Below are 576,716 nucleotides of genomic sequence, written 5' to 3'. Positions count from 1 at the left end.
ACCCACCTCCTTCCCCTTCCCAAAAGGAGCAACAGTGGCAGTTCTTCATGGATCACAACAGATCTCTGAAATCTTCACAACAGAGACTTGAGGAGAGTTTCACTGTAATTATACAGTTGGCTTGATTAGACATTACCGGATCTCCAAACTATTTAATGTTCCCAAATGTCAGTGATTAACTCATGCGTGAATTCTCCAAGTCACTACAGATGTTCTCAGGAAGGGACACATTTGAAGTCCTGGGCTGCATCGATCTGCTCCGGATCCTAACTTTATAGCTCAAGTACATTGGTACGGTATCGACGTGTGACGTTATCAGAACAGTTTATTCTGTTTCACAACATTAATTCGCCACTGTAACTTTGACCTCAAATGATCCTGGAACAATTTGTTTACACACCACTTCCCAGTGATTAGCGGTCAGCAAATATCATGATGAAGTCACCACTGATAGAACTGTCAGAAACTCTTTGTAGCTGTGACTTGAATCCACAAATCTCACCCAATATCTTCGATCTGAACATTTTTACTTTCACTTGTTTCCTCTATCTTTTCACTAACACAGTGCCTATAATTCCATCGCCTCCATGGCATTTCCAGCACTTGGAAAAGGCCTTTGATTCGGTCAAGTGCCCTTTATTATGGGAGAAATTAAAGAAGTTAGGATTAGATCACCGCCTTCTTTTTTTTACTTCAAAAACTACACTCTTTTAATTCTCGCCAAATTAGATTAGACGGCTCAGGCACTTTATCTCATAAAATCCCTATGTCAAAAGGGGTTAAGCAGGGTTGTGTACTAGTCCCAGGCCTGTTCAATTTGTTCCTTGCTAACCTACCTCTATATCTGGCAACAGTGGATGGACATTCCCCTAAATTAAATTCAGCTGCAGGTTCCATATTCTTATATGGTGATGCAGTGATTCTCTCAGCCATAAATATTGGACTTTAATGCTCTCTACTCAAATTTATCACCTTTTGTGGCCTGAATTCTCTTTGTATCAATTTTGACAAGACCAAAATATTAGTCTTTTCTAAATCCTGGAAGTACTCCACTTGGAGAATTTCAGGCAGGGAAACTGAACAGGTTAAGTCCTTTAGATATTTGAGGCTTCTTTCTCATTACAACTTAAAATGGTCTCCTCACCGTAACGTTAGCCTTAGCCTGGCCAAGAATAAGTCACTGGCCATCAGTCCACTACAGAAGGGCAACTGATTTGTGCCAGTGGCTCTTCGGATTTTTCAAGATTCCATGATTTATCAACTGCTCTATAGGGTCCTTCCAGTCTTTTAGCAGAGCCTCTTGTGGCGCAGAGTGGTAAGGCAGCTGTCTGAAAGCTTTGCCCATGAGGCTGGGAGTTCAATCCCAGCAGCCGGCTCAAGGTTGACTCAGCCTTCCATCCTCCCGAGGTCAGTAAAATGAGTACTCAGCTTGCTTGCTGGGGGGTAAACGGTAATGACTGGGGAAGGGGATGGCAAACCACCCTGTATTGAGTCTGCCATGAAAACGCTAGAGGGCGTCACCCCAAGGGTCAGACACGACTCGGTGCTTGCACAGGGGATACCTTTACCTTTAGTCTTTTAGCAAAGAGGCTGACTGTAGGACTGTGGCCTTCAACCAGAGAATTTTAGGCTTACTTATTCTGTAACCTATTTTACTTTATGTGCTGAGCTGGGCCTCCATACCGTTGAATCTCATGCTTGGACTTTATCCATTAAATATTAGCTCCATCTAATAGATCTGTGTCATCAAATTAATTTTGTATATTAATTTTGTATCCTATACTCACTAATAAATAAGCTGTTCATTTCTGTTCCTAGCATCCCCTTTGTAAGTTGATCCTATATCTAGTTCTCATTGAACTGACTATCCTGATCCATGCTCCTGTAACCCCCAGATTGGACTATTGTAATTTGCTCTATGTAGGATTGTCTTTGAAGACATCTTGAAAGTTCCACTCGATGCAAAACGTAGAACTCTAGTTGTAGAACTGATTCGCTCCAGTACAGTCTCTTGTATATAAAAATTGTATTTATGCATGATGACTTGCTCAAAATGGGGATGAAGATGCAGAATAAGGAGGATATCCCACAGAAAAGAACATAGTGCAGAACAGCAATACCAAGTGACATACAGACAGAAGTCTGTGGGCTGATCTCCTTATCATAACCAAAGCAATAAATGCTTATCTGGAGCCATAACACAACCATCTACAGCTGGAGAGTAAATAAACAGAAAATGCCAGCCCCTCTTCTAAAGGTGGAAGTACCCTTAAGTGTTCAGAATGGTTTGACTGTATACACAAAATATAATCTAGACTGCTATAGGTTACACACATATACTGGTCCTGGCCCCGACCTGGGGTAAGGGGCTCCTGGAAAGGCTGAGGGCCCTGACGGAGCTGTCTAGGTTCTTCAGGGCCTATAAAATGGAGGTCTTCTGCCAGGTCTTCAGTTGAGGCTGGGATTAGGAACAACTGGGGCCACTCCTCCAGCTAACATGGTACTTTCATGCAAACCCCCCCATCCTGTGACGATTGGCTGATAATAGGGGTGGGTAGGGGGACTATGCCATCTTCTTGTGGTTCATGTTTTTAAGGGGGCTAGTTTTATTGGGGGGGGGGTACCTGTTTTATGTAACCTGCCAGGAATCTATGAAAGGTGGCAGGATAGAAATTGGATGGATGGATATTTTTTTAAAACTCTTCACTAATTTATTGCCAGAGAAAAGTCAATTTATATCCTAATTTAGAACATAATATATTTCTGGAATGGGGTCATTAAAAGGGGGGGAGCTGGGCACAATGAGCCAGAATGAAGAGGGGGACCAGAAACTGCTGCAAGGATTATAATCGGCAAATGGGTTCAACAGGGAAAGGGAGCCTGTCAGCTATGTAGGTACTGGAGGAACTATGGAGGGCTTCAGGAGAAGGAAAGAGGCAATAGTGGGGGGAAGAAGAAATGAAATGACCCTTGGAAGTCCCTGAAGGTCCCCCATTTGTTACTATTCAAATTTTAAAAATTAAAGATTTACTGTTTACATGTTCATTAACTGGGAAGTTAAATCTGACTTTATTGCATAAACTATAAACACGTATTCTGAGGCCTGTTTTGTTTTGTTGGAAAAGTCATGTTTGACCCTTACCATTAGTTTCAAACATTTCCCTTGAGCTTATTTCATTTATATGCACCAAAAACAACAAAAATTTGCAAAATTAAAACGTGTGTCCCTGTTAAAGCTCTCTTATCCTCCCACTCAACCCTGTTACGCATTTTCACCCTTCCAAGAATGCTCTCTGTGATTGCTTACATATAGCCGTGAAGGATGTCATTCAGTCATCTGGACAGTTCAACCTGGATGCTAGCGGGTGACGTGCAGAAGCCGGCTTGAGCCGGCTACTGGATTCCATTTCTGTAGTCTGCAGAGATCTTTTCACCTCAGGAGCTCATGTGCATATACTTCTTCTGCTTGGACCCAGGATCAGGAGTTCCCCCTAAATTTCCCATCAAGCGTGATGCCTGTCACAATGATTAACTGAAAGTGATATTACCAAATTGACACGATGCTCTAGGACAGCCATTCTCAATGGGGCCCCTGGCACATTTGAATGGGGCCACAGACTGGAAAATGTCAATAGGGGAGCCCAAAGGGTTTACGGGGGGAACCAAGTAACCGAATCACTGCAATACCCTTTTTGTCTCGTATGACCTCATTAATTGCCAGAAAGTTTGACCTATGTCAAGAGAAAGAAATCATGTTATCCCTTCCTTTGTGTGCTTGAATTAATGCATTCAAGAAAAAACATGAAAGCGCCATGCTTCTCTTTGTCAAACGTTCAAGCAATCTTTCTCACACATATATAAGGAACTTGGAGTATAGTTAGGTCACCCTTGGCTTAGGCCTTTTGTAGCCTAGCTCACTGTGTAAGCAGCCAGGCTACTATAGGAACTCCTGGCACTTGATAAGAGCTCTTATAAGGGCCGCTCTAGGAATCCCTGAATGGCTGCTCTAGGAATCCCTGAGAACTCTGTGGGTGATTGCTAGAGTATGAGGCCAACGTGGTGATGTCAGTTCTGTTTACTTACCAACCCTAATGCTGCACTGTAGGTGTGACTCACGTTTTCTAGCCAACTTTGCCTCTTCCACCACTCTGAATGGCAGTGAACAAAACAGCCAGAAGGCAGGGGATCTCCCATTGTAGCAGGAGGCCTGACATACCTAGGTAGAAAGCCAGCATAGTGCAGCAATTTAGACTAGCAGACTAGGCCTCAGAAGACTCAAGTTCAAATCCCCAGTCAGCCATGAACCTTTTGGCTGCCCTCTCTCAGCCTGACACAATAGAGAGGATAAAATCAGGTCGAAAGAGCCTTATAGGACATTTTAACTCCTCAGAAGAACAGCAGGAAAAAAATCTGAGAAAACAGAAGCCGGAGATGCCAACTGAGTAGCGACAGTTAAATGGCAAAGACACAGTTGGTGGCTTCTCCATAACGTATCAAGAAGGGAAGCAGTAGCTCCGTCTGTCATGGACCACACTCGTCCCCTACCCAGGCATTATTCATAGCCATGTTCATACGTCCATTTAAAATGTATTTATATTAATGTTTCAATCTTTAAACATTATTTAGAGTTTATTGGCGTTCTGCCTTTCCTCATGGCAGTTTACCAATCATAATTAAACACATCACAATTTAATATAAAGAGCCTCTTGTGGCGCAGAGTGGTAAGGCAGCAGAAATGCTGTCTGAAGCTGTCTGCCCATGAGGCTGGGAGTTCGATCCCAGCAGCCGGCTCAAGGTTGACTCAGCCTTCCATCCTTCCGAGGTCGGTAAAATGAGTACCCAGCTTACTGTGGGGTAAACGGTAATGACTGGGGAAGGCATTGGCAAACCACCCCATATTGAGTCTGCCATGAAAACGCTAGAGGGCGTCACCCCAAGGGTCAGACATGACCCGGTGCTTGCACAGGGGTTACCTTTACCTTTACCTTTACCTTTACCTTTACCTTTACCTTTAATTTAATATAAACAAAAAAGCACCGAATAATGACTCAAGACATACCTGTAGTTGGTTTTTACTGAGGGTGATATATAGGTAGCGTTGTCCTTGCATTGAATGCTGTTTGTTATGATGCGGAAGTCACCGATTACATGATCCACAGCAGATTGGGGCCACTCCAGAAAGCAGCAACTGGAAAAGTGTGCATGCACATAAAACCTCACACCTTGAATGAAACTTTGTTGGTCTTAAAGGGGCCTTTGGGCTCAGATTCTGTTCTGCTGCTTCAGACTAACACGGCTATCCTCCTGAATCTCTCTTGTTAAGTGAGGGAAGGGTTTTGGAAGCCTCTTTAGGAGCAAATCATTTTTATGTGTATTAAAACATTATGTCCTGTTTTATTTCCTTGAAGGAAGCCAAAAAACCACAAATTAAAAATACCAATACAAAAAGAAATAATAATAATACCCAACTTGACCCAATCTGCCAAAACTATTTACCCTTCACAAATTGCCTATAATGGGTTTTACATACTTTCCTGGATGCAGAAGAGAAGAAGAGCTGGTTTTTTATATCCTGCTTTTTACTACCCAAAGGAATTTCATAGAGGCTTACAATCTCCCTTGCTTCCTCTCTCCACAACAAACACGCTGTGAGGGAGGTGGACTGAGAGAGCTCTGAGAGACTGCTCTGTGAGAACAGTACTATCAGGACTGTGATTAGCCCAAGGTCACTCAGCTGGCTGCATGTGAAGGAGCAGGGAATCAAACCCAACTTGCCATACTAGAAGCTGCCACTCTTAATCACTACACCCAGCTGGCTCTCTTGCTTTGAATAACTGAAAATCATAAGAGAGCCAATACGGTGTAGTTGTTAAGAGTAAGAGCCTCTAATATGGGTTTGATTCCCCATTCCTCCACACGCAGCCAGTTGGGTGACCAGTCACAGTTCTCTCAGAGTTCTCTCAGTCTCCCCTGCCTCACAGGGTATCTGTTATAGGAAGAAGAATGTCAGGTGATCGTAAGTCCTTTGAGAATCCTTTGGGTAGAAAAAAACAGGGTACAACCCTCCATCCCACCCCAATTGTTTACATCCACACCACCAGAGATTGGGGACTTGTGCAATCTTTGTGTCCTTAAAAAATAGTCTTGGTCTGTGGAGGAGGTCAGGTTTGCAAAAGTCTTCTGAAGTTTTTTTTTTTTTAATGCACAACTTTTCTCTGATTTTAGGAACTGAGAGATTTGAGGGAACATGTTTATGATTTAGTCGTGCTCACTTCCAAGAGCTCCCTAACGAGTTATTGATTTCTAAATATACGTGCAGAGGATGAAGTTCATGTGATTGACACCCAGCGCAGTCTAGTCAGCCGCCGAAATCCGTGGAGTAACCGAGCAACACATCATCACTGGAAGGAGAACAAAACAGGGGGAGCGATAATGTTTTCCACAGAGCTCACTGCGACTGCAGTATTCCTCCACCAACACTGAGGCCCAGGCACCGTTCATTCTATATTGATTGATATGCTGTCCACCCCCCTCCCCACCTTCTCTACCTCTTCCTCCCAGAACGTAACTCATGGGCCTTTTGAGGAAGGGAGAACAGAAGCCTTCCCAGCCCTGCTGGCTGCCAGCCAGAGCCTAACATTTTAAGTTTGGAGCTACAAAACCAATCACTCATGGAAGTAGCCATGCATAACCAACACATAGTGGCCAGGGCATCCGGACACTCGGCATGTGCAATATAAACATCGATTTACTTCCTGTAATTACAGCAAGCCTTCCAAATGTGGGGAAAGTTCCATATTTAAATTTGCACTATTAATAGTCACAATTCACTGCTAACAGTGAAATCATGGGCGAGGGGGGATTGGAATAGGGACCCAACTGCCCCCCCCCATGCTGAAGTATCTCTGAGTTATGGTATAAGGGCCATTTATGTTGGCCCAGGGGGGTTAGTGGTGCTCGACCCATGAGTCTCACTAGAGAGCCAATTTGGTGTAGTGGTTAGGAGTGCAGACTTCTAATCTGGCATGCCAGGTTCAATTCTGCACTCCCCCACATGCAGCCAGCTAGGTGGCCTTGGGCTCCCCACAGCACTGATAAAACTGTTCTGACCGAGCAGTGATATCAGGGCTCTCTCAGCCTCATCCACCCCACAGGGTGTCTTGTTCTAGGGAAAGGAAAGGGAAGGCGACTGTAAGCTGCTTTGAGCCTCCTTCGGCTAGGGAAAAGCGGCATATAAGAACCAACTCTTCTTCTTCTTCTTCTTCTTCTTCTACTAAGGGAGAACTGCAGCTCCTCACTGGCAGAGCAACAGCACAACTCCTGCTCCCGGTATGGGTGTGGGCCTTCCAGGGGTGGTGGTGTCAGTCATGGGGATTCCAGCAAGGGGACACCCCCCTCCCAAACAGGCACAAAGTTGCATCGACAAAAATGGCATCATAGCCTATTGAGAACCATGGTGATGTCAAGTTCTCTCACGCACCCCACACATACAGCAGCACCTGGTGTGTCTGTAGATCTGCCGAGACAGGACCAGGGATTACTATATAACTGACCACTGCACAGCTAGATCCTGTCTGCCGGATCCAGTCAGCTTGAACCCAAACTGACCAATAGCGCACCCTGGCAGGAAGATCAATCTGACAGATCAGTTCCCCTGGAGAAAATGGCTGCCTGGGAGGGTGGACTCCATAGCATTATATGCCACTGAGGTCCCTCCCCGTCCCAAATCCCACCCACTCCTGGCTCCTCCCCCAAAATCTCCAGGGATTTCCCAACCCACAGCTGGAAATCGTAATTGCGACCCAAATGCAGGTGCTGATCCGATGGGGAGAGGTGACACCTAAAGCTCTCTGCCAAAATACCGTCAAGCACTCGTAGAAGCCACCCCCACCCATAGACATCCAGCATCCAGGTTATCCCTTCCCCACTGTCACTGAGGAGATGCCGTAGTGACAAAGGACCACGTGGGCTACCGGTCACATGGGCCACCTAGTACCCCCCTGAGTCACTGGGCGGGGAGGGTTGAGTCGGAAGGAAAGGGATGAGGGGTTTATTCTGCCGCCAGTTAATTTGGTGATTGTGGGGTTTTAAATTTTAAAAGATGGTGATGCAAGAGAGGTCTAAACTCCCACCCCCTGCCCAGCTTACGGTCAAAGAGCTCTCTTATTAGGAGCGAGGGTCCTGGTCTAACCAACACCAAGGGATCCCCTGATTATACAAGGATGTTTTAGGTTGATCCTGCATTGATCCTGCAGGGGGTTGGACTAGATGGCCTGAACGTCCCCTTCCAGTTCTATGATTCTATATTCTTCACAGTGCTGTCTCACATCTGTGAGAATACCGGCAGAGCAGCTGTATTTGTAAAAAAATGTTTATTCCATTCATATTTTGACTGTACACTTAAAACCCTTCTGTTAGTGCTCTCGTTAGCATGGCACTGAGAAACCTAACTCACTCAGGCTGTGCACTGAAGTGTACTTCAGCCCACACACTGTCCCGAAGGAATCCATGCCCACAGCTGATCTTTTGGAAACCATCTTTAACCCCAGGAGATGCTGCGGCATTGCTATGGAGCTCCACGATTCCTGAAATGCTGTCTCCTTGTTGGTTTATAAATTTTCCTGTTTCTTACTTCAAGATTTACAGCTCCACGTTTGTATTTTTCAGCTTGGACTCTGGAACCTAAAACTTGATGTGTTTGCCTAGCCTCTTGAAAATAATGGCATATCGATTTCCCCTATGAGACACATTACTTATCAATGTTATTTGTTTGGGAAAGGATCTAGTAGGCAATTTGTTTTCTGCAAGCATGCATGGCCGTCTGAGGAAGGGAGCTTGCAACGCCCACAAGTGGATAGAAGAGAATGTAGAATGGAAGACAGTCAGAGGCAGGTTTGACTTAGTATGTCAGGAAGGAGACCGTGAATATCTACCACCGCTGTGAAAATGGAAGCCCAAGCTCCACAGAAGCCCTTTTAGAAGAGCTGGGGTGTGTGCCCCACTTTCCACTACCCAAAGAAGTCTCAAAGCAGCTCACAATCCTATTCCTCTCCCCATAATAAATACCCTGTGAAGGAGGTGAGGTTGAGAGAGCTCTGACTAAACCAAGCTCACCCAGTGGGCTGCATGGGGAGGAGGACTGGGGATTCAAACCTGGTTTCTCCAGATCAGAAGCCACCGCTTTTAACCATGGCACCAAACTACCTTTACATTTTGACAGAAAATGAGATTGAACCACACCATACATCAATGTCATGACATGATTAACAGAAACCACAAGGGACTGTTGTTGCTACAAGTGACCCCATTCCGTCTGCTTTATTAAAAAAAAACACAAATGTGCAACTAATGGAAGGTGAAGGGTATATCCCCACTGTCATGATGGTAGTTCATAGTCTGAAGAAGAGTGCTTGCACTCAAAGGCTCACGCCTGGAATAAATCTTTGTGGTCTTAAAGGTGCTACTGGACTCTGGTTTTGTTGTAATTTCCACTAGTTGATTCTCTCTGCTGCACATCCCAAATTTGCCATGTCATCATGAGCGGCACTGGACTGCAGCCGGAAAGATCCATGCTGCTGGCACAAGGGCCCGGTGTTAGCGGAATGTTTTGGCTGGATCCAACCCAGAGAATGCCCAGCAGCTTGTAAATAAGCTCGACAAGTGCCAGAATTTCACCTTGACATGCTGAGGCGGAATGTTTGGGTGAAAATGTATGCTGCAGATCACATACATGAGAACAAGAGCAAATACACAATTGGCAATGGGGGGAAAATATGCTCAACATACCTCGGAACCAAGAACTGGAAGGATGAATTGAATGCCAGGGGTGGGGAATCTTCTTGACTGTACAAGACAATCTGAACCAGATCACTTTCCCCTGAACGCAGGATACTCTCTTAACGGTAATGTGCAGAGCAGCTATTTTATGCTTTTAAACACTTCTCATTCAAAGAGTTAGAAGCAGCAGCAGCAGAAGAGTTGGTTCTTATATGCTGCTTTTCTCTACCCGAAGGAGTCTCAAAGCAGCTCACATTCGCCTTCCCTTTCCTCTCCCCACAACAGACACCCTGTGGGGTGGGTGAGGCTGAGAGAGCCCTGATATCACTGCTCGGTCAGAACAGCTTTATAAGTGGTGTGGTGAGCCCAAGGTCACCCAGTTGGCTGCATGTGGGGGAGTGCAGAATCGAACCTGGCATGCCAGATTAGAAGTCTGCAATCCTAACCACTACACCAAACTCGCTCTCTCCTTTATCCCAAGGGGTGGAAAGCACCATCAAACGAATGAAATTAATTGATGCCTGCCCCTATGCAGCGATCTGGGACTTGCAGGTGGCCCCCCCATCCAAGTGCTAACCAGGGAAGAACCTGCTTAACTTCTGAGAACTAATGAGATCCCCACTCCACACACGTTGGATAATGCACTTTTAATGCCTAATAGCAGATTTTCCAGCTTTGCACAGGAAATTACGGCTGCAAAAGCACATTGAAAGTGCAGTATACAGTTTGGAATGGGCCAGCCTAGCCTTTATTTACTGAATGCTATTGTCCGACTCACTTGGAATGCAAAAAATCTGGTCACTTGCTCACCAAAGATATCTTTACAATTGAAACCAGCCAACCTGCTGAAGAAGGCACAATTCTACAAGGCCTACAAAATGGAGCTCTTCCAGCAAGTTGTTGGGCGGGGCCAATGAGGTGTTAACATCTACTGGGGCCCTCCAGAACCCACCTCCTATCAGACACGCCTACTGGATACATCAGTCCAACCAACCTGTTATGGTTAGGCATTTAATAACGGTATTGCAATTTACTGAATCTATTTCTGGAATGTGTTATATCTTATTTTACACAGGAGCATGCATATTGATCTATGTTGTAAACCGCCCTGAGCCACAAGGGAGGTTTTCAAAGTCTGCTATCCTTTTTGTGACCCTGACCTCCATTTTACACTGTTCTCCTTGCTTCTACCAGCTGAACTCTTCTTTACCCCATCATTTGTCTATATGAGCACATTTCAATTAATGTTGAATGTTTCTATATAATACCCATACAAACATATACTCGAGCACTCGATATCTGATCGCTTCAGATTTAGAAATACAACCTGCATTAAGGTGTGAAGTATAAGCCACAGACTTTTCAAAGTCAGCCAGGGAAGGAACAATCAGCTGCCACCAGAAGCCAGAGTTAACAATCCAGAATCACATCACAAATTTTCTCATCCCAAGAGGAAGTAAATTCATCTTTAAAAAACATTTCTGCAACAGCCCAGATTGCAATGCCCATTTAAAATAAACAGTATGAGAAGGTAAAAAGGGTGAAGTCGGTCAGTCAAAAGGCAATACATTGTCATCACACACACACACACACACACACACACACAGGGTTCATTTTGCAACTTTTGAACATTGTACTCTGGAGGACTTTGCTTGCTAGCAGTTTAGCCATTTGCCATAAAACACATTTACAACCTCCAGTTGCTTCCATTTATTGTTGCCATTTTCAGTGCAGGTGTCTGAGCAACAGATTATTGTAACCTGTGCTAATACATCATGAAAAACCACACCTGCTCATGAGCCCTCTCACACCTGCTTTAGGCTTCAAGATGTTGCCCAAGTTCGATGGGGGGGGGGAGCTCAGTTGTGAATAGGGTGTATGTATATGCACACACACACACACAAGCCAAGCTCACTATGTCAAGCTCTGGCTCAGATCCTAGATTCCCCATCGACCTCGGTTTCCCCTGCCAATCCCCCATCTTTCCAAATAAACCTAGCAATGTCAAGGGGAGAGCAGCAGTAGCGGTAGCAGAGGCAGAGATGTTGTAAAACTCATCCTTGAGGATTGGCTGCAGCCCAGTCATAGTGTAGGCAGAGATCAGGGTACATGCCAAGCTGCAAGAAACCAAACGTTAGGCAGCATTTGTGCTACAAGCAACAGTTGAAATGTGATTGATGCATAATAGTTAGTGCATTTTCAGAATCCTTAAAATGAAGGTATCTGAAAAAAAACACAAAATAGCAGGATAATCATCGAACATTTATTCCCCTTTCTCTTAAAATGAAAAGGAAACATCAACTGCACTTATAATACATGTGAAGTGGATGTATGGTATTGATGGTTGTACGTTCCAGTTATACCAAGGAATATATTTCTAACACATTACTTCTTTAAGTAATCATAAACCACCATCTCCCTGGACTACTAAAACCAGCAGCCTGAGGATTGCAGTCTTAACAGGAAATCCCCATGGCATGGATGTGCTCACATTTCATATGTCATAGCTACAGAAAGGACAAAAGACAATGCACAAAAATACCTCAGAGCTAAAATTCATGCATAAAAGTTGGTAAAGGAGAAGAGGACCAAGTATTATTTTTCTGTTGTAGTTTTGATGGGAAATTTTTTTTAATAGGACATTGCACCCTGGCTGTTCCTTGGAATGAAAGGATGGAGCCAAAATGAACTACAATTAATACTTATCCTGCACATGGATTGATACTTTTCCTGCACATGCCATGACTCTGCACCGCCCTCAGTCTGCGAATGGTCCCCAAGATGTTCTGCATGGTTTCCCCAAAGCCAGCAACAGTTATTTGGGCCAACTTGGTCTTGGCTCCTCCTTCCCATGCCAAGTCCCTACTCAATACATTTCATTCTTTTGTTTGCGTATTCGTATCAGGAACCAGAGCTGCTTAGAATCCCCTCCTCCCCTCCTCCTCTTTACCCACCCAGCCATTCTGTGCAGGAGATTATGCTGAGGAGTGACCAGCCCAAAGCACTCAGGGAACTCCCATGGGAGAACAGGAGTCCGGACATGGGCCTCCTTGATCTTTTCCAGTGTTCAAACCATGTTGTAACACTGGCTATCAGGAACAGCCCCCTCTCGAAGCTGTTTTATGGCTCTGGTAGTGGAAAAGAGAGCCTCTTGTGGCACAGAGTGGTAAGGCAGCAGACATGCAGTCTGAAAGCTCTGCCCATGAGGCTGGTAGTTCAATCCCAGCAGCCGGCTCAAGGTTGACTCAGCCTTCCATCCTTCCGAGGTCGGTAAAATGAGTACCCAGCTTGCTGGGAGGTAAACGGTAATGACTGGGGAAGGCACTGGCAAACCACCCCGTATTGAGTCTGCCATGAAAACGCTGGAGGGCGTCACCCCAAGGGTCAGACATGACCCGGTGCTTGCACAGGGGATACCTTTACCTTTACCTTTAGGGGAAAAGAGAAAGCTCCTGAATTGTGGCTCTCTTTTTTTCCCTGGGAATTAGAAATAGGTTGGGGGATTTTAAATATGTAAAAGATAAGCCTGCACAGCTTTTTGCACTCAGCTTACATATAAGGGGGTTGATAATTGATTGCTTAATTTCAAGCATATTTTCACCTTCCAGTTCACAAAGATGTTTGAAATGTAGAGGGTTGTTCCCTAAGAAACACCATTTTAATTCTCCATCATATTCTTATTGCAAGGATGTCCTAGATTAAGGGTAGCCAAACCATGGCTCTCCAGATGTCCATGGGCTACCATCACCATGAACCCCTGCCAACATGTTTACGGTAATGGTAGTCCATGGACACCTGGAGACTCACAGGTTGGCCACCCCTTCCCTAGACACTTTCAATTAGGAGACACCCAAGCCAGCTACAATGCCAAGACTCAGGATCAGTCCCAAAGTCACTAACTCTGGATTGTGAAATTTCTGGAGATTTTGGGGGTAGAGACTGGAGAGGGCATGGTTTAGATAAGGGGTAGGACCTCAGCGGGGTATAATGCTATGGAGTCCATCCTCCAAAACTGCCCTTTCTACAGGGAAACTTACCTCCATAGACAGAAGATCAGTTGTAATTCCAGGAGACCCCCAGACACCACCTGGATGTTCAAAGCCCTCATCAGTCCATTAAGCTTCCCCAGGAAGATGGCTTGTGTTCTCAGTTCACTCATTGGGCAACATCAGCAGGAAAGTCTTTCTCCCAGCAAGTCATTAAAGGTATCCCCTGTGCAAGCACCGAGTCATGTCTGACCCTTGGGGTGACGCCCTCCAGCGTTTTCATGGCAGACTCAATACGGGGTGGTTTGCCAGTGCCTTCCCCAGTCATTACCGTTTACCCCCCAGCAAGCTGGGTACTCATTTTACCGACCTCGGAAGGATGGAAGGCTGAGTCAACCTTGAGCCGGCTGCTGGGATTGAACCCCCAGCCTCATGGGCAAAGCTTTCAGACGGCTGCCTTACCACTCTGCGCCACAAGAGGCTCATGCAAGTCATTAAAGGCCTTTGTAAATACTATACTCTAAACATTTCTCCCAAGAAAAATTCTGTCTGGTTCCAAATTAAGGAGGCATAGCAAAGTCATCCCCTACCCCCCCCCCCAAAAAAAAAATCCACCTGAAAAGTTCATCAGAACAAACACCATTCAGTTTCTCTTGGTTTTCCACATCCTCCCTCTGGATGTCTCCAATTTTAACAAAATGAACATAATTTGGATACGCTGTGCCCACTTTGGGTTCCTTTCTCACGTACTGATTTAGCTAGTCCTATCCCATAAAGCCACCACCCAGCTGGATCTGGCCAAAGCCCATAGCGGCCACCAGCCTAGTAGCCAGGACCTTCTGGGAAGCCCTTAAGTAGAGCTTGAACCGTTCTGATGCTGTAGGTCAGGGGTAGTCAAACTGCGGCCCTCCAGATGTCCATGGACTGGCAGGGGCAGTCGCTGGCAGGGGCTCCTGGGAATTGTAGACCATGGACATCTGGAGGGCCGCAGTTTGACTACCCCTGCTGTAGGTGAACAGAAGCAGACTGTTCCTGATGTTTCAGAGTACTTTCCTTTCTCTTCTTTTACCCTTGTCCTGTTTGTGATTATGGAGAAGGTGTCTACGGAAGTATCTCGATGATTGGCACACCTGTAAAAGAAGGCTGCTAATACTCTGTGCAAAGGAAGCCCAAGTTGTGTGAAAGGTGGAATTATGCTAAGAAGTATTCCATTTTCCTCATTGCACTCATGTTGAACATTGTCTAGCTTTTGAAAAAAGAGCAAAACCACGAGACCAAACATTTAAAAATAATGTTTAAAATATTGCATTGATTGCATACAGCCTATTTATAGTTGCAGTTATCGCAGCTCAGATTTTACAAAATGAGCAATGACTCACAATAAACAGGTGTTTTGACACTAGGAATAAATGTATACCCTCAAATTATATGCTTTATTGAGCAATCAATATTTGCGTTATGGAGACCCATTTGGGACTGCACTGAAACCACAAAGATGATTTTTGAATCTGGGGAAAAGGTGAAGCACAATGGGAACCAAGAAACTAGTATATTTAGGGAAAGTCACTGGAAGCCACAAGTGAAGGTCATGTATTGTTGCCAAATAAAGAAATATCCCTTAACTGCTGGAATCTTTTGCAGATTAAAAAAACACAGGGTGTTAATAGAATGATTTCCCATGAAGACTAGACACGGGGGAGGGGTTTTTGTGAATATGAAGGTATAGTTGCTGTGCTGTATAAACACTCAGTTGCTATGATAAAACTCAAAGTATACTGGTGGATTTACTGGCTTTAGTTTTGTAGTTTACTTTTTTTTAGGTCCTTTGTGGAACAGTCCCTTTTCCCACATAACTTTTCGCTGTTTGAATCCACTAAGTGCCTAAAAGTCTATGAACAAATAAGTACTTTCCCCAGTTAATTACCAATGACTAATTTGTAATAGCATTTTGTAAACATATTTTCTTGTATACAGAATACTTGATTTTTTCACAAAGCACTTGTATTTCTAAAAGGAAACTGGTAGAACTCAATTGTGTCTGTGACTACAAGAAAAATAGATTCTGGTGAACTGAAGTGGGAGAACAAACTTCTGAATCCAGAAGTACTTTTGAGGCCAAAAAGATTTGGTTTTGGATATAAGTTGCCATGTGTACCCGATGACATGTACATGCACACGAAAGCTTATAGCCACAATCAAACCTTCATGAGTCTTAAAGGGGCCGCTGGATTCATACTTTGTTCTACAAGCAAAATGTAAATAGGACAGGGATCGACAAATCCCAAAGTGTGAAAAAGTGTCTAGAAATTTCATTGTAGCTTCTAGTATGTTCAGCAGTCATTTAGCGTAAGTGCCTTTTGGTGATCCTCAGCCCTAGCGCTGGGCTGGTGGAGTGCTCTCCCAAGTGAGATCAGGGCCCTACAGCAGGGGTAGTCAACCTGTGGTCCTCCAGATGTGCATGGACTACAATTCCCATGAGCCCCTGCCAGCGTGCTGGCAGGGGCTCATGGGAATTGTAGTCCATGCACATCTGGAGGACCACAGGTTGACTACCCCTGTCCTACAGGACCTTAACCAGTTCTGCAGGGCCTACAAGACAGAGCTGGCCCACCAGGCCTAGGCCTACAGAATACCACCAAGAGCCGGCCTACCTACAAACACCCCACCAAGTTGACAATGTAGCACTTTACCCCCCTCCCCACTGGAATGCAAATGATAAGCTCTGAGGATTTTAAATGTTGGCTTGTTTTTAATGTTAAAATGCTTTAATCTTTGTTTTATTGTGGATGTTGTCAGCCACCCTGCGCCTTCAGGGAAGGGCGGCATATAAATGAGACCATAAATGAGCCAAAATAGTATTCAGTAACCTACTACTTCTGAGAATGGAGGTTTCCATTTAGCGATCAAAGCCACTAGTCACTGATGAACCAGTCCTCCATGAATTTGAAGCGTGCCAGCATGTGATTGAGCCATACCTTACGTTTGAGTCTTCAGAGCTATCTTTCCACGGCTGAACCATGTGGCAGATGTGAACAGATCCAGAAAATTCAGGACCGCAAAGCTGGCACTTTCTCAGCAGAACTAGAATTTCTCCCGTATTCTGTGACAACAGTAGCATTTTACACAGCACGGAGCCCAGTAGAAAAACTCTGGCATGCTCAAATCCAAGAGTACTGGTGAAGACCACAGAAAAGCAAATGGGGCAAAAGGAAGTTGGAGCAGCCTGTCTTATTCACACACACCCCCATTACAAATCAAGCTCATCTGCTTCTTTGTATGATGCTGGTTTAATGGTTATAGAGCAACCACCATTACATTCAGTCCCCTTAGCGATTATTTCAGAGGGTTCCAGAGGGGAAAACAGCGATGTAGTCACAAGGCAAGGCAATGCAAGGCACTGGGATCAATCTTTTTCTCAGGAAATGCAGGATAAAAAGCTGTGGTGAGGACGTCTGTGACCCAACCTGTTCTTGGTACTATTAAACAACCATTCACATCACTGTGAAGTTATGGCTTTGGCATGGACCACCTCCTCTCCTGCTCTGCGTCAGCATCCCTGCGGGAAGGACTAACTGGAAGTTCTGTTGGGTTGAAACCTTACCTCACAAAGACCATTTCCACACTGGTAACTCTGCTGTCCAGGCTCTCATGCGGGAGCATAAATCTGGGTTGGAGAAGGTGCATCGGGCCAACTGCTCCCCCATGCGGGAGCAGAAAGAGGAGGGGCAACCTGCCCCAGCTCAAACTCCAGCCTGCAGCCTGGCACAAATTCTCCAATGCGGAAACAGTCAAAGAGAGCATGGGGTGAGAATCTCAGGCTGTAATCCGGTGAGGCAGACCACACACTATGTTTACCGTGTGCCATGGTGGGCACCAATGTGGTGAACATTTCCTTCCAATTGGCTTGAAAATATTCTATTTCATTTATACAAATAACTGCTAAATACAAAAAGTAAATTAAAAAAATACAGGTGTTTTTTTTTTCCTGATACAAGTTTAAATGCACATGAAGTATAAGCTGTTGAGGGGGAAAAGAAAAAAAAAAGCACTTTCCTCTAACCTCCGTGACATAGCATTTCCCTTCATCGCTTCCCTTCCCTCCTCTAGATCAATAAGGTACTATATGTGGCATCATGTGGGTAATGGCTTTATATTTTGATACATAGATATAGATATAAATGTTCTGTATAGTATGAAATGAAAATATATGTTACAGACCACACACATAAAATGTGAAGCACTTTTTAAAAAGTGATTAAAAAGTAGAACTGATAATACAGGGGAAGAAGGCAGGAAGTGTTTTTTGGGGGGGTTAGACCTTATGCAAGAAATAACGATAGGAGCGACGTAAAAATAAGCTTTTAACTGTATGCACTTTCCTCAGTTTTCTTAAAACTGTTAAGTGCACTAGTAATAAATAAAATCTGAAAGTTTCCTTATAAACAATTCCTAGTTTCCAGCATTATTGTAAACAGTACACATATGTAAAAATGCAGTTTTTTAAAAAAAATGATGTCAGTTACAGATTCAGTTTCCCAAATCGATCTCCCTCCTAGTTTATAAACACAGACTGATGATGAGAGTACAGAAGCCAATCTTAATTTTTTTCCTTTTTTTTTTGGCAAGAGTCATGTCTTTAAAATGAACAGTAACAGTGCAAGTAAAGAATATAAAGAATCCCTAGTGCAATAAAGGAGACGCACGGGCAATATTGCCGATTAGAACGGAGGGTGTCCATTGGTTGACCTTGGGAGCCACAAGAAGATGACTGACTTGTTCGTTCCGTTATTCCAAAATAATCGAAAGCCATGGTTTTAATGCCCCAATCTTGTCTTAGGATTCCTGGGTCTTCCCTTCCGTAGGCTGCCATAGGTCCAGCTGAAGTCCTTAAAGATTGGCCATTTGTAAAACAATGAGTGTCACCCATTAAGGCTCAAATGGTTCCATTCCCTGGCAAACCGCTGGAAAATGGCCTCTGCCTATCTACGAAGCCACTTGGGACCGAGTCTGAGGATTCCGCCCCGCTGTTTCTCTGGGCTGGTCAGGAAGCCGTGGGTCTATTCCAGCAACACGCGTGGGAATCATCAACAGTCTGCTTTGATCTTATCTAAGGAATTATCAATTTTGGTCAAGGTCTTTTTTATACGCAAAGCTGTTAATCTTGCCGATGGATTGTGATACCAGCATTCTTTCATCAACTTGGCAAGGGATGTTAACGTCTGGGGAGGGGGGGGGGAAGAAAAATGAATACACATTCAGAACAAAAAAACAAATATTTGCAGACAGCTTTGGCTGAATGGCGTTTTTCAAACGCTATAATCTTTCACAGAACCTCCATGAAACCATTCCAAAGAGCGAGGGTGGTGTAGTCGTTAAGAACGGTGGCGTTAGAAAGTGGGCAAAGCCCAGAGGTGCTTGTGACCCGGCCAGGGCAGATTAAAAGACATAATGGATGCTAAACAGAGTTTCTGCCTTAAATTTTGAAGGGTTATTATGAGAGTCATGCATAACCTTTCTCCTGGATATTGTGTGTCTGGTTCCGCCTCCTGCAACAACCATCTTGTTGCTGCACACACACCCTATGTCAGACCCTGTGCCAGAATTCCGAAGCTGTCGCAAAAAGATTGGAGACCCTTGATTTAATATGACGTCTGAACTAACCAAATGCGTTATAGCCATCGTCGGCCTTGGGAGGTTCTTAAAGCATAGAGATGGGAGCACTAAGAAGGCAGAAATCGAAAAGAGGCAGGCAGCTCGAAGCCATGACTGGCTTTATTTTCTGAAGCTCAAGCCTCTGTTTGGTTCCAAAACCACGGTTAGTGCTAAGGATGGTTCTACGAGGTCTCCTGGAACTTAGTCCGCTGATTCTGTTTCACACAAAACAGGAAGCTGGCGTGGGAGCTGCTTGAAACGCTCTTTGAAGAAACCCGCTACTCCAATAAGCTTTTCACCCCCATCATGTGACATTTACATGCCTCCAATGATAAAGCACTGAGATAAATCCCCCAAGAAGAAGAAGAAGAAGAGTTGGTTCTTATATGCTGCTTTTCCCTACCTGAAGGAGGCTCAAAGCGGCTTACAGTCGCCTTCCCATTCCTCTCCCCACAACAGACACCCTGTGGGGTGGGTGAGGCTGAGAGAGCCCTGATATCACTGCCCGGTCAGAACAGTTTTATCAGTGCTGTGGCGAGCCCAAGGTCACCCAGCTGGCTGCACGTGGGGGAGTGCAGAATCGAACCCGGCATGCCAGATTAGAAGTCTGCACTCCTAACCACTACACCAAACAAGGCAGGTCTGCTTTGAAGGAGCCTGCACTTGTCACCTTTACCAAAGGATTGCCTCTCTCTTTTTTGCCTCCATCTTCGGAAAAGCTAACTAGACAGTACACACAAAGATCTGCTTCAAACTAACTTGTCCTGCCCAAAACAGTTCTTCATTTTTTAAAGCAGGACTGTCAAGGGAAGGCGCACTTAACCATTTCCCTTTAGTGCAATTTCTCTCTCTCTCTCACACACACACACACACACACACACACACACACACAAGCACAAAATAAATTCCAAGAACAGTGGGAGGGATCACATGTAAGTTGCTTGGGTATAACTTCGTAACAGAAAAAAACACAGGGAAATAAGTTAGGTGCCCGTTCGATCCCTTCTCACTTCTGTTCTCAAACTTCCCCTTCTCAAGGCACTGGAGCATACAAGCGTAGGGCAGACTTTTCCCTGAGAAGGGAAAAGTTTGGTCTCCTCAGGGAAAGGTTAGACTGTGCCAGCAGATGCATTACGCTCCAACCCCGCCGCTTTCCAAGGGGACTCTTGACCTCAAAACGCAACTCAAGAGGTCCACGATGGAGAGCTCCTATAGTTTTTGCAATCCCTTTATTACTGGCTGCTCTGAAGTCCGGGGATGTGGCACTGGGGAAAGGGTAGTGACACTTGTGCCATTTTGCTGATCTACGCTATGCATATCCACAAGTAGCAATTTGGTCAGCAGGGGCAAAAGGTCGACCTGCATCCTACCAGTGCAGTGCGTGAAGTCTGACGCCTTCCTCTAGCCTAGGGGCGGCAAACATGTGGCCCGTGGGCCAGAATGGGCCCGTGAAGGGCTTGCGTCCCGCTTGCAAGCTCTCTTGCTTCTGTCTCTGGGGCTGCTGCTGTGTTGCAGCTTGCTTATGCCTGCCTCCCTCGACCACTCCCTCCTGCCTCCTTCTCTGGGGCTGCTGCCACTGCTGCATCTCAGTTCACTTTCACCTGGCTTTCTCCTGCTTCCTTCTCCAGGGTGGCTGCTGCTGTGTTGCAGCTCGCTTTTGCTGAGTTCTCTCAATAGTGTGGGAGAGATACAAAGGTGTGTGTGTGTGTGTGTGTGTGTGTGTGTGTGTGTGTGTGTGTGTGAGTGTGGGATGCTGCTGTGCAGAAGAATACAGCTTTGGTTTCAATGGCAGGTCTGGAGCATGCGCAGTCCCGCATGGAACTGCACAGATGATCAATAATGAACACCTAATCCAACCAAGCCTGATATTACCAGTTGGCATCTGTGATCGCCTTTCTAAAGTTTATGTCTCCAGCCCATCGAAGTGACATTTTTGTCAGACTGGATTTTAGGGGAGAGGCTGTGACTCAGTGGAAGAGTCTCTGCTTAGCATGCAGAAGCTTCCAGATTCCACCTCCAGCATCTCCACGTGATTAAATCACGTGATTTAATTCCACCTCCAGGATCACGTGATTAAAAGACCCTCGTCTGAGATCCTGGGGAACTGCTGCTGGTTTGAGTAGACAGTGCTGAGTTTGATGGGCCAATGCCCAGATTCAGTGTGAGGCAGCTTGATGTGTACGGAGAAGGCGAGGAGATAAAATGTTCTCTCTTGGACACGTGTGTGAACTTGGCCCTCCTACCGCAGCCCCCTCTCCATGGCCTGATGCTCAGTTCCCCAGCTCACTTCAGCCCTGTGCCAAAGTGATTCAGGGGCTCCAGGAACACTGGCTGAATGACGGACCAGTGGAGGGTTCAGCCCCGGGTGCTCGTACTAAAACCTGCACCCTACTGGAAAGACAAATGACCAAATAAGAATGGCAACCTCTGTAACATCTAACCTAGCCTAACCTGGGATTAAACGAGGCATGATTTAGAAAACGACAGATAATCAGGTCAAAAAGGCTGCAAGACAGACTATTATGGGTTGCCTATACTTACAGGGTCAGAAAACCATCTGTTAGGAATGTTTGGCCTTTGCTGATCGACGCAGACGACTTTTCTCATGTCCTCAAAACTGGGGTCGTTAGGAACAACATCATAAAAAGGAGGCTTGTAGTCTTCGACAATGCCTGCAAGATTTAAAAAAAAGGTGGAGTGGGGGTGGGATCGTGCTGTGCGCGGCTTTGATATATTCCAGAATCTCCATGAGCAACACAAAGTTCAGCAGATTACATTTAGCAGGCTTAGCCAATGTGAAGCAACCGTGACATCTCGCCATCATTATGAAATGAACTCCTAGTAGAAGAATATATTAATCATCTGGTCCCCCCTGTGGGTTAGAACAGGGGTAATCAACCTGTGGTCCTCCAGATGTCCATGGACTACAAATCCCAGGAGCCCCTGCCAGCAAACGCTGGCAGGGGCTCATGGAAATTGTAGTCCATGGACATCTGGAGGACCACAGGTTGACTACCCCTGGGTTAGAACATAGTACTCCACTCTGTAACCAAAGAATCATACATGTCCAAGCAGGCAGAAAACAAACCGAGGCTATTGAGTCTTGGTGAATAAGCTGGAAATATATATTTTTACGCACTTTTTTTTTCTTATTTTAGGTTTCCTCGCGCAAAATGCCCTGACTGGGATGGGTCAGGCTAGCCTGATCTTGCCAGGCCCAGAAGCTAAACAGGGTCAGCCCTGGGTAGGACTTGGGTGGGAGAACACCAAAGAAGTTCAGGGTTGCCACACAGCAGTGAGTGAAGGGAAACCACCCGTTAGTCTCCTGCCTCGAGGACCGAATAAGGTTGCCATAAATCATCGGCATATGAGCAGCTGAACAGCCATCAAATGCAGAGAGCAGGACCTCAGACCTAGAAGATGCTTCTATTTCTGCCTGTGCTTCCACCATTCAACAACTTCAGTCTGAGCTAACAGCTTTAAAATCCAGACCGCTAGACCTAGAAGGCAGAAACTAACATAATGCTCTTTGCTTATTGGGGGGCTCAGAGAATGCCTAGAAGGGACAGATATGGTGTCCTTTGTCCAATCTATTTTAAGAGGTCCTGTCCCTGCCAGAAGGTTATGATCTTGCTACAGAGAGGATTCAGAGATCCTTGGGTCAAATCCAAGATCCAGCAACCCAAGCCAAGGTCTATAATCTTTTGATTATTAAACTTTGCAACTTTATAAACTTTATAAGGAAGACCTTATAAAACAGGTCAAAAGGCGGGGTCAAGATTTCAGGGCCAAGAGCAAGTTAAGGTCTCCCTTTTCAATGATTTCCCCGAAGTAACTGTCAACCCTCGTCAAGGATTTTTATGTCTCAGGGCTCTGGCCCAAGAAAATGCTGATGAAGTCTTCATGAAATACTCAGCAACATTGTGAGTAAGATATAACAATAGGATCAAAAAGTTTCAAGCCCCAGCTGAAGCAGAGGGACTTTTAAAATTCCTTGAAATTGAATTTTGTTTTATTGGTACTGATGATCCTGGATGATTCATTGCGTAAATGAATACTTAATATAACTGCAAGCAAGTTCTGTATTTGCTCTGCCTTTTGGTTTAATGACCTTAAATGTTCCCAAGAACACATAGGAAGTTAAGATCCTCCATCTTAACTGACTCTAGAAATACCCTGCACTGAGTATAAACCTAAACATCATCAATGATAGCCAGTGTGGAAGAAACCGCCGCATTTGCTGGCATAGTTTACTGATCATCTCCTCTATCAGTAATGGACTAAAGCAAGGGTAGTCAAACTGCGGCCCTCCAGATGTCCAAGGACTACATTTCCATTGAGCCACTGCAAATGCTGGCAGGGGCTCATGGGAATTATAGTCCATGGACATCTGGAGGACCGCAGTTTGACTACCCCTAGACTAAAGGCTCGAATTTCTATTGCTATTTAATAAGGTTTTGGTATTCAGCTTTAAGGCCATGCGCAGTCTTGGTACAGTGTACCTGAGAGACCACACCTCAAAGAGTGTTACGCTCCACCACCCCCAACTGGCTGGTGATCCATGGCCCCAAGGAAGCCAGAGCCTTTTCAGTCCTGGCCCCAACCTGGCAGAATGATCTCACTGAGATCAGGGCCCTGCTGAAGCTAGATCAATTCTACAGGGCCTGAAAATGGCAGCTTTTCCGCCAGGCATTTGGTTGAGGTCAACCCAAACTAGTCAATATCCACGGGGCCCCCCTGAACCCCGCCCCATGAAACAAACAACTGGAACTGACTAACCATGGGATTGTTAAAATGCTGATGATGTTAAACTCTGTTCTCTTATTATCATTGTTACCACTGAATTATACTGTATTGTTTTTATTGTTCCACATGAACTACCCTGAGCCACAGGGGAGGGAGGTATATAAATGTAAGAAATGAATGAATTTCCCTCAAAGAGAACAAGACAGGCTTCTTAAAGGATGGGTGAAGAGGCTTACTGTTCTGAGAATTTCACAAAGGTTCAAGGAGCTGCAGTTTTATTGCATAAAAATCTACACATGACTCTAAATCATACACTGAAGGGAGATACATCTTTCTTTTGGTTAAATGTGATCAATCTATATTTTTAAGGCAATATTTATGGGACAAATGTAAACAAACCCTAATTTTTTCATTCTGCCATAGCAACTCTCTAAGAATTTGGGGGTTATCCCGTGATCGGGGAACTACAATCTAACAATGGACTCTCTCATAGACAAAAGTAATGGGAGTTTTCATGGTACAAGGCAATCTAGATCTGCTCGCAAGGTCATATCTGTGATCAATCTACTTGATGTACGTTGTCTACTCCACCCCTTAAATAAACAGAGTATACATTTGTTTCCCAAGCTCATAAATTCATTCACAACTGGATTTTTTATTCTCAGTGGCTCCCTAATTTCTAATGTAGTAGATTGTTCTAATGGGATATGTGTCATTTCTGATCATTACCCTGTCTCATTGATAATCAATCTGGGAGAAACTGATTTAAAATTTCCTCTGGAGGCTAAATGTATCTCTGCTCCACAAAGAAGCCGTTCAAAAGAAAATAGAGATTTCCATCAAGAATGTAATGAGAATATCTCAAAGCATACCTGAGAGGTTTTAATTAATTAAATTTATTATTGCTCATGCTTCCTACAGAAAACACCAATGTAATGAAGTACTGAATGCACTAGAAAATAAAAGATGCCACAACTGCTTATAATACAGACCCTGAAAATTATAGAACTAGGATGTAATTAAGAAACGAAATTAACAAACTGAGTTGACATTGTCCTGTATTAGACAAAATTATTGGGAATCAGGTGAACATGGCAAATTGCTGCCATCTAGAGTAAAACAAATTTGTTCTCGCAATTATATTGCGGCAATTAAAGACAAACAAAGACAAATTCATATCACCCCAAAAGCAATTAATGAGCAATTTAAGAAATTTCATTCAGATCTTTACTAAAGGGCAACTTTAGTTGCTAATCTAATCAGTTTACACCACTGGAAATATTACATATCCGCCTCTGTAATGTCTAGGTCAATGATATTTACAAAAGAGATAATATCATCTTATAGGTGAGAAGCCTATTTGGCATGAAATCTTTGAACAATGCTACCATCTCATTTTCATCTCCTGTTTAATTGAATCCATAATGCTGCACCTTACTTCCCTAACCTACATTACTGCCTTGCCCCTTTCCTTCTCAACTAATAATAGGGCATATTAGGGAAGAGGGAGGGGATGGACTACATGGGGCTTGTTTGCTACGCTAACATTTTGTGTATGTGAAAACAATACAAATCTTAATTTTAAACATTTTGTGTATGTGAAAACAATACAAATCTTAATGTTTACAGCAGGACCTTGTTGGTTGTGACACCCACATTCTGAAACAAGTTCCCTAACAGGATTCATTGGCCCTCACTGTAATTCACACTCTGTTGGGCATCCTGCTGCAATATCAGATATATATTTTTTAAATCACGAAATAAATTAATTAAAGCTATTAGAGAAAATCCATGGAAAGTGCCTTTTTGGTTGCCCTTGGTGCTTTTCGTGGATTTTCTCTAAGAGCTCTAATGTAGGTATTTCAAAATTTTGGTAGCTATTTTAGCATTTGGTGCATCATCCTGAAGATTCATGGAAAGATGACTAATGCGTCTTCTTTATACATAAAATCGTGACACCCTGACAAATGCTGAAGGTTCTGAAGCCCCCTCAGGGCCAATTGCTGCTCTAGCTCAGTATTCTGCACCCCCCCCCAATCCCTTCAGGCCTGCTGCGAAGGAAGCCTCTAACACAGGGGTAGTCAACTTGTGCTCCTCCAGATGTCCATGGACTACAATTCCCATGAGCCCCTGCCAGCATTTGCTGGCAGGGGCTCATGGGAATTGTAGTCCATTGACATCTGGAGGAGCACAAGTTGACTGGCAGGGGCTCATGGGAATTGTAGTCCATGGACATCTGGAGGATTTGCTGGCGGGGCTCATGGGAATTGTAGTCTATGGACATCTGGAGGACCACAGGTTGACTATCCCTGCTCTAACAGCCCTTGACTGAGGCGAGAGACATGTTTCCTCCAGAGAGCAGTGCAGGGGAGTCTGTGGGCATCTGTGTGCTTTTCCTTTCGAGGGGAGAAAGCTCTATCTCTCATAAGCCTCAAGTGTAATTCCAGGAGATATTCAGGCCACACCTGGAGGTTGGCTACCTCTGGGTTGGAAATATTCCTTGAGGTTTGGAGGTGGGGCCTCAAAAGGGTATAATGCCTCTGCAGCCACCCAACCAGTCACATAATGCTCCTGGCCTATTTCAGGTCAAGAAAACATTGCAGAGAGGCGGTAAGGCTGCTTCATATGTGTAGATTCATGTTCTGGAATTCCACACTTCCTAGGTGTGCTTGAACCTGACTTGGGTCAGGACTGTTGTGCACAGAGAGACCTCCTCTTATGGTTGCCAGCTTCCAAGTAAGGCACAAAACTCACACCAAACCATGAGCTAGAGCAGCAGTTCTCAACTGCCCTCACGCTGCGACCCCAACTGTGGTGGTGGTGGCGCGCGCATGTGCACGTGTGCGTGCGTGCAGAAGCACAACGATCTGGAGGCGGCCAGTGCCATGGCTCCACCTGCTACTGCCGTGGGCTGCTGCAGCAGCAACCAACATGGAGACCCCGCAGGAAGGGGCCAGGCGACCCCAAATGGGGTCGTGACCCCAAGGTTGAGAACCACGGAGCTACAGCCTGTTGTATTACAGCACACAACAAGATTTACTACTAGTTTCTAAAATAAAATATCAGTGTTTTTTTTTCTGAATGCACAAGTATTGCATGTCTTTCAATCTTATAAAGGACACCAATGTAACATTCACAAACGTATTTTATAGACTATAAAATCCTGTTGGTTGTATTACAGTAGAAGCAACAATTGTCTGGCTTTTACTCTATTTTTTTAAATAACAAAGCCAAAGCATTATGAGCCCTAGGGGAATATTTTTGGCTCCAGAGCTACCTATGAGAGTTAGCAAGGAACTGTAACCTCTGGTCTACACTGTCGTAACACTATTATTGTGACCTCTGACACCCTTTCCTTATCCATCAACAGAAGAGAAAATGTACTACTTTCAAGAAGCAACCAGGAATCCATGAAACAGAACTATTTTACAGATTAAGAGGCCAATTTTTAAAACCAAATAATAGCTGCCTATTAATGCCCATCGATTCCTCTTCAGTTTTCTACCTCTGATATTTCAGCCCATTATCTTTTTTGCTGCCCTTAGCGGTGTGCTATTCAATACAAGGGAGATGAGAAAAGCAAGGTCAGAGCTGAAAGAATATGAAAATGGAGCCTTTAGCAGGACCTTCATCTTCCAAGCTTCATCTTGGGACTCTACCAGTAATGGAAGCTTCTCTGGGAGTCCTCCCCCCCCCCCAATCAATAAGGCCACTCATCTTTGGGAGCTCATGGCTACTGTTTTTCTCCATATTGGTCATTCACATATACTATTTTTCTGCCCCAACCCATGGCTAAAAGGAACATCCAACCATCACGGAAACAGGAATACCTGCTCTCAAATGCTCACAAACTGGAAGTCAAACTAGATGCTGGACATTTGTGATCAGACCTCTGGCTTTTCTTCCCTTTCCCTTATGCATAGATTGCATTCACACCTAATCTGCCCTGGAGCTCAGCAATCATTTCATTCATTACACAAGCCAGGCCATTCCCCCCTAAAACACTCTAAGAAAGAGAAGGAACAATGTCCTGGGCTAGGATCTCAGTTATTAATTCTTATTATTACTCAGTTATAGAAGCTTGATGGGTAATACTACCCTAGCTATACACGCTTAGTCTAATCTACAGGACAGTTGTTCTAAGGAGAAAACAGAGGCAGGAGAATGATGTTGGAAGCTGCTTTATGTCCCATTGGAGAGAAAAGCAGGATATAAATACAGAAATAAATAAGAAGACAAAGGGGGGGGGGGCTGTATACAGCATCTATTTGGTATGCATAAGATCCCAGGTTCAATCCCCAGTTAAAAGATCTGGCAGTAGGGGATGTGAAGGACTACTGTCTGAGACCCTGGAGAACTGCCACCAGTCTGAGTAGACAATGCCATAAAGCAGTTTCATGTGTTCATGTAAGTACACAGAATGTGAGCGTTCATTTGTCACTCTGGATTCATCATGAAGGCCTGAAAAGCATGTAGGCACAACACTGTGCTGCCACCAGCCCTTTATTCTCCAATATGCCCCCCTTCAGAGGTGGCAAAAGGCTTACGTTTTTCCTGGTGCATGGCGTTATTACTTATTGCGGGAGCCCCCGATATAGTGCCTTTGAGCCCGCTAATACCTTTTCTGACACCTGACACCTTTTCTGTCACCTGCCAAGTGTTTTCGGAAAGTGGGCAAGGCCAGGTGGGACTTTGGTTTGGCCATGCAGATTTTTTAAAAGCATTGCTTTGGAAGCTGCACTAGGAGTTTCACTGTGTGCCCGAAGATAAACTAGCTCCGCCTCTTGCAGCAGCCATTTTTGTGGCTGTGTTCACCACACTGTCTTAGAATTCCAAAGGCCTCTGCAGGCTCTACAGAGTTGGGGACCTCTAGCGTACTACATAACAAAATCTATCGCCTCAACAGAGCATGTACTAACTGAAGGCAAACTTCTCAAGCAGCACAATTAGTGACTGGATAAGCAGGGCAGGCCACATTTTGGACCAACTTCCTAAGATTTGGAGCTATTAATTCAAATTTCATGCTTAATGTTATGGAATTTCTGGTGTGGACCAGCAGCTGAGTTTAAGGGCCACTGGTTGGGTTTTTATTATTTATTTATTTCACCTTTCAGGGCCTGGCTGAAAAGGCCAGGGTGTGGGGGATAGGTTGAAAAGGACTCTCACCCCCATATATCTTCACTGGTCCACCCAGTGAGGTCAGCAGGCTTATTCCAGTAACCTTTCTATTGTTTCAGGAAACCTCCTTTCTCCCCTGAGAAGTCGCATTCTTAAACAGAAAGTGGGTCGTGCTCCTATTCCAACTGCAATGGAAAATTCCAAAAAGCCATTTATAATTTTAATATTCTCCAACCACCATGGCTGGGCAAACGAGGGGGCAGAAGGTGAAACAATTTGTTCTGACCTTACACATTTTACCAGATTTTCCTGGTACATAGGAAATATTACTTACTACATAATTAAAAACAAACAAAATACAAGGAGCCTCTTGTTGGCAAAGGCAACAGTTCAGTCCCCAGCTCTATAACATTTTGGTATTTTAAGTAAGAGAGCTATAGCATGAAATTTCAGGCAAAGTTCAGAACTCAGAGTTCAGCATAACAACCTAAAAGTTACAGATCAAATTCTCAGGGGTCTCCAAGTGACATACGCTGTTCCAAGAATTGAGAAATATAGTTAACTGAATACTTATGACACCCCTTTCCTGCTAAAATGTTTTTCAGTGAATGCAAATTGATGGTGACTTTCGTTCTACATTGTTTCTGATGGGCGTTACTCTCATTGTACTTAAACCTATGTTCTGCTTTCCTTGTTCATATGATAAGAAGTGAGCAAAGAAACCTGCTAAATAGCATAACTCATCTAATAACTGTTACAACAAATTAAGTACTTCAAAACTGCAATTAGTTCATTCAAGCAAAGGTCACATATTACATTGATTGTGCCACGATATGACAGCAGATACTGCTGAGAACAGCTTCTCTGTGGCCAATGACTCTTTGGCTACAAGGTGGACAAATGAAAATCATCTGGATTAGATCCATACTGCTCTCAGCTCTTCCTCCATAACAGTATGTCCTTAGCACTCTTCACATCCAAAAATCATGCCACTTCCACCAGGCATTGGGATGAAGATGGGCCACCAATAACAACTAAGAACCCCCCCCTCGAAACACTCTCCCCTGTAACATCTGGATCTGGCAATCAAAATGGGGAAGTGATGTGGGGGAGGCCTGCAAGAAAGGGACACCAGTGTTGTATTAGATAATAGATTAATCTATCAGAAAAGAAGCAACCACTTCCATTCCCAGGGAAGATTATCATCCCAATTATATGCAGAACTCGCCAACCTTGTTAGCCCAGGCAAGCCTGATCCTATCTGATCTTGGAAGCTAAGCAGGGATGACCCTGGCTAGTATATAGATGGGACACATACAAAGAATATGGGTGGTAGTTCCACCAAAGAACACTAGGGGGCAGGCCGCAGAGCCATTTCTTAGCTATACGCTACATGCAGCATTTGAGAAAATATTCTGAGCTTTTATAAATACTTTGCTACCTTTCCCAGAGACTAGTCACAGTAGCTCAAATCTCTTGTGCTCTAAGGAAGGGATAGTCAACCTGTGGTCCTCCAGATGTCCATGGACTACAATTCCCATGAGCCCCTGCCAGCGTTTGCTGGCAGGGGCGCATGGGAATTGTAGTCCGTGAACATCTGGAGGACCACAGGTTGACTACTCCTAAGAGATCTTGATCCACCCTAAACCACCACTTAAAAGTTGTCAAAGGGGCATATTTTGCAGTGGGCAAAGCATTGTAGCCCTTTTACATAAAATGCAGCCTTAGTTCTGTGGATTTCTTTGTTTTTAAACCTAGTTTGTGAACAAGAGTTAAACCAAAATGAAAACTTGGAATTCAACCAGGGCCCTTTTTTCCAGAAGTCAAAACTGACAGCAATGTTTGGCATGTCAATTACTACAACAATACCACATGAGCAAGTATGGGGAAGAAGTCTGGAGTACTTGCAGAACACACCACACAGGGAACGTAAGAAAGCACCTCCAATTAGAAGAGTGAAATAGATGCTTGGCTGTTTAATATCAATTCATTTTATATGTCACAGGACATGCCACATAAACACATGCACTTACCATTGCTAACCATGCGTCGGGCGACTTCCCAAAGGACCAGGCCGAATGCCCAAATATCAACCCTTTTGTAGGAGTCAAAACAGTCCACTTGGATGGTCTCATCTAAGACTTCTGGGGCCATGTAGCGCTTGGTGCCCACGCGGGGGTTGTTCCCCACATCCAGCTGATTAGTGCTTTGGGAGTGCATGACTGCGAGGCCTATAACCCAAAACAGAGGATTTGGTACAAGATTATTTGTGTTATTAAAAATTTACTGCTGTTAACTTGTTAGGTAGCAAAGCAGCTCACAGTCACTATGGGACCGGTGTCCTACAGAACTTGGCAAGCTGTGAGATTCATCCTCCTAACTGAAATGAGAAGCAGAATGGGTTTTTGAGACAAGATTTGTGCTCGGAGTCCCAGGCCCAAATCCATCTGTTAAACTGCAGAGTAAGTGAAATTAATCATCAAGGAAGAGGACACAGAACTTTCTAAAATATGATACGGTTGTGCGCGGCGGTGTCCGAATCGGCTGTTCCAGGTCAACGCAGCCAGCAGCATGCCGGGGCGGGGGGGGGGGGGGGGGTTGGGGAGGTATGGGCATCAGTGTGTAACTTGGTGCACACACACAGGCCGTGTCAGCCTGGAATGGCTGACACAATATGAATGGGGGAAAAAAAGAGTCCATGAAACAAGATCACACAGATTCAGAACAATGACACAACAAATACAAGTTAACAATTTGAGAAAGGTGAGCTCCGCTAGGGGAGGAATACACTGCAAACCTAATGCAGAGGAGAATGATCTTGGGCAGGTGTTGGAACTGCCACAAATGATGTGAAACAAGCAGATGCCAAAGTCTCCTCCCCCCCAGCTGGCTTGCTGCCAGCTCCAATCTTATTACTATTGCTGAAAAAATCAAATGCAGAGCTGCTGTTAAATGGAACCAAATGTGGATAAACTTTTGGCAATGATAGTTTTTAATTATGGATTACTATAAATATACATTATTCAGCCAAACTTGCAACCCGTTTATCCCTTCTGGACCTCTCGATAGCCTTTGATATCATCAATCATGGCCTCCTTTCAGGGCTGGGATTCATAGCTTTACGTGGCTGTCATTTTAAACCTCCATTTCACTTCCCGCAGTTTGGAAGGGAGGGGAGCAAAACAGAGGTTTTAAATGGCTGCTAGCCATTTAAAGCTGTGAGGCTGAAATGGCTGTAGGCCATTTAAAACCTCCATTTTGCTTTCCTCCAAAACAAAAGGTTTAAAGGGCCCAAACTCAACTGGACAAAAGGTCCAGGGGAGGTGACTCCTCTGAACCTGGGTTCAAGGGAGGCATGATCCTGCCACAATCATGATGAATTTAAGGTCATGGACCATTTCATGCCCATCCCTCTACTTGCTTGGTTTGGTTTATGTACCCCCATTGGCTGTTACTGGCCTCACTCCCTTATGTGTGTATCTTAAACGCTATTTTAATATTTACAATTTTGAGGTTTTAAAGGAAAAGAAAGAAAAAAACCACAATCATACTATGTGTCATACCCAAAGATTGGTTAGGAAAAGTGGCACGGCCATGAAATTAAAGTCTTTTTTTTTTAAATCACACTTCAAAGAGCAAAAATGGAAAGACTGAGTGCACCTACTTTTAAATCAGATATAAAATTAATTTTTTTGCATTGCTTAGTTCAGGGGTATTCAAACTGCGGCCCTCCAGATGTCCATGGACTACGATTCCAGCATTCGCTGGCAGGGGCTTCTGGGAATTGTAGTCCATGGACATCTGGAGGGCCGCAGTTTGAATACCCCTGGCTTAGTTTGTTGGATGGGCAAAAGATGCTCTTATCCCAGAAACAGAAATGCTTCATGACTTCGCTTGTTCTCGGGGGGGGGGGGGGGGTTAACTCATTCAAGGAGGTAAACATTTTAGTTTTTCTAACTTCTGAGCACATCAAACCCTGAAGTGAGGGCAACGAAGAGTGCAGAAATTTGGCCAACTGAAATGAGAAATAGAAAAGGCAAATAAAAGAAACAATGATATGGATGTGCTGACAGGGGGGAAAAAACATATCCTTCAGAATAAGTCTAAAGGGATTGTTTGTAGAGTGCTTCCAGGGCATTAAACAATTTATTCAGCTGCAGCTCCCAACTCACACCACTTTGACTAAAGCAAACTGGCAACTACTACAAAGCAAACAGGTGAACAAGTCCATCTGACTCCTGATTTCATGAGTCCATCAATAAAGAATCAGTGGTGAGACAAGAGCACTTAAGTTTAAAAAATACATTTACTTCAAAATCTTAGATACACACCAAACTTTGGCCAACGCAAACAAATAAACTTTATATAGTAACCAAGCGCTCTCACCTAAGATCCTTGAGATTTACTGTAGTTACAGCAATGCAAACAGGAGTTCATGCCACTACACCTGTTAGAATTACCTTGACCACCAGCAAGCTCTTCCCCAAATTCAATGGCTTTCATCTGGCCAGTCCGCTCAGCTAAATGGGAAGCTTCCACTGGCCTAAGGAGCCTTCCTTTGATGGGCTTTTCCGCCAGCGGAAGAGCCACTACTGTTAGTGGAAGGTTCCTTGAAGCGGAAGGAAAGCTGCAAAACCCTGCTGAGCAAAGAAGGTAGGATACAAACCAAGATTTTGCATTTAGCCTTCTCAGCAGAAGTGCTCCAAGTCAAGCATTGAGTTCTGGATTGCATCACCCAAGTGCACCCTGCGGTTCACGTACCATGGTAGCCACCACAACTCCACTGGAGTGGTTTTGCCCTGGTCAACAAGGCATACACATGTAGGCATCCCAGAGGCCAACTCCAAAAGTTCCTCCTCCTCTTTTCCAGGAGCTCACAAACCCCTGCTGCCTGCAGGGCACAATTGTGGTGTTATGGGGCCTGGAACAATCTGGTAATTCCTTACAGGCCGAATTCTTACAGGCCAACACATATCAAAGTAGCATTTCCGTTACAGTCTGAAATGCTTCCGATAAACTAGGCTGTCCAACGAGAGCCCCTGTAGGTTCCGACAACATGTGCTACATCCTGCCCCCAAACATGCACTAATTCTTGAGCTATATCCGTTTGTATCACTTGTATCAAAGGGATGGCCAGCAGCAGCAGCAGCTATAATTTAAATTATGCATGGTACAGAACAACGTTTGAGCCCAGTGGCACAATAGGAAGTGTACTTGCACATGGAAGTTTATATATCTTGAATAAAACCTGGCTGGTCTTAAAGGCACCACTGAACTTTGTTCTGTTCATTCATCCTTTAAATTAAAGCTGCCACTGGCAGCGTAGTCAATGGGGCTTATCAGTTGAGAGTTACACTGTTCACCTCTCATCCCTGACCCCCCCCCCAAAGATTTAGCATTCTCCTACAGAAGTTCTTCAAAACACTGCATATAATAAATATGATTTAGAACAGGGGTAGTCAAACTGCGGCCCTCCAGATGTCCATGGACTACAATTCCCAGGAGCCCCTGCCAGCAAATGCTGGCAGGGGCTCCTGGGAATTGTAGTCCATGGACATCTGGAGGGCCGCAGTTTGACTACCCCTGATTTAGAAAGTTGTAACCTCTGGTGAAAGCCGTCCTGGCAAACAGGAGATCTGCAGAGTTACGGTAAGTGCCCTCTAGTGGACGCCAGAGAATCTTTCCAAGCAACTCAAAATCCCCTAATTAGTGCTAAAGAAACCTCTTCAAGTGCAGCATCGTGTTTCCAGAGCATTCTTCCAACATTTCAAGCGCAGCAGACAGACGGACACCCACTCACCTAAATCCGCGATGCAACACTGTCCGTTCTTCTTCACCAGAATGTTTTTACTCTTTAAGTCTCGGTGAGCAATGGCCGGTTTCCCTTGGGTCCCAAATATCTCTATGTGCAAATGGGCAAGGCCGCTAGCAATAGACAGGACGATCCGGAGGCAGTTGACCGTGTCCAGGGTCGTCAGCTGAAGATAGTCGTACAAAGAGCCCATCTCGTGGTAGTGAGTGATCAGCCACAACTGAGTACTGGAGTTCCTGGAAGTCATATCTGAGGCAATGAAGCCTGAAAGAGAAGAGGAAAAAACATGCAGGGGTCAGGTGATCAAGTCAGATACTATTTAAGCCAGGGGTAGCCAAACTGCGGTCCTCCAGATGTCCATGGACTACAATTCCCATGAGCCCCTGCCAGCATGGGAATTGTAGTCCATGGACATCTGGAGGTCTACAGTTTGACTACCCCTGATTTAAGCCATCTCTGGCATACAACTGCTAACTGCATGGTAAGGGATAAAAAGAGGTCTTCTCCAAGCACGGTATTCCTAGTCTTTCCTAACAGAATTCAGGGGTCCCCCCTCCCTGTTATTGATCAATACCACCTCTTCAGTTCTCAAACTTAAGTCTAGGACATTTTGTATAAAAATATTTAAGACAAGTGTCCATGAGAGGGATGGTTATGCAGCTACTTCTCCTCAAACTCCCCCCTCCCCTGATTCCTCAACAGACATTTACATAAATTCCAGTGGTGTCAGCCTGTTTGTCAGTCTCAGAAAACACAGAAAGGCTGTGAGAGTTTTTTGGGCTGTGTGAGGGTGTGATCTGGCAGTTTTAGACCCTGATGTTTCGCCAGTAACTGTGGCTGGCATTTTCGGAGGTACGACACAACAAGATGGGAATCTCTCGGTGGCAAAGATTCCCATCTTGCCATGCGCTACCTCTGAAGACGCCAGGGAACAGTTACTGGCGAAACATCAGGGACTAAAGCTGCCAGACCACAGCCACACTGCCTGGAAAACCCACAACAACCAGCTGACTCTGGCCATGAAAATCTTGAACAATTCATAAAAAGGAGTCTTGTGAAATCTTAAATATCTTGACTGGGGCATAGACTTGCATGGGACAGAGTCCAGCTACTTGACTTTTGATTCGATAGTGTCAGTATGAAGCCCAGGAAAAAAAAAATGCGATCCAGTCCCTCCCAGGGTTAAAAAGTAAAATATGAGAACCAATGACTCAGGTACTGGAAAAGGCACAAACCACAAAAGCTCCTGTTCATACTCCTGAAGTGGACTTCCAAAGGGCAGCAGGAGCACAGGGACAGAGGGCCGCTCTGACTCAACACACGCTGGCCTCAAAGCCCTTAAAGGGGCACAGCAAAAACAGCTGGTGAAGAGGTAGACATGCCTTCGGCCTTGGAGGCAGGGTCTGGGTGCTTGGCAGGCAGTGAGTGACAACAGAATAAAAGTACTTAAAATAAAAGTACTTAAAATAAAAGTGATGTATTTATACGATGCTCCTCTGGTGATCTTCTCAAAGGGGTCATGGTCACGAGGGCAGCTTTTCTAAAAGAGAAATGCCATGACCCAGATGCCCCAGGCTAGCCTGACCTAAAAAGCACAGCACGGCTGGCCTGTTCAGTGTGTGGATGGGCGAGGCCTCCAAGGAAGTGCAGGATTGCTACACAGGATGAGGCAGCCCATGGCAAACCATCTCTGAATCTTTCTTGCCTTCAAAACTGCACAGGGTCATCCGGTGTGATTTGACGGCACTTTCCACCAACAGAGAAATGGAGCCGGGAAAGGGGAAGGGGTTGAGTCTAAACTTATCTGGTGCCCTGAGAACAGGTTTCACTTCCTAGGTTCAAATGCAAGAAAAATCTACACTGTAAGAAGAGAGACGCAGAAAAGGTCCCCGTGCCAAGTGTTCTCAACTGCCCCACTCCTGCCCATGTACAAAATGACGCGGTTACCTAAAATGTTTTCATGCCTCAGTAACACCGTATTGTACAATTCGGTTTCCCTGAACCAGGACTTTTCATCTCGGGAAGAAAAGATCTTCACAGCAACATTCTCCCCTTGCCACTGTCCTCTCCAGACCTCTCCGTATCGACCTTTTCCTAGCGAACGCAAACAGAAAAGATTGTGCCGGTGGATTTCATTAGCTGAGAAAGAAGTACAGTTCGCACTCGGATCAGACCAAAAGCGTGCAATTTAGATCAAAGCCCAAATGTTAAGGATTGTTACTTGGAGCCTGAGCACTGTGAAGGCTTTTCATTTGGCCGGATGGGAGAAAAGCAGAGACTCATACCCCAAACATCCTTAATAATGCCTGCATCCCAAAAACATCTCTTTCGCCAAAGAGGCTGGGGCAGGAAGGTGATTCTTTTATTTGAAGCTCTACTGTGCTGCATCTAAATCTTAGTCTAAATCCAGGACTGCGGTGACTAGCAATAGGAGTGTATTGTTAATCACAGAGCAACAAATAGACAGCTGCCATATACCAAGCCAGCTCATTTGTCTCTTAGCCCAGTAACAGCTACACCAGCCTTCCTCAACCTTCATACTGTAGAGTAACCCCTAAAATAGTCTTCAGGCTTCAAGTAACCCCAGAAGTGATGCCCATTGGCCACACTTCCCTGCCACACCCCTGGAAGTCATGTGCTTACAGTGTGCATGGCATCACTCAGAAAACAAAAAGTTTTTTTCAATAAAAAGTCAGTTTTATTTTTGTGTGTACAGTACCTTGCCTGAACAAAACAAGGAAACATTCATCGCAGCTGTCATAAAGCCCACCATGCAAAGCAGCAATTCTCCAAGGGGAAGTGATCTGTGTGATTTGGGGATCCTGGGAAATCTCCAGGAACCACCAAAGGTTGGCAATCCTTGAAAATATATTTTCCCAGGACTGAAAATGGCTTCCAGGGCAAGAAGAAGAAGAAGAAGAAGAGTTGGTTCTTGTATGCCGCTTTTCTCTTCCCAAAGGAGTCTCAAAGCGGCGTACAGTCTCCTTCCCTTTCCTCTCCACACAACAGACACCCTGTGAGGTGGGTGAGGCTGAGAGAGCCCTGATATTATCAGTGCCGTGGCGAGCCCAAGGTCACCCAGCTGGCTGCATGTGGGGGAGTGCAGAATCGAACCTGGCATGCCAGATTAGAAGTCCACACTCCTAACCACTACACCAAACTGGCTCTCACCAGAGGAAACCTGGTGAGGCAGGAATCCTTGTGCAGGCCGTGCACAGACCTTGCACTGGACCCAGGAGTAGGAGCTCTTGGCTAGGGATGCCAGCCTCTAGGTAGGCCCTGGGGATCCCCTGGAATGACAGCTCAGCTCCAGACTACAGAGATCACTTTCCCTTGATAAAATGGCTGCTTTGGACAGTAGGCGCAGTGGTATTTGACACAGTCCTCTCCTGCTTGAATATCTGAATCCCTTGGCCTGCTACAGCTTTTCTCCAGCCATTTTCTGCTGGCAGGACTCTGAGAAGTAATTCCGAGGGAGGAAACGAGAGGAGCCAATGGAGGGAGAGCGGCAGATTCAGCTCTTCCCTCCCATTCCTTTTCCTTTGTGTGTGACTTCAGCAAGGCCACCGCAGACCTGACAGATGCACAGAAAGCCACTCTGTTCCCGACTCCTCCCCAGGTGAATTAATTTTTCATATATATTTTTTTAAAAATTAAATCCCCTCCAATTAGAGTAACCCCTCCCGGGCTCTGGAGCAACTCTGGTTGAGGATGACTGATTTACACTGACTGAAACCAGTTTCTCACCCCTGAGCTCCTTGAAGTATAGATTTCAGGAACTGCGTGCAAGTCTTTAAGCATGTGCTCTACCGCTGAGCTATCCATCCAGAACACAAAGGCTCCCATGAAGCCTCTCCAAAAGATGCACCCATGACATGCAAGATCTGAGTCCAGCAGCAACTTAAAGAGCCTTGACCTGGATAGCCCAGGAGAGTCTGGTCTCATCAGATCTCAGAAGCTAAGCAGGGTGGGCCTCGGCTAGGATTTGGATGGGAGACCACCAAGGGCCATGCTGCATAGACAGGCAATGGCAAACTACCTCTGAATGCCTCTTGCTTTAAAACCCCGTGGCTTGATGGCAACAACGAGAAAACAACAAGCACCTTCAAGACCAAAAAGGAATCCAGGATACAAGTTTACAAAAGTCACAGCTCCCTTCACCAGATACGTCAGAGTTTTGAGACTATCAAAAGTTTGCCCCCTGGACTTCTTTGTTGGTCTTTAAAGTGGGTTTGAATCCTGATCTCCTATTGCCGGCCCGCACAGCTTGCCCCCCTGAAATAGGGGTACATGAAATAGAGTTGAGTCTGCTTGGTGCATAAAGGGCCACAGCAGACATTTGTGCAGCCATGCGTCTAGTCAAAAGGCAGCACTACTGCAGAGGAGGGTAAGACGTGACCTGCAGTCTGCAGACCCAAGGGTCAGCCTGAACCGCCTAAAATAAATTTATCTTCAGTGCAATGCCACCTGCTGTCTTTGGCAGCAAGACAGGCCTGAAGCGGGTATCACTTCTTTATACCTCAGTTCTGGCACTTGTTCATCAGAAGCAGGTGTGATCCAAGGTAACAGGATACGCGATACCCACGAGGTATTGATGTTATATACTACAGACTTCCTGTCCAGAGATTCCACTGGCAAGCCGATACAGGCTTAACATTTGGGCTCTTAAACAGACAGGCACCGGCTCACAGGAAGATGCAGCACCAAAATACATGCAAATTGCAGGAGCAATTCGTAGGGAAAGATCACTATTGAAAAGTAAGGACACTATTAAGGCTTTCTCATAAATCCTAAGTACTGTGGACACTTATTTATTTAACTGCTGCTCTTGGGCCAGCCGGCTTGCGGTGGTTTAGAACAGAATAATAAAAGTAATACAATAAAAATAATAGTAAAACAATAAAAGTACCAATAAAATAATAGCAAAAACAATCAATCAATAATAAAAACGAGTCCCCCTAAAACCTACTCAACTGGATAGGCCCGTCCTGAGTTTATGCCTCCAGGTAATTACTTGGAGGTGCTTAGAGGTGCTTGGAGGAGGGGCCACACAGATCTTTCTTACCCTGGCCGCAACCAAACACTTGGTGGAAGAACTCTGTCTTGCAGGCCCTGTGGAAATGAGATATCTCCAACAGGGTCCTTAGCTCTTCTTGACAGAAGGCAAGACAGAAAACTTGCTGATCATTCTTTTCTGCCCTGTTTATGCTTAGAATTTTCTAGACTTGTAGGTTTTGTTTACCATGCATTATCATGCCATAGAAAGCCAGGAAGCTTACTCTTAGGGACTGCCCCCTTTGCAACGGATCAGTAAACAGATTTTAAAACTTTTATTTAAGCACGCTATATCCCACAATACTTTTGACCAAAGCACAGGAGGAAGCTTACAACCAGCAGTCTAGAGGCAGGGGTGGCCAAACGGTGGTTCTCCAGATGTCCATGGACTACTATTACTATGAGAGCCCTGCCAGCATGGCCAATTGGCAGGGGCTTATGGTAATGGCAGTCCATGGACATCTGGAGAGCCACAGTTTGGCCACCTGTGCTAGAAGAGCAACTGAGATACTGAAATCCAGATTAGCATTTACTAACCCACACACTCCAGCAGTGTAATTTGGCGAGCCACCGTTCTCTGTACGAGGAAGGGAAGACCAGAGCCGCTCCCAGATGTACAGGAATGGTCCAGTAAGTCCTGTGGAGAAATAAGAATAAACGTTTGGGTATCAATGTTCAAGCCGAGCGGGAGATGACACCACAGGCCTGGTGGAACAGCTCTGTTTGCAGGCCCTGCGGAACTGTTTCAAATCCTGCAAGGCCCTGATGTCAATTGGAAGAGTTTTCCAACAGGCTGGTGCCAAGAAAACCCTGGTTGAGGCCAATAACTTCTCTGGGGGGCTAGGGATCATGAGCAGATTTTGTGTACCCAATTGCATGTGTCTCTGGGGAGCATGTGGGAGGTGGTCCTGTAGGTAAGAAGGAATGAGAAACTATACAAGCAGAAGTACATTTCTTCCACACCTTTGCCTTGGGTCCACCAGAGGACTTACGCAGATGGAAGACATTCTGCCCGTGGAGCACAGTTTTCTCTCTGATCAGCATCCTCTGGAGTATTCTGGGCTGCAAGGGGGTGGGGGTGGAAGTCATATTTCATGGCTGAAAATCCTTCCATCAGCAAAAGAAGTTCTGGCAGATCCAAGTTGTTCCATGAGAAATGCTAGGACATTGTTCAACCTAATGGGGGACTATGACTCCTCATGTACTTATCAATTACATCTAAGTCCGAACTGTCTCAAATCAAGGAATGCAACATGGCATCCAGACGATTCCCATTTCCCATAATTTCTCATCTTGATCAGAGATCTTTTTTTAACTTCAGCAACCTTGCTGAATTTAACCAACCCAATTACTGGTACCTCTAATTTTTCCTAGTTTACAGTAATTTAAGTGTTGTATATAATGAAATTCCATCTACTTTCAAAATCACCATTGCTCAATTTAGGCTTGGGGCATCTTCCTGTTTTACCCAAACACTGAAGTCTAACAAAAATTAAGGGCTAAACTGGCAAGACAGATCATAAAAGGAATTTTTTCCCCCTACCAGTGAATGAATAATTATATCATTTTAAAGCTCAAAGAAACATTCCACGACAAATGCAGTCAAATGCTAGTTGGTAATGGAACTCTTAAAATGTTTTTTTAAAAATGTGCTTAAAGAAACAGAGCTAGTTTTGTGAATGCTTCATGTCCAAGATAACCGAAATATGATTCTAACTAACTGTTCCAATGCAGAGCACATCAACCCAGCTCTGAAGGCCGCTCCTACTCAGCACAATTTATTTCAGCCACAGAAGCCTCCAATGAGCTTCCTTGATCAGGAAGAGACTCTTTTTATAACCGCATTGTCAGAACCACATGGCATTTTGGAGAGGTGACGTGCTAATCAAAGAGAAGCAGCGTGAAGTTCAGCCCAAACCTTGAAAAAAACTAGTATACTTCAGAATTCCTAAAAGGAAAGCTGTTCTTTGACAGCAAACCGTTAAAAGTAGCCAAAGAAATGAAGAAAAGGAACTGCCAATATTCTGCTTTTAAGAGCCTAACAAAAACCTTTACAAATCTGCAGCGGTGCCTGAAACTTGACCCTTCCAAGCTTTCTATTTTAGCTTCAGCACAGATTAACAGCCAGTTCTTGAAGCTGTCCATATTCAGAAAAAATATAGTGCTGCAAACTTAAGCACTGTTCTACAAAGTCAACCTGGCAGCTGTACAACCAAAATATTCTACCAATAAGCCACTAGCTGAAATCCTCTAGGTATGTCCACAAGGTGGCAGCATGTGAATATTCCAAAACATTTTTTAAAAAAGCATTTGAGAACATAAAGGAAATGTGCTTAGTTGGGAGACAAAATTCTAGTCCAGTGGCATCTTTAAGACCAATAAAGTTTTATTTAAAGTATAAGCTTGTACTTTAAGCCTCAGACAACACACTTAAACTGTTTTCCTCTCACTCAGGAGCAGCATTTCCGGGGGATGGTAAAATAGTCCTATTTGCTCATGGAAATTTCTTCTGTCAGCAGAGATTTACTACAGGACTGTTGTGGAGTCCCCTCAGTGGCCCATTCTTTCCTTTGGGTGCCATTCATTTGAAGTAAATTTCTCTCTAAGGTGGGTGTGAGAAATTTTCCTGCCACTTTCCCCCAGACTGTCAATCACTGCCCTCTTTCAGGGTTGCCTGCAGAAGATTCCCCCCTCCCGAGCTACAATGTAGGGTTCTTGCAGCACTAGCTCTGCCCCTATAAACAGTCTACACCATAACGTAATGTTTCAGACAAACTAAAACTGAGATTTGCACAATGGCACTCTTGACTTCATGGGAGTATTTGACGAGGTTTTATTGTTTCTCTAACTACAAACAGCCCAAAATACCTGACCCCTCACAACTGCCCAGCATGCCGCCCCAATACTCAACATTCCTCTTGGCCGAAGGTAAGAGCCCCACACAATCACACAGTGTACCCTCCCATCTAGTCATTTCCCCCTCCCCCCATCTATATTGCAAGCAGCTGCCAAGCTTTCACTGGAAAGTGCACAAGTGAGAGAGTTCACTAGCATGGATGTTTTGCAGCCAGGAACGTTTTAATTATGTGCCCATAGAGCAAAATGCCACCAGACTACCTGGGCACCAGGAATCAGGGAAGTCTCCCTTTGCAATACATTATTCTCTGTTTTTCTTAGCAATGCTGGCATACAGGTGGCATACATCTATGGATGAGACCTGGAAGAAGAGCATTTTTGGCTCACATATTTCCTGTGTTAAACTGGGGCAACCATAAAAACGTTTCCTGCTCCTAATGTAGTACTCCTGCATATCCACAAACAGCATGGTTTGGAGCAGGACCTTACTGACTCCTCATGGGAGGAGAGGAGCCTATATAGAAGATGACCCTTGAAACACCGCAGGCTTTGAAGGTTTATAGACCAGCTTTCTAAAATGGGCTTAAAAATTTATTCACATGATCCCAAGTTTAGTTCCTAGAGTAAGGTGACCAGATTTTAACATTGGTAAAGCGGGACACCATTGACCGGGGGGGGGGGGGTCTTGATTAAAAATTTGGTCTATATGGAGCAACAAAAATGTTCATATGCACAGAAACGGCGATTTCGGGTCGCATGGAAAACGCAGAGGGGGAAGATGCGAAGCACACCGGTTATGCATGGGACAGGGCGTGACGGCAGCAAAACCCAGAGTAACCCATTATGCACGCGGCAATCCCGGCGCCGCTTCTGGTTGCGCCCCGGTCACCCGGAAGCTGCGCTTTCTTCCGCGTTTTGCTAACGCGGCTTTTTCAGCGGCATGCACCGAAGCTGCGGCCGGTTGCAGCTGGCACCGTGCATTATCCGTGATTTTAGTCGCTGCCATTCCAGCCCGAATGTGCGTTATTCCCCCCGTGCATAATGGGTCTTAGTGATGACATCGTCTGAAAACTAGGAGAATGACCTTTCTTCCAACCAGTACGTGGTTTAACAAGTCAGTTCTGAGACCATATCCTGTATGGAAATTAGGGATGTGCTAGTTAAATATAGTTAAGAGGAGCAATTTATTTTGAGGATACACCAAAAGCAAAGTTGCTGAGAATGAGCTCTTGCAGAACACCACCATGACACAGCAAAACATCGCCCAACTGCATGTTTCCTTAAAAAAACAATCTTTACGACGATGTAGCAACCCAATTCAACTACAAGGACCACCTTGAGGCTTAGCACCACCTTCATTTCTTGAATTCCACATCTCCCACTGCCCCTAATGTGTATTATCAAGTGCTATCTGCAGCTCTCAGAAAGGCAGGGTATAATTTATTTTGCAACGTATAAATTAAATTCTTGTTGAAGGTGTCAAAAGTCTGAAGGAGTGCATTTTAAAGTTGAACAGTGAACCAGGTACCCAGAACACTATAAAGAAGTGTGTGTGTGGGGGGGTTCCTTTTCTGTTTCATCTGTACAGGTTTCTTTGGGCTATTTTCCAGCTGTGTTATTCTACAAATACAATGGAGCAGCCTTTGTGTAAGAAAAACCAACAATGAAGTGACATTGTCTGCTGAGATGGAACGAGAAATCAACATCAATCTCTACCCCCCCTCCACAAAAGAAAGCCTTTTAAGTGAACTTTGGCAACATCTTTGCAAAATATGTTTTTCAAGCCATCCATCTGCTCAGCAAAATAGCACCCCCCCCAAAAAAAAAAATTTCATCAGTTATCCAGAGTGGTAACACAACGTTCCTTCGCCCAGCAACAAACTCCCCACTGACTTAAACCTGTGGACTGGATCCAAGTTCAACTTCTGTCTTCACAAATGGGTGGGGCAATTTTCACTGATTTTGTCCTCTTATTACAGATCCTCTCTTCACCCTCACCATATTAATTTATTTATTATATTTATATACCACCCTTCCATTTGGCTCAACTTTTTTTTTTACGGTTGAGAAACCCCAGAAACATTCTTCAGGCTTTGAGAAACCCCAGAGGTGGCATAATCATGCAGAATATGGTTGAGAAGCATAGCTGAGTTCTAAGTCTATCTAGAGTCCCTCCTGTTCCCATCCCCTCTAGATCCATCATGGGCAATTTTGGGAGGGAGAGTTGACATGATCATATACGGTCACGTCATGATAAATGTTTAATAAATATTAAAAATTAATTAACATCCACACATTTGGGAAACCCTTCCGGGGCTGTCAAGAACCCCCAAGGTTTCACAAAAGCCTGGGTGAGAAAGCCTGGAGGATAAAATGGAGGAGAGGAGCATGATGTAAGCCACTTTAGGGTGTAAATGAAGTAAAGACACTTCGGATCCAATCCAAGGTAAGTATCACCTCTACATATGACCACTTAATTACATTTGGTGTACTTTTTGGTGGGTTCACTAGTAACCAAATTCCATGATATTTAGACTCAAACAAACAAGATGGTCTGAAGACATCTCTTCATGAGAAGTAAAACACTTGGGTGATTGCTGCCTAAACGAAAGCCCTGAATGACCACTTTGCTATCACCTTAATTTTAACAGCAGCTGCCAATGATTTAATAAACCCGGCACTACACCTCCTCAGTTCCCAAGATAGCTAAAAAATTATTAGAAATACTAAGACCGTGAAAATAACAGTATGAAAATAAACTCAATAAAAATAAAAGTTCTCAAACCACATGGCTGTTTTTTTACCATTTATCTTTAGTAACTGAAAACAAAGGTGACAGGCAAGTAAGAACCACATGGTGGTAATATTTCAAGTTTTAACAGATATCCACATTTTCCCAACTGCACTGTGTATAAGGACTATCTATATAAGTGAGGTCTCAAGGTATAGCAGCTTCCGGGACCCCTCTGGCTCTACAAGAACTTCCTTTCAATCCATTCTATAAAAATAAGGAAAATGATTTTCATTCTTCCCACTCTATCGGAGGAAGTGACTCTGATTCAGAAAAGCTCATACTACAATAAACGGTGTTAAGTCTTTTAAGGTGCCTCTGGACTTTTGTTTTGTTTTGAAAAAGTAGATTAACATGCTGGATTTGAGGCCAGTAGCATAGTAAAGAAGTAGATTGACGGGAGTATCTCACTGGAAAATTCACAAATGCTGCTTTACCTAGTCACAAGCAACACTGAGCATTTCTACTAAATGCTAACCTAGCAGTTCACGTTATCCAGAAGTTGCAAACCAGTGAGGAGTAGCAGCCAGTTTGGTGTAGTGGTTAGGAGTGCAGACTTCTAATCTGGCATGCCGGGTTCGATTCTGCACTCCCCCACATGCAACCAGCTGGGTGACCTTGGGCTCGCCACAGCACTGATAAAGCTGTTCTGACTGAGCAGTGATATCAGGGTTCTTCCAGCTTCATCTCCCTCACAGGATGTCTGTTGTGGAGAGAGGAAAGGGAAGGCAACTGTAAGCCACTTTGAGCCTCCTTCGGGTAGGGAAAAGCGGCATATAAGAACCAACTCTTCTTCTTCTTCAAGAACTAAGCTGGAGAAAACCCAACTGCGAATCTGTGCTCATCCGCAATCTTGGGCTAGCCAAGCATGACCAATTAAGCCAGGCTTTTATGACATCCTGGGGTTTCTTGGCGGCCCTGGAAGAGTTTCCCAAATGGACGGGACTTAATTTTTATATATCTTTTAAATTTATTAAACATTTATTGGGTGACATGACCATATATGGTGATATGACCATATATGGTGATATGACCATATATGGTCATGTCACCCCGTGTTGCCCCCCCAATGGCTAATGATGGGCCGGAGGGGGTGGGAAGGGAAGGGAAGGAGTCCTGGGTAGGCATATACACAGGTATGCTTCCCAACCATATTCTGTATGATTGCACTACTTTTGGGCTTTCTTGAAGCCTAAAAAAATGTTTCCGGGGTTTCTCAATGGTGAAAAAGTTGAGAGACTCTGATCTAAACTGTGATGAGCTTCTTGGAAGAAGCCAACGTAATGGGAGGAGGAACGATGGACACACAAGCACAGGAATAGACTGCTAACAGCAGGAAGCAGCCAGAGCCAGTACTGTCATCATTAGGGTATACTCAGGTTATGAGAAACTCGTAACAACTATTCTGAAGTGGGCACAGTTCCCAGGGCTGTGAATGTGCATTTAAATTGCTCCTGCCACACTTAGAATCTATGCCCCTTTTATCATTAAGAGGGCCCATATTAGGGAAGCGCTCCACGCTCAAAGGAAGCAAGCTCAGAGCAATATCTACCTCCTATTTTACGGCAAGAATCGACAGCCACATTGCCCAAAAGACACAGTCTCCCATGCTATTTTCCAAATTTCTAGAAGTGTTTCTTTTAAAAATAATTACAAATTTTCCATGATGACATGTGGAGATTAAGATGATATCCAGATTAGGGTCTTTTTTGGCCTTCAACCCAGAAAATTCTCTTTCCCAGCTTCATCAGGGTCATGCGCACGCACGCACGCACACTCACACACACACAAAGATTCCAACCCCTCTTCTTCCTGCCAGGAAGCTCCAAATCTTTATACATATGTTCTTCAGAGAACACAATGGGGAAGTGTATAACTAGCTCAAAATGTCCAGGGGAAACTTTTGACTTTTAAAAATAAAAAAAACCCTTGCCCACAGTTGTGTGGAAAAGACCCCCAACTTGTGCAAATCAGACATGCAGTATGCGTGTTTTGTAGTAATAGTGGCAGCACATGGGGATTAAGTTAAAAGGGGGAGGTACAATCAGAGCCTCCGGGGAGGGCAGTATATAAATATAATTATACATATAATAATAAATAAAATAGATAGAATTCTAAGTGTCAAAAGAAGAGCTTAACAGTATTTAGGAAGCATTCTGTATTGTGGTAATTTGATTTTTAAAAAATCTACCAAAAAACTTTCACTAACACTTCCTTCAAGCTTTTAAAACCATGGTTTCATCAAATCCCAGCCAGTTTGGTCTAGTGGTTAGGAGTGCAGACTTCAAATCTAGATCAGTGGTCCCCAACCCCTGCGCCGGGGACCAGTACTGGTCCGTAGATCAGTCAGTACCGGGCTGCGGCTCCTCCTCGTCCTCCTCCCTGGCTACTGCCTTGGAGGCTGCCCTGCCACTCTGCCGCCGGCTCACCTTTGGTGCTCTCCAGTGGCTGACATGGCTGGGGCTCCCCTTTGGCATGGCAGTATTAGTAAAGTAGTAGAAAAATGATAATAAAACAATACTAAAGTATTAGTAAAGTAATAGTAAAGCAGTAGTGAAATAACACTAAAGTGGTAGTAAATTACTAGTGAAATAATAGTAAAGCAATAGTAAATTAGTGGTAAAGTAGTAGTGAAGTAGTAGTGGTAGTAGTCGTCATAAAATGAAGCTGTGTGGCTTTAACAGGAAAGTGGCATCTGCCCACCTCTTTCAATTTTGCACTAATGGAGCAAATAGTATGAACCTAAAGCTTGCAGAGGCCAGGCAGTAGGGGATAGATTTGGAACAATATCAGCTTTTTGTAGCAGCCCACTTGTACTACATGTTAAGCAGATACTTTTCCATTGGGTGCATGATTTGCAGTTGAAACTGGTTGCCACAATCCTGTTCCATTCACAAACAACTGAAAATAAGTTTCAAAACTAATTATTGTAGGTCACTTAAAAGTTACCATTAATACCTTTTCTGTTCACACAATTCAGAATCTACCAGTTATTTGTATTCATTACAGGCATTTATGTCTAGTTGTAATGCTTATCTTTGATTTAGTGCTAGACTTTTAGCATTTGGTTTCAAAAGGCAAAGATGTCTTGCCAAGTCTATTGTCTTAGTAACCAATATCATACACTGGGCGTGCTTACTATAGTAGCTATTTATTTGTATATCTAAAAATGCAGAGCTGCCTTTTCTACTTGCCTTGTTTTCCTTCCTGAGCTGCCTATAAAGTAGTAGTAAAATAATAAAAATAATAGTAGAGTAGTAGTAAAGTATTAGTAAAGTAATAGCAAAGTATTAGCAAAGAGGTAGTAAAATGATAGTAAAGTGAAGGTAAAGTAGTAGCAGATAGGAAATTGGTAGTAAAGTGATAGTGAAGTGGTAGTAAAGTAGTAGTGGAATGATAGTAAAACGGTAGTAAAGGGGTAGTAAAGCAGTAGTAAAGCAGTAGCAAAGTGGCAGCAAAGCAACAGTGAAGTGATGAAGTGATAGTAAAGCAGTAGTAAAGTAACAGTAAAGCAGTAGTAAAATGATAGTAAATTGGTAGTAAAGCAGTAGTGAAGTAATAGCAAAGTGGTAGTATAGTTATAATAAAGTGGTGATATAGTGATAGTAAAGCGGTAGTGAAGTGATAGTAAAGCGGTAGTGAAGTGATAGTAAAGCAGTACTAAAGTGGTACTGAAGCAGTAGTAAAGTAATAGTAAAGCAGTAGTAAAGCGGTGGTAGAGCTGTAGTAAAGTGGTAGTGAAGTAATGGTGAAGTAATAGTACAGTGGTGTTATAGTTATGGTAAAGCAGTAGTAAAGTGGTAGTAAAACAGTAGTGAAGTGATAGCAAATCTGTAGTGAAGTGGAAGTGAAGCAGTAGTATAGTGGTAGTATAGTGGTAGTAAAGCTGTAGTAAAGCGATAGTAAAGCTTGTAGTAAAGCAGAAGAAGAGTTGGTTCTTATATGCCGCTTTTCCCTACCCGAAGTAGGCTCAAAGCGGCTTACAGTCGCCTTCCCATTCCTCTCCCCACAACAGACACCCTGTGGGGTGGGTGAGGCTGAGAGAGCCCTGATATCACTGCCCGGTCAGAACAGTTTTATCAGTGCCGTGGCGAGCCCAAGGTCACCCAGCTGGTTGCATGTGGGAGAGTGCAGAATCGAACCCGGCATGCCGGATTAGAAGACCGCACTCCTAACCACTACACCAAACTGGCTCTCAAAAGTGGTTGTGAAGCAGTAGTATAGTGGTAGTAAAGCAGTAGTAAAGTGATGTACTACATGTTGGGAGGTCCCCCTAATGTTAAGCAGTAACTTTTCCTCTTTGGTTACTACGGCAATCTGAGGTAAGTGACAACCCAAAGGAAAGGCTTTCTCAGTCACTTGAACAAAACTTTGGAACACCCTCCCCTGGGAAATTCATCTATTTCTTGTGTAATTTGCCAGCAGGTGAAGATTTTGTTTCATTTGCCATACCTCCTAAATGGTTTCTGGCCCTCTTTCTTAGTTCTGGTATTTTTTCTTTGTGTGTTTTTGCTGAATTCTTTTATAAGAAAAAGAAAAGTTGTTTTTTTGTATACTGCTTTTTACCACCCCAAGGAGTCTCATCAAGCTGTTACCAACTGGCTTACGGAGTCCCCCAGGGGCAATTATCTCTCCAACACTATTTAACATCTTTATTGCACCCGCTTGCCCAGCTGGTGCAGAGGTTTGGTCTAGGTTGCCACCAATATGCTGATGACACCCAGCTCTTCCTCCTGATGGACGGCCACCCTGACTCTCCCCCAGAAGCATTAGCCAGCTTTCCTGGATGCAGGGATGAGATGGCTTAAGCAAAGTCTTCTGATGCTCAGCCCTTCAAAGACGGAGGTCCTGTGGCTGGGCAGGAAAGTCCAAGCGAGGAAGCGTGCCTGCCCAATCTGGATGGAGTGCAGCTAACAGTGGCCCGCTCCACCAGGAACTTGGGAGTGGTACTTGATGCCTGCCTCTCAATGAGGCTCAGATCACGACAGTAGCGCGGCTGGCATTTTACCACCTCCACCAAGCCAGACTACTAGCGCCCTACTTGGCCTCGGAACACCTAGCCACAGTGATCCATGCAATGGTCACCTCTAGGCTGGACTTCTGTAACTTGCTCTACGCTGGCCTGCCCTTATCCTTGATCCGGAAACTGCAATTAGTCCAGAATGCAGCTGCCAGGGTCCTCACAGCAACACCTTGGAGGTCCCACATCCAGCCCATCCTCCAGCAGCTGCGCTGGCTCCCAACTGAATTCCGGATCAGGCTTAAGGTTTTGGTTATCACCTTCAAGGCCATATGCAGTCTGAGCCCAGCATACCTGAGGGATCGCCTCTCCGCCTACACCCCTCAAAGAGCCTTGCTCGCTACCTCCTCCAACCTCCTGGTGGTCCTGGCCCCAAGGAAGCCCGCTTGGCCTCAACCAGGGCCAGAGCCTTTTCCATTCCGGCACCCACCTGGTGGAACGAGCTCCCAGAGGAGATCAAGGCCCTGACAGAACTAAAGCAGTTCCACAGGGCCCGCAAAAGGGAGCTCCTCCACCAGGCATTTGGTTGAGGTCGACCTGTCCATCGCTTCCAATTGGCCCCCAAGTCCTCCCCTCCTACCATGACTGTTAACAAATCCACCCAACCCCTGGGTCTCAGTACAAGTTAGGCTCTTGCAGTTTCACCTTCCTTTAATGTTATTGTTGTTATTGTCATTATGTAAATGTTATTGTTGTTGTTACCACCTTACTGTTACTTGAATGATGTTACCTGTACTATTTTGTTGTCTCATGTAAACCACCCTGAGTCTTCGGGGAAGGACGGTATATAAATGAAATGAAATTAAGAAACAAACAAACAAACAAGCAAGCAGACACCCTGTGAGGTGAGAAAGCCCTGAGAGAACTGTGGCCCAAGGTCACCTATGTAGCTGCGAGTGGAAGAGTGGAGAATCCAACCCGGTTCTCCAGATTAGAGGCCCCCACTCTTGACTGCTACACTAAGCTGGCTCTCAGCATTTTAAATGCCGTTTCTATTTGTTCAAATGTTTTTATGTGCACTGCCTTGGTGACCGTGACCAAGTGGAAAGGCGGGATTGAAATATATATTGTAAATAAATGGAATAAAAATAACAGACTGGCAGCGGCTCTCCAAAGTCTCTTGCAGAGGCCTTTCACACTACCTCCCACCTGATCCTTTAAGCTGGAGACACTGAGAACAGAATTTAGGAACTTCTGCAGGCGAAGCAGAGGCTCTACGGCTGAGCTCCAAACCCACTCCACCCCACACCAGCAACTTCACAATGAAGTGAAGATTTTAACACAGGTTTATCAGCAGTCAATCCTTTATCCCAGGGGTAGTCAAACGGCAGCCCTCCAGATGTCCATGGACTACCATTCCCATCAGCCTCTGCCAGCATTCGCTGGCAGAGGCTCATGGGAATTGTAGTCCGTGGACATCTGGAGGGCTGCCGTTTGACTACCCCTGCTTTATCCCATGCAGCATTCAGATCTAAAAAGTAGTAAGAAAAAGAGACACTGCGTAGTACACAACGTTTCATGAATCACATTTCTGGCAGTCTGATCAAAAGCTGAAGCAGAGAAAAGCTGCCGGGAGTAGGAACAGATCATGAGACAAGATTCCTTACGGCCAGCGTACTGTCACCGACGTTGGAGGCTATGAGTCCCTCAATCGTCCCGTACTCCGCATCTCTTGAGTTCAACCTTTCCATATGGTGCTGCTGCACTTTGTGGATGATCAGCACGACGACGGCTGAAAATATTATCAACACTATCACTGGAGCCAGTATAAAAACGACAAGCATTTCCTTGGTGTATCCCACCGCTTTCTCTTGCCCTACACGAGGGAAAAAAACAAAACAATCCGTGAGACATTCTCCACACAAACCAAAACCAAACGATGACAATTTGGATACAATCAACGGTACAGATAAAGCAAGGAGAGTCAAATATGGATTTGTCTGCTCATATGTGGCGCAGGGTGGTAAGGCAGCCAACCTGCTGTCTGAACCTCTGACCACGAGGCTGGGAGTTCAATCCCAGCAGGATCTGGGTTGACTCAGCCTTCCATCCTTCCGAGGCCGGTAAAATGAGTACCCAGCTTGCTGGGGGGTAAAACGGTAATGACTGGGGAAGGCACTGGCAAACCACCCCGTATTGAGTCTGCCATGAAAACGCTAGAGGGCGTCACCCCAAGGGTCAGACATGACTCGGTGCTTGCACAGGGGATAGTTTTACCTTTATGTACACAATTTAAATGCAGAACTCAGCTATTTTTGCATGATTTAGTGTAGCGATCCCCAACCTGTGGGCCGTGGACCACATGTGGTCCGTCGACTAATTGAAGGTGGGCCGCGAAGGACGCCTTCCCCCCCCCCAGGCCCTTTACTTCACCTCCCCCGGCCCTTTACAACACACTTCGGGTGTCATTGTCTCCCATCACTCCCAGATGGGACTATCTCGTTGCAGAGAAACAAGCTCAGGGTTCCCGTTGATTTGTCATTGTCATGAGTTAAAATTTCCATGAAAATAAAATGTTCCTTATGTTCATTGTTGTGGCGTGTCTGTATCTTATTTTGAAGGGATGTTTAAACATTACCATAGCGATCAGAGAGCGTTAGGGCAGTGGTTGAGAGTAGAGGAGTAAACTACCCCCCCCCACTAGGCCTCAGTAAAATTGTCAGGCTTTGAGTGGTCCCCGGTGATAAAAAGGTTGGGGACCACTGATTTAGTGGAACACCCTCCTTGTTCCAGGTTCTGTCACATGGTAAAGATAGCAAATCGATCAACCTCCTACTATGAAACTAGGAGCAGTTTTTGAGGTTCTCAAAGCCAAATATAGAAGCAGTCATACTGCTGACATAGGGCTTTACTAGGTACTTGTTTTATTTATATGTGTATGTGTATGTCCATGGACTACAATTCCCAGGAGCCCCTGCCAGCAAACGTGTTTGACTAGCCGCAGTTTGACTACCCCGTTCTAGGAAATGCTATATAGCCCCTGAGGAGCTCAGGGTTCCCCGGAACCTTGGCTGGAAATCCCTGATGTGAAGTCTGAGACAGAGAGAAGACTTCCCTAATACCTACTACTTCAGGTGCTTTAAGCAGAAATGCTACCAATTTGACCTGAGACTTTGTGCACAAAAAGCACAATGGCTTCATTCTGTGCTACAACATTTTAGTGAGGGATGCAAGGGCCCAGATGCCGCAATTTCCCTGTCAGTTAATACAGAGTGCAGCTTCCTGCTCTTGTTTTTGCCTTGAATTCATGCTCTGACCGGAGTTAAGGACTCATTTTAACAACAGGTCTCATTCTATGGCTTGGATCCTGAATTTATTCACTGCCTACATGGACAAAGTCCCCCCTTTGTCACATCACCACTTTTTGACCTGCTTAGACAAGCATGAAGATCTTTTCTGCTCATAAGTGGCTGATAAAGGCCATGCTGTGTTCCAAAGTCAAAAATTCAACATGTCCCCCCCCTCCCAAATCCAGGACATCAAACAAAAGCTGAATACTTACCAAGCAATTCCTAAACAATGGAATGACAACGTCACCCCTTAACACAGACACACAAACAAACACACACACACAGAGCGAGCTGTCACCTTTTGCACGCAGCTGTGCTGTGATATTTATGTTACAGAGGTATCCCTCACAGCACTGAACAGCTTGGTCAAGAGATGGAGGTGTGTTGCAGGTCATTTTCCCCTGTTCATAGACTTGGAAGCAGCCCTTCTGATACACTTTGGCACCATTGTTGATGCTCAAGGAGGAGAAGCACCGATGGCCGCTGCAGCGGTCCCCATTCCCACAGGACATGCCTTCGCACACACATTCAAAATACTCCGTGTTCAGCTTCTGATCAGCATCTGGACAGACAAAAATGGAAATGAGTAACACCATTCCGCCAGCCAATTACATGAGAACAAGTGCATTATTTTCAAAATATCTGCTTGATCCAAGTGGCTCCATCCACATATGTTTGGTGCATGTAATAAGATGAGTTGCACTTTCCAACCTGCTTTTCACTTCCTGAAGGAGTCTCAAAGTGGCTTACAATCACCTTCCTTTCCTCTCCCCACAACAGATACCTTGTGAGGTAGGCGAGGCTGAGAGAGTTTTGACAGGACTGCTCTGCAAGAACAGCACTATCAGGACAGTGGGGAGCCCAAGGTCACCCAGCTGGCTGCATGTGGAGGAGCGGAGAATCAAACCCAGCACATCAGATAAGAAGGCACTGCTCTTAACCAGAACACCATACTGTGATGTGTGTGTGTGTGCTTGCACACCCATGCCTGTCCAATCTGGGAAGCAACAGAATGAAACCAAACCATGAAGGTTTAACATTCTGGTCTGCAAAGAGATTCATAGGGTTTGACTTGGCAGTCCAAGCCCACTGAAATAACTCTAAGAACAGCACTATCAGTGTGCTTTGCTAACTTTATAGTTTAAAGGGGTAACCCGAGAACTGAGTGGTGGGAGGTACCTTTTCAAATGTATGGGTTGGTACACTCCACAAATTACCACCACAACTTTAATGGAGTTTAATAATAGTGTATGCAAATCTGCACGATAGCCTGATTTACAGAAATAAAGTTGCTTTATCCCCTTAAAAGAGGCCAAAACATTTGAAAATACACACTGAAGGTTCCAATCAGACCCAGAAGGCACTCCAATTCCCTCTTACTTTATAGAGTATCAGCTTTCCCAATAATAGCAGGCTTAGTCTTCAGAACAGATTCACACGCTTCATCACTTAGGTATTGCACCAAACCACAGTTAGGTTTCCTTAACTGTGGTTTGGCACGATGCCCGACTTGAGCTGCTATCTCACATCTGGTCAGACTCCACTTGCTTTCATAAACTCATATTCCAAAAGCCAGAGTTCATCTGCAACAGGATATCCCCAGAGCCTACCACATGGCCTCCCTTTCTTCCCCTGGCAGCAGAACCACAAAGCTACGAGAGGCTTCTAGCAGTTATTACCAGGCAATAATTTTTGCAACAGGACCTGCTTGGAAGTACCGCCTGTTGCAAAAAAGAAATAGCTTCCCATCAGATTACTAATATTTTAACCTTCCTAGGTGTAGCCACTAGGAAGAAGTCACTTACTGTCTTACCGTCACTATTATTACAAACTAGCAAGAAAGCCCATGGCAACCAGGAAAACAATGGGCGCTAGGACCCAGGAGACACCGGCAGCTGCAGATCTCTTCACAGCAGGAGCCATAAGGGATAATGAGGGCTGGTTCTAGCATGGAATCAAGGCTCGTTTGCACTTTGTGTCAGTCTCTCTCTCTATCTCTCTCTCTATCTCTCTCTCCCCCTCCCAGCAGGAGCCAAAGCAGGTAATCAGGGGTCATGTGTGGTTTGGCAGGGCTCTCTGTATCTCTCTCTCTCAGGCATCTGAGAACAAAGTGGCTAGTGTCCAGGGAAGGAGGACGGGAGCTGTAGGGGCAGGGCCAATCAGGGTGTAGCCAACTTTGCTGGCTGCACCCTGATTGGCCCTATTCCAACTCGGACACCCTAGACCATTCCACCCCCCAGGGTGTTTCACAAACATTAAGAGGAACAACAATGGATAAAGATATATAACTATGCCGTGGCTTAAAATTGGTGGTGGTCACAGCCAACGTATGTAGACCCCGTGGGATTTCCAGAAAGTTTATATATTCTCTCAACACCTCATAAAGTGTATTGCCTCACCAACCAAGATGCACACACCTTGATAAACCATTCATTATCGAACATTTACAACAGAATTACATGTTTCGGACTGAAATTTGAGGGAAACAGAGCTATTCAGCATAATTTGTTGCTCGACTTTGGGTGGGGGGGGGACCGAAGGAGTCTTTCAGCCCACTTGCTAGCAATGCAACATAATGTCAAGAGTTTTTTTTTACCCAGTTTTAATAATAACCATACTGACATAACTTGAGAAAAATAGCATATGGCCACAGAGCAAACAAAGCTAAATTGCACAAAGCAGCATCTAAAAATAATTCACTATACAGACCTGAGTTTTTCACTACAGCACCTCTTTTATTTTTACAGAAGATACAGCCTGCGATTGCACCATACCCATCCCCAAATCAGAATACCCGCCCTAAGCCACGGTCTATCTGGAATGCAGTTAATACATTCAACCATGGATGGATGGCGTCGACACAAGGCAGCCACCTGGGTCAGCATCCTGTATCTGCATGACTAACCTCCCGTAATGGATCAAACGGACTAAGGGCCCCAGAAGGTCTCTGGTTAAAACTTCAACTCAGCTCCTAAACTCACTGCGACTTCAGTCAAACGACACGAACAAGTCAGATAAGAAGGAACCCCCAAGAACTTTCAGGAGGCATCTCTTTCCTCTGTCCCCCACTATTTCCTCTCTCTCACTTTCAAGAGCTCGTGTGGTATAGTGATTAAAGAACAGCAGACGGTAATATGGAAAGAACCGGGTTTGATTCCCCACTCTTCCATATGCAGCCAGTTGGGGGATCTTGGGTTAGTTCCAGTTCTCTTAGTTAGAGGTGATCTCGCAGAGCTCCCTCAGACCCATCTACCTCACAGGATATCTGTTGTAGGAAGAGGAAAGGAAAGGTGTTTAGAAGTTGCTTTGAGACTCCTTTGGATAGTGATTTTAAAAACCAGCACTATTACTACTTCTTAACTGAAAGCCTGATAGTTTCTCCCCTTTTCCTGCTTCCTGTCTTCTACTCACAAATGGCCAACCTACCTTTATCAGTCCCTATTTCTTCCGCTCCCCCACCACCAATGCCTTGGTACCCACTATCTCAGAAAACTATGGCACAGCTGTGTTATGGGCCAGATCTATAATAAGGAAACCTCAAGGACTGGTGGGGGGAGGGGACGTCACGTTCTCTGTATACCCCCTCCCACATTATTTCCCCTTTTCCTTTTCCTGTAATCGCCATATCATTTACCCTTTCTCTGCCTCACTGAGTCCTTTTCAGCTGTTTACCAATCTAGTTTATATATGCCTCATTTATATATCTTCAGCTATAGAAGACCAGATTCACTGGAGAAGACAGCAAGGCCAGGAATAGTTCACGGCAGAAGGAAAAGATTATCCAACATGATATGGGACTGATTCAATAAAGGGAGCCAGGGCCCTCGGTTTGCATGACCGAGTAAAGCAAGTATACATATAGGATTCTTCCTTAAAGGGTTAGTATAGCAAGCAGGTGTATTAAAAAGAAGTCAGTGTTGAGATAGCCTGTACTGGGTCAAATGAAAGGATATGCATGTCAACAAGAATGAACAAGATGGAAGTGTGGCATGGCAGAAGTAAACTTACTTCAGTACAGGAGAATTTCATCAGGCCTGAATTTCACCCGAGATTACTCTCTCTACCAGTAAATTCATGGAATAGCAGCATGAATACACAAAACCAAACAACCCAGCCCCAAAAGAAATGGGATGTTAATGGTATAGCCTTGCTGTCTGTCTGGAAAATTTGTTAAGATTCAGGTGCTAAGGCAAAGCTTTTTAAATGTTCCTCAAGCACTGTAAACTGTGATTAACACACAGAGAGAAATTTAGGCTACCTCCCACCAGATTTATTGCTTAAAGAGTCAGGTGAGATTACCCTGATGATGTTTTTGCAGCTGCTGTATTATATATTGGCCATGCTTTTTTCTTGGGTTTTTTAATAGAGTTTTGTTTTATACATACTGTATTGTTCTGTTTTTGGAAGTCACTTAAGACAACATTGCTGGAAAGGAGATGTTAAGTAAGTATTTCTGGGAGAAAATTAAGGATTTCAAGTGTGGCCACATTATCAGCAAAATATATTTAAGCACGCTGTGCTGTATGAGATGCTCTGATGCCTTCCCAAAATGTCACAGTCCTTAAAAATATATATATTACAGAAGTGGATTCCAGTAGCACCTTAGAGAGATCAACAACATTTTCAGGGTATAAGTGTCTGAAAGTCAAAGCTCCCTACTACAGAAATAGCAAAGTTGCAAAGGGATTCCCTTCCAGCAAGAATTTCCAAAACAGAATGAAAATGCAATTTTTGCCTTGGAGCAGTAGAAGAACGGGAAGCTCGAAACAAAATCTTAAAAAGAAAGGCTAAAGGAGAGCTTACATTTCTATGACAAAAGCAGCAGTTGTTAAATGAAGTGATATTGCAGATTATCTATTGGACCCAATTAATTGCTGGCCCCCTAAAACAGAATGGTTTTGCAACATCACAGGGAGAGAGTCAGGTTTCAGAAGTCTCTGAAAAGAGAGTTGCACTTACCTGTAACTGTTGTTCACCAATGTCTTGTGTGCAGACACGCACTGGGAATGCACAGGCCAGCGGCTGAGAACCTGTTTCTAGCTCAAAATTCCTATAGGGTGACCCGCCATTCTAAGAGACGCACGCACATGAGGGATTTTCCCACCACTTGTATTCCGTGATCAAGGGCAGGACACTCTCCCTCCTGCAGTTCCTATACAGCAGCCATGAGTCAACTGTTAAACTTTAAAGTTAACCAACCTTAGTACGACCTGGGAGCTCACAGCAGAGCGGGGTGGGGTGGGGGGATGTGTATCTGCACACAAGACATCAATGAACAACGGTTACAGGTAAGTGCAACTCTCTTTTCATCTTCTTTCTTAGCAGCTGGCCTGAGCATTCCCCACTCCTCCTCCACATGCAGCCACAGCTGGGTGACCTTGGGCCAGTCACAGTTTGCTCAGAGCTCTCTCAGTCCCACCCACAGGATGTCTGTTGTGGGGAGAGGAAAGGAAGGCGATTGTAACCCACTGAGACTCCCTTAAGTAGCGGAAAGCAAGGTATAAACTCTTTTTTTTCAATCCTAAAATTTTGTTCCATTTTTACAGCTTTCCCAGAGTTGAATTACTTAAATATAGAACATATGGGTTTATCCTCTTGCCCAGCATTAGGACTTTAATTCCTAAGTATTCTCTAAAACAAAGTTCTGCAGCATATAGCTTGGTTATCCTAAAGGATAAAGCTGATTTGAATGGAGAAAAAGAGTCTGTGAATATGAAGAGGTTGATATTCTCCAGGCTGACCAGTAAATCTTGTTGTATTACCAGAAGCTCCAACAAATTAAACCTAAACCAGCAACTGAGGAGATTATAACTGTAGCCTCTTGTGTGCTGCTGTGATAACTTCCCTGAAACAGAATCGTTTTGGGGAGAGGATGAGGTCATCACGCCCAAATGTGCCTGTTGAGCTGTATAAATAGATCACTGACATAAACATCACTTTTTTTCCCGCTAGAAAGCTGAGGGAAAATGCATACCTAAAAAATTGAGCATGAGTGCTTTGTTTGGTTAGCAGGAAAGTTTATGGAAAATGTGGTGTAACATGAAGAAAAGTTAGTTTTTTGTACCCTGCTTTTTCCTCCACGAAGGATTCTCAAAGTGGCACATGAGATACACTCTTAGCACAGAATTATATAATAGCGAAGAGTCGTGACCCTAGGCATATGTCATAGGAGGTGGTCTCCAAAAAGTCTAAAATTTACATATATTAGTTGGAGCCATAATTTACAGATCCCATTCAGCCACTCAGCTGCACTTCATAATAGGTTTAGTATTAATATTTTATATAGAGTGTATTTGTCACAATTCTGACCACTGAGGAAGATCCAGTAGGAGCAAAACGCGTTTGGTCTTATGTACTGTTAGTTCTGTATAGTTTTTATGTAGTTTTTATTCTGTTTTTAATAAATAATCAACATTTTATTGTACAGCTCAACTTCTGAGTTCCTACCTGTTAAGGTTGGGTTGTGTTCCTTTTTTGGTTTTGGTTTTGCTCTCCCTACAACAGACACCCTGTGGGGTAGGTGAGGCTGAGAGAGCTTTGGGAGGAACTGTGACTGGCCCAAGGTTCACACAGTTGTCTGCATGTGGAGAAGTGGGGAATCAAACCGGTCCTCCAGACTAGAGGCTGCTGCTCTCAACCACTATACCAAGCTGGCTCTCAAGGTTACCTTCCCTCTGCCCCTCTCCCCTCAAATCCCTCATAGTTTTAAGGAATGTCTTATCCCCCCATACATAATTAGAAGTTAAAAATAAGCTTTAACTGCAGGCCTGGTTTATTTGGAGGTTAAAGTCCTTGATAGGCCCCCCTCCTGTTTTTAAACTAGGGATTAATCCCAGATTATAATCCTATTTTCTGAGGAGAAAACAAACTACTGTATTTCCAGGTACCTGCATTCAATCACCACAACAAACTGGGGCTTGACTGAATACTTCCCAAACCTCACAGCTTTTAATTGCAACCAGTGGGGAGGGCGTGAATCTGGGCCCATTCTGCACACATTAGTTAATGCACTTTAGAAGCAGATTTTCCTGTTCTGCACAGTACACTGAAAGTGCATTATCCTAGACATGTAGAAAAGATCCTGGTTTGTGCCTGCCAAGAACCAACAGAGATTTGCTGTGCTGTCTAAACACGGCCATAGCTGTTCTGCAGCAGAATTTTGGAGCTCTGTGAACAAAAAGTACCAACAGAATGCCACCAATGTAACAAAACCTATTTACTGTGACGTGTGTGTGATATGTATTATACACAGAGACAGAGACAGAGACACAAAGGCAGAGAAAGATATATCCCAACCCAAGGGAACCCATGGAAAAACTGGGTAAAAGCACATTCATTCCTAGCCCAAGATCAATAGGAATGGAAATGGAAAAAAATAATTCATTATTTACAGTCCCATACCTACTGGAAGCTGGAAAGAGTAACAAAAAGAATACATTTGTGTCATCACAGCTCTGTCCTGATCAAGGTGCAGAGAGGGAGAGATCCCATCTTTTCCAGGGTTGGAGGGGATAGATAACCTCCTTTCCTGAACACTAGTTAACCTCAGCAAAAAACTAGCTGCCTCAACAAAGCACAGACTGCCTTCCTCAGCAGCATCCCCAAGTCCTCCACGCCAGTCCCCATTGCTGATACACCCACCCACCCCCACACACATATATTATATTTATATACCGCCCTCCCGGAAGGCTCAGGGCGGTTTACAGGAAACAGGAAAAAGATACAGATAACATATGGTAACAACATGTGATAACAGCAATAATATTGTAACAACAATAACCTTAGCATGATAACAACAATAACATTAGAGAATGATGGAACTGCAAAAGAGCCTAAGCTCAACTCTTACTGGGACCCAGTGGGTTAGGCAGATCAGTATCAGTTGTAGTAGAAGATTGGGGGGGGGGCGCTTGGGGGCCAATTGGAAGCGATGGTTTGGGTCGACCCCAGCCAAATGCCTGGTTTATTATAGCGCCATAATATCAGCAGTGCTCCGTGAACACATGCAGCAGAACAAATTTAGAGTCCAGTGGCACCTTTAAGACCAACCAAGTTTTAATAAAGGTATGTGCTTTCGTACTGGCTGCTTCGGGCTGGAATGGCCAAAGCACACAAACCTATATACTCAGAGCAATCAAACCCTTTGAGTGTTCTTAGGCTAAGGGTCCTGAACCTGAGCTGAGCAAAGTAGCATCTCTCAGAAAGAGACTACCTGGTTGGCTCTCAAAAGTAGAGAGGTGCACTCAGAAAAATCTGGTCTGTAGAACCCCAGAATATCTGTGAATAGGCAGCTCCAGGCAATGGGAGAGAGGGAAAGGGAGGCAGCTCTCCCAGGCAATGAGATCAGTTGTTAGGAGAAGCATTAAATCATGATGATTCTCTTCCTCCAGGGCTCACTGAGCAAAGAAGAGGAAAAGAAGGCCTGCCCTGAAGCTTAACTCCATGGTGGTATTTTCCTAGGAGTTCTGTTGGTGCTTGCTGCTGCTCTAGTCTGAGCCTTGGATTTCGGCTACCTGCGTGCAAAGACTTTTGTTTATTTTGTGCCTGGACATCTTCAGGATGGTTTTTGCCCACAGTGGGCTTTGTTTAAAAATATTATTTAAAACATGTTTTTCAAGTTTTCCTGGGGAGGTGTAGTTGGAGGGGAGGAAGGAAACTTTATTTTCTTTTTTCTTTTTTTATTTATCATCATACTTCTATACCGCCCTCCCTGGAGGCTCAGGGCGGTTTTTGGCTCTTTTTAAAAACCATTTTGTTTTTGCACTGCTTTTAACAGGATTTAAAAGGCTTGTGTGGTTCTTCTCTCTCAGCTTGTTTCCGAATTTTTGACTGCTTTGCATTTTCACTGTTCATGGAAGGTTTTTAATTGTTAAGGGCATGTATTTGGGCATCTAAATTAAGATTATCTGGCTTTACATTGGTTGTACTGAAATTACCACATTGCCGGTGGTTCTGCTGGGATTCCCTAGTTTGGTATCGGCTTGATAATTCTGTCTGCATATTGAAGCTTTTGGCCAGTGGTTGCTATAGTACATTAGGCTATTAACTTCCTCATAGGAAACAATGGAGACAAGTAGAGTGGCAGGGGGCGTCTTGTTCAGAAGCCTACAGAACTAAACCTCTTAATTCATTTCACTTGAAACATGGCAGGTCTTTTGTGTAGAGGCAAGATTAGTTTCCCTGCAATTTTAGTGTCATTTGCTTGAAAAAAAGCCACTTCAGCCACCCAGCAATTGTCCCTAATAGGGAATAATGGTCATAAAAACATTCAGACTCCCCCCCCCCAAAAAAAAACCCTGAATCCCAAAATGGTGCCATAGATCCAAAAGAACCTGGAATATTGGTACAGAATTCATTACTCCAATGAAGCTGATGCTAGAATAAATACAGGTCTTAAGAGGTGTTACAAAAATCCAGTGTATTACAGGGACTGATGAAATATTATAGAATATCCCACTATGCATTTCATACGTATGGTTGCCATGCATTTGCTTTTAGCCAGACAAAGGCCTCTAGCTTAACTGTGACTATATGGTTAGAACAACCGAAGCTTTAGCGGGAGGGGCGTGCAAAGGCATGAGGCAGGATGACTTGCAGTGACAAAGAATGAGGCAGAAATAAGGTCTATCCACCAACTTCAGGCAGGAGTCAGGACAGAAGTGGTACTTTCCCCATCCAATCATACACTCTCTCACCACCTGTACAAAGCAACAAACAGGTGTGGGGGGGGGGGAGGAAGCCTCCCCAAAGTACAACTCCTCTGTTGTTCCATCCTAGCAAATAAGAGGAGCTTTTAATACTGTGATGTGTTTTAATACTTTAAAGTTTTTATTAGCTTTCATGTTTTAATGATGTGCAATGAACTGCAGTTGTAAACCACCCTGAGCCATGAGGGAGGGTGGTATATAAATTTAATAAATAAATGTGTCTCAAGCTTTTGAAGCTCTCCCCCTCACACCATCATGACTGATGCACACTGAAGGCTTTTCTTCAAGGGCATCACTGAATTACCAGGCCAGGTTTCTGTAATGCAAATGCTTACCTCCCATGTTGGGTGAAGGAAAAAACACCATGATCAGTACAGGAAGAAGAAGTCCATTTATCATTGTAGACCTGGAGAAAGAAAGAAAAAAGGATCCTTGCTTTAAAAGCCAGTCTGGATTGAGTCTCTAGAGTTAGGGGACAAGAGTTTTTGCCAGCCACTTGCAGGTTAACACTCAGTTAGGTCAGCAAGCCCAAACACCTCATAACCCCCTCTACAAGTATTTCCCTGACAAACTTTTAAATGCCATTGAAAGTCATCATCATGCTAGATTTTGAAAATTGATGATGACAGAAGGTTCTGTCCAGAAAAGTGCACTAAAACTTTTAAAATCAGGAGAAGAAAACATGTCTGCACATTGAAATTCTTTGACTTTAAACCACTCGTGTAGTGGTGAAAAGATAAACAGCAGTTTACAAAAGCTTGTATTTAGATAGATTCAGATGTCAATGGCTGAAGCAGCCCTGCTAACTATATGCAGGCCAACAATTTCACAGAGCAAAGGGGGAAAACTTATGTCTCGTTATAAATTATACTGCTCAAAAATAGTTCCAAAACTATTTCATAACTGCATCCGTTTGATTAGCAGTGGCCCAAGGACAAACTCTAGCTAGCAAGATCTCTTTAATAATTCTAGATCAAGACTATCTAGTTGTTTGTAACAAAATAATCTTTATTAATTCAGTTTATATACCGCCCCTCACTGTGATGTAACCAATCTTAATTGGTTGTATTTTTTTCTTTTATATCATTATGGTTAGAAACTGTGTTTGATTAAACACATTCATGCATGTTCACATTTAAAATTAAAATTTTTGAAAAGATTAATCAGGTCTAACCTCACCACTTTGATCTATATGCCATAGTCCGTGACAAAATTCCTAATGATTTCTGTCTCTACAAATGATGGTAGTCCCTTGTATCAAAATAAATTGCAGCAGTTCTCAGAGAGAGTAAAGAAATTATGATTTTACCCCCTTCCTTCTAACAATGCCAATAATCTGTTCCCCTTAATCTCAGGGATAAAAGTAACATTAGTTTTGTACTTATACCGTCAATTTTAGAGGATGGAAGCACAAGATGGGAGGTACTACTTGTTTATAGGGGTATACGTTCGGGTCTAGCCGAGGAAAAATATACCTGGAAAATACCATATTTGTATTTGTTGGGTATATTTTAGCCTCCTGAATGTATCCAGGTCTTCTCAGGAAAACAAAAGCAAAATATCCTGAGAAAATCCCAGAGCTGGTTTGGAAGTGGCAGGGTATAAATTAAATTATAAATAAATAAATATTTTGGAATAACTGATAGACCCCAAAAGAGCGAAGAAGCAGTTGAAGACAGCCTGAGGGAGCTGTTCCCGCTGGCTCGGCTTGAGTCTGGCTTCTCAGCCCAGTTCAAACCATACTGCAGGACGAGTTCTCCCTGCAAGATTGCTTCTACACGAAGCTCTGTGGGCAGTTTGGTCTAAACCAGGCTCTCTCTGCAGGAAGAGTTGGTTTGGCACACAGGCAGGCTCTGCTGGGTAGTCTGGTTTAAAGGGAAAGCCCGAGCTCTTCTGGTTTCTTGGCTAGCTCTTTTGGGCAGACTGGTTTAAAGGGCCAAACTAGGACAGCCCAAAAGGACAGCCCAAAAGAGCCCCAAGCTGAGCCACCTCTCAGCTGTGTTTAGCAACTTTGCTGCTATGGATTTTTTTATGGTTCAGGCCCATTGAGGCTGAAAAACTTTGGGATTTCTGAAAAATACTGAGAAAAGAATTGTACAGTCCTACTTGCTTACCAATCTGTAACCATTAATAAAGCCTGTAAGGGGTGGTAGGAGGCCTCACTGCCTAACCACCAATCAGGTCGGCTGTCCCAGCGGTCCCATTCCTGATTTGCCATCCATCCAATGAATGGCCAATCAGGAAGGAATATCTCCCTCTGGTTGTGTCCTCCTCCAAATTCTTCCATTTGGAAGAAGTAGCAGTAAACAGGTGCTGGGAAAGAGGGCAGAGGGCCTGGGACTGTGGACCAGTGGGGGTAGGGAGAGGAGGGGGGAGCCCCCCCCCCCAGTGCTCCCGCCGCCCCAGCCAGTTCTGGCCATGGCCTTGCCAGGCCTTGGTAGGGCTGCTAGGCCCCAGGAGGAGGACTGGACTGCTTGCCAGCACCTCCCTCCCACACCCAAAAGCCCTGCAATGGTCTCCTCAGCCCTTGGCAGGCCTTTTGCGGCCAGCACTTCCCTGCCCCAAAAAATGCCTGCCGAGCCCTCAGGAGGCTTTGGCAGTCCTTTTACGAGTGGCAACAGGAGGAGCCAGGTCCATGCTGGCGCTTCCCCTCACCTGCCCTGCAAGATGCCAGCCAAGCTCTCTGGAGGCTTCAGTGGCCCTTTAGCAGGCAGTAGCAAGAGGCCCCGAGTCCTCACCAGCACTTCCCACCCTGCCCCACAAAACATCCGCCAACCCCCTGGAGGTTTTGGCTGGCCATTTGGGTCTCCGTCAGGCTTGATAACTATAATGATACATTTTAATTTCTCTTTGAACTTAAAAAAATCAGTCCTGATGACAAATTTGCTCATCATTAAGAGAAATTTTAAGGGACAGAAAAAAAGAGTATGACAAGTTATTTGTGAACAAGTCACTGGCCATATTCAAACTGCCTTTGTATTCTGTTTTAATAACTGGCTGCTAAAGGAATTTTTCCTATTATTTCAGGAAGAGCTGTTTTAGAAACCAGCTGCTAGTAGAATCTATTTACTTGTTCGTACAAGCCCACTTGCTTTTGAATCAGCAGAGCATGGTTGAATCAGTGGAGTCAAGGAATCTCAAGGGTGCTGCTATAGCGCTGAAATTCTATATTAGTTTAATGCTATAGCACTCAACCCTGCTTGGCCCTGCCCCTACAGCTCCTGCTCTCCCTCCCTCAGCCATGTCAGAGACCGAGAGAGACACACAGAGTCCTGCCAGACCGAACACGATACCTCCTATCCCTCCTGCTGCAAGGGAGGCAGACCCTTATCACAACCCTCAGTGAGACTGTCCTTTGAGATCAAGGAAGCAGAAACAGCCCAACTCCTGGTGCTAGGCCAGCTTCAGTACTCCTGAGGTATGCATTGCCTAGGTAATATGATGAGGTATTTAGGAACTCGAAATTCTGTAAACGACAACAGGATCTGCCCAGAAACGTTTCTTCTCTGAAAATTACAACAAAATGTTGGGTTGAAACAAATTAAGTCATAAGGGTGTTGCCACAGCCAATTCTGAATTCCCAGGGACATGATAGGCTTACACATTTACTTTGATGACTAATTGTAACATATGCACGAATGCATATTGTATGCATAAATGTCTTCTTTTGTAGACGACCGTGTGACTGTCAGCGGGCATTCAAATATTTTCTTAGTCATGTGGCACTAGTAACAAGCCATCGACCAGAACACTGTCTTTTCCCTTCCATTTCAAACGAATATTACATTCCACCTGACTCATAAGCTGTTCATGAATATTGATGGATACTGCTTTGGATTCAAAACCTTAGCAAAAAATAAATACTTGTTATAGCTAAATTCTCAAGGTTGCATAACTGGTTACGCAAGTCACATGCTTTAAAATATATTTAAAAGGCATTTTAAAACTATCTCGTCCTTATTTTGGCTGAGAAGATAAATCCTACTCACATAGCTTCTAAAATAAATCCTACTTAATGTAAGTCAAGAGTTCAAATACTATAATAACACAATTATAAGATTGTAAGTGGGTGAGCAGAAGGGACTGTGTCGGTGCTTGGCTCTGGTGGTCCTTTCTTGCATACCCAGGAAAATGCTGATCACCGCTTCAGGGATGGGAAACTAATTTCCTCCAGGCCAAACTGGCCAGGGAGTCTGGATTGGAGGGGGGCATCATCTGGGCATTGAATTGGGGTCACTGTAGGTGGGCCAGTAATTGTGAATCTCCTGCATTCTGCAGGGCGTTGGACTATATGACCCTGGCTTTCATGCAAGATTAATGGCTTTCATGCAAGCCATTTTTAGGAGTCATAAAAATAAGGCTTGCTGTTAATATTGATTACACATCAGCAATCCCTCTACAGCAGGGGTAGTCAACCTGTGGTCCTCCAGATGTTCACGGACTACAATTCCCATGAGCCCCTGCCAGCAAACATCTGGAGGACCACGGGTTGACTACCCCTGCTCTACAGAATGTATGGGAAGCTGAAATTGGAAGATAGTCACATACCTGGCAAACTTGCACCATAGCTGGGGAAATGTCAATTCTCCCACTCACCTGGACCACAAAGAAGGGCTGTTGTGAGTAAGCATGGGCTATGCAGTCCCACCCAGAACTAAAGATCACAATACGGAGAAAGCCCACAATATCATTTTGTGGTTGAAGTATTTTAGACAACTTTTTCTCCCAGAAATATCTGTAACACGAAATATACAAATTATGGGTTTTGCCTAGCTAACTAAATAAACGGCTAAAATAGGCACTGCACAAAAATTGTGACTAAAAAAAAAGAAGACCCACCTGCAGGTTTGCAACTTTAAAGAAAGACACTTTTGAAAGAGAAATCAAGGAGGGTTAATTGGGAAAATCAATGATCAACAGATGTGTTTTAAGGAGACGCTGGAATGTAATAATTAGAAACCCAGGGCAGAATACACAAAAACTAATTGTAGTCTTTGTGCATCTGGAAAGTTGCCAAAATGCCCTTCAATGCCAAGTTACAACACCGTGGCTAGCTTGACCTGAAAAGGGGAGAATGGGGATGGGGTTGGAACATCACTCTGCCTGAAGTTTATATTTTGGTTTCAAATAACTGAGGAGGAAGAAGAGAATGAAAGATTATTCATTTTATCAGGAATTTGTCCCATTAATCAAAAGGGAAAAAATTAGCAATTTACTCATGGGGCAGGGAAGATGGATCAAATTGTTCCTGCTGTGATAAAGCAAAATAAACTAAACGCTCATTAAAATTAGACCTTAGCAAGCAAGAGAACTAAAGATGTTACTGTATGAAGTTCTCTAACACAAGCCAACATACTGTTTAGACAGTTGAAAGCCAGCCAAGAAACTTTTGGAAAGGATCTCAAGATTTTTTGCTGGCTGCCATTTTGCTTAGAGAATGCGGGATTCTGCCTTTCGCCTGTTAATTCAAGCTAGTTAAAAATAAACCTTGAAAGAAAATCCATTGATTTAAACACACAAACCAACACCACAAGCAGTTGCCAAGAATTCAAAAAAAAAAAAAAAAAAAGATAGTCCCATCACTGCCTTTAATCTATTCTAGATAAAAACGAGCCCCTCAGGGAGGAGAATTGTTAAACAATCAGAGGTTAGAATTTTGAGTGTTTAGAGAAGAAACACAACCCTCCGGACATCTGTAACACCGAGTAATCTTTCTGCAATGAGCAGGGGAAGCAAAAGGGGGTGTTTGTGTGCAATGATCCAAGATCAAGCTTCAGACAGCTACTTAGTACTATTTCTTATTCAAATGATCAGTCAGACACATCTTCCATCCAGCAAATATTTTAGCAGCTATGTCCCAACCAGTTCCCCAACATTAATTTCTAGATACCTTATTTGCTAAGAACAAGCACTCCCACCTTAGTGCAATGGGCAATATATAACATGAACTCACCCCCTCCAGGGAGTTTTGTATCTTACAAGAACAGATATTAGTACTTGCAAGGTGTGTGCATTTTAAGTGCTTTCATTTTTCTACCCTGCTGTAGCCTCTGGATTTGTAAAGAACTAGGGGTATAGCGATTAGACTGCCAGACTAGGATCTGGAAGGCCCAGATTTCAATCCTCATTCTGCCTACACTCTGCGGGTGCCAACTTACTAACTGGCCTTGACCAGGACTAGGGCCTTCTTGGCCCTGGCCCTGGCCCCGACCGAGGCCAGGTGGGATGAGCTCCCAGGTGAGCTTTGGGCCCTGTGGGAGTTTTCAGAGTTCTGCAGGGCCTACAAAACAGAGCTCTTCCACCAGGTCTATGGTTGAGGCCAGGATAGATTGGCGCACGCACGCACACACACACACACACACACGGTGTTAGGCAGCAGTCCAGTTCCTGTCATCTTGACTCCTCTTTCCATCCCTTCGGGGTAGATCGAGATAGAACTTTTGTCTGTCTGGAGCAGCGGAAGAGAGCGAGATGGGCATGGTGGGACAAGAGGTAGAACTGAACTGAGAAACCCTGGAAAAAAACCAATTTAGATACAATCATGAACAATGGATCTTCACGCCATTGGTCAGTTTTGGTTTAATTTCTATAAAAGAATACTTGCATAATGTTATGGTTGGGGGTCACCACCACATGAGGAACTGTATTAAAGGGTCGCAGCATTAGGAAGGCTGAGAACCACTTATATAGATGGAAGCTGTAGGAGGGGAACTGGATCGGCTCAATGGGAAAGTTGACTGGGTCCAATCCCTTACGTATACAGTAACCAAGTTGGAAGCCCTTTCCTCAAAGTCCTAGTGACTTTGCAAATGTAGGTTAAGCAGGCCAAATATGACAGCAGCCAATACCTTCACAGCCATATAACTAAAGTTTTGAACAACATCTGTGTTAGCGTAAAAGGAAAATGCTACAGATATTTGTGAGGCAAGCCCTCATTATTATATACACAAAGACACACTCACATGGGAATCATGTGACCATGTATGGTAATACTACAGAATTTATTACCATGCAAGCTGAGGCAGGAAGAAGCTACCATGGAAAGGAGACATGAGTGTTCTACTTTTCAATATTCATCTGTGCAATGCAGTGTAGGATTTACGAAGGAAGGTTCATGCTTTTTTCTTCCTCCTTTTAATTCTACTTTCAGCCTGAACAATACAGTGGTCGAAACACTCAGGATCGATGTATATAAATGTGAACATGCCTGATGCATTGCTGGGTGAAGGAAATTTGAATGCACTTTAGATGTTTACATCTTGGCCAAGAAACAATTTAATAGCACAGCAACAGTTCCCCAGCTGAAGCCCAGCAATCAGTGCTAAGGTCTAAGCCTCCCACCAGCTAATTGACAGGCTGAATCATAGAGTTGGAAGGTACCTCCAGGGTCATCTAATCCAACTCCCTGCACAATGCAGGAATTCACAGCTATTCAGACTGCTTCTTAATCAGCTTCTTACTTTTTTGTCAATTTTTATCAGGAGCCTTAGCATTCTTTTCACCTGCCACACTCTAAACCCAGAAGGCAGCAGCAAAGGTACACATGTACAAAGGACATGCAATTCTAACCACCAAGCTACCTAAAATGTGTTAACAATGTGTTGCATTCATCCTTACAGAAGAACTGCTGCCATAAATAGAAAGCAGGAATATTTCTAGCTAATGGAATTTTCCCCCTCCCCTTTCCAAGAAGTTACCAGTTGCTATCTCTGCTTTTGAATATTTATGGAAATAAAACCAACAGATAAGAGAGCCAGTACCAGCACATAAAGAAACAATCTCTCCCTCACAGGTGAAAGCTAGGGTTGTACAAAAAATCAACAATGGCATTTTTTGGGTTCAGGTATGCTGAACCCCCCAAAATACGGGTATTTCCCAATATTCCCAAATCTCAATACCGGTGTGACAGACATCGTTAGAAAATAAGGCTCTCTGAAGCAGTAGCAAGTTGGTGAGGAGTTTTCTACTGAGAGCTAATCTTCACAATGTCTAAACAACTAGGATAGTTATTTGGGAGTAATAATTTGGACAGTCAGGTGTTTACTCCCAAATTAGGCCAAAGAGTAAGGAAGAGAAGGTAAAAACCTGCCTAGTTAGTACTCTTTAAATACACTTCATCTACAGCTATCTGGCCATTTCGGATAGCCAATTATAAAAAGAAAAATCTGTCTGAATTAATTTGGATTAACAGAATGTACACTTCTAGTGTAAAAATTCCAAAGCATAAAAATTCCAAAGTCCCTCTAGCTGTGGCCTTCCCCATGATTAAAATGGGCATCACAGTAGAAACATGGCCCAGCCTATTGAAAAAACATCATCAGCTTTATATTTTGTCACATTTTGGAAAAAAAAAAGTCTGAATAAAATAAATAAAATCTCACAAATAGTTCTGTTCTGATACATGCCTTAATCAGGCAGTTTCTTTTCCTCAGAGGGCAATATCAGGTTGGATTTTAGAAGTCAGTTCTTTGCTTCAGATAAGATTTGAAGCATACTTCTGAGGCAGCAGTTTTCTCAACCCAAAAAGCTTTTGCTGCTATAGCTAGTACTTGTTTCTGCACACTTCAGTCATTAGGGTGTCCTCAGACAAAGATAGCCCATTTTCATCTAGTGGTAAGCCAAGGTGTTGAATCATACAGCCCATCTAGTCCAACCCGTTGCTCAATGCAGGATCAGCCTAAAGCATCCATGATACTTAAAGCATCCATTATACTTAAGTGAAATAATATTTTACAAAGTATAAGTAAAATGTTAGTTTACAACCTAATGCCACCAACATCACGGTGCCTACCATCCACCACTATTCTAGAAAACAGCTGATGGAATTATCTTACCATTCAGCTGAAAAAAATTTTATTGACTGTTGTACTACCGGGAAAGAAAAAAAATTTTTTGGACAATGTGCGGTGTGACTCAGACACACAGCTGTTCATTAAATATGTCCACCCAAAATATAAACACGAGCAGGAAAGGATAGTATAATGTCTTAGGAGACAAAAAGCAGTCCAATTATACAAAAACGAGAGAGAAAAACAGTTTTAAGAAGGTTGCAGCCTGTTTCCCAGAGAGTAGGCCAAATGTAAGCATGACCGTCTAATTTTAAAAAATACATTTAGAAAATCTAAATCAAACATCACAGTGTGGTTTGTGCTCCCTGCCTTCATCCCTACCTGAAAATAGGTTGCTTTATTTTTCAGTGTCATTGCAGAAAAATATTTGTTGTTTTATTATATGGAAGAGGCAGAAAGGGGCTATTCTACCTTAAAGTTGTACTACCACATTAAGTTTAGAGCAATTATGAAGTCCAGATTCCCCAGAGTATCTCTATGAACTCTCCTTAAAAGGATAACCCCAAATTCCTTTAGATGCCCTCCTCCACTTCTGGCAGTAGAATTCTGGAAGTTCTAATATTACATTTTACCACAAACAAAACAGGAAAGCAAAAAGTAACACACAAAAACTTAATCTTCATGGGTGAGGCAAGATTTGACCCATAGGCTTCACACTCAACCACTAAAATAGACATAATAATTCCTACTTAAGTTATTTCACGTATAGATGCTTAACTTTGCATTTAGAATGTCCCAATTTGACTTCTCAGATGACTCTTTTAAAAATTCTATTTGATGTGGCATCTATCTGAACAGAATTGGAAAAAGCCCAAAACATCTGCACAACGTGAGACAGATTGCAAACTTTTTACAAGTCCCAGTTGATTATCTCTCAGTGCTGACTTGAGAACCTCAAAGCATAACAATTTTCTTATGTTGATATTCCACATAGGATAGGAATAGCATTCACTGTAGAATTAGTACACAGGGGGACTTTTCAGAAGTCCTACTCCAACGACGGGAGGAAACAGGATCATGCTCACACACAGACAAGAACCTAGTCTATATACATGTTCAGCACCTGTATTTCCCAAGGTTCCTGAGGCCAAAGGCGTATAGTAGGATTTTATTCAGAAGATAGACTAAAGACAGACTGTATCATGCTCCCCCTACACACAGTCATTCACCGCAGACTGTAATTAGAAAATAGACTGAAATACTGTTTAGCTGCTCCCAGCACTTTTCCATCACATGTAATCATTACATATATTAATGCATGCGTGACACGCACTCCATATGTGCTCACAAAAAGAAATCCCACGTTGTAAAATCATCATGTATGGCTTTGAGGCTAGTCAACAGAAGTTAAGTAGCCCATTCTTTCTGCCAGCCTGACTGCCAACCCCTCTCCATTATACACCTCACAATTTTTGTGAGAAGCAAACCAATTTTTGCTATATATTCCGACTGTCATGTCATGTAAGGTAGTGATCCCCAACCTGTGGGCTGCAGACCACATGTGGTCCGTCGACTAATTGGAGGTGGGCCGCAAAGGACGCCTTCTCCCCCCCCCCCCCGGCCCTTTATAACACACTTTGGGTGTCATTCTCCCATCACTCCCAGATGGGACTATCTCGTTGCAGAGAAACAAGCTCAGGGTTCCCACTGATTTGTCCTTGTCATGAGTTAAAATTTCCATGAAAATAAAATGTTCCTTATGTTCATTGTTGTGGCGTGTCTGTATCTTATTTTGAAGGGATGTTTAAACATTACCATAGCGATCAGAGAGCGTTAGGGCAGTGGCTGAGAGTAGAGGAGTAAACTACCCCCCCCCCACCCGGCCTCAGTAAAATTGTCAAGCGTTGAGTGGTCCCCGGTGATAAAAAGGTTGGGGACCACTGATGTAAGGAATTCATAGTCTGAGGAAGAGTGCTTGCACTCGAAAGCTCACAGCCAAAATAAATCTTTGTTGGTCTTAAAGGTGCTACTGGACTCAGATTTCATTTCAAGAGCTAATCTAGGGGCTCTTAACAAGCATGCCTCAACAATGGAATAATACATCAGAATGTGACAATTCTATAAGATTATCCTAAAAACACTTTCTTGGGAGCAAGCCCCATTGAATAAAACAGTTACTTCTTATTAGACCTGTTTAGGCTTGCTCCCTTCATTGAATTCTGAACTAAGGATAGGCATGAACCAAATTTCCCCACAAAAATGCCCCTCCCCTGAACATTTCTCAGACCTTTGTCCAGTTCGGGGGTTCAGCTGGCAGCCATTTCAGGCTGTCAGCAGATGGGCATGCCCATCCTGCTGTCAGACTAAAATAGCTGAGAACAGGTTTAGCAACCGATTTTGCTCCTTCCCGCTTAGAAATGGGAAAAGAAGCAGGCATGCCTGCCAGCCGATAGTTTTAAATGGTTAGCATCCCTTTATGCCCTCCATTTTGTTTCCCTCCTTTCCCAAATCATCCCAGACTTACACTGCCTTCATCAAACTCCCCTGCACCTATTTCATTTACCTTTTTTTACCTTCCCTGTTACTTTTATCACTTCACTCTCTAGTTTCTGGACCATCTTGGGATCCTCTATCAGACCCATACTTCTTCACACACTCCCCCCCCCTTTATTGTATCAGTTTCCCATTGTGCCTCCTCCGTACACACTGCTTGCTTTTCTTTCTTGTAGCCTGTCTCCCTATTGGCCCCCCTTTCCTTCTGGCAGTCCTCTGCCATCCCTTGTCATGTCCTCTACCCTTTCTGCTTCTGCATGCATGCCTTCTGACCCCCCCCCCATCCCCACACCCTGCTTTCAGTCCACCTCTCAGCTGCCCCTCCCTCCCCTTTTCTCTTTTCCTCCATGGCTGGCAGCTGCCCAGTCATTCCCAATACTTCTTTGATGTCCCCTCCCTGTCACCTTCTTTCCCTCTTTTCCAGCCTCTCCCGACCCTGCCTGGGCTCCTGTTGCCTAACTTGACTCCCTGGTGCCTCATACATTTTGCTTATCCTTGGCTGGAAGGGGAGAGGGGGAGTAAAATGGACTGACTCAAACTGGTTGGTTTATTATGGGGCCAGGTTTGATTCAGGTTTCCAGTTGAGAACACCCAGATCAGAATTTTCCTATCTGTGTCTTATTCTAAACAATGGTTCAGAGTGCCATGCTCCAAAGAAAACAGAAAGCCTAGGCTGCCAGAACAATCTAAAATTAGGGTTTAAAAAAAAAAAAAAGACTACCAAAACAAGTATCGTCTATGCTTGCACACTACAACACAAGTGAAAAACACTGACCAATATCACATATTAAGAGGAATGGACGGAACGAGGTGGAAGAGGAGAGAAAAGGACAGCAACAAAAACGCTTTGAGTAAACCAACCCCCAAACACCTGCAAAGGGCAGGTGAAAGAGGTTGAAAACCTGTGTGCTCTCTCTTGTTACCACAGTACCAGCCTGGAGAGGAGTGGGAGACAGTGAGCAAAGCTAGTTCTAATCTCTCCACCAGCACAGAGGTAGTGGCAGTAAAAGGTATGAAGCAGTGATGTAGTGATTAAAGTGTGAACTACTCTAAGGAGTCTCAAAGGGGCTTACAATCGCATTCTCTTCCTCTTCCCACAAGAGGTAATTTGTGAGGCAGGTGGGGCTGAGACAGAACCATACCTGTCCCAAGGTCACCCAGTAGGCTTCAAGTGGAAGCATGGGGACTCAACCCTTCCTCTCCAGATTAGAGTCTGCCACCCTTAATAAGTAGACCATGCTGCTTTGGGTTCCCATTGGGGAGAAATGTGGGGTATAAAGTAAGTAAACAAGTCCTTTGTGATTTTCGCTTCATGCCTCCCTTCTCCCTCAGCAGACAGGCAGGATGGGGATGGAAGAAGTGATGTGTGAATCCAGAAAGAGCAGATGAATAGGGGACCAATGGGGGTATAGGATTTCCCCTCTCCCACGGGTTTTCATGAGTTTTCACATGAGATAACCACAGTAGTAGTGAAGTAGGAAATCAAGTTTACTGAATTGTTACAAATTCAATACTAAAGGTATGTTTTTACAGGCTGAGCCAACCAGGAAGGGCGGGCTATAAAAATAAAGTTGTTACTGTTGTTATTTTTATTATTAATTATAATTACTGGGCAAGGAAGCTGTTTCAGCATACTTTTTGTTTGTTTGTTTCTACCCCTGCTGTTAGAGGATTGTCACATGGGAAAATTTTTTTTAAGAGTAAAAGTTTTCACTCTAGTTATACAAAATACAGTCGTATTTTGTAAAACTAGAGACTGCTACCTTTACGGAATCGAGTATCCACCAGGGAAAAACTTCCCTCTAAAGGCCTTTCTGCCAAGAACCAAAATTTCAAAGTATAAAATGTCTCCTCCAGAGAGACAGTGAAGACTTTTAAAAGCTACAGGGAAAACTTTTAAGAGCAAGGCCACTTAAATAAAAAGCCACTCCTTTGTGAAAGTGCTATCCTCAAAATATCACCTCACATTTTTAAAGGCCCATTATTAGAGTCTTTCTTTTTCAATGACAAAATTACAGAAAACCTAAAGTGGTAATTTAAGTATTGACCTTTACTGTAATGTAAGAAAACCTTTCACAATCCATCAAAAGCTTTTAAGACCAAGTACGTGCTTCATTTTGAACAAAAACCTAGTAGCCTTTGATTGAGAAGTCATAAAAATACTTGGTGAATGAAAGAAGACAAGGAAAGGAAATAGAAAAGGGGACTGACACCACGCACGCCTTTCAGAATGTTTCCTTCTCTCTTATTAAAAAACAAAAAAAATCAACTGAAAATGGCTGATTGTTCCACCAGTCAAATATTGTCTAATAATGGCCAGGAATTAAAAGCATTAAATACGGATAGTGCCAAAGAAATCATACATTAATTACAAACAGCCTTGAAAATGATTATCATTTAATGACAAGAGAACTCTGAATTTCTACATTTAATTATCAGTTATGCAAGTATAAATGCGAGCAACTTCTAATGGGTTCAGAACAAATATACCAAGCTGTTAACTAGCTCACAGAGAAAGAAATACATCAGATCGGTATTTAGCCACCGTCTGCCAGTTTGTTTCCAAGGTTTATTACAGTGCTCCCTCTTACATTTACATTTCTAAACCAAGAGAGCCAGTTGGACATAGTCTGCTAAGTGCAGTGGTTAAGAGTGGCAGCCTTTAATCTGGAGAGCCAGGTTTCATTCCCCACTCCTCCACATGCAGCCAGGTGAGTGACTTAGGGCTGATCACAGTCCTGGTAGTGTTGTTCCAACTAAGCAGTCCTGTCAGAGCTCTCTCAACCTCACCTACCTCACAGGGTGCCTGCTGTGGGGAGAGAAATGGAAGGCGATTGGAAACTGCTTTGAAACTTCTTTGGGTAGGATATAAAAACCAATTCCTCTTCTTCTACTATCCAGGATTGGTACTGCAGATTTAGTCAGCGCCTCTGTAAACCTATTCAAGTCTCTTACAAGTTGCACTTTTCTCCTTCATTTCCTCATATACTGTAAAAGGACTCTGTTCAGTCAAGCTGCCCACCTAGAAAAACAAATCCCACTTCCTAACAGAACCATTCAAGAGCACCCAAATGAAAGGATTCCATTATTACTGGCTTTGCTGTGTAAAGTCTTGTAAGATCACCAAAAGGGAAGACACTTCTGGCTAATAGAATCATAGTTGGAAGGGGCCATACAGGCCTAGCCCAACCCCTTGCTCAATGCAGGATCAGCCTAAAGCATCTAGGATAAGTATCTGTACATCAAACGAGGAGAAACAATTAAGTGTGTAAAGTCTGTGGCTCAGAAGCAAAGGCAAGGCATTTTCCATGCAACAATGCATTTCCTCCTGTCGCATCCCCCTACCCCCCAATCCAGAACTTGGAAGAAGATCCAAGAGCATTTAGGACTAGAATGTTAAGAATGTGTCACTTTCTGAGAACATGGCTCTGTTTGAATTCTGCATGGAATTCAGACCCTTTTTTAAAATGTGGAAGTTCATGGTGAGCCAAAGTACATACATCAGTCAACCTGAGAATGTTCTTCTCTAGGCCAAAAGGAGGGGAAATCTGCAACATGTGAGATGCCAAGAAACGTGTGACCGATGCTATGAAGCCCCCCAACAGGGAGGAGAGGCCAGGCGCTTACTGGAGTAATTTATGGAGACAAGATAAATTGGTGGAAAGTATTAAGACTTGTAGAACGTGGTTTCCGAAAATGGAAGTCCTGCCTCAACAAAAGTAGAGTTTTCTGAGATGTTGAATGGAGGAAATGCATAGACAAGAGCAGGGGTAGTCAACGTGTGGTCCTCCAGATGTCCATGGACTACAATTCCCATGAGCCTGGCAGGGGCTCATGGGAATTGTAGTCCATGGACATCTGGAGGACCACACGTTGACTACCCCTGGACAGGAGGACTTTCAAGCTACCGTAAAAAGTTCCTGAGGAAAAATAGCAGTGCTGGGATAACACGATGGGTAATGAATAACATTATCAGTTACTAGGTGTATAGCCATTTTAGTGTGAAGCAGCAGAACAAAAATCGAGTCCCCTGACACCTTTAAGGCCAATAAAGTTGGAGCTCCTCCACCAGGCATTTGGTTGAGGTTGACCCGGACCATCGCATCCTATTGGACCTCAGGTCCCCCCGACTCCTATTATGACCGCCATTAATCTGCCTAACGCACTGGGTCCCAGTAAGAGTTGAGCTGAGGCTCCTTTGCAGTTCTATCTTCTTACTACTGCTGTTTTCATGTTGGAGTTATTATTGATGTACTGTTATTGCTGTTGTCACATGTGTTTGCTTATGTTATCTGTACCTGTTTCCTGTTCCCTGTAAATTGCCCTGAGCCTTCGGGGGAGGGCGGTATATAAATATAAATAAATACATACATACATAAATTCAAGGTTTAAGTTTTTGTGTGTGTGCACACTTCCTCAGATGCTTCCTCTGTTGGTCTTAAAGGTGCCACTGGACTCCAGCTCTGTTCTTGTCTTAGTTACTACTACCATCTTTTTCCTATTTAAACTGACATATCTTGCATTGCAGAGTGATGTTATCTATATTGGGATTACTGCTATTTACAGTATTTGCTGGCGTATAAGACTACTTTTTTCCCCTGAAAAACATGCCTCCAAGTGGGGGGGTCATCCTATACGCCGGGTGCACTTCAGTTGGGATACACATTCAGTTGGGATAGCTGCCCATGACTGTAATGTAATGTGACAAACTCTATATTTTGAGTGGAAATGTCGGGGGGTCGTCTTATACGCCGGCAAATACGGTAACTTGTTCATAAGTTATATTGAATTTTGCAGAGTGTGCGCGTGTGGGTGAATTGGCCAAACTTGTGCAGAACATCAAATAATTTAGGATAGCTAACAAAGTGGTCTGCAATGAGCTCTGAAAGGTATGTGGCAACGTAATCGCAAATACAGTTTTAGCTAAGCCAATATGAAGTAACAGGATTTTATCATCCAAATGTGCAGTTTCAATCATACAGTGACAGGGCCTGAACTGACTGTGGCTGATCAAGAAAGAGAGGCTGTGCACAGCAGCAAAAAAGGTGAATTTCATGTTAGGGTTTATTAAGAAAGTCAGGTATCAACATTGAAGACTTTGTTAAAATGTGACATGTAGTCACATTTGAAATAGTATGCAAAATTCTGGTCATTGCATGTTAAAGAAGCTAAGTAAAGAAATTTAGCTTTTAAAAGGCAACCAAAATTACTTCTTATAACTACAGATTTATTCTGTTTTTCATATGGGGGGAAATCTGAGGAGACATGAAAGAGTTGTATAGAAGTATGCACAGGACAGGAGCAGAAGTGTTTTCTTTCCCCCTTACCTCTCCTGTAATGCCATAGTTCTGGATCACCTCAAGATGGTCTGGAAATACTTCTTCACACAATATATAAATAACATGAGGAATCTGCCACCTCAAGATGTTGTAACATCCGCTAGATTAGGACAAACTAGATATTATATCTGACTTGAGTCAGATCAGGATTCCCCGACCTGTTAAATGGACATGATGTGAGGGCACTCATGTTCCCAAGTGCTTGGGCCAGATTCAGCTCAGTAATGTGGCATGGGGAGAAATGAGGAATTTCAGCCTTCCTGCATGACATTCTCCTGAGCTGAAATAGGCCCTAGAGTGCTAAGAAACAACCATTAGTTACTCCCTGAGAAGGGTCCATCTCCTCTGAGGACGTTGGGTCCCCCATGAGTTGGGTCAGCCTTTTTTGGCCCATTTTATAGACATGATGTTGGGGAACTGACATTCTCCCTATGAGACAATTCCCAATGATAATTCCCACCACTCACTCACGGAAGTAGGGATTACATTTCTTCCTCTTCCTGTATCCTCTTCCAGTATCACCCATCCTCTGCACTTCCTCTTTCATGCTATTTTTTAGCACGGCTTCCAGGCTCATCTCTTTGTTCCTCACTGCTGGTTACAGCCCAATCAGGAATGCTGCCATTCACACAACCTATTCTGTAGGGCTCTGGAGGCTCAACAGCCATAAGGGTTTCCAAGTCAGTATCAGAAAAAAGCCATCAGCTCACCCTGACTCAGCCATACTGAGTTGAATGCTGCCAGCTGCACTCTTAAAATGGCTACCGTGATATTCTGTTTCGACAAACCCCCTCTCTCCTCAATGTGCAGCCTGACAGTGGCCAGATAGAACAAAGACAGGACAGGAATTAAGTCCAGGAATGAGAGGGAGAAGGGAATAAAGAAAAAGAAGGTAAGAATTGAGGAAAATAGATATCTAGCTGCTCTCTTTGAAGAGGCAGGATATAGCTGAAGGACAGATGACAACCACCATAAGAGACAGAAAGAGGAAGAAATTTAGCTCTTGCCTCCCTGAGTGAGTGATGGGAATCACCCAGCAAGATGTCCTCTGCCTCAGAGGGAGAACGTCAGTTCCCCAACATCATGTCCGTAAAACAGGCAAAAGAAGCCTGGCCTGACTCATGAGAGCCATAACGTCTACTTGGGCCCTTGGAGGCTTTAAATGGGAATTAACACAACTTCATGGAAGATTAATGAATCAGCAGCCATCATCAGAGGTAGTACAGACTGAATGTTAGTTCCTAGGAAGGGGCAAAGGGACTTCTTGTATTACTTCTGGAAGCACTTGGTTGGCTACTGTAGGAAACAAGAAGCTGCTGGCCCAGATGGACTTTGGGTTTAATAATAATGACCTCTTCATATTTATGGTCTGAGAGCTACCACATTGCACATCATTTCAAGAGCAAATGTCACTGTAAGAGAAGGGGCCAGTTAAATGTCTGAACTCATACTTGGCTGAGATTTTCCCCAGGGGAATGTAACAACCAAGCAAGCCTAAGTAGCTCTTTAAGCAATTCACTTCCTTTTATACAGATGTAGTCTATGAAAACAGGAGTATTCTAAACAAAAACGATCATATAATAAGCCATGCTAATGATCTCCTGTGATAAGGTCTGAGTCACAGACAGCACTTCTTTCAGTGCCTCAAGCACAGAACAAGGCAGGGCTGAGTATCCCCAGCTGAAACTCTCCTCCTGACAACCAAAACAAGGCAGGACTAGCCATGATCTATTCTTCCCATAAAGTAATCAAAAAGTACCAAACGGTGTCAACTGCAATGCAGAAAGAGTCAACTGCAATGCAGAAAGATGGACCAGCTTCCCCTTATTATTATGCTATATATTTGTCTTGCTTTCTGCATACTCCCTCAAACTGAAGTTCACTTTCAGTACTCTCTGCAGCTGTCTCTCTGTGCATTTGGCAAGGATCATTACCAATCTCAAACTTTCTGCCAGAGAAGACAACAGTTTGTGTATGCATCATTAATGGAGTCTTTATCTCTCTATTTCCCTGATAGGGTAGAAACCAGCCAGTCCGACTCTGTTGTTATCATCAGAAAAGCTTCCCCCCCCCCCCAACTCACTATATCTCATCCAAACAACATCTGGAATTATAGCCCCTATCTTGGGGGAAGGAGGGGGAAAATAAGCACTAGTTTCCAGAGAACAAAAAGTTTATGTTTTTGTAATACATAATGATTAGATTATTTTTTTTACAGGGAGTCAACTAAGATTTATGTTTATATTTCTTTCCCCTTCCCTTTCAAAAGATTTTTAACACATGTCACACAATCTCCCCCCCCCCAAAAAAAAAACAACTGCTAAATTGGACACAGCAGAAATACAATACTTTGGCTGTCAGCACCGATACATGCATACATTTTGAGGAAGGCGGAGCTACTGCCCTTTGAAGGTTGAAGAATATTGCACAATAACATGCCAGGGACTTGAAAACAAATGAATTCAAGAGCCCTCACTGAAATAATAACATTAATGTGTATGTGCATCGACAAGAAAGCAGTCTGGCGCCAAAGTAGCCAGCATGCATGTCCCACTGTAACAGACAGCTGTCTCCAGTGTCATCTAAGTGTGCATTTCTTAAAAATCAACTCTCAAGCCCTCACAAGAATCAATACAGAAAGAGAATAGTGAAGCACCCACAGACAGCCAGGAATCCTGATTAAATTCCACTCTGCTTGCCTCTTTTCCAGTCAAGGAGGACTATGATGCGTACACTCCCATGGCAATCACTGGGGGAGCATTTCACTTTCCAAGCAGAGGAGTTTAGGCCTGGACTGTAACACCAATTAAAACATTTTGTTAGCGACTTTTAAAACACTCCAAGGTGATGCAACACAGTTGAGAAACCTCTCCGGGAGCACACAAGATTTTCCTCCGCCACCATTGCTCGATAGAAATACACACGGTCTGCGCCACGTTACTCCTCTGTTCGTATGAAATAGTATTTTTTGAGCATCATGTCATGTTGTTAATGACAGGCTGTGTAACCCAATTCTCTCAGTGGGGGCTTGGAATCGGCACTTCTTCCCCCCCATCCTTATTGTCCGACCCCACTGTGCCAGCTGTTTCTGACAGCCAAATTGCTCCACGATAGGTAATAAATGCTGTCAAGAAAAGGAATTTTCATTTCTTTACTGCAAAGTCCTCCATGGACAAATTATACAGTTTCCAAGACTAGGCTGCAGGAAGCAGCTTTGCTGCTGAAACACTGCCAAATGCGGTCTCAAATCCACACCCTCCCCCCCCCCCAAAAAAAGACTTACAGCAAAGAAATCTTAATGACCATAGCAAAATATTTTCATTTAAAAAGATCATCTGTCCCAGAACCAAAAACTCAACAATCTGCAAATCTAACATTACTTAACACATCTGGGAGGTAATTCGGGATTCAAAACCCCAAGTCTTCATGGCTGAGTAAGGTAGGCTTTCCCAACCAGGGTTTCCCGAAACCCTGGGGTTTCTTGATGGCCCTGAAGGGTTTCCTAAATGGGTGGGAGTTAATTAATTTTTATATATATATACCGTATTTGCCGGCGTATAAGACGACCCCCCAACATCCACTCAAAATATAGAGTTTGTTACATTACATTACAGTACTATGGGCCACTATGGGCAGCCATGTCTATCCCAACTGAAGTGCACCCGGCGTATAGGATGACCCCCCCACTTGGAGGCATGTTTTTCAGGGGGAAAAACTAGTCTTATACGCCAGCAAATACTGTGTGTGTGTGTGTGTGTATATATATATATATATATAATTGTTAAACATTTATCAGGAGATATGACCTTATGTGGTCATGTCAACCCTGCTCCCCCCCCCAATGAAGGGCCTAAAGGGCATGGGAAGGGGAGGGGCCCTAGGTGAGCACGTGCATAACTATGATTGTGCCACTTTGGGGGTTTCTCAAAGCGTGAAGAATGTTTCAGGGATTTCTCAACAATCAAAAGTTGAGGAAGGCTGGAGTAGGTATTCAAACTCAGACTTTGCCTGACATTTTATCCACTACATCAGAATGGTTACCTAATTAATAACTGGTGTTTAATAATTACCTTACATACTCCAGATTAATTTATTGTGTTGCCATTCCTGTTAACGTTCCTACTTTTTAGATAATTACTTAAATTGAATCAATTAATTTCGTTGTAATGATTTCTATGGATTCTGTACGCACCCAAAGGTCAGATTTGGTGGAAAGATAAACTTAATTAAAATAAAATACACAAGGTAATTAACTAGCATGATATTTAATCCTCTATTATATGAACAAATTAGCTGCATGTCTAAACTGCTGAACTATCGGTGTTTGAACAAAGAACAGAAACTGTTGTCCAAAAAGCCTTCTACAGGAAGGTAAGTTTATTCAGAGGCAGACTGGAATTGAAAGAAAATGTAAACGCAAAATATAAGCTGGCCTTAATATTCAGAACTCCTCTCATCTAAATCTGAAGCCTTCCTTCACCCTCAGGTAACTTCTTGCAGGGTTGTGTGCGGTGGCGTCCGAATCAGCCATTCCAGGCCAACGCTGCCAGCATGGGCGTGCCGAGTTACGCACTGGCACCCCCCTCCCCCCCCCAAGCACGGCACTGGCTTTGTCCGCCTGGAACAGCTGATTTGGATGCCGCCACTCACAACCCTTTCTTTTAGGGCCCTTGCCATTGCACATTTTCGTTTGGACACGGCCTTTATCCATCTCTGTGCAAAGCAACATGGTGATGCCAGTTTCAAACAGCACTTCCATCCCTTACGTATGATATTTGAAGAGCAACGTCCCCTTCAAGCCAGAATTCACTGCCCCCCCCCAAAAAAAAAAAGTGGTGGCGGCTACAGGCATAGAGCGGAGCATACCTAAAAAAATATTTCAGAATAACCATATTGAATAAAGTTTTTTTTAAAAAAAACCTAAAAAACCAATTAGGATCCAAAAATGCGTAACTATAAAAATTTCCCTACTATGCTGAGCCACTGCATCTGTACTATATTTCCTTGGACCAGGATAGGAAGAGGTTTCAAACTTGACCATCACAATATGCAAGCTCTACCCATCACCAGCAACTCCGATACCACAATATCAACTCAAAAGTTGCTTGAATCGCATGGAAAATGTTTTCAATATCATGACAATTAAATGTTATAGTAAAGAAAAAAAGGCACCTTATTGTTTGTTCTTAAATTAGGGAATCGTAAATTTTAAGGTCAGAATTTTTTCAGCAGCCTTGAACGGTATTTAGGAGGTTTCAAAAGAGGGAGCCATTGCTAAAGGGAGACTTCACTCTTACTATGGCAATTGTGCCTGGCAGGATACCTGTTATATAGTAACACACTGATAACATGAATTGCAGGCATGGATCCTTAGACACACAAGCACACATACACAACTCTGGGGGAAAACTGCAAGGCCTGAAGCACAATAAAACTAAGCCAAACTCCCACATTATCTTAAAAATCCACACAGGAACTGTGCACAACTAAGGGCATTATTAGCCAGATAGATGGGCTACTAAAAGGTACAAAAAGCGTTCATACGAATACAAGATAATTCTATGTTTTTAAATTTGTCAAACCAAGAACGGCCCCAGCGAAATAACTCAACCAACATTCAAACCAGGGATTCAGAGTGAATTTTGAAAAATGACAGATTAGCAACCACAATCCCCAAGCCACATCCCTTGAAGTAAGCCCCACTGAACAACACGGGACTTATTTGCCTTGCTCAGAGGAAATTTTATACAAAATTTCTTCCCTCTCAGATCCTCTCATCAGGTTCAGTCAGTTCCTTTCAAAGGGCTTCCATTAGTACACGGTAACAAAATTCCATATACTTTAATGGCACAAAACCCACGTCTAACCCACGTACAAGAGACTGCTTAAGTTCTATCTATATCTAGCTATCTATATATTTATGCCACAAACTAAGAGTTCCAGACACAATTCTATTGACTCTCAGAAACTGCCAGTGCAGCAATTTCGTTTTCTTTTTTTCTTTTTGGGCATACCTCTCAGCAGGCTCCATTTGCGCTACACATTTTAGCCACACAGCAGCCTGGTCAGGGGGACAGACAGCTGTGTTGCAACATGATCTCATGACTCAGTTATAGCTGCAACTCAGACAAGGCCTAAGGGCCTGTTCTCACCAGTGGCTCAGACGTATGCAAGCCCAATTAGAGAATACTGATGTTATAACTTGTCTTTTGGTTGGTAACAACGATGCCTCGACATGCTCAGAGTCTGCATTATTGTTGTTGTTTTTTTCAAACAATATCCCGCCCAAATCACAAAGCTACGTTTTAAGATAAAATGCTTGCATCCTTGCCAGTGCAGGATCCAATTCCTAGTGTGGATTCGAACACCCACACAAAGGTTCATTTCTCGGGCGGCTGCCTCTTTCATTGATGTTCTCTTGCCTTGTTAAACCTTCTTTGCAAAACAAACACTTGCATCTGCAAATGTGTGAAGATCACCCTTCCATTTCTACATCTCCAAACGCTGCTGCAACTCCACAAAATAGAAACGAAATCCCTTAAACACTGAATAGATCCAGGCAGAGTCAATTACCACATCCTTACTTTTATTGTTCTACGCACATTTTGCAATTCCTATACAGGGCCACACAGGTACCATATATAGGAGCCCTTTTTTGAATGAATGAATGAATGAATGAATGAATGAATGAATGAATGAATGAATGAATGAATGAATGAATGAATGAATGAATGAATGAATGAATGAATGAATGAATGAAGCACCATATACAAAAATGTTTTAAACAAAATTTCTGTAGTGTATTGGATTTTCAGCAGAGTGGCAATTCCACTACACTGGGTTTTTTTACCATACCAAAATCACAAACACCACCTGAGGCTAAGACACTATACAGCAGGCATGACTGAGTTTTGCTCAGAAAACAAATCCAGTTCTACCCCTTCTGACACACCAAACTTGTGCAATCAACATCAGACAGTGCAGAAACTGAATTTGGTCCAGAATGCACCAGAAAAGTCGAGAATGCTTACTAGAAACATACCTCTCTAGTTCTGAGAAATCACCACTACTTTCCAATTAATTTTTCCTTCAGTCTTCATATTACTGGGGCTTTAGCCCTGAAGAGGGTATTCTCCCATGCAACCCAAGACCTACAATGGATGCCTTGCTTTATGTAAGCCTTTTTCTGAAATGCAGTGGGGTCTTCTTAGTAGTTTGGTTTCCATCTGTGAAAGTCTCTCCCACTCAGACATCAGGGGAACATGACGGTTTTCCTGCTTCATAAGCAAAAAGTAAGACATTTCTTCCTTCTTTTCCCCCCCAAGACTTCTGGCTGTTTTTATTTCACACCACTGTTTTTTTAAAGAAACCTGCAAATTGCTTTTGCGTTGTTTTCATTGCTTGTGGTTTCGTGGTATTATTGTACCTGCTGCCATAGTTGACAAAACGGTGACACACAGAAGTGGGCACAAATGTAGCTAGAATGACAGAACTTGACAATCTGACCTAGAAAAGACCCAAACATCCTTATGAAATAAACCCATATATCAGCTAAATTTCCACAGGTTAACATTTATTACGTTCCCATTTTCCCCTACCTTAAAGAGTCTCAAAGGGGCTTGCAATCACCTGCCCTCCCTCTCTCCACAACAGGCACCTTGTGAGGTAAGTGGAGCTGCGTAAGTTCTGCCAGAACTGCGGCTAGCCCAAGACCACCCAGCTAGCTGCATGTGGAGGAGCAGGGAATCAAACCCTGTTCTCCAGATTAGAGGCTGCGGCTCTTAACCACTACACCAAGCTGACTCCTGTTGTTGGTTGAAGGTGCCCTCTCTTGAAGCAATAAAGCTGCCCAAAACTTGATTCCCGGGTTCCCCCACCCACAAATGAACTCCCTGGAAGCTTCTGGCTGGTTATTTATTTGATTGATGATTGACTGATTGATTGATTTACTGCCACTCCCAGGCTAGCTAAATCATGGTGATTTACAATGCTAAAACAATATAATAAAAGCATTACTTATAAAATAAAACATAAAATTACAATAATCCAAAATGGCAACTACAATAATCCCCCAAGAACTACACCCACCCCAGGAAACCCCCTTCTGATGGACCTCGTGCCTCAAGGAAGATGGTGGAGACATGCAGGTGTCCAGTTGTCTCCCCAAGGGAGGGACCCCAAGATCTCCCCTTACCCTGGACTCAACCGAATGCCTGATGGAAGAGCTCCAGGCCCTGCGGAGCTGTTAGCTCCAACTGAGCCCTCAGCTCTTCCAGAAGCTCATTACACCAGCTGGGGGCCAGGACCAAAAAGGCCATGGCCCTGATCAAGGCCAGGTGCACTTCCCAAGGGCCAGGGATCACCAGGTTATTAGTGCCAAAGAGCGAAGTGCCCCACAGGGAGCATAAGGAGATAGACTGTCCCTCAGTTATGCTGGTGATATTAAACAGCAAATGACAAAACCTGAATTTCTTAAATACCACCAAGGAATGGAGAACCTTTATATGTTTTAAAATATTTCAAGCATTCCTTTTCCCAGTGTATCCAACCAAAATACTAACGCCTAGCTCAGTTTGAAACTAGTCCCAAGACCCTTCTCAGAAAAGCTATTCAGAAAAGTATGTTAGCAGAGTGTGACAGAATTGGAGGAAACAGCATATATCAGTTAAAAGTAACCCGGGGAACTGGCATGTTTATTAGTATCAGAAGGTTCATGTTTAAGATCACGCTTAACCAAAGCCTCACCAACCAGAGTAGGTCAAGATACTCTTCCCAACCTTAGCTCTGCCAGTCTGCCATCTTTAAAATGGTGCCAAGAAGGCAAGGAACCCACATGTTGTGCCTCAGAGTTGCTTCAAGGATAAATAAGAGCCTGCAGAGCACTTTAACTCTAAAATACATGCACTAAATCTTAGCAGCTAGCAGTACAAACACTTCAATAAAAAGACCTCACCCCATCACAGGTCACCAGCTCACTGTAACCAAATACATATTTTGAACATTTAAGTCACATCAGAAGTGGAAGTGTACTGCAGGCTTTCTCAACCAGGGTTCTGTGAAACTCTGGGGTTTTCTTGAGGGCCCTGGAAGGGTTTCCTGAATGGGTGGGAGTTAATTAATTTTTAATATATTTTTAACTGATTAAACATTTATCAGGTGATATGACCATATATGGCCATGTCAACCTCCCCCCCCCTCCTAAAATGGCCAATGATGGGCCTGAAGGGGTGGGAAGGGGAGGGGCCCCAGGTGGGCATGTACATCGCTATGTCCCCCCCCCAACCATCTTCTGCACCATCGTGTCACTTCTGGGGTTTCTCGAAGCATGAAGAATGATTCAGGGGTTTCTCAATGGTAAAAAAGTGGAGAAAGGATTGTGTACCAGCTGGAGCTTCCATTTTGACTCCTCCACACACACTTCCGTTCAAACAAGTTAAGAAAAGCTCAAGTGCCGTTTCTTCTCTTACAGTAGTCCCAGATTCTTGCCCTGCAGTGTGTGAGAGCACTATTCAATGCTAAGCCCTGCTGATACGCTGTGTTTGGCCTGCCTGGTCTTAAATCTCTGCAGCCTGAAGTGAAAGAAGCAATGAAGGAGAGACTGACAGCCTATTTATTAGTCACAAATTAGCCAGTAGTTAGAAAGAGAAAATGCAGAAGTGCAGGGAATAAGGGGAACGCAGGCTGTCATGCAGGCCAGGAGAGTTTCAAGAGTTCAAGCCAAAGTCGCCACTTCACTCTTTTCATTTGCATCCATCACACCAACCCCCAAGCTGCCATTTCCAGTTGACAATCACTCCACAAGCTCTACTTAGCAGCCTGCTCTGACCACATACATGCTAATTCATCTCTCTGCCTCCTGTCCTCTCTGGTTTTATTGATGGCAACTCTCACTGCTATCGAACAAAGCCTTTCTGCCTCCTCCCTTTTCAGCCGGCGGTGCTGTGACAGTCCATAATCTGAGCGATGGCTCCATCTACCACCGTCTGGCAAGAGCATAGAGGACCTTGCGAAATATAACAGCCAGCACATTTTGAGAGACCCTACTGACAAAGAGGACAAAATATTAGCATTTGAGGGCATCCAGTAAAGCTGATGGGCAGTGGACTCAGGACAGGAAAACAGGATATATTTATTTACGCAGGGAGAGATTAAAATGTGGAATTTGCTGCCAGAGGACGTAGTGATGGCCACAGGCACAAAGGTCTTTAAAAGGTTAGGCGGATTCATGGATTATTAGCAGTCACTAGCCCTTGTCAACTAGAGCAGGGGTAGCCAACCTGTGGTCTTCCAGATGTCCATGGACTAAAATTCCCATGAGCCCCTGCCAGCAAATGCTGGCAGGAGCACATGGGAATTGTAGTCCATGGACATCTGGAGGACTACAGGTTGACTATCCCTGAACTAGAGCCTCTTGTAGCACAGAGTGGTAAGTGGCAGAAATGCTGCCTGAAGCTGTTTGTCCATGAGGCTGGGAGTTCAATCCCAGCAGCCGGCTCAAGGTTGACTCAGCCTTCCATCCTTCCGAGGTCAGTAAAATGAGTACCCAGCTTGCTGGGGGGTAAATGGTAATGACTGGGGAAGGCACTGGCAAACCACCCCGTATTGAGTCTGCCATGAAAACACTAGAGGGCGTCACCCCAAGGGTCAGACATGACCCGGTGCTTGCACAGGGGATACCTTTGCCTTTACCTTTAGCCCTTGTCACTAAAGGAGACCCTGACCTTCAGAGGCACTAAACTTCTGAATACCAGCACCAGGGGGCAGAATGAGGGGAGGGCCCTGGCCTTTTTGTCCCATTGCTGGCCCTTCAAAGTAACTGCTTGGCCACTGTGTTGACAGGATGCTGGACCACTGCTCCTTATGAGTACATAATTAGGTTTTTTGAGAAATGGCGGGGGTAGATAGGTTTCCAAGGAACAGTAAGGTCCTGGGCCTTATGACTCAATAGCTACGCATACAGAGTAGATGGGCAACGCTTGCTGACCCGGCCTTTCATAGCATTCAAAGCTTCTTGCTGCTTCCCACCACTAGGGAGTCAACTACACAAAATAAGCCACCGTGCACGTTTGGAAACAAGTGTTGTGACAGACTACAACTCTTCAGTTCCCTCAACACTCCTAGCAGATGTGCTGAGGCAATATGCTTCCACTGTCTACAGCTGACTTCATCAGACGCATGAAGTAAACTAATCCTCAGACAGAGGATTATATTCAAGGAGAGGGAGATGCTGATTTAGGATACAGGAAGGTTGGGACTAAACCACAATTGCTTCTTATGTTAGCAAAGCTAATACTGACGGGGTTCTCCATTTTGCCATCATGGGATGCTCAGCTGGCCAACTGTAATTTACAGAAAACGGCAAACATCAAAAATAAACTTTACTTCATTTATATCCCACTTTTCCCCCCAGTGGGAACTCAAAGCAGCTTGCATTGTTCTCCAGTCATCCATTTTATCCCCACAACAACCCTGCTAGGTAGGTTAGGCTGAGAGTACGCAGCTGGACCAAGGTCACCAAGCAAGCTCCCTGGAAGACTGGGGATTCAAACCTGGGTCTCCCGACCCCAGTCCAACACAAACCACTAAATCAGTCTAGTGCATTCTCAATTACTCATAGTTCAGAGTTGGAATCGTTCCATAGAGCCTGTAAGACACAGCTCTTCTGCCAGACTCTTGGTTCGGGTCAAAGCTAACATCTACCAAGGCTTCACTTACCTACTACCTACAACCTACTTATTGTAAGAACTCCCCCAGATCATAACCTGGCCTGGGAGAAGATCACCTGAAAATGGGTTGTCACTGTTGATACTGCACTGATCATCATAAATCAATACTATGTATTTTAAACATTGTTTTAGATAGAATGCTGTGAACTGGCTGGAGGCGGCCTGCAGGGAGGTCAGCATAAAAATCAAATCCATTAAAATAAAGTGATACTGGGTTACAGATGCAAAGGTAGGCTATTGAAACACAACTCACTCTCATTACATTTCTTCCATCAGAAACTCAAGGTGGTATAAACAGGATTCCTATCCACACATTAACTGGACTATCTATATGAATTTAGCTTTGGCATGCTGCTGCTGCTGCCATGTGGGACATGGGAATTAAAAGCCACACTGGTCAAGCTGGCAATGAATTTGATATCGACAATGAAATGGGAGTAAAATGCTGGAACTCAAATTTCAATTACATAGCATAGATGCACAAGGATTTCAAAGGGAATAAGCAGTTCCAAAAATGGGAAATGAGGTTAAATACAAGCAGCAATATCCCCATCCCAAACAGACAAAGACTCTAGAAGGGGAAAAAAATAGGTAAAGGTATCCCCTGTGCAAGCACCATGTCTGACCATTGGGGTGACGCCCTCTAGCGTTTTCATGGCAGACTCAATACGGTGTGGTTTGCCAGTGCCTTCCCCAGTCATGACCGTTTACCCCCCAGCAAGCTGGGTACTCATTTTATCAACCTCGGAAGGATGGAAGGCTGAGTCATCCTTGAGCCGGCTGCTGGGATCGAACTCCCAGCCTCATGGGCAGAGCTTTCAGACTGCATGTTTGCTGCCTTACCACTCTGCGCCACAAGAGGCTCTTGGGGGAAAAATAGTAGACAACAAAAAAGAAATCACAATGAAAAATCTCAGGGCTGATTTAGAGGTTTGTGGTCTGCTCAACATAATGAAGCCCCAGGGAACAAATGTGTGATTTGGCACATCTATGGATACAACAAAAACAAGAACCTGAACTAGCTCTAAAGCTGCAAACACAAAATAAAGTTCGTGCAAAAAAGCTTGTGGGAAAGTCTCTTTTTTATCCTGGTTAGACCTTGTCAAATGGCAGGAATAGTTTCCGAATTGAGGCCGTTTGTGATCTTCATCAGGTAAGGTCTTGTATGGTTAATTGTTCCACAGAAAGAATCACCATCACTTCCAATCAAACGTGACCTAGCACACAATTTGCCACAGCATACAATTTGTGTTTCAGTGCTTTAACATCTTTGCAAGCTTTCCAGATCTCTTATTCTGTGAGACCGGTTTGAGTATAAGACTCTAGCCTAGAATCAAAGAAGCCAGTGAGCCCAAAGCGTTGTGATGAAGGCTGGAACAACAAGCAAATCCACAAAAGTTCCTGCAAGAATTCAGAATGCTGCAAACAGGGGAAGGATGCGGGTTAATAAGATATTCGAGACTTCATGCCTCAAAAGCAGTGATTTCCCCCAAAACTGACTCAGCAACAGATATTTCTGACGTCACCTGATCTGCCTTCCCTCAATGCTTGGCACATCAAAAATGATCAGCCATCTGTGTCATAGGAGGAATACTAAAAAAAACTATTAAAAGTTGACACAAACAAAAGCCGGATTGCCAGTTTCTGGGGAAATAACTAGCATTTTTTTTTTAAACACTGCAGGGCTTCTTTCAATACAACAGTACTATTAGCTCTAGAGAGAATCATCCAAAGTGGCACAAAAAATATCCTTGGGAGATACTTAAGCTATCTTTAGAGGCTGCATAAGAAGAATCTTCTCTCTGCTCTCCATGCAACCCATTCTCTCTAGGTTTCCTGGAAAATGCAGCAAAAAGGAGAACATTCAAAGATTCCATGGATGTACATTTGCAACCCTACCAAGGTACAACTCAAGAGCAGGGAGGTGGCCAGCAGCTAGAACACAGGCCTGCCAAAGTTTACGCTAAGGATAGCAGCAGCAGCTGAATGCAGTTGGGCCTAGGAACTAAAAGAGCAGCAGCAGAAGTCTGGGGCCTGCTGGAGCAAGAATTGCAAGTAGTTCTCTAGTGCGTGGTGCAGACATGGGGCACACACCCCAAAATAGTTTTAATCCCAGTTTTTCTGACATATATGTAGATCCTACACCAGCCAGCTTGGTGTAGTGGTTAGGAGTGCGGAATTGTAATCTGGCGAGCCGGGTTTGATTCCGCACACCTCCACATGCAGCCAGCTGGGTGACCCTGGGCTTGCCACAGAACTGATAGAGCTGTTCTGATCGAGCAGTAATATTAGGACTCTTTCAGCCTCACCCACCTCACAGGGTGTCTGTTGTGGGGAGAGGAAAGGGAAGGCAATTGTAAGCCGCTTTGAGACTCCTTTGGGTAGAGAAAAGCAGCATCTAAGAACCAACTCCTACTCTTCTTCTATTAGGAGCTTTGATTTGCAAGACTGTTACCCAAATTTACAAGCAAGTGTCCACGTTGATTCCCCACTCCTCCTCCACATGCAGCCAGCTGGGTGACCTTGGACTAGTCACGGTTCCCTTAGGGCTGTTTTCACACACACACATGCACGGGCCAGAATGCCCAAAATGGTGGCAACAGGGCTTTGGGGAAAATCCCGATTATGCTCAACATCGCTGCCATCCAGGGCCTGTCCTGACCCAGGGCCTCGGAAGACCCGCGTTAACAAAATGCTGCTTCTTCCGGAGTCCTGGGTCCCCCGAGGGCGCAGGTGAGGGCTAGGTCAGGCTAGCCCTCTGCATAATTGGACCCTGACTTCTCCCCCGACCTACGGCGTCCCTGCAGGGACGCCTCTCACCCCTGCTGGCTCTGTGGAGCCAACAGGTGCTACTCCCCGCCCCCGCCATGGTGGGAGAGCAGCATGCTGCTTCCCACCATACTGGAGTGGGGGTCCCCTGCCCCAACCCCCCCCCCCGTTGCTGTTGCCACCACTTCAAAGCGCTCCTGGTGCTTCCGGCCCCACAATGCATGTGTGGGGCTATTGCGCTGGTGCAGTTCCTCCTCTGTGCATACACGGAGGATGGAGAGGCTTTTGTCCCCGCCACAACAGCACAGCGGCAGTGCAGCATAGCTGGCATAATGAGTCACAGTAGTTTTGTCAGCCCCACCCACCTCACAGGGTGTCTGGTGAGGAGAGAGGAAGGGAAAGTGATTGCAAGCTGCCTTGAGACTCCCTTGGGTAGTGGAAAGTGGGGTATACAAGCCAAGAAGAAACCCCCAGAATGCACACTGGAGAAGTTGCTAAAGGCTTCATTGTACATTACAGAGGTATACACAACCCTTCAAATTCCCAACCAAGATATCATAGCTGTACAAAGTCTACCATGAGGGAAGCAGACAATTATTATGGCAGGAAAGGAAAAGAGGTGGAGGAAGTAACTTGTTTATGAAATGGGAATGCCCTTCCTCATAAAACGTTGAGTTCACCCGATAAGCCTAATTAGCAGAACATCCAGGACAAACAAAGAAAGTGGTGCTTCACTCGAAACTCTGTAACTTCTTAAATTTATGAGTGAATGATAAGGTGACAAAGGTGGCTGAAATGGCTTTAAAGAGGACAAGACAGCTGTATGGAGGTTAACTAGTCATAGTGGTAAACATGCAAATTCCAGGCTCAGAAGCTATGGACCTTGGAAGGCCAGCTCTTAGGGGGCGACTGCATGAGAGGCCTGTTGTTTTCTTGTACCACTTGAAACCCTTATAGGGACACTTAGTTGCCCAAGACAAGATACATGGGTGGACCAGAATGATGCCACAGATGAGGCACTGAAATATACTGCGGACAAAAGGCAGAAAACCCTTTGCTCTTTCTTTTTATATTTTAAACAACATATTCTGATTAGGCAGAGGAGGAAAATACGAAAGATACTCAAATCACAGCAGCTTTCCAAATGTGGATACAGATAATAGCCCTTTGTGCTTGGAAGTAAAGTCTGAAGCATGGATTGCCATCCTTTTAATTAGAGGCATACTTCCAAATACAAGCTTAGGCTGTAAGCCAATAGTACATTAACATGCACCACAAAAAGGAAATGTGGATTTTCAACCGTTTTAAAGACTTGGAAAAAAGTATCAATTTATGCATTCTGGTAACATACATTCCCTCGGAATCAATGTAAATTGCCAATTTTTGCCTTTTTACACCGAGGTGGCAGCTGAAAGTCTTTCGACATGATTTGAAGAGAGTGGTTCAACTGTTCTTTATATGCCACTGCAACAATAGTGGGTCCTGTATAGTGAATTGGGGGGGGGGGGAGAGAAATCAGGACTCCATGAGAGTCACAATTTACAATCAGGGCTGCCCCCAAACATTGCAGAGAACTTGTTGAAAAGTAGGATCTGGGCTTTGGGAGATTTCTCATATTACGCTGTGCCTAATCTGTGAAGTCAGACTTCTATAGAGTGCTTAGAAGCTCATGAAGGATTGATTTATGGAAGCCTGCAAGAAATCGGGACAGGTCAGTTGCAGGCTGCTGCAAGTGATTTAATGCACATATAAAAGTGATCTAGCATTATAGCACAGTAGGGAAGCATGAATGCCACCTAAGACAAGCAGTGACGTGGGTTTCCCAGAAAATTTTGAACTAGGACATGAGCTGGCTGACCATTTCTTTCATTTATGGTCAGTAAACTTTTTAAAAGGATGTCGATTTTCATCACCCAGGAGCACTAAGTACTTCCAACTGAAGTGTTTTCCTTAGGGGAGAAAGTGTGGTTCAAATGTCACATTCAAACAAAGTGTGGTTCAAATGTCACTTTCAAGCAAATGTAAAACTTCATACTATTCTTATGAAAATACTTGTAATAATTTAAAGACAATGTAGCATGCACTTACCTTAATTTATTATTTCTATTAGAACAAAACAAGCACACACAACTGCTAACTCGCTGATATTGGCAGAATAGATCTGGACAAAGCGAATCAAGTCTGCAGAGACGTGGGAGAAGGGAGAAATAAGACAACCCCAGCAGGCATGATTTTTTTCTGAGTCACATACGCCAGAAATTCAGGGAGAGGTGTTTAGTTCAGCCTCCATTGATTTGACCCTGACCTGGATAACCCAGGCTAGGCGGATCTCTTCAGATATCGGATGCTAATCAGGGTAGATCCTGGTTAGTATTTGGATCAGAGACCATCAATGAAATCCAGGGTTGCTCTGCTGCCACAGGCAATGGCAACCTACCAGTACCACCAGCAAAAAGATCTAGCATCCCATTCTGCCACTAGAAGGGTATCCTATGCACCAATGGACTTATACAGATGGACATATTCAATAACAACCAGCAGCCACAGGAATATCTTGTCTTAGCACTTTATCCCCCACACACACACACGCACACACACACAACTTTTTGAGAACAGGCAATATGCTCCCTGTCTTCAAATGGTTTTAATAAGTTTAGTTGAACTGAATTGTATGACGACATTTTATTGAATGTATCTCACTTGTAAACTGCCCTAAACCCTTCGGAAGGGCAGTATAGAAACTTAATCTGTACACCGCCCGTGGCGCCGCGGGCGCCACGGACTAAATAAAACAGTAAGGGGTTCTGGGGCGGGATGTGTCCGGGATGAGGAAGGGTCCGGATTGGACCCTTCCTCATGACAGACAACCGGAGGGACCAAACGGCAGGCGCGAAGCGCCTGCCGATTGGTCCCTCCGATTCCCAGCCCCAGCAACTGCGAGCCGCGCTCAGCGCGGCTCGCAGTTGCTCCCGGCCTGACGTGGTGAGAGGCGCGAAGCGTCTCTCACCGCGTCAGGCCGGCCCCAAGGAAGCCCCCGCCGCAAACACAACACAAGACTCCAGCCGCCGAGAAGCTGCAGAAAAAAAAAAACACCCCCGGAGGAGCCTTTCGCCGCTAGCGCGACGAGAGGCAGCAGAAAAAAAAACCCCTGTAGGAGCTCCAAGCCGCCGCGCCGACGAGAGGCAGCAGAAAAAAAAAAAACACCCCCGGAGGAGCCTTTCGCCGCTAGCGCGACGAGAGGCAGCAGAAAAAAAAACCCCTGTAGGAGCTCCAAGCCGCCGCGCCGACGAGAGCTAGCAGAAAAAAAAAACCCTGCAGGAGCCTTTCACAGCTCCAAGCAGCAGAAAAAAAACCCCGGAAGGAGCCTTTCACAGCTCCAAGCAGCAGAAAAAAAAACCCTGTAGGAGCCTTTCGCAGATCCAAGCAGCAGAAAACAAAACCCTGAAGGAGCCTTTCCCAGCTCCAAGCAGCAGGAAAAAAAACCCCTGTAGGAGCTCCAAGCCGGCACGCCCACGAGAGCTAGCAGAAAAAAAAAACCCTGCAGGAGCCTTTCACAGATCCAAGCAGCAGGAAAAAAACCCCTGTAGGAGCCTTTCGCAGATCCAAGCAGCAGAAAACAAAACCCTGAAGGAGCCTTTCCCAGCTCCAAGCAGCAGGAAAAAAAACCCCTGTAGGAGCTCCAAGCCGGCACGCCCACGAGAGCTAGCAGAAAAAAAAAACCCTGCAGGAGCCTTTCACAGATCCAAGCAGCAGAAAAAAAACCCCGGAAGGAGCCTTTCGCAGATCCAAGCAGCAGAAAACAAAACCCTGTAGGAGCCTTTCCCAGCTCCAAGCAGCAGAAAACAAAAAAACCCTGTCGGAGCCTTTCACAGCTCCACGCAGCAGAAAAAAAAACACCTCCTGGTGTCCCCTGGGTCCTAGCGCCCATTGCATTCCTGGTTGCAATGGGCTTTCTTGCTAGTAAGTAAATAAGCCTAGATGACAGCAGGCCATAAAACAGGACCAGTTTGTGAATATCTGAATCAAGTTCCTCCACCACTAGGTAGGACAGGCATCATGCAAAACACAAGTGGTGCAACAAAGAACCACAAGGCCTGGTTGCTAGAATGAAAGTAAATCACAAGAAGTGTTTTCTCCTGGGAGGAAGCTGCACCAATCTTTGAGGATAGGAATGTGTCTGAACATGCAGGATCTTCAGGTTGGTAATTTCTTCCCTTCATTTCTGACTCTTTTCTTAAGTACCATTTGTCTTCCTTCTAGACTAGTCTTGAATCCTCACATTAGAGCAAGAAATACCATTTTCATTTTTGAGGCAGCTGGGATAAATAAAATGAACCTGAACTATGCTGTTCTTCATTTTACAATTCACCTTTAAGGTACTATGACATTCACCAACCCTCAACATGGTATAATGGTTAAGAGCAGTGGCTTCTGGTTTGGAAAACCAGGTCCCTTCCCCCTACTCCTCTCCATATAGCCAGTTGGGTGATCTTGTGCTAGTCACAGTTCTCTGAGCTGTTCTTGTAGAGCAGTTTCTTAGAGCTCTCTCAGCCCTACCTACCTCATAGGTAGGGCTATTGTGAAGAGAGGAAGGGAAGGCAATTGTAAGCTGCTTTGAGACTCCTTCAGGTAGTGAAAAGTGGGCTACAAAACCCAACTCCACATCTTCTTCTTCAATTAATATAATAGTAAATGAAATGTATAATGGTAGTACTAATTAAATAACTAGATTTGACTTATTTTGCTCATAGAGAGAGCCTGCATTTGACAATCCACCATGAATATACAGGATTTGGTGAAATATTCACCTTCATGATCATCATATCTTTTTTACTATTTTAGAGTTATCTGCTAATGATTCTTTCTTTTTTCAGATATGCTCCATAGTCACAGTATATCACCTACAGCAACAAAGGAGGGATGTATGTTACCAAGAAACAACGTTAGATAAGTAGCTTACTCTTTTGGAGGGAGGGGCACAGCTTGAGACCATAGTGTCCTCCAGCATTCCCTTTGCCTCCCATTAGAACCCTGGAAGAGCCTTGATTATTGCTGGGTTGGGGTTACTTACACTCTGCTCCTTCTATCCTAGCTGCCACAGTCCTCTCTCTTCTAGTCTGGAGAGTGTTCTGCCCCATCCTCATCACGTCCTCCCCAGTCCATCCCAAAGGTTTCCCTGGAGGAGGGACATCCCTGGAATCTCACAACTCCCTTATCCTAGGGTGAAGCTTCCCACCTTGCAGGGCAGGGCCAATGGGATATTCCACCAAAATATCCATCCACCTCACCACAGATTACAAGAGTACTATTTCCAGCCTGTGAGGGCTCAAAGAAATTGAGACTACCCTTCTGCTCCTCCCATCCTTCCTTCCTGGAGGCAGGACCTGGATTAGGTTGTGGTGAGGCATCTTGCTGATGGGCCCTCTCAACAGTGGGGTTGAGATGTTGAACACATGCTGCATAAGGTTAATCTTTGCAATCTGAGGATTCATTATTGATGTGGAACATTTACTGGCGTGCTCCCTCAAATGGAGGTCTATGGACATGATGTCTGTAGTCCTGCCCCCAGGAACCGTGCCAGTAGATGGACCATGGCAGTGGCACCAGAGCACTGAAGTGCACTCATTGCTCTGGCAGCATCGCCCCAGCTGCAAGTCTTCTGAGGCCACTCCTGCCCTCCCAAAAGCGGGGCCAGCCTCGGGAGACTGGAGGGAGCAGGGCCAACACAACACACCAGCAGGTAATAAGAGGGGGCGGGGGAGGGAGGGAACAAGGATTCTCACTCCTTATGTGGATGTTCCTTATGTGAATGCTTGTTGGTTGATTTTTTACATTTAATTGTGATCTTAGCACATGACATTTCCAGCCTGTTTTTACTCCCAATGCAGCATAACCTTAAATATATTATTACACCTTGCTAGAAATTTGGTTGCCTCACAGTATTTGGGGATTTTGTCATTTGTAGTGATCTCCAGAATGGACTCCCCACAAATGGTAAGGTTGGCTGCAAATTGAACCTCATGTCTGTAAGCTTGGAGAAAAAGCAGAGAAACACTTCCCCCCCTGCTCCTTAGATCTGTATGGAACAGGGTAACTGCTTAAAAAGAGAAATGTGTGATAATAGATCAAAATCACAGCCTTTAAAAAAGTACGACAAACACTTTCAGCTCATTTTCATGCAAATATTCAAAACCTGGTACCAAGTCAAACTTAAGATATTGGTGCTTCCAGGTACCTCAGTCCTCCTTGCCCGCATTTTCCAGTATGCTCATAACCTAGAAAAGGAATACAAGCTTTCCGGCTTTTCAGGTCCCAAATGATGTCTCAATTTGGACTCAATAAATTCAGAAGGACAAAATATTCTTTCTACATTGGCTGAAGCAGCCATTGTTGTTAAAAGTGGAACTACATCTTTAGCGGCGACTCACGCCAAGTGCTTAAGTGACTTTTACCAGCTCACTGGTGTGACTTGCTTTAAAACATCAGCAGGAGACATGAAAGGTTCTTGAATGAGTCACCTTTATTATGGAGTTGGCATGATGGAAGGGTTTTTGCTAGATGTCCATGTAATAGCCAGTTCCATCTCTTGTCTTTCCTGTTGACAGCAATTTAATTTTTGCTCAACTAGGTCAACAAAACCATTTTAACAAAAGCAAACTTTTGTGCAGAAAGCCGTGGTGGTTTAATTCAAATTCACCCTGCTCCAAAGAGTTGTACATGATAATCTGTAGATATGACTGTCCACTCATCTATTTCAATAGAACTTAAGAGCACCTTATACTTAAATCCACATTAGACAATTACAGCATCCCTTTCCACCATGAGAGAAGAGACACAAATATGAATTTCAGTTTTGGCTTCAAAGCCCTCATATGTCTTGGAACCAGTATACATATATACCTTATGAAGCTAGCCTTTTTTAGAGAAGTGGGTTCAAAACCGGCTGAGTGGTCTTGGACCAATTAAGTCTGTCTCACATCCGGATTGGGTTGCTCGGCTCCTGGAGGCAGGGCCGGACACCACCCGGACAGGGTGGCTGTCCAGGCCTGGACAGGACTGCCCAATGGCTCTTTTAGAAATATAAGAGCCACTAATGGTTAAGATGTGTAAGTGCCCATCTTTCTCCCAAGTATCAACCATTTTCTAGAATCCATTGTATATTTTTACACAGCAGGCTTTATTGCTAGAATATTGTCATAAAAAACAAGAGTAAAACCCGAATACAGAAAAACAAACTAGTAACCTGCAAAAGAAACACAAAAACTCAATTCAACTGGCTACAGAGAAACTAAAACTATTCTTATAATAATAATGAATTATAAAAGGTTGCATCCAGCCAACCCCCCCCCCGTGGTATTTCTAGGAATCCCAAGCCCCCAGGAGTAGCTTTTCACTGCATTTCACAATGTCCCTCTGAAGGTGGAAGGTGAGAAAGTCCCACTCCATTCCATCAGTGGAGATTTCTCATGGGATCCAACCCAACAAAGTTAGTGTCACATGAGCATCTCTTTGTAAGGTATTCCATACAAAGTACTATAGAAATGGTGTTCTCTCTTTTGCTATCTGGGGTAAATTCCAAAGGTGGGAACAACGACAGCAGGGACTCCAAACAACTCCCGGAGACGTCACAGTGAGGAGCAGTATATAAATCAAATTCAAATGAATAAATAAAAATAAACTTGATCTTTTCAATTGCCTTGAATACATCTTAAGAAAACTGCCTTGAATTCTTGTAGTTCATTACCCATGATGCAGTCACACATTAAAATGGTAGTTTTGCACACATTATTATGTAATTATTATGTAATCCGCCTAGAGTCCAAGGAGGAGGGCGCACTAGAAAAATTAATTAATTAATTAATTGAAAAAGCAGCAAAGTTCAACTAACACTGCTTTCTAACCAGTACAGATAACGAAGAGGGGGTAGCCACAGGAGGGCTGACAAGGGCAATACCCCACCCAAAGCGTGCCCTGCTCCCCTCCACAACCCCCCACCCCAGCCTTCTTTAAAGCAAGCCTCTGCTTGTACACAGATAGGGATGACTGCTTTCAAAGTCAGTCTGATTAAAATAAGAGACTGGTGTCTCTACTGCACCTTTAACAAAAAAAAAGAAGAAGAAGGAGAAGAGGAAGGAGAAGAAGAAAAAGAGTTGGTTCTTATATGCCGCTTTTCTCTACCCGAAGGAGGCTCAAAGTGGCTTACAGTCACCTTCCCATTTCCTCTCTCCACAACAGACACCCTGTGAGGTGGGTGAGGCTGAGAAAGCCCTGATATTATCAGTGCTGTGGTGAGCCCAAGGTTACCCAGCTGGCTGCATGTGGGGGAGTGCAGAATTGAACCCGGCTCGCCAGATTAGAAGTCCGCACTCCTAACCACTACACCAAACTGGCTCCAACAAATAGTCACAGAGAACACATAAAGCTGCCTTATGCTGAATCAGACCATTGGTCCATGGGTATTTAGATGGGCGGTGTCTCTCCAAGATCTATTGGGAGTACCTTTCCCTTTAAAATGGAGATGCCAAGGATTGAACCTGGGACTTTCTGCATGAAAAGAAGATGCTCTACCACTGAGCCAGTGCTCCTCCCCACCGATTTCCACACAACAATCACAACAATAATGAATGTATTTCCATTTCCCAAACTTAAAAAAAATGCAGCTCAGTCATTGCTAAGGAAACTCAACTATCCCCAAAAGAGCTATCTGAGACACAGAATCTAGAATGCAGGCAACATATTAAGTGGGTAAAACATTTCATGCTAAGCGGGCCAAATCACTGCAGGTTTAAACACTTTGTGTGCATACTGAAAAACAGAGATCTTCAAAAACCAAGTTGTGCTTATGTCTCAACCTACTACCATAAATATATTATATATATTCATCCTCTCTGACATGGGGACAGCAGTAAGAACTCTTATTATGTCCACCCATAACTGCTGAAGACAAAACACTGGATTGTTATGTCACTGAGAGGAGAGTAGGGATTAAGGTCTTATTTTAAAAGCAGTATGTTACCTGGGTGGATTGTTGTCAAGACAACTGCTTCAGATTTGCCAGCTGCAGTGGTAAAGGCAACTGACAAACCTGACCAATAGGGATTTGGTTCATCAGGAAGTTCTTCTCAAACTTCATCAAAAAAAAGCAGGTTTCTGTTCCCATGCCCCCTATTCTTTTTTCAGAGGGCTTTCGGTTAAGTATGATCATGAATGGCTGTCAATACTCTGGTAAAGCTTGATGGTAATTTTTGGCTCAGGGAGAAGGCGCTGTTGGATTTCTTTCTTTCTTGGGTACCCTTCGGCCCATCTCTTGCTCCATATTCAGATAGCTGTGCAGTAAAACCGGCAAGCTTTCTGAGCGCACTGTTTATCTTCATTACTTTTAAAGGGCATGTCTGGGATGAAAACAATGATTGGGGAGATCTATCTCAGCAAGGTAAGTCAACATACTTTTGTCAAGCACGTTTGAATTTGGACAACAGGTAGCAGGAACTATCAACAAAATCCCCGCTAGAGGGGCTGGGGCAGGAGAGATTGGAAGGTTGTAGCCAAGAAGAAGGTGTCATCAAGCCTAGACCCATTTTATAATGGAAACAGCTTTTTGCGGACCCCCTCCCCGACATATACACAATGCCTTCTGGGACCTCTGAGGGACTTCCTGCTACAATAGACTGGGGCAAAACCAGGATTGGCTCTTTGCCTTGTGAGAAGATGGAAATGGATGTTAGGGAATATACTAGCAGCAGGGCCCGTGACACCTGCGGACACCAAAATGGAGACTGGATTATAGAATTGCACTTTCACTATGTACAGAAGAGAGAATCAGTAACACAGAAAAAAAGGGAGGGGGAAAATTGGTCAACAATCCTGGCTAGACAAGATTATCTTGCTTATGTTACTGGTATTCATCTAACTTAATGAGACTGCTGTTGAGTAATGTGTGTTAACCCTGTCTCTTCAAGCCCAAGTAAAGAGGCGTATACACAAGGTAGGCTACCTCAAAAGCCATGCTTTCCTGTAACGTCCTTTAAGCGTGCATGTGTGTAACAAGTTGCAGAGTGCTAGTTATTAAGGTCAAAAGCCAAGAGAGAAGAGTACTGAGATGCTTCTGCAGTCTAGTAAGCTGGCATGACACACAATGGATGCAGTAGGCTTTTGCCTCTCAAAGCTCACAACCCAACATCCCAGGCAGTCATCTGCAAATGCACATTTCAAGACCCATGAAGAACAACGTACAGAGAAGTTCAGGGATGTATAAGATTCAAGTGAATTAAACTATGCCCATACACAACACATCTTTTTTCCTATGAATGCGGTTCAGTAACTACTGGATGATCAGTTTTAGTACATCACCTGACCAGAACAAACAAACAAAACAGAGGCAGGCACACCTTCACCAAAAACAAACTTCACAGAAGAAAGTTCAAAGTCAGACTCAGAAGAGCCCCAAATTTCTCACTGAAACAGACCCAAACAAAAGGCACCCTTCTGGGGGAAACCCATTCCTACCTCTTCTTAAGCACACTGCAGCAAAAATTGCTGGGGGAACTCTCTTCAAACCTTATGTATTGTTCTTTAAATGTGCTGAAGAAACAAAATCAGCCCAGAGCCCAGGCTTCACTGAAAGAGGTCAACACCCCTCACAAAGCTCTTCTTCAACATTCCTCCTCAGCAGGGGACACCGTGCAAGTCATGCCCCCACTAACATCTGCTTTAAAGGCTCCAAGCCTCAGGAACACAAGCAAAGCCTAACCCACCCAACATGCCTGCAAAGCAGCACTCTCGTTTTCCATCCAAAATTATCCTCTGCTGTCTCTCTCCACCCCCCACCCCTACCCCCACTTCTGGCTCCCCCCCCGCCCAGCTCTTCTCTGTCTCCCTCTCAGCATTACAGCACAGGAGAGGGAAGGGCCTGTCCTTGGCACAGTAACGAGGAACATCTGTAACCACAGTCGCCCTGCGGGCATCCGAAGAAGATGAATCTCACATTCTTTCCTTTGATGCTGCTCCAGACTGCAGCCAGGAAAGGGAGGGAGCGAGCGAAGGAAAGTTTACAGATCCTCCTCCCTCCCTCCCTCCCTCCCTCCCTGCACAGCCGAGCCGAGGCTGCCCCCCTCCCCAAGTCCCCAAGCGCCGCATCCGAGCAGCCAGGAGAGGCTTCCCCAGGAGCAGCTTTCCCAAGGGCTGGAAAGGGAACTCCCCTCGGAAAGATTCGCTTTTGAAAAAGGGCATTTCCAGAAGCGGGGAGGCCGGCGGGGGGGGGGTGCATTCTGGATCCCCGGGAAAGCGGCGAGCGACGCCCCCCGCCCCACTCACCTCCTCATAGCCCCGCAGACAAAGAAGGCAGGCAGGCAGGCAGGCGGGATCCCTAGAGCAGGAGCAGGCGGCGGCGGCGCAGCAGGGGCTCCCCGGCCATGGGCTTTGCTGCAGCGGCTGGAAGCTGGGGAGACGCAGCCGCCCCGCTCACTGCACCGCTCCCCGCCGCATCGTCCCGTCCGCGGAGTGGGCTCCCCTCGCAATCGGGACTCCCCGCCGAGCCGCAGCCAGGCGAAGTGGGCAGGAAGGGGCCAGCCCAGCCGCAAGCCGAGGCCGAGGCGAGGAGGCGGGGCCAGGCGGGCAAGGCTGCGGCTGCCGCGGGAGGAGGAGGAGGAAATGGCTGCTCCCTCCCTCCGCGGCCAATGGGCGTCTGGAGCCGGGATGAAGCAGGCGGCGCGCACATCATTTCCTCCCGGCGCAGGCCCAGGCGTCGCCACGGGCGCCCCCTGCAGGCGGAAAGGAGGCCCGCGCCGCCTGCCGCCTTCGCCGCCGCCGCTGCAGCCGTGAGTCGCGTGACGCGCCCACTGCAGCCAGGTCCGCGCGCCCGTCTGGGAGCTGCCGCGCCATTTGTTTCCTCAGCCCTGACGGGTGCCGCTTCCCGCCCGCCGTTCTCCCTGATCTCAAGCGAGCAAGTCCCTTCGGCCAATACCGGAGGCTGGATGGAGGCTGGTGGGGGCCCCGACGAACGCCTTCTTTCTTCACTCTTAGCACTAGTTTTCCTGGGCTGATCTGCAATTCGAGTTTTGGTCTGAGGCTGCTATTTGCTTTTTCCAGATGGCGCACCGATAAAATAAAACCATCCATAAAATGCGCAGGACAATTTCAGAAGCGACGTTGTAAAGTTAAAAAATACAAACACTCTCCCCCTACTCCCCAATCAGCCCAAGGCCCTGTTTAGCATCTCCTGAACTGGAGCATAAAGGTCACACAAGTCTGAATGTGTTCACACTGGCTGTTACAGAATTCCAGGCTGGTTCTGAAAGGAGAAATGCAGTGACACCTGGAGAGCTCCAGCTGTTACAGTTGACCTCCAGACAAGAAGACTGGCTCCCCTGGAGAAAATGGCTGCTTTGGAAGGTGGACTCTTCGGAATTAGACACCACTGAAGTCTCTCCCCACCCCAATTTCCACCCCTAAATTCTTCAGGTGTTTCCCAAACCAAAGCTGGGAAGCCTTTGTGACTGCCTTTTTGGAAGGCATATTAATCTGCCATACTTCTGACGTTCTACTAAAGAGTACCGAAGGGTTTCCTCTCAACCTACAAACATGGCCCCCAAAATTGCATAGCCACTGGACATGGAGTCTGTGCCTGACTAGAAGCTCTTTTTAGGTATTCTAACTGTGTCTTGCCACTAAAAATATTCTGCATTTTATGTTTTTTTAAAAGGTTATCTTTCACTTTTTCACTGATGATATAAAAAACCCATATACTAACGCTTCGGATTGATATTCTGTCATTTAAATACCCTTTCTGATGTATTACTGGCGGATGATCCCTTTACGATATTTTAAAACCACTTAATGTTGGAAATGAGAGAAATTATTACGAATCAATATTGTGGATCTCATTTCAATAAGGTTTTATAGGGTTTAAGTTTAAAATTTGTTCGTTCTATTTGTAACTTTCAAGAAATAAATATATATATATGTCGAAGAGTTAATTTATGGAATATATTTTTGGTCTCTATTCACATGATGATATGGATTAAAGGGAGACACATAGTTTCCTGGCAGAGCCCAGATCCCAAAAGATCCCAAGTTGAATCCATGGCATCTCTCCAAAAACTATTTATTGTTAGTTGTTCAAGTCTTTGTATCTCATATTTCTTCACTCCTCCATAAAAGTGGACCTCCATATCTGTACCACATAATATTTAGAGAGCCAGTTTGGTGTAGTGGTTAGGAGTGCGGACTTCTAATCTGGCATGCCGGGTTCAATTCTGCGCTCCCCCACATGCAACCAGCTGGGTGACCTTGGGCTCGCCACAGCACTGATAAAACTGTTCTGACCGAGCGGTGATATCAGGGCTCTCTCAGCCTCACCCACCCCACAGGGTGTCTGTTGTGGGGAGAGGAATGGGAAGGCGACTGTAAGCCGCTTTGAGCCTCCTTCGGGTAGGGAAAAGCGGCATATAAGAACCAACTCTTCTTCTTCTTCTTCTATTTTTAGTGAGGCCTTGGAGAAGGAGCTGGCCTCAGCACTTAACACCCATTCAGGGCGGCTGTTCTCCCCGAGTGCCTCCTCCTCCAACTGGCTTGCCTGTCTGTCCAGCAGCCAGCCAATCGCCTTCTGTCCCTCACCTCTGACCACCCCCTCCTCCTTCCACTTTGAGGCTCAGAACCTGCTGATCACTGCTGTGTGAGAGCTGCCCCTGCTGGTGAATTCCCTTCCCTGGGGACCTCCAGCCTGCAGCCTTTCCAGGTCCTGGGGGGAGGGGGAGGCCATCCGCAGAGGTCTTCCACCCCATCTAGAACCCGTTGTGTTCCTGAATGCAACAGGCTTGGCCCCTAGTTGTAATAATATCTCAATACTAGTTGTCCTACTTTTAAGTGTGCACATGGTTGCACACCTGCATAGTTTCCTTTGTGGCCCCGTTCAAAATGACCATAGTTCTTCAGAGATGGTTCATTAAAAGAATGAAATTCCCTGGATGAAACCACCATCTCTGTATCACTTTACTCAGAATACGGCCAGCATCAAATAACATCCAGTTTAGAATGGTAATGTGAAAGAGGCTTGAATCCACCCATTCAAGAGTGTTTTAGGATCATTTGAAACTCACTTACTCCGGCATAACCTGAGAAATTTTGCATTGTTGTTCAATAATTTATAATTTTTTTAAGTATTAGAAGTGATTCTGGGATGTGGAAGGGTATCTCATCAGATCTTGGAAGCAAAGCTGGGTTGGTTCTTGGATGGCAGACCACCAAGGAAGACTTTGCAGAAGAAAGCAATGGGAACCACCTCTGCTGAATCACTTGCCTGGAAAACCCTGTGTGGTCTCCGTAAGTCAGCTGCAACTTGACAGCATTTTTCACACATACAGAAGTAACTCCCGGGATTATTCAGAATGGAGAGCATGCTGGAGGGATATTCCTTGTTATTGTTACTTTCTGGCTTCATGGCAGAGACTAGCACTGAAAAATAAATATATTCCTTGTTTGCAATTAACAACAGCAGAGACTATTTATTTTGCTGTAAACAGTAATTTACACGTTGTTAGGATGCTGTCTAAAGCTCTGACCATGAGGCTGGGAGTTCGATCCCAGCAGCCGGCTCAAGGTTGACTCAGCCTTCCATCCTTCCGAGGTCAGTAAAATGAGTACCCAGCTTGCTTGGGGGGTAAACGGTAATGACTGGGGAAGGGAATGGCAAACCACCCCGTATTGAGTCTGCCATGAAAACGCTACAGGGCGTCACCCCAAGGGTCAGACATGACCCTGTGCTTGCACAGGGGATACCTTTACCTTTTAGGATATAAAACTTGGATAACTGTATAGGCAGTTTGAGGTTGTTACTCCAGTAGTCTGGCTGCCCAGGTGAAAAATCCAACCAGATAAAACCCCACCGAACTCTGTAGGGTGCCAATCCTACATGTGCCAATGGAAACATGTTGTTTCTGACCAACCAAACCTGCCCCACTGGGTAATCTAATCTGGTTTCCTGGCATTGCTTGTTTCATCCTCAAAATACCTCTTCTAAGCAAAGAGTTAATCTTGGTTTTTCTTCTACCTCACTAAAGCAGGATGTTTCTGAAGACCCTAGAGGCATCACTTTGTGTCTGCTGGGAACACCTGCTCAGAAAAAAGCCATCACCGTTATAGGAAGATGTTTGCTTTAGAACTTGCTAACATTTTGTAAATGTTTCCCCAAAGACCCATTTTGTGAGGGCAAAGATTATCCTTTTTGAAAATTGTACAAGGTTCTATAGGTTCAATAAGGCTGTGGGGGGGGGGGAGTGTGAGGGAATCTTTAATCTAAACCAGGTGTTTTCAGTCCAGGTTTCATGAAACCCTGGGGTTTCTTGACAGCCCTGGAAGGGTTTCTTAAATGAGTGGGTGTCAATAACTTTTTTTATATCTTTAAAATGTATTAAATGTTCTTGTTGTTAATTGGATTTGTATACCAACCTCCCAAGTGGCTCAAGGCAGTGAATAAAATACTACATATACAATACCAATATGTGTTCTATTAAAATTAATTTTAATTTTATCCACATTTATCACGTCCGCAGTTGTCCAGTTCTTAAATTCCGTCCTGTCCTAGCTGTTCCTGCTGGGCATTCTGATGTAAGTTCTGGATAGGTTCTGGGGGGTCCAATAGATCAGGGGTAGTCAACCTGTGGTCCTCCAGATGTCAATGGACTACAATTCCCATGAGCCCCTGCCAGCAAACACTGGCAGGGGCTCATGGGAATTGTAGTCCATGGACATCTGGAGGACCACAGGTTGACTACCCCTGCAACAGATGCCATCATATCACTGACCACAACCAAAAGCCCTGCCCCCTAGTGGGCACTGATGGGCCTGAAGGGGGTAGGAAAGCAAGGGACCCCCAGGTGGACGTGTACACAGCTCTGCTTCCCAACCATATTCGGCACTATTGTGCCACTTCTGAGATTTCTCAAAGCCTGAAAAATGTTTCAGGGCTTTCTCAATGGTAAGAAAGTTTAGAAAGGCTGATCTAAATGATCCCTGTGGTACAAATGTCTGAGCCAATGTCTACTCCAGTTTTTACATCTGAAATACAGCAAAAGCACCTCATCCCTTAACTTTGCTTCATTCACTAAATTTTTGTTAACTCTGGTACCCATTGAAATAAACTGAAATTAAAGAAAGCAAAGCTCTCGTGTTTAATCCTACTTAGACTCAAGCTGGTACTTCCCCCAGGTGAAATACAATTATGCCTCTATCGTTGACGTATTCTGTAATGCATTAGGGCAGTGGTCCCCAACCTTTATATCACCGGGGACCACTCAACGCCGGGGACCACTCACCAGGGACCACTCAACGCCTTTGACTGAGGCCCGGGGGGGGGGTAGTTTGCTCCTCTACTCTCAACCACTGCCCTAGCGCTCTGATCGCTATGGTAATGTTTAAACATCCCTTCAAAATAAGATACAGACGCGCCACAACAATGAAGTGTGTTGTAAAGGGCTGCGGGGGGATGAAGTAAAGGGCCGGGGGGGGGGGAGAAGGCGTCCTTCGGGGCCCACCTCCAATTAGTTGAAGGACCACATGTGGTCCGCTGCCCACAGGTTGGGGATTGCTACATTAGGGAATGAAACAATTATTATATATACATATGGAACTAAGCTGTGCTCTATAACAGAGACTTTCATTCAGAGACTGACTTACCTGTGGGACCGCCTCTTCTACTATGCTGCCCAAACAGCATTGAGGTTATCAGACCAAAATGCTCAGGATCCCCCACCCATAAGTGTTAAGATTGGCCTGGGCCAGGGCCTTTTCAGCCTTGGCCCCAACCTGGTGGAACAGTCTACTGAAAGAGACTGGGGTCCTGCAGGACCTTAACCAGTTCTGTAGGATCTGCAAGACAGAGATGTTCCACCAGGCCCAGTATTGAGGTCAGGCAGAACAACAAAAGTGCTGGCTTCACTGGCTAAGTAGAGGAACTGCCTCTCTGGGAAGATCTGGACCCCCCACCCAAATCCCCTGCTGCTTACTGAGGGAGGCCGAAATTAAGTATATGATGTTTTATGATGTTCTGGTTTTTAAAGATTTGATTGTTTTAACCCGTGTTGTTACCCACCATGAACGATCAGGAAGGGTAGGATATATATATATATATTACTTCCCTTTGCTTGCTATAGTGGTTTTGAGGAGCAGGATAGAAAAGGGGGAAAAGAAACAGGAGAATCCAGCAGAAGCAGAACAAAACTTCTTTGAGCTATAGTTAACTCGTTCACGTTTCTTTCTATACGTCTTGCAAGCCCCTTTAGGATCAGAACTGCTGTTTATTGCATATGTGTTTGTGGAAGAAGCAGCTGGTTTAAAAATATTATACAATCCTTTCTTGTAAGGGAACATTTTGTCATCCAATACAATGGGGGGTGTAGTTATCAAGAACTGATTACATAATTTATGAACTTTTTAGCATTCTTATTACATTAGTCTATCGAATCGATATTTTATCTTGGATTGAAGAAAAATCCGCATTCAGAGGCAGTCAGGTTCTGAATCCCATAGCCAAGGGGAAGTCCTCCGCCTCTATGCCCTTTTGCTGGCCAGACAGGATGCTGGACTAGATGGACCACTGATCTGATCCTACAGGGCTCTTCTTAAAGTCTAAATTTTGTGGCATGTATGTATACCCCAGGACTATAAACCATTTAGATTTTGCTGTGAACTTTAAGCAATCAACTATTTGTCAATGGTGACCCTTTGTTCAGTTTTGAGATCCAACGATAAAAGCAATTCAGAATAGCAGCCCTGGAATCTCTCAGCCTTGACAGAACCCTTTGAAGATAATCCACTTTACAAGTACTTAATCAGCTTCTTTCTTCTGCCAAGAGGGTGTTGCTGCTGTTGCTTGCATTACAAAAGGTAAGTTAATGGTCATGCAGATACTTAGGGAATATGACAGATATATTGGCTAGGATTACTTGGAAATCTCAGGAAAACCACCCAAATCTAGCTTCTTCCCATTGTGCTAGGTTGCTTCTTGTGGATAGTCTTCAGACCATTTGGTGTGTGTGTGGGGATAAACCCTAATTATTGTTTACTTATCATCTTTGTTTTGGGCTTCTTCAGAACAACCCTCTTAACTTTGCAAATCTTATTTGTAATTTACAGTGGGGGGGGGGTTTCTGAAGCTCAGTGGAGTAGTCAATGGGCATATGGTACAGTGAGACTGTCGTCAGGACAACATTGACTGGATATTCCCTACTTGCTATTTTAGGATCGTAGCATCCACTTTGCGATAAATGCCCAACAGTTAGCTAATCGCAAGTGTTAGAAAGGAAGAAGCAGAGACATAATCAGCACAAATAGATCAGCTTTGCTGGAACAGGTCCAATTGAAAAGAGAATGGAGCATAAGGCCTACATTTCTCATTGCTACTTGGTCTGGTTCAGCCTGCACAGCAAATGCTAAAACCTGGGGTGGACCTACTCCCTGTTCTAGTAGATTAAAATGACCATAAAATACCGAAGTAGGATTCTTGGAACATAACTAAAAAATATTGCAAGCCTCGTTACAATAATGTCTTCAGCTAGTTGCCCTCTTAGCAGTTTGCCTCAGTTTTTATCCTAGTGTATGTGGCGCAAAGTGGTAAGGCAGCAGACATGCAGTCTGAAGCTCTGCCCATGAGGCTGGGAGTTTGATCCCAGCAGCCAGCTCAAGGTTGACTCAGCCTTCCATCCTTCCAAGGTCGGTAAAATGAGTACCCAGTTTGCTGGGGGGTAAATGGTAATGACTGGGGAAGGCACTGGCAAACCACCCCGTATTGAGTCTGCCATGAAAACGCTGGAGGGCGTCACCCCAAGGGTCAGACATGACCCAGTGTTTGCACAGGGGATACCTTTACCTTTTTTAACAATTGGAAATTTCATACTAAATAGCCTGTGTGTGTGTGAAATGCCATCAGGTTCAATCCAACTTATGGGGACTCTATGAATGAATGACCTCCCCAAAATGCCCCATCATTAACAGCCATGATTGCCAACCTCCAGGTGGTGGCTGAAAATCTGGAATTACAACTGATTTCCAAGTGGGTAGCCCTGTGGGTCTGAAGCAGTACAACAAAATAAAATCAGAGTCCAGTAGCACCTTTAAGACCAACAAAGATTTATTGTTGGTCTTAAAGGTGCCACTGGACACTGATTTTGTTTTTGAACTGAACTTATGTGGTTCCACACCATGACCTTTCCTCATTGTCAGATGAAAAAAGAATTGAATAGATGGTTCAATATAGAAGAAGAAGAAGAAGAGCTGGTTCTTATATGCCGCTTTTCTCTACCCGAGGGAGGCTCAAAGCGGCTTACAGTCGCCTTCCCTGTCCTCTCCCCACAACAGACACCCTGTGGGGTGGGTGAGGCTGAGAGAGCCCTGATATCACTGCCCGGTCAGAACAGTTTTATCAGTTCTGTGGCGAGCCCAAGGTCACCCAGCTGGCTGCATGTGGGGGAGAACAAAATCGAACCCGGCATGCCAGATTAGAAGTCCGCACTCCTAACCACTACACCAAACTAGCACTTGTATAGCCCTATATTCCCCCTAAGAATCTGGCAGTGCCATCCCCCTACATAGCAAGATTACACTTGTAAGTAAATCTAGTTCAGTAAAAGCCTCTCTCCCTGCCCCCTGCATTCCTTTGCACTTAGCCTAATTATTTCTTGTCTTTTCTCATCAGTCAAAATGTTAATTATCAGCTGTTGCCGAAGGGAGGGACTTAAGGAGTTCATTTTAAAATTTTATACTTAAAATATTTATACCTTGCCTTATCTCCACAAACTCCTGGCAATTAATAGAACAGCAAACGTGACAAGTTAAAACCAGTGCCCAGTCAATACACACAGTGAAATCTAGTACACACAGTTTACAACACAGCACAAACCAGTTTACCTTCCACCAAATGCCCTTGGAGACACACCTTCCTGAACGTGACATACCTTCCCGAACATAGCAAATGAATGTTCTTGAGGCACCTGCCCTGGTAGGCCATTCCAGAGGAATGGACCTACCACACAGAATGCCTGTGTAAGGACTGTTGCTGAACAGATAATACTAGGTTAAGACATTACCAGGAGGAGGATAACAAGAGTATAACTGACACATGGCACCAAGTCAAACATCACTGCTGATAATATTTTAGTGTTATTATTTATTATTGTACTAATACATTTACAAGCTACCAACAAGCTACAGACATGAGGGCAGCCAACATCCAGGAGGCACCATGAGATTTCCTGCTGTTCCAGCTGATCTCCAGGAGATCAAGATCAGTTCTGGAGAAAATGGCTGCTTTGGAGGGAGGCCTATACCCTGCTGAAGTCCGGCCCCTCCCCAAAACTCACCCTTGTGTTTTCATAACTTTTGTTACCATCTTTGTCTTGTTTATTAATCTTAAAGCTTGCTAATGCCCCATTTTTTTTTCAATTTAGCCATTAATAACAAGATTCCCTTTAAAGCAGTGGTCCCCAACCTGCGGGCCGCGGCCCGGCGCCGGGCCGCAAAGGCCATGGCACCGGGCCGCGGCTCCCTCTCCCCGCCCCGCCCCCGCAGTAAAAAACTTCCCAGGCCGCAAGCTTGCGGCCCGGGAAGCTTCTTACTGCGGGAGGCGGGGAGAGGGAATCAGGGCCGGGCCGCGCCTGTGCGGGCGCGGCGTGGGCGCGGCCCGATCCGCGGGCGTGGCCCGCACGGGCGCGGTCCGCGGGGGCGCGGCCCGATGCCCTGCCGGTCCCCAGCCTCGGAAAGGTTGGGGACCACTGCTTTAAAGGGTATGCCAGATCAACTGTGAAGGCCCTTCTTATAAGTTTCTGATTTAATCGTTACACCTCTAATCCTCTTGTCTTGTCTTATGTTTCTATTCAATATCTTCAGAACTTAAAAACAAAACAAAACAGGAGAGGGAACATTGGGCAATCTTGTCTTGTTCCTATTTGTATTCCACATGGTTTAATTAAATCTCAATTGAGAACTGTGAAGTGCATATCTATTTCACTCATAAAGTTTTAACTGAAGTTCATATCTTCTAATACTTTAAAGAGAAAAATCCAATTCATTATCAAAAGCTTTCTCTTCATCCAAGAAGATCAGTATAGCTTGATTGTCATTTTGTTTTTCCAAATATTCCAAAATGTCTAACAAAATTCTGATATTGAACTTCAACTGTCTTTTAAGGAGAAACCCACATTGATCTCCATAAATCAGTTCTTGCAAAAAAAAAAATTTCTCTATCTTTCAGCGAAAATAACTGTAAACAGCTTATAATGTTGGTCTATAATTTCTTAATGTCAAGTCCTGCCCATGTTTGGATATTAGCATTTTGTTGGCCTCTTTCCACATCTTTGGCAACTCTTTGCCATGTAGGATAGAGTTCATCATATTTTGTAAAGGCTGTGTAGATGTTCATCCTGAAACCACTTATAATTCAACTGAGATAATCCACCAGTCCTCGCACCTTTCCTGGTTTAATCTTTTTTTATATATATAGTTTCTACAACTATCCTCATCATTATAGGTTCATTCATATTTTTTCTTGTTCTTCTGTAATCCTGGATAAATTTTGTTTTTTAATATATTCATTCATAGTATTTTCACCAGTGGAACATCGTGTCCTTTATATAAATTAGAATAATAATTAAAATGTTTTTTTTGGATGGCAACATTATATGTCAATACATTATATATTTATGCAATATCTCCCTCTTGTAATTTCAATATCATTTTTCTCTCTTTCTTCAATGTATAAACCGACCATTTCCCTGGTTTATTTGCATATTCAAAGTTTAATTTTGCTTCCATGTGTCTTACTGTTAGCATAACTCTTGTTGCAAAATCCTAAGTTGCTGAGAAATTTCCATGAGAATTCTTTAATTCTTTTTTTCTTTTAATCTCATGAAAAATATTTTGTGTTTTCTCTTGCCTCTTCTTAGGTAAAGAATTATGTTGTATCAAATGGCCTCTGGTAAAGGCCTTAATTGCATCCCACATCATTCTTAAATCTGCACCTTTATTTACATTGATTTCAAAAGATTCTTCTAATTTTTTGTACAGTTCTCAACAACTGCCTCTTTTTGTGGCAATGTTTTGTTCAATTCCATCTAAATTCTTCCTTTTATGAAGCAAACTTACTAGGTATTGTTTTTAAAAGATATTTTTAAAAAAATTTAAAAGATATTTAAAAACAATATCTATTTTTTGAAAATATTTGTCCCTGAACAATATATTATTATTATTATTATTATTATTATTATTATTATTATTATTATACTTAGATGTATTGCCCACCATTCCCAGTGGCTCATGTCTCTGAACAATTATACTGTCTTGAGGTGCCATTTTTCTGTTTCCATGTATCAACCAAACCCAAATTGTCCATCAAATTAAAAAAAAAATCCCTTGGCAGTTTACCTTGAGTTGTTTTATTTTCCCCCCAGAAAGTCTATCCATTGGTGGAGAACTCACTCCATCCCAATCCAACATCAGACACCAAGTTTCATAATGAAAATCTATTAGTCTTTCCATAAGTTGTTTATAAAATGTCCCTTTATTCTCATTTGGGGTATAGATTCCCAACACCATAGTATTAATCCCAAGTAAATTAACTTCTGCTATGTTCATCCATCAATACCAATTTTGGTTTTAATTGGGGGTTAGTATACAATGCAACTCCATCTTTCTTTTTGAGACCTCCCAAAATAAATTCTTCACCCAAATTCTTCACCCAAAATTGTATAGAACTATTTTGTATAGAAATTGTATAGAACTATTTTTTTTAATGTTGGTCTCTAGTAAACAAATTGTGTCTTGTTTTTAACTTTTTCAGATAATGAAATCCCCTCCCCCCTCTTTTGTGGAACATTTGCTCCAGTCACATTCATGATAAACATTGGTAATCAATAATTAGACAAATTTAGGAAAGTCCATTTATAGTCCACATTTTTTCGCCAAGTTTGGCAGAGTCCGTACTTATAGTTTCTGATCCCTTATCCTGCTTTTTCATTTCCTATTGCAATGAATGTGGGTTTCTGTAGTTTTAACACATTTCTATTCCACCACTACCAGTTCAGCCACCATAACAATGATATGTCACTGTTTGAATTCTTAACATCTTTTGTTATTGAAAATCCTTCCATTAGATGTGCTTTTAGGCCACACCCCCCAAAAGTCCCACGCAGGTTTGGTCTGATCGCTTCAACTAGCAACTCTATCCAAAAACACTTTCATCAAAATTTTAAAAGAAATTAAAGTTAACAGTCCCCTTCTCTGGTTTTTAAAACTTTCTTGACTCTTTTCTCAAATAAGCTTTTTGCAACTTCTCAAATTTTAAATCCGTAAAATTCCTTTCTGTTTTATAGTAAAGAAACATCATTAGACATGTTTTTCCTTGCCATAGAGGAACTCTCTCATTGTCCCTAAAGTTATTTATATTAGAAGTTAAGAAATAAAATTGGCAAGACTTAATATCCACTCTGATTGTGAGCAATTTCACTGTGATTTTTCACTGCCTCCCAGCTACTAACGCCGCAGGCTAAGTGCAAAAACCTCAATTCCTGCAATTACCCATGGGAGCTGCCATTTGGAGGACTAGTGGGTAATCTCTTACTCTCCCTTTGATCCAGAGAGATGACATCAGCCAGAATTCACTTTCTAGCCAGTGTTTTCGGCTGTGGTGTTCCTCTGTTTTTTCAAAGGCATCAGTCCGCTATCAATCCTCACTGGATGTCCCTAATTCAATCTTCATGCCTACTTGAGGGATATTATCCCAGAGCCAAAGGGCATCAGCCACACCACCAAAGGCTCATTCACTTGCACATTCCCTATCATAGTATAATGCTTCCATAGGCTATAACTGCCTTTCTGCCATTTCCATTGGCCAAGGTAGACAGTCTGTTCAAGAGGATAAATGGACATATAGCAGACAATTTTTTAAAAAACATGAAGAAAGCAGTGGGTGAATATTTCTACATGTAGCAATTGCAACCATGAGTCCAAAGAGGTAAAACAGGATATAAATATTTTAAAGAATAAATGGAAAATCAGAAGAAGCCTTTCAAGAACAATGGGGTCCTTATTTGCACTATTTAAGAAAGTAAAACATATGGGGAAAGGAGGGGGTCCTAATACGCTTAGATTCTAAATAATTGCTTCACTAATGTTTATTATATGTATCTATTCTATCTCTATCTTTTCTGTAAAAATAAAAAAATTATAACCCAAAAAATATTTTAAAGAATAAAATGAATCTGCATCCGTGGACTTAAAAAATATATTTAACGCTTACCAAATTTCAGCAAAATATAATTCAATTAGTAATATAGCCCGCTGTACCTTGGATACAGCGGGCGCTAGCGGTGACGCGGGTGCCCCTGAGTCGTCAGGGCGGCAGGGAGGCGGCGTCGAGGGAGCACCCAGCTCCGGCTCGTCAGGGCGGCAGCAGCGGCAAGGGAGCAGGGAGCTCCAATTGTTCAGGGCGGCGGCGGTGAGGCGGCGGCGAGAGAGCACCCACCAGGCGCGCTGCGTGCGGCTGGTGGTGCGGCTTGTCAGGGTGGCGGCATTGTCTACCCTGAGGTAGACAATCCAGGTTAGCCTAATCTCAAAAGCTAAGCAAGGTCACCCCTCATTAGTACTTGAATGGGAGAACACCAGTGAAATTCAGGGTCCCTATGGCAAATGACCTCTTTTGCCTTTCCCCTTGAAAATCACCGTTAAGTCATGCTTAATTCATTCATGGCAGTTGAAGTGATCCGTACCACCTGGATACAATTTTGACTACATACAATTTTCATCTGAAATCTGCATTGTAATAGGACACTAATTGTTGAGTATGTGGGCATTGTGTGCAACAGGACATTATGTAAACGAAAGCATGAAGGCCAGCCAATTGTTGACAGTCTCTAACAATGGACCGATCCTTGAGCCCTATTAAGAGCCAATCAGGCTCTTCCGTTAAGGGCCAATCAGATTCCTTGGTGGGCTGCCTGACCTATATATAAGTTCCATGAGTTCTAGTGCATGTTGATCGGTGTTTGGAGTTGTATTGGACTTAAAGAGCTGATTGTTTTGGAATAACTTCTCATACCCACAGACTTAATACTAATACACCTACATCTTAGTACATTTAATATTTGCTTTGCAAATCACTGCCCTGCCTTCCTCCTTCAGTATGCATCCTAGTATGTGTATTTGCCAAGTGAATTTAACACGTCATATATCTGACAATGCGGGCTGTAGATCAATGAGTTTATGACACAATACATTTGGAAATCATTAAAGAGCTACGTGTTTTGACTACAACAGACTAAATCAGCCACTTCACTACACAAATGGTTGTTCAGCTTTTCAAGTTACCCCCCTTGAAACATTAATGTTCATAAGCAAACACATTTAATTCATTGAATAAATCATATGCAAAAGCATAAAAATTATACTTGGTCTAGCTACAGAAGCTTCCCTGCATGCCAGTTTTCAGAAGAACAGAGTCTGCGCAGTTGTGTAAGAGGTTCAGGTTAAAAAGGTTACCACCAGAAGGTTTATTACTACAAAATGCGCAGCTGGAAAGAAATGTTCTTTAGAGCTAACTTGAAAGACCAAAAAAAGGCCTGGCTCTAAGGAAGCGTGCAACTCAGCCTGTGGCATGACTCTGTGAGCCACTCCAGGTCCAGGTGTTTGCACTGAAGGCAACTTTGTCGAGGCTCCCACCCCATGGGTTGAAGGCCACTTTATACAACTAAGCTGGTAGGCTTTCTGTTCAGAAAAGATCCCACATCAATTACATACCAGCAAAGAGGACACCCAAACCCACTTGAAAGAAAAACCAGATACAGGGATGTGGTTATCCTCATCCTGTTTGTTCATGTGTGTATTCTTTATACCCCACTATGCCAACTGAGCATGGATTGTTTGTTTGTCTCTGATCCTCTTGGCTTCATTATGCCCATTTCCCCCTCCAACTTGGCTAAGAAAAAACACTTTCCTTGGCTGCCACATCTGTCACTTGGCATTTGAACATGCACTTCAGCTCTCTTACTGGTAACAGCAAAGACATTTAGACTCCAAGGTTTCCTTTAAAAGATGTTATTAATGCCCTGCTGGCAAGCACGACTGAGCACTCCACAAATTAATTGCCATATTCACTTCAGACCCACGCCAGCCAAAAAGACCACTGGGTTTAGTCACAAAAGTGAGTTAATTTCCAAATACGGCTCACAATCCAACAAATACTGCTGTGGGGGAGCATCTTGTGTTGGAACCTTTGGGTTTCTGAACAGTTAACAACATACATCACCTTGGTGAATGTCTTCCTTAGGACATCTGCAAGGGGGAACCCAGAAGGACTTGCAGGAAGCATCTCATTTATATCAAACTTAAATGGAGCCCTCTTCCACCTTGCAAAAAAATTCCATTCCCTAAAACTGTGGGATTCTTTTATGTTGCATATTACAAAGAGCATAATTACAAATATTGTATTTTTTAAAATACTGCAAGAGGTTCGATTGGAAATTTACCAACAGCAATTTTGTTTTAAACTATTTAATGAACAGTGGAAAGTCCACATGACCAATTTGGCTGCAATCATTGCTTGTTTGCACGCAGGTCTAAATCCCACTTTCACACAGAATTGGGCCCAGCCCAGGGTGGCCCCAGGCCTGGCCCAATTCTTGCTCTCAGTTGGCCTGCAGCAAGGGAAATCTGCATTCCCTTTTTTGCCACAGGACACAAGGTGTAAGTTGGCACTGGGTCATGTGTAAGCGAAAACTGAGGCTGTCCTGGCTTTCCCTGCCCTTGCAACAGCCACACCGCCCCGAATGTCACTTCTGCCAGCTCCTGCTTGCTGCCTTGCTCGCCAGGCTGCCTCTTTCCCCTCAATAACTCCTTTTAAAAAGGGGGAAAAATGCTTCCTGCGGCAAGAAGCATTTCCCCCCATGTTTTTAGAAAGACTCCAAAAAAAATTGGACAAGATGCTTCCTGCAGCGCCACTACACTGTGGCGCTGCGGGAAGCATTTTTCATTTTTGCAGAAGGAGTTATTGTACAATTTCATTAGTTTAGAAGAAGTCTTTCTTTAAAAACATGGAAAAAATGCTTCCCGCAGCTCTGCAGAACGGCAGAGCCACCCGGAGCATTTAAATATTTGTTACTATATTGCAATAACATTGTTTTTTAAAATTTTAAAAACGGTTTCGAGCTTCGAGAGGGAGCATTTAAAAGCAACAAAATGGAGCTGGGAGGTGACAGGGAGTTTGCCCCACGTGACAATGATTGTCAAGCCAAAAAAAGGGGGAAAATACTGGTGGGAAGTTTCCATTTCCTGTCCATTGGCTATCTCAGGTGGGAGCAAAAATACAGAATGGACTGGGGGGGGAGTGGGCCAAAGGCTCCCTGTGTGCTCATGGGAAAAATTGGTACAACTATCCCCAGGCAAAACAGCGAGGCATAACGGCTGGGTGAGTCCTCCATGAAATAAAAGTCCAATACTGTCAAATATCCCAAGCAGCTGGAGTTAATATCCGGTGAAAATGACATGCGTATTACGGCTTTTTATCTGATTGTTCAAAATGAGGGGATCTGAGTTTTAGGGTTAAAGGGAAAGCAGGCGAAGGGAGCTATACTCTTATTGTGTCCTCATGCTTACCGCTCCTTAGCCTCTTTCCCAAGGTGACTTTTCTCACAGGCAAGCATATTTCTGATAGGAGAATCAGCTGATCTGGAGGAATAGCAATATCCAGAGAGAGACTGTTGAGAGGCAGAAGGAAGGTTTAGAACAGGGGTAGTCAAACTGCGGCCCTCCAGATGTCCGTGGACTACAATTCCCAGGAGCCCCTGCCAGCAAATGCTGGCAGGGGCTCCTGGGAATTGTAGTCCACGGACATCTGGAGGGCCGCAGTTTGACTACCCCTGGTTTAGAAGCTTCCATCCATGAACCCCTTTTATTCTCATACAAGAGCACCTTGACATGGGCAGACACAGGCTAAAAATAAGAGCTTCTGTACTCATCACATGCAGTCTGAATCTCCATGTGGACAGGGTTGTTGTGGGTGTGGACGCAATGTAAGTTATATGCTGACACCTCCTTGCTTGAATCCTGAAAAATTTAATTTCTTGGGCTGGACATGATCGTGCCTGACCTCTGGAATCCTCTTGAACTGAAATGGCTTTCTAGCTCATTTCCTCCCTTGGCTTTGGTTATTTGAAAGAAATGTGATGCCAAAGAATCCCACCCCAACCTACCACTTCATATGCCACCCCATATGCCACCTACATATGCCACCCCATTCCCTGGCTATTTATTTATTTATTTATTTACTTACCGCCCTCCCCAAAGGCTCAGGGCGGTTTACATAAATCGTCTAAACCAGTGGTCCACAACCTTTTGGTGGCCGCGAACTGCTGTGCCGGGGTGGGGGGAGAGGGTAACCCTGGTGTACGCATGGCAACCCCATGGCAAACGCGCATGCGCGGACTTGCTACGCATGTGCGTTTGAGTCTGTGGAAATGCGCACGCGTGGCAGCGCTGCACATGCGCAAAACTGCCACGCGTGCGAGTCTGCGGCCGTGGCTCCCTCTCCCCATCCCTCCAGGCCGTGAGGAAATCGGCCACCAAAGCGGCCGATTAGCTTGCGGCCTGGCAAGCTTCTCTTCCCCCCCCCCCATCCCGAAGCAAGAAGCTTGCTTGCCTGGCACCGGGCTGCGGCCTGGGGGTTGTGGACCACTGGTCTAAACAATACATGAATACAATATCCATAGCATATAAATAACTGTAACAATATTATTAATAACTGATAATTAATAATTAATGAGTAATAATGATTACCCATTGATGGGACATATTTATTACATTTCATCATTTTTAGGATTTGAATTTAGGAACTGAAAAACCCTGTTCCAACTCAAGGAAATATATATCTAAATAGCATTTTAAAAAGTGCTCATTCCACAGTTTTCCAGCACAGATCTACAGGATTCATACGATGAAATATAGTTGTGGAGTAAAACAAATTTGTTAGTCTTCGGGATGCCACAGGTCTTTTTCTTAAACAATACAAAATCTTAGCTCCACCTACCTCACAGGGTGTCCATTCTGGGGAGGGGAATAGAAGGTGATTGTAAGTCTTTTTGAGACTCTTTCGGGTAGAGACAAGCGGGGTATAAAAAACAATTTTTCTTATAATTACCTTATAGCTCCATAAAAATGAATCTCTTTCTCTCTCTCTCTCTGGGAGTGTGTGTGTGTGTGTGTGTGTGTGAGAGAGAGAGAGAGAACTTAATTAAGCACATGAAGTGTTGTAGTCTGGCAGGTGGGTGGGGGAAGAATTTATTATAATGGGTGGCACAATGCCCATGTTATTTTGCACAGCCTCCTCCAACCTCCTTCTGTTTGTACCCTTTTGTGTGTATGTGCGTGTGTGTGTGTATTTGTGTGTGTGTATTTCTTCTGCTGCCAGTAACACTTCAGCCCTCTGACAAAGCGGGCTCTGGCTCATAAAAAGTTTATGCAAAAGGAAAGGAATGCAACCCTACGCAGAGTTACTCCACACGTTCACAAAGGCTCTAGTCCTAGGAAGGGAAGAGGTGTGTCTCAGTGGTAGAGCATCTGCTTTGCACAGAGAAGGTCCCAAGTATAGTTCCAGTTAAAAGGCTCAGGTAACTGGTGATAGGAAAGACTCACTGCCAGTCTGAACAGACACTGCCAACCTTGAGGTACCAGGATTCTGATTCAGTGTAAGGAACAAACCATAAGGACCCCACTGGGCTGCACATTCCCTGGAACAAGAAAAAGAGTAGGTTCTTACACCCCGCTTTTCTCTACCTGAAGGAGTCTCAAAGTGGCTTACAATTGCCTTGCCTTCCCTTTCCCCACAACAGACACCCTGTGAGGTAGGTGGGGCTGGGAGAACTCTGAGAAAAACGGCTCTGTGAGAACAGCACTATCAAGACTGTGACAAGCCCAGTTTCACCCAGCTGACTGCACGTGAAGGAGTGGGGAGTCGAACTCGGCTCGCCAGATCAGAAGCCACCACTCAAAACCACTAAACCAAGCTGGTTCCCCCTAGTTAGAGTTACTGGCTCCCAAGTGGTGCCTGCTCTCCAGGCAACAGAGTTCAGATCCCCTGGGGAAAACAACTGCTTTGGTTGGTGGGCTCTTCAACATTATAACTTGAAGTCCCTCTCCTTTCCATCCCACCGCTCAAAAAGCTATTTCCTCACCCAGAGCTGGCAACTCTATCACCGATTTTATTGTCTCAAGATGTAGGCTAGAAATTGTGGCATAAATTGTAAGAAATTGTGCAAATCCTATGTACTGCGTAATGCACATGGCTTCCCCGCTTCAAGGATCCGAGGGGCTACAAAACAAATATGCCCTCCCCCCGAAACTTATTAAGTAGCCTATAGAGGATTGTTTAATTTATTGACTAGGGTTTTTTTTTAAAGGTATGAGGCTTGCCTACTGTGATGTTTCTGAACAGCTGGAAAAGAAAAGACAGAAAATGCTTGTGACTAATTTAATACTGGACATGACAAGAATAACCCAACCATATATCAGAAGGGTGACAGAGAGCCTCAGTTAAGGGTGGAGCTTCTGGAAAAATAGCAATGACTGTCTCTCAAAAGAAGTGTCCGCAAGGATCCTATATTTTAGTAAGTCCTCTTTGACTACAAAAGCTGTTTTTTAAAAAGTCTTAATTTCCTCTCTCTTTCTGCAAGCTGCAGTGCAAGTGACCATAGAAACCAGCCAGACGCTTCCTTTTTGTTAGATCAGTGTTACACAGCTAACAAACGAAAGGTTTGAATAGACAAGGCTGTTACATGCTTAGTATGTAAGTTTATTTGGGTAGGCGGAACCAAAAACAAAAGCATCGATTCTTGATGTCCAAATAACATTTCTGGTCTCCTCCGTGCAGCTGTTTGTTAGATTGCTAGAAACAAGAAATGGATACAGGTCAACCTTGTAAAAGGTCTCTTGAGATTTAGGAAATAAATACATCTTATGCAAGCTTGATTAATGCTAGACTTGGTTCCGCAGAAGAAGAGATTATAGAATGCTCATTGGAATGTGAATAAGCAGTGTTTGACATCTGTACCAAGGCCCAAGTATTCTGTAAAAGAAAGATGCCATTTCCAACTAGAAACTGTATAAGAATGACATTCAGAGTCAGAAAAAAAAATACTGTACATGTACAGGGAGGGAACAGGAATGGAATTTTTTTAAAATTAGAACCTCACATGTTAATATTGTGGTAAACTTTCATGGTGATTCATGTGCATCACTTGCATGAAACAAGCAAAGCCAAATCTTTGTTTTTGCCCTAGGAAAGCAGTCCTTTCCCTCATACAAGTATGAACTGGTTGTCATTCTTCAATCCTGAGGGAAAGACATCTGGCACATGCTCAGAGACATTCTTCATTATTCTTACCCATTTCTGTGCCAAGCTCTGCCATCTGAAACAGTGCTTTTGCTCTTCCCTTTTTTGAAATTCAGGATTTCACATGGTTGACTTGCTTGTGAACTTTCTAGTTAGAATTCTGGAAACCTATTCTGCCGTTGGTAGTAAATTGCTGAAAGGCATACCGTAAGTTGAGCAGAGGGAAATTAAGCATGCACAGGTAAGTACTACAGATACAGAAGTGCTACAGATATTACTAATCTTAAAATAACACCAGCCTCACCTCCTCAAAAGCAAGGGCAACTCTCCAAGATTGTGGCAAGTTGCAAAAGCTTCTTTCTCTGGCCAAATCTACATGGTTCTTTAATTAATCAATACGGATCAATTTTAATTGCTGGTGTTTGGAGTTAGAAGCTTACTTGAGTTTTTTCTTCTGTTTTTAAAACTAGTTTGGTCTTTTATCATAACTAAGAACAAGAGACTATTAAAGGTGGCCTCACTTTCTAGCAAAAAAATGGGCAGCTTTTTATGATAACTCCTTTCACTTCCTTAATTATTTGTAGGCCACCCCTCTCTGTGAGCTGGCTCAGGGTCCTGTAACAACATATAAAACCCCATACAAATATAGTTAAAACCGTTAAAACAGTGATTAAAATTCACAATGTAGGAGATTTAAAGTGCTTCAGCAAGTTTGCTGGTAGCGGCTTATTCTGTTTTCTTGTGGTAAGGGAGGAGAAAGGGAGGAGCAGGGCCCATCTCAATTTCACTTGTGCTTATTTTGGCCTCAACACTATGCCTGGCAGAAAAGGGCCATTTTGCAGGCCCTAATGATGACTCTTTACCACGGTCTTTCTCCACGGCCATTACCAGTTGAGAATTCCCTGAAACATTCTTCAGGGTATCACAAAACATCTGAGAAAGCCTGCTTTACCATCACATCTTCAATCTTTAATCAGAAGGCCTAACTACCTTTCTTTTCTCCTTTTCTGTCTTTTCTTTCCTGGTTGCTCACACATGAACACATGAAGCTGCATTATTCTGAGTCCATTGGTCTTCCAAGGTCTTCGTCAACAAGCAGAATGTTCTCAGGGTCTCAGACAACAGCTTATTCTGGTCAACCATATGTTGTTCCAGCAAAGGCATAGGATGAACTGAGATCTTCAATACTGTTTCAAGGAGGTGGAGATGCAAGATTGGACCCATCAGAAACAGCTTATTTGTTGTTAAAGGTGCCAGTCCGGATTACAACCACAAGGACTCCAGAAAGATTGGGGTGGTTTAGGGTTTTATGAATCTTGAGTGGTTGGTTGGAGAGAGATCCCTGGTGCTGCAGAAGGCTCTAGGGTGCATGGTTCAGGGTCCATGTCCACAGGTGGGGTGTATTCCAGGGTGACAGGATTGACTCAGTTGCCAAGGGCACCTCATGAACTTCAAAGGAGGTTCCTGCCCCAGCTACCTCCTTCTGTGGTGGTGTTCCCCCCCCCCCTCCACAGAGTCAGGCTCATTCTGCACCCATCGGATAATGTGCTTTCAATGTGATTTTGCAGCAGGATTTTCTTCTGCGAAACAGGAAAATATGCTTCTAAAGCGCATTGAAAGTGCGTTATCCACATGTGTGGAATGGCAGCTGGTCTCTCTACCTGAAAAGGATTCTATACTCAGATCTGTGACACCACTTCACTTATGCTAATCCTAATCAATTACCAAACACTAATCTGAAAAAGGGAATTTTGACTCTCAACAGTTTATACCAGCAAAATCGTGTTGCTTTCTAAGGTGCTACGGACTCAAATCTAGTGGCTTTTTTGCAGACCAACACGGCCGACTAATGCCATGGATTGAACCTGGGATATCTCCTATGTCAAACATGCGACCCTCTTCCAGATTTTAATGCATTCGTAGCTAGCCATATTGTGTGTAACTAAGACTTTGTGATCCATATTGCAAAACCTGATGCCGTTTCTTTAAAAATATTTATTTTGCACTAAAGAGACTGGCCTTTTAAAGTAGGCAGATAAAAGTAATTAGCCACACTGGCGTTTTGCTAAGACACTTCCCACTACCCTTATGAAAAGCAAAAAAGAATATTAAATCACCACAGATGGTCAGGAACTGAATCCTGATTCTCATCTAAAATGGTCCTTCCAAACTCCCATTCAGTGCTGACTCAGAAGACGAAAGTGCCACTTAGCAGATGACAGCTCGCCATCCCTTACGTGGGTTTCTCTTGGAAAACTCCACCATTGGCAAGCCTGCAAGATCTTTTTAAAAATATGATTCAAGGCCATTTATGGTAAAAGAGATGCTACTCCTGGGTTCAGACTTTCTCAACCAGGGTTTCATGAAACTCTGGGGTTTCTTTATGGCCCTAGAAGGGTTTCCTGAGGGGGCTCCAGGGGGCCGCGTCCACAGCTCTGCTTCCCAACCATATTCTGCGCGATCGCACCACTTCTGGGGTTTCTCAAAGCCTGAGGAATGTTTCTCAACGGTAAAAAAATTGAGAAAAGATGCCTGAGTTGATTTGGAGCACTGTGGGCTTGTCCAAGACATGCCTATTAAAAACCGAGACTGTTATTAAAACAGTCATAGTGAGACATTACAGGAATGCTGGTTCCTCCTTCAAGTGTATATGTAATAATGTATATCAAGAAACCCTAGGCATATTCTCTTTCTTCTAGATTCATCTAGGCTAAGATTAGGTCCTGAACCAGAAGTTCGGTAGTAAGAATCTTAGAACTGGTTTATCACAGAACCAAGCTCCAGAGGAGAACTGAAATCTAAGCTAATAATGGTTGCCATGGTTGCCATCAGGCACTATATTGAGTTAGATCTGAAGGATTAATAATTGTTCGTTGGTGGACAGCTGGTGGTAGCTAAGTCAGAAAAGATGGAGGAGTACAAGCCAGGTGGGATTCCCCCCCAATACATTTTATAGTTCTAAATCTGCCTTCACGTTAATAAGAGTTACATTACAAGGTGTAGGAGATTATATATCTATATCTATATCTATTATATCTATATCACAAAGCCTCTGGTGGCGCAGAGTGGTAAGGCAGCAGTCATGCAGTCTGAAAGCTCTGCCCATGAGGCTGGGAGTTTGATCCCAACAGCCAGCTCAAGGTTGACTCAGCCTTCCATCCTTCCGAGGTCGATAAAATGAGTACCCAGCTTGCTTGCTGGGTGGTAAACAGTAATGACTGGGGAAGGCACTGGCAAACCACCCCGTATTGAGTCTGCCATGAAAACGCTAGCGGGTATCACCCTAAGGGTCAGACGTGACCCAGTGCTTGCATACCTTTACCTTTATATATATCTATATATATAGATATATATAAATATTATTCAAGGCCATTTATGGTAAAAGAGATGCTACTCCTGGGTTCAGACTTTCTCAACCAGGGTTTCATGGAACTCTGGGGTTATATATCTATATATATCCTTATCCATTGTTGCTCCTCTATATATTTAAGAAACAGCCTGGGGGGGGGGCGGGAAGTGTCTGGCTGTCCAAGTTAGAATAGGGCCAATCAGGGTGCAGACAGCTGTGCCCTGATTGGCCCTGTCCCTGCAGCTCCTGCATTCCATCCCTGGACTCTAGCCTCTTTGCTCTCAGACGCCTCAGTGCCTGGAGCCAGCAGCAGGTAAGGGGAGAGGGCCCTGGGCCTCTTAGGCTGGGCCTGCTGACGAGGGCCTCCCGGCCTGCTGACTGCCTGCTAAGGAGCACTGTCCCAGACCTGCTAACTAACTGCCCAGCCCCCACCTGCCCCACTTGATCTGGCTGCGAGCTGCAGCCCAAAGCCACCTTAAGCTGCCTGACCAGAGGCCAGGGGAAGACGCCCTTTCAAGGCCCGTTCTTATGAACAGGCTTTGAACCTAGTATATATATAATATTACATACATACATGCATATATATATTATCTTTTCCCTCTTAATAAAATAGTAAGGGGTGTTGGGGTGGGCTCATCTTTTCCCTCTTAATAAAACAGTAAGAGGTGTTGGGGTGGGCTCAGTCCGTGATGAGGAAGGGCAACAATTGGTCCCATGGCCCTGGACTGACAAGTGGAGGGACCAATCGGAAGGTGCGAAGCACCTTCCGATCGGCCCCTCACCAGGACAGACCAAAATTCCATCCAGTCAGGGGCGATCTGGAGAAATGGCTGCCAGTCTGCTCCTGAACACCAAAGGGAGAGGAGGTCAGTAGGGCTGCCAAGGGGGGTGAGAGGCTTGGACAGGCTGTGCCAGCCCTTTTCGCCCCAAGGCTGTCCTGTCATGTCCAACTGTAAATTGCCTCAGAACCCTGACAGAGCTGGCAGGAGGCTGTAGAGTGCGCTCCCTCCCCCTCCCTCCCTTCAGGCCTGCTGCGAAGGAGCCTCTGACAGGCCCTGACTGATGGCCTTTCCAAGAGCAATGCAGGGGAGACTGAGGGCCTTCCTTTTGAGGGGGGGGGAAACTTTCCCCTTCTGCCAAACAGTTGCCTGACAGGGAGGCCACAGAAAAGCCCCTTCTCACTTAAAATACTGCTCTGCCCGGAGGTTAGACACAGCCAAGCCATGTGTCTTTCTTCTTTGCAACTCTCTGCAGATTTGAGGCCACTACACAGCATTATTCTGAAGAGGAAGCTGGCACTTTTGTCTCCTGTTTCATCTGCACAAGAACCCTGTGCAGTAGTCCTCAAGTCTTTCAATTCAACAACAACCTGTGTGGGAGGCCTTAAATGTTTCTTCTCTACCACAACCCTGTCCAAAGTAGCCCTTTCTGCCTGGGGAGCTGATCTTTATACTCTGCAGGTGAGCTGTAATTCCATGAGCTCTCCAGACCCCACCTGTAGGTTGGCTACCCCTGGGTTAGTAATATTCCTGGAGGTTTGGAGGTGGGACTTCAAAATCGTACAATGCCTCAGAGTCCAGCATTCAAAGGAGCCATTTACCTGCAGTTGGAAGGGAGTGGTGCAGGTGTGTCCCTCCTGGGCTATGGGCTATGGCCAGCCCTTACCAGCAACTGTTTGTATTCTGGGGCACAGACAGGCAGACCAGCATCAGTCCTGTGAGTCTGGAAAGTACAGGAAGATCTAAATAAATACTTACAGCCTGAAACTGTAAATAGTGAGAGGGAGAAGAAGGGAAGATGATCGGAAAATGCTTTGAGACACCTGAGGCCTGTTGGGTCACTGCGGCCCATTCCCAGTTCTCTCAGACCTCTCACAACCCCTCACATACCTCCCAGGTTGACTACTGTGGAGAGACCAATGGAAAAGGTGTTTGTGAACCACTTTGAGACTCCTTTGGGTAGTAAGCAATAGGGTACCAAAATCCGTTCTTCTAAGGAGCAACCATGAAAGAGGCATGTGGGCACATAACATTTTATCAACAGTGAAAAAATGGAAAAGAAGGAACAGGGTGTATTAGGGCCGAGGGGCATTTCGGTGTCTGTGGCCTAATTCACACAAGAAGGGAAATGACGCAGAACTGGGGGGAATTGGTTGCCATGTAATCTTCCCCTAAGAAGAGTCTCCAGTCTGATTTTCCCTTCACATATCTGAGGACATGGCTCTGGAAAGCTCATCTGTAACCACTATGCCACAATTCCCAAAATTCCTCTCCCACACTAAACGAACATTCCAAACCACAGGTTCTTGACACCCATATATCCACACCCATGCCCTCATTTGCCACCACAACCTCTCACACACACACACACATTCAACCCCATGCCCTTACAGACTGGACATCTCCTTCCCTTCCTCTTCCCACTGCCAAGCTCTAGCGCCCGTTGTATTCTTGGATACAACAGGCTTTGCCCCTAGTATATATATAATGTTAGCAGTTGGGTGACTTCCAGAAGCAGACACAGTAGAAGAAGAGTTGGTTCTTATATGCCGCTTATATCTACCCAAAGGAGTCTCAAAGCAGCTTACTATTGCCTTCCCTTTCCTCTTCCCACAACAGACACCCTGTGAGGGAGGTGAGGCTGAGAGAGCCCTAATATTACAGCTCAGTCAGAACAGCTTTATCAATGCTGCGGCCAGCCCAAGATCACCCAGCTGGCTGCATGTGGGGGAGGAGTGGTAAATCAAACCTAGCTCACCAGATTAGAAGTCCACACTCCTAACCACTACACCAAGCTGGCTCGACCACTGCACCAAGTAAGGACGAGCCAGACTGTCAGTTGACACATGAGGAGCAAAAGAAACCTTCTACCTGAGCTCAAAGTGATATGAATGATCCTTGAATAAATCACTGGTCTTCCCTCAGAACAAAATGTGACTCTACTGGCACCTCTAAGACCAACAAAGTTTTATTTAAGATGTAAGCTTTCGTGTGCAAACAGACTTCTTCACCGATAAGTCTTCCCCCAGTTGACTTTGCCTCCCACTAATTATGGATGGGCAATATGATGTGCCCCTCTGCCCAGAAGGAGCTGCGGCCAATTGCAGCATAGCAGCGGTGGCCAAACTGTGGATCTCCAGATGTCCATGGACTACAATTCCCATGAATCCCTGCCAGTGTGTGTTCATGTGAATTGTACAGACACCTGGAGAGCCACAGTCTGGCCACTCCTGCAGTATAGGGACGGTCCTGCATTCTTGCCTGCCTTTCCAGCCCTGCATTTTGTGTTTCTTTTCAGTTCTTATCAATCACTAGGTTGCCAGCCTCCACCTGGTAGCTGGAGGTCTTCTAGGATTACAGCTGCTCTCCAAGAGACAAAAATCAGTTCCTCCGGAAAAAAACAGGAGGGTGAACTCTATGGCATTATACCCCATTGAAGTCTCCCCCTCTCCCAAAGTCCTGCTCTCCTTAGGCTCCACCCCCAAAATCCCCAGGCATTTCCCAACCCAGGGCTGGCAGCCTCATCAGTCTATTAGTAATGCGCTGAACAGAGATGTATGTATGTATGTATGTATGTATGTATTTATTTATTTATTTGCAGTATTTGCTGGCGTATAAGACTACTTTTCCCCCCTGAAAAACATGCCTCCAAGTGGGGGGGGGTCGTCCGATACTCCAGGTGCACTTCAGTTGGGATAGACATAGCTGCCCATAGTGGCCCATAGTACTATATTTTGAGTGGAAATGTTGGGGGTCGTCTTATACGCCCAGTCGTCTTACACGCCGGCAAATACAGTATATACTGCCCGCCCCTGAGGGTTGCCAATCTCCAGGTGAGGCCTAGAAAAGTTCCATAATTAAAACTGATCTGCAGACTGCAGAGAACATCTGCCTTGGAGAATTCTACTGCAAGCTGGTGTGCAGTGATTTTTAATTTTATTTTTAGTAATTAGCTTTTAATGCCTTGTAATTGCTTGCGGGATTCAGGGTCAGGCGATCTTGCTTAATTGCTGACTTGCAAGGGTGAACAGAGCCCACTAGGCATGTCTACCAGCCCAGAGCTTTATTTTTATTTATTTATTTTTTGCTGTCTGCCTGATATTACAAATGTGAGTGTGTCATACTCTAGACGTGCCACGGCATGTGACTCATGGGTTGCATTTGGCTTAGAGAGTTGTACTGGCTTGTTTGATATCTTGCTAAGTTTGTCTCTCTGATCGCTGTAAAAAAAAACAACACCCATACTATTTGAAACTGAATTAAATAATGGGAGTAATTAACAGTAATTTACTAGTCCCTGCTTAAAGATGCATAGCCAAATCTGATAAGAACAAAAGCTTGCTACACTCGAAGGTTTACCTGCTAGGCCAGCCCCACCCAATGCTCTGAACTCAGTCAACCGAATCCTCAGTTTAATTACTGACAGGTTCTCCAAGGGCAGTTCCTATGTGACTTTCTCTCCTCTTCCCCCACAGTCCATCATGAGAAAAGGACATTCGTATAAGTGTAGAGTTCAAATGAGGCCACCGCCAACCTTATCTACAGGCATCTCCGCAATGACTGAAGCACCAAAATTAATGTCACAGAGAGAGGGGAAGTTGTATTTTATTGTTTCCTTAGGTATCACTCTCACCGATCGGCCAAATAGGTTCCTAACTCTTAACTTCTTAACGTGAATGGCTTCCCAAAGCTACCACAGCTATTAGCAACAGTTTACACGTCATGCTGCTCACGCACGGAGGTCACACGTATGAGAAAGGGAATGGCGGAAATGGGGCAAAATGTGGCCTCCAAAAATTCTTCTCGGATCTGGAGGGCCAGGCATTGAAACCAAAACAACCTCCTGCCCCCCCCCCCCGTGGAAATGTGTACATAGCCAAATCAAAAGCCAGCTTACAGATTCTGCAGAATGCACTTTTGATGATGAAGAAAAATAAGTTCATGCCTTTCTAGGGGAATTTATTCTGGGGGATTCATAAAGGATCCCAAGCACAAACCAACAGCCCAGCAGAAGGGAACAATGAAATGATTCCTGGCCCTTTAACATTTGTTTTTCTCCCCACTGCTTTAACGGTTGTTCACATGTGATTTTTGTGTTTCATTATTTGTAAACCTTCTGCGGGGCGGATGTGGGCCAAAAGATTGGGGTAGAAATTCAGAAATAAACCAACCCGAACCCAGGCCTGCAGAACTATCAGCTGAAGACCAGAAGGCAGAGCACAGGGGTAGGAAAATCTCAGGAAGAAACATGACGAGTGGAAGGGCAGATGTAAGTTAAGGCGTGAAAGTGACAGCATGGAATTCAAATTAGGAACAGGGAGTGGGGTAATGAGGGCAGGGAAGCAGAAGGGAAAGGCAGCACTTGCAGCTGTGTTTTGACTAGACTGAGGTTAAAAAATGTCAAGCAAGATAAAGCTCATATTAACCAGACTCAGAAATAATTGACTGGTGCTGGGACAACAATCTGCCAGTCCACATTTGCTCTGTTGAAATGCACCGCAATCAATTTTTTTAGCCCAGATATTAAATCAAATTTTCATGCACTTAGATTTCCATTTCAAAATACAGATATCAGTTTGCAGAACTAGGGTTATTAGCAGACAACTAAAGGCTAATTTTTTCTCTCCTCAAAATCATTTTCTGAGCTCCAGACATTGAGAAGACATTGAGCTGTTTTTATACCCAGCTTTTCACGACTCAAAGGAACTTACCCTTCCTCTCCTCTCAAGAGACACCCTGTGAGGTAGATGGGGCCGAGAGAACTCTAACAAAACTGCTCTGTGGGAACAGTCCTCAGAGAACTGTGACTGGCCCAAGGTCACTCAGCTGGCTGCATGTGGAGGAGGAAGTGGGGAACAAAACTCGGTTCTTTAGATTAGAGTCTGCCGCTCTTAATCTGTACACCATGCTGGCTCTCGACATAGTTCAGAATTTACCATCAAATGTTAATAATACCTGAAGCTCTTGGAGTCCTACTTAATTTAGTGATAGAGATTCAAAATTACATTAGGCCTGACAGTTGAGTTGTATGAAGCTGCTTTAGAATTCTTCTATTAAAATTATAATAGGCTACACACACACACACACACACACACACACACACACACACAGTTTTTCACATAACCACAAGATGGTGCCCTTTAGCATGTGTCTTCAAAAGAGGTTTTCTTCAGCAGACGACAACATTATATTAAAATTATACTTTGCTTTCAAAAATGCTTTAGACATAAAGTTTCAGTGGACTAAACATGCAAGGAAAAGAAAAGATGCAGCCATCCAGGCATTCTGCACAGAATGCATTCTTATCAGATTATCTCATGCCAAATACAGGTATATTAATACCTGTACAGGAACTATACAAACCCTCTATTGTTTTATTTGTTACATTTTTTTACAAGATCTTACTCAGCAATAAAGGGGGAAAATGCCTTCTTATGGAGTCAGAGTCTAACCTGAGGAATTCATCTACATTGCAACGGTGATAGATTTATTGTGTGTCTTTAAAAAACAGGGAACACAATTTGCATAAGAAAATGCAGTGAAGGGTGCTAGTCAAACAAGAAAAATGTGTTTAAATTAAATAATAATTGAAATGATAAATAATAATTGAAACCTTGTAAATTACATAACACCAGGGCAATTGCAGCAGTCTTTCTGTTACAAATTAAAAACATCTAACTCTACCTTCATGTTCAATGTCTTACTGAAAGCCAGCCTAGTGATTAACACTGAAGGTATCCCCTGTGCAAGCACCGAGTCATGTCTGACCCTTGGGGTGACGCCCTCTAGCGTTTTCTTGGCAGACTCAATACAGGGTGGTTTGCCAGTGCCTTCCCCAGTCATCACCGTTTACCCCCCAGCAAGCTGGGTACTCATTTTACCGACCTCGGAAGGATGGAAGGCTGAGTCAACCTTGAGCCGGCTGCTGGGATAGAACTCCCAACCTCATGGGCAGACAGATTCAGACAGCATATCGCTGCCTTACCACTCTGCGCCACAAGAGGCTCTCTAACACTGAAGATGTCATTCAAATAATAGTAGCCAGTAATAAGCCACTCCCTGTAGTGAACATGACTATTGATCATAGAGAAGACAGCAAGCAGTGTACGTCCAGATGCGCCGAACTCAGTGAGAAGAAGGAAATGATCACATGGCAACTCTTCTTGCATCTGATTTCTATGAGTCCTTCATGCACCAATGTCAAAAGCCATGATGATGTGGTAAGTAAAAAGATGATAGGCAGGATCTCTGGGGCAGCCTGGAAGTAGCTTTTTGGTGGTAGAGACAGTGTAAGAAACTGAGCCACACATGTTGGATAATGCACTTTCAATGCACTTTAGAAGTAGATTTGCACAGGAAAATCTAGCAGCACAAGCACATTGAAAGTGCATTCTCCAACATGTGTGGAATGACAGGTCTCATCTCCTTGAAACAGATTGTGGTAAGTTCACATCTAAAGATCTTACCCTTGACCCAGGAGGACTCAATAATTACTGACCAGTCTCAAATGTTACATTCTTGAGCACGGTGACTGACTGGGTGGTGGCTGGATACCTCCAAATCTTCCTGGATAAGGCGAACCATTTAGATCCCTTAGAGCCTCTTGTGGCGCAGAGTGGTAAGGCAGTAGTCATGCAGTCTGAAAGCTCTGCCCATGAGGCTGGGAGTTCGATCCCAGCAGCCGGCTCAAGGTTGACTCAGCCTTCCATTCTTCTGAGGTCGGTAAAATGAGTACCCAGCTTGCTGGGGGATAAATGGTAATGACTGGGGAAGGCACTGGCAAACCACCCTGTATTGAGTCTGCCATGAAAACGCTAGAGGGCGCCACCCCAAGGGTCAGACATGATCCACTGCTTGCACAGAGGTTACCTTTACCTTTTTAGATCCCTTCCAATCTTGTTTTAGGCCTTGGTTACCCTGGTAGATGACTTGTATTTAAACTCTGTTTTAATCTATTTTTAAAGTTGTTTTAATTAGGTATGTTTGGGACGGGGGTTATTTTAAGGGTTTTATTTTTATTGTATGTGTTTTAAATTGTTCACCATGTAAGACAGAATGGTGTGATAAAAATTTTGTAAATAAATAAATCTAGTGTAAAATAAGGGCACAATGCCTGAAAATTTTAAATGCTATAAAAGAAACATGCTTCAAGATGGTATTAAACTGGATGTTTCCCCCCCCCCTGGTAATAAGTGAGAGCATTTACTGAAATAAATGAAGAACGACTGAAACCACCTTATACTGAGTTAGACCACTGGTCTCTCATAGGTCATATGGTCTGCTTTGGAAACAAATGAGGGTCTCAGGCTGAGATCTTTCACATCACCTGTCACTGATCACTTTATCCAGAGATGCCCGGGACTTTCTACATGCCAAGCAATCACTTTCCCGCTAGGGATGACAGTCTCCAGGTAGGACCTGGGTATCTCCTGGAATTATAGCTCATCTCTAGGCAATAGAGATCAGTTCCACAGGAGAAAATGGCTGCTTTGGAGGGTGGACTCCATAGCATTAGACTCCACTGAGGTCCCTCCCCACCCCAAATCCCACCCACTCCTGGCTCCACCCCCAAAGTCTCCAGGGATTTCCCAACCCACAGCTGGCAACCCTATTTCCCACTAAGCCATAACTCCATCCTGAGCAAAATGTTCATTATCAGTAAAGGAGTATGCCATGTTGTAGTACATAAGCAACCAAGGCAGAATTACGCTTAAGTAGGAAATATTTCCGTATCTCTACAAAAAATACATAGGAGATCTAGCGCAGAAGGACATGAAGGGGGGTGGGGTGGGGATCCCACTTCTAGCTTTGTCTTTCAGCCTATGTCATTCCTCAGCTTTTAAGCTACAGCTCCTGACCAAAAGCAGGCTATTCCATCACACCACAGTGTTGCAGATCTGCAGTAACTCAATAATGCTCGCGCATAGATTCTGTCATAAAGCATGATGGTTGCTGATACAATGTGGCAGCAGAGGGATTTTAATCTCCATTTTATGTCTGATTTGGATAACTATTTTTGACTGATTTAGTAAATAAAGTAGGTTTGTATCCAGCCAGCCTTTTCATTAAATCTCATCCCTTTCCTATCCTTACCATAAGCTCCCATCCATCATGTCTTTTGCTGATGCAGGTCCCACAATCCCCAGTGTTGCTTTTTGTTGTCAAAGGATACCCTCTTCTTCCCTGGGGAAACACTGGCTGGATCCAGCTGAATGGTTTTTGCCTTTCTCTTAGTGTTCGTGAAACTAAACATAGAAGGAAAATGAATGCCAAATAAATACCTCATTTTGATGCTGAAGAATGAAAATATGTTCTAGAACAGGCAGGAAGGAGCACTCAGGATGAACACAGACAATCTTTTTTTGGCAGGGGAAAAATCACTGTGTTTGTCCTTTCCCTCTCTCCTCTCACAATGAATCTTTCTTGTGATTATGCCCATCACACAGTCACATATATTTGAAGGATATTCGTTTTCTTAAGGATGTGGTTCAATGTAAACTTGATTACATGAGGGAATTCTCACTGGACTATTTCACTACAGATGAAAAAAAATAACATAGGCTCCTCCTCCTTCGTTGGTCCCCCCCCCTCTCCAGTGACACATCAGTTCTTCCTGCTTGCATAGGATCCAACTAAATCTTTTCCTTCTTCTCCTATGTGGGAGCCAGATGGGGAGGGGAGCAAAACCAATGCCTAAGTCTTCCATGCCTGCTATCTCCCTGCAGATACAAGTGAATTGTTTTCCTTTCTTCTAAAATGATTCCAACGCATCATACCTGCAACGGCTCTGGCAAAGAGCACCCTAACTGATCAAGGGAAGAAGGAGTTGGTTTTTATACCCTGCTTTTCACTTCGCTTCCAATCGCCTTCCCTTCCTCTCCCCACAACAGACACCCTGTGAGGTGGTGAGGCTGAAAGAACTCTCACAGGACTGCTCAGTCAGAGCTGTGGCGAGCCCAAGGTGACCCAGCTGGCTGCATGTGAAGGAGGAGTGGGGAATCAAACCTGGCTCACCAGATTAGAAGCTGCTGTTCTTAACCGCTACACCACGCTGGGATCCAACCAAAGTAGAAAATATTCAATGTGACCAGAGAAAAGCCAATCAGGGATAATGCGTTGTGGCACAAACATGAGCTAACTGTTCTGAGTGGATGATGTGCTTGTCAGGCACGTATCTCCAGAGTCATGTTCTGCCCTTGCTACTCCACTGTCTCTTGGTACTCCCAAGAAACAGAAACTTAAAAGACAGAGTGAGAAAATGGAAATGGAAGTTTCAGTTTTCGTTATCATGATGCCTTGTTCATCTGGATCCAGATGTATTTATTGAGGAGATTTCTACAAACATTCCATTTACATCATCAAGCTATGTTCAGAATGGACTTTGACTGCTTACTTTGCAAAGACATCATAGCGAATCCCGCCCCCTTCCCACTCGATACACATTCTACAAAGGTCATGATAAAAGGTTTTGTTGACATTCTACAGTTCAAAGTTAGCTTACCACAGCTAACTTGTGGTAAGATAGCAACTTGTTTCCATTTGATTTGTACATGACACCAACCCAGTCACAAAGAGATTCAAGAGGAGAACGTTTAAAAAGGAGCTAAGGAATCATCCAGACTGGAAATGCACACAACATTTTTAAAAATTCTATGTAAATGCAGGTTGTCAGTGGAAATGAATAGGAATCTGGCAAGAAAGGCAACAAATAATTTCCAGAATGCATTGCATTCCCATTCTAATCCTTATTAAAAGCTTGACTACGGGAAGGAAATACACTGCTCCACAAATACACTTTTACTCACTAGGTATTTAGGTTAAACATTAAACATCAATGGTGTGTTTTCCAACTGTGTTCTCAGAAATCTTGGGGTGCCTTCAAAGCTTATCAGAATTCCTGATGAGAAGATCAGTAAGATGGACAAGCTTTCCTGCAAGACAGCATGTCTGCCCTCACAGATCTTCCACAGCAGGGAGTGTTTTGCTTATGTGCAGTTCTTAGGGCCTAATTACTTGTTACTGTTTATGAGTCCAAACTGGCTCCTGTCAAGCAGACATATGCTGTGAGTTCTCTGTTGAAAATTAGATTTTTGGGCACATGGAAGTCTAGCTTGGATCAGAGCCATAGCATGTGGGCATCAGTCTTCCTGACCTCAAATTACCCCAGGAACCCAATGTTTGCCTTGTTGGTACATGCAAATTTTCCAAGTGGACAAATGGTGGCTCCATGGCCACTTCAGGTCATGAGAAGGATAGGAGGGTTAAGGTTCAAGTTCCCTCTCCCCATATAACATATTTGCAATCTGAATTAGGCTCCTGTGTATCCTGATAATCTAAGTTTCACCAGCAATTCCCAGCACACATCTGCTTGACAAGTCTTGGGGCAGACAGAAGGCAAGCCCATACATGATATAATCTATAGCTAGGTCTTCTGGTTGCTTGGGCCAACTAGGTCAAATGTCTGAGTTGATATCTCATGCATACAGGAAACTTCTAGGATCCATGCAAAAAATTTCAATCCTAATACCCAGCTGATATTTTTTACCTATAATTTAAACCCATTAGAAGAAGAAGAGTTGGTTCTTATATGCCACTTTTCTCTACCTGAAGGAGTCTCAAAGCGGCTTACATTTGCCTTCCCTTTCCTCTCCCCACAACAGACACCCTGTGAGATAGGTGAGGCTGAGAGCGCCCTGATATCACTGCTCGGTCAGAACAGCTTCATCAGTGCTATGGTGAGCCCAAGGTCACCCACCTGGCTGCATGTGGAGTAGGAGTGGGGAATCAAACCTGGCTCGTCAGAACAGAAGTTCACGCTCTTAACCATTACACCAAGCTGCCTCTCCATTTCTGTGAGTCGTATCCTCTGCTGCCAACAGGAGCTGCTCCCTGCCCTCCTCCAAGGGACAACCTTTCAAATACCTAAAGAGAGCAGACATGTCCCCCTTCAGCCTCTTCTGCAGACTGAATATCCCCAAGTCCCTCAGGCTTTCCTTATCGGGCTTGGTTTCCAGGCCCCTAATCATCTTGGTCACTCTCATGCACTCTCAGAAGAAGGGAGGATGGTGTGAGGGTAGGACATTGTGGAGGTTGATATAATGCTTCTTTGCTTACATACATTTATTTTGCTGGTGTCCTGCTGGTTGCTCTCCAGTAGCTAGCGCTTTTTAGGTTGGTGAATCCACTTTTTACGATTCCCCAACTAGTGCTATAAAATGGTAGATGTAGCAAAAAGGTTGCTGGCCAGATGCGGGTGACATCATGTGAAACGCCAGGAATATAGCGTCTCCATAAGGTAAGCGTTACGCTACATTCATGGCGTGCGGAAAAGCCCCTGTCTGAAATGACAGAAAAAAGCCATTTGCAACCAGTTCCTAAAACGGAATATAAAGGCAAATTGAAAATGACCGGTAGTTAAAACATAAAGCATGAAGGAGGGAAAGGTGTGAATACTGGAGGAAACAAAAAAAGTCTTTATCCACTTTGCTGATTTGTTCATCATTTTGGCATCCTTGTGCTTGAACAGTAAGAGGATAACACAGGTCAACAGAATACTGTTGGCCTAATGTTCTCTGACAACCTTGGGAATGTCAAAAAATTTTCCATCAAGAAGTCTGGACTGCACGGTTATTTGCTTCCTCCTGTGGTGATGAGCCTCTGCAATAAATATAATGCCCTCAGGGTGTCCTCCTGACACAACACATCTCTCTGTCTTTAGACACACAGTATAATTAGACTGTGACCTCAGAAATCCTTGCTCAGAGAACCTGAGGTAAACAGAAATGTGATTATTAAAAAGGCATTTGCGTCGCTGTACATGACTGGATTTATTTTTATTTATTAGATTTAAAAGTTATTAATTCTTGTAACTGAAACATTGAAGAAGGATGATATCCTCAAAACAAAAATAATAAGAGCAAATTTAACAAAGGAGGAAAAGACTCTTCTGGGAGACAGACCTTGGTCACATAAACTGGGGGAAGGGGTTATTGGGGGGGGGGGTTGGCCATTTTACATCCCTCAAACCAGGCAATAGGCAGATTCCTTCATAAATAAGTAAACAGATATTATAATAGACTGAAAGAGTAAACTTATCTCCCTCCACCATTTTCCTATAAAACATTGCAGGTTTTGTATATTGCAGGGTCTCTTTGTATATTCCAATGGCTGGTGTTTTGGGTTTTTTTTTAAGCTTCACCAAATTAAGGATGAGTTATTTTACTATATCTGGCTTACTCTGAGAAAAGAACATACCTTTTGTAACATTTATGCTGCCCTTGAACTAAGCCTGCTGAATGGGTTCTTCTCAGAAAATGTTTGAAGTGTCCAGAGGGTTCTACATTTAATGGGAAATTTTTACACCTCTTTAAATAATTAGACTAAGTGCTCTGCTGAGACAAACTGAACATCTTCTCCTAAATTCATAGCTGGCCCAGTGTTTGGCTCCAAAAGGAGCTGCAATGTCTACTGAATGAGCATAATCCTGTTAGGCCTTGTCCTATAATGCATTTTCAGCTACTCAGTCATACGAAAATGTTATTTAGCACTTTGTAGGGAAAGAGAAAGGGCAGAGGTCCACATGCGTACAAGTCAAAGTGGAAGCTCAAGGGACGTAACTGAGCTCCCACCGTAACCTCCGTCTCAAGGACTTTCTAGCTTATAACTGTCTCAGCTGCTGGGCAAGAATAGGAATAGGCGAGAGACTTAATGCTCAACCCTACCCCTGTACAGTGTGAAAAACAACAGAAAGCAAAAAAAAAAAAAAGCAACCTCAAAAAGCCCTCTAGTTTGAAAAGGAGTGCAGAAACTTTAAAACTTGCATTCGTACCTGATACCGTAGAAACTCTTGAAGGGCCATTTCTGTCAACATGAATGGTGTAGCAGTTGTGCCCCTCACACCAGGGCCTCTCAACAACCCTTTCGCTCTTCAGAGCCAGTTTGGTGTAGTGGTTAGGAGTGCGGACTTCTAATCTAGCGAGCCAGGTTTGATCCCCCACTTTCCCCACCTGAAGCCAGCTGGGTGACCTTGGGCTCGCCACAGCACTGATAAAGTTGTTTTGACCAAGCAGTGATGTCAGGGCTCTCTCAGCCTCACCCACCCCACAGGGTGTCTGTTGTGGGGAGAGGAAAGGGAAGGCACCGCTTTGAGACTCCTTCGGATAGAGAAAAGTGGCATATAAGAACCAACTCTTCTTCTTCTACTACTTCTTCTTCTTCTTCAGAATATCAAATAGTAAAGCCCAGGCATTTTCTGTTGCTGCCTCACTGCTACAGAACACCTCCGGAAAAGAATGAGGCGAACAATCACCCTTGGGACTTTGTCAACTCAAGACTATCGAATAGTTCTGCTTAAGAGAACTTATGGGGCAGCTTGAAGGTCCCAGCTAGGGCAGCCGGATGGTTTCAACAAAAATACTGGATGCGCTTGATAAAACGTTATCGACCCTGCCTCCCACCACAAACAAAATGGGAACTTTAATAATGTTACATTATATTTTTATTAACCAATGACAGATCACCACCAATCAATTCATCATAGATATATAAAATGTTGCCAGTGCTAACCAAATAAGCAAACCCAAACCAAACATTATAAGCTGCCTTGAGTTCCACAAGGGTGAAAGGCTGCTTATAAAGGTTTTCAATATACCTAAATCAAACAAACGGAACTGTTCCAATCAAGTCACAAGACATTCAAGGTAACCAACCCAGCACCCACCAAAAGCTGTAATTCCTGGTTGTTTGGTTCCACTACTTGCCAGATGCCCTCAAATTCAAAACAATTCATTTCTCACACCCACCATTCAGTTGCCGCAGAGCTGGCAGGAGCGACCCCCTGCCCCCACCAGTGCATGTGGAGGGGGCCTGCCCCCCCACTCCCCCTGACCCCTCCCCACTTTCCCCCGCCACTTCACTTACCTCGGCCGGAAGCGATCTGGCCCTCCTGGCCCTGGCGTAAAACGCGTGAGCTACGCCAGGGCAGCCCAGCATGCCCCGCCCCCGTGCATACAGGGGGAACAGTGGGGCATCGTGCCCCACCGCAACGGCACGGCGGCAGTGCAGGGTAGCTGCCGCAATGCATAAAAGGTCCTAGAGAGCCAGTAAAGTTACTAGGTATTAACCATGTTAATGGGATCATGGGAACCCTAGATCCAGGTTAAGGATAAAACCATATCTAGAAAAATATAAACAATTTATTAGTAGAGCTAAAAAATGTTTAAAACCCATAAAAGAATATCTTATCTATCGGGCACACATAAAACATCTCCGCAACAATTTTTTTTCAATTTTCAGCAGGGGGGATAATAATTTATTTAATCTGTTATTGCTAATTCTGGTCCTGCAGACTAATCCTCAGCCAGAAAATATTTCTTGTTCCTCCTCTGTGTGCTCCTCTGCAAAAAGATCCAGATTTGTTACATACAACTCTGTGTATCTGTATATTAACCTCTGTGAAAGATCAGTATGATCAAAACGTTTTAGGTCGGAAGTTGTTGGAATGTGTGGTGTACATACTCAGATTTATTTATTTAATTTGGAATTTATATTCCGCCCTTCCTGACTAGTGTGCCCAATAGATATGATATTCTTTTATGTTTTAAAATAGTTTTGAACTCTAATAATTGTTTATATTTTTCTATACATGGTTTTATCCCTAACCGTTGTGGTTCTCACCTATTTTCCAGGTTGGTTTTTTGTTTGTTATTTGTAATCCTAGCTCTAGCTCTGAAATCCAACCAGAGTCCCCTTTGATTACCAAAAAAGCGATGCTGCCCATCATGGGACTCCCATACGGCACAGAGGCTATAATAAGGAGGGGAGTTGGGTGCATTTGTGTAAATAATGGCTAGATCCTAGTCTATATGTGTGGCCTCCGGCTTATATGTTTTGACTATTGTTTTAAACAATGATTATATTTGTGTTTGTTATCTTGGGTCTCAACTGTGTCAGGAAAAAGACAGGAGGTATAAATACCTTCATAAACTGTAACTATATAAATCCTCTGACAGCAAGAAAGTTGTTTAATTGGATATGTGGTGTTGGAGAAGAGTTTTACAGATACAACAGGCCACCAACAAGATACATCTGTGGGCTTTATATCAAATCAAGCCTAAACTCCTAGAAACAAGTATGACTAAACAGAGGCTATAGTAGTTTGGTCACATTATGAAACACAACATGTACTGTAGGAGACAATAATGCTAGGACAAGTTGAACATAGCAGGAAAAGAACATGAGATGTAGTGACTCAGAGGGATTTCACATTCTAAACCAGAAGTTATTTGTTGTTGGCCTAATTTTGAGTAAAGCAATACAGGGGCAGGGGTTTCATACAACAAATTGCCTTTCATTAATGAGCCATCTCAGCAGTGCTATGGTCATTTCAAACAGTGCCACTTTTTCCCTACCCTTTTTTTGCTGTGCGATCTTCCATGGAGTTATTTTTTTAATGTTCTAAATGGAGGGCTTTAGAATTAAACCAATATAGCTGGAGTCAATGGTGCTGCTATAGCACTGAAGTCCTATATTGGTTTAGCACTATAGCACTCTTAGAATGGTTAAAAAAAAAACTCCAAGAAAGATCATGCTGTGAAAAAGGGCAGGGGGAAAGTGGCTCTGTAGGAAGTGCTATAGACATGTTAAGAGAGAACACTACAGCAATTCAAAAGTGCAATGATGGGACAGAAAATGGAAGAAAGCAGTTTCCCTCAAAGTGGTTCAGCCATACTTTGCTAACCTGACGCAAGCGGGTTTGTATGAACAGGTAAATTAAATCTGCTAGCAGCTGCTTACGAGAATGGGTCTGTCTAAACTGACAAGAAATCCATTAGCTACCAGATACTAAAACAGAAATCAAAGGCAGTTTGAAATGGCCTCTGTCAAGGAAGGTGAGGCCCTAAGTTTGCAAGACTTGAGCAAGGCTATTAACAATATGACATTTTGGGAGGTAATTACTATAGGTCAGAATTGACTTGATAACACTTTACACACACACACACACACACCACAACAATTAAAAGCCAAGCTTTTCTGGAGCTTACAAACCTGGGTGTAGTCTGAACGGGACTTTTTACCCATTCCCAGCTCAAATAAATCCCTCCCATCTACACTGAATTCAATTTCCATTTTGATTTGGAGCACTTTAAATTTTCCTTCTGCAACACGCATGAGTAATCCGGAATGACCCTACCTTCTCCCCACGATACCCAGAAGTGGATATAAGCCTTGATAATTGAAAGCGCCATCAGTAAGTGTGCAGATTTCTGCTTTTTGCAAATTATCTCCCTTCTCCATGCCTTGTAGCAAAGCAGTCTTCCCAGATTGGCCAGGGCGTTCAAAGACTTCCTTGTTTCCCTTGTCTTAAAGTGATTGCGCTCCAGAAGCCCAACTTCTCTCAGCAGAGATTTCCCTGTTGGATTTATTCCCCCCTCCTCTGCTGACTCCAATGCTACCACCTCCCCTCGTTCAAGAAAAGAAAGAAAGAGGCTCCTGCTGCGCTTGGCTCTCCTCCCCACTCTGAGCTTCCCCAATCTAGTGCAGAACACTTTCTGTTTCAATGGGATGTGGGGATAGAGGAAGATTCAAGTTCAAATCAATCTGAATTCAGCAGGATCTATAATGGAAAAAACAAAGCAAGTGCAGAATCAGCCCTGAAATAAAGAAAAAATGGGCCATGTGGTCTCTCTTTGTCATAACTCCCCCTCCTCTCCAGCATTTGAAATTTTGGGAGTATGTCTCTCTGTCAATTGCATGTATCTGATTATGTAGAGTCCGGCTCACAAAAAATTATTGCACAAAAAAGTTCATTATTCAAGACTTTGTTGTTTTAGGAGTTAAATAGTATTTGCTGACACATCAGATTGAGATAACAAATTCCTAATGCAGACCTAGGGAGTATGTAGGGTCCTTCAAACTCAAGTAATCAGCTAAAAATCAAACTAAAGGCATTGCTCTGCATCTACTGTAAGGAAAGGTCAAGTTTTGGTCAAGTTAAGCCAGTACACAGGAACTAATCCTGAGAGATGCTCTGCCATTTTTTTCTTAATTAAAGCTTTATGGCAATATCCATTTGGGTAGAGCTGAGTTATCTCAGCATTAAGTCTTGGATGAAATGAGGGAAGTGCAGTAGGAAAATGAAAACAACAGTAAAAATGAATTGAGTTCTTTCAGTCCTTGTTAAAGGTCAAAGCCTGATTCGTGCTTAGCAATAATGTTTGTGTTCACATTTTACTCCTGGCTCTTATAATAAAAGGAACGCTTTTATGAATCAGACCGTTATCCCGATCCACCAAGGATCCAGCGTGGCTGGATGCTTCTCCCTCTGTTGCTGCCATGCACAAAGAGAGCTAGATAAGCAACCAGGTGTTCCTTTTGAAGAAGAGGGAGAGAATTGATGGGGTATTAAATGTATTTATAGCAGCCTAGTACTTTGTGCTGGGAGAAGGCATTTGTGTCCTCTAATTCTTTTAAGCTCCGGGCTGCAGCCCATCCTCCAGAGATCTGCCTGCCCGGAAAGACTGTATTTCTTTGTCAAGACAGGATTGCCCTCAGAGTCAGCATAGAGGTTAAGAGTAGTGGACTTTGATCTAGAAAACCAGGTTTGATTTCCCACTCCTCCACATGTAGCCTTCGTGGGCCAGCCACAGTTCTCTCAGAAAGCCCCACCTACCTCCGAAGGTGCTTGTTGCAGGGAGAGGAATGGAAGACGACTGTAAGCCGCGTTGTGTAAGGGACTTTTGGAGGGACATCTGGGGGTACCTGGAAAATTGTACTTATCTTGAAATTTTTAAAAAATATATTACAATACTAAATATATTACAATACTTCTGTGCGTTCTACAAAACTTCTTGTTGCTCCATACAGGCCAAATTTTTAATCAAGAATCCCCCTGGTCAATGGTGTCCCGCTTTACCAATGTTAAAATCTGGTCACCTTAGCTTTGTGACTTCTTAGGGTAGAGAAAAACAGGGTCTAAAACCCCACTCTTATTCTTCTTTCCTGTCAGGACAGCAAGCTGAACGTAGATTCTTTCCCACCAATTACATTGCACATACGATATTCTTTCCCATCAATTACATTGCACATACAATATCAGAGCAAGTGATACAAACCAAAGGCATGCTACATGCGCCACTAATAATACATGGATTGTCCTTTGGACATGTCCAAACCAGCATGGTATTTGTGAGGGGAGGAGTGTCAGCTTGCTACTTCATTTCAGATGAGGACGGCCCGGCCTCCTGTCAGCAGCTGCTAAAAAACACCAGCATTCTGTATGCCACCATGCCACTTCCAGGGAAAACCAGGAAGTGACTTGGAGTACCTCTAGATATTGCTGAAGACTCTATGGTTTTCCTGAGATGTGATGTAGCAGCACACAGGATGTTGTATGCCTCCCTTGCCCCCACCCCCGGACATCTCACCGGTTGTCAGTCATGGCCTGCCAAAGCTATTTTGGACTGTAGTGTCCTTCCCTGCCAGCAGAACTTCAGCTTGCTGGTTCGCCCACTGGATTGATTGGGTGCTGAGAGGAACCCCAGCCACCACTGCCTCCTCTTGTTGTTCTTTTCTTCTCCTCACCCTGGAAACACCAACGGATTTGCTGCTTAGAAATACAGTTCATTGCATAAGGCAGTAAGCAGAAATGCTGGTAGGGAAAGAGACCACAAAACGATGGTTTGCACACTTCCAGCATCACTTTAATGAGGATCTCTGTTTGTACTTTTAAAACCGCTGAAAAGCTAATCCTAATGAGACCAAGGGACACTGCTACGAGGCAGAGAGCAAATGTTATTACTGTGGTAGACTTGGAGACAAAGCCGTTGGAGTAAAAGTCACTTCCTAAAAGCACAAATGTACTGATTAGAGGCATCTGTAACATTCCTCTGACCTCTACAGGAACTGGAGTAGGCATACTGTCTGCAGAATTCACATTATTTATTTATTTAAACAGGTACCAATCCATTCCTCAATACGAGAACCAAGAGAACCAGCTCCTGTGGACACCGCGGCACCCCAATTAGTTGGTGCTCATTTGTTTCAAAACTGGTTGGAGGTCTGGGGGCCACAGAGGATAGATAAAAAAAGGCAACTTACCGTACAGTTGTGCTGAAGGATAGGGATTTAAATGAAAGAGTCACTCTTGTAATGCCCTTGTAGAGAATAACACGGCACCAAATTTGGAGAACCGCGTGGACACTTCTGGTTGCTGTGCAGATAGGGGCAACCAAAATGATAAAGGTTTGGAACATCTTTCCTAAGAGGAAAAGCTCAAGAGTCTAGAACAGGCTTTCTCAACCAGGGTTTTGTGAAACCCTGGGGTTTCTTGATGACCCTGGAAGGTTTTCCTGAACGGGAATTAACTGATTTATATATATTTTTAACTTTTGTTAAACATCTATTGGATGATATGGCTATAGATCAGGGGTAGTCAAACTGCAGCCCTCCAGATGTCCATGAACTACAATTCCCATGAGCCCCCTGCCAGCATTCGCTGGCAGGGGGCTCCTGGGAATTGTAGTCCATGGACATCTGGAGGGCCGCAGTTTGACTACCCCTGCTATAGATGGTAGTGTCAACCCACCCACCCCTCCCAAAATGCCCAAGGATGTGCCTGGAGGGGGTGGGAAGGGGAGGGGCATATACAAAGCTTTGCTTCCCAACCATATTCTGCACAATCACACCACTTCTGGGGTTCCTCAAAGCCTGAAGAATGTTTCAGGAGGTTCTCAACAATAACAAAGTTGAGAAAAACTGATCTAGATTTTTTCAGTTTAGAAATAAGGTCAAACAAGCAATATGACTGAGATTTACAACATTACCATTGGGGAGCTGTGAGACTTGTAAGGGAGAGTCCCACCCTCCCCCTCTCACTATGTCCGGTGTGGCTCCGCCCTTCCACGGCTGCCTCTGAACCTGACTGCTGCAGTGGCCTTGTCCAGGAAGCTCCCAGACTCATCTCCCACCCTGAGGCTTTCTGGGAAGGGCAAGTTATAAAAATAAAATAATCATTCATTTGGGCAGCATTTGGCTGTTAAACTATAAAATATCTGGGGTGATGAACATGGATAAAGAGAACTTTTTTCTCCCTGTTCTATAAAACAAGAATCCAGGGCACCCAATGAAGGCAATAGGTAGTGGAATCAGGACAGATTGGGGTAGTCAACCTGTGGTCCTCCAGATGTCCATGGACTACAACTCCCATGAGTCCATGCCAGCAAATGCAGGGGCTCATGGGAATTGTAGTCCATGGACATCTGGAGGACCACAGGTTGACTACCCCTGGATTAAAGGAATTACTTCTTTACTCAATGAGCAATCAAGCTGCAGAAGTCACTACCTGTGGACATGTAATGATGGCAGCAAACCTCTGAATGCATTTTAGGAAGCATTATCAGGGGGAAAACCTTGTCCTCTATGATTTTGTCCAGGTTGCAGACCCATAGAGGTAAGTTGGAGCCATCAAGGTTAGTCAAAACACCATTCCAGAGTTCAGATACTAGTTAGATAACACTCACAGCTTGAAATCCAAGGGGAAACCCAAAAGCAGTGTTGTTCTAAAGCACAGGCCAAGGTCAGAGATGAGGAAATCAGCCCAGAATCCACACAGCACAGTCTATAACTAAAAGATGCTTTGCTTCTACATAGCCACTCCCTTGCTTGCTGCTAAGTGCCTGCTAGCCACCTGTTCCTGCAAACACTAATCCTCATTGCTGATATGGAACTGGTGCTGTGCTACTTAACTGGCACTGCAACTTCTGTCTCGCTGCTCCCTCCTTATCTTCCTCCTATGCTGTTCCTTAGGATCAGCAGATGATTCTCTGGGCTGAGGGGCCTCTGTACTGCTATTTGCCTGCAGATCCTTGTCTGCTTCCTCAGAGACTGCCTCCTCCTGCAGTGTCTCTGTTTCCGGCTGTGGGTTTGGGTCTGTTCTGCTGGCTACCTTTTCCACAGTCCTCTATATCAATGGTCCCCAACCTTTTTATCACCGGTGACCGGTCAACGCTTGACAATTTTACTGAGACCCGGGGGGGGGGTAGTCTTTTGTCGAGGGACATTGCCGTTGCCTGAGCCCCTGCTCCGCTTGCTTTCCCGCCAGCACCCCTGACTTTCCACCGCCCGCTGGGGGGCACTACCAGCAGCAGCTGCGCAGTGCCACACCAAGGGGGAGCCCCAGCCATGGCGGCCACTGGAGAGCACCAAAGGTGAGCCAGCGGCAGAGTGGCAAGGCAGCCCCCAAGGCAGCAGCCGGGGAGAAGGACGAGGAGCAGCTGCGGACCGGCACTGCTGCGGCCCGGTACTGACTGATCCATGGACCGGTGCCGGTCCCCGGACTAGGGGTTGGGGACCACTGCTCTATATCAGTGGTTGTCAACCTCCGGTCTGCGGCCTGGTGGCGGGCCGTGAAAGACTCGCCACCTGGCTGCGGTGGGCGAGAGGGAGATGCCTCCCTTCCCTCCCACAGCGTGGCGCTCACCGGGCCTTCACTCAAGGCCCGGCGAGCGCCATGCTGCATGGAGGGAGGTGTGGCCGCCAGCATGCGGGCAGGCGCACACATGCTTGCGCGGAGCTCCGCACAGGCGCATGCGCATTTGCGCATAACTGTCGCAAATACACGTTTGCGCCCAGCAGGTGCAAATGCACATGTGCAAAAGCTCCGCACATGCATGTTTGCATGGAGATGCCGCGCGTGCGTGGTGCTGCCAGGCCGCCCTCTCCCTTCTACCCCTGCTAGCGGTCCCCACCTTTAAAAAGGTTGGGGGCCACTGCTCTATATCACTTGGCATTGCTGGAGCTGGCTGGTTCACACAAAACGTCTGTGTCGGACTTCCAGGGAAATTGGTTGCCTATTGTATCAAACACGATTCTGGGCTAGATCCAGCAGGGCACGACTTAGGTACTTATTTTCCACAAGGAAAATAGCCAATCATGGCTTTCCTTCCTCTGACTAGAACGTGCTTCATAAGATGGTTGTTGAGTCCGATAGGCAGCACCTATTCAGAAACATCCGCCTCCATCATAGGCGCATGCTTGGCTTGCAACCTCCCTACATTTCATGACTGGCCCAGTACTCCATGGCAGCCATTTTGTGGTGGTATCCACTTGCTATTGTCAAAATTTTCAAAGGGCCCATAGGTCCATAATTATTGGGGAGCCCTAGTTTAGTGACTAAAACTTCTCTTTATCCTTTAGCTAGCAATGAGTGGAGCAGGTTGTTCTCTCAGCCAATACGCTGCTGTAGGTGCCGATGGATTTTTTGCCTTGTTTATAATATATTTCCACTCTCGGCAATTGGTGGCAGTAGTTTTGGCCATGTGGATAGTCAACTGCTGGTTTCTAAGGTCTTCCTCTATCTTTTTAAACCATGATTTCTTTGGCACCAGTCGCTGGATCTTCCATTCAGTTGGTAATTCTCTCCAGAGGTGTTTATGAGGCAGTCTGCTAAAACGTGGTTTAAAATATTTTAATATAATTCTAAGTTACAGATTGTGAATTCCCAGGGAATTTCTGCCATCAAAAATCAAGTGAATCTTAACGACAAGGCGACTTTTGTGAGTTCCTCATCCTTTAAAACTGGATTTTAAAATAAACTTGTTCAAAACTGGCTCAAAGAAAAATCTGTAGAGTCGCTATGGGGGAACAGGGGGTTTCATATTGTTATATGACAGCACAACAGATGATCTCCTAACAAACTCATGCAGTAAGCTGGATAAACGGACAAAATAGTCAAGAACACTGGAAAAGAATGAACACTGCAAATACATCTACATTATGTAGGACCACAACTCTTTAGGTTGAGAGGGGACTTGATAGCCCTCTTTAAGTATTTGAAAGGTTGTCATTTGGAGGAGGGCAGGATGCTGTTCCCATTGGCTGCAGAGGAAAGGACACGCAGTAATGGGTTTAAACTACAAGTACAATCATATAGGCTAGATATCAGGAAAAAATTTTTCACAGTCAGAGTAGTTCAGCAGTGGAATAGGCTGCCTAAGGAGGTGGTGAGTTCCCCCTCACTGGCAGTCTTCAAGCAAAGGTTGGATACACACTTTTCTTGGATGCTTTAGGATGCTTTGGGCTGATCCTGCGTTGAGCAGGGGGTTGGACTAGATGGCCTGTATGGCCCCTTCCATTCTATGATTCTAGGTTCTAAAAAAGGGACCAGTTTAAAAACAAATGTCCATACTTCACTTAGACATTCAATTGTTAGCTATACCAACTTTTGTTCATTTCCATGAAAATGTACTTTGGGATTCTCTGAATGTGTTTTGTGCCCCCTAATACATTCTTGGAATCTGTTTCATCATTACCACTGATTACTAAATAGCAGTAACCATTAAACAGAATGGAACAGCCATCATTCCCATTTCATTTGTTTTGAATTGAATCAGGTATAGCGTTGCATTTCAAATATAGTAGCCATGCAGAATCCCACTAAAAGATAACTTTTCACAAAATAGCAAAGACTTTTATTCAGGATCACAGCCATGACCCTGTTTCCTTACAAACTAGGATGTAGTCTGCACAGGGCTTTTTACCCAATTCCAGTTCGAATGAATCCCTCCTGTCTACATTGAATTCGATTTGCATGTTGATTTTGGGTGCTTTAAATTTCCCTCCTGCAACATGCATGATTGACCCGGACTGACTTTACCTTTCTCCCACGATATCCAGAAGTGGATATAACCCTCAATATTTGAAAAATTGTCATCAGTAAGTGTGCAGATTAGGGTGATGTGATTTGGGAGCCGAAGTGGCCATTCCCGCCTGTAGCAGCCAGCACCATGGGGAGGGGGGGAGGTGTGGGTCCTGGCGGGCCAGTCGACGCACACATGCAGGCGCAGAGCTCCGTGCCTGCATGTGTGTGCCCACTGTTGCACCGCAGTCCATGCCTCCCCCCCTCCCCAGGGTAGGGTGCTGGCTGCTACGGGCAGGAACGGCCGCTTCGACTGCTGAATCGCACAACCTTAGTGCAGACCTCTGTTTTTTTGTGAATTAACTTGCTGCCTCATGCCTCCAACGCTGTAGCAAAGCCATCTTCCCTGATTGGCCAAGGTGTCAGTTCAAAGACTTCCTGGTTCCCAGTTGCAAGGCTTAGGGAAGCCCTAACTTCTTTCAGCAGAGATTTTCCTCTTGTTATTTCCCCCTTCTCTGCTGTCTCCAAACTTCTCCCTGCCCATTCAAGAAAAGAAAGAGAGACTTCTGCTGCAATTGGCACCCCTCCCCATTCTGAGCTTCCTCAATCAAGTGCAGGACATTTTCTGTTTCAGTTGGAAGACCCGAGTTCAAATCGATCTGAATTCAGCAGGGTCCACAACCAAGTAAGTGCAGAAACACCCAAGGTTCATGATCTTTCTAGGTTCATCATTGCAGTTTAAATGTAGTGAGAAAGAAGGATCCCATTAAAAGACAACCATTTAAAATGAGACAAAGTCTGCTTCCACATAGGGATTTTTCCTTACCTAGAGAAGCCCCCCCCCATATTATATCATATTATATAACACTTATTCAAGGTGTGACAAGTGGCATTTATGGGGCTTCCCTTTTAATCTGGATTTTAAATAAACAAGTTCAAATTTGGCACAAAGAAGAATCTGTGGAGCAGCTTTGGGGAAGCAGCTGCACAGACACTTTCTCTTTCATCACTTTGTTAAGGGAGTGGAGTTAAATCCCATTTTCAAAGTGGCCTGTCGTTCTCTCCTATTTTGAGCCTTTAACTAGCTTTAACTAGCTTTCTCCTCCTTTCCCTAACAAACGGCACCCTAGAAGTCTTCCAGGTGTAATAAGGGGACAGGGGAGGAGTAGGTGGGTGGGGGCAGTAATGAGCAGTGCAAGAATATGGAATGTGTGTATACTGTTCTGACCCACTGCTTTTTGGCACACTGCTGGTCCCAGGATTGTGTAGACATTGTCACAGAAACTACAGCACATTCTTTCTGTTTACCAACTTTTTGAAACTTTAGCCTATCAAGGCTGTGAGGCCAGGATCGCCAAGGACGTTAATTGCCTGAGTTGCTTCCATTGATGAGGCCAACACTGAGCCTCAGACACAGATAGCTTGGACCAAATAACATCAAGATAACATAAGATGTGCCTGGCAACTCATCTGTAGGGTTACCAGAGTCTGAAATAACTGCACTGTACACTTGGGGTGGAGCCATACAGGTCCATGAAGGCAGGGGTAGTCAACCTGTGTACTTCCAGATGTCCATGGACTACAATTCCCATGAGCCCCTGCCAGCAAACGCTGGGAATTGTAGTCCATGAACATCTGGAGGACCACAGGTTGACCAATCCCTGCATGAAGGGACAGAATCCAGTGGTTTCTAATAAATCTAGGGATGAAGCCCAGTACAAAGCTGCATGTTTTTCATTCATGTATGGTGTTCACTTCAATAAATGACAAGAAAGAAATGGACTTGCTCTTTTCTTCTGTTTTTCTGGTTGGTTTGTGACCCTAATTGACTGTGAGACTGTTTCTGAAGACAGAGGAGGCCAAAATGCCACATTGAAGTATCCAGGGAAAGCAGAGACCCAAAGCAGATGAATGCAGCTATCCACTTACATTCAAGTCCCTCTAGCCCAGGACTAATATTCCCCATAAGTAAGGAACAGATCCTTCAAATGGTTTCTAGGATGGTGGCCTACAGATTGACTTCTGCAGTATCACTATTTCTGAACTACTTCTTTGCCACTCTTTCCCATACTTTCCGATACTGTAAACTTACTGAAGAAATTCAGAACTAGGGATGGATATGAACTACATTTTTGTGATTCAGTTTGTGGTTCATGGCTGAACCACAACACGAACCATGAACCCGTATGAACCAGGAGGTTGGTTCGCAAATTGACTCGATTTGGATCGGTTCATGAGCCATTTCAAATTCCAACCCATGCTTCTTGCTCCCTGCTGCTTTTCACTTGTGGAGCCACTCAGCTGTTGGGTTTAAATGGCTCTGAGCCATTGCACTCCCTGCTTTATGACCCCATGGCTTTTTGTGGAGAGCAGAAAGCAGTGGTTTAAATGCTCCCAGCTGAGCTGTTTTTCACAGAGAGCAGAAAGAAGAAGAAGAAGAAGAAGAAGAAGAAGAGTTGGTTCTTATATGCCACTTTTCTCTACCCAATGGAGGCTCAAAGCAGCTTACAGTCGCCTTCCCTTTTCTCTCCCCACAACAGACACCCTGTGAGGTGGGTGAGGCTGAGAGAGCCCTGATATCACTGCTCGGTCACAACAGCTTTATCAGTGCTGTGACGAGCCCAATGTCACCCAGCTGGCTGCATGTGGGGAAGTGCAGAATTGAACCTGGCAAGCCAATTAGAAGTCCGCACTCCTAGCCACTACACCAAACTGGATTTATACCCCTGCTTCTTGCTCTTCACAAAGGACAACAAAATTGTTTAAAGTTTAAGGTAGTTCTTCAATTCGTGAACATTGCTTTGAGAACCACAAACCAGCCAAAATTTATGATGAACTTGGTTCGTGCCCATTCCTATTCAGAACTTTTTTCTAGAATTCCTCATCAGAATTAAGAATCTATTGTCTGCACACAATAGATAATGCACTTTCAATGCACTTTTGAAGTAGATTTTCTTGTTCTGCACAGGAAAATCCATCTGCCAAAGCACATTGAAAGTGCATTATCCTGTGTGTGCAGACTAGGCCTAGGTGAGAACTAAGGCTGTTTTGGATAACTGCCATGTAAAACAACAGTACAGCATTAAAGGCGAAAGATTTATGCGATCTGAAAAGAAACCAGTACATATTTCATCTGATAATTTCAGTAAATCCACAATGAAAAGAAATTCCTCGCCTTGCCCCCAAAGACCTTATCCATACTGGAGGGAACCTGCAGTGGCCATTATGCTGTTTCCTCATAGCTCTGCATTTTATCTAATTCAGTGGGACCAAGCAGTTCATAAAAGCATTTGTCCTTTCAGCTCATATAAAGATTACTGTTAGCAAGGAAGCTTATGCCTTCCCAGTGGATATCCCCTGTTGGATAGAGATTAATTTACTGTATTTTGCTGCGTTTTGCAGACTGGTGCAGTGCAATTAGTGTTCAAAAGGCAGATTGCCTGCTTGTACTTTTAAAAGCAGAATGTTCTACCAAGTGGACTTTGCTAAATTCTTATCATCTCAGTGCTTATTCACTGGGTCCTTAGAGTTGGGATGTCAGTGATATGTTTGTTATCCTAGCAAGAAGGACTTTGATGATAGTTAAAGGAAGAAATTAGTATCTGCTAATTCTACAAAAAAAAATAGCTAAATTGTAATTCCATGTTGCATTTATTTCTTGCCACCTTAAAGTTTCTCCCTGTTAGGTAAAAATTTTCACTCCTTTTGTTGTGGTGCAATGTTATATGTTGGTGTTTATGCGGTGATATTATGGCCCACGGCTACAACCATAACTATACATTTCAAGTTCTACAACACTCTCCTTGGGTTATCTCCTTGAATGGGATACTTCTCTTTGTCTTAACCTGGGAACTGCCTTCTGATCCCTCCTTTCTCTTTCCTTGACCTTCCATGGAGTCACACATCTCTCAGGTCATTGGTGACAGGAAAAGCACTCTTTAAATTAGGTCCTTTCTATTCTTTTGATTGTAACCTGAATGTGAACGGAATCTACTTGAATAAAGGCAGGGTTCATTTTTGCAATGTACGTCTTGGGAGATTTATTTACTGCTTTCAGTATCATGCTTATATGATTGGGCAAACTCTGCTATGTTAATCAAATACCCCAATAATTAAATTGTGGAGTCTCTGATTTCTTGACCTGAAAGGTGGCATAGGCTTCCCTATCAGGCCCAATATCTTCCCCTCTGACTGTTTCAGATCACAAAAACGGCATGAGATAGGGAAAGGTTGAAGCCCCATGAACTCTTGTCCCGACAGAAATTGGGTGCTGCACACCAGGAAAAATGAGATAAAGATGCTAGCCCCCTGCTGGGACCTGGGGATTCCCCATATTGGCACCTCTCTGCCTATTTTGGGGGTTCAAGAAAGAGGAGAAATCCCCCAATCCTCCCCACCCGAAACTTGCGAAGTCTCCGTTCACAACTTCACAACCCGCAGATGTTGCCCACTACCACTGCGACTGCTCCCCCCAAAAAAACTTGCTGCAATGCAATAGCAACTCTGCATTTTGAGGGGGGAGTGGGCACGGTATGTGCAGGTGGCATCTGCGGGCAGGAGAGCTGAATATTGAGGTTCTGCAAGTACTGGAGGGGGGAGCAGGTGCAGCACCCGCTCAGGTTTTGAGACAAAACTCTACCATAGAGTTTTGCCCAAAAGCCAGAATGTTGCCCCCCATGTCTCTGATGTGCTGACATCATTTTTGTGTGATGTCAGCATGTCAGGGAGCTACCCGGACCATGCCTCTGTTCTTGTCCTAGTTCCGCCTGGCAACCCTAAACTGAGGAGAATTTGCAACCCTTGTTGGACTGATACACAGGGTATGAGTCTAGACCCAACCTATGAATACATAAAATTTGAATTGACCTCACCAGATTGATGTAGTGGTTAGGAGTGCGGACTTCTAATCTGGCAAGCTGGGTTTGATTCTGTGCTCCCCCACATGCAACAAGCTGGGTGACCTTGAGCTCGCCACGGCACTGATAAAACTGTTGCGACTGAGCAGTGATATCAGAGCTCTCTAAGCTTCACCCACCTCACAGGGTGTCTGTTGTGGGGAGAGGAAAGGGAAGGTGAATGTAAGCTGCTTTGAGACTCCTTCGGGTAGAGAAAAGTGGCATATAAGAACCAACTCTTCTTCTAATAAAGAGAAAAATGGCGAAGAACCGGAGATATGGCAAACTAGGGGCTGCAAATAAGTCCACTCAATGCAGCTAAAAGTATACTTTCAGTTCTGCCCTTTTAAAAATTTACTCTTGTACAGTCTGCTATTACAAGCTATAGATCTGAACCAAAGGCTATATTTGTGTAAATTAGACTCATTCCTAGTCCCCACTACAAATCATGAAAGGCACCTTTGAAATAAAACCAACCTCCCCCCTTTTTCTTAGCAAGCGCTAAAGAACAGCAACCATGTGGCAGATACATCAATTAAACAGGCACAGTTAATCGGAGTAAACTGAAACAGGATTCCGCTACTATATCATAAACCTTCCTCGCGGCTGCTTCTCATAATACATTCCTCCATCTTTCAGCCTCTTGGCATGTAATTTATACTTTCACTTAATGATGGGTAATTTATACTACCATTTATATAACCTCTGCATCCAGCTAGAAAACTTGGCTCCCTTTGTTCTTCTTTTTCCAGAGCTAGGGCATAATTACTGTTCCCAAGTCACAAAAGTTCCCACATAACAAGGGAAGCTGGTTAGAAGATAAATAAATCAACATGGAGATTAAAAAAAATCTCCCCCACACATTGTTCTTCATTTACTAGCCATAGATTCCCCCCACTACGTTTGCTGCTGTAAGTTTATGACCAGATAGCACATAAGACTGAAATGTGCAACCCTGCAACTCTTACTATAACTGCTCTCAAACTGGCTGCCACCCCAGATTTTGATTCTCTTCTGGTGTTCTCCCAAACTGTTTCCCTCCACACTCTCACTCACGGAACTATTTCATCTCCACTTTTTAGAAAACCAGACTTGTCTGTGAAGTATTTAACATGCTATTCTTTCTGATTGGCTCTTGATGCAAAATGAACACCAGTCATTTTTCTGCTAACATTCGGAACACTCTACATTTAAAGGCTTTTTTAGACGAAACTTTGCTGGATAAATGACGATTCTTAGACATCTTTGTAAATCAGATTGGTTCTTCATTTATATCTTCTTTTGGTTAGTTTAGATTTAGCTAAGTTTAGATTTCCAATGTGGCAAATTTTCAGTTCCTTTGTTCACACGTGTTCTTGTCAAAATCTTCTAGAACTCACTTCAGACCTTCATTAGGTTCATGTGAGGTCTTTCTAACCTTCAAATATTATTCCACATTATATATATGTGACATCAATGGCATCTTGTTGACTCCTAGCAATTCGTCCAGGTTGCTCCTCAAAACCATGTCCAAGACTAACAAATCAACGGCAGTTCAACAGTAAATATTTTCAGCACTGGAGTCTTCCAAAGAAGGTTATGAGAACTCCTAACTTTAGGCAGTACTACAAAACAATACCTGTTAGGGCAACATTGAAGGCTTACATGTCTTGCCTTACGGTTATTTTGGGAGTTAAGAATCAGGAGCTGATTGGTTAGTGTTTTACTATTTAGTTTTTAATTGACCTTGTGATACACATGTTATTTTTGTAAGCAGCTGTGAGCCTCCTTAGTTAGGGAGGGAAAGGCAGAGTAATATATTTTAATTACTTGGTTAAATTAATAATTAAATGAAATGGATTATCAGGCAGGAACATGAAGCAAGGTTGATGTCTTTAGATCCACAAATGTTGGGTCATTTTTGGAACTCAAGAAATGCTCAATGGTAAACATCTGGAGATGAAGAGATTCCAAGTAGAAATTCTTAGCCACGAAAACGCATATTACATACACAGCATGTAATTTTCCGTCTGAAATTTTAAAATACATTTGTTGAGTTTGTCAAAATCCATTATAATGTCAAAGACCGCAAACAGTCTGCTCCTGATAACAGATTAGTAATAATTGTTCTCATAGACTGTTTTGTTCCCATATTTTGTCTCCAAAAATATTGGGTTTCTGCTAGGCTTGCTTACAACAAATTGCCTACGTTTTCCATATGATTCATTGACACTGAAACATGCAAAGGTGCATGAATTACAGGTAGTATCTATGACTATATTTTTTAATGTAGCGTAGCTCTGGCAAGTCACATCATGAATGAGAAATTGAGAAATTACTCCACAAACTTACTGCAGATATGGAGCTTCCCTTTATGTCATCTCATTCAAATCCACAGTGACCGTTGGAGGATACAATTATACAAACAATAGACGAAGCTGAACAGCCATACATTCTTGAATTATTCGCATGCTGATCACTGAATCGAAGGACTGGACTAAATATTACATTGACAACTACAACATTGACAAGATGGTGGCTACATGCAGGGTAACCATCCACACTTTAAAAAGTCTTTTGTATTTACTGAGAAACGACAAAAGAAGTTTGTATCGCTCACGCAATGGGAGATTTATCCCTCCCGAATGCATGCCACCTCCTTTCTCTTTGTAACTGCAGCACACATAGCCATAGCATCCCCTGTCCATCTTTGTTGCATCTTCAAAACAACCCCATGGGACAACGATTGCCTCCATAGTAAAAATTAGGAGCATCCATAGACATGATTTTTATACAATACACTTAATCTGCCCTACTCCATGGGGCAAGTTGAGGACCTGAAAACAGAGGTCAGGGGGGAAATTGCAGCTGCTTTCCCCTGAATTCTGTGTCTGCAAACAGACAAGAACCAGTGTGCATCTAGAAAGCAGAAAACTCCCATTGGACATGTGATACAAAGTCCTTATGTCTTTCCCCAACAAACACAAGGTCCTTGTAATATGTACATGGAGCCTCAGGCACGAGGCGTATGTGAGCCCTCTTGTGCCTGTCAGTTTTACCTTGAAAACACTCTTTAATTTTCCCCAAGGGGCTCATACCCTGGTTTCAGAGTCCTGTTTGGAAGGAGAAAAATTCTAAAAGTGTCGGAAAGGCATTTCCAGGGGAGAATCAGCTGGTGCAGAAGGGTTAACCACTGACATCACTGAACGAATTCTCCTTTGTTTATGACCCCCTGCCCTTATATTAGCAGTACAAGGCAAATTTGGGGGGTAGAAACATCAAGAGTTCTTCCTAATGTAGTTATTTCCTTAGTAACTAAGAAAACACACGTGAGTTTCTCCAAGTTTCAACTCAAGAATTTGTTAAGTGTCACAAGGCATAACAACCATCTATGATGGTAGTTTTCTTTTTAAACAACCCGCAAACAAACCCCATATTGGGTCTTTGTGGGTAGCCATTTCATATGAAATTAAGGTACCAAGGTTTTGTGGCTTGGCTGCAAAAAGAGATATTTATAAAGGAAAATGTGTCCTGTTCTCAAGGTCCTGTAGTGGGAACTTACAGACAGGTCCCTACCATGCCTTTTACGAGCAAAATCTTTTTCCCTCCTCTGCACTCAGCATTCAGCTTGAGGAAGTATCCTGTGACATGCAAAAGGAGCTGCAACTAATAAAAACAACACAGTACTTTTTCTGTTTAGGAGTTTTCCCTCCAGAATACTTTTGGTCCAACTAGATGATAATGATGTCATTGATCTCTTAATATTTAAAAATCTAAATTCACTGCTGAGAGAAGATTCAGACCAGATCATTTCTGCATCAGAGTAACCCCTGCATTGGCATTTTTAAAGATCTAAAGAAAACAAATAATTCCATACCAAAAGCCCCCTACTTGAGAGGAAATTCAAATTTCATGCCCACTTACTATGAGATTTCCAAATCCTATAAGATGTCAATTTTTAAATTTGCATTGGATGTTAACTTGAAGTTTCTTTGTGAGGAATCCCAGCATTCACTCCCACTCCCTGTCCACCGTAAAGCCTGCCATTTTGTGTTGTGGCTCCATTAACATGTCTTCACCTCCCCTCCCTCTGATATGACGTCTCCTTTAATTTTTTATTTATTATTTATTTATTATATTTATATACCGCCCTCCCCGGAGGCTCAGGGCGTTTTACATTGAACTTATGAACCATACATAAAACAATTTGCATTAATCATCAAACAATAATATTAACAACAGTGGTTATAATAACAATGAATGATACAACAAATAAAGTTGTAACAGTACACAATACAATATAACAGCACATTTCAAAATGTTTTTTGCATTACGATAAGATTAAATAACATCGTTAGAATTTATCCACAAAACCAGACTTTTCTAATTTTCCTGCTGTTTACAAATATTCCCTTTCTTGTACCTCATGGCTAAAAGTGCTGTTTTAAACTCAAGGAAGATAAATAAGGGCAGCACTGGAGATCGTACATAGTTGTATTTTGTTCTATGCCAGCTTTCTTCTCCCTCCCCTAATCCTTTGTGTAGTTTTAATTTTTTTTAAATGCCTTCTATATACTGCTGTTATGTGTGTAATTACAGAACTGTTTGAAAAACACATCAAAAAACAAAGAAGGGGTGCTTGGAAACTTTGTTAAGGGGAGAACGGCTTCAATGGAAAGTAATGCTTTAAATTCTCAGCACGAAAGTGAGCATAATATTTCTGTGAGTGCCCCACATTAATACCCAAATCACATACTGAAATAACTGTAACAAAATCTGCCGGCGAAAAATGCGCCATGTACAGTAAATCGAAATCCTACTTAATGGTGCATATATGACCTCACTCACAGAGCTAAACTGAACTTAAAAGAAGCAGAATTAAATAATTTGAAAAACTGATGAAATTGTAGCTTGCTTCTTGCATGTATAAAAATCCAGCTAATGTAAAGACACTCAAAAGATTGGGAGTCAAAGCACCATTTAACCAATCCCAATTGGAAATCAAAGGTGCCCCTAACATTGCGATTGACAGCTGCACAGAGAAGGGGTTGGGAAAATGCAGTAATCAGGAATGATTGCTTTGCAATGAATTAACACAAATAGAACTGGTTTTTTTTAAGGTTAACTTCTTGCGAACGGGGGGAGGGGACAGGAGATGGATCACGGATGTCAAAATAGCGGAGACATGCGGGTTTGACATGTGACTATGTAATAAACGTTACCATACATGCGCAAAATAAAAGAATTAAATAGCGAATTGCATGATTTGAGTCTGCACCCAATTCTGAAGCAAATGCAGAGATCATACAGTAGACGACATCCTGGAAATGTGTAGAAAACCGTGAACAAAAAACCCTGCTGTGGAATGACTGTCGAAGACTCAAATAATCCTTTGGGAACTCAACACACAGGGAAAAGAGAAGGAAGTTTGTACTGCAGAAATGGTCCAAGTTATGAACCAGTGTCCTGTCTTTTACCCTAAGGCACCACTGTTCTTCCTAAAACTGGCACTGGCCTTTCATTTTGCCCAGTCCTACCCATGGGATGACTTTGCACTGGTGTGGCATAGAGATCCCTATTACTAGAAACAGGAATGGGATTCTTCTTCTGCACAGGCACTTCTCTGTATGGTTGGGCAATGATGAGAAAAATTCAACGGAGTCCCATTTTATTCAGTGGGGCTTACTCTTGAAAGATGCTCTTACACTCAAACCACACATACAAAGTTACTCTAAGCTATGCTGTCAGTTAAAGGGTACTAACTTACTGGCAACTTACTGGGAGGCAGCAGACTGAGTTGGGTGGCATCCACACATCTGAATATTGCTCTATCATGGTGCTGTAGCTGTCCTTCATAACTAGATTTTTCTCCGCAGAGAAGAAAATCCAGTTGCCAATGATGGCTCTATGGGAGAAGAAGAGTGCAATACCAAGGATGCAGAGATATCACTCGGAATACTAAAGAGTACTAAAGATAGGATCAATAGGCTAGGATAAGATTGTGCTGCCAGTCAGTGCAGTATAGCGGTTCAAAATGTCAGACGATTACTTTAGCAAACCACATTTGAATTCCCACCATGACCTTGGGCCAGTCACAAACTCTCACAACCTATCCTATCAGGGCGGTTGTGAGGATGAAACCGGAAAGGAGACCAATGGGAGCCACTTTTGGTCCTCATTGGGGAGAAAGGGGGGTATACATAAAGGACGAGGGGAATAATGACTCAAACACAAACAAAGAAATCAACCAACTCTAGATGTTAAAATTGGGCACATTTCAATCAAGTGTCGCTTTGTAGTAAATCACCTCAGAAGACGGTTCTGTCTTCAAGGCATCAGTATTCAGCTCACCCACTCTGGATGCTGAAGCAACAAGGATCTATATTCAGTTGGATTCTGTTTCCAAAAAAAAAAAAAAGTTTGAAGTATAAAGGTGCTTCCTTAGTTATACAGAGTTTGTCGAAGAATCAAAAGTGCAGGAAGGTCTAGTTTGACTCAGCACTGCTGCTGTCACTCAAAATCTTTCCCCTCAGGAAGTACCTTCTGTTCCATGGGCCATCTTCCTAAGACTGTCATTCCTAGCAGTGGCCCAAGAGGCTTTATGTATACTCTGTCTTGAACCCTAATGCGGATGCCGGCAGATGTAGTGGTTTGGTGTAGTGGTTAAGAGCAGCGGCCTCTAATCTGGAGAGCCAGGTTTCATTCCCCCCACCTCCATATGCTGGGAGACCTTGGGCTAGTCACAGTCTTATTAAGAGCTGTTCTCATAGAGAAGTCCTGGCAGGTTTTCTCAGCCCCACCTTACCTCACAAGGCGTCTGTTGTGGGGAGAGGAAGGGAAGGCATGTGTAGGCCGCTTTGCGACTCCTTTGGGGAGGGAAAAGCGGGAGACCACAAAACAACTCTTCTCTCTCTTCTTCTCTACCTACCAACAGCTTTAGGAGTGGGCTGGCTGTAGAGTTGGATTTACTGCTGCCAGCGTGGAGACATAAGCCTTGCTAAGCAAACTGACAGGGAGAAAAAGTTAGAAGCAGCAAGAAAGCAAAATCTCTGCAACAACACAAGAGATGCTAGGGCTGTTAGGAGAAGTGTGAGTCTCTGTGGGGCACTGCTGCAGTCTAGTGACATTTCACCAAACACGGAGCAGGAAGAACATCAGTTAAATTCTTGAAAGACAGATTGTGAATCTCCTTCACCTCTCCCAGAAGCCACAGCAATGGTCTTTTTACCGTGGTTGTGCGATTAAGGGCAGATTACATTGTCTTAAATTTCAGGGAATAGCTTTTATTGATCTACACATCTGAATCTCATTGTCAGAACTATACAATTTAATTTCTTGCCTACTTCCAGAATAAGTCAAATATTAGATGGCACTGTTAAAAGCAGTACTTCCACACATACTGCCTCATATCTATGAGTAGTCACAAATAGTGGAAGATCCTGGATATTTACCAGACTAAAAATAGTAAGAAAATTCGCTGTGTGTTAAATGTGAACTGTAGTTGTACTGTTAACACCAAAATACAGCCTCCCATCTCCAAACATACAGTAGTTACTACAAGTCATAGAAGAAGCCTCTAATATAGGAAGCCACTAGCTAGTTGGGGAAAGTGGTTTCTAATAATCACACCGGGAGTCTCTTTTTGAGTTAATTAGTGTACCTGTATCCTCTTAGAAAATCTTGCAGGACACAAGGTTAGAAATAGGATTCAAAATTGCATTGGGAAAACAGAGAAGTGGGGGAGGTAACAATTAACCAATGGTTTAACTACTGCAGTGGGAGATTCCTAAATTATGGCTGCCTGCAAATTGCTCCCTTCATGGTAGAAATTTGTTCCTGAGGACCAGGAAAGTAGCTAGATGTGCATGATGTTATGTCGTGAAGGAAAAGAGGTCTAACGTTTAGAGCAGGACTTATTCTCAGTTCAGCGTTATTAAGTTATTCTCAAAGAACTTATTTTTCTGTAGCAAGAGGTTTCCTGGGTGTTATGCACCCGGAGTCTTTTGCAGTGAAGCATTCCTTTTCTGTAGAGAGAGATTGTGAAATTCAAACATGCCAGAGCATTATGCCTCTTCAGTGCTTTAGGCCTGATCCTAGAAGTTGTTATTTTTTGGGGGAGGGGGAGGGGCAGACAGGAGCATGCCAGGGGTGAGTCATTGGTATGTAAAAGGCATTGAGTACATGCACAGAATATATCCTTGTACACAGGCAAGTTGAAGCAAGATGGCTTCCAATTAATGACTGCAAAGAGGTGTCAGGCTAAATGAAACTGGTCATTAATTTCTCTGCTTTGCCCATGGCTCAATGTACTCCTGAGGCAAAATCCAAGCTGCATTATAGAAGCAAACCCAAAACAGTAAAAATATTTTCTGTACAAAGTTCTTATTAATGTGCACATTAAAGCAGACAGAAACAAACAAGAAAGAAGCAGAAAGTCTAGGGAAGAAAGTGTATGGGTCCATGCCTGAAAGGGAAAAAAAAGAGGGGATTGATTCTCTTGTCTTACTACTTTCTGCCCCACATTCCTTCCCAGGCAAAAACTGCTTCCACATTTTCCCTTGTATCTCCACAACAAAAAAGCCATATGCTTACTTTTTTTAAAAGATAGGGAAAGACAGGACATATTTCTGAAGGGGCATTGTCCCCACATGCCCCCTGTAGCTCTAGGCCTGTTTATCACATTCTCTGTGTGCTTTGCTTCTGTCCCTGTCTCATCTTGCCTCAGAATTATTCAGATCATTTAAAAATGCCGAGCTGTATTTTAACAGGATTGGCATCTGTTCCACTGGCAAACTCTGAAGCAGAAACATTAGTAGAGCCAGCCAATCGTATCACATGGAACAAGATCACACCAGCACAGTGCAACAAAATGTATGACATGTTCTTTAAAATGCAAACATAATTAGGAGACACTGTCCCAACATGATCCATCATTTGAGCAGGTTATTATAAATCTGTCTTAGTACAAACAAGCTTAAAATACACTCCGTCACTTATTTTTAAAGCTGGCTTAATGCTGAATGTTTCAGAAGCTAACCACTGGCACTCCTCTAAACTACTATGGGAATGTGTAGTCTAGTGTTGTATGTTTTAAGATGTTTGGTTTAGTCTAAAGCAGACAGAATATGTGTTTTAAGTTTAACTGCTTAATTGTTTCTCGTTACATAACTCAGAAAAAAAAAGGTTGGCTGTACTACCGTTTGTAATTTCAGATTAACAATGAATGAATGAATGAATGAATGAATGAATGAATGAATGAATGAATGAATGAATGAATGAATGAATGAATGAATGAACGAACAATTTTTTCTGTGGATCAATAATCTTCAGCCCTAGTACACTCTTGACACAGCTTTTATCTCAATACGGGACTTTCTCATGTTGGGACCAAAGCTGTGCCAAGCAGGGCTGGTTTATCAATGTACCAAATGTAGCACATGCTATGGGCCCTGCAGTTCCAGGGGCCTCGCATAATGTCTTCTTCCCATGGATCAGGGCCATAGCCCTCTCCTCCCCTCTTTTCCCTCTTTAAGGACACCCTTTCCACTGTGGGGGGCCCCCCTCTGCCCCCAGCCTGGTTGCTCCCACTGCAATTGTACTCTGCTAGAGCCCCCCAAATGCTTAACCTGGCTCTAGTGCTACTGACCCCGCAAATCCTTAAAGCACTACTGGTGCCAAGGGTCTGCTAAAAGTCAAAGGTTTTATGACCAGATGTAAAGCACATCAGTCTTCTCTCTTAAAGCTTCACCTAATGATTTTCTTTAATCTTGAAACTGATTTGTAATATAAAGTAGCCATTTTATATTTTATATTCATTCCTTTGTCTCTGCTATTTTGGCATCATTTTAGTTTTCCCTAGACATTTAGCATATTGCCATATGTTAAAAAATCACACTTATTTCTTATATTCTTGTCATGATATGCTTCTATTGGGGACATGAGCAGAGAGTTTGAAGGACTCTGTTTATTCTGATGAGTAAACCATATTCTGAAATGTCCATCTCTAATTATATGACGTCTTTCTTGAATTACAATCATTTAAATTTATTTCTTTATCCATAAATATTTGAGTAGACCTTCTAGGTCTGACATTTGGTAATATCCTTATCCATTTTTCCTCTTAATATTTGTGAAACAGCCGTGTGGGTGGACTGTCCTGGCTGTCTGAGATGGAATAGAGCCAATTTGGGTGCAGCCGGCTTTGTTCTCCAGCTCCCGCCTTCCTTCCCTGGACACTAGCCACTTTGTTCTCAGACACCTGAGAGAGAAACACAGAGACACAGAGAGCCCTGCCAAACCGCAAACGACCCCTCATTACCTGCTATGGCTCCAGCTGTGTGTGTGTGTGTGTGAAAGAGAGAGAGGCAGACAGACAGAGATAAACTGCAAATGAGCACCAAACTACAAACAACCCTTGCTTCCCTATCAGGAAGGAGTCCTGATTACCTCCTATGGTGCCTGCTGAGAGAGAGAGAGAGAGAGAGAGAGAGAGAGATCTGTGCCTGTCAGTGTCCCCTGGATCCTAGTGTCCATTTGCATTCCTGGTTCCAATGGGTTTTCTTGCTAGTAATTTTATATTTGTTCATCTGATTTGTCTTGCTACTTTCCTTACACACAGAATCCCAGTTTCTAAAGCAGAACACCATGGCAATTTTAATACACAGCAGAACTTTGAAACTATTTAAAAATACCTATATTTTCTTTTTTTCCAACTGCATAGCAGTAATCGTGTTGCAACCGAGGATGTTTTCATTGCTATTCAATATCTGTGTTCTCTTTTGTTTAACAACAACAAAAGTAAAACCTTTAAAATATAATTTATAAGAAAAAAATTAGCAGTGCAAGCTGAAGCCGAGTTTGATTTCGGTGAACTTCTAAAGGTATGGCTGTGTTTAGGATTGCACTGAAAGTGACTTGAGAAGAGATACAAATGGGAAGCTGAAGAGATACAAATGGGAAACACTGTAGGAATGGTATGTAATTTCTGAAAGGTGTTTGTTCAAGGTTTGTGGAAAATCCACCAACTAAGATTTCCATCTGCTTCCTTTGTTCTGCCCCTCCTTTCGGTCATTGCTACCAGTTAGTTCCTAGCCCTGTCTCTTCTTGTTTTTTGTTGCTGCAACAAAGCTCCTCCACTGTTCATAGACTGTCTTCTGCATATTGCCCCTGCTTGTGCCCATTAAGCAGTTCTGAGCCTTCAGGCCTCTTACCGACAGATCACCTTTTGACTACAAATCCCCCCGGTGGTTTATACCATGCCATCTCATATAAAATGCAATAAAATCCATAAAAGGTCAGTAAAGCACCATTTAAAAACACAGTAAAAATCAATAAAAACCAATGCAAATCACTAAAATACCATACACACACACAAATAAGATAAAAGTATTCAAAAAGTAGCCCTCCACCTGCCACTCCATTTCTTATTGATCTAGCTCAAAGACCCTCTCCAAGCCTCAGGCTATTCTCTGCAATCAAAGCATAGCTCTTCTAGCATTAGAAAACAGGATTCTGGTGAATTCTGCATCATTGAAAATATCCACTTCCTGTATTTTCCAGTCCCCAGGGGAGGGACATTGGTATATCAAAAGCATGAACCTGCTTGCTTTTTTGTTCAGCAAGACTGGCGGTTTGTGCTATAGCACCAGGACATGCTATCCCTACTCCACTGTCGCTCCTGAAAAGTGAAAAGTGGATTCAACAAAGGTTATACAGCTTTTGATGACAACTCTCTAGACATCACACAGAAATATTCTTCTGGTAAAAATGGCAGCAGTACTAAAAATACACAAAATCTAAAGGTAGCTGCAGTCATCAATTCAGACGCAGACAAAGGGAACTATTTCCTGAAGTGCCAGAACACATATCACCCTGAGACCACAGTGAGAGAGAAACACATTCACACACCACAGAGATTGTGTTTCTATTCTGTTAACCCACATTTGGGCCTACGTTGAGTGACAGTCACAGTTGACACGACCCTCCCAGGCATGGTAGCTGGTTTACTCATGCTGACGACATGGCAATCTAAAGCAGCAAAATACATGCACAAAATGGTGCCTATGGAATTTGAGCACACCACTGAAAATGTCTGGAATCCACTATTTGCAGGGGCGTGCTAAAGACAGTGTTCTATGCATGCAGTTGTTCCTCATATAACAGCTTCCTTTGACAGCAGTGATGGCTTGTTGTCAGCACAGCCAAGTGGCTATGATGCTCTGCAGCTTCGCAAAGGAGCCCTAAATTAGCCCTGCATTATTAGAAGAATACTTTATTCTATTCCTATTATCTTGTTTGTCATGCGGACGCCATTGATCATGGTTTATCCTTTTCAATGAGCATTCACCAAAGGCACAACAGTTGGCTAGCGCTATCAGGCTTGTTTTTTGAAACACAAATGCAGCCAATAAATAGGGTTAGAACTTGGGATACATACTTCAGCTCAGACAATTAACAGGTGCATTAACGAGGTAACTGTACGTCATGAGGTTATTGGCCAAGGCCATCACATCAATCACAGCCCCTCAAAATTCAAAAGCAGGGTAAAAAGAGCACATTTGCTCTCTGGTTTGCTATATCCCCAGAAGCTGATAATGTTTTCTTTGGCAAAGCATACAGATACTTCTCCTGCCCGTCACCATCTGTCCACAGAACAGACACATTAGTAAAAATGAAGTGGGCATTTTTTTTAAAAAGCAAGCCTATTTTAATTCCCATGTTTTAATAGGTTTGCAATAATGGAGAGGGCAAACACATTTTTAAAACACGTAAAGCAATACGCCTTTTGAGAACGGAGACTTTATTTTTCTTTCTTTTTTCCTAAACATATAAAATATATGCTGCCTCAACAGCTGGTTGGGTCTAGTAAAGATGCCAACAGATGTTAGAAATAGAGTGTTCTGCCCATTTTTGAACATTCTGTTGAGCCAGCTAGGTTGGAAAGGCTCCATCCTTCTGTTCTGAAGGCCCAAGTCATTGGCTTCTGCTTAGCATGCCGAACACTTTTAGTCTAAGAGGGCAGATGGAATCAAAGCCGCTGTTAATTGTTGGCACTGGGGGTTATTAAGGATGTCCTCCAAGTGCTTATTGCCCTCTTAAGGCCCAAGTTAGATGGTAAGTATTTTGTCATTCCCTTGAGAATTTCTGACTTGAATGCTGTTTTAAATCCATTAGCATTTTCTCACACTGCTCTTTCCATTCCAAATGTCCAAGTGCTGAGCGTGTACTCATTGTGAACTTTGGCCTGTTCCTATGATTGTTGGCACTATTACTTCACAAAACAAGTAAGAGACATACAAGGAGATGGAAAAGTTCAGTTGCTTGAGAATAAAGCAGCTAAGTAATGAGTCTGTCCGTTTTTCTTAGGAGTTTGTATCCTAGGTTAACATTATACTCAATTTAAGGTCTTTAGAAAACATAAAAATTGGTTCTTATGCCCTTATTTTTTACTGCCTGGTCTCAGCATGGCTAACAATTGCCTTTCCTTTCTCTCACCACAAAAGACGCCCTGTGAAATAGGTGGGGATGAAAAAGCTCTGAGAGAACTGGGACTGGCCCAAGGTCACCCAGCTATCTACATGTGGAAGAGGAATGCGGAATCAAACCCAGTTCTCCAGATTAGAGGCCACTGCTCTTAAATAAACTCTTGACAGTTTTATAGAAGAAGAAAAGTTGGTTCTTATATGCCGCTTTTCTCTACCCGAAGGAGTCTCAAAGCGGTTTACAATTTCCTTTCCTCTCCTGACAAAAGTCCCCCTGTGGGGTGGGTGAGGCTGAGAGAGCCCTGATATCACTGCTCGGTCAGAACAGCTTTATCACTGCTGTGGCGAGCCCAAGGTCACTCAGCTGGCTGCATGTGGGGGAGTGCAGAATCAAACTCGGCATTCCAGATTAGAAATCCGCACTCCTAACCACTACACCAAGATGGCTCTAAGCTTATAGGGGTGGTGGTGAATGGTAATGGGGGCAAAATTCTGAGGGGGGCTAGATTCCCTTTGGGTCTAACCAAAATGGGCAAGTAATGTGGTTTGGCTTTGTATGACTTTGGTTGGGTATGAAAGGTATGACTACACAGGAGAAATCTCTGCCATGGTAGGTCTCAGCAGCCTTGAATGCTAAGTAGTCAGGGATTAGAAGATCGGAAAGACAATCTGCAGAGGAAAAAGGAATGAAAGAGGAAGGAGTTGGTCTTTGTATGTCGCTTTTCTCTACCAGGAGTCTCAAAGTGGCTTACAATTGCCTTCCCTTTCCTCTCCCCACACCAGACACCCTGACCTATTATGCACGGCAGCCGCTATGCTGGGAGGCCGCTGTGTTGTTCTGGCAGGGCAGGATGCCCCACTGTTCCCCACGTACGCACGGGGGCAGGGCTCCCCGACGTATGCCGACGCCCTGGCATAGCACACGCACACATGCTGCACCGGGGCTGGGAAGCCCAGGATGCTGCCCTCAGTGGCAGCAGCCGGGGGGGGAGTGGGGAGGGGCTGGGCCCCCACCGAACACTACGGTGGAAACAGGGGGATGCCCCTGCCTGCTCCGCACCTCCGCAGAGCTCGCAGGGGTGTGCGGTGTCCCTATAGGGACACTGTAGGTTGGGGCCGGGCAGGCCAAAAGGCCTGGCGCTGGCAATTATGCACAGTGCCGGCCCACCCCAGCCCCTGGCTGCGCCCGCGGTGTAATAGGACCGCAGAAGTTCCTGCGTTCTGATAACATGAGCCTTCCGTAGCCCTGGGCTGGGCCATGCTTGCGCTGGCGGCGAGAGGGTGCATAATCGGGGATTTTCCCTGATGCCCTGCCTCCGCCAGCGTGGGCATTCTGGCCCATGCATAATGGGTCCCTGTGTGGTAGGTGAGGCTGAGAAAGCTCGGTCATATTACGGCTCGGTCATATGGTTTGCTCACCTGTGAAGGCAGTCTTTGAAGATCCTTCTCTGGGTTCCCTCCCTTCTGAGATTAGATTATGATGACTACTGAGAAGCCCTTTAATGCCCCTTCCCCTCACCATGATAGAACTTCCTCTGCTGGGCCCTCGGTTGTTATCTTTTAAGTGCCAGATAAAAGTCAACACTTACGGTCCATGTTTAGGTCACTTAAGGAACTTTCTTCCCTCCTCCTTGTTGCTGCTCATCCCGTTGCGCTCCCACAAATTTGCTTGTACTCCTGCCTGGTTTTAAGCCATGCTTCAGTTTTATATTGGTATTTTAAGGTTCTGGATCATAACATATGGTTTTGTTTCATTAATGATTTATAAGCTGTCTTGGTGGAAAAGCAGTGAGGAATATTTCAAAATAAATAAAATTTCAGGTAGGATAATGGGAAGCGAGTGTATTTGTAAACGCTGTCAAACAATGATTGCCCTTCTGTTTATCATTTCCAGAAACTGTAAATGGATTATCTAGGTCCCTTGTTGAGTTTCCAGCTCAGACTGGGTAAGATGCCTCCTCTAAGCAAGTGACAATCTGATCTTGAGCTCTAGAGGCTTCATTACTTCTTGGTTTTAAAAAGTTTGGCACTTCAGTGAGAGATATAATTGTCTGCCCTTCGGGATCCCTGGTTTTGTCAATATTTAACGGGAATGAAAATAACTTCTCTGGCTTCGCTTCGAAAGGCAGGATTGTACATATCCTAGAATTTGTTGCAGACACAGGAGCGCTGCAGCATCTGATACTCAGGTATCAGCAAATAGAATCTCTGAATGGAAAAAACAACGGTTTGATACAGATGTCTATTAAAACGATATGATTAGGGCCTGATGAACTCAAGAGCTGGAGAAAGAGGGCAGGATGGGGCCATAATTTCCAGTGATTAAATCATGGAACTTCAGTGCCTTGCATACCTCATTAGCACTCTCCAGAAGGAGCAGAAGCAGAATAAATTATGTACAGTATGTAAACACAAGACCAGATTTTTCCTCAGAAGTTCTGTTTTGGGCCTTCCTCATCTGATACGTAATGGGAGAACACATATAACGGACTTTTCAGCCCTTCCATTTGAAACTCTGAGGCCTGCTTGTCCCCCTTGTTTATGGTAGTGCTAGTGCAATTGCAATTTTTAGTCAGAACTTGAGCTTGTTATTATATTCAACTGGCTTTCTGACTTCCGGCTCTCCCGGCTTTCCCCTCTATTTTATAGTCTACTTATATTGCTGCTACGATTGTAAGGTGGTGTTTTTTTTTTTTTTACATTGTGGAACTTCACTGAAAGGCATGGATAAAAGTATTTTCACCAACAAAAATAAACAATAAAATGTGTCTACGTTATTTGCACAATTTATAAAAAGACAGGTTTTCTGATACTCTTGCCTAACAAATTAGATCCAGACAGAGAGAAACAGACCTATCCAATGGGAATACAATAAATATATTCATAAAAGAAAGAAAAGTGTCCTTTTTTGTAGTTTTCCTTATTTCTTTATTCTGTAGGACTTCTGTCAAAACGGAATCCAGGTAATATCGGTTTTCAGTGAGATTCTTGACACGTGTCAATACAGACCGGTATCCCCATACCCAGGGGTAGTCAAACTGTGGCCCTCCAGATGTCCATGGACTACAATTCCCATGAGCCCCTGCCAGCAAACGCTGGCAGGGGCTCATGGGAATTGTAGTCCATGGACATCTGGAGGGCCGCAGTTTGACTACCCCTGCCCATACCTATGTGAGCCTGTGGACAGTATTATATTATTATTATATACTAGCAAGAAAGCCCATTGCAACCAGGAATGCAATGGGCGCTAGGACCCAGGGGACACCAGGAGGTGCTTTTTTTTTCTGCTGCGTGGAGCTGTGAAAGGCTCCTACAGGGTTTTTTTTTTCTGCTGCTTGGATCTGCGAAAGGCTCCTACAGGGTTTTTTTTTCTGCTGCTTGGAGCTGTGAAAGGCTCCTGCAGGGTTTTTTTTTTTCTGCTAGCTCTCGTGGGCGTGCCGGCTTGGAGCTCCTACAGGGGTTTTTTTTCCTGCTGCTTGGAGCTGGGAAAGGCTCCTTCAGGGTTTTGTTTTCTGCTGCTTGGATCTGCGAAAGGCTCCTACAGGGTTTTTTTTTCTGCTGCTTGGAGCTGTGAAAGGCTCCTGCAGGGTTTTTTTTTCCTGCTAGCTCTCGTGGGCGTGCCGGCTTGGAGCTCCTACAGGGGTTTTTTTTCCTGCTGCTTGGAGCTGGGAAAGGCTCCTTCAGGGTTTTGTTTTCTGCTGCTTGGATCTGCGAAAGGCTCCTACAGGGTTTTTTTTTCTGCTGCTTGGAGCTGTGAAAGGCTCCTGCAGGGTTTTTTTTTTCCTGCTAGCTCTCGTGGGCGTGCCGGCTTGGAGCTCCTACAGGGGTTTTTTTTCCTGCTGCTTGGAGCTGGGAAAGGCTCCTTCAGGGTTTTGTTTTCTGCTGCTTGGATCTGCGAAAGGCTCCTACAGGGGTTTTTTTTTTCTGCTGCTTGGATCTGCGAAAGGCTCCTACAGGGTTTTTTTTTCTGCTGCTTGGATCTGCGAAAGGCTCCTACAGGGTTTTTTTTTCTGCTGCTTGGATCTGCGAAAGGCTCCTACAGGGTTTTTTTTTTCTGCTGCCTCTCGTCGGCACGGCGGCTTGGAGCTCCTACAGGGGTTTTTTTTTCTGCTGCCTCTCGTCGCGCTAGCGGCGAAAGGCTCCTCCGGGGGTGTTTCTTTTTTTTCTGCAGCTTCTCGGCGGCTGGAGTCTTGTGTTGTGTTTGCGGCGGGGGCTTCCTTGGGGCCGGCCTGACGCGGTGAGAGACGCTTCGCGCCTCTCACCACGTCAGGCCGGGAGCAACTGCGAGCCGCGCTGAGCGCGGCTCGCAGTTGCTGGGGCTGGGAATCGGAGGGACCAATCGGCAGGCGCTTCGCGCCTGCCAATTGGTCCCTCCGATTGTCTGTCGTGAGGAAGGGTCCAATTCGGACCCTTCCTCATCACGGACAGAGCCCTCCTCAAGGCCCCTTAACCATTTATTTAGTCCGTGGCGCCCGCGGCGCCACGGGCGGTGTACAGATAAGGACTTGTCACTGATGAGATTCTTTCATCTCACTGAAAACGGATATTAACTGGATTCCGTTTTGACAGAAGTCCTACAGAATAAAGAAATAAGGAAAACTACAAAAAGGACACTTCTTTCTTTTATGAATATATTTATTGTATTGCCATTGGATAGGTCTGTTTCTCTCTGTTTGGTTTAATTATTAGACCGTCCTTCTTACACTCTTGTATAACAAATTAGATCCTACAGGATCAATACAGTTGTGTCCCTAGTGCCCACGAATTGCCTGGGAAAGTACAGATTCAAATGAGTAGCCGTGTTGGTCTGAAGTAGCACAATAAAATCAGAGTCCAGTAGCTCCTTTAAGACCAGCAAAGATTTATTCAAGGCGTGAGCTTTTGAGTGCAAGCACTCTTCGTCAGACTAAGAACTGACCATCATAACAGTAGGAATATATAAGCAAAAGTTAATCGTGTTACATTAGTAAACTGGATGCTGTGACACAGTTTACTAATGTAACAAGATTAACTTTTGCTTACATATTCCTACTGTTATGATGGTCAGTTCTTAGTCTGACGAGGAGTGCGGTAAAGGTATCCCCTGTGCAAGGACCGAGTCATGTCTGACCCTTGGGGTGACGCCCTCTAGCATTTTCATGGCAGACTCAAGACGGGGTGGTTTGCCAGTGCCTTCCCCAGTCATTACCATTTACCCCCCAGCAAGCTGGGTACTCATTTTACCAACCTCAGAAGGATGGAAGGCTGAGTCACAACCTTGAGCCGGCTGCTGGGATTGAACTTCCAACCTCATGGACAGACAGTTTCAGACAACATTTCTGCTGCCTTACCACTCTGCACCACAAGAGGCCCTTTCGAAAGCTTATGCCTTGAATAAATCTTTGTTGGTCTTAAAGGTGCTACTTTAAGCACCTTTAAAGTGCTTAAAGTACTTTAAGTACTTTACTGATTTTACTGGGAAAGTACAGTTAATATTCTTAACTCTGAACACATGAAACTCCCTCCCAGTCAGCCACTGGTCCCATCAAGTTCAGCACCGACTATTCAGATTGGCAGTCGCTCCCTGAGATCTCAGGCAGAGAAACACCTGCCACCTGATCTTTTAGCTGGAGATAGTTATTTGAACCTAGGACCTTCTGTGTACTGAACAGGTGCTCTACCACTGAGCCATAGCACATTACACATGGTGTATTGAATGCAGTTTTTAGAGTGCTGCATCTTGAGAGCTCGAATCGTTTGGCTTTTTAACAGTGCTCCAAATACCCTATAATTCCTGGAATAGATGTGAGACATACATTGTATTTTCTTGCTGTGATAAGCATACAATACTTCCAGGCATTAGCTCATGGATTCCAAACTATCTTAGGGGGTCATCTCTGTATATAAATCGCCTGATTCTGTTCTAAAGAGCCAATAATACTTGATGTTATTAAAACAAGAGCGGGGGGGGGGGGAATCCCTGTTACTAGATACATTGTGTGGTTTCATTGATTAATGTATATCAGGAAATTTGCCTATCTGTATATGATCTGTTGTATTATTTTAACGGTAGGAAAAATCTACATGCTTGTCAATTGTCATCTAAGAGAAAACAACAATGCATAATGTAAGGAATGCTTTTCTAAGGAGAAGAAATTGCAACAGACCGTCCTCCTACTCGCAGACCTTATCAAACGCCCATTGACTTTACTGGGAAGACTGTGATTGACATCCATGGTCTCTTGGGTCACTTCACAAGAGGGGGGGGAGGCTTGGGTGAAAGTGAAATGGAATAAATTTAGACAAGAGACACACGGAGAGAATAGGCTTTATATGACAAGGCTGACAACTGCCTTGCAAATCCACACCTTCACCTTCTCTATCTTCCCTCTGCACTCATCATCCGCATATTTGAGAAGAGCTAACCCAAGCTCTTTTCTGCCCGGAGGCTGCTGTAAACAACATATCTGGAATAGTATGAAATATGTAGAAATGCCCTGGATTGAGATTTCCCATTGAAACACCACCAGAGATTTAAGTCCCCGTCATCCCACTCTTTACTGTGGAGCAGACTCCATTGCTTTAATGAAGTCATCTGTACTTTTGAGATGGCAATCCAAATTAGTTTAATTGCTCATAACAAAAGCTCAGAGTATCACTGCAAAGTTCTATACAGAAAGAGGGGCTAGATTTTTGCACTGGGGAGGGCATCCAAATGTTATTCTTCCCTCCCACACACATACCATGTGGATGATCCAATCAACTCTCTCCTTGGCAACTCTCAGAAGCTAACTAAGGTTGATCCTGGTAAGTGCTTGGATGGGAGGCCACCAAGGAAGTCCAAGGTGGCTACACAGAGGCAGACAAACCTCTGTTTGACCCTTGCCTTGAAAAACCTATGGGGTCACCATACGTTGTCTGAAACTTGCTGGCACTTTACTCACATAATAATGGGCATAAAACCTTGATGTCATTTAGTTCCACTTTCTTTTGCTTTCTGGTACATATCAGGGTCCAAACATACAATCTGGCTCCTTCAGAATACAGTGTCACTGCAGCTACATGCTATGGAATATGACACTGGGCTGCCATTTTTATCAGCAGCCTTGGGTTTATCATACTATAAAAGTTCTGCCCATTTAGGAGAACTTTGAGATGATGCTAGAAAATCCATCATGCCCAAGGCAGAAACAAAAACCTGGAGAATCTTGACTGAATAAGAATGTCAGCTGCATTTAAAAGAGGCCGTCAAGTAATCAGTCCTGTAATGCACTGAATTCGGAGACATTTCCAGTCCATTAAGCCCTCCCACCCAACAGAGTGACTTACATAGTCCAGGCCACAGAGGTCAGCAGTTTCAAATGGAGTGTAACCTCTCTAATGCTGAATGCCAAGCAGATAAGCTTAGTGGTTCAAAGACATAAAACAAGACTCAGGAAGTCCAATCAACCCTGGTAGATTCAGGGGGTAAATCTCCTCCAGGATCAATAGCTACTGCCCTCAGCAGTGTAGTATTTAAAACCCCCATGAAGGTATAAACTGAGAGACTCCAGTAAGGTGTTCAGGACTCTGACAGTGACATCCTAAGCAGAGTTTCACCCTTGTAAGTCACTGAAGTCCATGGGCTTAGAAGGCTACAATTATACTTAGGATTGCATTGGTGGAAGATGACCATGTAGAAGCCAGCATGTCACGGAGGGAAGGGCAGAGAAAGGTACAGAACTGGATAAACAGTAAAAGTAGAAAGCAGCCACATCAGATAAGGGAGTCTCAAAATTAAAAATATCAGCGTTTTTTAAACTACGTAAGCAAGGTATCTTCTGTTTCAAGGCATAAGCCCGGACAAGCAAGGAAGAGACTGATTGTGATGGATGGAGCAGGGTGAGTTTGAATAGTAATGTTATTTTTGGTGCATTTGAATTTCAAGAGACCGAGCTGAAAAATGCACATCCGATGCTGCAAAGCAAGTTCTTTCCAAAGGCAACCCCCCAGATATTTGAAATGTAAGACATAGGACACAGGGCTGGCAAATGTGTCCATCAACTGTAACCTAGAGAAAGGTTTGCTCTGCAGCCGTCTAGAAGAACAGACTTAGACCAGCTTGGAAATGACCTGTCGTCTTGCCCTCTGTATGCTTTGCACCTCAGTCGAGACTTACTCCTGAGAGAGTCGGTCATTTCTTTTAAATAAAAGAACCGATCTGTGCTGGATATTTTTTGGAAGCATACAGTTAACTATAGGAATCCACGGATATGCCACCCATTTCTCACAGTCACTTAACCCTGGTGTTAAGACGGTAGCCAATTAGTGTTGGGAATGGAAGAACTAGATACAGGGTGGACCAGCCCTTTAAGTTTCTGTGGGGGGGGGGGGATTTGATGGGCCACAGACTTGAAGAACCACTGACATCCAAAAGCTACCCAAGCAGCCTCTGTGGTGCTGGTAATGCTCAGTCTTGGATGAGAGCAACAGTGGCAACAATTCCTTACCAAAGATGGGGGGCTGTTACAAGAAAACTCTCTTGCAGAGGCTCTGTCCCTGGACTAAAGGCCAGGTAGAACCACAGGGACATGTCTTGTTTCATTGTTCTATATGCAACACTGTCCAAGGCCAGTTGATCCAACCATTACTAAATGAGGTCTCTCGTCAGGGGAAAAGGTGAAGAAGCTCCTAAGTGGCGGAAAGAGCTCTCGCAGTTCCGCAGGGCCTGTAAAACAGAGCTCTTCCACCCAGGCATTTGGTTGAGGTCAGGTGATGGAGCATCTATTGGGTCCCTCCTCCTCACCATGGACAGTCCTTCCCTTGGCAGGAGGGGAGTTAGAAGATGGGGTGGGTTTTGGTGCAGTGTGTTGGTTTTGATTCTGCTTTGTATTTTTATATATGATGTGCTGGTATTGGTGGTATACAAATGAAATAATAAACAGATAAATGAATCAATCAATTAAAATAAAATAAGATGACTTTCTGTGCTGCCAAATTCTGTGCTGCCACCATTAAGTTGCATAGTTCTTTTAAAAATTAAATAAATTCTAAAAAAATTAAATAAATTCTACAGTATCTCTATCTCTACAGTTTATAATTACGATGAATTTAATTTAAAAAAAAATTATTTAACAGTTTATACATTGCTAATTTAAATACCTTACTGTGCTCGCTTGGTATTTTAAGGGTTGTTTGGTCTAAATGACTGTACATAAATATTCATTTATTCCTACCAAAGGTTCTTATCTTCCCCCCTGCCCTGAAAGAAGTGCAGTTATGCTAAGGCACACATCTTGGATGCCTGGTGGGAGGCATCATCTCCTTGCAAAGAAGCCATGAGAGCACATGGTTAGCTTTTTGTAGGCCTAGCGCTATCGTATTTTTATTACAAACCTAATAATTATCCAGTAAACACGGCACTGACTCTTCCCGTTGAGAAAGTAAACACTTGGAAAGTTTCTTTGTATAACATTTGACTCAAAAACTGTTTTACCCTTGAGAAACCCCAGAAACATTCTTCGGGCTTTGAGAATCCCTAGAAGTGGCACGATCATGCAGAATATGGTTAGGAAGCACGGCTGCGGACACGCCCACCCAGGGATCCTCCCCTCCCCACCCCCACATTTTTATGGTGGGGGGAGGCATACATGACCATATATGATCATATTTCCCAATAAATGTTTAACATTATCGGTGTGTATGAATTTTAGGGAACCTTGTTTTGTGTCTTGTTGGGGTTTAAGCTGTTTAATTAGGGCAGATGTAATTTCACCCTGTGTGAAATATATTGAAACGATGGTGGAAGGAGGACATTTAGTGTTCACAGAGAGACCCGAGAGACACAAGGCAGAACATCACAGTGTAACTAAGGAAATTGTGTGACAGCAGCAGTCTTGCACTGATGAAATGACTGAATGTCCAGCTCCAAAAACATCACAGCAACCCACTAAAGCAAAGACATAATCCTAATTAAATTCCACTATAAGTTCCTGTTTCACTAGATGCGTTTATTTGTCTTTGATATAAAATAGAGCGGGCCAATTTCCCCTTCGCACACTATTGCAAGCGTCATTAAAGGCCCAATCATGAATGACCAACTCCCACAGTAATGTTTTGACAATGAGGTTGGAGTTTGTAGCACAGGTAACCGCAATCTTCAAATACAATTACATGACTGGTGAAGACAAATGATTTGAGTAAGCAGACACTGAATTTCAAGGTATATGCATCCATGGATGTTCAAACCATTCTCCTATTTTAGGAATTTATCTTTAGGAGTGATGGGCCTAATACTGCTCACAAACTGAAGTTTGTGATCAATTGTGGACTGTTTGAGGTTTGTGAACTGACGTTTGTGGCAGGTTAACTGGCACAAACTTCCCCGGAACATTCAATCTGTTCGTGGTGGTTTGTGAATGGATACATTTCCAGACAGATTATCTCCACTAGGTCAAAATGCTTAACTTCAAAGTAATATAACTTGCAGAGCATGTATAGCAGCCGCCAGGGTAGATTCCCTGTGACGTTTATGTCTCCAGCTTGCATAGGATCCATTCTAGGCTCTCTCTCCTGAACCTTCTGAACTTGTGCTTGTCATTTCCCTTCTTGGGGGGAGGAGGCTGTAACTTAGACCCCGTAAATCAAATTTTCACCAAACTTGGAGGGCAGATAGAAGAGAGTCCATTGGAGACCTCCTGCACGTTTGATGTCTCTGGCTTGCAAGGGGTCTGTTCCTCTACATCATGAACCTCATGAACTGAACCAGTTCATTTGGTGGCTAAAAGTTCATGATGCTTCATGGTTCAAGAACTGGACATGACACAAACTGAGCTAGAATTTTCCCAGTTTGTGCCCATCCCTAATTTTTAGCCCTTCCTAGAGCCATGGGGTCGCGATGGGTCAGACACAACTTCGCAACTAACAACAACAACAAAGACATTATATTATGGAGCATCCAACCATGGGTACTGGGAGCACACACCACACAGTCCACACAGTACTTCTGGGTCATTATGATATTTGAATTGGACACCATGCATATTTTCTGCCACAGTAGCATGTACTTGAGCAGGAAATACATATGCCAGCCACTCTATTTAGAAAAAAAAGTGTTGGGAAGATCACAGGTAACAGGCACTTACAGTACATTCAGTTCAATACCCTCAAGTGCAGTATGGGAAAATAACTTTTGTCTGAACTCCTAATCTCTTCTCACATGACATTGCTCTATAATGGCTATGATTACTGTGTATACACACATAACACATTTCCTGGACATTTTCCACATGAGGCTTAAGTCAGCTTTAAGCCTCTCTCACAAAATTTATGTGAACATGTGATTCTTGTTGACAAGGAACAGAAAGCAAAGAAGCATATAATGCAAATTTTGGGCAATGTAGATTTTGGATACGCCTTCCGATATGATATATGCAGATACTATTATTACCCTCCCCAAAGTCTACAACTAAGTCAAAAATAGGATGTGCTTTTCATGAACGCTTTGGTCACATGGGGAAAGTTTTCTGTCTAAGAGTTTTACTAATCCCCTTGCTCCTTGTGTCAATTTTTCATGGGGGACTGTGAACCAGCGGGAAAGCATTGGCTTATTGACAGCAAAGGTAGACAACACTGCTCTCATGCAGAAGTGGCTTTCTGATGTTATCAAGGAGACAAAGCTGACTTGGCTATGTGGCTTTGTGGTGCTTGCTCATCCAGAGCAAAAGCAGGTATCATTGCCCTCACTTTGAATAAGCTTACATAGCCAGATCCCACAATCTGTTTTGTATTTTGATGTCCTACCCTGGCTGTTCAGTCCCTGGCTGGCTGGGATCACGTAACCAACAGAAAGAATATGCTGTTTTGGAAAAAAGTGGTTCTGATGGTACCGAAACAATTACCAAGAAGGGCAGTAAAAAGGTACATTAACTACGTGCAGAAAAGTCTCAGCCTTTGGGGAACACTTCAAGTCCCTTGAAAAGTTCCCCTTTCCTGATAAAATGCCTGTTAACATTGTGGGCCATTTCGCACGGCTTCAAAATAGCACAATGGTTGCTAATTGGAAACGCTACTAATTTGCCATAACCCACGACGTCGTAGACAATCTGCAACAATCCTGAAACCAACCCGCAAAAAGCGCTTCGTTGTAGCGCTTTCAGGGGAATCCAGAAAGATGGATTCACCCTCCGGATAGCGATACACTCCTGCAACCAATCTGCAACAGTAGCGCTAAAGACCTGTGCGTTACCATTGTTGCTGGTTCTTCAAAGTCCCTCCCCCTGGCTCTCTCCTCCAAACTTCCGGCGAAGCGATCGCCATTTTTTTTTCTCCGAGCGAGCGGGGATAAACGCACCAGCGAGCCTCTTTCTGTTTAGAGGCTTCCCTGGCTTCAGTCCTTCACCTTTAGTCACTAAGCACAAACCACATAAAAGCCCGTTTGCTGAAATAAAGTCCCTTTATTTTTTACACATAAATTCAGCCGAAAATCGGGCCCGTGAGAGGGGGGGGGGGATTTTTTTTTTATCACTCGAGGCAGCGTGCAAACGATCATACAATCAAACGACAGCTCACATTAGGCAGCTGGATGGGTCTCTCCGTAGCAACGAATCTACCTAGATTCGTTGCTATGGGTCTGTTTTGTTTTTTTTTAAACCTTTCTTAAAGGAAAAGGGGCTGTTTGGGAGCATGCTAACGGCTGCCCATTGGCTGCTTGACGGCCAGAGGCGGGACGAGCTTGGCAATAGCGCTTCCTTTCTAGCGATTTCTGCCGAGACCGGAAGCCTGTGGGAAACGCTAAAAAACGCAACTGATTCCACTACAAAGGCAGGTATGCATAACGACGAATTCCACTATTTTAAATGGCGATTTTTCATTCCGCAAACAATTTGCAACAAAGATCCCCGTGCGAAAAGGCCCTGTGTTTCTTTTAGAGTGAGAGACTGGTGTGAAGAAACTTGATTATATAATGAACTTACTTTTCTCCATGATCGGCAGTGTATAAGCAATTGGCCGTCCTAGAATCAGAATGCTCCAGATGAGCTGAAGAGCAGGGGTGGACATATTGCCTGCAAGGACCAGCATTATCCTGGGATTGCAAGGATGTAAAAAACAAAGCAGTGAGAAGGCATGGGCAGTTGATAGGAGAGATCGAATCTGCTTCTGAACCATTTACAGTTTTGGTGTGTCTAACTGGTGTGTTTGGTGTGGCAGCAATTTAACTCACACCGCTTTATAATCTTTCTCAGTGATAAGTTTTGCTTTGTATCCTGCCTGTTTATTGTTTTATAATTTATAATTTATTTATAATTGCACTTTTAAGCCACCGCTAACAGCCTGCTGGCTTGCAGCACCTAACAACAGTCAAACAACAACTGACTCCCACTCATGACTGACACACTCCAGGGATCGAAGGCACTAGGAGAGTCCTGTAGGTATAACTATCTTGGACCAGGATTGCTGCCACTACCCCCCCCCCCCCCCACCAACAGCCTGAAGCTGAGGAAGGGCTGAGAATCCAAGAAGAGCAAGATCTCTTTAGGCAACCATTTCGCCTTTTCTCGCCCAGGTCTCAGTCACACATGCCAGGTTGACCCTGTGCTCTGCAAAATAATCTTGCAGAGTCAAGACCTGGCATTACACTGCATCAGTATTGGTGCCACCCTCACCTCCACCCCTGAGTTTCTGAGGATGGGTCGAAGGTTAAAAGGGCTGTGAACATATCCATATCTCCCAGTCCTTCAATTGTCAAACATCCTCCCACCGCCATATCTCCCTCAGCCCATTAAAGTTGGGATCCCAGACCCCATTGAGGACCCTCTTTTATCCCTTCCTTCCTAGGAGGCATCTCCAGTTCCTATTCCCCCACAGCAACTTGCACTATACCGACCTTACCCTAACTAGCCCCCAAAACTGGCCCCAGCAAAAAACCCTACTCCACCCCCTCCCATTTATCCTAAGCCTTACCCAGCAGAATAAAGACGCTTAGCAGCCAGGCCCACCCTCGGATCCCTCCAACACAGGAACCACTCTGAGGTGTGACCTCCAGCTAATTTGGGGTAAAAACCCCGGGCCAACTAATCCCTAATGAGCAAGATGTAGATGTTCTTAATTGGGGAAACAAAGTTAGTCCATGAGTGCCCAAGATCTCTACTCTTCAGTTCTCAAGGAAGGCCACTTACGGTCACTAGGTGGCAGCAAAGAAGATCCCAATCTAAAAGTTATAGCTGGACTCAAAAATAGGGTAAGTAAACCAACTCGAGAGGATCTAGTAGGCATCCCAACTTCCTCCCTATTTCACCAGTAGAAAACCTAATTTGATCCAACTCTTTGTACTTCCACTGAGCATGGCTAATAGATGATAGATTGAAATTGCAAGGTGCCATGATGGCCTGGAGCTTGTGATTTGTTGTACAGTGGTTATAGACTCTGTTAAACTATGTCAAACCCATTATAGTGCTTATAGTTTGTGTCAAAATATGACTTGGAAGACCTAGTTTCAAGTTACCAAGAAAGTGATTAAATCATTCTGGCTCATCCTTATCTACCCTGCAAGATTGTTGTCAAAATAAGCTGGAGGATGGGAGAACCATGCCTGCTTCCTCCTTGAAGGAAAGGTGGGATAATAATAGAACCAAAAGCAGAATCTGTTCTTACTAATGGTAAAGGAACAAGGATTTTGCCTTCTTTCCAATGTTCCCACATAAGCTTTCCCACCTCATTCTGCCACTACTAGGCTTGTCAAATAAGTTCCAAAAAAGTGATATTTTGGAAGGCAAAATAAGGCATCTGAGGCATGATTGAATAAATATAACTTCCAGACCTAGTTTTGTGAAAAGAACATTCTGATAGGAATCAAATGGAAAACATTAATAGAAAACGTTCATCTCTGTTTTGAAAGCTGACTGTCCTTTGCTCATCTACATAGTTTGATGTGTCTACAAAGGAAAGAAAATAGATGACTGACCTGTGTAGTGAACTTTAAAGCCATTAATTTAAAAAAACATGGGCTTTAAGTATATTATGAAAGTTACAAGATCCCTTTTTAACCGAAACACCAAGCACCAGCAAATCTATGGGAATATCCGTGTAATATGTTTAGACATAAGATCAATTCCTCTTCTTTGCACAACATCAGTGGGACAAAATGAAAGAATGCAGCAAGGTTTTGTTTAATGAGAGCTTAAAGACTACAGATATTTGCTCAACGGACTACTAACACATCCAGTGTAAAGGCCAGGATGCATACTGTATTTCTACCGTCTGGTCTACAATGGAACATAAATTCATGATCTTCGTGGCCTGCAGACAGTTTATCAGCTCATCCTCAACTCATCGCTACTGAGTTCAGTGATCTGAGAAAGGAGTAACACTGCACAGGATTACACTGAACATTTGTTGCCACCCAAGTAATCACTTTTGTTCATACCAGATAAATGAATAAATAAGTACAAACTTCTTCAACAGAAATGTAAATGGTCATGATGCAGGTATATAACTTTGCAGACACAGGTACCCAAAACTCAGCACAGAACCATGTACACCCTTGTGAAGTTGGTATCTGAACTTCTATGTACACACTAGGAACAATGTGAGGATGGAAACAAAAACATCAGCGTTGTGTTGGGACCCCAGAAGTAATGTCAGAGGTAATGTACAAAAATCTAGGAATAGATTTGGGAAATTCCTAGAGTAACACAAAAGGCTGTAATGTCATTTCTGGGACAGAAAGTGGAACTGATGAAACATTGCCATACACTGCTGATTCCCTTTTCCCATTTTGTGTCTCTTGCTCCATAGAGTGGCAGCCAAAGCATGGATCTTGAGGACCAGAGATTGCCTGCTGTAGTTGGCAAGCTGGAAGCTGTAGTTGACACAATGCTAGTTCTGGTAGTGCCCAATGCAAAAACATCATTTCAGCGCTGAGCACGTTTATCATCTGATGTCCGTCCCATGCCATTCACATGACATGTATATCACAATCAACCATTGAACATAAAGCAATAGTAGCCAATATAACTAATTGCCTTGTATACATATTATAGATTCCTGGAGCAAATTTAGGAAATTATAAATTGATGATGTCATTCCCATCATCTCACCTTACTGGAACTACTACCAGAGCAATGTCATTTCTGTCCTTGGGTGCAACTCTTTTAAGAATCTGAGCTAGAATCTGGGCCTCCAGGTTTGAATAATGATAATAATAATTTTTATTTCTATCTTGACTTTCCCTGGTCAGCTCAGGGCAGGCAACAACTGACTTCAAAACAATCATACAAAATTACTAAAAACATTGACAAAAGCATTAATAAAAACATTAAACAATTGAACTGCCTCCTCCTAATGATAGTTCACACGCTTCTGAGGTTAGTTAGAGCTTGGAGAACCAACTTGGTATAGTGGTTAGGAGTGTGGACTTCTAATCTGGCTGTCAGGTTGACAGACTGGAAACAATCATTTCTCATGGCAGTAATCATGTGATTCTGACACTGGCGAGCTGGGTTTGATTCTGTACTCCCCCACATGCAGCCAGCTGGGTGACCTTGGGCTCGCCACAGCACTGATAAAGCTGTTATGACTGAGCAGTAATCTCAGGGCTCTGTCAGCCTCACTTCCCTCACAGGGTGTCTGTTGTGGGGAGTGGAAAGGGAAGGGTGACTGTAAGTGAGACTCCTTCGGGCAGAGAAAAGTGGTATATAAGAACCAAACCCCCCCCCTTCTCCTCCTCCTCCTCCTTCTTCTTGGAGGGGCCTCATGCTGTTGGATGGGTTTTCAGGCAGATAGGCCAGTATCTTCATTGTTGATACCTGGCCTCAACCATAGGCCTGGTGAAACCCAGGCCCTCCAGAATTGTTCTCCTCAGGCAGAGTCTTCCACCAGGCCAGTGGCAGGGCTGAAAAAGCCCTGGTCCTGGTTGTGGCCAGTATTATCTCTTAGGGCCCATAATCCTGAGCAAGTTTTCATTGCACAACTATAATACTCTCTTTTCTAGGGTTCTGATGCTTTTATACATTTTTAATATTAAAACTCATTGATACCCTGTTTTTCTCTCCACCGCGAACTCAAAAGTTGCTTTTCTCCATTTTATTCTCAAAATAAATCTGAGGACAGTAGAGGAATGCTGATGCTTTCTTACAACAATCTCTTTCTTGGTGAACCTGTTCTTATATATTCCCCTGTGACTGAAGTGTGATCCTTTCTTTGCCTACTTATGTCACACTAAGGACGGCTCCTCCATTTTTGCTACAGCTTATCTGATCAGCTTATTCATTGCTAAACAGCTGACCTGCACAATTTTCCATCTCTGCTTGTGTTCTCATTCGCTTACTCTTCCCCCTGAAAGATAACTAGCTACTGTCATGTGTCAACGCTGTTCTCCTGCTCTTGACATATGACACCAACTAAAGAAAGAATAAAAAACAGTGGGGGAACATTTTAGGCTCCCAAGCACACTGTACTGATCTAAAGGTGACTGTTCCTCAGCTAGAAAAATATTCAAAAGGATATGCCATTATGAAACTGCTGAATTAGAATTCAACAAGGTCTCTTCCAGCAGGATAAATAAGGATTTTGGATTCCTTAATCATTATATACGTTAGCTGTCTTAGTAAAACCTATTAACTGCCAAAGCAAACCTAGTCCAATGTAGCTATTGCAAATGATCTTTGTAGTTTCCCGAGCACACTGAATCTTGCCGGATTACCTCTCATCCACCGTTTCCAGCATTCAGTGATCTCATGATTTTAGACTTCAGTTTTCTCATACCTCAAATATAAACATCGACCAAGTAAGCATTCACTACCTTGCATCTGTGGAAATGGGCAATAGTTGGGATTGCAAGTTCTGGGTTGGGAAACATCTAGAGATTTGGGGGTAGAGCATGAGGTGGAGTCTGGGAAGAAGTGGAGAGACTTCAAGGGATATAATGCAATAGAGTCCACCTTCCAAAATGGCCATTCTCGCCAGGAGAATGGATCTCCATAGTATGGAGATCACTTGAAATTCCAGGAGATTTCCACTCACCTCCTGGAGGTTGGCAACCATTGCCCATAAACCCTAATGGTGGAATAAAATCTTATTAGTCTTTAATATTGCCACTGGACTCCTACTTAAGTTCTCTCTTTATTATGAATCTTTAAATTCCTCCCTCCCCCCAAAAATACTAAGCATGATTAACCCTGAGGTAACCAAATGTGAAATGCTCACAAAACTATACTATTACATTCATTAAATCAGGTTCATGGTTTCAAAAATATTTGTCCAATGTTTTCACAGGACAAGAAAAGGGACATTTCCGCACCTGTTAAATGTAGTGAAATGCTTACCTTAGGTAGTCATTGTCAGGAATCAGGCTGAGCCCAGCCTGTGGAGTTCCAGGTGAAAGCGCATTCGAAATCCAACAGTCAGTTGCAAATTTCAAAGGTAGCGTTATTAGGCAAAAGTCCACAGTTAGATAAAGCAGGCCAAGATCTTCCTAAGCAAAGATCTTGATAATAACAAAGTACAAGGGGAATAGACGGGGTAGTTATAGGGCTCACCAGATAGGGGAGGGGGCCGAAGGTATTTCGGCGGGAGAGCAGAAAGGTGACAAGAGAAAGCCAGTTCCCAAGCGGCCAGATGGCCAGGAGCCTTATCAAGTGGTTGGCACTTTGTTGAGACTTCCAGTTGTCTCCGCAAGGACACTTACAGTAAGATTGATACATTTGGATGGAGCCTCTCCCGCTGGGAAAGGAAGGGAGTGAAGTTCTCAGAGGACAGGTTTATTGTTTTACAGCCTTGGCCAGAGCCGGCCGGAGAAGGCAGGGAAGTGTGAGAATATGCAGGGACGGATGGAGCCATGGATGGCATGAATCGGGGTTCATGACAGTCATTATATTCTGGCTGCTCTGCATGATGTCGCCAATATCCAGTGTCCAAACAGCAAACTGCTCACTACATCCTCCATTTTAAAGTGCTAGTTGGAGAATTGCATACCTATTTAGCACGAGCTACAGGAGAGCAACCAGCAGGCCACCAGCAAAAGAAATGTATGGAGGCGAAGAAATGCTACCTCCGCCTCCAATGTCCTGTCCTTGCACCCACCTCCCTCTCCCTTGTTCCCAGAGGCAGGAAAGTCCTTTAAAAATGGCTAACATCCTGGAGCAACGAATAGGCGGACAAGCATGTATGTACCACTTAAATCACCCTTTGCCATTCTGCATCATTGTGACAGAGCCCACACCAAACCTCGCTGTGCTTGATTAGGCCAACCATTAGATGATGTGAGTCTGGCAAGACTCCCCACAAGGTGCCCACCTTTTTGTGCCATTTTCCAAAGGATGGGAAGACTCCAATCAACCTATCCCAAGCCCATGCCTGCAAAGCAGCCATCTTGAGGTGGATCTCAGTTGTTCTTCTTTAAGACCGTTCATGCACTAGAGGTTTCATGCCGGGCTGCAGGCTGGAGTTTTAGTTGTGGCAGGTTGCCCCACCTCTTCCTGCACCCACACGGGGGAGCATTTGGCCCAGGGCACCTCATCTAGCCCTGATTTGTGCTCCTGCATGGGAGCTGGGGCAGTGAAGTTCCCAGTGCGTAAATGGTCTAAGGGAGGCATAATATATGAAAACAGGCATTGTAAGCCTTTCATAGCATGGAGGTAAATGACCTCAACTGGTACATAACATCTTTCTTAAGCGGACACAGCATTTTTCTCCAGGCCAGTTGGCAACCCTAAACCATATAGGGAAATATATTCATGTTAAAGAAGCCTGGGTGGCATTTTTCCTATTATGAAATAACGCGAAGGAGAAGCCATTGCTCAGTGTATGCAAAAGACCCCGGGTTTAAATTCCAGAAACTCCAGTAAAAGCATCAGGTAGTAGAGAATGCGAAACCCTTAATCCTGAGAACCCAGAGAACGAACTCCAGTCAATGTAGACAACCTGTCTGACTCAGTGAAAGATAGCTCTGTGTGTTTTCAGGAGAAAAAGATTTAAACTCCCCTCTCTCCCCCGTCCTTCCCCTTATATGTTCATATCCAATACGAACATTTTAAAAACAAAGCATTTTTTTAAAATCGCTATGAAATTCCATTTGTTCTCCTACTAGGGAATCCTCAAGGGGGGGGGGGGGGAGAGAGAAGCCAAGGTAAGGTTGTCATTGTATATGCCTTCAGACTGGTTACTAACAATCCTGTGTTAAAATTAATGGTGAGAAATACCGTATTCCAAAATGAACACTGCCCTATACCCCCAAGAGATTTCCTGCCCCACTGCGAATGAAGCCGTGTAATTTGCCTGTTTCCATTTTGGCAACTGAAGGTTTAACAAGTCACCTCTTTTCCCCAGCTGCTTCCTTTGATTAGGGAGAGAGTGGAATGGAGAAAAAGCCATCAGCCAAATTAGCAATTTCTCATGAGATCATCTTTTCCGAACGAACCCATTTAGCCTTTCTGTTCTGTCATTATCTGTTTGCTGACTGCCCACAAGACGCTGCATTTTAACAGTGGAATATTTCTATCCACACAGTAACAAGAAAAACACTCGGCATACAACCTGACAATTCTTTATGTTTGCAGCTGTGTGTCTGGGAAGCAGTGAACAAAAGAGGGAACAAAATAACTCAAACTGTTAAACAAGCTAGGGACCTAAAAGGTTGAGCAGCAGAAGAATATATTATATATTAAAATGCAAATATTTATTATAATTCATGTGTACATATAAAATATTAAAACTTCTACATTAGTCACACACTATTGCACAAATTTATTTGTTTGTTTGTTTGCTGAATTTTAAAATCACCACTCTCTACAGACTCGAATTCAAAACATATTGACACATGGATAAAGGACAAAAAACAAACAAATGTTTCAACCCCTCTTCGAGTCTTCCTCGGTGGTCTAATATTTAAATACACTCACGTGATGTAATAATGGGGACTATAAGGCGGTAAAAAAATTGAAGAGGCTTCCACACTTATAAAATGCATCTAGATATATCACTCTTGGAGCCTCCCAATTAAAATATTTATGCTTCAAAGTTCCACCCTTTTTGAAGCCCTCTCTCAGCCTGGGTGTAATCTCATGTGTCTTATAGAATGTGGTAAAACAGGCCAACGTTCTTGAGGACTTACCCCATTATATGTCAGAACATTGGGCGAACTCCCATTCCATGTACTCCCAATGTACATGGAATGATTTCTGCTGCGGGTGATTTCTGCTGCCATCTTTTCTTGTGGCGTTGTTGTGATGCTGGATTTCATGTGTGTGGGGTTGAATGGGGGTTTTATGCACAAGGTTGTTTCCCGCCATGAGTTGACTGAAAGAACGGCTGGCTAAAAATCCAATAATAAACAAACAAACAAACGAATAAAAATATATCTTAGATTGCCCACTCTAAGAAGAACCCAGAGCCAAATTTCTTGTTCTGCTTCTTTTGGGTTTAAAGTGCCATCCAGCCACAGAGAAATTATTATTTTTGTTATCAGGCTCTGAGGCTTATATATTTCCTATAAAATGTCTCCTCTGCTCAAGCTGCTAAGTAGCTGAGGTCTAGCGAGGTCTCTTTGGGAGGTGGCACTCAAAGCTAATACTATCACCTGCACGGTTGTTTTATCTTTTATCTTTTTGTGATATTTGGTACTGTTTGCAACGGCCTATGATTTTACACAAATACATTTTATTCATTCACCAAGGAAGACTGAGACTGCCATGCCAAGGAAAGCAATGGCAAGCTACCTCTGCTCCTCTCTTTCCTTGAGAGCCCCGAAGGGTGGAATACCAGAGAGACACTATAAGCCAGTTGTGATTCGGCAGACATTTTACTTTACGTATACATATAAACAAACGGATAAATTTGATTCACGAGAACATCCCCAACAAACAAACGAAAGCTAATGTGTGCCCTACAAGCACTGCGTAGGATGTCATATTCATAAATAACACAATGAACTATAAAGATCTAAATTAAAAAGCCTTCCTCGGGGGCATGTGTTATCGAAAAAGAGTTGAATGTTGTCACAAACGCACCACATTGCCTAGAGAAAACACTTGTAAAAATACTTCGGACCAGATACAATAAATAACTCATGATTCACATGGTTAGAACAATGGACTTCAGTAGGTCCTCATGATAATCTAAATAAAACTGATCAGAGTCACAAAGCTAGTACTTTGGGGTAAACTTGCCAGTAAAGTCTGTCTGTATTGAGGCTGTTTACAAGGTGAGGAAGTCTATTTGCCAATAAGCATTTGATTTTTCAAATCATACATATGGTCTCGTTTTGGTTGTTTCATGGTTATTGTTTGGACAATTTTTTGGTGTTCTTATTTATGTGTGGTAGACAGTTAGATCTTTGTAAGATGCACATTGGATGATGGGGTGTTCTTGGGAATCATTAATGTTACATGTTTGTTTACATTTTCCTTATTTTATCTAGGAAGAGTTCCAGCCAGGAGAAAAAACAAAACAAAACTAGAGCTGCTAGCTACAGATAATTGGCTTCTTATCTTTGGCATAGTTAACTCCTCCAGTAAGCTCCAAGGTGAAGACTCTCTAAGTTGGCGGCACTCTGTTGTTGAAACACAGCAGAATTTACATATACGTGAGTCCTACCAGGTATTTGGGGTCCAAACTTGGCTGTAAAGTCTCAGGTTAAATCAGGTGGCACCGAAGATAAAACAAGGAATCCAAGCAAGCTCCAGGAGTTAATTAGAAAGAAATTAGAAAGAAAATACATAGGAGAGCCTCTAACAACGCTGCTACTGCTCTGTCGCCATCTTGGCTCCAGGTTCTTTCTTTCTACCTATCTACCTATCTATCTACCTATCTACCTATCTACCTATCTATCATTTATTTATTATTTGATTTCTATCCCACCCCTCTGGACAAGTCAGCTCGGGGCAGCTCACAACAATTAAAACAGTTGATAGACAGTTCAATCATTTTGCAATATGTACAGAAGAAACCATGGAGCAAAAAGTCATATCCAGAAAGAGAAGAGTTTCCCAGTGTACAGACTGGCCCACAGCTTGTCAAAATGAGCATTGTGAAAATGAGATTCATCAACATGAGTATTCACTGCTGTGCTTAAAGTAAGAACTATTTGATCACCCACCCCCCAAAATCCCTGCCTACAGAATACAAGCCAGGACATGCCAGGACTTGAGACTGAACACCATGCTTGGCTTGATTTGGGATTGTAGCTTACTCCAAAATTCTTCCAGGGCATTTTGGCAAACTGGCTAAACATGAAGGGGGGGGGGGTCTGTTTTTGCTCTCTCACAATGCTGCAACCTTTGCAAAGCTATCATCATGTTCGTATTTTTCATTCATTCATTTATTTATGACCAGCAATTTCCAACAAATGGATACAATTACACCATCAGCGTTTAAACATAATGTTAAACAATGCCAAATCAATACACACAGGGATGAAATCAATAAGGGAAAGATGCTTCCAGAATTGAACGATACACAACAGGATGACGGATCAAATGACGTTAGAGGGGAGTCTGGAGGGTCTAGTACAGTGGTCCCCAACCTTTTTGAGGCTGGGGACCGGCAGGGCAACTGCCCGCCTGCGCATGCCGCACATGTGCAGCCGCACATGGCGCATGTGTGCATGCGCAGCCCTGATTCCCTCTCCCCCCCTCCTGCAGTAAGAAGCTTCCCGGGCCTCAAGCTTGCGGCCTGGGAAGTTTTTTACTGCAGGGAGGGCGGGGAGAGGGAGCCGCGGCCCGGCAACATGGGGGACCACTGGTCTAGTAGACAAGACAGAGCAAAGCCTGGATTTGACTTATCAGAGATAGGTGTCCAAATGACTGTGTAAAATAAACATTTTCTAGATGTTTAGATTCCAGTGGTGGTCGCCTTACTGATTTTTGTGATCTCCGGACCACAGAGACCAGTTCTTGCTAGCTGCTTTGGAAAGGGGCCTCTATGGCATTATAACTCGTTAGAGTTCCTGCCCTTCCACAGCCTTCACTCTCAAAGCCTGACCCACCAAAACTCCAGGAATTCCTCAACCCAGAGTCGGCAACCCTACACTTCCTGTCTAAAAATCAGTCATGGATCAAAAGGTTTTTTTCTAATGACAAGCAGAACATGAACGGAGTAGGAGGTGAACTAAGTAAACAAACGTACTTCAGGGGAAAAGAACTGTGTGGCTGCTTTTCTTCAGTTCTGTACTCGGTGCCCTTCAAAAGCTTGTGTCTGGTGTGTTTGATAACTGTTCTGTATGCGAGGCAGCAGAGGGCTGACCTTGAGGTCTGGAGCAGGATCCACGCAGCCCCGAAGAACAACCAATGAGCTGTCGGGTCCCCACCCACGGGGCCCAATGAGTTTGAATCAATCAAGCACCGCTAAGCCAATCAGGCTCGGCCTAGGGCGGTTCAACCTCCTGTACTTATGTATATAAGTGGGGGCTTGTCCAGGCAAGTCCCCAGTCTGCGTGGTTACCTTCAACATGTACCCACTCCTGGAAGCAATAAAGAGCTGCTTGATGCATGACCGCGTCTCACTTATTTCCTAGCGAACCCACTACACAACAATAACACTGCAGATTGAAAAGTTAATTATGGTTAAGGCTGGACCTTGATACAGAATAACTACACCATTGTTACCACGCAGCAGACAACTTAATTCTGTAGCTCTGTCTGTGACCAGGACTAGTGATTTGAAACACTATTCTCCTGTTACACTGCCGACAGCCTGCTAGAATTTTCACAGACATTACCTATATTCTTGAACTTTTGTTGTTATATTTTGAAAGAGGAATCTTAAATCTGACAGTTTGGGACTGCCATAGAGGGACCTATTTTCTTTCAATTAACATAGGCAGGATAACACCCTCTCCTTTAAAACAAAGGCCACTGAACTAGACATACCTATGAAATCTCCTTTGCTAGATTTTCTTACCCAGGACTCGGGGTTACATATTATCAGAAATATTCTATGAAGTGGAATTTACTATGTTGGAATCCAAATAGAATCATAGAATAATAGAGTTGGGTCATCTAGTCCAACCCCCTGCACTATGCAAGACACTCACATCCCAATTGCTCATCCACTGTAACCTGCCATCCCCTTAAGCCTTCCCAGAATCAGCCTCTCTGTCAGATGGCTATCCAACCTCTGTTTAAAAATCTCCAAAGAAGGAGAACCCACCACCTCCCGAGGAAGCCTGTTTCACTGAGAAACCGCTTGAACTGTCAGGAACTTCTTCTGGATGTTTAGACGGAATTTCTTTTGAATTAATTTTGTCCCATTCGTTCTGGTCCATCCCTCTGGGGCAAGAGAGAACAACTCTGCTCCATCCTCTATATGGCAGCCTTTTAAATACTTGAAGTTGGTTATCAAATCCCCTCTCAGTCGTCTCCTCTCCAGGCTAAACAGACCAAGCTCCCCCAATATATTTCTCATATGTCTTGGTCTCCAAATCATCTTTGTTGCCCTACTCTGGACATGCTCCAGTTTGTCTACATCCCTCTTCAACTGTGGTGCTCAAAACTGAACACCGTACTCCAAGTGAGGCCAAAACAGAGCAGAGTAAAGCACTAACATCACCTCCCGTGATCTGGACACGATACTCGGTTTGATACAGCCCAAAATCCCATTTGCCTTTTTAGCCACCAAGTCACACTGCTGACTCATGTTCAATGTGTGGTTTACCAAGACTTCTAGATCCTTTTTGCACATATTACTGCCAAGACAAGTCTCCCCCATCCTATATTGGTCTATTTGGTTTTTCCTACCTAAATGCAGAACTTTACATTTGTCCCTATTGAATTTAATTTTATTTAGTTTAGCCCACTTCTCAAGCCTATCAAGATCATCCTGTATTCTGTTGCTGTCTTCAGTTGTGTTTGCTACCCCTCCCAGATTAGTATCATCTGCAAATTTAATTAGTATCCCCTCTAATCCCTCTAATACAACACTGCATTTCTGTAACATATATATGAAAAGAATTAATTTTAAAAAATCTTGCTGAAGTGCTCTTGTGCAATAACTCCCTTCAAAATCAATTTCTTACAGGACAATCCAACTCTAAAAGCACATTGGAAGTACTTTATCCAATGTGTGCGGAATGGGCCACAGTGTGTTGCAAAAACTGAGCTGTCTGTCTGCACAATCCTAGCATTATAATGGAAAATAAACTACACATGAAGTACCATTTGTACTCATATAGGAATGCCAGTCTGCAGTTGGGACCTGGAGATCCCCTGGAATTATAGCTCATCACCAGACTAAAGAAATTAGTTCCCCTGGAGAAAATGGCTGCTTTGGAGGGTAGATTCCATTGCATTAAACTTTACTGAAGTTCCTCCCCACCCCAAATTCTACCCACTCTTGGCTCCATGCCCAAAGTCTCCAGGTATTTCCCAACCCAGAGCTGGCCACCCTACACTCATAGGTCCTCTTTCGGCATGGGATATGCATATGTGTATGTGTATATTATGAGCCTCTTGTGGCGCAGAGTGGTAAGGCAGCCGCCTGAAAGCTTTGCTCATGAGGTTGGGAGTTCGATCCCAGCAGCCGGCTCAAGGTTGACTCAGCCTTCCATCCTTCCGAGGTCGGTAAAATGAGTACCCAGCTTGCTGCTGGGGGGTAAACGGTCATGACTGGGGAAGGCACTGGCAAACCACCCCGTATTGAGTCTGCCATGAAAACGCTAGAGGGCGTCACCCCAAGGGTCAGACATGACTCGGTGCTTGCACAGAGGATACCTTTACCTTTACCTTTTATGTGTATATTGCTTAGGAATCAAACCACCCAGATTTTTATTCATAAATAATGGAACCTCCCTCCCAATATTTTGTGATTGGTTCATACTATGTGGCTGCCATTTTGTGATTGGGCATGCTCCAGCAATTATGCTGTGACTAGGTGCCAAGCCCATTGCATTCAGGAATACAACGGATGCTAGATTGGGGGGGGGAGTGGAAGAACTCTGCGGACAGCCTCCCCCTCCTCCCAGGACCTGGAAAGGCTGCAGGCAGTTGTTAGGGAACTCACCAGTAGGGGCAACTCTCACACAGCAGGGATCTGCAGCCTCCGAGCCTCGGAGGGAAGTGGAAGGAGGAGGGGGTGGTCAGGGGTGGGGGACGGAAAGCAATTGGCTGGCTGCTGGACAGACAGGCAAGCCAGTTGGAGGAGGAGGCACTGAGGGGTGGAACAGCTGCCCTGAGTGGGTGTTAAGCCCTGAATCGCACTTAAGCCATGAGACACACTCCTCCTCCAAGGCCTTACCAGAAATGTATAGTAGAACAGATGGTCCACGTTATCCTTTCTCAAAATTCTAAAAATATCCTCAGGCTTAACAGGGTTGGGCACCTCCAGACAACAGGCTGAATTAATGGCAGGATTCGGCTAAGAGGCTAACATGTCCAAAAAAATGTCTAGGTGTTTAAATTGCTTTAAGGAATGCCTCATTAAAAAAAAATCTTAAAAAAAAATCTCCATTTGTTAGACTGCTTATAGATTTACACAAATAATAAACTAAAGGAGGGAAATCAAGTAGTCCAAAGCAAACATTTGATTGCACCTGGTGCTGTTTCACTGTCTTGTGTTTAATATTAAATATTTTATGTATTTATTTGGTATTATAATTATAATAATAGCGAGTATTATAATAGCGAGCTGTTTTCCATCCCCTCTTTTCTTCCACTTGCTTATTTTAATTAAAATTAATAATGCAATTTTTAAAGCTAGGTAATTGCATTATTATTTTGGCTAATGGCTAATATTTCTTTTTTAAGACACCGGTATTATTCCCGGCACTGTCACTCTTTCTGTTTCTCCTACTCATGCTAGAAATTATGGTTGGGCAAAGGTACTGAACATCCCCTACATGGTGTAATGCTGTCAGGCTTGCACTAACAGAGCACAACACTGTTAATTTAAAACCTGACAATAACTCATTCTTGCTTGCACGGGCTTATGTGCATGGCAGAACAGCATGCTGCACCTATGGATTCGCTCCTGTCTGCCTTTTACGGAGCTGGTGACCTTCATCAGCAAAGGATGTGATGCGGGGCTGCCTTGTGCTTATTCAATGTAGAAGAACGGAGTTGTTCTTTAAACAGTCTAATCTAAATTGAGATGTGTATAGATAGGGCTTGTTCTTTAAACATTACTCATCAGCCATTCCAAACACTGCCATTATCGCGTGTGTGTTTGGCCTGGAGTATCACAGGTACTGATGACTGATTATACCATAGTCTGATAATAGAATAGTTCAGACTTATCACACTACTGATGGCATACATCCTTCTCCCCCCCCCAACAGGACCCGTAAAGTTGTTTCATATTGGGAAAACAGGTATAGGGCAAAGGGTAAAGACAACTTGTACTACAGCTCTGTCCTAAATCTACAGTTTGTAGGGATCCCAGCCTCTCCTGGACCATTTCTGCACTGGGAACTTCACTGCCCCAACTCCCGTATGGGAGTATAAATCCAGGGCGGGTGAGGCGCCCCAGGCCAAATGCTCCCCAGTGCAGGAGCAGGAAGAGGCGGGGCAACCTGCCCAAGCTCAAACTCCAGCCTGCAGCCTGGCGTGGAGACTCCAGTGTGGAAAAGATCCGGAATTACAACTCGTGTCCAGGCTACATAGATCAGTTCCCTTGGAGAAAATGGCTGCTTTGGAGGGTGGACTCTATAGCACTACAGCCCACTGAGTTCCTTGTCTTCCAGAGGTTTTGCCCAAGTCCCCAGGAGTTTCCCAAGCTTTCAGGGCTAGGGAAGGCATGGCAACTCTAAGTTCATGTTTTACTATGTTTCTTCTGACACAGGATGGGGACCCTCACTGGACATTCTTTTAGTACTGTACCTGTTGGTGAACCACAGTGTTGCAAGACTGTAGTCAAGCCATCTTAAAGAGTATTGCTGGTAAAGCACCATCAGATGAAACATAGCAACATGACTCTCCCCCAGCTTCAGTCTCCCCTCTGTAATTACAATGCCCTTACAGGCAAACCTGGGTTCCTGAAAGGCTTATCGAAACAATGGGCGAGAAGCTTTGTTATTCAATATACACATATTATATAGAAGCCAAGAGGTAAAGCCCAAGGAGTTGCATGGTCCTTGGATCCCTAAAGAGTCCTTGTGGAGCACTCTGCACATGCTTCTAGGCTCTTACAGGGAACAGAATAATAGAACGCTTCCAATGATCCACAATCTCATCAAGGTTAATATATTTGCAACTTGATATTCTTGTAGCCGAGTAATGCTAATTAAGCGAGATGATAAGGATTTTAATAACAGTTGCTGCGGTAAGTGAATAAAACATTCAGAGCTTTGTTCCCAATAATTATAATGATTGACTTAATGCATTTTAATAGGCAGAAAGATGAGCATACGTTCTTCAGGGATATTTTTAAGCCTGCTTCTTAAAATCCCTGGCAGTGCAGTAGAGCATACTGCAAAAGCAAGGGTAAAAAAAGTAAAAAACCCAAGCAATCCAGTTTCACGGGTCTTACATTTTAAAATTATAGGAGTATTTTTAGCAGACGTGTAGGAATACTTAGTCCAGTTCCTAAAAGGAGGAAACTGAACTGGAAGGAAACCTATTGTTGTTTCACCTTACTAATTAGGGATGAGCAGTCAGAATATTATTAAGCACAGTCTGCCATAAACTTTGCCCCATTCATAAATATCGGCAGAAATGCTGCAAATCTGAACAAAGTCATTTCTGAATGGGAGAATGATTGGAAGTCTTCTGCAATAACATGATCGTTCTGCTACCTCAGTGTCTTGCTTTGATTTCCCAAGCAGTGAGAGAAGGACTGATTTAGCAACAGCATTACGAGCTTGATGTTGGTAAACTGCAACAGAATTGCCCCCCTCCCCCCAACTGATGCTTTTGGGCTCAGTGCTACCACTTTCTGCCAGTCCCTGAACAATTTGGTATGGCTACTTAAACACCCGAATGAATCTTGGTCTGCTTCCACACCAGGGATTCCCCAGGTTTCGGTCACTGAACCGATGAAGGGGCTTTCCTTTTGCTTTTCATGCTTCCACATGACGTTTGTTTACGCATTAACAGCCTGTTATTCCCACACAAAATCTTGCTGTGTTGTAAACCTGTTAAAAAACCCAATATTGTACAGTGGTCCTAGACTTTTTTATCATCAGGGACTGGTCAACGCTTAACAGTTTTACTGAGGCCCGAGGGGTGGGGGTAGTCTTCTGCCAAGGGACGTCACCACCGCCGCCTGAGCCTCTGCTCTGCTTGCTTTCCCATAGCGCCCCTGACTTCCCGCCACTCACTGGAGGGCGCTGCTAGCAGCAGCTGTGCAGTGCCATGCCGAGGGGGAGCCCCAGACATGATGGCTGCCTGAGAGCACCAAAGGTGAGCCGGCGGCAGAGTGACAGGGCAGCCCCCAAGGCAGCAGCCGGGGAGGAGGACTAGGAGGAACCATGGCTCAGTACCAACTGATCCACGGACCGGTATCAGTCCCCAGAGCAGGGGTTGGGTACCACTGTACACTATCAGTACTATTGCAGGACTTTGGTGAAATGGTTTTACTGTCCTCATTGGTTGGTGACTGTAAAAGGACAGTCCCAGGCAAGAATTAGCATAACAAAAGAGAGACCACTTCAACAAAAAAAGAAGAGAGTATGAAAATCAACAAAACCTGGCCACCCACCATTAAAAACCCAGTAGAATTTAAATAACAACAACACTGGACTCTAAAAACACCTTGCAATGGTTCATTAGATAAAACAACCAAGACTTTGACTAATGAACTTTCCAATGAACTCTACCCAGACACAGGAAAAGTGCTTCCTGGTTCCAGTCCATCCCCTGGGAGAATCCCATATAAGACAGGAATATGATACCTTACATTTTCCCCCACCCCTAAAATAAATAAACACCTAACAACTGTACACACACTCAACACTTGTTTATGGAGAGATTCCCATCTTACTGTGTCCTACCTCTGAAGATGCCAGCCATAGCTACTGGTGAAACGTCAGGAACTAAAACTACCAGAACTCAGCTACACAGCCCAGAAAACTCACAATTGCCAGTTGACTCCAGCTGTGAAAGCCTTCCACAATTCAATAGAGAGGGGAGGGGATCATGGGAAGCTCTGCAAATGCTAAGAATTTGTAAAGGTTATTAAATGTATTACCAGACACCCCAGCTTAATCTACCTGCTGACTCTATTTTGTGGTTGTTTCTATTTTGCACCTGATATCCATCAAAGACCTCCCTCCCACGTGAACTCACATGAACCTCTGGATTCTCTGCCCAGCCTGTTTCTGTTTTTTTATTATTATTATATTATGAGACAAATGGGTAATGCGGTGCTAGAGAGAAATAACCATGAAAAAAATGTTTAAAAGTTCACCTATCTGCAAACACATCTCACAATTGCGTTCCCCTTCCCTAAAATGCAGGCTGAGGTATTCTAGCTCTATTTGACTGCGACAGGGGTTTAATTTTCATTAAAAGTCACTCCTCCCAATTATCCTGTGCTCCAGCACTAATTTTTTTTTTAATTCCTGGTAAAGTTCAGCGCTGATTAATAACAGCAGTATCTCTGCTGATGAATTCACGAGGGGTGTTCGCTTGCAGCAAGACTAAGAACACGTCTTGTAGCATCTTAAGGAGCGGCACATTGAGAGCATAACCTTTGGTGAGCTACAGCCCGCTTCATCCAGCTGGGCATCACTGGAGAGCCAGTTTGGTGTAGTGGTTAGGAGTGCGGACTTTTAATCTGGCATGCCAGGTTCGATTCCGCGCTCCCCCACATGCAGCCAGCTGGGTGACCTTGGGCTCGCCACTGCACTGATGAACCTGTTCTGACCGGGCAGTAATATCAGGGCTCTCTCAGCCTCACCCACCTCACAGGGTGTCTGTTGTGGGGAGAGGAATGGGAAGGCGACTGTAAGCTGCTTTGAGCCTCCTTCAGGTAGAGAAAAGCGGCATATAAGAACCAACTCTTCTTCTTCTTCTTCCCTTGACAAAGTGGGTCTGGTCCACAAAAGCTTCTGTCGCAATCGATATGCCTGTTCTGTCTAGTGAGCATGCAGGTGCCATCTAGTTTAGTGTGCGCACCACAATGCATACCCAAGGGTCTTTCAGCACAATGCCATTAGACGTTTGCCTAATATTAACTGCGATGTCGTTGTTTAGCAAGAGGAAAAGAATCTCCCGGGACAGTTTCACTTAAAATAAACTCCAATAATGAGCAGTTTGGACACAGATTCTCTCCTTCTTCTTCTTCTTTGCAGCTGCCCTAAATATGCATGCCCGTATCCACTCAAAATGGTGTTTCAAAGTCAAAAACTGCACGACACAGAGCAGTCGTCCCCTCAAAGCATCCTGGGGTCTCTCTCCCCCCAGTTCCTTTCAGGCCTCTTTCCTCTGACCCAGCTCCATCAAAACTGCCTAGTTGAGTCTCTATGAAAGTCTGTCCTTAGGCTAGAACATTCTCCGCACCACAGTCTTCTCTCCAAGGCAGGCTTTTAAAAGAGAATATAACCTGGAGGTCAGTGTTCTCCAGCCTCTGTTAGTGTGTGTGTTTAAAAAAAAATGCTGACCTGAATTTGGCCTACGAAGTTAATACTTTATTAGGCTCGTTTTAGGCATGCACACATTATCCCATGGTGACGGTCCAACTGTTCCCATATCATTGTGTTTTTTCTTCTAAATATACAGTGATAAAAATAAAGCGTCTGGACCAAACATGAAAACCGGCCTTTACCATGCAAGAGCTATAAGAGTTTTCAAGTCTGTGAAGAAGGCAAACTTCAGTCTTTAGATCAGGGGTAGTCAACCTGTGGTCCTCCAGATGTCCATGGACTACAATTTCCATGAGCCCCTGCCAGCATTTGCTGGGAATTGTAGACCATGGACATCTGGAGGACCACAGGTTGACTACCCCTGCTTTAGATGACTTAACTGGGGTTAATGTCTGTAAAAAGTCCTAGGAAGAGGTCTTTTCTTCCCAAACTGAGATGGGGCTGTTAAAATATCTGAAGGAAAAAAATGTCCATTCACTCTCACAGGTGCAAACCTGAAAGTGGTTTGCATATAGTTCACAATTTAGAATTCCATCCTCTGTTCTAGGAGCTCGGGGAGATGTACAGAGGTCTCCTCTCCCGTTTTAGTCCCATAAGAAGCTGTGAAGCTGGGAGAACGTGACTGGCCCCAAAATGCCCTGTGAGCTTTTACTGAGTAGGGAGTAAGCTTGAGTCCAGTAGCACCTTAGAGATCAACAAGAATGTCAGGGGATGAGTTTTGAAGAATCCCCATTTCTGGAACAGAGTCTTCACGCCATGAGCTCAGGCAGGTTGACCCACCTCTTGCTGCTCCCGCACAGGAGAACATTTAGCCCGGTGCACCTCATCCACCTCCAAAATCTCCAAGTATTTCCCAGAGCTTGCAACCTTAGGATTTAGGTTGTAAATAATGTATTGAACCAGTTTCAGCTGACAGCTGTATGTAAACACTCCCCCCCCCACACACACACACACAATCTGCAAGTAGTGTTCAGTTGTTATTTTGTTCAGGCTCACTTTGTAGGCAGTTCCAAAAGGGTAGCTGTGTTGGTCTGAAGCAGCACAATAAAATCAGAGTCCAGTAGCGCCTTTAAGACCAACAAAGATTTATTCAGGGCGTGAGCTTGCACTCGAAAGCTCACGCCCTGAATAAATCTTTGTTGTTCTTAAAGGCGCTACTGGACTCTGATTTTTTTGTAGGCAGTTATTTCTTGGTATCATTCTGGCTTTGTTGATCTGTTTCTTTGCTACATTAAGGAATTCTAAAAATGTCTGTTGTAGACCCTGTAGGTGAAAATCTCTTTTTGTGGTATTGGAACAGATGTGGCTATAGATCAGGGGTAGTCAACCTGTGATCCTCCAGATGTCCATGGACTACAATTCCCATGAGCCCCTGCCAGCATTTGCTGGCAGGGGCTCATGGGAATTGTAGTCCATGAATATCTGGAGGACCACAGGTTGACTACCCCTGAAATAGATGATGGATCACTTGGTGTGTTGAGGATGCTAACTGGAGGCTTGTAGATATACTTGGTGATGGGTATGTTTCTGGTATAAATTGGTTTCTGGGCTTCCATTACATATTTGGAAAATGTTTACAGATGCTAATCTTCTGCTTCATGCAATGGTTTGTGCTTTTCTCGGAGAGGGTGTGTGTGTGTGCTTTTTGCTGTTTCTTCCACAGCAGTCTGAAGCACCCCCCCTTCACCCAAATATTGGTTCTCAAGGAAGGGGACATCCAGGTTTACTTTTGGAAGGGCTAGAGGTCTCCTACAGAGGGGGAATCAGCAAAAAATCCACTCTTGTACTTGCACTCATAGAAATCTTGGCAAGATTCAAGCCAACAGCGTTCAGCTCCAATTATTTAAGGATATTTGAAGATACATCCAGTGTGGGGCTGGAGCTTAAAAATTAGCAGCCTTGCAGAGTCTGGCACACACAGATATATGTTACGCTAGATGATGGGGAGTTAAGCTTAGTAAACATAGCCATGGCATCATTTTCTGGGTTCTGTGAGGGGTTAATGATTTGGGGAAAGGCCATGCATGTGAATGCTAACTATGTGCACACAGAAAAGTTTAGCAGAACAGGAAACTACTAGTTGATTTCTATAGACATACATCAGTCTTACCTGATGGAAGCACAAGGATTCGCCTTGGAGTAGAAGTTCTTGCTCAACATAGTGTTCTTACGACTCAAACTATGCTAATGATAGAGCCACTGTGATTTTTGAAGAAAGCAAATGCAGCAGGTGCAGGGATCAGAAACTTTATTTGGGGGAAAAATTAGGTCATTAGAGAAGAAAGACTACTTGGCAGCTCTTTGAGCATTATGATTCATAACCCTCCCCCCATTTTAACTTCATGGTTTAATGATGTAAAATCTACCCTCTAGGTTACATTAGGACAAACAGTGGTTTGTTTTACATTTGAGTAAGAAGACAGCAATTAGATCTAGTATGATACATGGAACTGGGTTAAACTGATTATTCCCCCTCCCTTCTTCCCCTTTCCCACAGGACCTCCTGTACCCGCACATGGTGAAAAACCTGTCAAAAATGCAAAGCTTGAAAAGCCAGCGCGGTGTCATGGTTAAGAGCGGCAGACTCTAATCTGGAGAACAGGGTTTGATTCCCCACCCCTCTTTCACGTGCAGCCAGCTGGCGGTGCCAAAATTTTTTTTGCCCCAAAGTTGTAACACAAAGCATGCCTCTCTAAAGTCCCCCCTCCCAATTTTTTTTAAGTATCAAGACTTGTGATTCCATAACGGGTGGCGTTCAACAAGCACTATGCATCTGTGATTAGATGCATAGGCGTTTAAATGGAGAACTATAAATTTAAAAAAATTAGCGGGCATTGCGGGACCTTTAAAATATGGAGAAAGGGAATTGGCTGCCTGGCTTGATTGACAGGCAGAACAGAGTCACATATAAAGTGCGTCGCTCTCTTCTGCCATTTCCAGCAGTACTTGTGGAGAGTGAGAAGCGTGAAAAGACAGCAGACTAGAGCGAGACAGCAAAAGGTAAAGAGAGGCCGGGAGGCTGGTATAACGCTATTTTTTCTGATGTGCGGAAATGCCCCCACAGCTCTTCTTTCTTCTCTTCTTCCAGGGAAGGTGATTTCAAATGGACTTCCCCTCCTCTCTGCAAGCATTGATGCCACAGAAGAGCTTATTTATTTATTTATATTTGGATTTGTTGTCCTCCCTCTCTCTGTGGACTCAGGGTTCCCCCCCCCCCACATTTCAGAGAGCACCCTGACCCACCACCACATAGGAGGATGAGGGTGTGCAATGGAGAGGGACAACTGGGGAAGGTGGGAACAAACCCCACTCACACAATTTGCATAAACGTCTTTTGCATGTGGGTACCAACCTAATTGCAGAGCCTCTTGTGGCACAGAGTGGTAAGGCAGCAGTCTGAAAGCTCTGCCCATGAGGCTGGGAGTTCAATCCCAGCAGCCGGCTCAAGGTTGACTCAGCCTTCCATCCTTCCGAGGTCGGTAAAATGAGTACCCAGCTTGCTTGCTGGGGGGTAAAACGGTAATGACTGGGGAAGGCACTGGCAAACCACCCTGTATTGAGTCTGCCATGAAAACGCTAGAGGGCGTCACCCCAAGGATCAGACATGACCCGGTGCTTGCACAGGGGATACCTTTACCTTTCCAGCCTAATGCTCTTAAAAAGACACTTTGGTCCTGGCTTGCTCCAGTGCGTCATGCCAGAGGAACTGCTGGAACATCCAAAAACAAATATGGATTGGCTGCCTGAGAGAGAGGCCATTCCTGAAAAACGACTGGCGGAACAATCACATTGAACTTAGGGAGTTCCATTCAAGTCCAGCAGCACCTTATTAGAGCGGGTCCCAACCTCTTGCTTTGTAAAGCATACAAATTAGCAGTGACTCAACATTTGTTTTGAGACCTTGATTTTGCTTACACAAGAGGCGGAAACCAACCTGAGTTAAAACTAAAGGTCTGCATGAAGCTCACTGTTGAGATGCCAATGCTTGCCCAGCTAATGACACCCCATGTGCCTTTCTGACTTGTTTATCACATTTGTCTGATCTTACACTCTAGTCACGTGCAACTTACACGTTTTCAGCAAGGACTGCACAATTGGGAAAACTAGCAGAGAAATGCAGGCCTTCTAAATACATGTGCACACGGGGACAGCTGCCAAAAATTGGCAGATGAGAGGCTTTGGTCAAAGGGTAAATGCATCAACATCAGAAGTTTAGCCAGGCGTGGAAGTGCAGGCCCAAGGAAAGGGAAATTGGTTGAGCCTGACAGACCACACCTTCCCAAATAGCCAATCTGCGATGTCTGGTACTCCAGTATATCTTGCAATCCAGCTGTAGGAGACAGACTGTTCTACCGCTGATGGGTTGGACAGTAAACATTTACTGGGGTCATTCCACCATTGGGAAATAACAAGGAGGGATATCGTTTACTGGAGAGTTGCTACGAAGACTCTTATACGATTCTGCGCTTTTACAGGGTGTTTATCTTTCCCTTTTGCCTGAGGGGGAGTTGTGCCGTGAAATCTAGGCACTATGACATCGGTGATGGCCAATTCCAGCAATCCTGTTAAGACTGAAAGGAAAAATTACCCTGGGTAAGTCACTGACACCCTTACCTTAGGTAATATACGTTCAGGTGCATCTGCCTGATGCATCAGTGTAATGCAATGAACCCAAAGAAGAAGAATGCCGTGGTCTTGGATGTCACTTTGGCCTAGCTGTAGACCAGTCTGACACCACCTTGGTCTAGCTGACCCGTCCTAATGGCAGAAGGTCAATTCTATTGACAAGTGATTATTTTTGTTTGTTCTGAAGCTTGTTTCGGGAACTCCGTGTTAACCTGCATTTCTATGCAGTCAGTTTCCATTCCATTCACAATTATGATGGGCGGGGTGGGGGGGGGTGGTGCAATCAGAAACTCTTCAGGGTTGTTTGTTGTTGGTTCTGCTTTTGCTTTTTTTTGCAGAAGGGGGTTGCATCTCACTTTTAATTTAAATGCAGATTGAAACACGGCCCTTTAATCAAGACGATGGGACAAAAATGCAATAATTACATTGAAAGAGACAATCTAAAGCAGGGGTAGTCAAACTGCGTCCCTCCAGATGTCCATGGACTACAATTCCCAGAAGCCCCTGCCAGCGAATGCTGGCAGGGGCTTCTGGGAATTGTAGTCCATGGACATCTGGAGGGCCGCAGTTTGACTACCCCTGATCTAAAGTAAGGTCTGTCTAATAAATGTGATTCCTTGTGCTAAACTTAGGAGAGGGGCAGTAACAATTGATACAGGGATGAGCGCCAGTTTGGGAAATGATAAAATGATCTATTGATTAATTTGCTGTCACAGATTGAAACAGTGGGGTTTAAAGGAAATTTTTAACCTAAGCGTTCTTATGAGAGGCTTTTCAGGTCTGAGACATTTATTTTCTCCAGCGTATGAGCAACTCTGGTTCTAGACAATGGAAGGAATGCAACTGTACCAAATATATATTTGTTCTGAGAACAATTAGGCCACTTTGATCAAGCAGGTCCCTAAGATGAATGTTCCCAAATACTCCTGCGTTAGGTATCTCCCTGTATTATACTCCCCTATGTATACAGGGGGTTTATCAGCAGAGGCCAATAGCAAAAAACAAAAATAAAAATAAATTGCCATATTGCATTTGTGAACATAAAACAATCCCCTTTGATGATGCTGCAGCAGGTACTATAATTTTCCAATGAAAATATTGCCTGTGCACTGGATCCTACAGACACTTTGCTGATGGAAGCAAGAAGAACAGTTGGTTTTGATACCCTGCTTTTCACTGGCTGAAGGTGTCTCAAATCAGCTTAAGATCACCTTCCCTTCCTCTCCCCACAACAGACACCTTGTGAGGTTGGTGGGGCTGAGAGAGCTCTGACAAGAACTGCTCTACAAGAACAGCTTCTAACAGGGCTGTGACTAGTCTAAGGTAACCCAGCTGGCTGCATTTGGAGGACCGGGGAATCAAACCTGGTTTGCCAGATTAGAAGCGGCTGCTCTTCACCACCACACCACCCCCTTGTCATTGTAGCCTCCTGACCTGTATTGCTTTTTATTCCTGGCAAAGCTTTTCCAGGATGCAAAAGTGAGGAAAGACATTACTGGGCAAAGTGAAGCAAGTTCCAATTCAAGCAGCAGGTCGTTGTAGGATCCAGCCCTTATTTTGGCCCAGTAGTTTATACTCTTTAAACTCCCAATTTGTCATGATAACTTCAATCTACTTCCTATTTGAAAATGTAGAATTCACTTTGTGTACAATCTGACCAAGGTTAAGAAGTTCCTCCAGTGATTTATGTAAAGAAATTTAACTTCCAAATCAAAATGGTGCTTACCTTTAGCTGGAGACCATGTTTTAATCCAGGGGTAGTCAACCTGTGGTCTTCCAGATGTCCATGGACTACAATTCCCATGAGCCCCCTGCCAGCTAATTGACCGTTCTGAAAGATATGTTTTAGATGCATGTGGTGGAGACAATTTTTTATGGGTTTATGCTATGTTTAAATGGTACTGGCTATAAATCACAGGAAAAAAATTCATATTCAGAGTAGTTCAGCACTGGAATCGGCTGCCCAAGAAAGTGTTGATCTCCCCCTCACTGACAATCTTCAAGCAGTGGCTGGGCAGATGCTTTAGGCTGGATGCTTTAGGCTGATTCTGCATTCAGCAGTGGATTGGACTAGATAGCCTGTTTGGCCCCTTCCGACTCTATGATACGATTCTACATAGAGCTATGCACCTGTTTTGTGCTTGCCATTAGCAGAATGCCACTCTTTTGGTTACCTCAAGAAGTTACTGAGCGTGTGTTCATCCTCTAATACAGTAGTTCTCAACCTGGGGATCGGGACCCCTTTGGGGGTCTAATAACCCTTTCTCAGGAGTTGTGGCAGGGCAAGCAGCTTGGCTGGGGGAGCACCATCCACACTACAGCCTTATGGGGTAGATCAAGATAGAGCAGTTGTCTGTTTGTAGCAGCGGAAAAGAGTGAGATCGGCATGGGGGGGACAAGAGGCAGAATTGAACTGAGAAACCCTGGGGAAAAAACAATTTATAGACAATCATGAACAATGGATCTTCACACCATTGGTCAGTTTTAGTTTCATTTCTGTGAAAGAACACTTGCATAATTTTAAGGTTAGGGGTCACCACAACACGAGGAACTGTATTAAAGGGCATTAGGACATTAGGAAGGTTTAGAACCACTGCTCTAATATGAGTCCTGCAGGTAAAGATTCAGCAAATGAAAAATAAATACACCCTTAAGAGATCTCATATGCTCAGAAAAAAAGATTTCATTAATTTTATTCTGGTCTATCTACACCAAAAGCCAAATTCCTTGGGGTAGAAAAATGTCCCCCACCCCACCCCCAACAATAACAATAACCCTAGTTTATGCTGGCAGAAGACAATGAGTTTCATAATAACCCAGACACAGAGCTTGAAAACACACTTTCATAAACAGCCCAAAATATCTAATGTTAATAATAGCTACAGTTGTTGGGGAGTCAAACTCGGCTCTCTAGATTAGAAGCTGCTACTCTTAACCACACCAATCTGGCTCTGAAGCGAGAGGAAGCATGACTTAACCAGTGTGGATGACTTCGCCGCACGGAAGAGAAGAAAGTTGTCAGGAAAGCACCTGAGCTTTGTTCCTGAGCAAGGTAGAATCCATCAAATCCAGACCTGCCATGCTCATATCTTTCTCTGTTTCGTAATCCTTACTCTTCTGACTAATGCGTTAAGGAGGACATGAAAGGGAGGGCATGTGGCAGGATGTCTCCCTGACATTGGGTATGCCTGCAGATAAACACATGGCAAAAGGAGAGATTGCATTGGATGGGCATTCTCCTTTGTACAATTGGAGAAATGTTTCTAGAAGGTTATCTGAATGTAGTTGTCATTTTTTTGCTGTGTTGCCTGGGAAAAAGACAAAACAAAAAATGACAGCTACATCCAGAAAACATTCTAGGAACATTTCTCCAATTGTACCAAGGGAGAATGCCAAAATGGAAGGATCCATTCTGAATACTACTGAGACCTTGTGAAATATGCACAATTCCGTCCTGGCCATAAATCCTTCTTGCAGAAGTCATCTCTGAAAGAAAAAAGGCATTTTCCAAGAAGGAAACTTTAGAGCAGGGGTAGTCAAACTGCAGCCCTCCAGATGTCCATGGACTACAATTCCCATGAGCCCCTGCCAGCGAATGCTGTAGTCCATGGACATCTGGAGGGCCACAGTTTGACTACTCCTGATTTACACTTTGCTCTAGTCTGGTTTTATTATTCCACCTCCAGGAACATGCCCTTTCAGTTTCTCCCTCTCTTCCCTGCTGTGCCATTAAGGTTTTTCTTGTGACTGAATTCTGGCTAATTCTTTTTATTTATCCACTTCTATTTTCAACAGTTCAGTTTTCATTCTCATAATTTCTACCTCTTGACTGGGATTCTCCTCAGTGGTTGTCTCCTGCCCCTGACTATCCCCATGTGGCTCCATGGGTCTGTATGATAGTGTCATTTCTGACAGGAATTCTGTGGCAATTCCTCTCAAATTTATATTTCAAAATATCTATGGTGGGACAAACTAGTTGTGGGTTTTATTTCTGTATCATGACACTGCCATCACGTATGACAACTTTGCCCACATCCCTCTCCCAGTGGCAGAATTTTCCCTCTATTTTTATCTAATTTCTTCTTTTCTGAATATTTATGATTGTTCTACCCTGTTACAGAAAGATATTTTGCTGCTGGCTCAGCCCAGGAACCTGAGAGAAGGGGCAAGATCACCTCCTTAACTTAAAACTACTGAACTGGCACAAAAGCTGCTTTTAAAGTTTCAAACAAAGTATTTTATTCAATGTAGAGGGGAAAAGGTCAGGTGAAATCAGGGGTACAATGTCTGAGGTAAATCATTAATGAACTCTGAGGTAAACCAGTATAGGCCAGACTGCAGTTCATAACTTCCAAACAGTTTAGAGTTTCTTAAGCTTTTCACACGGTCTTATCTTTAAGATAAGAGGCTTTTATTTCAGTGGTTCCTAAACACCTTAGTATGCTTTCTTGAATTTAACTGTCTCTTGTGTTTACAGAAAGCAGGGAAGCACTATCTAGTTCCCAAATTCCTTCACTAAACATGCCAGTACACTTTCTTGTCTTTTACTGACTCTTTAGGTTTCTGAAGGCAGTTTATAAACATAACAGACCAGGGATCACACCACTCGTTGAGCTCCCTCTCATTTTTTAACTGGGCAGGGAATTTCTTCTCTCACTAGAAGATTTATCCCCAATGAGAATCTTCACTGATCTAACCACTCCTCCTGCCAGCCTTCCCAGTTCTCCATCCATGTTAAATTGCTCTCAGACAGGACTGAATACAAACCTCATCAGCACTCAAGTCTTCTCAGTCAACTGAGTTCTCCTCAGCATTTAGCTCTGAAGTCTTTCTGCTCAACTGATGCTAACCAATCGAATTTCTATAAGGAGCCTGTCACTCAAGCTCTCTGGTTCTGTGACCCTTCACAGTTTTTTTGTATATTTATACCACACTTCTGAACTTTTAAAGTGCAGTCCATCATATGGTCCTTATCTGTGGCTCCCTAAATCCATGGATTGAGGCCACACGGCCCCTAAACAGACCCCGCTGGTAGGCAGAAAAACCTGAAACATTTACATGTCCCCACCCCAAATTAAAATTAAAAATGCAAAACATTAAAAGCATCGTTTGTGCATGCACAGGCAATGCACTTATTTTGCTTCTGCTGGAGTGCTTTAGAGCTGTGGCTGAGCCCAGTATTAGCTGGATGGCGGCACACGGCGGAAGCCATTCAGGTGCAGCCATGGAGGTGGTATTCGCAGGGAGCTGCTTGAGGCTCAGAGAGGCTCCCAGACATTGCCGCTGCCACAGGTAAGCTCTGAGGTGAATGATGGGCCTGGATGCACTGGCTCAGCAATCGGGTGGGTGGGTTAGATTCCTTTCTGCAGATTCCATGCCCCTTTGTTGATTGCTAATGTCCAGGTGATACTATGTAAGAGGAAAAGCTCTTAGGGCCTCATCTCTACATAGGGTTGCGAACAGGCCTGGAGAAAAATATCCTTTCTCTTTAACAGAAGTTTAAGGATATGTTATTTGGCAAGTCACATTATTTATTGCTATGCTGCAAAAAACATCAGCTGCCTATTTTTCTGGACATTAATCTTCTGTTAAAAGGACAGGCCAATATTCAATCTAGATTGTTGGCAACCACACATTCTGCCCCTCCCCCCCCCCCAAAAAAGTACAATCAGAGTGGAAATTCACCCCCAATGAAAATATCACTGATGAGTAAAATGCCTTCCAGGAATCACACACCATAAATGGAAGAATGCGTTAAAACATGCAAAAGCCACAAACTTAAATGAGTCTCAGTGGGTTTTATAAACTTTTATATCATGCTACTATATTCAGTTTGCTTTTTTGGTGGTTTCTATGAGAATGAGAGGCCTCTTTAAATGCAATCTTGCTGGCTATTTGCATGTGATGCTTTTAAATCTACAGCCAGTTTCCTTGGATGGTGTAGAAAATAAAGTCATCAATCAATAAATATACAAGTTGAGTGGGTGCTAGAACAGGATCAAATGAAACAATTCTGCAGACACTGGCAGCCCTACAAAACCTGTCCTTTGAGACTGCAGCCAGTGGCAACAATGGAAAGGTAGATCTGCAAAGCCCACCTGCTGAATTACTTTTGAAAGAAGAATGTTGTGGGCGCAGGCAGCTGCTGGAGAGCCTAAGAGAGACACCAAACCATTCTGGCAGCTGTTTAGAGACAGGTGCTAGCATTACAGCCAAATCTGAAAGTGCCAAGGGAGCAGTGAAGGAAGGGATGACTATTGCGAAATTGGGAGATTTGAAATTCATATTTAATTGGGTGCTGTTGAGAGCCAACAGTATCTCTACTCTTAATAAATGAATGGAACAAGAATAAATCTCAGACAAATGAAAAGTCGGAGGCAAGAGATTCATGATGCCTTCCATTATATTAAGTTTTTTGCAACCAGCATTTAGGTTCACCTTAGTTAAGAACAGAAGAAGGGAAAGAAAAGCTGTTTTTTGTACCTTACTTTTCACTACTCAAAGGGGCCTCAAAGCAACTTATAATGGCTTACTTTTCTTCTCCCCAAAACAGATGCCTATGAGGTAGATGAAGAAGAAGAGTTGGTTCTTGTATGCCGCTTTTCTCTACCAGAAGGAGTCTCAGGCAGCTTACAGTCACCTTCCCTTTCCTCTCCCTACAACAGACACCCTGTGAGGTAGATGAGGCTGAGAAAGCCCCGAAATTACTGCCCAATCAGAACACCTTAATCAGTGCTGTGATGAGCCCAAGGTCACCCAGCTGGCTGCATGTGGGGGAGTAGGGATTCAAACCCGGTTTGCCAGATTAGAAGTCAGTGCTCCTAACCACAACACCAAGCTGGCTTTCAAGAGAGGATCTCTTCTGGATTATACCAGTGGTGTATCCCATCCATCACACAGTGGCCAATATGAGGCCCCTGGAATGTCTTTGAAGGCAAAGCTTCCCCCTGATGTTGCCTTCTGGGACTGGTATTCAGAAGTTTACTGTCTCTGATGTTGGAGGTTCCCTTTATTCATCAAGACTACTAGCCATTAACAACCCCCCCACCCCCATCCCTGAGTCTGTCTAACCTCCCTTTAAAGCCATCTATACTCTATGGTTCTAACGGAATAGGGTTATGTTTCTTACTTCCTTCACTGTAAGACTTTGCTCCCTTACTTGCCGTTTGCTTCCTTTCTCAGCCTTGCAATAAAGCTGGCTTTATTTGTTCTGCTGCCATGCTTCTTAGTTCTTCCCTAGACTCACATACACACCAACAAGTGTCTCTTTTCAATTCCTTAGCCACACTTTCATTCCCTCTATGTATTCTTTAAGCTACTTTCTTCATCCTTTCCTATGTCCTTGATAAATGTCTTAAAGGTCGTTCTGGAAGTTACACTCAAAAGGCAGAAATACAACTCATTGTACATATTTTTAGTGTGGGACTGAAAAATGGCAATACTGCAGGAGCAACTGAAATATTTACTTGTGGCAGCAATATTTCTAGGATGAGTTTCTCAAGGCACACCCAGATCCCTTATGACAAAGATGAAAAGGTACCCTCTGTGGATTCCATGGACAGCAAAAGTCACAAAGAAATACTATAGTGCATAGAGCCTGATGGGTCTAATCTGAGAGACTGGATCTTTAATACTGATGTCAAACTGGATAGACAAACAATAATAAAATCTAACTTTTCTCCTTTGTTTAAACCATTCAAAACAGTCCATCTCAGAACAGACTACTTAGTAACCATTTCTGTACAAAAACTTCGAATGGCGTTTGCTCATTTACGCTTTCAAGGTATGCCATCAGCCCTACTCTCAGGTCGTTTTTCCTGTGTACCTTTTGCCCTTCGCCTATGTATTTGTGGAGAACCTGCTGTTGAAGACCTTTATCATTATGTTTTGGATTGTCCACTATACTTGGAGACAAGAACCAAATATATTGAGAGATTTTTGAGTGGCCAGAACTTCCTTGCGAATTTGGACAAAATAGTCTTTTTATTATTGGATACCAAACCCCTAATTAGTTATAATGTTTCACTATTTGCATTAGCAGCAAGGAAAATTCGAGCCAAATTTACGCCACCAGAGAGCTAGAAACCTGAATTCTTATTGTCTTTTATTATCTATGGACTACCGCATGTATTGTTCTAATTCTTTTACTGTTTTTATATCAACTGATATGAGATTGATTGCATTGTAATGGCCTATGGCTAGAAACAATAAAGTCTTATACATACATACATAAAGCCTGATATATCACTGGTAGGCAAAATCATGAAATTCCAGCTCACTTACTTTGGCCATATCCTGCGATCCAATTCAACAAAGAAAGGAATTATGCTGGGATGGGTCAGCAGTAAAAGGAATCCAGGCTGACAAAGAATGGTTAGATAACATAAAAATGGGCACCAACCAGAACATTATACAACTAAAAGAAGCAGTGCAAGATCGAAAATTGTGGTGGCATTTGAACCATAGGATCACGAAGAGTGAGACTCGACTGAATGGCTAATATCATCTACAGCAGTGGTCCCCAACCTTTTTATCACTGGGGACCAGTCAACGCTTAACAATTTTACTGAGGCCCAGGGGGGGGGTAGTCTTTTGCCGAGGGACATCGCCACCACCTGAGACCCTGCTCCACTTGCTTTCCCGCCAGTGCCCCTGTCTTCCCACCACCCTCTGGGGGGCACTGCCAGCAGCAGCTGTGCAGTAACACGCCAAGGGCGAGCCCCAGCCATGGTGGCCACTGGAGAGCACCAAAGGCGAGCCAGTGGCAGAGCGGCAGGGCAGCCCCCGAGGCAGCAGCTGGGGAGGAGGACAAGGAGGAGTCACAACCCGGTACCGACTGATCCGGTCCCCGGAACCGGGGGTTGGGGGTCCACTGAGTATTATGAAGCTTCAGTATTATGGAGAGGCTTTTGCCTTGAAAGATCCCCTTTTCCTTTTGTTGGTGCTTTAGACTGCACTAGCTGGATCCAGTGACTAAAAGACATCTCCCAAGAGGTGGATCCAAGCATAACTCCTCCCATATCAGAGCCAGTTACAACTGCCTGCTGCTCTACATGAGCTGTATACTGGGTAGGGGGCAAAGTACAATATTCACAGTACATATCAGGGATTCCAATGTCAAACCTCAGAATATTCATTCATTCAATTGATAGTCTGACTTCCTCATTGGACTCAAGGCAGATTACATAATAGTACCCCATAAAAGCCCCATTAAAATCCCAAAACTTTAAAAGTTACAATCACAAGATGGAAGAAAAGAAAAAAGAAAGAAAATACTAAATATCCACTCCCAGCCACCCAATAATATAACCATTTAACAAGCAGCGCTCGTATGATTATTCCTTTTTACTACAATCTTTTAAACATTTGTAATTATGCCTTTACTAGCTTCAAAGCCCGTTCCTAAGAATGGGTGTTGAAAGGGTCCCCTTCCCTGGCCAGGCAACTTAAGGTGGCCTCGGGCGGCAGCTCGCAGCCAGATCAAGTGGGGCGGGTGGGGGCTGGGCAGCTCGTTATCAGGGCTGGGACAGAGCTCCTTAGCAATCAGCTAGTCAGCTACTTAGCAGTCCTTAATGAGCAATCAGCAGGCCGGGAGGCCCTCGTCAGCAGGCCCAGCCTAGCAGGCCAAGAGGAGGAGGCCCTCCACCATGATCCTTTGCCCAGGGCCTCTCCCCTTACCTGCTGCTGGCTCCAGGCACCGAGGCGTCTGAGAGCAAAGAGGCTAGAGTCCAGGGGCAGGGCCAATCAGATCAAAGCTCCCTGCACCATGATTGGCCCTATTCCAACTTGGACAGTTGGACACGTCCCACCCCCTAGGCTGTTTCATAAATATATAGAGGAACAACAATGGATAAGGATAAGTGTAGTGTGTCTGCAGTACAACCAGCTAGATTGGATGGTGTTGTTAGGGGTAGACAGAAACCTTCAAATACCTGCTCAACAGAATGGGCTCTACAGCCCTGGAGCTCTCCTAGTAAATCAAACTTTCTGGGAATAGTAATAGATGGCTAGTTCTCACAGTGGTAGGAAACTCCAGACTACTATCCATATTCTGATCCCTCCAGTAGGTACAGCTGTCTAACCAGGACGTTCAGCAGCATGGGGCAGGCTCTTTCAGGCTTAGGAGCAAGTGTTCCTACCATGATATCCATGCATTTAACAGCCAATGCTCATGGATATGAATAATTATGACAGAAAACCTCCAGTATTTCTGACCAATGAATGCTCCTCCAGTCTTAGAACAGGACCATGAATGCCATTTTAAACTATCACGCTTTCTTCTGAAAAAGTCCATTATCTTACCATAAACTTTATACTGTAAACTTTTTCAGCCATGGTTTTGGCCTGGTGGAACACTCTGCCAACTCAGATCAGAGCCCTGCAGGATCTCAGAGAATTCTGTTGGACTTGTGAGTCAGAGCTAATTTACCAGGCCTATGGTTGAGGCCTAAAACCACCTGATCTATTGGCCTCCCTGTCAGAATCCCCCCTGCCAAGCAGTAATGGACGACCTTTGTAAGCTCCCGTCCTCTCCCTAGTAGGGCAGGCAATGGTTATACTGTTTTAATGTTATAATGTAATGTATTATTTCAATTGACATTTTTATATGTATTCTATATGTTTCATCCAGCTTTAGGCTGATCCTGCATAGAGCAGGGGGTTGGACTAGATGGCCTGTATGGCCCCTTCCAGCTCTTATGATTCTATGAGGTAGCTTGGTTAATAAATAAAATAATATTTTAAAGTATGTTCAAGCCATGTCTCATTCTTGAAATTCTAGATCGATGTGAGAGAATTTCATGTAATTTTTATGGTTTTATGTGGGTTTATGATGTTTTTATGTTTTTTATGGGATGTAAACCGGCAGGAGCCAGCACACTGGAGTGATGGTATATAAATGTAATAAATAAATAAATAAGAAAGGAGAGGGGGGGTCTGAAGCCATGGAAAATATGCTATAAAAAGGTTTAGAAGAAAATTAAAAATGGAAGGGGGGAATGGTGCAGCCACGATGCAGCTGATTACAGCAAAAATTGGTCCAGGTTAGCTCATAAAGCAACAGATATCCAGATACATTCAACTTCATTCCAGAAAGCACCAGATGCACAGATACTATCCGGGGGGGAAGCAGAATTTTTCCTGGTGCACAGCTAGCCCTGGGAAATGCTAAAAACCTCAAGGGAGGACGCCTGCAGCCTGCATGTCAAATGGGCAACAACTGCACACTTACTCTACTAAAAACTGATCGTCCAGGAAGAGGCTGGCTTAGACCTCAGCCCCAGCTCTCTACAGCTCTCAGCATTCCTAATGTATGAGAACGTGCATGGATTCTTGTATCTTATTTCACGGTTTTCTTTGGGGACTCGGTTTGATCAGACTCCCCCCTCCCTTCTCATCCCCTAGGAACGGGCTTGTTTATGTTAAGAACCCTCACTTGGATTCCATGGATGAAGATATTCTATATCACTTAGACTTGGGGACCAAAACTCATAATCTGCCTGCCATGTTTGGTGACATAAAGGTAAAATTGCTTCGTTTCCACAGTTGTAGAAATATATATATATTTTAAAAAAACAAAACGATTTTGCTTCTGCTCCTGCTTCTTCCTTTGCCTTTTTACCGTTCCCTTTTCTCACCGTGTCTTTGTGTGCTGGCTGCAAAGATGTCTTTAAAGTCTCCCTGGGAATGAGACGCTGCCACTCTGAGAAGCTGCTCCTAAAAGTCTGCTGTGGCCACAGTTATGGGCAATTACCCTTCCTTTCTCAGTGACATATGTAGACCGAGAGACTAAGCCTATTTCTGGGGCGATGAACTAAATCCCCCCCCCGCCATAGACGCACTGACTTCAGTTCAGAAACAATACATTGTGGAATTCCGTTCATCGCGGCATCATTGATTTCATGTATTTTATAACTAGAAAGGAGCCGTGACTTTCATTCCACAGGCAGAATAGCATGGTTGAGCTCTGCTTTAGGGGACTGTCTGATTTGGATTTCACCTCTGCCAAATACTCACTCGGGGGCTTTTGGTGTCACTGTCTTTCAGCCCTCATTTACAGTACAGAGGCAGACTGACCTCCACAATGGGGCGACTGTAAGAATCAGATCATGTATGTGAAGCCCTTTGAATGCTGACAGTACTATATAAAGAACCACCCCGGACAATTGCTCTGGCATTCGGCTTCACAATTTCGCGATGGCTGCTTCCCAAAAGCACATTGAAACATTTATTCGGTCAGATGCTCAAACGCATCTGTGGATCCAAATATTATGATCACCCTCAAAAAGCAAAGTCACTGCTGGGAAATGAGAAGCCGACAAGGCAAGGTTTCTCCTAAAATCGCATTTAGAAGAGTATGATTCTGTTTAGGAGGGCACTGGAAGTCCCTCCCAAATCAAAATCTCCTGCTCTTTAATTTGGTGTGCTAGTCCAACACAATTTGATGTTTAACCCTCACCCCATTCAGTTCACATACCTCTGAAAATCCAGGACACTATCCACTTAGAAGTATATATTTGGTTGCATTTATTCCAGTGGGAGGCTCAAGATATGTTGAAACATTTTTCCTGGGAGGGTGCAGTTACGTTCTCAGCTTTGGCTGATGCATGGTCTCAAGTCTGATTCATGTACTTTGAGCTTGAGGTTGAACCCAAGGCAACTCTTCCTTTCAAGGAGCATTATTCTGCTCATGGAAGCTTTCCTTCTGGAAGAGCACCATTGGATCCAAGCCTTCCTCTGAAAATTTTAATCAAAACGTGGGTTAGAATTGCCAAACTCTACCAAACTTTTGGTGCAGGGTAAGAGAGCTGAAGCTAAGAAAGAACCCCAACTGAGCTGTACTACACACGATCCTATCCACGTGTACTCCAGATAAGTTTCACCATCCCTCACACGTTGGATAATGCACTTTCATCACGCTTTTGCAAATGGATTTTCCTGCGCAAAACAGGAAAATCTATTTCTAATGTGCATTGAAAGTGCATTACTCAACATATGTGGAATGTTGACTCCTCAGCAAGTGTGCATCACACTGTATCTTTGAGTTGCTCGTCATAGGCAAAAGTGTGTGGAAATTTTTTTTTTTTAATATGAAATAATTCCAACCTTTCAAAGACTCATTGCATTCATGCCCACAGTATCCATGTGGGAAAGTCAGTGGCTCTTTCCCCACAGAGGGGGAAATAGCTGCTTTGTTGATTAGCTTGTCTGTCAGATTCAGAATTAGGGGTTTTAAAATGTAGCCATTTGTGATAGTTTTTTCAAAAAACCTCTTGGCTTTGACTATGTAATCATGTACAATTCTCTTTCATTCTACTTGCCTCTGCTGAAAGAATTAATTACATCCCAAGTTACCTCAACTTCATGTTCTACTCTGATTTCAGTAGAAATATATACTAGCAACCGATTTGCATGCAATTATCCTGGATTTGCTCTTTACCAAGAATGTGGCCCCTTCATACTATTGATTTGGACTTGGGTACAACTTCCAAAGGGCTGGATCCTGTGCTGTAGAGTAGCGATCCCCAACCTGTGGGCCGCGGACCACATGTGGTCCTTCGACTAATTGGAGGTGGGCCCCGAAGGACGCCTCCCCCCCCCCGGCCCTTTACTTCACCCCCCCCAGCCCTTTACAACACACTTCATTGTTGTGGCATGTCTGTATCTTATTTTGAAGGGATGTTTAAACATTACCATAGCGATCAGAGAGCGCTAGGGCAGTGGTTGAGAGTAGAGGAGTAAACTACTCCCCCCACAAGGCCTCAGTAAAAGGCGGTTGAGTGGTCCCTGGTGAGTGGTCCCCAGCGTTGAGTGGTCCCCGGTGATAAAAAGGTTGGGGTCCACTGCTCTAGAGAATGAAAGTGTACCAAAATAGGCAGGTTGAAACTTAAATCCTAATTGCCTTTAAACTTAAGACATTGTAGAAGTAGGAACTGCAGTATATTTAGCACTTTTACCTAATACAGGAGTGGCCAAACTGTGGCGCTCCAGATGTCCATGGATTACAATTCCCATGTGGTAGGGGCTCATGGGGATTGTAGTCCATGGACATCTGAAGAGCCACAGTTCGGCCATCCCTTATCTAGTATATCTAGCTGTGTTCAGAGGAAGGGCTTTTCACCTCTGGAATGCTCTCCCCCTTGAGGGTCACCTGGAAACTACCATACTGTCTTTTAGGCACTAGGCCAAAACATTTCTTTTTACCCGGGCTTTTGTCTAGAGGTTAAAAAATATATATATTTTAACAGTCTGCTTCCAGTATGAGTTCTATTTTATGGCCATTTTGTTACAGTGCTCACTGTTTAATGGCTTGATAATTTGTTGTTTTTATTGTATTTTATTTTTCTGTTAAGATGCTTCAGGCAGGTCTCTGGAGAGGCAACATATAAATTCCCTAACCAAATATTTTATACAGATTTATTAATTATTGTATGGCATGTGTAGGGTAGCCAGGAGATCCTAGGACAAACATTCGTGGGTGGTTTGCCATTGCCTGCCTATCTATCACAAGCCTGGTCACCCTTGGAGGTCTCCCAACCAAATGCTAAGCAAGGCCTGAGCTGTGCTTTGGGTGTTTACATTCCTGTTCATGCACTGCTGGCTCCACCCCAGAATTCCATGCACAGTGGGTGTTACTATGGACTGAAGCAGACCATGTGTCATGTGATGCAGCATTACATTTCTTCTTGCTCATCCCATCACCTAATCACCAGCCTCATTCCAATGCACATCAAGCTGCCTTATACCAAATGGGTCCATAAAAATCAATATTGTCTACTCACGCTGGCAGCAGCTGCTCTTCTGTCTCCAACAAGGGTCCTTCACATCACTTCCTACTTGATCCTTTGAGTACCAGATACCTGTCATCTGCTGCAGATGTCCATCCGCTGAACCCTAGTCCTTCCCCACTGCAATCTGCTGGCTCACAAGGATCTTGGAACGTTTTATGAGACTGTATAGGTTGTTCTTCTAGGTGCTACTAGGGAGGAAGCGACGAGACAGGCTATGATTTTCAATGACAGCCATGCAATTCCCAAATCATCTGGTTTTGGCTTCATCAGGAAATTGAACAAGTTGTTCCCCTAAAATAATATGCTGGCATATTTTAAATCCTGTTGGTTCCTTGTGATACCAGGATCAAAATGAATTTTCATAGTGTTAACTGCAACCTTGCAAAAATGGGTCAGGTAGACAATTTCCTCTGCCTTCCAGGCTCGCTCCCTCTGGATATAAAATTGTATGAAAGCAGTTCGACATCTTATCACAAGCCCAGTCTTCCATCGTTGCCACAGCTGATAATCTTATGATTTATTTCCAGTTTGTCTGCGTGGGTGGGAGCCCCAACAGAATGAAAGCTTTTGCTCAGTTCATGCATAAAGAACTTGGACTCAAAGGAGATGAGAAAGACATGGAAGATATTTGTGCTGGGACAGATCGGTACTGTATGTATAAAGTGGGACCTGTGCTCTCCATTAGCGTAAGTACATCACACCCTCCAAAATGCTCTGTAGCAATAAAAGAGTTTAGTCCATTGTTCAGCCCATTAAACCGTGGCTCTCCAGATGTCCGTGGACTACAATTACCATGAGCCCCTCCCAGCATGGCCAGTTGGCAGGTAATTGCAGTCCATGGACATCTGGTGACCTCTGTTCTAGCACTTTTCAGAGGAGCTAGATAGAAACATTTAAAAATCAAGGGACTTTTTTGAAGGCAGCTAGGCAACTGAAATGTCACGAGGACTGGGTTTTCGCGAAGCATCCTTAACAAGCTGCTCCATCAGTGCTTGACAAGGTATCACCTCTTGGAGAAAATAAGAGGTTTTCCAAGTTTCTGCTTTTTTCATTGTGTCCACTACTGGTAACTATTATGCAGAATGCTGGAGGGCACATCCCATAGTATTGTCATGGTGTTGGATACAGCAAGTCCCTTGAAAAATGCACATGCCTTTGTGCATGGCCCATTCTGCTCCCCTAATGTTACAGTGTCTATAAGGGCTAGTTGAGGGGGACAGTGAGGGAGCCAGCTCAAGGCAGGCACGTGGGGCCTGAAGGGCTGGATATGTAGCAGAGGCACAGCCAGCCCTCTTGAAAGACAGTATTTGGATGTTTTGGAGTCCAATACCCATCTGTTGGTGACCAGTGACCAGTGAGAGCATCACCAAGCCCTTTGGACTGGTTTCCATCTATAGACAGATTAACATTTGGGGATCCACGTGCCTGTCAAGCTGTGAAGTCTCATAAAATATAATGGGCTAATTGGGACTTCCCGTTATTTTATACGGTAGTGTTTGAAGATGAAACATCTGGTGATGCTTTATCTTTCCCCCATCTGTGTGATGATTTTCATGGCACCTGAAATCAGGCAAAATATGAATCAACTTAGAACATAAGCACATAAAGCTGCCTTATATTAAATCAAACCATTGGCCTGTCAAGGTCAGTAGTTTGACTGGCAGTGGCTCTCCAAAGTCCAAGGTTGTGTTTGTTGATGTCACATACTACCTGACCCCTTCACCTGGAGATGCCAGGGATTGAACCTGTGGCTTTCTGCATTCAAAGTAAATGGTCTGTCATGGGATAATGACCCTTCCCCAAGCAGGGAACACCTTGACTTATCTATATCACTGACTTCAGCCTTCTTTGTTATAGGTTTTTCACTTTTAGCATAGAGATTCTTTGGTGGTGGTCATCATCCTAATGTAACAGGAAATGTTTCTCAACAAAAATAGTGTCCAGTAGCACCTTTAAGACCAACAAAGATTTATTCAAGGCGTGAGCTTTCAAGTGTATGCACTCAAAAGCCCACACCTTGAATAAATCTTTGTTGGTCTTAAAGGTGCTATTGGACTCTATTTTTGTTGTGCTACTTCAGACCAACACAGCTACCCACTTGAATCTATCCTCATGAACGGTTTCTGTCACTAGATTGTAAAATGTTGAGTATTTCTCTAAGCACGTTTTATGCAATATCATATACTGTTGACGAGAGATTCAGTTTGGCCTTTAGACTGGGAACAATCTTAATATATCTGTAATGAAAGCAAAACTCGATTGATGTTTTCATAGAACACATTTAAGGATTGGGAAGTAAGCATAAGGTTTCCCCATGCATTTATTCATGCCCATTAACAGATCGTGGATAAAAATGTGAAATGGACTGAAAACAATCTGGGGTTACTATAAAGAATATATATATCTGTGTTGATAGTAGGCATGATCTATATACTGGCACCCTTATTCAGTTACGAGACCAAGTGTATGCAGAAGGAGGTTTCTGTATTTGCATTCCAAGTGAATAAGGCAGCCTTGGTCAATTTTTTTTTTTACTATTGAGAAATCCCTGAAACATTCCTCAGGCTTTGAGAAACACCGGAAGTGTCATCATCGTGCTGAATCTGGTTGGAAAGCATAGTTGTGGACATGCCCACCTGAACCCCCCCCCTTCCCACCCTCTTCCCACCATCATTGGCTATTTTGGGAGGGGGGAACAGGTCAGCATGACCATATGGGATCATGTCACCTGATAAATGTTTAACAAAATTTTAAAATATATTAAAAATTAATTAACTCCCGCTTGATTGGGAAATCCTTCCAAGGGCTATCAAGAAACCCCAGGGTTTCATGAACCCCCGGTTGATAAAGCCTGGAACAAGGAAAGGTACATCAAAACTGCATCTTCATCCACCTAGCTGTAGTGAACATTGAGCATTTTCAGATGACCTGTGCAAGAAGCAAAGAAATGGATGTAGTACTCTCACATTCCTTTTTCTGTCTCAGCCGATGGGCGATCTGGCAGATTACCTGACCAGAGCTATGCAGAGTTCACAGGTTGTATCTGGCTACCAACGCGTGCAAGACATAAGACCATCACACAAGAGTTGACGGTTTACCTCAGTTCCTTAAATTGTGGTTCCTGATCAGAAGTACAAGACACATGGAGCCAGAGCTCTTAGCTGCTTTGGTGATCCTGATAAGGGCAGAAAAACACAGTGAAATTTCTGTAAATAAACAAACTGTTGCAGGGAACATTAAGCTCCCCACCCTCGCCCAGGATGTGTGTGTTCCAGGTTGGAAAAACTGCTCAGAGGCAAGACTGAAAGCCCCTTCTCGATGGGCACCATAGACTCCATCTTATTCAAGCTCTACACGTACAGTGTCTGAGGAGAACCAACAACTCCCCTTTGATTGTGTAGATGGGCTCTTCTGAACTCCATAATGTGTGACAGTGGGATTCCCATTAGAGATAATCCCTATGCTAATTTGTGGTAAAAAAATCTAACCAGATATCACTGTAGTTTGTAAGCTTGTGTTTTAACAAGTACCTGAAATATCAGCCATTTACATCTGTCCTTCAATATTATCTTAAATTCACATTGTTTTGCATTTTAATGTCAGCATAACAGGCCAGACTATAAGCCTGGACTTGTTCAGTCAAGTGTCCAAAAGTGACCTGTTTCTCTTGAATCCTAAACTAGTACATTCATTTTATAACTAATTTACCAGCAATTTCCCCTTCCTTCCCCTTCAGACACTTCTCAAGCAGTTACTGCCAGACTAATCTTCCAGGCATTCTAAAATGCTACATGTTTTAAACTTTAATACGTTGAGTGAAAAATTGCCGTGGCTTGTTCGTGCTGTTTCTATAAATTATTTCCGGGCTCTTCGGATACACAAAATCTAACAAATGTACAGGTCTGCCTAGGAAAATCCCTACCTTCCTCTTTGCTACAGAAGTGAGACTCAAGATTAATAGGACAGGAACAGAAAATTCTGTACCCTTGCAAGTCAAAGGGGGCTTTCTGTTGTGGCACAGAGCAGAAACAGGAAGGATCATGCCCAAAGACGAAGATTTATACTCCTGTTTCCTTTGAATCACATATCTTGGCAATCCAACATATTGACTTAGAAAGGCCCTTGGGTTACCTTATAGCAGAGGAAGCACGCAGTTTTGTTCAGGTCAGCAGTCTATGGGTTAAAGAATGAGTATCTCTTCATGCTGTGCCCAAATTTATGATCTATGGTGGGAAATACTATGAACTAGATCCAAGGTCCCCACGTCCTGTGTAACAATCTAGTGTGCTCTGATGATTTTCTTCACTTCTCATGCTCACAGGGCCAAGTTCAGATCACAACTGCAGCTCATATGGACAAGGGGCTTCAGCTCCCGTCTGCCCTGCAACAGCTTCCAGATCCAGACGAGTATTATTTGGCCCGTTGGGAAAATCCAGTGTACATCTACATGTGTGGATTTCCCTAGAGCAGATGTTCTCAACCAGGGTTTGTGACAGCCCTGGAAGGGTTTTCCGAAGGAGTGACAGTTAATTAATTTTAGATATCAATAAAATTTGTTAAATGTTTATCAGGTGGTATGACCATATACGGTCATGTCGACCTGTTTCCCCCCCCCCAAATGGCCAACAATGGGCCTGGAGGGGTGGGAAGGGGAGGAGCCCTGGGTGGGCATGTCCACAGCTATGCTTCCCAACTATATTCTGCACAATCCGGCCACTTCTGGGGTTTCTCAAAGTCTGAAGAATGTTTCAGTGGATTCTCAGTGGTAAAAAACGTTGAGGAAGGTTGCTATAGATTCCAAGGGCCACTATAAGCCAGAGAAATAGTGCATGGGGGAAGACTGAAACCCATTCTTTTCACATGCTGCAGTTGTGATCCAAACTGGGCACAGCATACTTGGGATTGAGCTGGACTTTCCAGTGTTGTGCGAATGTTACACAGGACACAGTGCGGAGGGGGGAAACCTGGACCCAAAATCTTTACACTGAAACATGTGAAAAGAGGTACATTTAAAAAAAAAAGTTATAGAGGGTCAAACTGGATGAGATATCAAGAGAACTTCAAATGGATTGACCCAGAATTTTTTTTTAATCCCACTGTTCCTCCAAGGATCTCAGTGCAAGTTCTGCCTTCCCACATTTTATCAGTTTCACTGAAGAACTGCTGTGTGCTGCTATTAGGATGCAAAGGGCCAAAACCTGTGCAAATACATTCTTCCTAGACATATGTGCATTGCGGTTGAACTGACTTGATAAAGTGCAGATTCAAGGAAACAGGCATTCCATTTTATGGTTTGGAAAACATTATTTAATTGAGCGGTTAAAATGGAAACAGGCATGTGCAACAGATTTCAAGGTCATTTCAGATTCAAGGGAAGCCAAAGTGTAGAACAGGAGTCTCTTTTAAATCATGGGGAGGATTCAAAACACAAGCCAACCAAAACTTCAGAATTCTTCAGTTCCATTTATACAAGTTAAGCATGGGATGTAACTGCCTGCTATTAAATTCAGCTGCTTAATTTCAGTTGGGTTATGGCTTTAGTTCCCTGAATTTCGTGAAAAATAGTAACTCTGAGTGGATATTATTATCACTTATCTAAATGCCAGGTGAACTGATGATGTATGTCTAAGAAATGAAGCGTGCAAATCACATTGATTTTAGTACCCAAGAGACAAGCGAAACATGACCAGATTGTGCTTCGTATAGCCTTTCACACGGTGTTGGGTCCTACCAATGATTCTGCTGGGGGAAAGGAAGCAGGTGACCTCTTTGACCAACCCAAGAGGCCATACTGAGAATCCTGGGATCTGAGGGCAAATAAACATGGCGAAGAAGGGCTGTAGCTTAGAGGGATACTGGGAGAGATTGAAGGAGAAAGCTGGTGGGATCAAACCCATTTGTGGCTAATATTTTCTTTTTAATTGTATTATTTTTATGACATACATTCTAGAAATTCTGCTCTGTTTTTGCTGAGGCAGCACAGAGTTACCTTTCTTTCTTCTTCCTTAACAGCACGGGATGGGTATTCCCTCTATCTCTATAATGCTACACGAGCTAATCAAATTGCTACACCATGCAAGATGCTGTGATGTTACCATTATACGCATCGGCACTTCAGGGGGATTAGGTGAGTGAAGAGTTTTGCTGCTACCGGGCAGAGAGGATGCAAATGAAATGCGTCTCAGGAAAAGGTCATCATGCTTCGATGAGATTTCTTTCTTTCTTTTAAATTTCAAGTCAACAAATATCAAACTGCTAAAGAATATGAAAGATCACACTGAGGTGTTTTTCTAATATTACATCAACCTGAAAATTTGATTTTCTTATTTAGATTAAGTTGTTCAGATTAGATTCCACCACCACCACCCGCCTCACCTTTCCAAAATTCCAATACCTAGAAGCAACTGTTGCAAAGACACATCACGGTGCTGTAGAAATTTCAAATTCACACTCCTGGACTTGTGTCCAATGCAGTATTTTCACGGATGGGACTATTTATTTATTTATCTCATGGCATGAGTGTGGTTTAGCCAGGGATTGTCTGGCACCCAGGCAAGGGACCTTCAAAGGAGGTTTGCAATTGCCTACCTCCACATCATGGCCCCTAGTGACCCTTGGAGGTCTCCCATCTAAGCACGTAGCCAGGTTTGCCCCTGCTTAGCTTCCAAGATGTGACAGGAGCAGGCTTGCGTAGGTTAACCAGGTAAATTATCTTCCCAATGACTAGAAAGAGATGGAAAGACAGAGAAAAGCAGATGAATCCTGCATGCTTTCCATGAATAGCTGTTGGATAGTCTTTGTATGGAGTGTGATCCATGAACTTGGACTTGTATGTCTTGTATGGTGCAAATCTGATTTACATATCCACATAATTCCACTTAATTGCTTCATGCATTTTCATTCAGCTACAGAGCCCATTCAAACAGAAACTTCCTACATGCCTTGTATGGCACAATAGTTCACAACCAGAACAGCAGAAAAATTCCCAAGCTATGGCAGACATCTTTTCTCATTGTTACTGTTGCACTTAGTGTAGGTAGAGAGACAGTCAGGAAAATGGACTAATCCATGCTCACCCAGAAGAATATATTTTCCTGTCCACTATATGAACCAAAAGGAATCAAAAGGAACCATAACCTCAAAGATTCCGTGTGAAGGGACTACCATCTCTGGTTCCCACAATAAGGTGTGCCCCAACAAATCCTAAACTGCTTCTGCTTATGTTTTAAAGTACCGTATACACTCGAATAAAAGCTGACCCTCATATAAGCCAAGGCACCTAATTTCACCCCAAAATGCTGGCAAACCTATTGACTCGCATATAAGCCGAGGGTGGTGTTTGGATAGTGGTTTTTTCTCCTTTCCTCCCCTCACCCCCTCCCGTTTTGGGCAGGATCTTTTTTTCCCTTTTCTTCCCACCTTCCTCCTCCCTCTTTCCCTCTGAGGTCTTGCCTTTTGATGTCCAATCCTGTGCTGCTTCCCTTCTTCTTAGCTCGGAGTTCTGTTTCCTCCACTTTCCATGCCTTCCTCTAGGGGCGTTTCCTCCTCCTGCTCTCAGTTCAGAGAGCTTCAGAGCTTCCTGCAGCAGCTTCCTGCACATGCTGGCCTCGTTAAGGCAGGGAGAGGGGGAGGCGGAGACTGCTTTTTCCCTCAGGGGCTTGCTGTCTCTCTCCTTTGTTCCTGCTCCTGCTGTTCAGGCAAGTAGGCTTGTCTCCCACCTGCCTGTCTTGTCTGGCAGCTGTTATTTTTTATACTTGCCTTTAAGCCAAGGGGGAATTTTTCAGTTTATAAAAAGGGCTGAAAAATTCGGCTTATATGCGAGTATATTCGGTACTCATAATTACTTCACCGTTAGTGCAAACAAATAGGTTACCATATGGTGGGCTGTAGGAAGATTTTTGTGTTTGAGCACCTTTCTGTTACCATATATATATAACCTGTAATAAGAAACAAAGTGTTGGGACCTTTGGACTTGACTTGGTCCTGAGTCCCTACAAAGAAATAGAGCTGCAGTGTTTTGAAAGTATGCAATTATTACTTACACAGATCTAGACCCACAGTGCTTTGAGGTTTTTAAAAGAGAGAATCTTTACTGGGAAAGATTATTCGCAAACATATACCCATCTGCTTCCATCTCCTTACTGAAGCACAGTACAAAAACGTAAAGTGTAGCTACAAAAGCAGCACATTGGAAGACTCTTGTGGGTAGGCTGCAGGCAGACTACAGCAGATGGAGAGAAACCAGAGAGCCTAATGGCTGCCCCTTACTTGCTTCTGCAAAAGCAGATAATGATCTGCTCTTCCTAAAGAAGCAGAAAGTGGATGGCAGCCTACTTTAAACAAAGGAATCCACGAAGCACATGGCTCAGAATTCCCTACAACCTCTCCAATGACCGACTGATGCCACTAGAGAGCACCCAGGTACAGCTCAGCTGCTTAAACAGCTTAACAACAGCCCTTCAAGGCTGACTTCACCAAATTACTTGCTGTCTGCAATTCCAACACAAGGCTTATGTGTTTGTGTGCTTTTTATGATATCACGAATAGGCCATCATTCTCATTATCCAGTGGTGGAAAAGCGTGCAAGAGCATACAGCTTAACCCCTATCAAGTAACATGTCAATGCCATCTGAGACCCATATCTCAGAAAATCAGAATTAACCTGAAGCCTCTGATTGTCCAAAATCAATTGTTAAGGAATATAGAACTCAGACCAAGGATTGGTCAGTACAATTGTGGATATATTTGCATTCTTGGAATACTTAATAACATCCACTTACACTTTATGTTTTCAGGGATAGATCCTGGGTCAGTTGTAATAACAGACACAGCGGTGGATTCGTTTTTCAAGCCTCGGTATGAGCAGGTGATCCTGGATCGTGTGGTAGTACGAAGCACTGAACTGGATAAAGACCTGGCTGAGGAACTACTAGAATGTAGCAAAAAGATTAAGGATTTCCCAACACTTACTGGTCATACCATGTGCACCTATGATTTTTATGAGGGTGAGTGACAATGGCATCATACATTTTGTTGTTGTTGTTCCTAACCACTAGGATGAATTATGAAACATGGTAGCATTTATGGTATGGCCTGCATACCATCACTACTGCAAACTTGTGGTCACTTCTAGCTTGATTTCTTTTAGATAAAATTGAGGGCCTCTGCACCCAAGCCTATTCATCACAGCAAATAAACATATTTATTCACGAAATAAACCCACATCCCCTTATAGCATTACCTGTAATTATCCGTCCTGAGTTTTTAGCTATTGAGGAAACATTATTGAATTAAGTTTGACAACACTCGAGGTCTAGCCTTCTGTCTCAGAGGATGTTTACAAAAGCAGGTTTTGTAGAGGAAAACACTACTATTAAGTAACATCTCTCTTTCATTTTCCTGCGCTTTCTCATTCTTTTCAAATGCGCTCCACAGTGTGGGAAATCTAATACGAGCATGAGAAATTCATCTCCCCAAAGCTGTACATGCCAAGAGTGGATCTCAGTTTCAGGAAATAGAAGCACATTTATAAGAACACGAACACTGTGCATTCCTTTAAAAAAAGCAAAATGAACCCTCCTGTCATTTATTTTATTCTCTTGATGAGTGGGAATTAAGAGGGAGTGCAATGAAAGAACAAATGCTATTTGTTGTGTTGGTCTGAACTGAGGCTGCTTCCTCCTCTCTTCATCCCAGTCCCTCTTCACTTGTTCACATGGCCACCCAGAACCAAAACCCATCCTTCCTGAGCAGCAGGCAGGCAAGGGGGAGCACTCAAGAACCATGGACTAAGATTCTCATGAGCCCCTGCCAGCCTGTACTGGCAGGGGCTCAAGGAAATTGCAGTCCATGGACATATGGAGAGCCACATTTTGGGTACCCCTGACATAGAGGAAGAGGCCACACATGTACACCCTCCCTGTGATCAACCACACTACCTTCTGATCATCACTATCATGAGGATGTAAAGTTCCGGGGGGGGAGGGGGGGTTCACTTGCTCTGTGTGGTCGCTCCCGCAAACACCTAGGCGATCATGTAGAGGTAGAGCCCCTGCACTCTCACCTGCCTACCTCCTCACCTGTGAGGCTGTTGTCTATACCAGAAAAATAACTAAAGTCAGGCTGTATCCGCACATTGCTGGATATTGCTCTGTAGTATTAATTCCAGACAATCCAGGTGCAATTGATTGATATTTGCCTTTGTACGGATGAAGCTCAGGTGCTTTTCCTGAATAACAATCAAAAATTGATCTGAAGTGGCATATATTTATAGGAAAATGTGCAGGTATAGATAAAAACCTATTTTCCAAACAGTTGAACCGAGCTATAATTTAGATCCCAGATATCTGTCACATTCACCCAGTTCTACGGCACCCTATATGCCAAAAAAAAAAAGCCTTATTATAGCAGCTTCCTGTTTCCTCAGTAGTGGTGCCTTATGTCCCTCATCCTCAAAAACATTCATTGACACTGTGAAAAAATGTGGATATCCTATTAAATAGTTAAAGCAAATAGTCCCTTGTCAATAATCATAACACAATGTTAGCAGCTGGATTACACTCCAGTTACTTCCTGTGACAGGATTATAGCTTCCAAATTACCTTTGCTGAAGAAAAATGTCAAGAAGTGCGACATTTATGTACATAACCATTAGCTCCTCTGCGCTACCCTGGAACCTTTTCTTTGGAGGCAATTAAATGCCGTTTGCCAAGCGGGGGAAAGAGAATAAATGGAGAATTAATAATCTGTGGCCTATTTATAAACCTTTGGATCTGTTTGCAAAGCACGGCCATCTGTGTTTTTGCTTGAGGCCATGCTTACTAAAAGCCATTGCAGAGGATTAAGATGCAGGGATGGAAAGACAATGAAAGGAGGTGGCCCAGGTTAGCACGATTGCAGGTGCACATTTGCCGACTCAGAAAACGTGTGCTGTGGAGCGAACAAGACTTGCTAAAACCCATCTTGGACGACAATGAAAAAGATTATACACTTTAGTACATGTTTTATAGTCAAAAAAACATATGCAGCTGCCTTATATGATGGCGAACCACTGGTATATGTAGCTCTGTATTCACTGTGGTGACCAGCAATGGATCCCCCCCCCAAAAAAAATATTTTCAAATTCTTTCTACTTGAAGCTCAATGTACACATTATAGAGCAGATGTTCCCAACATATTTGGTATGGTGGTCCACAAGTCCAAATTTACTCGTTAGGAAGACCCATCAAAGATTGATGCAAAGTTTTTTGACGCCCTAGGCAAACTATGACCTTAGGACCCCTCTAGGTCAACATTCCGTTTTGTACAGTGGCAAAACAGATGTTTTTGAGAAACCAATAAAGATCACATTTGGGGGGAATTTTTCAGATTTTGATATATTGAATAATATTGGTATTTCCCAATATTCCCAAATTTGTGATATTCGGATTCATAAAATATTCAGGAAACCTGAACTTTTTTGGCTCTGAGGAATTTAAAGGGACTAAGATCCATTTAAATGCCTCAACCCCCCCCCCAACAAGGCTTGGCTTGGGGTCTTCTAAAAGCCCGGTTCCTTTCTCTTGCCTCCATTAAGGAAGAGGCGGAAGCAAAATGGAATAGGGTTGGGTGCTTCGGCAGCCGAAGCACCCAACCCTAAAATTCAGGGTTTAAATGGCTGCTGGCCATTTAAACTTAACAGCTGATGGGCAGTTAAATAACTGGCAGCCATTTTAGTGATCTCGTTGGCTCCCTCTTACTTAGGAGTGTATGTATGCGTGTGGGTGTAAATGATATGGATAGAGCACCAGGATAACTAAATATGAGAAAATAAAAGCTGGGAAAATTCAGGTTTTATTTGGGTCAGCTATACTGGTAGCAGAAACAGATTACAGATGGCTTAGAAAATACTGAAAAATACCATGCAGCTTTTTTACCCCTCCTGGTTTTTTCTCCTCTTTAACTGGTGAGAGTATTTCAGGTTAAGAAAATAATTGTCCCAACCCTGGAGTGCAATCCCAAAAGCCCCTCAAGACAAACATACAGGAGTCCCAGGCAATGAAATAATGGAATACAGTCTTTATTAAGGCAAGGCAGCATCTACAGGAAATCGACATGGATAGGCATTGTTGAAGACAAAGAACTAGCTTGGGTAGTTATACCCTCGGGCCCCGCAGCCCCCTGAACCCAAATTCAGGCAGAAAGTCCACTTTCCACAGTAACCACTAACAGGGTGCCAGAATAGGAGGCGGTCTGCCTATCTCACATCCAGGTGCCAGCTCTGCTAGAGGCTTATTATGCATACCAAAAGGGAACACCGATTAGGGCCTACGGAGTCTCTCTGTAGTGTAAAGCAAAGAGGTGGAGCTGCTTCAAAAAGGCCTCTGATGGGCCAGTCCAACTCCAGGATGGGAGAAATGGCCAAGCTGACAAGGACAATAATGCTGGGGAAAGGCTGAAGCCCATTCTTCAACTCACAACCCTATAACGTGTAAATCAACATCGGTGAGATCAGGGGTGGCAAACTGTGGCTCCCCAGATGTCCATGAATGTGCTGGCAAGGGATCATTGTAATTGTAGTCCATGGGCATCTGGAGAGCCACAGTTTGGCCATCCCCGACAGATCCTTTCCCAGGAGATGTTGTGGATTACGTCTCGTACTTTCTACATGCAAAGCAAGTGTTCTGCCATTAAGCCCTGCAGAAGTAGTATATATATAAATATTTAACACTGTCTGAGCCTTGAAATTAAACTTCATACTTTTATCCAGACAAATCACACTCTTCTCCATCTCACCCACTGGTGATGAATTTTCCTCACTGCAGGAATGATGTCAAGGCAGATGGCATTGTAGAACACATTAATGCAAGATCCCTGAGCACCTCCTGGCACTCTGAATTTGAACATATGTGCAACTCCATTAAGGGAAACAGTAAAGCCACAATGACAAATATAATCCAATTTAAACCACCTGCTAGCCAGTGCATACCAAGGGGCAATCTGTACAAGAACTAGCCCTGATATTGCAATGCCTGTTTACTGCTCTCAATCTAAAGGGTGTTAATGGCGTCCTTTTGCTTTCCTCATGGACTTCATTTGTCATGATTGATTTAACATCAAGCACAGTAGCAGCACAGGTTGGCTGGGGAGCACTACCATGGCCCTTCTTCCTCACTCAGCTCGTTGGGGTCATTGAGAACCTCAGCCAATCACTTCCTGCCATCTCATATCTTCTGTCCAAACAGTATCTGTTGAAGCCTACAGTAACCTTTCTTTCTTTCTTTCTTTCTTTCTTTCTTTCTTTCTTTCTTTCTTTCTTTCTTTCTTTCTTTCTTTCTTTCTTTCTTTCTTTCTTCCTTTTCTTCCTTTCTTCCTTCCTTACATGGTGTTGCTGATTGAGCAACTAAATACCCTTGACAGAAACCCTAGAGGAGCCCGTCCCCAGTCAGGACCTAGTAAATGCTGATCAGTGGTTAATGCATCTCTGGTTCCCAGAACACACATGTTTTGAATGCCCAGCAAAGCCAATGGGAGATATTTGCGCTTTCCATTCTCATAGGATTCCCCTGAATTACTTCCAGCATAGGGCTTAAAGAGACCTCTGCATTCAACCCTATCATCGCTCCTTTCCTCTTTTTTGTTTGCTGCCTCTTTCCTCTCCGCGCTGTAATAAAGCCCATTAGCCTTAATTTATTGACTCTCTTTCAAAGTGATAAAATATTTTTTTAAGACTCCCATTTTTTATGTCCCTCTTTGTAGTTCATTCGATGGTCTTTTGCTGTGATGTTCTGCATTTAAAAACGATGTGCCAAACCAGATATTAATATTGGAAGAAGCGTGCATATAAAAAGGACAGCATTGGGAAGTTTTACATTCAAGCAGAATATCAGCAACTTAAGTTTGAGCTTCCTGGAGAGATAGGCCGTTCCACCACCACCACCACCACCACCGCTTGCTTGAATGGGGAGGACGGGGTAGAAAAGAAAGCTAGCCAAAAGAAATGCTGTGGGCCTGATGTAGAAAATTGGTGAGGTCCAAATAAAGTATATATATATATATATATAGATCAGCATCAGACTGGCCCACATTCCTTGGCCACCAAGAGAGGTACAGCCGGAGGAAGAACTCATCCTTGCTGAAAAGATCGACAGCAGGGCCACATGGAATCAGTCCTGGGACTGATGGAAGGGCCTGAGGGGTAGAGTTTAACTCAACTGGACTCCCCTTGAACCCAAGCAGCTTCCTGATTGGCTAGCTGGCTCAGTGCTGGATCATTGACTTAAGTCTGGGCTTTCCGGAAAGAAAAATCTCTTATGTCAACTGATACAAAATGTCCAAGCTTGCTCAGTTCTGCAGGGCCTGTAAGACAGAGCTCTCCCAGCGGGCTTATGGTTGAGGCTAGCTAGATAAGACCTACATGAAAATCCCAGGCCTCCCACCCTCCCCCTTCTCTGTTGATTCCTCTTAACACTTAACATCTTGCTGGCTGAAAGTGCTATCTGCCTGACTAATTGTGGTTGATGCTGACAATGATTTTATCCGCGATTTAAAATTTTTGATTGGATTTTATCACGTGTAAAATTTATTGGTTTCATTGCTCTACCCCAATTGTGTAAACCGGCCTGAGACAGCAGGTTCGAGACGGGTGGTATATAAATCGCTGAATAAATACCTTCAAGCTTGCTGCCTGTGGAAGCATGAAATGTTACGTTCTGTTCCTTCTTTTTAAGGTCAAGGACGACTAGATGGGGCGCTGTGTTCTTTCTCCAATGAAAATAAGTTAGAATACCTCAAAAGAGCTTACAACGCTGGTGTTAGAAATATAGAAATGGAGTCCACCGTATTTGCCGCTATGTGCAGGCTTTGTGGTCTTAAAGGTAAGTCCAAAAAGACATGCTTGCTCTCATGGTTGCCCTGCATCCCTTGCTTGTAGCAACTCACTGGGCTGGATCCAACATATAACTTTCCCTTGCACTATCGCTCTTGAGCAAGATCTGGCTTATGGAGAATTGTATTGGATTAGTTTATATTCCTCCTTGATTGTAGCTGGATCCAAGCTACCGTCTAGTCCAGAGGTAGTCAAATTGCGGCCCTCTAGATCAGTGGTCCCGAACCCCTGGTCCGGGGACCAGTACCGGTCTGTAGATCAGTCAGTACCGGGCCGCAGCTTCTCCTAGTCCTCCTCCTTGGCTGCTGCCTCGAGGGCTGCCCTGCCACTCTGCCGCCAGCTCACCTTTGATGCTCTCCAATTGGCTGGGGCTCCCCCTCAGCATGGCACTGAACCGCTGCTGCTGGAAGCACCCCCCAGCAGGTGGCGGGAAGTCAGGGGTGCCGACGGGAAAACAAGTGGAGCAGGGGCTCAGGCAGTGGCGACGTCCCTCAGCAAAAGACTACCCCCCCCCGGGGCCTCAGTAAAATTATCAAGCATTGCCCGGTCCCCGGTGATAAAAAGGTTGGGGACCACTGCTCTATATGTCCATGGATGACAATTCCCAAGAGCCCCTGCCAGCAAATGCTGGCAGGGGCTCATGGGAATTGTCATCCATGGACATCTGGAGGGCCGCAGTTTGATTACCCCTGGTCTAGTCTCTCAAAAGGACTTCTCTGCAGGATTACCAGACACTCATTTAACAAGCAGCTATGCTTAAAGCATTTTAACTATTACTCATTAAGAAGGTAAATTGTGTGTGCTACTTCCTGATGAAGGCGGTGGGGAACTATACAATTGAGTATTAATCTGCTTACTGAAAGTGAGAGGTCAAACAGTGGGCAAATGAAGAAGAGTTGGTTCTTATATGCCGCTTTTCTCTACCCGAAGGAGTCTCAAAGCGGCTTACAGTTGCCTTCCCTTTCCTCTCCCCACAACAGACACCCTGTGAGGTGGGTGAGGCTGAGAGAGCCCTGATATCACTGCTCGGTCAGAACAGCTTTATCAGTGCTGTGGCAAGCCCAAGGTTGCAGGTGGAGGAGTGCGGAATCAAACCCGGCATGCCAGATTAGAAGTCCACACTCCTAACCACCAAACCAAGCTAAGAACAAGACGCCATTCAATAAGTGCAGAGTTCTACATCTGGGTCACAATGATGAGAAGCATGCACACTGGATGGGAGTCAAAGTGTAAATATATACCACTGCATGGGTCAGACTGCACTGTACAGTGGAGCACTGTATGCAGTTCTGGAGGCCTGACTTCAAAATCAATGTGGACAAAGTTGAGAGGATACAGAGGAGAGTGTCAAGGATGATCCGGGGCCTGGGGATCAAGCCCTATGAGGAAAGGCTGAGAGACTTGGGAAAGTTCAGTCTGGAGAAGAGGAGGTTGAGAGGGGACACGATTGCTGTCTTTAATTTGAAAGATTCCTGCTGGCAGCAGAGAATGGGACCTGCAGTAATGGGTATGAACTACGTGGAGAACAATATTGGATTGATATCAGGAAAAAAATTCACGGCCAGAGTAGATCAGCAGTGGAATCAACTGCCTAAGGAGATGGTGAGCTCCCCCTCACTGGCTGTCTTCAAGTAGCAGCTGGACAGATACTTAACCTGGGGGCTTTAGGCGGATCCTGCATTGACCAAGGGATTGGACTAGATGGCCCCTTCCAACTCCATGATTCTATGAACATCTTACTTTCCCCCACCGGCAGCAGGAAATGATATAGCCCAGAAGCAGTTTTCCTTGCATTAGTGTGGAAATAGATGGACAAAGCACTTTTAAAAAATGTTAAAAGCAGTGTGGGTGGGTGTGGATGTGATTAAGACCAAAAGTGCTGCTTACTGGGGGTTTAACCTTCCTCCAATATCAATTTATCAATACAAATTATATAGCCTTTTTTTAAACCAGGGGGAAGGGGGGGGTTAAATTAGATACCATACAGATACATGTACATTTCCATTTAAGGGGCATAAAACTGCTGCAGGGGGGGAAATTGGGGGAACGGTATGGGGCGAAATAATCAGACCCTTCTCCCTGCAGTTTGACCGTTATCCAGACTGGAGCCAACAGCTGGCAATATTAGGATTACAAACAAACAAACAAAGACATTGATCATGGATCTCCGGCATCATACGTATTTTGGCCTGGAGGGCAGTGTTGTTTTTATGTCACACAGAGAGGTCTCAAATAATGAACAGTCGCAGCACAAACCCAGAATGACTCCCAAATCCCATTCCCTTCCTAGAATTAGATTCCCTCCGACTGCTGCAACACAAAGGCTGGGAATTAATTTGAAGCAACTCTTATCCACGAGCAGACTTTTCTCTCTGGAAATTAAGTGATTTTGTAAATTGGTTATCTGAGATTGATCAGTATGCTCAATAGATTGAAAAGGTTAATGCTGTTGGCAAAACCAAAGCCTTTGAAGGCACCTTGTGAAAAGTTTTCAGGGAGTTATCCCAATGTTTTGCAGCTTAGGGTCTTGTGTTTTGCTTCATTTTTTCACTGGCTGCAAAGGTCACTGGGCTCCTGCTGGCATTCTTGAAAACGCATTAACTGCTCTAATCCAGGCTATTTTTAAAGTGAAGGTACACGTAGTTCAAATTCTCTCGTAGCAGAATCGCAAGAATATTTCATAGAGCCTCAAGCAGAGATGTTCCCCTGCCCCCCCATAATGTGCTGAAGTAACATATATTCTCCTGGGACGTGTCACTATAGCATTTTTCTAAGTGGTCCTACTGGAGCAACCTTAAAAGAAATTAGAGTTGCAAAGTTACCTTGTATCTGGGCTGCCCTCTTCAGGCTTTAGAGGGGCTTATGGGGTGGCTTAGAGGTGAGGCCATGAAATCTCCCAGAACTACAACTAATCTCCAGATGACGAAGATCAGTTTTCCTGGAGAAAATGGCTGCTTGGGGGGGGGGGGTAGGATGTGGAGTCTACAGCATTATTCTCCTCTGAGGTCCTTTCCTTCCACATAACCTGCCCTACCCTGGCTCCACTCCCAAATCTCCAGGTATTTCCCAACCCAGAATTGGTTTTCCCTTGAATTTTTCAAAATATATAAAGGCGATGTTTAGGATTTCCAACTGCAGCTTGGGAAATTCCTAGAGATTTGGGGAATGCAGAGTGTTGGTGGAAGAGGGAGATTCCGTGACACTTCTGGGGTTTCTCGAAGCCTGAAGAACGTTGAGAATGTCTCAATGGGGAAAAAGTTGAGAAAGGCTGAGCTACAGAAACTAGATGCTTTTGTAGGCCCGAGAGGCATATACAAAAATGGAAAAGCTGTTGGTCCCAAGGTAATATGAATTGCCACGTAAAAGATCACTAGAACTTTTTAAAAATGAATTCTCATTGACAATTCTCATTGCCTTCCAAAATAAAAGTGCATCATGCCTATTCATGATATCGACTAAGATTTCAGATTGCAGAACTGACATGGGGGCATTCTTCTACGGTCCTCAAACTAGACCATGAAGATATAGCCTGGAATTAGGCTATGTGGACCAGGTGACCTCACTAAGTCTTTACTGGGCAGAATAATATTTAATTACTTAGCCAATTGATTTCAAAGTTGCCACACCCTAAATGCTTCAAGCACTTAACAGTTAGACAAAAATGAACGTTTCTTAAGATCTTAAGATCTGGTATACTGTTCACCATCTTGCATAGTTTATATAAACTTTACCTAAAGACGAGCCAGACTCCTTTTTAAAAAGCCTGATTCTTTCCTTTCTAGCTGCAGTTGTCTGTGTGGCTCTCCTTAACCGTCTGCATGGTGACCAGATCCGGGCATCGCATGAAGTTCTCCTTGAATATCAACGACGACCTCAAAGACTGATTTCAGAGTTTATTAAAAAGCGCCTTGGGCTTTGGAATCCAGAAGGCTCCGTCTAAAAGACTGGAACAATTGTAGGTGTTGCAACAGTTCTCTGCAGGATATATGCCTGTCTGTAGATATACATGTATAGAAATTAAGATGATGCCATGTTTTAATAACTTGATTACACATATTTCAGAGGGGAGGAGAGCATATGAGACAGCAGAGCAAAGAATGTTAATTTTACAATTCAACAGTAGCCACAACTCAGTGGTAACATATCTGATAGTGGGCTGCTGCCATTCGCCATGAGAATTTGCCCTGTTTTAAAGAATTATACCTGGGGCCACTTTCAGGTGGGTAGCCATCGAGGTGTGCAGTAGAACTCCAGTAGCACCTTAGAGACCAACAAGATTTCTAGGACGTAAGTTTTCATAAAGTTCCCATTGTCACATGCTACTGGGCCAACCATACATTAGGCCATAGGAGTTTGTAACCTTCTACTTCACTAAGGGAAGTTTGTAGCCTCCCTCCAGCCTAAGGGTCTCCCTCCAAGCAATTAGAAACAATCAGAGAAGACGCTGCTTCCTTCAGAGGACGCTTATTAAGTTAGAGTAGCCATTCCCAATGGGGCCCATATGGCCCCCTGGGGGGCTGTGGCACATTTGTAGGGGGCCACAGATGGAATAATTGAGGAGGGGAGCCCAAAGGATTTATGGGGGGCCCTGGTAACAGAACCGATAAAATACCCTTTTTGTCATGTATGATGTCCTTAGTTGCTAGAAACTTCAACCTTCATCAAGGGAAAGAAAAAGAAATAATGCAATCCATTGCTTTGGGGGTGCTTGAATTAATATATTCAAGGGAAAAATGAATGCACACGCTTCTCTTGGTCAAATGTTGTAGAAATCTGTCTTGTGTATATATAAGAAAAGGTACATCGAGTAGAGTTAGTTCACTCTTGACTTTGGCCTTTTTTAGCCTAGCTCATTGCACAAGCGGCCAGCCTCCCGCAGGGCACCCTGGAACCTGACATGTCCGCAAACAAGCAAAAAATATTGAGAATGGCTGGGTGAGAGGAAGGCTTCAGATTTTGCTGAGAGGGGTGGAAGGATTCAAGCTAGGATCTGCAGGTATAATAAGCCAGGTAAATTCTTGTACTTGAGAGATCCCTTCCCTGTTAAAATGAAGCCAGATCAAAAGTAAATCTGCCGCTATCTCTCTGTTGCTCAGTACACCTGGTGAAGACAGACTAGAATACTATTTTAGAACCCAGTGGGATAACTTTTCATTCTAGACATCTGTCAGAAATTGATCAAACGGCTTCAAAATATTTAGACAGGAGATGTCAATGTATGGCAACTCCCTGGCGGTGCAGAAAAATGTTCCAAGCTGATTATGCCCTGATCTCTGTTGAATATAGAACACCTTAATGTTGGTTTCATATCTAAGTGTTTCGGCAAATAGCAGATGATGAGCTCAGTGATGAAAGAGGAAACAAGACATAAAGAAAAGCATTACTCATTCAGAAATACGGGCAGAATTACTGCCGACAAGTACTGTCTGAATATTTGTTTCTTTAATCAGAAGTCTGACATCAGAATCAAAATCTTTCTAAAGTGTATATAGTGCCCACTCCCCCCAAATCACGTATGTAATCAGATTGGAGAACTGTGCTGTCTGGTAATTACTTATACAGCGTATTATCCTATTACATCCATGGGACCCTTTGCAGAACGGGTAAATAAAGACACTTTAAAGTAGTACTCCAAAGAGAATGAGGGAAAACTGCTGTTCAAGATGAACTTGATGTCCTGTAGCAGAGCTGCCGTTTGCCTTGTGAACATTCAGGAAATCTTTTACATAATATATCTGAAAGGACTGCAAAAAGAAGTTTGTGATTTACGTCATATATCTGAAAGGATGGGAAAAAAACAAATTTGTGACAAGCACTTGCAAAAAAAACAAAATGTTGACCATATTCTGGAATTTCAGTCTTCTATTTGTGTTCATTTCCTGCCTCCACCACACCTCTTGCGACTGCTCTGGATTACAAATGTGAATGAAGTAGATTTATGAGAAGTGTACAGGGCTGATCTAACTGCCCACGTGAAACTGGCTGGGACGTAGTTTCCCTTACCATCCCTGGACTTGCAAAGATTTGGAGTTCCCAAGTTATCCCCATTTCTCGGAGAAATATTTAGGCCTTTACTCATCTATGATTTCAATCGTTGCCATTGGCAGTACGTAGTGGCTGGTTCTCCCATCCTCCCTTATCTGAATGTACTTGCAAATGTGATAAGGGAGTGGTTGGGGTCCTTATGCACTATGTAATGGGTTGCCCCCCTTATGGTGAACCGAGAGGCAAGTTTAGTAAAAGAATACTTCCTACTACCTCAGGTCTTCCCAAAATCAGACCTGTGGCACCAGCAAAATAGCGTGGTTTGCCCTCGACGCCAGAAAGATAAGATCCAAATGGCATAATTAGGCTGAAGATTTAACTATTATGACTTGCGATACTGCATGTTTTATTTATGTAATTGATAATGTTCACACTTCTTCTCTCTTTCTGATTCCACGTGTCTTATCCTCAAATCCTGATGGTGTGTATTTTACGTCTGATTGAAATGGCCTAAGGCCGATCAATAAACTGAACACTTGCGGGAGAAACGTGGCTGCAGAGTGGTGCTCCTAATCGGCAAAGGAGATAATCTCTTTCCAATTTTCAGATTGAGTATCAGTTTTCAAGACAAGCGAGCAACCGCAAACTCCTGAGCAATGTTTTGCATGCCTGTATTAGCTAGAGAAACATAAATAAAGTCCCAGTTGCTCTTCTGGGATACATAGTATTGCTAAGAATAGACGGAACAAGAGCTTGACCGATTCAAATTCTCTGCATCAAATTCTCTGTTCAAATTCCCTTCACCACCAGCCTGTTTTCAACTAATGAAGTGATCCCAAGACCTGATGGCAATTTCACACCCCATAGCGTTGACCCACAGTGGGCTCATTTAGAGCAAAGGGGTGCTCTGAAAACTCAGAAAATCTAATAATGCTTGCAAAGGTTAAGGTGTTGCTTCATAATAAGAGGGCAGGTTCACAGGCTGTGTGAAGGTACTTTCTGGTACTGTCTGTAGAGTACAGGAGAACTGATCGAGAAAAACAGTCACCTTTCCCCTAAAACATTTTACTTACATCACCTTGGTGTGCGGAAATGCACTGGGCCTGAATCAGCCGGCTTCTGGCCTGCATATTCAGAAATAGGCGTAAACAATGAGGGAATGGGAGCCATGGATCTACACCGATCACTGCTGCTTGTTCTATCTGGAAGTAGATATGTCTTAGCTAATCAAGCAAGACTCAGGTGGGGAGTCATGCGGGTCTGAAGCAGCAGGAAAAGAATTAGAGTCCAGTGGCATGATAGGTTATCTACTCTCAGCAGAAAGCCAGCTTGGTGTAGTGGTTAAGAGCAGCAGCCTCTAATCTGGAGAGCTGGGTGATTCCCCACTCCTCCACCTGCAGCCAGCTGAGTGACCTTGGATTGGTCACAGTCCTTTTAGAGCTGTTCTCTCGGAGCTCTCTCTCAGCCCCACCTACCTCACAGGGAGTCTGTTGTGGGGAGAAGAAGAAGGGAACGTGATTGTAAGCCACTTTGAGACTCCTACGGAGTATAAAAACCAACTCTTCTTTTTCAGTTAAGAAGGGTATGTCTGCCTGTCAGTGTCCAATTCTGATACATTTATTTCCTTTACTATGTTTCCCCCTGGAATTAAACCTAAACAAATGGTGACCATATAAACTAAGCTTGTTACTCCAGTGTGGTCCTTCCATCTGTCAAAAACTGTATTAAGCTGCATGCTAATTAGCTGTGGCCTTCTACTTATATCTATGGCAGTGTTTTCATGAAACAATGGGGTTTCTTGATGGCCTGGAAGGGTTTCTTGAATTGGTGGGATTTAAATATTTATATATTTTTTAAATTTGTTAAACATTTATTGGGTGGTAGGACCATACATGGTCATGACTATCTGCCTCTCCCTCCCAAAATGGCCAATGATGGGCCTAGAGGGGGTGGGAAGGGAAGGGGCACCAGGTGGTCATGTCCACAGCTATTCTTCCCAACCATATTCTACAGGATCACGCCACTTCTGGGTTATGTCAAAGCCTGAAGAATGTTTCAATGGTTTCTCAGTGATAAAAAAGTTGAGAAAGGCTGATCTATGTACTAGCAACTTCCAGCTCAATGTATCTGAAGAGGTGTGCATGCACATGAAAGTGTATACCTGGAATAAAATATTGTTGGTCTTAAAAGGTGAAGAAAATTGAATATAACAAAATTGGTGATTATTGAGGAAGAATCTTCAACAGCGCAACCGCTCAAATATTTTAGTTATCAACTTGGAGCGCTTTTTAGACTGTGAATGGTCTAGAGAAGCTCTGTATGTTGGTGTACTGAAATTACAAATGCTGTATAAGAACTCAGGTCTAGAGGAATATATGTATGTATCTAATGAGGTGGAATGAAACATGTTCATAACAAGTGTACTTGTCATACTGTACACTGAAAGATTAATTAGTCTACCAACCAAATGTGAATGAGGATACTTCAATCCGTTTTTGAGATCATTTTTAGTACACTTTATTGTACGGCTAATTCCACACACCGTTTTTATATGTTTTATTTAATTTTGATATGCAAAAGATACAGATTCCTGCTCTCCAGGGGAGGAGAGGGGCTGAGGCTCAGTGTCTGAGCATCTGCCTGGCATGCAGAAGGTCCCAGGTTCAATCCCTAGCATCTCCACTTAAAAGCCTCAGGAAGGAGGTGATGTGAAAGGCCTCTGTCTGAGTCCTTCAAGACCTGCTGCCCACCTGAGTAGATAACACTGACCTAGATGGAGCAATGGGCTGATTCAGCGGAAGGTAGTCGTGGGGGTTCAAAAGTAAATTGGGTAGCCAACCAAAGCCCTCTTTCCCCACCTGTGACTCTGGAAAGTCACTGCTAGTCATATGAGGTACAACCGAACTAGATGGCCGAACGGTTTGACTTTGTACAAGAGCCGCTTCATACGTGGTTTTAAGTCTTATTCGTCTCTATACAGTCTAATGAGAATAATAAGCTTTGAGAGGAAGAACAATAAATAAGTGCCCCGGTAGGATCACTGGTGGGAAAATAGTCACCCTAATTCTCCATTATCATATTTTTGCATACGATTCAATGATTTCCTCCTATGAAACCAACTCCAAAAGACATAGTTGCTGCATTTGTGCTTTGGGGCATCTATAAAATCCTCCACAGCTTTGTTTGTGCTGCCAGTGGAAATCTTTCAATGGTACATCAATGAGGAAAAGGGGAAAAGCTGTGTTTTAAAAAGATGACTCTTTCTCTCAGCCCAAGGACTAGCCTTGAGCTCAGGATCTGCTCTGCAGAACTCAGAGATTATTGCGATAATCAGCTGTGCCACATAACAATCATAGCTGTAATTGCCTTGCAGAGGGAACGGCGAAGAACAAAAATATCCATCACCATTCATGGAGAACACGAATGTGGAGTTTTCTCCAAAAAACTGCTTTGGGAGTTTGGAGAAAACTCTGAGACTGTTCTTGTTATGGGGAAATGCACTGTATTTTATAACTTTATGTACTAACCCCCTTAAGGATTCATCATTAATTCACTAGTGTCTGTGAAAACAGTCAAACTATAACCTTATTTTACCACCAGTTCAATGATACCAGCAATGGTTCTATTTTGTCATGTAGTTCAAGGAATTCAAGGCACTGTGGAAGTCCCAGGTCACCTATCCAAGTGCTGATCCATTCATAACTGCTCAGCTTTACAAGAATCCTGTGCATCAACGGGCTTAACTTGAAGTGTGAATGACACGATGGTGAACAACTTAGAAAGATCCCAGAATGGACACAACGGATTTGTCCTCATAGAACTGTACCGGATGCTCTCTGAGGTCATCCAACCCTATGCTGCCCATCTGTACCATCCAAGGGAGTTATTCGGGTTCCAGGATAGCAAGTCAGGGACTCAAAAGATGGAGCAGAAAGTATATATAAAGTTTAAAATATAAATACTTATTAAGTGCGCCTTAAGAAGATTAAAAACAGTAAAACGTAAGAATTGCAGTCTGTGCATGTGCAGTCTCAATGCTTGCACATGGTATGACCGTAGACTAAAACACATTTCAACCCAGTGGTCAAGTAAATTATATACACACGAATACACTATAATAATAAGACCTAGCTGGTGGTATAAGAATAAGAAAACATGAAGCCTATCTGATCATACCCCCCAAAGAGGACTTTGCTCCGCCAATTTGAACAAGGTGATGATCCCCAGCCCTAGAGAAATACGTCTGGCCTCAACCTTTTTGGTCCTTGCCCCCATTTGGCAGAATGAATGCCCAGAAAAGCTGTGGGCCCTACAGGAATGTTCTCAGTTCCAAAGGGCCTGCAAAATGAGCTCTTCTGCCAGATTGGGGCCAGTAACAAACTAAATGTCATCATCTAAATGGGTCCTCCCTAAGAACAACCCAGCCCTGAGGGATTTCTAGCTGAACTAGGGCAATGCCATTTGCTTATACTGGGAATGTGGAAAGCAACTGTGTTTTAGGGGGTAAAAGTAATAGGTTGGGTCCTTTCCAAGAAATGTTTCTTTAGCAGACAAAGTATGATGTCTCCTGTAGTCACACCTTGTACCCACCCATTTTTCATGGTTCTGCTACCAGAAGGCACAAGAGATCTCAGAATAGAGAAGCACTCACTCATTGCCTCCTCATTTGATATCTGTTGCTTACACATCAAAACTAAACTTGCCTTTTGCCATTCTGTACACAAAAACCTCCATGTTCCTGTCCCTTCTCCTCTTGCTTCTGGCTCCTTCCATCTTTTCCGACTGGTCTCTCATCATAATATCATCTTCTGGATGCTTTCCCCAGGATCCTAATATTTGCCCGGTTCCCTCTTCTCACGCACTATTAGAACAAGCCATGTCTTCTGCATAAGGTGGGCCTGGGTGACACCCCATCAGGTTAAGTAGAAGGCAGAACTTTCAAAAGAAGGTGCTTTAAGAAAAATTAAGAGCTAATGGAATCCAAACACAAAGGTTTCTTTGTTTTGGAGCAAAGGTTGAAACCAGTGGTGAGTGACACATTCAAGGACCTCACAGTTAATACATTACATATTTAATCTATACCCTCATCAGATTGACTTTCATGCTGCTGACCATTAATATTTTTTAAAAGAATTCTTAGTTTCACTAGAATTATTACAACTTCAGATTTCACAGAGCCATTTCCCTTGTGAATTAAAGCATATCTTTAGAAGTCACAAGATAGGTTGACCTTCCATTCTTTGGTAACACTTTATGGATTAATTTGCTAAGGACCATATACATCAAATAGCTTTAACTGTATGTATACTCAGTTCTACACGTTTAAATTACCCAAACTGCACCAAGTATAACAAAGCCACCAATATTACTGACCTGTGATCAAACAAGATACTAAGGCATATATTTCCAACAATGATATTTATAATATAATATAATATAATATAATATAATATAATATAATATAATATAATATAATATAATATAATATAATATAATATAATATAATATAATATAATATAATATAATATAATCATATCATATCATATCATATCATATCATATCATATCATATCATATCATAAATAATTAATATAATAATAATTATATAATTATATAATTATATAATTATTAATATAATATAATATAATATAATATAATATAATATAATATAATATAATATAATAATATAATAATAATATAATATAATATAATATAATATAATATAATATAATATAATATAATATAATATAATATAATATAATATAATATTATATTATATTATATTATATTATATTATATTATATTATATTAATATTATATTTATAATATAATATATAATATACTATATATTATATACTAGCTTCAAAGCCCGTTCATAAGAACGGGTTTTGAGAGGCCTTTCCCCCACCCGCTGCGAGGCGGCAAGGCTCGACCCCCAGGCCCCACGCAAGACCCATATTGTCCCCTCCCCCCCCAGAATGGCATGGCCTCCTCAGGGCTTGGCAGCTCGGGGGGAAGCCTCACCCCCTTCCCCACTGAATCCACACGGCCTCCCCCGCGCAGCCAGGCTTGGCAGCCCAGAGGGGGAGCCATCCTGGCCCCCCTCCTCCCTGCAAACGCGAAGCCACGCGCAGCCCGGCAAGCACTATAAGGACTATAATATATACTATATTGAGGAAGAGAAACCATTGATTTACACAGCACAGGCTGTACTAACGATCAAGCAGAACTCAAAGAAAATTCACTATGTACGGATACCCCTGGGAATCTGTGCTTTTCAAGGCAGCAGGGTTCTTTTCCACAACAACATCATGGAAGGAAGGAAGGAAGGAAGGAAGGAAGGAAGGAAGGAAGGAAGGAAGGAAGGAAGGAAGGAAGGAAGGAAGGAAGGAAGGAAGGAAGGAAGGAAGGAAGGAAGGAAGGCTGACTGACTGACTGACTGACTGACTGACTGACTGACTGACTGACTGACTGACTGACTGGCAGAGACAGAAGGTCCTTAAAGACCCATAAAATGACTGAGGCTCTTGAATTACACAAAACTGGACATTGTGAATGAGCTGTGAGATGGATGCCACAACATTTGTGCCAAACATATTCAGCATAGAAAAAAACATTTGTGACATTCACAACAAGACAAAAACAGAGTGTATGATCCTTTCTGGCCCATATGGGGCAGCAGGCAGGTGGGGAATCCGATGGAGAACTCAAGCAAAAAGCCTTCCTCCTTGCCCCGCTGTTCTCCCTCAGCTCCCGACGGGGCTTTGCTCCTTGGCCGAAAACTAGCAAGTCAGAAAATGACTGCTAAACCACCGAGTGAAATGACATGATGTTGACCAGGACTCGACTGTCAGCGCAAACCAGGACAAATCACGTTCAGTCATCAAGTCTGTTTAACTATGATTAAGCCCTGCTGGGAGCTGCGGGGTTGTGCTTCTCGGCTACAATTGAATCCTGCGAGCAAATGGCAGGGCTGGGACTGACATTTGAAATGTGCCCGCTTGGAGAGCTACAATTTATTCTCCTTTTCAGTTCTTCAGAGTGAGGCTGCAAAATGTAGAAATGATGCAGGGAGGGGGGGGAGAAGTGGGGAAAAATCAGCTGCCTTACACAAGCCCAATAAGATGTACATCAGCTTTTCTCAGTCTTTTTACCATTGAGAAATCCCTGACACATTCTTCAGGCCTTGAGACTGCCCCCAAAGTGGGGCGATGTTGCAGAATATGGTTGGGAAGTGTAGCTGTGTACATGCCCACCCAGGACCCCTTGCCTTCCCTCCAGGCACAACATCAGCCATTTATTTGGAGGGGGGGGGAACAGGTCAACATGACCAGATGTGGTCATATATCACCTGATATTTAGCACATTTTAAAAATATATGAAAAAATTAATTAACTTCTAACTATTTGGGAAACCCTTCCAGGGACATCAATAACCTCCAGGCATTAATGAAACTCTAGTTGAAAAAGCCTGATATACATGGTTGAATGTTTCATAGGGCATTCTTGTTGGTTTCCAATAGAACAATTAGATTTGAATTCAGCAGAACCTTTGGGACAATGAGATTTTCTGGGCACGAGCTTTTGAGAGTCATGGCTCCCTTCATCAGATACCTATCTGTGTGGTTTGATAGATTTATTTTTCGTTAAGCCATTTTTTCGTTCATCTCTCAGTCCTGGTGTAAGGTTCTTCGATTCTGAATAAGCAAACTTGTTTTCAAACAAAGGTTTTTAATTAGAAGTGAAAGTAACTCCATGAAATCATAGTCAGAACTGACTCAATAGGCATGGGGTACAGATTATGGAGGTTTCGCGGGGCTCCCCCTCCCCCGGGAATCCAAACCAGGCACAGTTCAAAAGAATATGTAAATATGTCAATAATAGGCTGGACATCAAGAGAGTGGGCAATCCTGGGAACTAAGGGATCAGATGGGTGAGATGACACAGGAGGGTGGAGGAGGAGGAGGAGGAGGAGTGAAGGAATGTATGGGGAGTATGGCAGGCATAAAATACCCAGCAGGAAATCAACACTGGGGTGTCAAAGGAAAGCATCTAGGTCAGTGATCCCCAACCTGCGGGCCGCAGCCCGGTGCCGGGCCGCAAAGGCCATGGCGCCGGGCCACGGCTCCCTCTCCCCCCCCCCGTAGTAAAAAACTTCCCAGGCCGCAAGCTTGCGGCCCGGGAAGCTTCTTACTGCGAGAGGGCGGGGAGAGGGAATCAGGGCCGAGCCGCGCCCGTGCAGGCCACGCCCGCGGGTGCGGCCCGATCCGCGGGCACGGCCCGCGGACGCGACCCGCCAGGTGGGTGTGGCCCGTGCGGCCGCGGCCCAGTGCCCTGCCGGTCCCCAGCCTCATAAATGTTGGGGACCACTGATCTAGGTAACATCAAGGCATGTCTAAGAAAACCTACTAAATCAATAAAATATATATCATGGCAAAAATACATGGGGGATCCCTCCAATTAACATGGGAAGCTTCAAAGGAAAAACAAGCCAAGCAGTTGGGAACTCTCTCCATTAAACCCAAGGACAGGTAACATGGGAAGGTAGGATATAACAAGCAGGAAGAGCCATAACTCTCAGTTAGTCAGTCGACCCACCTAACCATAACAAACTATATAACCTAGGTCTATAGATGAAACAGACACAACATTCTAATCGGCTATTAAACCTTGTCTAGACCCAGGGATCTCCAGGTGAGAACTGGAGATTCCACAATATTTACAGACCAATGTTTCAACAAATGCCATCATGATTTCCAATACAAAAGCAGTTCCCCAGCTGGGCAATTTACGTAGCAAAGCCCCATAAGTGGCAACCATACACAGGATGTGGGAGGAGAGGAAATGATGGAAACATATACATTAAGACCACAGCCACTTGACAGAACCCACCTGGTTCTGACATCTGGGCATAAACTATGCAAACTGCGACTAACTGGCAAGGTATCTGTCAGATAAACTTTGTTTACATCTATTCTACATACATACTGCGTAAGGTCTGGATATGCTTTTTTTAAACTTGAGAATGACTTGTCAAGTTTACTCTCATCTGTAGAACAAACAGGGCTCCTTGCTGTTTTGTAACAGCACCCTCTCCACTCCTACACAGCTGAAATATTCTAATTTTGTAATTTATTCTCAAGGGCTAATTTGCAAAATGAAATTGTTCAGATGATTGGTTTGCAGTAAACACGATGCATCAAATTGGCTTCTACAAGTGGAAAGAGCTTATATTTCCATTTATAATAATAATCAAGCAATAGTGGTTCATATTAATAAGGCCAGCATAATTTTTTTGCAAGGGGGGGGGCGAGATTCAAATAATACAACAGGCAATGAAAGTGATGGGGGAAGTACTTCTATGCAAGAGTTGCAAGCCATTTTACATCTTTTGTGTGCCGGGATTAAATTATGAAGAAGTGAAATCCTCTCTCTGAGAAATATGGCCCTCTCAAGGCATAATTACATTTTGCTTGTCCTATAATGGAAAATGCTCTCTGTATAATAGGACAACTGCCATTTACAACTCTACAGTTTCCATCGACCATATCCGGAAGGCAGGGAGAAGGAAAGAAGCTTCAGATACAGAGGAAGATACAGAATACAGGCAAACCAACTCAAAGCAATTTCCACACACACCCCAGGCATAACTAGAATCTCCCCAGCCCCTTTGCTGTTGCAATGGATTTGGTAAACACCGCCCAACATTAAGTTGACCAGATTTTAACATTGGTAAAGCGGAACACCATTGACCGGGGGGGTTCTTGATTAAAAATGTGGTCTATATGGAGCAACAAAATTTTTCATAGAATGCATAGAACACAAAATTGTATTGTAATATATATATTTTTTAATTTCAACATAAGTACAATTTGCCAGGTGCCCCCAGATGTCCCTCCAAAAGTGGGACAATCTGGTCACCTTACCCAACATTCCAAACACACCCAGTAGTCAGTTATGCTTTGCCCACATGATTCAGTCATCTGCCTTTCCCTTTTAAAAGCCGTATATGCATTTAGTCAATTACTACCCATGGCCCTCCCCTTTTCAAGTAGAAGTGATGTTTTGTTTTAAGGTTGGAAAACCGTTCCAGAGAGGAAGGAGGAGTTTAATTAGACCAGAGGTTCCTAGCCAACCAGTCTGCATCAAAACAGCTCTTTCTGCTGCCAACTGGAAAGACAAGGCATGTCTGAGCAAAATGTTGCCAGTCCAATGATAATATCTTGATGTACATAAAAAGACAGTTTGCAAGAAAGTAAACTTTATGTAAGAAAACTCTCGGGACTTTCCAAGGAACCAAAATGCTAGAAATCTTGGGGGAGCCAAAAATCATGGGACATAATGGTTGTTTATTTCTATCCCATCTTCCATCCAAAGGGGGCAGTACAGCACATATTTATCCTCACTTGTTTTAGCTTCAGAATTACTCTCCAAAAGAGGTCAGGCTGATATGGTAAATGGTTCAACGTCACCCAAAAAGATTAATGGATTCGAACCCACTGCCTCCCCAATACGTCCGACTCAACTTGATGGAAATCTGTTTGATTTTTATACTGCTGAGGGTGGTGTACAACATAATAATTAACATATACAATCTAAACAATAATTAAGGATTCATTTTTTTTAAAAATTAAAACCAATTCAACAGCAACCTAGATTAAAGATCAGTAGCAAAAGCTCTGGATGAATGGTGATTGATCTTCTTGTGCCAGACCACAGTGTGTGTGTGTGGGGGGCTTATAGTCAGGGAGGAACAATAGTTGAGTCATGTCACTGGCCCCAACCAAAAGCCTGGCAGAAGAGCTCCATCTTGCAGTCCCTGTAGAACTGTGCCATCTCTGTCAGGGCCTGGATCTGTTCCAGGAGCTCATTCCACCAGGTGGAAGTGTCCTTGGGGCCAAGGACCACCAGCTGGCTGATGTTTGCAGGCAAAGTGCTCTTTGGAGGATGTGGGTAGAAAGGCGGTCCCTCAGGTGGGCCCTGTGTGGGTTCCCATGCATGTATACATCCCCCGAAGACCCTTTCTTTCAAGATTTTTATCTAAAATGGCATCACCTCAAAGAACTGAACTGATATTTCAGTAAATCTCTTTTCCCAGGAATATGCGACAGTACAGTGATGCTTATGACAGTGAGGGAGCATTAAGCAGCCCACTGAGCAATTCAAAAAGAAATGGAAGGGAAAAAAAAACCCTTTCTCCACGGTTCAACATTTCCTTGACTCAAAATACTTTATTTAAAAGGATTGTTAATAAATTATTCAGAAAGATTGTCAATTCATTCCCAGTTCTACATTTTAAATAATACGGAATTCATGTCTCTCCTTGGTGGTTTGGGTGGAAGGATTTTAGGTAAAAGCTCTTGGGCATAAAGTGTTTTATGAAGTCCAGCTTCGCGAAGAGCTAGTTCTACACGAACCCGGGCATCAGAAATGATCTGTTTAAAAGAAAGCATATGCATGATCAGCCATCTAGCTTGGTATAAGTTGTTCTGACTGTAATGCTAGCTCATTAAAAGACACAGGAAAACATTTTTGTCCACTTACTATTAGTAGTACAAATAAAGATAGCCTGGACGAATGAAATCTGTCCTTGCGAACAGAACTCATTTGGTCATTTCTCTAGTAACAAATGCTCTCAGTATGGGGGATGCCCATATCAGTGCATGCATTTATGACAGTGGGTTGACACTGAACCTTCGATCTAGGTAAAAGAATTGGGGAGAGGGAGGTTCTTCTCTAATCATCTTCCTATCTACCCCCTCCAGAAGTCTGATTTTCACAAAATTATTATTGACATTTCTGATTTTGGTGTGCATGCAGAACACACCTTGTAAGATAGTCAGATACCTGCTCATTGGTGAATGTATGCAATGCAAACAGAGGCTTTTGCAGAATAAATTCTTCTTCTATCCCAATACCCATTCGTGCTTTCGATGCCACTGTGTCAGCCATCATTCGAGCAGGATCAAACTCTGCAACAATGGCAACCTGTCAAGTGAAATGGAAACAGTCAGCTGTTCAAATATTTTCTATGACCAAGGATCGACTCTTTTTGCTTCCAGATAAGAGATCCAGAAGACCAAGGCTGCACAAACTCAGAGTCCTAGTTAGAAACTCAGTAGTTTATTGAGGAGATCACAAATGGCTACATAGGACACTGTATTGCTAAATCTATAGACATACAAAAGTTTGGATCTTAAAGGATGCACCCCTTATCATCAAAGTTATGTATGATTTGCAACTTGACACTAGAGGCAGAAAAGGACAGCCATAACATTCAGAATGCGATAGGAGTCCAACCAGCTGAAGAGCCTGGGAAACAGGGAGAGGGATTTGAGGGGAAAAAGCCCCTGGCTGCCCCCAAAAGATCCTGGAACTCTGGTCAAGGCAGCCATAGCATGAGCCAGAAGTGAACATGACACCCATGATAACATCCGAAAAGGTAGTGGGAGAAATATATATGAAGACTCTAAACTTCTTACAAGATTATATTAATTATATTATTATAATAATGAATTTGTATTTCTATCTTGTCCTTCCAGATCACTCAGGTTGAATAACAACAGTAAAAGTAACATGCAGAGTTAAAATTTTGAAACATTTAGAATTATTATGAATAACACATCCTCAACTAAAATTCCCAGACAGAGAGTACTTTTGGTAAGGAGCCCATCTTCTGACTCTCCTCCTCCTCCTCCCAGCAGTGAGGCCAATCTTCTTGGTGGATGTTATCTTGGGCCTTGACCATAAGCTAGTGGAGAAAAGCAGAACCTTTCCAAGGCAACTGGTACAATAAATTTTATATATCGATAATTTTTTAATGACCAACCAAAATGGTTTCTAGATATACTCCGTTTTCACAATTTTTCTCCAGTGGTTGATTCCTTATACTCTTATCAAACAATTTTTATATATATAGATAGACCACCGGCTCTGTAAAGTATTGTGGGGAATGTCAGTCATAGGGAATGTTTTTTGACTGACATTCCCCACAATACTTTACAGAGCCGGTGGTCTATCTATATATATAAAAATTGTTTGATAAGAGTGTAAGGAATCAACCACTGAAGAAAAATTGTGAAAACGGAGTATATCTAGAAACCGTTTTGGTTTGTCCTTAAAAAATTATCGATATATAACATTTATTGTACCAATTGCCTTGGAAAGGTTCTGCTTTTCTCTGTTTATGTTTTGAACCTTTCTTCCTTTTTCATAAGCCTAGTGGAACAGCTCCATCTTACAGATCCTGTGAAACTGATTTAGGTCCTGATCTCTCCTGAGAGTGCATTCCACCAAGTTGGGGCCAGGGCTGAAAAATCCCTGGCCCCTGTTGAGGCCAATTTCACCTCCTTTGGGCCAGGGACCCGGAGCAGATGTTGGTCCAAAGATCTTAAAGATCTTGAGGGATTGTAAGAGATGATCCTGCAGGTACTCCAGTCCCAGACCATTTAGGGCTTTGAACATTAACACTTTTAATTTCCTCAGAAAGGTTGAAGATCTGTGACTTAGATCTATTTTGTATTTACAGCATACAGGGAAACAAAGCTGTAGACCTTCCAGGCATTTTGAAAAGGAAATTGGGGAGTGGGATTTGGAATACATGCAACACAAGTTTTCTTATCAACGCTTGTTGTGAATGAGGCTGCCTCCCCCCATGACTTGCATTGGCACTCCTACAAGATCCCTGTATCTAGCTGCCAAAGGCCTGGGTAAAATAATCTGGTTTGATATCCTTAAACTACCGGGAATTTCTCCGAATGCTCACTGTCCGCATCCTCCAGAAGCTCCCTCATACCCAAGATAGATTGACTCAAATTTGCTGGTCAGTAACCTTAAGTTTACAAATTTTCCTTCTTCAATCATGTTAACCCAGCAATTCAATCCCAAGCCTAGAGAATTTTGGTAGCAGTGTGTGTAAAAGAGACGTTGGAGTATTTTTGGACTGTAAGAAAAGTATGAGCTTAGAATGTGATGTGGTGGTAAAAAAAGGCAAATGCAGTCTTGGGCTGTATCAACAGAGGCATCATAACAAAATCGCAAGATGTCATGGTCTCATTGTATACTGCATTGTGGTAAGATCACACCTGGAGTACTGTGTGCAGTTCTGGAGGCCTCACTTCAAAAAGAATGTGGACAAAATTGAAAGGGTGCAGAGCAGAGCAATGAGGATGATCCAGGGCCTGGGGACCGAGCCCTGTGAGAAAAGGCTGAAGGACTTGGGAATGTTCAGCCTGGAAAAGAGGAGGTTGAGAGGGGGTATGATTTTAAATGGTGGCATTCTCCAGAAGTCTTAACTTGTAGACACTGTCCCATCTAGTTCAGTTCTGAGTCTTCATAGACCATGTCCTTTGAGAGGCGGTTCTTCTAAAATGAGTAGTGTTCCAGACCGAGTAGAATGGTTCCTCATAAAAAGAGCCCCACCGGATCCGATCAACGGTTAATCTCATTCAGCATTCTGTTCTCAGCGGCCTACCAGGTGCCCCAGAATGCTCCCCCTTTCAGGAACTGGTATTTAGAATATGCCTATGAACATGTTCCCATTCAACCATCATGAATAATTGCTACTGAGGGACCTATTCTAAGTAAATTTGTATGATTCTCTTTAAAGTCATGTAACCTTGCATCCTTTATACTATCTTCTGGCACCAAGTCCCCCAAATTAATTAGGCACTGTGTGAAGCAGTGTGCAAGTTCTTTTCCAGGGTACAGACATTTCTTACATATCCAGTTGAGTCTTAAGAGCAATCGAGGCTTGAAATGAAAAAAGCCTTCTGATCTAATGAAAGCAGACAAGACCGGTGGAACCTGCTAAGTCTGCTTTACACAGGATTTAATTTGCCAGACCACTGTAAGTGTTCCAGATGTGGACTGGGGTGCTGATCACTAAGACTAGTGGAGAGGTCAGTAAGTAGGTTGAGAATTTGTCATTGTTTAATACACAAGGAACATCTTGTCTCTCTCTATATTTGTAATTTTTAATATTTCTTGGAAGCAGCCCTGCATGAAACCATCTGAATGTTTTCACTTTTTCTCATACATGCACAAGGCAGAATCAGAAGACCTTTATTGGCATACAAAGATACTAGGCTTATTGTTCAGATCCTTATAAAACACCATCTGAATGCTTTCATTTTTTTTTTCTCGTATATATATACAAAGGCTTAGGCACAATGTTCAAATCCTTATAAAGCACACACTTGAAATAAAGTAGATTTTCCACAAATACACCTTGTTTCTTCTCTCGCATGTTCCAAGAATTCCTTCAGTCATTCCACAGCAGGAAACAATTATGTTTGGAGTCACTTAAAAGAAGTGCGTGTGGAGAAGATTGCTTCTATGAGTCTGGAAATGTAAACCTAGAGCAATGGGCTTCGACAATTGCCACAAAGAACAGTAGAAATGTTTGTATTCGTTTTACTTGCCGAGGTCTGCCTTTCTCAACTTTTTTTACCATTGAGAAACCCCAGAAGTGGTATGATCATGAAGAATATGGTTGGGAAGCATAGCTGTGTACACGCCCACCTGGAGCCCCTCCCCATTCCACCCCTCCAGGCCCACTGGATGAGGGCAGGTCAACATGGCCACATATGGTTGTATCACCTGATAAGTGTTTAGCATGTGTGTGTGTGTGTTGTGTGCCTTCCAGGGCCATCAAGAAATCCCAGGTTTTCACAAAACCCTGGTGGAGAAAGCCTCGTCTAGGTCATTCACTGGCCCAGCAACTCTTCCCTTTAGGATGCTCTATGCCAGTGGTCCCCAATCTTTTTATCACCGGGGACCACTCAACGCCGGGGACCACTCAACGCCTTTTACTGAGGCCCGGTGGGGGGGGGTAGTTTACTCCTCTACTCTCAACCACTGCCCTAACGCTCTCTGATCGCTATGGTAATGTTTAAACATCCCTTCAGAATAAGATACAGACACGCCACAACAACAATGAACATAAGGAACATTTTATTTTCATGGAAATTTTAACTCATGAAAATGACAAATCAATGGGAACCCTGAGCTTGTTTCTCTGCAACGAGATAGTCCCATCTGGGAGTGATGGGAGACAATGACACCTGAAGTGTGTTGTAAAGGGCCGGGGGGGATGAAGTAAAGGGCCGGGGGGGGGGGGAGAAGGCGTCCTTCACGGCCCACCTCCAATTAGTCGACGGATCACATGTGGTCCACAGCCCACAGGTTGGGGATTGCTACTCTATGCACCAAGAAGTCTAGACTTCTTTTATGCCACAAAATGTGTTATCATTCAGTATATGTAGACTTGGTCTAATGACGTTTTGGGAGAAAGAAAAGTAGGAAGAGCCCAGAGTATAAATCAATCTGAAGCAGACCCCGGCTGCTGACATGTCTAATCAAGTGACTAATGCAAGAAAAAGACCGAGGAGTGAGCTTGAGAACTTGAGGCTGATGGTGGCTTCCCCCCCTCAGATCCTGTTTGTTATCAGTCGCAAGACACATACCGAGATGCACAGCTGGATTTATACAAAAGCTAAATAAGCTGCATTTCAGAGCCTCAGGTTATGGAAGGTCTTTAACTGTATATATTCAGAACAGAATTTGAAGCCAGTGGCACCTTTAAGATCAATGAAGAATAAAACTTTGAATAAACCTTTGTTCTGCTGCTTCTGAGCAACCTGTATAATGTTTAGTGTTTTGATAAAGGTAAAGGTAAAGGTATCCCCTGTGCAAGCACCGAGTCATGTCTGACCCTTGGGGTGACGCCCTCTAGCGTTTTCATGGCAGACTCAATACGGGGTGGTTTGCCAGTGCCTTCCCCAGTCATTACCGTTTACCCCCCAGCAAGCTGGGTACTCATTTTACCGACCTCGGAAGGATGGAAGGCTGAGTCAACCTTGAGCCGGCTGCTGGGATCGAACTCCCAGCCTCATGGGCAAAGCTTTCAGGCGGCTGCCTTACCACTCTGCGCCACAAGAGGCTCTTATAGTGTTTTGATACTAAATGTTTTAATGTTAAAAAACGTTGGCCTTCAGCATGCCTTAATACAGGCTCTTTGTTGTTGTTATGTGCGAAGTCGTGTCCGACCCATCGCGACCCCATGGACAATGATCCTCCAGGCCTTCCTGTCCTCTACCATTCCCCGGAGTCCATTTAAGTTTGCACCTACTGCTTCAGTGACTCCATCCAGCCACCTCATTCTCTGTCGTCCCCTTCTTCTTTTGCCCTCGATCGCTCCCAGCATTAGGCTCTTCTCCAGGGAGTCCTTCCTTCTCATAAGGTGGCCAAAGTATTTGAGTTTCATCTTCAGGATCTGGCCTTCTAAAGAGCAGTCAGGGCTGATCTCCTCGAGGACTGACCGGTTTGTTCGCCTTGCAGTCCAAGGGACTTGCAAGAGTCTTCTCCAGCACCAGAGTTCAAAAGCCTCAATTCTTTGACGCTCGGCCTTCCTTATGGTCCAACTTTCGCAGCCATACACTGCAACTGGGAAGACCATAGCCTTGACTAAACGCACTTTTGTTGGCAGGGTGATATCTCTGCTTTTTAGGATGCTGTCTAGATTTGCCATAGCTTTCCTCCCCAGGAGCAAGCGTCTTTTAATTTCTTTGCTGCAGTCCCCATCTGCAGTGATCTTGGAGCCCAGGAAAATAAAATCTGTCACTATCTCCATTTCTTCCCCATCTATTTGCCAGGAACTGAGAGGGCCAGATGCCATGATCTTTGTTTTCTTGATGTTGAGTTTCAAGCCAACTTTTGCACTCTCCTCCTTCACCCGCATCAACAGGCTCTTTAGTTCCTCTTCACTTTCTGCCATTAGAGTGGTATCATCTGCATATCTGAGGTTGTTGATATTTCTCCCTGCAATCTTGATCCCAATTTGTGACTCCTCTAATCCCGCATTTCTCATGATGTGCTCTGCATACAAGTTAAATAGGCAAGGCGACAGTATACAGCCTTGCCGAACTCCTTTCTCAATTTTGAACCAGTCAGTGATTCCATGTTCAGTTCTCACTGTTGCTTCTTGACCTGCATATAAATTTCTCAAGAGACAAATAAGATGCTCTGGTATTCCCATCTCTTTAAGAACTTGCCACAATTTGTTGTGCTCCACACAATCAAAGGCTTTAGCATAGTCAATGAAGCAGAAGTAGACGTTCTTCTGGTACTCCCTAGCTTTCTCCATGATCCAGCGTATGTTGGCAATTTGATCTCTAGTTCCTCTGCCTCTTCGAAATCCTGCCTGTACTTCTGGAAGTTCTCAGTCCACATATTGCTGGAGCCTAGCTTGTAGGATTTTGAGCATAACTTTGCTAGCATGAGAAATGAGTGCAATGATGCGGTAGTTTGAACATTCTTTGGCATTGCCCTTCTTTGGGATTGGAATGTAAACTGACCTTTTCCAATCCTGTGGCCATTGTTGAGTTTTCCAAATTTGCTGGCATATTGAGTGTAGCACTTTTACTGCATCGTCCTTTAAGATTTTGAATAGTTCAACTGGAATGCTGTCACCACCACTAGCTTTATTGTTGCTCAGACTTCCTAAGGCCCATTTGACTTCACATTCCAGGATGTCTGGCTCCAGGTCAGTAACTACCCCACTGTGGTCATCAGGGATGTTAAGCTCGCTCTTGTATAGTTGTTCTGTATAATTTTGCCACCTTTGTTTAATCTCTTCTGCTTCTGTGAGGTCCCTACCATTTTGGTCCCTTATCATACCCAACTTTGCATGAAACGTTCTCTTCATATCTCCAATTTTCTTGAAAAGATCTCTGGTCCTCCCCATTCTATTGTTTTCTTCTATTTGTTTGCACTGTTCATTTAAGAAGGCATTCTTATCTCTTCTAGCTTTTCTCTGGAATTCTGCATTCAATTGGGTGTATCTTTCTCTTTCTCCCTTGCCTTTCACTTCCCTTCTCTCCTTAGCTATTTGTAAAGCTTCCTCAGACAGCCATTTTGATTTCTTGCATTTCTTTTTCTTTGGGATGGTTTTAGTTGCTACCTCTTGTACAATGTTGCGAACCTCTGTCCATAGTTCTTCAGGCACTCTGTCTATCAGATCTAATTCCTTAAATCTATTTGTCACCTCTACTGTGTATTCGTCGGGGATATGATTTAGTTCATACCTGAGTGGCCTAGTGCTTTTCCCTACTTTCTTCAATTTAAGCCTAAATTTTGCAACAAGAAGCTCATGATCTGAACCACAATCAGCTCCTGGTCTTGTTTTTATTGACTGGATAGAACTTTTCCATCTTTGGCTGCAGAGCACATAGTCAATCTGATTTCTGTGTTGACCGTCTGGTGATGTCCATGTGTAGAGTCGTCTCTTGGGTTGTTGGAAAAGAGTGTTTGCTATGACCATTGTATTCTCTTGACAAAATTCTACCAGCCTGTGCCCTGCTTCATTTTGTACTCCAAGGCCAAACTTGCCTGTTATCCCGGTTATCTTTTGGCTTCCTACTTTAGCATTCCAATCCCCCATGATGATAAGCACATCATTTTTTGGCGTTGCTTCTAGAAGGTGTTGTAGGGCTTCATAGAACTGATCAACTTCATCCTCTTCAGCAGCAGTGGTTGGGGCATAGACCTGGATCACTGTGATGTTGAATGGTTTGCCTTGGATTCGAACTGAGATCATTCTGTCATTTTGGGGATTGTATCCCAAGACTGCTTTTCCTACTCTCTTATTGATTATGAAGGCTACTCCATTTCTTCTGCGAGATTCTTGTCCACAGTAGTATACCTGATGGTCATCTGAATTAAATTCACCCATTCCTGTCCATTTTAGTTCACTGATTCCTAAAATGTCGATGTTCAGACTTGTCATTTCTTGTTTGACCACGTCCAGCTTGCCTTGATTAATACAGGCTCTACTTGCTCTCAAAATACTTTGACAGTGCTTTATAATGGTTAGAGCAGCCTTTTCCAATCTTCTGACCATGGAGGCACCACTGAAATATTGTTTCAGGCTTCTAGGTTCTAGGAAGTGATGTCAGCTGGTCAGGCCTCCCTGCCACGCTCCTCCACTGAAGTGAGAGGAGCCTCAGTCAGCAAAGGTTTAAATGGCCAGAGTCCCCTCCCCTCTAGGCACATCTTTGGCCACTTTGGGAGGGGGTGAGTCAACCGGCACAAATAAAGGTAGAATATTAATATTTAATATTTAATTAAAAATAATATTTAATTAAAAATTAAAGAAAAAACTTTTATTTTCCTCATCTCTTGGAGTTGGAAATGGCATAGGATGGGAAGGCTCTCCCAAGCTACCATTTTGAAAACCGCCACAATACTGTACCATATGCTACTTAGGTACCACAGTTGGGAAACTCTGAGTTAGAGTGATGAACTGGGTCTATGGAAACCTGTATTTATCCTTGATGTGGCCAAGAAGGTCATTGGGTGACAATAGACCTCTGTCAGACTAACCTTCCTAGTAATACTGTGAGACAAAAATGATCTCAGGCATGTACAAGCTCTGAGCTCTTTCAAGAAAGGGTAGAGTACGAGCAACTGAACATGTGTGGGTTTTGGTTTCTGCCATCAAGTTGCAGCCCATTTATGGTGATCCCCCCCCCCCAAGGATTTCAAGGGAAGAGACATTAAGAGGAGGTTTGCCATTGTCTGCCTCTGTGTAACAACCCTGTTATTCCTTGGTGGTCTCCCATCCATGTACTAACCAGGGCCAACCCCGGTTACCTTTTGAGATGCAATGAGATCGGATGAGCCTGGGCTATCTAGGTCATTGTGAATGCTTATTATAAAGTGTATTATTCAGCCACTTTGAGAAGGGAAGTGCTAAATAGTCCAGGCACAATTCAATTGCGAGTAAAGCCACTTATCAATTAATTGTTGAGATTAAAGGAGAATAGCAATTGTAAATTTAAAATGTAGATTCTTGCTGAAGCTGTCATGTATGAAAGGGTGGCTTGTATTGAGGGAATTTCAAAAGACTCCATGTTTTACTTTTGAGTCAGGCAGTGCGAGTCAAAGGATTTGTCTGTTCTTTGTCATCAGAAGGATTTGTCATCAGAAACTCGTTTATTTATTAAATATCTTTGAAACTGCAGTCTTTAAAAAGATAAGGTACTTCAGAACTGCTAAATAATGAGCAAGTGTGCCTTCAGTTATGGGAAGCAAGTGGTGAGGGATACATCAGCTGGGCTGGGAAAACAAATTCTCTACAGACCAAGACAATATTGCTAAATGTACCTGATTTCCCTCGATATCTTCACATGGTAGGCTTGCAGATTGTTACTGCTGCCAGATTGGTCTTTGTCAAGAAATGGAAGTAAAAAACAAAAAAGGCCAAGATTCAAGCTTGGATGTTGAAAGTAAAAGAGAAATGCCTTGGGAAATACTAAAAAAACAGTGATATATCCAGACCGGGCTCATTATAGTCAGGAGTTTAACTGAGGATGAATTATGCAACGTAGCTAGAAGAAAAATCTTAATAACTCAATGCCGGCATGTTTGCTTTTATGCTTATGTGGACAAGAAGAGTTTGGTTTTTATGGACTCCTTTATCTTAGAAGAAGAAGAGTTGGTTCTTACATGCCACTTTTCTCTACCTGAAGGAGTCTCAAAGCGGCTTACATTCGCCTTCCCTTTCCTCTCCCCACAACAGACACCCTGTTGGGTGGGTGAGGCTGAGAGAGCCCTGATATTACTGCTCGGTCGGAACAGCTTTATCAGTGCCGTGGTGAGCCCAAGGTCACCCAGCTGGTTGCATGTGGGGGAGTGCAGAATCGAACCCGGCATGCCAGATTAGAAGTCCGCATTCCTAACCACTACACCAAACTGGCTCACTTTGAGACTTAAGGAGTCTCAAAGTGGCTTACAATTGCCTTCCCTTCCTCACCCCACAATAGACACTCTGTGAGATAGGTGGGGTTGAGAGAGGTCTAAGAGAACTGCAATTGGCCCAAGGTCACCCAGCAGACTTAATATGCAAGCGAAGTGGGGAATCAAACCTGGTTCTTCAGATTAGAGTCCATCGCTCTTAACTGCTGCACCAAGTTGGCATGTAATGGGTGAATTTTTGACAGTGTATTTAATTTATGGTATTTTTTTTCTTTCCTGTTTTTGCTGATGCTTCTTAATACATTTTAATTAAAATGTTTTTAAAAACATGTCAATTAATATAAAGCAAAACATAATCTTTGATGTACTGTTTCCAGTGGAATGATTTCAGCACCAGCCAAAGAATGGCAGTCTGTCGCTTAGATCCATAACTGGGACTTGCACCTTTTTCTGACACTGGGGTATATGCACAGTCCAGATGTGCCATAAGAATCTGATAACCAGGAACAGGAAAGAAGCTAAGCAGGACAGAAGATAAGGACAGGTAAGCAGGACAGAAACTAAGGACAGGTAAGCTAAGCAGGATAGAAGCTTAGCAGATACCAAATCTGGAAGGTAGGGCTCCTGATCAACCCCAGTCATGTGATCAGTTCTCCAGGGGAACTGATCTCTGTCACCTGGAGATGAGCTGTAAAACTGGGGGATCTCCAGGTCCCATGTGGCATCACTACCCTGAGCTCCCTGGAAGAATAATGGGATAAAATGGGATAAAAAGGACAAAAGTTCTTTGCTGTCCTGGGTCTGTTTTTAAATTTTACAGCCCCCCCTACGTTTCTGTTATGTTAGAAAAGTGTAACAATAACAACTTCAATTCAAGAGTGGAATGGTATACTATTTTCATTTTCCAAATCTGTCAAGCTCCATTACCCCACACTTTGGACTACTGTCTATATCGTAGCCAGTCAGTAGAAATCCAAAAGCAATCAATTTTGTCCCCTGCAATGAAGGATTATTATTATTATTATTATTTTATTTTATTTTATTTATTTCCTGCCACTCCCCATAGGCTTGTGGCAAGTCACATTAGTCTTGTCCCCATTAAAATACCCATTAAAAGACTTTAAAACAATTCCAACATGGCGGAAGCTCTCATTATTCCCACCCCTGTTATCAGAGCGGCAAGGAGGACATGAATTAGAAACTACCTCTCAGCTCCTCCTCCAAAACGTAGGAGAGTCCCTCCTTCCAAACTATTCACATCAGATAACTCAAAGATTTTATATACTGGATGGTTGCCTAGTTTGCCTCTGTGATTCGCCCAGCTCTCTAGAAATGTATTTTTCATTACTTTTTATTTTTCATTTTCATAGACAATAAAAAAAATAATGTATTTTTCATAACATCCCCTCCCAAACAAACACAACATTTTAGGTTTTTTAAAAGAGAAAAACAAAGAAAAATCAATGATACATTGTTCCTTTTCACTGGACAGACAACTATTGCTAGGACACAATGGGGGCCCCCAATCTTCCATGGACTTTACAGAGTGGAACCTTCTCCCTTCCCTGTCTTGCCTCAGTCCACTGAGACCCCGCTCCTCTGAAATGTTCTTCTGGAGAAGGGTCAGTGGACTCTTAAACAGCATAGGGCAAAGTGTGTGTGTGGTCTGCATGAGAAATAGGTAGAAATCACCACCCCCTCTTCTGTTCCATCAGAAAAACTGAATGGCTGTTCCATTGTGGCTGTTCCAGTTAACTATATGACCTGTCAAGATCTGAAAAAACTAAGACTGAGATTATCTGGCCAAAAAGGTTCAGAAGCCAAAATTTAAAAATAAATTAATCTGGAAACCACCTGAGGCATACAAAAAGAATGTGGACATTTTAAGGAAAGAAAAAAAAAACAAGCACGAGAACATATTTTCACACACATTGAAAAACACAGAACGTATCTTTTGAACAGCTGCACTGGTCTGGGCCATTTACAGCAATATTTTTGAACAAGAACACTTGTAATAAGCCTCCAGTGTACATAAACCTGATTCAGGCCCAGGTCTCAAGGTACTAAGATAACACACTACCACACGCACAAACAGACCTCCAGATTTATGGTTGTAGGTTTTATCTGTCCCCAAATACCTGGCATATTGTCATGTAATCATATCTGCCATCTACTGCACTGACAGTAGGATTTTTTTTTAAAAAGCATCCCCCAGTGGTTTACCTTATAGGATGCTTTCCAAAGCTCACTAGCTTAGTTCACGTAGACAAAGCACCTTTCATCTACTGTCCCCAACTAGCATGCTGCTAATAATGCTGCAATCCTAGGCATACTTCCGTTGAACTCTGTTACTACCTACCTCTGATGAACATCCAGGTAGCTACACTGCTGTGCATATGATTCAAATAGTGATTCAAATAAGCTCATGTTGGCGGCAGGGTTGACAAAACGTTAAACAGGACGCAATAAGCATTTCCTGCAGAACCTGCACATTCTGAAAGCCTTTCTCTTGTCAGGAGCCCGTCAGTCCCACAAGCTCAAATCTTCCGAGCAAGAATGACACAAGTGAAATAACTGTGGGTTGAAACGCCACTCCAGCACCTGAACACGTCACGCTGCCACCTGGCAATGACTTCAAAAGAAAGAGCACAGGTGACTGCATTGCCCTCCTTAGCACAGTCACATCCTTCTGAGACCACTGATGTCAAGCGAAGGGCATGACTCTGTTTATCTTCAGCAGAGGCCAAATAGAATGAGCAGCGGGGTTGTAAATCACTCAACAAAATCCTGGAGAAAAATGTTCCAGAGGCACTGAGAAGGCCTGACAGCTCACACTCTGGCTCAGTAGCAGGAGGGTGTGTAAATCCACGGAGACAGAAGCTGGTTTTAAGGGAGAGCTTTAAAAACAGGGGCTTTTTATCATACGTAAACATCATAAATAGCAAGTGACTGAAAAAATGGAAACCAATACATTCTTTCCTGGCACACCAACAAGCTATTTTAAAATTAATTAGAAATATGAAGTAAACACACTGGCTTGATGTTCCATATTTAGGAGTTTTATTTTTTCTTTAACCTTTTAAAAAATGCCATGTCAATTATTGGTTTGTTTTTATCCTCTGTATCTTTTTACAGATATGAAACGAGGCCGGTTGGGTTTCTTCTGTGGGTTGTTCATGAGCCCTCCACCCTGGTCCTGTTATCAAAGCCTAGACCCATTCCTCACTGGCAATAGTTCTGAACAGGTGGTGTTTGCCAAGGGGCAAAAGAGGCCACTGCCCCGGTCCCATGCGGCAAAGGGTCCCAAGCATTAGGGTTGCCAACCTCCTGGTGGGGCCTTGAGATCTCATGCTTTCACAACTGATCTCCCCATGACAGAGACGAGTCCCCCTGGAGAAAAGGGCTGCTTTAAAAGGTGGACTCCAGGACATTGAACCATGCTGAAGACCCACCCTCTTCAAGCTCCACCCCCAAAATCTCCAGGCATTCCCCCACCCAGAGCTGACTACCAACCACCCATGGCCCAATCTCCTGAAGGATGGGGGGGGGGGGGTGAGAAAAGATCCTGATGCTTCACACCACCCAGTTTTGCACTTGAGCCGCAGATGTACAGCACTGGCTTCTTGTGCCTGCCACATCCAGGTAGAAGTTTTCCAGTGGAAGTAGCAGCTCCCACCCTCTCAGAGGCAAAGGTCCTTCCCTGGGGGAAACAGGGGATGACAGCCAGCGTAGGGCCTCATTGTGGACTTTTATCCAGGGTTCCAGAATAACTACTATTGCCCCTGAGAATCACTCATGTGCAGTTTACTCAAGAAATACCAAAGCTGAGAGTGCAGATATTGGGAGCTAGAAAAAGCACAATGGGGCAACTTTTCCTCCCCTGTCTCAGCTGCTATCAACATGCCAATAGCAGAAGCATGGCTTTATTGCTCCCTCAGGACAGTGAACTTGCAGGATGCAAAGAGAAAGACTGAACGCACCTGTGAAAATACAGATGGATGCAAATAATGAAGGAGGGTTGAGGAACATGGTCTCCCTTAACCCAGATTTCCCTTCAGTCTATTGCAGTGAGTGAACAACTGTGTGTTCTTCAGAAAACAGATGCTAAACGTTAAGTCTCCCCATGGACCACAGATTCATTGACTCTGGGTCACAGAAATGATAACTGAGAAGAGCCTGTACACCTCCCACTTGGTTGCCTACACCTGGCAGATAGAATTAGGTCTATATTTAGTTTTTCTTGTCAACAGTTTCTGCCGTGTGCGTTAATATATAAATGTTCCTGCAGAGTGATAGTACAACACGCACACTAAGCAAGGAGGCAGAATTGGGAGTACTGAGGACCCCTTCCCACCCACCACTCTCGGTCAGATTGATTTCTCTGCTGGGATGTTCTGCTCTATTCCTGTACCTTAATTGCACATGAAAACATTACACACAGAAGAACAAAAGGCACCTGTTGTCTGAGAACATCAAGACGTCTCTGTCTTTCTTCCTCCTCATGGGCTTCTTGAAGGGTTGCTTGTTTTCTCTCCACCAAGCGCTTTCTCAGCAGTTCTTCTCGAAACCGAACTCTTAGAACAGGAAAACACAAAGGCAGAGAGTGATCCACACCTGGCCTCTCTTTTGATACTGGATGACCTGTTTATCTGATGACGAGGAGCAATTAAGACCTTATCTGAAGTGCCGATCTAATCAATGATATGCCTAAATTGAGTAGCTCATACAGTTGTAGGTCAAAGCCTGATAAATGTTGACAATCTCAAATGAGTTACTCAGATTTCTCAAGTGTGGATGACCAATCTCATCAGATCTCAGAAGCTAAGCAGGGTTGGCCTTGGTTAGTACTTGGATGGGAGACCACTGAGAAAGTCTAGGGTTGCAGACTGCCATGGAAATGGCAACCTATATAGGAGCATTTCTAAAAGCTCCAGACCTATCTTGCTATAGCCGTATTTATGCCAGGATAGGCAGAATTTATTCCTCTATCCTCACAACTCCCCTGAGAGAGAAAGAGAGAGAGAGAGAGAGATCCAAATAATAGGTGAATCCATTGGGGAGGGTGATTTACTCTACTTGGGTTCTGATAACACCAAAGTCAGCACGGAATAAGGAGACTTAATTGCCGACAAAGGGTAACCCCCCTCACAATTCTACTTATATTTTCTTTTTTTTTCTTTTTAATCTTTTAAAATAAATCTGTAATCTTTTGTCTTGTTTTTAAAGATCCACCTTGGAATTATAATTTATCTTGGATTACTGGCAACTTCCCAGAGGCATCTTTCACTGGTAAGAAAATTTCTGAAAAAATACGGACTACAAAGTACAAAGAACTAACAAGAGATTTATGACAATGATGAGATACAATAATAAACTGTGCCTAATTTAACTATTTTTTCCCAAGAAAACACAGAACAGAAACATTTGAAGCAGATTAAATAATCTGCATTCCTTTTCTCGGAATAAATTTGATTTCACTCCACAGATTTTTATTTTTTCTGTGGATTATTTCCTCTATAGACCAACAATTGGTGGCTCTCTCCCCTCTTTTTTTGCCTGATGAGGGGTGTTTATTTGAAGAGATTAAAGCTCCAGCTCTGGTATGGTGCACAAAAGAGCAGTTTAATGAGATTCAACAGACAACTAATATTATCTACCAGAGTACAACCTCTGATCATTTCCGTCATGTAAAAATAACGAGAAGACTTTGGATTTTAGATTTCTTTAATTTATTCAGAAGATGGGAACCACAGAGGAATCAGCATAACGGAAAACAAAAATAAATCTGCTGAGCAAGCCCCCATCTTTCACTTTTTATCTCTTGGCCTTCTCTGGGTAAAGTATAACAGATTAATATAGACTTGTGAGAGCCAATAAATCATTCATACATACATGACAAGAAAGATCTGTTGGCCCCCCTCCAGGATAGTGTGTGTATGGCAGCTATGGTTTCATCTGCCCCCTTTTCCCACCTCCCTCATGAGTTATTGGGAGAAGGGATAGGTTTTTATGTTTTTTCTGCTGTTCTTCTCTTTTATATTATGTTCATTCATATTGTGATTGTTTTTTTATGTCTGGGGTTTTAATAGGTTTTTAACGGGGTTTTATTCAGACTGATGTAACCCACCATGAGCCACTGGGAATGGCGGGCAATAAATCAAAGTATTACTACTACTACTACTACTACTACTACTACTACGAGAGCTTTGAGAGAACTGTAGCTAGCCCAAGGTCACCCAGCTGGCTGCATGTAGAAGAGTGGGGAATCAAACCCAATTCTCCAGATTAGAGGTCGCTACTCTTGACCACTACATCAAGCTGGCTCTCAATTTACTCTCACTTTATTATAATTATATTATCATTATCATTATTACTATTATTAATTCAATTTATATACCGCCCTTCACTGTGATGTCTCAGGGCGGTGTACATAGGAACGGTAGTAATGAGAAGGTACATTTAACATATGCAGCCATATACAGGAGAACATAACAGTCTTAACAGTCAATAATTCAACAACAATCAAGATAATAGTTAACAGTAGCCTTAGGCCAGGGACATGAGTGTCAGAGTTGCCTGACAAATGGGACCAGGCTGTAGGGAGATCCCCCATCACTGGCCTCACCTGAAAGCCTGGTGGAAGAGCTCTGTTTTGCAGGCCCTACAGAACTGTTTGAATTGTGGTCCATGGACATCTGGAGAGCCACAGTTTGGCCATCCCTGCCCTATGGGGTGATGGCACTTTCCGCCATGCAACATGTCTGAGAGAGAATCGACTAATGTTTGTGCAATTAAGAATATGCCACTTTGACCTACATTAAAGAGGCAGTGTGTTAGAAAAGTTCGAGTGTTGGGCAAGGATCTGAAATCCTCATTCTGCCATGGATGCCCACTTGGTGACCTTGGGCCAGTTGCTCTCTCTCAGCCTAATCCATTTCACTGTTGTTTTTGTTGTTGTCGATGGAAATATACAAAGGAGAAGAGAATACTAATGTTGTGAGTTGCTTTGGGTAGCTGTTGGACACAAAAGTGGGGTAAAGATTCCTAAATAAATAAACAAAATGCTCTAACCAACTTACAACACCACAGAGGAACATGAACATTACTATATCAAATCAATAAAAAACCCAGATTGAAAACTAAACAGTTTATGTGTCAGCTAACCAAAAAGAAGAGGAAGGAAAAAACGGACTTTGAGACCAGAGAGAAAGGAAAGTTTTACAGTCCTTCTGAAAGGAAAATATAGAGGACTAATTCTTCAGTTCTGAAACAGGATTCCAGCCACAGGCCGCTGCAATGATAACATTTTTATGCATAGTAACTAATGCAAGACTTGGTATGGTGAAGCAACATGGTGGGAAGGTTGCTACAGGCTGACATTCATGGGCAAAGTTCCCTTCATTGTCTGAGCTTTGTCTCTCAGAAGCTTACATAGCAAAAATCTTGATGATTTCTAAGGTAATACTGGACTCGAATCCAGCTCTTCTAATGAGGACTAGCACAGCCACCCTTTGAAACTAATAATTACATCTTAAGCATTCACCAAATATCAGAGATTCACTATAATGAATATACCAAAAAAGCTACATAATATTGTCTAGACAAAGAAGATCTACAAATCAATCAAATATTAATGCGATAAAAATTGCACCCATTTTCTGTGAATGACAACTCTATTTGTACAAGTTCTTTTAAAGAAACAGGGATATAAACACCCAGTGGCATTAAAACACAGATAAAATTACATCAGCACCTGTATTGCTTTAGCATGGAAACCAGGATGACATTTCTGATATGCATTGGCCAATAATACACAGACCTTCAGCCACCAAGAAGAACAAGAGGCTATTAGTATGTATTGACCCCTAATTACAGCACTAATTGAAGCATTTGCAGATCTTAACAAATGACTAAATTTCCCTAATTGTTATTCTTATCTATCTGAGTCCCAATGAGCACTGCTTATGGACAAATGCCACAGTCTTAACCACACGTCCATGAAAATAACCTATGTTCAGTTCAACAGGAGTGATTTCGGCTAACTGTATGTGACTGCAAAATCCAGCTAGAAAGTATATACAGAAAACAGCTTTTCAGAAATTTGGAGGCCAATATTGTTGAACTCTCACCAGATGATCAACTTAGAATTAGTATAGTGAAATGTGAGTATCTGTTCCACTTAATATTTCTGGTAAGGGCTTGGTAATGTCTCATGTCTTAAGTGCCACTCAGCGCTAAACGACCACTCAAGGGGCTGTCCCACCCCTGAGTGCCTCCTCCTCCTCCAACTGGCTTGTCTATCTATCCAGCAGTCAGCCAATCATCTTCCGTCCCCTACCTCTGACCACCCCCTCCTCCTTCCATTTCCCTGTGAGGCTCGGAGGCTGCAGATCCCTGCCATGTGAGAGCTGCCCCTGCCAGTTCCATAACAGCTGCCTGCAGCCTTTCCAGGTCCTGGGGGGAGGAGGAGGCTGTCTGCAGAGTTCTCCCCCCCCCAATCTAGCACCCATTGTATTCCTGGATGCAACGGGCTTGGCCCCTAGTCTATTATAAAACGGGCTCTGGACAGCTTGCCCTTGTGACTGTGAACACAAAATAAACCAGAATACAGTACCATATGTTGGATTGTGATAATCAGCTTAGTAAGTGCTAGAAAACAGACATCAAGTTGCAATATTTGTAGCGTATTAGGTATTGTATTGGAGCTAGAACACAGACTAGTGTGTACAGGTTTTAACTGGCATTTCTGGGTTCAAATCAATTAGACATGAAAAACTTCAGGATTCCCAAAAGATCCTGGAACTAAATATTGGTACTGTCTTTGGATCTGGGATTTTTCAAAAATCCCCAAATTTTTGACCAAGTCAAGTCCAAAAGCCCCAACAGGCTCCAACCACAAAATGTTAGAGTGACGTTTTGTATAACTGTAACAGTAACACTTCAACATTTCTGGTGGCAGCTCTGTTTAACAGAATGCCCTTTAAAATTATTGCTTTAAGGTATTTCCTTGTATACACATAGCTTACCTTCAATCATTCAGTGAAGATCCTTCTGCTGTGGCGGCAGCTGCTGCTGAGGCCTCCAACAGCCAATCAGTCAATCAGATCTCCAACAGCCAATCAGAAGCGACGCTGGGAAAAAGCCCCACTTGGCCCTTCCCACTTTCTAAAACACTTGGTGGGCCCAATATATTAATGTGTGCCATGGGCACTGTGTTGGGGACCCCGACCTAGATTAATCCATGATGCAAGTAGCAGAGGATCTCGTTTTCATTGCCTCCATCTCATAAAACCATCAAGCAACTCTGACAGAAGAAAGCAGCCATCAGGGCCGCCTCACAACGCAATTATTTAGTCCAAAATGGAACTTGCAATCTTCTAAGTGAGCACCACCCAAAAAAGCGCTAACAATTCTTTGTCGCCTCACAGTGATAGATTTCTAATGTTCCCAACTGGAGCAGTAAAAGCAGTCATCAGCCAGATTGCTCAATCATGAACAAGACTGCTCAATCATGAACAAGAGTTGCTAATTGAGTAACAAGAGGATGATATTGATGCTGGACCACTTCCAAAAAAGAAAAAGAAAAAGCACATCCCTGAGTGACTGAGTGGGACGATGTTAGAAATGCCTGGCAACAAACCATTTCAGATTCCAGAAAGGAAAGGGAAAAGTCAGAACTTTCTGGAGATGGGGTTGGGCTGACTTCCAAACATAAAATGCACAAAAGCAGTCACATGCATCCGAGGTTCCTGAGCAAAAGGGGTGGCTTTTCTAATATTTTGGTAGCTTCGCATTTATGGATGGACACTGACAAGAAGTGAAGATGGAATGAGAGGAGGATCACTGTTCATGATGAACACATTCATCCCATTTTGGATGCTTTTTCTGAACCTGAATTTGTGACCATTAAAAAAAAAACAATTGTGGGTACAGGCTATCTCATGAAACCAGTCAAAGCATCAATGAACTTTCTCAATAAAAGATAAAAGAAGATAAAGATGCAGCACTGACTCTAGGTGACCAGTCTTTTGTATCAACAACTTTGAAAGCTTGCTGTGTTGTGATTGGTGGGTTGCTGTGATTGACAAGCCAAGGAGTGGAGGGAGAAGTTCGTGTTGCTTTCCCTTGCAGCCTCAAGGGAAAAAAAGTGAGAGGGGTGTCCTCATGAGGAGGGCTGCAAACGTGAGATTTAGCAGCCTGAGTTTGTTAAGCAGGAAGCCACTCATGTTTTACCCCTCTGTGCGGAAATGGTTCTATTTCTACTCAGTCTTCTCTTAAGAGGGGAAACATGCTCAAGATGGCAAAATCATTTCACGCGATGAGGGATGGGAGTTGTGGCCTCAGATCACTGTAGGGGTAGTCCTTACACACCTAGTTTCTTTAAATGAAAACAAACCCTCTGGGCCAGATGAACTGTATCCAAGGGTATTAAAAGAACTTGCAGGTTTAATTCCTAAGCCTCTGTCCATTATTTTTGTCAATTTTTGGAAAACAGATGAAGTCCCAGAAGATTGGAGGCGGGCAAGTGTTGTCCCCATCTTCAAGAACGGGAAAAAGGAGGATCCAGGTAACTACCAACCCATCAGCTTGCCGTCTAAAGGTAGCAAAATTGTCCTTGAGCAGCTAGGCTGTAATTACTAAGAGCCAGCATGACTTTATCAAGAACAAGTCACGTCAGACTAACCTTTTCTCTTTTTTTGAGAAAGTTACTACCGTCCTAGATCAGGGGAATGCTGTCGACATAGTTTATCTTGATTTCACTAACACTTCTGATAAGGTTCCACATGATATTCTTACTGATAAGTTGGTAAAATGCAGTATGGAACTTATTACTGTTAGGTGGAGTCAAGAACTAGTTGACAGATTGTACCCAAAGGGTGCTTGTAAATGGTTCATCATCTTCTTGGAGAGGAGTGATGAGTGGAGTGCCTCAGGGATCTGCCCTGAGCTCTGCGTTGTTCAACATATTTATAAATGACTAGCTTCAAAGCCCATTCATAATAACGGGCCTTGAAAGGGCCCCCTCCCCTGGCCCCTGGCCAGGCAGTTTAAGGTGGCCTTGGACGGCAGCTTGCAGCCCGATCAAGTGGGGTGGGTGGGGGATGGGCAGCTCGTTATCAGGGCCGGGACAGAGTTCCTTAGCAGGCAGTCAGCAGACTGGGAGGCCTTCATCAGCAGGCCCAGCCTAGCAGGCCAAGAGGCCCTTGTTAGCAAGCCAAGAGGCCCTCGTTAGCAGGCCCTCCACCACGACCCTTTGCCCAGGGCCTTCTCCCCTTACCTGCTGCTGGCTCCAGGTACTGAGGCGTCTGAAAGCAAAGAGGCTAGAGTCCAGGAACAAAGGGCGGGAACTTCAGGGGCAGGGCCAATCAGGGCAAAGCTGGATGCACCCTGATTGGCCCTCCCCCCCCAAGTTGTTTTATAAATATATAGAGGAGCAACAATGGATAAGGATTTGGATGAAGGAATAGAGAGGGTACTTATTAAATTTGCAAATGACACTAAAGTGGGAAGGGTAGCAAACACACCAGAAGACAGAATCAGAATACAAGATAATCTTGACAGGCTAGAAAATTGGGCTAAAATAAATTTCAATAGCGCTAAATCTAAAGTCTTCATTTTTGGCTGAACATCAGAAAAAGTTCCTGACAGAGGGGTTCCAAAGTGGAACAGGCTTCCTCGGGAGGTGGTGGGTTCTCCTTTGGAAGTTTTTAAGCAGAGGCTAGATAGTCATCTATGTTGATTTTATTAACTTAGGCAAGAGTGTGTGGGGGTTGGCAGGAAGGGATATACTAATGTTTGTCTCTTGTGGCCCTTCCAGGGAATTGCTAATTGCCGCTGTGAGTAGGTGAATTTCCTCCAGGCTGCGCTGGATTCTGGAGATTTTTGGTAAAGGGATCATGTGGGCATGAAATTGGGATCACTGCAGTTGGGCAGGTAGTTGTGACTTCCTGCATTGTGCAAGGGGTCTCTTCCAACTCTATGATTCTACTACACGGCCAAATGTCCAATAAATTTGGAAAATGGAATGCTTTCCTGTCTAGAATGAGGAATTGATGTTTGATAATTGCATTGCAGTTTGTATTTCAGAATGCTGTCTGCATTAGTTTTATTTCTGCAATTTTTAAAAATCGAAAATAAAATAAAATAATGAAGTCTGCGGAAGGTATCATAAACAGTAACAAAAAACTATCATCCTCTTTCCCATGGATGATGGCTTTTGTGAGGAATCTAGTGCTACATTCTTGTGCGGAATCACCATTTCATTTCTGTTTTCAGCTGAATGTGGGAAAGGAATCCTTAGCAGTGAGACAATCCATAATCTCCGGAGAACCTATTTTATATCATTTCAAGAGGTGACACTTGAACAAAAGAAATGTATGTATATATCATAACAACATAAGAAGAGACCAACTGGAACAGAACAGAAGTCTATCTCGACCAGCTTCTGGATTTATCTAGAGTCCTAGCAAAAGGCTAGAAAGCCCAAGGCCTTCCTTGATGGCACCTTCTAGCACTAGACCTTTTCTGTACTTTTTCCAGTTCTGCAATATCATTTCTGAGAAACAGCTGCTAGAACCATACACACTGTTCCAAATGAAGCTACACCTATATACAAGGGCAGTATATCTGCCATTTTTCAAATGATCAGTAACCTGCTTCAAACCACCTGTTGTTTATCTCGTCCATCAACATCAAAGGTCTGGTTAATCCATTCCATTATTTATATAAGGAAAAACCCGGATGGGAAAAACGTTAATGGTGTACTATCCGGGATGAAAACTGTCCTGAGGACAAAGAGCATGAAGGCATTTGAGACTTGCACATATTAAAATGGTGTCGGTATGTCTGGGCACACAGCATATATGGAAGTGCATCTTAATGTCCACTTTCTCTGCTTGCAAGTGGCAATTGAAATACTGCCGAATTGTGTAGTGGTGCTTTTCCCATTGACACCCCATGTAAAATTCTGAATAAGTGTCATGATTGTAACAATCTTTGTAAAAAACAGCAATTTGAAAAATGAGCTAAGTTTATTGCTTTCAGTAAAGCCATCTTTTGAAGTACTCTGAATACACATTTATGTAATTTCTGATAAGCATAATTTCATTAAAATTGCTTTCACAATAATGTCTCATACATATTTAACAGAAAACTGAGCTGCCATATTTATTATAACAGCTCTAAAAGAGCATCAGGAACAAGTTTACAATATGACAATATTTCACCAAGTAACGTACTCTCTGCTTTGATTGGAATAAATATCCATATACAATTCAAAGGAGTTCAGTGAAGAAAGCATTTTCGGTATCAGCCAAAAAGCATGTAAGCGATTGAAAGAGCACCCCCGTTTCCTTTTCTGATATATTCTGTTTCTGCATGACCTTTGAGAACTGGGATTATATCATTTGGTCTCTAGTTTTGCATTCCCAATGTAATAACCTTAGTTGGAAACAGTTTACTCCTTTCTGGGTGCCTACCGATGAATACTAAGCAATTAATAAGATGCAAAAGACACCACTGTATCAATCTGGAACTCTCCATCCAGTTATTTTCCCTTAAAAATAACCAGAGAGTGAAGCGCACACACTCGCCCAGAATTTTCCCCTTCAGTTGCCATCATATCAATTATTCATTTGTTCATTTATACTACCCCATCATCATCTCTAAATACGTGGTGGTCTCTTCAAGAAAACACGGATTGCAAAAGGACACACCTAATCCCAGATGATCCAGAATGGACCCTGGGGGTACAGAAATCCAGCGACACCATTCATAGCGGAAAGGTATTATTTTACCTTTGAGAGTGTTTGTAAAATCACATCTAGCCTACCAGCTTTGAGACATTGACACTGCAATGTTACCGGAGTTCCACCCTTCTAAGCCTATGGCCTTCACAGAGACCTTAACTGCATGGGAGCCTCCGTGCCACACTGCCACCTGTTTTTTGTGCCAGGGCATATGTGAACAAACAAACTGGTCAGACCTAGAGGAGATCAGCCCGGACTGCTCCTTAGAAGGCCAGATCCTGAAGATGAAACTCAAATACTTTGGCCACCTCATGAGAAGGAAGGACTCCTGGAGAAGAGCCTAATGCTGGGAGCAATCGAGGGCAAAAGAAGAAGGGGACGACAGAGAATGAGGTGGCTGGATGGAGTCACTGAAGCAGTAGGTGCAAACCTAAATGGACTTCGGGGAATGGTAGAGGACAGGAAGGCCTGGAGGATCATTGTCCATGGGGTCGCGATGGGTCGGACACGACTTCACACCTAACAACAACAACAATATGTGAACAGTCTGTAAGCTTCCATGACATCTTGGCCAGCTGTGGCTGGTGAGGCAGTGCACTAAGATGTAAGAACCAGGAAGCCTTGATCAGCAAACAGAGGAGACCCAATGACCTTACTTGAAGTAGATCCAAGGCTACAGTAGAGGTACAGCACACAAGCATTACGAAGGTACATAACCCTGAGTGGTCAGTAATGCCCAGCAGGGGAGTAAACCATGGGAGGGGTTCATGCCCCCTGGGATTTCCCAGAGAGATATGTGGTCCCCTGGGCTGCCAGATCGCATCATGAAACTGTTTAGGTTTAAACTGTACAGTCTCACCCTCTCCATATGTAAAGAGGCTTTCTTTTTCTGGAATGTTGGGACATTTACTTGACACGCAGGAGTACCCTGCATTGCCTTATGTTATTTTTGACATGGGATCTTTGGAAGTTCGGCTTAAAACCCTTTCAATCTGTGGATCATCAAAACAGGCAACCAATTGGAAGTTATGATGATATTGGCATCCTGGAAGTTGCCACTTTAGAGAAAAGGAAATGGCGGGGGATAAAAATATTTATGTCTTTAGTGATGTGTCTTTTGGGGTGGGGGAACAGGGGTCTGTGGTTCAAATGCTAGAGTTACTGTGAGTTAGACTATATTTCCTGGTAACCTGATAAATACCCTACTGCTACAATTGGAATCCAAAATTCTCTCAGAAGCGATATGTGAGAGTACAAAGCACATTAATCAATACTGTCTCCTTATAGCTCTGTTAACTTCTGATGCTCTAGGGGTTTTTTTAAGGTTTGGCACAGTCTGACAATAAAAGACCAAAGCTTGATGGGATAATATAGCAGTCTACAACCCTGAAGGAGACTTCAATTTCCCCCACCCCAATACTGTCTTCAGACAGCACTTAAGGTAAAGGTAAAGGTATCCCCTGTGCAAGCACCGAGTCATGTCTGACCCTTGGGGTGACGCCCTCTAGCGTTTTCTTGGCAGACTCAATACGGGGTGGTTTGCCAGTGCCTTCCCCAGTCATGACCGTTTACCCCCCAGCAAGCTGGGTACTCATTTTACCGACCTCGGAAGGATGGAAGGCTGAGTCAACCTTGAGCCGGCTGCTGGGATCGAACTCCCAGCCTCATGGGCAAAGCTTTCAGACGGCTGCCTTACTACTCTGCGCCACAAGAGGCTCTCAGACAGCACTTAGCCCTGTTTAAATTCCTAAGTAAATTCATGGCCAAGCATCTACCACCTCACTAGGCAAGCAACAATCCAAACTCCAGCCTGGACAATTAAGCCTTTATTTGCAAGAATCAAGTTCCGGCAGGGCAACTTCTCAAAGATTTGTGATAAAAGATAAATGCTTCAGCTGCTATCAATCTCAAAGTGAGGCCAAGAAAGCAGTCCATTCCATATCTAGAAACAAACCAAATAAACCAACTGGAAAGTCCAGAAAAATGGATTGTCCCTTAGAGCAGCGTTCCCCAACCTTTCTGAGGTCAGGGACCGCCTCTGGGGGTGAGGGGAGAGTTGACAGCCCGGGCGCCATGCACGCGCGGCAGCTGCGCGCAAACGCGCACGCGCAGTTGCCGCACATGCGCTTTCCCGCCACCAGGGGGCGCTAACACGCATGCGCGCAGTTGCTGCGCGTGCGCGTTTTCGCCAGCAGGGGCGCAAACGTAGATGTGCATCAACTGCGCACATGCGTGTTTGCGTCGCCAGCGTGCTGGCGGCTGCGCCTGCCTCTTCCCCTCCCTCTCGCAGCAAGAAGCTAGCCGGGCCCGGCGAGCTTCTTGCTGTGGGGAGGGGGGAAGGCAGGCGTGGCTGCCGGCGGCCCGGTTGATGACCCCTGCCTTAGAGAGTCAAGGGTCCTTCAAAACCCTGCCCTCCAAAAGGGGTGGCAGAAAGAGGGAACAAGTGGTGAAGATGTTTTTGTACACCATAGTTCTGTTTTTAGCCAGCACGACCCAAATAGCTGAAGATTCATATCTGTCCTGGCTCCTGCCCTCCCTGAGTGACGCACTAATAAGCCTAACAAGGACCTGGTTCTCTCAGTGATATCAGCCAATGAATATGGACTTTTCTTTATACCATCAATTTCTAGTTACAAGATTTTTATCATTGAAGCCACTAACTGCTGAAAGGATCACGCACCTTTTCAGGGATATTGATTTGGCCTGGACTTGAGATATGATTAAGTCTGAGCCCAAGTATACACGGTTGACATTTTTATCTTTAGCCTACAGTAAGTTTTACGAGGCAAAGGACGTTGCCATCCTAAGTTTAATTACACCCTTCTAAGCCTGTTGACTTAGAAGGGTGTAACTCTGCCTAGGATTGCACTATGAATCTCTTAATGGAATCTCATCTCCCACCTTCTAATGTGATGGAATTCCAGAATGGAGTGTTAGCTCACTGTTTACACACACACACAAACAAACACACACACATTTAGCCACTAAAATAAGGATTTCCTTAGTCATTATTACCTTTACTAAGTTCCAGACTATTCACTTCTACAAATTCCCTAATCAATAAACGTATTTATCTTCATAATCAAAGTTTGCTTTGAGTATATTTACTTCATTTACAACTTTTCCTCCCTGTGAGGACCCACAGCGCCTTACGTCATTCTCCTCTCCTCTATTTTGCCTTCAACCACTAGATATCCAAACAAGTACTCTGGACTTCTGCCATTTGCCCTGCACAGCAAATTCACAGCAACTATAAATCAAAGGATAGAATCAAGTGGGTAGCCGTGTTGGTCTGAAGTAGCACAACAAAAATACAGTCCAGTAGCACCTTTAAGACCAACAAAGATTTATTCAAGGCGTGAGCTTTCGAGTGCATGCACTCTTCCTCAGACTAAATGAACCACCATCATAACTGTGGAGATGTAAGGCAAAAACAAATTGTGGCAAATTAGTAAACTGTATGATAATATCCAAATTAAGCCATATGATGCCATATGATAATTCTTTGCTAAAACAGTAATCAGTCCTTTTGAGTCCAGTTGTAGTTCACAAAAACACTGTAGAAATAAAACATTAGTAATTATTGGCAGATACCTTCCCCGTTGTTGCTGGCCACATCCGTCTCCACCTAAGCGTGGAAGCATCCCTGAAAGTGCCAAGATGTGCTGGCAACTATCTTGTCCTGAGACCAGAGACTTAAATTCAAAATTACATTAACATATTGCTAACATCACATTACAGTCACATCGGCCCAAATAAAAGAAATTAAAAAGAAGAGGGGACTGTAAGGAATGAGCATATAAGAGTGGAATGAGGTTAGCGTGCATAGTGACATAAAAAAACCCTATGTCCTTGTTGAGTCCAAGGTATGCCATTGTTTTGAGTGTTGTAATAACTTGCGTTTCTGCAATCTCCCTTCAAGAACAGACTAGAAAGAACTTCAAGTTCTTTTGCAAAGGTCAAGACCCTGAATTCACAACTGCATCTCTCTCCTGACACTTAAAATACAGATCTGGGGGCATTGATCGACCTGTCATCAGATCCTGGAAATGTGTGCCTTCTATGTCAGTAGGGGTAGACTATGATAAGTGCATTCTTTAAGCAGAACTGATGCCTCGGAGCAGAGGCTATATAATGAATGGGGCTCAAAGGCAGATCAATGAAGATAAGTCGCCCTGAAGCTTCTTATTTGGAGCTTGAAAGGGCTGCAAGTGAATTGCTGTAGGGGTGGTGTGGTGGGGGTGGAATCAAATCTGTGGGGTGTTTTTTAAAGCAAGAAAACAAACAGAATGAAAAGGACTCGAAGGGAAAAGAAGGGAAGTTAGAGACGTTAAAGATAGATGGCAAAGGGAGCTATGAAAAGGGCAAATTGACATTATTACACAGGAAGGCTTGACAGTGCCTCGGAATAAAATGCTTTTGGCATTCAAAGGCACTGTAAATGTTTAGATGCACTCCCACCAGGAAAGACAATCGGATGTCACTCAGAGCACCTGGGAAGGCAAGCGAGCCCAGGAAACCTTTGGTTGCTGACTTCCCTGGAAGCCCTGCTGGTTTGGTAAGAGCAGTAGTGCAGCTGGGGTGGGGGAGGGGAGAGGCTTTCATAGAATCATAGAGTTGGAAGGGGCCATACAGGCCATCTAGTCCAACCCCCTGCTCAACGCAGGATCAGCCCTAAGCATCCTAAAGCATCCAAGAAAAGTGTGTATCCAACCTTTGCTTGAAGACTTCCAGTGAGGGGGAGCTCACCACCTCCTTAGGCAGCCTATTCCACTGCTGAACTACTCTGACTGTGAAAAACTTTTTCCTGATATCTAGCCTATATCGTTGTACTTGTAGTTTAAACCCATTACTGCGTGTCCTTTCCTCTGCAGCCAGCAGAAACAGCATCCTGCCCTCCTCCAAGTGACAACCTTTCAAATACTTAAAGAGGGCTATCATGTCCTCTCTCAACTTTCTTGGCCCGGGAATTACAGCTCTGTAAGCAAGAATCAGTATCAATCAGGAAGCAGGAGACTCCACCCAGACACTATCGCCAGAGGCCTGGGGGGGGGGGGGTGATGTCGAGAAGCTAGCATGGCATTTGGAGGGCAGAGAAGAGCAGCCTTGGGATCTAAGCCCAGAAGACCTCTCAGGGGAACAGCTGAGCTTGGGTGTGAGCTTGGGTGGGAACCCAGAGCTTGGGTGTGATTCAAGCAGATGAAGACAGGCGGCCTGGAATTACTGTCACAAAGCAATGTGACATTTACGCACCATTCACATCTCAAATAAACATTCCCTGCTACAACCCACTTATAACAACAGTCGTTTAGCACGTTTTTATTCACTGAGGACATTAATTCTCAAGCATTCATCTCAGCCTGAGACTTTTGAGCCTCATTAGGAAAGTATTTGGTTCCACCGGAGACAGCACCGGGGGAGGGGGGGGAAGAAATCCCCTTCCCAATCTAGTCATCGGAACCCGAACTATTGTCATCGCTGCAGTTCCTGGATTTGTGTGATCGCTCTTGAAAATGTTTAAACAGGGTTCCGGACCCTCATTAGCCTCGAGCGAAATCGTCAGAGAGATCTCAGTCCCCTGGAGAATTAACAGCTTTGCTGAAGGCTCCGAGATGAAACATGTCCTAAAGCATCGACAAATGACCTCATGTTCCTTCATACTGTACTCATAAATAGAAAAACAGGGGCTTGGTGCCATGCAACTAAGCAGAGAAGGCTACGAATGCCCACTCCTGCTGCCTTAATGGAGATGTTTAATTCCCCTTGTTGGTAGTTGATATAGCAATAACAAAAATAGATACCTAAACCTAGCTAGACAGCCTAATCAGAACCTCAGGAAAGCTGGAGGGCATCCTTATCTTGGAACAGAAGCTGACAGAGTTTGAAAGCTGTTCTTCTCTGCTCAGCCTACGCTCGAATCAATGTTTTGAGCCAAAAGCTACCGGATAGCAGTTGTAGAGGATAATCAAAGCAGACAGTGCTGGGCTAGAGGTGGTCCAATGACTCAGTAGGAGGCAGCTTCATACATTCAAAGAGGAGTCTGGAAACTCGTCCAAAGAGTGCCATAGAGGCTCAAAGCGGCTTACAGTCACCTTCTCTTTCGTCTTCCCACAACAGACACCTGTGAGGTGAATGAGGCTGAGAGAGCCCTGATATTACTGCTTGGTCAGAACAGTTTTATCAGTGCTGTTGTGAGCCCAAGGTCTGCATGTGGGGGAGTGCAGAATCGAACCCGGCATGCCAGATTAGAAGTTCGCACTCCTAACCACTACACCAAACTGGCTCTCCACTGACCGCTCTGCACGGTATGGAACTAGACTTTGAAGCTGGCCAGCATCATAGGAGTGCTGGAATGCATGGGGAAAGCTCGTATGCACTGCCACAATAACCCACTAAATGTGTTTGCTCTGGGAAAGGAGCTGGTGCAGGGCAGTGCGGTACAGTGGTTAGTACAGTGTTGGGCTACAGACTGGGACACTTGCATTGAAATCCCCGCTCTAGCATGACACATTTGGGTGACCGTGGGACACTCTCTCAGGCTAACCTACTTCATAGAGTGGTTGTGACTATAAAATGCAGATGACAGAACTGTTCTTCTTCGGGTTGCCAACCTTCAGGTGGTGGCTGGAGATCTCCTGGGATTACAATGGCCACTTTGGAAGGTGGATTCTATGGCATTATACTAGTATATATACTAAGCCCTTCCCCTCCCCAAACTCTGCTTTCCTAAGGCTCCGCCCCTCAAATCTCCAGGTATTTCCCAACCCAAAACTGGCAATCCCAGATCTCAGAGGAATGGCAGGATAATAGCGCACAAGACTAGGAGTGGCCTAAATGTGGCTGTCCAGATATCCATGGACTACAATTCCCATAGGCCCCTGCCAGCAGATGTAGTCCATGAATATCTAGAGAGCCACATTTTGGCCACCCCTGCACTAGACAGACACATAAATAGACAATTCATCCTAAATAAAGCAAATAGCAATGATTTTAAGGAAAAAAGAATCTTAAAAATAGTATTAACATTATTAATAATCATGATACAATATAACATAGAATCATAGAATCTTAAGAGCTGGAAGGGATCTCCTGGGTCATCTAGTCCAACCCCCTGCACTATGCAGGACACTCACAACCCTATTGCTCATCATAAAAAGATGCAAACCAAAAAAGTCTTGCTCCCAATCGTGACCCAATAAACCACATCCCCTTGTTGGTCTTACCTTTCTTTGTCTTTAAAGGCTTGTTCAGCCATTATTTTCTTAAATTCCGCCAAACGCAGTAAATCTTTTGCTTCTAATTCCTGCCACTTGCGTTGCTTTTCAGCCCAGTACTTTTTCACCTGAGGTTTAAAGATACACAGAGGGGATAATGAAGAGGGGGGGCTTCTATCCTTGAATAAAGGCTGTCTGTTTTGATAATAATGGTCATATTTGCCCGCAATAACCGTTTGCCCTCCCAGTTCATATTCTCAAACTGAAAGGGGAGAAACGGTCTTGAAGAATTGTTAGGCCTGGTGGAATCCGGTACAGCATTCTCCTTGTCCATCCTTTTTGGTGATAGGAATTAAGAGACAGGTTTTTTATCATGCTGCTTATCAGGAAGGAAGCAAATTATCTTCAATCAAGGAATCAGGCCTGATTTAAACATGATGCTGGCAAAGCATGAAGAACTCACTCGTGGGACTTTGCGCTCCCATGGCGTCTCGCATCGACTGAGCTGCAACCTGCACAGAGCAAGCACGTGCATCTTTTTCTCATAGACAGCACTCAGGTTGAAATGAGACTCCACGTGACTGCAAACTCCCAAAGGTGAGCTCCTTTGCCGTGTGAGCGTTATGCTCAAAATCAAGGCTTACGGAGAGTTAAATACTGTGCATTTCAAAGGTAGCACCCAAGAAAGCAAAGACAGACAGACAAATACTGCAACATAGACGTTTGCTTCCCCCCCCCTTTCTGACCTTTTACACTTTTTACTGAGAGATGTCACAGAAAAGCTGACAATGAATACAGCCATTGTGTCTGGGGTTTCACCTATCTGATCAGTGCTACAGCCAATAGACAAACAAAAGGTCTGATACCATAACATGAGAAAAACGTACAGAAAATGCTCTTAAAGTTTTAGAAGCCAGAGATTCGGCTGCACTGTTTACGAATGACATTCAACCACCATCGCCGTGTTTGCTCGGAGCAAAGGCTAATTAATAGGACAAGCACTTCGTGTGCTGCAAACAAACCGAAAGAAAGTCAGCCCACAATAGGGAGAAACCAGAAAGGTTAATTAAATTGAAATGACACTTTCTTCTCTTGAATAAACGCAAAGGAAAGGCCGTTCAATCCTACCCTTCCCAAAAAGGCTTCACTTCTTTGAAGTAAGCAAGTTGGGAATCACTGTAAGCTTTGTTTTTAGCTCTCATGATCTACTGTTAAAATATATTAAACAACAATTTATGCAAGAAATCTTCTATGTATTTCAATGAGAGAAGTACTGAAACACAGGCCTAGTCACACAGCATAAGCCACTTCAAGGATATGTGAGAAGAAATTATTCTTGACTGGGGCTGCCAGTTCTGGGTTGAGAAAATCCCTGGAGATTTTGGGAGTGGATCTTGGGAATGGTGGGGTTTGGGAGGGGAGGGACCTTAAGCAGGTTATGATGCTATAGAAAGCAGCTACTTTGTCCTGGATAACTGATTTTGATAGTCTGGAGCAGGGGTAGTCAAACTGCGGCCCTCCAGATGTCCTTGGACTACAATTCCCATGAGCCCCTGCCAGCATTTGCTGGCAGGGGCTCATGGGAATTGTAGTCCAGGGACATCTGGAGGGCCGCAGTTTGACTACCCCTGGTCTGGAGAGACCATTTGTAATGGGGTGAGATCTCCAGGTGCCACCTGGAGCAAAAATCAGCTTTCTCTGAGAAGGCCAAGGGCAATGCTCACTGTCGTTGCAAACACTCCAACACTCAATAATGGATCCATGTTCCGTTACTACATGGCAAGTCACCCCCTCATGGTGAAGATGACTGAATCATCCTTGTCACCTCTGTCATTCCTCTGCATTGCAGGAAGACCAAAATAGCACTCCAAGATAAACTATTATCTCCCTAGCTATCCAGTAGCTTACCCCCATGGCTGAAAACCGAGCCCGAGGAGCATAGTGCTCCTGGTCATGGGAGAAGAAGAAAAGCTAGGACACCCATTGGAAGGCTGTGCAGATCCATAGATGGAGCCTGTTCAGGTATCACTTCCTGAGCAGACCTGGGCTCCTTCTGCACAAGCTGGATAATGCACTTTCAATGTACTTTTGCAGCTGGATTTTTCTGAGCTCTTCCACCAGGCGTATGGTTGAGGCCAGGGCAGTCTCCCGGTAGTCCAACTGAGGATCCCCTCCAATACCAGATTAGATCTGCTCCCACTCTCACTGAAAGTCATCTCACCCACCAGGCTGAACAAGGGGAAATGGGATCAGAGTTATGACCACTGCTACCTTTGTGATGTGATGTTAGCTGGGAAGATTTTATTGGGGGTCTTACTGTGTTTTGATGTTTGTATGATGTAAACCACCATGAGCCCACTTGGAGAGCGGTGGTCTATAAATCAAATAATAAAAAATAAATAAAAATCTACTTCTAAAGTGCATTGAAAGTGCATTATCCAACCTGTGCAGAATGAGCCAGTGATATGCTTGGCTTCCTGTGAAGCCTAGTATCGGCAGTAGAGGAGACTGGATCCATTTTACATAACTACCCTATCTTCTTGCCCAGTCTACATGCTTGAGGAATAATGGAGCAGTTTGCTTTTAGTGTCAGAGAAATTTCTACGTTGACAAAAAAGCAAAGCATTTTCAAAGAAACGTAAACCAAAACAGGTAGCTGATATGGAGTCACAGTGAAGGACTGGATTCTTTACTGTCCACTTTTCATTTTCCACCAAACAATAGGAGAAATGTAGCTTCTTCCTCAAAGAGGTCCATCATACATAGCTCCCTATGTGTGTGTGGCTCCATTGCGGTTACCATCCTGAAGTTCTCCTAGGCTTACAAATTATTGCCAGACAACAGGTGCCAGTTTCTCAGGAGAGAATGGCACTTTTGCAGGATAGACTTCATTGTATCATATCCCCTCCCAATGAGCTCCCTCCCCTCCCAAAATTCCACCCTCCACAGGATCTGCCTGCAAATTTCCAGGAACATCTCAGCTTGGAGCTGGCAACCGTAGGTTCTCTATCTGAAGTTACATGCTGGGAAGCCTGTGTGTGCACATGCAGTGCTCCAGCTGTGCCACAGTGGCTCACTTCCTCCCACTGCCAGGATCGGAAGTTGCTTTTAATCTGCTGTGAAAGAGAGGTATGGAGAGGGACAAGCCAAGAGACCTGTCAGATGGAAATGCTTTCCGAGAAGGCGGCGTCTGAACCCACAGGATCAGCTGCTACATTCAACAGCAGTGGCTCGTTTCCTTCCCTTCTGCTGGGAAGGCTGCAAAAGAATAGCTGAAGGCAGAGCAGAAGTTAGAGTTATAGTTGTACTTAGGACTTGCTAAACAGACAAAGGAAGCAATCTGCAAAAAAAATTGACTATTTGTTCCCAGTGAAACAAAACAAAACAAAAAAACTTAAGTGTTATGCTTAAGGCTCATTAACTACCATTTAGTTGGAAAAATAAATATCGCCATTTAATATTAGCAAGAGGAATAAAACTGTGATTACCACAAAACGATATGATTTATAACATTTACCCTGGGTTGGGAGTTCGGAATACATCATTCAGTTGAACTTAAAGATGGAAAATATGCATCAATAATTCATAGCTAAGGAAATTAATAGCCTCATTAAAAAACAAAAACAACCAAAAAGGAATGCAAATGAATGTGTTCTAGGATGTCTAGGAAGAATATTTAGTACATAAATAATCCCTTGTTTCTACACGTATTTTATGGGATCCTAAAGAACTTTAAGAGCTTTGGTCCTCTTTGGTGAAGTGGAGTAGTTGTGGCTTGAGTGGTGGCTTGTAATCTGGCAAAATGGGTTTGATTCCCCATTCTTCCCTCAGGTATGCCAGGCCCAGACCATGGACGGCTTTAAAGGTAAGCACCAATACCTTAAACCTGATCCTGAATTCAACCAGGTGCAAGTACAGCTGCCAAGCATAATGCTCCCGGTCATGGGAGCAAATATGAGCCCACCGAAGTGGTCATATGAGAACCCGGGCCACAGCATTCTGGACTACTTCCAGTTTCTGGGTCAGGGATAAGGGTAGGCCCATGTAGAGTGAGTTACAGAAGTCCAATCTAGTGATGACTGTCGCATGGACCACCCTGGCTAGGTGCTCCAGAGCCAAATATGGTGCTAGTAGTTTGGTTTGGCAGAGGTGGTAAAACACCAGCTGTGCTACTTTTATGATCTGCACCTCCATGCTAAGGGAGTCACTGAAGATCACATCCAGATTCCTGGCTTCCTGATTTAAACATCTCCCCGTGAAAGCTGCGAAAACTGCTGAGTGGCCAGGAACAGAGAGCCAGTATGGTGTAGTGGTTAAGAGTGGTGGACTCTCATCTGGAGAACCGAGCTTGATTTCTCCACTCCTCCACATGCAGTCAGCTGGGTGACCTTGGGGTAGACAAGGGTTTTTCTAGTCTCTTGGGGATTTTTTCACAGAGCAGTTTTGTTAGAACTGTGGGGAAAAGGAAATGAAAGGTTTTTATAAGTTGCTTTGGGACTCCTTTGCATAGTGAACAATGCACCCTATCTCTTTCTTGGGCAGCCACTTGTGAGGCTGGCTGCCAGAAAGCCCTTTAAATAACTCAGAGCAAAGGGCTTCCTTGAGTTCAGCTCTTAGCCATTTAAACCAAACAACTGAAGTGGCAGTCACAGAGAGCAGAAAACAGGGAACAGAAAGCATTTAAACCATTGCTTTCCACGCTCTGTGGTTCCTGCAGGAAGCTGTTGTTTAAATAGCCCACAGCCATTTAAACCAGAGTCAGCAAAATAAATGACTTGGAGCTATTTAAAACCCTGCTTTTTGCTTCCCATGAAAAACTATGGGGAGCAGAAAGCAGGGGTTATGAAGCCATACAAACTGTTCCGGTTCATGAATTAACCTCCTGGTCATATAAGTTTGTGACTCAATTGATGGTCCAGCCACAAACCTAACTGCAAAAATGCGGCCATCTCTACTGAGATGCACTAAATATCCATATGAAGACTTCTGTAAATAAACGGAGAGGGTAAAAAACTCCTACAAAGCTGTGACATAAAGTCTCCCAAACATGTTGTGTAGTTATGTGGAGCTTCTTCTGAGCATGTGATACAAATTTCCCCAGCCAGTTTAAACCACCACCTTCTATGGATTAATTGGAAATAAACCAATGGAACTGCTTCTGAGCCAGGGATTTGGAGGAGCTTTATGCAATGGCAATTCAAGTAAGAAAACAAACAGGTCATACAAACTACTGGAAACACACTTATCATCATCACCATCCTTTATAGCCACCTTTCACACTGAGACTCAACACAGATTACAGAATGAGCAATGCAGTTCTATCAGACAGCAAGGACTTCCAATAAACAACACAGTAAGGCAGAACTGGGAGCAAGCCTGAAACAAAAATGAGCTAAGGCAACAAAAATGTCTAAGGCATGACATGCCATAGCCAAAGAAAAGGGTCAGGGGACATTGCAGTAAAAAAGGGAGGTGATCTTTAACCACAATAAATGCAAGCGACTACAATACTAGCTATTACGGAAGCAACTTCTTGTTCCATTACACAAATGTTTTGTAATCCCTTTCTTAAAAAAAAACAGCCTGCCTGTTTTGCATATTCTGTAAAAGGGTAGTTTTGGTTTTGCAAAAATGTTTACAGCTCAGTGACTTTAGAGACTGATCTACTTTAAAATGCATTTATGTCATCGCATCGAGAAAAATCATTAGACGCATTTAGTGAAAAGCGTTTCTTTCCCGAAACACTGATATTTTAGTGGACTAGTACAAACCAACTGAGGGTTGAACTATAATATGTCTTCATTTAATCTTAACCAGAGTTTTATTTAAACCATGTTTATGTGCCCAGTAGGATGGTAAGGGCAACTGGCATCTCATAATGACAATAGTTCTTCTAACTGTCTCCGGATGTGTTTATGCCTTATAATAAAATCTGTCCTATTTCATTAAATGCCTCATTTTATAGAGTATTGCATAAGAGATAAATAATCCTTCCTCGCAAAACATTATGAGGGTCAACAGCCTCTCTAGCATAATCATCCGAATATAAGACCTGTGAGCAGCAGCATATACATTCCCATTTCAAACCAAACCTTAGCACCTGGGGGGGGGGGTGTACAGGCAGCAAGGTTATCTGAGATTTGGACAGAACAATGCACACAGTTCTTTATTAAGTCTATGCATTTCTCCAAGGGGTTACATTTTGCATATAATCTCACCATACCTTGTTGCAGTACTGTGTGCTTCGCTGCTTTACAGAGTGTCTACCCATGGAAATAAAATGCAATCAACTATAAATTCAGATTTCCTCTAGGGTGCCAGTATAATTATTCCGTGGGGGTTGGGGAATATAGGGGGTGGGGAGATCAACACAGGAGAGGCAATGTTGTCAAACAAACTCAAGTGTGCCATTGGCACTTAACGGTCAACAGCTGCCATTGTCTACCCATACATGGATGACTGCAGCATTGGCATTCGTAACTGCTGTTCTGTCTTTTCACTCTGGCTTCCTACCAACAGGGCACAAATGTCTTAACTTGAAAATGGGAAGAAAGTGGGGTATATGTGATGGAAGGACAAAGGCTGCAGACAGAAGGTTTGTTAGTTAGTTTTGATTTCATTTGTTAAAAAAGATCTTACTCTAATTATTACCCGCTTTTGTTGTCCTTTTCCCCATCCTCATCTATTTGCATGACCTTTCCCCCTCTAATCCAACTGGGATGACATTCTCAGGCAAGAGAATCTATCCAAAGCAGAGAGAGGAAAACAATCCCATTGTAATATTTCAATGAGATCTGAACATGCTGGAAAAGTGGGCAAATGAGAACAAGATGCAATTCAATAAGGATAAGAGCAGAGTTCTACCTTTGGGTCACAATGATGACAAGCATGCATACTAGATGGGAGATACACTTCTGGGTAGTTGTGTGTGAACGAGATCTTGAGGTACTTGGAGGCTGTAAGCTAAATATGAGTGGACAATAAGATGCGGTGGTAAAAAGTCCAATGCAGTCTTGGGCTGTATTAACAGAGGCATCACATCACAGTTGTGGGATGTCAAAATCCCACTGTATACAGTGTTGGTTAGACTGCACCTGGAATACTGTGTGCAGTTCTGGAAGCCTCACTTCAAAAAGGATGTGGAAAATAATTGAGAGGGTGCAGAGGAGAGTAATGAGGATGATCCAGAGCCTCGGGGCCAAGCCCTATCAGGAAGGGCTGAGGGATTTGGGAATATTCCGCTTGGAGAAGAGAAGACTGAGGAGGGACCTGATTGCTTCCTTTAAGTATTTGAAAGGCTGTTACTTGGAGGAGGGCAGGGAATTGTGTCTGTTGGCAGAAGAGGATAGGATCCACAGTAACGGTTTTAAACTATGCGCAGATTGGTACTGGCTAGATATCAAGAAACAAAATTCGCAGAGTAGTTCAGTAGTGGAATAAGCTGCTTAATGAAGTGGTGAGCTCTCCCTTACTGCTGGTCTTTAAGCAGCGGCTGGACATATACTTATCATGGATGCTTTCGGCTGATCCTGCATAGAGTGGTGGTTGGACTAGATGGCTTGTATGGGTTTTCCAACTCTGTGATGCCATGATTTGTGTTAGCAGAATTGTCACCAAGAGGTATGACAAAATTGAGTACTGGCTTGTGTTTCTGAGGTTATCAAGCGAGTGAGAGACAGGATATATTTTCAAACACAAATAGTGCACACGCTAGGGAAAACAGCAAAACTCTCCCTACTCTGCCTTACTAAGAAAGTCAGTTTTTCCCCAGCATATCTCTCCAACCTGCCTGACTTGGTTTTCAGAACCAGGTTGAGAGAAATGTTGAAATCAGTCGATGTGGCAAAATAATGGGGGGGGGGGGGCTCTCTGTCCCCAGCCTACAGGGTTGAATAGAGTTTACAAAGGTCAAGAAAAATGTCCCTAAAGGGTGCAGCACCAGAACTGAAAACAAAACACACGAGCAAATACACCCACGCCAAACCTTATTCAAGCCACTTAGTTGGTGCAGTGATTGGCAGAATGTGGAAATGCTGTGCACAGAAATGCCTACTGGGACGATCCTCTTCAGCAGGAACATCTGCTAACTCTTCTAGTGCAAAGATGTCCCTGTCACTTAGATTATCTGCAGAGTCATTTTATCTCCTCGCTATCCCTTCTGCTGCTGCCCTCGCATTGTACAAATATAAAAAGTGGAGATTTGAAATGTCAGAATAATGATAATTTATGAAGTGTACCAAGAGCCATCATTTTTTAGCAATCAGATTTGCAATTCTGTATGGAGTTACACAAGGGGTTTCATGACACCTTATGGTTTTCTTGACAACCCCAGGAAGGGTTTCTCCAATTGGGTGGGAGTTAATTAATGTTTAATGTATATTAAATGCTTTCTGAAATGATTGCATCATATTACTACATATGGTCATGTTGATCTGTTTCCCCCCCCCCAACAAAAATGGCCAATAATGGACCTAGACAGGGCGGAAAGCCTTGCCAGCTAGGACGCGGGGCCAAACTGGTTTGTTTTTGCCTGGGCATCTTTGCAAAGCTTGGCCCAACTTTTTTCCATTTGTTTAGGGGGGGGAGATAAGGGATGTGCGGGGGTCAGTATACATGTTGGTGGATGAGGGGCATCACTGAGGTTTTTGCCCTGAAAACAGGGGAAGCTCCCATAACGCATGAGAAAGGGGGCCCAAATCCCCACCACCAGAGCGTGATTTCTGTTTTTCTGTCCAGACCAGGGCTGGAAACCCCTGGGCAAGCTGAGGGAAGTAGAGTGCAAGCTCATGACCACCCCATGTGAGCCAGCCTGGCTGACCTCTGCGGCTACAGCAACCAGCCAAGCCATGTGCGAGAGCTGCATTTCTTGCTGGTGCACCCAGAGCTTGGTGAAGAGGGTTCACCAAGCTGGTGAAACCAGAGCTTGGTGAAGACAGCCAAGCAAGCTCCAGTACCAAGGAGGCCACCCCAGAGAAAAAGCAGCCTGGTGATGGGGGGGCCAACGTAGCCCTGCCCTGCTCCAGTGGAGTAGGTCACTGGACCATTGGGGGTGATGGAATTTGATGTCACATCAAGTAAGAGTGTCTGGGTGATGTCATTTCTGGTGACATGTGACTTACAGGTGCATGGCAGGGACATATGGCCTGACCTCACTTCCAGGGTTTCTTGAACCCTGAAGAATGTTTAAGGGGTTTCTTGATGCTAAGACTAGTGTAACGACTTTGAAGTGCACATTTTTTTAAAAGATGTGATCTGCTTCATATTTTAATTAATGCACATCCCTACCAAGCAATTGGTGTAACTATACAAGTGCCCTTTATGGTTGCTCTGGAAACAACAACATGTGAGTGATGGCATAGTACCTTGCTATCCCACTCAACTAGGTGTGGAGCCTTTCTCCATGCCAAAGAGCCTTTGTCTGGTAGAAGAAGCTGTTTCTTCTGCATAAGGTTTTTTGTTCTGGAGGATGGCTCCATTTTTACCTGAGTGCATTGACAGAATACATAACTAACACCTCGTTTTCTGCTTTACACTCCCTACCATGGGAGAAGATGTCTGACAGGCAAAGCAACAACAAAACCCTACAATAGCATCACTTCTATTTGGAGTTAATAAAGTGGTGGCAGCTGCTGCCTGAAGTGAAACACCTCTCTGCACACAGTAACAGGAAAGGCCCAGAACATAATGGAATCTAGTCTTGAATGTGAGGGACTGTTAGGAGACCATATTGTGAAGTAGCACAACCCTACAACTCACAGTATGCATTCGGGTCTTACAAGCGACCACTTGGCTGATTATACCCCCCAAAGAACCTTGAGATCATCCAGTTCCAACAAACAGGTGATCCCTGGCCCAAAAGAAGTACATATGGCCTCAACCAGGGCCAGGACCTCATGGAATGAGCTCCCAGAAGAGCTAAGTGCCCTGAAGGAACTGGGGATCTCTTCCACCAGGCATTTGGTTGGGGCCAATGAACATCAGGACAACTTGGTTAAACATCAATTGGGCTCCTTCTACATGTATATTTCCCCCACACACACACACACAGAACCAGAACAAGACACTCTTAAATACACCAATTGGTTGGTTAGCTGGCATGATTGATGGTTTTAAACTTTTATAGTTTTAAGGTTTAATAATATATTATGTTCAAGTTAAATTATTGATAAACTGTATTTTATTTTATATGTTTTATGATTATGTTGGAGGCCAACCCGAGCTAGCATACTGGGAAGGGAAGGCTATAAATCAAATAATAAATAAAATTATAGCCTCAGGTGTGCCGCTCTAAAATGTATTAGTGAAAGAACAGGCTCGTGTAGGGAAGTCTACTTGTTAAACCTTTGTGGTTCTGGTTAAAAGGCCCCTGTTCTTTTAAGTAAGTTCTGTTCCCCAGTCATGTGATGGGCTCTTTATGAATCTTTGAAGGCGGGGCTTGGCAGCTGGAAACCAGGCTCTCTGGGGAAAATTTGCTTTGCCTTGGAGAGAGAGGAAAGGACAGTTAAAATCCTCTTGGATTGGAGGAACGGGGAAAGGGTGCAGGATCCAGGTTGAACAGGCTGGTTATTTTTCTTTCTCAGAGGAAAAGTTTCAATTTTTACTCTGCTTGTTCATGTTACCCCTTCCTTTTTAAAATGCTAGATGCCTTTTTTTGTAGTTCAGTAAATCAACTATTGGGTCTATTGGTTCTGTGATTTGGTGAACTAAATCAAGAAGAGATCAGTTAGATGTTCCATGCCAGGCTGGGCTACTAGGCCAAAGGAGCAATACACAGATATAAATATAACCAGTTATATTTTCCCAGGAGCGGGTAAGACTCCTCCTGGTTATAGAAGAGGGTCTTACTGGTGGCAGCAACCAGACAGGGAACCACAGGACAGGATGAAGTATGAGGGACCAGAGGTGGCAACCAGGGGACTGCACAAACTCCCAGTTCACCACAACCGACTATACAGTTTTTATCATCACACAGATCATATCCTTGATCCAGAAGACCCTAAGCAGATGGGTTACCATAGTCTGCTACAAAATGGGTGGAATTTTGGGTCTCATGGGAAACATGTGGGATCATAACAAAGGCATCCAATATTAATCTCATACTTAAACACGCTGAAGTTAGGCAGTGCAACACAGGGGACCACGGTGGGGAACCCCATGGAAGAACCATTTCACATGCACAGCAGGGCTTGGGGCACTTCCTTTTTCAAAAAGCAACTCTCTTCTTCATGGCCAATCATTCTTGAATCACAAAGACCATTTATGCACTGGGAACTTCACTGCCCCAACTCCCGTGCAGGAACACAAATCGGGGGTGGAGGAGGTGCACCGGGCCAAATGCTCCCCCATGTGGGTGCAGGAAGAGGTGGGTCAACCTGCCACGACTAAAACCTGCAGCCTGGCATGAAATCTCCAGTGCATAAACGGTCAAAAGGATTGCAGCAGCACTTCATGATACTACAAAAGGAGCTATAACATGGACAGGATTCCCAGGGAAGTTCTAGTGGGCACAAAAATGAGCCAGGACACATCTTTGGAGCTCTATCAGGAAAAAATTTTTAAACTCTGGTTGCCATACTCTACCTTGTTTTAGAAAAGCAAATTCAATGGAGAAAGCCTTCCTTTATAGCCTTTGCCTTGCCCAATCTTTTACATCTTACTTCCATGAGGAAAGTCTGGATGGATGCAATCTTTGTCTTGGGAACAAACAGACGTTTGTCTTCCCTCGATTTTTGTTTTGCTGATGAATACAAAACCCTTGCACATGCCAAAGTGCAATGTGCAGGAGTGACAATATTTATTCTGAGAAACTTTAAGAAGTTAAACAAGTTATTAATGTGAATAAGGTAACTCCTATTTAAAAAAAAAACAGATTGGATCTGATACTTTGCATGATTCTATTTACTAATTGACTCGAAAGGATAGAGCTAGCTGAACTATGACAAACTGAGAATACTTATGTATATTTTAAAGCAATTGCTCCTTATAACAAACATGATTTCTATGTGAAAGCAACCCTGGCTAAGAATCTAGCAATGCAACACATACACACATCTTCTGTGGAATGCCTTGTTTTTCTTCTTAAATGCTGTCAGGTTTTCTTTTCAACACTTTTTTTCAAATCATCAGCAAACCAAACACTCATTCTGCTATCTTGAGGAATGCCCTCACTATTTCCCCTGTGACAGGCACCGGGCCTGCTCTTTGGCAAAGCTGCCTCTGTAATGCTCCGATTGCAGCGTGCAGACATAGCGCTGTGATGCCTATTTGGTGCATTGCAGCATGCCTTGCTGCAGCACTGAAAGCGTCAGTGGTCTTGGGCACATTCCTGACAGCACAAATTTGCTGGAGAGCTGCAGGTTGGCACAACTCGGTCGCTGACTGTGCGGCAGGCACAGAGTGTAGGTCCAGGGCCAGGCTATTAATAATAACGCTCGCAAAACCTGTATGCAATCCATGTGAAAGCAGCATGGAGTTTTCAGATTGAAACAGGCACTGTCAGATTTCCACTTAGCACTTGTTAAAACTCTATAATAACGCTAAAGGCTGTTTACAAGGACATAAAGCATCCATGTCCATTAAGGCTTTAAATACATCAAGCCGTTTAAGCCCACACGCGTTACTTGTACCTTTTCTTTGTCCTCTGCTCGTTGAAGCTTTTCCTTTTCTTTCTGGAACTTCACTTTCTCATCTTCCTCCTCCTTTCTTCGGGCAGCTATAGCAGCTTCCAGGCGGAGGGCCTCTTCCTGCTCTGCCCGCCACTGTAGAATCTGAACAACAAAGATGGAGATAGTTAGCTCCGTGTAAAAACAAGCAAAACATTATGCCCTGTGGAGTTCAAACTTTTTTCACTAGACAAACTGGGCATTTAGCAAAAAGACAAAATGGTAAAACCTGCACATGCTGCAGAGCAGGACTTCCCTGCTGACCCCCACCACAACATTGGCATTTTTTCCTGGGGGGTCAGCAGAACCTTGTGGAAAGCACTGGGGGCAAAATGGGCTTTAGCAGTAAAATGGGAAATGAGCAGAAATCACCATCTCTGGTTCCAAAGCTCCATGAAGAAGAAGAAAAGTTGGTTTTTATATGCTGCTTTTCATTGCCTGAAGGAGTCTCAAAGCGGCTTACAATTACCTCCCCTTTCCTTTCCCCACAACAGACACTGTTGTGAAGTATGTGACGCTGAGAAAACTCTGATTACTGCTCAGTCAGAACAGTTGTATAAGTGCCTGGCGAGTCCAAGGTCACCCAGCTAGCTGCATGTCGAGGAGTAGGGAATCAAACCCAGCTCGCCAGATTAGAGTTAGCTGGTATAAACCGCTACGCCAGTGGTTCTCAAACTTCCTAATGCCGTAACACTTTAATACAGTTCCTCATAAATTTATGCCAGTGTTCTTTCACAGAAATTAAACCGAAACTGACCAATGGCGTGAATATCCATTGCCCATGATAGTATATAAATTGGGTTTTTCCCCCCAAGGTTTCTCAGTTAAGTTCTGCCTCTTGTCCCATCATACGATCTTGCTTTTTTCTGCCTGCAGGAGGAGTGGCAACAATGGAGGCACCCCCCCCCCTTGCTAAGCTGCTTACCCTGCCTGACCCCTGTGAAAGGGTCGTTCGACCCCCAAAGGGGTCCTGACCCCCAGGTTCAGAACCACTGCACTACATCATGCTGGCTTTTTGAAATGGCTGGATATGAACTAGCCAACCTTTCAAGAAACTTGTCTTCCATATTTTGATCTGCAGTTCTTTGTTGCAACTACCATTGGTCCAACGAAATGATGCAAGTAGGCAAAATGTAGGACATTGACCCATTATGCACGGGGGGATTAACGTACATTCGGGGTGGAATGGCGGCGACTAAAATCACCGATAACGCACGGTGCCAGCTGCAACCGACTGCAGCTTTGGTGCATGCCGGCGAAAAAGCCGCGTTAGCGAAACGCGGAAGAAAGCGCAGCTTCCGGGTGACCGGGGCGCAACCAGAAGCGGTGCCGGGATCGCCGCGTGCATAATTGGTTACTCTGGGTTTTGCCGCCGTTGCGCCCCGTCCCGTGCATAACCGGTGTGCTTCGCATCTTCCCCCTCCGTGTTTTCCATGTGACCCGAAATCGCCGTTTCGGTGGCCGTGCATAATGGGCCATTGATAGGATCTCCCCAAATGCTGACCTAGGTTAAAAGGTAGCAACAAGAAGCCGGTCAGAAAGGCTGTGTCATGGAACTGCTACCCATCCTCCAGCCACCAATAGACCAAAACCCAAAAAGAGAGTGGGTGAGGGGGGGGGGGGAGAAAAGAGATAGCTGTATTTTTTCATATCTGGTCTAACAGTGGCTTGGGGTGGCCTATTTGTAACATGAGGGAAAGAGTTAAACCCTGTTCCTCCAGGGCCACAGCCTAAGTACAAAGCAGAATTGCTGGGACAGCTGTAGAAAAATGCATTCAGACATTCAAACAATAGAATTCCTGTATTTTATAAAGTCGTGTCCAAAGAGGCACTGTAGGAAGAATGAAAGACAAACACATGTATGTGGTTTGAGAGAGACTTTGCTTAAAACAGTGCAAGACACCAACAGTCCGCCATCAGCTTCCAGACCTGCACAGCCACAATTCAAGTCTCAAGCAAATCCTCAAGATGGTGTCAATGCCACCATGGCTTAGCTTGCTCAGCTCTCCTTCCCCCCCCCCCATTTTGTTTGCCAAGGATCAAGCCGGTATCTTCACAGGTAAATAGTGAATTTCGTTCCAGCACTGGGATGTGCATATAAGAATCAACTCATCATCTTCTTCTTTTTTCTTCCGTGTTATGGTTACCAGTTCTGGGTTGGAAAATTCCTGGAGATTTGGAGCTGGAGGCTGCGGGGGACAGGATCTTGGAAGGAGAGGGGCCATACGGTCCACCCTCCCAAGCAGCCATTTTATACAGCGGAACAAATCTATGTCACATGGAGTTCATTTGTAATTCCAGCCTCTGCAGGCCCCAGCTGGAGGTTGGCAACCTGATTCTGCATTCAGCCCACAATGGCACAAAGACAACACCAGAGGCTCAAATGTACTTGCCGATGCTTAGCTCTGTTATGGGAAGTAACATACTACTTAGGATACAGGCTATGCCTTTATGGGAAAAACACAACATCTGGCCAACAACAGATGTAATAATGACAACAAGGTAATCGACTAATGCAACATCTCCCCCACCCTCCAAATTCTAATATGTAAATAAGCCCCAAGATGGAAAAACCAAACCTTCTCAGCAAACAGAGCCTGGCTGTGTAAATCGATAAAACTGTGTTTAATTAAAAGCACACAGTCATTTAACTCTCTGATTTATTTAGGAGATCTTATACTCTAGCTAGTACCACATTGTTTAGGAACACAATGTCAATTCCAAAATTTAAACAGGCTTCTAGATAATATAAATCTTTTTTTTTTGCATTGCTTATTTACCATTTATGGCTCCAAGTAAATAATACAGAAAATAAGAGGGAGAGAGGCAAGCAGGATTCCTCAAGAAGAACTACCCAGTTACCCCAAGTTGTGGGATATAGAGGCAAGCTGCCCAAAACACCCACTGTGAATTTTCAAACTAACATCCCAGCCCTATAGTCCTTTTCAGAGACAGGAATAGAGGTGTGCATGAACCTGGAAAATGGAAGTTTGTTGGATTTGTGGATGGTCACCGGTGGTGGAGAATTTACAAACCCTGAACTTACACGGACCCCCCCCCCCATGTTCACGAACCTTTGGGTTTGCTTGAGTTCGTTAACTGTTTAGCTGTTTCCTGGGGTGCTATGTGAAATTCACTGTGGAGCCCCCTGACTTTAATGCCTCTTTGTGGACATGGTTTCTGGGTCTTGTCCAGTGTCCAGCCTTCTCCCCTTTGGCACTGGCATCCACCCACGTACCTTCCCATGTCATAGTTTTAGAGAAGAGCAAGGTTTCCTATGAACTTAATGGATGATGACTGAAATGGGCATCGAGAGCCCCCACAAGGGCCAAGTATGACCGCACATATGATCATGAGGGTCCACAAGCTTGGAGGGGCCTGGATGGGGTGTAGCTTCCAACATGCTCTCTGGGTCCTGGGTCAGGTGCTCTGACTTCCTACCTATCGACCTGCCTACCTGCCTATCTAACCTAATCTTCCTACACATCTAGCTTTTCACCTGCCTACCTAACCAGTTATCTACCTACCTACCTAATCAACTGTCTACCTGCTTACCTAACCAACTATCTTCTTGCCTACCTAACCAACTATCTACCTGCCCACCTATACCACCATCTACCCACCTATATAACACTTGCTGAGTACAACTACCTATGAGCATTGGACCCAGGGCCCAGGGAGTGCAGTGACAGCTACAGTACATCCTGGACTCTCCAAGTTTCTGGATCCTCCTGAACACCCCCCCACACACACACCATTGTGCACATCTCCCAGATCCATCATGTGGCCCCCAACTCCAGTGGCCCCCATCTCCCCACAGTGGCCCCCATCTCCCCAGGAGTCATCACAATGAACTTTGGGGCATGATTGGCAGCCAGGTAGCCAAGCAAAAGCAGGGATATCTGACATGGCCGGGTATGTTTTCAGTCTCTCCCTCCTGTGGGAGGGTGCAGGCCCAGCTCAACCCAAACATCATCCCACCACTTCCACCCCATTCCATGCAGCATCTCCAGAAGTTTAATCCCCAGTAACAGAGGTTGCAAACCATCATTCATGGATGTTTGTGGCCAAACTTCCCATTGTGACCTACAGCTCCACTCGCCCATCCTGACACTCTACCTTGAGTGTGACCACTCTGCTCCCAAAAAGCCCATGAATGCACACAGAGGGGAAAGACCTGTATGTGGTTGTACACAGTCGTCGGGGGCGTGGCCATACACGCCCGGTTCACAAGCCACGGACTACCCAAATTTGTGTGTTTGCGGGGACCCGTGGGTTGGGTTGTGCCCATCTCTAGACAGGAACTCAGGTGAACATGAGGAGCTTGCCTTCCCACAACTTTGCTACACATTTCAAAAGTCACCTGCAAGCAGAGCAGACCCCGCCACTGATATGAATGGAAAAGGCCACATACAGAGGAACTATCACAGTTCCACAGGGCTTGTAAAATGGAGCTCTTCCGCCAGGCTTTTAGTTGGGGGGGAAGAAGCTCCAAATAACTGCCAGACTCTTGCCTGCTATAAGAATGAGAAGCCGCTGCTGTTTTTAACCTGTTGTGCTAATGACTTTTTAAAATTAATTTTCAAGTTTAAATTTTATTTATTTTAACTTCTGTATATAAATTTTATGTTGTACTTTACCCTGAGCCAATCTCCTGGTTAGGGCAGTAGAGAAATTAAATTTAATTAATTAATAAATACATTTTTGTGCACATTAGAGTATCCATGATTCAATGGGTGGTGACAGGGAGAGGGATCAATTCCAGATTTTCCATAGCAGTTCCCCATAGCAAAATTTACCAATAGGTTCACACAACTTATCTGTTTCTTTTCAGTTACCCCTTTGCCTCCTCATAGATCTGTCTGCTGAACTCATTAAATGCTTATTTAGAACCAATATTAAATGTACAGCAAATCTCTTTTTAAAAGAATCTTATAAAACTAGGGTGCATATGGGCCTCTCCCCACAGGAAACACATTTATTTTTACAAAGAATCTCTAAGATATGCTTAGTTGGTGGGCAAAAAAAACTATTGTGCCAGAGACTTAATCGGTGTATTTTTGGATGTATATTAATTACTTAAGAAACTTTTGAAGTAATGAGAAATGCCACATTAACATAAATAATCATTAGACATAATTAGTGTGCTATAAAAAAATGAACCCATGATAAATGATTCCTTTTTATAAAAAAACTGGGAAGCATTATTTGTCACGTTTGATTATATGCTGCACACTAATAATTCCTCAGTAAAATAGGTCACTAACTGTAAAGACTGTCAATCAGAAGCATAACCCCAAAGGACAAAGGGGCATTAAAAGTGAAAAATGCTGTGCCAGGACTGATTTTTATTACAATGCAGAGGTTGTAATGGAAACAAGAACTGTAGATTGTGCAAGTGCTGCTAAAGATCAATAATCTTTGAAGCGTATTTATACAAGAATGCTCATACACACACATAATCTATAATACCTGTAATAATCCCATTTATGGTCAAGACCCATGATAATAGAAAACAATCAATATATGATTTTCAATGACATTTTTAAAAATTCAAAGGCTATAATAAGAAAGTTTCATCAAATCTCCGTATGACAAATTTCACGGCCTGAACCCAGTTGAATCAATGGCATCAACAGCCTGTACGTATCGTGTTTACTTACAAGCAAGTGCCACTAGATTGGATCCAGACCGAACTTTTCATCAGCAGAACGGAACATTTTCCCTTCCCACTATAGCCCATTGAGCTCACAAAATGCTGCTCCTAGGGGACAGAGGACCCCCCCTCACAAACAATATGAGGGGGTCTGCTCTAGGAAGGAGGAATTAATAGAAACTGTCAATTTAGTCTGGATCACAAACCTATTATGTTTAAGGGAAGACATTGCCAAATCTGCTTATAGGACTGCCATCCTGTGGTAAGTCTAAGCCAGGCCTTCTTACCCAGGGTTCTGCAACAGCCTTGGAAAATTTTTGCCAATTGGATGAGAGTTAATTAATCTTTTTAATATGTTTTAATTTTTAAAAATGTATCAGTGAAATTACCATATATGGTCATGTTAACCCCCCCCCAATGGCCACTGATGGGCCTGGAAGGGTAGAGAAGTGGAGGGGCCTCGGCCATACAAATCCTTTCTGGCCAAGGGTCACTGCATGTGGTAGCAACTGGAATCCTCTCATTGTAACTTAACTGTGGAGGGAAGGATGGAGCAGCATAGGCCTGTATTTCTTGGTTCTGTTTCTGGCATAGGGATTCAGTATTACAAGGTTCCCTGTGAATTTGATAACTAGTATACTGGCAGAAGATGACAGCAAAATATAGCTTTTTCAAAAGTATACAGGCTTCCAAGGACAAAAGGATAAATGGCTGTTAAATAATCTAGCTTTTTATCACCATTGAAGAGGATATAGTAATCACCTATTTTAAGCAGATCACTGGCGCCATACTGAGGAAGGATAATAATGGAGGAACCAAGATCAAGTGCTATCGTTAGAAAGAAATACAGAAACAAGGTAGCAACCATGCCTGAAATTTTACATGTAATAATCTCTTCAAAAAGCACCATAACACCTTGGTTTTTTAAAAAAATCTCTCAATATAGAACAGATTATGCCTTCATAGATCCTAAACAGAAACAAATTTTTATGCAACTTGCCCTTCTGCAGTCAACTGGACAAGGTTGGCCAGCTTTTCTCCGGTCCCTAAATCATCAGGGTTCTCAACCTATTTGAGTCTGCAGGCTCCTTTCAAACCTTAAGAGGGAGTGGTGAGCACCACACCAAAATGGATGTGACAGGAAGCCAAACACAGTACCTTCTCCTTTGCTTGGCAAAATAACCAAATGGCAACCTCACTGAACTCATGAAGCTGCCTGATTTAGAGTCTGGTCACTGGTCCCTCGAGGACAGTAACATCTGAACTTTGACTGGTAAAATGGTCAAGCCATTGGAAGGGCTACTAAAAAAACTTAGAAAAGCTGAGTAAAGGACTATGATGGGTTAATTCCTCTAGAACCAGATAGCCTTAAGTGACAGGCTGCTCCAAGGAATCTGATTGGTTAGTTTCAGCTGAGCAAAAAAAGATATGAGAGCTGAGTGCTGAGGAGAAGACAGGACACAGTTGATGGGCATATGCACAATCAAGTCTAGGAATTATACCCAGATGGATTCTAGATAAAGCCAATGTAGAGTACTGGAGCTTGGAAGATTCAGGTTCAAAATCTCTCAGCAGTGAAGCCAGAGACTTTGAGCCACTAACCAACTCTCTGTCTTTTACAAGGTTGTTGTAAGGAGAAAATGAGGAGAAAATCATGTGGAGGAAAGGCAGGATAGAAATATTCGTGCTCCATTAGACTCATATGAGTTCACTGTTCCATTCAGAAGAAGAAGAGTTGGTTCTTATATGCCACTTTTCTCTACCCGAAGGAGGCTCAAAGCAGCTTACATTCACCTTCCCTTTCCTCTCCCCACAACAGACACCCTGTGGGGTGGGTGAGGCTGAGAGAGCCCTGATATCACTGCTCGGTCAGAACAGCTTTATCAGTGCTAAGGCCAGCCCAAGGTCTCCCCGCTGGCTGCATGTGGGAAAGCACGGATCCACACTCCTAACCACTACACCAAGCTGGCTAGGATTATTTATATGAATTGCTATTGAACTATTTTACAGAAGTTGCCTTTGTTATTTGTACTATTCCATAACCTGGTTTGGGGGGATCAGAAATGGAATACAATTGAATGAGAAAGAATATTAGTATCAGAAAAAGGACTGACACACCAGTGATGGTTTTGCATGGTCCAATGAAGGTTCTCTAAAGCAATAAAGACACATATTTTGGGTGCCTTCAACTAACCATGTTACATTCATGCCTGTAAATAACTGCATTGTGTCAAGTTCCACTCGTTTTGCAATGCCTGATTCAGAACTAGCCCCTCACAGAGCCCAACGGTAGGAAGTTACTAAGTTTGTGCCTCAGATTTCCTTCTGTAAAATGGGACAGCAGTTACAACCGCCCATGGTTCTTTGGAAGAATGAATAAAGGATAGAAGCAAACTGCATAATTTAAATACTTATGCCATCACGTGGCTTGTCTTATTTTATGATATGGTGATCACAAAGATTTTCTCTTCTGCTCTGATGTAAAAGATTCAAAGAAACGAGGTCTCTCAACATCTGATTCTTTTGATAGCATCTGCAGGATTTGAGGGAACTGAGCAGCAATCCTTTGAAAGAACAATTTCTCCTATTATACCAAGCATTTCTGAATACCATTTCTGCTCAGGAAATCAGTACCAATTCAGAATGCACGGCTAATGGATCTCTGTTTGACGAACATTTTAAGAAAAGGTCCATTTTTAACTTTTCGAGGTATCAAACCAAAAATATACACAAAATAGCAAAATTAGATCTCAACAATGAAGAAAGATTGAGTAGATTGCCCGAGTCTTTTCCCTGTTCTAAATTCAGCAAATCATGAATATATTCACTTCTTTTCCCTAGCTTGGGACAAAAATCAAACTGGCTGCCAAGATTTTCCTCTCTCTCATACACCGCAAGTCAAATGCATTTTAAAACTATCTCTTGGCACAGGTTTCTCTCATAAACAGTGTAATGATTCTTCTAAAAAGAAAAAGGGGAAAAAACCCTCCTCGCTTGCTAGTGACGATTAGAGTCACAATTCATTGGAAACCGAATGTAATCAGAATAGCTGGTGCTGATGATAGCAAAAATACATCTTACATTTTAAGCCTTCGGGGGTGAAGAGAGCTGTTTTTGGATGGGGAACACTTTCGTAATATCTTGCTGTTGTCAAACAACAAGGATTTAGATAGGCAAACCAGAAGAACAACTGCTTTGAATAGCTGTGTTAACGATAATACAAATTGTATTATTAACATTAGAGTCAATATAGCAGCAGAGTCTACAATAGCTTTGACTTAGGGAGGTTCAGTTCAAACGGTTACTTGCCACAAAACTCACTGGATAGTAGGGTTACAGACCTCCAGGGGTGTGTGCAGTGGGGTGTTCTCCGATAATTCCAACTGATATTCAGACTACAGGGATTGACACCTCTGGAAGAAATCACAGCTGTGAAGGACAAAATCTGTGGCATCCCATCCTTACAGAGCCTTCCCAGGTACTGCCCTCAAATCTCCATGAATTTTTCAAGCCAGGGTTGGCGATCCTACTAGATGATCTTGAACTGGACCCATACTCTTGGTCTAGCTTACCTCCCAGAATTCCTGTGATAGATAAAATGATAAAATTTTTATGAATGCCACCCTGAAACCCCTAGAAGAATGATAGGGCATAAATGGCACCCTTTTGTAACCACCCAACATATCATGGGGACACACCACAAAGACTCTCTAAGAAAGATCTGAGATGAGTGGAGTTACAATCCTTTTCTAATCATCACATCTGAGCCTTCTATGAAAAGCAACACGCAGGACTAGGGGGGGGACGACAAAAACAACTAAAGTGTGCTATAAAAATGGTCCAAATTACTGAGATCTTTTCCAAAATAGGCACACAGTTCTTGAAACAGATATTATCATCTCATTATCTCTGTGTTATAATACTTTCCTTTCACCCCCAAGGTCACTTATGTGTGTGTGCGTGAAGGGAATATTACTGTTCACACAGCCACAAGTCATGTTTTTTTTTTAATACCAAAATTTTGCAGCAGCAAATCTAGCATCTAAAGAGATGTCCTATTTTAAATAGAACAGTCCTTGGCCTGCTTGGTAGTTCCAGCTGCTATAATAAAAATTTTAAACAATCTCTGGTTATGTTCAGAGTTTTCTGTAACAAATGGGCACATTAAAAAATATATATATAATCTATTAAACCAAACTGCACATCTGCATTTACATTAGTACCTGCATTTTGGCATATATTAACCCAGGTATACACTAGCACAATGAAGGTATGATTCTCTCAAATAGATTTCAATCCTTTTCTCCCCATTCCTTTACAGTGATTTATGTGTAAAATATATATAGTGGGAACTTTGATATATACAGTGTAAACAGTGGTGTAAAATTACCTAAGGGACATTGCTTTCTTCGTATTCTTACAATAGATGCATAAACCGACTTGGATTTTCTTCTGCATAATTATTCATTAAAAATATTTGTTGTGATTGTTATCTGAACAGTCTCCCCACCGTGCTTTTATAGGGCAGAAAAGTCACACACATCATAATATCTAACTACTTACAGGCCTTGCTAAAAAACAGGCACACACTTTGTTTTCTAAGGAGAAAGATTTCACCTTAAAACAATGTTCACAAACCCAATTTAAATAAAAGATCAAGGAGGTACATGTCCAGGCCTCAAAGCATTTCAGTGTGCAATATTATATGAATGTAATTTTATATGTAAAACTAAAACAATACATAAAAATACTTGCATAATTAGTTCTCTGGCAACGGTACTTGGTGCCTGTTGGCCTAAGGAAAAATATTAATATGCAGGAAAATAAGGGGGCCCAGATTGCGGTCCTCCACGCCTTGTGGTAACAGCAAACGGGCTTTACTGAGTAAACATCAAATGCGCTGTTTCAATATTAAACAGTCCTGATTGTTAAGCTAATATTAAAACAGGAGGAGAAGCGGTTGCCCCACAGCCTGTTTCACAAATGAGATTGCATTTTCGCAAGCCGGCGATTGCCAGGAGCAATAAGCTTTGAATGCCAGTTGTAATTAAAAACTTTAGTTTCAAATATTTTTCACAGTTTATACATGGCGCAAGGAGGATTTGCCAAGTGAGCACAGATTGCTTTGCCGCACGGCGAGGATGACTTCTTCATAGTCAGTTAATTATTTGATGGGTATACACAGAGAGAACATAAAGCACGCTAACCGTGACTAACAAAGACAACAAATGGTCTGTTGGTGGGACCAGATTCGTCATGCCACACGTGGTTACGACGGACAAACTAAAATCCACTCTGCTGTCCCTAGACACAATGACATTTAAAAGCACTTATGCCAATGGCGAAAATTATTTAGAAAGAATACCACCATTAAACGATTTCGATAAGCATTATGAACTAAACGGTGAGGAAAAGGTAAAAGAGCTTCCCTCCAAGCATTGCTGCCACACACAAAGTGATTCAGTAAGGCGTATTCATAGACCCCATTTCAGTGATGCTTGGGAATCACCAATTTTTCTTCCCATTGGGGGTTGTATAGAATCACCCAGTGGACCATAGCCAAAATTATGGTCAGTAGGCTGATGTCATACAACAAAATGGTAATGAATCACTTTTACACACACTGTTCATTGAAAGAGGATCATCTGAGTTGATTGCCCAAAACATAACATAACTGCATACTGCCTACACCTGGAAGATTTGCAACAGTGCACAAACTGAAACTATGGCTTACTTACCTGACTGGTATAGATTGAGAGCCAAATTATCCTCCAAGTATTCCAGGAGCTGGTCTGGCGCAGCCCTTTCAACTACCTTTCCCAGGAATGCAGGATGTGAAAATGGGCGGTATTATATATTTATTTATAATTGGATTTCTAAACTGCCACTGGTTTACAATAAAAATATAAAACCATTAAAATCCTAATACAAATACAATACAAATCATTGATGATAGCAACAACAACCTATTCCTGCGAACCCTCACTCTGTTGCTCGCAATCCACTACACATGGTCCAAGGTGGTGTCAGCCTAGGGGTCCTGATCACAAGAGGGGAAGGGAGGGACCATATCTTACCATCCCCAGTCTCCCCCCCCCCCCGACCTTAACCAAACATCTGGTGGAAGAGTTGTGTCTTGAATGCCGTACGGCACCCAGAAAGCTCTGACAGGGGCCTCTGCTCTTCCAGGAGCACATTTCACCAGGTAGGAGCCAGGACTGAAAAGTCCCTGACCCTGATCGAGGTTAGGCATGCTTCCCGGGCCAGGACACTCAGCAAATTCATAACCGCAGAGTGGAGGGCTCTGTGGGAAGCATAAGAAGATAAGTGGTCCTGCAGATATATAGGACCCAGGCCGCTTACAGCCTATAGGTCAACACCAGAACCTTGAACTTGATCGGCTGAACATGGGCTCTCCAAGATATATATATATATCATAAATATATATAAAACATAAATCTTATTATACAATTTAATAATTCTTTTAAAAGGCTTTTTACACTGCCAGAATTTACTCTGAGCTGTTAAGGCACATCTTAGGGCACAACCGGAAAACAGGTACAATGAACAGGTAATCCTGTTACATAGTAGTCAACATCTTTACATCAACTTTTCCTTACTGCTGAATTAATATTAGCCAGACCCAAAGATAACAATGCCTTTGACGCCTGAGCATTTCTTCCCTGAACCCTACACAAATCTCTCCTTACTGTAGCTGATGAAAGCATCTGACTACAAATTAACCTGCTAATGGCTTCTCTTAGCGCTGATGATATATTTAGAACCAGGATGTGTGTTGTAAAAATATGTAACCCTGGAGGCTCTTGCCATCATTTTATATCATCTGGAAGCTTTGGTTTACTTTGTATTTTATCCTTCATAGAAAGAATTGGGTCACAATCAATTATCATCCATTTGCTATCATTCAAAGAGCCAAATGAAATTATATCTGCCTTCAGCAGACATGTTGCATGGACATAGTCAATATGCTTTAGCTTTCAGCCAATAAGGCCTATAGCTGGGCTACAACTAGATGCATTTACGCTGGCTAAAACCATCTAATCCAAGTTGAGATGAGGTTTAAAATCCTTCTCACTTTTGCACCCCTCTCCCCTTGTCTACAAGGTTGTGATAAATCTCACAGATCTCAGGAGTCTCACAACTCTCTGGGCATACCTGATTAAAAGGTGCAGTGCTAATCATGCTTCATCTTGACTACACTGCCCAAAATAAGTCAGGTCTACTAACTCTGAAGAAAGCATTTCCTTTCAACGGGGCTTTAAAGATCTGGATGTAGTTCATAGTCTTTTAAAATATACTGTATCGCTATTGTTACTTGGAGAAAATGTCTTCTCCCAGTATTAAAGGTTTAATGTGTAGAAAAGGCAGGTTAAACTTTTTTCACAGGGTGGTGGTAGAAAGCACCAGTTGGTAAACAACATCCCATTAAGCCTCTATCAAAGGAGTAGACTCCCCACCCCCACCCCCTGTAGTTGCTGTAGGCAGCTATTGGAGAACAACCACTGAGGAGGGTTATTACCAATTAAGCACATGTTAGTTGACTAATTGTATGTGCTTCAACTAATTACTTGTATACAAATTAAAATACAACCTGAAACAAACAAAATACAGTTTTCAATTGTTTTGGTTTTGAATGTTGTAACTGTGAGCCTTTTTTTTTTAACCCGTAGTTGTTGCTGCTTTTTCAAATTAGTTTGCTGCATTTACACCATTTGTTTGTTTGTTTAGAATATACTTCCATGCCGCCTCTTCACAGGCCTAGTGGGGCAGCTTACAAAATAAATCACAGTATTAAAAAACAAGCCATTAGACTTAATAAACTATTCATAAAACAGAATCGGATAAAACCCCCTAATTCAAACCCTCAGTAAAAAAGGTGGTGGCTAAAAGGCAATAAAATAGGTGTAGGGTGAACCTCAGAGGGGAGGGCAAGGGGCCACCACAGAAAATGTCCTTTCTCTGGTCATCACCCACCTCATCTCTGAAGGTGAAGGCACAGAGATCAGAATTTGAAAGGCAGATCTTAACTTGAGGGCTGGATAGTATGGGAGGAGACGGTCGTTCAGGAATATATGCCACATGTTAACTTGCAGGTGAAGAAATATCCCACTATTTCCTTCTCTTCCCTCTTCTTGCTGGTTCTTGTTTTTCCTACTGTTCCCACTGACTCCTGCTGCTACTCCCCACCAATCCCTATTTTCTCCTCTTTTCCATCTCTGTTTGCTCTGTCTTACTTCCTCCTCTCCTTCTGCTCCACTTATTTCCCTTTCCCCTCTCCCCTTGCTGGCTACTGCTTTTCCGTCTCCCCAGCTCTCTTCCCCGTTTCACTTCTGAACCTCCCCCCACAGCTCATATCAACAGTGCCTGCCACTTTAGATCACCATCTAGAGATGCCAGTCTCCAAGAGGGAACTTGGGATTCCCCAGAGTTAAAGCCCATCTCCAGACGACAAAGATCAGTTTCTCTGAACATGGATGCTTTGAAATGTGGACTTGATGACATTGTACCCTCTGAGGTCGCTGTCTCTATCCCCAAATCTCCAGGAGCTTTCCAACCTGGATCTGGCAGCCCTTCCTCCCTGTCTCCTCCTAAATCCTATTATGCTAAACATGAAAAATACAATTCAAGACAGATACCAATTTTTGTTTAAAAAAAAAAGACTGGTAAACTGGGATTGTCTTGGGTTTGCAGATGGTACTGCTATATTTTAATTTTAATGGCTAATTAATATAAATTTGATATAAATTTTAATGGCTATTTGATATATAGAGATATATAACTAAAATAATACAAAATAATACAAAATGTGAGAAAATAGAAAAAATATGGAAATAAAGACTTCAGGATTAAAGTCACATAAGTAAAAAAAAACCTGAAATGAATATTGATTTGAAAAATCCAGGCTGTGACATTCATGAACATCCCTACCAAAAACCTAGCATACTTTGATTTTAGATGATGCAGGAATGTGTCGTAACAAACCTCCTAAAAGAAGCATTTCCTCCTGTGAAAGACAGAAGATGGCATTTTAATATTACACATGCCAATTACAGTTGGGCACATTTTAGTGGATCAAAAGTTAAAACAGCAACAACAATCAAGTACAATATGCAGTACAAGAAAAAAAAGTTGTGCCAGACTAATTATTTATTTGCATGTTGATATTTTATAGAATCTTAACATATGTCTGCATTGTTTGCAAAAGGTTCTATCAGGTGGTAAAAAAATGAATGCTTAAGATTTATTTTTATATTTCTTAAATAAATGCCAATAATATTTGATTTCTTGTTTTAAATCGTTTCGATGATTACATGTGCTCCAGATACAAAGAAAGACCCTTTATTCTCTGTAACACATTTAAGTACTAGGATTAAAATATAAGAAATTTAGGTTTCTTTCTTGAAGGCCTTTCAATTTAATTAGAAGCAAGGAACAATAAGAAATAACAAGAACCACAGGAGAGAAGTTGAGCAACAAAGGAACCGAGACAAAAAAGAGAAAGGGATAAACTGGTAATGAGAGATTGCTATTGTGATGGAGTTTATTCAGTTCGGTGTCAGTTTTATTGTGTGTTCCAGAACATTTTAAAAATAAAAATGTGGAACAGTAAAGAAAATGGGAACACGACAAATTAACTACTGCAATCCTTCAGAACTTGCTAACAAACTTGTATCTGAGGAAGTGTGTGTACAAACAAAGATCATACCTTAAATAAAAAATTGTTGGTCTTAAAGGTACCACTGGACTCTTGATTTGTTCTGCTAACAAATTGTTCTTCTTCATAGCTACTTAATTCAAAATTATCCCATAAATAATTAAAAGGTTTGAAATAATCATGAATGGGATTAAATTTCTTTTTTTTTTTTTTTGTTACTGTAATATTTTATTTGGCATTTTGATGCAATAAATCGAATACATTTTCTTTTTTTTTTATAATGATTTTTTTTTATTTTCATAAAGATAGAAATATAGTCATCATTTGAGAATATACGACCCCACATTGACTCCACAGTGATATAAACTTTTGCCCAAAACTCTAAGAGCCATGAGTCTAAGAGCCATCCACATTTCCACTACATTAAAAAAAAAAAAAAGCCTGTTTAGATATACAAAAGAAAAGTTATTATTAATCAACTTACTTGAGAGATCGTAGACCTCACATTAACTGCTTGATACAATCTGAGAGCTATCCTAGCAGATATTTCTAGGTTTGAGTTAGATGCTTAACATTAAACATTTCTTATAGCACAGTATTAGTTTTGGCCCTGTATCAATACCCTGATAAAGGGAGAGGAAAGTAGGGCTTTGCCTTAAAGATGTACAAAGAAAAAAAATTACAAAAGGATTTCATAATTTCTCCTTATCCTTAATACAGATACATCTACAAACCATTTATACTTGGCCCATTCTAAGAGCCATCCTGACAGGTATAAGTTGAGAGCTTTGCATTTTCTACAGATCAATATGAGCTTTGGCCCTATAACAATACACCAATAAAAAAAATAATAAGAGGGGAAAGCCCCATTTTATATTTCCAACGCTAACGATTATATTACCTATTAATACCTATTAATTAAATTTCTGAGCTGAAAAGCAGCAAACTTAGAACTCATGACTCCCAGTATCCAATGCAACCAGTCCCTAATGGGGTGTAAGACTCCAGTCGATTTATCCCAACAAGCAGACTTTGTTGAAAGAAAAATCTCTTTACTGAAAGCATAAGAAAGCAGGCATCTCTGAATCCTTGCAAAGACTAAAGGCCATTCCGCACTCGTTCAAAATTGCACAATGGTTGCAAATTGAAATCGCTACTGATTTGCTGTTATGCACAACGTCGTTGACAATCTGCAACACTCCTGAAACCGATCCGCAAAAAGCGCTTCGTTGTAGCACTTCCAGGGAAATCCCCAAAAGTTGATTCACCCTCCAGAAAGCGCTACACTCTTGCAACCAATCTGCAACACTAGAGGGAAAGTTCTGTGCGTTACCATTGTTGCGGTTTCTGCAAAGTCCCTCCCCCTGGCTCTCTCCTCTGATCTTCCGGTGAAGCAATCGCCATTTTTTTTCTTGGAGCGAGCAGAGATCAACGCACTGGCGAGCCTTCGTTTACCCAGCGAGGCTTCCCTGGCTGCAGTCCCTCCCCAGAGCTGTTTTAAGTCACCAAGCAACACATAGCCCCATTTGCTGGTTTATTTTCCCTTTATTTTTCACTCTATTTTCGGCCGAAAATCGCACCCGTGCGGGGGGGGGTATTTTTTTTCACTGGGACCGTTTATGCACTGGGAACTTCACTGCCCCACCCCCTTATCAGGAGCACAGATAGGGAGTGGATGAGGTGCACCAGGCCAAATGCTCCCCCATGTGGGTGCAGGAAGAGGTGGAGCAACCTGCCACGACTAAAACTCCAGTCTGGAGCCCAGCATGAAACCTCCAGTGCATAAACGGTCTGGGGGGAGCGTGGCAACGATGAAATGGCAGCTCAAACACCACCTGCTAGCTAGATGGGTCTCTCCGTTGCAACGAATCAACGCAGATTCGTTGCAACGTGTGTGTGTGTGTGTGTTTTTAAAACCTTCCTTAAAGGGAAAGGGGCTTTTCAGGAGCATGATAACGGCCGCCCATTGGCTGCTTGACGGCCAGGGGTGGGACAAAGCTCGGCAATATTGCTTCCTGGCTAGCAATTTTTGCCGAGACCGGAAACCTGTGGGAAACGATAGAAATGCAACTGGATTCCACTACAAAGGCAGGTATGCATAACGATGAATTCCACTATTTAAAATGGCGTTTTTTCCTTCCGCAACCAATTTGCCACATAGATCCTGGTGCGGAATGGCCCTAACACACCTTGGTTCAGTTCCCCTTATCAACCTCTCCCCCAGCACCACCCTGGAACACAGGTTTGAGCGTGAAAACCTCCTTCTATCCTTCCTGTGCTTTCCTGAAAATGAAAGTTAGACACAGCCATCGCCTCTGGCCACAGCATAGGGGAGATAACTTGTTCCCAAACACCTAATGGATCTATGGCATATCTAGCCCATCTGAACCGTTGGTGAATCCTATGTTACATTTAGGCAAAATCTCCCCCCATCAGCAAGTTGATTGGTGATGGGAGGTTGGAGCCTGGCACTGGGTTAACCTCTGCCTCCAGAGTAAGGTCGCCAGATGTTCCGCCTTTAGTGGGACAGTCCCAAATTTGGGGCATTTGCCCCACGTCCCACGGTACTTTCTAATTGTCCCACGGAGTTCTACAATTTTTTTTAATTATTTTTTTTAATTTAATTTTTTAGGCCGCGCACTGCGCGGCAACCCAACAGACAGCCCAGGCTCAGGAGGCCCCCATGCAGGCCCCTGGGCTCAGGAGGCCACAGTGCATGTGCCTGGGCTCCGGGGAGGGGCTTCCTGGCCGGCTCTGCCGCCGCCACACAGAGGCCAGTCAGGGGGGAGGGAGGAGGGAGGGCATGCCCGCCGCTGCCGCTGCCGCCATCGCGGCGGTGGCGGCAGTGCATCCCGCCTTGTGGCCCCAGATTTATAGTCACTTTACTCCAGAGAGAAGACTGGAAACACTACCTCCAAACCATTCTGCTGCACTGCTTAATGGAAGAAGCTAGCCTTTTAAATGTAAAGTCTTTTCCCGACAAACAAGGAATAAAACCTACATCTCCTGTTGTTTCATCTTCAGTTGGGGAAAAATAGAGTAGGCCTGATGGTAGGGGCAGCCACAGTGCCAGAAGGGTTGGGGATGAGCTCCAGGAGATTTCTCCCACACACACAGTTACTGAACCCAGAAAAGCATCTGGGTTGCCACCTTCAGTCGGGTGATGCTCTGACTTTTGAGGAAACTCTGTGGTAAAAAATTGGCCCAAACCAAGAGCATAGGTAACCACCCTGACAATCCCAGCATGCTGAGTTCACTTCTCAGAGTACATGGGTCACATTCTTCCTGATCTTCACCTGCAAGTACATGGGGAATGATGATTGCTGTGGAAGTAGCTGTTTTGGGGAGGATTTTCCCCTGCTTTCTGAAATCCCCAAAGTGTAGGGAAAGATGTCAAAGCAGGGGTTCCCCCGGACCCAGTAGGAGCCTGGCATCCCTACTTAATAGAGGTGAGGCTAAAGTACTTTTACAAATCATGTCCTGTAAAGGCCTACGGATGCTCATTCATGGACAACACAAAATCCAGCAAGGGGAGGAGACTACCAGAGGCAGAGATTTATACAGGGCCCATCCAGCTTGGGACACAGCCAGTGAGATCACAGAGGCCCTCCTGAATTATTAAAAGACTAGATTTAAAGCCCATTTTATCTTTAAATAAAATGGGCGCTAGAGGTTCCCTCCCCCGGGGCCGAGTTCCAAAGGCTTCTGCGCAACCGGGGCCGGCGTGGGTCGCAGAAGCAGGCATCCTCGTCCCCGGGGTGTAGTGCGGAAGGCTTCCGGCAGGCCGGGCTTCTGGTGGTCTTGCAGCCTACCTGTGTTCTGCGGTGGAGGTTCGATAGCGTCAGCGAGGCGCGGGGACGCTGGGTCGGCGGCTGCTCGGAGGCATGCAAACGGTGCCTTTGCCGCGGCTCGCAGTGTGCCAGGGGAGAAGGGGCCGGTCTCCGAGGGGGTAAGGTCTTGTCTGAGTGTGGGTGGGTGGGTGGCGGGGCTCAGGGTGGTGTGGGGGGTAGGGTTTAGAGGGGGAAGCGCAGGGCAGTCAGTGAAGGGGGAGATATTGGGGGGGTAGTGAGGGAAGGGAGGGGGGTATCACTGGCGGGCGGTGTTGAGAGCGGGCGGTGGGCGAGCTTCTTCCTCATTCGGCGGCAGGGTCCTGGAGGTTGGCGGCAGGTAGGTGGGAGGTGGAAGACGTCCTGGGACCGTGGCATAGCTGGCCGGCTCTCCGTCGAAGTGTTGAGGGTGTGTGGCTGGAAAGGAACAGGGCCGCCCCGTCTTTGATGTGGCATCCCTGCTCCATTCCCGGCAAGTTGGGAGGGTGTGCGGCTGGAAAGGAGCAGGGCCGCCGCGTCTTTGACGCAGCGTCCCTGCTCCTTTCCCCGCATCGAAGCGTTGTGTATGGCGGCCAAGGAGGCAATGGGGAGGCGCGCTTCGCACACCTCCCCATTGCCTCCTTGGTCCAGGATTGACACTCGGAGGGCCGAATCAGGAGCCCCTCCGAGTTTTTATCATGGACAGAGCCCACCCTAACTCCTCCCAACTTGCCCTTACTCTTTTATTTATAACCGCGGAGCAGTTTACAGATGGTCCAACAAGGAAAACAAATGCTCTCCTCTGATAAGATTTTTTTTTTAATTATTTGACCTTACAAAATTATTTGACCTTACAACCTTACAAGCCTTACCAAGTGATAAGCTCATACATGGTAACACACCAACACAGACATAACTACAATGAGTGGAAATGCTGGGGGGCCCTTCCAAGCACTCCTGTGAGCTTTTTAGGAGGTGCAAGGGGTGGACATTATGTTGCTTGATAAGGGATTATGGAATTTCCCTACCACCCTGTTAATTTGATAAGGTGAGGATGGTATTGTCTGAATTTGATTCCTTTACTTGTTCCTAGTTTAGTGGAACAATTAGTTTAATAGTGCAATTGCAATAACAAACAACACTCAAGGCTTTTTGGCTAACAGAGCATACATCCTTTATTAAGGAGACCCCAGGATGATCGTATTTAATAAAGACTGTGTGCTCGGTTAGCCAAAAGCCTTGAGTCTCGTTTGTTATCGGAATTAACCAGACAAAATCGTTCCACTATACTAAGAATGGCCATGCACTGCCACAATTCTGCAAGTGGTGGTGCATGGCCATTCTTAGTTTAGTGGAGCGATTTTGTCTGGTTAATTCCGATAACAAACGAGACTCAAGACTTTTGGCTAACAGAGCATACAGCCTTTATTGCATATGTGCTTGCATGATCTGCTCTTGCAGGCACCAGGATGATCATCCTTAATAAAGACTGTATGCTCTGTTAGCCAAAAGCCTTGAGGCTCATTTGTTATCGGAATCAACCAGACAAATCACCCCATCAACTAAGAACAGCCATGCACCACTAACCCATAGAACTGAGAAAGAGCTATCAATGTGTCAATGGACTTTAACGGTATATAATGCCATAGAATCCACCTTCCAAAGCAGCCATTTTCTCCAGGTGACCTAATCTCTGTTGCCTGGAGATGTTGGATTGCCAGGAGATTTCCAGCCACCACCTGGAGGTTGGCAACCATGTATTTGATCACACTTCTTCTCCTCCCCCTAGTTTCTCCTGCTACCTTGAATGCAAGGGTGGGTGGGAGGGCTGGGCCAATTGGAGACTGCCTGCCCAAAGTGGCATTTCTCACCAAAACCCAGAGTCATAATTCAACTTAAGCAGATGAAACAACTGCAGTCTGCATCTCTACTGCCACATATTAGTAAACAACTGAGCATTCAACACACAGTCTGGAGAACAAATAATCTGTTTTATAAATTGGAAACAACAAGACCAAGAGATCCTAGCTAAAGAGATAATCAGTGAATTCATAGCAAAGAGATCAAAACTCATACACAGGAGATCTCAGGAAAGTGAGCCATGCTGCATTATACAGCAGAGAATTCACAACCTAGGGAAACCAGCTGATTGCTTAAGAAAGGAAACCAAACTACAGAGAAGTCAAAGCTCATAATGACATTTATACATAAACACTTAAGTGAGATCCTATGATTCACTTCCTCCAACAGAGAAAGGCTTCCTTCAACGAAAGCTTTTCTACATCAGAGAAAGTTTAACTCTGCCAGAAATAGGAGGAAGATTTATTAGAAGAGAATCACAGAATCAAACCCACTGCCTCTCTCTCTCTCCCTTTGACCCTCTGATCCACTCTGCTGGCGATTCTTACCTTCTGGCATGTAGACTTTGCATTAGTGGTAGACAGAATGGGGATGGGAGGCTTATTGTGCAGCTGAATACTCCATACCTCTGGAGCAAATACACATCCCAAAGGCCGAAAATTAATCACTGTGGAGTCACAGTACTGTGATTATCTGGGCCAGGGGCCCATGAATGGTGGTCTAGACAGAACAGCCAACCATTATGGTTGGCTAGCCAGCTGCAAAGTCCTGTCTCACCATAATATTGCCTGTAACAATAATAATTCCTAATCAAGCCTTTAAAAGCATTAATAAAAACAAAACAATTCCAGATGACTATTCTGCCACAAGTACAAATCAAGTATTAAAGAATTCAACTTGCTATCTTTGGGGGCATGCTCTTTTCAAGTTTATCTAAATGAATGAACTGTTAAAATTAAATTGGTGATTAATAGTGTAACTTTACCACTCTTTTCCTCTTTCCAATTTTAATTTTCCCCCCCCAGCTCGGATAATGGACTGCATACACATCTTCCAGTAATGAAAATTTATTTTCGCCCCCTTTTAGCTACAAGACTAGCAATAAAACCTGTTGTGCAAAAAAATATAACAGACGCTAGAAAACAGTTGTTAGTAAGTTCTGCCCAGAGTCCATTGCCCAGGCAGGACACACCTGCACCACTCTGCCCTGTTTCAGCCTCCTCTTCAACTCCGCCATTGCTGCAAATCTCCAGACTATAAAGATCATCTCCCTAGGAAAATAGCTGCTTTGGAGGGCTTTGTACCTCTGCTCTGAGGCATTGTACCCTTTTGAGGCCCCACCTCCAAACCTCAGTTTTACTGGGCTCGGCTAGCATGGTCTGTTGCTCGGCTGGTGATATTTGCCCTTTTGAAGCCTGAGGCCTACTGCTGGCAATTGTACTTACTGCTCTTTACTGCAAGGCCAAGTTGTTGCCTGATAAAAATTGGAATCCCTAGCTCCTCTCAAAGACTCACTGTCCACTTCCCTGTAAAGCCTTTGTATTTGATTGGGAGTTTAGCTAACCCCACTTGAAATTCTGGGCCATTTATGCCTTTCATTTTGTAGGATTTCCTGGCAAATATTGATTTTTATTTAACAGGCAAGACTCCCGCAAAGTTACTTCAGCCCCTGTGTCTCTCCAGTTACTTACTTGTTCACCATTTACACTTACAGGTTCTAAATATTCCTTATTTAGATATTCCTTATTTAGATCTGAACTTTGTGCTTCCCCTGGTTCAGAGTCTTTCATTACGGTTTCTATGGTTGCCTCAGCCCTTTTCAGTCTGATTTCCCTTCTCTAACTTTGGACAATAAGCTCTTATATGTCCCTCTTGCTGACAGTGATAACACAATAACCTTCCCTGTCTACTTTTTTTTTGGGGGGGGGGCACCTCTCAACATTCATTTTAGATGACTCAGTTTTTCCTGAAGTGACCCAAATTTTATTTTTCTTGATGGGAGGTGGGGGGAAAAGAACCTCCCTCCCAAGTCCCCCTCATTTTTTCTACTGTTTTTAGTTTCAGACACTGTTTTTAGTTTTTTATCCCTCAGGAACCATCTAAATTGGGAGGGGACTTGCCTGTAGAACTGTTCTAAGCCTGCTTCAGTTCTTCAAATTTTGTGACTTTGCTCCCTCAACCCATCTATTCAAGGTTCTATCTAAATGACAAGCTAGTTGGGCATATGTTTCACCTGGCTTTCTTTTAATTTCCCTATTTTTCTGCTTTGTTCTAATTCAGAGATGTGAGCCTCCAGGTGGGACTTGGGGATGTCCTGGAATTACAGCAGAACTCCAGGCAACAGAGATCACTTCCCCTGCAGGAAATGCATGGCTTGGAAGGTGGCCTCTATGGCATTATGCCCCACTGAGGTCTCTGTCCTCCCTAGGCTCAAGTCCCACATTTCCAGGTGATTCCCAGCCAGAATCTGGCAATCCTACCCCCTCATCCTCTGCAGGTGGCCAAGGGGGACCTGGCAACCCTATTCTAAACCTACCCTTCAGTACCATTCCACATGAGGGCCAACCCTTCCCTCACCCCCCTTCCCATCCAATTCCCCCAGCTAATATGGCTAATATGTGCTAATATGGCTAAAATGTGCTAATATGGCTAAAATGTGCTAATATGTGCTAATATGGCCAGCAACTGCCAGAAGAGGCATCTCCCAAAGTCCCACCTTCCGTCCAGAGCTCTGAATCAATTTCCTCCAGCTTTAAGAAGTGAGTTCTGCCAATATGGTACACATTTTATTGTAGGAAAGATTCCCCCCACAACCCTGGAGGTTTGTATAGGTTAGCAGAGGTGTCTACCCCAGCACTGGGTGGCACCATATTATTGGAACCAACCAGCTTTTCCACCAGTGGGGGGGGAGGACCACCAAAAAGGTGATTTTGAGTAGCGATCCCCAACCTGTGGGCCGCGGACCACATGTAGTCCTTCGACTAATTGGAGGTGGGCCCCGAAGGACGCCTTCCCCAACCCTTTACAACACACTTCATTGTTGTGGCATGTCTGTATCTTATTTCGAAGGGATGTTTAAACATTACCATAGCAATCAGAGAGTTAGGGCAGTGGTTGAGAGTAGAGGAGTAAACTACCCCCCCCATACCGGGCCTCAGTAAAAGGCGTTGAGTGGTCCCTGGTGAGTGGTCCCCGGCGTTGAGTGGTCCCCGGTGATAAAAAGGTTGGGGACCACCGATTTTGAGGACAAAAGGATGTACATGGACAAAAACTATTTTGTGAGGCAAAATCCCCTAGTTTCACCAACAGCTGACGCAACCAATAGTGGGTCTGCTTCAGCTTGCAAGTGTTTGTAATTAGCCTTTGTCACCTAGAGACTATCTGTATCTCTTTCAGGATCTGATATCAGAATGCAGTAATTGGCTACGTGTAAAAGTCTGCATTCAGTTCAGTAACTAGGTGGGAGCGGGGAACCAGGAGCAAGCTGCATTGTATCTTGGAGGGCTCCAGTGAATGAGCACTCTAATTGGATTCTGAAGACCGCCTGATGCCAGAAAGCAGAAACTATAATTTGGTTTTAGGTAAGGGTAACACAACACTTATTTTTTGATCGCATGGGACAGAAGCTTCTAGCCTGAACTCTGCAGTTTTGAATAGTACACCAGTTAATGCCTGGTACCAAAGTATCAGAAATAAAAGGTTAGTTTTTGTTGTGTTCTCTGCTAATTAACTTTAGAGACTGTGTTGCCTAGTAATATACTTAATTTTCTTTGCTCAATAAAGGTTTCTAAAGGTTTTGGTCTTCTTGTGTGCATTTAACCTCAGGGTGCCACCAGTCTGAGCACTGCTTACTAGTCTGCGAGGCAGTGGATCAGAGAGATCCAGGCTTGGGTTATCTGCATTATATGGAACAGGAAAATTGTACAACATTGGGTGAAAAAGCTGGCTGGATACAGCCCAATACTTTGACCCATACAGCCAGATCACCTGTGCTTGTCAGATATTTGTTATGTAGTTGGTTTCTACCAAGTCAGACCATCTGCCCAACTAGCTTCTTTTTATCCCACAGGAACCAGGGACGCAAGCCGCCAGGTAGGACCTGGGGATAACCCAGAATCACAACTCAACTCCAGACTACAGAAATTAGTTCTTCTGGGGAAAATGGCTGTTTGGGAGGGTGGACACAATGGCATTGTACCCCACTGAGGACCCTGAGGACCCTCAGGCTTCACCCTCAAATCTCCAGGAATTCCCTAACCTAGAGCTGGCAACTCGCACTCCCCCCTCCCATTGTTGGCCAGGGGTCAACTGGCAGCGCGAATGAGGACTGGCAACATTTCTCCAGGGTCTAAAGCAGAGAACATCTTTCTCTAAGCCTTCTATCTAAGACCCTTCTATGTACCGTGCTTAAGCACTGACTAAGGAGTCGCTGTATGACTGTGGATGGTGTACAGTGGTTGGTTACCTAAGTCCTGAAGTTCTTACAGCATCATGGATGTAAATAATGTTGTTGTTTTTTTAATCAAGGCATTTATAAGCAGGAAGGAGGGTGGGGCCAAGATGACACATCCTGAGTAGAAACACTAGGACCGTTTCTGCAGTTGTTGTTTTTCTCCAGGTTTCCTTTGTATCGGTCTCTGCAAGCTGAAGTCAGATTTGCTCCTCACTTTCCGCATATGTTGTCTCTGAATGGCAATTGTGAGGATCGATTTCACATCATGCCTCTCACATTTAATTTAGAAGTGTAGGCAGCTGGTCCTGCCTTCTAGGGTTTTCTCGGATGGGTGTGCAGTGGTTCCACCTTGCCTTACTTCCATGTTTTTTAAGCTGGATGCATTAGCAGGCACAAAAACCCACCAAACATCTAAAAATACCCCTTTCTTCCCTCCTCCCATGGGAAAGGTACCCAAATGCTTCTCTCTTCCATTTACTGTGCAGCTCTCATCCCCTAAGCCAGTGGTCCCCAACCTGCGGGCCGCGGCCCGGCACCGGGCCGTGAAGGACATGGTGCCGGGCCGCGGCTCCCTCTCCCCGCCCCCCCCCCCCGCAGTAAAAAACTTCCCAGGCCGCAAGCTTGCGGCCCGGGAAGCTTCTTACTGCGGGGAGGGCGGGGAGAGGGAATCAGGGCCGATCCGCGGGCACGGCCCGCGGGTGCGACCCGATCCGCGGGCGTGGCTCGCGGGCGTGGCTCGATCCGCGGGCGCGGCCCACGGGCACGGCCCGATGCGTGGCCGTGGCCCGCGCAGGCGCGGCCCGATGCCCTGCCGGTCCCCAGCCTAATAAAGGTTGGGGACCACTGCCCTAAGCCTTCTCAGGAGCAAACAGAAAAAATGGTGCCCGCTTGCACATTTCTTTGAAGTGCACTCCTTCAATCAAGCATTCTGTGTCCTTAATTGCCTCTCCCCTTCCTCCCATATAGTGTGTGTGATTTTTTTTAATGCCTCAGTTATAGCATTACAAAGATCCCACATTCTAATGAGAGATTGCTCTTTTTTTTCTTTTCAAGAGCTCTCTTGGAGCTAGCTGTCAAGGGACAGGGAAGAATTTCCCAACCTCCTGAAGACCCGAACAGGAGGTCTTCTAATGCAGTGCTCCCCAACCACCGGTCCGTGGTCCAGTACCGGGACGCGGTGGGGGGGAAGGAGGCACAGGGGGGAGGGAGGTGCAACTGCTGGTTTGCGGGTGCCGGCGCACCAGCGCCCGCACCTCCCTCTCCCCCCCTGGCCCCAGGGCCTCCCTCTACCCCCCCCAGTCCCCAGCCTGAAAAAGGTTGGGGAACACTGTTCTAATGGATTTCTCTACCTACCCACCCCCAGCAGGAGTGGCTTGCCAGCTCTGCATGGCACTGGAAAGGACTTGCAGAGCTGAACAGGAACTCTTCTGTTGAGGGGGGTCCCTCCCATTGAGGGGGGATCCTTCCCTCTTCAGAGGCTGGGGCATCAGTTGTTACAATTTCTCTTTTCCCCTTAGATTACTTTTGACTGAAGGAGCCCAAAGAAGCCATTCTGCTTAGAGAGGGAGCTGGGATCTCTCTTGCAACGCATTTAAAAAAGAAAAAAAAACAGCTGCTCTGCTTGGAAAATGAGTGCAACCAGAAAGGGGAAAAGGAGGTGGCTGGGAGAAGGGTTCACAGCAGCATCAAGGCAGGTGGGATGCAGGAGACTGCTGATTAGCGTAAGGCAATCAAGTTCAATGAAAAAAAATACAGGGGGAGGGGGCAGGCAGAGACACAGGAAGCCAAGGCAACTCTTTTGAGCTTCTGCTTTAGGTTACCATGATCTCCCTTCCCAGGGGACGGAGGAAAAACCAGTTTCAGCAGCATTCTCAAAACTCGCAGCAAACAGGGAGCACATTCGGTGCTGTACCTGTATCGCCACATTTTTGTGTGGAATGTTGGTAATTCCACAGAGCATTAGGAGGGCCATCACTCAGTTTTCCCCCAGTGTAGAAAGGGCCCAGCTCATCATTCCTGCCTATACTATGGTTTTAAAGTACTTATCTTACTCTGAGTACCAAATTTTGATAAGGTGCAACTGGCTTGAAACTTGAAGCCACAGTCTTTCCTAATGTGTAAATCTCCAGAGGTCTCCCACTCCTCAGTAGCTACTTATTTTCATGGACTAGAATTTACAAGCAAGTGAGAAACTTTGATTGATTCCAATTATAAAATTAGTTGTGCTAATCTCTGGGCATTTCCTCTGGTCATAGCATTGTGGTGATTTATTTCTCAGTTGCTGCCAACAGAATTCTCCTCCCCACCACCACCTGCTTTTCTGGAGTTTCTCCTCTGGTTCCTGCCCTCTTGGGAATACTAATATCATCAGCAAGCTTTTGTGACTGCTGAAAGCTGAAACAGGGAGAAAAGGAGAACAGGAATCTTCTGTTGCCAGACTGGAGTTGTTTGGTCCATCTGGCCCACCCCGGCTCCCCCTTTAGTTCTCCCTGAGTTCTGAAATAGGTTATCTGACATGTTTAAGAGGAATTTCACTCCACTGGGTATATTTCGCTACGACAGAGATATTGCACCAGCAACTAGCCATCTCCTGGGTAGACCTTTCTTCTTAGTCTACTTCTTGGGCAAGTATGTTACCGAAGAGTGCTGAGTCATCTGCCAGTGCGAAATCTATGGCTTTTGAAGAGTGCTGAAGGGAATTGGCCAATTTTTTTTGTATCTTGAAAGTGACTGAAATTTCCTGTCTACTTCAAGAATTAACTTCTTGAATGATTGTAAACTGATATACCTGGGCCCAACTTTCCATAAATTATTCTGGACTTCCAGTTTACTTAGAGGAGAAGCTATGGGTGCACATAAGTCACCAAGAGAATGGACTGATCTGTGCCCACTCAGAACTCCAAGCAAAGTAGACCTGATGACTTTCTAATTCGACCTGATTCTCTAAAGTTCAGTGTTCCCACCTTTTAACAAATTTTATGTTCTGGACGTAGCCCCTGAAACAGACTCCTTTGAATGATAGTGCAGTGGGATGTAACTGCACTGGGACTTCAGAGCAGATCAGTCTCAGATGGACCTCCCTCAGGAGCAGGCTGTTGTGGCTGCTGAATTTTCTTGCCTAACAGCTAAGACAGTGAACACTACCTTTAAGTTGAATTCTATCTTCACTAAGTTAGATGGAATTATTGATGGAGTCACACAGTTTAATTGCAGTAATTCCTTATGCTGCCTCAGATAGGTGAACTTATCAGTTCTAGATTTTCCCCATGATTTAAACTGCTCAATGGGGTCACATCAGAGTTTCCTGTCTAACACCACCTTCCATAAACTTAGAGAGGCTTTTACAGCCCTCAGATTTCAAACAATAACAACTGCCATGTTAGGTGGCAATTATCAGCATACAACAGTTTCTCAGTGAGTATGTATTGAGCCCTAGAATTGGAGGAGCTCCCTCATTATGTCCTGTTTTGTGACCTTTACTCAGTTCCCACAGCCAAGTTCTTGCAGCCATTTTAGCCAGGCTAGTCTCACATTCATTGGCAAGCAAAATCATCTGCCTTTTATCTGACGATGATCATTATGTCGCCTACTAGAAGCAAAGCCTGTTGTACCCAGGAATACTGCAGGCCCCACAGAGCCCTCTAATTTGACTTCAGCGTTCATATAGGAAAATGGTTGAATCTTATTCAGAAGAGAACATGGATAAAGTAGAGAAACTAAGCTGACAAACAGAGATCCAGAGTGAGCATTTTTAAAGTGTATTTTATGGAATGTGACTGGATGGTCAAATAAAATTCAGGACCCCACATGCTTACAGTTTATATTATAATTTTTATCCAAGAGACCTGGTTAACATCAAATGGATTCGCACTTACGCACTCAATCCCCACAACTACTCAAGGATGCCTTAGCAGGAGTTGGAATGTTTGATTTCTACATTGGTGAAGTGTGGTGTACCATTGCTTCTTCCATTAAGAAACTTCACAATGGCTTGTCTTTTGATTTTTAAAGATCAGGTTATTTTTGCTATGAATGTATATATTCCTTCCTGTTCTTCATCCTTTTGTTAGGAGAACTATTGCACTAACTTAGTTGTGAGAACTGTTGCCCTGGGATGATGATCTTTATAAGGGCAGGAGGCATACAAAAGACTTATTGGTTAACAAATAAACAGCCAACTGATCAACAAAGCTTGGCTTTTAAATATTAAATGATAACTTTGTAAAGGTAAAGGTAAAGGTATCCCCTGTGCAAGCACAGAGTCATGTCTGACCCTTGGGGTGACGCCCTCTAGCGTTTTCATGGCAGACTCAATACGGGGTGGTTTGCCAGTGCCTTCCCCAGTCATTACCGTTTACCCCCCAGCAAGCTGGGTACTCATTTTACCGACCTCGGAAGGATGGAAGGCTGAGTCAACCTTGAGCCGGCTGCTGAGATCGAACTCCCAGCCTCATGGGCAAAGCTTTCAGACGGCTGCCTTACCACTCTGCGCCACAAGAGGCTTTGAGGGAGATAAATATGGGATAGTTCACTTATTATTTCCAGAAGAGCAGGAATGTGATTGACTATATACTAGTATCAGGGGTAGTCAACCTGTGGTCCTCCAGATGTCCATGGACTACAATTCCCATGAGCCCCTGCCAGCAAACGCTGGCAGGGGCTCATGGGAATTGTAGTCCATGGACATCTGGAGGACCACAGGTTGACTACCCCTGCTAGTATCGCTGACTTTTTGTGATAGTATCATACACTTTGAAGTGGAGCCACTTCTGGAAAGCAACCATCAGCCACTTATATTCCGCACCTCTGTTTCTAAAGCTCTGTGGAATAGTGAAACGCCAGTGCCTCATATGGAAATTACAGAGGATATTCATTTGAGATAGACCTGTACACTTCAAAATGAATTTTAACAGATGCTGACAGTGAGCCATTTTTTGAGACCAGGGACAAAGTCCTTGCAGCAAGAGACATAGAGACTGCCCCGACACTATGGAGAGTTACGGCATCACTGAGACCTTTCCTGATCAAGAGCGCCAGAATATCAAATAGAAGAGGGCAATTTTACGAACAACTGGTTTGACAGAGAACTCTCCAATATGTGCTATTAGGCTCTACAAGCAAAAAGAAACAGTTTACCCAAATCTTTCTTTGCACTCCATAATAAATATAAATTCCTACTCAGGGGAAAAAAACACTTGTCTCAAGAGAATCTTGGCAAGAGCTTGCCTTAGCTTTAACTCAGAAAGATATGATAACCTTCTGATGCATACTTGTAATTTTAAAAGGGAGGGTACACCATGAGTTGGATTCCTATATAGCCAAAGACCACTGGGAAGAACACAAACTGTTTAATGATCAAACGCATGAGGATACTGTAGTCAAATGCCCTGTGATGATCCCATTAACTACGTAATTCCCCTGAATGCCCCATTGTATCTGTCGGTAAAATAAAGTCCCTGTAATTCTATAATTAGGGGTAAAAAAGCCCCAGGTGACCCCCCCCCCATTTGCTTAAGACTTTCCAGGACTGGTGGGCCAACCTGTTTACTCATATAGATAGGTCTGGTATGTTCCCTTAAGACTGGACCTCTTCCATTGTGGTCCCAATTTATAAGAAGAAGTCTACCGATTCAGCTAATTATAAACAAAAAGCCTGATAGATGTATTAGGGAAGCTTTATGCAAGACATCTCCTATTGAAGCTGGAGACATGGGTAACTGAGTATCACTTGTTAGCACCAGAGCAAACTAGCACCTGTTTACAGATCAGATTAGGTGTCCATGGCCAATTGCCTAGCCCACTAAAAACCATAAAAGGGGCCCACCAAGGTTGTATTTTGGCCCCACTGCTTTTTAATCTATCTATATGTAAATAATATGGTCAAATTCCTGTCCAGTCCTCATTTCTTTCTAGTCAAAGTAGGCAGAAAGACCATTTCAATTTTGCTCTCGCAGATGACACACTACTCATTTCCCAGATTTAGTCTGACATTAGAAGGCTGTTGAGATAGTTCAGCTTCTACTGTAAAAATAAACTACTTAATATTAATTATGATAAAACCACGGTTATGTTTTTTGACAGAATAGCCAGCTTGGTGTAGTGTTTAGGAGTGAGGACTTCTAATGTGGCGAGCCAGGTTTGATTCTGTGCTCCCCCACATGCAGCCAGCTGGGTGACCTTGGACTCGCCACGGCACTGATAAAGCTGTTCTGACCAAGCAGTGATATCAGCGCTCTCTCAGCCTCACCCACCTTACAGGGTGTCTGTTGTGGGGCTGTAAGCCGCTTTGAGACTCCTTCGCAATGTACCAACATGGCAATTTAACATGAATACTGCCCTTCTTTTGTCCCCCCTCCCTTCTATGACTCTTTCCCCCTCTTTTCCTCCTCATTCTGCCCTTATTGTTGGCCTGTTTATTTTTGGGTTTTGTTCCACCACCCCCAGCCCCCTTGTTTCCACACTTTTCCTTTCCTCCCTTCCTTCTTCACCTTTACTCCATGGAGGAGTGGTGCTGAGGCATGCGTACACCCAGACAGTGGTGTGTGGTATCTTGGGCAGGCTCTGGCCCAGCTCTGCTCTCCCCGGGCTCCATTGGGTGCAGCCTTCCTGTTCCCGCCAACACTTGCAGATGCCAGCCCAACTGAGCAACACAAGCCAGCCAATCGTTTCCCAGGCCAAAGAACATGAGGGAAGAGTCCTCCCCATCCTCTGACAACCAGGAAGCCAGACATTGTACAGACTGATTCAGCAATCTCTGTGCTGGGGCAATGGTGCACGTGCCCACAGAGTGCCATAGATTCGCCACCACTGGACTATACTAACTTGAAAAAAGCTGTACTTGGTATTCTTAGATTTTATAGAAAGAGAAGAAGCTGATTGATTTCTTAAACTATAGAAATTTATAAAATGAAACTAACTATCCCAGCTTCTCTAGGAAGCAGCAATTTGGGGCTCTGGAAATCTTCAATCTTTAGAAATTGCTCAAAACAAATTTGCACACCGGCTGTTGCTCCACCCTCAACACCCTTGGCTATTATCTGAATGATCTCTACCCTCTACCCTCAATAACAACCTTATTTTAGAAAACAACCATTAATTACTGGCTGAAGATTATCTTCTGTATGTCTCCAGGCCTTTTGACTTTGGCGTATAGACTTTGACTTTGGCATATGGTGCGGTTCTCTATTGAGATTAGTGACTAATCTTGGCTTCTCAGGAAAATATTTGAGGAACCTGGGAACCTATGCAGCCAAACTACTAATAAACCAGGGTGCTCAAATTGATATAGGTATTAGACTCTTTGAGAACTTCTATACCTTTATAGACTCTTCCAGCTTACTTTACCAATTTAAGGAACAGCAAGTACAGAAAGACCTTTACCAAGACATGTTTAGATATTTCAATTCTCACAGTCTTGGAAGGTTATTTTAATGGGCTCTTATATAGGAAAACAGTCTGCTCATGGGATCAAAAATCTATTGAGAGTCTGTCCCACATTTCATTCCAATGTCTAAGATATGAAGCTGAACTGAATAGATTTATGTGGACCATAAGAGCCTGCTTCCCAGGAAGGTCAGATCAGGAGAAATCAGTCATATTATTAGCAGAAAGGGACACACTTTGCAAATGACACGATTTACTGCCGCCATTAAAAAGGAGAAAAAGATGATGGGGTGTGCTGGCCAAAGTATGTCTGATCCATAGCAGCTCCACTCTGGGTCACTCATCACTTGTAATTTGTCCCTGGACTGTATGGTCTGTTGTACTATTTGACATATTTTAATTGTTATTGTTGTTACCTATAGCCTTTTATCAGGACAGGACGGAGCACATATGCTCAAGGCAGGCTTTCTCAACCAGGATTTCATGAACCCCTGGTGTTTCTTGACAGCCCTGGAAGGGTTTCCTGAATTGTTGTTGTTATGTGCGAAGTCGTATCCGACCCATCACAACCCCATGGACAATGATCCTCCAGGCCTTCCTGTCCTCTACCATTCCCCGGAGTCCATTTAAGTTTGCACCTACTGCTTCAGTGACTCCATCCAGCCACCTCATTCTCTGTCGTCCCCTTCTTCTTTTGCCCTCGATTGCTCCCAGCATTAGGCTCTTCTCCAGGGAGTCCTTCCTTCTCATGAGGTGGCCAAAGTATTTGAGTTTCATCTTCAGGATCTGGCCTTCTAAAGAGCAGTCAGGGTTGATCTCCTCTAGGACTAACCGGTTTGTTCGCCTTGCAGTCCAAGGGACTCGCAAGAGTCTTCTCCAGCACCAGAGTTCAAAAGCTTCAATTCTTTGACACTCGGCCTTCCTTATGATCCAACTTTCGCAGCCATACATTGCAACTGGGAATACCATAGCCTTGACTAAACGCACTTTTGTTGGCAGGGTGATGTCTCTGCTTTTTAGGATGCTGTCTAGATTTGCCATAGCTTTCCTCCACAGGAGCAAGCGTCTTTTAATTTCTTTGCTGCAGTCCCCATCTGCAGTGATCTTGGAGCCCAGGAAAATAAAATCTATCACATATTTTAATAGTTACTTGGTATTTTAATAATTTCGGTAAAATATCCAATTCTTTATTATTTTATTATTTTTAACATTTTATCTAGTTGGACATTTTCATTGTGCTTTGTATTGTTGCTATGTTTTCTTTTCTTTGAATGATGCAATAAAGACTGATAAGCAGAAAAAACATCATATTGCAGGTTCAAGAGGAGACTCTGACAACTTGGTGCCATTCTAGGTCCTTCCATTAGGCCAGGTGTGTCAGGGGCCCTGATGTCAATGGACATCTGAAGAGCCACAGTTTGGCCAACTCTGCATCTCTTCAGAAATCTCATCAAGTAGAAAGCAAAAGAGAGATATTTTGATAACATGGACATATTAACAGTCCTGTTGCATTTCTGCTCTTCAAAGGTGGCAAGTAGGCTTGTGCGCTTCAGCTGCCAAAGCAGCTGTTCAGTGCCATGGGGGGGGGGAAGTGGCGACCCAGCACCTGCACACAGGGGCAGAGTTCTGCGTCTGTGTGCATGCACTGACTGGCATGCTGGCGCCAACACCGCTCCTCCCCCGGCGCCACGATGCTGGCTGCTTCGGGCTCTAACGGCCCCTTCAGTGGCCAAAGCGCACAAGCCTAGACTGGCAAAGGTGGAGAGGGATTACCATGACAGCATGGTGTAGTGGTTAAGAGCAGCAAACTCTAATCTGGAGAACTGATTCCCCACACCTCCACAGGAAGCCTGTTGGAGGACCTTGGGCCAGTCAAAGTTCTTGCAGAACTCCCTCAATCCCCTACTTCACAAGATGTCTATTGTGGAGAGAGGAAGAGAAGGCGATTGTGAACTGCTTTGAGTCTCAAACACAGCTCCTCTTTTTCTTCTACTATGCTGCATACTGAAAGGTATTTTATAGATAGTTTCCAGCTCTCAATTCTGTAATCTAGAGGGATGCCATATGGTCATGTTAATTTACTTTAGTTTTGCTTCTCAAGGTATTACACAATTTATCCTTAGAGGAATTTAGTTTCATTACAAGCTTGTCCTGAATTCTACTGCAAGTTATCTTGAATTAAGGATGTATCCAATCATTTCTTTAGTTTGAATTCCATTAAAGTGGTGCTGTTCTAATCCTTCCCTCTTGACAAGCAGGTCCTCTTAGTAAATTTTAGGCATGTAACCAAACCACCTTATTACTTTTATTTATTAAGTAATATTTTATAAGCTCTCAGGGTTTGCCTGCTCCCGTAGCACGCATTTAATCACAGGTTTTACATTGTTCACCATAACCAAGCCGGTTTTTCAGAAATGATTGTTCTACATTAGAAGTTACATGGCCTCTATGATAACTACAGGCCTTTCTCATGTAATTACTGGTCCTACAAATTATGTAGGTCACAGTCTTGATCTGGCATTTTGTTCTGGACAAGAGGAATCAGATCTGAGGGTTGAGTAACTGATGATGGTTCCTTTGTCATGGACAGATCACTCCTTATTTAGGCTTAGATTTACAGGAATGCCAAAATTCTGCAGGAGTAAGGGATCCATTAAAATGATCTGTCCTCAGAGCCAGATGAATCAGAATGGCTCCAAGGAATTTTCTTGTTGATATGGCTGGTGGTCCTGTCGATGCCTTGGTTGACCTCTGGCATGCGTAAATGACTTGATAAAATTGCTCCCAGTCTTACAAGTTCCATCTTTGAGCATGATAATTGCACAAAGGGGGTGGCTGGAAAACTGCAAGCTTTCTTAGGGGAGGCAAATAGTTTAGATCCTTTCCAAACTGGGTTTCAGCCTGGATGTGAAACTAAAATAGCCTTGGTCACTCTGGAGGCTGACTTTCACCAAGAACCAAAGAAGAGCTAGTTTTTATATCCCTTCACTTTACTCTACCTTAAGGAGTCTTAAAGCTGCTACAATCACATTCTTTTCTCACTACAACAAGTATCTTGTGAGGGTAGATGGGGCTGAGAGTTCTAAGGGAACAGTGAGTAGCTCAAAATTCCTCACTGTCCCTCTACTGCCCCAAAATTCCTCACTGGCTTCCCTGGATCCTTCCACTACCCCCAGCGGGGGCATATTGCCCACTTTGGGAAGCACTATTCTAGAGTTTGAGAATGTGTATAACTCTGTTGATTTTCTCTAGAGCAATGGTTCTCAACCTCCCTAATCCCGTGACCCTTTAATACAGTTCCTCATGTTGTGGTGACCCCCAGCCATAAAATTATGCAAGTGTTCTTTCACAGAAATCAAACCAAAACTGACCAATGCCATGAAGATCCATTGTTCATGATTGTATATAAATTGGTTTTTTCCCCAGGGTTTCTCAGTTCAGTTCTGCCTCTCGTCCCACCATGCCGATCTTGCTGTTTTCCGCTGCTCCAGGCAGACGAACACTGTATCTCAATTTACCCCACAAGGCTGTTGTGTAGATGGCGCCCCCCTGGCCAAGCTGCTTGCCCTGCCGCAACACCTGTGAAAGGGTAGTTCGATCCCCAAAGGGGTCCCAAACCGCAGGTTGGGAACCACTGATCTAGAGGGACAGACAGGATGTGACTCTGTGGATTCCTCTGGACTTCAAAGCAGCTTTCAGTACTACTGATCATGATATCTTTCTGGATGGATTTCTGCTTTAGTGTGCGATACTGTGGGAAATCAAAGTTGTGCTCAGTATTCAGAGCTTTTATTGCTTTATTTTTTAGTTTGGGCTTATTATATCTGCTTTTATTTCCCACTGTGTTGCTTAATTCACTTAAGGCCTTGTTTTTTAGTTTTATTGGCAGTTTTAGCCATTTTCTTTTTTCCTCCCTCTCTACTTCCTTCGTTAATTAAATAACAGAGGGGCGAGATATATAAAGAGTTAGACAACTGGTTTATTTTAGTCTAGTTTAGTTTGTCTCTTTGGAGGATTTAATCAGGCTGTGTTAAACTCCTCCAACGATAAGAAGTTTAATTCTGCCTGTGTGCTTTCTTTTGTATTTATTTGAGTTTTTGTTTATTTGAGTTGTATTAATTTTATTCCAGGTAAATAATCATAATTATAATTTTATAATATGTATAAATTTAAACTATTTGGGTAATCCAAATGCCCTGTAGTTTGTTTGTACATTACATTGTCTAAGGTGTTGTATCTTAGGTATTTTATTTTATAAATATTTTTTGTTTTATCTCTTGCCAGGGATTGATTGAAGATGCATTATAAAGTAGTAATTAAGTACCTTTTAAATGGTTTAGAAAATAGCACCACTAGATGGAGCCTTGGTGTATATAGGGAGTATTTTATAAGTTTTTGCTGTTTGGCCTTCCCAGTCTTCTTTACTTTGTGTGATTTAATGAATGAATTTAAATAAAATTAATATAATCAGGTAGGTTACTAGTAATTATAGGATTTTTAAAAATTATCTGCTACATACAGTTTTATTTTAATGCTTCTTTGGAACAGGTAGGGGGGGAAATGTCCACAGGGAGGAGGGATGGTTTTCTCCCAGTGAGTGCCTTTCTGGACCATCTATCTGAGAGAAACTGTTCTATGGTGGTTCTGGTCCTACCTGGAAAGTAGATTTCAGAAGGTAGTGTGGTAGGACAGCTTGTCCCCTGTGTTCTTTAACATCTACATGAAACAACTATGTAGACCATCTGAAGATTTGGGCTGGGTTGTCAATAATATCAGGATGACAGCTCTATTTTGCGATTCCACCTGATCCCAGGGAGACTGTAGAAAACCTGAACTCAGTACTTGAGGCAGCTTGGTGTGGACTTCTAATGTGGAGTTAGAAGTGCAGGCTTCTAATCTGGTGAGCTGGGTTTGATTCCACGCTGCCCCATATGCAACCAGCTGGGTGACCTTGGGCTTGCCACAGTACTGATAAAACTGTTCTGACCGAGCAGGAATATCAGGGCTCTCTCAGCCTCACCCACCTCACAGAGTGTCTGTTGTGGGGAGAGGAAAGAGAAGGCAATTGTAAGCCACTTTGAAACTCCTGTTAGAGAAAAGCGGCACATAAGTACCAACTTTTCTTTTTTAATTAACAGGTTTCTACAAAGCACTCATAAGTACTTATTAATAAGGTGAGTTGGGCAAACATATGAAAAAATCTCTTAGTTTTACGCAGGTTGTAGGTTTCTCAAGGTCATCTGACTGGCAAGACCAGATGGACCTCTGTTCTGATCCAACAGGTTTCTTACATGCTTATATAAAATGAAATCAGTCACATCGCTCTGAATTAAGCAATTCTATCCAGCTCCAATTTTAATGAAGCATTTGGACACATAGTCAAGACAAAAGCAATTTGTGTGCATTCACCTGCCATCATTCATAAATAAAAGTTGTTATTCATAGTTATCTTGCAGGGGAAAGTGAAAGCAATCCTGGAAACCTACTTACATGCATGCCACATCACTTTCAATTCCCTTCTCCAGACAGCAGCTTCATTGCAAAGTAGGATAAAAAAATACTTGAAGGATTCAAAAAGACACCCCGTGATGCACCTGCAGCAGAGGACCAATTTGGCTGCATAACTCTCTTAACAATCATTCAGGAAAAAATTATTTATTACTCTTGCCTTATTTAGTCACATACAGAACTAAATCTTTAATGGTTAACCCCACAGGACAAAGAATTGAGGAAATGGGGTTCAAATGTGCATTTTTGGCAGATGTTAGCGGATTGTGATCAATACTATGTTGCTATTTCTGAATATTGACTTCCCAGTACACTAGATGACTAATAAAGCTATTATACTCCTTTACCATTTAAAATAATGTATGATATATCTCTTTTATTTGTGTTCTACTGTATTCCCACAGTTGCTCTTAACTATGATTTTACAAAGGATGTTCACAATCTCCATCCCATTCACAGGGATGAGAACTGAAGGACTCTGTCCTCCATTTTAACCTTGATGAAGTTTAATGTACACATGAGATCTCCCAGGTATGTGATTTGATCAGAAATGAAGGTGTTGACTTGGCTTATGTGACCAAAACCTGACAGGAGGACTCAGACATCTCAAATAGCACTTTGTCTAAGTCCCAGTCGAGTGCACGGTCTTTCATCAATGCTGAAGTGGGGTATGGAGAGGGGTGTGCCAACTGTCCTTTCAGAATGCTTCTCCTTTTATAAGTTGCAGGTGCAGTCAATGACCACTTGTGCTTCTTAGTACCTCGTATTTGATTCCAGGAGCAGGCTAGAGATAGTCCTGGTATGCCATTCTAGTTTGTCCACAGTAGCCCTGGCTAAGCTGACAGAGCTGATTGCGGAGATTGCACTCTGGATCCAAAATCTTGTACTATGACAGAAGTCGTCAAACTGTGGCCCTCCAGATGTCCATGGACTACAATTCCCATGAGCCCCTGCCAGCATTTGCTGGCAGGGGCTCATGGGAATTATAGTCCATGGACATCTGGAGGGCTGCAGTTTGACTACCCCTGGTCTATGACATGCCAAGGCCTCCTTGACTGGTCCAGCTCAGGACTTCATGGCAAACATGGGACTGCCTTGATTGCACTGGGTCTGACAGATAAGAGGGGTCGTATGAGGGGATGACCTAGTAAGACAGTTGACACTGTAGCCTGTGCGACTGTCAGAACATTACTTGCTGAAACTGAAGATTATGACACATGCCTACTTCTGCAAGTGGCTGGGTGATCGAGCCCCAGGGATTAACGGATCCAGTATTTTATCTGGGGATTAGGCAGCAGTTATGTAGAGGCCTTGATATTAGCTTCAAATTCTAGTTTGAGGGGTGTTTTTGACAGAGCTGCTCCTTGGTGCCCTCCTGTTCAAGTAGTGGGTTGTTACTACTATGCTTTGTATCTCATTGTTCAATGCTCTGGAAGTAGCTGTGAAATTCCTGGGACTATTATTTGAGACTGTGGTAAAGTAGTTTAAGGTAAACAAGCTGTAATCCAGACACTATGGAGTTCATGACTCCATGATAAGGTAGAATATCTGGCTGATGCAATTAAGGTTTCTGTGGTAGATAAAGTTAAGCATGTCTTGTTAATAGATAAATAGATCATTGTTGTTTCTAGAAGCACCTTCCTTTAATTAATCTAGGTTGTAACCTGACGCCTTATCTAGATTCTGCCGATCTGTGCTACCAGAACTTCCAGACTAGACTAAAGTGCTTTCTACACAGGGCTGCCTTTGAAGATGTCCCAGAAACTTCAATTGGTGCAGAATGTGTAGGTATGCCAGACTCAGCTACCAATCCCTGGGAGCTCTGTGGAGAGTGGAGATGTCACTTACTGTTTAGAGATTGTAAAGTGTAATGACATCACTTTATACTTCAAAACAGAAATTGACGTTATGAATTTCAGGAATTAAAAAAAAACATTATGGTTTTCCATAGATTCCTAGACTGTCATGATGTCGCTTCCTATTCTGAAACCAGGAAGTATCTACATGCTGTTTCCACCTTCCCTCTCCAAGTTTCTCCCTGCTGCTACAATGAGCTTCACAGAGAACCTCACCAAGAGGTCCCCTATCATTACCAATTAAGTGGCAGCCCTAAGACTGTAGCAGCAATCTGGGTCAGCTGCTCAGAACAGTGCAACATCAACTACACAGGCTACCTCTTTTGTTTTTAGGCAAAACCTTGCTCGTTACCTTAACAGCCTTAGACTACAGTAAGGTGGCCAGATTTTAACATTGGTAAAGCAGGACATCATTGACCGGGGGGGGGGGGGTCTATATGGAGCAAAAAAAAGTTTCATAGAATGCATAGAACGCAAAAATAGTATTGTAATATATGTTTTTTAATTTCAACATAAGTACAATTTGCCAGGTAACCCCAGATGTCCCTCCAAAAGTGGGACACTCTGGTCACCTTAGACTAGAGCCCTATAAAACTGCATGTCCCAGTATATTCTCTTGTGCCACTTACCACTCTTCAGACAGCCTCCTCCTAGTAGTACCCTCTCTTATGATGTTCTATATAGCTACAGTGGAATCAGGGGTCTTTTTCATGGTGGTTCTGGACCTCAAGTCTGGCTTGCCAGAGTGGGTGACAAGGGTGCTTTTAATGGCTACATTTAGGATGAAAGATAAGACCATCTTTATTCCAGAGGTAAAGGATGATTTTTTTTTCTTCCAAGTTTGCTGATTCTACGAGTTTGAAATCTGGATGTTTTTAAAGTGGCAATCTGTATATTTTAATCTGTTTTAAATTTGTTAAGTGGACCAGGAATCTATGTCCTTGCAGCTTGGTCTCTGCATTCCACCAGGCTTATGGATGAAGCCTACAAACCTCATTAAGAAGCTGGCCTGTCTACACCAAAAATAAACTCAGCATTTAACAACAAACCATTTTACCTCTCCCTCCCTCTGACCAGAGAGAAGGCTGTGAGTTTCCTGTCTATTTGTGTCTACTGAAAGTGAACTACACTTGGCCAAGTTGAACTCATTCTTTTAAGAACTTTTCTTAATACTCTACGCCTAGGATTCCCAACCAGGGGTCCTCAGGAGTTCTGAAGGGGGTCTGTGTGAGCTCTGAAATGGCGTGGTATGGGCTGTCTTCTCAGCTCCTACTCTTCTTTTCGGACTATTTGAGGCAGAGCTGCCACAATAGTAATAAAGGTGGAGGGAGGGAGCAAAAGGAGGGCTAAGGGTGTGTACAATGATGTCACTTGGGGGGGCATGGCAGGGGGTGTGGCCAGCTGACATTAATTCCAGGGTTCCTCAAAGTCTGAAAAATTATTTCAGGGGCTTCTATGTGGTCAAAAGCTTGAAAAAGTCTGCTCTAGGCAAAGTTTTTCACTGGCAAAGCTGCAGTTCCACAACTTACATGGAATAGATTAAAGCAGTGGTCACCAACCATTTTATGACCGGGAACTGGTCAACACTTGGCAATTCTACTGAGGCCCGGGGAGGTGTAGTCTTTTGCTGAGGGACACCACCGGTGCCTGAGCCCCTGCTCCACTTGCTTTCCCGCCGGCTTGCTTTCCCCCGACTTCCACCCGCTGGGGGGCACTGCCAGCAGCAGCTGCGCAGTGCCACGCCGAGGGGAAGCCCCAGCCACGGCGGCTGCTGGAGAGCACCAAACGTGAGCCGGCAGCAGAGTGGCAGGGCAGCCCCCGAGGCAGCAGCTGGGGAGGTGGATGAGGAGGAGCCGCGGCCCAGTACCAACTGATCCACGGACCGATCCCAGTCCCTGGACCAGCAGTTGGGGACCACTGCATTAAAGGATTTAAACACTTGTCCACCATAATGGAACATAACTTTTTGATATATATCTTGAAGTGCAGTCCCAAATATGTAATATAGGCTTTATTTCCCACAGGCGATTGCAGTTTCTTTGCCCCCAAGTGGAGCCTCGTGCAAGGGAAAGGGAGAATTAACCCTTTAGAATCCATTATCAGTTTATGCACCACTTATAAGATTTAGAAGTGCAGTCAGTCACAGGGTGAAATCTAAAGATGGCATTCATTTGAAAAATATGACCTCTGTGCAGAAGAAGAGTCTTGCAGTTGCCAAATGCATGATCAGCCAGAATCAATAGACAGCCAGTAAACATACTTTGTCCTGGCAAGATTTCTGGATGCTTTAGTAAATGCTTCTGTCCTTTTACCCTGTATTAATCTGAATTTGTGTTTTCAATATATCACCAGAGTGCCTACTATATTGGCTTCTCCTGTAATAGGATTTAATGTGATGATGTAATGTATGTACATGTGAACCTAATAGTTTGTGATCATATACCCGTGTGGGTTGCAAGGAAGTGCAGAGGGAGGAGGGCGTAGAGAACATCTTATTCCTCACAAAGCCAGAGAGCTGCTCCAAGGCTTTTAATTGGTTAGCACCAGTTGAGCAGAGAAAGACTTGAGAGCTGAATCTGACTTCAGCCCTAACTGGGTAGAGTCTAATACTGACTGAGACCTTTCCCGCACCTGCATGTTGCTGCTGTTTCTTGGTGAGTTAAGTGCTTGTCTGATGCTCTGAATTTGAGGCACCCCTTCAGCAAAAAGGCATTTATTTCAGGGATTTCTTTAAAAATTTCAGATCTGACCCTCCCTACGTGTTCTGCACTTTCTTTATGGCCCTGTTGACATGTACTTCATTAGCAATTGAACCCCCTTTTTTCTGTTGTGCACATGTGCAGTGATGATATAACTTTGTAATGCTGCAAAAAAACCTGTATTCAGGGGAACAGCAATGGTAACTTCTTTTTTTGCATATGCAATAATGTTATAACATCATAACATTGTAAAAAAAAAAAGAAAACACACTGGTAGCTGTACAAGAAGTAAAGAGGGGTATGAAGAACCGAAAATAACTTCATGGATGCATAACTGCACAGACAAGGCTACATAAAACCTTGCTGCCTGCTTAGTTGCTATGTTATAGGGTAGCTATATTATACTGGGGAAAATCATGTTGTAACGTAACCAGCATTGTGCTTTTAAAAAAGATCAGAAAAGAAGAAAATTGACAAATAGAACTGCTCAGTTAGAAAGGGAGAGAAAAACAGAGGGAAAATCTTGCCTCTGAAGGAGGGAAGTGGGCTCGGTCGGCATATACCCCTTCCCCTTCTCTTCCCCACCATACTGCCCCTCCCAATAGTCTACCTATTTATCCCCAAGATTAATATGCAATTCCAGTCATTCTTTGAGTACATTTTACACACCTAAGGTTAATTCTGGAACCAATACACAAATACTTCGTATTACCTTTTCCCTCTTTCACTTGACAACTTCATTATTCCAGCCCCCTTGATATTTGGGCTGGGTAGGAAGATAAGTGAACATAGGCCAGGAAGTGCTATTCTAAAATAAAGTATCACAGGGGTCGATTAAGAAGCAAAAGTAAGAATATTTTAGCAAGAGGAAACACATTCATGCACATGATTTCACAGGTGTGAGTTCAACTGAAGCAAAAGAGGTCCATTAATAAAAAGTCTCAAACATACTAGAGAGAAAATTAAAAGTAAATTGTATGCAAATCTTCAAGCAAATCAAATGTATGTATGTATGTATGTATGTATGTATGTATTTATTTATATACCACCCTCCCCGAAGCTCAGGGCAGTTTACATGGATACAGGTAACATCATTTCTAGAACAACAAGGTGAATAACAACAATAACATAAACATAATAACAAAAACATTAAGGAATGGTGGAACTACAAGGAGCTTCAGCACAACTCTTACTGAGACCCAATATGTTGGCCCGATTCGTAGCAGTCGTAGTAGGGGGGGGACTAGGGGGCCAATTGGAATTGTTGGTTTAGGTCGACCCCAACCAAATGCCTGGCGGAGGAGCTCCCTTTTGCAGGCCCTGTCAAACTGTTTAGGTTCTATCAGGGCCCTGATCTCATCTGGGAGCTCATTCCACCAGGCGGGGGCCAGAATGGAGAAAGCTCTGGCCCTGGTTGAGATCAAGGATTTTCTTTTACCCAAAAGCATGCAATCTAAAACTGCTGTGTAGAAGAATTAGCAGCCAAGAGTATAAAGCAATCTGTATCCATTTCAGGGGGGGGGGAGCCCATATAAATGCTTAGTCTTAAGATTTTTTTTCTTCAGGCAAATATTGAACAAACCAGGATACAATTAGCAACACAGATTGATGTGTGGTTATGTAACTGAGCCTACCTTTTCTTTGAGATCCGCGCATATTTCCTGTTGTTTTCTTCTATTATTAGCCAACATGATTTCTGTCTCATGAGCAGCACAAGCTTCCTCAAAAGTCACTACTGCCTTCTGTGAAAATGATTTTCTAGCCTGGATCCAGCTGAACATCAGTGCTTTCAACTGATTCCAAGTGAACCGATAGTGGTCCCAAGCCATTTCATGAGCCACCTTAAAAAACACACACATAATTATCAACTCACAAATACTATAAACTGAATCCCAGAGCCATTTAAAAGGGAAGCCTGTAATGTTGGCAGAGTTTAAATGTGCAAAAAGGAGCAAGCGCTAAGGTGTTTAAAAGAATAAAATTTTGGAAGGGAAATAACTTTGTATAGAAAAAAAGGAGAGAGACCTAACTAATTGTCTGTTGTTCTGCATTATTACAATGCAATCCCACGTTCGTGAAAACAAACGAATGAACAAAAAATGCCCCAGTCACTGCAAAGTGCCATGGAGCTGATTGGGACATTTTTTTGTCCCTTCTGCTATGCAGTAGGTGGGAGAGGAGCTGAGCCTGGAAAACCTGACTCTTCCCCCTCCACATGGGCCTGGCCTGAGATAGGCCCCAATGACACCCGTAGCAGGGAAGGGAACAGCGGAAGAATCCGTGTTCCCATGCCACGGGGCAAACAAGGGCCTATCTTTTGGGGCCAGGGCCGGGCTGACGGCATCTGGAAGCAGGGATTAGCATTCTTTAATGAGAACCTCTCACATTTGGCCATCTGAATATTACAGTTCCTGAACTTCTTCAACCACAGATCTGCCATTTGCCACGTTTAGTTCTTATTCTAGCTATGCTAAATACACATCTCCTCCAATGCTCCCTATTGGATATCTGCACATCTGCATATGTTTTGTACATCCCCTGTCCAAATAGCATATCATACTTTGGGTTTCACCTTGGGTCACTTTAAGACATTTCTTTAACGGTGGCTGTTAATTTTTTTTTCCTTTTTGTCTGTTTTAGAAAGGCTTAGAAGCACAGTTCTTTTTAAAGTGCCCTTATTTTTCACGTGAGTGGCAAATTTTGTTGCTTTTGTTGCTTATGTTTAAAGCTACTTGTTCAGTTTTATTATTGCAGTCCTCAAACTGATTATGCCTATAGGGGTTTGGGGGCTGATATTAGACTGTGCCTGAGCCGTGAGGTGATCAACACCTTCTGATAACATCGCCATATTTTGAGATCTGCCTGATTTTAGACTGGCCCAGTTGGTCTCTGTGTGGGGAATGAGTTTGGTTGTTAATTATTACAGCCATCTGTAATATTGTGGAGTTTTAGAGTTATATTTTATATTGTTGATGTTGTTTTATGGATTGGATCTGTATTTTACATATCTGTAAACTGCTGAAAGCAAGTTCGCTGAGAGCAGCAGTTATATAAATCCAAATAATAAATAAATAATAAATAAAAATATGCCTCTTCATGTTGGTTGATTACTTCAGTTAGACACAGTGTACCTTGTGCTTCAGTTTGAGACACAGTATTTTCATAAACCTTTGGCAAATTTATTAAAATGAACACAACTAAATCCTGTTCTCAGATTTCTTTCCCAGCACTTCTGAACTATCCCGTTAGACTAAGCCATGTTGCCTAAGTGATCATGCAAGTTCCCTTTCTCTGGCATTTTAATGATAAAAAGACTTTTTTGCCAATAGAGTTGGCTTTTCAGAAGGGAATGAACATACAGCCATTCTAATTCCAATCAGATTGCTTTTGTGGTTCGCATTTGAATCATCCTTAACAACTCTTTGTCAGTCAACCAGGGTTGCTCTTCCCTTCTCATTATCAGAATCCTAGGTCCTTTGTCTTGGCTGCTTGTCATTCCCTGGTCATGGATCTCTACTGGAATGTCACAATCATGTCTCAAGCAAGTGGTTTTTCATTCTCTCCTTCCAAATCAGGGAGTTGCCTTCAGTAAGCCTATCCAGTAGGTAGTTATTCAGAGTATTGCAGAAAACAGGCATTTTCTCTTTCTTCTTCTTTGCTTATCAAAAGTGGTCTTATTTTGCAGACTGAATACCCATGCTGGGCTCAGAACCCTATTAGAAGAGTTTAAATATGCAGCAAAGAGGTGCAGGACACTAAGATGCTTTACAAAAAAGTTTCTTCTGAATTTATTCTGTCTGTTGAGGCAAGCAAGGAGAACTGTGCTCAATGGAGTAGAAAATCTCCTATTAAACCAACCAGGACATTGGAGGAGATTATTCTTATTCTTTGTTGTTGTTGTTAGTTGCGAAGTCGTGTCCAACCCATTGAGACCCCATGGACAATGAACCTCCAGGCCTTCCTGTCCTCTACCATTCCCCATTTAAGCTCACCCCAACTGCTTCAGTGACTCCATCCAGGCACCTCATTATCTGTAGTCTCCAGCCTTCTTCTTTTGCCCTCAATCGCTCCCAGCATTAGGCTCTTCTCCAGGGAGTCCTTCCTTCTCATGAAGTGGACAAAGTTCTTTTCTAGCTATGCTAAATTCACATCTCCTCCAATGCTCCCTGTAGGTTATTCTTCATATGTTTTAGAAACATAATATAGATCATGCATATTTCAACATTTTTAACCCAAATACAAATGGGTCTCCTCACAGCAGTCTCTCCACCACTTAATCCAAAATACAGTGTTACTTCCAAAAGGTCACATCCATAAGGAACCAAAGGAATGAAAAAGCATTATCCACAGAGAAGAGCATGACGGCAGTTCTCTTTCCGGAGTAATCTCATGGAAAAATTCAACTAGCCACAAAAATTAAAATAAACTTGTGTGGTTTCACAATAGAAAAATCAAGATAAAAATAGTGATGCGGCAATATGCTTGTACCTGTTATCTGCATATTTTACTGTTTAAGAGTGAATTGATGTTGCTGGGGCATCAGAGCTTTGGGAATGAGGAGGGATATAAATTAAAACTGACACACTCAATTGAAGACATACATACAGCTAACTTAAACTACAATCTCATAATTTTTGCTGTTTACAATTATTTTTAAAACCCGTATATGAATAAAGCATTTATTTGGGATACTCAGTGGTTTAAATGTTGGGCAATTAGATTAGCCAGCTTGGTGTAGACGTTCAAGCTTGGTGTAGAGGTTCAAAAAGTTCAAGAAGCTGGAAGGCCAAGGTTCTCAAATGTCTACTGCCTAACCTACTTAAAGGGTGATTACAGTAGGAAAATGTTGGAATTTCAGTCAGCAAGTAATTTGGCAAAGTCAGCCTTGAATGGCTGTTGTTAAGCTATTTAAGCAGTTGAGGTGCACCATTGTTCTCATTAGTGCATTTAATGGTCAGTGGAAGAATCAAACCACATTCCTGGGAGATCTCTTTGTTTAAGCTGGGCTCCCACCCACTTCCTGTTTCTTCAGGAAGAGAAAGAACAGATCAGTGTGTCCTTTGCAGAAGCAAGCAAGCAGACTCCATTAGGTTTAGCTCTCTCTCCATCTGCTGATAGGTAGGCATATAGTCTGCTTGAACCAGCCTTAGGGGCTTGTAATGTATTTTCTTTGTATTCTTTGTATTTGTATTCTTTGTATCTTTTAAGCGTTTGTACTCTGCTTCAGTAAGGAGACTGAAGCCGATGAATATGATATATGTTCTGTAAATAATCATGCAGTAAATACTGTATATTTTAAACCTCAAAGTGCTGAGTCTGGATCTGTGTTTCATCCACCAAGGTAACTAATAACAACATATTTTCAGAACGCTCCGTTACTCTGCAGCTCTAATTTGCTGGGAGGACCAAGGACCGAGTCTAGTCCAAAAGTCAGAAAACAGAGAATAGAACTATATTGGAAATGTAATCTGACTGTCACAATAATCCAATAAAATGATCAATATTACCACTTACTAGATTTTGCCTAGTCTTGTGAGGAAGAAGTTTCTGCAACATATCTAAGTAGAGTGTTCTTCTACCTTGAAGGCCACTTGCGTATTGACCAACCACCACCGTATAAACCCAGAGATCTTCCTCACACAGTGGAAAATTGCTGTAATAGCAGTAAGGGAAAAACCAAATGATAATTTTTAGCATAAAATAGATTAAAATACAAATAATACTCTGCTGCCTTTAAAATTGATTAATCCTAACATTATGGGAGGATATAATGGTATTCTGCTCTGGAAGAATGAAAACACAAGCGACTTTATACCTTCTTGCACCTGTTTTTAAGAGCAGAGGAGCTAATTTGATTGGGCCCTTCTTATGTTCAATACAAATGTAACTTTTGTTTTCTGTAAGCTTTCTATGAAACACAGACTGAAAAGTTTAACATATTTTGCTACATCATTACTCACAGGTACTTTCACTTTCCCTGTGCAGTTTTTGCCTCCAATTTTTTTTTAATAAGCCTGAACTACGTGGGCAGGGGGCAGACAGAGAGCTGAACTGATGTTCCATTCTGGCAGGCATGAGAGCAGAACAAACGGCGAAGCTGAAAGTGAGTCATGGATACAGGACCTGCTGAGCCCACTATTCAAATATTAAACTGTCCTCACCTTTTGCAAGTCATAGGCTGACATGAAATTATGGGTGATCTTTTTAGCAGAGAAATCTGTGCTTTTCAGTACCACTCTAGCAGAATTCTAAGAATGAAACCATTGCACTTCCCTTTTTAAAAAGATGATCATAGAAATACAAATAGTCAATGTGAAGCCCTGAAGTGAATGCTGCTTAATATTCCATTGAAAAAGCAGATTTTTAAAAGAAGAAGAAAAAATCACCACCACCAAACTGGCCTGACACACAGCAGTTTAGAGAAGATGTGCTGTTACAACAAAGGAAACAGCACGCAGCCAAGCAAAACAAATAAATGTTGTATCCATGAAGGACTTTGGATACAGAAAGCATCCGATTTCCCTGGCCATTCCAGGAATTATTCTGACACACCCTTCCTAAGATTAAGGCTGGTCATAAAGTAAAAACATAATACAAAAACAAAGACACACAAGAAGAGCGTGGCTTTACTGTTTGTTCAATGTGCTCAACTCTGAAAGATGGTATAGATTAACTTAACTCCAAATCAAAGACAACTGTAGGCATCTTGGGGCGGGCAATGTCTCCCAATGCATGGAGCCCAATCTCATGCCTTTATATCAGATGTAATTGGTAGAACACTGACCTGACCCCTGTGGTTTTCCATGCCTGATTTTGAAGAGAAACAATCCATAATATTTGCCATTCTGTGCCAGAGATTCTATCTACTTATAATATGCATACACAAGTGCAAGGCCACTCCAAAAGTAAGGGAGGGTAGGTGAACTTTTGATTCTCCAATATATATTGATTTGGGGGGCAGATGTGAATTAGAAAACTAGTTACTACCAGAGTCTTCCCATTCTACCAAAGGAAGATCACCACATATCCCTATTCATTTCCTGGAGCTTCTTGCAATAATATCCTGGACCTAAATGCAGAAAATAAATTCCACTGAAATAGGTATGGCTTACTTTCAATTCAACAAGTATAAGGTCAAGTGTAAATTATGCTCCCAGTTGCCATGAAGAGTGAGACTCTGTTCTCATTTCAATCCATTCCGTAACAGTTTACAAAATTCTACCTTGCATAATGGTATCTCATTAATGACAGACTCAAACTTCCTTCTCAAAAAATGTTCCGTTTAGATAATTTTACATAGATGTCCCTCTCCTACCCCTCACCCCCGAGATTGCTCATGATTCCTTCTCCTCCCAGAAACTGACATTTCTTTTCCAACCTACCCGTGGAAAAATCAGTAATGCTTACCAAAGGCAGAGCCATTATTTACAGAAACCGGAAAGCTTTTACAGGAAGAAAAAAAAAACATTATTGGCTAGAGAAATGAAAGGGCAAAAGACAAGCACAAGCAGATGACTTCACAGCCAGCCTCAGCAAGATGTAAAGATTAATTTGATGTATGTTTACTTAGAAGTAGGTCCCCATTGAGATACAGTGGAGCTTACTCCCAAACCACAATGCAGGGGATACCACCTTAACAAGAGAAGCAAAAAGATGCATTCAGATAAAATGGAAAGGAGCTCACCAAGCATGGCACACGAAAGTAGGAGGATCACCAAAAAAGTACACAACAGTTTGTTTAAATAGATTGGCAGGAACAAAAGGGTTTGGCCAAAAGATTTTAAAGCTTTAGTTACATTTCTAGGGAAGACCTGTTAAGTCAATTAGGACCTTGTGTGGCATAAACATAAAACACACTTGGTTGAATGCAGGCATCATGACCAACTTGTTTGTTCATGAAAGACAAGTAGGGTGCAGTGCTTAATCTATTAGACTTGGATCAGTGAAACCACTGATGCAATGCAGTGACATCAATTCTGGTTACACAGCTGGAAGTAATATCACGTTGTTATGGGATGCCATTTCACCCCTCCTTTCCCCTCTTGTCTGATGCAGCCTTTATAGCTTATTAAAGATAATAACAGCAACAAAAATCCAGAGGATGTTGTACAGTTAAAGGAGACAGGCTGAACCAGTGTTTGGATTTATCTCCCAGAGATTATTTAGGTTGCCTTAAACAAGCAGCCTGTTCCCCAAGGCTGCTGATGACATCATCAGACAGGGCCATGAGAAGGCTCTCTTGAGTTGTTGCCTCAGCAGATCTTCTTCCATCCTTGCAGGTGGCTTGCAGCTTCAGCCTGACTTGCTCTGAGGCCCCTCAACATCATTTCCCACCATTGGGCCACCAACTGTGAACTGAATGTCCACCTTAATGGCACCCAACTTATGCACAACCATACATTCAAGTATCTTGGCATTAGATACTTGAATGTATTACCCTGGACAGGATCTTGAGCTATAAACGCCATCTTACCAATGAGGCAGCTAGAATACGCACACAAAACAACATTCTCCCAAAATTATATGGTGCAACTTGGGGTGCATCTGCTACAACACTTAGATGCTCAGCTTTGGGGTTGGTGTATATTACTGCAGAATATAGTGCTTTGATATGACTCAGCCCCCACATCCACAAACCTGATATCTAACTCAACACAACAAAGAGAACCATCAGCAGATGTGTTAAACCCACTCTAACCTACCCATACTGTGCCACATTGCTCCCCTACATCTCTGAAGGCAAGATGCCCTTCTTTGTGAATATAGCAAGATCACTGAAAACAGAGAGCTGCCTATCCACAAAGACCTGGCTGACATGGGCCTATCCAGACCAAAGACCTAACACCTGGCAATAAGATCTACCCAAATCTTGCAATCACAACATTTTGATCTAGGAAATAAAAGGTTGCAAACATGGATGAAACCATTTCCATACATAACTTGATAAAGGCTAACAGGAGGCCTGCTGTAAAGTATGGAAGATGGCTAATACAATCCAAACAGGCTTTGGCAGTTGAGCAGACCTGTTGTTTAAATGGGGCAAAATATCAGGTCCTGAATGCAATTGTGGTGCAGTCCACCAATCTGTCATAGGAGTGTGAGCATTGTGCTTTCCAGGGGCATGTGACAGAGTTCTTTGTACTCTCCCCAGAGGGAACTGAGTGGATTGAAAATTTAGATAGTATTTAGGAGGGATGGAGTGTCCTTTTCTGACTGAGTAACTGCTGTGTCTACTTGATTACATACTGAAGAAGAAGAAGAAGAGTTGGTTCTTATATGCTGCTTTTCTCTACCCGAAGGAGTCTCAAAGCGGCTTACAGTCGCCTTCCCTACCTCTCCCCACAACAGACACCCTGTGGGGTGGGTGAGGCTGAGAGAGCGCTGATATCACTGCTCGGTCAGAACAGCTTTATCAGTGCCGTGGTGAGCAGAATCGAACCCGGTGCAGAATCGAACCCAGCATGCCAGATTAGAAGTCCGCACTCCTAACCATTACACCAAACTGGTTGTGTAATTCTGCCATACAAAAAATAAATCTCAACTGGGTTCCCAAAATTAGTGGTGGCGGCAAGCTTGGGGTGGCTGGCCCCTACTTCAGCGAAACTGAAGCTACACTCAGGACCACTTTCCTCTGCTCCACAGTTCCTTCCAACAACCATAGACTAGGTCAGTATCTCAGTTCTATGGCCTTGGGGGATGGAGGGTTAAGTCCAGATATTAGCTCACATCCCTACAACTCATGACATTACAGAATCTATACAAATGTAGAGCTTGGACTCTCTCTCCCCCCGTCCCTCCCCCTTTCAAGGGGCTGAGAGCTTCAGAGAAGCGAAAATTAAATGGATCCCTGGTATTTCCTAATGCAACAGAACATCAGGCATCCAAAGCAACTTTCCAAGAATGAACAACACCCGTTGGTCGTGTCATTTTTCGAAACCATTAGCAAGATGACTTTTGCAACGTGTGACAATCATTATTTAAAGTCTTCCAAGTTAATATGCATTGCTCACTTGTCAGCTCTCAAACTGGGAAAACAGAAACGCTCACAGCAACCTTAGCTTCCTGTATGAATTCAGCATTTGGTTTCATGCGCTGATGATGTAATAAAAATAAATCAATCCTGGGACGTTTTCTGGGTGGATATCTATAATCATAGAGCCTCTTGTGGCGCAGAGTGGTAAGGCAGCAGACATGCAGTCTGAGAGCTCTGCCCATGAGGCTGGGAGTTCAATCCCAGCAGCTGGCTCAAGGTTGACTCAGCCTTCCATCCTTTCGAGGTCGGTAAAATGAGTACCCAGCTTGCTGGGGGTTAAACGGTAATGACTGGGGAAGGGAATGGCAAACCACCGCATATTGAGTCTGCCAAGAGAACGCTAGAGGGCGTCACCCCAAGGGTCAGACATGACCTGGTGCTTGCACAGGGGATACCTTTACATTTTATCTATAATACTTTCTTTATTTCAAGCTAGAATATTGGAAGTTTGTTTTTAACTCTGGAAAAGGCTTTTTCAAAAGTAGGGGCAATGCCGTTCGTCATTACGCTTCCAGCAAAAAGCGATTGAAGGGCACACAATCTTTATTCTGAACTTTATTCTCAACACTGGAAAACGCTAACACAAAAGATGACAACATTTAATAAAATTCTAGGGTGCCCTGCTCTATCTAGTGTCTTCACGTTTGTTTAATAAGCAGAATGCTTACTATGGCGGCAAAAGATGGAATGTGTTCTCTTTTTCTTTTCCAGCATTCACAGCACTTTTTCATTTCTTTTTTGTACGCGTGACTTTATTAGAGCATCGCTGTTGGGAAGATGCACAGTTTTCCTTTTGTAAGGGTTTGGCAGCTCACTGCTGTCACTCGTAGCTCTTGGCTCCCTGCACAGTCATCTTCTGTGTTTGCTACTGATATGTAATAAAAGGGTGCAATTGTGGCTTATTTGCTTTTTCTGTTTGAAAGAGTGAGGTAGTTTGGGAAACTTTCCATCCACGGCAAGCGGGTATCTGAATGCCTAAGTGCCATAAAATGAAATATTGTAGAACGAGAAGAGAGGGGGGCTTCAAGAAAAGTTAGTCAATTAGAACACAAGGGTGACACAGCTTGCTGTGTGGCTTCTCTTTAAGAATCACTGCAGACAGCGGCTTGTTTCTTTTACATTGCCCAGTTGCGTTTTCCTTCCCAAGTATTCAGCAGACATAGAGAGGGGGACGTTGGGGGCCAAAAAGAAGGGCCTGTGGGATACAGGCAACCTCAAGACAACTCAATAAAGTCCATCCAGAAGGCAGATTGAAACCAGAGTTCTTGCAGAAGCCAAGAATGCTTCCTGGACCAGAGCCAGAGTTCTGACTTGAGCATAACCTAATACTGACTGAAACTATTGGTCCATGAGGGTTGGCATCTTCTATTTAGATGGGAGTGGCTTAACAGGATTTCAGTCCGAGGTCTTTCATACTGCATGTTATCTGGTTCTTTTGACGGGTGATGTCAGGGAGTGAAATTGGGACCTTCTGTATGCCAAGCAGATGCTCTAAGCTACAAATGGGCTAGTGCAGCAGCAGGATACAAATTGACACAAAAAGATGCTGTTACCAAAGGAAGCCAGATGTCAGTTATTTGGAAGACCTATACAAAGGCTGCTGGGCAAAAAGCTTGCAAGATAAGGCTTGATGTGTTTATTTTATTTTTAATCTATTTACATTATTTACAGTCTGCCTTTTGGACCTGGATTCAAGGCAGATTCAACAGAATGAGTCAATACAGTTGAAATAAGAGAGACATTAAATGAACAAGAACGATTAGTTTATTACTTATTACAGGACTAGGGATGCAGAGCCTATCAGAAATCTACACACAGACCAGAAGCAAAGTATTAACATGCCACATTAAATGATGTAATATTAAATAGTAGTCTCCTAGTTTCAGCAATTGTACACCATTGTACAGACTACAGTCCCTAATAATTTATCCAAGTAACTTTGCAGCTCTATTGCCTGTGTGGAAAGTCAAGAGACTGGAAGTGTTTCTGACCACCTCATGAAGGCCATTCCGTAAGGTGAGGGCTGCAATAGAGAAGGCATGCATGTGGTCAGTTGTTGATTTTTCCCATTTGCTGGCTGGCACTTGCTGGAGTCCCTGCTCTGATGTGGCAGAATGTAGGAGGAGAGGCAGTCTTATAGACATGAGGTTCCAAGGCCATGAAGGCCTTTGTGATAGCCAATACCTTAAACTGACCCTGGTAACAGATGGGCAGCCAGTGGGGTGACTACAGAATGGGGGTCACACATAGGCTTCATCGATTTCTCAGTAAGAGCCAAGCTGCAGCATTCTGCACAAACTGGATTTTCCAAATTGATTTTGAGAGGAGACTAAGGTACAATGCACTGTTACTGTGATCTGGATCCAGGAGGCCAGATAACTTGTATTAAGGTAAGGGGCTGTCTTTTGGACTAAAGCCTTTTTTCTCCGGCTGCTTTCCCAGTATAACCCAGTATAACCCTAGGAATGCCAGCTTCATTTTGCAAAGTACCTGGAGATCTGAATGGGATGGGGTCGAACCTGAGGAAGGTGGGATTTGGGGAGGGGATCCAATGCAGTATTATACCATAGAGTCCGCCTTCCAAAGCAGCCATTTTCTCCAGGTAAATTGATCTGACACCCAGAAATCATTTGTAATAGTGATAGCTATTTAGCCACCAGTGTATTTGATGGAACTGATGCAGTCCCTCTATGCAAACCAAGAAGCCTTTGTAGATACACCATTTGGTGACATTGACTGACTCAGAACAGAGAAAGGAGTGTGCCAAGGTTGTATTCTTTCCCCCCTTCCTGTTTAACTTGTATGCTGAGATCATGATGAGAAAGATTGAACTGAAAGAATCAAGCACTGGAATTAAGATTGGAGGAAGGAATATAAATAATCTTCGGTATGCTGATGACACTACCCTCTTGTCAGAAACGAAGGAAAGCCTAGAACAGTTGATTACGAAGGTCAACGAAGTAAGTAAGAAATTTGGCCTTTTCTTAAACACTAAAAAGACAAAAAAAAATGACCACTACAAAAAAAAGGCATATCACAATAACAATTGATGTTGAAGAGATTGGATGCATTTAAGAATTCATTTTTCTTGGATCACAAATTGATGTGGAGTAGTGATTGCAGTATGGAAATAAAATGTCAAATTGCTCTGAGTCACTCAGAAATGAGCTTGAACTGAACACAGAAAAGCAAGGGCATACGCTTGACTACCAAACGTAGATAAGTTAGATATATCATATTTCCCATAGATACTTATTGGCTGTGAAAGTTGGACGATGAAAAAGTCAGTCAAAAGAAGAATCGGTTCATTTGAACTCTGGTGTTGGAGAAGGCTTCTGAGGGTTCAATGGACAGCAAAAGTCACAAACAAGGAAATACTACAGCATATAAAGTCGGATATATCATTGGTAGGCAAAATCACTAAACTCCAGCTCACTTACTTTGGCCATATCATACAATCCAACTCAAGAGGAGAAAGCAATTATGCTAGGATTGGTCAGCAGATAAAAGGAACCAGGCCTACAAAGAGTACAGTGGTTGGATGCAATTGGGATGGACACTGCATGGCTGAGGGAGGCGATGCAGGATCACGGATCATGGCGGCAGCCATGCGATAGGATCATCAAGAATCAGACACGACTGAATGGCTGACAACAACAAAATCCTGCCTGGAGGTTAGCAGCCCTACTCAAGGCTCTTAACTGCTTCAGCAAAGGTCAGCTGAACTCCATCTACAATGGGAAGCATTTAAGACCTCCATTTTCCCAAACAGCATTACAGTCTTCTCAGGGTTGTTTAAATTTGTTCACCCTTAGCCAATTTACCACAGCAGCCAGACACTTATCCTACCACATCATCAGGGGATTTCGATAAGGATATCTAGAACTAGGGATTTAGGTTGAGATTGAAAAGCATGGGGGATATTCAAATTTAAATATACCTTTAATATCAACATTAAAAAATTAATGAAGTAATTCCCAGCATGGGGGATATAAGAGCCCCCTGTGGAATTCAAAGAACTAGGCCTCACATTGATGATTACCCGTCTCTCACAGCAACCATTTGAGTCTGATGTGTGACAAGTGTGACAAGTAATCTGAACTAATTCCATGTGCATCCCCTGACTTCTGCCTCCAAGCATCTCAACATAATGGCATGAACGACTGTATTCAAAAAATGCAAATGAGGACTATCTTCCAACCTGCCCCCCCCATAACAACTGTACAAAGGTACTTACCTGGCAGAAATCAATTTAATACAAAGGATTCCAGGGAGTGTGGTGAGAATTGGAAATTCCTATACTCCTTGGGAATGACTTGGCCTCGTAAGTTAAATTGGTTAACGTGGTGACCAGGAGTAGGCCTCAAATTCAGGTTTCAGAATTGCCTACTAGGTTAGAAGCTAGACAGGGTAGCCAAACTATAGTTAGAATCATAGAATCATAGAATCATAGAGTTGGAAGGGGCCATACAGGCCATCTAGTCCAACCCCCTGCTTAACGCAGGATCAGCCCAAAGCATCCTAAAGCATCCAAGAAAAGTGTGTATCCAACCTTTGCTTGAAGACTACCAGTGAGGGGGAGCTCACCACCTCCTTAGGCAGCCTATTCCACTGCTGAACTCCTCTGACTGTGAAAATTTTTTTCCTGATATCTAGCCTATATCGTTGTACTTGTAGTTTAAACCCATTACTGCGTGTCCTTTCCTCTGCAGCCAACGGGAACAGCATCCTGCCCTCCTCCAAATGACAACCTTTCAAATACTTAAAGAGGGCTATCATGAGCCCCTTAAAGAGGGCTCTCAACCTCCTTTTCTCCAGGCTGAACATTCCCAAGTCCCTAAACCTATCTTCATAGTTCTCCAGATGCCCACGGATTACAATTCCCACCAGCCTCTACCAACATGCTGCATGGGCTCATGGGAATTGTAGTCCATGGGCATCTGGAGAGTCATAGTTTGGCCACCCTGAGCTAGAGTGATTGCGATGGAAACAGAATGTAACAAGTCAGCAAAACAGATTCAGGCAGAGCCCAGGGTGAAAGAATCTGAAACTTTGAGACAGAAGATTCCTTCTGTTCAATATTAACTGAACTAAGGCAAGATGATTCTTTACAGGAATTGTGGCAACAAACTGACATGTCTTCCCAAGAAATAACTACAGAGAATTCTTGTTTAAGGTCAAAGAGGTGAAAATGTGCTGCTAAATGTGAGACACATAAACTGCTGGTTATCCCAAGAAAATATAGATTGCAGTTTCAACATCTTGTCCATGAAAAACCCAGAAAAACCAAAGATAGGCATAATTTTATTAGTCCAATATGGGAAAGGATATTAGGGCTTTTTTGCAAGTCTTGCCAAGAATGTCAGCTGGTGAGCAAGGCTCAAGACAAATCAAAAGAATTTTTACAACCTATTCAACTTGTGACTGAAGCATTCTTGAAGACAGGCACGGATACTGTAGCTCCCATCACTACAGCAACCTGGTGCGGGAATAAATATACATTTTAACAATTATCAATTGTGCAACTGAATTCCCAGAAGCCATCCCTTTAAAGGACATTGAAACTAAAACAGTAGCAGAAGCCTTATTGATTGTATTCACAAGGCTAGGCTTTCCACACAAAATGGTCACAGATTTGGGAGTTACATTCATATTCCCAGGTAATGAAGGAGTTGTTACAAGCTTGTGGCATTTAACATCTTAACACCACAGTGTATCATCCACAAGCAAATGGGCTGAATGAAGGATTCAGTGGCAGCTTGAATCACATGCTAAAAACATATGCAGTTGTGATGGACAGCACTTTAAAAGCAATCCTCAAAGTGCTGAAGTATCAAAGAACCAGGAGGTAAATAGTCAAACCTTCACACAGATGAAGAGTTTGTGTGATAGGCTGCTCCAAGCACTGATTGGTCAGGAACAGCTAAGAGAGAAGCCCCATGACAGCCAGTGTACTGAGATAATTTTGTTTTTTAACAGAGACCTGCATTGAGAGAATATTGTTTTGTACCTCAGCTGTTGCCGAATAAAGACTAGTCTAAATTCAGTCTAATCTGAAAGAAGTTCTACACAGACAAGAGAACTGAGAATAATATTTGGCAAAGAGATTTAAGGAAGTAGACTGAGACTCGCAACAGGCCAAAGGAAAACAGATCTTCTTGGGAGAGAAGAAAAATCCTTGTCCAGTTAAATAGCGAAGCTGTGGACTGAGACTCCCAACCGGCCAAAGAAAAACAGATCTTCTTGGGAGAGAAAAAAAATCATTGTCCAGTTAAACAGGGACATTAGCTCTGAGAATTTGCCTTGTCTGGTATGAAAGGATACTACTTTACACAACTCAGGAGAGAGGTAGAGGTTTTTATATGCATGTATATGTAAGTGTATGTATGTATGTATGTATGTATGTATGTATGTATGTATGTATGTATGTATGTATGTATGTATGTATGTATGTATGTATGTATACACACACACATATATATATATATCCTGGTTTTCACTACCCAAAGGAGTCCCAAAGTAACTTACAAATACCTTTCCTTCCCTTTCCTCAAAACTGACATCCTGTGAGGTAGGTGAGGCTGAGAGAGTTCTAAGAGAACTGTTCTGTGAGAACAGCCCAAAGAGAACTGTGATTAACCCAAGGTCACCCAGCTGGCTCCATGCGGAGGAGTGGTGAATCAAATCCAGTTCTCCAGATTAGATTCCGCTGCTCTTTATATTTGTATTCTACCCTTCCTTGGCAGCTCAGTTTTCTCTTCTCTCCAAAATTACAATTAAGCAGTACAAAGCTATGAAACAGGTGAGCAGTTTTTAACGCACTCTGTAAATTAAGATTTGTACACAACAGTGAAAGCTGAAAAGAAAAAAAAATGTTCTGTTATTACAACTTTCATATATTTGCACTTTAAATTTGAACACATTAAACTAAAGGGCAGGTATAATGGCTTTCTAGCAGACAGGAGTTCTTATCCAATCAAAACTTCAAAAACTTATATTATCTTCTTGCACATAGTCCACTATGTATTCACAATGTATCATGGCAGACTGTTTAATTATATTTTAATACATCTAATGACAGCATTAATTGGGGGGCAGATTTAGCATCAACACTGAAATATTATCTGGATCCATACAAAATGACAGCTCAGTGTAATTTTTTTAACAGACCTCTCAAACTACTTATAAATCTTTAATTGTCCTCACTGGGTATGGTGGATTTCTGTTTCAACACCTTTTGAATATCTGTGCAGACTGCTAATTATCTTCTCAATATTTACTATCTATTAATGCTCCATCTTATGCTTACAGAAATACCATATCATAAGTGAGAGCATGTCCCAAGGTCATCCCATGAGATTTGTGAAGAAATGCATTTCTCCTGTGGAAGTTTGAATTAAGCATTTTAACAGTTGTGCCCCCCACCACCACAGGCAGGGAGGTGGAAGTCAATCCCATTGCTCTCCAGACACATCTCAGCTCACCTTCACACAGATGCAAATGGGTCTACCTAAAGACAACAGGATGGTCAAGCCCTCCTCCCTTCTTCAAGCAGGAAACAGAGATTTGGAGGTTTTAAATGCTAGAGTGACTCCAGGAAAGAGATTCCTGGAGATTGCCAGGAAACACTTCTCTGACCTGGGCTGATCTGGTCAGCGAGTAGAGAAACAGTAGAGAATTGATAAAAATTGCTTGCAGCAAGGAGGAGCTCTTTTTGGTGTGGAGTTTATCAGGGGAAACAGGACTCCTAACCGAGGTCCAGAGGGGTGGCTATTAGCCATGCAGTCACTTGGAGCTCCAAAGTAATGGAAACTCGGTAGAGATCTGTAACTCTTATTAAGCTAAGGGGCTTGACCTGTATTTTAAGATCTGGTAGGACAAGTAGAGGGACAGAGGAATTAGGTTTCACATAATTCTCCTGGATTTGTTGCTCAATCTGGTGCTGTGCTAAAAGATAGCTTGTAAACATTTTCTTCTTAATAAATACTTTATAACTTTGGATGCTGGTATTTGTACCACACAGAGTTCTATTGTCTCAGACATGCTATTGTAAAAGGAGTATAAGGAGAAAGGCTGACACAGTTGGCGTGGTTGTTCCTCCAAAAGCACATAAAACCGTAAACTGTCCTTGTGACTAGGTGCTGGGCAGCAGGAGACACAGATGCAAGGTCTCAAGTCTGAAAAGGGAAGCTGGAGGTCCTTACCCTCTCAATGGGGAATTCCAAAGAAAGGTCAGGTGGTGGCAGCAAAGTTACCTACAGTGGGGGACAAGCCACTCCAGGTGTTGAGAAAAACTTTGGAGTATGCAGAGCAGAGTCTGCACTTACTTTCTTTATTCCATTGTCAATCCTGTTGCATTCAGATCGCTTTGAACTTTCTCTCTCCCCCTCTTCCCCATTGAAACAGGAAAGTCTTCTGCATGTGGTTAGGGAGGCTCAGAAGGTGGGGAGGAGCCAAGCCTCTTTCTTTCTTTTCTTGAGGGGGGGGGGAGAGGAGCCAGGCATGGAGCCTCTTTCTTTTCTTGGAGGGGAGGGGGAGAGGATCGAAAAAGACAGAAGAGGGAGGAAAAATCCAGGACTGACGGAAGTTGAGAGAAATTAGGGGCTTCTCCTTTAAGGCAAGCGTACAACATGACCAGGTGTAGCCTATCAGAGGTACTCTACCACGGAGCTTTCTTTCCCAAGCTGGATATTCAGGCTTAAAAGCAGTCTGAGATATCGCACAATAAAGGTAGGGTCACTCTGGATCAATCCTTCTTGCTGCAGAAGGAAAATTAAAATCGCCCAAAATCCAAACGGAAATCGCATTCTATGTAGAGCGCAGGGACTGAATCGATCTGGGGTTGGAATAAAAGCTCCGTGCAGTTTACACCCAGGGTAGAATAGGGCCTGCAAGCCAGAGCGGGCAAGTTTTGCCACAAGCTTCATTTGAGCCTATGTCTCCCTGGTCAGAGGCAGTTCCCATTATATCACATTAGCTGTCACAATCTGGCACCAAGAGAGGGATCTATTGCCAATCCAAGACCCTAATTTGCCTTTCTCTAGTCAAACATTGGTTCTTCCACCTTCCCCAGAGTAGTGATTTACCTTCCAACATTTATGACATATTTGGGCTTACAGTTTATGTGAGAAGACCATTACATAATTTGGAATACATCAGCAGCTGTTTTCCTGCTAATTACTGTGAAAGCCTGAACATTTAAAAAATAAATAGTAGCAACTGAAGCTGTAATACAATTTTGCCTCCTTGTAATCCAATACCACCCCCCCAAAAAAGCCACCAGTAAATAGATAAAGATACTTTGTATGTAGCCTCAAGAACAGCCTTTCTCAACTTTTTTACCAGTGAGAAACCCCTGAAATTCTTCAGGCTTCAAGAAACTCCAGAAGTCGTGCTAAAACAGTTCCGCAGGGCATGCAAAAGGGAGCTCTTCCACCAGGTATTTAGTTGAGGCCAAGCAAAATCAGGAACATCTACAGCAGGGGTAGTCAACCTGCGTTTGCTGGCAGGGGCTCATCGGAATTGTAGTCCATGGACATCTGGAGGACCACAGGTTGACTACCCCTGATCTACAGGGCCCCTGCTCCCTCCTTCCCAGAAACCCACTCATGCGTTCTGCCCCTGGACCTCTTTGCATTGTTATAGTTACCTTTGTTACAGTTATTATTGTTGTGGTTATCTATACGTTATGGAAAAACTAAGTTCCTTGTATTGTTCTAGGTTCTATGTAAACTGCTCTGAGCCTCAGGGGAGGGCGGCAAATAAACAAACAAACAAACAAAGCAGTGTATGGTTGAGAAGCATAGCCGCATACATGCCTACCTGGGGCCCCTACTCTCACCACCCCCTCCAAGCTCATCATTGACCATTTGGGGAAGAAAGGGAGGGTCAACATGACCATATATGGTTATATCGCCCAATAAATGTATACAAAATTAATTAACTCCCACTCATTAAGGAAACCCTTCCTGGGCTGTCAAGAAACCCTGGGGTTTGATAAAACCCAGGCTGAGAAAGCCTGCTCTAGAGGAATTAACCAAAACAGAAGAGTGAGATCAGGAAAGCTGGCAAACCAGGAAGAAAGGCTGCAACCTTTCTCTCCCTCTTCTCAAGCTGCAAACTTACCACACGGATGGAGGTTCTCTTATGAGGGAGACATCAATCACATGACCCCCTTACCTACAGTCTAAGGAGGTACGTTCTCACGAGGACAGCAAATTAACTGGTTGCATGTCACACGTGTACAAAGGAATCAAGATACATACGTATAACTAAACTTTGTTTAGGACAGGTATGGGAAGCCCAATTCTAATTGGTCGGCTGGATTAATTCTCTATGAACAAAAGAGTAAGGCATTCATTCATGCAAGCAGTCACTGGTGACCAGCAGTGAGAATTAATCCAGCTGACCAATTACTCCTCCAAGCCACTTTACTGTTGTGTCCCACTGAGACCTACCACTTTAAAAAAAGAAGTTACTTTTTATAGTTTCCTTGACTTGTGTTGTTAACAACACAGGCCTTCTTTTAGACTTGGCAGTGCCTTTCCATACCTGTGGAATGCATAATATTTTGACTTCAATTATAATGGTGTTGAATAGACTCCAAATATACTATAGGGACCTGACTTTCTTGTATTTTCCCTTCAGCTTCTTTTTAAGTATTCTTCTAATTTCTGCAAAATTCACTGTATCCCATAGATTTTCCACATTCCAACATGTTCCTGAGATACCTACTATATTTATCGTCAAGCACTTCATCTTCCCAATCTTGGCCTGGAGACTTCTAGCACTGGTATTTAGACATCTATAATGTGTTATCCATTCCAGCATGCCATTGCAAAAGCGCAACGGCACTTCTGGACCAGTAGAAAGTAGAGCTAAGTAAGCAACAGGAGCAGCATATTAGCTGAATGATGCTGCAACCCTCCATCTCTTAAGGTAGAGTGGAAAGGATGAGAGTGATCACAGGTTTTCTAGGAGCAGTGCAAGAAGGGTTCTATCCAGGGACATAGGCTTGGATTCTGTATCTTTGTGCAGCATGTGCTTTTCTCCAGTCATTGCGGAGGCAGTCATGTGCTGCAGGCCTAGTGTGAGAAGAACTAAGCTCTGCAGTAGAGGACTGGCTCTGCAGCACTTGGAGAAAACAGTGTGCAGAGCAAAGCTATGGGATCCAGGCCATAATCCAGAAACATAGCAGCTTTCTGAAGCCCTGTCTATTGAGGGCTTTATGAAGTAAGTGCTGGTTTTGGTTGAGCAACTAACTCTCCATCTAATTATGATATAAGATTGCAAAAAACCCCATTGATGTCAGCATCTTGAAGGAAGGGCCAGATAGGAATGAAAGAAATTTTGAGGCAAATTGAACTCATGGGCAACTCAGTAAGGCTGATAAAAACATTCTTGTCATGTTAATCTTCTGAGAGTTCATGCCCCTTTTATGTGTCCTTAGATTCCATACGTAGCCTGTCTACCGACTGAAAATTCCAAGTGAGAAAGTGCCATGGCCAAAGGAAAAAAAGACCACTGTATATATTAGGAGTTAACAAAAACTCAAATCGCTGCCAAAATATGTTCCAGATATTCAACTTGGCACATTCTGACAACATAGCTATCGTTTTTCCACTAGGGGAAAAAAGAAATCTTGCACCATTATTTGGTTTCAGAACTGAAACTTGGCAACGGTCCTATAGACAAACACCCTCAGGCAGCTGCTTTATATTTTCCTCTGAATCAGATCTCCCCAAAGTTAATCCCTGGCTTTGCACCCACTAAAGAACATAAAAAGCCTCCTAAAGGAAGTCTCTCTCCCATGCCCATAATCCCTCACTACCCCTCGATAATAGGTAGGACAATGTGAATTGGATGCACTGTTCCACTGAATTTGCAGCCGGGCAAAGTACAACAATAACTCCAACTGAGATGTCAGCTTCCCCATATGTCAACTGTGTCATTGTTGTCTGTTGTACCAGAAACATTTTGCAATTGGTAGTCAGATTTCTTGCTCAGCCCTGATTTCTGTTCACTGCAGAAGACACGAGCAGGCCTAATGGACAATCTGGAAACCTGCTACAATCTGAAAACATTGTGAAAAGTGAGACTTGTAGCTTAATTGCTATATTCAGCTTGCCTTCAGCAACCTAGCTGATGGCACAGGGTGATATTTACAGTCCTATACAGTAGCCTGTTGTAATCCTCTCCCTATTATGCTGACACTATAATCCAGTCCTACCCTTTTACTTCTTCCATGGAGGAGCCCTCTACCAGGAAGGATAGTGGTCTCAACGGACTGTGGTCCCAATGGACCATAACAGAAGTGGCATCAATACAGCTAGGGGCCATATTAAAGCCCTTCCACAGAAAGGAACTACCAAAATTTGCCATCAGCAAGCTGTAGGCAGCATAGTTATCACATCAGAGACCTCAGTGACTATTCAGTGTACACGGTGCATGCAGACACAGCCAACAGGGGGGTGAATTTGAGTTCTGCTGAGGCTTTTAGATGCACAAAACTGCACCAGCATTGAGGATGCACTTGTGGGTGGAGAGGCTGAGAAAGCTAGGTCCTTCTCTAGACATGGCATACCCCCGATGCTATCCAAGTTTACACCACCACCACCAGTTACACCAGCACAGCACCTGAAGGGTATGTCACTATGTGGCTATCCTAAATATGTTTCAGCTATGGCTCAGGATGGGGCCCTTAATGGCACTTTGATGCAAGTTATCAAGTGGTTCCAAAGAACTACACAACCTCCCTTCTTGTGTGTGCAGTTTCTAACCCAGAAAAAGATACATCTAAGTTACACTGTGAGTTTCATATAGTCTACCACTAGCCTCTCTTACCATGTTTTCATTTGCAAGGAGAAAGGTTGATGTAGTCTTAAATACAAACTGAAAAAGAGCTAGGGGCTTGAAAGAATCACCAAGAAAGAAGAATTTGGAAAATCTGCCACACTGTCCAAATTCTCTCTCTAACCCAGTGGTTCTCAACCTTTTTGATGCCATGACTCCAGCTTAAGGTGGCGGTGTGCACTTGTGCGCGGGGGGGGCATGTGCGGGTGCGCGCAGGGGCACAACAATCAAGGTGATGTGGAGGTGGCCAGTATCATGCCTCTGCCACCTCCGCTCACCTATGCCAGTTGCTAGCCACTGCCTCCGCCTGCCACCTGCCGCCGCCAAAGTTGGGGTCAAAGTTGGCCATCCAATAGCAAATCCACCTTCCCTCCTCCACACACAGGAAATGAACCCTACCTCTCTTCCAGCCCCCCTTTTTCGGCTGCTGAAGAAGAAGAAGAAGAAGAAGAAGAAGAAGAGTTGGTTCTTATATGCTGCTTATATGCTGACCTAGCAATGATATCAGGGCTCTCTCAGCCTCACCAACCTCACAGGGTGTCTGTTGTGGGGAAGGCGACTGTAAGCCGCTTTGAGCCTCCGGGTAGAGAAAAGCTACATCAGCATTTACCACACTCAAGCACTTGCCTCTGGAAGAAGACTAACATCTCCCTCAAGACCAAAGTTCTTCTCTTCTGGACACTATATTGATCGGAAACTTGGACTTTACTAAAACCTAATATAAACAAACTCAAGTCCTTCTAAATGTGATGCCTGCGGCAGATTCTGGGTGTCTGTCTATGTGATCATAATCGAAATGAGACAAAATATGACAACCAGCCGAAAATTAAAGAACAAATCCAAAAGCACAGACTGCAATGGTTTGGCCATGTCAGCAGAATGAACACCAGCAGACTGCCTCATAAGATCCTCTGGCGAGCATGACCAACTGAATGGAAGATTCAACAAGTGGCGCCAAAGAAAACATGGCTTAAACAGATTGAGGATGACCTTCAAAACCAGTGACTGACTATCCTTATGGCCAAAACTACTGCCACCAATTGTCAAGAGTAGAAACACGCCGGAATACAAGGGACAGCTCTTCAATGGCTGATCTCCTTCCTCCGTGATCGTGGACAGATGGTTGCAATAGGAGAAAAAACATCAGACCGCTGACAACTGACTTGTGGAGTCCCACAAGGAGCGGTCCTCTCCCCTATCCTATTCAACATCTTCATGCGCCCTCTCGCACAACTGGTACGGAAGTTCAGGCTGGGTTGCCATCAATATGCAGGTGACACCCAGCTCTTCCTCCTGATGGATGGCCGCCCTGACTCTCCCCCAGAAGCATTAGCCAGCTGCCTGGAAGCAGTGACGAGATGGCTCAAGCAGAGTCGTCTGAAGCTAAATCCTTCAAAGACGGAGGTCCTGTGGCTGGGTAAGAAGGGCTCATGCGAGGAAGCGCGTCTGCCTGCCCTGGATGGTGTACAGCTATCTACGGCTTGCTCCGCCAGGAATCTAGGCGTGATTCTGGACGCTTCCCTCACAATGGAAGCCCAGATCACAAAGGTAGCGTGGCTGGCATTCTACCATCTCCTCCAAACCAAACTACTAGCGCCCTACCTGGCCCCAGAACACCTAGCCACAGTGATCCATGCAACGGTCACCTCTAGACTGGACTTTTGGAACTCATTCTATGCAGGCCTGCCCTTAGCCTTGACCTGGAAACTACAGCTGGTACAAAATGCACCGGCCAGGATCCTCACAGCAACACCGTGGAGGTCTCACATCCGGCCTGTTCTCCACCAGCTGCAATGGCTGCCAGTTGAATTCCGGATCAGACTAAAGGTCCTGGTAATTACCTTCAAGGCCATACGCGGTCAGGGCCCAGTGTACCTGAGGGATCGCCTCCCTGCCTATGCCCCCCAAAGAGCTCTGCGCTCCACTGCCACCAACCAGTTAAGGATCCCTGGCCCTAAAGAAGTCCGCCTGGTCTCAACCAGGACCAGAGCATTTTTTGTCATGGCCCCCACCTGGTGGAACGAGCTCCCGGAGGAGATCAGTGCCCTGACGGAGCTTAAATTGTTCCGCAGGGCCTGCAAAAAGGAGCTCTTCCACCAGGTTGAGATCAGACACAATCGACAGCGACTGAAAGGCCCCTGCTCCCCCCCTGCCCCCCCTCAGAAGTCCACCAACATGCTCTGGACCTGTTTGTATTGTTGCATTGTTGTACTGCCTATATTGTTTATACTGTTACATTGTTATACGGTTATTATTGTAAAGTTATTCACATGTTTGTAGATTGTTTTATGTACTGTTGTTGTTCTTATGTAAACCGCCCTGAGCCCCAGGGAGGGCGGTATATAAATATAAAAAATAAAATAAATAAATAAATAAATATTATAAACAAGGCAAAAGAAAATCCAGTAGCACCTAAAGTAGCCTATTGGCTGAGAGGACAACCTGCTCCACCAATCGCCAGCTAAACAATACAAGAAGATGATGATGATGATGATGATTCTACCCCGACAGGTGATTTCCCCTTAAATGTAGCCTCCCTGTTTAGGCCTTTCCTGCATCACATCAAGTCTTATTCTGCTTCTGTTGCCATGCCCCTTGGATCCTTGAAACCTGTCTAAGGCTTTGCTGTGTTGCTGTGCAGCTTCCATTTAATTGGTAAGTGCAGGAGTGTAGCCTCTGGACACCACCACAACTAGTATGCATTATGAATTAGAATATGGAAAACCTGATCTAAATCTTCCCGTCACTTGTTTTTAAAACAAGCAGAGCAAGGGTGACTAATTTTAAAAGTGCTGTACAAACAGGTAAAAGAGCTACGAAGGGTTAATTCTTCACAGAAACAGAGAGTCTGAAGTGCAGGCTGCTCCAAGCACTCTGAATGGTTAGTATCAATTGAGCATAGGTAGACTAAAGCTGAATGATGAGGAGGAGAATTCATTCCGAATTCAGGTCTGATTGAGAACAATTAAACACAGACAGGAGATCTGGGGAAAGTTGGCAAGGACCAATGGACAGTTAGATAGAGACTTCCATTCAGGCCAAGGCAAGGGGATAGATCTTCCAGTCTAGAGAGAGAAGAATTTCCTTACCCAGTCAAACAGGGATTTGGCTCTGAAGCGAACATAGATCTCTGCTCTAGTGTGGTTAGCAATTGCCTGTAGAACCCTTTAATTAGTTAACTCAAGAGAAAAACTGGTGTTTCAAGAGAAGGGTTTGAGTACTGGAAAGTACTCAAGTACTCCAGCCTTCCGGAAACCAAAAGAGTTAGAGAATACTCAAAGAGTTCTGAAGAGTTTGGAGAAAACACTATAACAAAGCTTCTCAAACTAAAGATTTAAGTCATTGTGAATAGCTTAAGAAATTCTCCTCAGCCTGACATCTAAAACTAAAGCCTCTGCGTGTATTGGTTTTACCTCAGAAATTTCTGTCCCCGATTTCAGCTGACCTTCCTCCTTTATTATTTAAAATAAAATAAAATAGAATACTTTGGTACTTTTGAATTTCAAAATGTCCTGAGCGCCATTTAAATTGTTTAAGTTAAAGTGGGCTCCTGATCCTCCCCTCAGGTTCCTGGGCAGAGTCAACAGCCAAAATATCATACTGTGACAGGGTGGGACAGCCAGAGTTCTTCAGCAAAGAAGAAAACACATTACTAGGGCAGCTCAGTCAGTAAAGGGCAAGAAAAACAGAGGGAAAATTTTGCCTCTGAGGGAGGGAACTGGACGGGGCCATAATAACAAGCTTGTAAAGCCAAGGAGTGTAGTCCACAGCAGGAAGAAAAGACTATAGAAGTGGATTGTTGGTGAGGAGTGATCTTTGGTATGAAGCTTGCAAGAGTCCTGTTTTCACCTGAAGACGTTCAAAGGAGTTTAGTTAGCTGAAACAAGCAGCAAGGCAGAACTGGATCATTCCTCTGGTCTCCCTCCCGTGATTAACATCGAATGCCATTTGAGCATGGCACAAATCCCTGATTCAGCCTTAGCAGCCAAAGGGACACAAAGGGATCAGGCCTCCTGTCTCCACTGTTGGCTGGCATGTTAAGCAAGTTCATAAGAATTCACTGAGGCATCTTCTGTTTGTGAAAAGACACAGGCTTCAGAGTTGCATGAGCAGACTGTTCTAGATATCTCCGAGTGAAAACATTCATTCCAGCATTAATGTTATTTTAAACAGAACAAAAAAAAATTAAAGCACTGTATCCATATAGAACATGGTAACATTCAGCACAGCCCCTGCTTCTGGTGGTTTAACCCCTCAAACATTTTTGCTTACTGACTTAGACAAGCTGTTTTAGAAAGGGACAGTCTCCATTCTCTCAGCTGTGCAAATAGTTACTGACTATTTAATCCATAAAGCTGGGCACGGAGTCAACTATGCATTGTGCTAAAAAAGAAACGAAAAGAAAGAAGTCCTTTTGCTTGCAAATACAAGCATAGGATCCAAAACTCTAATGACAGAACATTGTGCTGTAGTCTATTACCTGAACGTGAATTTTAACTCGTCATCCTTCTCCTTGAGTTTCAACCAGTATTCATTAGCGAGTTTATAAAATTCCATAAAAACCAAGGCTTTCAAATCAGGGTAGGGGCATTCCAAGGCCAGTAATTCTGGAGGTAAATCATGAAAGTGCATGGCTCTCTCTTCCCAGGCATGTGTTAATATCTATGATAAAAAACAGAGGACAGTGGAAGAATCCAAGATGTTGTGGCTCAAGAGTTCAAGCCAAAAAAGTGAACTTAATTAACTTGCTTGAGCCTGACCGACCCATCAACATCCACTGGTCCCCCCTCAGACACCCCCTCCAAGATCTGAAGCAGCCTGACCTCCCTAGGGGTTTTGTCTATGTTGTCATTCTATCTGAAGCCACTGTTAGACTATTGTTGATATCTTGTTTATGACTGTGTTATACATTTAGACTGTTCTATGTATTATCCCTGCAATATTTTATGCGAACCGCCCTGAGCTGTATGGGAGGGCGGCATAAAAATAAAATAAATAAACATTCTTACTTCCAATCTGAAATCTTCAAGATTTTTTTCCAAAACTGATCTTTCAAGTTGAAGCTTTTCCAAAATGGCTTTTTGTTGTTTCTTCACCGACTCGACCTGATTATATGACACATTGTTTTAAAGCATTAACAAATATGGCTGGGGTTTCCATAATTCAATCCCTGCTAGCACAGTTCTATCTACTCCCTTTATGTCTAAGAAGGAAATACATGTCTTAAGTGCCACTCAACGCTTAACACCCACTCAGGGTGGCTGTCCTGCTCTAAGTGTTTCCTCCTCTAACCAGCTTGCCTGTCTGTCCAGCAGCCAGCCAATCACCTTCCATCCCCCACCCCTAACCACCCCCTCCTCCTTCCACTTCCCTCTGAGACCTGGAGGCTGCAGATCCCTTCTGCATGAGAGCTGCCCCTACCAGTGAATTCCATAACAGCTGCCTGCAGCCCTTCTAGGTCCTGGGGGGGGAGGCCGTCTATAGAGTTCTTCCACTCCACCCCCCTAATCTAGTGCCTGTTGTACTCCTGAATGAAATGGGCTTGGCCTCTAGTATAAAGATAAGTGGAAAATCCCTATATGTACTCATCAAAACACTCTGGATAGGAAATTACAAGTTCTTCATCCTTGGGACTCAGATACAAGGCTTAGATCCTGTGATGCATTAGTAGAAAGTACTGGCAGTCATGTGACTTCCCATCGCTTCCTTCCCTCACAATGCAGACATTTTCAATAAGGGGAAAGAGAGCCAGTGTAGTGTGGTGGTTAAGAGCAGCAGTCTCTAATCTGGAGAACCAGGTTTGATTCCTCACTCCTCCACAAGAAGCCTGCCGGGTGATCTTGGGCCAGTAAAAGTTCTCTCAGACTCTCCTACTTCACAGAGTGTCTGCTGTGGGGAGAAGAAGGGAAGGTGATGGTAAACCACTTTGAGACTCCTTATGGTAGAGGGAACGGGAGGGATAAAAACAACCTCTTCTTTTTTATTCCTGGGATTCCAAGATCCTGGAGTAATAGCCACATGGGATGGGCAGCTACAGTAGGGAGGAGAAAGGGAGCAAAATGGCATCCTTCTTCCTCTTGCATCATCTGCAGTAGGAAGTGAGAATTGGAAATGATTCATTCCAAGGGCAGGGTTTCCTTCACAGTCCTTCTGCTCTTTAACTTTCATAGCTAAATTTTGCCAGGATTAATAGAAGGATTAATCTTCTTCCTTACAAATCCTGAAACCAGAACTGGAATGGGAAATGGGAAAAGAAAACGTAGATGGGAGAAATTAATTGAGATGGGAGAGATCCATGTTACATAGCACTTGCATATAGGGATACCAACAGGCCTGGTGAAAATATCCTGTCCCTTTAACAGTTGCTGAATGTGTTGAAATGGGCAGCTGAAGCTTTTCATGGAAAAAATGTTTATTGAAAGAAAACCTTTATTGAAAGTACGAGCCATTTTTCTCCAGGCAGCTGGCAACTCATATGTTTCCAGATTATGTACAACCTGCCCTTATGCTCCCAATACACATAATGTAAGGGTGACATTAGCAACTATTAATAAAATAGAAGGGGGAGAATACTGGCCCAAATCTACATAAAGTGGAAAAATGGAGAAAGACAAGATTACTAACCTGTTGTAAGACGGCATCTGCATTTTCCAGGCAGGACTGCTGTTCACAGTTAGTCTCTATTTTGGACAATCTATACCTTAAATCCTCTCTTAGTTGCCAGATAGGTTCTACTGTATTCGCTTGAAATGTATCCAGGTCTTTTGATAACTTATACCCTAGGGAAGGAATAAATATAGACTGTCACTCTATTAGACAAAATATTTCAAAGTTTACCAGACACAAGAGGAAATTCATGTGGTAGTCTTATCTGTTTTCCATGGTATTAGTCTTAGTTGGTTGAAAGATGGCCTTTGAGGAGGACTATGGGAAGAGGAAGGAGGGGAACATATATCATAAGAACTCCAGGAAGAGCTTCTTATAAGTCATTATTTAGTATTGTTACTTCTTTGCTTGTTGGACAGCAACACTCATGGTGCTTGGGGGACAATGCGTAGTATGTGGCATTCTTCTGTTTATAGTTCTCCAAGATTTTCTTTGGTCTGACCTGTCCATCTGATCAAGAGGGATGTATTTATCACCATTCTACCTACCTTTCCTTACAACTGAAAACTCTATAAATGGTCTTGTAGGCTGACAGCATGGAAGTCTTTGTCCAACTGTCCAAGCCCACAGACATGGAACTCTTTTAACATGTTAATCTACTAGCCCCTTCCCCAGTAGATGAAGATTCCACTAAGATGTTGCTTGTTACACACCCACCCACTATGTAAGAGGTCAATACTCTTTGTATAGAAGAGCCTCATCTCATCATAGCCATATTGTTCTCCTGGCCAGGTAGGAATGATACACAAGGCAAACTGCAAGAGGCAGCAAATTGAACATGATGGATTCAGAAAGGTTGTGTGAATGTGATGCCCAATTAAAAACCAATCTGAGCATTTAACTGGCCTTGAGAATTGAACCAGTTTACTGCCTAGGTTGCAACTCTAATGCAAATCATTGTATGCCCAAAATATGAATGGTCAATATTATTGTATAATTTTATCATCATGCTCATATTTGTAATTAAGTAGCTTACATGAAGTTATATAGTGAGAGTACTTACGCAAATCCCACAAGTCCAAAAAACACTCATTTCCTTCATCAAAAAAAGTTTGTATTTCCAGTTCTAGTATGTGCCTGAAATGAAGAACTTCAGTTCAGACAAATTAAAACCATTCATTTCTAACCCAAGATGTAACAAAAAGCTTAAAGGCATCCAGTCATTCACTTAAATATGGCGACTTTTCTCAGTTTCATAAATTCATTTTATACTTTATGGTTTCCCCACCATTTACTTTCATAATATTCAAACACATTTTTCTGTTACAGCTGCACAGAGGACACAAGTCTTCACTGAGGGGTTCACAAGAATACATCGGAAACATTTTAACCTGCCTTTCTCCTTGTGGGGCTCATGACATCAATGTTGTTTAAAAGTACACCGAGTAAAACAATTAAAAACTCAACAACAAAATTGCTTCTTACAACCATATAGCACTCAAACAATACCCATCAGAACAGTTATTCATCAGGATAAAAACTTTTTTCTGTTTAGAGACTTCAATTGTTAATATTTCAATACTAACATCTCTCTTGTTTATTAAGAAGATGTTCTCCTTTTGCCTTATTCCCAGGCCAAAAGCTGACCCAAATCTACGCTCAAGTCTTATCACATGGTCATCCACTGCTAATGCTGTCTGTGCTTCCTTCTGTTATGACTCCCCATTCTGCTATCTCTGTCCTGGTCCAGAATTCTGACCACCATATCCTTTACTGCTCAACCTAAGCAGTTATTCCTAGATTCAAGTATCTTCATTTCCAGGATAAAGAGTAACACCAAATCAGCCCTGTTCTCTAAAAATGGCCTTAGATGAAGACTCGATCTACAGCCAGATCAATGAATTGTTATTGGACTAACAGACCTTATTTCTGTGCTGCTTCAGTCAGTCCCAAAATCCAGCCAAACCTGCACTTTAATTTATTTCAAAGGTGATCCAGCTCCTTCCAGAACATCACTTCTGTGGCAAAGTACTGGCCAAAAGAAAGTTGGGCTAGAACGGTGGCTAAGATTGAGCAAGATAGAGTTGTTAACTTCCTAGAGAAATACATCCTGTCTCTTTAATAGAAGCTTAATGGGATATTATTTAACTCCATGCCGCGATGTCTATTGCCACATGTTAAATCTCTATTAAAGAGATAATGAGATATTTCCCCGCAACCCTGCAGGCAACCCTAGTGCAGGGCTGCTGTAAAACTATGGAAACAAAACTCAAAAGGGCCTTGGGTCATTCCGGAAGCCAGCAGAGCTATGCAAGACATACCATTTACTCCCATATATCTGGTCTGGGTTTGGGTGCCATAAGGGAGGCTAGCAGGCACTTCTGCCTAGGATGGCCCTCAGCAGCTCTTTGACTATGGTAAAAATTTGAATTTTACCTCTGCCACAGACTCTAAGAGTCAGTTTGCTTAGCCACGGCCTCCGTCTGCAATATGGAGATAATAGAGCCACACTTCATAGGGCTGTCAAACACGCTGCCACAAGATAATGTACAGGAAGTACTTGGAAAACACTAAAGTATTATTACAGGAGGCATTGTCTCCGTACCCTCACACGGGCCAGCATCCATTTTGGATCAAATGTTGACAAGAGGACCCTACTTAATTCAGGCTTTCTACACATTCTTCCATCCATCTTTGTACGTGACTAACATTCACTTGTTTTCCATTACATGCTCAGCTATCAGAGTTCCCACATTTCTGTGATATTATCTCCTCATGAATATTTGCATGTAAATTAACACATTAATTTATGCCAGCCAAACTAGCTTTGTTCTGTCCATCCTTCTGTTATTTATCAAGCCTTCCTGATTCTTACCTGCTTTCATGAAGTCTTTTGTGCTCTTGCCTCCACACTTGGCAATGCTGTTTCAGAAGCATTTGTTCTTTATTCATTTTTGAGGCTTGCTCAGCCTTTTTGATCTAAGTAAAAGGGGGTAACACAAATGTATGTAAATGTCTCCTGCAGACGTACAAAATGACTCCCACAAAGAAATCTCTAATGTGGAGGTATGCTCCATTGCTCTCGTAGGTGAACCTCGAGAACAGACAGAACCACTGCCAAAATGAAAAGAAAAGTTATTCTACAAACATGTATATACTACCCAGTTCTGTCTCATAGTGTACCAGCTGGTCTCTCTGGCTTTCCATATTCAACTACCATTAGCGAATCAAATGCCATTTGATATTTGGAAGAATCGGTATTAAAGTAAGTGTATACAACCCAAAAAGCTGGAGGATGACTAATTCTCTTATTCAATGTTATAAAATGAACTCTGGTGCTGGAGAAGACTCTTGCGAGTCCCTTGGACTGCAAGGCGAACAAACCGGTCAGTCCTAGAGGAGATCAGCCCGGACTGCTCCTTAGAAGGCCAGATCCTAAAGATAAAACTCAAATACTTTGGCCACCTCATGAGAAGGAAGGACTCCCTGGAGAAGAGCCTAATGCTGGGAGCAATTGAGGGCAAAAAAAGAACAGAGAATGAGGTGGCTGGATGGAGTCACTGAAGCAGTAGGTGCAAACTTAAATGGACTCTGGGGAATAGTAGAGGACAGGAAGGCCTGGAGGATCATTGTCCTTGGGGTTGTGATGGGTCGGACACCTAACAACAACAACAACATGTTATAAAAACCTAAAATACACAAATAAAATAACGTTGTAGTGTAGTTGAGCATGTAGTGCAGATGAGCATTCAGAACACTATTTGAATGCTACACATTAAATATTTGCGAATACAGAAACTGAAACTGACTGTAACTAAAGCTGAGATACTTCCTAACATCAAAGCCTCAAGTTTTTTGGGGAAAGTTGCTGAACTTTCATGCCAAATTTTACAGTAAGTGTGCTTTTAGTGGTTGATTGTCGTATGGTGCGAGGTGCTCAACCTAAAAACACCTATGGATCCTGCTACTGATAAAGTTAAAGGTATCCCCTGTGCAAGCACCGGGTCATGTCTGATCTTTGGGTGACGCCCTCTAGTGTTTTCATGGCAGACTCAATACGGGGTGGTTTGCCAGTGCCTTCCCCAGTCATTACCGTTTAACCCCCAGCAAACTGGGTACTCATTTTACCGACCTCGGAAGGATAGAAGGCTGAGTCAACCTTGAGCCAGCTGCTGGGATTGAACTCCCTGCTACTGATGTACACTTTTAAATAAAATGTACCCACAGAGCTCCAAACATGATTAACACTAAGTTTAAGATAAGCAGCTTCTATACAAGGTAAGTGTTCACTCCCCATTGTATGGTTCAATATAGTTTTATTTTTTTGTCTTCCAGATCATGCAGTTTCCATATCAGTCGGAGATGCTCACAGCAGCATCTGGTGCTGTTGAGGAAACTCACAACAATCTTCTCAAAGATCCATATGGAATATCATACCAGACATTATGGCATGGCAAGGAGAACTATCACATAAATGTGGCCTCCACTGGAAAATGGCAGGGTGCAAAACCACCTTTATTCAACAAAAATTTATGCAAGGAAGAGGGTGAAATAGGGATTACAGTCCACTTTTGTAAGATGCGAGTACAGTAGCTCTGTTTTTTTTCCCAACCACACTTATTTATTATTGCATTTTTATACTGCCCTTCCAAAAAAAGCTCAGGGCAGCTTACAACCTGATAAAACCATGCAATCACAGAATTAGAATAAAACATAAACTTAATTTAACACAAAAGTCTAAAATCAACAAATATTTTTAAATAAACCGTCTCTTCTTCGTCAACAATGGGGGAGGGGGAAGAGAAAGTGTTAAACCTGATGTTTTAAGAATGATTTCGGCACTGCAAGATGTATACGTGAATGCATAGATTCGTTGGTGGATGTGGGGCCTCTTTCAGAGCATTTTATTTCCCACAATACTATTGGATCAACAAACGCAGCTTAAATATTAAGAGAACAAATTTACAAAACAACATAAAACATTGTTTCACTATACAATAGAAAGGCGGGAGGGAACATTTGCTGGATTGCAACACATTGGTGAAGCTGTTTTCAAGCCCCAGGGGTTGGGATTTCTGTATCATTGCAGCAATGCGGGCTTGTCTGGGCAAATGGCAAAACTTCATGGCTTCATCTTTGGAACAGTCAATGTCTTCTCACTCTTCACTGATTGTTTGCCTACCACGTATCCCCATTAGGGCTTTACAAAATAGTTTCTATGATTGGGCTGTACGGGAAGCTCTCTTCATCACCAAACAGCTTTACAGTGAATAGTTTTTACTGCTTCCTTGACGGAAAGAGACTCATGAAAAATGAAATACTGAAGAAAACGCAAGGCTGGAATTCAGTTTTAAAGCTTGAGCGAGCTGAATTCTGCTCTGCCAACCCATGGATAAATAATATCTGCCAACTCTTTTGACAAATTGTACCTGCGTCGTTAGGAGGAACTACAGGAAACAGCAATTCCAGCCCTTCGTTCACTGTACTTTTCCTCATGTACCTTTTCATTTTTCACAAGATCCTAGAACGCAAGTTTGGAGGGTGTGGGGAGGAACAGCATGTACTGAAAACCCTCTGAGTGCTACATGTATGCCTCAGCATGGATTCATATACGTATTTAGTCACTGTTTTAGGTTCTGCGCAGCCTCCCTAGCAGACAGAAAGACAGCATCACTGTCCATCAGTCCACTTCCATTGCAAGCCAGCTCTTTCCCCCTGCCGCATTATGCAGAAGCCCATTACTCTTAACTTCTAGGCCTTACACAGAGATGTCCGAAGACTTATCTACATGGCCACTTCCCACAGTGCCTATTTTGCACTCCACCAACTACAAGAAACACAATTAAATCCTAGGCTGGGGTCTTCTACCTCTTCTTCTGCTTGGTCCCTTGAGAAAAGCACAAGGATACCCTGGGCTAAGAATGTTGATTTCTTCAAGCCCACTGTGCATGAAGGGCAGATCAGCAAAGGCTTGCAGGAGAATAGCTTGCAGAGGAATGGGGACTGAGCAAGTTCTGGCAACTTTTGGGAGGAGCTTGCAAAGACTGTAAAAGCCCGTCCGTTCCTGGCGAGATACTAAAACACCCTACAGCTTCACAAGAACTCAGCGATTTTAGAATTTACACACAGGAGTTCCGAGAAGGACAGAAAGCAATGGTGCTATGCTCCCTATGCCTTGTTTTATGTACTGTTGTTGTTCTTATGTAAACTGCCCTGAGCCCCCGGGGAGGGCGGTATATAAATATAAAAAATAAATAAATAAATAGGCCAGGGGGTTGGGAAAGCCCGGGATTTCTTGATGGCCCTAGAAGGGTTTCCTGAATGGGTGGGAGTTAATTTTTAATGTATTTTTAAAATTTGTTAACCATTTGTTGAGTGATATGGTCATATGGATCTGCCCCCCCCTCCCCATAAAAATGGCCAATGATGGACCTGGAGGGGGTGGGAAAGGGAGGGACCTTGGGTGGGCATGTCCACAGCTACACTTTCCAACCGTATTTTGCACTATTGTGCCACATTTGGGGTTTCTCAAAGCCTGAAGACTGTTTCAGGGTTTTATCAACAGAAAAACATTGAGAAAGGCTGGCATAGGCGGACGTACATTTAGCGCTCTCAACCATATTTTAAAATACTGCTGCCTCACTGATCTTTACTTCCAAGGTTAGATCATCAGCTCAGAGCCACATTTGAATCTGTTGCATTTCCTAAACGTGTAGCAGGCAGGCAGAGTGGGTTGCTTTAAATATCTGGGCAAATTTAAGTCATGATATAAGTCACCAAGAAAGAAAAAGATGACATTTTCCATTACCCATTAGGTGCAGTGATGAGTCAGAAGAAGGAATTGATGGCTGTGGGCCACTCTCAGCTCTCCATTTCACATGGCAGCCATTTTAATTAATCTATTTATTATTCCAGTTTTTATACTGACCCTCTTGAACCAGTTGTCTTGGGGCAGTGTACAGTCTTTAACAGTCTTTGACCATCTTTAACCCTGAGAAAGTAAATTCCTGAGATCACAGGACCTGTATGGAGTAGCAGAGGGGATGAAGTAACCCCCTCTCCCTCCTCCATCAGCAAAGAGAGAACACATTGATTTTGCTCTCACCATACTGCCGCCTCCCAACCTGCAGCCTCCCAAAGGAGTTCCTGAAACTCCAAGAAACAACTGCTGAGGGGAGTAGAAGGGAAAGAGACATGATTTTGTGTAGTTCTTGGGCTGGACCCAACATATTATCTAGATACTTCCTAAACAAAATTGCCCGTGATTTGCTTGCTACATTTAAAACTGGAGCGAATCTTCAAACAACCTTTGAAATTTTTGAAAGTAATTAAATTCAATTGATATTTTAATCACTATACCACTTCAAAAAAAAAATGACAACCCATCGCTTATTTTAAGATAATTTACAGTATAATTCTAAATACGGTTACTCTCATTTAACTTGATTGATTCCAATGTGCCTCAAAGGGGGATAACTCTGCAAAGTCAGGTAAAGTGGTTCAGGAGCGGCAGAGAACCAGGTTTGATTTTCCACTCCTCCACATGCAGCCAGTTGGGTGACCTTGGTCTAGACACAATTCTTTTAGGACTGATTTCACAGAGCCGTTCTGTTAGAGTTCTACCTACTTCACAGGATGTCTGTTGTGTGGAGAGGAAGGGAAAGGTGTTTGTAAACCACTTTGGGACTTCTTCAGGTAGTGAAAAGAAGGGCATAAAAAACCCCAGCTTTTCTTCTTCTGACCTGAGTTGCCCAAGCTAGCCAGATCTCATTAGATATTGGAATCTAAGAAAGGGCGGTTCTGATCAGTATTCAGATGGGAGATTTGAAGAAATCCAGGGGTGCTTTCAAGAGGCAGGCAATGATAGGCCACCTCTGTTGATAGCCTTGGAATCTCTGTGGGGTCACCATAAATCAGCTGTGACCTGATGGCACCATCCACTACTACCCACTCTCCAAAGGACTGTTCTGTGAATTGCCACAGTTAGGGTCTCTTTGAACCCACAACCGTGACAGGATTCTGTAGACAAGGTGTTGGATGGATAATTAGTCTCTGAAAGTGTTTCTTCTTTCTAGTGGTCCTTTCTACTTTAGTCTCTCCATTCTCCTTTGTTGTAACTCCCACTTCTATTTCACAAAAGTAAGTACTTCAAACAGGTGTAAGACTTGGTTTATTGATTCATTTCTTTTCATTTCAGTCCATTCAATTCCATTCCTTATATTTATATACCACCCTCCCCTCACGGTTGAGGGCTGTTTACAGAAAACTTTGAAATCATAATACAGGTACAATATAGTTCAATAATAGCAGGACAACAACATTAGTAACAGTAGCAGTAGCAGTTAGTGATAACCTTTCCCCCCCCCCCTTAATTGTAACATTAACAGTAACATTTCCAAATAACTGAATCCCATAGGTTGGTCAGTCTAGGGTTGCCCTTTTGTTTGTTCCAAGGGCACATCAGTGTTAGGGGAGGGGTTCTGTGGGCCTAGTAGATGTTATTGCTTCTGTTGGACCTCAACCAAATACCTGGCAGAAGAGCTCCATTTTGCAGGCCCTGCAGAACTGTGGTAGCTCCGGCAGGGCCCGGATTCCTTCTTGGAGCTCATTCCACCAAGTGGGGGCCAGGATGGAGAAGGCTCTAGCCCTGACTGAGGTCAAACATGCTCCCTTGGGGCCAGGGATCACCAGCTTTTTGGAGGTGGCTGAGCGTAGAGCCCTTTGTAGGCTGCATACAGAGAAGTGGTCTCTCAGGTACACTGGGCCCAGCCCACGTGAAGCCTTAAAGGTGAGTATCAGGATCTTAACCTGATCCAGGATTTAATTGGTTGGGCAGATAAAGGGTACAAGATCACAGGCAACACCTTTGCCTCTCAGTATATGCCATAATGTACATACAAACAATTCATTAGTTTCTTAAATATTTAATGTATTTCATTCTAGCACTTGTGTTGTGCTGTACAGCAATCAATAAGGATGTTTTCCTTATAATTCTTTCCTTACAAAGAAGAGCAGGGCTTCCCCCCAGAAATTTAGGTCAGAGGTTGGGAACATATAGACTTAACAGAGTTATGCTTGTGCCAGATCTCATACCATGCCTAGCACCTTCCTCCCTATATATTACAGTGCCCACACACAGGTTAACTTAGCATAAGCAGGTACCATAAGATATAAATATATCCCCCTCTCCCTCGGCATTTCTGCTTGCACAAGAGCTCTAGTACAAATGGAAATTTTGTACTGAATACAACTTGGGATCATAGTTTAATAAATAAGAGATTTGAATGAAGTTCAAATTTCCCTTTAACCCAAGTTGTTTTGAGAAGAGAACCAATATAGTTGAAATCTCTCTATGTGTTTTGTTTTTAATGAATCCACCCTGCTGGCAGGCAAATATCACAAAGGCCAAAATGGTCTCAAGGAAATGCAGGCCACAAGGAATTGTAAAGGAATTGGCCAACAAGGTCATAAGAACAAAAGCAGGTGAGTATTGTCTAATTTGCATTGTGTCATTCCAATCCCCACCCCCACCCCACCCTGCAAATATATCCTATGGCCAAACGAAAGGGAAAGAAATAATAAACAAAGATGGAATGTGCCAGCCAGAAATTCTTAAGAAGCCTTTCCAAACAAAATGTCCCTTTAAAATATGCTTCTTACTCTTACAAAAATTTGGGAGGGGAGTTACTATGAAAGATTTGCAGTTCAGCAAACTAGCCCCTACTCGATTCCCTTAGAACAAAAATATTTTGTCCTTCATCCCTGGAAGCACAGAACCAGTAAAAATGAAACAGCAAATTAACTTTCCAGGTCTATTGGATATAGCACACTTCCAGAAAAACAATCAGTGTTGATGGGCTCAGTTTCATTTTGGGTCTCAGGAAGCTTTCGTTTTTGTATTAGCATATAACTTTACAAACAGGAGACCTGCAAGGAGTTTTTAAGCAGAGGCTAGATAGTCATCAGACAGAAATGCTGGTTTTATGAACTTAGGCAGACTGTAGTGGGTGGGCAAGAAGGGATGTGCCAATGTTTGTCTCTTGTGGTCCTTCCTTGCATACCTAGGGAATTGCTGATCGCCACTGTGGGATGGTGCGTGAATTTCCTCCAGGCCACGTTGGATTCTGGAGATTTCTGGTGTGTGTGTGTGGGGATCATTTGGGCATGAAATTGAGGTTACTGTGGGTAGGCATGTAGTTGTGAGCTCCTGCATTGTGCAGGGGGTTGGACTAGATGACCTTGGAGGTTCCTTCCAACTCTATGATTCTAGCTTGCAATGGGTATTGCATCTTCTGCTATGTCCTCATTCCCATCCTTGGCAGTTACCATAGCCTCCTCCCTGCTTCCTGCTTTTTTCCTGCTTCCTTTTCTCCTACACACCCGCAAGCCAATCTACTTCTATCTGCCCCCGTCTTCAACTTTTCCTCCTTCCCTTGCCCTGACAGGCTTTTCTAGAAATAGTCCACCCTAGTTGCATGATAGGGAACGTACAAGGACTCAATAGGGAGAACCTTAACTTCCTCTGTACCCCTTCTCCTGCCAGACCTCACATCTTCAACTTTCCCTGATTTTTTTTCTCTTTCTCATCCACTTTCCTTTTTATGCGCCCCCCCCTTCAGTTATTTTATTTATTTAATACCCTGCCGTTCTTCCCCAAATGGATACTCAAAGCAGCTTACATCTTTCACCCCGTATCCATTTTACCCTCACAAAACAGCCCTGTGAGGTAAGAGAGGCTGAGAATGTGTGACTGGCTAAAGGCAGAATAGGGATTCAAAGCCGAGTCTCCCAGATTCCAATATGAAATTCTAGCCAGCATACACACTGTTTTCATGGAGTGGCTGTTGATAAATACTAGCAAGCAGCAGAGCCTTGGTAAGCTGCATAGTAGCAAGTTTCCTCAAGTTGCTGCACTACCAGGTCTGGCACCAAGGAGTCTTCCTTTAAGGGCCAAATCAGCCTCAAATACCCTATAGCAGGCTTTCTCAACAGGGGTTTGAACCCTGGGGTCCCCCCCTCAAAATGGCCAATGATGGGCCTGGAGGGGGTGGGAAGGGGAGCAGCCCCGGGTGGGCATATACAAAGCTTTGCTTCCCAACCATATTCCGCATGATCGTGCCACTTCCTGAGTTCCTCGAAGCCTGAAGAATGTTTCAGGGGTTCCTCAACAGTAAAACATTGAGAAAGGCTGCCTAACAGGCATTTGAAGGCAAACAGGTAGAAATAGCTGTCTTATTCTGAAGCAATAAAAATAAGTTTCTTACTGACATTGAGTCTCTTGGGGAGCACAAAGCAGACGACAGCAGTAAAAGGTAAAGGTATCCCCTGGGCAAGCACCGAGTCATGTCTGACCCTTGGGCTGACGCCCTCTAGCATTTTCATGGCAGACTCAATACGGGGTGGTTTGCCAGTGCCTTCCCCAGTCATTACCGTTTACCCCCCAGCAAGCAAGCTGGGTCCTCATTTTACCGACCTCGGAAGGATGGAAGGCTGAGTCAACCTTGAGCCGGCTGCTGGGATCGAACTCCCAGCCTCATGGGCAAAGCTTTCAGATGGCTGCCTTACCACTCTGCGCCACAAGAGGCTCTGACAAGAGGCTCTGTCTGAAGACAGCAGTAATTTGTTACCCAAATTAGAATTGAGTTGGAAAATCCAGCTTATGAGAGGAATTAAAACAGGATCTTCCAACTGTGTATGCCACTGTCCTTCATTTAGAAACTCGCACAGAGGCCAGTTTGAAATAAAATGAAAATTATTTTTATTGGAAAACAAATCTGAAATAAAACTAGCCAACTTGCACATGAATAATAATAATGCTTTTATGTGTTTATTGAATTTTAATACTACATTTTATTGTTATTATATATAAATCGCCCTGAGCCTGCTCATGGGGAGTGGTAGTATAAAAGTTAAATCAATAATTTAAAAAATCAATTAATAATATCTTTTTTATTTGTATCCTGGTCTCCAGGATAAGTGGTATAGAAATTTAAGAAACTAAACGAAACTAATCCCGCCCTTCCCTGATTAGCTTAGGGGAGTTAATCACGGGTTTTAAAACAATCATACAGAAATTTAAGTACTGAAACATTTTAAAAAATTACTTCCTCTTGATAATTTAAACCTTTCTGAGGTGTTAGTCAGAGCTTGCAGGGACTTTATTGCTGGAGGGGTTTTCTCAGGCAGGGAGGCCAGAGTCTTTTTGGTGTCATTTCCTGGCTTCAACTTTAGGTGCAGTGGAACATCTCCATTTAACAGGCCTTCTGGAACTGGTTAAAGTCTCGTAGGGCCCTGATTTCAACAGGCAGAGCATTCCACCAGGCCAGGGCTGAATTAAACAAATCATACACCCAAGAGAAAAGCAGAAGTGAGACAGTATGACCGTTTACGCACTGGAGGTTTCATGCTGGGATGTAGGCTGGAGTTTTAGTTGTGGCAGGTTGCCCCACCTCTTCCTGTACCCACACGGGGGAGCATTTGGCCCAGTGCGCCTCAACTGCCCCCGATTTGTGCTCCTACATGGGAACTGGGGCAGTGAAGTTTCCAGTGCGTAAACGGTCTTTGATGCGTGAATATAAGAGGGAAAGGAAAACTATAGCTACCTTTGCGACGTACAGAGATCCAAGGAGAAAAAGCAAAAATTGCCGGAGCTTTGGGTGTTCGTGGGATAGCCAAAAGACAGACATACAGAGGGACTGTAAACACCCAGTTTTGTAGCCTGAGGCTAAGGTTGGTCCCTGTGGCCCCTACAACAATGGACTCTATGAGACTGCATGTGTAAAATAAAGAAATCTATCAGGCAAGATGATGTTCTTGTCCGGTGTGATAAAACATGGAGCAAGTTCCTGGAGGTTTCCCAGAACAGAGATAATACCTGTAATTGCCTTGGGTGGATCCTTTGATGAGTTTCACAGGTAAAAGCAAAGATGTGGTTATAGTGACTAAATTAAGGCAAAAATGCAAATAGTTCCTTGACAACCCTGTGATTAGAGGAAAGGAAATGGGTTTAAGGTGTGGTGCGTATGTTGATCATGACTAATAGAGTTCCATAGGTGTAGCCAGAAGGAAGAAGCACTTAAGAAGTGATAAGATTAGGAACATTCCTACGTGTGCCACTGACCTGCAAACGGGTATTGTTTCTAGACAGGGGAGAGAAAACTCAGCAGTTGAGTATCCCTGTGTTCCTTGAGGAATCCAGGCAGCTCTTGAAAATCATGGCATCTGGCTGGAGACTACATTCCCTGCTTTCTGCACTGGCGCAGATATTGTTGATCAGCCTTTGGTGAAACTAGCATATATTTGCACATTTCTATCACAGAGATGTGATTGTAGAGCAATATAACAGTATCAGTTTCAGTATCAAACTTTATTACAGTCGTTCAGACCAAGTTATATGAAGTTAATACATAAAAGACCAAAAGAATATGGTCATTTAATATAATACAATTTAAAACAGATAATAAAATAGAACTTAAAATTATGCACTGCCCCAAGGCATAACGTTGATGAAGGGTGTCTTGTGGGCAAACTTCCCTACTCAAAGCAAGGAATGGTCTGACTACTAACTACATTTTCAGCCACTTCCTTACTATGTACCAGTGCATACCCACTTACATCACCCCACCAGTATAATCTCCTCCACTGTGTTTGCTTTTTCGTAAAGTATGGGTTTAGGGCTTTTTTTTAAAAAAAAAAAGGTACTTGTATGATTTTGTAAGCTTTCTCAGTGGTAGAAGAGTGAACTTAAAAAGAAGATGTACAAGACCAAATTTATAAACATAAGTGTATTACGATTGTGATGCCCAACAACACACCATCATTGCAGGCTGATGGATTTGATGTGTACACCAAACACACCCCTTCAACAAATTCCATTGACAAACAATGCCAGTCTGTAGCAGTCTCCATGCACTTTGATCCTCATAGTAGTTATGATGTAAACCACCGCGAGACCATTCGGGGAACGGCGGTATATAAATTGAACAATAAATAAAATAAATAAAAATAATTAATTTTCAGCACTTTCCTTACTGATAGACTCTCTTCTTGCGCATATATTAACCACCAGATCAAAAAGCACCTTTTCCCTTTATTACTCATAGCACTCAGGTGTTGTCACTGAATCTGGAACACTTACCTTTAATAGAATGTCAGCAGATTGTAACTTCTTGGCCTGAGTAATTGCATGTAGCTGTTCATAATCAACAGGCTTATACTTCGAACTCTTTAGACCATTCTTCACACGAACAACTAGGTTCTCTAGGGCAGGCATTCAAAAAACTGAATAAGTGTATAAATCTAGCATTCAAATCTAGCATTCCTAGACATACAGCATTTTATATATAGCAGGAATAAAACCTTTTTGTTTCATTCTATTAGAGTTCTTAAACGCTAAAAACAACAATAGAATTGCTGGGTCCCTGAATAAGCAAACACAGCAAAGTATGGGAAACAACATACAAAAACCGAACGTGATATATACTACGGACAAAAAAATGGAAGTGATATTACACTATATCACTTTAGGTCTCAGAATAAAGCAGTAGTTTTTTGTCAGCATATATAAGTCTCATGCAACCCTGTTACTGTAAGATACTTTAAGAAGTGTCTTAAATTAGGCAAATACAGAAAATAGATCAAGCCCACTTAAAATGTCATCAGATGCACATGTTTTTAAGGGTCAATTCCACTGTATTCAATTGGACTTATACCTAGGTAAACAAACATAGTCTGAGGAAGAGTGCTTGCACTCGAAAGCTCACACCTTGAATAAATCTTTGTTGGTCTTAAAGGTGCCACTGGACTCTGATTTTGTTTTGTTGTGCTGCTTCAGACCAACACGGCTACCCACTTGAATCTAAACATAGGATTGGTTTTGCATAGCATTTGTTATCTACTTTATTATATTGTATCACACCTAAACTATACTTGCTTGGTATTTAATTGCTTGCAGCTGTGGGGAGGAGTGTATGTGCATCTAAGGACCATTTGCCTTAGACGACAGCTTATGCTATTGGTTTTCCAGACAGTGCTGTTTACTCTGACTGAGGAATATACAAACACACTCCTCAGTCCGACTTACCTGGAGCTATTACTAGCACAGGCAGTAATAAAAGCACTGCAAGCTGCCACAAGTGGCACAAAGGTGGCACAGGGGAGATAATTTACAAGAGGGAAGTTTGCAGTTCCTGCTTTTAAAAAAGGCTTAGATCCAGCAGAGCATTCCTGTCAGCAGAATTATTTTCTCGTCTCCCCTCTCCTGCTGCAGCCCCAAATGTGCCCCTGGGGTGCTGTTTCAAGTCCCCTGCCAACCAGTTTTGGCCTGCAGCGGTAAGGCGGAAGTGAGAAAATCCTGCTTTGCTAGTGGAAAGTCTTCCACCCATGGAAATGCCTCATTGGCAATGGCAGGACTTGTGCTATGCACAGCTCCAAGAAAGTGAAATATACTTGAAAGAGCACAAATCTGCCAGCACCCCTGGAATAGATGAATGAAAAAACTTAATCTACACCAATTTTGTGAAGGTTTGAAGCATTCTTAGCCACTGCTTGCCCATAAAGCACATCAACTAGACCTGGGGAATCCACTCAGGAGCCCCACCCTCACTTCCTAAAATGCCCCTTTGCATATTTTCCAAAGTAGGACAAAGATTACAATGATTGGGTTCCTACGAGCTGTAAATGGAGATGAGTTCACAGAAGGGATCTTTACAACCTTCCCCTTGAGCACCCCCTCCAAAAGCTGCTTGAGCTTTGTTGAAATTGAACAGTTACATATTAAATACCGTATGTAAACTACACTGAGAAAGACACAGAATATCATCAACTAGGGGAGTCAAATTGCATCACAAGTTAAATAGAAGCACTTTATTTAAAAAGCATACCTATGTCACTGCTCCGGTGAGTTGTGACAAATCCTGGAAAGTCCCTTCCGCTCATCTTACATCTGTTAAACCTGTTAAATATAATAAATATATTACAAATTAGACTAATACATAGTGCTATAGGGTTCGATCCAGACTAAAAAAATCCCACTAATTTAAGCAGAGGTGTAATTTCTGCCAATTTCTCCTTCCTGCTGTGCTCAGTTTGCCCCTCCCCCCGCTTTTCCTGTGGGTCCCCTGTCCCTCAGAAGCAATATTTCTGGGAGCTCAATAGTGGGAGGGGGAGGGGCAGGAAAGTTCTTTTCTGCTGATAGAAGTACCTTCTGTGAGGGGAAAACTTAGGCCAAATCCAATCAATTTCTGGATAAATTCATTTGGGTTTCTCTGTGCAGTTGGTTAATGATAGTTTGTAACAAGTCCTGGACAAAGTAGGTCAGACAATTATGGGATGAGCCCTATGTACATAACAGTAAATTGTTCCTCAAAACTCATACAGAGACCACCAATTATTTTGTAAAGCTGGACAGTAGTCCTCATTGACTGAATCATATATCAATTGCTGATCATATAAAAGAGTTTCCAAGGAATTTGTATACCAGTGGTAATCTAACGGCAATATTAGAAGACAGTATAATTTTGTGCTTTAAAAATAAGACAATAGTTCTATTTACTTTGACATAAGACACATGGAGTTAAACAGTGCTTACTTCCAGGTAGGTGTGTAAGTTCAGGTTTAAATCGTTCAAGAATAAAAATAGAGAACCACAGTGATCTGAAGCGAAGCTAGAATTCATCATCACTTACAAGCTATGATAAATGCCAGAAGTTACTAGCTTTCTCACGGAAGAAAACATAAAACCAAAGCGTCTCATATTTCACGTTACTATGACTAACACAACTGATTTTTGTACCACTGTCAAGGGACTCCTTTTTTATGGGGGATTTATGTTTTTAATAACCACACTGTTCTTGGCCAAAGTTTCTTCCACAAGAGTTTCTGTGGACTCATATTTCAGAGGTTGGCTATCAACACAACTTTGCAGCCTGCCAAACACAGGGGTTGCCTGATGAGGGTCCAAGATGGTCTAAAAAAATGCTGCAATATATCCACAATACATTCAAATATGTATTATGGGGGAGTGGGAATTCTATTTTCCAGGCTGGGCTGGGCATGCAGACAGATTTCTACCCCATCTACTACATATTTCTTTCTTTACCTTTCAATGTGCACATCTGTCTACAACCACATATTAGTTCACCAGTGCATATTATGTACCAATTGGCTCATTTGACCATCCGTCAAGCACTCCATAATAAGCAGCCTGTTTAGATATTGATGTTAAAACATCATGAATCAAGTTTCACACTTTTTTTTTGGGGGGGGGGGGTGGAATCTGAGGACTGAATTAATACATTTAGTACTATGTAATCAAAATGGATCTCATACTGTTTTTCTCCACTTAACTAATGGCCTTGCTCTGGTGAATCAGATTTTCTTAATGAACTAAAACAATTAATATATGATTACACTTAATTTCACTTGATTTCTTTATATATCAGAATACAGTATTCTGCAAGGAGGTTCTATAATTGCCTTCCCATCAGCAGTGTTGTCATTTCTTCAGATAAAAACGTGACTGTTCCAATTTGTTAATTTATACAAGTGAATGCGTACTTTTTATTGAAAAATTGCTTCAAAATTAACTTCACAGTAAATTCCTGATGGCCACACCAATGTAGAGAAATTAATTAGCAGGATACAAAGAAACAATCTTGAGTCAGGCAAGTTTAAAGCGGGCTGTATTGCCAGACCAAATAACTGTGCCATTATGATTCCAAAAGTTTAAAGGTGGAGCCAGAGAAACAGAGACTTAAGAGCCTATACAATATGCAGTGCGTTGCCTTTACATTGTAAGTGTGACCAACGAAAAATCTGTGCAATAACTATTCTTAAATGTACTGAAAGAATCTTTAAATCGCATTTGTATGGGGGAACAGCACAAAGGCATGAAGAGAATAGGCATCCGAATTCCTTAAAAAGGATTAGATCAGGTACTTGTCACGCTCCATCTTTGGGTGCTTTCTCTTTCTTTCTTGACTAGCTGTTAAGCACCCGCCTAAAAGGAAACAATGAAGAGAGGATGGTTTGCTGCTGGTTTCTGCATATACACAGAGTCCAGCTTTCTTTGCAACAAAGAGCAGAACTCCTAGTATTTCCTCTCCCCCACCCCCTTTTTCATGGAATCATAGAATCATAGAGTTGGAAGGGACCTCATGGGTCATCTAGTCCAACCCCCTGCACTATGCAGGACACTCACATCCCTATCGCTCATCTACTGTAACCTGCCACCCCTTTGCCTTCACAAAATCAGCACAGGAATCTTTCACAAGGGCATACAATGAATTCCAATGCATTTATTTTCTAAAAAAATTAAAAATTCTAGGAAATACTTGGATGTTCTCCACAGCACCAGTTGTAAGGGTTTTCACCTTCAGAGGCAAGACTGGTGATCACTAAAAGGGGCCTTCTCTATGGCTGCAACCTGACTCTGGAACCCCCTACTACATTTGATGGCTGGCAAGTATTGAGTTTCTGGTGAAGCACCAAAAGTCTGAGAATCATTTTAAGTTTGTTTTCACCTTTATAGGTTTACTTTTTTGCCATTGACTTAAGAAAATGAATTTTGGGGTATCCTTGCTTTTCATAGTTCTATTGTTTGCTGGCATCTTTAAAAATTATTTTTAGGGTTTTTTCAAACTGCTTTTGCATTCTGTTTTAGTAACTGGTTGCTAATGATTTTTTTCTGTCATTTCAAACAAACCTGTTTTAGTAACTGGCAGAATTTATTTATCTGTTCAGACAAATCCGCTTGGATCGGGTCAGCAAAGTACGGTTGAATGCTTTCTTCTGGTTTCCACCTCTTCCTTGTGTCGCTAAATCACCGGGTTTGCTGCATAAAATGTCCACAGCATTTCTTTTAATTCCACTTCCCTCCTGCACTTTTTTGCTTTGTTAATTGCCTTGGAGGCCTCTTTGTTTTTTTGAACCTTCTAAGCTGAGCTTATAGAATCAACTGACCACCTCTTATAAGCTTGTCAATTGATCCCAATGATGCCACTATAGCATTGTAGTGCTATAGCGCTATAGTACTCAGCTTGAAATGTTAAAAAGGAAAAAGCCCTCCGAGGCAGATCACATAGCAAAAAAAGGGCAGGGGCACTGTTTGAAATGGCCATAGCCCTTCAGAGACAACTCATTCATGGAAGGAATCGCTATGTGGAACTCCCCTCTCTGTTTTGCTTTACGTGAAATCGGGCCAACAATGAATAACATCCCATTTAGAACAGTAATGTGAAAAATCCATTAAAGATTTTGTTTCATTGGAAGGTACTTTGACAGCCTGTACAATGAGAACTGTAGCTTACAAATACTTTAATATATAATACTGAGGGACTCTATTTATAGCAGCTCAATGATGGAACTGTGATCCAACATTTTAGAAAGCAGGGAAATTTTTTCTATTGTCATCCTAATGCTATCCTTATGGTCGTAAATCAAGTAATGGAGGGAACCCAATAATTTAATCTGGTTTTACAAATATATATGCTCTGTTAACTGTTGATGTCACTTCTTTTAAGAAGTCCCCATTATTCCATCAATGTATACCAAGCCCCAATGTTGTATCTGCTACCTAAATATCAGTCTGCTATCCCAGGAGGTAACATTTGGTTAGGCAATCACATTACAAATGTCATCACAGCCGAATTTCCCTGCTCCTGCAAACTGTATCCACTGAAATCAACCACAGCAGAGGAAATTGCAGTATGATGACATCATAGGCTTGCTCATCAGAGCAAAGTCTTCTGAATGTGTCACCAGGAAAAGAAATCCGTCAAATCAGCAATTGCTCATTCATGCATCATGAGATGGTCTGCCTGAGGCCATTGTTCCCAATGCCATACTTGTAGAGGGAAGCAAGGTTGGGCCTGGGAATCTTCCAGAAATCTGTAGATTACAGAGATCAATTCTCCTGGAGAAAATGGATGCTGTGGAGGGTGGACTCTCTGGCATTGTAACCCACTGAGGTGTAACCCACCCAGGCTCCACCCCACAAATCTCTGGGGGTTTCCCAACCTGGATTTGGAAACCCTATGATGTTAGATACAAATGTTGTTATTGTTCCAATGAAAGGCAATATCTGCAATAAGCAATTTATATCAGACTTAATTGATAATGGTAGCACTCTTTTTTAATGCTTGACGAGATTAATCCAAAAGTTTAGATCTGAATTTTTAATTAGCTATGACAACCTTAAATATCACCCATGTATGTCTGTCTGGAAGTCCCAACAGGGTGCCGAGATGTACATGTGTCAGTCATCCACTTCTGTGTGCAGTCTTAGTACAACACTGGTGTACCTAAGCATACATGGCGGCCACAACAGAATTATGATGCCCTTAGATTGTCAGCAACTCACCCACCAGTTAATCATCATAAATCACTTCACAATGACAAACTCACCCCCCAAGACTCCAAAAATAGCAAAAATCAGCACTATCCTAATTGTAGTGATAGTAGTATTTTCAAAAAGTGATTTGTTATCATGGGCTGATAATTATAAATGACTTCTGTCCCTTATAGACTTTTTAATTGATTTCAATCTTCAAAGACACAATCTGTAACATAAATAAAATGGGATAGAGGTGGTGGAGGAGTTTGACTCATCACGTACCTGATTGGCTGTCCGTCCAAAAAATGACCAATCAGGTAGGCTGTCCAACCCCTGACTGCTTCCCCCTGCAGTGCCAGCCTGCTCTACTCGATTGACTGCAAAAGGTAAGGCACCAGAGAGCACAAGCTGGGAGGGAGGGGGGCTGGGACCATGGTCTGTGATTTCCAGAAGGTCACCCAGCCGGTGACTGGGGCCTGGGAGGGGAGCCTTGGCTTTGCGGGTATATGGGGGCAGCAGGGAAGACTGCAATCCCTGCCAGTGCTGCTGCTGCCTTTAAAAGGCCCGCTGTGGCCTTTCCAGGTCAGGGGGGGAGGGAAGGAGGGAGTCCTCAGGTTCTCCCTCCTCAACCTGGACAGGCTCACTGAGGCCTGGAGAGGCAACAGCCGGCCTTTTCAGGATGGGGGGAGGGAAGGGAGGAGTCCCCACCAGCACTCCTCTCCCTGACCTGGGCAGGCTCAAGAAGACCTGAAAAGGCCATGACGGGCCTTTTCAGGGTGGATGGGAAGGAGTCCCCAACAGAATTTCCCCCACCCCAAAAAGTCTTGTTGCATCCTCTCCAGGCCTCAGTGAGCCTGCCTAGGTCGGGGGGGGGGGAGGAAGTTCCCCCCCAGCTCCAAAAACGCCTATTGTGGCCTCTCTGGGCCTTGGTGAGCCTGCCCAGGTTGGGGGGGGGGAAGGCTAGTGCCCATTGTATTTTTTTTTTTTACAACACGCTTTTCTGCTAGTTCTATACATAATGCTTGATTTAATTGGGAGGACTAGATCTATCTAGAGTGAGAGACACAGCATAGGTAAACCATTTTAAAAACAAACCCATACTCTGTATCTTAAGGCCTAACATTCTCTGTATTAGACTCAGCTCATACTTTTCAAGCCCCTTTGGGCTACTTTGTTCTTAAACTGTCCTTATCTTTTTATTTGCAAGGCACACTTCAAAGGTTATTTTGCTCACAGTCGTCATAATCTCTTCATTTTGCTACTGGCACAGTTTGTAGGTGAATCCTTAAGCCACATCAAATTTCACTACAAGAAATGCTTCAGAGGGGTTTTGGTCTGAAACTGTAGCTATGTAAAAGGAGACATACAGAATTCACTAGCCATAATAACGAGTCTAAAATCATTCTGTTTGTCCCACCGATCAAACTCTAAATGGATTCTTCTCTCATACTTACTTTATTCCTTCTTAGGTTAATCAGTGCAAAAACAACTGGATCAAATTATGATAAAAAACTTTTTAAAAAGGGGAAATCACAGCTTGGGGGTAAAAGGATTGATGGTAGCCTACTGACATAAAATCTCTCCCACTGTTATGACGTTTTAAACTCAGAACTCTACGGTACAATTATATATGAAACCACTGGATTCTAGAGTTTCTTGCCTATTAATTGTATTTCCAATAGTAACCTAGGGGTCCATCATAAAGATTATTTAATTCAAGTCAGCTGTCCTAGCAACATGGAACCAGCCCGTTGTACAATGCAAGGAAAAGGAAGCTTTTCAATTTGCACACTTATGAACAATTGGAAAAGGAAGCTTTTCAATGCACACAATTTGCTACCCCTCAACCCCCTGACCCTCCAGTTCATAGGCTAGTTTTCTAAACTCCAAATAATTGCCTTCAGCCGCTTCAGAGAAAGCTCTTCCACCCATTGACCCTGAGAACACTGTCAGGGAATAAGAGAAATGTCTTGCATGAAAACCACACATTTTATAGGCTCTTCATATAAAACACATACAGAGAGAGAAACACACACACACACACAAACCAACTTATGGGCTTTCCAGGGCTGATGAGATCATTGGCATATTATCCCCCACTTTAGGCATGTTGAATATGAGAATAAGGAACATGGGCTTCTTGAAGGTATTGAGTATTGTGGGTGCTTGTGACATCTCACATTTGTTTCTAAACTGAGTATGTTTCCTAATCTAGCACTCCTACAGATATACATTGACAATCCAGAAAGTGACTTGCACAGGAGAGGAGGGAGAGAGAGAAATCAGCAAAGGATCAATGAAGGAAAAAAGTCCCAGTAAACAGTCTGGGATGACTTGGAATAAATTACAGACTACAGGGGTCGCTCCTATGTCCCAGGCACATATCACAAGGACAACAGGCATACCCATATTTAAGTCTGTTCGACTATCAGTTGCAATCTGATTGTATCAGGTTCTACCAAACATATTTTATTTACACTCGGAAGGGACACTGAGTATCTTGCCACACTTCTACTATTCCCTCTGGGTCTGCACCGGTGCAATCCACTTCGATGTAGCATCAAATAACTGTGTCTGCTGGTGCACTGGCAATAAGTCACACCATTTTGTCACATCAGGATCCTAGTCTGACTCGAGAAGTTGGAACTATGGCACCAACAGTAACGATGCAATCAGTCTAGCAGACTTTAACCTCAGTGTTATTTGCTGGTAATGCAAGGCAAGACCATCTGGTGTTTAATTTTAAAAAAATCACCTTAAAAGAGAACTTATATTGGCCCGTTCTTTTTCTCCCCGTGTATTTTAATTTCCACAGAACTTCACTAAAGACTGTGCAATTAAGCAGCTACAGGTCTAAAAATGGTAAACTCAGGAGTATGCGTAGCTATTCAATTCCATTAGGAAATATATGTACAGGGATGGCATGGCTGTAATTACTACTCCCCCCCACCCAACCAAAAAAATGACAGTTATAAAAGCATAGGGCAAGACACTGAGGCATGCATTGTCATTCTTGCATAATTACTGCAAGCTCATAAGCAGAGTACGATATTATATTGACACACTGTAGTGCACATGAGTAACTTTGCATGTGTGACTAAGTCTAATTAGCTGCAGGAAGATGCTCTTTACAGGGCTGGGCCCTCTTGAGCGAAGGAGACAAGTTGAGAGACAAGCATGCTGCCTCAAAATCCCTGGGCTTCAGTCTCCAGGCAATAAAGATATAACATTGGAAGATTAAAAACTCTCATTCACAGCTCGGCACATGCAAAGTGCAGCATCTGTGAGACAAAAATGAAAAAGTGAGGCCGCTCATGTAGGCTCAGGCCCACCGACCTGAAATGAAACAGAAAGAAATGGATTTACAAGGCGGTCTTAAAGAGAATTACACTTTTTAAAGCCCATTGGCTTCAATGGATTTAGAAAGACATAACTTGTGTTAGGTTTTCATGGTTAGATGCACAGAAATGGCCAATGGTTTATCAATACAAATTTGCAAGCAGAAGTAGCTGTCTCCCATCTCACCATCACAATAAAACCTGAAAAGTGGCTGGGGGGAAAAAAAAAAGTAGACTGGCTTCAGGCAAGGGTTGACAATGTCAACTTGACATGGAAACCACCTTGGTTGCCTTGATGGATGATCTGTATTGGGAGAGGAACAACGCAACCCTGTTGGTTCTTCTCATTCTTTCAACATAATTGGCCATGGTATCCTACAGGGGCAATTTTGGGGATTGGGACTTGTTCTACAGTGGTTTGCTTTCTATCTTCAGAGCAGATTCCAGAAAGTAGCTATGTGGAACTTTTGCTCAATACTCTGGGAGCTTTCATGGGAAGTGCCCTAACTAAAGCAGAGGTCCCCAACCTTTTTATCACCGGGGACCACTCAACGCTTGACAATTTTACTGAGGCCCAGTGGGGGGGTAGTTTACTCCTCTACTCTCAACCACTGCCCTAACGCTCTCTGATCGCTAGGGTAATGTTTAAACATCCCTTCAAAATAAGATACAGACACGCCACAATAATGAACATAAGGAACATTTTATTTTCATGGAGATTTTAACTCATGACAATGACAAATCAATGGGAACCCTGAGCTTGTTTCTCTGCAACGAGATAGTCCCATCTGGGAGTGATGGGAGACAATGACACCCGAAGTGTGTTGTAAAGGGCCGGGGGGGGGGGGAAGGCATCCTTCGCGGACCACCTCCAATTAGTCAACGAACCACATGTGGTCCTCGGCCCACAGGTTGGGGATTGCTACCCTACAGGGCGGTTCTGTCTCCTGTGCTCCTGGGACATTCCTGGGACAGGTCATCAGGAATTTTGGAGTGTGATGCCATTAGTAAGCTGAGAACACTCTTTGTTTCTTATAAGCCAGGTGAAGGAGTTGAGAGGCTTGATTGCTGCCTAGACAATCAATAAATTAAAGCTGAATCCAAACAAGTTGGAGGTTCTGTGTGTCAAGATGTCCCAAGTCCAGGAAGTTAAAGGGCACGCAGTTGGGGGGGGGGGCTGTTCTGCCCCAGAAAGAATAGCTATGTAATCTGCATGTTCTCCTGGACTCATTTCTGTCTTTTGGGACTCGTGTGATGTAGTAGTCAGGAGCTACTACGTCCATCTCTGGATGGTTTGCCATCTGCAGCCTTTCCTGGAGAGGGATAACTTGGCTACTGTGATCCATACCCTTTTAACCTCCAGACCTCCTGACTACTGTAATTCACTGTACAAGAGACTATCCTTGAAGACAGTTCAGAAGCTGGAGCTGATGCAAAATGTAGCACCTTGACTACTGAAGGAAGTCTCTGGTTGGATGCACAACATGCCTGTCTTGAAAGATCTGCACTGGCTCCCTATTTGCTACTCTGCCAATTTCAAGGAATTGATATCCTTATCTATGGTTCCTCTATATATTTTAGAGACTGCTCAGGGGGTTGAGTTTGTCTGGCCCCTGAACAGTGTCTGAGCTCAAAGCTGGCCGCACCCTGATAGCGCCAACCCTTACACAACCCGCCCTCCCTGACTGCCCACTCGCCTCTCCATCAGCCTGGCCACAGATGCGCCAGGCTGCCAGAGCTCACGCATCTCTGCTGCCCCACCTGCGGTGGGAAGCAGTAGCCAACACTGGTGCTAACCACGACTGTCTGCAGCAGAATGGGAGCCGCTGCTGCCGCTGAAAAGGAGGCAGCAGGAAACAAGAGCTGCCAGCTACAACTAAACGGGGCCGGAGACAGAGAGCGGTGGCAGAAAGGAGCCCATGGATGTGCAGATGGAGGGCAACAAGAGCTGGAGGCGGAGAGCCCTGGCTGCCAGCAGAGCCAGAAAGCAGCCCATAGACATGCCTGTGCCATCGCCAACCATGCACCCAAGACCACTGCGCTGCCGCCACCACACCAACACTACAAAGTAGATGCCGCCAGCACAGGGCCCAAACCAGCACACCAGCAGCAGCATGCGGGAGGCCTCTCCACACCTCCTCAGGTCTCCCCCCTGCCTTCCTACTGCTAGAGCCCACTGCATTTCTTTGTGCGGCGGGCTTAACTGCTAGTTAATATATAATGCCTTAAATGGTTTGGGCCCTGGTTATTTGAAGGAGTGCTGCCTCCCATACAGACCTTCTCAAACACTGAGATCTTTTTGCAGTCCTGTGTGCAGTTCTGGAGGCCTCACTTCAAGAAGGACGTGGATAAAATTGAAAGGGTACAGAGGAGAGTGACGAGGATGATCTGGGGCCAAGGGACCAAGCCCTATGAAGATAGGTGGAGGGACTTGGGAATGTTCAGCTGGGAGAAAAGGAGGTTGAAAGGGGACATGATAGCCCTCTAAGTATTTGAAAGGTTGGAGGAGGGCAGGATGCTGTTCCCATTGGCTGCAGAGGAAAGGACGCGCAGTAATGGGTTTAAACTATAAGTACAACGATATAGGCTAGATATCAGGGGGAAAAAATTCAGAGTAGTTCAGCAGTGGAATAGGCTGCCTAAGGAAGTGGTGAGCTCCCCCTCACTGGCAGTCTTCAAGCAAAGGTTGGATACACACTTTTCTTGGATGCTTTAGGATGCTTTGGGCTGAACCTGCATTGAGCACGGGGTTGGACTAGATGGCCTGTATTGCCCCTTCCAACTGTTTCTATGATTCTGATTCTCTCAGAGGTTCAGTGAGCAGTAACAGGCATGGCAGCCTTCTTTGTGGTTGCCCCTTCTAATGATTCTCTAGGCACCTACATTATATGGTTTTCAGAACCTGGTGAAAGTACACCTCTTCATCCAGGCTTTTGACATCTAGTTTCATCTGTTTGCTGTCCTTCCAGGGTTGGTGGGAGGGAGGAGTCTAAGTATTTCTATGTATTTTAGATTATTTTGGTTTTAATTCTGAACCACTGTAACCTGCCCTGGGACCTTCGGTTGTAGGTGAGGATATAAATCCACATATATAAATATGCAGAACCCTTCATGAGATTCCCAAGGAGAGTCCTTTAATCAGATCATGACTCCAAGATTACCACCACGGAATCTAAAAAGAATGAGAACTAACCGCAAACTGATTCCTAAGTTTCTTTGCCTTTCCCTCTGGTTTTGATGGATAAGGCATTTTGAATAACCAACGGGAGCATTGACTGCTATCAAGAGACAGGCATAATTTTGCCTAATCAAGAAATCCTGCATTGATATTATATTTGTTAAGTCTTTTAAGGGTCAGAAACTCTCCACTGTTGTTGTGTACAAGAGCTCTGTCAGAACAAACCCAAGAAAAAGTAATTTACAGAGAAGCTTCTTCATTTGCCAATTGTTCTGAATAGCTTTGCTCTTATTGTTTCTGAAGATTAAAGTGCACTAGATCGCTGCCCTGTCAACTCTCCTGCCTGAAGTGAAACTTGAGCTTCATCGCTGCCTACTTTTTCAAGTTACAGAAATATAATATCTCAGAAGAACAGAACATTAAGGGCTTCAATGAAGAATTCCTGAAGTCCCACAAGAAAGGCACTGAACAGTAAAAGTCCATGACAGAGCTCCAATTTCATGTTAATGAATTAGAAGACGTAATGCAAATCATGCACAAATGGAATCAGATGTAGTTCCATTTTCAGGCTGATACATCGGAAGACATCCCAGTAGCCTACTATGCAGAGCCCCAACTTCAAGGCTTTGTGACATCATCAATTAAGACTCAAAGTTGAAGAAAACAACCCTTAATAGTATAGAGAACAGAAATAGATGTCATTTCTAAAGTTATATTAACAGCTTGAGTCAAATATTTTAGAGACAGTAAGACATAGGTTAGTAACCACTGCTGGGTTTATTTTAGATACGTTAATATAGAAGTAAATATTTTTCGTATAATTACCCAGCTCCAAGTGTATGTGTACAGTCCTCACTTGTGTGGGCAGGTTACCTGACCCATACTTTTTTCGCTTGGACGTTTTCTGCTAAAGCCACAAGTATAAACTTGTAGAAGCGTTATAGACTTTGTGAAGCCAGTATGCTGGAAATTGGCACTAGAATTCAGCCATCTAAAAAGCCCTTTGACATTCTGTTCGCTTTCCAGCCAAATACTAATTACGTCTACCCAGAAGTTGTTTTAGTAATGTAGGAAGCTGTCTTCAACTGGCTTTGGGATGTAGCCGCAGGTATTCAGTCATCCTTTCGTCTAAATGCAACCGTGAAAATGGTGTGGGCTGCTACTGGATGTCGAGTTGGTGCATGTGTCTTTCTGGTGGTTTTCCTAAGTACAGCCCACACCATTTTCACGGTTGCATTTAGACGATTTCCTAAGTACAGCCTCTTGTGGCGCAGAGTGGTAAGGCAGCCATCTGAAAGCTTTGCCCATGAGGCTGGGAGTTCAATCCCAGCAGCAGGCTCAAGGTTGACTCAGCCTTCCATCCTTCCGAGGTCGGTCAAATGAGTACCCAGCTTGCTGGGGGGTAAACGGTAATGACTGGGGAAGGCACTGGCAAACCACCCTGTATTGAGTCTGCTATGAAAATGCTGGAGGACACCACCCCAAGAATCAGACATGACCCGGTACATGACCCGGTACTTGCACAGGGGATAACTTTCCCTTTATTTTTTGTACAACAGCTTACAATCACCTTCTCTTCCTCTCTCCACAAACACCCTGTAATGTACATGGGGCTCACAGAGCTCTGACAGAACTGCTGTGTGAGAACAACAGGACTGTGACTAGCCCAAGGTCATCCAACAGGTTGCATGTGGAGTGGGGAAATGAAACTTAGTTTTCCAGATTAGAAACCACCGCTCTTAACCACTACACCATGCTGACTTTTCCTAAGTACACTGCACATGAAAAAAACATATTTTGTTCATTCTAGCCATAACTAAACCATTATAGTCAGATCAGCATGCATGGCCACTGACAAGGGATTGAGGTTTGTGTGTGTGTGTTTGTCAGGTTTTCAGATCAAGGTTTGGAAATTCCTGGAGATTTGGGGATGGAGCCTAGCTAGGACAAGGACCACATTGGGGTTCAATGCCACAGTGTTCACCTTGTAAATTGGGATAGTATTATTAGACATGGACCACATCAGAGTTCAGTATCAAAGCGCTCACCTTGAAAATTGAGATAGTATTATTAGAACTCTGTCACAGAATGTGAAAGGAGGCTGCTTGCCCAAGTTACTTAATGATCTTCATTGCCGAGGGAGGCCAGGAGCATCCTGACTGGCTGACTTCTTAACCACTACACTGCAGCACTTAGCTTCCCAACTCGAGATTTACTACTTCTTAAGTGTCTATAAAAGACTCCCAACTACTGCCTTATTCAGTTACCAACCACACAGGAGCAAGACTCACTTGGAAAGCATCCGACCTTACGATTTATATAGCATAGCACTATGGAGAATTTGCATAGTTCCTTCGTGTTACCTGAAAAAATAGCCAGCCTACCACTGGACAAGTGACCACCGTCTTGTTAAAAATGGGAATACAGGGTATTATATTGTTGAGAAAAGGAAGTAGCCAGCAAGATGCCAGAGGAAAGGTTTGTACGGTCGAAAGAGAAAGGCGACATTCCATAATTGTAGAGACAGTTCTATGGGTAATTGTGGTCCTGTGGCATTCTGCAATATGAGATAACCACAATGTTCTATGGAGCTGTCAAGAGCCCTAACAAGGGACATGTCCTTAAAATGGAGTAACATGTGGTAATCATATTGCTGACATCACAGGGTAACTTAAAGTACAGAACTGTAGAGAAACACTCATTATTCTTGGACACATGGAGAGTGTCTGCTTTAAAGGGCACGGATATTAAGAAAAACCAAACAGCACAAAACAGTTTCCATTTTTTTTTCTCTTTAAAGTGTGTTGATATAATGGAAGCGCCAAAGAAACCATTTTATACTAGGGCTGTGAATGTGGCATCAGGCAGGAACCGAATCAGGCCAGTTCCTATCCACAACCCAAAAATATCAGCGGGAGGCACCAAGGCAAACCTGAAAGAAAAAACTCCCAACCTATTCAGCTTTATAGACTTTTGCAATGAGTGTTCATAATGTCGTGACCAACTGATATTTAATGTGAATGCTGACGTTCTTGGGTGACTTCTGTCATATTGGAAGGCAGATGCCTGGTCAGGGGTCGGAATAAGACATGTACATTTGTTTTTAAGAAATCATGAAAATCATCTGGGATGGCTGATATGGGGATTGCTGACATAAACTTATTTATTACATTTATATACCTCTCTCCCCAGAAGCTCTTGCAGATGTGCCAAACTTTTTTTAAAAACCCAAACTTACCCAAATGCGAGAAAGTTTAGACACCACAGAACCAGGCAACTAGGAGCTGTGATACACAGAGATATGCAAAAGAAGACTGTTTACTTTTCAGCAGTAAATTATTGCGTGGGAGGGGACTTTAATGTCACTAAACATTTCCTGCATAATGCCACAACATCTCCCAAGTCCATAAGAGAAGGGACGATATAAATAATTTCACACCAACTCATGGTGATATTAGCATTTGCTTTTTCAGTCTAAATCCTTTGGGTCAAGAAGCAAGCCTTTTTGGTGTTAGATAACATCTTTTTATTGAACTGGCTTGTTCAGAGAAACAGCATGGACCCCCCCTCCCACCAAAGACAAGCTTTCCAATTAAACACGGCTTATCTTCAAAGAGGAACCAAAGGCTAAATGGGGTGAGTGCTTTACAGAATTTAAAGTCATGTAACACTTTCCTTGTCGACATGATCGAGCACTCGGTAAAATCAAAAAGAATCTTTCTAAATTAGCTTGTGGAGGTGGGGACTGGATCACAGCACCAGTTTTCAAACCATTTCTGCCAGATTTCCATGGTAATACATTAAAGGAAAGAATGACCTCACTTCGAATTGTCTGGGTGACTGAAGCACATGTACCATTATAAAAACAAAAATCCTTACAGCCTTTAGACAACAACAGCCATTTAACTGGACTTGGGGACAGGAAGGTCTGCTGCTTTAAAATACCCTTTGTTAAAGTGTTTTAACAGGAAGTTCATGATTGTTAATTTAAAACACAAACTGGGCACAACAGTAGAGATGAAAGAGAGGTGCTATTGATCACAGGCACATTTGGGTGATACTATGCATTTTGCTAGCAGCTGCTCACAATGAACCAATCCCATATTCAGGAGACTATTACACCTCTTGACAGACCATTAGCAAGTAACTCATCTATTTTACCCTGTCAAGGAATGCTCATAGGTCTTGACTATTGCCCCAGAGGGCAACTGGCAACGTTCTACTTTAAATGATCAAGTCACTGTACATGTGCCACACCTACAGTGAATTTGTTCATAAACCCCTACACCAAATAGGAAAAAAGACTCACAACTGAATTATTGTTAACAAGGCCTAAAACAAGAAATTGCCCTTTTTACACATACTTGCTTGGGACAGATACTATCTGGAGATCTGCTTTCCCAATGACAATTCCTTTGGTGCCATCAGACATATCAGCCTCACAGTACTGTCTGGAGATGAGCTGTGGGTAGTCTGGAGTAGCCAACTGTACAGCCTAATCAGGCAGGTACCTTGGAAACTAGCTTCCACCATCAGTATGGAAAATTCTCTAGAGCTGCCTGCCTGGGTGGAGGAATGATATGAAGACTTTTCTGATGTCTGGAAAAGGGTTGGAGCTTGCAAGGGCCTCTTTAAATTCTCATATCTGTGGACTGAGGACCTTGCCTTGTCCTTGTTCCATGAAGTCCAAGCCCTCACATGCTGAATCCAGACTAAGCAGTGTCTGGAAATCCTTGGTTAGTTATTTATGGTATCAATCAGTCATTGGTTAAAGGGTGAAAGCATACTTCTGGTGGCGGAAAGTGTCATCAAGTTGGAGCTGACTTATGGAGACCCCAACAGGGCTTTCAAGGCAGGAGATTAACTGTGATGGCTTGCCATTGCCTGCCTCTGCATAGCAACCCTGGACAACATCCATGGCGGCCAATCCAGTTTAGCTTCTGAAATCTGATAAGATGGAGCCAGCCTTGGCCATCCAAATCAGGGCTAGCATACTTCTAGAACCTAGAATTCTACTGAAAGGACTTGGCCAAAGGTATATTCTATCCAAACTTTCTCTGTCTGTAAATGTAAACGTACGTGGAAGAGGCTTCATGACTACTGTCAGTGAGGTAGCTCTTTTCTAAGATTGGGAGGCTTCAGCGGTTAAAGTGTACAGCAGTCTGATTCTTAACAGTGGAGTAGACTACGAGGATATATGACCAGTCTTGTGTGAAGTATAAGTTACTAACTGCTTTCTGGACAACATTCAAAGCACTATTCTTATTTTTTAAATCCTAAATATCCAAGTCTTCATGAGTTTGCATGCCTACTGAGGGACTCATCTCCAATCACACCAAACAAGACAAGCAATTAAGTCAACTTTTTGTAGGCCTGCTACATACGCATTTATAGGTCTTTGCCATAAGTACCTTTCAAGTTGTCTGTTTTATTAAGAACAACATCTCATCTATACAGCACTATTCTTTAATTAAAAAAATAAAATCAAAGCTTTTTATATACAATATACTTTCTAAAAAGCTATACTTTCTTTAGAACTGCTAAAGCTAGCCGCATTTGCCAAGGTACTTGCTAAATATAGGATTACGTTAGCTATTAAAATACATTCAAAGTAAAAACTCTGCTACATAATTTAGTGGTGGCATTATCAAGCTTATTTCTACTTCCTGGAAAAACAAAAACAAAAAGAAGCATAATCCTGCATTAGTTTGTCACTTAGAGGAAATTTAAAAGAATCAAGACCTACTAGTGTTTCTAATGGTTCAGCTGATTATGCAAAACTTCTCCTATTTCACATTACTGTTGGGCATCTATTATTTTCTACAAACTTCACAGGGCTCTCCATTTCCTTAGCTGAAGGACCTGCTAATTGGACTACCAGCTGAAGAGTGAGGATGTACAACATGGCAGTTTTGTTATGTTAATTGACAGCCAAATGGTATGGCCAAGGAAAGACTTGAAAATGGATTGCTCAGAGTAAGGACAAACAAAAGATGCTGCCATGCTTCGTAATAATAAAAACAACTCACTTTGGTTATGGAGCCAGCTGGAAGAGTTCCAGTAAGTACAATTTTTAAATCGGCAAGAGCAACCTCAGCTCAGTCAAATATTTTCCCACCAGGTTCCGAAACCCATTCTTCAAAAGCAAACTGTTTCTCGGAGGAAGTCAATCTAATATAAAACTATAAGCTTACTGTTGAAGCGTTAAGCTGGAACTGAACGTTTTAGGACAGGGGTAGTCAAACTGCGGCCCTCCAGATGTCCATGGACTACAATTCCCATGAGCCCCTTCCAGCATTCGCTGGTCCACTGACATCTGGAGGGCCGCAGTTTGACTACCCCTGTTATAGTGTAAGAAGTAGCTCATCTTCTTTCCATACATTGCAATGAAATGGTGTCATGTGGTAGTATTGCCAACACGTTGCTCCACGGTTTCTTTAGCAAAACAGCACATTTTTCTGTTTGTATCATAAGCTTTTTAAAAAAACAAAACCTCACAACTACAAGAAGCCTGAATGCAGACTGATAAAAGGATTGAAAGAGAGCATGTGAATGCAGGAACTGAAGTCACCCATGTCTGCTAAGCTATCTTGGATCAAGCAATTCAGCAGGGGTTTTGTCTTTTCTTTTTTTTTTAAACAAACGCCCTATACAAACCATTTCTGCTGACCAAAGGCATTTATTTCAGAGTTAGCCAGCAGCAGACAGTAAGCTTGTCCATTTCAAAGGCTTAGTTCAGATAGAGAGAATGGGGAGGGGGAAGGCAGATGAAAAAAGTAATGTTAATTTTGGACAACAATCCCCAACATGCTTAATGGGGAGTAAGCTCAATTGAATTTAATGGAACTTACTAGCAAAGAAGAATGGGCAAGAGGCAAGTCATAAAATCATAGACCATTTCCACATGAGGAATTTGCCTCTGCCCAGCCGCTCATCATTCGTGGGTTTTAATGCTGCTTCCTCATGACGTTGGCAGCAACTCATAGCTCTCCAGTGGTTGGCATGAGTTTCTTGTCCCTGTTGCCCTGCGATGGGGAAATGTGGGAGAATCTGTTTCCCCTTTCTTACCACGGTGCACAATGAGGCACAAACAGGGGAAAGCCTGTCTAGAAGAAGAAACGTGCAACAGTCTCGGTAGCGTTTTGCCTGTCCTCGCAACCGCCCTCCCCTCTCCATTTCCGGACCACTAAAATAAATTGTTTTTAAATGGCACGGTCCACATTGCTACAGGATCATGAAGCGAAGTGCCTGTGTATCAGTGGAAATAAAATGTACTGTCTTGTTCTCTTCAGTGCGCACAGTAACGTGGCCAGCCTATCAGAAATCAACCCAAACATGCATCAAAACCATTATACAAAGAATCCCCAAAACAAATATTTAGAAATGTTTGATTATTGTGGTGTGATCCCGTAGCAACGCAGAAATGTTTTTTTTTTTAAAGAACATTTTGGAACTCGGGGAGGGGGGGGAAGGAAGGAAGATTGAGTCCCCAAAACTACGGCTGTGAGGGGATTGGTGGCTTGCATTGATTGACAAACCGATGAGCGGGGGAGAAACCAGCAGATTGTCCATTCTTCTGTCTTCTCTGCTGTCTTTGTTGGGAAGGGAAAAGCCATGACGAGATGGAGGGATAATGTAGGAGGGTTCTCCCATCAGGAAATGGCCAAACATGAAGTTTACAATCACACATTTGAAAGCAGGAGGTGGCACACACTGTCCACCTCCATGCGGAAAAGGTCATAGAGTTAGAAGGGGACAAACAGGTCATCAAGTCCAACCTCCTGCTCAATGCAGGATCACCTTAAAGCATCCTTAGTAAGTATCTGTTCAACTGCTGCTTGAAGTCTGCCAGTGAGGGGGAGCTCACCGCCTCCTTAGGCAGCCTGTTCTACTGCTGAACTACTCTGACTGTGAAAATATTTTTCCTGATATCTAGCTAGTACCGTTCTTCACATAGCTTAAACCCATAACTGCCAAGTCCTAACTTCTGCTCCTAAAAGGAACCTTCCCCTGCCTTCTTCTAAGTCAGCCTTTCTCAACTTTTTTACTGTTTAGAATCCCCTGAAACATTCTTCAGGCTTCAAGAAAAACTTCAGAAGTGGCGGAAGCATAACAGTGTACGTGCTCACCCGGACCCCTCCCTTTCCCACCCCCCTCCAGGCTCCATTTGCCATTTTTGGGGTGGGGGTGGGGGAGTATGACATGGCCATGTTTGGCCATATCACCCAATAAATTTTTAACAAACTTAAAAGTAGAAGAAGAAGAAGAAGAAGAGTTGGTTCTTATATGCCGCTTTTCCCTACCCGAAAGAGGCTCAAAGCAGCTTACAGTCGCCTTCCCATTCCTCTCCCCACAACAGACACCCTGTGGGGTGGGTGAGGCTGAGAGAGCGCTGATATCACTGCTCAGTCAGAACAGCTTTATCAGTGCCGTGGCGAGCCCAAGGTCACCCAGCTGGTTGCATGTGGGGGAGCGCAGAATCGAATCTGGCATGCCAGATTAGAAGTCCGCACTCCTAACCACTCCTAACCACTACACCAAACTGGCTCTACACCAAACAACTCTACAGTGAAAATTAATTAACTCCTACCCATTTGGAAAAGTCTTCCAGGGCTGTCTAGAATCCCCGGGGTTTTGTAAAACCCTGGTTGAGAAAGCCTGATCTAAGTGACAGCCTTTCAAATACTTAAAGAGAGCACTCATGTCCCCTCTCAACCGCCTCTTCTCCAGGCTGAACCTTCCCAAATCCCTCAGCCTTTCTCATACGACTTGGTCCCCAGGCCCCAGATCTTCCTTGTCACTCTCCTTTGAACCCTCTCAACTTTCCCCATGTCCTTTTTGAAGTGAGGTCTCCAGAATTGCATACAATACTTCAGGTGGGGTCTGATCAATGTGGTATACAGCAGGACCATGACGTCCTGTGATTTTGATGTGAGTCACTATACCTTGATCCCCTCCTTCTTCCAGTTAAGTATATTTGGCTCTTCCTTCCTCCTCACAATAGCCATCCTGTGAGGCAGAACAAAACTGAATCCAATGGCACCCTTAAGACCAACACAATTTTATTCAAGGTATCCGCTTTCTTGTGCACAGCACACCTCCTCAGACACAACGAAATGGGAATTAGAAGTCTACATATATATAGGCAGAGGGTGAGTCATAATACACACAGCATAATGGAGATGCTTAACAGATTCAAAGGCCTTACAGGAACAACAAGTTTATAAGGTTACCATTTCTTTGGGTTCAACTCTGGCGGGGGGGGGGACATCATGAAAGATGTCATGATTGTAGACTAATGGACAGATGCATCCCCAATTGAGGAAGGCCTGTGAGGCAGTTTGGGCTGAGACGGAGCGGTTGCCCAAGGTCACTCAGTGCACTTCCATAAATGGATTTTGTTAGAGAACCTTTTTCAGATTGATCTGTCATTTCCAATCCCTTTCCCTCAGTAGATGCTGTTGTTCTGTAAGATAACTATCCCACCACTTGGACATCTCTCTTCATGTCACTGGCATTTTAAACTGCCAATTTTTAAGAAAGAAAGGTTTTTTAAAAACCCTCTAGTACCTAAAATATAAGCTGACCATGAATAGATTGGAATTATAACTTGCCTTGTCCCCTATCCCAGACAAGCAGAACTTCTAATAATGGCGCAGGGGACAACTGTCACTCTTATAGCATTGGCACTCACTGGATAAAGTGTTTACATCTACATCAGCGCAGAAGAAATAAAGTCAGTGCAACAGAAACCTGCCATAAAATCACTCCACCTCCCATATGACAAAAAGAGTCCCTTGGCTCTGCCTCAAAATTTGTTCCTGATAAATGGGAAGCAGTGCTAAGATGTTTATCTACCAGCAGCTGACTATTACCCAGTTCCAATATTCCAATTCTGCTAACATCATCTGTTAAGTTCTGTTATCAGTTACAGACTCATTTTGGCCGTAAATGCCTCCCAGTCATCACCCTGAACACTCTTGCACAGAAACCTAAGCATACAGCAAAGCAAGGTTTCTGTGTATATCTGAAGCCGTACAAACAAGGCTTCTGTGGGAAAAGCTTGCTAGAAACAGCATTCTTCATTACCTCCAACATGTTTCTGTAACCTTGTCTCTCTCACTTTCCTCTTTGTTCTCCTACCCTGATCACCACTACCTGTGACCTTCACGTATCTAGCTGAACTGCCTTCAACACTCCTAAGCTCTCCAGCAAATAGCCACTCCTTTGACCCTTGCTGATCCTTTTGGCCGGAAACAGTCTACCAAAAGAGAGGCATGATCATCTCCTTCCTCTTCAAATCTTTGGTACAACCCCATAGTTTCTTCTGAATTGACACTCAGGCTAAGTGCATTCCCTTTCCTCTGCCGTATTTCAAGCTTTAGACTCTTGGTTTCTCGGATGTGCCATGTACATCCATAGCCCTTTATAAAAAAAACAACCTCACAGTGAGTTACCAAGAATGAGTACCACATGTATATAGCTTCTTCATATACATTATGCACACAGTTAGTGCCACAAAGAATCAGAGTGAACCCTCTCATGACACTGATCAGGTGCAACACAAGGGAAGGGTACACTTGGCCTTTCGTCCCTCACCCATATTAATGAGCAAAGCCTTTTTGGGGGCACAGTTCGTCAGATATTACAGAAAGGAAAAGGTGCAATGGGACTGAAATCAGGAAATACCTATTCCATTATCCATGACAGCTGAGGAAGACTCTGGTTTTTCAGCCCCAAACTGTACGATGAGAACACATTACATTTACTCCATTTATTCTCCAACCTTTTCCCTACTGTGGGCGCAAGCTAATTTACATTTTTCTCCACAGCTCAATATTATCCTCACAAGAATCCTGTGGGATAGGTAAGGCTGAGAATGTGTGACTGGCCCAAGGTCACCCAAAAAGCTTCCTGGCAGAGTAGGGATTCAAACCTGGGTCTCCCAGATCACAACATGTCACTCTAACTACTAGATTGTGGAGGTGATTCTCTAGACAGGAGCTGAAAGCCATTCACTATTTTAAAAAATGCAGGAAAACAAATATTAGGAGAAAAAGCACTGGCTTGTTTCTTCTGTGGGACATCATCAGGTCTTTGTAGCTAAGCAGGGTCAGCTTCACTGGGAGACCTCCAAGGAATACCAGGTTGTGATAGGCAGGCAAGGCAATGGCAAACCACCTCTGTATGTCTCTTGAGTTTAAAACCCTACGGGGAAGCCATAAGTCAGTTGTGATTTGACAACAACAAAAGGACCTTATTAGATGTTTAGTCTATTGATCATTTCAATGAAATATGACTGACAGGTCATGCCTAAAGTAGGGTGATTCTGGGAAAAGTGATCTAAACACTTAATTTAACACACACAATAATACTGAGAAAAACAAAATTACAACTTTCCTGCCCAACTAAAAACTTTGTTCCTACAAAGAGGAACTATACATCTAAAATAAAACCTAAATAATGGTAATAATACGTAAGTGGAAAACTGATTTATCTAGACGTGTCACTGTTTAGACCAAGCTTTCTCAACCAGGCTTTTGTGAATCCCTCAGGTTTCTTGAATGGGTGGGAGTTCATTAATTCTCAACCATATTCTGCATTATCATGCCATTTCTGGGGTTTCTCAAAGCCTGAAGAATGTCTTAGAGGTTTCTCAATGGTAAAATAGTTGATAAAGTCTGGTTTAAACATTTGCATCATACTTATTATTTCATAGAATTTAATTTTAACTATAATTATTTAAGCCTCAAGGCCTGCAGACAAGAAAAATATTTTAATCAAAAACATGATTATAAAACAAAAGAAGACCAAGGGGAACCCAAAGCATCAAAAGAGAGCAGGAACGGTGGAATGTGAAGCCCTGTTAAAACAGGAGTGCTGTGATTGTGCAGTGGTGCTTAACCAGCAACACCTTGCAACAGAAGGGAAATTTGTGCTCAGCAGTGTGTAAATCAGCCCTGATTCTGCAAACAGCAGACATTACATTTTGCTCAAGTAAGTTGTCTTTCAGCTTTTGATTGGGGCAAAAGGCAAACAGGGAGGGAGGACTCTCTGCTGTTCTGTGGAATTTTTCTAACACTGTGGCATAGATAACTTGGTGTAGTGGTTAGGAACATGGACTTCCGGTGATCCAGGTTTGATTCCCTGCTCTTCCCTCACATGCAACCAGCTGGTTGACCTTGGGCTCGCCACAGCACTGATAAAGCTGTTCTGACCAAGCAGTGATATCAGGGCTATCTCAGCCTCACCTACCTCACAGGGTGTCTCTTGTGGAGAGAGGAAAGGGAAGGCGATTGTAAGTTGCTTTGAGACTCCTTCGGGTTGAGAAAAGGGCCTATAAGAACCAACCTTTCTTCTTCTACCCAGACTACAGAGCTCAGTTCCCCTGAGATTGTACCCCATTGGATTCCCTGTCCTCCCCAGGCTCCCCCTCCCCCCAAAGTCTCCAACCTGGAACTGGCAACTCTACCACCCCAGGAGTGGCCACTCTAGTACAGAAGCATAGGTATTCTAGACCCAAAGCATACAGATTCTATGAATGTCACCTTCTGTCCTTTATTTCTGACCTTCATATTCTATTAATATTTTCAACATACTTTGAAGCATAATCAGACACGTAGGTTGTTCAGTAAAAACATTAATTGCGATCAAGAAGGTTTGCTGCAGGCTGTGATTGTTGTAACAGTTACCTCCTGCTGTTGAGTACTTTTGATTGAAACAGGTTGAAATGATCAGCAGGAATTTACTCTCCTTGGAGCTGAGATTACAGCTAAGTGTTTGATTCCTAACACCTCCCTAAATACACCCACCTCTATGTGCACTTGTGGCATCCTGCATTGCAAGACACTTTATCTTTAATCTAAAATATGTAGCATCATTAAAATCAGGCTCTTTAATGGTAGAAGACTGGGCGAGAACCCATGAAACATGAATTAAAGCAAATAAACTCAGGAAATTACAGATTTGTTCTATGTTAAGTGGGTGAAAGCCATTATTAAGACTACAATCAACAAATGTATAAACATGAGTGTTGGGAAGGAAAGAAAGAATTAGGGTTCTGGATAGGGAAGTCTTGTTCCACCAGTTCTTAAAAATTCGTTGAGGCAATCAATAAAAAAGTGCATATGAGACATTAGATATTATGTATTTAAACTTTCAAGAAACTTTTGATAAAATGCACAGTCACACCATCTTATGGATTAGGAATGCAGAATGCAGGAATAAATGCAGGAATAAATGGCCAGTTTCTCCTAAACTATGCTATTGCAACCAGGGTTTTATGAAACTTTGGGGTTTCTTCACCATCTTGGAAGGGTTTCCAAAATGGGTGGGTGTTAATTTTTTATATTTTAAAAAATTGTTAAATATTTATTGGGTGATATGACCAAATATGGTCATGTCGAGTCACCCACCCCTCTCAAAATGGCCAATAGGCCTGGAAGGGGTGGGAAGGGGAGAGGCTCCCGGTGGGTGTGTATACTGCTATGCTTCATAACCATATTCTGGATGATTGCACCACTTTGGGGGTTTCTCAAAGAATGTTTCAGGAGTTTCTCAATGGTAAAAAAAAGGAGAAAGACTGTCCTGAACTGCAAGATCTTTAAAAGATAGGAATTGGCAACAAAACTGCTTAATACACTGGTCCCCAACCTTTTTATCACCGGGGAGTGGTCAACACTTGACAATTTTACTGAGGACTGGGGGGGGGGTAGTCTTTTGCTGAGGGATGTTACTGCCGCCGCCTGAGCCCCTGCACCACTTGCTTTCCCGCTGGCGCCCCTGACTTCCTGCTGCCCGCTGGGGGGCACTGCCAGCAGCAGCTGTGCAGTCCCACGCCAAGGGGCAGCCCCAGCCATGGCACCCGCTGGAGAGCACTAAAGGTGAGCCGGCGGCAGAGTGGCAGGGCAGCCCCCTCGGCAGCAGCCGGGGAGGAGGATGAGGAGGAGCCGCAGCCCGGTACTGACTGTTCTATGGACTGGTCCCAGTCCCCGGACTGGGGGTTGGGGACCGCTGGTTTATTAGACACAGATTAGTCCTCTATGTAAATTAAGGTTTAGAGTTAAAGGTAAAGTACTCACTTTTTTACCAGACACCAAACAAAGTAAGACTTCTAAGTGTTGCCAACTGCCTGGGACAAAGTTGTCCTAACATCAATCTTTCCAAAAAAATAAGTGACTATAAAGCAAGTGACATTTAAAGATTTGGGAATAATTAAAAATGGCACCAAAAATGTCAGCTCAAAGTTCTGTTTCCAAAGACAAATTCGCTGGTATGCAAGAGTGAATAATAATAATACTATTGGAAGATAGATAACTGTTAATGGCATAAATGCATGGAATCCATAGATTTAGAGAAGACTAAGCAATTTGACTCAAAATCCTACTTGGATCTATCAAACGGAGCTTACTCCATTTGCATATGAAGCAACAGAGAAAACATGAATTCCTTAATGTATATCAGCCTGATTATTGTATATTAATTGCTACAAAACACCACACTAAAACAAGATAATTTTGTAAATATGCTACAAATGTCTACCCTATACCCCAAAATACCTCCTCCCCCCCTGTTCTTTGCATCCTTCTGTGTGGGAGGAGGTAGTTTTACCCTCACAGGTTCAAAATTGTGGGAATGTTCTATTAGTCAATCACAAAAGAAATTTGCAAGGCTACCCTATTCCATTTACTACTTTCTAAACAGCTCTTCCATCAGGCATTTGGTCAAGGCAAGTGAACAAGCCACTACCACCAACCAGAAGTCCCATAATCTGCACTCACTGAAAAAGGGACCACAGTGCAGACTGACCAAAGTGTTGTTGTTATTGAATACTAGTATACCACACTGTTTGTTGTGGCAGTTATTCAGTACTGTTATTATATAACATTGTTTTATACAAGTTCACTGTTAAGTTTCATATTGAATGTTCATTGTACTTTACCTCATATAAGAGTTATAATGTAAACCACCCTGAGCCAAAAGGGAGGGGAGTAGATAAATATAAACAAACAAAATAAATATTTTTAAAAATTGTTGGCTTAAACTACTCTGACTGCCTATTCTCACCTTCATTATAAAGGATCTGACCTAATGCTTGGTAAGAGAACACAATCACAGTTTGTTCTACCAATAGTCTATCAGTTTTAAGAACTGTCTCCTCCTTGGTAAGCCCACCAACTCCTTGATATCATCTTGTGAAGGCGTAAGTGGTGCCCAGAGGTACTGCTGAATGTACAGTCAGGTATGGAACATGTTCCTTCCCCACAAATTATTACTATGATACTAATATTGTGATCCTTTTGGGACTGTGTCAAGACTATCACTCTCTTCGCCCACGTATTTAATGGATGATTTTTGGTGGAACAGCTGTCTGGCTAGTGTATTTTAGTTTGTTTTACTGTTTGAGGCTTCATTTCATTTGACAATTTAAATGTTTTTCCTTAAGATTCATATCAATGGTCTTCTTCAGGAGAAAGGCAGGACACTCAGATTGTCCAGATAGGCCACCAGGGAAGGTAAAAAGCAACAGACTTCTTTTTTTGTAATGGATCACAGAAGTAACAGAACAGTCAAGAAGGACTCATCTGCTTAATATTGGAACAAAGATCATCTTGTGAAGCCGTAAGTGGTGCCCAGAGGTACTGCTGAATGTACAGTCAGGTATGGAACATGTTCCTAAAATAAACTAAAACAAACTAAAATACACTAGCCAGACAGTGTTCCACCAAAAATCAGTGGAGAATATATGCCTTGCAAGTCCCACTAATTGAGCCTCTTGTGGCGCAGGGTGGTAAGGCAGCCGTCTGAAAGCTTTGCCCATAAGGCTGGGAGTTCAATCCCAGCAGCCGGCTCAAGGTTGACTCAGCCTTCCATCCTTCCGAGGTCGGTAAAATGAGTACCCAGCTTGCTGGGGGGTAAACGGTAATGACTGGGGAAGGCACTGGCAAACCACCCCGTATTGAGTCTGCCATGAAAACGCTAGAGGGCGTCACCCCAAGGGTCAGACATGACTCGGTGCTTGCACAGGGGATACCTTTACCTTTACCTTTTAAGTCCCACTAATTTGATTTGGCATGAAGGCAGATTCATAATTGCTCCCAAACAATTGTGCTTACATTTTTTGCAGACACGTACGATGAAAAACAGCCATTATTTCACATCAAACTAATCCTCATTTCATTCTGCTATTATTCCTAAATCAAATATGAGAAATAATTAATGCCATAAGTTTAATAAATGCATTTATTTGCAATTGTCTCTTCCAAGTGGATATGGTAGGATTCCAATAAGCAGTTTCTGTGGAGACAGTCATGTTAGACCAGGGGTAGTCAAACTGCGGCCCTCCCGATGTCCATGGACTACAATTCCCACGAGCCCCTGCCAGCGAACGCTGGCAGGGGCTCGTGGGAATTGTAGTCCATGGACATCGGGAGGGCCGCAGTTTGACTACCCCTGTGTTAGACCATTACACTCAAAGATATAGATGGGTACAAACAGACAGAAGCAAGACAGAGGGAAGGATAATACTGCCTGCGCTATTTAATCTTCTGAGTGGCTCTTATATGATCTGGAAAGCAATGCAACAGACTGAAGCCCCAGACTTCTTGATCTTCTGTCCAAACTCCCTTCTCCACCCTCTTGTTTGTACTCATTAATGTATTCGAGTTTTTAATTTCAAGCTGGGAAATTATTGGCAATTTAGTGATGGAGCTTGAAGAGAGTGGGGGCTTCAGTGGGGTTGCCACAGAGTTCATTCCTCCATTTCTTCCAGGGGATCCAATCTTTGGAGTCTGGAGATCAGCCATAATGCTGGGAGATCTCCAGGTCTACCTGGAAGATGGTACCCATTTTATGTGTGTGTGTGTGTATGTGACCATATATACCTATAAATGCCTAGACTTTTGCAACTCGCTTTATGTAGGACTTCACTTGAAGCTGTTCCAGAAACTGCAACTAGTCCAGAATGCAGCAGTTTGGGTTCTTAGGAGAATCCAATGGAGAGCACATAATATACCTGCAGATTGGAGGCTGAATCAGATTCACGATATTGACTCTCATGTTCAAAGCCCTAAGCCAAGCTTTTGTGTAACCCTGGGGTTTCTTGACAGCCCTGGACCGGTTTCCCAATTGGAGTTATGTCAACCTGCCCCCCCCCATGGCCAATGATGGGCATGGGATGGATGGGGACGGGAGGATTCCTGGGTGGGCTTGTGCACAGCTATGGTTCCCAACCATAATCTGCACAGTCGTGCCACTTCTGGGGTTTCTCAAAGCCTGAAGGATGAGTCAGGAGGTAAAAACTGTTGAGAATGGGGTGGTTGCCCTAAACTGTCTGGGGCCCCTGTATCTTTAGGACTGGCTATTCCCCTACATCCCCTAAAGAGCATCAAGATCAAACGGCCAAAATCTGTTCAGAGCCTCCTGCCCCACAGAGAAAATACTGGCCTCAATCACATCTCTGACCTGTTGGAACGCTCTGACTGAAGAGATCAGGGCCCTCCGGCATCTTAGACAATTCCAGAGGGCCTGCCAAACAGCTGTTCTGACATGTCTATGGTTGAGGACAGGAAATAATACCTTGGGATGCTGGCCTCTCTGCCTGAAAACCACCCTGAACCTCAGGGGAGGGCGGTATATAAATGTCATAAATCCATCTGCAGACAGAAAACCCCTCCAAGCTCTGCTCAGCCATCACAGGGTAAATTTATAAGAGGAGGTTTCTATCGTTAACAATTGTTTTTAATTTTGTTGTTAACTGCCCTGAGCTAACATGGATAAGGGACTTCATAAATATTTATTATTGTTGTAAATATTATTTATTTTCTTCAGAGTAAGAACACATGTATCTACCAAAACTGGACTCCAATCATGAAAACTTGCACTACAGTAAACAGTTTAATATTTGCTATTCAAGCAATATGACTTTTTCAACTTTTAAAAGTCTTGTTGAAACGCTGCTCTTGCCAACAGAGAACAGCACAATGCAAACTGTCCGATCCTTCTATTATCTTTATAATTTTTTTTTAAAGTAGAGAGTTAGCTTAGTTTCACACCCAAAGGAAGATGTTTCTAATCATGTAACAAGCTTCTATTTGTGCGCCACAGCATCAGCCCAGGGCATGAACACAATGGTGTATTATACAGAAATTGGACTCAATCCAGAAGTGGTTACACATTAAAGCTGTAATTAGGCCTTGAAGGTCTTTAGCCGAAAGTTTATGATCTCACATTGGGCACTGCTAAATGAACCAACCAAATTGAGGTTGGAGATGAAGAAAGGAAAAAAAAACAACAACACTGTAACATTAACACCCTGATCTTCAATCCTTACTTGGAAACTAGTACTATCCATTTCACTGGGACAGTTTCACATAATGACTAGGGCAGAATTAGGGCAGATCGTATAAAAGGTTTCACTGCAATATTCATAAATGAAACAACCATGGGCTTTATTTGAAAGTAACAAACATTGCCAAAAATTACTCAATATCTAACCATTTATAAACCTAGGACTCTGAAAATCCATCAGTACACAATATGCCACTAACACCCATATATTTTTCTTATGCACAGCAAATCTGCGTCACAATTTTGAAATACAGTTAGGGATAGGGATTTTTTAAAATACAGTATTTCAGAAAGTGGTTAATCATCATCATCATCATTATCTGATTTATTACCCACCACTCTCAGCATGCCAGCTCGTGGCGGGTTACATAATGGTCCAATACAATAAAATACCCAATTAGAAACCCAATAAAACCCATATCCTTAAAAATGTATGTACAATCTGCAGGCAGCAACCCTACAAATACTTTCCTGGAAGTAAGGCCCATTCAATAACATGGGCCTCACTGCTGAGGAGTAGAGTTTCTAGTTCCCTCCTGGGCCTCCAGCGGGGGGCATGGGTTTAGGGTTACAGCAGTGGTCCCCAACCTTTCTGAGGCTGGGGACCGGCAGGGCATCGGTCCGCGGCTGCGGGCCGCACCCCGTGCATTGCGCATGCATGAATGCGCCATGCGCGACCTGGCCCTGGTTCCCTCTCCCCACCCTCCCGCAGTAAGAAGCTTCCCGGACCGCAAGCTTGCGGCCTGGGAAGTTTTTCACTGCGGAGGGGGGCGGGCGGGGAGAGGGAGCCGAGACCTGATGCCATGGCCTTCGCGGCCCAGCACCGGGCCGCGGCCCGCAGGTTGGGGACCACTGGGTTACAGGATCTAGGTTGGAGAACTCCTGGAGATTTGGGGAGGGGGTCCGGAAAAAACAAGGACCTCAGTGGGTTACATGACACACAGCCCATCCTCCATAGCATCCATTTTTTCCAGGGGAGCTGATCTCTGCAGTATGGAGGTGAGTTGTAATTCCAGGGGAGGATGGTATTCCTACTGAGTACACCTGCTCAGGTTTACTGCCTAAAAAGGGTTGCCAGCTCTGGGTTGGGAAATATCTGGAGGCTTTGGAGGTGGAGCTGAAGTGGGCAGGATTTGGAGTTAGGAGGGACCCCAGTGGTGTATAATGCCATGTAGCCTATCCTTCAAAGCAGCCATTTTCTCCAGGGGAAGTGATCTCTTTGGTATGGAGATGACCTGTAATTCTGGGGGATCCCCAAGTTCTACCTAGGGACTGGCATCCCTATCCCTAACACTGCTATCCTAAGCACAGTTATACCCTTCTCAGCCCACTAACTTAAGTGGACCTCTGCTTAGTCACCCTGCAAAGCTTCACTTTGTAAGTTTATCACATCCCACTTTGCTCTTAGAGGGGCCATGAGATATCTAATCTCACTTACTTAGTCAATGACTTTTATTTTTTTTTGCCCACAGTCCTACAAACTGCTAGAAACACAAGTTGTGTTCTGTTTTATAGTGACTGTTCAGGTACATTTCGAAAGGAAAGGATTTTTTTATGGGCGGTAGGAAAATTCCAATCTATAAAATACACAAATGGCATATAAATCTAAAAATGAGCATGGTAAACAAGAACAGTAACTCATGTACCCATTCAACAATGAATATCGATTTTGAATCAATATGAATTCCCATAGATTTGTTTTTCCAAGGAATTCCTTGCTGGAATTTTTTTACTACTATTTCCGCTTCTTCAAATGGAATCAGAAGTACCTGTTATGTAAGCACTTGTAAACATCATGCCCCATAGCACTAGTGTCCAACTCTAAGGTAGGGTTACTAACTCCAGATTGGGAAATTCCTGGATATTTGGGAATAGAGCCAGGGGAGGGTGGGGTCTGTGGCAGCGTATAATTCCAAGGAGTCACCATCCAAAGCAGCCATTTTCTGATGGGGATCTGACCTCTGGAGTCTGATCCAGGATATATCCAGCTGGAAGTTGGCAACCCGAACCATGCTACTAATAAGATGTTAGATGATAAATTTTCATCAGCCAACAGAAGTGTACATCACTAATTTCGTTTGGGGGATCTAACTTTTCATAATTACCAGGTTCTTTTTACTCTTTATTTCCACCTCCCAAGCCTCATTGGCTTCATTCTCCAAAGGCAGGGGTAGTCAACCTGCAGTCCTCCAGATGTTCATGGACTACAATTCCCATGAGCCCCTGCCAGCATTTGGGGATTGTAGTCCACGGACATCTGGAGGACCACAAGTTGACTACCCCTGTTTTAGGGTATTCCAGATGAGGACTCCCATCTTACTGTGCTCAGCAGTGCTTGCACTGGGAAAAAGTAGACATAGGATTAGAACTCCACAATCTCATCCTTAGAAAAGTCAAGCATCGAGCTCCATTAACAAAGGGCAACTCTGTCAACAGTCCAAAAATCCCCCCCAAAATAGGCATTCTATACAGGGAAAGAGACAGCTTATGTCCTACAGCTTGCCTCACACCCAGCTCAAAAAAAAAAAAAAAAAAAAAAAACAGACCAGTTGTAGAAAAGTTACCCGTCAAAAGGCTTGAGCACCCTGGCATAGGACCTCATTAATAGGCTGATCCAAGCTTCTTCAGCAGAACTGCAGTGCAAAGGTGTACTAACCTTTCACCAAACTAAGATTGCCTGCAGTTGCAGAAAAAAATGTCCTGTTGCAGCTGACTGATAGCCCTCTTTAGGTATTTGAAAGGTTGTCACTTGGAGGAGGGCAGGATGCTGTTTCTGTTGGCTGTAATGGGTTTAAACTACAAGTACGATGATATAGGCTAGATATTGGGAAAAAATTATCACAGTCAGAGTAGTTCAGCAGTGGAATAGGCTGCCTAAGGAGGTGGTGAGCTCCCCCTCACCGGCAGTCTTCAAGCAAAGGTTGGATACACACTTTTCTTGGATGCTTAGGGCTGATCCTGTGTTGAGCAGGGGGTTGGACTAGATGGCCTGTGTGGCCCCTTCCAACTCTATGATTCTATGACTTACAGCAGCCCTGCGGGGTTTTTCAAGACCAGATGTTCAGAGGTGGGTTGCCTCTGTCTTGTGACTCAGGAACCCCTTGGTGGTCTCTCATCCCAATACGAACCAGGGCTGACCCTGCTTACCTTGCCAGTTACCTCCATGCCAAGAAAAGCCTCCACACATTAAACCTCTATTAAAGGGAAAGGTCGTTTTCCCCCTCCGGGTTGTTGGCTACTCTACACCATACAAACAATTACAGTAGAGTCACAACCTTAGACACAATCTTAAAGTAATTTTATTTATAGTTAGTTGCAATAGGAGCTTATTCTGCTCCATCTTTCATACACCAGCCTTGCTACATTTTGCAAAACAAGTTCTTTAGTACTTTTACCAAATATAAAGGCAACCGCGTGCCTGGGAATCTCTCAGCCCAAACTGCTGTAAAATCCCATTATAAGCAAGGAAAAGATACCCATGGATGGGCTTTTATTGATTTCTTATGATTTTATGTTATATGCTTTAATTGCTTGTTTGTACTTCGTTGTCTGGCTTTGACAGGCCTCTTGCCTGTCAGCCTCCTAAATAAATGTGTTCCCAAATCAAAACCCTGCACCACATGCCTTCCAAACAGTCCACAGACTGAAAGAGAGCCATCCCTGTTACACTCATATATGTTTTCTACGGGGCTTTACGCACCGGGATCTTTGTAGCAAACTGGTCACTGAATGAAAAATCGCCATTTAAAATAGTGGAATTCGTCGTTATGCACACCTGCCTTTGTAGTGGAATCCAGTTGCGTTTTGTAGCGTTTCCCACAGGCTTCCGGTCTCGGCAGAAATCGCTAGAAAGGAAGCGCTATTGCCGAGCTCGTCCCGCCCCTGGCCGTCAAGCAGCCAATGGGCAGCCGTTAGCATGCTCCCAAACAGCCCCTTTCCCTTTAAGAAAGGTTTTTTTTTTAAAAAAACAGACCCATTGCAACGAATCTGTGTTAATTCGTTGCAACGGAGAGACCCATCCAGCTGCCTGGTGTGTTTGAGCTGTCATTTGATCGTTGCCACGCTCCCTCCGAGTGAAAAAAAAAATCCCCCCCCCTCTCACGGGCCCGATTTTCGGCTGAATGAATGTGTAAAAAATAAAGGGAAAATACATCAGCAAACGGGCTTCTCTGTTCTTTGTGCTTAGTGACTGAAGGGGAGGGACTGAAGCCGGGGAAGCCTCTAAACTGAAAGAGGCTCGCTGGTGCGTTTATCCCCGCTCGCTCGGAGGAAAAAAAAATGGCGATCGCTTCGCCGGAAGATCAGAGAAGAGAGCCAGGGGGAGGGACTTTGTAGAAACTGCAACAATGTTAATGCACAGGTCTTTTTCGCTAGTGTTGCAGATTGGTTGCAGGAGTGTATCGCTTTCCGGAGGGTGAATCCACTTTTGGGGATTTCCCTGAAAGCGCTACAAGGAAGCGCTTTTTGCAGATTGGTTTCAGGTGTGTGGCAGATTGTCGACGACGTTGTGCATAACAGCAAATCAGTAGCGTTTTCAATTGGCAACCATTGTGCTATTTTGAAGGCGTGCAAAAAGCCCCTACCACTCCTCCCTACAGGTCACTGAAGGCTGTTCTCTACCTGTTGCATACCTTGACTTTATTTATTCTGCCCTAAGCAGTCTCACATTGGCTTCTGAAGTAAGATGTGCTAGTGAATAGACCACAAATGTATTTAAAGGACTATATTAAACATTCATCAGCTTTAATCTCACAATAGTCAGAGTTGTACTTACAGCAGAACAGCTGCAACTCTCATTCAGCCACATTAGTATTTTGATAGGCAATTATCTGGGGGATCGAGGGAAAGCAGCACATTGGCTTTTTGTGCTTAGATAACCAAGAAAGAATTAACATAGCCCCAGTCTAGGTCAGATTATGATTGAAAAACAAAGAGGTGTTTTACTTCAACAACATCACACACACATTAACAGTTTGAAATAAACCTCACCAGCTGCTGTATCATGCAGAATGAGAGCTTGCACGCTAGATGGTGCTTCAATGTTCCTGCAGGTGTATTTACATCCTGGTTAGATTACTGTAATACACTTTATGTGGGGCTGCCTTTGGAAATGGTCAGGGAAACTTCACCTTGTCCAAAACACAGAAGCCAGGCTATTATCAGGGGAGAGATACAGGGATCTTGATATCTCGGCATAGAAAGATCTGCAGTGGTGACCCATTGTTTCCAGGCACAATTCGAAATGCTGGTTTAACATTCTAAAACTTTAAATGGATTAGAGTCAGGGTGCTTGAAGGACTGACCATTAAGATCTGTTCTCCATGTCCCCACCTTAAAAACTGAGGTGGGTGAAATCAGGAATAGCAGCGCCTTGCTTGTGGAATACGATTCTTTGTGAGGCTTCCCCTATTTGGCTTTGTTTTAGGCACTAGGCCAAAATGTTTCTGTTCACTCAGGCTTTTAATTAAGGAGTTGATTTTTTTTTAATTCTGTTTGAGCCTGGAAAGTGTTATTAAGATCTGTGATCTATTTTTATGATCTATTTCTATTATATAAATATAAAATTTACATATATATACACACACACACATGCACGTGCACATATGCAGAGCTGGGGCTTTTTAAATGCTGGATTTTAATTAATATCTTTTTATGTTTTGTTTTTATTATTTTCATTGTGTAAGCTCCCTTGGGTAGGTTCCTAGAGAGGCAATATAAAACTGTGCTAAATATGCAAAGCAAATCTACATAATACACTATGCCCAGAAATTTAGCTTTTAAAAATGAAAGGCAAAAAGTGGGAAGTTCAAAAATATTAACATGCACACATGCAGTAAAGTTATGTTTTGTAAGGCAAAAACTGGTATTCCAAAAACTGTTCTTAAAGAAAGACAGGCATAGCAAGTCACTGGAAATAAATAACAGAAAATAAAGAACAGATCATTTAACCAGCCCTGAGTAAAATTACTACATCCTGGCCATAATTAATAATTTTAACAACTTATAAACTACGGACAGGGATTGTAGCCAATTCCATTCAAGAATATCTACAGCTCAATTCAATTTTGCCATATATATAAAAAAAGGAATTTTCCAAAAATCTTGAGCACTATAGATCAGTTTGATCAGCTCCTTTTGCAAAATTGTAAAAAACCATCCTGAATGTTGCTTGGGTGGATATTAAAAAGGCAGTTTATTCAGTTCTTCATACATGGATCCTGAAAACACTAGAAATGATAGACATCAGGAAAAATTGTAATAACGTTTATCAAAACTGCCATGAATAAATGGAACAGCAAGCTGATAGTGAATGGAGAAGGAATTGGAACAGTTAATATCAACTGAGGAATTTTCCAAGGAGACACTCCATCACTGCTGCCCTTTATCATTGTCCTAATAGAACTCTCAATTGTTCTCAACAGGCCTAGGAATACCAGCTTTCACAGACAGGCCCAAAGGTTTTACACATTATATATGGACTAGCTTCAAAGCCTGTTCCTAAGAACGGGCCCTGAAAAGGTCCCCTCCCCTGGCCAGGCAGGTTAAGGTGGCTTTGGGCTGCAGCTCACAGCCAAATCAAGCTGGGCAGCTCATTAGCAGGGTCGAGACAGAGCTCCTTAGCAGGCAGTCAGCAGGCTGGGAGGCCCTGGTTAGCAAGCCCTCGACCCTTTGCCCAGGGCCCTCTCACCTGCTGCTGGCTCAAGGCACTGAGGCATCACAGAACAAAGAGGTTAGAGTCCAGGGATGGAGGGCGGGAGCCACAGGGGCAGGGCCAATCAGGACAAAGCTGGCTGCACCCTGATTGGCCCTATTCCAACTTGGACAGCTGGACACATCTCACCCCCTAGGCTGTTTCAGAAATATACAGAGGAACAACAATGGATAAGGATGAAAATGTATGGAAACTCATAATCAGAGATTAATTCTTTACTAAATAACAGTTCAAAGATTCAGCAATTAAATTTGGCCAGAGCTAACCTCAGCTCCAGAAGACAGAGTTGCTTGGAAAAGCCAGAATCCTGCAAAGATACCATACGCCTGCAGTTCCCAAGCACTTAGCTACATCTACAGTAATCATCCTCATGAATTCTCAGCTGTGATCAGGCTAACCTAGGCTAGCCTATTCTCACAAGATCTCAAAAACTAAGCAAGGCTGGAACTCGGACGGAAAACCAAGGATATCCAAAGCTGCTATGCAAAGGTAGGCAGCGACACACCACCTCTGTGCCTCTCTTGCCTTGAAAACCACATAAAGCAGGGGTAGTCAACCTGTGGTCCTCCAGATGTCCATGGACTACAATTCCCATGAGCTCCTGCCAGCGTTTGGAATTGTATCCCATGGACATCTGGAGGACCACAGGTTGACTACCCCCGGCATAAAGGATTGCCATAAGTGTACTGACACTTGATGGCTCTTCCGCCACCCAAGTGCTCTCAAGTGAAAACGAACTCATGCCTAGTCCTCATGGGATTTTCAAATAGCAAAGATAGCTTGCCATTACCTTCTTCAGCCTAGCAACCTGGTCTTCCTTGGTGCTTTCCCTCCCAAGTACCAACCAAGCTAATTCTGCTTAGCTTCCGAGCTCATCAGAATCCCTAATATATTTAAAATATTTGTGCTAAAGGTATCCCCTGTGCAAGCACCAGGTCATGTCTGACCCTTGGGGTGACCCCCTCTAGCGTTTTCATGGCAGACTCAATACGGGGTGGTTTGCCAGTGCCCTCCCCAGTCATTACCGTTTACCTCCCAGCAAGCTGGGTACTCATTTTACCAATCTCAGAAGGATGGAAGGCTGAGTCAACCTTGAGCCGGCTGCTGGGATCATACTTATTGCATTTCCATGCAAGAACAAAGCAGACCTCTTCCCCCCGCCCTGTAAAAGATATCTGTCATTCAACCCCCCTCAAAAGCCCTGGCAAACAGGCAGGCCTTTCCAGTATCGCCTGAAGATCTCCAAGGAGATTCCATTCCACAGAACTGTAGCCTCAGTGGAAAAGGCCCAGGCTCTGGTTGATGTCAGGCAGATCACCCTGAGTGGTGGCGTTTCTGCCAATCATAAGTTAAAAGTTTGGATGAAAAATATACTGTGACCACAGCATGACTCTAATCACGACCACAAGGGTGCTAACTGGATAAGAAGCCCTCAGCCCATCTGACACAATCCCAAGCACCAAAAAGTTATCAAGACATGCAAATAACAACTATGAACACCCCATAACATTACAATGCATTACCTTATCACAATCTTTTCCCACAAGGCTGGAAGATTTTTTTAAAAAATGTGTGCACTGCAGTAATGCAATTTGAGGGATTAAGAAAAACATGAAAGGCTTTTTACATCTCTACATAAGAGAGAAAGGAAGGAAGCTACGGTTTGCAACGCACTTTTCCTGCGAGTAAGCCCCGCAGAAAGGAGCAGGGCTTACTTCTGAGTAATGCCCAGAGGGAGATATAGGGCCATGACTTTACTCTCCCTCAATGCACCACATGGCTGCCTCCCACCATTTCCAGAACGCCCCTACCCCCCCACCCCAGAATTAACCCTACCAGTTCTGCCGCAAACACACACACACCCCACACCAGCCCCTTCGCGCGAAGGAACTGCGGCGCTCTTCCACACCACCGGCCTCTTCACAGCATCGGTAACCCTGGCAACCTCCGCCCGGCCGGCCATTGGACCGTTTAATACCAGCCGGCGGCCAATGGGCGCGCCCCGGGAGCCAGTCTCCGCCAATGGGGGCGAGGCGCTGGGCAGGGCGCCTTGTTGACGTCTGCCGAGGCGAGCGAGGGGGGTGCTGGAAGGGGCGGGAAGAAGGGAGCGGCGAGCCCGCGAGGGAGGCGGCGTTGGCGGCGGCGTCGTCGGTGCTGCTCGGCGGTGGCACGTTATCCCCGCGACCATGGACACCCCGGGGTAGGGCCCCTCTCCCTGCGGGGTGGCTGCGGCCTCTCCGCGCCCGCCGAGACGCAGCGCCCGCGGTGAGTGAAGCGCCCCGGCTCCCTTGCAGGCGAGGGAAGGAGGTAGCGCTGCGGGGAGAGGAGAGGAGGGGAGGGAGAAGGAGGACGTGAGAGGAGCTGCGAGCCTGGAGGGTGGGGGGACCTCCCTCTTGGACAGCAGGGAAAGGAGCACGGGAGGCACTCTCTGCCCTGCCCGGGAAATCGGCGCCCTCTCTCCTCTGCAAGCCGCTCCCCCCCCCCCCCCAACTCTCCCGTGCATTTCTCTGCCTTGCTTTGCCCGCGTCTCCTGTGCTTTGCCTTCCTCGCGCACTTGGCTTTCGCTTGAAATCTTTCCCTGCTCGGAGAGCTCTCTCCCTTTCTTTGGCTGGGTCCTTAAATGGCCCCTCCCTGGGTGCTGGGTTTCCATTTGGCCCTCTTTCCCCCCCCCCTCTTCAGCCCGCATTACCCTTTGCCCCTCATCGTAGTCCCGGGAAGCTCGGGTCTTCGACCCCCTTTCCCAAATATTCACGTGTTTACCCTCTAAGTAACCTTTCCCGTTTGTCGCGCCTTTCCTTCTCCCCTGAACAAGAGAGGCAGAGTTCATTTTCTGCCCCAGCATATTGATCTTCCGAGCACTCTTTCCTATCCTCCGTGGCCTTTCTCTTTCCCAGCAGTTTATTCTGAACAAGCTCCACCTAAATATCTTTCCCATATCCCTTTAGCAACTTCCCTTATGCAGATTTCTCCCTCTTTAGAACCTGTCTCCTGTGTCATTTCTTGCACAATCTGGTCTCCTGCATTTCGTCTGCCTTTCTCAGTTACATTTTTCTGTGGAATTACCATTCCCTACCAGACATCTTTTGCTTAATAGGCTTCCTTTCCCTTCCTAGATTTCCCCCAGGACCTCAGATACTCCCTTCCTTAAAAACTCTTTCCAATGGCATCCTGATTTCCCTCTTCATAACCTTCCTTGTACTCTGTTTAGATGAGTCTTGACCTTCATTCCTCCAAAAACATTTCTTTAAATCAATTGTTTCCCTCTTGGGTTTGGGCTGTCCTCAGGGTGAGTGTCCTCGGATTCAGTCCAAGCTTTGTTACCTTATGCAGTACAAGATTTCTTTTCAGTGTTTTTCTCTGCACTTTCTCCATTCTTAGAGCCCTAGTAAAACTATACATCCCTTCTGTCTGCATAAGCCTTTTCAATCCTCTTCTCTGCATTTTTGCATGTCTCTTAAATCATTGCAATTATCTGCCTCTTCCTTCACCCCTGCCTTCCCCATTGCTTTATTGCAGAAATTCCTTCCTGCTTTTTGAGCCCCTCTGTAACCTTCACTCCCACACTTCTTCCTCTTACCGTGCTCATCGTCCCTGGACTTCTGATTGCTTCTCTCTTTACCTGCAATCCCTCCTTACTTGTCCTTGCCCTCCCCTCCATGTTCCTCCCATTTGCTCCCAAAAGCTACTGTGACCAGACTGGAACAGTGAATCCGTGTAAAGCCTGTAGCTCATTTTCTGCAGCTACTACCCTTCTGTCGTCACCCCAGCCCTGTAGTGATGAGGGAGGGAGAGACCAGCAGCAGTGGCTGCCTGGTTTTGGCTGCATGTTCCAGGAGTGCGACAGACGGCGGTGTATGTGGACGGAAGCTGTTTGCGCTCTGGGCGAATAAGAAGGCAGGTGTGTGCCTGTGTGTGGGAGGGGGACACGCTGTTTGTTCCTGGAGCTCTCTGATAGTGCAGGAATGCTCGGTATGCCTTGGAAAGCCATTGCAACAGATTGCTCCTTGCCCGGCTCTCTAGCAGCCAAAGGTCACCAGACCATCTCCACGGCAGCAAGTGAGCAAGCTTTTCCGTGCTGCCTGCAGAGAGAATGTGGGAGCTGTATTTGTACTGAGCTTGGTACTTGCACAGGATCAGGTTAGATTCTCTGTCACGTTGCTTCACTTGGAGAGCAATTCTGAAGGCCCTTGTGATGATCATGGCTGAGGCATATCCCCATTGAGCAGCGTGTGCCAACTTCTTATGGAAGCGTCCTTCTGGTTAGCATCTTATTAGATGTTTCAGTGCAGGACAATAGAAAATGAGTAGCTGTGCGAGCAGTGATGTAGGAAATGGGAGAAAAATGGGCAAGAGGGGAAGGAGGGTCAATCTGCATGTCACTGAGGAATGTCTTTCAACGGTGTCTCTTGTGCATTCCTTTCTTTGGCCTGCAACTCAACTTGGAGACGTCTTCATATGGCACTTTCTCATTAGAGAAAGAGAACTGCTTCTTGTTGTGTTGAATAACTATTTTAAAAAAAAAACACAAACCCAGAGTGAATTGCTTCTTATCGGTACTGAACTGCATTTACACCCCTATTATGCCTATCATGCCTATCTGGAAAAGAACAGAGAAAGCAGTGTTTTACAGGAGATGGGACAGCGGGAACTGTCTGGTACTGTTAAATCACTGGGCGTGTCAACTGCCCATTGAAAGGCCACAGAAGGGGCAGCAAGACACAACAATTGGCAACATGTCTTCCCCCCCAGATTTATGTTTAGTAGTACCACGTATTAGGTCTGTTTGTCTATTCAAGTTGCCAGAGCCATTTAACTTGATATTTGCAAGGCGGGACAAGGGTGCTTGGGCCAAGTAGTTGGGGGGAGAGAGCTTTAGGAAAGTTTAGAGCACAATAGTTGAGCTGTAGGTGAAAAGGGAATAATGTGCATGCCTGAACATGAACTAAAATTAGTTGTTTTCTGTTTGATTGTTTTTTTTTTCCTTTTTACTACTAGTTGAAAGAAAATAATTACAGTCTTGGGTAAGGAAGAAATTGTAGTGGTAGCTGCCAAGCAAGTTCAAAGCATACTGCAAGAAACGTTGTCCTGACATGTTTGGGGCAGTTTTAGTAAATTGGACATTGTGATTAGGCTTGTTAGGCTTAGCTGCAAGGCATCGGTTCATAAGCATTTTAAAATTTGTACTGTACTCTGCACCAAAATAGGTATTCTGTTATTCTGGCGTGGTACATTACATCCATAATGTTTGAAGAGGTCTGTGGTCTGTATGCTGAATAATATTTAATTGAAGAAGAGTGCATTTTACTCAAAAGCTGGTTTCCTGTTTCTATACCAGTATGAAATGTTAATTTTTTTTTTGAGTGGGAAGCATGTCTGTGCAGTCTCACTGGTGTTGGGTACAGTTCTGTGCGTAGCGTGGTGGAGTGATTGTTACATGAAAAATGTGAAGCTTCTTGAGTGACTATGCACATAAGATTCAAAGGTGATGAATTATCATCATGCCACTGAAGGAGTGTGTATGCTGGTGTGTTTGGATAGATGACTTGTAATTACAGCAGCAAGCAATTTGGTGAACTGTGTTCCCCTCTGTTGCTGAGTGGTGTTAAAATGCATCTTAATGCTAGGGAAGGCTGGAATCTGAAGGCTGCTATGCTACAGTGCTTATCAAAAGATTTAAGCACAATAACCCCTTTGTAAGTAAATAAATAAACACACACACACACCCTTAACATCTTCCCCAAATCATAGAATTGGAACAGGCCATACAGACCATCTAGTCTAACCTCCTGATTAATGCAGGATTGGCCTAAAGCAGGGGTAGTTAAACTGCGGCCCTCCAGATGTCCATGGACTACAATTCCCAGGAGCCCTTGCCAGCATTCGCCAGCGAATGCTGGCAAGGGCTCCTGGGAATTGTAGTCCATGGACATCTGGAGGGCCGCAGTTTGACTACCCCTGGCCTAAAGCATCCATGATTTTGACTGTTGTGTCTGAAGTTTTTCTGTCCCTTCTCCCCTTTACATGTATGCAGCCAGTCCAAATGCTGTCAGGCCCCATTTATATGTCATTCTCTCCTCATTTAATGCTGACTGTTACAGGGGCCTTGAATTCCCCTCTCCCCACATTCCACTATTTCTGTGGCCCCGACTCTTTCCCTTTGACCAGAAGTCTTACCTTTTACTAAGGTCATCAACTTCCATTTCATTTTAGGCCTCCTTTTCTTTGTTTAGGCACTACGCTTCAAGTAGTAAAGCAAATTCCTGCTTTTGTGACGTGCCAATAGCAGTAGTCTCCAAAAATGCTTGAAAAACGTGATCTCAAAAGCGAGATTTATAAGAGCAATCCAGTCAGGCATTCCCTGCCTTGAAAGGTGAAACCTGTTCCGCAGGAATACTTGTGATGTTCTGTGGTATGGCACGTCATTATTATTTCGTAGTTTTAGGGACCCCAGTGATTGTAGCAGGTCTAATGATTACAGGCGTAATAAACCCAACAGCGATTGCTCCTTGTAGTTGTTTTTCTTTTCCTGACAGGATATCCTTGTCGGCATATCCTGAGGGGGCAGGAGGATGGGAGTGAAGAGTATCCTGTTCTTCCCATACAATTTGCTTCCTTTTTCTCCGGCCTGTTGCTGGCATTCGAGCCATTTTAAAAGGACATCTCCTTTGCATCCATTTATATTATGCATTGGAATAACTATTATGCTGCCTTTAAAACGTAATAAATTTTCCTATATATGCGGCACAAACTAGTTGTCTGGGTATAATTATACTTTCACTAGGTGGCCATAGCAGGGGCAGGAATCCTTATATATTTAATATAACACCCATATATCTGCAGAACGTTAATCCCTTTCTGAGCCTTCAAGCAATAATAAAGCAAATCATGTGGAAGACCAGATCGATACTTTATATTACTGTTGTGGGCTTGCAGCTTGAAAATGGGTGTTTCTATGGCTGCATGCCACGGCACATGGATTCTTTTCAAGTAAAAGAGGCTAAAAGCTTCAGTGAGGTTATTTTGCAATCAGAGTTTGGTGTGACTTTCCCCAAAGTATTTGGGGACTGTTTTACTTATTTACTTCATTTATATCCCACCTTTCTCCTGAGCAGGGACCCAAAGCGGTTTTCATTGCTGTTTAGGTCTCCATTTTATTCTTGTGCCGTAGGTAAAGAGGAGGGTATGTGATTGGCCCAAGATAATCCAGTGAAGTTCCATGGCAGAGTGAGATCTCCCTGATCCTAGCCCAACACTCTATTATACCACCTGGGCCCTCTGATTCAGTAAAGGTAGCTGGTGTATTTGCCACATAATACTTTGTTCTCTCTCTTAGGTAAAGGTAAAGGCATCCCCTGTGCAAGCACCGAATCATGTCTGACCCTTGGGGTGACGCCCTCTAGCGTTTTCATGGCAGACTCAATACGGGGTGGTTTGCCAGTGCCTTCCCCAGTCATCACCGTTTACTCCCCAGCAAGCTGGGTACTCATTTTACCGACCTCAGAAGGATGGAAGGCTGAGTCAACCTTGAGCTGGCTGCTGGGATCGAACTCCCAGCCTCATGGGTAGAGCTCCAGACTGCATGTCTGCTTCATTACCGCTCTGCTCCACAAGAGGCTCTTGTGTTTTCTCTCTCTTAGGAACACAGCAAAGCACATTTGTACATTACAGATCTGTGGCCTGATTTCTGCCTCTTTTTTATTCACTGGCAGCCTATTAAGAATTTTCTTATGTAGAACATTTCTGTGCTGCCTCTACAGAGTCCTACTTATTGTTTGTAGCTTTTTCTCAGACCTTAATGGGAATATCAGCAGCCTCCACAAGCTCTTTGAGAGTAGAAAATGTTAGCATTGGGTGCCTGTGGTTCTCAAATGTTGCTTTGAATTACTGACAACTTTGCCACCCATCAGTGTCATAGTATATCTGTGTCTGAGATGGCTTCACTGGTGTGAATTGCTGGAAGAGTGAAAAGACTGTGCGCTGATGGTGTGCTGCTGGGTGAGGAGTAGAACTAAAAAGGTAAGGGAGACCAGACTAATACAATGAGAAAAAGGAGAGGGACTAAAAAATGGGAGTGGTGAAAGAGAAAAGGGGTAACAAGGCTATAGAAAGCAAAAACATGGTTGGCATGAGATGCAGAGAAACCTGTGAGTTAAAGAAAGGAACAGAGGATAGCAAAGAGCCTGATGTGAGATGTCCATGAAAAAACATTTCACAATACAAGAAAACAGAAGTGCAGACAAATGGAGCTCTGGACACCTGTGGGCAGAGGAAACAGAAAAAGGAGCGTCTAAGAGATGGAAGGAGAGAGATTTGTGGGTAGACATGTTTTATAAACCCAAAATAGAGACAAAGCTTGTTGCACCCAGGGAAACAACGGGTGCTAGGATACACAACTGCACTGTGGCCTTCCTGGGGGCTGGCTACAAGGCAAAAACTCCTGCTCACCCTGGGCACCTCCAGGTGCGGCCTCGAAATTTCCTGGAACTGGAGGTAATCTGCAGAAATCAGCTCACCAAGGGAAAATGGCTGTTTTGAAGGGGGAACTCTGCAATGACAATTCATCTTCAGGCTCCTGGAGATTAAAGGGCTTGCTTGGGAGGGGAGAATTCTGATGCACTGTATCGCAAAGAGGTTGCAGTATGCCAGTCTCCAGTTGGGACCTGGGGATTTGCTGGAATACAGTGTCATTTCCAGGCAACAGATCAGTCTCCCTGGAGAAAGTGCTACATGCGACTCTCTGGCTTTGGATCCCATGGAGGTGCATGGATGCCAGGTTCCAAGTGGGAAACCAAGAGAAATGCTGGGTGGCAGTAACTGCTAGTAACAATAGACATCAAATAATTCATAAACTTGTTTCTTCCTTCAATGAAAATATTTAATTGATAGCAAAATTTTAATTGATAGCAAAATTTGATTGAAGAACTGAAAACTTTTCAGTCCTCTCCTGCAAAGATCACTTCCCCTGGAGGAAAGAGCAGCTTGGGAGAAATGTCTTTATGGCACTGTACCAGTGTTCAGGGATACCAGCTTCCAGGTGGGATCTGGAGGACCCCAGAATGACAGCTGCAGACTGCAAAGATCACTTCCCCTGGAAGAAAGAGCTGCTTGGGATGGGGACAGCCGTATTTTGCACCAACTGCAATTTCCGGGCTAGGGACAAGGGCAGGCCCATGTAGAGCGAGTTACAGAAGTCAATTGCATGGATTGCCATGACCAGGTGCTCAGAAGACAGGTAACAAGTAGCCTCGCCTGACAAAGATGATAGACTTTCACCTCCATGGAATATGAGGCATCCAAAGTCACCTTCGAATTCCTATCTAGGGGCACCTAGTTGTGTCCCGGCCAGAGGGGTAAACGTGCTTCTGCCTCCTTCCTACCCAGCCATAGGACCTCTGTCTTAGAGGGGTTGCGTTTCAGGCAACACTGCTTGAGCAATCCAAAAGCAATCCAAAGCAATCCAAAAACTACATCCAAACATCTGGCAAGTGGTTCGGGGGGGGGGGAGCCCTGCTGGCCATCCATGAGGAGATACAGCTGGATGTCATCAGCATAATGATAACAACCCAGCCCAAAACTCTGCACCTCCTGTGCCAGAGGGCTCATGAAGATCTTTAAAAGAGTGGGGGAATGCACTGCCCACCCCCCCTCCCCGTGGGACCCCGCAAGGGAGTTGACAGGAGCGCAATAGCTCGTTCCCAAGTTCCACTTTCTGTGCCTGGTTCTGAATGAAGGAGCGCAGCCATTGCAGGTCTGTTTACCGTATTCCCACTCTGGTGAGGTGGTGAGTCAACAGCTCATGGTCGAGCACATCAAATGCTGCTGAGAGATCTAACAAGGATGGCAGAAGTACCCCAATCCAGCTGGTGATGGAGATAATCCATCAAGGTGACTAGCACCGTCTCCACCCTGTGGCCGGGACGGAAGCCCGACTGGTATGGATTGAAACTACATTAAAAATACACAATGAATGCATAGATACAACCTTATTCTAGAAACCTATTCAGTGATAAACATACATGCTTCCCTCAATTTACCGTCCAAAACATACGGAAAGATCCATTGTACACAGTCAGGCTCTATAGGCGTTTGCTGGCTGGGGCTTATGGGAATTGTAGTCCATGGACATCTGGAGGACCACAGGTTGACTACCCCTGCTCTGCAGTACAGCAACATCTGCTCTAATCCTACAGACAGAGATATGTACCTGAGGGATCTACAACAACCTCTTTGGAACTAAAATATCCAACTGATGGAGTCAAGAAACAGATTAACAAAGCCTAAATGATACCCAGAGAAAACCTGTTGCAAGAGAAGCCCAAAAGAGACAATAAAGGAACACCACTAGTGGTCACATTCAACTCTCAACTCCAAACAGTTTAATGCATCATCAGCTACTTACAATCTACTATAAAATAAGAGTTATCTTTTACACATGGAGGGGTGGGGGCAAACCTTTTCTTTCACACAGATAACTCCAATCTCAGACAATTAGTTATCCACAATAGTACATCTACATTGAACACGGACACTGGTACCAGAGCTTGCAATAAACCCAGATGCCAACCTTGCTGCCTCAAAAACTCAAGACAGCACAGAAACTGAACTGAACCTAATGACATCAACCATGCTATTTCAGGCTTATTCACATGTATTAATGCCAACAATGCCCTTCTGTTCTCTATACAGGGCTAGCAGGTCAAACGCTGCACCGAAGGATTAATAGACAGAAATCTAACGTCAAGTATCACAAGACTGAGAAACCTGTAGAACACTTCAACCTTCCTGGGCGTTCAATGAGTGGCCTCAGAGTAGCTGTTTTATTATTTTTCACATTTCTATGCTGCCCTTGCCCTGTAAGCTCAGAGTGGATTACGACATTGATCCTTACAATTGATTAATTAAAAACACCTGTGTTGTCTTAAACTCGGGGGCTTTCCAGCTTCCCTCTGGTGGAAGGGAGGGTGGAATGAAGTATATGGCATTCAGATGTTGTTGTCTATGTTGGGAGGCCAGTTATTGTTGGTATTTCTATCTGCCTCATCCGTAGGCCTGGTGGAACAGCTCTACCTTGCAGTCCCTGTGGAACTGTGCTGCAGGGACCTGATTTCACTTGAGAGAGAGTTCCACCAGGTCAGTGCCAGGGTGGAGAAAGCCCTGCCTCTGGTTGAGGGCAGCTTCACTTCTCCAAGGCTGGGAATCTTGAGCAAATTTTGCATGCTTGAGCATAGGCTCCACTGAGGGGCATAGGGGAGGAGGTGGTCCTGCAGGTATGAAGTCCCAGAATATTTAGAGCTTTTGAAGGTCAATACCAGAATCTTGAACATGATTCAGCCATCAGTCTGGAGCCAATGCAGCTGAAAGAGCACTAGTCAAATCTACTCTCTCCACTTGGTTCCAGTAAGGAGCTGGGCAACATTTTAGACCAGTTGAAGGTTCCGGATCAGATACTAGGGTAGCCCTGAATGCAGCAAATTGCAGTAGTCTAATTTGTAGGTGACCGTTAAAAGGAACTTGAAGAACAGACTGGAAAGGGAAATTATTCAATTGAAAGTTATTGACATATTTATTTCGTTCATTATGCTCTCCCCCCCCCCCCAGAGTTGAACCCAAACAAATTATAACCTGAATCTGCTAAACATCTTCATTTAGCTGTGTACTAACTTTTTGCCCACCTTCTGCCTATATGTGTAGACAGGCTTACAACCTTGAATAAAACTTTGTCGGTCTTAAGTGTGCTGCTGGATTCAAACTTCGTTCTGTAGCTTCCGACACTCATGACTGCCCAGCTGAAATTAAAATACCAGTTCACAGACATCTCCACCCCCCCACCTCTTCCAGCATAAGTTTGACTCTTACCCCACACATTGCCTTATGCCAGCCATTCTCTGCTTTTGTACCATTGAGAAGCCCTGAAACATTTGTCAGGCTTAGAGAACCCCAAAAGTGGTGCCATTATGCAGAATATTGTTGGAAAGCATAGCTGTGCACATGCCCACCTCAGGCTTCTCCCCTTCCCACCCAATCCAGGCCCATCATTTTGGGAGGGGGTAAGCGGGTTTGCATGACCTGATATGATCATATCCCCTGATAAATGTTTAACAAATTTATAAAATATATTTGAAATTTTTTAACTCCCACCTATTCAGGAAACCCTTCCAGGGCTGTCAAGAAACACCAGGGGTTCATGAAATCCTGGTTGAGAAAGCCTGCCTTGAGCATATGTGCTCCGTCCTGTCCTGATAAAAGGCTATAGGTAGATGAGTTGAATTGACAAAGAGCAATAGGATTATGCAGCAGGAGGGACTCGGACTCCCTGTGTTCTGTAAGAATATGGGGTTTCTACCATCTAGAGCAGTGGTCCCCAACCTTTTTATCACTGGGGACTGGTCAACGCTTGTCAATTTTACTGAGGCCCCGGGGGGGGGGGTAGTCTTTTGCCAAGGGATGCCATCACCGCCACCTGAGCCCCTCCTTCACTGGCTTTCCCACCAGCGCCCCTGACTTCCCGCTGCCCGCTGAGGGGCGGCCACTGGAAAGCACCAAAGGTGAGCCGGCCGCAGAGTTGACAGAGCAGCCCCTGAGCCAGCAGCCGGGGAGGAGGACGAGGAGGAGCTGTGGCCCGGTACTGATTGATCCACGGACTGGTCCCCGGACCAGGGATTGGGGACTACTGATCTAGAGAATCTTTCTCATGTGAACCCCTTCTTTCAAAAGGTCTGAGTAAATGGAGACACCCAACTTTACCTTTTAAAGTCTGCTTTGTGACTCTGTCCTACTGAGGTTTCTTAGTTTTCAAACAGAACATCATGAATTATTGAAAAAAGCTTTAAAAAGTTGTATGATCATCTCAGGTGGAAGGATTCGCTGAATGGGAGATATGAGTGTTTTAAATAGATCCTTGTGCATTGTCCAGTAGTCAATACATGTGTCAATACAGGTAAAGAAAATGTGTTAGTTTGACAGATTTATTTATAGAGTACTTGCAAAGAGCAAGTAGGTTGATTCATTCTAGCTGCAGCAAATAGATTGATCTTGGTTCAGAGACTAGTGAGGTCCTGTCTGTAGCTTAATGATATTGCAAATGAAAATCCAAAAGATAGCCAAATTTTGTTAACTCTACCACAGGTTTGAGGAAATGGTTTTATGACATTCATACAGGAAGGTTGCAAACTGTTTCATGTCAATGATAACATTTCATTTAAGTCTGTGTTTTTTAGCTTGGTGTTTTGCAGCTGTGCTTTTTTGAGGTGGGGGGATCATCAGGAAAATTGAAACATGTGCAATACTTAAATTCTTACCACAACTGGATATATTTTACTGCTTTAACAATGCAACATTGACCATTACATATTTATCATTACAGCCTGATCCCAAGATGCACCCCAGATTGGTACATCATTAATGCAGGCAAGGGGCTGACACTGTTAGCATCCTAGACTTGCTTAGCAGAAGTGATATACATCAGTGGTCCCCAACCTTTTTATCACCGGGGACCACTCAACGCCTTTTACTGAGGCCCGGTGGGGGGGGGGTAGTTTACTCCTCTACTCTCAACCACTGCCCTAGCACTCTCTGATCGCTATGGTAATGTTTAAACATCCCTTCAAAATAAGATACAGACATGCCACAACAATGAAGTGTGTTGTAAAGGGCTGGGGGGGATGAAGTAAAGGGCTGGGGGGGGGAGAAGGCGTCCTTCGGGGCCCACCTCCAATTAGTCGAAGGACCACATGTGGTCCGCAGCCCACAGGTTGGGGATCGCTAATATACATGAAAGAAAGATCTCTTGTCAAGGGTCGGAGACCATAACAAATGCTTTGGGGCCTATGGCAATACTTCCGTGTCTCTCTCTGCCAACATCAGCTTGCCACTACCCACATGAAGGAAAGATCAAGGCAGGGAAAAGCCAAGGCACCCGCCTATTTGTACAGAGGTGTGACCAGTTGAAGCCTTGGAATAAGCACAAGCTAGGGAGCCCCTAAGAAGTGGATTCTACTCCCCTCCTGCTACCACCTTCCCTGGCAGAGTCGAAGTGAATAAATAATATAAGAGACTTAAGCCACTGGATAGATTCTTTTTCTCTTTGTCACCACCTTCCCTTCTGCCAGACAGACACAGGGTTTCTTTATTTGCTTCATTTATATCCAGAATTTCCCCCCCTGGGAGGGACCCCCACGTGGCTTACATAATTGTCTTCTCCATTCTTTCCTCACTGGACCTCTGTGAAGCAGGTTAGGATGATCGTGTGTGAGTGGCCCAAGGTCACCCAATAAGTTTGTGAACTGGGGTCTTCCATATTCTGGACCAACATTCTATCCAGTATGATAATACACTGACAATAAACTACATGGCCATTACACCCACATCACTCCTATATCTCTGTGGTTTGCTTGGCAGGGCAAACCTTGATAGAATGCTGTAAATCCTCCCAAACAATGTTCCATGGGTCTCAGGAGCATCAAGGTTTTGCTGGGCAAGGGATGTATAGATGGTAGAGCAGCAGCAAGGGAGCACCCACCTGCACATATACAGGAAAACCTGATCTCTTACGCTGCAGTGAACCCCAATTGCTGTTGGGACTCTTATGGGTTATAAATGTATTATTTTAAATATTATATTATATGATCACATTACCATCAAATCTAAATATATTTTCAATTAATGTATTCTATTGTATTCCTTGGCATGAAATTTAGCCATGTGATCACTTTAATCTTCTAATGAAAAGTTTTTTAAAAATCCTGTACTGGAGAGAAGAACTGCAAACTGCTATAGTTGATACCATTTTAGAACATGTAGCTTAGGTTTTGCCATCTGGGAAAAAGGAATAAATGAAAGCCGAAAACTGGAAACAGAAATTGTGTGTAGTAAACAAAGTAAAGTGTCTGTGAACAGAAATAGTCTCATGAAGCGCAGTAGGACTAACAGCATATTTGGATATCAAATTAAACTAGATAACTTTGAACTCTTCAGTTAAAGCACACAGATCTAGCATATGATAGACAAAATAAATCACTTTTAAACAATAAACACAGCGTTGAAAATACATTGAACATGTTCACAGCATACACTGGAATATTCATTCATCTTCGTGGCTTCTGTGCACTCCCACATGGGTTCTGCTGAATCGCAGGCCTGCCACGGAGAAGAACTCGCAAGCTATATAAATATAAAATTCTAGAAGCTCCCAAAAGTGCTTTCCCGCCCGAAGTCACATGATATGGGAGGGGTTAGCACTCTTCCCTCAGTTCTTTTTCTGCCGCCTCTGTTCTAGGCCCAATCACTGTGGCCCTGTGGTTGGTGTTGGATGAAGACTGGGGAGCCCTAAAGTCATATCCACAGGGCAATGAAACTCCCCAGATCAATTTGGGCTGGTTATTCTCTTCATGATGGTTAAAAATAGGACAGGAGGTGGGAGAACTGTGTTGTGGAAGAGCAGGATAAAAATCTGTTAGGTGAATCAGAATTTGCCAGTATGCTTGCACATGCCTAATATCTTAACATTACAGCCATAAACAGTTATATAAATCTTCAAAAACATTTCCTTAAAATGACTTTGTAATGGTTTAAGATTGCATCAGGGAGGGGTTAAACCCTCCCACCTTTGTTTTTCTTACTCTGATTTAATCTATTGGCCATAAAAATTCTTTCTTAACCAGGATTAGAAACTAAACTCTGGCTGAGGGGGAATCCAAGTATCCTTAACCACTGTTAACCTTGGTATTGATGTTAACTTCAATTACAGTGAAGAACGCAGTCATAAATCTTGCTTCTGATTTACTAACGCTTGAGAAGATAATCCACTGTTATTTCTGCACTAGGTTTGGGCATTTGGCTAATCCAAGCCCCCCATCCCCAAAACGTTCCCAGTATACTTGACTGGCATTTTTCTGGTTTTAATTCATCTCGATAATTTTTATAATATTGTGTGTGTGGGGGGGGGGGGATGTGAAGTGGCTGAGCTTGAAGTGGTCAAGCTTTTTCTAGTCTGCTAGATAGCAGCAGTTGAGGTGCATTTAAAGGACTCTCAGCTTGGAAAATACATTTAAAGAGGCTGAGCTTTTAGATCTCTATGAAGGTCATTTATGCACTGCAGCTTGCAAAAGTAATTTAGTTTTTAACAAGCCTGTGTTCCCTTTAAGTTTAAATGCTTTTTATGACCCATACAATTAGACACCCTTGTCCAGTCATTTTGAAACTGGGGGGGGGGGGGGAGGTGTTGAGAAGAGGCACCCATAGCTAGGCTGCAAATTTGGTGCCTGTACCTCAAAAGGCAGCAACCACAGATACTCTTGGATCAATTCTTTATTATAACCTATGGGAACCATTGACTATAATGGAGCCAGAAAAATGTGACATTCCTAAATATTTACTGAATCCGAATACCATAACAATACTGAGATTCAGTTATAATGGGAAATACTGATTTTGGGGGTCCAGTATACCCTAACATGAAAATTACCAAGGTTTGTGTTTGTTTGTTTTTTTTGCACACCCCTAACTGCACCTGATGAATGTCTGAAATGTACATGAGGAACTACCTGACTGACTATACTCCCCATATAGCTCTGCACTCTGCCAATTCCAACTTGCTGGTGGTCCCTGGCTGTCGAGATAATACACTTGGCCTCAACCAGGTTTTCAGACCTGGCCCCAGCCTGGTGGAATGAGTTCCTGGAAGATCTCCAGGGACTTCAGGAGGCTTCACCGTTCTGAAGAGCCTGCAAAATAGAGCTCTTCCGTCAGGCATCTGGTTGGGGCCAATGATCTATACAGAACAACATCAAACTGGCCCCCTCCCATGAGAGCCCAAAAGAGCCCTCCTGGAATAAAAGGAATAATGGATACACAATATAACATCTGCAAGTAAACTTGCACTAACACTCTCAGCATCCTATCCTATATACTTTATAATTTTGATTGTTTTGATTGTTTTTATGATTAATGCTTAACATAGTCCATATGTTGTAAACCACCTTGAGCTGGTATCCAGGAGAAGCGGTTATATAAATCCAAGTGTAAATAAATAAGAAGCTTTCTATTTCGGACCTGAAGAAATTTCTACATTTTATGAGTGAACTTAAAAAACCCCCAAAACACCCAACATTGAAAATATAATACCTATGAATGACAGATGAGGAAAGGGACTCAAAACAAAACCACTGATAGTATAATACATCTGTATCCATCTAAGGCAGCCTTTATCAACCTTTATACTGTTCAGAAACCCCTGAAACATTCAGGTTTCGAGACATCCCAGAAGTGGTGGGATCATGCAAAATATGGTTGGACCGTTCTCCTTCCCACCCCTCCAGGCCCATCATTGGCCATTTTGGGGCCAGGGCAGTTGACATGAACATATATGGTCATATCACTGATACATTTTAACAATTCTTTACCCCAATTAATTAACCCCTGCCTATTAATTAAGTAATTAAGTAATTAACTCCTGCCTGTTCGGGAAACTCTTCCAGGACCATCAAGAAAACCAGGAAGCCTGATCTATGGTGTGTCGTCACTTGGAATACTCTGTGCCGTTCTTGTCGCCATATGACTCATTTGCCTCAGTTTTGTACAGTTCTCAGTATAGCATCTCTTGATGGCTGCAAGTGGGTGTGTGGGTGAGGAAGATATTCAACTGGGATTGGAGAAGGTATTTTACCAAAGACTTGAGTTGACACCTGTTAAACCATTGAAGTCTTGGAGCATTTGGAAACACATCAGTCATACTCAAAATCTGATTGGAGAATTGGTGAAAAGTGAGGGAGGGAAAGTCTGGAACAAATCTAGGATTCCTAGGAATGTGATTAGCGTTTGGAATGCATTAAGGACCTTATCAGAGTGGCACAGTGTGAACTAGCACTTTGAAGCCTTCTATGTTGTAGGAGAGATTTGAGCTTAACTGTGCTTGTGTTCTTAAGTATACTTCTTTATAAAAAAAAAGTCTTCGCATTTCTGGAGAAATATGTTGACTGTTTTTTCAAATTATACAAGGGAGAATGCATTTAAAAGGATGAAACAGGAAGAAAAGGTAAATCCTTTACATTAGTAAGATTACTTTTCTGTTGTGCTGATGGGTGGATGTCTTGAGCCAAGCAGAAAGGCAAAGTACACATATATTTTTAATATATCTGAAGTATATTAGAAGGGTATCAAAAAGCCCTATGTTTACTTCTCTTCTGTCGGAACTGTGTGCTTATCCACAAACGACTTCTATCTCACATAATTAATCTTTCCTCTGTTTTACAGCAGCCTGTACGAGGGGGTAGGAGCCGAATAGTATTGTCTTCCTAGCTGTGGGGAACACAGAATTGTTCTGTGTACCTGCTTACTTTAGACCAGGGGTAGTCAAACTGCAGCCCTCCAGCGAATGCTGGCAAGGGCTCCTGGGAATTGTAGTCCATGGACATCTGGAGGGCCGCAGTTTGACTACCCCTGCTTTAGACGTTGGAACTTTAAAGTCTTGCTGAGCTTTTTACCATATATGTTCATCGTTTTAAGTGATAATGCTGTTTTTGAAACATTCAAGTGTATTTAGTATGTACTTAACCTGTACAGACTTAGTGCCTAGTAACAGTTTTTCCCAGCAACTTCTTGTATTTAGAGGGAGAGTCTGGTTGCTTGGTTACCTGTTCTCTTATGTGGAAAAACAAAGCAAGAAATTACAGATTTGGCTTCCCGGTGTAAGCAACATGTAACTGCATTGCAAAAGTACTCCATGATATTGCACATTTATTTTCATAGTGCCAATCTATCCAGACGTGTACTAAATGGTTGTCCTTTACTTGGGCTCAAAAAAAAAAAAACAAGATGTAGCAAGTTAGGGAAATGATAGCCATGGCAACAGCGCCTTAGACAGAATGAGCCATTTGGAAGCTGCTAGACATCTGTGTGGTTCTTTAATTTTGGCTTTCTGCTGGTGTTATTCCATTAGGTAAACTTTGTTCAGCTGCCAATCAAAAGGGGTGTGTCTTGAACAACTTCATTGTCTCATGTCATTATCAGTCTAGATCAGCTTTGTGGTTAAACCCATTAAGGGCACTGGCTGTAGGTTTTCTGTTGCATTGAGGTCATGATAAATGCAAAAATATTAGGTTGACTGTTTAATCTGCAAAGTGCATGGTCATTCAGACATGTTACAAGCTATTTTGACAGACTGAATGGTTGTATGGTACAATGTCAGACTAGAGGACCCAGGTTGCAATCCTTGCTCTACTGTTCAAGCCTGCTGGTTGCCTATGAGCTATTCACAGTCTCTTACAAAGTTATTGTGAGGATATAATGGAGAAGGGGAAAGTATTTTAAGTTGTTCTTTGACCCCAGTAAGGAGAAAAGTAAGGCATAAAATAAAATAAGAAATGATGATGATGATTGAATTTATTGCCCGCCGCTCCCCGGAGGCTTACGGTGGGTTACAACCTCTGTTAAAAACCCAATAAAAACCCCTTAATAATTAAAACAGATTACTACATAAAACCATAAGACACGGTGGCAAACACGACCCCATACTAATAATATCCTTATCACCTAAGAATGAGGAGGGGGGGAGGGAGAGGGTGCAGATCGAATTCGCTACTATTGCCTGTAGGAGGGGCCCTGATCTACCTGGCTGCTCAGCCTCACCCATAGACCTGGTGGAAGAGCTCCGTTTTGCAAGCCCTGCGGAAAGCTGAAAGCTCCCGCAGGGCCCAGAGCTCCTCTGGGAACTCATTCCACCATAAGTATATTTTTATTTTAAAACTATTTATAAACCCACCTGTCTTCCCAAGCTGGTAATTTAAGTGGTGGCCTCTTCTTAAACATATCCTACAATTCAGAACCCTATCTTTTGGACTGGCCACTGCGCTCAGGGCATTCTCAAAGTTTCCTTCATTGAGTCTGAGTTACCAGGGCATATAACTGTACCCCATTTTTCAATGATTTACTCATAAGATCTGGATCCATTCTGGAGACACAAGAAACAATCAGTTCTGGAGACACAAGAAACAATCACCTCCAGAATTTTGTTTTCCTGGTAAATCTTCAAAAGAGCTCTCTCAACCCCCCTCAGAGGCTAGAGCACTTCGAAATACGTTAGGCAGAAACCTAAATCGTCCTTTTCTTACACCCAAGAAAGTTTCTTAAAAAGACCAAAGACATGGCAGTCATAAAACGTAAGCTTCATGAGCCTTCTGACTGCCAACTTAGACACAGTCCAGTGGGGCAGTAGGCACTTGTGTCAATTCCAACATTCCTGCAGGTCTTTTCAGTTACAAATTGCCAGAAAACAAGATGCATTAATAAAGTTGACACTGAAAATCAGTGTCTATTTATGATGGATGAAGGACAGAAACCTTAAACAGGAAAAATCCAACTTCATTACTGAGGAATAACAAATTTTAACAAATGCAAGCCTGAGGCCTGGGATGCAATACTGGACAGAATTACCACCCAAGGACTATGATTATCGTCCGAGATGTCCCTTCCAATAAATGTTTTGGAGCTTTGGGCAATCTACCGAGTCCTGTGTTTCACTTCGAAGGTTACGTGATTCACTTTCACTTCTAACAGACTACGTGGCGGCCAAAATCTACATGAACAAGCAAGGGGGCTTCAGATCCTGTTCTTTACACAGAGAAGCAATCAAGACATCTGATAAACTGAACCTACTGTTAATCCTCACCAAACATATATGAGCGGACTGCAGCATACAAGTAGGAGGAAGAATGGCCCCTGAGGAGGGACATTTGATCTAATCGCCAGCCACTTCAGTATACTGCTAGTCATGTCATTCAACAATCACCAAGTGGACTGATTCTACATAAGGTATTTCCATCCAATGGCAGAAATTACCGATGCAGTAAGGCCGGATTGGCCAGGTAGCCTACCACATGCAATCCTTCCAGGTTACTGGTACTTCCACTCCTTGGTACGTAACCAGTGATCATTTTCCACCAACCTCATTTTAAATCAAAATTGTGGTTTTCCCTATTTTTCTTCTTAATAAAATAATGCACTTCGTTGCACATGGATCTACTTTGCAAATCACCGTAAAATTCCTTGTGTATAATTTATTCTTATTTTACATTTAGTAACTGAAAAAGATAGTAGTGGATGTAGCTTTTTTGTTTGGAAATTACGTTTTCTTTAACCTTTGGTTCAGGCCATGGAACTTATTAGTGGAATAGTAGGAAGAAATGTTGCATTGCTGGATCTCTTTATTCATAAATTCATTGCTGCATGTCTGATTTATAGCAAGGAAGGAACGGATGGTATTTTAGGACACCCTCTCGTGCCTTCTCAGATTTGATGCTACTATCTGCTAACTTGTAAAGCAAATGAGCTAGAAAGGACTAAATTTGGAGGGTACCTATGAATGCAGAATGTGCTGTTTCTGAGGCAGAAGTTACAGTGAAATGAAGCACAATCCATCCGATCACCTCTGTGAGGCTTTTACAAAATAGAGCAAAAACTTGGACTTGCTCCATGAATCACTTGCTCTTGTGATCCAGAAAATATTATTGAACAACATAATTATCCCGCTATAAAACTTAACCCAGTGCTGAGTTAAGTTCAGACATTTGAAGTGTGTTGACTTCAGTAAGGGAGTTTTCTATTTAGGTACCCAACAGCACACTTAAGGAGTATGATAAATTACATTCTTCCTTGTACTCTAACCTGCAGGTTTTATGGGCTTGGTCTTAGCTTAGCACTTTAACCAGACTATCACCCCTGTAGATGTTTTAAGAAGCTTGTTCCTCTTTCACCTTGAATTTTGACCCCTTAGTAACTTTGGAGGGCACAGTCCTGCCAACATCTAGCTTGGATATAACGATCCTAAATGATGCAGGAGGGATTTATCATAGCAGCAGAGCTCAGTAGTGTGAGGGTATAGAAAGAATAAACAAGCAGAGCCAACAGTGAGCAAAATTTACAGGGGTTCAGATGAAAGTCCAAGAGCCAGAGACAAAAAGCAAAGATGCAGTTGTAAATCTAGGTGCAGTGTATTGATGGGCTCAAACTCAGTCTGGGCAAGTTGCCCGGACAGAAAAGGCAGCCTGCCAGTGAGTGGTTAATTGAGTCTGAGACATATCCATTGCAGTGGCCATGTCAGGAGGTGTATAAAGCTGGAGCTGCCCAGGTTATGACACTGGGCTGCATAGTTTCGGGTGCACATTGTAAGGCATTGGGTAGTAGGACTGATTTTTGTCTCACCTGGGCACCTTTCAGGACTAAGTCGGCGAGACCATTATTTAGTAAATAAGGGGAGGGGGGAATTGTAAATTAGGCCTTGTTCAGTCTTGAAGAAATGGGCAAGGGAGTAATTGTTCAGGTTTTGTTTGATCGTCATTGAGGCCATTTATCTAACAAGTGATTTCCCCCAAACTCTAAGGATGCTTGGTTAAGTTTCTTAGTTTAGGTTTACTAAGGTATGACTTGACAAAAGTGTATAAACCATATATTAAGTCAGGCTTTCCCAACCAGGTTTTGTGAAATTCTAGCATTTCTTGTCAGTTCTGGTAGGATTTTCTGAATGGGTTGGAGTTAAATAATCAATCAGACAACAACCCACAACCTACCTGATTGGCCCTCCCTGGGGGTGTGCCACTCTTCCTATGCGGGGCAGTTGTGGGGCTTATCTGTCCTCTTATTCCTCTCCCTGCTGCTTGCTGGATAGAACAAGTGCTGGCCTCTCTGAAAGCCTCTGCAGCTGGTAAGTTGCCCCATATTCAGACTGTTCCCACCCTCCATCTCCCCCAAGCAATGGAGGGAAGTCAGCTGTTTCCTTTGTCTCAGGTTTCAGCTCTCTGCTGGAAGGATGGATGGATAAGCTGCCAGGAAGGCAGACAGAATCAGTATTTAATAAACAGAATGCCATAGGATAGACAGAATGCAATGAATGTCTTAACTTAGTCAGGTAAGTCAAGGGTTCCTTCAGGCAGTCCAAGGGCATCAGCAGAAGTAGAATTCCACAACCCAGGCCTCTCAGCCTCAAGTTAATATTGGCTCTCAGCAGCCTCTCAGTCCTTACTCTGTGATGACTCACCATCTTCTGCAGTCAGCAACTATCTTGCTAATATGGTGTGGTGCCTTTTAGACTGTAGCTCTCTTCTAGCTCATAGCTGGCATTGTTTAATTGGCTCAAGTGAACCAGGTGAGCTGACAAGGCAGGGAGCTGCAGCTGGAGGCTGGGCAGAGGAATGAGGAGCTCCTGCAAAAACTTTGGAATCTAAACTCTGGTTTGTCTGCAGCTTCATTCTCTCCTGCTGCTTAGAGCTCTCTGCCTTTTTAACATTTGGCTGGGCTAAACTCTCATCCAGCTGAAGCTGGGAGCTCCTGACAAACCTTTTCCTCTGAGGAGTCCTCCCTAACAGTACCTGGGCCCTAAACACCTCCCTATGGCCCTGCAGTTGGCCATTGGAGTGCTCTTTGCTTTCCCCCACTCTCCTTCTCCTCAGAGGGGCTAGGGGGATCCAACAACCTTCCCCACCCAGTCTGGCCCTTGGGAGATGTGGAAGGATGGGAGAGTGGCAGCCCCCCCCCAATAGCCTTAACTGTCCAGCCAGTCCATTGGGAGATGTGGGAAGGTGGCAGCTCCCACACAACATTCCCTGCCTAGGCTAGTCTTTATGAGATGTGGGGGCGGGGCAGAAAGGAGGCAGCCCACCTCCCCACGCCCTTCCCTACCCAGCCTGGCCCAGTCATTGGGAGATGTGGGCAGGCAGGAAGGAGGCAGCTTACCCCTACAGCCTTCTTTCAAAGCTTGCCTCTTGGGAGATGGGGGTGGGTGGGAAATAGGCAGCTCACCCACTCCCCATGGTCGCCCCACTTCTGAGGTTTGTTGAAGCTTGAAGAATGCTTCAGAGGCTTCTCAACAATAATAAAATTGTGAAAGGCTCTATCAAGTGATGACATATGCTGGTTTGCAAAAACCCGTATTCCTCTCTGTGGAAGCAGCCTTTCAGAAATGTTCATTATATATCGTAGTTATATTCCTGGCTTTGAAAGCCACCAAGCACTCCTGAATACTCCTGAATGCCTAGTCACAGAGATCAACAATATGTCTTTTCTTACTAGCTAGTCATGTTTTAAGTAGTCGGCACAAACTCTTATCCTTTCTCTGAATTCTGTGGGGTGGACAGCAGGGTCCATTCTCTGTTGCCATGCTAGATTTTTCACAAGTGGAAATCCATGCTTTGCAATAGCCAACTTTTGAAAAAGCCCATCCATTGTCGTCTAGTAACTGAAGAGTTGGACTAGGATCTGGCAGTCCAAAGTTCAAATCCCACTTGTACCATGGAAGCTTGCCGGGTGACCTTGGGCCAGTTATACACTCCTTACCTAGAAGAAGAGGAGTTGGTTCTTATATGCCGCTTTTCTCTACCTGAAGGAGGCTCAAAGTGGCTTACAGTCTCCTTCCCTTTCCCCACAACAGACACCCTGTGAGGTGGGTGAGGCTGAGAGAGCCCTGATATCACTGCTTGGTCAGAACAGCTTTATCAGCGCCCATGTCGGGGAGCGCAGAATCGAACTCGGCATGCCAGATTAGAAGTCCGCACTCCTAACCACTACACCAAACTGGCTCCAAACTTACTTTACAGGGCTGTTGTGAAGATGACATGGAAGGGAGGCAAAAGGTATAAGACAAAGGTATAAATGAAGTAGAACAAGGAAGTGAGGCTGAGAAATACCCCTCTCTCTTCATTCACAAAGAAATTGGGAGATACTAATTTTTTCTCCAGTATGCAGACTTTTTGGCAGAAGTAGCAGTAGCAGTATACTGTTGCTCCCCTTACCAAATCTTGTCAGTGTCCAGTGAAAAGGGGAAAGTGCCATTCCTTCATGCATAGCTCTCCAGGAATTGTAGAAGAAGAGAGACATTTTATCTGCCTTCATGTTCCCCTTTGCAGTTAGAGGAGGACCTCAGGGGGATGGAGGGGAGGGGATCTTTATCCCAGCTGGAGCAGCAGCACTTGTTGCTGTCAGGCAAGTAGATTTGGGGAACCTAGTTGAAAATTCAAAAATTAAATGAGGCAGACATTCAAGGAAATGGAAGTCTTTATGCAGCTTATTGAGTATTTTAAGGAGATTGTATTTTCTTCTTCTTAGCCTTCAGGTGATAATGGCAGTGGGAAAGGCTGAGAAGTATTTGAAAGTGCTCTGTTGCTCAGAGGGAAAGGCAGGGAAGGGAAATAGGAGTTACTACAATTTATGAAAAATCATATGAGCTTGCAGTTATAAAATTGCTGCCACCTACACAAGGCAGGAAATCACTGATCATATGAAAGCAGCTGTACAGTCTAGCCTTTTTTGTGACTAAGGCAAGAGAAATGCTCAGCCTCCATTCACTGTTACACTATGGGACAAGAATAATGTTGCATAATATTATCTTTTAAATTCTTCAACATTTCTATTCTTTTCCAGTGGAAGCTGAGTTTACGTCTTTTTGCCCATGTTCCACTCATTTCCTTGACTTGCGATAGCCCAGTTTTTGCCTTACTACTGCTTTTCAGCCTTGTGAATCCTTGGTGGGGAACAGATGACAAATTGTAGGTCAGTTTGTATTGATTGTTTTTAAAACCTGTTGTTACCTGCCCTGAGCCATCCAGGAAAAACAAAATAATAATAATTGTTATTGAAGGCATCACTATCACTAAACTTAATAAAGCTCAAGTGGACAGCTCATATGCTACCTGATTGGCTCTCCCTCAAGGTGTGCCACCAATAAAGAGAGAGCACTGCCAATCAGTTCAAATTGCACTCTACCGATGAGGGCCAACCTGCTCAAATAGCATGCAGATATCTTACTCCCTGATTGCCCCCCTGGAAATATTCCCCCATCAGGAGATGGCCTTCAGTTAGGAATGAATCACCCTGGTTTAGCCCCGAATAGAAGAGAGCCCTCACCCAGGAAGGGACAATAAGGGGCTCAGCTCTCCACCTATAACGTCCTGTTGGTTACAGAAGTTTGTTGGGTGGGAGAGGAGGCAGCCTCAGAACATGCCCCACTGCCAGTAAGTTTCCCTGGCCTCTTTCAAGTCAGAGGACATGGGGGGCAGTGGACTTTCTGGAAGGGGGAGGGTTGTGGGAGCTCCAGAAATCCCCTCTAATGGCCCTCTGGGACCTAGGGCAGCCAGGAAAAGCCTCTACCCCAGAACAAGTTTACTCATAAGTCATAGCCCCTGCCCTAGGAATGTTTACTCATTAGTTAGTCATAGACCTCAGACAGGAATGGCCTATCATAATAGTTTAGTTCCAATCAGGATGGAGGTCTTGGCTAAGAAAGGCTAATACGATCTCAGCTCTCTGCTTCTAACTTCTGGCCAGCCCGGCAGGGACAGAGCTTTCCCTCATCCATTGGCCCGCGAAGGCCTCTCGCCACATTGCACATGAAGCGAGAGCCCTTCGTGGGCCAAGCAGCAGCTCCTGCCAAGTCCCATCCGGCAGGGGGGGGGGCTTTCTGTCACCCCTTGCCTGAGTGGGGAGCTGGGAGGAGGGAGCACAGGAGGGGGGGCTTTCCCTTAACCCTCCAAGGCCCATTTTTAAAATGGGCTTTCCTCCTAGTCATTATATACAATTATAAAATGCAGAATCCTAGAAATTGAGCTTACATTTGCCTTCCCTTTCCTCTCTCCACAACAGACACCCTGTGAGGTGGGTGAGGCTGAGAGAGCCCTGATATCACTGCCCGTTCAGAACAGCTTTATCAGTGCTGTGGCAAGTCCAAGGTTACCCAGCTGGCTGCATGTGGGGGAGTGCAGAATCGAACCCAGCATGCCAGATTAGAAGTCCGCACTCCTAACCGCTACACCAAACTGGTGATGGGACACCTTATTGGGGGGGGGGGGCTAACTTGTACTCCAGAGCCAGCTTGGTGTAGCGACCCGGGTTTGATTCCCTGCTCCTCCATATGTAGCCAGCTGAGTGACCTTGGGCTTGCCACAGCAATGATCGAGAGGGGAAAGGGAAGACGATTGTAAGCTGATTTGAGAGTCCAGGCAGAGAAAAATGGCATATAAAAACCAAGTCCTCTTCTTGGGTAAATAAGGATTTTGACTGAGTTGCCCTTATGTACTGTTGTCTACTGTGCAAAAATGGGCATACATACATTCTTTAAAAGGGATTAACCCCCCTCAAGTGTTCCTAACTTGTAATATGTTTTATCCTTCAGTTTACCTTTCAGACAAAACCTATAGAGATAAGCTACCTGACTGTAGCATATATTTAGCAAAGTAGTGCCATTTATTTGGCGCCACAGATGAATAGTTGACTGTCAGTGCATAATTTTATCTTTTGCAAAACCTATATTTAGAGCATGCAGTAATAAAAGTGGTTAAACATTATATGAGCAGGAAGAAGAAAATATATTGCTATGTACAAACCACCTATAAATGGTGTTTTATCAGGTTAGTATTTTGGTGTTATTTTATTTTATTTTCAGTAAATAATTTGTTTGGTCGTATTTTTATATGAAACATGGATATCATTATCTAAACCTTTGCAGTAGTATAACTCATATTTTCTAGTAGCATGCTTCTTATTTTTAATATTAAACTTTATTTAGTAACATATTCATTCTATTCTTGCACTCATTTGCCAATACTGCAAGTCATTTAAGCAATGAGTTGGAGAAGATTCTTTAATTAAAAGCAATAGGCTATAATTATCAGATGTCAGCTACCAATGTTACATGGAACAATGAAGGTGAAATTTCCTTACTAAAATGAGTCTTAATAAGCCTTGGGGGAACACAGTGTTTTATCCTTGTTGCCGAGTGTAGTTATTTTTTGTTGTAACTACTATGCATTGCACAATGTGCTAGCACTAAGCTGAAAGACACCTTTTTACATTGCTAAATTGAGGCATCTTTTTAAAAAATACTATAGGGGCAAACCCCACATTTTACATAGCCTGGCGTACAATATGGATCCCCAGCATGCTACCTATGGGGCCCATGGCACTCAGTGGAACCTGCTGGTAGTCTGATTTATTTATTAACCCGTTGTTTTCGATACTGGGACAAATATTGAGATATTACTTGAATATTGAATATTGGGCAAATATTGTAAAGTACTAAATTTTGTGAAATTGGAGAGAAGTAAGGTTGGGATTAGAAGTTAGCTTGTAATGACATCCGTGTTAACCAATATTTTTTCATATACTACAAGATGTCTGTTATTGCTTTAATAACTGAGACACCATGAAAAGGTTAGACTGTGTGGTAGCAGTGATCAGAATACTTGGGCATCTGTTCCACTTAATATTTCTGGTAAGGGCTAGGAGGAGAAGCTGGTCTCATGGCTTAAACACCTACTCAGGGCGGCTGTCCCGCCCATGAGTGCCTCCTACAACAAACAGCTTGCCTGTCTGTCCAGCAGCCAGCCAATCGCCTTCTGTCCCTCACCCCTTACCACCCCCTTCTCCTTCCACTTCTCTCCGAGGCTGCAGATCCCTGCTGCATGAGAGCTGCCCCTGCCGGTGAGTGTCCGGGGGCCTCCAGCCTGTAGCCTTTCCAGGTCCCGTGGGGAGGGAGAGGGCATCAGTAGAGTTCTTCCACCCCCCCAAAAAAAAACATAGCACCCATTGTATTCCTGAATGCAACGGGCTTTGTCCCTAGTTAAAATATAAAACCCTGAAAGCTGGAAATTGAGTCTGGCTTTCTAAAGGCAAAGAAAACGTGTTAGGGCTTGGTGTATGCTGTGCTGGTCAAAATGCATACATTTTAAGGAGGTAAGAAACTCATCACTGAGTTAAAAGATTAATGGGCTCGATTAATGCATTGTTTTTAATTGAATCTTAATATTTCAGTTTTACATAACTGCACTCTTATTTATGGTACTGTCTTGTTGCACTGTCTACTTAGCTGAAGTAGATTAGTTAAAAATTACAGGAAAGCTTCTATTATCTACATAGCTTCTCCGAAAGAACATGACAGTCTCAGTTGGCTTGTGTAGGTTTAAAAAAAAAATTAGCAAATGTAAGCTTATTTTAACAGCAAATCATAAGACTCTGGAAATGTGAAACTTAAAAATGAAAGTGAAGTGTGTTTTATTGCTGGTTCCCTAAGCCAAGCCTACTGAGTCACAGGTTTTTATGCTACAGCAATACTTTGAGGTCATGTTGTCATTTCTCACAGTATAATCGTGTGAAAGTAGAAGTCATTTTTCTTAGTTATCCTGCGAAAGTCCAAGTAGCTAAGTTGTTATTTCATGTTTATCTCCTCTCCCCCCCCCCCCCGTTAAAGCACTCTGACAGCATTTGTTGGCTGAATTTCCACTGTGTGGAAAGTTATAATATTAAAATGTCATAAAAAATAAACTGCATTAAGATAAGTATCTGGAAAATACAGATCCAAAGCACTGTCATCTGAGGAGGCATCAGGAATTAGAATGATTATCTGGGCAGTATCCTATGCTTTAACTGATTGATTGCAGAAGTTTCTTGCTTATTATCGAACATTCTGGACATCAAATTTGCATTTACCATCAAACCACACAAAACAGTGATGAATTATAATCAATAGTTTTAATGGCTATCATCACTTGGAAAGATGCCTCCAGAAGAATGATAGCACATAATTACAATAACTGTGCTAAATTCAGAGTGTTAGTTCTTTGGGTCACTATATCACTATTGAGAGGGAAAGGGTGCACTTAATCATTATATTATATGGTTCTGGATAATAAGGAAGGTGTTTATGATGACAAATCTGTTTTATCTATAAAAGCCAATCTTCATCAAACTCATGCTTCTGTAGTTGGAGAAACCATTCTAGTATTGAATTGTTCACAAAGAAGACTTCAGAGATGTTCCTTCACTGGACAGATTGTCTGAAGGCATAACTGTTAAAACTGTACAAGTTGAACTGATGGGAATTTCCTCTCACATGTGGAATGGGGAAGAATAGAGAAGACAATATATGTGCAGCCATTTACCAAATGTGGCATAGGTGGACCAATAAGCTAGCAAAACATTATGAGTTAATTTCTTCTTTGGTCATATTTTGAAATGCAGTTCATGGATATGTCTGAAGTGTAACATGATGATCATCAGAAGGCTTCTGGTCAGCCAAACAGGTCTGATAACTTAGGGAGAGAGTAAATGATAAAAAGTAGCCCTGAGGACAACCGATTTTCTTCTGCTCCTCCTCTTCTGATTTTTTGTCTGCGCGAGTCTTAAAGCCAGTTTGGTGTAGTAGAGCCAGTTTGGTGTAGTGGTTAGGAGTGCGGACTTCTAATCTGGCATGCCAGGTTCAATTCTGCGCTCCCCCACATGCAACCAGCTGGGTGACCTTGGGCTCGCCACGGCACTGATAAAACTGTTCCGACCGGGCAGTGATATCAGGGCTCTCTCAGCCTCACCTACCCCACAGGGTGTCTGTTGTGGGGAGAGGAATGGGAAGGCGACTGTAAGCCGCTTTGAGCCTCCTTCGGGTAGGGAAAAGCGGCATATAAGAACCAACTCTTCTTCTTCTAAAAAAACATATATATTTCTTAATCATCTTATTTTTCTAGCTCAGCCACTTCTCCAGTATTTTACATAGCTGCAGGGTACCTTCATGTTAAATTGCAATAGTGGCATGGAACACCTGATTTTTGATGGTGTAGTGATTTTTGTTAATGGTCCTGTGTGACATGAGGGTTATCTGAGCACACTTTGTAGAAATCTTTCACTGCCATAAAATATATAGTCATAACTGATAAATAGCAAATCTGCTCCCCTATCATTGTTAGATGACAAAATGATTTTTATGCTGGTCTATGACCGTAAACCACCCCGTATTGAGTCTGCCATGAAAACGCTAGAGGGCGTCCGTCACCCCAAGAGTCAGACATGACCCGGTGCTTGCACAGGGGATACCTTTACCTTTACGACCGTAAAAAAGGTCTGTCTGACAAAATGAATACTTCTTATTTTGTGAAAAAGCACCTTCGTTAACCAATGTCACAAGTACGTATAAAAAATAAAATTGCTATTGGAGACTGGACTTCATTAACCTCAGTTTTGCACATCATGAGGATATTTAGTTATTTGCTTGTAAAAAAAGATCTTTCATTCTAGGCTAGGTTTCCCCATGAGAACCCTTCTCTGTCATAACGGGAGTTTTCCTTGGCCCTATTACATGGCATATGAGTAGCACTTCCTTGCTTTCAAAAACACAAATGATTCTATGGAATATTTTAGGCTTTTGTAGTATGTTAATGAGGACTGACTCTTTGGATATGAGCCTGTACCCCAGCTTTGGTCTTGTCGCTTAATATTCCATCACGAAGAGAGGTTAGTTACTCCTGGAAGGCACATGGAGACTGTCTTGTTGTTGGTGTCATTTTGATAATGAGGTTTTGTTGCAGAGACTTTGAGCATTGGTTTTAAAATGATGTGTGTGTGGGGGGGGGATTATGGTTTTTTAAGTTTGGCATAAGCTAGTTCTGGCTCCAGGTGGGGAAAAGACAGGGCGCGAGTATTTCAGGTGGCAATTAAAGCGAGACGTCCACAGAATGCACAAATCCCAACTATCACACTGGTTTTCTTTTTATAGGCAACATGCCAGCTCCTGAGCAGACCCCCTTGGAGGAAGGGCTGCAGCAGAATCCCCAAGAATCTTCCACAAGCCCAGGCATGGAAACAGAGGCTACTGCCACCACTATTCTGGCGTCTGTAAAAGAACAGGTATTCTTTAAAGAACAAACAAACCTCCATAAATACTACTAACTGAGACTTCATGTGTGAGCAAGCTTAAAAGTGATATATTAATTTGGTAGACTTGGCTCAGCCTACCTATTCATACAGTATCTCTATTTAAAAAAAATATCTGTAAGCATTGCTAAGGTACAATCCTATTCGTGTGACTTTCAGCTCTGAAATATACTCAGTCATGAGACAGAATGTTTTGATGCTTACAGAAAATTGATTGCCAGCAGTAAGCATTGATATACAGGGGGAAATTGGTTACCATGGCTGGCCTGCCTGCCTTCTTTCCCTCTTTCCTTCTTTCTTTCCTTCCTTCCTTCCACCCACCTGCTATTTTAGCAGACAGATATAATTCATAGAATGTCTGCAAAGCTTTTGATTTAGTCAGATATCATTGGAGAAATGTGAAATAGAGAAGGCTGCCATGAGATGGGCATATATTTAACTGGAAAATATATGCCGAAGAAGGCAATATCTACTCCATTTTTCTTCCTAGAACAGCCTTGCATTTAATCTCTCATTGGCAGTACTCAGTATATGACCCCTTCACTTAGTTTCAGGCATAGCAGTGTCATGGGTCTTGTCCTGGGATGAATTGTGAGAAACCACCTTGAGCCACAAGGTATAGAAATGTAATAAATAAATAAAAATAAACACTGGACTGGAAAATCAGTCTAACGGTAATTCTTGGAGTTAGTGCTGTTGAGTATCTTGCTGTGGACGAAAGAAGAGGCTGGGATATCTGGAGGCATTACAAAATGAGAAAGAGTTTGAAAGCATTTTGAAACCATATTAGTTTTAGATTTTAAAACCAACGACATGAAGTTCAGCAAAAGCGCATTGAAGAAATAAAAATGATAGCATGAGAACAGCAGGCAATTTGGTAGATTGTTACAGAAACTGCACAGAGGAAGTTGTTATCTTTGTGGCTCTGTCAAAGGTTCAGTTCCTGTACTTGTCTAACGGCTACCCATCCCAGGCAGATTTTTATTTTATTGTACTTCACCTATACCCCACTGTTCTCCCTAAAGCAGCTTACATTGTTCCCCTTGCCATTTTATCATCACAACAATAGCCCTGTGAGAGTGTGTGACTGGCCCAAGATTACCCAGCAAGCCTCCATGCAGAGTGCGGATTCAAGCCTGGGTTTCCCACATCCCAGTCTTGACACTCTAATACGGGGTTTCTTGAAAGCCTGGATTATTCTTGACAGCCGTGGAAGGGTTTCCCGAATGGGTGGGAGTTAATTAATTTTTAATATATTTTTACAGTTTGTTAAACATATACCATGTGATATGACTATACAGTCATGTCGCTCCTCCAAATTGCCAATGATTGGTCTGGAGGGGCCCTGGGTTGTTGTGTACACAGTTATACTTCCCAACCATATTCTGAACAATTGTGCCACTTCTGGTGTTTTATAATACCTGAAGAATGTTTCAGGGGTTTATCAATGGTAAAAAAAGTTGATAAAAGATGTTCTAATCCGTCCTTTTTCAACCTTTTTTTCTGTGGAGGGAACCCTGGAGTATTTTTTAGGCTTTTGGAGAACCCAAGAAGCTGTGATATATCCCTTCAGAGAAGTGGGCGTAGACGTAAGAGCTAGCAAATCAATCCATCAATTGTTTACCATTTCCATTGTGGAGAAAGAGACATTTCCATTGTGGAGCAGCAGGGGAAGTGGGCTCTAGTGCTCTCAGTGGCCCCCTGAACTTCTGGGGAAGGCAGCGTAATCCCTGGGGAGCTCTCACATAACCCCAGGCTTCCCTGGAACCCTCAGTGAGAATCCCTGCTCTAATCAGATGCAAGTGGGTAGACTGCTGTAATCAGCACACCATGATGGTTCTCAGTGAACATAATGATTACAGTACAAACCAAACTGCAGATACTATGAAGAGCTGTTTTGTTTGTTATTGCAGGTTTGCTCAATATCACAGTAATGCTAAGAATTGCTGCAGCTTATAATATCCTAGAAAAAGTGCATTCTTATAAAAATGGCATCAAAATAAAGTCCTCAAAGCATTCCAGGCTGTCCTTGTGCCAAAGAATATTTTATAGTAGCACATGAAGTTTTTCATTTTCTTTTATATGTTCCAGTGGTATTTTTGTGGTGAAATTTATTTGTGTTTAACCCTACTTTGTAATCCTAAAAAAATGCCCCAAAGTAGCTGACTGCACTGCAATCCAATAGAGAGCCAGTTTGGTGTAGTGGTTAGGAGTGCTGACTTCTAATTTGGCAAGACGGGTTTGATTCTCCGCTCCCCCACATGCAGCCAGCTGGGTGACCTTGGGCTCACCACAGCACTGATAAAGCTGTTCTGACCAAGCAGTGATATCAGGGCTCTCTCAGCCTCACCCACTTCACAGGGTGTCTGTTGTGGGGAGAGGAAAGGGAAGGCGACTGTAAGCCACTTTGAGCCTCCTTCGGGTAGAAAAAAGCGGCATATAAGAACCCACTCTTCTTCTTCTAGCAAGACCAATTAAAACATTACATGGTATGTGACTCAGGGCAGGGATACACAGTAAAGTTTTCATCCATAATGGACAGCTGCCAGTCTGCTGCTGCTCTTCTCTCCAAAGGCATGATGGTGGTTGATAGCTGGAGATGGGAGCAGTGATGTGGTTTTTTGGGGGAAATTAATTTAACCAGAAAACTTTCTGATAATTTAAATAGCGTGATCTGACTTAGCATATTTGTTTTTCATATCGGTTTATCTCCCCCCCTCCTCCACAAACACACATTATCCCTCAGCAAGCACATACAAGACCTCATATTTGGTAAACTGATCTAAAAAATGTAAGATACATTAATTTTATTTGGAGTATAAATATAGCAAAAAATGTTCTAATAGTTACATAGTATTTGAACTAAAATATTTGATCAGGAGGTAATTAGATTATTTTAATTGTTACAGTCAAGCACATTGAAAGCTTCATTTCATAGGAATGCTCATAAAAATATAAAGACGATAGCATATAATACTGGTTGTTTACATTCAAGGGGGAAACATGAAAACTGAACACACTATTTTTAGTTTCTTTTGCAGAGGTAAATGGGGCACCTTTAGCTTCATTGTTTCTCTCTGCACTACTTATGTGCTCCATTTCAGGTTGAGCAAAATCTGATTCAGAATGATTTCAAAGTTATGGTTCTATGTGTTGGAGGAAATTGAAACAAAAAGTAATCATAGTTTTCATTTCAGATTTTATTTCCGTTTGTTATTGGAGATTATCAAACGAAGGCAAATATACTATGTACAAGCACAGTCTGGTCCAGACCCAGGTTCCTACCTACGTTTGCCATTCTTCTGGGAGCATAAAGCAAATTCTCATGCATTGGTTCCAGGCCCCACTGGGCTTGTTGCCTCTGCAGGAGCGGGGAGTGACAGCACATCATGACATGCATCGTTATGACATTACTTGTAGCTTGTGCCTGGAAATGTTATGACATCCTAGGAATCATACATCTCTATGGCAAGAAGTCCCTATAGAGAGAAGCAAACTTGGAGGGTGTCATGACATCACTTATGGATACAAACCAGAAACTATTATTGTTGTTGTTGTTGTTGTTATTATTATTGTTATTGTTGTTGTTGTTGTTGTTGTTGTTGTTGTTGTTGTTGTTATTATTATTATTATTATTATTATTATTATTATTATTATTATTATTATTATTATTATTATTTTGATTTATTTCCCGCCACTCCCAAATGGCTCGTGGCGGGTTACAGTGTCTTAAAACTCCATTAAACTCCCATTAAAAGACTTAAAAACATCACAGCATGGCGGCACAATAATAAAATCCCCTTCCTACCCCCCTTCCTAAAAAAGGGGGGGTGGAGGAGAAGGAGGTCAACGGTGTCCAAGAAGAAGCCCAGGGGAGACCAGTCGATGTACCACAGCAGCCCCAGCCTCAACCATAGACCTGGCAGAAGAGCTCCGTCTTGCAGGCCCTGCGGAATGTTGAAAGGTCCCGCAGGGTCCGCAGCTCTCCCGGGAGCTCATTCCACCAGGTGGGGGCCAGGACCAAAAAGGCCCTGGCCCTGGTCGAGGCTAGGCGTGCTTCCCTAGGGCCGGGAATGTCAGGGCATTGAGTGACATCATTGAGTGACATCAGTTGTGCCCTCCAAAGACACCCTTTGGCTGCCAGCTTTTGGCTAGCAACCCTAAGCCAACCACATTGTACACAGGGAGATGTTCTTATTTTTCAGTTTCTCCAAGGACAGTTCACCTGAGCACTGGCATTTGTGAGTGCTTCATAACCTCCTTTTAGCCCATCTAACCTGACTGATTTGCAGCACAAGAGCACTGACAACTAAAGATAAGCAGGCTATATTTTCATACTTGGGGAGAAAAATTCCTGTATAGGAGGGTTTTCTGTTAATATAACACAGCTGAAACATGGCTTTTATTGAATGCCAGTTGTTAATACAAGTATCGTGATGATGAGAAGGGTGACTACCTTCCTTCCAAGAAGGAAGTAACAGTCACTTGGCTTCTGGCTTTTTCAGCAATCATAATTTTTATATGTATAAAGCAGCCTTTCTCAACTTTTTCACCATTGAGAACCCCCTGAATCATTCTTCAAGCTTCAAGAAGACCCAGAAGTACAGTGATTGTGCAGAATATGGTTGGAAAGCATACCTGTGTACATGCCCCCAAGCCCCCCCTTGCACCCCCTCCAGGCCCATCATTGGCCATTTGGGGGGGGGGCAAATTGACATGAACATATATGGTAATATAACCCGATAAATGTTTAACACATGTTTAAAATACATTTTTTAAATAATTCCCACCCCTTTGGGGAAACCCTTATAGGGGCATCAAGAAACTAGAGGATTTCATGAAATCCTGGTTGAGAAAGCTTGGTATCAAATCATAATACATTAAATATTATTTTCTCTCTGCTGAATCATTGTGTTGTATCTGTTTTGTTATGGAACACCAAAGGGTTCTCATCATAAGCCAGGTAGGAAAAAAGCATGTTCTTATTATGTGTCTGAAGATTTGATTCCTCATACATTCTAGGCTATTTGTACCATCCATATGAAATTTGTTACAGAGAATCTGTCTTGCAAGGGATGCAATCTGGCTCAATTTCCAGTTTATTTTTGAAATAGGAACAGTGTGTGCAAGGCTGGTTGCCTGCTCACAGAGCCTTGAATATCTCTGTGTACAACTTCCACTATTTGTTTTTAAAGTTCCTGACATGTTGTACTCTTTCTTCTGTCAGAAATCAATTGTGTAATAGTAAAATAACAATGCTTCAAAAATATTTAAATTTTATATGGAAACAATGGCAAATTATTCTGAGAATACCTGGTTGGGTACCTTCTTCATGAAATGTAGGTTCTAAAGAAAAAATTTTGTCACCTGGAATGCTGCAGTGACATGCAGCATTTGGACCTTGCTGGGCAGTTTGCCCTCCAAAATGAAATGATTTTCCACTTTTTTTTCTTCTTCCCAGAATGCAAGTACTATAGCAGTTCAGCTAGAACTTGCAAGCCAGTCAGCATCTTATACCAAAGGCAGACAGAACAAGGTTGTTAAGGCCTTGAGCCCAGAAATGTCTTTTTTTCCCCATTTAAAATTTTGTAATGTCAAGTCTGATGAAGAATTCTGATGAGCTCAGAGACTTTCACAATGTTTTCCCCCCCTTTTGGTTGGCCCTGAAAAATGGTATTGCATGGATCTTCCACTGATACACAGACATTCCTTCATTGGTTTTAGGCTGCTTTTTCCCAGCACTGATAGCCCTTGGTTATGGTCTCCCAACTGTACTATTTTGCTATTTCAGAACTGCACTCTTCCAGAAACAAAGCTTGAAGTGGCTGCAGCAGCCACTTCAGATACTGTTTCTAGAAATATGAGAATCTGAGATGCTTCCGATTTCAGGTAGTTCTATCCAGCGTTGCTGATTTATGTAAATTCTGATTAACTTGCTTAAAGGTAAAGGTATCCCCTGTGCAAGCACCGAGTCATATCTGACCCTTGGGGTGATGCCCTCTAGCGTTTTCTTGGCAGACTCAATACAGGGTGGTTTGCCATTCCCGTTCTGCTTCTCACTCCCACACCTCTTTTCCTCCTACATTTTTTGCTTAGTGTAAACCAATATCATTGTAGGGGTGGCCAAATTGGCTTTCCAGATATCCACAGACTACAATTCCCATGAGCCCTGATGGCACATGCTGGCAGGGGTTCATGGGAATTGTGGTCAGTTGACATCTGGAGAGCCACAGCTTGGCCAGCTGTGCAGTATGGGATCCTAGCTATTCATAAAGCATAGAAAGGGGTTGTTATTTACAGCTCACAAGCTTCAGTTGTTATGTTGCATAAATTCATATACATCCTTTGGTTCCAGTCAAATCATGCAAGAACCAGCTGGGTTACAGAGCTTTAAGCTGTAAATGTTTGTGTCAATTTATATATTTGCTTCACTTATACCCCACTTTGCTTCTCAGTGGGGACCTAAAACAATTTACATTGTTCTCCTTCCCTCTGTGTTATCTTTGCAACAGCCCTGTGACATTAGGTTAACCTGCCTGCATGACTGGCCCAAGGTTATCCAAGTTTCCATGACATGGTGGGAGATTGGAATATGAGTACCAGTTCACAAGACACAGGTCTGTCTTGGGATATCCACAACATGACTTGCTTCCACGCCACCTGTTCACTACGACTTTCAAAGAATTCTACTTTTTCCCCTAAATCAGGGTGCCAGGGAGCCCATTAATCAAAATCATGAGATATGTATATAACACATGTTTTCACAGACTGCACCTGTTGAGTTTCTTTCTGGATACTTCTCCACCCTCAACTGAAAGACCAAAGCAAAGTAAGATATGTGGGGTCTGTCCAGTCTGCTTGTTTACATAATACAGTAGTTGAGCTACAGCTCTGTCTATCCCAAATTTTTTGGAGCATGAGTAAACCACTTTAGGGTTTTAACATTTGGGTGTGGCCAGGAATGGAACTCATTGTAGTTTATTCCTGAAGGCCATCTTCATGCTGGGATCCTTTCATGATGGGCAGAATGTCACAGGTCCCTAACCTTAAGATTCCCCACTGATAGTCACTTTGTCATAAGTGGACATGTGAACATGCCAGGCAGAGGCTCTGATATAATTGCTCTAACAAGAGAAAATTGTTAGACGACGGAAAATAACTGGTAGCTACTTGGCTAATGTGTATTTAATTTTGAATTCTGTCTTTGACCCCTCCTTAGTAAAGCGTGCCTATCTGAATAAACGAATTGAGAGGAATTACCAGGAAGGGGGAAGCTGTTCCTTCCTCCTGTTAGAGCACAAATTTGAAAATAGCTGCAAGTATTCCCCAAAGTTGTCCTTCAGGGCACATGAGTCAGTTTTAGATGAACAGAGAGCCTTGTCTATTCCTTGGAAGAGGCAGAATTGAGGGCATTAAGAAATCACATGCAGTTTTTAAAGATTCAGTCTTCTGTTGATATTACTGTGTCAGTGTTGGGTAATTAAATGCTTCTTCCTGTATGGCAGAAGGCCCAGAGTTGAATGTTTTCCAATACAATTATGCACACTTTATTCAGCTCAAACTGAAGCTGCAGTGTTTTCTTTTTGCGCCTTGAGCTTCCTTTTTTATTTCAGTTAATCATCCTTATTTATAGTGGACTTCTGTTTGCAGAGTAATTAAGGTGGCCACGCCTTACCTATTTGAAGCACTTTAGAGGTGACTATGTAAATATTTTATGTAAATATATATCTTCGGTGGGAGTAAAACTGGAAGAATGGAAGTGCACAATGAAACTGCGAATAAGCCAACAAAACAGGAATTAAAATGAATGCAGGGTAAACGGAAAAAAAATATTTAACCTATCAAGTCTACCTTTTCTTCCTTTTCATTAATGAATCAGTACTTATAGCCAGTGGTTTCGAATGGCTCACACTGACAGGCCAGATAAATTAAAATCAACTAAATATTAACCCGCTTATGTTTACATTTCATTACAATCAACAAGAACTTTACTACTGCTAGGGGAGTTTTAGCTTTCATTCCAGCCAATAATTGAGCTATCCTTTGTGAAGAAGGTAACATTGTCATGTCATATCATATATATCATGTATAAAAGGGGAGTTCTAGCATTGTCTGATTGAAATAAATAATGTTTTAGAGTGCCAATCTTTCCTGCTACACAGTTACAAAGCCTGTCTGCGAAGAGAATCCTCCCCTGACAGCCTATCATTTCTTCCAAAGGGAAAACATTCAGTCAAGCCAACATGAATAATCTCCTATATTTGGGTACTGTCAAAAACTCAAAATATAATGGCAAGAAATTTGACAAGGAAAGACCCAGTATAATGGAGAACATACTCTATGGGATCTCCTACTAGTACTTAGGAAATCCGTTTTATGTAGGCATAGCAGACACCCGCTGGGGCCAGGAGAACCTCTGCTTTGGCAGTTTCAGAAAGCAGGGGGAAATCCCTCCCTCCAAAGCAGTAGCTTTTGTGGCAATCTTCATCCCTTGGGACCCCACCGCCACCAACTAGGGAGGCTAGTTCATTGGTGGATTTTTGGGGCCTCAACCATAGGCCAGGCAGAACTACTGTCTTGCAGGCCCAGTGGAACTTAGGTCCCACTAACCCCTGATCTCCTCTGGAAGAGGGTTCCACTAGAGAAGCACCAGGGCCAAAAAGCTCTGGTTCTGATTGAGGCCCACTTTACTTCTTTAGGGCTGGGGATCTTCTTTATTACCCGCCACTCCCAAACAGGCTGGCTCCTGGCAGGTTACGTCCAGATACTCGGAACAATAACAAACCCCAATTAAACCCCCCATTAAAACCCCAGAAAATACAAAAACTGAACAGCAGAAATAACAATATTCTGTCTAGATAGCCCCCACTAACAGTCCCCATCCTAAGCCTGCTTTAGGATGGTTGAGGGGGGACGAGAACTCCTGTGACATTTTTAAAGACTAGAAAAATCCCATATGACATAAGCTTTCAGTATAGCATAGTCTGTTTCCTAAGGTTCATAACCGTGGTAAAGAATATAGATAAAACATCCTCTCCATCCCACGCCTCAATACTAAATGTTGAGAGTCATGTGCAAAATTTAATCTTTCGTGTTTTGTATTTAATTTAAAACTAGAATATACTAAATGTCTCCCTCTTAGAGACAGAAAACTTGATAGAGTTGTAATAATGACCTTCGGAATTACAGTAGAAAAGACTGCTAGCAACTGCTGCTAGGAGTAAAATTATAGATCTGTGGAATAACTGCTTCTATGCATATGTAAATGCTATGGCATCAGCAAATGAGCTGCTGCACTGGCAAGCCAAAGGAATGACACCCACTGGGCTTTGAGATTCTTTTCTATCAGAAAAGGAAAGGCTTTGCTCGAGCTACAACAGCTTATTCTGAATGCAAACAACAATGCATGCCTCCTCTCCCCCACCCCCTCCATGTATGGGAAATTTCTAGCAATTGCAGATGCTGACTTATTGATTTATACCTCTGTTTACTGAATAAGACATTTTACAAGTGTTTCCAGGTACCTGCATGCATCCTCATGATCAAGAGTAGCTGTTATTAATAGACTAGACAAAGCCCATTGCATTCAGGAATACAATGGGTGCTAGATTGCTGGGTGTGTGTGGAAGAACTCTGCAGATAGCCTCTCCCTCCCCCTGGGACCTGGAAAGGCTGCAGGCTGGAAGCCCCCGAGCAGGAAACTCACGGGCAGGGGCAGCTCTCATGCAGTAGGGATCTACAGCCTCTGAGCCTTAGAGCAGTGGTCCCCAACCCCCGGTCTGGGGACCGGTCCCAGTCTGTGGATCAGTAGGTACCGGGCCGCGGCTCCTCCTCGTCCTCCTCCCCGGCTGCTGTCTTGGGGACTGCCCTGCCACTGGCTTTTGGTGCTCTCCAGCGGCCGCCATGGCTGGGACTCTCCCTCGGTGTGGTACTGCGCAGCTGCTGCTGGCAGTACCCCCCAGTGGGTGGCGGGAAGTCAGGGGCACCGGTGGGAAAGCGTGGAGCAGGGGCTCAGGCGGCGACGTCCCTTGGCAAAAGACTACCCCCCCACACTGGGCCTCAGTAAAATTGTCAAGTCTTGACTGGAGGAGGAGGAAGCACTCAGAGGAGGGTCAGCCACCCTCAGTCGCTGTTAAGCACTGAGTGGCACTTAAGCCATGAGACCAGCTCCTCCTCCTAGGCCTTACCAAAAATATTAAGTTGATAAATTATTCTTGTGTTGTAAAACTTGTTTAATAAGACCTGCAGCCTATGCTCAACTTCAGTCTTCATTTAGGCCTATATCCATTTTCATGTATCACATTTCTCCCTTGGCAATCCCAGTATCATTAGTGTAATCTGTCATAGACTGATGCTTTCACTGAGTCCTCAGAATTAGTAGTCAGTACTTTGAAGAGTTTTGAGCAGGGATCCCCAACCACTTTCCCAAGGAGTCCTTTTAAACCCTGGGAATAAACCTTCCTTGAGTCCACATGGGTCAATGGTCATTTGATTTGGGGCAGTGGTGGGGGAGAAGCTGCACTGATAAGGGACAAAAATTCACTTCCAGCAGAGCAGATTTCAGGGGAGGGGAGCAAGGGAAAGATCTGTGTTCCATCATTGACTTAATTACAAGATCTGACCCTTTGTATCCTCCCAAGGCATTTCCTACAGCGTGTAAACTAGCTTTGTTTGGGGGCTGTGCAATGTGTATTGGGAGAGAGGTGGAATTCAGAATAAGTCATATTGCTTACTTTACTTTGGAAGCGCTTCTCTAATGAGGAAAAAGCCTGAAGTAGAAATCTCTCATAATAACCTCTTTGCAAAATGAGAGATGCTAATATGAAATGCCTCTTGGCTTAGCAGCGGAAGGACATAAACTTCGCAATATGTGTGCTGTGCTAACAAAATACAAATTGAAGAGAAGTAGTGTATTGAGATAACCCAGTCATTCAGAGATGGAGTTAGATCACTAACTCTAGATGTAGCTTATATTGTTGCAGAGACTGCATTTTTTCTGTTGTCATTCCCTACTCTTTCCATGCCTCGCAACATTGTGGGCTATTTATAGAGGAGGAAATAGCAATATAGGGTTTTGTAGAAAATAATGAGATTTCTAAACAGTGGGTTCTGTAAAGTAAGCTACCTTTTATAGATTAGACCATTATAGACCATCGTTGGACCCACGGGACCTAGCCAGCTACCCGCCCTGTTTCGCATTTAGCGTTTCTGGACAAGGTGGTTGAAAAGGCCACTGTAGACCAGTACCTAGTGTTCTTGGAGGAAATTTCAGCGCTCAACCCATACCAATCTGGCTTCTGTCCTGGCCACGGGGTGGAGACAGTGTTGGTCACCCTGACAGATGACCTCCGGCGCCAGCTGGATCAAGGTGGGTCAGCTTTGCTGGTTCTATTAGATCTGTTCACCAAATTCGATGTGGTTGACCATGAACTGCTGGTCCACCGCATCACCAGGAAGGGGGATACGGAGCACAGCTTTAAGCTTTCTCCATAACCGGAGCCAGAGTGGTGGCTGTGGGGGAAGAGCTATTGTGCAACCACAGACTTCTTTGTGGGGTCCCAAAGGGCGCGTTTTCTCTTCCCCATGCTTTTTAACATCTTTATGCGCCCTCTGGCCAAGCTGATGCTGAGCTTTGGGCTGGGTTATCGTAACGCTGATGATGCCCAGCTCTATCTACTGATGGACCCAGACTCCCCCCCCTCCCCCGGAACCATTTGCCAGATGTTTGGAAGCAGTGGCTGGATGCAGAGTCACCTGGAACTCAACCCCTCCAAGATGAAAGTCCTGGGGTTGGGAAGTAGGGGAGCAGAGCTGGAAGTGCGTTTGCCCTGCCTGGCAGGAATGCAACTTACCATCACGTCCCAGGCCAGGAATTTGGGAGTGACCATCAACACCTCCCTAATTATGGAGGCACAGGTCAAGAAGGTAGCTGGCCAGGCTTTCTTCCATCTTCACCAGGCCCAGCAACTAGTGCCCTACCTGTCCCCTGACCACCTAGCCACAGTGATCCATTCAACGGTCACCTCCAGGCTAGCTTTCCTGGTCCGAGAGAGGCATGCCTGGTTTTGACCGGGGTCAGGGCCTTTTCAGTCCTGGCCGTGACCTAGTGAAATGAGCTGAGGGCCCTGTGGTAGCTTTCCACATTACACAGGGCCTGTCAAATGGACCTCTTCCACCAGGTCTTTGGTTGAGGCTAGGGCAGTGAGGAAGGTCACTGGAAAATCATGCCCCCCCCTCCCAGGGCTGGTGTTAGCACCTGGGCATTGCCAGCTAGGCCCTCTCTCCTCCCCAATAATGGATATCAGTCTTAGGTGCGGGGCTTGTTTTATTTATCGCCTGTTGCTGTGTATTTTATATTGCATCAGTCTGTCCTTTTAACGGGGGTTGTAATGGGTTTTTTAATGAAGACATTGTAACCTGCCATGAGCCATTGTATGGGAGTGGTGGGCAATAAATCAAATAAAAAAATAAAATAAAATTATAGAGCCAGTTTGATGTAGTTAGAAGCAGTGGCTTCTAATTCGACAAACCAGGTTTGATTCTCCACTCCTCCAAATGCAGCCAACTGGGTGACCTTGGGCTTGTCACAACCCTGATAGTGCTGTTCTCACAAAGCAGTAATATCAGGGCCTTCTCAGCACCACCTACCTCACAGGGTGCCTGTTAGGAGAAGAAGGGAAGGTGTTTTGAGACTCCTTCTGGTAAAAGCCAGCTCTTTTTTTTTAATTTCCATTAAAACAAAAGAATAATTTCTGGTATTTGCAAAGTACATTCTTTATCTTTCTTAAGAACGTCGTCCATTTTCATCAGCAGTTTCTCGAATACAGTGGCCTGTGTTCATCATGAAATCTTTACATTGTTTAATTGCAACATAGGTAAAGGTAAAAGGTAAAGGTATCCCCTGTGCAAGCACCGAGTCCTTTGAATACATGGCACTCAATACATGGCAGACTTAATTGCAACATAGACTTCCTAAATAAGATGTCCATAACGAGAGTTATAAAATAAATAAATGAAATTGTAACACATTCTGCTAAATAGTACATTTGGAGTTATTTAACCAGAATCCCCCACTGTGTAAAAGGCTTTTAATAGAATTTGAATCATTTCATTGCAGTGAAATCAGATCTTGATTTACATTTTCAGAAACATGAGTACCTTTTCCAAGGGAGGGAGGGAGAGTGTTAAGAAAAAAAGAACCATTCATTTTAAGTTGCATATGCTCCAATCTCCATACTAATTACTGGTTTCGTTTTGTAGTTGTTTCCACACATAGCAGATGAATATATGTACTTTTAAAAATAAGTATTTGTTTACTTGTATATAATTTTAAAAAATTGTGACAGCCAGACTCTCACAAGGTATGTGGAACATATATCTGCTTAGGGGCTCCTTGGCGCCCCTCCCTTCAGACACACAGATACACACAAACTCCTTTCCCCCATTCCTCCTGACCTCTTGCTTCCCTGACCTCCTCCTTGGTCCCTATCTCTGACACACAGATGTGCACACTCTCAAACTCCTTTCCCTCAATTCCTTCCTGCCTTTGCCACCCATATCTCTCGCTTACCTGACCTTCTCACTGGTCCCTTCCCCTCTTCCTCTCCTGCTGTGCCACCCCACAACTGCCCAGGCCTCCTTGGGCAGTGTCACAGGGGCCTGTTCTCCTCCCCCAACTGCCCATGCAGCCCTGGCCTCAGGTAGCATAGTGGTGGCCCAACCTCCTCCCATGTCATCCTGTGATGGCCCAGGCCTTCTTAGGCAGTGCAGCGATATCCCAGCCTCCTCCTGCGACGGCCCATGCTGCCTTGGCCTCAGGAAGCATGTCGGACACTCTGTGACATTCTGCAGCTACCCAGGCCTCCTTGGACAGCATGGTGGTGGCCCAGTCTCCTTCCGCAATGGCATGCAGCTGCCCAGGACCCTTCTGGCGCGCTTCCTGTGGCAGGACTACGGATGTCACGACTGTAGTCACATCCGTTGCAGGGGTTGCACTAGAAGATGTGTTCCACATCAATATTACACCTCTTTTTTAAATCGGATACCTGTATCTTACATAATGTCAATGATACTGTGGATAAAAACATGTCACATTTGCAGTCGTTGCCAGTATAGCTGTATTAACAAACAGCAAGACTGATAACAATTTCCAGTTACTATTTAGTTTCTCAAACACTGCCATGGCAATTTCAAATATATTGCTTACTGGCACTCATTTGTTCACCATGAATCATTTTACTCTCAAGGCTTGGGGAAACTAAAATGTGTCTGAAAATTTTCTTTAGAAGACTAAAAGATTCCCTATCGAGGCAAATAAGTAATTGTGAAAGTGGTTGAAGGTCAATTGTAACTCTGGTAAATTGGAGACTAATGGGCAGAGTAATTAGCTGGAGTGGCAAATTTGTCATTTGAGAAGCTAGTTTCTACTAATATTCTACTAATAAGCCAGCTTATGTCAAACATTTGAAGAAGCATTTAAAGTAGCAAAATGTTTGAGAGTACATGTAACGCTAGGCCAATCGTTAACATATGCCTTGAAGACATGGAAGAGTAATAAACTGGCAAGGAGGATTATAGGTGTATGAGACCCCATTGGTATAAGAAATATGAAGGAATGCAGTTTGCATCCATTGAAATTTAGTCAGCTGTTGTGCAGATTGACAATAAGGATAGGCATGGGCAGTAGAATGAGGAGGCAAGCACATTGCAATACTGTTGGAAGAAAGCAGATTACAATGGGAATGGTTTTGGATTTGGCATGGTCAAAGCATGTTGGAGGAACTTGGCCGCAGTGAAGAATTATGCTCAAGATGCTTGTAAAAAGCTTCTGTCAACTTCCATCTGCTGTTTATATTCTTGCTACCTGTCAAGCAGTACATCATCAGTGTCACACTGGAGGCAATTGATAAAGGACTTATGGTGTTGGTGTTGACAAGGGTCCATGGTTAGGAAGCTGCCTAGTCAATTGTATTAGTGAGATGTCATAGTAAAATACATCAACTTTACTTGTCATCTGTAAAATTGCTGTGCGCTACTGAGCACTTAGCTGTGAACTAGCGGGTTTGTTTAAATGGCAAAAGGAGGAGGAAGTAATTTTGTTTGTTTTCTTCCTCCTTATCTCTTATGCCCTCTACTGCTTATGTCTCCCTCTCTTCGCATGGCGAAGGAAGGTTAGTGTGTGAGGTGCCATCTGGTATGCGAAAAATGCCAGTTGTCTCTTTCACCTTAAGAACAGAAGAAGACTTGGTTCTTATATGCCACGTTTTCTCTACCGCAAGGAGTCTCAAAGCAGCTTACAGTTGCCTTCTCTTCCTCTACCCACAACAGATATCCTGGGAGGTAAATAGAGCTGAGGGGGAGCTCTAAGAGAACCTGGTGGCTGCATGTGAAGGAGTGGGGAATCAAACCCGGTTCTCCAGATTAGAGGCTGCTGCTCTTAACTACCACCCCACCCCAGATAATACAAAAGGCAGCATTTCAGAATAAACTGAACACACCAGCAGGATTTTCCATTCTGATGGAATCAATGATTTTAAAAGTATAGAACGGCTTTCCACTGGGTCTGTCTGCTTTTTGCTGGGCCTGCAAGATGGAGGTCTTCCGCCAGTTCTACGGTTGGGGCCACTGCAGAAAGAAGATCTGATTCCACCACCACCCCCGCCCCCAAGAAGGATATCATCCTTCGACCATCTTGATGATGATTGTTGACATAGCCCTCTGCTGCCCAGTGGCAGGCATTCCGTTTTGGGGTAGGATTGTTTTCCGCTACGTGGGATTTTTCTATTGGTTGTTGTTTTAATGGGTTTTTGTTGGGGTTTTATTGTTGTGGGGTCTTTCTTCTGTACTCTGCCACGAGCCGGCCTGCCAGGAGTGGCGAGTAAGAAATGTAATTAATAATAATAATAATATTTATTTATTTTATATTTATATATATATATCACCCTCCCTCAAGGCTCAGGGAGGTTTACATAGAACTTAAAAAAAGAGGGCCAGCAAACCAGAGCAGAACAACAGTACCCGAAGTTGGCAACCTCCTACAACAAGTACAACAGCTACCAAACTGGGAGAATGGACTACTCTAACTACAGCTACAGTGCCCCCCCAGAACAAAACACTGAAATAAAGAACTGTAAAATTCATCACTGAAAGAAAGAACTGTAAAAATCAACTTAAAAAAAAAACAACCCCGAGAAGAAAAAACAAACAATGCTGCCCCTCAGAAAAAAGAAGAAATAAACATGAGGAGAAACAGTAAATCCGAAAGCACCCTCAAAACCCACCTCACCACACCCACAGAAACCAAAATAATAGTTTGGAAGAAGTAAAGGAAAAAGGAAAAAAAGATCAGAGTCCCTCACTCAAACCATTGCTGTCCTACAAGCGGCCAGAGCAAGCAAGCTTCAGCTTGCAGGAAGTTTGCAGAAGCAATGTAACGATTGGATGATTGGGAGCAGGCTGTTAGTTCAATTACCGTATAAAGGTAAAGGTATCCCCTGGGCAAGCACCAGGTCATGTCTGACCCTTGGAGTGATGCCCTCTAGTGTTTTCATGGCAGTCTCAATACCGGGGTGGTTTGCCAGTGCCTTCCCCAGTCATTACCGTTTACCCCCCAGCAAGCTGGGTACTCATTTTACCGACCTCGGAAGGATGGAAGGCTAAGTCAACCTTGAGCCGGCTGCTGGGATTGAACTCCCAGCCTCACGGGCAGAGCTTTCAGACTGCATGTCTGCTGCCTTACCACTCTGTGCCACAAGAGGCTCTTCAATTACCGTATATACCCACGTATAAGCTGAGGAGAACTTTTTCAATGTGAATACTTGCTCAAAAACTCATACACGAGTATATATGGTAAGTTTTCATGAGTCTGCTTCTACGGACTAAGATGTCTACCCACCCCAAAGGTATTGCTAACCTTTAACAGACAGTTAATCTTAAAGCTTTTAGATGTGGCCAGCTCATGCTTTCACACAATTTATCCTGTATGCTTTAAGATACAATGTTCTCTTCTGAGTCCTGTGTAGTCCAGAACAGTCTAGGACAGTGGTTCTCAACCTTCCTAATGCCATGACCCTTAAATACAGTTCCTCATGTTGTGGTGACTCCCAACCATAAAATTATGCAAGTGTTCTTTCACAGAAATTAAACCGAAACTGACCAATGGCGTGAAGATCCATTGTTTAGGATTGTATATAAATTGTTTTTCCCCCTGAGGTTTCTCAGTTCAGTTCTGCCTCTTGTCCCGCTATGATCCTGCGTTGAGCAAGGCGTTGGACTAGATGGCCTGTATGGCCCCTTCCAACTCTATGATTCTATGCCGATCTCGCTCTTTTCCGCTGCTCCAGGCAGATGAATGCTCTATCTCGATCTACCCCACAAGGCTGTTTTGTGGATGCCCCCCATCAGCCAAGCTGCTTGCCCTGCTGCGACCCCTGTGAAAGGGTCATCCCGACCTCCCAAGTTGAGAACCACTGATCTCAGAACAAGTGGTTTTCACTAATAACTCTGGGTCTTCTGAAGATCATGAGAACTGACAGTTATATTTTTGTCCTTTGCCTTCCTCTGCTTTTGACTTTGATCACTTCCTGTTCAAATAGTTTATACATTACATGTTACAATATCTTGTACTGAAATCCTGGACTTAATCACAATCTGTTTCTCACTGTTTAGGGTTTTTTCCCTAGGATATCTACTAATAGTTTAAGCTGTTAGTTACTGCTTTTGCAGTCTTTGTAGCCAGAAAAGTAGTGAAGGGGCTTAATGGAGCCAGAAATTGTTACAGATCATAAATATAGTCAACATAATATTCTTGAGTGTAATTAATTGTATTACAAAAGATAAAATGTTTTTTTTTAATGGAGCTTGCATGTCAGTTATTTCAGTGCTTTTGCAGTTGTAGGCCAAAACAAGCAGCATATTCATTACTTCTGACCAAATTAAAGGGTTAGAGCCTTAGGTTTTTATTTTTATTTTGTTAATAAAGCTTGACAACTTGGACAAGAAGGCCTGGAGAGTTTTGGATGGCCCAGACCACCCTAAGCCCCACCGTGGCAGTAGCCCTATAACAACACTCTTAGCAAGGAAAACAATGTCCAACTTTACTGTTTGGAGAAAAAGCTGCAATGTTGCAATAGTTAGAGCACAAAAAGGAACTGGTATATTCCTTGTTTCCAAAAGCTTCAGTTTGCATACAGAACTACCATTGGATATGTAGGAGATTGGCAAGCCAAATCGTCATATGCAGCTCCTTGTCTCTTAGAAACATGAATTCAGGACAGCTGTTGATATAATTGTTTAGATTTTTGTATGGGTAATAAAAGCCAAATTTCTGTAATCGTGCACATTCTTAGAATCTTTCTTTCTACTACAGTGATAGGTAAGTGTTTATGTATATAACTAGGGGCAACATCCGTTGCATCCAGGAATGCAATGAGTGCTAGGACATCCAGGGGAGGGAGGCAGGCAGGCAGGCAGAGGGGGAAAAAACAGGAAGAACAAAACATACAGGAAAAAAGGAAGGGAGAAAGACAGGAAGACTCTCCCCATCTTCCACCATTAGCGAGGGCACGCACCCAAGGCTGCCCAGGGCCTTATGAATCCTTTGGGTAGCCAAACTGGGGCAGGAAGTGGAGAGGCTGGAGTGGCGCAGGCCGGGCCGGTGTGCAGCATGGTAGGAGTCCCCACTGAACCTTCTCCAGGCTATCTGCAGGACCACAGGTCCTACAGGGGGGCTTTTGAGGCCCCATGTGATAGCCACATCTTGGGCTGAGGCAGGCCACCATGAGCCATTCACAGGTGGCCATTGGTTCCACGGAGCTGGTGGTCCACCATGTCCCAGACCTTCCGCCACTGTTCTGGATCCAGTCAGGCCTCAGAGAGGCCTTTCCAAGTCTTCCAGCCCCCATGGGAGAGGGGGCTGGGCCACAGGGAAGCCTGTGGTGGAGCGCAGGGCTGTGTGGAACCTACTGGGCCCTCCCGACAGGTAGAGGCCTGCTGCAGCAGGGTGGCCTCTTGAAGTATTGCAGGAGTGGGAGGCTATGAAACAGGGGCTGCTGTGGTCATGTGGGGTCCGTGAAGCAGCTGTGTCCCCAGCGGTGCAGCAGCACTGCCCTTCAGCCACGGGGGAGCCCTGTGGCCAGGCAGTGGGGAGACTTCAATGGGGCGTAGCGTTGTTTGGGTCTTTCACCCCCACACGTTGGGGGGCGGCTGGGGCCAACTGTTCTAGTCCCTCCCTTCTTCTTTCCCAGGGCCTACCTCCTTCCTTGGTCTTTCTCTAAGGCCAGCTTACCTTCTAGAAGGAGGCCATAGAGTAGGCCAGTTCTTCTTGGAGTGGGAGGCAGCCAGGGGTGGGATAGCTCACCTGGTTGGCCGTTCGATGTACAGGCAGTCAATCATGTAGGCATTGAATCGGTCAGAACTCCTCACACAACCTCAGTTGTATTTTACATTATGTTACAGTTACTGATGTGCTGCAAGCACATTAGGATGTTCAGGTATGGCATTTTTAACATAATAATTGTTATAAAACCAAAATTATTTTTAGATGCTCAGTCTTTAAGTAATACATGGTGGTAGTGAGATATGCTTCTTATCTGAATAGGTCTGTAACTGTTTGTCTTCCTATAAAACTGTCTCCTTTCCCTGATCTTATAATAAAAGATCCGGTTTTGTTTATATGTTGGTCAGGTTTACTTTTTATTCATTTCAAAGTCCATCAAAGGACATGTTGTACTGCAAGCATAGTAATATGTTGGCATTAGATCTTCTGTGGGACAAAGTTGAACAGCATTCTATGGAAAGACAGTTGGAAATGGAGATTCCTAAAAGAGCACATACCTTAAAGTGAAGAATCTTAAAAGAGCATATACCCTGGGTTTGTGGATTTGATGTAGGAATATATACTTCATGTATTTTAATGATTAAAGGTTTAGGCACAGTATGCCTGCAAGTAATCACTTTAATGGCTGACATTCTAGTATCCATTAAATTTATTTTACGGATGGCTGTTACATGCTGCATAATAGATGTTTGTTTATTCTGAAGCCTGACCTTGTCTATAAATGCCAGTTTAAAAATTTAAGACCTTCAACACAAATGAGACATTCAACAGATTTCATTGTGTATCTAGCTTATTAGAGTATTAATTGGAACGTTCACTTTTATTCTGATGAAATGCTATTATACAAGTAATATTTTCACAAGTTAGCAAGAACCGAACTTTGCTTCCACCCAGTTGGTTATACATATGTATTATTAAAATTATGGGAGAGGTGATCTTTGGCTCCACTGTATTAAAAGAAATGCAATTCTTAAAAGATTTAAGCTTGCTCCTTGCGTGGTAAGGCGCTGGAATAAAGCTTCCTAGAAACCATGGCCAAGTTTCTAAATAGAAGAGGAGGCATGGTAGAGCAACTGTTTTTAATTCAGAAGATCCCAGGTTCTGTTCCTGGCATCTCCAGGGAAAAGGATAACAAAATAGATGATGGAATAGATCTCGGCTTTAGATCCAAAAGAGCAGATTCCAGTCAGAGTAGACGGTACTAACCTTGATATGCCAGAGATCTGATTTAGTATGGGACAGCTGCATGGATGGGAGTGGTGGGTAAGAAATCTAATAAATAAATAAATAAATAAATAAATGTCTGCCTTGGTTTGTGTCTACCCAGTGGAGAAACTGTTGAACTAAACATAATGTGGCTACTAATTCATTTTAGTGTTATACTTTTGTGTCTTTAGCTGTGGTGTAGCGTGTGCTGTCAGTAATATGAATTTTTAAGGAAAGTTGGTCACTGGAGGCAAGAGTCATGTCTATTTATGTAAATATTTATATGGCATATTTCTCCACATTGAGGACTCAAAATGGCCTTCTCCTCCATGCTGTCCTTACAGTTGGGCCAATCACACTCTCAGCCAATACCTAATTAAGGTCATCCCATGACCAGAGGGATTCTGGTCCACCAGCAAAATGTAATGGTCAGAGAGACCTTTACAGTAGAAGAGTCCCTGGGGTTGAAGAACTATCGCTAGAATCTGTTTGAATTGGCAACGGTCAGTTTAATTAATTTAAAACTGGCTTGAATTCTGAGGATGATCTAAGAAGGGAAATCACATAGTATTACAGTTAGCGAGTTGGCCAATGTTGCTAGTGAAGCATTGGATGGGAATGTACTGGTTGGAATTTGAAGGAAAAGATACAGAATAAGACAGTCAGATATATAGAATATTAAGATCTGAGGACTGAACTGTGCAGTGTATGCCCTGTTTTCACACATACTACAATATTAATATACAATTATGCAAGCACAACTGTCACTATAACTTTCATTGCATGTTCTTTAGCGCCTGTGTTTTTAGAGAGTTGATAGCTTGCATGGGTGAAAGTCATCACATTGCAAACTGCACAAATGGAGCAACATGCAATATGTTAAATTCAATATAGTACTGTTAAGTAGTGACAGCTCACAAGTTGTGCTGTGAGTCATCAAGCAATAAGTAATCAACTGGTGGGAAGTAAAAAGGGGAACAAGGAAACCAACCTAGAGGTATCCCATTGAGTTATTTTCATGTTCAGTTTCTCAGTAATTCTGTCGTGAAGGAACTAGTTACTTTAAGAGCAGAACAATTATCCAAACCAATGATGATGTTCATTTGGTTATTTACATTAGTGATCCCCCACCTTTGGGCTGCGGACCACATGTGGTCCTTCGACTAATTAAAGGTGGGCTCCGAAGGACGCCTCCCCCCCCCCGGCCCTTTACTTCATCCCCCCCCCCGGCCCTTTACAACACACTTCAGGTGTCATTGTCTCCCATCACTCCCAGATGGGACTATCTCGTTGCAGAGAAACAAGCTCAGGATTCCCATTGATTTGTCATTGTCATGAGTTAAAATTTCCATTAAAATAAACTGTTCCTTATGTTCATTGTTGTGGCATGTCTGTATCTTATTTTGAAGGGATGTTTAAACATTTATCATAGCAATCAGAGAGCGTTAGGGCAGTAGTTGAGAGTAGAGGAGTAAACTACCATCCCCCCCCACCGGGCCTCAGTAAAAGGCGTTCAGTGGTCCCCGGTGATAAAAGGGTTGGGGACCATGATTTACATGGACTTCCTTAGTCTTGTGGCTGCCTTCTAGAACTTTAATGCCCTTCATTTGTTGATGTTGTCAATTTATTTCCACATTAAGTACTTAATTCCTACAACCTTGAAGTGTTAAGCATACACAAAAAAGATATATTGCATTTTTGTGGGTGGAATTCACTACACTATGCAGAAAGTTTTCAAATGCAATGGTTTCTGAAATGTTGTCTCAAAGCAGATTTATCGGAATAGCAAATAGTGGTACTTTTATGGTGCTGCAGTATAGTTGACTGTTTGGCTGAATAGTAGTCTTTATAATGACTAAAGAAAAAAGGCTTTGACATACAAAACCCTGGGGCCTTTTACCGTGTTCCCAAATTCCTTTTTGTACTTAGAAAAAATATGAGGAAGGGAATTCAGAATTACTGCCTTAGTGACAAAATGACTGAAGGAAGCCAAAAGACAGGGAGGTCAAGGCCTTGTTTCCTCCTCCCCCTCCCCACCTAGAGCCAAACCTCCAGGGAGGGAAGTGCACACTGGCCAACAAACACAGCTCAGCAGGAATCTAATTGCAGAAAAAAAGGAAAGAGATGCAATGGATTATGATACAAATTCCTTCTCTGATACTGGATGTGATTATAGAGAGGAGTTTTTATCAGATGACCAAGAGGAGGACAGCATTGAAGGTCCCCTATCATTTTAGAGTGCTCCCATTTGGTCTAGCAAGACCACCAAGAGTCTTTTCAAAGGTTCTAATAACTCAGATTGTCAGGTTACGAGAAAAGGGGATTCACCTTCAACCCTAATTAGATGACATATTGGTCAGCTCTAGCTCCAGAGACAAATCCCTATTGTGAATGTGCAGAAGATCTCATTGTTACCAGTGCACTGAGTGGAACTCCTGGGTCTCATCATAGATATTACAGTCAATTGTCTATGTCTTCCAACATACAAGGTTCAGAAAATCAGAGATGGCCAATGCTGTGATCAAAAGCATTTTGATGATGTTGGACAAACTCTTAGGTCTACTGATTTCGTGCATAAACTGTCCAGTATGGACAGTTTCAAGAACTCTTAAGATCTTTCTAGTTTCAAATCATGAGAAAGGAGGCACTATCTGGGTACCACGAAAATCAACATATTATTGTGGACAAGAATACCTGATAGGCAGAGCCAAAACAAATTTTCACAGATGCCAATATCTCAGAATGGGGAGCGGTTTTGAGCAGCATACCAGTGCAGGGTCAGTAGTCCAAACTGGAGACAAAATTAAGAACCAACATCCTAGAATTAAGGGCCACAGACATTGCACTAAAGTACTTTCAACTACAAATTCTGCATACTCACACCTGAGTGATCTTCAAACAGTCAAGCAACTTTAAAATCAATCTGTATAGCCAATCAGATCTTCAATGGCCAATCGGGGGGGGGGGGGAACGAAGGGGGATTATTGTGTTTGAAACTTCTTTTTTTTTCTTTCAAAACAAAAAGATATTTAAAAAATATGTACTCCACCTTAGAGGGAAAATGGACCATTGGATACTCACCATGGCCCATTATGCACGGGTCATAATGCCTGCGCTGGCAGCAGCAGCGCTTCGGTTATAATCACGATAATGCTCACTGCCGCCGCCAGCACGGGTGCTTCCCAGCCCAGGGCTATGGAAGGCCCGCATTAAGCGACCGCAGGATCTTCCGTAGCTTCCTGGGTAAGCCAGTGCTGCGGCGGGCTGGCGGTGTGCATAATCGCCAGCGCCAGGCTTGTTGGCCTGCCCAGCCCCGACCCTAAGGTGTTCCTTTAGGGACACCGCGCACCCCTACAGGCTCCACAGAGCTCCGGAGCTGGCAGGGGCAACCCTCTGCGCCCACCTGGACTTACGGAGGGGGCCTGGGCCCCCCACTCCCAGCCCAGGCCATCCAAACCTCCCCCCTGCCATGCCGGTTTACCTTCTGGCTCCAGCGTTCAGCGCACATGCGCGCGCTACACTGGAGCAGCCCAGCATGCCCTGCCCCCGTGCAACATCACACAGGCAGCACGCAGTAGTCGCCGCCATGCATAAGTGGCCCATGAAGGTTTTTCTCCTCTAGGAAAAAAAGACATCTTAAGTGTGATTCCCACCATCCTATGAGGGAATCAGGAACAACTTTTTTTTCAACTTCTTGTATCCAGCCTTTGGAAGTCACCCTTTTGGCTTAGATAACTCTGAAAGCAATCAACTATAATACCAACTCTAAAAGAAGAACAACTGGGCAACATAGCATAGTAATATGGATAATAAAAGCAAATAATTAAAAACAGATGAGACAGGAAGAAAACTTGCTTAGTATCTTGTTTGATGGTGACTTTGGGAGGGACTAGATGTCCTCCTTTTCTCAGAGGAGAAGCACCCTTCATGGTGAGTACCTAATGGTCCATTCTCCCGCTAAGGTGGAGTTATATATATGTTTTTATTCTATAAGAATATATGCAGAAAGCAAAATAAAGAACACAATATTCCCCCTCCCCCCCGATTGGCCATTGAAGATCTGATTGGTTATACAGATTGATTTTAATGTTGCTTTGGCCAACACAGAACAAGGATCTTCATTGGGGGACTAAAGGTAAGCTATCTGTATGCAAGAAAATGTTTTTAATATGTTCATTTTAAAAGAAGAAGAAGAGTTGGTTCTTATATGCCGCTTTTCCCTACCCGAAGGAGGCTCAAAGCGGCTTACAGTCGCCTTCCCTTTCCTCTCCCCACAACAGACACCCTGTGGGGTGGGTGAGGCTGAGAGAGCCCTGATATCACTGCTCGGTCAGAACAGTTTTATCAGCACCGTGGCGAGCCCAAGGTCACCCAGCTGGTTGCATGTGGGGGAGCTTGCTCGACATTGCAGACAGAAGCTTTTTTTAATAGTCACTATTTTTACATGCTCTTAACTACTTGATGTTTAGTGGCTGGTGTCACCTCTTGTAGCAGATGTTTTGAGATTCTTCCCCCCCACTGCTTGTTGGAAGGGTCAAGGATTGAGGACAGCGATTTAGATCATAAAAGCTTATCTCACAGTAAATCAGTCTTTAAGAAGCTATGAGATTCCATTCTGGTTTTTCTCTAGCACAGGGGTAGTCAACCTGCCAGTATTTGCTCCTGGAAATTGTAGTCCATGGACATCTGGAGGACCACAGGTTGACTACCCCTGCTCTAGCAGACTTAACAGAGCATGCCCTTTGAAATTTCTCTTTGGTCTGCTATGCTTGTTCATAACTTAGGAAAGCATGTGTGTGAGCAGAGAATCCTTGAGCAAAGGCTGAAGAATATGTAGGCTGGTGGTGGTTGGAGATCTCCTGAGATTACAACTGATTTCCAGGTGACAGATTAATTCACCTGGTGAAAATGACCACTTTGGAAGGTAGACACTATGGCATTATGACCCATTGAAATCCCTCCTCTTCCCAAACCCTATCCTCCTCAGACTCCACCCCCACCCAAATCTCTAGGTATTTCCCAATTTAGACCTTGCAACCCTAGGAATATATGAAGCTGCTTATAGTGACTGGCTTTCCAGTGTCTTATGCAGAAGGCTTTGGGCTGATCCTGCATTGAGCAGGGGGTTGGACTAGATGGCCTGTATGGCCCCTTCCAACTCTGTGATTCTATGATTCTAAGAAGGTACCCTCTGCAAGGTGCCTCCTTTCATTCCTTTAACTGAAAGTGGACCTAGGGTCTCATATGCAAGGCATCACATGTGGCATGAGCCATCCCCTTCTACTTCCCACTTCTGTCTGTTGTAGTGTTTCCCAGCTTCCTGATCTAGTCAGGGGTGAGACAGCTGCAGGACATATGTGGCGCCCACATGAGTGCAGTGATAGCAAATGGAGATGGATGAGGCATGCAATTAAGAAGAAGAGTTGGTTCTTATATGCCGCTTTTTTCTACCCGAAGGAGGCTCAAAGCGGCTTACATTCGCCGTCCCTTTCCTCTCCCCACAACAGACACCCTGTGAGGGAGGTGAGGCAGAGAGCCCTGAGATTACTGCTCTGTCAGAGCAGCTTTATCAGTGCTGTGGCGAGCCCAAGGTCACCCAGCTGCTTGCGTGTGAAGGAGGAGTGGGGAATCAAACCCAGCTCGCCAGAGTCCACACTCCTAGCCACTACATCAAGCAGTCTCTTTTCTCGCCGCTGCTACTCTTCTTGCAAGAACATTTCAACAAAAATTCAGCTTTGATTGTTGATGGGACAATATATGCTCTGAGCAGGAACTGTCACACACACATACACATATTCATTCTATAAAGTACATGTCTCCATAGAAGAGACTAGTGATATGTGAACTTTTTTCCAACCACAGAGCTTTGTATTCATGCCACAGTGCATTCAGCTGTATGCTAATATGATATGATCCTAACATGCAATTTCAACAGAAACTAAGCAAACTCATGTTGCACCCGCTGTTCCTTTAGAACAGTCTTTAAGGAACAAAAGATGGCTAGATTAACACTCAACCACTCTGCATGAATCTGCAGGCTTATTTATTTAGTGACTGATTGATAGATTTTGATTTATATAACCGCACCTCCCAGATGACAGCTCAGGGCAATTTCCAACAAGTAAATACATTAAAACATTGATCAGAACCAATAGAAGAAGGGTCAATCGATAAAACTATGAACAAGTCATTTTTTTAACAATTGTAAAAAGCCTAAGATTCCAATTCTCAGCATAATCAGTTTGCCGATGTTGTAGTGCTTCAGATTGTTGTAATCCCTGAGCTCTTCCAGGGTGTTACAGAAGGAGACCAGTAGATGTTCTACTGTAGATCATTTATTGGCCCCAACCAAATGCCTGTCGGAAGAGCTCTATTTTGCAGGACCTTCAGAACTGTGAAAGCTCCTGAAGGGCCCGCAGATCTTTCAGGAACTCGTTCCATCAGGCTGGATCCAGGGCCAAAAAGGCCCTAGCCCTGGTTAAGGCCAGAAGTACATTTTGGGGTCAGGGGACCACCATCCGGTTGGAATTGGTGGAGCACAGCATTCTGTGGGGAGCATATATACTCTTTGAGGAATCTGCAGCCTTATGTACTCTCTTGGCTCAAAACTAGATAGCTAAATGCTACTGTGGCAAACCGTGGTTCATTTTAACAAGAGTGCAAGCTAAAGTTTCTGCTTTGTGAGACTTCACATGAGTTGTTACTATTAGGGGAAAATATTCTGCTCATTAATACAGTTTATATAGTGGTTTTCATATTTAGTGGTTTACATATTTGTAATATGTATGAACAAATAATTATGCTTTCTCTCCTGAATTACAGGAACTCCAGTTTCAAAGGCTCACCAGAGAACTTGAAGTGGAAAGACAAATTGTTGCCAGTCAGTTGGAAAGATGCAGGCTTGGAACAGAATCACCAAGCCTTGCAAGCACAAGGTATGATCCTGCTGTTCTTACTTCCAGATGTTTTAACCAACCGGGTATATGACATAAATATTAGTTTTGTGTATTATCATCCTTATATCTTAAAAGTCTCACCTCTCTCTTTATTTTTTCAATGTTTGGCTATCACATTCGATATTCAGATGTGATTGTCACTTCAGTGTTTGCAGTTGGTTAGTTCATGTTGGTGTACTATAATTTGTGGCTGCCCTACAACTATGGGTAACAGTTGTATATTTCAGCAATTTACTACACAGGACCATGTGCTAAGTGGTAAATTGCCACAACGTAACCCCATGATAAGCTGGTTCAACAAGGGGTCCATACCCCTGTAGTGAGGTCAAATCTACCAAATGTTTTCTTTCCCAGACTTCCATTTGAAGCAGGTGCAATGGTGGAATTCTTCTTGATACGTTGCATGATGCCATGTGGACTGTGCAGACAATTCACTGGGCAGCTTTAGAGTTTGTCGTTTAGGGACTGCATATACTTTCCCTAGAGCCTCTTGTGGCGCAGAGTGGTAAGGCAGCCGCCTGAAAGCTTTGTTCATGAGGTTGGGAGTTCGATCCCAGCAGCCGGCTCAAGGTTGACTCAGCCTTCCATCCTTCCGAGGTCGGTAAAATGAGTACCCAGCTTGCTGCTGGGGGGTAAACGGTAATGACTGGGGAAGGCACTGGCAAACCACCCCGTATTGAGTCTGCCATGAAAACGCTAGAGGGCGTCACCCCAAGGGTCAGACATGACTCGGTGCTTGCACAGGGGATACCTTTACCTTTACCTTATACTTTCCCTAGAAATAGAATGGATTTTAGTCCAGGATTTTAGTATTTTGTTCAGTTGTACAAGTTGGAAAGGGCTGGTGATGGGTATCTATTTTAGGGAGAGGATGCCACTTTGAGACTACTGGCAGTGAAAAATAGGGTATAAAAATCAACTCTTCTTCTTATAACTAGTCATTTTGGGGTTGGTATAGGAATAAAGGACATCTTGTGAATGCCTGTGGGTTTCTTTTCCTTCGCTAGAGCTGAAGCTTAATAGAGATGTACTGCAGAAGAGTGCTAAGAGATCTCTCAGTTTACATAAACATATCTATTAGGTTGTTACGGAGCTGCACCATCCCACATGATCAAGTTCACTACTCATGGGAGTTTTTTGACAAAGAGTGATAGATGCAAAACTGGAATGAGATTGGTGTCTGTTCCACTATAATCTGAAGAAAAGCTACTTGTGATAGAAAAAAGGTTGTGTCTCCAATCTAAAATAAAGAGCAGGAGTCTAACTTTAACAATGTCCATTCTTTCCACTGCTTGTGGAATTTTCCCTTTCAATCATTCACTTGTTTTGATAATCAAGGGAGGAGGCATGCAAGCTCAGATACACCTTGAGTAAACTCTGTGCAAAAACTAAAAAGTTAGCAAGTCTTGTGTGTGCTATTATTCTTTAATCAGCTTTGCAAACATTATTATTATTATTATTATTATTATTATTATTATTATTTTGATTTATAGCCCGCCACTCCCCTAAGGCTAGTGGTGGGTAACAACATATAAAAACCCCTAATGCATAAAACATCCTACAAAACAGATACACCGTCCGACCCAACCAACCCGGCAACAGCGGCATTCCCAGGGAGGAGACCAGGGATCATTGCATATATAGCCCACAAATTATTTTGTGGCATATAATAACATCCCTAACTAGCATCCGCTATCCTAAAATTAATGTGTCGTGTAGCAGTGTTCAATAAACTCCACTAAATTGTTATCTAATAAAAATTTAGATATTTTTGAAGATTTAGTACAACCCCTCCCCCCCTTCCATCATAATGCATTAAAGAGGCAGACTTGGATCCTATCACACCACCCCTTTCTGTTGTGGAGGCAATCATTTGCTGTGGAGCCCATTCTTCTGGTTTTAGGCACTTCTGCTTGTGCCATGCCAGTATCTTTCAGTGGGTTGAAATGTGCCTGGAATATGGACCACCTCTGTGATGGATGAGGAGGGGGTCAGTGGCTCCAAGCCCTGGTAGGTAATGTTGTTTCCACTGAAACATGCTGAAATAATGCAGGAACTTTACCTTTGAGACTGACACATGAGATATGGCAGTGAAACTGCTATAAAACAAACAAGGAAGACTTTGATATCCTGAAACCTAAACTTTACATTGATTACATTGATAGAAGAAAGGAAGAGTTGAAGTGATTGAGCTCTTCTTTAATTGGAAGATATTTCTCGTACCTTATTGGTACCTTACACATCTTTTTGTGTGCATGTGTGTGCGTTTCTCTCTTTGTCTTAGTATATGCTTGACCAAGTCTCGTAGCTATTATAAAATGCCACAGAAATACAGATTGTAGTGTTTGGGGCGAAGATTGCTTTTGCACTTAGCAGCATTTGCCACAAACAAGTATAATGATTACTCTTGTTTAATAGGTGCCTGTCCACATAATTAAGGAAATGAAGGCTTGGGAAAAACCATTAGCAACAAATGAAGTCAATTTTTCATGTATATGCTCTATGTAACCCGTCAAAAATCCAGAAGCAGCTATTTTTCTAACCAAGCTTTTTACTACACAAAAGTATCAAGGTTCTTCTGTGATCAGAAAACAGTCCTTGGGAATAAAGAAGCTTTGAGGTTCAAAATGGAGGTTAGAATGGAAAATATATATGTTCTGGTATTTCAGAGCAAGCCGTTTTTCTTCATATCTGTGTCCTCTAATCAGAGACACTAAAGCTTGGAGATCATCTTAAAAGTGGTGTCTGCTTGTGGAGAACTGTTAAAACAAATGTGACTTTTGATACCATCAACCACAGAATCCTTATGGAATGTTAAGTAAAGGTTCCCAAACTCACATAGTAAACAGATTCTCTAAGGCAGCCTTTCTCAGCTTTTTTACCATTGAGAAATCCTTGAAACACAAGAATCTGCCTTCATTTATTCATGCTGTGAATACCTCTAATTTGTCCTGTTACAATGTACCGCATTCATGGCTGCCTCTGGAGACTTCCAGCTGCTTGGAAGTTTCAGCTGATACGAATCTAGTCTCTTAACAAGAATGAGTCTTAGGAGTCATATGTTACCAGTTCTAAAGCATCTTTACTGGCTGTCATGTTGTTTCTATGGTATGCTTCATACTATTGTAACAACTTTATCTGCACATCTTTTCTGGGTTTTCTGGGTTTTTACCACTTTATTGATGTGGGACACATGTTCTGGCATGCCTCATCAAATGGAAATGTCTGTAGTCCCGCCCACAAGGCACTCCAGAATATTAAGATGGGCCTACACAGCCGCTGCGTGCCCAGCAGGGGCCAAAGCAGTGGCTGCCCCACCCATGAGGCTTTGGCAGCAACCGTGCTAGCCCCAGGGGCCTAGGCAACTGCTGCTTATCCAGCAGGGGCCAAGGCAGAGGCTGCCATTCCACTAAGGCCTTGGCAGCCCTGGGGGCCCAGGCAGTTGCTGAGTGACCAGTGGGGGCTGAGACGGAGGCAGAGAAGGTAAGCAGAAAGAGGCAGGGGGAGGGGAGAAGAGAAGGAACTGATTTTGCGAATGATGGAGGGGGGAGGAACCAAGGAGGAGGTTGGGAAACCAACAGGCAAGGGTGGAAATGGGGGAAAGGGAAGGGGAGTTTCTGTATATCTGCGTGTGCCTGCTAGCATGTGTTTACAAGGGAGGGAGTGGGGAGGAACCAAGGAGGGGATTGGGAAATCAACAGGTAAGGGGGGAATGGGGGAGGGGAAGGCCATCTCTGTATGTCTGTGTGTATGTGTGTTTCCCAGGGAGGGAGAGGGACCTGACCAAGTAGCCCCAGAGCAGGTATATGTCCCACATACCCCCTGAAAGTCTGGTTGTCAGTAGATTCCCCCCCCCCACACTAATTGATGACTTTGTCTGTTAGTGTTCTGTATTGAGTCCCTGTACAACATTCAGAGTACAGGATAAAACTGGTTGCATGTAAGTTTATTTTATTTATATTTTTATAATCATATTTATATACCGCCACTCCTAGGAACACTGGCTCGTGGCTATTTACATTCAAGATTAAAACCCCATACATATAAAACCAAATAAAACATTCTAATAATAAAATTCCAGTCTAATTATCAAAAAGATCATTTACATCTCCAAGATGGCCGTGCAATACTATCTGATGGCGTCCACTGAGCCTAGATCTCATAAGAGCACTGAATAATCTTTTGTTCACAGAAGAAGAGTTTACAGACTTCCTCTCACTGCTTTCTTCTTGTGAGGCATTCCATATTATTCGTAAGTGTTTGATTTTTTTCCAGGAAGTACGGAGGGCTGTGCCAGAAAATATTTGTTCCGTGAGTGGACTTCCTGTTGTGGCTTATAGGATCTAACCCATAAAAAGCCAAGAATAGGGTCAAGAGGAAATGCTTACATGTGTTGCCAGTGGTAGATAAGTACATCAACGCATTACTTACCAACATACACAACCTACCTAATAAATGTCATGCACACAATGTAAAAACATACCAAGATTCTAAGATTCATGTCCCTTTTCAAATCTTCCTCAGATTTGTGTAAAGAGTTTCATTGTGTAACATGAAATGCTGTTGAAAATAACAGAAACCCTGTTCAAATCTTGAAGCCTTAAAATCACAGTGTTTAAATTTCTGTGGTAACGTCATGAAATCTGCAATCATATAAAAAACCTTTAAACTGATAGACAAAGTATTTAAAAAACTAAGAGATATAGCAAATTATTTAAGAAGGTCAGATTTAAGGAAAGCTGGTGTCTGTTTTACTAATAAGTCCTTTGGGAAGATAGGGTTTGTAAAATAAAAATCTAAAATTCTTATCATAGGATTGCCAACTGCAAAGTCCATTTCTTAAGAAGAGATGACAAGACTAATTTTATAATCTGTTAGATTACTAAAATCTTTTAATTTGTAAATGCTGTTAGGTTTACAGGTTCCATACCTGTGAATAGACTGGATTTTGAACTAATATAATAATTATTTTATTTTATGTCCAAAAATCCAATTTTACTCATTGGTCTGTCAAACTGAGCTTTCTTCACAAGCTATTGAAAAGGCATATTTGACATCCTGGGATTTCCTATGTAAGTTATCACTGTAACTGACCAATTTTATATCTTAAGCCAATGGATGGAATTCCATAGACTATCAATGAAAAAAATTGTTCCTATGAGTGAGATTAGCTCTCAATCTGAATCAATCAATAACTCTCTCAGGAAAGCTCCTGTGTGGGAGTTCTTGTGAAAAAGAATCAGCCACTTTCTCAAAACATTGATTATACGTAAAAATTTCTTTTCACACGCAAAAGCTGGTTAGATGGTACATTGTTCTTGAAGTACTTGAAGTAGATATCAGGAAACAAAATTTCACAGTCAGAGTAGTTCAGCAGTGGAATAGGCTGCCTAAGGAGGTGGTGAGCTCCCCTTCACTGGCAGTCTTCAAGCAAAGGTTGGATACACACTTTTCTTGGATGCTTTAGGATGCTTTGGGCTGATCCTGCGTTGAGCAGGGGATTGGACTGGATGGCCTGTGTGACCCGTTCCATGATTCTGTGGTACTTTGGGTGAAGACTAGCAGAATACAATTTCTGTTTGTGGGTTTGAAATATTCGCTAACACAAACAGTAGAAACATGTTTATACATAATAGCATCCAGGAAAGTAATAGAGATAGAATTATACTGACATGTATTTTTTTTATTGTGTTAACCCACTCAGGGAAACCTGAAATATAATTTTTATTATATAATCATCTGTAATTTAAAATATTTGTGAGAACTGGTAACGAAAAGAAGAGGTGCTGGTGTTTATACTCCACTTTTCTCTATCATAAGGAGTCTCAATGCACATTACAATCTCCTTCTGTTCCTCTTCCTGCAGCAGACACTTTGTGAGGTAGGTGGGTCTGAGAGTTTTCTGAGAGCAGGCTTCATGTGGAGGAGACAGGAATCAAACTTGGTTCTCCATATTAGAGTCCACAGCTCTTAACCACTGAACCACACTGGGCCTCCTGGATTCCAAAATTAACATGTTCGGATTCCAGTATTAACATACTAGAGTGCCCCCGGACTGCCCACAAAGATTCCCTTTAATGTGGTGCTAAAATTGTCACACCAAAATGAGTTCTTATATAGAATAATGTCCAGAAAATGCATGGGTGGATCCGAAGAGACTGTCATAATTGGCCAAACCATATAATGTGGAGTAGCTATATACCAAAATTTTATTTGTAGAATAGTAAAACAGGTATCCTTATCAACACATAATGTTTCAGTATGCTGAATAAATCATTGGGTACCCATGGTGTAGCTTGTATAATAGAAGTTTGGAAGAAACCCATGCTAGGGGCCTGAGCATACTACAGAAAAATACCCTTTTGCTCTTCGTGCACCTCTGTTATAGCAGCTGCTGACAGCTGCTGTACTTTCCTTAAATGAGCATCCCTGATCTGGCAGCAACCTTATGAAACAACAACAAAGGTTTCTCCTGACAAAGTGGTCAAAGGTCCTCCTCTGCAGCAAATACTAAGAATCCAGACAGAGTAAAAACAAATCACTTATTGAGGAGAAAATGCAACAAGTAGGTTACTTGGAAGCTCCAGCAGTCAAAATAACATCTAGCATATAGCAATAGTTTCAAAACACTGGAACACTCCCAAAAGGAGCGAACTATTTCAAGTACCCTGCAACCGTTCTATTTAGCAGATAGAAAGGCAAGCTAAGAGGGTAAAACAAGGACAACAGCACTAGGGCCCATTATGCACGGAGTGGAAGGTCCTCATTCAGGGTGGAATGGCGGCGGCTAAAATCACCAATTATGCATGCTGCAGGCAGCAACCGGGTGCAGAGTCAACGTATGCCGACAAAAAAGCCGAGTTAGCGAGATGCGGAAGAAAATGGAGCTTCCCAGGACCAGGGCACAACCAGAAGTGGCTCCGGAATAGCCACGTGCATAATTGGATACTCTGGGTTTTGCCACCATTGCATTCCGTCCCGTGTGGTTTGCTTTGCTTCTTCCTCCTCCACGTTCTCCATTCCACTGTTTCAGTGGCCGTGCATAATAAGGCAAAGGTCCAGTTGCCTATTCAAGCACCTGAATATTCCAACAGTCCATTACCCTCCCCCCCCACCCAAAAAAAAAAGGGGGGGGGAAAGAGTTCCATGATATTGTGGTTGACAAGGAATTAAGCAGCTACACCAGGCTTCTCAACCAGGGTTTGGTGAAACCCTGGAGTTTCTTGTTGGCCCTGGAACGGTTTCCTGAATGGGTGGGAGTTAATTCATTTTGTATTTAAAAAAATATTAAATATTTGTTGGGTGATCTTGACGATATATGATCATAAGAAGTGGGCAAAACTGAATAAAATGAAGTTCAATAGGGACAAATGTAAAGTTCTGCTTTTAGGTAGGAAAAACCAAATACACCAATATAAGATAGGGGAGACTTGTCTTGGCAGGAGCATGTGCGAAAAGGATCTAGGAGTCTTAGTAGACCATACATTGAACATGAGTCAGCAGTGTGACTCAGTGGCTAAAAAGGCAAATGGGATTTTGGGCTATATCAAACCGAGTATCGTGTCCAGATCATGGGAGGTGATGGTATTGCTTTACTCTGCTCTGGTTCGGCCTCACTTGGAGTACTGTGTTCAGTTTTGGGCACCCCAGTTGAAGAGGGGTGTTGACAAAGTCTGAACTACACAAACGCTGGTAGTTTGGAGCAGATCAGACGCGTACTTTTGGGGGTCTACTTTGTCTGCAGGTATAGGACCAGAAACTGCATTCTAAAAGAACATTTTCACAGATCTTGGACATGGGATGGATTCTGGAAATACTCATAGCCTACTTTTCTCCCAAGAGTAAAGTGGTATTCAGCTGGCCAGATCAGATCAGTCTACCCAGAGAAGTTTTTTTGTTGGAAATGCTTAAGTGAGCTTACTTCTTTGTAAAGCAGAATGCTTCTATGACAATGTTCTTTTGTGACTGAGTGCCCTGATTAATTGTTGAGTGGCTTTGATTAACACTCTTATAACTAAGTATGAAGTGGAACAGCTATTGTTCTCTGTGAATGTGAAACAATAGAATATTTCATTTATCCCACCCCCCTTTTCTCTCTGGTAGTGACCCACATTATTTTTCTTTCAACAACCTAGTGAGATTAGATTAGGCCAAGAAAGAGTGACTGGATGAAGGGTATTCAGCATGCTTCCATGATGGAGTGGGAATTTGAACCTGGAATTCTGATAACGTACTCCTTGCTACATCACACTGGCTAATTCTGCTGGATCTTTCTTTTGAGGTGCCAGTGGTCACGCATCCTCAGTATGGAAGCAGAAGGAGAAAACCAAAGTGGAGAATTTATGGGAATACTCTCTCAAAATTTAGTGATCTTGTAAGCATGTACTTCACTTCCTTTGGACCATTCCATGAATTCCAAATCTTTAAGAGCTGTCTAAAAGTAATTAGTGAATTCATTAACATTTTTCCATGAACATTTTACTTTTCCAGTACTGTAAACATAGCGATGAAAATGGGTTAGAGGTATCAAGTGGAATTTAATTTACGAACTGGCTCCAAAAACTGTAGATTAATAACATTCTTTTAGACACTGAAAACTGAACACAGAATTGTCAGGCAGCCAAATGAGAAAGTTTTCAGATGGCACATTTTGCTTAGATTAGACACACCTGCGGCAAACTCAGAGCTATTCTGTACATGTTTTTCTTTCTTTTTTTTTCTGCCTTAAAGAATTTATCCCCCATAAAATAATTAACAATACTTTGGCCTTGGATTTCTGATCAACATCTTTCTGTCAGAAAGAGTAAATTTTTAGGTTACATGGGTCTCATAATTCTTCCCTGAAGTTGATTAAATTTATTTTTAAAAAGGACATCTTACATCTCCTTCATTTAGTTTGAAGCCTTCCTCCATCCCCTAAAGAAGCCACCTTCTGATGGCTTTTCCACCAGAGGGAGAGCCTCTTCTATCATAGAAAGGCTGCTTAGGTTAGTTATTGTATATGCTGAGATAGTGTACTTATACATGGGTAGAGGAAATAAATAAATTCATCTTAGTATAAATCTCTTATATTATGCCTCATAAGCTGCCTGAGAGCACTGCAAATGATGGTAATTTTCGCAAACAGCCTACCTGCTGCTTGAACCCGTATGATGTTCACTTAAACTGTTTATTGCTGCGAGTCCTTATAACGTGATGCAAAAACCATAGAACGTCATTCCATACAGTCCTTGAATAAAACTCATAATTGTGTGCTTGAGATCTGGATACACACCCAGTGCAAAGGCATGAATTTCATCAGACTTTTGCATTCTGTATAATAACTCTTAAAAGACCATAATGGTTAACTTTAAATATGAAGAAAGACTCCAAAGCATTATTTATGGCACTCTAGGAGAAAGAAAGTTCTTAGAGATAGATTCAGGTGGGTATTGATCTGGCGCAATAGAATAAAGTTTGAGTCTAGTGGCACCTTTAAGAGCACCAAAGTTTATTTCTGTGAATAAATTTTGCTCTTCTTCAGTGTGAGTGAACATGGAATCTTATTCCCATAATTAAACTTTCTTTCTTTCTTTCTTTCTTTCTTTCTTTCTTTCTTTCTTTCTTTCTTTCTTTCTTTCTTTCTTTCTTTCTTTCTTTCTTTCCTTCTTTCCTTCTTTCCTTCCTTCCTTCCTTCCTTCCATTACATTTTTATACCACCCTCCCTTGCATCTCAGGGCAGATCACAATGTAGTCCAATATACATGCTATGATATAATATATAATATGCTCCAAAATTACTCTCAGTAAGTGTGTATTAAACATTTAAACCATTAAACCATTTAAAACATTTAATCATAATTTAACAGATTGTCCAGACTGTAGATTTCCTCACGATGTATTCAGTGGGAATTTCTGATGGAAGGGGGTTCTAGGGTCCTGAAGGGCCCTTGTTGATCTTGTGCCACTGGGCTCAAACTTTGTAAAGTTCTTTGAGATTAGTCTGTGTAAAAAAAAATCCTAAGAATTTGTCCATTCTCATAAGAGCCTCTTGTGGTGCAGGGTGGTAAGGCAGCAAACATGCTGTCTGAAGCTCTGATCATGAGGCTGGGAGTTTGATCCCAGCAGCCGGCTCAAGGTTGACGTCTTCCATCCTTCTGATGTTGGTAAAATGAGTACCCAGCTTGCTGGGGGATAAAATGGTAATGACTGGGGAAGGCACTGACAAAACCACCCTTTATTGAGTCTGCCAAGAAAACGCTAGAGGGTGTCACCTCAAGGGTCAGACATGACTCGGTGCTTGCACAGGGGATACCTTTACCTTACAGTCATTCTCATGCATATTCGGAATCTAAACATTGGCTTCTCAAATTCTTGTTTTATGACTTAGTAAATTGACTCCCTGGAACAGTTCTTTGCTTCCTTCCACTGCAGTCACTGGAGCCTCTGATTATTCCCCATTGAGTTAAGCAAGTGTTGGCAAGGAAGCTATTTCTAATGTTAAAAGGGCTTGGCCATCTCTCCCTTGTCGTAAACCACATTTCTGAACAGTTACAGCATGCAGAATTGCAGCAGTAATATCTAATCCCTATTGTGACAGTTCCATTTGATAATTAGATATATTGGTTAATTTTAATTGATTGGAACAAAATTTGAAAATATGGACACGTAAACTTAGTAGATAATTTGTTGGATTCTTCACGGTATCCAAGAGAATTCCTACCACCTTCATATAAGGTGAAGGAAAATGTCTACCATCTTCACCACTGTCGCATGCGGATTGGATCCAGACTAGTTCATTACTAGATTGCACAAGTCGTGATTGTACTTGGCTTTTGAACAAGTGTGTGTGTTTATTTGTTTAGATTTGAATTTATTGACTGCCCCTCCCTCCCAGCCAGGCCAGCTCGAGATGGTTTACAATCACAGGATCATAGAGTTGGAAGGGGCCATACAGGCCATCTAGTCCAACCCCCTGCTCAACGCAGGATCAGCCCAAAACATCCTAAAGCATCCAAGAAAAGTGTGTATCCAACCTTTGCTTGAAGACTGCCAGTGAGGGAGAGCTCACCACCTCCTTAGGCAGCCTATTTCACTGCTGAACTACTCTGTGAAAATTTTTTCCTGATATCTAGCCTATATCGTTGTACTTGTAGTTTAAACCCATTACTGCACGTCCTTTCCTCTGCAACCAACGGAAACAATATCCTGCCCTCCTCCAAGTGACAACCCTTCAAATACTTAAAGAGGGCTATCATGTCCCCTCTCAACCTCCTTTTCTCCAGGTTGAACATTCCCAAGTCCCTCAACCTATCTTCATAGGGCTTGGTCCCTTAGCCCCAGATCATCCTCGTCGCTCTCCTCTGTACCCTTTCAATTTTATCTACGTCCTTCTTGAAGTGGGGCCTCCAGAACTGCACACAGTACTCCAGGTGTGGTCTGACCAGTGCCGTATACAATGGGACTATGACATCTTGTGATTTTGATGTGATGCCCCTGTTGATACAGCCCAAAATGGCATTTGCCTTTTTCCCCACTGCATCACACTGCCTGCTCATGTTTTGTTTACAATCCACAAGTACCCCAAGGTCTCGTTCACACACAGTGTTACCTAGAAGCGTATCACCCATCCAGTAGGCATGCTTTTCATTTTTGTGACCCAGATGCAGAACTTTACACATTTGCCCATTTTTCCATTGTGTTCAGATCTTGTTGAACTCTGTATCTATCTTCTGGAGTATTTACCAGTCCTCCCAATTTGGTGTCAACTGCAAACTTGATGAGTAGTCCCTCCACCCCTTCATCTAGATCATTAATAAATATGTTAAAAAGTACCGGACTGAGCCCTGAGGTACCCCGCTACTCACCTCCCTCCAGTCTGATGAAACACCATTGACAACAACTCTTTGAGTGCGGTTCTCTAACCAATCCCCTATCCACCGAACTATCTGAAAATCCAGATTGCAGTCCTTCAATTTATCCATCAGAACGTCATGGGGAACCTTATCAAAAGCTTTACTAAAGTCCAAGTAAACTACATCAACCGAATTTCCACGATCCAGCAAACCTGTTACTTGGTCAAAAAAGGAAATCAGGTTGGTCTGACAGGACCTGTTGGAAACAAATCCATGCTGACTTCCTTGGATCACCAAATTGTCCTTCATCTTTTCTTGTTACAATGGGTTTCCCTGGCCAATCTTAGGTCACTCTCAGCTTTGGCCTTTCTGATGATCTACAGTGCCTAGTAACCTGTAGGTACTCTTCTTTAGAGCTCTGTCCTTCCCTCCATTTCCTGAACATTTCTCTTTTCTTTCTTAGTTCCCCTTGAAGTTCTCTGTTCATCCAAATAGGCTTCTTAGAGCTCCTGCAGTGTTTTCGTCTTTCTGGGATAGTCATTGATTGAGCATGCAATAGCTCTTGTTTGAGTAGCGCCCACCCTTCACATGCTCCCTTCCAGTATTCTCATCCATGGTATGACACTCATCATGTCTCTGAGTGTATTAAAGTTTGCCCTACAAAAATCCAACATCCGCGTCTGGCTACAAGCAATAAAACTCATAAAAACAGAATAAAAGTTGCACTAATAGCAGTATAATCCCATTAATTCCCTCCCAAGACACCACTCCAGACCCAGTTCCCGAGCTACTCACTTTTTTTGTCCTGTAGAAAATCACTTTGGGGGGGGGGGTAAGAGCAAACTTTCTTAGACAAGTTTATCATAATACAGAATATATAGGCCTTTATTTCTACTGATGATAGGAATCCTCATCTCCCATGTTGAAGGTAGTAATAAGTGGAGGTAAAATGCACAAAGCTTCTCTTCAAATGTGTGTTGTGTGTATGTTGCATATTCAAATTGGGACCTGTTGGACATTTAGGGTTAATCAGTGCCCTGGATGGGCATGGACACAGCTATGCTTCCCAACCATGTTCTGTACGATCATGTTCTTGGGTTTCTTGAAACCTGAGGACTGTTTTTTTGGGGGGGGTGTCTGCTCTACAAGAAGTTGAGAAAGGCTGGTTTACATTGTACATTACTTTTGTAAGCCTTTCTGGATCCTCACTGGAGAAAAAGAGGAATAAGAAATATAAATTAAACCTGTTGAGGCAATATGGTGAAGGTAGCAATCAACATCTTATTCTGTAATTTATGATATTTTTAAAAATACCATATATGGTCATATCATCCAATAATAATTAAGTCCCACCCATTCAGGAAACTCTTCCAGGGCCGTCAAGAAACCCCAGGGTTTCAGAAAACCCTGGTCGAGAAAGCCTGCTCTAGGTAGTTTCTCCTGCCTTGTTTGTGAATAGCCCAGGTTTGCAACTTTTGTGACTGGTATATGGAGGCCAGTAATGTCATTTATGGTTTCCATGTATATTATTGTTTGTGCCCCCACACTTACCTTTTGCTTAACTCATGAACACTGCATGTGAATCTGACGTGATTTTGGAACATAATGTATACAGCATTCGAAAATGTGTCTATTAAAATAATTTGGAAAATCTTTTATTGTTAAGAGCACTAAATGTGATTTGTACCTATATGGAACCTTGTTCACTTTTTGCAAGTTAACAGACATTCTTTATAACGTATTCCACCACCACTTCCAACCTTCAAGCCTGCTTCTGCTTCCATAATCCAACTAAATGTATTTTAGCATACACATCTGATTTGTTTAATGCACTCTTTATTAAGTGGCTTTTACATTATTAAATTCTGGAAAAATGTTATTTTTCCCATCTGTATGTTTTTTTATGGTACAGCAAAAGAATGAGGCAGCTGTTAGACCATAAAATGCACGTGTTTAACTTCAGGAATAGGCATCTGAAAGTGCCTAGGCAGGCTTAATCTATGTCATCGGACTTCAGTTGATGAATTGAAAGAAAAAGTAAGCAGTTATGACCTGAACTAGGGTTGGTCATACCATTACCACCATTCATTTAATTGCTTATACGACTGTTTAAGCTTCAGAATTCTCCAGTCCTCGCTCACTTCAATCTTTTGCTGCTCGGAACAAAGACAGCAACCATTCTGGAATTAATTTTAAGAAGGCATAATTAAGGACAACAGTTATGATGTATATTGGTGCATAAATTTATTGCTATAACTATTGAAAGGCATGCTTGATTCACATAACAAACCCCAGCTGGAAAGTGGGTGTTAATGGCTTTAGAGGAGATACTTAGATTTTATTTTCAAGAACTGTTTGATCATACTTGCACACTACATAATTTTTTAAATGGCAGTGACGCACTTCCTTACTCTTCTGCATCAAATGAGGACGCAATAGAGAATCATAGAGTTGGAAAGGACCTCAAGGGTTATCTAGTCCTACACAATGCAGGAACTCACAACTACTTGTCCATGCCCAAGTGATTCTTGCACCAAAAATCTTCAGAATCCAAACTGGCCTGGGGGAAATTCACCTACCAATGGTGATCAGCAATTTCCTGGGTATGCAAGGAAGGGCCACATGAGACAAATATTGGCACATCCTTCCTGCCCATCCAGTCAGTATCTACCTAAATTAATAAAATCAGCATTTCTATCTGATGACTATCTTGCCTGTGCTTAAAATCTTCCAAAGGAGAACCCACCACTTTCCAAGGAAGCCTGTTCTATTGAGGAACCACTCTGTCAGGAACTCTGTCTCCTGGATGTTTAGCTGAAAATTCTTTTGAATTAATTTCAACCCATTGGTTCTGGTCTGACCCTCTGGGACAACTCTGCCCCATCTTCTATATGACAGCTCCTTAGGTATTTGAAGATGGTTGAAAGGTGACATTGTTTGGGGACAAATTCTACTTAATGAAAGACTTTGTGGGAAAGCTGTCCCATTGATTAAACCCTTATCTTATTACTTGGGATTGGCTGAAAAAGTATAATACAGTGGAAATATTTATTTATTTATTTATTCTTCTTTGGTAATATTCCACGTAGATTTGCCACAGGCTGCAGGCTGCTTAGAGAAATGGCAGGGGCTTTTTCAAGGAGCATAGAATGAGTGGGGTAGGAGAGGGCTCACCAATTTTAATTTGCCCATGCACCTAGATTGTATATAAATCAAATGATTTCCCCTTGTGTATTTCTGTGACTTTAATAAAATTATTAAATGTTTACCTCTTTCCAACCCCAACCCAACACATGTTCCTTTGCTGGAAAAGTGTGATTTTTTAAAATCAGACCAATAAGATATATATTGCCATGCTGGTGTTTTGGTTTCAGGTGCTCTCTTTGACCGTTTACGCACTGGGAACTTCACTGCCCCAGCTCCCGTTCAGGAGCAAATATCGGGGACAGGTGATGCGCATTGGGCCAAATGCTCCTCCGTGTGGGTGCAGGAAGAGGTGGGGCAACCTGCCACGACTAAAACGCCAGCCTGCAGCCCGGCATGAAACCTCCAGTGCATAAACGGTCTTTGAAAGTTATCTCCTGTTACTCTCTAGACCTATTACTTAGAGTTCTCTACTTCTGCAGCCTTCCCACTATTCTCTGTATTTCTCATGTATAATTTGAATAGTGGAACCAACAAACTGGGCAATTGAGGAGGATACTTTATCAAATATTGAGAGAAGGGATAGGTGAGGGGGGAAACTAGGCCCATTACATTCTGAAGAATATTCTGAAGAAGATGACAGTGTTCAGCATAATATACATTCCTTTATGTACTAGAAATCTCTTGGTTTCGTCTTCAGATCTGCATGTCTTTGTAAACTTGATCTGTAGCTGAGCTAAGCAATTTGTTTAGCACCAATGACTGTGTTTGAAAGGCAAAATGAGATTAAGGGCCTCTGCTAATTAGAGGGTTTTTTAATGCATGTAATTAAGCTATTGTACAGATGCCACATTTCAGTTAGAAGATATATTACAATTATTGTAAAATATTCTCATTTAGAAATTGTAACCTGGGCATGAGAAAATGAGCCGCCACTGGGGAAGAGAACTTGATTTATGAGTTTAGGAACAAGAGTTTAAAAATTGGGTGTTTTCAATGATTTAATTCCTAATTTTTAAGAGTTTTGTTGCACTTTAAATCTTTAATGGTCAGTATTAAGACCTCTTTTTTCAAAAAATAATTCTTCTTTTGAAACTATAATTACAAAACTTTCTGCTGATGAATGTATCTATGGATTTATAACAACCAGCATTTGCTTATTCTTGGATATAACACTGTTCTAGAAAAGGAGTGATAGCTTCACGTATTACACAGCACAGTCATTTCTGAATCATCAGCTTTGGTACTTGAGGTATTGAGAACCAGCATGGTGTAATGGTTACAGTGTCAGACAGAGATCTGAAAGACCTAGTTTCAAATCCTCACCCTGCTATGGAAGCTCACTGGATAATTGGGTCCAGCCACTGACTCTCAGTCTATCCCACCTCACAGGCTTATTGTGAGAATAGTGGGGAAAAACAGAGAGCATGATGTTGTAAGCTGCTTTGTGTCCTGATTAGTTGGAAAAGCAATGTACAGATATTTCCTTTCAGTAAATATTAAATCATATAGAGCAGTGGTCCCCTACCTGCGGTCTGCGGCCCGATGCCGGGCCGCGAAGGCCTTGGCGCCGGGCCACGGCTTCTTCCCTCCCCCGCCCGAAGCGAGAAGCTCGCCAGGCCACGAGCAAATTGGCCGTCGAAGCGGCCGATTAGCTTGCGGCCCGGCAAGCTTCTTGTTTCAGGCGGGGGAGGGAAGAGAAGCTTGCCGAGCCGCAAACTAATCGGCTGCTTTGGCGGCCGATTTGCTGGTAGCCCGGAGGGGCCGTGAGGTGAAGCCACGGCCGCCGGCATGGCGGCGGCGCAAATGCACATGCGCGGACTGCTGCGCACGCGTGTTTACGCCCCTGCGCGCGCGGGCCCCCGGGCCACCCTCTCCCCACTCTCCGGAGCAGCGGTCCGTGGCAGCCGAAAGGTTGCAGACCGCTAATATAGAGAGAGATGCTTAAATTTATAATCATGTTATAGTTATTAAGGAAAGCCTCACTTTGGCCCACAGTCCAGTTTAATGTTTTGCAGCCCCTGTTTCTTCTGGTCTTTCCTTTTTTTTTTACCTCTGAGAAACCCCTGAAACATTCTTCAGGGTTCTTCAGGGCTCAATTGTGCACAGTATAGCTGAGAATCATCCCTGTGTACATGCCCAGCCAAGCACCGCCCCTTCCTACCCCACCAAGCCCATCATTGGCCATTTTGAGAGTGGGCAGGTTGACACGAACATTTATGATCAAATATCACACAAATGTTTAACACAGTTTTAAAATATATAAAAATTAACTCCCACCCTTTTGGTAAACCCTTCCAGGGCTGTCAAGAAACCTCAGGGTTTCATGAAACGCTGGTTGAGAAAGCCTGCCTTAGGCTCCCTGGTTAGCGATTAAGGGATTGAGTAATCTGGGCAGGCATCTGCAGAGAGATAGGATGCCTTATGCTTCTTATGAGAAGAGTCCTGCTTTCTTTTGGAACTATATTGACATGTTCGGTGAAATGTGTACACTATACATACAGCAGGCCAGCAGAACTGCGGCTTCTCTTGGCTAGAGGTCAGTGGGAATGGAGATTTACACCAGTCCCCCTTCCACTGCTCCTCACTGAGTCTCCCAAACCATTGGGAACAATACGGAAGGCAAAGTTGGAGTGCGAAAGATAGTTTGTGATACAGGATGTCTACACGACCTTTGAGTGCAATCATTTTCCTGAGCCTAGAAATCTCTTAATTCTTTCTTTGCTCCAAAATATAAATCATATATGGAGACATTACCTCTTTTATTAGAAGATTAGAACAATAATGACAGCCCTATCACTCTTTTACCGGTGAAATTTTAGGCATCTGTGATAAATTATTTTTACAGCCATTCAAATGGGGTCAAGCTTTTTCTGTATTTTAGTAATCTGCTTAAAACTAATAAGTTAAGATGCAGTATGAGGTAGAGAGAGTTATAATACTTTTTGGTTATAGTAAGAATACTTAAAAAAAACACTCTTTTCCTCTGGTTACTCTATCTTTGCTGTTCCAGTATTATTTGCTATGAATATCTATACCAGGGGTACCTCAATGCTGGCTCTCCAGATGTCCATGAATGTCAATTACTGGCAGGAGCTCATGGTAATTGAACATCTGGAGGGCCACAATATGGCCACTCCTGATCTATACTGTAGTTGACTATATTAAAATATTTGGGAATACAGATGATCAGCTTATCATGTGGATAAGGTTTTTTTTGCCATATGGATTGTATACTTGTATGAATTCCTACAGTTGTGCTGTTTGGGGAATATATGTTTTTTCATATTATAAACGTTGGGGGTTTTACCAGATGTAAGACATGTCTGTTTCCTTCATAGCTGGATGTTCACCTGTATTAGTCACTCTCCAGCTGGAAATGTTAAATTGGAAATGTATTTTCCCCAAAGTTCTTTGACTAGGGCCTTCATTGAAGGAATCATTTGTCTTCCCGAATTTCTTTCCATTATCAGATTTTACAATATGAAGGATCGTTTATGGGCACGAGAGATTTAAATTCTTGCAGATTTTGTGAGGGCCTTTGTTTGTTGGTGTGTTTGTTCTGTTTTTTTTTTTTTTACTAAGAGATTAATCTCTCTGAACATTTGTTTGTTTATGTGATGTGTGATTGATTGGTTGGTGTGCCTGTGTGTGTGTGCTTAATCTGTGTAGTATCAACCTCCCCCTCCCCATTTTTCAGAGATACACACAGACAGTGAAATGAAGCATTTTTTTAAAAATGCAGTTGAGTAAAGAATGTACAAAGGGATGATTTAAATTATATAGAACAATACTTTATTAAACTAGCATCAACTATTTATTTCTGCTATATATACTTGAGTATAAGCCTACTTTTTCAACACATATTTTTATGCTGAAAAAGCCCCCTAGGCTTATACTCCAGTGAGGGTCCCACTTACCTGTTATCGTTGCTACTGTGGTATAATTAGGTGCCTCAGCTAAAAAAGATTGGTTTATGCTCGAGTATATATGGTATTTCCTTTACAAAAAATAAACAGGAAGTAATGGCAAAGCCATGGAAGGGATGAGTGCAACAAATATATTCATGGCAGAAGAAAAGTCTAAGGCAATAGCATTATTGCAACATAAGGTTGTCCACATTGTACCATGTTTATACAGTGAATAACTGACAAGATTTCTCCAATTTTACTAGTGGTGGGCTGAGTCGTCTCTGCTCACCCTAGATTAGGTTCTGCATGCCTCTGCCCTCCAGTACATTATCTCACCAGCACCTATGCAGATGTAATAATTTAAGTCTCTTAACTGTGCTTAAGGAACTGGGAAAAGGCTGCATTATAGGAAGCATACCTTCCTCCCCATGTAAATTGCTCTCTTTCTCAACCATAATTAAACTATTCCTTAAGGCAAATAGAGTGATATGAATCTAAGCTGTCTATGGTGAAAGCTGACTAGCTGCTAAGCCATAAAGTTACACTGTAGAGTTAAAAAAAAGTATTTTTGCAGGGTTTTTGCATTAGACAGAGCAGTGTTCAGAGTACTTTAGGCAGAAGAAGATCACCCTTTTTTACTCCCTTGGCTTTCTCTTTTCAATTTCCATCCTATTCTGGGAACTTCAGTTTTTAGGTGGGCCTGAGGTATTTTTTTGCAAATGAGGTGGTTATGGGGGAAGAGTCTAGTTCTATGGAGATGTGGATGTTTTATTCATCCACACCTGGAGTCATAATGACCGTTTTAGTTGAAAAGTGTATTTCTAGTATTTCATCCCAAATGCATTTCCTTGGTACTAATTCCTGATCATTTCAATGAATCACCTTCTTTGTAGTGAGATTGAAATCAAAATGTTAGCTATAAACAGAAGTGCCAAAGGAATGCCATGAGTCAGAGTGCAAGAGGTACTCTAGCTACAGCTGTTTTTTCCTACTCAAAACACAAAGATGTTATTAGTTGCCTTTAATTCTGTTCTGCGGGAAGTTACTATTAAATATATTAAAATAAGTAGTCCATTCTCCTGTCTTGATTTTAGGTTAGCATAAATCAGCCTTTCTCAACTTTTTTACCATTGAGAAACCCCTGAAATATTCTTCAGGCTTCAAGAAACCCCAGAAGTGACACAATCAGGCAGAACATGGTTGGGATGCCTAGCTGTGTACATGTCCACCGGGGCTCCTCCCCTTCCCACCCCCTCCAGCCCCAGGGAGGCAATTCGACATGAACATATATGGTCGTATCACCTGATAATAGTTTAATCAATTTTATGTGTGTATGAAATTAATTAACCCCATTCAGGATATCCTTCCAGGGCTGTCAAAAAACCCAACAACCCAGGGCTGAGAAAGCCTGTTGTAGATGGTAATCATAGAATCATAGAATCATAGAGTTGGAAGGGGCCATACAGGCCATCTAGTCCAACCCCCTGCTCAACGCAGGATCAGCCCTAAGCATCCTAAAGCATCCAAGAAAAGTGTGTATCCAACCTATGCTTGAAGATGCTAAAATCTTTCTTTTCCTGAGAACGTGCAGTCTCGTAAAATGGATATTGAGTAAGTGCTTTTCCTTCTATTTAGACTACTAGATCCATCTACAGATTTCAGTATCAGAAAGTCAATCTATGTATTTGACTGCCATTTTGGCACTTGACAGAAATTGGTTCTGAAATGGTGCCTTATTAGCAAATCTCATATTGTAAAGGAATGGACAAGTTTGAATAAATGAATCCTCCAGTGAAATACGTTATTGACAAATAATCTTTTTATTATATGTTGCTTGCTGCGAGGGAAGAATAAAGTTTGATTGAATGCTTGTGTCTACATAGCTAGTAAAAAATGTGGATGCAATCTAGTTTAATTTTCTAGTAGTAATTGACAGGCTTCAATTGACAAGATGTTAGCAGTGCAGTCCTAACCAGAGTTGTATACTTCTAACTCCATTGAAGTCAGTGGGCTTAGAAGGATGTAACTTTTTAGGGTAGTAATATGAAGTGTGCAGCCTTTTAGCAAACATTCTACATTTGCTGCTATTACCTAACACTGTATTGATGTTCAGAAACCATAATGAATTGGAGAAGTAATATTTTGCTATATCTGAGACGCCACAACTCTGTGTTCACTCTGTTGTGCACCTAAAGGTAAAGATAAAGGTATCCCTTTGCAAGCATCGAGTCATGTCTGACCCTTGGGGTGCCCCCCTCCAGCATTTTCATGGCAGACTCAATACGGGGTGGTTTGCCAGTGCCTTCCCCAGTCATTACCGTTTACCCCCCAGCAAGCTGGGTACTCATTATACCGACCTCGGAAGGATGGAAGGCTGAGTCAACCTTGAGCCAGCTGCTGGGATCAAACTCCCAGCCTCATGGGCAGAGCTTCAGACATCATGTATGCTGCCTTACCACTCTACGCCACAAGACGCTCTTGTGCACCTAGAGCTTCGTAAATGTTCCCTTTTGCTAAAGTGGAGCTGTTGATGCAGGCAATAAAGTTAATTGGGAATCCCAGGAAAGTGAGTTTCCTTGGCTTGCACAGGATGAATTTTTGTGTGCATGACTTCTACTAGTACAATGGTTCTCAACCTGGGGTTCGAATGACCCTTTCACAGGGGTCGCAGCAGGGTGAGCAGCTTGGTCGGGGGGGGGGTGCTGCCATTGTTGCCGCTCTTCCTGAAGGCACCCAACAATTTATAACCAATTTATATACAATCATGAACAATTTATACAATTTATATACAATCTTCACAGTATTGGTCAGTTTTGGTTTAATTTCTGTGAATGAATACTTGCATATATTTATGGTTGGGGGACACTACAACATGAGAAACTGTATTAAAGGGTTGAGGCATTAGGGAAGGCTGAGAACCACTGTGCTAGCACAACAAATGACCTTTACCTTTATAGGTTTGGTGGCATGGTTCTCAGTAGAAACCTGCTTCTCCCTTACCCCTCTGCACATGCACAGATAGTATAATCGATTTTTAATGGAAATGGAAATGGAAGATCTGTTTTGTGCCTGTCACAGATACATCATCCCTTTTCATCTGCTAAATCAGGTTCTGTCATAAGCAGAGGTGAAGGGCTGAGTGGGATGCATATGCAATTCTGGTTCATTAGGCTGCCCTAACACTGTGCAGGTGTATATCTGTGAGGATGGAAAGGAAAAAGAGGACTTTGTTGTACACTACAGAGATTTTTCTGTGTGCAAGTATTGATCATGCCTATTGTGATTATGAAATGAAAAATAAGCTTTCGAGAAGACTTAAGGCTTGTTTTTGTTTCCTTCTCTATAGCTCTACCGAAAAATCATTTCCCTGGAGATCAACAGGTACAATTATTTATATGTATGGTGTACATCTAAAATGCAACAGATTTCATAAAATTTCACTCACAAGTTAATAACTATGCAAACTGAAATCAGTGTACTTTGTTGAATGCAAGTTATTATTGATATTATACATATAGAAATATTTTAAACAATAAAATACTTTGAATGTTTCTGATATATGTTTTTGTAAGAGTAGTGTTGTGATGAATCTCTGATGCTTGCTTTTAATGTTTATGTCATTTAAGTCATCATAGCTTCCTTAGCACCCAGTGTTAGCAATTTACAAGGGATTTGTCATGTGATAATTACGTACACCCTATCACGCCCGTGCAGGGGGGGAAATGGACCATAAGTGCACGTTCTGTTTCAGTACACAGCTCTGCTGTCTACAGTGTGCATGTCGGAGACATGTGGTGTCATTAATGGTGTTGCTGCTGTGTCAGTTGAAGTAAGCTGAGGCCTTCTTTTGTGGTTCACATGGCTACCAATTACAGTGACATAAAGCTGCTATTTGAGATCTTTTGTATTGCAGACGTTTTCAAATAATGTTCCGTAAGCATCAGTCTTGAAAGATAACTTACATGAAAGACAGTATGCATGCGAGTACCATCTTTTTCTCTGTAATGAACATGTCAGTTTGCAGGACCTGAGTTAAGTTGTTAATGGTAGGATTGGGGGGGGTATTAATAGGATTGCCATAAGTAAGAAATAACTTGATGGCATATTTTTATTTTTTTATTTTTTATTTATTTATATTTCTATACCGCCCATTCCTTCCTTCCTTCCTTCCTTCCTTCCTTCCTTCCTTCCTTCCTTCCTTCCTTCCTTCCTTCCTATATTTATTTATTTATTTATTTATTTATTTATTTATTTATTTATTTATTTCTATACCGCCCATTCCTTTGCAGCTCTGGGCAGTTTACATTGAACATTATATAATACAAATTACATGGAACGATATATAGTACCAACAGTATGTAACATAAACTTTCATAAACAGTATGTAACATAAACCACATTATAAATAACAATTAACAGTAACATTGGGGGTTTCTGTGCGATCTAAAGGAGATATATTTTCTTCTAATTCTGTTTTAAGTCAGTGAGCTTTGAAGGATCTAACCCCACTTGTGGTTTGCATTGATTTGCTTGATTGCTGACCCCAGAGGGGCTGGCTGGCATCCCTCAGTAAGTGAAAAAAAGCTATTTTTTATGCCTTGCTTTTCGCTACTTGAGGGGGTCCCAAAGCAGCTTACAAACACTTTCCCCTTCATCTCCCCATAGCAGACAACCTGTGAGGCAGGTGGAACTGAGAGAACTCCAAGGCAACTGTTATGCAAGAACAGCACTAAGAGAACTGTGACTAGCCCAAGGTCACCCAGCTGGCTGCCTATGGAAGAGCGGGGAATCAAACTCCAGATCAGAGGCCACTGCTCTTTAAGCACAGCACCACGCTAGCTCTCATAAAGATCTAAAAATGTCAGGAAATTTAATCCGACATAAAAATTTTCTTTTTAACTTTTCAGTGGGGAGAACAGACATTAGGCGAGAGACTGAAATATTTATATTTGTTTTAGTATTTAAACAACATGAAATGCATCATTTATAGTTTAGTCTAGGCTTGGGTAGCCACGCTTCCTTGCTTGGCCCCTTCCTACCCAGCCATAGAACCTCGATCTTTGAAGGGTTGAGTTTCAGACGGCTGTGCTTGAGCCACCTCGTCACTGCTTCCAGGCAGCTGGCTAATACTTCTGGTGGAGAATCAGGGCAGCTTTCATCATGAAGAAGAGCTGGGTGTCATCAGCATATGGAAGGTAACTGTGCTAGTTGGGTGTGTGCACCAGTTGAACAAGAGGGCGCATGAAGATGTTAAATAGGATCGGGGAGAGGACTGCTCGTTGAGGGACTCCACATGCAAGCTGGTGGTAGCTTGATGATCTCTCCTATTGCAACCGAAGGAGGTCATCCGTCAGGGCGACTAGTGCTGCTTCTACCCCATGGCCAGGCTTGGAAACCTGACTGGGATGGATCTAAGACTGAAGCTTCTTCTAAGAATGCTGACACATTGGATTTCTAGATCAGAATAATCTATATCTTTGCAACAAGTATTTTATGGTTTTTGAATTGTAAGTCGCCAGCCAAGAGTGGTGATTAACAACAACAACAACAATTTGAGATGGAGCTCTCTATGTGGGAAAAGAAACTCTGCTTCACACACCAAGGTACTTCCAGGGCTGCAGAGTAAAAAGCTCCTGCTCTAGTGTGGTGGGGAAATGTATTTTCAGAAATGGAAGAGAACCCCTGGGTTTACTGTTGCTTGGAGGTGGGCAAAGGGCAGACAGAAAAAAAAGTTTCTTTAAGGTAGGAGGGTTTGAAGGAGAACAGGAAAAGTTCTCTTTTGATGAGGAAGCCTAACTCAAAAGGTTGGAGAGCTTTTGTAAGACTGAAGAAAGAAGAATTCTCACTGACCTTGTCTTTGTTTTGGGCTGAGACTTTGTTTTGAAGCCTCCACTCTTCCTAGTCGTCTTTAAGCCTTAAAGATGCATTGTGGATCTTGAAGCTCTCCAGGCCGTACCTGGAGGCTGGCAATTGTGGCAACGCAGTTATTACATAATACATGAGTCAAATGTAGGCGGGGCTGGGGTGTGGTTAGATCATTTCGGTTGTGGTGATGCAGGAGAAGGGGAGCCTGGCAACGTTGCTTCCTGTGATGTGGGCGTAGGAGTGGCCTGCTCACGTCCAGTAGGAGTGGCTAGGTGATATTTGAGGGGCTCCTCCATGGTCAAATGGTTGGAAAAGCTGATATATATAAAACTTTATACTATATATTGAGAGTGAGTAAAATTTTGTCTTAAAACATTTTACCCATTCCAGAAAGCCTTTTTGAGTACTTCCCAAAATTCTCCAACTAAGGAAAAAATTATCAGGGGAAAAGAATTCTGTTGCTTCCAGCATTTACTCCTTGTATAGGAATTATCACTATCTAATGCTGCAGATTGCATTATTTAAATACTTTATTCTATGAACAGTATGCAGCTAAAATCTCATTTTAAAATGTATTTGATTCATTCTCAAAGACATGAAGTTTCATAGGACAGGTTTGTTTGGTTTGGCTTTTAGTGGACTACAACATTTCCCAAATTTTTTTCATTAGAAAAACTTTAAAGGCTCTTTGAGGGGAAAAAAGGGTAAAGCTCAGTATTGTAGGTGGGGAATTTCTGGGCCTTTATGTCTCTAGTCCTAGAACCATAATTCTCTGAAATGTGCAGGGCTTCTTTAGCAAGCAAATCGACATCATCATCATCATCATCATCATCATCATCATCATCATCATCATCATCATCATCATCATCATCATCATCATTATTATTATTATTATTATTATTATTATTATTATTATTATTATATTTATTCCCCGCCTCTCCCGACAGGCTCGAGGCGGGTCACAACAACTAACCCCATTAAAATTCCCATTAAAACATTCATCTAAACATGACGGCTAAAAATCCCATCCCTCCCCCAATTATTAAAGAGGTGAAGAGGAGGATAGGGGAGTAGCGTACACTCCAACTCCTACTCCTAGGGGGGGGGAGCAATGTCCCTGATTTGCTGACCCCAGCCTCAACCATAGACCTGGTGGAAGAGCTCCGTTTTACAGACCCTGCGGAAAGCTGACAAATCCCGCAGGGCCCACAGATCACCCGGGAGCTCATTCCACCAGGTAGGGGCCAGGACTGAAAAAACCCTGGCCCTGGTCGAGGCTAGGCGTGCTTCCTTCGGGCCGGGGACGTGTTCACTGGGAAAAAAAACAACCATAAATGTGCTTGAAATCAGCTCATCATGCAGTCTATTTTACCCTAATTGGACATTCTTCAATCCATTTAAGGAATCTTAGGGTTTTTCTGCATGACAGATTAGTACTGGTAGGATCATAAAAATTAAGGAAAGAACCAACAACAACAACAACAAAAATCCCTACTTCAGTATCACTCTCATTTGGTGTTCAAGGGGGTGGCAGGTTACAGTGGATGAGTGACAGGGTTGTGAGTGTCCTGCATACTGCAGGGGGTTGGACTAGATTACCCAGGAGGTCCCTTCCAACTCTATTCAATGATTCTAGAGTTCACAGATGTCTTTCATTCCCAGATGGCAAAGAGATCTATTTAGAACTGCAGAATTTGCCATCCATATTTGCCTTTGAATGAGGATTTAAGAAATTGCTTTTTGTACCTTTATTTCATTTAGAGCTAGACTTTTAGCTCAGACCAGTAGAGATACATTTGGGGGGACATTTGTGACTCTCTCTTTGTTGCCAGGCTTCAAGATGGTACAGAGTTGCTTTCAAGATGTACATTAAGCTTCAGCTGCCTCTGCACCAGCTGTATTTACCTTCCTAAAATACATTAGCTGTGGGAGCAAAACATTCACAATAGGTTTGTATTGCTGAAATATGACCAGTGTGCAATTTACAACAGAACTGCACAGATTGAGTATCTCAGAGAAGTACCCTTTGAAGTACAATGCAGTGGCTGAATTGCAAGGTTATATAAGTAGCTTTCTATTTCCCTTGTCTTGAACCTTGGCAATCTAGATTTGATGTTAGGGGAGCAGAAAACTAGCCATCCAACCCTGTGCACGTATAAAACATGTAAGGATGCCACTCCCCAGGTGGGACCTGGGTATTCCTTGGAATTATAGTCATCTACAGACTAAGGAGATCTGTTCCCCTGGAGAAAATGACTGCTTTGGAGGGTAGACTCCACAGCATTGTGCTCTACTGAGGTCCTACCCCAAATCCCGCCAACTTCGAGCCTTACCCCTAAAGTCTCCAGGTATTTCCCTACCCAGAGCAGGCAACCCTAAGAACACAGAAGCATGATACATTTGTCTCCTTCTCCATGTTGCGTATGAGAATTTAAAGAAAAGGAAACTTGGAATCGGGGAATGCATATCTTATGGATTCAATAAGCTGTTAGGGGATTTAGTCACCTAAAGCAGTGGTCCTGCAACCTTTTTTAGGCTGTGGACCGATGGGTGTGGGAGGGCGATCCGGCGGCTGCACCTGTGCACCTGCACATGCACAAACGTGCGGCCGCAAACACACATGTTCAGCAGTTTCGCACATGCATGCACGGCCGCAAATGTGCATGCACGGGCCAGGCTACGCATGCACGCATGCAAGAAACTGCCACGCATGCACATTTGTGGCCGCACTTCCCTCTCCCCCCCTCCCGCAAAAAGAAGCTTGCGGCCTGGGGGGGCAGGGAGAGGGAGCCACGGCCCGGTGCCGGGGCCTTCGGGCCGCGGCCTGGTGGTTGGAGACCACTGACCTAAAGAACTTGGAGAGCTCCTGATAGAGGTGATTAAAAATGGAAGAAGCATTTTTTCCTCCTATGCTAATTATCTCCTCCCGTAGACTGTCTTTACTTCAGAGTAATCAGGGCCCTTATAATCTTATATTAACTTTGAATGGTGCATGATAAGAGGATAGATTCTTTCCAGCACACCCCCCCCTTTCTTACTCCCAAGATGTTATATAGGGCTTCTGCAGATGCTCACGCACACACACACACAACTAGCACAGTTACCTTCAACACGCTAATTGTTCTTTGGGCCACTGGCAAGGAGAGTGCATGTTAAATGCGAATATTTGTCTGCATGCCTGCAGTCCCCTAAGTAAGAAGAAATGCTGACCTTGCCAGTGGGTGGCCCCATTTTGCTGCCACACTGTGTGACCATCAAATTTGCTGCTGCAGTAATTAATTCTACCTTTAAAAAAAAAAAGAACCACACTGAACGGGCAGTCTGCCCTAGAACCTTCGAGTAGTTCCCTTAAATCACCTGTTAGTTAGGCAAAAGGATTGCCCGGGGTTTAACATGTCAAATTAATTCATCGAGGAAGCAGTTCCCACTTACGAATTTTATGCCTTCTAGTGCTTTTTCTACGGTGCCTTTATTATTCAAACTATAGGAGCCTTTGAAGCAAGGGTATTTGTTTTATATCCAGAGTACAAGAACAAATATCAGAGCTAGCAATGCAGTCATCAACATCTGCTTCAGAATTTTCCTACTTAGGAAATATGTAATGTTCAGCTTTGGAAGCTGAGAAGAAAACAGCACCTGCTTAACACAAAGAGGTTTTTTTTTTTAGCATTGAATGTTCATATACAAAAGTACTTCTGTCACACAATTACTTACAATTACTTCTTCCTGCAGCTTATTTTAAGTATTAGAATCTTTTCTGCGTGCTTAGTAAAATATAGTTAGATTAGATGTAGTAAAGCTGGAATGGGACAGGGCTCACAATGGATCTCTCCTATTCTCTTCCTTTTGCCTACTGAAAAGCTGGTTCTGCATATCCAGAGACCAGTATTATGAGCCACTTCACCATCTTCAGTATTTTCCCCTCCAGGGGGGCAGCTTTCTAGCTGAGCACAAGGCAGATCTTTGCATGGTGTTCCCATTTTATACAGTGCCCATTATCAGGAAGTGTAGAAGGCCACCTTCTGTCATCCACCTTATGTAAGAAATGCAAGGCCATTCCATTTAGGTGGGCAGATGACAATTTTTATGACTTGTGTAGTTATTTTTTCCTTGTCCCCACTATTCATCTTATGCAGGTCTGTGATCATCTCATATGTACTGCTTTCTACTACTGTGATGGATGAGAAAGGTGATATATAAATAGTCTTGCTTTAAGGAAGGCCTTCATTCTCTGTAGTATGACCCATGCAAGAGCTATAAAGGATCTATTGTCAAAGAAATGAGGAATCTTTACAAGCCTAGAAGTCATACTGAGAATTTATTTATTACATTTATATACCACCTTCCCCTGAGGTTCACGGTGGTTTACATGAAACATAGGGGAACAGGAACAATACAGTGAACTCAGTAACCATATCATATGAATAACAATAACAGCTATAACAGAGAGAACAGTGATTTTAACAGCAAGATGGTTGGTCAGTTCAGGGTGTTTGATTCATAGGAGGGGAGGTTCAGGGGCCCAGTAGATTTGGCTAGTTTTGGTTGACCTCAACCAAATGCCTGATGAAAGAGCTCCTTTTTGCAAGCCCTGCAGAATTTTTAAAACTCTATCAGGACCCTGATCTCCTTTGGGAGTTTATTCCACCAGGTGGGGTCCAGGATAGAGAAAGCTCTGGCCCTGGTTGAGGTCAAGCAAGCTTCCTTGGGGCGCTAGGGATCACCAGCCAGTTGGAGGTGGCAGAGCGTAAAGCTCTTTGAGGGGTGTAGACAGTCCCTCAGGTGTATGGCCCTCAAGATGATTAACAAAACCTTAAGAATCAGGATACATGAAAACTAGAAACCAAGCTTATTGAAGGAAACAATACAAATGTGTGGGATGCTGAATAAGAATACTCAAGCAATACAGTACCAAACTTTAGAAAGCTTGCTAAATGTAACCAAATTTTCTGAACACCCACACCATGAGCAATTTCTTCAAGGAAAGCATAGCCTAAGAAATTAAGCAAGAGGATAGACTAAGGCTATTAACAGGTCCAGACATTAAATCTACACCTGAAGACATTTTACCCATCTAGGTTGAACCATCTAAATCAGGCTTTCTCAACCAGGGTTTCATGAAACCCTTGGGTTTCTTGACAGCCCGTTTTCTAAATGGGTGGGAGTTAATTAATTAGGTAGATATATTATCAATATGTTAAACATTTATTGGGTGATATGACCATATATAGTCATGTCAACCCACCCACCCCTCCCAGAATAAGAGGGGACGGGAACAGGAGGTGGGCATGTACACAGCTATGCTTTCCAACCGTATACATGATCAAGCCATTTCTGGGGGTTCTCAAAGCCTGAAGAATATGTCATGGTTTTCTCAACAGTAAAGTAGCTGAGAAAGGCTGATCTAGGCGAAAGAGAAGAGTAGTGAGGAACAAATCTTGCTGTGGTTTGAAAATAGAGACACTGGATAGGTTCTATGGCAGCACACAGCAATGAAGCCAAGTGGAAGTGTGATGGAGGGGATTCTGGTCTCAGTTATAGGACCAGTGTCTTGAACGAAAATGTCTTTGTTTCAGGTTTTAGGAAAGGGGCTTGGTCTGCTGAGTTACTTAAATTATAAAGGAAATTCCAGGGGAAATTTCTCAATTTCAGGCACATGTTGGGTGTCCTTAAATCCAGGTGGGGAAGAGTATATTTTAGGACAATTTGAATTGTGACCGGGGAAGTATATTTTTGTTGGGCAAACCAGACTGCCTTAATCACTGTAGCAGGACATTCCTGCATGCGTGGAATGGAAATGTGTGCACAGTTCTCTGGCAGAATGCTAATGCTATAGGGCACCTCTGTGGCTAAAGGAATACAGATTAATAACTGAAAAGCCTTGATTAACATTCTTGTAGCTCAATACTGGGTGAAACTTGGCTTCTCTCTGGAATACCTGTTTTCATTAATAAGTGTGATGGAGTTAGGTGGGGTCCTGTTTACCCAGTTGGCTCTCTTCTGCTTGTTGTGGTGATAGGCTACATCTTGTCAATACAGGCCAGTATCCCCATACCTATGTGAGCCTCTGGCCAGTATTATATTATTTTTATTATTATATATATATAAGGTCACTGATGAAGGAATCTCACTGAAAACGGATATTACCTGGATTCCGTTTTGATAGAAGTCCTACAGAATAAAGAAATAAGGAAAACTACAAAAAGGACACTTCTTTCTTTTATGAATATATTTATTGTATTGCCATTGGATAGGTCTGTTTCTCTCTGTTTGGTTTAATTATTAGACCGTCCTTCCTATATTCTTGTATTACATCTTGTTTATGGCCTGTGCAAAATTAAGGAGAAGAAAAACTGGTGATGTATCAAGAATGGAAGGGAACCCCCCTCCCCCCCCAAAAAAGAAAGGGCAAAAGAGCCAAAGATGGAGGCTAGTTGGCAGCCAAATATTTAGACGTGGGGGGGAAGGGTTCAGTTTGAAGGAAAATCTACATACACCTCCCCTCCCCCAATATGACTGAGGGAATGAGAAGTCCCACAAGGTGATAAAGTTCATTACTCTTGATTGCTGCAGCCTCCCCCATTCTTTTCCTGAGAGTCCCTCACCACTTTTATTAATTTTTCTCTTGGATTTTACTTTTTGTAATCATGGATATTCTACAAAACAATATGAAAAATTATGGCAAAATACACCGTTTTAGGTTGTCTATAGAACTCCAAATGTTAAAAAATGATTGTTGATGTCGGGGACAAGCAAAAGGGATTAATGTTGAATTGTTTGTGTGCACGTGCTTGTGTGTGTGTGTAAAATTAGGAGTTGTTCCCTTTTCTTTTGTTATGTATAACGTACAGAATAAAACTGAGAAGAAATGTGGACAGAATGAATTCTGTGTCTGTGTAAATAGATGCAGGTATTATCCGTAACTAATGAAATTCTGCTTTCAGATTTGCCAAACACGGGTGTAAATAAACTCAGAACATCTGAGAGTGTTCATATAACTTCTTATCATGTTGGAACAGAGCCAGAACAAGGGAACCTCTACTCACCGGAGCAGACATCGCTCCATGAAAGTGAGGGTCTGTTATATATATCTTTTGAATAAATGGAGGTTTACTGTTTCAATCATTCCTTCCCTTACCTGTGTAGTAACTCCAGTTTTGTTATGTTTTATGTCCCCAGGATCAGTGGGTAATTCAAGAAGCTCAACACAGATGAATTCCTATTCAGACAGTGGATATCAGGAAGTAAGCAGTTTCCATAATAACCAGAATCTTAGCAAGGGAGAAAACAGACAGCAGCATTCCTTTATTGGCGCAAATAATAACCATTTGGTGAGAAGTTCAAGGGCTGAAGGACAAGCTTTAGTTCAGGTACATGCAACAGAGTCTGAATGTCCTTTTTTTTTTACTAAAAAAAAAAGAGGGCTTTTAGGGGTGCAACATTTAGTTAATTGAGCGTTAACGCCATTTGAACCTGCAAACACTGCCCAAAAGCAGTCTTTCAAAACTTTCAAAGATACTGACAGCTGGTATTGCCTTAGAAAAGGTACGTGAGATGGAGCCTGCTAGGGCATGGATATCCATAATGTAACAACAACAAAAGTACCTTTTTTTCTTCAGAATGATTCCTTTAACTGCTTGGCAACCATGCAGATTTAATTGCTCAAAATTCATATGAATGTGGATGTGGATGAGAGCCTAAATATTTTATTTAGTGCCATTCAACTTGTAAATAATAACACAATGAAAGATGTACATCTCTCCTTCCATTCATTCAGAGGAAAATATTGTTTTTGTTGTTCTTAACTGTAACTTAACTAATGAACTGTAAAGAGGTTTTGTATACAATGTATTGATTAGACTTAAGATAAAAAAGTTGTAGAGAGCAAACAGAAAGGTAGCTCAGAGAAACAAGATCAAATGCAAAAAGGAATTTGCTTCTAAAACTAAGATTTACGTGATATAAGTGATATCTTAAGTGATTTAAGTGATATCCCTAATCCATTGGCCAGTTTTTCTCTCCTCTCTCTCTTACAGAATTAATGTCTGACCTCTCTCTGAACAAGCAGGGAAAGTGGGGAGAGTTATAGAATAGAATGCCATCTTTTTATTGTAATAATGGGGTATTTATGGGGTTTTATGTGATCTTACTGTGATTTTATATTTTATTGTGAACCGCCGTGAGACCTTTTGGCAAACGGCGGTATATAAATCCAACTATAAATAAATATAAATAAAAATATATTTGAGACGGAGAACCAGATGTATATCTGCACTATAGCCTGTTTTATACTGATGTTCCTTTATGGCTAGAGCTGCTTGTAAAAATGGGCATGAACCTAAACATTCTAGTTCAATTTTAGGGTTTGGAGTGGCCTCCAGACCAAACCCAAAATGCTCTGAACTAGCCAGTTCAGATCCTCCTTTCTCCAAGCTGTGGCCTGCCTCGGCCAGAAGGACGGGGGATCACCCCGAAATGGTTTCGTGGCTTGCAGACATTTAAACACAACAGCTAATTGGTGGGCTTACCCCGTTAATAGGTTTAATTGTGATAGCAGGAGGTTTCTAGGTGCAGCCTGGAAGTTGATAACTCTAACTATGACATGAATGAAATGCATTTCTGCTTTTTGACTGGGACATGAAACAGATTTTTCGGTATTCTCTAAGAATGCAAACTTGATAGAATCTATAGCAGCATTTTTAAAATGGCACTTTGGGTACAATCCAGCCATTGTCATACATTTTTTTAGTGTAATCTGTTTAATCTGAGAGCCAGCTTGATGTAGTGGTTAGGAGTGCAGACTTCTAATGTGCCGAGCTATGTTTGATTCCGCACTCCCCCACATGCAGCCAGCTGGGTGACCTTGGGCTCCCCACAGCACTGATAAAGCTGTTCTGACCGAGCAGTAATATCTCTCAGCCTCACCTACCCCACAGGGTGTCTGTTGTGGAGAGAGGAAAAGGAAGGTGAATGTAAGACGCTTTGAGACTCCTTCTGATAGAGAAAAGTGGCATATAAGAAATTCTTCTTTGTCTGCTCCTCCTCCCCTGAGAAAAACCTAAGCAGGACTTTGCCATCAAAATAACAGGCATTATCAGTGTTTAACTTTGGCTAGATTGGGTCCTTTAAATTTGTGGCAGAAATGTACCCTGAAATTAATTATACCCGAGTTGAAGGATACTTATGAACGGATTTCTTTCTCATGCCTTTTTACAGCAGATATAAAAGTAAAACTGTGTTGCTGTATGCATTGCTTTTCTTTTTAACAGACATCCAACATAGCTGCCAACCGAGCCATGAGACGTGTAAGTTCTGTTCCATCAAGAGCCCAGTCTCCCTCATATGTAACGACCACAGGAGTTTCCCCCTCAAGGGGATCGCTCAGAACTTCTCTAGGGAGTGGCTATGGTTCACCATCTGTCACTGAATCACGGTCTCTGAATTCGAATGTGTTTTCATCAACAACGTTACCTGCGCAACGAGCAGCATCTCCCTTTACAACACAGAGACCTGCTTCGCCCGTAGCTGTGCGCCGCATGGGTTCCGTAACATCCAGGCAACCAGCGAACCCCAATGGGGGTACTCCACAGTACCAGTCTGCGGTCAGAGTTGGCTCGCCTCTTTCACTAAACGAGACGCAAACGAGAGTAGGCTCTCCGCCCCCAACCCAAGTTGGATCTTCATCACCAAAGCGTTCTGGAATGACTGCGGTGCCGCAGCATTTGGGGACAACATTGCAACGGGCAATTCATGACATTGAGCAATATACACAGCAGTATGACATCTATGAAAGAATGGTTCCACCCCGGCCTGATAGCCTTACAGGTTAGTAAAAAGGTAAAGACACTTAAAACTTTGGGCAAACCTGTAAATACCGTGAATGGCAAACGTAGGAAAAGGGAACTGTAAAGTGTTACTATGTAAAGAAAGTATGTATTTAAATTTAGATTTTCATATAAGTTATAGTTATGCACGTATCAAAGCATGTGATTATTTTTCTGATATTGAAATTTTGAGGGAAGGGATTTTTTTTTTCAGCAGTGAGCGCATTGTATGTTCTGAAGGCTTTACGTTTTAAAGATCTGAGTCACACTTCAAGCTAGGAAAGTAACAAGTTCTAGTAATACATTGCAATTAGTAAAACACCAGTAAGGATGATGTGTTCAGTAGAGCAACTCAGTTCATTTGGAATACATCCCAGTTCTCACGCATTTATTCTTCCTTTCATTCTGTGTTTTTGAACATCTTGTATTCTGCATCCTAAAGCCCTTTAAAGTTAACAACTTAGGCTGGAATCTGTATCAAAAGAAGTCAGTGGCAAAGTTTTGTTGATTTTTAACAGTTGTGTCAGCATATCATTATCTTTCATAGATGCTAACTGTAGTATCCCATGACACCCTTTCACTAACAATAAGTCTTCTTCCATTGGATCAGATGGTTATTCAACAGAGTAAGGCTTCTTACCTAGTAAAAAAGAAGCTGTTGGATCCTGCTCTAATATTTATATTTACATGGCTTTTTCTGCTCCCCTTGGTCATACACTATATTAATACTTCAGTATGAAAATGTTCGACATAGCATTCCAGCATACAAAATATTAATACTGATTTCATTATTCAATATATTTTATAAACAAGTAAAATATAATTGTGTATGTTGGCTGCAAATCTACTTAAGTGAAAATTGCTATACTGGGGATATCCAGTGATTGAAGGACGATAGAAATGTGGTGGTGGGAGGAGCTGGTTAAAACAAAGGGGCAGGACATACAGTACTGCTCATACCCTCTTCGAACTTTCATCCCATTCTGAGAGATGCCAGTGGTGGGGTAAGGAAGAGCATCCTCTCGCCAACACTGATGCTGTGCAAAGCCAGGTCCATAAATAATAATGCCACAACTTTGCAAGAGTTTTTTGCAGGGCTGGATATAGACCTGGCCTGCTTGACGGAAACCTAATATAGAAGGGCGAGGCAGTTGCCCTAGGACAACTTGCCCCATCCAGGTTTCCATTCCTTTACGAATCCTTAACCAGAGGTACAGAGGGGATGGCAATGTTGGTCTGAGAATCTTTGTCCTTCCGGGTACTACCTGTACCAACAATCCCAGGATTAAATGAATGGGTCTCGTGTAGGACACAGTGGAGAATTTGGCTGCCTGCTGTACTGATCGCCTAACACAGCAGTCGATGCCTTGCTGAACTTCTTGGAGTTAGTCACTAGGTGGGATATGCAGTTCTCCGGATTATTAATTCTTGGGGATTTCAAAGTCCACGCATAGAAGACTGACTCCTTGCATAGTTCAAGCTTGTGGCAATAGTAGGACTCATGCAGTTTGTTTACTCACACATTAAGCAGGCCTCACACATTAAGCAGGCCACATTCTGAATTTGATCTTTGGAATGGGGACAAATGTCAGCCTGGTACAATTAACTAGGGTGTTTTGGTTGGACCACTTCACCCTTAAGGCCTGGACTGACATACCACCCCTAAAGATTAGGAACGCAGCCTTGAAATGGCTGAAGTCCTTTCTCAAAGTTGGGGACAGAGGGTGACATTAAGGAGAAGTATGTTGCAGCGTAGGGCCCTCAGCTGTGGGGCACTGTGTTGAGCCATTCTCCCCAATGCTATTTAACATCTATATGTGCCCCCTCGTCCAGCTGATCTGGAGTTTCAGACTGGGGTGTCATCAGTATGCTGATGACACCCAGCTATTTCTGTTAATGGCCAACCATCCATCAACACCACCAGACAACCTGGCCAGGTATCTGGAGGCCATGGTGGTTTAGCTCAAACGGAGCCAGCTGAAGTTGGATCCAAACTGTTTCTCTGGCTGAGCCAACAGGCAATACAACTCCCAGTGCTTGATGGGGTGCCGTTAATACTAGTGCCTTCCATCAGGAGGTTGTGCATGATTTTGGATCCCTGCTTATCAACGGAGGCCCAAATCACGAAGACAACCTACCTGGCTTTTTTCCATCTGTGCCAGCCAAGGCAACTTGCACCTTATCTCTCAGAGCTGAACCTAGCCAGTCTGGGATTGGTGTATTTCTGAGGCCATCTTTTCCCTTATATTCCCCCAAGAGCATTAAGAGATGCAGAACAACACTTGCTCAGGATCCCTGGCCCAAAGGATGTGGGATTGGCCTTGACCAGGTCCAAGGCCTTTTTGGCTCTGGCCCCAGCCTGGTGGAATGCATTCCGGAGGGAATCAGTTCCATAGAGCCTCTAAAAGAAAGCTATTCCACCAGGTTTATGGCCAGGGGGCAGAATAACAACCATTAATAACTCCTGGCTTCACCATTGGGAAAGGGAAAGACCACCTCCTGATGCCAAAAAATCTCTGTCTAAAAATATTAGTTGGGGGTATGTAGATTAATAATGTTTTAAACTTATTTTGTATATATGAAGTTTTTATGAATATTGTCACCCACCGTAAGCAGCATTGGAAGGGTAGGCTAAAATAATTATTATATCTCCTAAACACCTGCTTGCTGTATTAATCAGAATGTTGAACTAAGATCTGGAAGACCCAGGTTCAAATCCTCACTTGGCCATGGAATTTTGTTGGGCGACTTTGAGCCAATCACATACTCTCTGCCTAACCTGACTCACAGGGTTGTTGTGAGAATAAAGTGTAGGATAGGAGAAGGATGTAAGCCATTTTAGATTTCTGTTGGGGAGAAACGTGGCATATAAATGAAGCAAATAAATAATAATAAATAATATCCCTATCAAAACTAAGCACATATAGACCCTGCTGCTTTCAGTAGAAAAGTTAAGGATACATTTTACTTTCTCCTGTTGAAATTAGTGGAAGTGCTTAATATTGGCTGAACTATGCCAACTGCTTTTTTCCCTTTCTTTGATTAAAAAAAAAGGATTTCTAGTTACAAGCCAGATTGCCTGTTTTTTTCTGTAATAACCTTTGTATAATTGGTGTCCTCATAAATAAAGATGGGCATTTTCATAAGATTCACTCTGTGGCTGTGAAGCCCATCCTAATGAGACCCTTTTAGCTGACTGCCTTTCAAGAGTACAATAACTATCTGCATAAATCTACGCTTTAGTTACCATTTGAGGTTTGGTACTGTGTTCTCCATGTTTCATGTATAATGGATCCAAATGAAACCTTTACAACTTTGAATCATAATAAATACTAAATGGAAATGTGTATAGGTATAGGTAGAAGTTTGCTTTATTGAACAGAATATATCCAAAAGTTTATTTTTACATAAAAAGGTAAAAGTATCCCCTATGCAAGTACTGGGTCATGTCTGACCCTTGGGGTGACGCCCTCTAGCATTTTCATGGCAGACTCAATACAGGGTGGTTTGCCAGTGCCTTCCCCAGTCATTACCGTTTACATACAGTTACCCAAATTCCACTTCGACAGGAGCTTCCCCATTCATCCGGATGGTATCAAGTTGATTAACTCTCTCCAGGTTTGCTCTAGCGTGCTTGCATCTACTGTTGTAGCATTGTTCATTTGTCTGCAATCACCTTGAATACTTTTTTTTTTTGCTGCAATAGCTGCTTTCAGAACTGCTTTACATTACGCAAAAAATATACTACATTATACAACCCTGTTCAGAAACTGTATCAGTTCAAAGTTGTAAGGGTTTCATCAGGGAATCCTTAATTCCATTACTCTTAAAAACATTTGCTTGGTTATTATAAATAACTACAAGCCTTTTGGAACTCTTACCCATCTAAACAATCTGATTATAGGAAACATGAGTATAAATTATGTTAATTTTTTAAACTTCTCCCCCTGCACTTTTTTGTTTTAAGCTGCAGGGTTTTAATCTGCATATCATTTTTGGACGTGCATTAGAATTAGTTCAGGTTTTTTTTTTTTTAAGTACTGTGGTACCGACAGAACAGAATGTTTCACTACCTCCAAAAGTGCGATTGTTGTGGAAGACCTGAGGAGGTTGATTTCCCCTTTGCTGCTGCATTACTACTATCTCAGCCATGAGGTTTTTCAGAGAAGTGCAAGGTGGTAAATCACTCTGCTTCATTCACGGATGTGTGGATTCATTCTGATATCTCTTAGGAAAAATGTGGCTGTTAGCATACAAATAATTACTAGTATAATTTCAAATGTCTGTATGTGATGATTTTTCCCTTTAATAGACATAATAAAATCAATAGATCAGGACATTTTGAGAACAGTAAGCTTTATTTAAAGGTTTTATTGAATTGGGCTATTGTTCATGGGATAAGGGGATGACATTGGGTGAAAATCATGCATTGATTTTACTGAGGGAAGGTTCTAAACATTACATCTTTGTTTCTTCAGAATTTAGATAAAGAGTTAGTGGCACAGAATTGTTTCAGGTCTCATAGCAGGAAATGAAACAGTGCACTGTTCTGGATATTCTTCAAATGAAAATAACTATTTTCAGCTATTTGATTGTTCCTACACAAAACACAGAGTGTGCAGGAAAAGCTGCCTAACACTATTTATTTATCCATCTCTAAGTTGCAAAATACCTGAAGAGAACACAGTCTGGGGAGGGGGGGGAGCAGAGGTGTGATGCTATAGAGTCCGCCCTTGAAAGTACCATTTTCTCCAGGGGAACTAATCTCAGTATTCTGGAGACCAGTTGTAATCTCAGAAGAACTCCACCTGGAATTTGGCAAACCTACTTGATACTAATTCTAACACTGTGGTTCCTGAAGGAAGTAGAAGCTGCGCCAGGCACAGTGTTTCTCCTGTCTGCTAAATATTTTCCATTTGTTATAGTAGAGGGATCTAGCTCTTCCACCAGAAGTGAAATATGTGCACACGTTGTCTGTCCATTCAAAAGACTGACCATGTTAAAACAGAGAGTGGTTTGCCGCTAAAACACAAATGTTTAATTTTTGAACTACACACGCAAGGAGAAAAAAGAGGGAGTTGCAGGGACAGGAATGTAAATCTAGACACTGAACCATTTAACAAAAAGTTGCCAAGTACATATGTGTGACCTGAGCTATATGTTTCTGGAAGAGAAATGGTGTCATGAACACCTACATTGCTTTTGCATAAGAAAAATGTAAGTAATATACTTCAAATGTATTAAGCTACATGCTCTGGCTATATATAGTCCATAATTACTGTAATTTATCTGTGTGATTTCCTTAGTTAAGTTCCTGAAGAGTTCTTATTTCTTGATTACATCTAGGAATACAGCATGAAGCGCTAAACGATTAGGAAGATGGTTCAGTGCTCTTGTCAGGTTTTCTATCCCAATTAGGCTGTGACCGCCTAGATAGCATAGGTAAATGATGAGAAGGGAGGAAGTGAGAAATGAGAGGAAGCAACCACTTCTTTGGATTTATCTTTGGACAAATGGGAATACAACTACTAGCTACTTCCTTGGAATCTAATTCTTGGTTTCACATTTCGTTCGTTCATTCATTCATTCATTCATTCATTCATTCATTCATTCATTCATTCATTCATTCATTCATTCATTCATTCATTCATTCATTCATTCTGTAGCCTGGTTTTATCCCCAGTAGAGACCCAAAGCAGATAACAAAACAGAAAAACATACAACAGAAGCAAACGGGAATATGGGGGGGGGGGACTTCTGAATCTCACCCATCTTCTGCCCAGTTTCAGTCTGTAACCCTCACCCATTGGGCCACACTTTAGGGAACCTTGGGTTTCTGGGTACCCTAAGGCCTCAACTTCCTGTAAGCAAAGAGCTCAGCAAAATGTGATGCGGCTGCTGCTAGCCAGCTACTTCACAGGAAGATTCCCCATTCCTCCCTGCCACTACGTTATAAACTATGTTATAAAATATAAAATAGTGTAATATTTTTTTGGGGGGGTTATTAAAGTGTTGTTCACCCAGTCTAGAGCAGGAATAGTCAAACTGCGGCCCTCCAGCGCATGCTGGCAGGGGCTCATGGGAATTGTAGTCCATGGACATCTGGAGGGCCGCAGTTTGACTACCTCTGCTCTAGAGACACATCTGTTCTTGTACTCCGCTATGATTCTTAACATTGTAACCCAGAGAAGAGCAGAGACAACATATGTGTGTGTGTGCTGTCAAGTCACAACTGACTTACACGACCCTAGGAAGGGGCTTTCAAAGCAAGTGAGAAGCAGAGGTGCTTTTCTATTGTCTCCCACTGCAGAGCCTTCCTTGGCCATCTCCTTTCCAAGTACTGACCCTGCTTAGCTTCTGCGACCGAACAAGTTGCAACTCTACCATGCTGCCTTCCCTCCCCCCACCCTATCCGAAACTGTAAACCCAGCTAATGAGAAGCCACTGTCAGAGGGGATAGGAATGGGGCAATTTCTCTCACCTTCTTCCCTCTCCATCAAAACATCAGCCACAACTTCTCAGAGTTCTGCTAGGTCTCAAAGATGCTGCAGTATTTCTGAAGACATCTTTCATTGCGTATATGGGTAATTTTTTAAGGAGCTATGCGTCTCAGGCAACTTAACTTCTAAACTGTGATAATTCTAATTACCTTTTACTATAGGTCGCAGTTTGGCTGAAAAGTGAAGTGCAAGTACATTAAATAAATGAATGTTATAAACTTTGGTATAGAGATTTAAGAATGCCTGTCAGTATGAACAATGTACTATTCTGTCTGCCACTTTCTGACAAAGAAACTTGAGCGGGTAAAATCTGAGGAAAGAGTACAAAAAATCATTAAGGTTACAGATAAGCTACTCTACAAGGAGAGTCTTAAATTGGAATTTTTCCATTGAGATGGAAAAAGAAAGATAGGATAACGGCAAGACGAAAATAAGATCCTAAATCATGTGGAGAAATTGAATAGGGAATGTACTTGCTGTCTTCAAACACATGAGAATGAATGGGAATTACGAGGCAACAGATTTGTGAAAACACACTGAAGTACAATCTCACACAATGAACTCTCTGAAAGTCAATGTGGAGTGATAACAATGGTCAGGAAAACAAAAGAACACCCCTTCTTTAAGGATACCTTTTAGAATTCTGTCTACCAGAAAGTGTTCTAAACTGGTATAAATAATATGGGGAGGATGACACACTTCCCAGTTGTACAAATGCCCTGGTACAGGCTGAGTACTAAGGGGAAAGGACTCTTGATTTGGCTCCACACAATAGTTCTGGTACTCTCACTAGTAGCAATTGTATTTATGACTCAAATTTTTGGGTTTTTTTTAAAGGAACAGTTTTCACAAATTCAAATTATGTGTCTTGATAGAAGAAAAAAAAAACACACTGGAACCTCGTGCTAACTTCAGCATACGGTGTTACTTTTTGCCTTGTAGGCTTGAGAAGCTCATATGCTAGTCAACACAGTCAACTTGGCCAGGAGCTACGCTCAACTGTATCTCCTGATCTACACATCACACCTATATATGAAGGCAGAACCTATTATAGTCCAGTATATCATAGTCCAAATCATGGATCAGCTGATGTGCACCAAGGGTCTCAGACAGCATTATATCGAACCGGATCAGGTAGGTGTCAAAGTAAAATGTTTTTTTCCGTTGTCCATAAATTACCATACCAGATTTTTAAAATCTGCATCTGTTCAATAGGGATTTACTCAAAGAGTTTACAGAAGGTATTGACAGACTCTTCTGATGGCTCCAACCCAGTGCGCTGTGCTCTTGCTGGTGGAAGCTAGTGCTAAAATATTTGTTCATGTATAATTAATCTAATTGTTATATAGAGTATACATAAACATGCTAATTAAAAATGTTTGATTCTGTCTCTGATTGAACCTAGGTAAACATTTACATTCAAAATCCAATCTTGTTTAGAAAATAGGGAGTCTCATTCTGAGAAAACCGATGGCATAATTGTGCAGCATGACTTTGTTGTGGAATTTCTTTAGCATCGAGTGCCATGTCTATTTAATAACAATTGTTGATTTACACCAATCATTTCGCCAGAAATCTATTCCATGCAGTAGTCTGCACTCCTGCTTGATGATCTTATTTTGTATTTATAAATCTCAAAACCAAAGTCTTGATTTCAGACATATCAAGAATACTAGCAGAAAAGTATTCGTGTCCAACTCGCCCCCACCCCCAGGCAGCCCCGCCGAGTCCTTGCTAGGCCTCGGTGAGGCTGGTTGGTGAGGGGGCAAGCTCTGACTGGTGTTCCCCGACTCCACCCATCCAGGCAGGCAGCCCCTCTGAGGCCTTGCCAGGCTACGGCAAGGCTGCGCTGGGCTGGGCTGGGTATGAGCTCAGGTGGGTGCTCCTTGCCCGCCTCCCCACCCACCTGGGCAGCCCTGCCAAGATCTAGCAAGGCTGCAGCGGGGCTGTTCAGGCTGGGGTCAACTTACCTGACTGGCACCACTTTGTGTGGCTGGAAGGCAGAGGGGGAGGCAGCCAGGGACTCGTGTCCCCTGCCCGATTAGTCCTCTGGGGGAGCAAGTGCCCTCCCTGAGGACCAATCAGGGAGGTTGAGGCAATTCGGGGCAGGCATCCCTGCCTGATTGGTGCTCCAGGGCTGGTGACTCCCCAGGGGCCCAATCAGGTACACGATGAGCCCCAACTCCTCCTATCATCCATGTCCGGCTTTATTTATGGTGCAGATCAATCTTGGGCTTATGGGAGAGGGAGAGCCATCAGCTTTTTGCTATCCATTTGGGTTAATACCATCCCCTTTCTAAATTTACCTACTGAAATTATATTGAAACAAGTAGCTTAGTTTGTAATTGCTTCCACCATTGAACTTGTTCAGGGAGAGGCAGACATTCAGAGTAGAATAGATAACAATGGATTAAAATTAGAATGCTAGTATCCTGGGGAAAAAACTACCAAAAGAAAAACAGCTGAACATACAACATTAACATGTGTCAAATGCTGTCAAATCGCAGCTGACTTATGACGACCCCAAGAAAAGGCTTTCAGGGCTAGTGAGAAGCAGAGGTGACTTGCCATGGTCTTCCTCTGCAATTTTCCTCTGAGGTTTCCCATCCAAGTAGAAGAAGACTTGGTTTTTATACTCTGCTTCTTACTACTGAAAGAGTCCCAAACAGTTTACAAACACCTTTCCCTTCTTCTCCCCACAATATATACACTGTGAGGTAGGTGGGGACTGGTCCAAGAACTGGGTTTGATTAGAGAACCGGGTTTGATTAGAGTTGCTCTTTGACAACTGGACCATGCTGGCTCTTTAACCCGGGCTGACCTTCCCAGAACTGATAAGTTTGGGCTATGCCATGCCACTTTCCCTCTCCAACAAACAGAAATACTGATCCACAATCTCTGTTGACATAATCACAGTCTCCCAGTACCGATCTAATCAGAAGGTATTCTAGGGTTTCCAAAAGAGGCTTTGTTGAATTTCAGCCGGAAAGAATTAAGATGTTGTGAGATAACTTGTGAACATATGTTTAATTACACACATGAAGACACATTGGCTTGTATCCGACATCTCTGCTAAGCAAAGTTATAAGCCTTTTCTCCAGCCCAAGGAAGCTTCCTCCAACAGACGTGACGTATTTCGCCGGTGGAAGAGCCATTTCCTTAGGATGGAAGGGAGGCTAACAACTTTGCAGAGTGGCAGGATGCAACCCATTTAATATTTCTTAATGCTGATTTTACGCACCAGGTGTTGGAAATCTGCAAAGATCTTCCAGTCAGCGTAGCACGCTTACATACCAAAGAAACAATTATGCTCTGAACACAACAGCTACCTACGCAGAACCCTACAGGTCGCTTCATTATCGACTTCTGGAGTCCAATTACAACAGGATGCAGCATGCGGCTCCAGCAGAAGATGAGACGACGAGATCTCCATCCATAGACAGTATCCAGAAAGATCCCAGGCAAGCATACCAGATACCTTAATGAACTGTGCGCAGTTGCTATGGTAAAATAATTCTTAAACTACTTCCTAGCATTTCCATGTTTAATTGTTTAATTGTTTATCTTTGAAACAACCTTTGTTTCAATTCCTTTAAGTTTTAATTGCAAATATTTGTAAAATTATAATCAGTGATGACAAGACTGGCTAACTGGTATAAAAACAGCACCCCAAAAAAATCACACTTTCCTTTGAATTTTGCTTATCTAATGAAGAGAATTTGCATGGCGGGATCCAGAATTGCCCGAAGTCATTCACATGCTCCAGCATCAGTTCCCATCAGTTCAAGCCAATGCTGCAGCCTACCTACAGCACCTGTGCTTTGGAGATAACAAAGTAAAAACGGAGGTATGGTGCCAATTCAAAAAATTATTTCAGAGCTCTTAGAATTAGTCATTTACTTTGAAGTTTTCATGCAGTTGATAGTTTAAAGTGACTAGGAACCCTTTTCAGATCTCCAGCGTGAGCACATATTAATGCTTTCAGGTTTCACTATAGCATCAGTTTAAAAGATGAGAAATCTGGGCAGCTGGTTTTTGAACAATTTTGTTTTCATCTATTCGTCCAGGATTGCATGTTTACAATTAGAGTTCTCTGCACACTTACTTCCAAGGGAAGATCTAGGTCAGACTTTCTCAACCAGGGTTTTGTGAAACCCCAGGATTTCTTGACTGCCCTGGAAGGGTTTCTGAATGGGTGACAGTTAATTTTATTTATATATATTTAATTTGTTAAGCATTTATTGGGTGATAAGACCATGCATGGTCATGTCAACCCGCCCCTCCCTCCCAAAATGGCCAATGAAGGGCCTGTAGGGGATGGGAAGGGGAGGGATCCTGGGTGGGCCTGTATACATCTCTTCTTCCCAACCATATTCTGCAAGATCATACCACTTATGGGATTTCTTAAATGTTTCAAGGGTTAAAATGCAGCAGAATATTTTCCGTCAGAATATTAAGAAGGTTTCAGAAAAACATACATGCATTACCCTTAATGGGAGGATGAGGAAAAATGCTTAAGGATTTGAAGTAGTGACTGTATTCATATTTGTACTAATAATTGTATAGCAATAAGCTGTTTCCTGTCTCATAAAGCTGTTTTATTATAGTCTTTTCTGTCCTGGGCATAAATTTTTATTGTAAAACGTGGAGGATGGGCGCTAGGCAAAAGTGAATATGGTCAGCAGAATGGCCACCTCCCAGCTATGTTGGAGTCCATAAAAGACTTGTAATGGCTGAGGGATGGGCCTCAATAAAAGCCATGGGCTGACAGAGAAGATCGCTGCAGCTGTCCTCAGAAGATCTGGCAGGTGACCCAGGGAGGCTTCCAGAGATGCTGCGGGACAGTAACCTAACACAGCCAGTCAGCTGGTAGTTGCCACCTCATAGGTGACTCAGATTTCAGAAATGGCTGTACCATGAACATATTTCAGTGTTATTCATATCCTATCGTTTGCTGTACATTTTCCATAGCACAATGAATGCAAAATGATTATTGAGACATGTCACTTTGCTTTCCTCTCTCAACTGAGCACGTAGCATGTTTTATCATAGTGGTGGAGTTCACTGACCATTGGAACTTTCCTAAGTCACCTGTATGAGCTTCTAACCAGAAGAAACAATTGTCACAAACGTCTTAGCAGACAGCAGCTTCTTCGGTTAAATTGTCAGAACACTCATTGATTATTCCCCTTTAAAAAAAGCAACATTTCCTTTAATTAAAATGCTGGAGGCATACCCACTAAACATGCGTGCTTTATTTAAGACCATACACAACAGGGTAAAACATTGACCTCCAAACCAAAACCCCAGTAGCCAAAAGAGTAATTTTACTTCTCAGGGCCCTAAACTGACTTCCAAACAGTGACCAGTACTAAATACTGAATTTAGCTTTGAATCCTACACAGTTTTAGAGTCATGATAGTTTTGCCCTAGTGAAGTTGCGCTTAATGTTTTTTTTAAATACCAAGGGTATCCAACTCCATGTAGAACAAACTTTTAAAAGACTGACATGGGTAATAGCATTATACTGTTCACATTCAGGGAAACCATTTGATTTGCATGCAAAGTAAAAAAACTAGTACCATGTAATTGAAGTAGCAGCATGCAGCATTTCATACAGAGATGATACGATGTTTTGTAAGCTATTGGGACTTCATTCTATATGTTTTCATCAGATAAAAAGCTGGTTTGTGACTAAGAAGATTTCCCTACTATGATTACCAGCAAGATTTTTACTTTTTTCTCCCCAAAAAATGTTTAAACATTTGAGTTTTTAATTCTGAGGTGACAGATGCCATGCTTCTTCTAGAGTGGGTTTTTCACTAGAATTCTCTTTGGATGTATGTGCATTCAACTCAATGGTACATAAGTCCTTGACTTTTCTGTAACTTTGAGGGCTATTCTGTCATGCAGTAGAAAGGTCTGTTTCCACTCATTCCCCCCCCCCCCAGCTGTTGCCATCCCTTGTCTTAACTGCTTGTCCTCAGATTTAGCTTGTCAAACGAACAGAGAAAGCCCCATTCTGTGAGGGGAATTAAGATCTAGCCTTAAGGTTTCAATTTTGATGAAAACTGAACATCACTGCAAGATCAACCACTTCCTAACAACTGGAAGGAAGCCTCCCTCAGAGTTGTATACAATGGCTTGCAAAAGTATTCATCAACAGGGACCGGACAACTGGTCAAGATTGAAGGAAAGATGGATGGCACTAAATACAGGGCAGAGAGTTGAGACTGGGACAGATTTTCACATTCCAGTAGGACACTGACCCTAAACGTACAGCTAAAGCTACACTGGAATGGTTTAAAGGAAAGAATGTTCTGAAATAGATTAGTCAAAGCCCAGGCCTCGATCCCATTGAGAATCTGTGGCATGACTTGAAGATTGCTGTAAACAAACGCTACCCATCTGACTTGAAGGAGTTGGAGGAGTTTTGCCTTGAGGAATGGGCCAACATCTCAGAGGCTAGATGTGCCAAGCTAAAAGAAGCATACCCCATGAGACTTGCAGCTGTAAACTACATCAAAAGATGGCTCTACAAAGTATTGACTTGGGGGGGATGAATACTTGTGCAATCATGATTTCTATTTTTCTTGTCTTGAGTGCTCTTTGTGTCACAATAATAGATATTTTGCACCTTCAAGTCTTAGGTATATTGTAAGAATCAAATGGTACTAAACCCCCGCCCACCACAATTCAACGTAGTTCCATGTTGTAATGTGACAAAACAGGACAAACGCTGAAGGGGGTGAATGCTTTTGCAAGCCACTGTATGTATGAAGTGTATGTCAAGTCACAGCTAACTTATGGTATTGACATAGTGATTTCAAGGCAGTAAACAAGCAGAGGTGATTCGCTATTTAGTGCCTCTGTGTAGCAACCCTGCACTTCCCTGGTAGCCTCCCATGTAAGTACAAACCATGGACAGACACTGCTTAGCTTCCAAAGTCTGATGAGATCGGGCTAGCTTGGGCCATTCAGGTCAGGATCCCACAGAAATATCAGATTTTACAAGGCAGGCAAGATGTCAAATGCTTACAAGAACTAGGTTCAGGTTGTAGTTTCTACATGTTGTTCTCCACCCCCTCCCCCAAGATTCTGTTCAGATGTTGCCTGTTAATTGAATCTGGTGTTCAACCTTTTTCCCCCTAGGTGTGTAGGTTGGGAGGAATCAAACATCTGGTCGACCTGTTGGATCACAGGGTCCTTGAAGTTCAGAAGAACGCTTGTGGTGCTCTGCGAAACTTGGTTTATGGAAAATCTACTGATGAGAATAAAATAGCAATGAAAAATGTTGGTGGGATACCTGCACTTTTACGCTTGCTAAGAAAATCAATTGATGCAGAAGTAAGAGAACTTGTCACAGGTAAAGTTTTAATAGACAGGAAGCAAATGGCATGCAGTCAGGCAAACTGTGTTTCTGTATTCCAGAGAAGGACCTGTGTTTGGAATAGCTTAGCTTAAAACATACCTTAACAGAAGGACTTCCATATAGTTTTCTGTATATGACCATGTGACTTTCATAGTGTACATGTTAATACTGTAAAAATTCTGGCATATCCTCTGCCCAATGAAGAAATTAACCCTCAGCACCTCTGCAATAGCTGGTGTTAAAAATTAGTTTGATTCATCAGGTAGTCAATAGTTTCCCATTCTGAACACTTATTCAGAACTATTCATTATTAAGCCACACAGGAGGAGTCATACAATTTTAGGATTCTGTTGCCAAAGAGGTTTTTGTATTTGAACACCTTTTATTAGTGTCAAATGACAATTCTCTGAAGATTTGTATCATTTCCATGGCCTTTGTACATGCAAACAGGAGAAGGTTCTCTGATTTGTGAAGTGTATTGTTACTGACTTACAATGGGCTCAGTTTAATCCATAAAGTTTCATGTTTCAATATAGCTGTTTTCTATATGTAGAGTCACTTCATTTAAATACTTTCAGAAAGAATGACATTTTGGTTCCGTGTTTCATGAAGTTTTATGCTCAGAGAATTTTCCCATTTAAGAAAAATCCTATTTGAATTTTGGAAATGCAATACATGAGCATGTTATTTGGTTTATGTTACAATCACTTGCAGTTCCAGAAAACCACAGCTCTTCCTAGCTTTGTAAAAAGTGTGAACCACATTAAACAACCAGCCAAATTAACTGCTTGAAATGGTCAGATACAGTAGAGGTGGTAACTTCAAGCAATTTTGGTAAATGGAGCACATTCCTTCACTCTTCCAGCACACTCCTTCAAGGTTTCTTTTCCTCTCTAGCCAGCTGATACTATTGACTTCAAGCTTACTGACTAGGAAACTCCAAGGCAGTGGTAGACCACCTCCACAAGAGCATTTGTGGAAGGAGGGTCCTTCAGGTTCTGCCAACAACTTTTAGGATTAGGGATTTCTAACTAGTTTTTTAGAACTAGTATTTTAGAACTAGTTACTGAAACCTGACTATGGTTTAAATATCCTTAATATGGAATAGCAAAACTTTTTAAAAGTTTAAGGCTCTTTATTAAATTTCTCTAGATTCTCTTGGAACAAGCTTGATTTCCTTTTTGGAAATTATTTATTTATTCAATTTGAATTCCGCCACTCCCAGCAAACTGGCTCGCAGCAGTTCACAGTATGTAAAACATCCCATAAAACTTCTAAAAACATCTCAACGTTCCCAAATGCAGGTGCTGCCTCCTGAAAATTGAAATCTACATGACAACCTTAAAGGAAATTTGTCTTAAAGTATCTGCTTTCAATGAAGCTCAGAGCATCACATGCTGCTTTTAAAAAGTTAACCCAGGCTATTATACCACCTTGTTGAAGACAACTTTGCTTGATTTTTAGAACGAAGCAGAACCCCCCCCCCACACACACACAAACATACATGCAAGCCCAAAAAAAACCTAGCTTGGTGTAGTGGTTAGGAGTGCGGACTTCTAATCTGGCAAGCTGGGTTCGATTCTGCACTCCCCCACATGCAGCCAGCTGGGTGACCTTGGGCTTGCCATGGCACTGATAAAGCTGTTCTGACCAAGCAGTAATATCAGGGCTCTCTCAGCCTCACCCACCCCACAGGGTGTCTGTAGTGGGGAGAGGAAAGGGAAGCCGCTTTGAGACTCCTTTGGGTAGAGAAAAGCAGCATATAAGAACCAACTCTTCTTCTTTTAATATCCTCCTAGCACTGGCCTAGTTATGGAGGAATTAAAGGCCTGTGCTGAAATTATATTAAAAGTGTTTAAAAGTTAAGCAGTTCCTAAATCAGATCATCATTATTAAAACCTTTTTAGCAGCACCTATGTATTGTACTCAATAGCCCTTGAAACCAGAAGCACAAACTTGAAAACCAAACAGTGAACCTCAACACTCCCCCCACACACACAAAAAAAGCCATCCTTCTAGAAATTAAGGAGAAGGAGGACAGGTGGGGTAAACTACTGGGGGAAGGGTAGGAGAAGAAGAGAAAGCAAGAACCTAAACCAAAAGCCCCTACACATGTCAGACCAAAGAAAGAAAAGGGGGGAAAGCAGAGAGAGAAAAACAATATAGTCCGCCCTCCCCCAAAAGAGAAAAAAAAACTATGAAGTCTGGTGAAAGAGAGAAAATCCAAATAAAATAGATTTTTAGAACCAAGCAGAACCCCCCCACACACCCACATACATGGAAGCCCAAAAAGAGAATAAAAATTAATTAGTAAACCAAGTTTTAAAGCAACTCTTAAGAAACAAAGGTCTCCCCAAAATGAGAACAAAAACTCCAAAAATATAAAACTACAAAACCAGGAGTAAAACCTAAGAATCAAATGAGCCAAAACAAGGTTTGAGCCCCACCCCCCTGCACACACAACCACCAGGCCCAAATTGTGAAGCCACACAACCACAAGGAATTCTCAAACCTAACCCAAGGGTTAGGGAACCAAACAAAGGCCAGAGGCCTTTGGCCTGAAACACACCCACATACCCCTTGCCATTCACCAAGCCCAAAGATAGCAAAATAACCCTTTAAAAAATGTTGTTTCCATTTAGCACGCAGGAACTGATCTGAAGTCCACTGTAGATTCTCTCGGGTGAAAGGGATCAGGCTCAGAGCAGCAGCTGAAGACAAACCCAGCGCACACCCTCCAAACCTTTCCCAGCAGCAATGGAGTCTAGCTCAGTTAAAACCTTTATTTTATGCTCTTTGCCCATGCACAGAAGAATTTCCAAAAAAGAACTGACTTGATTGGCTAAAGAGCAATGCTCCTTCTAATCTGAAATCTTCTTTGCCAAGTCCTCTCCTCCCTCCTTCCTGTTCCCTGGGAAATGGATGGAGAAAATGTGGTTATTATGTTGGACTTCACATTTGAAACCAGCAGTAGCCTTGCAGTTGCAAACCTGCAATATATTACCATTTGCAAAAGCATTGCTATTATTGTCTCTGCCTCTCCCCCCCCCCCATTCTTTTTCCATTGGGCTGTAGAGAGATAACTCTTCCCCCCTCCCTCCTGTTGCCCTGGAAACCAGAGCAAAAGACAGGAAGGCCCTCTTAGAGGAAAAAACTGAAAGGTAACTTTGTAGCCCTTTAAAATTTCTCCACAGGCAGCTTTAGCCGAATAAAGCCAGTGAAAAGCCAAATACTTGGGAGGGGGGTTATTCATATTAGTATTATTAGTAGCTATACTATGCTGATAACTGAAAAGGTTTTCTAATCTTTTAAAAATACCCTAAAATTACCGGTAACATTTTTGTAGGTTTTTTTTCCTGCTCGAATAGACCAAATGCACACCCCTATTATGCTGTTTGTTCAGTCTGGGAATTTCCAAACTGGCTTGGCTGGCAACTGCTGTAGCAGGCAGCTCCTGTGCTTTTCTCTTCCAGAATCCATGCATAGAGTGGGAACCCAAGCTAAATAATCTACACCTGGCTGACAGTGCAAACGTTCTTTGGTTATCATCATAGCTATAAATCATGTCTGCTTCAGCCATTCCAGATTTGGTATATGCATTGCTAATCTCAGCAGCCAGAAGTCTGCTAGTTCCCTTCTACCCCCACACCCGGGACTGGATTTCTACAAAGGGCCTGTCTGGGCAACTCCAATCCCACGTCATGCTCTTCTTTTTCCCCTGGATTTCCAGGGAGGGTATATACAGTTACTGTCTTCATGAAGTCCCAGAAACCTAGCAAATATTTCACCACCTTCTGTTTTGATTAAATATGCAAGCATCTCTGGTTGACAGGAATGGACTGAGAGCTGTGTCAAATGGTACCAGCATTGTGTTGGGTCCTAGGACAAGTGCTCACTATAAACGTATTGAACAACTCAGTGTGTGAGGGGTTACACCTGCCAATTGGAAGTGTGCCAATTGGAAGTGCAGATTCCGTTAACGTATCCCCCAAACATGGAGGATGTGGCTCACACTGACAAAACTTATCATCTTTCGGGATTTAGTTTCAGTGCACAGACTTTTTCTTTTGCCCTTACCCTCCTTAACAAATGGTTGCTGAAGTCTGCCTTACCAACCATGGTACTTTCTGAAAACAGCCCCCATTGAAGAACAGTGTTGGAAAAGGACACCTGAAATCTTTGTCCGTGTTATAATTTTCCCGTCTAGGAATTCTGCCATAACCATTTTCTGTGTCTGAATGATGTAACATAGAGGTAATGTCAAGCTTTTCTAAGACTGGCAAATACTTACGTGTTGGTCGGAGCTAGTTTTTAGATCTGGGAATGGTTTTCAGCAGTTCTTTGCGTCGGTAATTCATAGCCAGAGAAGAGGCTCTTTAGCTAAGTGTGTTTAATATTTTAGGTTTGTGCTGTTTGTTTGCAGACGAATTGCAAAGCAAGGATTCTGTCTTGGGTTCATTGTTGTCGAAGTAGAAAAGTAACCCTTATATTTTTTTTGCTTTTTTCCAACATCCTTATTCTGCCTAAGGGTGTTGTATGTTTACTACCGTAGAATCTCATTTTTCATGAGTTGTATTCTATCACGAAAGCTAATGTGATTTATTACTTTTGAAATTGCAGAGGCAGTTAACATACCTTATCTTGCCTCTTTGGTCACAAGGAGTTGATAGGAATACTATTATTCCAAGTAAGCTTACTTTATTCCTAGTACTGCATTTTTACATCTTTTGGTTTCCTTAGTGCTTTCAGCGATGCAGGGTGCAATTTATAGTAAGTTATTCATGCCTCAGGCATGAAATCCCTGGAACCAAAGTTCTGAACTGTATGCTTAGCTACTAGTGATTTTTCTTTTTTTACAGAGATTTCTATCTTGTTTTTCTCTGGATGGCACCTATAATTTTTCTTCTTTTAAAAAATACAGTGCTGAAACATTGGGTTGGATTCCGGCAACTTTTTTGGTCAAGCCTGCCCAATTGTCATACAGTCCATTCCTCACAAGTCTATTGCCCTCGTTGGCATAGACCAGGGGTAGTCAACCTGCGGCCCTCCAGATGTCCATGGACTACAATTCCCAGGAGCCCCTGCCAGTGAACGCTGACAGGGGCTCCTGGGAATTGTAGTCCATGGACATCTGGAGGGCCGCAGTTTGACTACCCCTGGCATAGATTTATCTGATCATCAAAGGGAACTTCGTCCTTTCTTTTTTACCTGCCGGAAAGTGGAATACATCCAATCCAGTTTCAGGGAACCACATGCAGTTTTGGAGCATTTTGCTATTTAAAAAAGAGGGAGAGGCTATCTAATTTAAATGCTGTTTGATGCTATCACTAGATAACATGTTTTAAAATGTGTCTAACATTCTTTCAACCTTGGATTTATTGAAAAATATCATTTATGAGAAACTTGTTAAACACACTTCATGGAGTTAAGACTGTTAAAAAGATTGTCTTTTGTCTTCAGTCCCACTTTGGGATTGTGCATATACAGGCCTACCAGCAGAGAGAAATTTCTAGCTCCTTGGGCATAAAAAGGGTTCCCCTCCCCTTTGGCACGAGTGCACCTCAGTTCCCTGTTGAAACCAGCACACCAAAGGGGAGAGGCACTACCTTCCCTCAGTTCTTCTTTTGTCACTGAGCTTTTATCACCAGCTTTGCTCTGTCTTTCCTATCTGCCTTTGTTCAGTTCTTTATTGATCTGGTCATTGGTTTCTTCTCCAGTCTCTTCTCTGATCTTCTCATGGTTTGTTATAGCTCAGAAGTCCCTCTTTAAGAAATGTCTCCAGTATGGGACAAGAATGCCTCAGACAGACAAGCACTGGCTGATCTGTGCTATTAAAGGTTAACTTTGATTTGTTGCAAACAGTTGGGAAACACTGAACAAATGGAGGAAGGAATGAAGAGTTATTTAACTCTTAACAGGCTAAGAAATCATTCCAAAACGTACCCAGTAGTACTGGCTCATAATGCTTAAAAACACAATTTTATGTCATTCAGAGATCTGTACACTTTGAGTAGTTACATTTTCAGTTTTCATTATTAGTCAAAGATTTGTGTATTAACTTTTATCACAGTGCAATTAAAAAAAAAACTTTCTTCAGTATTTTGCTACCTTACAGAATCCCATAACATACAAACAGGAACCTTGCAGTAACCTCTTACGATGGGGTCTAATGTGTCCTGCATATAATTTTTTTGGCGCAGTTTGGGGCTCATTCTAAACTTAACACCAGGAGTGGATTAAGTATGTGTCCTGTATCCATGTGTCCTGTATCGCATCTATAGCAGTTAACTGGCTTCTGTATATGCAGCAATGGCACTGAGCCCACTTGGGCCTAATCTCTGGCTGACAACCTCTACTTTCTGCAGATGAAGTTGACTGGTTTAGAAGTGACCCTAGGTATTAGGGAGCATTTTACGGCGCATTGTTATGTGTGCCCAACATCACATTTGTATCATGACCAAGCCTGATATCTAGAAACATTTGTACAGATCTTAACGCTCTCCCAATCACCAATTCATTGCCATTGTCAAATCTGCCTGTCTTCCAAGTCGCCTTCACATAATCTGGACCATGTTCTAATATCTTTTTTCAAGTAGAATATAAGATCAGGCCTGCTGTATCAGATCAGCGGTGCAGCATCCTGTTTTACACTTTTCTACACCCAGGTGTAGATATGCTTAGGATCAGGGCTGTGTGAACAGCATTTACAGGCCCTCAGGCAAAGCAGTACACTGGAACCTTAAACCACTCACAGGAATAAAAATGTAAATTATCAATAAATCAATGTTTAAACTCTAAAAAAACATGCTGTACAGCAAAGATGAATCAGCACAAACGTTTGGACAACGTAACATGAACCTTGAACTTGAAAAACAGAAATTTCAACATATAAATGGTACTCAATTGGTGAATCATACAGGTGGGGACGGCACAGTATGAAATTATGATGGGTTATTTATTATTAATCAAGTGTTCAACATAAACATTTGCGAAATTTCTTTGCAGAGTATTGCTTTATAATTGGCTTGAAATCAGTGTTCTTCTGGCTGGCACTTTTAAGATTCAGTCTTGGAAATGAATGTTCTCCTGCACAGCTGGTCACCATCATGCACATGAATCCTCTGAGTGCAGGTTCAGCATTGGGGAACACAGATTTCAAGTAGTTTATTTTAAATTATTTTTCTGTACAGTGTAAGGAGATTAAAATGGGGACGCTATGCTTGTTGTGAGGCCTGGGCAATTGTCCAGCATGCTCCTGTGTTAAGACAGCCCTGCTTTGGATGGCTCTGAAAATAACTTAAGATTTATATGATTAGGCAGATTGTGAGTGGGTGGGCAGGAAAAGATGTGCCAATGTTTGTCTTGTGGCCTTTCTTTGCATACTCAGGGAATTGCTGATCATTGTGATGGTAGATGAATTTCTTCCAGGCCAGGCTGGATTCTGGAGATTTTTGATGAGGGATCCCTTGGGCATGATATTGGGGTCACTGTGAATGGGCAGGTAGGTGTGAGTTCCTGCATTGTGCAGGGGGTTGGACTAGATGACCCTGGAGTCCTTTCCTCAACTCTGTGATTTTATATGTAATCTAATGTTAGCAGAGAGATGTAGGTGCATGTGTGTGAAGTGTCAAGTTGCAGCTCACTTACTGTGACCCCATATGGTTTTCAAGGCAAGCAATTAAGAGAGGTGGTTTCCATTGCCTGTTCTTCAGAGTAATCCTGGAATTTCATGATGGCATCCCTTCCAGCGCCAATGCTATTTAGCTTCCAAGTTCTGATGAGATCAGGCTTACAATCACCTTCCCTTAATCTCCCCACAGCAGACACCCTGAGAAGTAGGTGGAGCTGACAACAGCACTATCATGGCTGTGACTAGCCCAAAGTCAAGCAAGCTGGCTGCATGTAGAGAAGTGGGGAATCAAACCCGGCTTGCCAGATTAGAAGCCACCACTCTTAATCACTACACCATGCTGACTCTCCAAAGCTACTTATATTGTTCTCCTCACTCCATTTTGTCCTTACAATGACTCTGTGAGGTAGGTTAGCTTGTGTGTGTGTCCGACTAGCTCATGGTCACCCAACAAACTTCCATTCAGAGTAGGGCTTTGAACCTGGCTCTCCCAGATTCCAATTCAACATGGTAACCACCATCTTCCACAGATCCCCTCACTTAACTGCAGTGGCTCACATCTCATATAGTTCTTGTGTCCTTCTGTCCCCACAAGTGTTTTTATCCAGGGTTGTAGGGCAATGTACTAGGAAGAAGGAAGGGGGCAGGGGAGTCCTAGTATGCAAATTTTCACTCTTCCAGCTTTGCATTCAACCCAGTGTCTGGAGGAGCACCTGTAGCACTAAGTACCTGATTCAAAAGCAGATGAACGATGTATTTGCAAATTTCACTGATGTTTCTTAGCCATTTGCAAATAAGGTAAGAGGCGGTTTTCCTCATCTGCTCACTCCCAGTCTGTCCATTCTTGCCATGAAAGTGGTCTATTGCCGAGGCATAATGGTGTTCAGGAAAGAACAAATAGTAAAATAACTGACCAGCAGTGTTTAGCATTGTAGAAGTTACCATCCTTGTTTTTGGTCTATAATGAGGTCTGATTGCTTTTAGGACAGCAAGCAGTTGTTAACTTTCATAAAGCACCTGTTTTAGCTGGTAAGCCAGCTCAGCTGCTGAACAGCTTACAAAAACACCTCTTAAACACAGGGCCTTTTCGCACGGGGATCTTTGTTGCAAATTGTTTGCGGAATGAAAAATCGCCATTTAAAATAGTGGAATTCGTCGTTATGCATACCTGCCTTTGTAGTGAAATCAGTTGCGTTTTTTAGCGTTTCCCACAGGCTTCCGGTCTCGGCAGAAATCGCTAGAAAGGAAGCGCTATTGCCAAGCTCGTCCCGCCCCTGGCCGTCAAGCAGCCAATGGGCAGCCGTTAGCATGCTCCCAAACAGCCCCTTTCCCTTTAAGAAAGGTTTAAAAAAAAAAAAAAACAGACCCATAGCAACGAATCTAGGTAGATTCGTTGCAACGGAGAGACCCATCCAGCTGCCTAATGTGAGCCGTCGTTTGATTGTATGATCGTTGGCACGCTGCCTCGAGTGATAAAAAAAAAATCCCCCCCCCTCTCACGGGCCCGATTTTCGGCTGAATTTATGTGTAAAAAATAAAGGGACTTTATTTCAGCTAACGGGCTTTTATGTGGTTTGTGCTTAGTGACTAAAGGTGAAGGACTGAAGCCAGGGAAGCCTCTAAACAGAAAGAGGCTCGCTGGTGCGTTTATCCCCGCTCGCTCGGAGAAAAAAAAATGGCGATCGCTTCGCCGGAAGTTTGGAGGACAGGCTCAGGAGGAGGGACTTCGAAGAACCAGCAACAATGGTAACGCACAGGTCTTTAGCGCTACTGTTGCAGATTGGTTGCAGGAGTGTATCGCTATCCGGAGGGTGAATCCACTTTTCTGGATTCCCCTGAAAGCGCTACAACGAAGCGCTTTTTGCGGGTCGGTTTCAGGATTGTTGCAGATTGTCTACGACGTCGTGGGTTATGGCAAATTAGTAGCGTTTCCAATTAGTAACCATTGTGCTATTTTGAAGCCGTGCGAAATGGCCCACATACTTCATTGGTTTCTGTGGAGCAGGGGAGGGGGGCTGGCAAAGGCTCTGAGTAATGTAGAGAGCTAGATAGGTTGTATTGCCTAACGTTGTTTAAATGTAGCATTGTTTATCAGAGTGAAGAGGAGCTTTTATAAAACTGAACAGCTCACTACCAAGTTGTTGAAGGCCAAAGCCACTTAATCTGCATATATAGGTTTTAAAAATCTCTATTCAGAAAACAGATTCAAATGAGTAGCCGTGTTGGTCTGAAGTAGCACAATAAAATCAGAGTCCAGTAGCACCTTTAAGACCAACAAAGATTTATTCAAGGCAAGAGCTTTCGAGTGCAAGCACTCTTCCTCAGACTATGATCTTCTTACATGACAGGGAATATATCTTGGGGAACCATTAATCATGGCAGAAGAACCAGGGGGATTCTGACAATAAGAAAATCAGATGAGACCTATTTTTATGTGTAACTGCATCCTCAGAATTCGCTGTATATTCCCTGTCATGTAAGAAGATCATAGTCTGACGAAAGGTGCTTGCACTCGAAAGCTCACGCCTTGAATAAATCTTTGTTGGTCTTAAAGATGCTATTGGACTCTGATTTTATTCAGAAGACAGTCATTTCTGATTCCCCAATAAATACCTATGCTTAGCAGTATGCTGTGGAGGAATGATAGGGGCACATTTTATCCTTGAAATCTTTCAGGATGTATTTTTTTCCGGTTTCTGGAGACGTAATTTAGTTCCATGGGTATATTGATAGTAGCTCTTCGCATTGTTTCATGGTGTGTGGATTTGTTTTTTGGCATTTAAGTGCTGCTTTTACTTTGTTGCTCAATCAAGCCCTAAGAATGGGATTAGCTAGAAAGCTATACACTGTAGAAATATCAAAGCCAATATTTGAAAAAATATGCTAGAGCATCTTACCGCAGCCACAGAAATACTTTGCCAAGGAATGGAAAACGTGGATTTGAAAGAAGAATACACCATTTTCTCCACTGAAGCTCAAATAAATAAAAAGAAATTGAAGTAAACATAAGCTACTATCTTTGAAATTTCTCTTACTATTGGCTGCATGTGTGCTGGATACTTAATTGAAATGGACCTCTCTCACAGCTGAATGGAGGTGATGTTATGAAAATCCCATGGACAATCTGATAAGGAATTAAACTGCCAGAACATAAGTTACAGTTGGAGTTATCTAGATCAGGGGTAGTCAACCTGTGGTCCTCCAGATGTCCATGGACTACAATTCGCATGAAATTCATGAGCTCAAGGCACTTCTCTTTCTGTAGTTAATATCAGATAATGTCCTTTTCTGTAAATAAATTATGAATACTTTTCTTCAAATTAGCTAAGATTTGGCAGATCGCTGGGCTCAAGTTTATTTCAGTCACACAGACTATCAACTCAATATTATGACAGCAAGCGATGAAAGTGTAAAACAGTCTATCTGTCCACAATGAAGTGTCTTCTCAAATGTTCAATTAAAGTCACACATTTTTTCCACAACATTCTGAGCACGTAGTTACGTCTAGTTACCACTGGCTATCTGTTCCACATAATATATTTCTGGTAAGGTTTTGGAAGAGCTCACTTGGGTGCCACTCAGCACTTAACACCCACTCAGGGCAGCTGTCCTGCCCCTGAGTGCCTCCTCCTCCAACCAGCTCTCCTGTCTGTCAGTAGCCAACCAATCACCTTCCGTCCTCTACCCTTGACCACCCCCTCCTCCTTCCATTTTCCTCAGAGGCTGCAGATCCCTGCGGCATGAGAGCTGCCCATGTCAGTGAGTTCTCTAGCAGCTGCCTGCAGCCTTTCCAAGTCCTGGGGGGGGGGGCTGTCCGCAGAGTTTTTCCACCCCCCCAATCTATTACGCATTGTATTCCTGAATGCAAGCCTCTTGTGGCGCAGAGTGGTAAGGCAGCAGAAATGTTGTCTGAAAGCTCTGCCCATGAGGTTGGGAGTTCGATCCCAGCAGCTGGCTCAAGGTCGACTCAGCCTTCCATCCTTCCGAGGTCGGTAAAATGAGTACCCAGCTTGCTGGGGGGTAAACGGTAATGACTGGCGAAGGCCCTGGCAAACCACCCCGTATTGAGTCTGCCATGAAAACGCTGGAGGTCGTCACCCCAAGGGTCAGACATGACTCAGTGCTTGCACAGGGGATACCTTTACCTTTTATTCCTGAATGCAATGGGCTTGGCTCCTAGTAGTATAATGAATTCTGAATTGTCTCTCTGTAATGCAGAGCATATGATTGTTAGTTTCTGTACATTATACAAAGAAAACGGCTTGGAGAGCTGTGAATGAGCCACATGCCTATGTGCCAGGTTTCCTTCCTCCATAATGAACAGCTATCCTATATTAAGTACTAACTTTAGTTGAACACCATGGTCACTGTTTGCTCTCTTTCTCTCTTAAGAAGATTTAGTATCTTGCATAGCTGCCCTTCCCAGTCTCTATATCCTTCTGATTTCTTCGTTGTAGTCTCCCTTTTGGTTGATGGAGTGAAGGAATAAAAAACCTTTAACAATTTCAATGTCTTCAATATGGAATTCCTCAGTAGTCATTATTTTTGACTCCTTTATATTCAGCTATAATCCTGCCTTGGCACTTTCTGCTTCACGCCTTCATCAGGAGTCATTTCATGTCTTTACTATATTCTGCCAGGAATGTCGTGTCACCTGCATATCTCATATTGTTAGTTCTCCTTTCACCAGCATTCACTCCACCATCATCAAAACTTACTCCAGATTTCCTTATGATAGGTTCTGCATATGAATTGAAGGGATAGGAAGACTCCTTTGCCAATTGGAAGCCATTCTGTTTCCCCATATTCTGTCCTAACAGTAATCTCTTGTCCAGAGAATAGGTTGCATATCAAAATGGTGAAACATGTGGTTTTTCCATTTCTTTTACACCAACCAAACCTTTTCACAAAGCACACAGTCAACCTTTGCTAAAATCTGTGATATACAAGCTTATTTTCTTTTAAACTGTCTCATATACTCCAGTAACCAATATGAATTTGCAATGTGATCCTTAATTCTTTCTTTTCTGGATGCAGTTTGAACATCTGCCATTTCTCATTCCATATATGGTAACAGTACTTATTATGAGATTTTGAGCATCAGTTGACTCACAAGAAAAATTGATGTGATGGTTCAACAGTTGCTACTGTCTTTGACACCACCTTTTTAAAGAACTCGAATGTAGATTGAGGATTTCTAGTCCATGGGCCATTGTTTTGTTTTCCATGTTTGTTGGCATAGTCTTATTGAGATTTGATGGTCTTGGTTTCTGTGGCTTGAAATAGCTCCATTGATATCCCGTCTCTTCCTGGTGATTAGTTTCTCCTAATTGTTTTGATTGCAGCTTTCACTTCATGTTCTACAGTTGCAGGGTTTTAGTTAAAAGATTCTTCTTGGAAAAAAATCTGTCATCTGTTCTGTATAGTCCTTCATTGTATTGTTCTCATATTTTATTTATTTTGTCCTGTTAGTATATTTCCGTGTTGAACATCCAGGATGCCTAACTGTGCTTTAGATTTCTCCTTGATTTCTTGTGTCTCTTCTGTTTTGTTTCTGGTTATTATAATAGTACTTTACACAGTACAAATCCATTCTACTTGTCATTTTATATTCCAGTTATTTGGAAAGTAACCAGATCAAAACAGTGCTGATTTGGTTATTAAATATTTCTGAATCATCAAAGCCTTATGGTCTAGAATTTGTTCTGTCTCTTGTGTTTTGCTGTTGATGGCAGGTTGCTGATGATTAGGGATGGGTATGAATTGTATGGCAAACTAAAATTTGTCACAAATTTTGACTGGTTCATGGCTTGCAACTGAAAACTTACCACGAATGTTCACAAATTTTGATGCCATTCATGGTGATTCACAAAGAGTGCTTCACGAAAAACAGCTCTTCAGTTTAAATGGCTACAAGCGATTTAAACCACTGCTTTCTGCTGCCTGTGAAAAGGCATGGAGAGCAGAAGGCAAGGATTTATAAGGTTCTCAGCCATTTCAACTCCTGCTTTCTGCTCCCTGGGGCTTTTCCATAAGGAACTTTTTGCTCCTCATGATAAGACCTGGGGAGCAGTAAGCAAGGGTTTAAACTTTAAATGGCTCACAAACGGATACTGACTGGTTTGGTTTGCAAACCAAACTCCAAATTCATATTAGTTCAAGGTTGGGCTTGTGGCTCATTGTCAAAGAACTAAAGAACTACCCATCCCTAAGGATGTCACACAAAAATATACACCCAGGATTAGAGAATATGCAGTTCTAATTCTTTTGGTTATGGGGAATTTTCTTTTTATTTCTTTCCTTGAAGCCAACAAATACTCTTGGGTCCACTTTGTATTATATTATATTTCTTCATTGTATAGAAACCTTCAGAGTTCCCTTATGCCACTTGTCCAGAATCTACACTGCTTTTTCATTACCACTTAAAATCTTGGTTTTATTTCTAAACACTTTATCTCACAATCTTCAAATCCTTCATCGAACTTTCTATGAGCAAGATTGTTATTGGCTTCTCTCAGCTATTGAAATTCCTTTCCTTAGAGCCTTATCAGTATGCAAGCCCAAGTATATTTTTTGAAAGCTCTGTAGAAATTTGTTGCTTGAGCTGTCGTTTTACAGCTGAGTTAATCAGTTTTTATGTAGCCTAATCTTTTTTGTACTTCATAATTTTATGTCACTAAGTTTTCTTTTAATTGTTCTCTGCCTTAAATTACAATTGCTAGTCATGTACTTGTACAGCATAGGGTATACAAGTTGAAATAAAGAGGTAATGATCTAATGACCATTGCTATTAAATGATACAATGCATCTTTTTTCATAGGTGTCCTCTGGAACCTGTCTTCATGTGATGCAGTAAAAATGACAATCATTCGAGATGCTCTGTCAACATTAACAAACACTGTGATCGTTCCTCATTCTGGGTGGAATAATTCTTCCTTTGATGATGATCATAAAATTAAATTCCAGACTTCTCTAGTTCTGCGCAACACAACAGGATGCCTGAGGTAAATCACAGCGCATATAGAATGAATCTTAAATGGCAATTTCTATGTATCCTTCGTTTTTAAAATATTTTTATAGTTTTATTTATCAACACTAACAAATGCCAACAACAAAGCAAAGCCATCTGATAACCTCATATCCAATATAAGAGACAATTCCATTATGTTATGGTGATGATCCAACCATTAAAAAAACAACAAAGAAAATGTATAAAGCAGTACAAGAAAAGATAACAGATAAAAAGTAAAAAAGGATAAAAGGGGAGTGGGGGTTACTTCTACATAAATTGGCTGAGATTTTACGCAATTTCGTTGATTTACGAGAAATCAGTTCCTTACTCAAATTTTCAGGTAAAAGTGTCCATTCATTGAAGAAAATTCTTTAATGTACTATAGTCTGGAAATTCCATTAAATAAATTATAAAACTGTTCCAAATTATTATAAATTGTAAAAGGCTTTCACAGCTGGAGCCAGTTGGTGGTTGTGGGTTTTCCAGACTGTATAGCTGTGGTCTAATAGTTTTAGTCCCCGACATTTCCCCAGTAACTGTGACTAGCATCTTCAGAGGTAGGACATGGCAAGATGGGAATCTCTGTGCCAAATTGCCATGTCCTGCCTCTGAAAATGCCAGCCATAATTACCAGCAAAACATCAGGGACTAAAACTACCAGACCACAAAGCCCAGCAAACTCATAACCTGTTCCAAATTATTTTTAAATTGTCTTTCTTTTTCCTCCCCTGAATTAATCTAATTAGTTAATCTTTCAAGTGCTACTGTATTCCTTAATTTTGTGTGCCTCCTATTCAAGGAAATTCCTTTCGCATGCTGCCAACATTGAACTATAAATATCTTAGCCGCAACTAAAGTATAGCCGATAAGTGATTTTTGTTTACATTTGGGAGTTTTCATTGATAATTAAGTTGAGTAGGGCTAGTTGTATTTGTTCCTAGTCATTTTAGCAATCTCTGCAAATATTGATTTCCAGAAATTTGCTATAACTGGACAGGACTGGACATGAATAAACATCCATTATTCTCTGCAACCTCTCCAAGAATTTTTATTATTATTAGGTGGTCTATCTTAACTGAAGAGAACTCTGATGTTTGAGATTGATTTGAAAGGAAAGCACTGAAATATTTGTCCCCAGGCCTTATCATTAAAGTTAATATTCAATTTAATATTCAATTTCCCTGTTCTTTTTAATTGTCTGCACTGGACTTTGTCCCTTTTTTAATAATATCGTATATTTTTGGTAATTAATTTTCCATCTTATCTATATTTCAAATTAATTATTCAAATTCAATGGTCTGTTTATTTGATCTTTAATTTACTTTTTTTGCAGAAAACCTAAAATTCGATGTTCTCCTTCAGTGGGGGGGGGGAAGTCATTCAGGAGGGGTAGGCCATGCTTCTTCCAGGCAGAGCTGTACAAATCTTTGTGCAATTGATCTGGGCCAAGCAAAACCATCTCTCCAGTTTTGGTTGCACTGTAGCTTCAAGCAGGATATGTCAGCCTGGTTTCCATGCTAATTTTATGTGTTTAGAGGAGAGCTAATTTTATGTGTTTAGAGGAGTAGTGAAGCATGGAAGAAGAGAGTACTTCCAAGAAGGCTTCATTTTTGGAGGGTTTAAAAAGAGGAAGGAGGCAGCAATAAAAGAAAAGACCCTCCAGTCCAGAAGTCCAGGCTTAGGAGATGAACTAGAGAGCAACAACAATTCCTGTTAAGTACAGGGCAGGACAATCTGTAGCTTCAAGTCATGCCCTTGCAGACTTGCTGTTGCCAGATGAGGCACAGAAGCAGACCACAGTGGCCGATGTGGAGCAGGCTGCAACAGGGATTACCACAGTGGTGGCATTCAGATATAACAGCAAACAGATTTAAAAACACAATATGTTTGCTGGGCTTGTACATTCCCCTCTCTGCTGCCATCTTATTCCACTTCTTCTTACATGCATGGAGCTTCTGGGTTTGCTCAATCTCTAATTTGTGGTGTAGTCTGAGTGCTAGCCCCTGGACAGGTTTCAAGCAGATAAAATTTCGCATTTGAGATCCACATTTTCTAATTGCATTATTTTAAACAAGCTGCATATATCAGAATACAGGATCATCCTCACAGCTTGAAAACTGGTCTAAAATGAATAAAATGAATTTCAATAGTGATAAATGTAAAGTTCTTCATTTAGGTAGGAAAAATCAAATGCATCACTATAAGATGGGTGAGAATTGTCTTGGCAGTATTAGACAGAAATAGTGGCAGAAAAGGATCTGGGGGGTCAGTAGATCAGACACTGAACATGAGTAAGCAGTGTGACTTGGTGGCTAAAAAGGCAAACGGGATTTTGGGCTGTATTAAAAGAACTAATGGCAAGATCACATGAGGTGATGTTACCACTTTACATCACTTGGAGTACTGTGTTTTGGGCACCACAACTGAAGAAAGATGTAGACAAACTGGAGAGTATCCAAAGGAAGGACTATAAAGATTGTGGGGGGTTTGGAGACTTAAGTCATATGAGGAAAGGTTAAGGGAGCTTGGTTTCTTTAGTCTGGAGGGAAGGCAACTAAGAGGTGATATAACCATTTGCAAATACTTGAGGAGCTGTCATAAAGAGGATGGAGCAGAGTTGTTTTCTGTTGCCCTAGAGCATTGGTTCCCAACCCCCAGGCCGCAGCCCGGTGCCAGGCCGAGAAGGCCTCAGCACCATGCTGTGGCTCCCTCTCCCCGCCCCCCCCCCCCCGCAGCGAGAAGCTCGCCAGGCCACGAGCAAATTGTCCGCTGAAGCGGCCGATTAGCTTGCAGCCCGGCGAGCTTTTTGCTTCGGGGGGGGGGAAGAGAAGGGGCGGGGGGAGGGAGCCGCGGCCGTCAGCATGCCGGCGGCGCAAACGTGCATGCGCAGACTTGCCACACATGCGCATTTGCGACCGGCGGGACCGCGCTGGGGCTGCTGCACATATGCTGGGGCCCATGTCACCCTCTCCCCCCAGCCCATGACAGTGGTCCGCGGCCGCAGAAAGGTTGTGGACCGCTGCCCTAGAGGGTTGGACCAGAACCAATGGTTTGCAATTAATTCAAAAGAACTTTCAGCTAAACATCCGCAAGACATTCCTCACAGTTAGAGTGGTTCCTCAGTGGAACAGGCTTCTTCAGAAGGTGGTGAATTCTCCTTTGGAAGTTTTTAAGCAGAGGCTAGATAGTATCTGACAGAAATGCTGATTTTATGAACTTAGGCAGATTGTGAGTGGGTGGGCAGGAAGGGATGTTCCAGTATTTGTCTCTTGTGGCCCTTCCTTGCATAACCAGGGAACTGTGGGATGGTAGGTGAATTTCCTCCAAGCCAGGTTGGATTCTGGAGATTTTTGGTGGAGGGATTACTTGGACATGAAATTGGGGTCACTGTAGGCGAGCAGGTAGTTGTGAGTTCCTGCATTGTGCAGGGAGTTGTCCTAGATGACCCTGGAGGTCCCTTCCAACTTTATGATTCTATGATGAATTTGTAGGGGGAATAGAACAACAGTATCATATTATATTTTGTAAAGTTTAACTTTAGGCCAGAAATTTGATTAAATTTTTAAAACTCTTCCTTTAAAGATTATATAGCTTCTGTCAAATTTATGAAAGATAACATATCATCTATGTACATTGTTAACAGATGTTCTTTTTCTCCACATTTAATTCCTTTAATATCTTAATTGGCTCCAAAAGCTAAGATGAAAAGCAGTGGGGAGAGTGAGCATCCTTGTTTGGTACCACAATTATCATTTATTGACCTGTAAGCACAATTATATACTGTTATACTAGCACTATATGGCACATAAATAGGTGAAATGGCATTATTAAATTTATTTCCAAATTCATAAATAGTTAATACCTTTTAAACAGAATCCCAAGCAACTGAATCAAAGGCTTTATAAAGATCCAAAACTATTAATGTGAATTCTTCCCCCCCCCCCACACACACACACACACACACTTTTTTGGAGTGAAGCAGAAGATGCACAACCTTCTTGTGTCTGCAATGAAACATTTAGGAATAAATCCATATTGTTCTGGACTTATTAATGTTGGAATACAAGTTAACATCCTAGTAAAAATTTTATAGTCTGCATTCATCAATGAAATAGGGTGATAAGATTCCCGAGATGTGGGATCCTTATTGAAATTAGGTTTTTAAATTAATTTAGCTTCCAACCAAGGATGCAACAATGGGGATCCCTCCATGATCTCATTAAATAGAGTAAAAAGATATGGGGGGAGGGTAGAATATCTTTATAATGCTTGTAAAACTCTGATGTCAACCCAAGCCAGGCGCAGAGCCTGTTTTTAGTAAGTTAATTGTTAAATGAACCTCTTGTCTTACACTTATGTATAATCATTTAAAGAATCTCTAAACCTAGGGTCCAGCAGTGAAATACCCACTGACAATATTCATTAATTGATTTCTTCTATAGAGACGATGATAAAAGTTCACAATGGAATCCAAAAATATCTTTTGGTTTATTAAATCTTTCTCCCTTTGGATTTTTAACAGGCTTAAACAATTTCCTTTGCTGGGCTAATAGTTTACAGCACTTTGATAATGAGTTACCTGAGTTGAGAAATCATGACTTGCAATGAGCCGGCAAACCAGAAATCAGTATTTGAAATATATTTGCAAACTGCTGTTTATGATAATTATAAGCTTAGGGATAATAACAAGTCAGTCGACAGCACAGTGGCTGCATTCAGATGTAATAGCAAACAGATTTGAAAACCCAATACGGTTGCTGCGCTTGTACATTCCCCTCACTGCTGCCATCTTCCTCCACTTCCTCTCACATGTACGGAGCTTCTGGACTTGCTCAATCTCTAATTTGTGGTGTAGTCTAAGTGCTAGCACCTGGACAGGTTTCAAGCAGATAAAATTTAGCATTTGAGATCCAGGTTTTCTCATTGCATTATTTTAAACCTGGAAACAAGCTGCATATATCTTTAATCAAGAAAGTTAGATAATAATCATGGAAAATAGTGATCACTGAATGGAAGGCTCTGATTAAACTCACTGCAATTTAACTTTTGGGTTTTATTAGAACTCCTGTTGTATTTATCCTGGGCTGTATCCTACTGAAAAGGCTGTGCCAAGGATACCGGACAGAAACCACACGGAACAGCAGCTACAATGCAAGGAAATCAGAAGAGTTTGAATGGAAATGCAGGGATGAACTAATCCCTCTTTCCAGATACTCTCATGTATTGCTGCAATTTCCACTTTCTGTTTTAGCCTGTTCCTTGTCATTTGCCTTTTGGCATATTTCTTCACACACCTGCCTATCAGTTAGTTCCCTGCCTTTTCCTCCAACTTATTTCCTGTTGTCCAATACCGTCACCTGCCACCACTGCAGACTTTGCTGTTTTGTGATTTGTTACTGATGTTACGACATCACTACCCATGGCCCTTTCCAGAGTGTAAGAAAACCAGTCTCACAAATGTTCCATTTTTTCCTTTTATTTCACAAATAGTTATTGCATAGGTACATTGTTCAGGCTATTGAGTGCAACTGGATCGTCTAGTATAGGCATGTGGCTGGCCTGCTCTGAAATAGATTGTAATAGTAACACAGAAAAAGAGGAAGAGTTGGTTTTTATACCCCACTTTTCACTGTCCGAAGGAGTCTCAAAGTGCCTTCCCTTCCTTTCCCCACAACAAACACCCTATGAGGTAGGAGGGACTAAGAGAGCCCTGATATTACTGCTCAGTCAGAATAATACTATCAGGACTGTGATGAGCCCAAGGTCACCCAGCTGGCTGTATGTGGAGGAGCGGGGAATCAAATCCAGCTCACCAGATTAGAAGCCACTGATCTTAGCCACTGCACCAACCTTTCTCAACAATTGAGAACCATCTGAAACATTCTTCAGGCTTCGAGAATCCCCAGAGGTGCCATAATCATACACAATATGGTTGGAAAGCAGAGCTGTGTACATGCCCACCTGGGACCTGTCCCTTTCCTACCCCCTCCAGGCCCATCATTGGCCATTCTGGAAGAGAGGGTGAGTTGACATGACTATATATGATCATATCACCCAATAAATATTTAACAATTTGTAAAGGTAAAGGTATCCCCTGTGCAAGCACCGAGTCACGTCTGACCCTTGGGGTGACGCCCTCTAGCATTTTCATGGCAGACTCAATACGGGGTGGTTTGCCAGTGTCATTACCATTTACCCCCCAGCAAGCTGGGTACTCATTTTACCGACCTCGGAAGGATGGAAGGCTGAGTCGACCTTGAGCCGGCTGCTGGGATCAAACTCCCAGCCTCATGGGCAGAGCTTCAGACAGCATGTATGCTGCATTACAACTCTGCGCAACAGGAGGCTCTTTAACAATTTTTAAAAACATATAAAAATAATTAATTCCCACCCATTCATGAAACCCTGGTTGAGAAACCCTGCACTATACCAAGCTGGCAGACATCAACTGAAGTATGGTGTCTAGCTGTGCACATGATGTCTACACATTGCAGACTTCATGGAGACTGCATGGATTTTTTTAAAACTCCTGATTTTTTTCCATCTAGATTTATTTTGGAATAGTTCAGGAGGACTAAGTTATTGAGGACAGTCAATATCTGTGTAGATATTTCCCTGTTTGACCCTAACACAGTGGTTCTCAACCTTTAATACAGTTCCTCATATTGTGGTGACCCCCAATCATAAAATTAGGCAAGTGTTCTTTCACTGAAATCAAACCAAAACTGACAAATGGCATGAAGATCCATTGTTTATGATTATATATTTTATTTTTTCCGTGGTTTCTCAGCTCAGTTCTGCTTCTTATCTCACCATGCCAATCTCGCTGTTTTCCGCTGCTCCAGACAGACAAAAGCTCTATCTCGATCTACCCCACAATGCTGTTGTATGGATGGCATCCCCCCCCCGGCCAAGCTGCTCACACTGCCGCGACCCCTGTGAAAGGGTCATTCGACACCCAAAGGGGTCCCGACCCCCAAGTTGAGAACCACTGCCCTAACATGTTCACAGGAGACACCTACTCTAGAATTGAAATTGACCATATCTTTAAAAAATAGTATATTGGTAGAGGTTTATGGAGTAGAAAGAACAGCTTTCTCTTAATAATGTTGAGATATTTATTTGTCTGCCCAATAATTTATTCTTTAAACAGAATTATATACTGCAATAAGGGACATCTTGTTGAAACTTAGTTAGATGCCTGCTGTATTTGATGAAAAGGGGAGTGGATGGTAAACATCAAACCTGCACCCAATTGAACTCTACCACGTACTTGGACATTCCCAGAAAAAGATACCATCCGATCTTTAAAAAACAAACTGTGTAGATAACCAGATATGCGTTCCATGATAACAAGAGTACTAATCTACACTGTGGCCTAAGCCATAAGAAATGATGAATGAGTTCATCTGGAGGATCTGTGCTGCTTCCACTTTCTCACTGCACTGCCCATTGACACACAGAGGCACACTCCAGTAAATCATCTTCTATAGTCATAGACCTCTTTGCAATGGGACGCATTGCAGAGTAGGAGTTGCAGCAAGAAGGATCAGCATAAATCACCCTTTCATTCTCCCACGAATGTTTGCTTGAGCAGATGTTTGCCAAAGAACGGGAACAAGTTCCACTAGTTCCTCCATCAGCTGCAATCCCAGGCATTGCAAATGTACTGTTCTGAAAGAATACCTGACCCTGCAAATTCAAATGAGTAGCCGTGTTGGCCTGAAGTAGCACAATAAAATCGGAGTCCAGTAGCACCTTTAAGACCAACAAAGATTTATTTGTGAGCTTTCGAGTACAAGCTTGCACTCGAAAGCTCACGCTTTGAATAAATCTTTGTTGGTCTTAGAGGTGCTATTGGACTCTGATTTTATTGTGACCGTGAAGCTTTTGGTGAGGGGATGGAGCTCAGGACTGCAGAGGAAATGGAGGTAGCTTTTACAGATTGTTAAAATCCAAGCCCATAGGTGGTGATATCCATCCGTATTTATGTTCTTGTTTATGCCTTTAGGAATCTGAGCTCTGCAGGTGAAGAGGCACGGAAACAGATGAGAACTTGTGAAGGCCTCGTTGATTCTTTGTTATATGTGATCCACACATGTGTGAACACGTCTGATTATGACAGCAAGGTGTGCAAATGCTTTAGCTCTTGGGGGAAGGATTATTATCATAAAAGTTGTTTGATAATTGCTGCTCTTTGTATACCATATTTCAGGGCCAAACTACATATGGTAAGAGAATAATGTGGTTGTCTTTTTATTTTTTTATATATTATATTTGCAATTATACCCTGTCTTTCCCCGGAGGCTTATGTATTTTTAAGAACTAATAGGAAGTCTAACATAATTGCGTTGAAGATCAAAGGCGTAACCTTTTCTTCCCATGTCTACTCCAGAACTTAAATGACCCCTCTAATGCTGCAGTTAGTAACAAACAGGTATAAAACTGTTGGGCAATTTTTTTTGTGTAAGGCTCATTTGGTGAACATTTAGAAGATCTTGTTTTCTAATTGCTTTTTCAAAAGTAAAGTTATTATGTATGTATGATGGACCCCAACACTCTTCCTCATTCTGAGGTAATTTTGATATACAAATCAGATATTTTATAGATAGAAGTTCTTAATTACAGGTTTTGGGGCGGTTTTCAAACTTTTCTTTAGTTTTTAAGATTTCTTTTCACTGAGAGACATTTCATTATGTGTTTACCCAAAACACGTGTTTCTTTTCTTTTTTCTTTGTGAGTTCCTCTTTTTCTTTGTGAGTTCCTCTCAGCTCCCTGGTTTCTTGTAGGCAGGTACCCACTGCTAATATTTGCACTTTCCCTTCCTAGAGGTACCAGTATCCCTCTGACTTCTAAGGAGTCTGATGCAGATTTTCTCTCACACAAGTCTAAGGATACCTTTATACCTGATATACTTTTTCACTGGGTAGGGTTTCTCCTTCTCTCCTTAGAAAAATTCTCCCCTCTCCTTTGGCCTGACTTGGGAGTATCACCTCACTGTCCAGTTCCCCTCCACCAGAATAGTTGTCCCAGTTCTGCAGACACTTTGTAGGTCAATTTTTAGCAAAGACTCTTCTTTAACTAAACTTTCTCCTTGGAGTAGATGTTCAGCTAAACACAGATAGGTCTTCCCCTGATCCAGGTTCTATTAGAATCAGATTCCTCTCTCTAGCACACAGCTACTATATCAATTCCCTCTCAGCTGTTGCTGGCCAATCAGAGCAGCCTGTCGCTCAAGGTCTCTCTTAGTGAGAAATTTTAACCCTTCACTTACTTGTTGCTGTTACTCCAGCACTTGGAACCTTACTATTTGAATGTTATCCATCATAGTTCACAAATCCTAAATCACCGGTATACTCTCCTTGTGTTTGGTTTACAGACAGTGGAAAACTGTGTGTGCACATTACGAAACCTTTCCTACCGCCTAGAGCTTGAGGTACCTCAGGCTCGTCTGCTAGGTATAAATGAACTGGATGACTTCTTGGGGAAAGAGTCACCTAGTAAAGACTCAGAGCCAAGTTGCTGGGGGAAAAAGAAGAAGAAAAAGAAGAAAACCTTGCAGGAGGATCAGGTTTGTTTTCTTCCATTGTTATTTTCCTTTCCCTTTGTTTAATTGGTAATAAGTGTGTATCAAGGATGCTGCCATCAATAGAAGTTAAAATGCTTGAGAACAGACATGGCTGCCTTTGAGACTATATCAGGGTGAAACTTCTTCGCTTAAACAGCTGACATTACATATATTATATATTAAAGAGTATATGTCTTTCACAGTGGGATGGAGTTGGTCCAATACCAGGATTGTCAAAGTCTCCCAAAGGTGTGGAAATGCTGTGGCATCCCTCTGTAGTAAAGCCGTATCTAACTCTTCTAGCTGAAAGCTCCAATCCTGCCACTTTAGAGGGCTCTGCAGGATCTCTTCAGAACCTTTCTGCGGGCAACTGGAAGGTAGCGTATCAAACTTATGGCTATTGACATTCAACACAGTCTGTTTTTGGAACAATGAAGAATGAGTTGTAACGTTTGGGGGTTCTGGTGTTTTTCATGCAGCCTCTGGTGGGTGATCCTGTGAGTCACTTTATCCAAGAACCGGTTATTATTTGGGTTGGGGGGATTCTGCTTTCAAGCAAGAATTATTATTAGATATATCACGCTATGACAGTATTTTGGTACAAAATTAAAGTGATCCTAAGTAATTTATTTGTGTGAGTAGAATCTCAATCGTTGTCTTAAAGTGCCATCTTAAGTGCTTCTAGTCCCACTGCCCTCACTATGACTTCATTGGGCTTAGAAGGGTATAACCTCATAGGTTGGCACTGATAGTGATTAATATGGCCGAATCAGTGACTTCCTGCAGTGCTTGTTTAAAAATTTCCAACAGTTTTCTCTTTACAAGTTGATGGTGAATAGGTGCTTGGCACAGGTTTGGCCGCTGCTAGGAGGTATGAAACACCGATTCAATTCCAGAGGCATCTTTAATCTATCTGTGCTACTGGAAACCAAAGTGTCTACTGTCTGAAACATATTTTGTAGATGTATTCCTGACACAGCTGCAGATATATTTTCTCCATTCGTGACCTTTAGAAAGCATTTGGCTACACCCGTATAAACATGTATTTCCAAATGTGCAGTTAAGACAGATTAGAAGATCTCTCACATTCCATTTTGTTTTCAGGTTGTATCATTGTCTTCTCCAGTATGAATTTCAAGTAAAAAAATTTCCATCTAAATAGGAAAAAAGTTGTCACAAACATTAGCTGTTGCAGAGTTGAAAGCATTGTAACTTTTTTGTTGTTGTTCTCCACCCTTTTTGGTTTGTTTCAGCCTCCACTCGTTTCTCAGTACTCAGCTGCAGAAAGTGAAATGCTTTTGAACATAAATATGCCATTATTATGACATTTTCTTGCTCACACATGTCTACTAAAATTGAAACAACTGTTGCCATCACTTTATTGTATTTAGTTTTAAGCCTCTGCAAAGGGTCAACATTCAGCTTTCCCCCCACACACCCAGAGGCTAGATAAGAAAGGTTTGTTTAATTAAATTAGCTATGACACAGATAGATCTATCAACAAAAAGAGAAGATTAATTGTTTTTTATAAATAAGTATTATCCCCGAACATATTCCTGCTTCTAATCTTCACTGCTGGTATCCTGTAAAAGTACCACATTACATTCCTTTCATCTTTTTTAGATTATTCTAAATTATCCCTTTTGTTTTAGCAGATGATTTAAAAAAATGAGAAGCCAGTTTTTTTCCAACTAAAAGGTTACTACTTCCTTGATAGTTATTAAAACCACAATAACACTAAGTATATTTCATCTAATCTCTTAATTAATTATATTATTCTGTGGCCCATAATGAGAAGTCTTCAAAAGCTATATTGATGCCAAATGCCCACTTAAATTAATGGGAGTGCTGAGTGCAATTGTTCCCACTTGTGCTTTTAAAAGATGTTAAAATTTGTAGATTAGTTCTCTTTTGGAAAAAACACATGAATTTAAAAATAATTTTGCATTTTGTTTGACAGTTTGCAGCTTATATCCGAGCTGCTGTTAGAAAAGAGAAAGGGCTCCCGATTCTCGTGGAATTGCTAAGAATGGACAACGACAGGGTGGTTTCTTCAGTGGCAACTGCTTTGAGAAATATGGCATTAGATGTCCGCAACAAGGAGCTAATTGGTAAGAATTGATACATTTACACTTAAAGTGCATGGGCTGTCAGCGTAAGAAAACAGGGTAGTATGAATTTATTAATTGTGTTTTATGTTCCTGTGATTCTATGGAACAGTCAGAAATTACTGGGAAATGAAATGTTTCAAACAAGAAGTTAGGTGTGCAAAGCCTGATTGAAAAATGGAATTCTGCCTCCTTGGTATAAAGGTGTAACCTTCTCTAGATGCGTTGTGTTGACGATTGATTTTTGACAGAATCCAAATATATTTTTCCATTTGAGATCAACAGGGTTTTCTAAATTGTTTTTAAACTTTCCTTCCTTCCTTCCTTCTGTCTTAATGTGTATTTCTGTCAACATGTGAATATAGGTCTGAAAGTGAGTTTATATTTCTGTCACAGTCAATTTCCTACAAATGATTAATTCTTTCTTCCATCTGGTTTTGTTGTAAGAAGCATTGAGGGGCTCAAGATGACATTTCAATGACATGTTGCGGAATCTTTGAATTCCCTGGAATTTTCCTCAATGAGAATGTCTATAATGGCAAACAAAACATTCCTGAGAGAATCTATAGTCCACAGCAGTAGCATTTCTCCGACATTGCATAGCTGGAATGTTTTTATTTATTTATTATTAAAAGATTTCTGTAACTGCTCCTTGCAGCATAGCCATCTTCTATCAGCTCATTTGCTTCATTTGAACACCTGGTGGAAGAGCAGGTCCTTCGGAACTGGGGCAATTGCTGTAAGGCCGCAGCTCTTCCAGGAGGCCATTCCACCAGGTTGGGGCCAAGACCAAGAAGGCCCTGGTCTCTGACGCCATGGATCACCAGCCTGTTCGTGTTGGCTCACCTGGGGAAAGAAGCGCTCTCCTGGGGATACAGTCAGTTAGGCTGTCCCTTGGGTATGTCGGGCCCGGACTGCGGATGGCCTTAAAGATTAATACCAGTACCTTGAACCGAATCTGGAATTCAATCAGGAGCTGGTGCTGCTGCCTCAGTACAAGTTGAATATGTGCTGTAAGTTGTGCTGCCAGTTCCAGTGGGGCTGATCAGCCTGACTGTCCTTGATGAGATGAGTGCACTGTTACCATGTTCCATAATTCTTTGGAATTCCAAGACAAATGTACATGGATTGTGGGGAAGACAATTCAATGCAGCCTGGGCTCTAGGAAAGTAGAAAGTTGAGAGCAAATGGCCTGGTTGACTAAATCATAAACATTCTGATTCTTCAAGTCCTTGAATCTCTATTAAATGTTTAGCTCCTTGGGGCCATTTATGTTTCTTGTGTTTAGCATGTGATTCAACTGGAATTAGATTCTATAATGAATAGAAGAAAGATCAGTATTCAAAAAAAATGTACCCAGATAAATGGGTTATTCAATTATTCAATTCAGTCTTAATCAAAACCATGGTACTGATCTTTGACCTCATATTATGAGTATAGACAAAGGCCATGCCTCTCTGATGCTCGTACTAGATTTATCTGCCGCCTTTGATATAGATGTGCCTTCTTGTTCAAGTGCTTGGAGGAAGAAATAGATATCAGAGGAAATGCATTGAACTTTTTCCACTATTTGCTGCTATTGTTATTATTAGTTTTTATTAAACAGAATCACAGAATCATAGAGTTGGAAGGGGCCATACAGGCCATCTAGTCCAACCCCCTGCTCAATGCAGGATCAGCCCAAAGCATCCTAAAGCATCCAAGAAAAGTGTGTATCCAACCTTTGCTTGAAGACTGCCAGTGAGGGGGAGCTCACCACCTCCTTAGGCAGCCTATTCCACTACTGAACTACTCTGTGAAAATTTTTTTCCTGATATCTAGCCTCTATCGTTGTAGTTTAAACCCATTACTGTGCGTCCTTTCCTCTGCAGCCAACACAGCATCCTGCCGTCCTCCAAGTGACAACTTTTCAAATACTTAAAGAGGGCTATCATGTCCCTTCTCAACCTCCTTTTCTCCAGGCTGAACATTCCCAAGTCCCTCAACCTATCTTCATAGGGCTTGGTCCCTTGGCCCCAGATCATCCTCGTCGCTCTCCTCTGTACCCTTTCAATTTTATCTACATCCTTCTTGAAGTGAGGCCTCCAGAACTGCACACAGTACTCCAGGTGTGGTCTGACCAGTTCCATATACAATGGGCCTATGACATCTTGTGATTTTGATGTGATGCCCCTGTTGATACAGCCCAAAATGGCATTTGCTGCACGACACTGCCTGCTCATGTTTAGCTTACAATCCACAAGTACCCCAAGGTCTCGTTCACGCACAGTGTTACCCCAAGGTCTCGTTCACACACCGGCTTGTGGCGGTTTATAATAAAATCCTTAAAACAAACAAAACTACAACAATGATGGTGGCACAATTCAATATTGTGAAACCAGTTCTCATCAGTATGGGACCTAGTGATATGTTGATGATATCCATATCTACATAAATAACTGCCTGGCTGCAGTGGTTAATTGGCTAAAAATTAACAAATTGAAACGAAACTCTGAAAAAATAAAGGTAATGCAAGTTTGGAAGGCAGGTCTTAAAGGATATTGTTCTCTCCACTTTGAGTGGAATTCCGGTGACCCTTGTTGACTTAGTTAAAAGGCTGGGGGTTATACCGGAGACGTCAATTAATGCAGCTGCAAAAAATGCTTTCTACCAGTTCACCTGGCCTTTAACATGGCCCATTACCTTGATACAGCTGATTTGGCCTCCTGGATTTGCACTGCTGTAATGAGATTAGACTGATGCAATGTAGTGTACATTGGTCTCCTCTCAAAATTTGTTCAGAAGCTCAAGCTGCTGCAGAATGCCACAGTTCTGCTATTATTGAGAGCTAGACTAGATGTACATACATGTTACTCCCATTCTGTAGATACTCCACTGGCTGCCTATTTATTACCAGGTTCAAGTTAAGGTATTGGTTATCCCATACAAAGCCCTTTATGGTCTTGATCCCTCTTATCTATGAGATCTCATCTCCCCCTGTGCTCCTCCATGACAGCTTCACTTATATGATCAGAGCCTTCTGCAGTTGCCCACCTGCAAGTGGGCAAAATCAACAACTGCCCATTTAACATGCTTTCTCTGTTATGGCTCCCACCCTATGGAATGGCCTGCCTGAGGAGGTTAGAAAGAATCTCCTGGTTTTTGCAAACCATAAAAGTGGGCTTTTCTGCATAGGTAATAGGGGAGCACTACATGAAATTATTTACAAGCTAACGAAATAATTTACAAACTTACTTGGAGAGAATATTAGAGACTGTGGTTTATATTGCTGTGTGTAGTTTACCGGAAATAAGATTCCATTATGTAATATTTGGACCATATGATGTGTCGTGTTAATCCTTATGCTATACTTCAATTGTGTCTTTGAGATTTCTCATTGTTTATAGACTTATGTCATCATAAAGCACTGTTTATTGAAAGTTCTTTTTAGTTGATTATGTTGAATCTGTGTGGGATTGAGTCCCTGTGGTTAAGGCAGACTATAAATAACACACATGCATACATTTGTGATCTAAGAGCCCTTAAACCATGGATGGCCAAATTGTGACTCTCCAGATATCCATGGGCTACAATTACCAATTGGCAGGGGCTCATAGTTTGGCCACTCCTGCTCTAGACATTCAGATACATATACCTAAAATCTTAAGTAAAAATATCAGTATGTCCCAATATTACTGTATCCCAATAGTGGTTTGGTATTCAGATTCGGTAAATATTTGGGAATGCTGATTTTTTTGTTCATCTTCATTATAGACTATGGGGATCGTTATAGTCAGTGGTTTCCATAGGCAATAATAGAGAATGGATCCAGGGATATCTGAAGCTTGGCGGGGTGTGTGTTTTTTTTGAGGTAGAGGGATCAAATTTGCAGGTTAGTTCCTGGTTCCTATCCTCACCCTCCCACACACATTTCAAAAAGATTGGGCCATGGGTCCAATTTTATGGACCCCCAAAGACGGTGCCCATCTTCCATTGTTTCCTATAGAGGGGGAAAAGGCATTAAAACTTTAAAAGGATCACAGTCCCTTTAAAATTTAAATCCCTTTTGCAAGCCATGCCAGCAGCGCAAGGTAACTCTGAAGACATTTAAACGGCTTGCAGTCCCTTTAAATGCTTTTTCTAAGCTGAGAGTTCATTCCAAAGGCAGTTAAAGGGACTCCTTTAAATGCACTTCAACTGTAGCTATCTGGTGGGCCTGAAAAATCCCAAATATATTTGACATAATGCACACCCCTAAGTCCGGAGACCATGGCAATCACATTGCCAAAAGAATCCTATTAAGTAGCACTTGTTTTCTTATTTTAGGTCAGTATTTTCTGCATGCAATTTATAAAAGTGCTGTGCAATAATTCTGTATAAAATCTACCTGTTATTTATTTAGAAATAGCACCTTCAATTTTTATTTTACACAGAAGTCCTTAATGAACAGATGTTGAATTATAACCCTAGTACAAACCAAAACATTTATGTTAATCTGGATGATTTCTTTCATTTACCATACACTTCATTTATTTTCATTTGTGAAATCCAATACCTTTAGATATTCTTGTCCTTTGTAGCTGAAAAATGAACTGATTTGTTTTTGTAGCTGAAAAATGAACTGATTGACTTTTATATCCTTTCTTGAAGGAAACCTTTAACTTATCTCCAGTCTCATGTTCTTCTCTCCAGTAGCTATTGTTGTACATATGTGTGTGTATACACAAACACACACAAACATATATCCTTAACACTATTTTGCTCCCTTATATATTTGGGAAACAGCCTCCTGGGAGGAGACTGTCCTGGGCCCTGTCCATCTAGGTCCAACCTGATTGGCCCTCCCCCTCGAGCTCCCACCCTCCCTCCTTGCCTGCTAGAAGCCTTGTGGCTGCAGCCTCCATTGTCGCCCACGAGGAGGCAGCGACAGGACTTTGTGGCCCGCAGGTACACTCATGCTGGGAGGGGTGGGAGTTTGGAGCCTCCCTGTGGGCTGCAAAGCCCTGTTGCCGCCGGCGGGGGATGGGGCTTTCCTCTCCCTTTAGCCCGCTTTGCAGACCAAAGGGAGCCGTGGCCACCCTCTCACGCCCTCCTGCTTGCCGCCCCTTTCAAAGCCCATTTTTAAAATGGGCTTTGATACTAGTATGTATATGTATGTATATATATATATATATATATATATATATATATATATATATATATATATATATATATATATATATATATAGAGAGAGAGAGAGAGAGAGAGAGAGAGAGAGAGAGAGAGAGAGAGAGAGAGAGAGAGAGAGAGAGAGAGAGAGAGAGAGAGAGAGAGAGAGAGAGAGAGAGAAATCATACATATTTTCATCCTTAGTGGAGGCAAGAAAAATGTGGATTCTCCTCTTCCCCCCCTCCCGCCCCCCATTTTGTTGCCCATCAGTTCCAGGTCCTCTTTGCAGGGAAAACTGTCCAGTGAAATATCTGTTATATATCTCTAAAGCACAGATTGCTTAAAACCTATGCAATTAATTTTATTGCATTTGTCTCGCTATAAAATAGCTTAGCTAAAAAAAGCTTATCTAAAATAAGCACCCAGATTTGTGTATGTCTGTGTACTTTGGCATGTTGCCATAATCATTTTAATCACTCCCCCCCCACTAATCCACTAAAAGAATGCAATACATTTTTAATTTGAAAAATGACACTGCAGTATCTCTTTCCCACTCTGGTCTGCGCAAGAATCCCTATGCACACAGACACACACGCTTCCCATTCTGATTTTTTTTTAATGTATTTTTTCCTTGTGGTTAATTCTAGATCTGTATGTTTCCCCACAGCACCAGTCTAGGAGGTATTAAAAATTGATATCACTCTCTGATTTATAGCTTGGGTTTCCCATGTGGATTCTTCTAGGTAAATATGCCATGCGAGACCTGGTGAATCGCCTTCCTGGAGGCAACGGACCCAACATTCTCTCCGATGAAACGGTCGCAGCAATCTGTTGTGCTCTACATGAAGTCACCAGCAAAAACATGGAAAATGCCAAAGCCTTGGCTGACACAGGAGGAATAGAAAAACTAGTGAACATTACCAAAGGCAGAGGGGACAGGCAAGTGCAAGGCTAGACGTTTTCAATTCAAAATCCTTCACCTGTTTCTGATGAAGTGAGTTGTCAGGACAAGAAGCTTTTACTTCTGTATTTTCTGGCTTCTTCCTAAGCCACCTTCATGTATCTCCCATCTGTTCACAGGAGAAGGAAGAATAGGCATCTACTGTCTTTCAGCCCCCTGAAATCCACACAGTGTCTGCCAGCCTTCTGTATTTCTTTATGGATAAAATTCATATTAAAAAATGAGTGGCATGAAGACTTTCACATCTTTTGGCTATTTTTATATTACCATTTGCTTATGCAAATTTGTACCAATTTCCATGGCATGGAGATTTTTGTGTCTTTTGGCACTTTTAATGTTAGTCCCTGTATCACAGAATTTGCGTCTTGAGGTAGAGTACAGTATATAAGGTTGGATCCTGGAGATCTATTCCATTAATGGCAGGAGATGCTTGAACCTATGACTATTAATAGCACAGTATGAAAACATGCTGAGGTAATTTACAAATGGACTGAGAGTGTTGCATAGGATCCAGCTTGGTGTAGTGGTTAGGAGTGCGGACTTCTAATCTGGCAAGCCAGGTTCGATCCTGCACACCCCCACATGCAGCCAGCTGGGTGACCTTGGGCTCTCCATGGCACTGATAAAGCTGTTCTGACCGAGCAGTGATATCAGGGCTCTCTCAGCCTCACCCACCTCACAGGGTGTCTGTTGTGGGGAGAGGAAAGGGAAGGCGAATGTAAGCCGCTTTGAGCCTCCTTTGGGTAGAGAAAAGCGGCATATAAGAACCAACTCTTCTCCTCCTCCTCCTCCTCCTCCTCCTCCATTACTTTGTTTCCCAGATCCAAAGAACCCAATGCAAAGATGTTCCAGATTGTAAGAGGGTTCTGACTATCTCCACCCTTTATTGACCAGTACTGTCAACTCTGACAAATCTGATTACCCACTGGAAAAGAAACAAGAAACTGGTGCATGAACTCTGTTTCTCCAGTGAATGATCAGTGATGTCAGAGGTGACTCATTTCTTCTTTGATATACCTATGGTTTTTTTTTTTTTAAATCTGGATGGAAATGAAGAAGATCCTTGACCTTTTCATCAAGGGATACACATTGCTAGTGTGGTGTAATGGTTAGGAGCAATGACCTCTGATCTGGAGAACCGGGATTTATTTCCCCACTCCCTCCAAATGAAGCCTCCTGGGTGAACTTTGATCTGTCACTCTCTCAGCTCCACCTATCTTACTAAATGCTTGTTGTGGAGAGAGGAAAGGAGGAGATTGTAAACTGCTTTAAGACTCCCTGGGGCAGCCTTTCTCAGCTTTTTTTAACCCCGAGAAAACGCTGATACATTCTTTAGGCAGAAATGTAAAATATATGTAAAAATATTTACTCCCACTCTTTCAAGAAAACCTTTCACGGCCCTCAAGAAACCCCAGGGTTTTACAAAACCCTGGTTGAGAAAACCTGCCTTAGGGGTATAGAAACCTACTCTTCTTCTTCCTTTCTTCTTTACTGACATTCATTTCACTAATTAATTTCTGTTGAGTGTGTGCATTTCTTATAGTATTCTGTGCTAAATCGTCCTTCTCTCTCCCCCCCCCCCCCCAAATCAGGTCATCCCTGAAGGTTGTCAAGGCAGCAGCCCAGGTGCTGAACACGTTGTGGCAATACCGTGACCTCCGAAGCATATATAAAAAGGTAGCACATAAAAACTGACTTTGCAAAAAGTAACATTCTTTTTTATTTTATTTATTTATATTTATGTTTGTTAACTGCTACCCCTGGACCCAGCTGGCCTGTGGCAGTGTACAACAAAGTTAAAGCCCACATAAAATACAGAATTATATAACAATATTGAGAGGGGGGAATCTAAAAACCTCCCCCTCCCCCACCCTATAATAGCAGCCATCACCTACCACACCCAGGTTGGTATCTACTGGAGATACCCGGCCTGTGGGCCTATATCAGGAGGGACCCATTCTTCCTAGCCGGGCCTTAACCAAATGCCTTGCAGGCCCTGCCGAACTGTGGGAGCTCCATCAGGGCCCTTAGCTCTTCGGGGGATTCATTCCACCAGGTCGGGGCTAGGACCGAAAAGGACCTGGACCTGGTTGCAGCTAGGTGCGCCTCCCGGGGCCCAGTGACAACCAACCATTTCTATAGAAGCAGTCCCTCAGATAGGCAGGGCCCAGGACATGGATGGTCTTAAAGGTAAGAATGAAAAACCTGATCCGGAATCTAACCAGTAGCCAATGCAGCTGCCTCAATATGGGTCCTCCAAGATGACCTTGTAAGGATCCCCGCAGCTGCATTTTGCACCAGTTGCAATTTCCAAGTCAGAGATAAGGGTAGGCCCAAGTAGAGTGAAGTCTAATCTGGAAGTGACTGTTGCATGGATCACCGTGGCCTGGTGTTCTGAGAACAGGTAGGATGCTAGTAGCCTCATTGGCGCAGATGGAAAAATGCCAGTTGAGCTACTCTTATGAGCCTACATAGAAAGGGAAGCATCAAAGATCACCCCCAAATTCCTGGCCATAGGTACAGCAATAATCTGCACCCACTCCAGGGTGGGGAGGTGCGCTTCCTAATCCTTATGTCTTTTAATGAAATGCTATACTTTTTTCACCTAACCTCTTTTCTTTTCTTACCCAGGATGGTTGGAATCAAAATCATTTTATTACTCCAGTTTCAACACTTGAGCGCGACAGATTCAAGTCACATCCCTCCTTGTCCACAGCAAATCAGCAAATGTCGCCTATCATTCAGTCAGGTCAGTTAATAATTTCCCCCCCTGTATGTGGGCAGATTTGATGTATGTTCGTTTTCAAGCTCCAGTTTGAACTTGCGCATATCCTGTTCTTACATAGGTGAGGCCAAGTTGCCTCACAATCGTAGCCTTTTGTTGTGACGGAACTTATTAGGGCCAATCTATGAACTTTTCACCAGAAACTTTCCTCCTCCTTATAGACTCTGTGAGACAGTGTTTATACTGTCATTTAAAAATTACCTGTTTAGGAATGCTGTGAGGGTAGAAGATGGCACTGAGTAGGAAGAAATGTGGTAACAAGCTTTGGAGAAACCCACTGGAAATCACATTTTCATACATGGAAGGGTTATGAGAAATCAGTTATCTGGCAGCACAGATTGACATGGACTTAAATCTTGCCCTATGAGTGTTTGTCCATTCTACTTTCAAAAACTTCCAAGAAAAAAAAGCTAGGTGATCCATTCCACATTAGGATTATGCGCTCTGGCGATCACTAAAGCCCAAAGTGGCCAGCGCCACAGCACAGAGGGGAGGGGTGCTGATGGTGCACCAGCCGGCACCTGCACGTAAGCGCAGAGCTCTGCACCTGCATGCGGGCGCCAGCTGGCACGCCGCCGCCGGCACTGCCCCTCCATGCTGTGGCACTTGCTGCTTCGAGCTTCAATGATCGCTGAAGTGGCCAAAGCACTCCAGAGCCACAACCCTATTCCACATGTGAGAAGCTGGCATGGATTGTGACATGACTGTTTCGGACTGTATCTTTTACAACAAAAACAGGACAATGTAAATATAAATATTTTTAAAAATTGCAAGCGTGTGGGAATGTACACATATACAAAGGTGAATATCAGAATATTATCTGTTTTGTTATTACCTAAATCTCACTTTGTTTATAAAAGTGCTGAAATCAGGAAACTTTTGCTCAGGATAAATCCACAAATCCTTCCACAGGCAATTGTCATAGCTGTATCCTGCCTCCTTTAGCTTATGAACGTAAGGACAGGACACGAATGTCTAAATCAGTCCAAATACACATTGCATCTTCTGCCTTGCTGCTGGCAAAAATTAAACGTCTTGATGCAGAATCAGCGTTTATTGACTTACCTGCCTTTTCTCTGAATGCATTTGGAAACTTAGAAACCAGGTATATCTAGGAATTTGCATAGTTGGTCTTTGATTGTTCCTTGCCTGCGGATCACTTCTCAGAACATGTAGCAGTCCCATCCACAGCTGACTGTATATTTATTTATTATTATAGGTAGATTTATTTATTTATTAATTGTAGATTTATTTATTTATTATAGATAGATAGGGTTAGGAACGTATTTTTCCGGGGTGAGTGGGTGTAGGATTGCCAACTACGGGTTGAGCAGTCCCTGGAGATATTGGAGGGTGGAGCCAGAGGAGGGCGGGGTTTGGGGGAGGAGCTTCAGTGAGATATAATCCCATTGAGCCCATCTTCCAAAGCAGCCATTTTCTTCAGGTGAACTCATCTCTGTTACCTGGCAATCAGTTGTAGTTGCTGGATTGATTGAGAGTATAAGTGCCTCTCAGGTCCAGCCAACAATATGGTGGCTGCAGAATAAATGATAATCAGTATGCTCTCGTTTACCAAAATCAAGGGTAAGAGCAGCAGTATATGCAATATGAGGTCCCCTTGTACAAGATTGTTGTGGTACCTGAGTGTGGTATTTCTTGAACCCTATGCAGAAGAGTCCTGCCTTTAGCATTCTTTATAAAATGTGGGATTCTTAGTAAACAGAAGCAACGAGAGAAAATGCGTCACTGTATCAAACATAGGGAGATGCACACATCTATTCTGTGGATTGTTGCAACACATTTAATTCATAGACCAAGCCCTATGAAGATAGGTTGAGGGACTTGGGAATGTTCAGCCTGGAGAAAAGGAGGTTGAGAGGGGACATGATAACCCTCTTTAAGTATTTGAAAGGTTGTCACTTGGAGGAGGGCAGGATGCTGTTCCCGTTGGCTGCAGTGGAAAGGATGCACAATAATGGGTTTAAACTACAAGCACAACGATATAGGCTAGATATCAGGAAACAAATTTTCACAGTCAGAGTAGTTCAGCAGTGGAATAGGCTGCCTAAGGAGGTGGTGAGCTCCCCCTCACTGGAAGTCTTCAAGCAAAGGTTGGATACACACTTTTCTTGGATGCTTTAGGATGCTTAGGGCTAATCCTGCGTTGAGCAGGGGGTTGGACTAGATGGCCTGTATGGCCCCTTCCAACTCTATTATTCTGTGATTCTGATAAAGAATTATACAGTCAGTAGTTCAGCCAGTGTGCTTCATTCAGCCATTTTGGAGTAGAGGCATCTGAAGAACTGGTTACCTTGAAGAAAGGTAACTCACAGAAGGGCAAACTGCGCATCTACCGGGCTTTAAAAAGTTCCTTCTCCTCCAAAACCAAACCAAACCTGGATTTCTGTTCTCTAGTAGTCTGAACCCCAGGGGGCCATTATGGCTATTTAAATATTCAGACATAAACCTTTAATGCTAAAAACAAGGCTTAGCATAATTTAGAGACACTGCTGTAAATGTCAGCATGCTGTAAATATTTCTTCTAGCAATTTCGTGTTGTTGGTTACCAAGTTGCATTCATTGTCACTTTTTCTGTAGTCAGTCAATTTATTACAAAGCCGGCGCTTACATTTCCTATCAATCCTCTGCCTTCTCTAAACTATTTTTTTTTTGGTCTGATGCTGATTTTCTCTGTCTCTTTCCCTCCCCCCCCCCTTTATTACTGCCTCTTCCTCAGTTGGCAGCACGTCTTCATCACCGGCGCTATTAGGAATTAGAGATCCTCGTTCCGATTATGATAGGACACAGACTTCTATGCAGTATTACAATAGCCAAGGTGATGGGATTGCACATAAAGACATCTATACTGGTAAGGGACCAGTGAGATGATTGCAGATAGCCTGTTTGTTTGCAAAGCACACATTCTTCTGGGGGGGGCGGGGGAACCAAGGATCCAACTATACTGAAAACAGCAGCAAAAGAGTAATCTGTTGTCTGTAGGCTCTTCTCCCATTTATAATTGCTACTTTATTTTTTTCAATCATTATCAAATGAAGCCTGGCAGAAAAGTACTCTTTTGGTCACCCTGGAGTCAGAGGCCAGGACCCCTAACAGCGGAGTCCTCAGCAGAATCACACCCTTCCAAGTTCCTTCATGTCAGTGGATTTAGAAGAGCATAACTCTGATTAGGATTGCACCCCTAACTCATGTAATTCCCAGGGTACCCAGATGGCCAGGTCCCTCCTAAAAGGTAAAGGTATCCCCTGTGCAAGCACCGGATCATGTCTGACCCTTGGGGTGACGCCCTCTAGCGTTTTCATGGCAGACTCAATACGGGGTGGTTTGCCAGTGCCTTCCCCAGTCATTACCGTTTACCCCCCAGCAAGCAAGTTACTCATTTTACCGACCTCGGAAGGATGGAAGGCTGAGTCAACCTTGAGCCGGCTGCTTGGATTGAACTCCCAGCCTCATGGGCAGAGCTACAGACTGCATGTCTGCTGCATTACCACTCTGCTCCACAAGAGGCTCTAGGTCCCTCCTACCTCCCATCTAACAAGGGGTGCGCTAAAGGTTGTACAGCAGAGCCTGAGGGGGGGCCCATTGCTCTTGCTGGCTAGCCCCAGCCAAAATATGTTCCACAAATGGTTCCAGGTACCTAATCTTGCCCAGCCTGTAAACTAAAACAGAATACTTCCACCATTATATCTGTTTGCAACTGAGACATTTAAGGTTATGTTCAAGCAAAATCCAGAATCACAGAACTGAAGCGTTTCATTTTTTTTCCAGTCACATTTTCATACCTTACTAAACACATCAAATCGTTTGAAAGACTTGTACTACAACGGCAGCAAAATTGATGATGGTTTTTGTTGGTTCGTATAGTCATAGACAAGAGCCTCTTGTGGCGCAGAGTGGTAATGCAGCAGAAATGTTGTCTGAAAAATTTGCCCGTGTGGCTGGGTGTTTGATCCCAGCAGCCGGCTCAAGGTTGACTCAGCCTTCCATCCTTCCGAGGTCGGTAAAATGAGTACCCAGCTTGCTTGCTGGGGGGTAAACAGTAATGACTGGGGAAGGCACTGGCAAACCACCCCGTATTGAGTCTGCCATGAAAACGCTGGAGGGCGTCACCCCAATGGTCAGACATGACTTGGTGCTTGCACAGGGGATACCTTTACCTTTACCTTATAGTCATAGACAAATGGAGAAAACTTTCCTATAGAATCGCCGAGGGTCAGACACGACTGAACAGATAATATCATCATCATAGTTATTCTATGTTTGTTTGCTGCTATACCTGCATGACTCTGATCTTCTTACCCTACCATTTCTGCATTATAGAAATAGCTAGATAAGGGAATCACATGCAGCACAGGGATTAAACAGCCTTTAGGATACTCTCTGAGGTTGGAGGATGCACTCCCAACAGTTAGCTAAATGCTAGTCATTCTTAGGATTTTGTATACACTTTCAGTGTTAGCATCTCAGTCAACACTTTGCAGGGTGTTGCAGGCCTGAGGAGCTCGGTGGTTGCTGAGCATTCTGGGAAAACATGTGTAATGACTGAGGCAACAGTTGATAATTTTGTTACTGCATATTCTATGGAGTTCTCCAATTCCAGGTTATTGTCCTGTGAAGCTTTAATATAAGCCTCATGCCCCTGGGATAGCAAGCGGAATATAGATAAATAAATGAATAGGTAGAAGATTAGATCAGTGGTTCTTAACCTTTAATCCACCATCACCAACCAAGTATGTAGCATTGTCAGTAAATCGTACCCCCCACCCCACCCCCAGGAAAAATACGGATGTAAAACACCACTCCAGACTTCTCTATTTTCTTCATTGTGGGTGGACTAGTATTATTTTGTTAAGTTTTTCTTCCAAAGGAACAATGGGAATTCCTGTTTTCTGTGTACCACTTTTTTTTTTTAAGGGTATAGTAGATAAATTAGTGATTTTAGCAGGGTGGGGTTTTCTATCTAAAACAACTCGCCTCTGCTGCTGTCAGAAGCCCCTGCAAGTAAGGAGAAATAATCATGTCCAAATCAACAGTGTTTCCAATTACTTGCTTTTGGGTCCTAAAAAGAAGTGTGTCTGCTGATCAGAAGGTCAGTCGTTAAAATGAGCATAGGTCTGTTTTCCGGGGGTCAGATGTCCAAATATCTTTTATGGAGATTGTGTTTGGAGATGCTTCACACATACGCGCACACACCTATAGCCCCCATTCCCTAAAATATTACAAAATGTCATTTATTTAAATACTTTATACAATTCTGTACTACTGTCAGTGAAATATCAAAAATTTGAGCCAATCAAATCCTGGCTTTAACGTTCTGCTCTTTCCCTGCAGGGTCCAGTAAACCATCACCCATTTATATCAGTTCCTATTCTTCACCAGCAAGGGACCAAAATAGACGGCTGCAGGTAATTGCTGAGGTCTTAATTCAAGGGGTGTCAGTATTGATCACAGCAGTGGTGGGTTTTATTTTGCGGCAATGGTTCTGAAACAATTATAAATGTAAGTCAGTTTTGCAACTGTTGTGCCTATGTTGGTTGTATGAATAATAAATTCCATGTGTAGCTCCGTATAACATATACAAGTGTTTCTATTCTCCAGAAACCTCCAGAAGATTTGACCATGGATTGGGGGAGTGTTCTTTTTATCCTTCTGTGAAATAAAACTGTACTGAAGGCTTATTATTTCTCTTCCAGTCTTTACATTCTGAGCACATTTATTCTGCCTCTAGCCTACACAACTACTTATCTTTGTTTGGTGGTTCAGTGTGCCTCCTGTTTATGCTGCCCACCAAGGACTGGAAATACAGGACTTCATATCCTTCCATCCAGATGGCAGAAGGGTGCTTCCATTGGAGAGGGGGATTCTACCCAGTGCAGACCTTCATTGTCCACTTTGGTGTTCATGAGGGGCCTCTGACTACTTAGGAACAAAATTTAAGGGGACTTAGTTGGACACAACTGTCCTTGTAGATAAACTCTATTTTGCTGGTATGTGTTGTAAAATAAAGTCCAGGGAGATGGGGGGGGGGGGTCATTGGTGGGTTTGGGTTGCAAAGGGTACTCTTCCAGCTGTGTTCAGTCCCACATAGTCACGTGTTCTGGTTTTGTTCTATGCTTATGGCCAAACCATTAAGAAAAGGTCAATCATTTGTGTGGTCAGCAAAGCAAGATCTCCAGCTCCTCAACAGTTTGGCATTTAATTCAGTCATGGCATTGTGCAAGTGGTAGGTATTGAGTTGAGTCCCGAATCTATAGCCAGGTTCAGTTCCCAGTTCAGTTTCCTGGCTTCCATTGTCTCCTGCAGCTCACAGCATCCCCTGGAGCCCCCAGAGAAGTAGTATTGAACATGTTGGGGAGGGAGTCTGCAGTGGGAAAGAGGAAGGCTCTGCAAAAATTTCCTACCATTCTCAACCAGCAGATAGAAAGCAGGAGTAAAACACTGGCCTGTTTATGCAGAAACATCCTGCAAAATCTGATTTGTTTCCCAATAAGGCAGAGCGTGCCTTATGCTAAATGAAAAATAAAGATGAACTCGAGGATATATAACTAATCCTAGACAAGGAATTGGAAAGAAGACAATGCTATACGAGAAGCTAGGCAAAATACCTAGCTTTTTTTTACTGCCATAATGAATATTTTCAAATTATGCGTTTCGATAGTTATGAAAGAATGATCCCCCTCGCTTGAATAACTAATTAAAAATTCCTCAAGTACTGCTGCAGAAAGGCAGAATTAGAAAGTCAACAGCACAAGAAGATATGCAATTAGCAAAGAATGAGCAAGGCAAAAAAGAAACAGCACTCTAAGTACCTTCACCAGGAGGAGGTTGATGAAGCAGCCCAGCAAGAGCCCCTAATAGAACAGCAGAGGGAAGATCGAAAGATTGTGATTGGGCAACTATTTCTCACTAGCAAAAAGGCTAACGTTCTTCAGATGTTTTGACATAATTAATACTTTTACAAATTGGGAACATACAATTGGGCAGGATAGGGGAAAAAAATAGGTCATATTCTTCATATACCTTTGAACTCAATCAAGATTGCACAAAAAGGAAATTCATCCTCCTGTACTTTCGGAGCTGGTCATACTAGCTGTGCAACAGTTAATGATCGTCTTTGTACATCAAAAAACCCGTGCCCTAGTTCCATTGAGGCAAAAAAATACACTTGTTCAAGATTATGAATCTCGTTGTTGAATAGTTGCAGATAGACCATAGCTGAGGTTTGCCTTATGTGTTAAAAATGTTGGACAGACCAGCTTAAAATAATATTTTAAGGAATGTGAGAAACCTATGGAGGCAAGCTGAATTGACATCTCTTACATTGGAAGGTTACAGAGATGAGTTTCAGATGTGTAAAAGATTTCTGTGAAAAACTCACCCTGCTGGGGATTATGGATCAGAAAAAAAGTTAACGAAGGCATAGTCTGGAAATGTCTTTACGGCAGTCTGTGCAGAGAAGTCACTACCCCATTCCCGGATAATATATTTGCTGCCTGTGCACGTAGATCTGTTACGTCGCTCTAAAAAGTAGAAATCTTTGAGATGTCCTTTTTTTCCCCTTTTTCTTTTTTTACTATCTCAATAGCATCAGCAGCTATACTACAGCCAAGACGATTCCAGTAGAAAGAACTATGATGCATATCGGTTATATTTGCAATCGCCACATAGCTACGAAGACCCCTATTTTGATGATCGAGTTCACTTCACGGCTGCTACAGATTACCCAACACAGTATGGACTGAAATCAACCACAAACTATGTAGACTTCTATTCCACCAGACGACCTTCTTATAGAGCGGAACAATATCCCGGGTCACCTGATTCCTGGGTGTAGCACTAGAAAAACCACAGAGAACAACACTGTATCTTTCTAATTTTGCTTTGAGAGGAGATTTGAGTGATAGGTTTGCAGTTTTGAGGGAGAAATGTGAAAGTGAATTACAGAGAAGGGAAAAAAAAGGAAGTACTTCATTTCAAGGGGATTATCAGGAAGACATGATAGGAATTGGAAAGGGAGAAATTTTGCTCTGTCTAGATGTTAGACCTAATAACTTGTAGTTTCTGTAGTCTGGTGAAGGTGTGGGCAATGTGATGAACGGTTTGAGAATTGAAGGAGAAATGGTTTTGAGAAATGCATAGGTCAGATCAAATTGCCGATGATTTTTTTTTTTAAAGAAATGTGAATAAAAGTCTTGTTCTCATAATTTGTACATAAAAAAATGGATGCCCTTCTTGTTTTACTGCTACTACTAAATGTCAAGATTGTATGCTATCATGTATTGTAAATTTATTTTTGTTTGTGTAAATATGGAAATGCCACATTGGTTAAAAAGTGCCATCATTTGTAATGCCGTGTGTCATTTTAAAATCCAATTTTAAAAGCTGACATCTTTAAAAAAGAGAGAGAGAGAGAGAGAAAAAAAAGAGACAAAATATAAGGAATTGTTATAAATAAATATCATTTTGTTTTTAAAATGAATGGTGTAATTTTGAAGCACAAACCTCAGTCCAATATATCTGCATCTTTCTCATTCCCCGCTTCTCTCATAGAAATACATCACTGCCATTTTTTATGCATATGGGGAAAAAATAAATATGGAAGTCTCATCCACGGAAAGTAGTTCCCTGCTCATTCTTATTTTCTGTGTTTAGTGTTCAGATGCAGCAAATGTAAATGCTCGTGGTGAATCGTAAAATCTGGTAAAAGCTACATCAAAGCATTTCAACTAATTTCACCCCCCCTCCCCCAATTTTGGGGAGTTCATCTATTTCCAATGTGTCAAACAGA

At 43.1% G+C, this 576,716-nt stretch overlaps 4 protein-coding genes and 1 long non-coding RNA gene across 19 annotated transcripts; 2 read left to right on the top strand and 3 right to left on the bottom strand.

Annotated features, from left to right (window-relative positions):
- Nucleotides 1–17,031: 17,031 nt before the first annotated feature.
- On the bottom strand, nt 17,032–106,608 carry ACVR1 (activin A receptor type 1). The gene is made up of 10 exons (XM_077319999.1): nt 106,300–106,608; nt 64,146–64,216; nt 54,402–54,665; nt 52,421–52,629; nt 40,684–40,783; nt 37,039–37,185; nt 35,080–35,355; nt 31,313–31,510; nt 21,957–22,087; nt 17,032–18,982 (listed from the first exon to the last, which is right to left on the bottom strand). Exons 1-10 carry the CDS (start codon nt 106,305–106,307, stop codon nt 18,848–18,850), a joined length of 1,539 nt encoding a protein of 512 aa, XP_077176114.1. The 5' UTR covers nt 106,308–106,608; the 3' UTR covers nt 17,032–18,847.
- Nucleotides 106,609–125,794: 19,186 nt separating this feature from the next.
- On the bottom strand, nt 125,795–174,402 carry LOC143829329 (uncharacterized). 3 transcript variants are annotated; one of them, XR_013228078.1, is made up of 4 exons: nt 174,276–174,402; nt 165,513–165,601; nt 131,299–131,420; nt 125,795–125,902 (listed from the first exon to the last, which is right to left on the bottom strand). It is a non-coding gene; the product is annotated as an uncharacterized LOC143829329 (long non-coding RNA). The 3 variants fall into 3 exon arrangements; XR_013228077.1 differs by lacking the exon at nt 165,513–165,601 and adding an exon at nt 138,791–138,942 and having other exon boundaries at nt 174,276–174,366; XR_013228076.1 differs by lacking the exon at nt 165,513–165,601 and having other exon boundaries at nt 174,276–174,400.
- Nucleotides 174,403–209,480: 35,078 nt separating this feature from the next.
- UPP2 (uridine phosphorylase 2) lies at nt 209,481–245,278 on the top strand. Of its 2 annotated transcripts, XM_077319996.1 has the most exons (7): nt 209,481–209,746; nt 221,183–221,300; nt 225,096–225,254; nt 230,581–230,695; nt 233,364–233,573; nt 239,277–239,423; nt 243,217–245,278. In XM_077319996.1, exons 1-7 carry the CDS (start codon nt 209,685–209,687, stop codon nt 243,372–243,374), a joined length of 969 nt encoding a protein of 322 aa, XP_077176111.1. In that variant the 5' UTR covers nt 209,481–209,684; the 3' UTR covers nt 243,375–245,278. The 2 variants fall into 2 exon arrangements, with proteins under 2 accessions (XP_077176111.1, XP_077176113.1); XM_077319998.1 differs by lacking the exon at nt 221,183–221,300 and having other exon boundaries at nt 209,482–209,746.
- Nucleotides 245,279–255,327: 10,049 nt separating this feature from the next.
- On the bottom strand, nt 255,328–427,071 carry CCDC148 (coiled-coil domain containing 148). 4 transcript variants are annotated; one of them, XM_077319991.1, is made up of 15 exons: nt 426,956–427,071; nt 389,067–389,137; nt 387,323–387,444; nt 376,061–376,164; nt 374,249–374,322; nt 373,204–373,358; nt 371,589–371,684; nt 371,060–371,241; nt 349,209–349,347; nt 345,329–345,535; nt 300,762–300,902; nt 288,145–288,263; nt 271,630–271,747; nt 257,265–257,405; nt 255,328–256,852 (listed from the first exon to the last, which is right to left on the bottom strand). In XM_077319991.1, the coding sequence occupies exons 1-15, from the start codon at nt 427,054–427,056 to the stop codon at nt 256,706–256,708; spliced, it is 1,917 nt and encodes a 638-aa protein (XP_077176106.1). In that variant the 5' UTR covers nt 427,057–427,071; the 3' UTR covers nt 255,328–256,705. The 4 variants fall into 4 exon arrangements, with proteins under 4 accessions (XP_077176106.1, XP_077176108.1, XP_077176109.1 ...); XM_077319993.1 differs by having other exon boundaries at nt 426,930–427,056; XM_077319994.1 differs by lacking the exon at nt 426,956–427,071 and adding an exon at nt 426,617–426,804.
- Nucleotides 427,072–427,182: 111 nt separating this feature from the next.
- PKP4 (plakophilin 4) lies at nt 427,183–576,403 on the top strand. 9 transcript variants are annotated; one of them, XM_077319986.1, is made up of 22 exons: nt 427,204–427,358; nt 456,613–456,743; nt 484,135–484,247; nt 506,504–506,538; nt 515,967–516,092; nt 516,202–516,392; nt 518,292–518,847; nt 526,289–526,480; nt 528,591–528,807; nt 529,061–529,193; nt 532,499–532,712; nt 547,169–547,352; nt 555,372–555,489; nt 556,740–556,931; nt 557,132–557,305; nt 558,889–559,039; nt 564,908–565,103; nt 566,718–566,802; nt 567,757–567,874; nt 570,648–570,779; nt 573,260–573,333; nt 575,514–576,403. In XM_077319986.1, exons 2-22 carry the CDS (start codon nt 456,618–456,620, stop codon nt 575,760–575,762), a joined length of 3,576 nt encoding a protein of 1,191 aa, XP_077176101.1. In that variant the 5' UTR covers nt 427,204–427,358; nt 456,613–456,617; the 3' UTR covers nt 575,763–576,403. The 9 variants fall into 9 exon arrangements, with proteins under 9 accessions (XP_077176104.1, XP_077176103.1, XP_077176098.1 ...); XM_077319985.1 differs by having other exon boundaries at nt 515,967–516,098; XM_077319988.1 differs by lacking the exon at nt 456,613–456,743 and having other exon boundaries at nt 427,184–427,358; nt 516,202–516,266.
- The last annotated feature ends 313 nt before the right edge of the window (nt 576,404–576,716 follow it).

This window comes from Paroedura picta, chromosome 2 (genome assembly GCF_049243985.1).
Source record: "Paroedura picta isolate Pp20150507F chromosome 2, Ppicta_v3.0, whole genome shotgun sequence".
Lineage (NCBI taxonomy): Eukaryota > Metazoa > Chordata > Lepidosauria > Squamata > Gekkonidae > Paroedura > Paroedura picta.
Note: the sequence above shows the minus strand (reverse complement) of the source record. Positions and strands in the feature narration are given on the sequence as shown.

Excerpts from the sequence above, each read along its gene's own strand:
- ACVR1 (XM_077319999.1), bottom strand. Across the intron at positions 37,186-40,683 it reads TACACTGCTGGAGTGTGTGG|GAAAAGGTCGATACGGAGAG; the intron begins GTTAGTAAATGC and ends TGCGTTCGCTAG. Across the intron at positions 35,356-37,038 it reads GAGGCATGAAAACATTTTAG|GCTTCATTGCCTCAGATATG; the intron begins GTAACCGCGTCA and ends CTTCTCTTTCAG.
- UPP2 (XM_077319996.1), top strand. The coding sequence starts at position 209,685 with ATGACATCGGTGATGGCCAATTCCAGCAATCCTGTTAAGACTGAAAGG. Across the intron at positions 225,255-230,580 it reads GACCTGTGCTCTCCATTAGC|CACGGGATGGGTATTCCCTC; the intron begins GTAAGTACATCA and ends CTTCCTTAACAG. Across the intron at positions 233,574-239,276 it reads CACCTATGATTTTTATGAGG|GTCAAGGACGACTAGATGGG; the intron begins GTGAGTGACAAT and ends CTTCTTTTTAAG.
- CCDC148 (XM_077319991.1), bottom strand. The coding sequence starts at position 427,056 with ATGGCCGGCCGGGCGGAGGTTGCCAGGGTTACCGATGCTGTGAAGAGG. Across the intron at positions 349,348-371,059 it reads GAGTTAAAATTCACGTTCAG|CAATTTTCCACTGTGTGAGG; the intron begins GTAATAGACTAC and ends CTGCTATTACAG. Across the intron at positions 271,748-288,144 it reads GCCTTTAAAGACAAAGAAAG|AGTTCGGTTTCGAGAAGAAC; the intron begins GTAAGACCAACA and ends TCCTGTTCTAAG.
- PKP4 (XM_077319985.1), top strand. The coding sequence starts at position 456,618 with ATGCCAGCTCCTGAGCAGACCCCCTTGGAGGAAGGGCTGCAGCAGAAT. Across the intron at positions 456,744-484,134 it reads TGGCGTCTGTAAAAGAACAG|GAACTCCAGTTTCAAAGGCT; the intron begins GTATTCTTTAAA and ends CCTGAATTACAG. Across the intron at positions 526,481-528,590 it reads ATTATATCGAACCGGATCAG|GTGTTGGAAATCTGCAAAGA; the intron begins GTAGGTGTCAAA and ends TTTACGCACCAG.